This window comes from Maniola hyperantus, chromosome Z (assembly GCF_902806685.2).
Source record: "Maniola hyperantus chromosome Z, iAphHyp1.2, whole genome shotgun sequence".
Taxonomy (NCBI): Eukaryota; Metazoa; Arthropoda; class Insecta; order Lepidoptera; family Nymphalidae; genus Maniola; species Maniola hyperantus.
In genome coordinates this window covers 2,026,448-2,603,163 of record NC_048564.1, presented here as the reverse complement: position 1 = coordinate 2,603,163, position 576,716 = coordinate 2,026,448, and the positions used below count along the sequence as shown (strand labels likewise).

Genomic DNA, 576,716 nt, shown 5'->3' with positions numbered 1-576,716 from the left:
TCGAAAAAATACGACTGTAGTACGGAACCCTCAATGCGTGAGCCTGACTCGCACTTGGCCGGTTTTTTTTGTGTTAAATACGAAATGAATCAAACAAAATTCATATTAAGTATTTCTCTTTGATTTTTTAAAGATTAATACGATTCCTAATTGAATCAATATACCTAAAAGAATAGGACGTCCTAGTAAGGATGTAGGAAATGCAGGCAAAGGCAAATTTATGTTTCTGATCACACTTTCCTCAATTTAGCCAACTGAATCAGTTTACAGATGAAGTTCAACGGCGTCGGACGTGTCGAATGCAACAATGGCACCAAAAACTTGGCCTGGTCGTAGCTCTCGCTGTTCGCTGTTGAAAAGTTAGAGGTGCGTGGCCGGGATCGAACCCCCGACCTCCAATCCACTAAGAGCTTACTTTTTTATTACCTATTATACTTAATTTTTTATTACCTATTTGTAGTTATAGCGCCAATAGAAAGAAAAACATTAGACGGACGGATAGCGCAGGTTTACGAACACTAATAATTGAAACTTATGCGGACGAAGTCACCAGCATCGTCTAGTAAAGGGAGTATAAACTAAAGGTGTATATATACAGGGTATAACCAGAACGCTAGCAAAAACTTAACGTTATTGTTTCAACCCCGCAATGTATAGCGTACAAAACTCGGGACAATGCCCCGCTTACGACGCGGCATTGCCTCCGAGTAACTTACTAACGTAACGTTCGTTGACCTCTGGATAATAAATAATAGATTTTTTTTTATTTATATTTTTCGCGGTTTTTTTGCTATCATATCAGTAATCATCAGTACTATCACCTGTCTTCGTTTTTGCCAGCGTTCTGGTTACACCCTGTAGGTATATCATATAAAATATGATAAAAATTGGAAATGGTAAAAAATAAATGTGTAAAAGTAAATTAAAAAACATGCTAAGCGGTATTTAAAAATAATTTATTCTAGATCAAAATATTAACTAATATTCTTTATTGAACCAAAATGTACATTATATTATTAATTGTATAGAACGTGTATTATTTGTACACGTTCTAATGATTTCTAAATAAAAACAAAAATCCAATATGCCATTCAATTAATAACTAACTAAAATTACTTATTGAAACCTAAAATGGGCATAATTTAGAATGGCAAAAAACAAACATAACCTAACAGGCCATCATTATCTAGTTACCATGCCATCGTACAAGATCTTTCATGTGCAACACTGCAAGTTAATGACGGACAGCACCATCTTTATGTGATTTAGTAAACTAATTATGTTATAGGTTTTCTTGACCGGCACGCAAGGTATTTTTAACGTAGTAATCTTAGACTTGTCGAAGACATCGAAATAATGAGTTTTTAATTATTTGATTACGACTTATAGAGGTAGGTACACGTTCTATGTATGATACTTCAAGATAGAAAAGAAAGTAGTGTTCGTTTGCTTCTCTTTGTACGCATGTGCGCGATTCGTGTATATGCAGTTTCTTAAACTTGAAGCAAATGTAACTTGTCAGAGCGTCTGACATTCGCTTCATGTTTACGAGTTTAAGCAACTGCACATGCGCACGAAGAGAAGTTAACGAACACGACTAAAGAGTCATGAGAAAGTAAAAATTTCACTTATAGAAAAGGAATAAACATGACACTTTCAACGAAGCAAAAAAAAATTGGTACGCAGATGTGCGCAAAATGTAAACAATAGTTGTTATTGAAAATTTCTAACACTAAAAATCCGCCCCGTGAGCAAAATGATTTCTTGGCATTGGTTATTGGACGATTCAAATTTACTTATTTCGAGATAGTCTTGACAAAATGTCGATTTACAGAGGCCGCAAAATTTACATCGGTATTGCTTCTTCGAGATATAGAGTCCCCTAGATTTGTAGGCAGAGTTACAGAGCGCTATGTTTGAATAGTACATCACAGGGAAATCATATTTGCTTCGAGTTATAGCGTCTAAATAATTCGAGTTATAGGGTTTTCGTACTTCAGCGGAAGGAAATCTATAATTACTTGGTCTTAGAGAGGATTTAGAGTAACGGGGCACGATTTAAAGAGGTTCCACTGTATTTTAAAAAAATAAGGAGAGACAACCGTTTATCCACAGTTGATTAATTAATACAGGCTACTTAAGCTATGCAACGTTACGACTTCCATACACATTACACACAAACAGAAACAAATCTATTCTACAAACACATATGTCAAACACAAAAGGGTATGGGCGTAATCCGAAAACATAATTTACACTTTGGCCGGCACTTCCAAACGCATTGGATCAATGGGTTAAAACCATTATGGTGCCTTTTCTCTGAAGCAGGGATAACATACCAATTACGTTTTTATTAAACGACGGGATCATTTTAACACGTCTCTCTACTTTAATTGCTCCAAAACACGTCTCTGCTCATTCAAAAACCTGCTTTTTATTTGTACTAAGTACACATAAATTCATTAGGTTTTCTAAACTTACTTCCAGGTTCCCGAATTTCAATTCACTTGTAATGAATAATAAATCATGAAAACATACAATTCATTTCATTTCATTAATTAAAAACCATAACATAAATTAACTGTTGATTATATCACTACCGATATTATCACTACCCATATTATAATTGCGAAACTGTATTTGTGCTTTATTGGTTGGTTGATTTGTCCTTCAATCACGTCGCACATCGCAACAAAGCAACGGGTCGACTTGATTTTTTGCATGAGTATAGTTAATAACCTAGAGAGTGACATAGGATACTTTTTATCGCGGAAAATCAAAGAACTCCCACGGGATTTTTAAAAGCCTAAATCCACGCGGACGTAGTCGCGGACATTAGCTAGTTTAAAATAAATATAATTGTATGTGATTCGTTAAAATAAACTATTATTATTTATCTCCTTGTAAACGTCAGCAATTAAAAAATAATAATTTACAAATTGAGAACTTTTGACTTTGATTGTTGTAAAACTATTTTGATATGAAAATATTGCAAAATAATGTTATAAAGTAATTTTTTAATTTTTTCCATTACGATACAGTTCACGCCTCTGGATTCTGGGTTTTCAAACCATATTGGGGAATCCGCGCGTTGTCTTTGGCCGTTTACGAGACGTATGCTATTATCTATGGCTATATTGTCTATGATCAGTGTTGCCATTCAGCGACTAAATCGCTAGATTTGACGACATTTCGAAGACGCGTGTATATAGTTAATATAAAGTTTGATATTATAAAAAAAAAAATGTAATGTTTTTTAATAATAATAATTGTAAAAACATGGACATTTATTTGGTATTAAGGCATTCCGAACCGGTGGTAGATGCATCCGACGATTCGAAAGCACTTGTGAAAGTTTACTTGAATAAAAAATATTTATTTATTATGCAACTGTGTTATAAACTACTATTATTAAATATTATGCGTTTTATTTTCAGGTAAATCGCTACTATTTACATTTAGGTATAAGACATGTCACGACTGTAATATAGATACGAAACAAGTTTTTGTGCGTATCCGTTGGTCCTAGTCTTACCAAAAAATCGATATTGCCCAAATCACTTATGAAATCGATTCTCATGCAACACTGCGTATAAATCGTGTCAATAAAAACCGAAGCGGCGCTAATCGTTCCGTCTCACTCACACGATATATATATACATAGTGTGTAGTTGAGATGGAATGACTATACCTTTTTTGTTGGCACGTTTTATAGTCTGTTCAACTGTTAAAGAGAACACCGCACCAACCTCTATGTACTATGCACTAAATCTTGTCACATTCTGAACTAAACTCGTGTTCTATGAAGCTGTGGTAAATTAACTAGTTGACGATTCAAAAGCACTTGTAAAAGTTTACTTGAATAAAAATCTATTCTATTCTATCAAAATTAGTATGACACTGGGGCCGATTCTCTTGTACACAATCTCTAAACTAAACTAAATTAACAGTTCTAAATCTAGTGCTATCCTTTTCCGCAAGCAATATTATGAAAGGGATAGCACTATATTTAGACGTGCCATTTAAGTTTAGTTTAGAAACTGTGCACAACGGAATTAGCCACACTGGCCATCAAGTAATAAGCAAAACAGAGTTGCAGCTTGAATTTTTGTTCGGAATGGCCCGCCTAATAATAGTACATAGAGAGGTCGTTAATACGTACATATAGTCCGTATGAAATGTCTCCTCACGCGCCATTTTAACTCTATGGGTCAACTGTCATGTCAGAAGTACGGTACACCTTTTAAATAACGACTAAAATCGTACGTTTGACATGAAATTTGACACAAAAAGTTAAAATGGCGCGTGAAGAGTTAAATTTTACGCGTTATAACAATGGGAACGCCAAATTTTCTCTATCTGTCAATCTGTGTTCCCTACCAATTACAATCAGGATAAAAACAATCTTAGGCCACATCACTTTTTGTAATAATCATAACCGTAATCATTCATTTTGCCAGAATATGGTACTTACATGCAATATAATATAATAATATTTCCATATATCCTGCCATGCATGGCATGCAAATTTTTTTTAGGGTTCCGTACCTCAACAGGATAAAAGGAACCGTTATAGGATCACTTTGTTGTCTGTCTGTCCGTCTGTCCATCGTGTTTGTCAAGAAAACCTATAGGGTACTTCCCATTGACATCGTTACATCACAAAAAAAAATGTGTTCATGAACAATTAATTAGTTTTTTCAATTTTCAAAGTAAGATAACTAATACCAAGTGGGGTATCATATTATGAAAGGGCTTTACTTATGCATTCAAATACAGATTTTTATTTAATTTTAAGCATAATAGTTTTTGATTTATCGTGTTTTTTTATAATAAAAAAGACAATTAAACTTATGATTATTTTCCAATACTTTTCATCATAGTCCAGTAAATAGAGCATTTAACCTCGCAATAAATTTCCAATCCAATTTCTTTTTTTTTTTAGGTTAAGGGTCACTTACTGACCATAAAATGAGAAAATGCTGACAGATCCAGGTGGAGCTTCGATCGCAATCTTTAATTTTTTCCCTAAAGTGGATAGTTTTCAAGATATCGGCCAAAAACTTTCCTTCAAGATTGCGATCGAAGCTCCACCTGGATCTGTCAGCATTTTGTGATTTTATGGTCAGTGACCCTTAACCTAAAAAAAAAAGAAATTGGATCGGAAATTTAGTGCGAGGTTGACAAAAAAAAAACGGCTTTATTTACTGTACTATCATGTGTGATTGTGATCAAGCATGAGCCCATAGCGAATTTTACAAACAAAATTAGAGCAAATATGACATTCCCATTGTTACTTGTACGCGTTGTACAGGATGTTATTAGACCGCTAGCGAAAACAAAAAAGGGGAAAATACTAATGATTACTGATAAGATACCACAAAAAAAAAAAAAACTGTTTTTAATAAATTATTTTTATTTTTACAGGTGATCGTGGTTAAGCGTGCGCGTATAACTAATTTAAAAAAAAGTTATTTTGTAAAGTGGTGATAATAAACAGAATCCCCGACTGAGTTTGTTGTGCGCTCTTCTCAGACCTTGGCGCGTTTGGAACCCTTGGAGCTTTAGTTTTAAGTTCGCGTAGTAATTATCACCACTATATAATCTTACAAATGTAACAACCGACCATAAAAAAGTGTAATTTATTACCTACTAGCTGATGCCCGCGACTTCGTACGCGTGGATTTAGGTTTTTGAAAATCCTGTGGGAATTCTTCAATTTTCCGGGATAAAAAATAGCCTATGTCCTTCCCCGGGATACAAACTATCTCTGTACCAAATTTCGTTAAAATCGGTTCAACGGTTGAGCCGTGAAAAGCTAGCAGACAGACAGACAGACAGGCAGACAGACACACTTTCGCATTTATAATATTAGTATGGATTTTGAATAAATTATATTATTTGACTTTGAAACTACAAGTATAAGGCAAATGGTTATTGCTATTGGATTGTGTTTAGGTAGTATAATAATAATAGTTAAGTTTTCGCTAGCGTTCTAACTACACCCTGTATAGTGCTTGATTAGCTTGAACAGTACGAAAAGCTATACATATTTCATGTGGCTACTTCTTCAGTGCTACCGTCAAACTCGAGTTTCACATCACCTGTCAAACCTTCCACATCCACCTCGTTCTCCGATGCGTTCAACATGTTCAGCGTCACCTATCAAAGAAAAATTGACTTTATAATTTGTAAAGATAAATTCGTATAACAAATCGGACCAATGGCTTCGATTGGTGACGTCTTTTTCTAAACTAAATTTATAGTATCTGCATCTTTTTATTTTTAATATCAGTAATCCTAATAATCTAAACATTATATATATCTGTCCCGGCTTTAATCACGTGTTTAGTTGATGTTAGCCCGACTAGTTTCGAACCCATTCGGGGTCCTGACGGAGTCAGTTCGCGCATGCGTCGCGGATGTGACTCATGTGCGAGTAAAGCCGGGACAGATATTATATATAATGGAAATCACTCACGATAGTTTAAACGCTGAAAATCTAAACATTATATAAAAGTAAAAGCTGACTGAATGACTGACTGGACGAATCGGGCTGGGCCTGTAGATAGCTAATATGACGTAGACATCAGCTAAGAAAGGATTTTTCAAAATTCAACCCCCAACCCCCAACGTCCACGCGGACGAAGTCGCGGGAATAAGCTGGTAATATATAAAAGGAAAAGCTAACTTACTGACTGATCTATCAACCTACAGCTCTAACTACTGGATCGATCGGGGCTGAAATTTGGCACGCAGATAGCTAATATGACGTAAACGTTAATTACAAAAAATATGAGTAGGTAAATGTTTTTTGTAATTATTTAAAAAATTAGACCAGAAGGGCAAGCGCAGGCGAAAGATAGTCCTAGGCGTAATTTTCTGTCCATCAAATAGATCACTCGGAAATGTAGCGCATAAGTATTAGAAACATGTCAACAGAGTCTCTCCATAGCAATACAATGTCCATGGCAGACAATAGTCCCCTCTGCGCTTGCCCATAGAGATACTTAAAGATTATAAATGTCTATATATCAAAATGTACTGTAAAGCCAAATACATTGGAACCTCTTTAACTTGAACCCCGTTAACTCGAAATCCTCTCTAAGACAAAGAGATTAACTATTCCCTTTCGCTGAAGTACAAAAACCCTATCAAATTACTTAGACTTAACTCGTTATGTTATGTTCATTCTTTTTCATTAAAATAAGTCACTAAAAAGTCAAATTTTTATTTTCCTATGACTATTACTTGATGTACCATACATGGAACATATTATGTCTCTAGAAGTCAAAATTGAACGATTAAAACCCCTTATCTCGTCAAGTCAAATATTTGTTAACTAGAAATTTTAATTTTTCCACTGAAGTTCGAGTTTAAGAGCCTCCACTGTACTTAAGAGAAATAACCCTGAAGCGCTCCCCAGCGCTTTTCACACAAACGTAGTTTGGCTCTCAATAGAATACCAATTGGACTCGATGAAATTTTCTAGACATGTTCAAGAAACAGATGTTTTTGTTTGTTCAAACATGTGTAATTTCAAAGTTACACCGGATCAAAGATTAGAGATATTATAGTGCACAAGTGTGTGCACTATAAGGTGCACACCCAGGTGCACTCTCTAATCCCTCACTCTCATAGCCCGATGGGACGGAAATCGGACACGGCCGGAGAGAGATCAGGCGCAGGAACGACGGATTTACGTGCTCTCCGAGGCACGTGCCGCACATATAGTGTGACTAGAGCGCTCGCTAGGGTTAATTCTCTTAAATAGTTGCTGAACGCAGCAGGTTCTCTACAAAATCATACAAAAATAAACTCTACATACAATAAATTACAAAAAAATATACATAAAAATAAAAAGAGTGCCCACGAGATTTTTAACAACCTAAATCTACGCGGACGAAGTCGTGGGCATCAGCTAGTTTTCAATAAATGTCTACAAGTGCATGCCGAGAGTGAGGTAAAGATCAAAGAAAAATAAATTCAAACTTCACTAACTGAATAATAATAAAAATAAAAATACACAAAGAACAGCACAACAGAATAGGGTATATATGCATGTGATTCTTTTAACCGACTTCCAAAAAAGGAGGAGGTTCTCAATTTAGAATTCAACGTATTCCGTAATATTTATCAACAGTAAATCATAATCTAAGCAATCAATGTCATGCTTTGACTTTGACGGTCATTATTTCGTAAATGTAGTGATTTTTTTATTCCAAAAACTATAAAAGCTCATGATGCTTTTAATTTTTTATGTTTACCCAGTTTTTTTTTTCAAAATTCTTAATTCTATGCAATGAAAAAAGCTGGCATGGTTCGTGTGCGAATCCAACTCGCACTTGACCGGTTTGTTCTCATTCCGGCATTTGAGCTCATAACGTGTGCTGTAGTCGACACATTTTAAACTAAGTCGTCGAGTTATCTGTCTGTTTCGCTCGTACTTACCTACGACTTGTAAGTGCGAGCGAAACAGACAGATAACTCGACGACTCAGTTTAAAATGCGTTGACTATAAGACCCTTTGCTTCGAAAAATACATGCATATACCCAATTGGGATGATGCCTACGTCAAAAATAAATTGTCTGTATTAATTTTATTATTAAATGGAGAGTCTTCATTATCATTTATAAAATCCACATCCGCTGCTAGTTTTAAGTTTGCTAGAACGCGTAACTCTTTGTGTTAAATTTCAAGTCAAAAATACGATTTTAGTCCTTATTTTAAAGGTGAACCATACTTTTGACATGACAATTGACCCATAGTTAAAATGGCGCGTGAGGAGTCTTTTTTTACGAACTATAACCATTTTAATTTATCGATTTAACTAAAAAAAATACGTCAAATGTTTATGAGCTATGTATTTTATAGAAGCTCCCATACTAAGCGAGCGTTTTGACGTTCGGTAAATAGTTGCTAATTTGACTAGTAGTCATCATCCCTATTGCAAAAAAAAAATAAAAAAATTAAGTGATTGGTTTGCATTAGTTAGTGAAGGTTTGAACCTCGGCATTATTTCCTAACACTCCTTGGATGATGCTCAGTGGCGAGACTACCTGGTGGAGCGTGGCTGGCTGCGCAGCGCTGGTCACGGTGCTGCTTACCTGCCGTACAGGGATACCTGCGTCCTCAAATGCCTTCTTCTTTAGGGTCGTTCGGATTTGCGAACTGAAACGTACAAGATTAGACCTTTTAAATTAAAGTCAAATAATTTATTCAAAATAGGTACTGTTGTCAATTGTTGGATTATAAGATGATCCACGATGATGACGTCACACGAATTGGTAAGCAACGTTGTTTTTTTAGTGAAACACATCACAATTTCAATCTATGTGACGTCATCGTCGGAATTAACATGGCGGCTACGGTATCATGCGTTTTTGATATTTGTAGAACAGATAAAAAAGTGAAATCTTTAAAATGAATTATAAAATTCGTTATATCTAAATATATAAAAGGAAAAGGTGACTGACTGACTGACTGACTGATCTATCAACGCACAGCTCAAACTTCTGGACGGATCGGGCTGTAATTTGGCATGCAGATAGCTATTATGACGTAGCCATCTGCTAAGAAAGGATTTTTGAAATTTCAACCCCTAAGGGGGTGAAATAGAGGTTCGAAATTTGTGTAGTCGCGAGCATAAGCAAGTGAATTATAAAATTCATTATATAATCTTATAAACTGAAACTAACATTTTTCGATTGCTTATTGCTAATTCTATCTTGTTAATACATTTTCAGAATTATTCTCCCTGGTGTAAAATACCGTATTCGATTTGTGGTGCGTCGCTGATCGACGCAGTTCTAAAATAACCATATGGCACTCCACCCACGTCCACCCTTTTTATAGATTTGATTCGATTAGATTTTTATCACTCATTTTTTGTCCGACTTTTTGTAGGACGTACTATACTTACGTTTCAATATTGCAATTTGTTTAATTTTTGCGGACTACAAATCGGTCACCAATTATCAGACACGGGCAAACACAGTACACGGTGAAGTTAGAGTAGACGTCCGGTAACTTTGGGGTCCCAAGGTGGTAGAATGGTGACCTCGCACCGCAAAGCACCGCGTTTGGAAGATCCCTCACTAGGTGGACAGACAACATCAAACGAGTTGCAGGGAGCCACTGGATACAGGCAGTGCAAGACAGTGGTGGAAGTACTTACAACAGTCCTATACGACATTCTTCTTCTTCTTTGCTCTGGGGTGGTTTCCACACTTAAACGTTTCCGTCTGTTGTGCGTGCATTGCCCCTCCCCGCTGAAGTCTTCACTCCAGCCATCCAAGCGGGCTCCAGAAGCTAAGTAAACCCCCCAGGTTGCCGAGGGCTGTCCTATACGACCTATACTCAGCAGTGGACGTCTATCAGTTAATAATGTTGATGATGATAAAGTTAGAGTATGGCAGTTTTACTCACACTGTCCTGTTCTTTATATGGTGACTGAGTTTGTTCAGGTCAACAGCGAAGCGATGTACACTTGATCGAAGCATGTCAATCTCTTCTTCAGTCCATTTACCACTAAAATAAGAAACAACGTTTAAACAACAATAAAATAGTGTGTATTTTCTATTGCTGCAATAGAAAATACACACTCTGTGAAAATTTTAACTCTCTACTTGTTACGGTTCATGAAATACAGCCCTCAGACAGACAGCGGAGGTGTAGTAATAGGGTCTTGTTGGGAACTTTCGAGTCTAAAAATAGCAATTTTTCTCTAAAGATAAAAGTCACGTACCCAGGCTGAGTGTCAGCCATAGGATGTAGCATCATTGTCATCTCCGATAGTTTGTTGAAAGCAGTGCCTGCCTCCCGAAATATTTCTCCTACCTGGAACAATACAGCCATTTTAATACTATAAATAAAAATTAAAGTAATACCAAACGTTAATTTGGGTGAACGTCGCACATCTTGTTCTGTTGTTTTGTGAGTATGATACGCCCATAAATGTTAATTGCAATAGCATGCCCGATTTTGAGCAAGCATGGACTCTTAAATATTATACCCACACAATGGAATATTATAAGTAAGGATTATAAATTAACTAGCTGATGCCCGCGACTTCGTCCGCATGGATTAAGATTTTTGAAAATCCCGTGGGAACTCTTTAATTTTCCGGGATAAAAAGTAACCTATGCCACTCTGACAAAAGATCTGCTTTGCCTATACCCATGCAAAAAATCACGTCAATCTGTTGCTCTGTTGGGACGTGATTGAAAGACAAACCAATAAACTAACAAAGAAACACACTTTCACATTAATAATAGGGGTAGTGATGTTGACTACCCACACATCACCCACTGCTCCACCCAGTATCCAGAATATTCCTGTATACAAAGTACAACTAGTGGAATATTCCTGTACCCACCCACCTATCCAACTGTATATATTGTCTAATTGTAAGGGCAATATACACCCTTAGATTGCCTGAATGACCCAACCTGTTCTTAATACTTATAGAACATGTAACTTAATAACATAATATTATTAGGTACAGTACATAAATAGGTAAATTTACGATAGGATTCATACAACTTATTATAAATGTAATACACTTAGGCTTTGAATTATTTCTCGCTTCATAATTGTCACTCACACGCACACACACAATTAAAAAATTTAAAGTTAAATTCTAAAAGATATATTAAAACAATAGCATGGAAGCACAACTGAAAGCAATGAAGATTAAACGCAAAATGAACAAAGGCAGATAAAATCAATACACTGTGACAGTACTGATTTGGCACAGTGCTGCCAACTTTGAAAATCAATAGCTTAGTGAAAACTAAAAAGTGCAGAAAACAGGGATGGGCAAAATAAGACCTTAAGTTAGCCTTTGACAAATTGAATACTATATGATATAGAACTTTGGTAAAAATTACGCTTATCTTTAAAATTATGAAATATATTATTCAACTCTTTAAAAATAGTCTAGTTTTGTGATGGCTTTGATGGCATTTTTCATTAAAAAGAATGGTAGTTTTGATATAGAGAGTGTACCAATATGAGTTAAAAATAAAACAACGTCAAGTTAACTTAATAATAATTATTATAAGAATTTGAAGAGAGAACTACGAACCAAAACGAATATTACAAAAGAGATTATCATTGTGATATTTTAGTTTTGGCTTTGTTTGCATGGATGCGACTGGCTGAGCTATCAGTTGCTATGAGATGATGTAGTGAATTTTTACATTGATATTTTGCTTGTTTGAAAAGATCATCTGTCAGCACTTCTCAGTAGAATCTGCTTTCGAACCAGTAGTAGAGTCATCAGACATAAGAGACACCAGTTCACTTTCACGAAATAAATAAATATTGGTTTTGGTAGTTTTCACTTTTCACTTATGATTGATAATTATTAGGCTAGGTTATTATTTTAAAAGATTATGTAGAGCCCAACAAATTCTTCAAAAATTTCATCTAGTATTCTTATTCTACTTTTTGATGACACTCAAACTATCTACTTTATAATTACTTAATAATGAGGCTGCTTTAAGAGGCGAAGTGTAAGTATATTTACTGAGCAAAGGTAAGTGAAAAACGCTTACTTTGGCCGCCGAACTGTTCATATTCGCCATGTATCTTCCCGCTATAATTTTCACTTTATTTGACTTTCACGTTGAATAAAAGTTAATTATAACATTTCATTAATTCACAATCAAATAGAAATCTCAATTATATAAACACAATTTATATTAAAAAGTTCATGAACATCTAAAAGTTTTAACACAAAAAAATTAACAACACCATTAACAAAATAAGGAAATAAATGACTTGTCAGTTGTCAGTTGTCACCCATAGTCTTAATCTCTATGCCCATAGTCCTCACAATGTACTCTGTGGTCCTCACAGCCTCATGCTCACAGGCTTGTCAACCGGTGTTGTCAACATAGATTACCTACTTGTCAAGTTGTCACTGACAACTGACATTCTGACAATAGTACATTTTTTTAACTGGTTTTACAGCTCTGGGTTCTAGCCTTTTTGAGCCTTCAATAGTACAAGATTGACAATGGTACAGACATAGGGTACCTGGCACATAGGGCAGGGTTCCTTTTTTCTCTGGAGATACGGAACCCTAAAAAACCAAACCGCATAACATTATCTGTAAGTATTCAAGTGAATAGTAGTTAGTAGGTAAGTGGGAAAGGAAATTACCTACCACACTTATATTTTCACCGACTCCCTTGAAAATTGCTACTTTACTGAAGAAAGGATTTCATTACAGAGGACTGTAATCAGGCGGCTACTGGCCGTGCGCCAGCATTGTAATGGAAATTGGTGGACGGTTTTTATACTACTGCAGCTATCGAGTTTCAAGAGATTTGTAATGGAAGTTGCTAGACAGTTTCATACTGCTGACAACGTTCTTTAATTAAGTATAGACTAGCATAAGTAAATAAGGTTTTTAGGTACCTACATGATTTTAATAATATTCTGAATTATTAAGTAGGTACTATATTTTTTGTTTTTTTTTTCAATAAGTAGGATGTTTTTAAATATTTTTTAATTTGTCTTTCTTTTTTAAAATCCTTTTTTGCATTTTAATTTTTTAGTATCACTATTTTATAAGTAACTATTATTATTTTTCTTACTATATGTATAATATACAATATACATTTTTCATATTATGAATTAAACTTTGTTTGTTCAATTTGTTTTTCCTTGCAAATGGTAGAAAGGAACTATACAAGTCTCTGCCTTCCAATGTTACTCGGTCAGTAATTGCTTTATTTCAGGCCTGGACTTTAATATGTAGGTACTATATTTTATCAACTAACAACAGCAACTTAGTTGAAACTTCCTTACAGTAGGTACCTAGACCTACCTAGGTTGAGTGCTGATATTAGTTATACGTAACTACCTGGGTTGAGTGCTGATTTTGAATAAACACTAGAACTCAGCCACTTGAGTCTACCATTATAAAAGCGATGTTTAATATCTGTTTTCATATTGTATCCTAATACCTACCTATCCCGCCATTGCATAGGTACACGAGAAAGTGGCTAAAATGGGTTACTTTGGTAATATATTCTGTACTTTATGTATCTTGGTTTTTGCTGTGGGCTCAATTAATTTCACTGAAGCCCGGTCCACCAATGCCTTGATCAGGTAAGTCAGTTCAGGCTAACGCTTAATAACCCAAAGGAAAGGCGATTATATTTTCTCCAATCGCAATCCAATCCATCAGCTTGTATGCGTCCACTACTGAACATACTTAGGCCTTTTCAAAAGCGCGCCACCTAACACGGTTTTCTGCCTTCCCCATCCACCCGCTCGCCTCATTCTCCAGGTCATCACCAGCGACGTAACCACAAATTCACGGTTTTCGAATTGCCTTCACTTTAAAAAAAATAGCCAGTTGGTGATTACCGCCGCCCATGAACATTTGCACCACCAGAGGAACCGCCAATGCGTTGCCGGCCTTTCAGGAATTTGTTAGTCCGCCCCTTGAATAGCCCCATGTTGTAATCTAGTGGAAACACCACCGAAGGGAGTTGATTCCACAGATTGAATGTGCTTGGAAAAAAGGATTTGGCACAACGGGCGGTAGAAGTTCACCAGACACCCAGGTGGTGAGGGTGAAATTGCTTACGGTGGCGTGCGGTGCGGTTAGGCGATAGAACACACAAAGAGACCATGGAGCAGGAGGCTTTCCAACAAGCTGTTTAGTTTGGGATCATCCACAAGTCGAACAGCCCGCTTTTGAATCCGATCAAATGGAAGGACTATACTTTATAGATTAAAGACCAGTGCTTGCCAAACCTTCGTTATTTTATAAAAGCTGAAAGTTTCTCTGCGTATTGTCTCCAAGGAAGGTCGGTCTGGCACGCGCTCGCTCTCCCTCTATAAGCTATAAGACATTGCTACCCTACCTGCCAAATTTCATGATGTTAGGTCAACGGTAAGTACCCTATTAGTTTTGATTCCATTGACGGGTAAAAAACACTAAATATGACGACATTACCACTAAAATACTCTAAAAAGCAATGTACGTAGGTACTTACACTTAAAACATTTTTTTGAGTAAAAATGCTCGCGAAAAAAATTTACAAAATTAGAAAGTTAGGTTAAATTAGGTACCTACATCAGTAACCCATCATGTTCGACATAAGTGGTAGGCTTGTAATTTCATTACAATAATATAGGCAGTGTAAACTCTTCACAAAACTTTCGTTAAGGCAACCGGACTCGCACACGGAGGGTTCCGTACCATCATAATTCATAATTATTCATCGTACAAAAAATACTTAAGTACCTACCTAATAACACTTTTTAGGGTTCCGTACCTCAAAATGAAAAACGGAACCCTTATACGATCACTAATTTGTTGTCTGTCTGTCTGTCTGTCTGTCTGTCTATCAAGAAACCTACAGGGTACTTCCCGTTGACCTAGAATCATGAAATTTGGCAGGTAGGTAGATCATTTAGCTGACATTTGGGGAAAAATCTGAAAACCGTGAATTTAGGGTTAGATCACACAAAAATAATTAAATTGTGGTCATTAACTAATAATTAGTATTTTCAACTTTCGAAGTGAGTGACTACATCAAGTGGCGTATCATATGAAAGGTCTTCACCTGTACATTCTAAAACAGATTTTTATTTATTTTTATGCATCATAGTTTTTGAATTATCGTGCAAAATGTCGAAAAAATACGACTGTAGTACAGAACCCTCATTGCGCGAGCCTGACTCGCACTTGGCCAGTTTTTATCTTTTTAATTCAGGTGATTTTATTCTTTAAACTGGCCGTCGGCACAAGCTACCTATATATCAAATATGCATAAGTACCTACGTTTAAGGTACAAACTAACACTACTCTATACCCCACCATTTTGTTTCTCAGAAGCACAGGCAGCATTGGGATCATAGAACATTTTAGAATTTCACGCTATAGGTATATATTTTTAACAAGTCAATTCAATTTTTATCCCTACAGGCATGAAGCTAAACGTGATATTCCTGATCGCTGCATCACCAACAGTGTGACACCAGTCACTTGCGATCACGCTAGCATCACAGACAACCTTCTGCCGCATCCAGACGACTGCAACCTCTTCTACTATTGCTTGTCCGCCACTCTACCACCGATATGCCGACAGTGCCCAGGCGGATTGCATTTCAGCCCTCAAAGGCATGTTTGCGATCGACCTGAACAAGCAGGATGCCAATCAAGTGGCTCTTCTAATCCTCCTCCTCCTGATTCTACTACTCCGATACCTGTTCCAACTACTGAGGTGCCTGAGTCTACTTTTCCGACATCTGTATCTACTACTCAGGAGCCTGAGTCTACTTTTCCAACATCTGTTTCTACTACTGGGAAGCCTGAGTCTACTTTTCCGACATATGTTACTACTGAGGAGCCCGAGTCTACTACTGAGGAGCATGAGTCTACTTTTCCGACATATGTTACTACTGAGGAGCCTGAGTCTACTACTGAGGAGCACGAGTCTACTTTTCCGACATATGTTACTACTAGGGCTCCCATTTATACTACGCTCCGTCCCACTACCACAACCCGGCGCAGTTCGTGGTGGTGTTTGTGGTTGTGCTAAAATCAGTTTGGCGCAAAGGCTTACATCAAAACAAATTGTTTTTTTCTTGTAACGGATCTTGGCACTAATAAATTTCTAACGCAAAAAGTTGTATTTGTTATTAAAGGCGAAAGTTTGTATGTGTGTGTGTGTATGTTTGTTACTCCTTCACGCAAAAACTACTGGACGGATTTGGCTGAAATTTGGAATGGAGATACATCATACCCTGGATTAAGACATAGGTTACTTTTTATCCCGGAAAATTAAAGAGTTCCCGCGGGATTTAGAAAAACGTAAATCCACGCGGACTAAGTCGCGGGCATCAGCTAGTTAATAATATAGGTTACCAGTGGGCGCTGCAGTAGTGCTTTATTTGTTTTATATTTTTTAAATAGATGATGCCAGCGACTTCGTCCGCATGGATTAAGGTTTTATAAAATCCCGTGGGAACTCTTTGATTTTTCGGGATCAAAAGTAGCATATGTCCTTCCCCGGGATGCAAGCATCTCCGTGCCAAATTTCATTGAAATCAGTTAAACTGATGGGCTGTGAAAAGCTAGCAGACAGACAGACGGACGGACAAACAGACACACACACTTTCATAGTATTAGTAAGTATGGATATGGATTTTTCATTACTTCTACTGAATTTTATAAATCAAAATATAAAGTTGTATAGAAGCAGGCGTTACTTTGCGGAAGTTCATGATATACAAGGAACCAAAAGTTTAATTTGTTATCATAGAGTTATGATACTAGGTAATAACCACATCACTCTTTGTTATAATCTGCTGAAACAGGCACTATATTGCACTAAGTAAGTACATGATGCAACATGTAGCATGCAATATGCACCACCCGCCCTCCCACTGCTAAACATGCAGGAAATGCCTGCCACTAAGTAAGCAATACGCAGCACCACACATATCCATAACACACTCGACGCACATTTCGCCCCGACACCGGAGCATCCTCAGGAGATGTAGTAGGTACATACCAGAGGCGTCTCTAGCCCTTGTGGCGCCCGTGTGCAACCAGTACCCTGGCGCCCTCTAGTCTAGTAGGAGCAGGGTCAAAATGGAATACTAACAGTTATATTTTCAAATGGAAATTCGGATGCAAATGGTGGAATTTTAAATGATGACGGCGTCGGCCATAACACGAGCGCAGGGTCTTTGAAAGCGCCGGCATCGACGCATCTTTGGAGGTGTCGCATTAGAGGGCGCTCGGCGCCCCCTTAGACCCGGCGCCCGTGTGCGCCGCACACCCTGCACCATAGGTAAAGACACCTCTGGTACATACTTTAATATGCACAATTGCAAAGTGACGATCGATCGTCTGGTCGTCCACTCAGATCCTGTCGCGTTCTCGGGTAACTGCTCAGGGCTTTGGGCTTCTTCAGTGTTAGCAACGCCACCTGCAACTACAGGCGGGTTGCGGGGTTTGATCGGTAGTGTCAAAGCCGGTGGTACGCACTGGAGTGCGATCGAGCCCGCGTGTGCTCGCGAGCGATCGGCTATTGACCTCTGGGTCAAGCTGAGGGGTAACCCAGACCTATAATGTCAAGAACACGCTAGGCTAAAAAGGGCTAGAACCAGTCCAAGAATATAATATAATCTCTAAATAAAATACGTCAAGAACAGTGAATGCATCGGTGCATGGTCTGGCCCAAGGAACATATTTACTCTAGAGACAAGAATGAATGAATGATGAAATGAATGTTTTTTAAAAATCCCGTGGGAACTCTTTAATTTTCCGGGATAAAGAGTAGCCTATGTCCTTCTCCGGGATGTAAGCTAACTTTGTACCAAATTTCATCAAAATCGGTTGAACAGTTGGGCCTTGAAAAGCTAGCAGACAGACAGACAGACATACTTTCGCATTTATAATATTAGTATGGAAGTATGGATTAGTATGGATTATTATTTACACATACATTTATTTCGGGTTAAAGAGCAGTTCTAAATAATTTTCAAATACAACACCAGAATTGTGGAACCGGCTTGATTCGAACCTGTGTCTCCCTGGATATCGAGTGCGACAAGGCTCTCTTGGCACTTGAACAACATTGACAGACGGGCGCTGTTGGAGAACAAAGGGTTAGAATATTTAAACAAGAACAAAAGGGGACACTTGACGGCAACGTTAGTTCCGATTTTTGCCACGCACCTAGATAGCTTTGTCGCACTTTATGTTTGTGTATTTAAAAATTATTTAGAAAATTCCTTGATGCGTAGCAAACACTATCATAAAAATTATTTATAGTTCTTGCACGAAGCCCACTGACTCATGCTTGTGTTTAAGTCGTATCGTACGTAGGGTACAATAATTAATGTCTGCTTGCTCGCGACTGATTGGTCCGAGATGCACGCACACTTACGCAATGACCATGTAAACGACGTTACCACAAGTAAAGTTCACTAGCCTTCGTGAATTGCAAGAACTGTACACGAGAGAGGTTTTACAACCGTGTGAGTTTTCATGTGCCTCACTAGATTACTCCTTTGTGCACATTTGTAATCGCACAGCGTACAAGCAAAAGGTTTCATGCCTGTGTGAGTTCTCATGTGGTTTACTAGATGGTTATTTTGTTTAAATTTGTAAGAACATAACTTACACACGTAAGGTCTTAAACCAGTGTGACTCATCATGTGTCTTACTAGACTACTACGTTGTGCACATTTGTAATCGCATAACCTACATGAGAAAGGTTTTACACCAGTGTGGGTTCTTATGTGCTCCATTACACGGCTATTTGTTTTACATTGGTAATTGCACAACTGACACGAAAATGGCCTTTCATCAGTGTGGATTATCATGTGCTCCATTAGGCGGCTATTTCTTTTACATTTGTAATTGCACAACTGACACGAAAATGGCTTTTCATCAGTGTGGATTATCATGTGCTCCATTAGGCGGCTATTTCTTTTACATTTGTAATTGCACAACTGACACGAAAATGGCTTTTCATCAGTGTGGATTATCATGTGCTCCATTAGGCGGCTATTTCTTTTACATTTGTAATCGCACAACTTACACGACAATGGCTTTTCACCAGTGTGGATTTTCATGTGCTCCACTAGATGGCTATTTTGATTACATTTGTAATTGCATGACATGCAATATATTATAGGTCCCTCACCAGTGTGTGTTCTCATATGGCTCTTCAAATAACCTAGATATTTAGTTTTGTACGGGCAAATCTCGCAAGTGAACCAGCTTCCTTCAGTAAGTGAAGTATTGCCATTGTTAATTTCAAATATTGGTTGACTTTCCCGGACTGCATCGGTGTCTTCATTTGCTGGAGCGACTGCAAAAAAAAAATACATTTCTTGATTTATATTTATTTAGCGGGACAGGATGGTTCATAATAGGGTCTTGTACTGTAGAAATAAAATGACGTGATTTTTTTGTATAGCGGTAGTTAAATAGAGTAATTTCTCTATTTTTTATTACTCGGAAAATTACTCTATTTTTATTTAAAAAATTAAAAATATCCACTTCCAAGGTAGCCAAGATATGTAATGGAATTTTAAAAAACATGCCTACATAAAGTTCTTTAATGTGTAAAATGTAAAATGACACCTAAATAACGCACTATCTTACCTAAGGTCTGAGCGGAATATGCAGACGGGCCGGGGTCTGCTTGTCTGTGAAATAAATAATCAGAATGTATCTAGAGTGTACTGGGGAACCACTAGCCGTAGCCAGTATGTAGCGGTACTGCATAAAGCAGGTTAGAGAGCAGGAAAGTGTATGATACTAATACATGTGTACACTAAAGGCGCAAAAGAGACGGCGCAACGCAACGAAACAAGTTTCAGGCACTACTTTAAACAACAATAATTCTTTACGGATAAAGCTATTTATACTGGCAGATAGATAGATAGATAGATACTTTATTGCATACAAAAAATCTTAAATATATAAAAGGAAAAGGAGACTAACTGACTGACTGATCTATCAACGCACAGCTCAAACTACTGGACGGATCGGGCTGAAATTCGACATGCAGATAGATATTATGACGTAGGCATCCGCTAAGAAAGGATTTCTGAAAATTCAACCCCTAAGGGGGTGAAATAGGGGTATGAAATTTGTGTAGTCCACGCGTACTGTTACACCCCTTAACTGTACCCAAAAGAGCTGATGACAGACCGACTCTGACTTGACCGCCGGTGGATAAGGTAGCTTTCCCAGTCAGTCCGTGCTAGACCTCTGAAGAGGGTAAACGTCTCTTGACTCTTCCAAATATCCGTGTTCTATTCCTAGTTTATTTTATTTTTCAAGTTTAATTGATTAATTAAAGTGTATTTCTTTTAGTTATTAAATAAATCTTTTTTTAAAAACATTTTCGAAAGAACCCTTATAACATTGGTGGCAGCGTAAAGGGATACAAATTAATATCCCTGGACCCTCTGTGTAAATCAGTGACAAAGTGAACTAATTACTATATCAAAGTGTCAAACGTGAAGTGAAACTATTACAGTGTTAGTAACATATGTGCTACTCTGTGTCCCTCTGTGTCCCTCTGTGTACCTCTGTGCCCTCTGTGTCCTGTCGAGGAATCTACCACTGAGCCATCGGGGCATCCGCAATCCCCGAAATGCAAGCGTCGCTGATCGCCGTTATCGCCGCCCACGTATTAATGTGAGTCGAGCTTGTTATTCAAAGACAATACATTTGAACTCGTCTTATCTCAAACATAAACAAATCCGTCTGGCCTCATATCAAATATGCCTTTCGATGTCAAGAGCCCAGAATCCGCTGAGCAATCTCCGGTCTTACAGAAGATAACAGTGAAACAGTCAAATATCGAGATGGAACTAAATGTGTTATTCAAGTTTGTGAAACCATACGATGGGTGCCGTGAAACTCTCAATTCATTCCTCATAAATTGCGACAATGCTATTTCACTTGCCAGTGATGTACAAAAACCTATTTTGCTTAAGTTCATACTATGTCAGCTAAAAGGGAAGGCGGAAATTGCTTGCTCCATAAAAGATTTCACCTGCTGGTTGCAATTAAAAAATTTCCTTAAGGAACAATTCTGTGAGAGGAAACATTACTCACACCTGCTAGCAGACCTACAGGAGAGCAAGCAAAGCCCGCTCGAGAATGTTAGCCAATTCGCGCTTAAGGTGGAGACTTGCCTGTCACAACTCCTAACAGAGATTTCACTAACTAATGCCGAATCGGTTCAGTTAGCCGGTCGGTCTGCAGCCATGGAGGATCTCGCCCTCCATCATTTCACAATGGGTTTACTCCCTCGCATATCCACGATAGTGAGATGCAGGTCTCCAAGAACCTTGAACGAAGCCATTAATATAGCTGTATCCGAGGAGCGTATTCAACAGACTCTGTATAGGAGGTCCCAGCCCGCTGAAAACAAAGGTAATAAACCTAGAAATTCATTTACGCCCCTTCCAAGGCCGAACTTTGCGCAACGGCCCACTTACTCTCAAACCAATGACATGCCTGCTAAATCCCCGGTAATTTGCCGATACTGCAAAGCCGAAGGTCACATTTTATTGAATTGCAAGAAACGAGAATACAATAATAGCCGTTCTCGCAACTTTCAGGCGCAAGCCCCTGCTCGTAATCCCAACTCATTCTCTAGGCCAGGCCCCAGTCGTGTAAATTTCACGCAAGAAGAGAATATCGAATCTCGTGATGAGGTGGACTCCGGCTCTGAGAACGAGTATTCTCCAAATCATTTAAACGAATAAAGGTCCCGTCTTGGTGCCGTACGGGACACCAAAAATTTAAAATCGATGCCAAACCCTCTGTATCCATGTCAAAATCCTATGCATCCGTGTTGAGACACTCTGCACCCGTGACAAATATCTCCGTATCCGTGTCAAAACCCTCCGTGTCTGTGTCACGACCCTCTGTATCCGTGCCAAAACCATCTGTATCCGTGTCAAAACCCTCCGTGTCTGTGTCACGACCCTCCGTGTCCGTGTCACGACCCTCCGTGTCTGTGTCAAAACCCTCTGTATCCAAATCAGGAACCTCTGTATCCGTGAAGAAAACCTCTGTATCCGACTCGAAACCCTCTGTATCTGTAAATGAAACCTCTGTATCCGAGTCAAGAACCTCTGTATCCGTGAAGAAAACCTCTGTATCCGACTCGAAACCCTCTGTATCTGTGAAAAAAACCTCTGTATCCGAGTCGAAACCCTCTGTATCTGTGAATAAAACCTCTGTATCCGAGTCGAAACCCTCTGTATCTGTGAAAAAAACCTCTGTATCCGAGCCGAAACCCTCTGTATCTGTGAATAAAACCTCTGTATCCGAGTCGAAACTCTCTGTATCTGTGAATAAAACCCCTGTATCCGAGTTAGAACCCTCTGTATCCGTGAAGAAAACTTCCGTATCCGATTCGAAACCCTCCGTGTCCGTGAAGAAATCTTCTGGATCTGTGAACACAACCTCTGCATTCGTGACAAAACCCTCCGTATCCGCCTCGCAAGCGAAAATCCAGTCTGAAGTTCGAAGTGAAGGATTCAGACCTTCCAAATCCGATTCTAAATCCCAGAATTCCAATCCTGTAAAAGATTCAAAGTCAGACGCCGTTAAAGGTAATAAAGTTTTTGAAATTACTGCTAATCCTGCAAAAATATTGCTCCCTCATGTCCTCGTCAAATCCTCTGTTTCAGATATACCTCTTTCATTACTCATTGATTCAGGTTCAGCAATTAGTCTCATTAAATATGACTCCATCCAAACGTATCTCACTCTTATCAGAGAGCCAATTAACCTAAAAGGAATAGATCCTGGTCAAGAGTCAACAAAGACCATGGGCCACTTTAATTTAAAATTACAACTCCTGGACTCCAAACAAAAACCAATCAGCTACAAATTCCATGTCGTAAGAGAAATTGACTTACCTTATGACGGCATAATCGGAACCGATATGCTAAACGCTTTTGGATGTAACATTAATTACACTAAGAACACTCTAAGAATCAATGATGTAAATATAAAATTACTATTCCACGAACCTGTATATAACATCCCTCCAAGATCTGAAATGGTCATCGAATGCTCTGTCTCAAATCCAGAAATAAAAGAAGGTATTATACAAGACCAAAAACTGGTCAAGGATCTCCTGGTAGCCAATTGCCTAGTCAAGGTCAAAAAGAATAATAGAATAAACTTGACTGTAGTTAATACATCAGAATCGTCTATATCCGTAAATTCCAACTTAAATTTTACTCTGAGTCCAGTAGAAGAACTCCAAACATGTCCTGATCAACAACCTCATTTGCATCCCGTTAATAATATCCAATATCAAGATTCTTACCGCCGTACCCAGGAAGTTCTGAACCAACTCAGAACGTCGCATTTAAATTCAGAAGAAGTAAATGCTCTATACAATCTCTGTTCCGAATACTCCGACATCTTCCACCTTCCAAGTGAGAAGTTAACATACACTAATGCACTAAAGCATTCTATAAAAACCACATCTCAGAATCCAATTCATGCCAAATCCTATCGATTTCCTGAAATCCACAAAGCTGAAGTAAAGAAACAAGTTGACCAAATGCTATCTCAGGGAATAATAGAACCTTCCAACTCTCCATGGTCAGCCCCCATATGGGTGGTCCCTAAAAAGTTAGATTCGTCTGGTCAAAGAAAATGGCGTATTGTCATTGACTATCGTCAACTCAATGACGTGACCATAGGAGATACCTACCCAATACCTCAAATCAATGAAATTCTTGACCAACTTGGTTCCAGTAAATATTTCAGTACTCTAGATCTCGCCTCTGGTTTTCACCAAATCCTTGTAGAAGAAGAAGATAAAGCAAAAACTGCTTTCTCAGTCCCTGAAGGTCACTATCAATTCACTCGTATGCCATTTGGGCTCAAAAACGCCCCTTCCACATTCCAGAGATTAATGAACTCGACTCTATCCGGTCTCCAAGGAACACGATGTTTTGTGTACCTGGATGACATTGTCCTTTACGGTTATGACCTTGATCAAGCCATAAATAACCTACAATGTGTTTTCCAACGTCTAAGAGAATACAACCTTAAGTTGCAACCTGACAAGTGCGAGTTCCTGAGGCGAGAAGTCGCCTACCTTGGCCATATAATTACAGAACAAGGCGTAAAACCTAATCCTGAAAAGATAGAAGCCGTGACCAACTTTCCAAGACCGGAAACCCCGAAACACATAAAATCCTTCCTTGGTCTAGTTTCATACTACCGTAGATTTATTCCAGATTTCTCGAAAATTGCCAAACCACTGACTCATTTACTAAGAAAAGATACTCCCTTTGATTGGCAAAATCAACAACAAGTAGCCTTTGATGAGCTAAAAACTAAACTCACCTCTGCTCCTGTCTTGATTTATCCAGACTTTACAAAGCCATTTATCCTAACATGTGATGCCTCAAATCACGCAATAGGCTCAGTACTCTCCCAAGGTCCCATAGGCAGGGAAAGACCAATTGCCTACGCTTCTAGGACACTAAATAAAAGTGAATGTAATTACAGCACTACGGAGAAGGAACTCCTTGCTATAATATTTGGCTGTAAAACCTTCCGGCCTTATCTATATGGCCGTAAATTCCAGATTGTAACTGACCATCGCCCATTAAAATGGCTTTTTAATCACAAAGATCCATCCAGCAAACTCCAAAGATGGAGACTCAAACTCGAAGAATATGAATATGAGATAGTATACAGAAAAGGTAGACTCAATTCGGCAGCTGATGCCCTGTCTCGATATCCATCTGATTTTCTAAACCCTGTGAATGCAATCAATACTGACGATGCTCGTGGAGAAGATAACTTACCTCCACTAAATATAATTGCTGACCCAATAGAACAGCTGGGTGATGAACAGCTTATTCCGAGTCCATTGAGTGTTGATCTAGGCTCATTATCTCCGATTCCTTTTGAACATATAGATTTCGATCTCCCTGGCACTTCTTCGAATCATGAACCAGAAAGGGATATTGTTAATAACCCTGAAATTGTACTAAACCCGTCTACTTCAAACGACCTGCCCGTTCTAAATCCTTTAGACCTAGATCTCAGCCTTCCAAACTCTCCGTTTAATCCTGAAACCCTACTAAATCCTACTAATCCCAACCGTGGACATTTACCTGTTAATATACCAAATCCTGCTAATACATCCGGTGATTCCTATTCTGATTATCTGAAAGCAATGTCAAATAAAAATTATAAATATAATACCACAATTCACGAATATGCCAATAAATTGCTATCTTCCGATTCCAAAATAATTATTGTTCCTACTTCAATTGACCTAGACGAAACAAATCCAAACGTCGAAGAAATTCTCGCCAACAACAACGACAGCAGTGAATTCCTAAATAGGGAAAGATCACTTCATTCATTCATAACTCTGGAGTCAGGCGATAAACACTACTATTTCCTTTTCGCCAAGGTGCACTACTTCGACGATATAACTTATCCTGAGTTATATAAAACTCTACAAAATCTCCGAAATGAATTGCTCTTACAACCTGAGAGTCCTAATGAAATTTCAATATCTGATTTCAAAGACCCTTTCGTAAAATTATCCTATACTAAACTATATAACATCCTGGCCTACCTATTCCATAACACTCACATTACCATCAAAATTTATAGGAATACCCTAATATATCCGACCCCTAGTGAAATCCCCACTATACTTAGGGAAAATCACGATCTACCCATTGCGGGTCATGTGGGTTCTACAAGAATGTTAAACCGAATTAAAGAAAGGTATAGCTGGAAGAACATGAGGTCAGATATAGAGAACTATGTTAGAAAATGTACTCAATGCCAATCCAACAAGGCACTACGCCAGATCAACAGGGCCCCAATGCAAATCACGTCAACATCCACTGCACCCTTCGAAAGAATCAGTCTGGACATTGTGGGTCCACTACCAGAAGCTGGTAGAATCTCCTTGAAGTACATACTCACCTTGCAAGACGATTTGACCAAATTCTCTACAGCTTATCCCATTACTAACATCACTGCAGAAGAATGTCTAGAATGTCTTGTTCATTTCATCTCCCTTTTTGGGTTGCCCAAAATGATCCTAACGGACCAGGGCACTAACTTCACCGCCGAACTCTTTAAAGAAACCTGTAAATTCCTAAAAATCAAACAGATTTGGTCTTCACCTTATCATCCCCAAACTCAAGGCGCTCTTGAGCGGAGCCATTCAACCATTAAGGAATACCTTAAATCCTTCGTAAATGAAAACCAATCAGACTGGCACAAATATATCTATACTGCCATCCTAGCTTACAATACCAATGTCCATTGTACTACCAAGTTCTCTCCACATGAATTATTATTTGGCCAAAAACCCTATTTCCCGAACTCTCTTTTTGAACCCAATCCATCAGGGACCTATCACGAATATATTAAAATGCTTCATCACCGATTAAAACTATCACGTGAAAAAGCCCTGGAATACATCACGAAATCCAAAGAAAGATCCAAGCAGTATTATGACAGACATTCCCGTCCAGTTGAATACAAAGTAGGTGACATGGTTTATGTAAAGAACCACGTACGCCTACGTAAAGCTCTTTCACCAGTATGGAAGGGACCATATAAAGTAATTAAGGTCCACGGTAACCATACACTTTCCGTTTTAATTAACCGACGTCATGTTAAACAACACTATGACGAAATAAAGTTGGCAACAACTTAATTAGGTTAAGTTCAGTAAATTAAGTTAGTTAAGTCTGTTATATTAAGCCTAGTTTAGTACTTACATATTTTAAATTTAAATTTAAGTAAAATATATACAAAATAGACATATATATATATATATTTATATTTCCAGTCCAGCGGTATTATGTCAAGGCATAAGGCACGATGGCTACATCGAGCAGATTACAAGCAGTCCTGGAATTCATTTCAACCCAATAGGTTCAATTAAATTAGTTAATGATTATTTACATGTAGTTATACCCATAGAGTTAGAATATATAGAACCCCACATTGACAACATCAATAGTGTTCTACATACATCCCAGCATCTTTGCACAAAAAGTAATACATTAACCGGTCTTGAATGTCAGAATATATTCCAACCACTCATTCCCATGCTCGAAGATTTAACACGGGACTACCATTCTTTATCGCATCTGATTTCATCCAGAAGTAAAAGGTCAGCATGGATACCTGGTATCGGTATCATTTTTAAACACATCTTCGGTACCATGGACGAAGATGATGCAATCAAATATGGTAACGCTATACAACAATTAAAAAACAATGATAAAAAATTACTAAATTTAGTTAAAGAAAACATTCTTATCTCCAAGACAGCTATAATTAACTTTAATGAGACCCTAATCGAAATTAACAAGAACGAAAAACGTCTTAATGACGTTGTCGAAAATTTGACGTCACACATTAACAATGTGACTATTATCACGAATTCAATTCTGATCAAGACCACCATGCAAGAAGTGTTTAGTGCGCTCCAAGCAAGTTTATTAAGTTTATCCTATAAACTAGAAGATATTGTAAACTCTATCTTATTCGCAAAAACCAATACATTACATCCGTCCGTTATAACACCGAAGGACCTGTATAATGAATTGGTTGCCAATGTAAAACACCTACCGAAATTCTCGGAATTCCCTGTAAATTTAGAGCTGTATAATATACACATAATAATCAAACTGTCAGAAATAATATCGTGCATTTTAGATAATAAGTTGGTATACACAATTAAGATTCCCCTAGTCCTAATTTCTCCTTTCAACCTGTACAAAGTCATTCCTATCCCTGTAGCACATAACGCTAGGACACCTAACTCATTTGCCCTTATCATACCTTCAGCATCCTACATTGCCATGAGCAGGGACAAATCAGAATATTGTACCTTTAACGATCTAAATAGTAAATGTAAACTTATAGTTAAGAATTCGTATATATGTAATGAAGTTGCTAAATTTAATATTTTGAATGAGCCGATATGTGAAACGGAAATAATCACCAAAGTCATACACTCACTCCCAAACGAATGCAAAATTAATTTTATCTCAGGCACTGTCCATATTTGGCAAGACATTGGAAACAACCAATGGGTTTTTACCCATTCTGAACCAACAAAACTACACATTGACTGCGAAAATGAAAACCTGGATACTATCCTACTTGGCACAGGGATAATAACTCTAAAACCAAGATGCAATGGTTATTGCAAAAACACAAAACTCATTGGTACAACCAACCTTACAATTAAAATAAATAAAATATTTTCAGACTTTAATTTAATTAATGACACTTGCTGCAACCTTACAACATTTAATAAATTGAATCTCACTTCACCCTTAAAACCTCCTTATTCTCAGATCAACTCTGATAATTTTATGAAATTAAATATTAGAGCAAACGACGCTCTAACTCTATTAAAAGAATTAGAATCCCAGACTAACACCGAATCAATACCGACTCATTCTATAATTTCATATGTTTTTATAAGTTTTTGTATAGTATTTGTATTATACTACTTTTGTAACAAGAGATGTTTAACCTTTTACTCAAAATACAGAGTAACCTCTTCCCCTAGCAACACAGACAACCCGGACAGCAACAACGACATCCCTCTTTCTGAACCACGCTTGAGAATTGTTTAAGTTGGTAAACTTCGCCTACAACGCGCAAGTTTACACTTAAGCGGGGGGCTGTTACACCCCTTAACTGTACCCAAAAGAGCTGATGACAGACCGACTCTGACTTGACCGCCGGTGGATAAGGTAGCTTTCCCAGTCAGTCCGTGCTAGACCTCTGAAGAGGGTAAACGTCTCTTGACTCTTCCAAATATCCGTGTTCTATTCCTAGTTTATTTTATTTTTCAAGTTTAATTGATTAATTAAAGTGTATTTCTTTTAGTTATTAAATAAATCTTTTTTTAAAAACATTTTCGAAAGAACCCTTATAACAGTACGAAGTCGCGAGCATAAGCTAGTATTACATAACATGACAAAAAACAAAGAAACTAAAACTAAAAAATAATTGTATGCAAAGGCGGCCTTATTGCTCACAGCAATCTCTACCAGGCAACCTTTGGTGAAAGGAGAAACTAGGTGTGGCAGATATATACTTACTTGGTCTCAATGATGCGTGAGGAGTATGAAGAGCTTGAGCTCACAGCTGTATGAGGCTTGCATACTTCCGACGACGTGAAAAATTCAGCATCACCGTCCCCATTCTGCCAAAAAAAATACCGGTCAAGTGTGATTCGGACTGGCACACGAAGGGATTCGTACCATCGCATCGTACAAGATACTTTTTAAATGTGCAACACTGCAAGTTATGATACATATAGATGGACAGCGCCATCTATATGTATGGGATTTAGTAAACTAATTATTTCTTCGTGAACTTGTAACAAATTCACGGCTTTCGGATTTTATTTTCTACTTGTGCTATAGGTAGGTCTCTACCACCTTCCAAATTTCAAGATTCTAGGCCAACGGGAAGTACCCTATAGGTTTTGATTCTATTGTTCTGACAAATACGATAGACAGACAGACAGACAGCGAAGTGATCCTATAAGGGTTCCTTTTTCCTTTTGAGATACGAAAACCTAAAAAATTTGTGTTAAATGTGTAATCTCAATACACTACTAACTGCCGCACTCGAGTCTCTTAATTAGTATGGATAAGGAATGTCTTAAACAACGATTAAGCGATTCTGAGTGCGGCTGTAAGTCTTTTATCATATCATATTGTAGTAAGCAAAAAGGATTTTCAATCTATGATACTAACTATACTTGGTACCAATTTAATAAAAGATGGTGGTTTTAAACAGCTGACCTTTTTGGCGGAAATTTTCAGCTGAAATTACGTATAATATTAACGTTCTTCCGCGTCTGGAAAAAAATCTGAATTACTCTCAAGTCACGGCTAAAGAAATTTTACTTCGTAAATTCATTCCCCTCCATTACTAAACACGCTATATCAAGTTGATGAAAAAACTATTTCACCTCGAGATTTGCACTCTCATGTCTTATGTACCCAGGTTGCATCTCTCTCTCTCTCTGTGTGTGTGTGTGTGTGTGTGTGTGTATGTATGCGTGCGTGTGTTTTCTATGTATAAGATGTGTGAGTGGATTATTTCAAAGTTACGATGCCTTCCGTATCACTCAGTGGTGTCACTATAAGAAAAGTTATAAGTATTTTACACGTTCGTTGATTCGCGGGGTAAATATTTAAGTGATAATTTATTTTGTTGTATATTATTGGGCTAGCATAATAGAAATGTTTACTAGCTAGTTCTGCTCTGCAGGATTTGAAATGACATACCTTATGACTGTCTCCATTGCTGTCATCTTTATTTAGCAATTCAACGATTTCATCAACGGACATAACGTTATCAATTCCTTCAATTTTCACTAAAACTGGGGGTCCGGTTCCATCTAATTCTATTTGTTTGTCTTCTGAGGGGTGTTCTAGTGTGTGTAAAGCATAGTGGTCAGGTCCTAGCGTTGTCAACACCGTATTACGCTTTAGTTGGTGTTTTGTGCGGTTTAGCATTTCGATATGACGTCTTGTTATCTGTTGAGGGAACAATTAAATATTCAATGTGTGTACAAGGTTTTTTTTTAAATAGAAATAGCGAGCAAACGAGCAGGCGGGTCACCTGATGTTCAGTGATTACCGCCGCCCATGAACATTTGCAGCACCAGAGGAGCCGCCGATGCGTTGCCGGCCTTTTAGGAATTTGTTGGTCCGCCCCTTGAATAACCCCATGTTATAATCTAGTGGGAACACCGCCGATGGGAGTTGGTTTCACAGTTAGCACGTGCGCGGAAAGAAGGATCTGGCGCAGCGGACGGTCGAAGTGCACCAGACACCCAGATGGTGAGGGTGAAATTCCTTACGGAGGCACGCGGTGCGGTTGTAGAAAAAAGAGGGTGGAATGAGGTCAAAAAGCTCTTCAGAGCACTCCCCATATAGATATAGAAAGAATGCAAGTTTAAAAGTAATGGTGGAAGTAATAAACTTATATCATGTTTAAGTAGGTACTCACTAATTCATGTTTTTCAACTAAATCCAATATTAGTGCACGGGTATTTAAGCTTTTTTCTCTGAAACTGCTGTAGTCTATCAATCTCTCAGCACATTGTACGCAAAGCGTTTGTTTTAGGTTACCTTGATCACACAACTGAAACAACACATAATTAAAGTAATCATACAATCCCAAGAAATTATACAATTCCAGGAACTGTATTAAATAAAAAAATTATCTAACTTTGATTTTTCAATAATATGTCAAAAATTAGGAAATGTACCTATACCTAGTAGTATAATAGTAATCAGAGTGGGGATGCCCCGCACACCCGCACAGCCTCCGCGCTATTCCGATGCGGGATAGCGCGGGTGTGCGGGGCATCCCCCGCCTCATACGCCGATTGCCATATCGACCTGTCGCGAACTATACATGTATAGGTATATATTTCCTAGGCATTGTATGCAATTTAAATGCTCCTAGGAAATGTCTAAAAATTAACACCAGATGCCCGCGGCTTCGTATGCGTGGATTTAGGTTTTAATGAATCCCGTGGAAACTGTTTGATTTCCCGGGATAAAAAGTAGCCTATGTCACTCTCCAGGTCTTTAAGTATACCCAAGAAAAAAATCACGTCGATCCGTTGCTCCATTGCGATGTGATTGAAGAACAAATCAACAAACAAACACACTTTCGCATTTATAATATGGGTACTGATTTACAACTTACAGGGTGTCCGGTTAGCTTTTGATATGCTTCTTCCAATTTATATTTACTCATAAGGACCATCTTGCTGCCTGTGTCTAAACATATCATACAAACCTGGAAACATACTTCTTGTTAGGTACTTCTAAATTACTGCATCCATTGGAGAATGCAATCTCAAGAGCTTGTAGGCGAGTCTGGCCTCGCCAGATTTCGAGTTTTTTTTTTTTTACATAGAGATAGCGAGCAAACCTGTCACCTGATGTTAAGTGATTACCGCCGCCCATGAACATTTGCAGCACCAGAGGAACCACCGATGCGTTGCCGGCCTTTTAGGAATTCGTTGGTCCGCCCCTTGAATAACCCCATGTTGTAATCTAGTGGGTACACCGTCGATGGGAGTTGGTTCCACAGTTTGCATGTGTGTAGAAAGAAGGATCTGGCACAGCGGACAGTCGAAGTGCACCAGACACCCAGGTGGTGAGGGTGAAATTCCTTACGGTGGCGCGCGGTGCGGTTGTAGAAAAATGAGGGTGGAATGAGGTCAAAAAGCTCTTCAGAGCACTCCCCATTATAAAGACGATAGATAGCTTTACGGGTTTTCGGGAAGTTGCGTAATTACTTTGAGTTTTACAGCAAACTGAAATTGAGACTAAAACGGAAAATGCAAATGCAAATGCTAGATAAAAATAAAATATGCATGTGATGTGGCACATAGTATTGTACGTAGGTACGTATCTGTCTTATTAGCCGACTTCAAATAAAGGAGAAGTTTCTCTATTCGACTGTGTTGACTATTAAAATGGAACACTAAGTATAGCTATAATATATTTTACCATCAGGTTTAACTATAAATACCAACCTAAATTAAAATTCTAAATCTTACAAAACTTCATCAAAAATTTAATAAAACTTATTCTTTTAAAGTGAATCAACTTATGGCTCAGGGATACTAAGTTTCAACCCAAAATATTATGAGTTACCTGCACTGTAGAAGGAATAGCCCCATAACGAATTTGCTTTAAGCCACTTTCTGTTTCATAGATGTCGTCATTTAGAAAATGCTGCGAGCAGACTACGGCGGTGTCCGGTAAGTTGCCTTGTTTGCCGAGGGCTCTGAGCCAAGCACTGCGAAGATTCACTTCACTGGGGAAACTGGAAATTACCTTTCTTGTCAAACATAACAAACAATGTACCATAGTGCTTTGTTATTTACACGGTAGAACCACCTATACCCATGTTTTATACAGTAACTAATTATATTTCAAACTACCTGACCCGGCGAACTTCGTACGGCGTACCGCCTAACAGTTGATTCTTTTTCAAGCTATTTTTTAAATTTTTCTCTCCGTAAGAACTATCCTCGTACTTAAAGGAATATTATAAAAAAAAGAATTAGCGAAATCGGTTCAGCTGTCCTCGAGATTTGCGCTTAGCAACACATTTAGCGATTCATTTTTGTATATAGAAGATAGGTACGGTACACACACACTTAATTTCTTGTAAGCTCTCGCTTTGCTACAAACGAGCTGCTGCAAGGCAATTTTCAATGACCACCAGCGCGACTATAAAAAAAAACAGCTTTATATAGCTGATCTAAGCTGATTGCTACTCAGACTGGCTCCGACAAGCAGTCTGCAGTCAGCACAGAACTACAAAGATAACAAACGCTCAACTTTAACAAGAAGAACTCGAATACGACTTGCGACTTGCGAGTCAACTCAAATTCACTCACCTATGAAAGGTAATCTTCACTTCTCCCTCTGGTGTTGATGCATCGTCGGAAGTGTTTTTGCAGAAAGGTACGTAACACCGCATTTTCTTATTTCAATGCTAGCGTAGCGAGATCAATTATTAATCTTGTTTCAATTAACACTTATTTACAATAAACTCCAAACGTGCCACGTGCGCCAGCGCTACGAACAGTCAAACTAATAATAATTACACGAAGCGGGTACCTACTGCGCGAACGCGGTAAAATCACAGAACACTAGGTACTTCTACCGGAGGTAGCTGGCACCATAGGCAGGCACAGACCAATAGCATAGTAGGTAGAAAGACCGCTATAATGTCACGATCGCAATCACCTCCTCTAATTGGTGAACGCCATGAACGCACTGTGATGCACGGTAAATGTCAGACGGATGAGATGATCAAAGAAATTTTATTTGTCAAATAAAATGTCTTTGGAGATGATATACCTACCTACCTATAATATGTTGCGAACATGCGAACAATATGATGTTTTCATGATTAGACTATTAAACTAGCTTATGGGCGCGACTTTATCCGCGTGGACTACACAAATATCAAACAACAAATTTCTATTTTGCTTCCAAGGGATTTATATTCAAAAATCCTTTCTAAAGTGGTCTACGCGTCATAATAGCTATCTGTATGCCAAACAGTTCGATCCATCCACTAGTTTGAGATGTGCGTGGATAGATCAGTCAGTCAATCAGCTATTCTTTATTATATTATACGAGTATTAGATGAGATCCCATTATTCCCATTAGATTAGTCTTTAATCAGGATGTAACGTAGGCTACTTTTTTAACAGACTTTCAAAAAAGGAAGAGTTGTGTTTTTCTTCCTATTATACACCAAAATCTCCAAGATTACTGAACCGATTTAAGGATTTTTTGTAATCGATAGAGACACTTGTTCCATAAAAAGTTTGGATTCCAACTCCTAAATCCTGATGTTGTATGGGACCTGACCACAAAAATTATTGGGAATTCGAAACTGTCGCTTATAAATTGGTACTGGAGGTATCTACCAAATAAAGACTTTTTGAACTCGAGGACCCAACTCCTCAGCCCTTATGCTGTGAGGAATTGCATTCTTAAATCGTGGTAGTCCCACAGGATTTTTAACGAATCATACATTTAAATGTTTTTTTGCAATTTGGTACTGAGATATCTTGCATCCCGGGGATGGGCTACTACGGAGAGGCTACTTTTTGTCCTGGAAAATTAAGTTCCCACAGACATCAGCTAGTGATATAATAATATTGTAAACTAATCACTTGAAAAGAGCAACCGCCAGGTTTCTTGCTGGTTCTTCTCGGTAGGAACAGCATTCCGAACCAGAAGTTTACTTGAATAAAATTAGTTTACTTCTATTCTATTCTACTCTATTCAGTCAAGCTTTGCTTTACAGCAGAGTATATGTATATAAGGCTGTTTTACTTGCAACTGTAACCCAAATGATAAAAATTATAAAATTATAAATGATTTAATTATAATATGCTGGTACAATTTAAAAAACCTTTACTAATCATTTATGGTCACAAAAATGCGTTTACACATGCTTTCAAATAAATAATTTAAAAGAGAAAATGTCCACTACTTATTAACACTCATTATTATATACCTCTTGCTCAAGCCACGATTCATAGTTTATTTTAAATTCTTTACTGAGGTGTAAATTTGTGTCTAGTGCACTATTAATATCTGTATCAACTGGTGTCAGATCTTCTTCATGAACAACTCCAGAGCCATATCTCCTTTGATTGAAACGATCAATGCTGGCTCTCAAAATGCAATCTTCGTCTTTGAAATCCTGAGGCTTAACATCCCCTTTTTTTCCAAAAGCCCAATCGTCATTTAATCTGTGACGAACTTTGGAGTATATAGCGTTTATAGTCTTCATGTTCTTTTTCCTCCATTCTTGTCCCAAGTATTTTGCTTGAATCTTCAGTAATTTTAACACATAGAACTGCATTAAAGGATGTCTCACTTTTAAAGTGTGTGTCAAAATTGGAGCACTTTTATATACAATGAGCATCATGATTCTTGCATTCTTCCACTTAATCAATTTATTTAAAATCCTTAAAAGATTTATGCATGAAAAGACATTTCTCCAAGAATATGGAACTGATGTGTCTCCCATGTCCATACATTGTTTGGTAAGCTCAGCTTCACCTATGACACAAGCTGGAAAGTCACAAATTGGTATTGAGTTTTTTGCTCCAATATAAAACAAAATGTTTTCTTTAAAAAACTTCAGTACTAAAGCTACGCAGCTGCCAGATACAAGATGCTGAGACATGAACTCGAATTGATAAACGTGATTTAGTTTAAAGTGTTTTAACAGTAACAATAGTATGGCTGCGACTGCTTTAACAATAATTTCTTCGTGCCTGTTCACATCTAAAGTGAGTTTTAATGATTGAAGTGCAGACGTGGGCATTTCCTCAGGCAGTACTTCAGCCACTATTTTCCTAGAGTTAGTCTTTATTTTGGATGTGGGTGTGGTGGCTAAGAGGATTTTGAGGAGGGCTACCACATACTGAGGAAGATTGGGTAACATTGCTTTGTACAGAATTTCTGCCTCAGTCTCTTCAACTTCTCCTTCACCTCTGGTTAAAGGACTTCTAGCAATCTCATATTCTCTTTCCGCTTGGACTTCAGCAAGACTTGTATACATATGCTTCTTCAATATCTCTATACTCTCTTGAACAGGTTGGGGTAAGCCAGTAATGGTCTGCCTGTCACCAGGAAGAGAGAATCCCACTAATCTTTTCCTAGCACTGTCTAAAAATATGTCGATATCTTTTTGACGAGCCTTAGGTCTCCAGGGCAGGCATTGTGGTAGTGGAGGAGGTGTTTCTTTTTTGTCATTAAAAATTTGCTCATCAATGAATTCATGCTTTTCTACTTTTATGGGAGAAGTGAGAGGGGGGGAGCTTGAACGCATGGTCTTTATAATTTCAAGAGTATCTTCAGTCACAGGTGGTAAACTATATTTCTCACGAAGCCTAGCTTTTCGCTCCTTCAACTGTTTAGAGCCACCCAAATACACAAGCAATATCTTCCATAGAAGCAACAAAACTTTCTTTATAGGAAAATGTGGAGGTGTGGGATCTGCACACAGTTGTGTCACCATCCCTAGCAGTTTTACAGGTAACATTTCTTCCCCAAAGTCTGCTCCTATTTCTTCCTTGAATGTTTTCACAAGGTGTACATACTCTGAATCTGGATTATCTTTTTCAGTTCTCATATGTTCAGTTATGAGATACAAAACGGAAAGAATGACTCTCAGATTAGTAGAGTCTGCAAGTGATTCTCCCAGTTTCCGAGATGCTACTGCAGCATTACTCCTCACTATTTCGAGATTTAACAATTCGACAAAAGCAGCAAAGGTCCCCATATCATACAAAGTCATAATATTGAGGCGAGCCCAGGTTGCTTGCTCTGCGCCGGACTGCATCTCAGCCCAGCAGCCTTGCGTCAAGTACAATATACACCTCGTCGCCCGTATTCGAATTTCGCTCACAGCTACATCCAGATGTTCCAAGAGCTTCATGACGACAGTGCGTTGTTGTTTGTATGTCAGTTTCTGCCAACTGGGTGGGTAATTGAATTCTTCCATAATTTCCTCGAAAGCTTTTAGGTTACACTGAAATTCCGGGTGTTCAGTGTAGCTGTACAATTCAGAAATCTCATTTTCTTGGGTGTCGCAGTCGTCATAAACAAAATCAAACTCTGAACTTTCCATGTTGAGTTGGGACACAGTCAAGTAATCTTGCGGCGACTGACAGCTGACCAGTAATTAATATTGTAGCGTAGCACTCCATACAATTCATCCAACTTCCAAGCTCCATGTGTAGAAAGTACATATTACATTTAGTTTTTCACTTTTAAAGACTCTGAGCACACTCCGAGCTACTCTATGCTCCGAGGTGCAATAACTTATACAATAAGCACGGTAACAAGTGTTGTTCTGTGCTGTCAAAGAGAATATCAAAAGTAGTACTTACAACTTCTTTGATGTATACTATCTCTATGATCGGAATACATTTTTAGGTTCTATCTATGTACAACAAGACAACCCAGACCAGTACCTAGGTAGGTAATCTCATCGACATAGGAATACACCTAGTAGTAGGTACTTCCAACCCATAGATTATCTACTATATACTAGAAATAGATGTGCGACTCTAGATTTCTTTTTCAAAGTTACGCGTGTACTCACATCAAGAGGGCACTAAAAGCGCGCTAGGCGTGCGAGAGCGCGAAAATTTAAATGCTATTTAAATGTACTTTACTAGAATATTTTATATTTTTGGAACACGTTTTAAATAAACATTAATAATTCCATTAACGTTTGTTTAAAACATGTTTAAAAATATATATTACAAGACTATGACTCTTTGAGCTACTTAATTATAACTATATTATAGAAAGAAAAAGGTTTTAAGGTTTTGTAAATATTTATTATCATAAATTCGTAACTAGGTAGATACATAAAATACAATAGAATAGAAAACAATACGAAGTGTATGTAAACACTATAAAATACATACCCAAATTCAAGACCCGCAAGATTGTGAAATAATTACTATTCAAATTTAACATTTTCGGTTATTTACTTTTAATAATTTTCAAATTATTACCACAATTGGTGTATTTGTGTAGTCAGAAAACAATAAAATAATTGTTATATGAGCCAAAGATAATTAACATAAAGCTAGCTTTAAGTTTTATTGTAATATTAAAATAAAAAAAATTAACATAAATTATATTAAATAAAATTCCCTGTAAATAAACTGTAAAATAATAAACATAAATTATACTAAATCAAGTAATCAATAAAACCAATCTACTAGATTGATTTTATTGATGGGAATTTATGTTTACTAGCTTATGCCCGCGATTTCGTTCGCGTGGACTACACAAATTTTGAACCCCTGTTTCACACACTTAGAGTTGATCTTTAACAATGAGATTTTAACATATGAGCTTAATAAAATATGTCATACTGCAAATTGCAAAAATATTAACTACAAAACTTTATAGACACTTCAAAACTGACAGAGTTTCATACAAACTTCAAACCCCTATTTTATCCCTTCAGGGGTTGAATTTTGAAAAATCCTTTCTTAGCGGACGCCTACGTTATAATAGCTATCTGCATGCCGAATTTCAGCGTGATCCGTCCAGTAGTTTGAGCTGTGCGTTGATAGATCAGTCAGTCAGTCAGTCAGTCAGTCACCTTTTCCTTTTATATATAGATTATATTATATTTGACTAGTGCCACAAAGGCAGTAATATTAAAAACATAATTACACAAATTAATCACACAGGATTGGCAAGAGTCTGTGATCAATCTACAATTAACAATTTAATCCCCCATATTTGTTAAAAGGAATACAAAACAATTTACTAAAGAAAACAATTTAGTAAAGACTGCCAAACGGATATAGCTTCTGTTAGATATTGATGCAGAAGATGACTTACGAATGTGCAATAGTTGACAGAAGCTTGAATGATTCCCCTTATCTAAATATATAAAAGGAAAGGGTGACTGACTGACTGACTGACCTATCAACGCACAGCTCAAATTACTGGACGGATCGGGCTGAAATTTGGCATGCAGATAGCTATTTTGAAGTAGGCATCCGCTAAGAAAGGGTTTTTGAAAATTCAACCCCTAAGGGGGTGAAATAGGGGGTTGAAACTTGTGAAGTCCACGCGGACAAAGTCGCGAGCATAAGCTAGTTTTATCAAACGAAGTCTGTAATTCAACTACTGATTTCATTAGATTGCATAAAATAGATTATTTACCTTTATGTGTTTGATAATATCTCAACGCCTGAATTTTTATGCTATCATTTTCAGTATCTGAATTTTTACCTTTTAAAATTTTATTTACATTATTGCACCAGCTGTGAATAATCAATTTGATCACAAAATTTATTATATAATTTTTCAAATTGACTTTGTGTGTATCACATGTTAAAAAATCAAAACTTGTACTCTGATCAACTAATAATTTTATCATTTGACTTTTGCCACTTTTCCCAGGATCATTTTTTAACATGCTTTTTACTATTTTTATTATATTTCTCACACAATTTGAAAAGTTACGCGAGGGTCGGTAAAGAGATCTCCTTGTGATATCGATAGAATGTATGTATTCATCTGCTTGAGGTGGGGTGGTGTCACACAATTCATTATTGCATTTTATACAAGATTTACACACATTCCTTTTTAGCTTTTTTATGACAAACCCTGTCACATACTTTTTAGTTTCAGAGATTATTAATTTGTCTCCAATTTCTGAACTACTATCTGCCAAATTTTCTATACTTAGATCTGTATCCATTGGCTCATTGCTCATCGGGGGCTCTTTGATGTCATTTTCTATCAAAAGACAATCTAAATTTTGTAACATTTTGTTAGGATCTTCCTCACAGTTAGCCCCTAATGAGTGACTTGAATTTAAATTATTTACAAGTAATGTTTTGTAAATACTTTCAAACTGCTGGCAGGTAGGGTTTGTGTTTCTAGCCCCGTGGCTCCTCACAGAGGAGAAAAAGTTTTCCACAGGATCTTGGTTAAAACAGCGCGTTAACAAACTAGTTACATTATGTTTTTCATTTAGATATAGCCACAATTCTTTCATAACTTTAATATTGTGGATCCAATTTTTAATTGATGGAACCTGTTCATAACGAATACTTACTGTTCCATCTTTTTTTTTTGTTTCCATCTTAAATCGCATTGATTTTAATATTGGCACACTTTCATCCCATAATTTAAAATGGTCAGAGTTCATTTTCAAACAATTTTTATATATTTTATGGGTCTTTTTATAAGACCCTCCATTAAAGGAGTCAAAAAGACGATCAAATAATAGCAGCAAGTCGGCTGTGTCAGCACACTCTTGTGGTAGTAAATTATTTTCTGAAAAAGAAAAAAGATAAAAAATTAAATACTTAAATAAATACTTAAATATATTTTTTTATACATAAATGTCAGGCCACATTTACATGGATTTGTAGCTGATGCTCGCGACTTCACCCGCGTGGATTTAGGTTTCTTAAAATCTATGAACTCTATGATTTTCAGAGAAAAAAGTAGTGTCCTTCCCTAAGAAGTTATTTGTATACCAAACGTCAAAATTGGGTGGGCTGTGGGTCGATTTCATAAAACCGGCATCAATCATTATTACAATCTCAGTTGTTGTGATTGGCTGAATTTGTGCGATTCTTGTTGCAACAATGCATTGTAGCCAATAGTGAGCTGGCGTCAACCATTTATAATATTAGTATGGAGTTGTGGATGTTTTAAAGTTGCACTATCATCACATTACAGATGTAAAATAGCGCCATATATGTTGCTAATAAATAATTATTGAGAATAAGATTAGTCCTTGCTAGTCAAGTAGTACCAAAGTCTGATGAATTAATTCTAAAGTGAAGAAGGTCTTCAAATATCAGGTCTTTAAAAGTTTCAGAACATTAACAGTACTTACTTGCACAAAATCGTAGCGCTCCTGATACACGCTGACTAAAAACTTGTGCAGCATGTTTTACTTTCATCTTCGGAATTTTCTCTATGAGTACATGAGCTTCTGTTAACTTGTTGCACATTCGTAAGTCATCTTCTCCTGCATCAATATCTAACAGAAGCTTTAAATGTATCCATTTAGCAGTCTTTACTTCGTCCTCCTGTGTGAATCTTAATTCTTTTGTCAGTAAATTGTTTCGTATTCCTTTTAACAAATGTGGGGGATCAAATAAGGGGAATATATTATTATTTTCTACAGCAAAACTACTATCCCTAGGCTCGTTGCCTAATCTAAGACAATCTACTTTAGTCTCTTTTATCAGCTCATTTATAACTTTGTTGTTAATTGTAGATTGATCACAGACAGTTGAGACGACAGCCAATCCTGTTTGATTAATTTGTGTAATTATGTTTTTAATACACCTTTTTAATATTACTGCCTTTGTGGCACTTTTGCAAAACAAATAGCAAATTGGCTGTTTGAACTTAGCTTTTAGCCCCTTTATCATGAATACCAAAACATGGTCAGCAATATTCTCTGTAATTTCATTTCCCCCAAAATCTTCAAATCCGATTACTTGATCGAATGCTGTATTGAAATGTAGGGATGGAGACAAAGACATTTCATCAAAGATTAATACACATAATCGTTGCTCCATCCCCAATTTGTCTGCCGCATTTTTCAAAAGTTTAATTATCGCAGGGTTTAAGCCTGGTTTAATTGTTATTTGTTTAAGGACATCCAGTAATGTTCGTTTTGATGGCAAAGTTAACATTTTTCTCAAAAAGTTATAGCCTTTTGGACTTTTCTTATATATCGAGAGTGACATTAATTTTTCTGCATGATTAAATCTTCTTCCACGGCTTTTTTTGTTATGCTGTGTTAATTGCATTTTTACAAGTGTTTGAGCAGGCATAGGTAAGTATTTTAGAACCTTGTTAAATAATTTTGTTTTTGACATTTTTTTTGCTATCTTTACTTGGTTTCTTTGTTCGAATAATTTATTTTTCAAATTAACTATTTTCCTTAACAATTTCTGAACTTTGAGATTCACATGTCTTTGACCAGCTTTTCCTGAAAAAAAAAAGGTGTTTTTATTAAGTATACATTAACTATTAGACAATTTTCAATACTCTATTCTTGTTAAAATCTTGTTAAACAGTAAAGATTTTTTATCTCTTATTTAATTAAATTAAATTAAATTTATTGGATATTATTACATATTAAATTACATATAAGGAACACAAAAAATACTTATAATACAGATAAAAACAAGTAATAACAATTAAGTAGACCTAGGTCTAGTGGGGTGCCAGCCAGGTAACCTCCCAGTGTGTATGTGTGTATGTGTATTATTTGTTGTTTATGGCCACAACTTACTAGTAATTATTTTTTTCTGAATCTGAGTTTGAGAATATCCTGCTTGGATGTTGTGAACCACAGATGGGGTACTTTGAGCGACCGATTGATTATGTGTAGAACTTTCTGGTTGATTTATTGTATTAGCATCTAGACTTGAATCAATGGCACCTGAAATATGCAAAATAGAGTTTTAGAAGAAGTGTTTATGTTATAATTATTAGTTATACATAGTTAGTTTCTGTCTGCAACTTCATTAGGAGATTTCAGTTTTGAAGATTCCATAGAAACATTTGTACTTATTACATTTGATACCAAGTGGGGTATCCCGTAGCGCTGCCAAGTAGATTTTTTTGATATTAACAATAAACCTCTACAGTTTTGCGGCTTGTTAAGAAAAGTGATCTGTTTTACTCTTGTGTATTACAGAACCCTATGTGCTGTGTCCAACTCGCACTTGGCCAGTTATTTTCTACATAGCAGTTCTTGATTTATCGTGCAAAACGTCGAAAAATACGACTGAAGTATGGGACCCTCTGTGCACAAGTCTGACCCACACTTGGCCAGTGTTTTCAAGCTTCTACAATCTGTGCTTTGACCTATTATTGACATGTCAATCAATGTAATTTCTCAAAATCCTCTCTACTGTAATAACTAATAAATAAAACTCACCAAGGTTAAGAGAAGGAAATGCTGTCTTTGCTAGTCTTTTACTGTGATGGTATAAAAAACGATCTTCAAAGTGGTGATTGCAAATTCGATAATTCGTATATATTTCATCATCAGTCTTGCTTTCTAAATCTTGTCCTACTATCTCTTTCCATTGTTGAAATCGTTTCAAAGAGGAGTGGCCAGGTTTTGGAAAGTGATGCAAAACATCTGAAAAAGTAGTAACATAAAATATGCAATATATTATTGTATTATCTATACTTATTGTACTTATTTACTTAATCTCTATAATATATATATAAAAATGAATCACTGAATGTGTTGCTAAGCGCAAATTTCGAGAACAGCTGAACCGATTTCGCTAATTCTTTTTTTATAATATTCCTTGAAGTACGAGGATGGTTTTTATGGAATTGCCCGAAATCGACTAGGCGGTAAGACGTTCGCTGGGGCAGCTAGTAAAATATAAAAAAACCATAGTCATTAAAGTTCAAAATAATATCTAATGTTGTACCTACGTACCTACACTTAATTACAAAACAAAAAATGTACAGAATTAGTAGTCAATAATCCTTACCAATATTATAAATGCAAAAGTATGTCAGGCTGTCTGTCTGCTAGCTTTTCACAGTCAATTTGTGTAACCGTTTATGATAAAAGTTAGAAGGTACAGAGAAGCTTGCATCCAGGTAAGGACATAGGCTACTTTTGCCTCGGAAAATCAAACAGTTCCCATGGGATTCTTTAAAACGCTAAACCAACGTAGACAAAGTGGCGGGCATCATCTATTTGGTGAAGAGATAGCTTGCATCGGAGACGGTTGTAGGCTACTTTTATCACGGAAAATTGGACTTCTCACGGGATTTCTAAAATGGTTTTTTGGATGATATCCACGTGGACGAAATCGCAGGAATTATTTAGTATCATGATAAAATACCTAATGTACTAATGGAGCATAGAGTTTGACTCGTTTAAGAGATTTGTGTTAGATTACAAGTGAGCTGATTTTAAACTTACCGAATTGCTCACATCCGAACACACATCGAGATCTCCGTGGCATTTTCCCTGCACAAATCTATCGACAGAAAATCTTTTCACAAAGCAAAAACAAGTCCGTAATCCGTAGCCGTGGTCAATCGTTCAGGCATGAATCGAGTCCGTAAATCAATCCTTAGGTAGTTATCGAGGTGGTTAAAGGAAACACAGAGTCCAGTAAACAAAGCAGGGTCAGATAAATTTATCAGAAATAGAAATATTTAGAACCGCACAAACAACAATACACGAAAACATGAAAAGTTTTGAACTTCAACGGTGACCAGGGTTGCCAGATATTTACCAATTGAATTCGCCCGTTTTTTTTTTTTTTTAATAGATATAGCGAGCAAGCGAGCAGGCGGGTCACCTGATGTTAAGTGATTACCGCCGCCCATGAACATTTGCAGCACCAGAGGAGCCGCCGATGCGTTGCCGGCCTTTAGGAATTTGTTTTAGGATTTTGCCTGCTGAGTAGCCTAAAATCGCCCGTTTCTATCTTCCAGGGGCCCTACCGCGGTTGTTTGACAGCTACAATGTTACGATCACAATCATCTCTGATTGGTTAATGCTCGCTCACTATTGGCTACAATGCATTGTTGCAACAAGGATTGCACAAATTCAGCCAATCAGAACAATTGAGATTGTAATAATGATTGATACCGGTTTTAGACAATCGCCCTACTGGTAGCCTAAATGGTTACTGGTAGCCAATCGGGATTTTTGGGCGCCGATTGGCCCGCCGAGGTAGCCTAAATGGCGGTAATTCGCCTAATCTGGCACCACTGACGGTGACTGTGGCTGTCCAAATGTTTGTAATTTAAAATTACAACAATGTGCCCGCCATCTATTTACGTCTTTTATTAACTGTTATCTATTTGTTTAGCCGTACTCGCGCTTAGATGGCACCACAAGCGAATTTCAATTTGCGATTTTTTAATGTTCTGGAGTTGCACCCCTATGTTCCAACCCTTCCAACATAGATTATCTACTATATCTCCTTCCAACTTCTTTGGGTAATCTATAAAAGTCTATAATGGTGTATAATACCCTTAGATGAATGTATAGGTACCTTGTAAAGTTGTATACTATCGCTATGGTAAGAAGTAGTACTTCGAAATTCTTTGGTCGGTAACAAAGAACAACGTCGAGAAATTCGAATTCCTTTTACCTACTTGCTGCCGAGAAATTCGAAAACACGAAGAGGAAATTAAATTGGGAAACAAAGGTAAAAAGAAAGTGGAAAGGAAAACTCGTGATACTTGCAACTTTCGAAACCATCAGTGTATCAAATCATGTAGTACTTAGAAATTCTTTGCATCAAATAGCTTAGATGAAATGTCAGATAGGTACAAAAATTAACTGACATTTGGGGAAAAATCTGAAAACCGTGAATTTAGGGTTAGATCACACAAAAAAAATTAAATTGTGGTCATGAACTAATAATTAGTATTTTCAACTTTCGAAGTGAGTGACTATATCAAGTGGGGTATTATATGAAAGGTCTTCACCTGTAGTTTCTAAAACTGATTTTTATTTATTTTTATGCATCATAGTTTTTGAATTATCGTGCAAAATGTCGAAAAAATACGACTGTAGTGCGGAACCCTCATTGCGCGAGCCTGACTCGCACTTGGCCGGTTTTTTTTAATTAGGTTCTGTTTATAACTACTTCACTTGATTGTCTGTCTGTCTGTCCGTCTGTCGTGTCTGTCAAGAAAACCTATAGGATACTTCCCGACCTAGAATCATAAAATTTGGCAGGTAGATAGGTCTTATGGCACAAGTAAAGGAAAAAACCCTGAATTTGTAGTTACATCACAAAAAAAATGTATTCATGAACAAATAATTAGTAATCTCAATTTCCAAAGTAAGATTACTATAATATCAAGTGGGGTATCATATGAAAGGGCTTTACCTGTAGGTAAGTACATTGTAAAACAGATTTTTAGGGTTCCTTACCTCAAAAAGATAAGCGGAACCCTTGCAGGATCACTTTGATAATATATAGGATATAGTAACTAAGCGTCGAAATGTTTTTTGCCAAAAACTAATTTCTGCTAAGTTGTAAATGAGCATTTGGCCATAATGTCAGTAATTTTTTCTTATTTAGATAGGTAAATAAATGTGTTTTAAAATAAATTATGCGTTTTTATTTTATTTTATCCTTAAAGTTACTATGAATTGCAAACCCTTAAGTCGCAACCTTGAAGTATCAACCCATTCCGAAATTACCCAATTACACTTCAAAAAATAAAATGTGGTTATCTACTAAATAAATTATATTCCAATTAAAATTAATGAGGAAGTTTCAGGGCAACGTTCGATAAAATTTTCATAGATGGCGCTAAATAACCCCACCACTAAAGATGAAAAATAATACCTGTATCTATATGATCTATGCTTTAAAATGTTTAGGTCGTGTCAATCAATGACATAGATGAAGAGTAATAGCTAGAGTGCACTGCAATTTTCGGTTTTCCTTACGTTTCTTCCCCACAAAATGTGTAAACTAAAATAGAACTAATTAATTAATTTCGCATCCGATTTAAATTTAAAAAATTAAAGCACAGATCATATAGATTTAGGTATTATTTTTCATCTTTAGTGGTGGGGTTATTTAGCGCCATCTATGAAAATTTTATCGAACATTGCAATGAAACTTTCTCATAGACAAACGTATTTATGACAAATTCTTCCCATGCTCGAAATTGGCTTGTATTTGTGAGTCATGTATGAACTTGTAGCTGCCCGCATTCACCTCACCACCTGTTAATACAAAAAAATATACTCATTACTAGCTGACCCGCCCCGGCTTCGCTCGGGTGGAATTTAGAAAATCGAGGTGTGGGATGAATTTCCAAAAATCCTAGAACACGTATTTCTTTATTAGTGACCGAATACCCAAATACAAATTTTCATGCAAATAACTTGAAAAATGACGGACTTTTTATACAAACTTTCATTCCCTATTTAACCCGGGTGGAAATTCGAAAAATCTTAGTGGATACCTTTTTTCGAAATTCTCTTAACAAAGAACACACCCTTAAAATTTCATGTCTCTAGGACCAGTGATTTAGGCTGTGCGTTGATATATTATATGTCAGTCAGTCAGGACTTTGAATTTTATATATTTAGATAGATACTAATAATTAGTATTTTCAACTTTCATAGTATGTAACATTACTATACAAGTATCATATGAAAGGGCTTTCTTTACCTGTTAATTCTAAAACAGATTTTTTATGCCATACGGCCATACCCCTTCCAGGTTAGCCCGCTTTCATCTTAGCATCATCACTTTCCACCATGTGAGATTGCAGTCAACGACTAGCTTGTATCTGAATAATAAAAAACCGGCCAAGTGCGAGTCAGGCTCGCGCAATGAGGGTTCCGTATTACAGTCGTATTTTTTCGACATTTTTCAGGATAATTAAATAAAAATATGTTTTAGAATGCACAGGTGAAGCCCTTTCATGTGATACCCCACTTGATATAGTTATCTTACTTAGAAAATTGAAAATACTAATTATTAGTTCATGACCACAATTTTTTTTTTGTGTGATCTAACCCTTTTACGGTTTTCACATTTTTCCCAAAAGGCCAGCTATAAGATCTACCTACCTGCCAAATTTAATGATGTTACGTCAACGGGATGTACCCTGTAGGTTTCTTGACAGACAGACGGACAGACAGACAACAAAGTGATCCTATAAGGGTTCCGTTTTTCCTTTTGAGGTACGGAACCCTAAAAAGGAGTTCACCTGGAGCGTCCGCCCCCGCATGCACGTTGCCGATAGCGATGTCCTCAGCAGCTCCGTCACGCACCTCGGTTCTGAAGTTCGTTGGTTGAACCTGTTGAAATACTCAAACTTAATCCCAACTTCACAGCATACTTCAGGCTGAAATCTATAGTACGCAACAGGTCGAGATGGTAATCGAGGTACGAGGCCAACCTGTACAGCCTCCCCGGTGCGGGATAGCGCGGGTGACGTGCGGGGCGTCTCATACCCCGATTGCATCGACATGTCGCAAACTATACCTATATAGAGCGTACTTTGACTTTGTTCTGACTTAAGACACTTAAAACGAGCTAGATTTGGATATATGATTAGAAATCCCGCCGGAACCATGAGCCATATAACCGGAGCTTATATGTTAATCCAAGGTATAATCTATCTTCATTCCAAATTCCAGCCAAATCCGTCCAGCATTTTTTGCGTGAAAGAGTAACATACATACAAACTTTCGCCTTTTGTGTGGTTCTGTGATCTTATGCAGGTAATATGTTGGTGTGTCCATCCATGGGACTGAGAAGTGCCGGCGGACAGTAACCGACCTGTCCATCATTCCTCATCAAGTCGGGCATGACGACTCCGCCGGGGTATCTGTTGTATATCCCGTTCAAGTTGTAGTGCAAATTCATATCTGGGCCGATATTCGCTTTAAGAAGTTGCTCCCAAATACCACCTGGAAACAAATCGTACTTAATTAAAAAAATTAAACGACAATGTGGCTAATTCCATTGTACACAATCTCTAAACTAAACTAAAATGTCACGCCTAAATCTATTGCTATCCCTTTCATAATGTTGCTTGCGGAAAAGGATGGCACTAGATTTAGACCTGGTAATTTAGTTTAGTTTAGAGATTGTGTACAAGAGAATCGGCCCCAATGCCAACCCAGAAAACGAACCTAAGACTAAAAACACTTTTTCACATTCGAAAATTGCCACCATATTGTTTTTGAAAATGGCGCCAAACACAGCCACCATATTGTTTTTGAAAATGGCGCCATACACAGCCTCCATATTGTTTTTGAAAATGGCACCACACAGCCCAGCAATGTTGTTTAAAAAAAACTATAAGTAACCTGTGTTTATAGATTTATCATTAATCTAAGCCTGTATCACTTTGGACGATGTAAGGATTCTAACAATCTATATTAATATTGTAAATGCGAAAGTGTGCCTGTCTGTCAGTCTACTAGCCTTTTACTTCCCATACGGTCAACCGATTTTGGCAAAATTTGGTACTGGGATAGGTTGTATACCGGGGAAGGACATAGCCTACTTTTTATCTCGGAAAACTAGAGAGTTCCCGCAAGATTATAAAAAAAACTAAATCCACGCAGACGAAGTCGCGGGCATCATTTAGTATCCCATATATCCAAATCTGTTCAGACATTTAGAAGTTATGGTGAAACTCAAATACCCTGAAAATCTTGAAAACATATACCTACACTTCTTATTTTAGGTCAGTCGTGTAATAAACCACCACATTGTATCGGAGATAAGGTTGAAAGGTCTTCTAACATTACACGGATTCGACTGTGAGTCGAGTCGGAGTGGAGCGTAGAGGCGATAGCCGTTGGAGCCGGAAAGTTCTAGAGTGAAGACCGCATGTAAGCAAGCGTACCTAGTGTGGGACGCCCTCCAGCACGATGGATGAACTAACCATATAAAGAGCCTGGTGGGGAGTGGTACGGACCGAAGGCTGAGGACCGAGTGTGATGGCGCTCTGTAAGGAAGGCATATGACCAGCAGAGGACGTCCACAGATGATGATGATACGGATTAGAAAAGAACGCACCCTTATCGACGGACACAATCGGCCTGTTGGACTGCCATGGGTATTCGCCGTGCGCTTGAAAGTAGATAGCATACGTCGAGAGCTGAAAAAGTCAATACAATAAAATTTCTAAGTAAAAGATCTTCGCACCTCATCAACTTCACAATTTATTGAGCTCCGTGTCGGTGAAATAAATCCCATCAAAAACATTTCATGTGGTCGCCAAGACTCACAAGTTCATAATGTTTTCACTGTTAAAAAGTTATGAGATCTCCTGGGGCTGATGAGGCTTGTCCCAAGTTCAAAGTATAGCTATAGATCTTAAGTGCTCTTGACTGTACCACATTTATAACAATAAACAACAAATAACTCTACAAACCCTACATGTTGGTAAAAAGTATGCCTTGGCTGTTTAATGTTCACAAGTCAGCTGTCAGATCACATTGATACTGGTGAGATGTTTAAGGTGTTTATACGCATCTTTAGGTGTATCGACAAAACGACATCGGTGACGACGTCTATAGAGTTTCCGATAGCTCTCTGCGGATCGTGTGACGTGAACCCACGTAGCTCCGTCACCTGAATATAGTAGAACGCGAGCCAATAGGCCGTCTCGTTGGTATCCAGAAGCGCAGGGCGCGTGGAAGTCTCTACAAGAGACTTAAATACGTTGGACGTCTATCGGTTGATGACGGTAGCGCAAAGATTCTCCTCAAAACGTTTATGAGGTCAAACGAGGAATTGTTTAGTAATATTATATCGATAGGTTATCTGTGGGTCGTAAAAATTTGGTCACCTGGGTGTAATAGAGTGCGAGCCAGTACTTGCCGCCGTGGCCGACGAATGCCGTCTCGTTGACGTCCAGCAGGGTAGGGAGCGGCTGGTGCATGAAGTCAGGTGAGATACGCAGGTTGCAGCCATACCTGCGACAACACAAGTTGGGTCAAGATCTACCTATAGACCGCACTTTGATTTTGCTCACATGCAGGGACACTGAAAACAAGACCGCTATATCTATGGCATCAACCTGTTCCATTTAACTGAAACTTAGGTATAGTACGCGACAGGTCGAAATGACAATCGGGGAGACAACGCCCCGCACACCCGCAGAGCCCTCACGCTAACCCGGTGCGGGCGAGCGTGGGTGACATGCGGGCGCCTCATACCCTCATTGACATCAGGACCTGTCGCGGACTATAAGTCTGAGCAAATCCAAAGAATCTACGGTCTATAGAGCTCAGCCTTACAGTCCACCCGCCAATAGTGTTTGCGGGAGGTGAAATGTCATACTAAGCACACAATGAAGCTATACCAGTCGGGACACGCCTTCAGGATGTCGTAGGGCGCGCGGTAGTACTCGGCGCGGCGGACGATCGGGTTGCGGATGTTGAACCGCTCGTTGGGGTCGGTGAGGTTGACGCGCTTGATCTTCACGTCCCTGCGCTCGCAGATGTAGTCGTAGTGGAACTTCGGGATCGATTCCCCTCGGGAACAGTACGTGGCTGCAAAACATCGGAATGATAAAGTCGATTTCCTAGAAACTGGGGCCGTAAAATATCATTCATACTCCATACTAATATTATAAATGCGAAAGTGTGTCTGTCTGTCTGCTAGCTTTTCACGGCTCAACCGTTCAACCAATTTTGGCGAAATTTGGCACAGAGATAGCTTGCATCCCGGGAAAGGACATAGGCGACTTTCTATCCCGGAAAATTTAAGAGTTCAAAAACCTAAATCCACGCGTACGAAGTCGCGGACATCTAGTACTTAATAGTGTTTGACAAATTAAATCATCATCTAGTAAGGAGGTATATATATAGCTACCTAATAATAATTGATCCAAGGTGCCTAAAGTACGCGACAGGTCGACATAGCAGTCGGGGTGTAAGGCGGGGGGATGCCCCGCATACCAGCACCCGAGATTGTCATGACCTGTCAGGAACTATAGTCAAGGTTTCAATAACAGTCTTGTGACAACACATGGACAACACTCAATGCTACAATGCAGCCGCTATGTGGCGGTAACCCTTTTCTATGAAACTCTGGCTTTAAAATTTACAATCCTAGCGTGATCAAAAGAAAGAACAGATCATAGATTAATTATTGGTCTCGCTCCGAACAGATTCTGGCGTGAATTTATATAGGTACGTAGCAAATACTGTGAGTGCATCAGAACTCGGAAGAGTGCGATGCGTCTAACGGTTAAATAGGAGCTCACTTTTGTAGGTTCCGTCGAGAGTGGCGATGGAAGCGTACCGATCGATACAGTATCGGTAGCCCAGAACCGTTGGGTAGCGGAGGTAGGGGACTTTGCAGGAGAATCGGCCCTCTTGGTACATGGCGCCCTGGAAGCAGAAGGCTGCGTTAGCGAGCTGGGACAGGCTGCGGTTAGCGCTATCAGCACAGAATACTTAACAGAATAGTTTTCGGCAAACAACTTAGACCTGAAGCAGCGTAGTGGGAAAAAGTTGGCGAGTCTGGGAAGTGAAAGTCGATGTATCAACCAATCACGTGCACTCGCGCCGACTGATCAACCAATCGAGTGCACCCGCCATTCGCGTTAATACTCAAGTTGTTTGTACGCACTGTACGCAGTCAGGTCGAGATGGCAATCGGGGAGGGAACGCCTATACGCACATAGCCCCCGCACTAAACCAGTGCGGGCGAGCGCAGGTGTGCAGGGCATCCCCCCGCCTCATACCCCGATTGCTATCTCGACCTGTCGCGGACTTTATCTTTCAAGTACAAAAGTATCGCTCGTTAGAGAAACTTGTCATTCCATTACCTACCACATTCCTGTGACTACTGATATCATCAAACTCTGGTCGCTGACTATAAGCCAATTACTACTCATGGCTACGTCGCTACTAACAATCATGATCGAGGGTAGTCAAGGTAGGGCAGTGGCGTGCACAGGAGTTCAAGCCAGGGTATGCATTTAGGTATGAACTTATTTTACGGCAGGTTATAATGAAAAATAAGCATTGATTTATTACAATGAGGGTAAGCAGTGCGTTTATGCTTCTATGAGCTGCACGCCACTGGGTAGGAGGGGATCAAGGTTGGAAGGGAGTCAAGGTGAGAGAGAGTCAAGGTCAGAGAGAGTCAAGGTCAGAAGGGATCAAGGTTGGAAGGGAGTCAAGGTCAGAGGGGATCAAGGTTGGAAGGGAGTCAAGGTCAGAGAGAGTCAACGTCAGAGGGGATCAAGGTTGGAAGGATGATTGATAGGGAGTCAAGGTCAGAGAGAGTCAAGGGCAGAGGGGACTCAAGGTCAGAGAGAGTCCAGGTCAGAGGTGATCAAGGTATGAAGGGAGTCAAGGTCAGAGAGAGTCAATGTCAGAGGGGACTAAAGGTTAGAGGAGATCAAGGTCAGAGAGAATCGTGGTTTGAGGGGACTCAAGGTCAGGCCGGGCTAAGGCTCATAGGGGTTCAAGGGCGGCATCAAAGTCAGAAGGGATCAAGATCAATTGGTCGCAGGTCAGCAACCGAACGGTACTTGCTGTTGGCTTGTTTACCGGGGCGTCAGGGAAAAGGTATATATACCCGCGGGCTGATTACGTAAAACGTTGCAGTAGCGACAACAACGCGACAGCAGTAGCAATGCGACAGTTCATAGATTGTCCGATAGAGGGTGAACTAGAGCTCGATTGCGGTCTGCTCTGTAAAGCCACATAGAGTTAAGCCGTTGTTACGTGTGACGTTTGACAGCAATGATCGCGAGATTTACGCCTGTCGCAAGCCTGTCGCGAGATTCGTAAGCACCCCACCGTGCACGGTCACACCTTTCTGAATGCGGCGTACCTTGCAGATGACGCTGCGGCGGCCGGGCGGGCGCGACACACCGCCGAAGCAGTAGCTACGCGTCCCGTTGATCATTATCTCCGTGGCGCCACCGTGGGACACGAGAGTGATGCCGTTGATGCCGGCCAGCGCGAACCGCTGCAGGCCAGCACGCTTGCGCACCTCCACGTTGTTCTTCATGCTCATCGTGTTGGCGATCGCCTGCCAGCCGTACACGAACTCGTGCATGGGCCCTGCGATCGATAATGCACACGACATGGCGCGGCGACAGAAATGCCATCAAAACATTTAAAAATATAAAAAATTGCCAAGTTTCTATTTCTGGTTCTACAAGCACCTAAGCGTCCTAGCCTTCTTTGCCGCAAAGTGCCACGCGAAGGCAGCGCGGCTGCAGCGCTGCGTCCGCGCTGATTTATAATTTCGATCGATGAAATGATGAAATTCCGCAGGATGGGTGGTAGTGCTGCAGTCGCGCGTTTTTATTTATATGCCTACCTACGCTGCTTCCGCGTGGCACTTTGTGGCTAATTTGAAGGCCCTTAGTGACAAATAGGACAAATAAGAGACCTTTGTCTTATCTGCGAGTATTTTTTCATATTTAGTAACCTATGTCAGGTACAAAATTGTAATTATTATTATTGGTTTAGGGTCAGTATGTATTTTCTCTCGCAGGGTCTTAAAAATGCCGTGGGTTGCTTCGAGAAAACTGAAAAGGATGTATGTGTTCGTGTTCTTTTGTGGACTTAGTGCGGGCATTATCGATTAATTTAGGTAGGTAACGTCGTTTACATGGTCATTGCGTAAGTGTGCGTGCATGTCGGACCAATCAGTCGCGAGCAAGCGCTGTCAAACGCACACATTAAGTGTACCTTACGTATACCGATACGACTTAAACACAAGCATGAGTCAGTGGCCTTCGTGAAATGCAAGAACTATAACACGAAGTGACAGTTATCATATTTTAAGGTTGCCTACTTTAAATATTATTTAACTACACTGTCCATCTTGGCGAATGCGTCGGGCATGAGGCCAGCAATCAGAGGTCGCCTGCTGCACCCGTCATCGGACTGCATAGGCCCGATCTCCTCGTTAAATCGTGAGATGTTGCTGTAATGCGCACGGTACCGGGCACGCCACGTCACCACAACTCGTCCAACAGATGAAGGGAATCGTACCGATGCCGAAGCTGTCACCGTCGAGGATGTTGAACATCTCGGCGAAGGAGTCGGGCATGAGGCCGGCGATCACGGTGGACGCCTGCATCCCGTCATCGGGCAGCATGGGCCCGATTTCGTCAGCCGGCGTTGTGAACGCGTGCGAGATGTTACTGTAGTGCGAGCGGGCCCCGGCGCCCTGTTTACAAAATTAGAAAATACAGAATAGGTATATTGGATTTTCATCTCCACAAGAAACATCACCAATGACTTTGCTCAAACTTAAGACTCTATTAAAGGAAACAACGTTATATCACTGGCAAAATTAACTGAAACTAATGTCTGAGCAAAGTCAAAGTGTGCTTTATGGATCTCAACTTTGGGCTGAGATCTATAGAGCCTAGGTACTTTATCTTTGTTCAGACTTAAAATACTGTTAAGTAAAGCGGGACAGCGTTATATCGATAGCATAAATCTGTCGCGTTTTTACTGAAACTTCAGTCTGAGCAAAGTCAAAGTACCTATAATAAACGCTCTATAAATCTTAGCCTCGAGTCGATAATTTATATTAGACTAACCACGATACCATAATATCATGAGGTTTGCCATCCAGCGGAAAGGCGGTGGGTGGCTCAAGCTATCTACGACAAATTCTATCCTTGAGATCATGGTTCCCTGATCTAAGGCTCACATGTAAGTACACGATTGTTTGATCCGATGGGCAGAAAGTACCTGCGATGGAATACTCACCTTTGTAACACAAACAGCCAGCATTAAGCACAATACAAACCACATCGTGTCCGTGTTCCCTCCCATTAAACAAAACTTAAAACAATCAATCGTTAAAAATAATAATTGGCACGACACATAAAAGCGAGTGTATAACGACTTGTTATACTAATTTGGCTATAACTTACTTCACGATCTTTATAGTAGGTATCATCATCATCATCAACTAATAGACGTCCACAGCTGGACATAGGTCTCTTGTAGGAACTTCCACACGCCACGGTCTTGCGCCGTCTGGATCCAGCGGCTCCCTGCGACTCGTCTGATGCCGTCCGTCCACCTAGTGGGGGGTCTTCCAACGCTGCGTTTTCCGGGGCGAGGTCGCCATTCCAGCACCTTAGGATCCCAACGTCTATCTTTCAACGTCTATCGATCGATTGATTGATGTTCGCAACATTCGTTCCAATTTTTAGCTCTATGCGAATTATTATAACCTTGAATGTCTATTTTGACCGGACTGTAATATAATTTATATCCCTAGTGTGAAATGAGCTTTAAGTCTGAGTAAAGTCAAAGTACCTACATTCTATAACTAATAAGTAGTACCTACATCTTTAGGTATTCGTTAATATGCAACAACGGGTCAATAATACGAAGTCATTTAAAAATATATTCTTTATTTCATTTTACAGCAATCAGAACTTAGATCTTAATAAAACTGTAACAGGGTGGACCTAATGTGTATCAATACGAATAGTACTTCAAAAATTATAATTACATTTAAGGGGACTCAGTTCAGTGCTTTCTTCATACAAACGTAGGAGGGAAATTACAACAATATTCGATATTGTGCGCACAAAACTAAGAATTATATCGATTTATCTCATGATTATCTAGGTTTATTGATATATAAAACATTGAAAAAAATATTGATTTAAAAGTTACGAGGCTCAAAAGATTCTTATTTTAACACTAAATTAATGACAACTTTGGATTTAAATAAATAAGATTAGGGGTATGAAAATTCTAAATCAATTTATCATTAGACGTAGTTTATTTATTCATTACTTGAAATAACTTTACTTTGCAAACATAAATTCAGCGGTTTTTAAAAAAAAATACTTTTCCTAAACCCTTTTCGCGCGCTTGATTTCAGTGAAAATCATCGTGCCTCTCAACTTTCCCATACAATGTCAAGTGAAAAGCAAACAATATGTTACCCACGTGCGCTGCCAATTTCGGTCGAGCGTCCTGCGTCACCTTAAATCTTATTTACAGAGTGGTACAGAGATGTGACGCCTAAAAAAATTAAAACACCTAATATCAAGGGGTACCCAAACCACCCCCATGTACGGTACGTGCATCGATTTTTAGTAGTTTAGAGGAGATATTATTTTTTTACTGTTACAAAACGTCAAGACATAAAAATAATTAAAAATGGCGCCAAGCATTTTTAAAAACTTCCGTGAACTTACCACTTTAGAAATAATAAAAAAACAGACCTTAATAGGGGTTTATTTTATGTAAATTGTCTCCAAAGTAAAGGAGTGCCTTTTTTAATCCAAAATTAATCCATAATTTTCGTTAAATACTAGTATCAAGATAATCCAGAGGAAACTTTGGTACAAGCTCAATAAAATAAAATGTTAATTTTAGATTTCGGCAATCGTACTAGCTTTTGACAAGAAACTAGATTGTACGGATGTTACAACTAAAGTACGAAAAGTGAAAATGATTCCACACTTCCAGCTATTAAAAGAAAACGATGCATATACTTTAAATTTCATCATCATCATCACCATCATCATCATGATCAAACCAGCACCAGCTCACTACAGAGCACGGGTCTCCTCTCAGAGTGAGAAGAGTTTTGGCCATAGTCTACCACGCTGGTCATGTGCGGATTGGTAGACTTCACACACCTTTGAGAACATTATGGAGAACTCTCAGGCATGCAGGTTTTCTCACGATGTTTTCCTTCACCGTTTAAGCAAGTGATATTTATTGATTATTATTTTAAGTGAATTTAGTTTAGTTTAGAGATTATCAACAATTGTCACAATCTCTAAACTAAATTAACAGGTCTAAATCTAGTGCTCATGGAATCAGCCACATTGTTTCACTAATTGACCAATGTGGCTAATTCCGTTGTACACAATCTCTAAACTAAACAAAAATGGCACGTCTAAATCTATTACTATCCCTTTCATAATGTTGCTTGCGGAAAAGGATAGCACTAGATTTAGACCTGTTAATTTAGTTTAGCTCAGAGACAGTGTACAAAAGAATCGGCCCCAATTTTATTCTAAATTTAGATATCGTAGTAGATATCGCAGTCCTATAAAAAAAAGTGTACAGATCACTCACGCAAACATGAATACAATAATAAATAGTTAAAACAACTTACGTCAATTTTGTGTATTTATCTGTTGGCAAATCAATCTAATAAAATAAAATTTTGATATCTACAAGCGTAACAAAGTATCTGTTTACAATTTAAATCGATATAGCGAGTGCAAAACGAGTAGTCTAATCTGAAGTTGTGCAGATCATAGGCAAGGATTAAATACACAACTCTAGCTGAGATCTGTTTTCTTCGCCTAAAAAAGTGTAGTTTTCAGGGTTCGTGAAATGTATACGTGAATTTGTTTATGTCACCACAACTTCTAAATCAAACTTCTGTCTGGAATTTGAACTGTGGATGTATGGAGTATCGTTAGAATCCTTACATCATCCCGAGTTACACTGCCTGAAAATTTTCATTAAAATTGTGGCTGTATGGCGTCATTTACAAAATGTAATTATTGTTCTTTTTAGTTCGTTTCTAGGCAAGACAGTTGTGTCTTTTTAATTTTTTTACAAATTGTACAAGTACAATGCGCAGTCATACCCTAGTGCCCTTGTATACGGCATTATGCTGACATGGAATCTTATTTTCGGGTTGTGCCAAACATGACACAGTTTACTCTTCTTTTGCTTGAGGCATTTTGACTTCAGTGCTCAAGTCGTGGAGGCGCCAGGATAACCAACCCTTAGGCATAACAAGATGTTATGTTGTGTGCACAACTTATAAAAATAAACGTTTTTCAAGTTCCGTAACTCATAGGATCTCTTTGTAGTCTGTCTGTCTGCCTGTCGTGTCTGTCAAGGGAATCAAAACCTATAGGGTACTTCCATTGACCTATTTTCATGAAATTTGGCAGATAGCAATATCTTATGGCACAAATATTCTACAAAGGGACGAATCAAAACTGTGAACTTGTGTACCATCACAAAAAAAAAATTAAAAAAAAATCTTGAATGACACCAATCCAACTCACACTTGACCGGTTATTTCTTTTTCATATACGCCTTGTATTCAAATTGGACTAACTGTTTGCGCGCACTTGCGACGAGAATAAAATGGCACTGTCACACGGTGTGCACGGCACAGGCGGGACGGGGCAGCGCGAGCGGCGGCAATAGCTCGAGAAAGCGCTGCAGCTCAGGGTAGTAGTCAGAGCAGGTCCACGTGTCGTCGTGCGCGCCGGGCAGCGCAGCGTGGCGCCGCACGGTCGCGCCGCAGCGCGCCAGCAGTGCGCGCGCCATGCGCGGCGGCACCAGTGCATCCAACGAGCCGCACACCACCAGCGTGCCGCACCGCACGCCTCGCATTTTTCGCGCCGACATGTACTGCAACACGTCATTGCCACCCTCAACACTCACCATTTTGTCGATTAAACTATAGTTTATTTTTTAATCCCAGAGACCAAAATGACAGCTAAAAATGTCAAACTTAAAATAATGATACCAGCTTAACAAAAATAGAGTGGTCTTCATGGTTCCGGTTCAGATTAAAATTGTTGATAAAATAATATATTGTGCATAGCGAGTAAAAAAACAAGCTATTAAAAAGTAGAACTAATCACATATTATTAAAAATATAAAAATAATTCACCTAAGGAATTTTTCACTAGTATGTAAAACTCATAAATTGAGAACCGGCCCATACTTATTTCATTTCAATTGGAATTATTTTCAACACATTTTGCTGTCTTTGTAATGAGACAGCAAACACAAGCTCACAAGAAAACCTATAAATGTTTTATTGGTAATTAGTATCAATTGCACTGCAGCACTATTGAAGAGCCAGCCGTAAAGAACAGGCAACACACGAAACGTTATTTTGATCTCCGGGATTAAAAAATAGACTATAACTGTTACTTTTTCAGGGTTACGTAATGAGTGAGATGTGTGAAATACCTTGTTTTTGTGGCAGAACATCGGCAGCCAGTCCAAGCACCGCCATTTGAGAATGACGCGCGCCATGTCGGGAATGCTGGTAAAGGTGTTCTCCACGATGAGCGCCCACACGCGCTCGCGGTACTGCGGTCGTGACGCCAGGTCGATGGCGACTGCCCCGCCTGCCACACAGGGGATAAATTTTTTTATATTACATCCATACTAATATTATAAATGCGAAAGTGTGTCTGTCTGTCTGCTAGCTTTTCACGGCTCAACCGTGCAACCGATTTTGACGAAATTTGGTACAGAGATAGCTTGCATCCCGGGGAACGACATTGCGTGTTGCCAGTGATGACATATGGATCCGAGACATGGTCGCTCACTATGGGCCTCATAAGAAAGCTCAGTCACTCAGCGGGCGATGGAGAGAGGTATGCTTGGAGTTTCTCTACGTGATCAAATCAGAAATGAGGAGATCCATAGGAGAACTAGAGTAACCGACATAGCTCAATGGGTTGCGAAGCTGAAGTGGCAATGGGCAGGGCACATAGTTTGTACAACCGATAGACGTTGGGGTCAAGGTGCTGGAATTGTAACCTCGCACCAGAAGAGGCAGCGTTGGAAGTCCCCCCCACTAGGTGGACGGACGACATCAGACGAGTCGCAGGGAGCCGCTCGATTCAGGAGGCGCAAGACCGTTGCGTGTGGAAGTCCCTACAAGATATGTACCTATGTCCAGCAGCTATCGGTTAACAATGGTAAAAGGTCCGTGATCTTCTCCAGAAAGTCTTGTAAGCATAATAATATAAATACACTTACCCAGTGATCTGCCGAATACAATAATTTGCGAGTGATCAATATCACTTCTCTGCATTATGTATTCGAAAGCACTCTGGGCATCGATATACAGTCCCTGCTCAGACGGAGAGCCTTCTGATAAACCGTAGCCTCTGTACTCTACTAGAAGAACGTTTATGTTCAGTTTGTGATAGAACCCGGAGACATTCGCTAGTCTGCAATACAAAAAGAAAAGAAGTATTAGCAAATTACTTTTTCTTGTCTTTATATCTTCTATCTGCGATCACTTTTTGAACTTTAAACAGATCCAGCAATCTGATTTTTAAAAAAAATCTTTTTTATTCGAATAAACTTTTACATGTACTTTCGAATAGTCGGATGCATCTACCACTGGTTCGGAATGCCTTTCTTATATATCTTCAAGATGAAGTTTATAATACTACTATATGATGCCCGCGACTTCATCCGCGTGGATTTAGGTTGTTAAAAGTCCAGTGAAAACTCTTTGTTGTTCTGGGATAAAAAGTAGCCTTTGTCGTTTCTCGGGATGCAACCTATCGCTGTACCAAATTTAGTCAATCCAGAAGTGTCCAGCTTCTGGATTCTAGTCTATGCACATATACAGTCTCGTGAGTAACAGTGTGACTCAACAGGATTGGTTTTCCCGTTGAGTCACATCTATATATTATGCTGATGGAGATGCATCATACGCCCACCTACTAATCGGAGGTCGGGGGTTTGATCCCAAGCACGCACCTCTAACTTTTCGGTGTTATGTGTATTTTAATTATTTAAATATCACTTGCTTTAACGGTGAAGGAAAACATAGTGAGGAAACCTGCGCATGCCTGTGAGTTCTCTATAATGTTCTCAAAGGTGTGTGAAGTCTGCCAATCCGCACTTGGCTAGCATGGTAGACTATGACCTAAGCCCTTCTCACTCGGAGAGGAGATCCTTGCTCTGTAGTGAGCCGGTGATGGGTTGATCATGATGATGATGATTGCATAGTGCAGAATAAAGGCATCAATAACTCACCTCTGACCCATGTTACCCGCATTGCCATGAAAAAATATCATAGTAGGCTTGCGGTGGCTGTCGGTGGCTTGCAGTATGAGGAACATGTGTATCTTGAGGCCATCCTTAGTCTTGAGCTTGATACTCTCATAAGGCAGCTTGTAGTTACTGGGCTGCAGTACGAATACCCGCGAATCAGGTGGGTCATTGGGATAGTAGAGTAGCAAGTCCTGTGCATTGTACAGGATCCCTGGTGGCGCAACAACGATATTATCCATACTATACTTAATATTATACACAGAGCCGTATTTATCCTATTGGAGGCCCTGGGCACATTAGAATAATGGGGCCTAATCTTTTTGGGTTGGGGGTTAAAAACAAGAAGGATTAAATATAAGTCAGTCTTGACTAGTAACAATCTCAATGGTCCTTTGTTTGAGAGGACCTTTTTGACCTTTGATTATATAATAAATATGTATTTCGGTAATAAAATATCAATTGGTCGGTTATAGTTTGAGACTAGTGGGTCCCTGTTGATCGTGGGCCCTGGTTACGTGCCCAGTGGGAAAGAGGGGCCTGATTATACATGCGAAAGTGTGTCTACCTGTAAACTGTGTTTTGTTGTCCACCACAAGGTGGCCAAGAGGCCCAGAATCCCAAGACAAGCTGAGTGAAGAATTTTCTTTATTAGTTTCACCACTGCAATGTATTATGTAGTTAACTCCACACTGGTGAGTGATGATAAGCAGCCAGTCAGCCACCATAGCGTTGTGATTATATGAACAGTAAGATACTTGGGAGGACATTATACTAAACGCATAAGGATGTGTGCAGTGGGATTTGTAATACAATTAACTGCACATGCAAAAACTATATGAACTCCTTTTTTCATTAAATTAGGCAGCACCCATTGAATGTGCTGCTTCAATAAAAAAGCTTGGGAATGAGTTGCTTAACAGCCTTGTGATAGTTCTAATAAGTTAAAGTGATTTTGTAAAGTGGTGATAGTTAAAAGAATACCCGGCTGAGTTTGTTGTGGGCTCTTCTCAGACCTGGGCGCGTTTGGAACCCTCATAGCTCGTTTAGTTTTAAGTTCGCATAAAAATTATCACATCATCTTACAAATGCAAACCGACTATCAAAAAGCGTAATTTTTTTACCTACTTCGAATAAACGTTTTGACTTTGACTTTGACTTCATTTAATTCATGACTGGTACTGCAATTCCATCTCAAAATTGCTTGGGATTTCTCTGATAATACTGTAAACACCCTCTATCCCACTAGAGCTAAGACTCAATATCGAAATAAGACTCAAAGCCATATTCACTCGAAATAAAAGCACCATGTACAAAACTATCAATTTCAATGACTTATTTAATTAGGCACCATCCAATGATCCACTTTTATTTTTGAAACTAAAGACATATTCAAAGTTTGATAATACGTACCCGTAATTCCAAACGTTAGAACCGTAAAAGCTAGGAGCACACCGTACAACCAAAAAATTATAAAACTCGAAAATAAAGTAAATGTGGACACAACCCATAGCCTGTACAGTAATACTCGAAGTATGTGATACATTATCTTGATTTTTCAAAATATTCGTTTATCATTTTTGTGTAAAATTTTTGAAAACATTAGAAATTTATTATCATTATTGTTTTATTCCTTGGAGTAAATGTATTCTGTGCTTCTACCTACTAATATCTTAACTCTCCGTTTACATTTGTATAAAAACGAGGCAGCTTGCAGTCCTTTGCATAGTAAATTTTATAATGTTTGGAAATCTGCTTTAACAAGTATGAAAGTGTGAATTAATGGAATTAATTAAAGATTTAAAATCAAAATTAAAATTCTGGAGCCTGAATAAGGTACAAATAAGTCAAATCAAAATATGTCAAATTATTGTCTGTGCTTAGCATTAGGTGCATTAGACTCGTTACGGCCTACGGGTAACATTATAAACGTGTCAAACATTGTGAGTCAATAATGCCATAAATTATTATAAAATATCAACCAATCACCTGTAGAAACTAATTTAAAAATAAGATAAAAAAAAATTATTTGTTTGTGTATTTTTTATGTGGAGTGCAGCCCCACGCATATCGCTTGCATTTGCGCTACGCAAACACTTTTGCACACCTGTGTATTCCATCGCATAACGCCTGGCCAAATTAGTCACTGCGTGATTCATCATGATCATGATGGCGTCGCCAACCCACTAGTAGTGGGCCACTATTGGTACGGGTCTCCTCTCCTCTCAGAGAAGAAGAGTTTTATTCCATAGTGACGCCAAGCTGGCCCAGTACGGACTGGAAGACTTCACTATTAACCATAACATCGTCATACGTTAAAATGTGATTATAAGCGTAAAATTATATAGTTTCTAAACTACACGATGCCCGCTACTTGATACACGTGGATTTAGGTTTTTAAAAATCCTGTTGGGACACCTTAATTTTCCGGGATAAAAGTAGCCTATGTCCTTCCCCGAGATATAAGCTAACTCTGTACCAAGTTTCATCAAAACCGATTGAACTATTGAGCCGTGAAAAGCTAGCAGACAGACAGACAGACACACTTTTGCATTTATAATATTAGTATGGAGGATAATAGTATGGACTAGGCGCCTATGAATTTAATTTATAGGTAACTATAAGATATTAACCGGTAGTAAACTTAACATCGGGATTATAAAATATAATAATAATCTTTATTCTCAGATAAAAATCCAGGAAGTTATACACTATACAATATACAATATATTAAAATACTATTTAATATAAAATGAAACATAATATTCCCATCCAGGGATTTTTTCCCATCCGGTTTGACTTCTCGTTCGGTACGTTTTTAGGGTTCCGTAGTCTAATGGCAAAAAATGGAACCCTTATTGATTCGTCATCTCTGTCTGTCCGTCCGTATGCCACAGCTACTTTTTTCCGAAACTGTAAGAGCTATACTGTTGAAACTTGGTAAGTAGATGTATTCTGTAAACCACATTAAGATTTCCACACAAAAATAGAAAAAAAAGCAATAAATCCCGGTAACTAGTTACTTAGAACTGAAACTCAAAATTTTTTTTTCATCAAACCTATACATATGGTGCATCTATGGATAGGTCTTCAAAAATGATATTTAGATTTGTAAAATTATTTTTTTCTAAACTCTCACGCAAACTATTCAATAGTTTGCGTGAGAGACACTTCCAAAGTGGTAAAATGTGTCCGTCCGTCCCCTGTAACTTCTAAAATAAGAGAATGATAAAACTAAATAAAATATATGATGTACATTACCACGCAAACTTCCACCGAAAACCGGTTTGAACGAGATCTAGTAAGTAGTATTTGATTTATCGTGCAAAATGTCGATAAAATACGATTGTACAACGGAACCCTCGGTGCGCGAGTCTGATTCGCACTTGGCCGGTTTTTTGTGAAAGTTGCTCAATCCGGCTTCAGCATAAATAAGTCGTGGTCGTACTTCATCCAAGGGTCGTACCACACGAGTAGCTATATAGACCAGAGGGGAAGCTTCATACTAGCGGCTGGCTGTAGGTTCACTCACTCTAGCGCAGCTCACGCACACCACGACGTGTCACGGATGCTCCGTTTGCCGTCAAACTGGGTGCACGGAGCGTCCGTGGCACGTCTTGGTGTGCGTGAGCTAGTGTGAAGCTTCCCCTCTGGTCTATAATATCTACTCGTGTGGTCGTACTGTATATCAATGTTACCCAAGTCTACTGCGATTTCCACAGATATTTTCTTGGTCTCGACATCTATATTATAGTCTGTGGACCATGAACATTTTTTGCATCTCTTTTGAATCTGTAGCCTTGTCTCGTAAAAACTCAGAAAAATAAAAATCTCTTATTATGTACTCTGTGGCGCTTTACTCTATGCCTTATTCACAGATTACAATAGGAGGATACTGCGTACTCCATATTTTTCATTTTTGTCTGCTTGACAATTTCTTTGTGCTGCTTGAGCTCGATATTGTAAGATCCCGTTATTTCACTTTCGTAATTCATATAACAAAGACAGAATCATAAGCGACGGCTTGCTAAGATTGTGGCGAAGCCCGTGTCGGAAAGCATCGCGTCGAGCGCGGAGTGCAGTGACATCGATCTCGTTAAATTGTGATCGGATTTTATTGATTTTAACCTTGTTGTGCAACACATTGTTTGTATGCTGTTTATTTATTAGTTCGGTCGGGCAACTGGCGAGCTCGTGGGGCCAATTTCGCGTGGAGGGCCCAAACAAGGTGAGTGTTTGCGACATACCGCGGTACAACATCGACGTGTCCCAACCGTCGAATACAATCAATCAATCGATCTGTCGGGAAGAGGTTTGCTTCCAGGTAAATCTTGAAGGAATATGACACTATTTTGGATCATGACTCACTCGAGCAGCACTGTGTTGTGCGTTCTATGATTTCTGAGAACAGTTATCAGTGCCGCTCGTGTAACATACGATGTTATAATGATCACTTGTATTCCTAATTTATGCTTTTGTCACTTATTGTAAGCTAATAATATCACTTGCCCCTTGTCAGCCTAACATTTTATTGAAGTGCTTATATTTGATTTATCAAAAGTCTGTTTGCTGGTACCCACTACTACTTTAACATAAACTCTGGATTATTACTTACTTATTAAAATATGTATTAGAGAAATGATTCAACATTTTGTATCCTATATAATATATTTTACTAGCTGATGTCCACGACTTCATTCTGTTGATTTTCCGGGATAAAACGAAGCCTATGTGTTATTCCAGGGTATAATCTATCTCCGTTCCAAATTGCAGCCACATCTGTCCAGTAGTTTTTGCAAGAAAGAGTAACAATCATATACACATACATGTCCAAACAAACTTTCGCCTTTATAATAATAGTGTGATTTAAGTAGACCTGATGATTATAACTTCATTAAAGTGAATTTGTTTTTTTCATGGGAATTCTTTGATTATCTGGGATAAAAAGTATAATATATTGTGGGTGTTAAAGTAAAGGTCATTAATTAGTATTGCCCCAATATGTAACTTAATAAGTCTTACCTTAAAATGTCCTTCTCCAAAATGCAAGCTGTCTTTGTGCCTATTTTGATAAAAATTAGCCCAGTGGTTAAATAGTAAAAAGGCAACATATGCAATGAACTAAAAACTTAATTTGCTGTAATCCGCTGAAACATGTAGAATCTGTATGATGCAATATGCAGCATGCGAAATGCACCGCCCACCCTCCCAGTGCTAACCATGCAGGAAAAGCAGCCACTCGGCAAGCAATATGCACCACCACCACGCAGCACCAAACAAATCCTAAAACACACTCGACGCACGTTTAGCCCCGACACCGGAGCATCCTCAGGAGATGTAGACCTTACAATGCACAATTGCAAAGTGAAGACTTGTAAGGCTGGATAGGGCTTGAAAATGTAACACACAGATAGATTGGCACTTTGTATTTATAATATTCCTATGGATTAAGTAAGTAGTATCATTGTTGTCATCTATATATATATACTGTACATTGACCTTTAGAAAGAGATAGCGGTTTTGTAGTGTTGTCTCTTTCGTTGAGACTGACAAAACGTCACAGAGACAAAACTCTACGAAGCCGAAACCTCTTTCTAAAGGTTGATGTATAATATTTCTTCCCGGCTACTGTACCACCTGAACTCAGCAGCTCTGTGCAACTTATTTTTTATTTTTATTCCTTATCAAGTTAGTCCAGTTAGTCCTTGACTGGGATCTCACTTGATGGTAAGTAAAGATGCAGTCTAAGAAGGTAACAGGCTTGTTTGATGTCAATCCACTTAGTGGATGGTCTACAAATGCTGTGCTTTCCAAAGGAAAGGTACCTACCATTCCAACACTTTGAAATCCAATGTCTGTCAGAGAGTGCTACGCTTGGAGTTTTTAATCCAATCAACCGACCAATCCAATCCAACCAACATGATCAGAAATGAGATCTGTAGAAAAACCAAATTAACTTAATAGCTCAACAGGTTGCAAAGCTAAAGTGCATTAGTACGTATTGATTAAATAAATGATTACTATCCCATTAGTATTAATTTTTTAATCTACATAGATGAAAATAGATAAATACAGAGTGGATGTGTTTCACAAGTGCCTGAAAAATATTGAGTAGTATCTAATGAATAAATTTGATGTTATATAACAAGTCTTTGTATTGTGAATCAAAATGTCAAAATTCGCTAGCATTTGTGAATCAGACCCTTAGAATTTTTGGCTTATTCTGTTTAAATCTATGATAATACAGCCAGAAGGGGAGTTTGTATATTTCTTCTGGACACACATTTACTGACACACATTATAATACGAAAATAGATTGTTGTGTGATACAACATGCTAGATAATGTCTGTAACATCCCAGCAAGCTGGGGTTGAGACTAATGTGTAGTTGTCAGTCAGCAACAAAGCTAGGTTTGCACTGCACCTGTCCATATTATAGTCGTTTGTACTGGTAGGTGGAAAGCTAGCTTTGTTGCTGACTTAGTTGTTGCTACAAAGTTACCTCATGCTACATTTACCTCATGTGTCGACATCGTGATTTATCAAACAAGTAATATAATGACTCCCGTTCGCTCACAATGACAATGAAAGCTTTTTCACACATTTACTAGATCTATACTTGTAATAAAATTGTTACTGCACAATTTCTGTACATAAAGTACTTACTTACATAAATATATTTTGTAATTTTTATCAGAGGAAGCCAAAAAAATTGTTCACAATTTTTTTTAAGTTGTCTGTATGTAGTTGTTACGCCTACACACTCTCCTAAACAGAGCCGTCATTACGAAGTGTGTATCATGTGTTCATGGTATCTGTCTGTATATACTGAAGTACGTACTTCTATTGTTTCTTGTGCTGGTTTCCGATCTATGTTCTTCTCTGAGTTTATCTTGTAACTTTTGTCCAATATGTGTTGTTTATTGGTTCTATCGCATTTCCGCTCCAAATATGGTTCTTTGTTTCTACCCTCTGTTAGAATCGACCGACGTGACGCGACGACCTAGTATTTTGATCGCCGACGCCGAATATGGTGCGACAGTATCACTTTCCATTTTCCTTAGCTAGTCCGAACTGCGAGGTCACCAACGTTCAGTGCGCGTCACTTAGCGTGACCGCAGCGACGCTGCTAATGTCTCTTGGCCTCTGGCCTCAGGCTCCGCGAACACCTCCGCTTGACTCACCGACGCGCACCGGACCGTGTGCGGAAGCAGGCCGAGTGAGGACTTCTGTGCTATGATATTTAATTGTTATTCGCTAATGGTACGGCTCCATTACTCTATCGGGATTCGGCAAATGATTCGAGTTCGGGAAAATTTTACGATCGGCATTTGGCAAATCAACTGGCAACACTACTCGGAAACGGTGAATTGTTTGTGTTTGCGAATTATCGAATAAGTTTGAGCCTCTGAGCAAATCAGCCGGGCCGGCAGTTGCGACATTCTGTGACAGCGAATAGTGTATTATGATTTATCCTAAACTAGCGACCCGCCCCGGCATCGCATGGGTGCAATGTAGATACCAATGTGGTGTCAGTGAGGAGTTATTAAGAATCCATAATTCCATACTAATATTGTAAATACGACCACCGCCGCCTCCATCTCGTTTTGTTGCGCGTAATATTTTTTAATTTTCGATGGAAGCTTGATTTCTTCCGACATTCTGTTCAAATATCGTCATATTTCAACAAATTTACACAACCCAATATTAAACTACTTATACCTATAAACCTTCCTCTTGAATCACTCTATCTATTGGTGAAAACGTTGCGTAGTTTAAAAGATCTACGCGTTAATACATACAGACAGCGGGAAGTGACTTTATTTTATACTATGTAGAGAAGAAACAAAGAATTCCCGCGGGATTTTTGAAAAACTTGTATTCGCGCTAAACATTCGGGTTAGCGCGAATGTGCGAAACAATACGATTGTCGCCGCCACACAATTCGCGATATCACGAATCATTTGCCGAATCCCGATAATGGAGCCAAACCAAAACTGTTACAGCCTGCGGTGTTGCGGGTTCTTTGGAATGGAATACAATGAAACTTTTTGTTTAAATCAACTTTTATAAAGTTCTTCTGGTTTGCCTTTTCTACTGCAAAGAACCAAAATAAGAGTCAGCGCGCGCTCTTTTCAATATCAAAGTTGATCATTAAATGCCTAGTAATTTATTATTTGTTCCCGTAAATTCATACGTTTCTTCAGCCCTATTGTTGTGCTTCGTTCAGAGATAGCTTAGATTTTGAAGATGGATATAGACTTCTGTTATATTATGTTATACCTACAGTTTGGATAGTGAAGGCTGTCAAAGATTTGTGTTTTGGTATAGGTACCTATAGGGTATAGCGCCCCGCACACCCGCACATACTTGGTTAGCGCGGTGGCTGTGTGGGTGTGCGGGGCGTTCCCTCCCCTATTGCCATCTCGACCTGTCGCATACTACACTTATTACTTGGTTATTTAAATAAAGTTAAGTGGGTATTAAGTTGCGACAATGCCGGTTCGTGTCAACACTGCCTAGTGAATATATTTCTAATGAAGTTCTATTTTCACAAGTGTTTAATTTTGCGTGTTGACATATGGATCCGAGACATGGTCGCTAACAATGGGCCTCATAAGAAAGCTCAGAGTCACTCAGCGGCCGATGGAGAGAGCTATGCTTGGAGTTTCTCTACGTGATCAAATCAGAAATGAGGAGATCCGTCGGAGAACTAGAGTAACCGACATAGTTCAACGGGTTGCGAAGCTGAAGTGGCAATGTTCAGGGCACATAGTTCGTACAACCGTTAGACGTTGGGGTCCCAAGGTGCTGGAATGACCTCGCACCGGAAAACACAGCGTTGGAAGACCCCCCACTACGTGGACGGACGACATCAGACGAGTCGCAGTGACCCGCTGGATCCAGGCGACGCAAGACCGTGGCGTGGAAGTCCCTACAAGAGGTTGACGTCTATTGGTTGTTGAAGATGATGATGATGAAGTGTCTAATTTACTAATCCAAAATTAATTAACCACTTTTATCCCAATATCAAAGAGTTCCCATGGGATATTTAAAAATCTATATCTACAGGGATAAAGTCACGGGCATCATCTAATTGGTATGAATGAAATGCTAGAGATCTAGTGTTAATTGTCCCTGCTACGTCAAGACGTACATCTCACTTGCCCCGCGTCTGTTTGCAGAGTGAGCCGTGTCTTGGGGGAACAGCAACCCGGGCACTACGGTGGCCCCTGACACGCCCGCGCCAGCGCCCCAGCCCCCGGGTAAGTTGCTTTAAAAAGAGAATATTAAGTAGTCATGTTAGTCATGACTAATATTTCCCTTTCCCCTCCAACTGAGCGTATAGTATGTGCTAGGAGTAGGTACGACAATAGTGCAAAGGGTGGGGTTTGCGGTGACCTTTCGGAATTCAGTTTGCTCCCTAACCGTTGAGCTTTATATCTAAACTCTTTTGACGTAACTTAACGTGAAGACGCGAATGATTAGCTACCACCAAACCGGACTATGGTGACAACTTACTCTGACATCTACAAGTTTAGGCTACTAATAATAATCGTAGCGCGCTCTAAATAAATATACTTTGCCTCTCATTTGAACATTAACCAATGAAATGCAATGAAATTTTGTATAATATGTTCTAGAAATTTCCGTAAAACATACAAATCTTTAAATCTGTGTAACTTCAAAATTAGATAAGTAGTTTTACGGAAATCTGGCAAACTGTACATATTTGTTTTTAGAACGTGTCTACAAAATTTCATTGAGTAAATGAGAAGCAAACTACGTTTGTATGGAGAGTGCTGGGGAGCGCATTAGAAGGACGGCTGCCGTTGTATGGTCAGTGAGACGTCCGCTCGTGTTGATAGCGGATACGCTCCCTCTTTCTAGCGGGATGATTCGCTAACTCATCACTAAGTGAAAGCCATCAAACTCATTTGACATTTGGTTAGATCTACACTGCTGCTTTACTGAGCGATAAAAAATAGTACATTGTGATACAAGGGTGGAAAGTAGGTTATTGCAAACGAGCTCATTAACAAGTCCGAGCCGAAGGCGCGGGACTACATTGACATGGAGTGGGAAAGGTGGGCATTGTCGGTTCGGTGCAACATATTGGCGTGCAGATTTGCCAAATGCAGTAAGGAAGTCAAAGGCACCCTCTTAAGGGCTTACTGCCAGTGTTTTTATACCTGTCAGCTATGGTACCGGTACAAGAGAGTGGTACAGCACCATAAAGGTGCGATAGTATAATGATGCATACCGCATCCTTATGAAGTTTCCCAAATACTGCATCGCATCGAGCATGTTCGCCGAGGCGAGAATGCCCGATTTCTTTGCTGTTATCAGGGCGCGTATATCTTCGTGGGAGGCTACGGCCGTGGCTAGTTACCACCTTACCGGCAAAGCCGCACCGACTACCGATACGCCAAGCGATTTAGCGGGTCGGTATGATGCCGTGTAGAAACCAAAGGGGTATGGTATGGGTTTAATAAAAACTGCCATACCCCTTCCAGGTTAGCCCGCATCCATCTTAGATTACATCATCACTTACCACCAGGTGAGATTGCAGTCAAGGGCTAACTTGTATCTGAATAAAATAAAATAGCTCTGGTAAAGCATCCTCCAGGTAGTGGGTCAGGACTTGCGTAGTCCAATGATACCACATGGGATTTCGACACATCGAGATGCAAATAGAAAATAGCTCTTGACTTTGACTTCTTCTTTTATTTTATTTCATTTTAAATACCTAATTAGGTTATCTATATAAAAAGAAAAGCTGATTGACTGACTGATCTATAAACGCACAGCTCAAATTACTGGACGGATCTGCCTGAAATTTGGCATGCAGATATCTATCATAACGTAGACATCTGCTAAGAAAGGATTTTTGAAAATTCAATCCCCAAGGGGGTAAAATAGGGGTTAGAAATTTGTGTAGTACACGCGGACGAAGTCGCGGGAATAAGCTAGTTTACTATATATTTTAGAATGAATATTTAGTATTTACTCATATTATATTTGTATATTTTTGTTTCTGTGCTTTGGGTTTTTACCTTATGAATTTTTTATTATTTCATTATTGTTATTAAAAAAATGTCAAATAAGCTTGATGGCTTTCATTCAGTGATGATCACTGAGTTAGCGAATAAACCCCCCAGGTGGTAGTGTTCGCGAGTGGAGGATCGCAGTTTACTCGTTCCATGGACGAATCGACGCCGAGTCACCCGCCTATGCTTATTGACACTGATTGGATGGACAAACACCCGAGCTATGATGTCATTGTTTAAATCACGTCGTAAAACATGTACGTCAATACCTCAATTTAGATATTTTAATATCACAATCATAATCATATCGGAACTTAATGAACAGAAATCGAAGTTAATAGCCCATACTCAGTATAGTGGACTGGTGATAAGTTGATCGTGATGATGATGATGATAAAATGAATAAGGCTCTTAAATCAGCACGCCTGCGATTTTGTACTGCTGAATGTAATATTCTGTTTGTGGTTACACATTATTCTGGCCCTTATTACAGCATTTAGAATTTTCAGCATTTCCTCCACTAACGGTCACAGTACCTATCTTGTACAAGTGCTCGATTGAGATTATCTTTTTCTTGTTATCGACTTACATCGTCTTGTCACAAAAATTTTGGTGACGTTTAAACCTGTAAAACACCTTTATGCTATATTATGCATGTGTTCCGCCGTTCAAACAGACTTAATGTCTGTTTGAATTGTTGTTGTCCAAAGTTTTTGTAATGAGACTTGACGAACTGGAAGTAATGATCATTAATACGAGCGGTAGATGGTTTGTGTTATGGCGATGCAGATGTGGTTGCAGGGGCGCTGGAGATGACGGGCGCGGACAGCGTGCGCTTCAGCGGCCACACGCTGGACAAGGCCACCAAGGCCAAGGTGACGCTGGAGAACTTCTACACCAACCTCATCGCGCAGCACCTAGAGCGGCAACAGCGCTTGCACAAGCTCGAGGAGTCGCTCAAGGATGAGGCGCTGAGCGAGGCGCAGCGCGCTGAGAAGCGGCAGTTACACGCGCAGAAGGAGACAGAGTTTCTGCGGCTCAAGCGCTCGCGCCTTGGTGTCGAGGACTTCGAGCCGCTCAAGGTGATCGGGCGCGGCGCGTTCGGCGAGGTGCGGCTCGTGCAGAAGAAGGATACGGGCCATGTGTACGCCATGAAAATCCTGCGCAAGGCCGACATGCTGGAGAAGGAACAGGTGGCGCACGTGCGCGCCGAGCGCGACGTGCTGGTGGAAGCTGACCACCAGTGGGTGGTGAAGATGTACTACAGCTTTCAGGACCCCATGAACCTATATCTCATCATGGAGTTCCTGCCCGGCGGCGACATGATGACGCTGCTCATGAAGAAGGACACGCTCAGCGAGGAGTGCGCGCAGTTCTACGTGGCGGAGACGGCGCTGGCCATCGACAGCATCCACCGGCTAGGCTTCATCCACAGGTGAGTGCGCCGCCCGTAGTGCAGTGTCGCCCCGCCCCGCGTCATACTAACGAGCGCCCCTTGCTCCACAGGGACATCAAGCCCGACAACCTGCTGCTGGACGCACGCGGACACATCAAGCTGAGCGACTTCGGCCTGTGCACGGGGCTCAAGAAGAGCCACCGCACGGACTTCTATCGCGACCTGTCGCGCGCCACGCCCTCCGACTTCAACTTCTTCTCCGTGTCCACGTCGTCCTCCGCGCTGGACTCCAAGCGGCGCGCCGAGTCGTGGAAGCGCAACCGGCGCGCGCTCGCCTATTCCACCGTGGGTACGCCCGACTACATCGCGCCCGAGGTGTTCCTGCAGACCGGCTACGGCCCGCAGGCCGACTGGTGGAGTCTCGGTGTCATCATGTGAGTGCCACTATCGACACGCCCAACTATTCCTTCTTTGAAACGAATGATAGATACCTATTATTGCTATCCTTATCTTGGGATACTCTTTTAGTGTTAAACTTAGTTATTGACCTTTACCAGAACTCTAGTTTTGTACTTAAACGGGAACCTTGATAGTTTCTGTGTCCGTCCGTCTTTGCCATTTCAAAATTGAACTGATAAAGTTGAAACATTTATAGAAAGCATAACTTAAATTTTGAAAGGTTTAACGATTGATACCTCATCGCAGGTAATTGACGACCTCCCTGGCGCAGTGGTGAGCGCTGTGGTCTTAATAGTGGGAGGTCCCGGGTTCGATTCCTGGCAGGGGTTTGGAATTTTATAATTTCTAAATTTCTGGTCTGGTCTGGTGGGAGGCTTCGGCCGTGGCTAGTTACCACCCTACCGGCAAAGCCGTGCCGCCAAGCGATTTAGCGTTCCGGTACGATGCCGTGTAGAAACCAAAGGGGTATGGGTTTAATAAAAATTGCCATACCCCTTCCAGGTTAGCCCGCTATCATCTTAGACTGCATCATCACTTACCACCAGGTGAGATTGCAGTCAAGGGCTAACTTGTATCTGAATTAAAAAAAAAATTAAAATCATTATGAGCTTTATTAAACAGTTTTTTGCAATACAACTGTTGTTTACGAAATAGTCTAATGTCAAACTTTTCAGCATTTAGCGTGGCGAGTGACTATGGTTAAAAGTAAGAGCGTGGTGTGTATCGCAGGTACGAGATGCTGATCGGGTACCCGCCGTTCTGCTCCGAGTCGCCGCAGGAGACGTACCGCAAGGTGATGTCGTGGCGCGAGTCGCTCACCTTCCCGCCCGAGATCCCCATCAGCGAGGAGGCGCGCGAGACCATCCTGCGCTTCTGCTCCGAGCCCGACCGCCGGTAAACCTCGCTCGCTGGTGTGTTTTGTGCCACGTGTAGCACAGCACCGCTCGCTAACGGCGCTCGTCTGTGCAGGCTGGGGTCGCAGCGCGGCATCGAGGACGTCAAGTCGGTGGGCTTCTTCCGCGGCGTGGACTGGAGTCACGTGCGCGAGCGCCCCGCCGCCATCTGCGTGGACGTGCGTTCCATCGACGACACCTCCAACTTCGACGACTTCCCCGACGTCAAGCTCGAAATACGTGAGTCATTCATCGTCATTATCATCATCGTCATGATCAACCCATCGCCGGCTCACTACCCAGCACGGGTCTCCTCTCAGAGTGAGAAGGGTTTGGCTTCACACACCTTTGAGAACATTATGGCGAACTCTCGGGCATGCCGCTTTCCTCACGATGTTTTTTCCTTCAATGTTAACATTACTCTATTGTTTTGATGTGACTATAGTTTGATATACTTATATTTAAGTATTGATTGATAGAACTCGGTATAAGCATGAGAGCCACGGCTCACCCGCGCTCTTTGTATTGCAGCGTCGGCGCCCATCTCCGGCGAGGGCGAGGTGGCCTACAAGGACTGGGTGTTCATCAACTACACGTTCAAGCGCTTCGAGGGGCTCACGCAGCGCGGCACGCCCAACAAGAAGTGAACGTTGTCGTCGCCGTCGCCGCGGCCGCCGCCGCCACCGCCGTCACCGCCGCCCGCGCCGCCGCGAACCCGCGCGTGTTGCGCGCTGCTGTGAGCGCCTCTCGCGAGTGTAAATATAACATCTGCGCTCCCCAGCACTGTCGCCCGGAGCGAGCGGGAACGGAACTGTTATATAGTTACACTATATTTATTTCGATCGGTAGTGCGGCGCCCGCGCGAGCTCCCCGGCGACTTCACCGCCGAGAGGCCTCGGTTCCGATGAAACCGAGCCGCACACTTCATTTGAAAATATAATATATTTAAAGGTTTAAATTATAGTATAGAGATATCGTATTGAAACTTCATATTTTTAGATTATCTACACGAAAATTATTACAGAGTTTACGGTTTAAGTGTTTCCTATATCGGGGTGGCCTCGCGCGTCGCGGTCGAACTTCACTCCGATGTGATGTTCCGCTGCGAGCGCGCACGAAGCCACGCGACGCTCGGAGCTGTGTGGGGGCGCAGCTCCGCGGGCGCTCGGCGACCGATCACTGACCATGCTTAGGCTCATTTGCTCATTTGCTCATCCGAACTATCCTAAATTGATTGACTGTAATTTGTGAACGCTAGTCTGCTGTAACCGCCCTAAACCACTCTTAATACGGCCTTGCACAGGCAGCTCGAAGTAGATAGGATTGACTGCTTCAAGCTGCGACTGCATAGGGAACTCCTGTCTTCTATTTGCATACAATATACATGGAACCGCTCGAGCAGTGGCGACTGCTCCGGGCGGTCAGCTGCAGTTATCAATGGCAAGCTGTTGACAATGACTGCTCGAGCGGTCCGTGTATTTCGATCACTGGCTAACTGCTTGAGCTGCCTGTGTAAGGCCTTACACTACATTACAATGCCTGTGACAATGTGTCACAGATGAGACGCAAGTTAATATAACAAGTTAATACTATCGCTTTTATTAAATACTATTTTTGTGCACTCGTGATAGCGAAAACCAACCAATTATTCTTTTGTAACCGATACGTCCGCAACCTCTGGATGACGGGAGTCGGTGCGGAAACATTCATCAGTAAAATCTTGAAATCCGTTTAAGAATAACAGTTACTTAAAGTGTGAATAAAAATCATTACATAATTCGTGATGTACGATAAGTTGCGAAACAGTACATTTTTAATGCTTTTTGGTGCACTCACAGTAAAGCACAGTGTGTTGTTCGAGTAAATTGAAATTAATACTAAGTATAAAAAATAAATAGCTTGGAAGTAAAACAAAGAATGATTTTGTTCGTGTAACGTATACAATAATACTCGTATGTTGTACAATTTAACTTTACTTAGATTTCCACTGTTCTGTTATAGATTTCACATACGAGTGCAACATCTGACAAAACAGTGGAAGGCAATCGTAGGTGTTGATCCTATAGCCTATATACCCTATCCGCGGAATAAAGCTAGTATAGCGCTCTCTCTGTTACATAAAGCCAAATAGAGAGAGCGCTATATTAACTTCATTCTGCGAATAGGGTATAGAGTTCTGCCCCCCAATTGTGTAAGAATAACCATTTCATCGCTATCGCAATCGTCAAGAAATTCTGCCCTTTGATTGGCTGTGAAGAAATGTAAACAGCGAATCAACCAATCAAAGGGCAGAATTTCTTGACGATTGCGATAGCGATGAAATGGTTATTCTTACACAATCGGGAGGCTGATTGGTCTGTTCCGCGTTATAGACCAGTTAAACATAAATTATGTTAAATAGTTATTGTTTATTTGGCGTCGCTTTAGACATCTATTTTTGTGCATGGTAGACAATTAGAGAGGTTAAGCCTTCGCATTGATTGCTGCGAATGCAGATCTCTGGGCCGTTGGCTGTCAGATCGACGCTTCTGTGTGAAGGAGTATCGAATTCCGCCGATACGTATGGCATTCGTATCAATAAAGATATTAATCGAAACGAAGCAGTGCTAATTATTCCGTCTCGCTCACATACTATACACATGTATAGTGTGTAATATAGAGAGAGCTAGCGGGTGCCAGACCTTCGTTATTTTATAAAAGCTGAAAGTTTCTCTGTGTATTGTCCCCAACACTGGAAGGAACGTTTGTTTAAATCATGTTGGCTTTGGGAGATAACAGGTAATAAAAGGTCTACAAAATCTTAGTCAAAGTATAAAGCCAAATTTTTTATATTTTCTTCGGAATAATTTAGTATTAGAAATCACATCATGCATTGCCAGGCACTTAGTACCATGGCAACCCTCAGCCAGACACCCTTAAAGATTAAAAGTGTAAGGGTGTCTGACAGGAGGTTGCCACGACACTAAGGTTGAGATCTATAGAGCGCAGCCTAAGTTTCTGGCAATGCATGACGTGATTTCTAATACTATTCCGAAGAAAATATAAAAAAATTAGACTATACTTTGACGTAAGATTTTTTACACCTTTATTAGGTGTTATCTCCCATAGCCACCATGATCCAAACGAACATACAAACTAACGTTCCTCCTAGTGTTGGGGACAATAAGCAGATAAACTTTCAGCTTTTACAAAATAACGAAGGTCTGGCACGCGCTGGCTCTTAGTCTACAAGTGAGAGGGAATTATTAACGCTGCCAGTTTCGATTCGTTTTATATTGCCTTGCGTCCACACGAGTCCTACGGAGGCCGGAATTCTTCGTTACTGGACGCACGGCTGACACGCTGCGAGGAACACCCAGGATATAGTACATCATACAAGAAAGCAACAAATATTTCATAATACCTATAATAGGGTATTTGACTCTAATTTTTTTATTACTTTATTATAAACTAGAATAAAAATAATGACGTAAACTGAAAAAACTAATTAAATCGATCAAGTAACAAAAAAGTTATAAGCATTTAAATATTCCTGATTAGACAGAGCGATACAGCAGTTTGACGACACACCTGTGCGGTTTCATACAAATTTTCGTTTTGCGAGAAAGGGATAGAAGGCCATTCGAAAATTAAAATGCCTGTAACTTTGTAAATCTTTGTTGGATTTTAATATTTTTTTCAGCGTACGTCATTATTTTTATGCTAGTTTATAATAAAGTAATAATATTTATCAAATTGAAAAGTAGGCAAATACCCAATTATAGTGTATTTACAACTGCTTCGTTGAACTCGGATATTTTGCTCTCATGATTCCTCGTAGCGTATGATGTATCGTACTGTACAGTTCTTTTGATTTAATCATTGTATTATTTAGATCTTATCAATAATTATCGTTAAATTATTATTGAATTATTGAAACAGGCGGTTTATTCGATGTGTGCCGAAGTGCCGCCGATGGGTTTTATATTAATGTGGACGCTCGTTGTACGGCTGAAATTAATAATTAATCAGTCTATCTGTAATCGGTCGATAAGACTCTTAAAATAATAAAACAAAATTGCTGTTATTATTACTTACTTTATTAATTTCATGCAGTTACATTATCAGTTATAGTGAGTGCAATATATATTATATATAGTAAGTGCAATTTAATTTTATCACCTGTTATCGCCCAAAGCTTTCAGCTTTTATAAAATAATTTTATACAGTAAAATAAGTTGTAAAGTAATTTTTAAATTAGGACCATTAACTGTTATTTTTCGGGCCGCATTTGAAGCACTTATTTCAATTCATTGTATTTCTATGGTTAAAATAAACCATTAAATTTTTGACAAATAACTGGTAACGTTAAATCGACAGATTACAGATATATTGATTATTGAAACTGGACAGGAATCATAATTACTAATTGTTCACTGTCCCTCGACACCGCGACAGTCGCGCGACTGAGTCGCGCCGCTCGGTCGCGAGCGAGCAGCAACAACAGTGACCCCCGGCCGCTCGTTTCCATATTTAAGCTACTCGCTTTGTTATTGTTATAGAAAATTAAAAAGTATGATTATTTAATTTCTTAAATTGTAAGATTTTTTTGATAACATTTTGTTTAGTTATTATAGATTATTATCGTTTCTTCCATGCGATTTAAGAAAGTGGCAATACAAATAAAGCTATATTAAATTTATAATAATTTTATTGTTACGTTTCCTCATCCCTTCCTCGCAATGTAACGTATAATGCGTAAAATACATATTTTTAATTTTTGTGTCAAAAGTACGATTTTAGGAGGAGCTACCCGTGCACCCACGTGCTTCTCTCACCAGTGAGGGGACTGGGAATTCGTATTTCCCCGTCCACCCACTGCATTAGGGTAAGAATTAAATGTCGATACAGGCGTATCGATAAATAAATACGAAATAGTTAAATTTACATAGCGCTTTATTAAAATACAACTTGCTATTCATGCCGACCTGTACAATAATGTAATAGGTGTAAAAAATATTTTTACCCACCTTCCACCCACTGGTGGGAGTCTCCGGTGGGTGCACGGGTAGCTCCTCGATTTTAGTCCTATTTTAAAGGTGAACATACTTTTGACACGACAGTTGACCCATAGAGTTAAAAAAAAGATTCCGACGAATTGAGAACCTCCTTTTTTTGAAGTCGGTAAAAAATGGCGCGTGAGGAGTTTTGTACGGACTAATTTTTTTTTAAAGATGACAAGTTAGTTATCTATCACCTGAGCTGCGGGGTGATTCGCTTACTCAGTAACCATCACTGAATTTATGCCACCATTGGACTTTAATTTAATTTTTAATCAATTGAAGGTTTGCTACGAAATATTACTTTTATCTCGCTCAGTGGAGCTGCAATGTAGGACCAACCAATGTCAAATGAGTTTGATGGCTTGCATTTAGTTATGATCACTCACTGAGTTAGCGAATCACCCCGCAGCTTAGGTGATAGATAACGTAGTATCATATTCTTCTTATTCGTATTATATTCTTTGCCCGGCGCGGGCGGTGATAAAATATGTTTATGCAGCACCTAATTTCGTTTATCTTGATTGCATTCTCTTAAACCTAATCCCACTTCTCTGGCGGCCAGGGAAGGGGGATTTGGATAAAAAGGTCGGTATAAATACTTAGTTGGCAAATGGTTGGCAACAGTCTATTGGAATGTTACTAAATAAAACACAATCGTAACCCAAAAAATGTATTGAAAAACCCCACCACCAAAAGAAAAAAAAAGAAAAAACTAGAAATAAAACCAGAACTTGGCTAGGCTAACTTAAGGAGAAAACATCTTATAAAATGTATTGCGAAAGTATTTGAGGTTACTGTGACTGTAGTGTTGATCCGATGTGAGTGTAAAAGTGGTGTATGTTACATATTTAAAGCGTTCATTGTATGAGAGCTAGTACTTCTTTCTAGATATTTTTGTTCGTAGTGTGACAATAATACGCAATCCATGCAATTTATTTTCGGAAACTAAGTAGGTACCTATATTGTACATTTACCTGTCTTAGTATTATTCTTAAGGGGAATAATAAAAAGATGTAAATATCTAAAAGACAAAACTGATAAAAATAATCTTAATATTATTCAATAATAAAAAGATATTTTCGTTCCTAATCAAATACTTAAACTTGTTGTAACATTTTTTAATAGTTACAAAGGCTAACTCAATGTATTTTGTTGACTTCCGCAGATATATTATTTGCGTAAACATTTGAGCTAAGTAGGAACACAAAAAATCTTAATCTAACAATCTTATAAAGTATAGTAAAGTGTACAAATTATCGTTTCAAAAATGTTATGTAATATTTTGTTGGCTTCCGAAGTAGTAGTATATTTGGGTAACTACAACTACTGGTAAATAAGTACATACAACCTATTTGAGTTCTAAAAAATACTTAATCTAACAACAAATTATCGTTTCAAAAATGTTATGTAATATTTTGTTGGCTTCCGAAGTAGTAGTATATTTGGGTAACTACAACTACTGGTAAATAAGTACATACAACCTATTTGAGTTCTAAAAAATTCTTAATCTAACAACAAATTATCGTTTCAAAAATGTTATGTAATATTTTGTTGGCTTCCGAAGTAGTAGTATATTTGGGTAACTACAACTACTGGTAAATAAGTACATACAACCTATTTGAGTTCTAAAAAATACTTAATCTAACAACAAATTATCGTTTCAAAAATGTTATGTAATATTTTGTTGGCTTCCGAAGTAATAGTATATTTGGGTAACTACAACTACTGGTAAATAAGTACATACAACCTATTTGAGTTCTAAAAAATTCTTAATCTAACAACAAATTATCGTTTCAAAAATGTTATGTAATATTTTGTTGGCTTCCGAAGTAGTAGTATATTTGGGTAACTACAACTACTGGTAAATAAGTACATACAACCTATTTGAGTTCTAAAAAATACTTAATCTAACAACAAATTATCGTTTCAAAAATGTTATGTAATATTTTGTTGGCTTCCGAAGTAGTAGTATATTTGGGTACCTACAGGTAAATAAGTACATAGTTGAATTCTAAAAAAAAACTTAATCTCACAACAAATTATCGTTTCAAAATTGTTATGTAATATTTTGTTGGCTAACGAAGTAGTAGTAGTGAAACCACGGGGTAAATTCTGAAACAAAACAAAAAAAAATTAACCTATATTCATTTTCAACCAATGTTTTTAAGCTTATTTCATGGTTTAACGTCATAGTTATTATTAATATGTTGAGTTTGAGTTTGAATGTTGAGTCGATAAGATAACTGGTAGTCTTAGCAAGTAGGTAGGTACTAAGTACTTAGTGGTGCCTACTCTTACTAAAAAAAATTCAAAAAAAATAAAAACCGACTTCAATAACCACCAACACTAAAAAGTAAAAAATAATTTAATCTATTACCCGTATATTATGTATACAAGAATTATTGTAGTTCTATAGTAATATTTTTTGGGGTCGGTGCCAATGTGGAGTCGCAAAACACCATGAAGAGTAGATAGACAGTGGGCTAATTTACTTTTTAGTGTTGGTGGTTATTGAAGTCGGCTTTTTTTGTTATTTGAAAATATTTTATTTCACAATTTTAGTGGCCCCATCGTACTAAAATATGATATGCCTGGTTAAAAACCTACTGTTTTAAAGAATCATTATAAATCGGTTCATATTTGGCGAAGAAATCGCGTAACAAACATACAAAAAGAGATACATTCGAATTGAGAACCTCCTCCTTTTTTCAAGTCGGTTAAAAATATACTATGCCTGGTTAAAACCCTACTGTTTACAAAGCTATTACACTGATCGCGAGCAATTTACTCTTATTAATTGAGGAGTTCCGTTCTCCATCTCCGAAGATATTCATCAGATCTTTACCAAATTAAAATGGGACAACCTCGGAAGTATGTCCTAAAAAACAAAAAAAGAATCATCAAAATCGGTTCATAATTGACGGAGTAATCGCGTAACAAACATACAAAAAAAAACATACAGTCGAATTAATAACCTCCTCCTTTTTTTGAAGTCGGTTAATAAAATCCTTACTCTTCTCTTGGCGAGGTGCTGCTGCGTGCTCTGTAAGTTGCCGCAAGGGAAGACAGTGCACAAGAACGTCGCGGCTGCCTACAGAGTGACGAGGTTTGTTGGTGAATTCTGGAACAAAAATCTTTATTAGATATCTTTTATTAACATAAAAAATCTTCAATGGTAAAGTACTTCGAGAGCTTTCCACGTGTTCAGTATGCGGTTGCAACGTGACTTTCGGAATCGCGGCTGCCTTTAGTTCTAAGGGTGAATATTGGAACAAAAAAAACATTCATTGAAAATCTAAAGTTTGCAGTTCTTCCTGATGGCCTAACCATAAAAAACGCCCAAAATTGACTGATAAATTTACTTATGTGATGCGAGAAACCGTATCGAAATCGGTTCAGAAGTTATGCTGAAAATATCAGCAGATATTACCTGTACACATTTATACAAAACAATTACAGATCTCACCTGTTTTATCGACTCGGTTTGCTCGTGGATGGATGTGGAGCAGTTCTTCAGCGGTACAGCAGTGCCGGGGGAGCGATCGCGGCGCCCGCTCCACCCCGCCGCTGCTGCATCGCTGGCTCCCGGCCGCCGACGAGGAGACCTGCACACATCAACAAACTTATCAATTCACAAGGATATCACAAATGAATGCATTTGTCGAAATAAGCAAGAATAATAAGCACTGCGCAGGATTCAGTCCTGCGACATTACCAAACGTGGATCCACTCGGTCACTATTTTCCCATTTTTTATCATATTAGTATTTTCCACTCAACAAGGGGGAATATCTTTAAACTTAGTGCTTATAAATAAATCCTACTTATTATGTGTAGGTACCTACATCAAATATTTCTGAAATATTTTTTAAGGAATACCATTGAATAGGACTTATTTTACAGAAAAGCCCAGAAAACGTAAAACAAAATGGCGCACGCACATCCAGAAATCAAAATGGCAGATGAAATAGTCATACATATTTAAATACTTCCTACATGTGATTGCTTGATTCACTTTTCTTTCATTGATAATGCAGGATAAAATTTCGACAGAAAATATTACCTACCTACCTACCTAAATTTTTTTTGCTGAAAACTAACAATAAACTGAGTGTTTTTCAATAACCCGGAGAAACCAGAGAAACTTAGATGTGTCTTTTTATTCCACTGAGAACCACGTGTCTAAATTACAGTTTATTTTGATAAGAAAACTTTAAAATCATCATAAAACTACAGCTAAAGAACTGTAAAACTAAAAATAACAAGTACCTAAGCCCGAGTTTCAATGAAAACTCCTAGAAAATATCCAAAACATTGATAGTAGGTAAATACATAATATTGTTTTAAAACATAATTATAACAAAATTGCAAAAAGCACGTTCCTAAACTTAAAAAATAACCAACTTACCCCTGTCAGCGGCCACAATTATTTAGTTTTTCAAGCTTAAAATATATCTCTGAAACACAAATTAAGACGTATTTAAACATACTATTAGACCCCACGTGTTCAAAATTTACTGGAAAATCGACTAGAAAGTACACATTTTAATAGCAAAAAGGGGCTAAAGTATAACGACGCGTAACTAAAATTTTGCACGGAAGTCCTTAAATAGACTATGAAAAAACTAAAGCATGTAAAAATCTTGATTTAATTTTTTTGAGGAAACCTACATCTTAATTTAATGATGCCCGGAAAAGAAGCTCACCACACGCATCGTGCCTTTTTATACCGGCAAGCCTGCGGTGGTGGTAATAGGGATGTGATTTCGTTGATTTACCTACAATTTGTCGATATTTATGTCGAAATTACAGGATCTATGAACTCGAAATTAGGTTAGTTGGTAATTGAGTTTAGTTAGGATAGTAGGTATTCTTTATAAACACACTTTTGCTCGACTTATTGACGGCCTACTTACCCCGTCAATACTACTACTTAGTACCTGGTTAGACGTATTTTAATTTTTATATTTGACAGTAAAACAGAAGTACACACAATAGAAGTACAATAGGGAAACAAGCTAGGCCATAGCAAAATTTTATGTTTTAAAGTTCCCTTTAAATAAGAAAAGCAGAGTGAGATGAAATCCTCATCTATACCTACTAGTATTATAAATGCGAAAGTTACTATCTATGTATTACCTTTTCAAAGCCCATATTCTTAATCAAAATTCGGTACTATTTAGAGATAGTTTGCACTCTGAAGCGGCTTTTTATGCCAGAAAATAACTAAAGAGTTCTCACGGGATTTTTAAAAAACGAAATCCATGTGGATGAAGTTGCCGGCATCGACCAATATAAAACTAAAGCACGAGCGAAGCGAGCGCGAAATTTTTGTTTAAGATAAAAATAATTATAAGGTTTCCTTTATAATCAAGAATGAAGGGTCATGACGCCCTATCTCATAGGAATCTTTGAAAAGACCAACCACCGAGTTTCTTGATGGTTGTTCTCGGTTAGAAAGGCATTCCGAAAGTAGTACGTGAATTTGACGATTCAAACGTACTTGTAAACGTTTATTTGAATAAAATATTTTTATTCTTTTCTATTCTGAAGTAGTTTTTACTGAAAATCGTAACATACTTACATACTTACCTAGGTTCAAAACAAACACACCGACCTCTTAATCCGAACGCATTTCAGTCTTAAACTGGGTAAAATACAACTAATTCTATGAAAACTATACAATATAAGAATAGACTAGTTTTCAATAATCTTGAATCAAACCTGAAACCCCCTTTTTACTAACCCATTGTTAGATGAGACCCGTGACTTCGTCGGCGCGGATTCAGGTTTTTAAAAATTATTGATTTATCCGAGACAAAAGGAGGCAAGGTTTTTTAATACATATATAGATTATGCGACTTCATTTACTGGATTTAAGTTTTTAAGTTCCCTTGGGAATTCTTTGATTTTCAGCCAAATTTGAAAAATAGCCATGTTCCATCCCCGGGATGCGAGCTATCTCTGTACTAAATTTAGTTAAAATGTGTCAAACATATCCGGAGATAGATAAATGCTAGCAGTCCGACAGACAGACACACTTTCGTATTCGTAGTATTAGTATGGATAGCACCACTGTGCATAAATGTCAACCTAAAATAATATCGACTATCGGTAAATTGTGACTGAATGTGAATGATTCACATCCCTATGCTATGACTTTGTTACGACCTTCAAGTTTCTAGAATTCAATAGAATTTTTTCAGAAAAACATTCACTTTCAAATGTCAAATTATTTTCTGAAACTACCCTCATTTTGAAATGTTACCGAAAGAAATCCACACACGCGCAATATGATTGATAAACTAAGATTGACAGTAATATCGATATATATAATGCTATATCCGCACAATAAGTACTTGTTATTGATAATATTCACATTGTTTCCAGTAATTTTGTGAGTATGCGCCTAACTAACATCAAGAGGCCCAGCGCAGTATTTTTAATTCTACAAATTTATTGTATTGTTATATTTTTATATTTATTACACCCTAGTACAATGTTTTCCTGTCAATGGTGCTAATTTGGTTATACAAAATAACTAAATTAAATTGACAGCTGGTAACACTGCGAAAAGGATAGCAAGCAATTTTCAGATCTGTCAATTTAGTTTTGTTTTTTATTCTTACCTGGAAGTAAGTGACTGTGCAGGAGCTGCATAAGATAAGGAGCTGGATAAGAGTGGGCTAACTTGTAACTAGTATGGCAACCTATTTAAATCTATATCGATTTCTCCGTGGCTTTGTACAGGGACGATGAATCGTTAAGTGGTACCTCTTGACCAGGAGGGCGGTAACTAGCCACGATCTAAGCCTCCAACTAGACTTGACCAGTAACAAATTTAGAAATCATAAATTCCCAGATTGCCTATGCCGGGAATCGAACTCCAGACCTCCGATTTTTGAGAACACAGCACTCACCACTGTGTCATCGACGTGACAGATTTGCAATCGTTAGCATCAGGTTATCATAAATAATTGCATATTTGAAATTATGCCTGCGTGAGGTTGTGGACCTCAAAAACTGACAGAATAGGTAGGTATACCTATTATTTTATTTTATTTTATTTGGGACAATATTTTATACTTTTAAGTCCAATATAATATTCTTATTTCTTTAAAAAAATTAAGTCTTTTGTGTATGAAATTTTACTCTAGCTCATCGGAAAATCTGTTAAAAAATTGCAAAGCGAACAGACAATAGACAAGACGCCGAGATAACATTATTAACCAGTTCTGAGCTATATTAAAATTTCAACTCTTTTTTTATTCAGATACAAATTAGCCCTTGACTGCAATTTCACCTGATGGTAAGTGTTGGTGCAGTCTTAGATGGAAGCGGGCGGAAAATTTAGATCAAAATCAATAGCACTTGTTGTGAACAGATGAACAAACAGACAAGAAAGGGAGTGCAAAAAGGAAATAGATAGAAAAACATAGAAGCAACGATTAACGATGATCTATCGTAATATCGTATCGCGCGTCACTGTATCACTTCGACGATGATTGATGCGATTGAGCGTATGTTGCGCCTTTACTTACTTTGCTAGTTAGGTACCTACCATCAAGTTATTTAGAAACTGAAAATGTTTATGGAATTTTACCTAATATTATGTACTGTATCTACTTTAACAACTATAAAAAAATATCAAAAAAATAAAACCGATTCTTTTGATTCATAATCACGGTAATAATTCACGGTTTTCAGATTTTTCCTTTACTTGTGCTATAAGACTTACCTACCTGCAAATTTCATGATTCTAGGTCAACAGGAAGTACCTACCCTATAAGTTTTATTGACAGACATGAAAGACAGAAAACAATAACCTATATGGGTCCCTTTTTTCCTTTTGAGGCACGGAACCCTAAAAAGTAATCTGTGTAAAAACCCTGAAAAAAAATTTGCGTCAAAATACTTATAAAGTCTATTTTTTAATACTATTCCAAAGAAAAAAAAATTTGGTAGGTATACTTTGACGTAAGATTTTTTTACACCTTTGTTACCAGATATATTCCAAAGCCATCATCAACATAAGTAATTTTTTAGGCGTAAGTGGGGCGCGCGAGCGCAGCACATCAGCCCACGTGCCACGCCGCACCCACGTTCGTTATCTGTATTAGTGTGAGTGCGACATCTGTACACAATACAGGAGTGCGTGGAACAATACCTGTGCGAGCTCGCACTCGCATTGTAGATCAGACGCGACTATTTAACTGCCGAGAACTATAACTGACCATGATGGAAGTCTCCCACCAAATTTTGACCTGAGGTAATTTAGTTTGGAATACCCAGCTGCGATATGGAGCTGGGAATGTCTAAACTTTTAGTGGTATGGTATCAAAGCAGTGCATAGAGAAAAAAAGTTATTGTATACCTACTATCTTATTCCCGCGATTTCGTCCGCGTGGACTACCTACACAAATTTCAAATTTACTAATTGCTATCTATCTGTATGTACCAAATTCAGCCGATCCGTCCAGTGGTTTAATTCGTCCGTTGATAGATCAGTTAGTCAGCTTTTCCTTTTATATACTTAATATAGATTGTTGGGAATACAGTAATATAAAAACCCCTTGAATCTATGACAAAAAAACTATTTTATGATATTTTTGGAAATTGTAATTATCCACATAATAAAAAAATACAGAATTAGTTTGCGGTTAAAAATAAAAATGTAGATATTTTCAACGTAGAAATTATATCTAATCGTGCTTATATTTCAGAATACTTCAATTAACGTTCCAAAAATACGTACCGATAATAAAATAAAAATAAAAATTGTACAAATAGGAACAGAAATAAACAAATGCCACTGCAAGAATATAATATTTTCAATAGATAACAACTTATTTACTAATTTATCTACCTATTTAGAGGCTGATTTTTCAAACGACAAATAAATTTGACATTTTGAGAGATTTTCTACGCAAACACCAACCAGCACCAAGGCACCAACCACACCAAATACGGCCATAGCGTCAAATTAATTTCTCAGTAAGCAAATAAATACCTATTCTGAGTGCCTATTGTTTGGCAAGGCATAGGCTAGGTATTGAAAAATTAGCCCGAAGTATAATAGATAAAAGATCATTAACAATATTCATCAGAAAGTTAGCCGTTATAGCCGAGAAATAAATAAAAATATAATTAAATGCTTTACGAACATCGTAATAAAAATATAATATTAAACTTTACAAAAAAAGATAACTACTTATCTACCTATGCAAATTCATTAATCAGTCTTAAAACTAAAAAAATATTTGCTTGTATCCGTTGCGAACCTACATGCGAAAGAAGTGAAACTGGTTTATATTCGTAATCCGCTTGTTATCTAAAGGGTATTTATAAAATTTTGACAACAATTGGTATCCTTTTGATAACTTTATGATACATAACTTCTAGGTATAATCCGTAGATATAATGAAATGCATTGAAAGAATCACTAGAAAACATATCCTGAATCTTGTGCAGACTCAAAATGTCAAAATAAAGTTCAGCGCAAGAACAAGGTCTCCGAACGAAAGCACTTTCAGCGTCTAATTACTTATCATTTATCAGTTATCATTATCTCATACTACTTATCTAATCATTAATAAAATTAAGTTACATGTTGTGTCGTGCGGCAATATTACAGCAGTGTAAGAGCCAGTAACCTCGGTCTTACACTGCTACAATACTGCAAGCAGTTTTTGTGTGTTGTTTCGGATTGACTATGCTGCGTAAGCCCTACTGGCCGCTACAGCGTCACCGGGGGGGTTCAACAAAGTCAGCAATCACTACGTTTTATATACCTGAAACTCTGAAAGGAATAACATCGTAACTCACTTTTTAGCGATTTTGAGTTACAATCATATTCTTCGTAAACAAAAAATGCTTATTTTTGTTTGCGGTATCATTCGCGTCACGAAAAGGCCAGTGGAAAAAGATTGTAAGTCAGCATCAACTGAAGATAAAATAAGGTATATTTAGGTACTCGTATTTACACATACTTGCCATCAATAATTACCTACCTAGTAATAGTAATGTAAGATATCTCCTTGCCGAGAGCAAGTATTATTTCGAATTAATTTCCATCTTAACTTCTAGACAAGTATTTCAGACTTATATAATTTTTTTATACATTATTAACACACAATATCGAATGGGGGTGGTGCTTATGTCAAAAATAAATTATTTCTTAGTAATTATTAAACAGAAAGTCTGCCAAAACTTGTAAATGTACAATCGCTGCTAGTTTAAAGTTTGCTAACCATTTTAAAATATCGATTTAACTATAAAAGTACGTCACATTATGTCAAATATGAATTAGTTTGACGTACCTTTTTACATTTCGCATGCTGCATGTTGCACCATACAGATTCGACCTGTTTCAGCGGATTATAGCAAATTAAGCTTTTGGTTCATTGTGTACCTTTTTAGTTAAATTGATGAATTAAAACGGTTAGCAATCTTAAAAATGTAAAATTGAGACCGGACGTGGATTTTACGAATTTTGTGATATCCTTTATTTAATTCTAAGAATTAATTTATTTTTGACACAGGTATCATCCCAACTGTAACTAACAAAAAATCATAAAAAACTAGAAATCATAAAAATCATAAAAAGGTATAGATTTTCTCGTTGACAAACATTTTGAAAGTTGGGTAGCCTAAAGCTTAACGGAAGTTAATAATAATGTTTTAATTTGTTGACGTGCTCTTCTGTGAAGTTACGAAAAATAAGGCAGGTACGACGTTTTTCCTTACAGATGTCGTGTGGTAGAAGGTGGAGGGGCATCGCGAGCAACGACAGTGCGCACCCACACGTACTTAATTATCTGTTCATGCAACAAAACAGGGCCTTGGATTGTAGTAATAAAATATAAAATACTGTGATCTTTTGAATAGCGGTAGTTTATAGCGGTACAATTCATTATTAAAGAGAATAATTTAAAAATATATGTTATTTCTTATTTTTAAACATAACATAATAAAGTAATTTAATATATTAATGTTAAAAATTTAACAAATATTTGCCGTTTATGCCTTGTGACGCCATTAATTGCATTCCGAATAGCGTGACGTATTAATGAATGCGATATAATAAATCGTGCGGAAAACAAATAAGCTCGTGACTGCTAATGAGGTTAATATTAAGCGAGTGGTGTATAAATTTGTTTGTGAAAAATTAACTGATAAAAGTGGAAAATAATTAATCTAAGCTTGTGATGAATTTTTGTTTTAAATAGCAGAAAAATTAGTTCGTTAAAATGTGTTCACGATAAAGTAATGTAGGACTTAATCACATATAGATGGTGCACATATAGATGGGCAGTATTCCTAACTTTATCTTGACGTGCTGTTGGCTATAGTTACACCAGTTAGTTATTTCATAACCTTATTTCGGTTATTTTTGTGAATCCTTGATCACTGCCTAACACGGTATTTTGAAACATCGTTTTAGTTACCTATGCAACTCATTTAATATTTATACATTTATTTAAAACTTCAGTGTGTATAGTGTATACATACTTATTTTAGTAGCAAAATTTGTATTTTCAAATCACCGTTTTCAGTATTGGTATTCGCCTTCAAGTTTTCGCACATTTCTGTATTTCAAAATGAGTTTTCTTGAAACTTAAAATTTGAATTTTTCACTCGTTTAATTATGTTAAAAATAAATAAAAAACATGATTTTTTTTAAATTACTCTCTTTAATAGTGAATTCTACCCATAAACTACCGCTATACAAAAATCACACCAGTTTTTACTACAGTCCAATACCCTATTTCATTAATAGCAGTAGGGTTCAAAGATAGGCCAACAATCACCTGTAATACAGTAAAATTGCAAATGAACACTGTACTTAAGTTTCGAAAATAATCCGATCAAGGTATATACAAGTAGGTACATTGGTATGGTTCTTGCACTTCACGAGGGCGAGTGGCTTGCTTGCTTGTGTTTAAGGCGTATCGATATAAGTAAATGTGTGCGTTTGCGAGCGCTTGCTCGTGACTGATTGGTCCAACATGCACGCACACTTACGCAATGCCCGTGTATACGACGTAACCACAAGTAAAGTTCACTCGCCTTCGTGAATTGCAAGAACTTTATATTACATTTAACGATGCATTTTACGTTTACAAAGCCATGAATAAACCTTAAAGAAATCTAGGACCGTCTCTCATGTCTGTGAGAATATCGAGCATGATGATCATAGCTATGAAGATTCGCCATGTAAGACTACTTTCGAAATCTGTTAGCAAGTTAGACGTGATCATGCTTGATTCCTTGTAACTTGCTACGAAATACACAGATCTTCAAAAAATAGCACTGTCATGTATTTAAATTTAAAAAAGCTATCACATAAAATCTTATCACAACACAACGGTTGAAGATTACTCTTTCTAGTTTAAAAACTATATTTATTTACTGGTTTTAAGAAACATAAATAATAAATAATCTATTTGGCTGTGCAATTATCAAATTATTTAAGCAATAATTGCACAGCCAATAAATTTTATTAAATTAGATCAATATCACGATTTTTAAACCAGAATTATATACCTCTTAATTTAGAGTATTTAAAAAAATATTAACAAACAATCAAAATATTAGCCGTGCTGAGTGCTGTAACCTAGATTTAAGATCATTATTTATAACACATTACCTACCTGATTGATTTGAACTACTAGAGTGTTTGATATACCTACTACGTATAAGTACACGTTTTCCACTAAACTAAGAACCAAATAAATAAATCTAATTTATTATTCTTTTACATAATCTAGGATATTCTTGTTTTTAGGGTTACGTACCCCAAGGGAGCTTACGGGACCTATTATAAGATTAAAGCCTCCGCTCCATCCATCCGTCTATCTGGCAGCGGGCTGCACCGCATGAACCGTAAATAAAATTATGTTTAATTGCTGCTATAACAATATATATAATAATTTTCTTTATAATTTATAAAGAAAATTAAAATGGCTGCGATAAAAATTTGGGCGCCATAATTTTTTTTTAAATCAATATCTTGCCGCACGTATCCAGTCTATCAGTACATTGTATACGAATTTGGCTTTTTCGAATAAGTACCTACTTATACATTTTACCGTCCGACGTGGAATTCTGCGAAGGACATACGCATTGCATTTTAAAGACACTAAAATCTTCAAATTAAGACATTCTAACCTAGTTTTTAAGTTATCGTCATATTTGTCTCATTACTTACATTGGTACCGCATACGCTCCAGCTGCTATCATCGCTAAAATGGCGATAATCAAGTTGTTTAAAAAAATATTCAAAATTAGAAAAACCACGACATGTAAACCTCTACTTAAAAAGTAAAAAATAATATTTATGTTATGGGCCCTTAAAATTGATATAAATAGTGGAGTTTTTATTATCCAAGCGCCCGTTGCGTCAGGGGTCTGCTAAAGGTCACAGAAACTGCTACCTACTCATCCATACCATACATACCAGTCATCTATTGTAGAAAGAATAGTTCTGTTATCTTTAGCGTCCGCCGATGCAACAAGCGCTTGGATAATAAAACTTCTCTATTTATATTAAAACTAGCTGATGCCCGCGACTTCGCCAACGTGGACTTAGGTTTTTAAAAATCCCGTGGGAACTCTTTGATTTCCCGAGATAAAAAGTAGCCTATGTCCTTCCCCGGGATGCAAGCTATCTCTGTACTTAATTTCGTCAAAATCGGTCCAACGGATGGGCCGTGAAAAGCTAGCAGACAGACAGACAGACAGACAGACAGACAGACACACTTTCGCATTTATAATATAAGTATGGATAGTATGGATTAAAGCACCCATAAATACTAATATTTTTACTTTTTAGAGGTTTTTGTGTCGGGGGTTTTTAAAACTTTCAATTTAATTTTTATTTCACACTTTTTAAACTTTATATTTATCTAGTAGGCACTTGTGTTGAAGAGTCGGTTCTTTCTGCGTTATCAGGGGGTCGAAAATAGCTTGAAATTGTAGGTACGTGTAATATATATACATTTACGCACTACCATGACAATGCGTCGCCTTATTAGAATTTGGCTTATTGATCGGATCTCGGATCGGATCATCCTAACAATGAAACAGCAGATAATCTTCAAACGGCTGCACAGATTTTATTGGATTATAGCTAAGATCACTCTCGATCAAGTCACCTTTCAAACAAAAAAAACTAAATCAAAAACCGTTCATTCGATCAGGTGCTACGATGCCACAGACAGATACACAGACACACGTCAAACTTATAACACCCCTCTTTTTGCGTCGGAGTTATAACACAATCGTCAATAGCAAGTCCTGCAAGTCCAGCGAACTTGTATTATTCGAGGTCAGTGGAGTATCACTGGTACATGGGTACATGTGGGACTATTTAAAAAAATACATTATATAAGTATTTTAGTGATATCACCTTCCCGAACCCACTGCCTACACAAATAGTCTACTAATCGCGCATCAAGCGTGATCGCGGCCGACCGGATGGAGGCGTCTAGAGGTGGTGGTGCGAGACGGGCGCCTCAGCGCGCTCGGACTCGGTGGAGTCGTCCTCCTCGGCTTTGGGGATGTCGAAGATCTCGGCGAAGAGCGCGGGCAGCACGAGGCGCGGCCAGTGCGTGCGGCACCAGCTCAGCAGCGCGTCGTGCCGGGCGCCCAGTGCGTGCGCCTCGCGAGCCGCCGCGCCTAGTGCCTCGAAGCGCGCGCCGCTCTCCGTTCCTGCCGACCGCACCTGGCAACCGCACCGTTTTATCAGTAAAACCCTTTCATAGCGGATGTCTACGTCATAATAACTATCTACACGCCCAATTTCAGCCTGATCAGTTCAGAAGTTTAAGCTGTGCGTGGATTGATCAGTCAGTCAGTCACCTTTTCCTTTTACAAGTATATTTTAGACTAGCTTATGCTCACACCAACTTACATAAATTTTAATCCCCTATTCAACCCACTTAAGGGTAGAATTTCGAAAAATGCTTTCTTAGTGGATCTCTAGAACCTGCAGCGGTTTAGGCTGTGCGTTATATATTATAAGTTACATATTATATTACCATTTATTATATTATATTATACAGATATATTAACATTTATTATACAGTTCTTTTAAATTTTCTTTGGGTCATAATCCCCAAAAAGCGGGATTGAGCCGGTCCCACGCGCGACATTTAATTTCGGGCTGAAAACCCAAATATCGAGACGTCTGGAAACTCTGGTGGTACTGACCACGAGATGCAGCGCGTCGTCGACGGTGGCGTGCAGCGCGGCGATGCGGTCGCGGTCGCTGAGGCCAGCGCGCGCCGCGCACAACAGCAGTGTGGCGGTGTACAGCGCCAGCTCCTCCTCGCTCAGCTGCAGCGCCGCTACGCGGCCCGCGTATCCCAACAGCGAGTGCGCGAAATCGCTCTAAAACATCCACTCTCCCGTCATTAACGACCTACGAGTGGCTTCCGAAATAGTCAAGCGACTTGATTACAAAACAAAATTACGTGCTTGGAATCAAGCCGCTTGACCGTCTCTGAGTCAGCAACCCTTTGCAGCTCGAGTTGTATTCGTATGCTCACTACGGCTGGCGGAATAATCTGAAGGTTTGCGTAGTCATCATCATCATGATCAACCCATCGGAGCAGCATGCGCTCACGCTTAACTTAGAGCGATTTTGATTTATGTTTCCGATTAGAGTGCTGGCGTATAGACGTACTTGGGTTCTCGAAGGAGCCTAGCTGCAGACACAACACGCACGCTTACTGACGCAGTTATAGAGGGTAAGAGGCACTCACGTCGTACATGAGCTCGAGCTGCGCGCGGCTCACAGCGGCGCCGTCGTCGAACACGATGCTGTCGGCGGAGGCGAGCCGCGCAGCGCGCGATGCCCACACCTCGAAGAAGCCTAGCTGCGGACACAACATGCACGCTCACTGACGCAGTCCCGACACACATACGCGCGCATCATATTCACATATCACATCATAGGAAAAAGAGCGGAGGGAAAAAGGAAGAACTCAAGGCTACGAAACAATATAAGGGAGTGAACTGGAATAAAAGCAGTCGGAGATCTATTGCATCTAGTCATGGACAAGGAGAAGTTTAGAAAACTGACTGCTGACCTTCCAGCTATGGAGAAGCACATAAAGAAGAAGAAAAAGATCGTATTAGATCAAAAATAAATAGGTTTTCTATTCTAATCTATATATCAAAAATCTCAATAACTTAAAGAGCGGACTGAAATCCGAAAGGTCGACGGTTATATTAATAAAGAGTAGGTACCTATGTATGTACAAAATGTATGCAACGAGAAACGCCTGCTATAAATTATACGCAATGAATTGTCTATTGTATGGAACTAGTGCACAATCACTACGAGATGTTGCCCTGAAACATATTATTATGTATGGCTGATATTCTTTTTTAAAAATAAAAAAAATATTGATAAAATGATAATTGATTACGTTTAGCAACATGAACAATCGCAGAGCCAAAAACCTAAGTAGATTCATTATTGTGAAAGATACTTTCGCAGAAAAAGGAACTCGCATAGCTTTTACTTAGTAACTTAATATTAAACAAACAAAAAACAAGCAGAGCGCGTTGTAAGTTGCCCACTACTGAGCACGGGTCTCCTTTCATATGCCACGCTAGCCCAGTGCGAATCGGCAGACTTCACACACCTTTGAGAACATTATGGAGGGCTCTCTGGTATGCAGATTTCTTCACGATGTTTTGTTGTTAAGTACTAAACCAAATATAAATACTTAGTTTACTTCAAATACTTAAGTTTACAGTCGCACCAAAGAGGTTGGAGACTCCTGTGTCAGAAGCCTCCGCTCCTCCATAATAATATCAGCGATGCATGCATAAGTGTGTATTTCAAAAAACTTGATTTTTGAGAAAACACCTACCTACCTATTATAAACATTTACAATGGCTGTTAATTAGTTTCTATTGATTTTAGAACTTTAGAATGATTGTGTATTCTGTAGGATTAACCGTTCAGCATTTTTTATCATTCAATAAATTCCACTTTCTGAAATAACACTTTGTTGCCGTAAACAGGCGAAATAAAATTAGTCGGGTGACAAGTGGTACCTTGATGAGGATGAGCTGGTCGTCCTGTGGCAGCACGTTGAAGCCGGGGATGCGTTTGGCGAACTCGACCACCTGCTGCACGGCCGGCGTCATGCGGAAGGCCACGTTGTACCACAGGCTGGCCAGCGCGGCCGTCGAGCGGCCCGGCGCGGTGCTGCCCGCCTCCTCGCCGCCGCTCCCTGCACACACAACAGCATACGTGATGCGTGTCCGTCGCAGAGTCAACTAGAGTGAGTGAGCTCTCGGTTTGATCCTGAATCGATATCTGTCAAATATTAGGTATTTGAGCACTAGGGACAAACGGGTGACGTGAAAAAATACCGGTCAAGTGCGAACTTTTGCATTTGCATTTGCGAGTAACTCGCACATGAAGGGTTCCGTACTATCGTACAAGATATAGGTAACACTTTTATGTGCAATATACCTGCACGTCACCCGCGCTCGACGCCATCGGGTTAACGCGGGGGCTGTGCGTGTGCGCGGGGCGTTCCCTCCCCAGAACGCTAGCAAAAACTTATCGTTATTGTTATACTACCTAAACACAATCCAATACCAATAACCATTTGCCTCTTTTTGTAGTTTTAGTGATTTAGTATTTTTTAAAACCCGCAAAGTATAGCGTAAAAACTCGGGTTAGTGCCCCACCCACGACGTGGCATTGATTCTTTAGCGTCAGTCAGATGTTATATTTGCAATATATCGCAAATATTTACAAAATCATAGGGTTTTTTTATATTCTTTCCGCATAATCATATCATTAAGCATCAGTACTACCACCTGTCTTGCCAGCGTTCTGGTCACAGCCTGTAGGTGAGGTTTTGTCGCAATTTCTATATCTGTCGTGAACTGTGCAGCGGGGAGAGTGCGTCACCTTCGGTGTCGTCGTCTTCCGGCGGCGTGATGCTCTTGGGCTGCAGCGTGCGCTCGAGCTCATCGGTGTAGGTGTTGTGCGCGCGGTGCGCGGCCGCCACGGCACGCGCCAACTCGCCGCGCATCGCGTCCGCGTCCAGCCGCGCCTCGGCCGCGCCGCCACCCGGGTCGGGACCCGATGCGGAACCTAGCTTCTTTGCCAGATCTGGCACACCGTCAGCGCTGACGACTTCGCGAGGTCGCTTCGGCACGCGACCGTATCTAACGGCTAGGAAAGATTCTTTATTGAAAAGATTGGGCGATTGAATCGAACAATTTGTATAGCAGGCGTTACATTGCGTAAGTCCATGATATACAAAGAACCGAAAGCAACATGTAGCATGTTATATAGTGCAACATGCAGCATGCGTTATGCTCTGCCCGCCTTCCCGCTGCTAAACACCAAGCAAGCAATACGCACTACCCCCACGCAGTACCATACAAATCCCCCAAAACACACTCATGTAATATACTCGTACATAAGTGTACAATTCATAGGGATGCTCCGGTCGGTGTGGGAGTGATACGTGCGCCGAGTATTTTGGAAGATTTGTGTAGTGCTGCGTGGCGGTGGTGCGTATGGATTGCTTGGTGGCAGGCTTTTCCTGCTTTTTCCTGTTTAGCTGTGGGAGGGCGGGCGGTGCATATCGCATGCTGCATGTTACACCAAACGGATTTGTCTGTTTCAGCGGATTATAGCAAAAATTAAGCTCGGTTCCTTGTGAATCGAACGAGTGCAAGCGGGGAACTGCGACCGGCAGTGCACTCCGCGTTGGGACTCGATAAATTAGAAAATAAGCGTGACGCTGACGCACCGCTCCGGTGCAACGCTCTCGTGCTCCATTTAGCACACTATACTCTATCCAAGGAGAGAAGTTAGTATAGGGCTTTCTCTATTACGTAATCCCATACCAATGACAAAGACATATAACTCAGTGGGTTTAAGCATTTTGAGAGAAGGACATAGGCTACTTTTGATTCCGGAAAATCACAGAATTCCCACGGGAATTAAAAAAACCTAAATCCACGCGGACAAAGTCGCGGGAATCATCTAGTCACAAATAAAACTATGTCTTCTAATTGAATTTCGAATGTTTTTGATACCATTGTAGAATTGAATTTCAAATGTTTTTTAAAACATGTTTTGTGATTGGATGGTGTGTCAAAATGGTTAACGCTCACTGAGATTTTTACCCCTACATTTGTATGGGATTATATTGTAAGAGAGAGATCGCTATACAAACTTCTCTCCGCGGGTAGGGTGTAGTAGGCACCATCCCTATGACGTCACGTAGGACTCACAGTCTCGGCTCATGCCGACGGCCAGGCACTTCTTGAATCTGCAGAACTGGCACCGGTTGCGGTTCAGCCGGATCACGAGGCACTTGCCGTCGCGGAGACAGCGGTACTCGATCTGCTTCTGGATGCTCCTCCGGAAAAAGCCCTGCAACCAAACAGTCTTGTGGTCGATTTTTTTTTAAATTCAGATACAAGTTAGCCCTTTACTGCAATCTCACCTGCTAGGTGATTCGCTAACTCAGTGTCTAACACAGAATTATAGCCACCGAGGTTGGTTGGTTCTACATTGCTGCTTCACTGGGTCGTAGTAAAATATTTTTTCGTAGAAAACCTTCAACGGATTAAAAATGAGCTCTGTGGCTATCGTTCAGTGTTAGACACTGAGTTAGAGAATCACCCTACTGGTGGTAAGTGACGATGCAATCTAAGATGGAAACAGGCTAACCTGGAAATGCTATAGCAGTTTTATTAAACCCATGCCCCGTTTCTACACAGAATCGTACCGGAACGCTAAATCGCTTGGCGGCACGGATTTGCCGGTATGGCGGTAACTAGCCACGGCCGAAGCCTCTCACCAGACCAGACTAGAAATTTCATCACGATCAACCCATCGCCGGCTCAATACAGAGCACCGCTCTCCTCTTAGAGTGAGAAGGGTTTTGGCCATAGTCTACCACGCTGGCCATGTGCGGATTGGTAGACTACTATAAATTTAGGAATCATAAAATTCCAAACCCCTGGCAGCAATCGAACCCGGGACCTCCCACTAATAAGACCACAGCGCTTACCACTGCGCCAGGGAGGTCGTCACATCCAATCTACTCGCACAAAACGTTTTTGTGCAACGTTTTTAGGGTTCCGTACCTCAAAAGGAAATCTACAGCTAAATATCTTATAGGATACCTAACTCTGTCTGTCGTGTTGGTCATTTGGGGGAATCAAAATCTACAGGGTACTTCCCGTTGACCTAGTATCATGAAATTTGGCAGGTAGTAATCTCGAGTTACGAGTTGGTTTATATTATTATTATTAATCTCGAGTTAGGTAAGGTAGAAATCCAAAAACCGTGAATTTGTGGTTACATCACAAAATAAAAGTAATTAAATGCTATTTTTTGTACGATGGTACGGAATCCTTCGTGTGCAAGTCCGACTCGCACTCGACCGGTTTCTTTAAGTAGGTAAGTAAGTATTTTTAATTATTTTTATTACTTATAAAGTGAGCTGAGGAATTTTCTTTTATAATTAGAGTAATTGGGCAAGGTCCGTCTAGATAAAATACCTAAGTCAAATTTATTTAAGCAAATCAAAAAGGTCACTTTTATAAAGAAAAGTTAGAAAAAAATCACCATCTTAGAGTCTGGATGGGTGTGGTTCTATTATTTAAGTAGATGTTAAACATCGGTGAAGTGCGAGCCGGACTCGCATTGACGTGCTATCGGAAATAACACTTTTAATATTTTTTTTAATTTTTATGGTGGTCATTTTGATAATTTTATTATTTTTTGGTATAGCGCCAATAAATATAAACATTCCGTAAAAAATTCCGTTCTCTACCTATTACGATTCACGAGATACATCCCGCTGACAGACAGACGGACGGACGGACAACGGAGTCTTAGTGCTATGGTCCCGTCGACACCATTCGTGTACGGAACCCTAAAAAGCAATTAATGCTTATTTACTTTGTCCCACGCGAAATCATTTCTTTCTCTTATCTAACTAACGAGACTTTTATATTCTAGAGATATTATTTCTTCTTAAATAACTCTGTTTTTCTCTGTAATTAAATAAACAAGACAAAGTTAAAAAGCACTAAAACCCAACTAAGATAACTGCCGATAGAAAGCCCTAGTTTTATTCAGTAAAATTGTTTTTCTGTCGCTCAGTGTAACTATTTAAATTTTTCAACATAGTATTTACTTACTAGGTATTTATATTTATATTCATGAACTTAAAATTTTCTTCTCTTTCATTTGATATCTCATTCGATACGATAGCAAAAAAAAAGTTTGCCGTAGTCGAGAAAAAAATAATAAGTCAACGAGAAAAATTGCAACCTTTTGAAAAAACTTGACAACAATATATTCAATTCGACCTTACTAAGACTTCTCTGTCGTCAATTGTAACTTCCGAGGAAGCCTTGTGAACTCTGTACGTTGTTTTAAAAGTTTCACAAAAGTCATTTATTAGGGTTCCGTAGCCGAATGGCAAAATGGAACCCTTATTGATTCGTCATTTCTGTCTGTCCGTCTGTCCGTTCGGATGTCACAGCCACTTTTGTTTTTTTTTTTTTTGTTTTTTTTAAATTTATTATTAACATTCAAGAGAAAATTACACATAATAGGTAGCACGCATTGTAAAAACCACAGAGGTTTGACCCTCAATGCGAACGTCTGCGCATTACATCATGCCTACTTATATCATTAAAAAAAAAGATTATAAATAAATAATATTACTATATTATAATATACTACCTAAATATTTAAAAAAAGAAAAACAAAGAACAGACAATACATATACATACACATATATGTATAAACACACATATATGCATACACACATGCACATACACACATATTCCGAAACTATAAGAGTTATACTGTTGATACTTGGTAAGTAGATGTATTCTGTAAACCGCATTAAAATTTTTACACAAAAATAGAAAAAAAAACAATAAATTTTGAGGTTCCCCATACTTAAAACTGAAACTCAAAAATATTTTTATTCATCAAAGTTAGATCGTCCAAGTCAAACCCACACGTGTGGATAGGTCTTCAAAAATGATATTGAGCTTTCGATTATCATTTTTTTTGCGCGAGAGACTTCCAAAGTGGTAAAATGTGTGCCCCCCCCCCCCTGTAACTTCTAAAATAAGAGAATGATAAAACTAAAAAAAATATATGATGTCCATTACCATGCAAACTTCCACCAAAAATTGGTTTGAACGAGATCTAGTAAGTAGTTTTTGATTTATCGTGCAAAATGCCGATAAAATACTATTGTACTACGGAACCCTCAGTGCGCGAGTCTGATTCGCACTTGGCGGGATTTTTTATTTACGTATTTATTTAGAAATCTTATGTACAGAAAAACAAAACAAGTCATTACGCGTTTTTAACTCCTCACACGCCATTTTAACTTTTTGTGTGAAATTTCATGTCAAAAGTACGATTTTAGTTCGTATTTTAAATCTGTGATTTTAGTCCTTATTTTGAAGGTGGACATGATAGTTGACCAGTGATGTGGTTATCATAACTCTATGCAGTTGACCCATAAAGTTAAAATAGCGCATGAAAAATCATTTTTTTACGGACTATAGGTAAAGAAGAAACTATACAAAAGGAGGCAAGGGCGGCCTTATCACAAAAAAATTCAGGCAATCTTTGTTGAAAGGATTTACTTAATTGGCTAGAAGTAAGAACGCGGGATGGTGCAAGATCTAAGAAGTGGGTAAAATTAACAAGCTTAAAACTAGCTTTTGGCCTAAGAGCCAGCCAGGGTCTGGCACACCCTTAATTTATAAAAGCTGAAAGTTTCGCTGCGTATTGTCCCCAACACTGGGAGGAACGTTTGGTTGGACGTTTGCTTGGATCATGGTGGCTTTGGGTGATAACAGGTGGCAACCCCCACCCCCAGCCAGACACCTTTGAAGTTTAATAAGTTATTAACGTTTAAGGATGTCTGGTGGGGGTTCCCACGACATTTAAGTGTCTGGCAATGCATGACGTGATTACTAATACTACTCCGAAAAAAATATTAAAAATAAGACTATACTTTTATTACCTGTTGTCTCCCAAAGCCCTCATGATCCAAACAAACGTTCCTCCCAGTGTTGGAGACAATACGCAGAGTAACTTTCAACTTTTATAAAATGAGGACGGTCTGGCACGCGCTGGCTCTCTCTCAGAAAACAATGAAACAAAATTACAGAAAAACATATTTTTTAAACTAGATGTTGTCCGCGACTTCATCCGCGTGGTTTTAGATTTTTGAAAATCTTGCGGGAGTTAGGTCTCCGGGACAAAATTAGCCTCTAGATCTCCATCTCCGGGATGCAAGCTATCTCTGTAACAAATACTAGTAGAAGATGCCTGCGACTTCGTTTAGATTAAGTTTTTCATTAATACCTCTTTGAACTCTTTGATTTTCCGGGACAAAAATATATGGCATATATGTCCGTTTCCGGGATATTCCGGCTCCGTAATAAATTTCGTCAGTATCAGTTAAACGGGTAATGAATAAACACGTGAGTAAAGCCGGTGTGTGATGTATGTAGGCTAGGCCCCGAAAAGCTAGCAGACATACAGACACTCTCGCATTTATGGTATTAGTACGGATGAATTGGTACCATTGTAAACTTTTTTAATGTCAATTGTGGAAAAAGTAAGATAACTGATGTAATGGTGATAATTAATTACGTAAACTTAAAACTAAAGGTTCGAGGGTTCCAAACGCGCCCTAGTGTGAAAAGAGCCAATAATAAACTAGTAATCAAGATCAAGTAAATATAATATTGACGAAATCAAAAATTGTTATCATTAATTCCTAATCCTTTGGATTGGTATCAATTATGTATCCTATTCCAAAATATCCACCGGTGCTGTTATTTATCAAATCAATTAATATACCTCAGATCACCGGTTCTTGTAGTTTACTAAAAAATCATGCTCAATTAATTTCTTTAATTAATTTCGTTGTACAAGAACTCTATTTATTTAAATATCAAACTTTTTTGAAGTATAATCGAACAAACTACAATCTTAGAAACAAAAAAAAGGGTTTTTACCTGTGAATATGTAAATAATTCCTTCAGAGAGCACCCGCCCGCCTTCGACACCTACTGTTTACACACAAACTCAGCTGAAACTCTACGAAGGGCGGTGAACACGTAGCTCATGGGGTCTACGACGCGCGGCGTAGCTCGTAGTAGTGTAGCGACTGAGCGCGGAGGCCTCCGCCAGCCACTGTCACGCATCGCTCAAGCACCTGCATTTATATACCCGATCCACCTAATCCGCCTGAATACCCGATCACTAAAAATAATTATTATACTAGTATATTTACTAGTTACATCCACAACTTTTCTCTCGGGCTTTATTTTTGTAAAAACTTAGAAGTAAAACTTACTTCGGCGTAACTTGAAATAAAATCATTTTTTTCGGACGGAACTACTTTTGTCTGTATTTAAAATGGCTGGCAAAACGAACAGACATGTTTTGAGGCTGGCCACCTTTTAACACCAATTAGAGTTTTAAAGGTACAACTAGCTCATCAAAGTGCCACCAGGAGCTGTGTAGTACTAATAATAATATACACTGTGGCGATGTGGAACCTTCGAGAAGTGTCACAGATTTGTTACTTCTCTCACAAGACAGATAAGAGATGTTATTTAGCTGGCAAAGCTTCTCTAACATGATATGATAAAAAACTTTTGCCAACGGATGTATGTGTATGATGTATGTATGTATGTATGTATTAAAGATAATATACAGATTCCGTTCCGTCGTGCGTAAACATCACCTTGATATCATTATTAAAACTAAAAATACTGTAGGTTTTGCATATGGTTTTGGTAATTGTATACCTATAAGACAATGGACAGGGCACATAGTTCGAAAAGCCGATAGACGTTGGGGTCCCAACGTGCTCGAATGGCAACCTCGCACTGAAAAGCGCAGCATTGAAAGACCCTCCACTTGGTGGACATCATCGTCGAGTATGACGACATTAGATGAGTCGCAGGGAGCCGCTGGAGACTACAAGAGACCTATGTCTAGCAGTGGACGTCTATCGGTTGATGATGATGATGATCATAAGATAATATTAAATGCACACTGCATAGGTTTGTAGCCTCACGAACAAACTGGCATGTTAAGTGTTACATGTAGAGACAGGCGACAGGGCATACGTGTGGCGAGTACTGACGGTGGGCGGAATACACAGAAATCAAAATAAGTCTAGAAATGTTAAAGTAGCGTGAGATTGTCGGCGTGCTGATGGGCACTGACCCATCATAGAACATTATTGTAAAAGTAGACTTATTTGTATAGTATTATAGTTTTATTTACGTTGTTTCGTATGCTAGAGATATATTATTTTATTTAAATATATATTTAAATATATTTTGTGTGAGTAAGTCACTTAAAGTTAGTAACACGTGGCCCCTGCAATTAAGTCTATGCCTGCAATAGATAACAAAATAGGTATAGTTTATAGTTTTCCTTAGTTTATTTAGAAGATAAACAAATTATAAATACTATCTGTCCCGGCTTTACTCACGACACACGGGACAGATAGTATTTATAATGGAAATCACTCACGGTAGTTTAAAAGATAAACAAATTTTTTAAAAACCCTTTCAGAGAAAGCCTTTCACGGCACTTTAGACCTTCTGGAATTAAGTTTTAATCATATCATGATTTCAATGTCAGTATGCGGTAACAAGATCGTATGGGCCACATATAGTGCATCTGCACCGAGAAGCATGCGAAAAGCTACTTGTTCTTTTTTAAATTAAAACAGCGGGTAAACGAGCAGGCGAGTTACCTGTTCTTAAGACGTGATTACCGTCGCCTATGAACATTTGCAGCACCAGAGGAACCTGCCGGCTTTTCAAAAATTTAACGAATGAAGCAGCAACGGTGGTCTCCAGGTTAATGGATTCATTGGCTACAGGCATTACACCATCCAAGGGGGTGTGAGGATAGGGCATCTGGCTCTCCAGCTCGCAGCTGGAATGCATAATATGCTTTACGGCTGGTTAGTCCGCAGTGTGATCGCTAGCTAGGCGGATTGTTTACCTTTTAAGTCAGTTAAGAAAAAATTGATTATACCATTTCTATGACCTCACTTAAGTTCTCTGGCGGCATACTTCGGAGAGCACGGGAGACATTGTTGCAGGCTATTAATAACTCCGCCCACAGAGCCCCCTGCAGATGCCTGCCCGTCCGGCGCTCATCCCCATTCTACGCACTATTTTAATCCATAATACCTATTACTACTAAAACTAATTGGAGATTATACTCTTAAAATAGGTTTACTTACTTAGTTTTTAAAATCATCACTACGAGCATGTCTGTGATGTGAAATTGAAGGTTTTACCCATCCCGAAATCGAAAAATAATGAGGTTTTAAAGTAAAAATGGAAGTACCTTAAATAATCCATACTAATATTATAAATGCGAAAGTGCGTATGACTATTTGTCTCTGTCTGTCCATCTGCCTGTCTGTCTGTCTGCCAGCTTTTCACGGCCCATCCGTTTAACCGATTTCAATGAAATTTGGTACAGGCATAGCTTGCATCCCGGGGAAGGATAGGCTACCTTTGATCCCGGAAAATCAAAAAGATCCCACGGGGTTTAAAAAACCTAAATGTAGTATTAAATAAAAGAGAGCCGCAATCCTCAGTTTTTATTATTTATTTTTTTATTCAGATACAAGTTAGCCCTCGACTGCAATCTCACCTGGTAGTAAGTGATGATGCAATCTAAGATGGAAACGCGCTAATCTGGGAGAAAGTGAGTGACACTGAAAAATATTACAAAGAAAATGAAATCGGTGCTGTGTGCTACGGCTTTATAAGTGGCAGGTCCCGTTCCTGGATGGTTTGATTTATATTTATATCTTCTAAATTAGCTTCGGTCTAAAAGGAAACCGCAGTGGGGCTGTGGCTGGTTTAGTGTTCCTAGATCTATCTATTAGAGGTATTTGTTTTTGTACCAAAGTAACTGACATACTTACATTAACGGGTTGTGAAGCTAAAGTACTAATAGCCATAATAAGTATAATTAGCCATGTTAAATGACTAATATTCCCTTTACCTCTCCAACTAAGCGTCAAGCTTGTGCTAGGAGTAGGTACGACAATAGTGTAACGGGCGGGGTTTGAACCGTCAACCTTTCGGTTTTCAGTCCACTCCTTTACTGGTTGAGCTATTGAGGCTCTAAATATGATTTAATGTAATCGGCAACTTAAGCCTGATGCATGAGCCTGAAGCCGGATGCAACGCTCATGTTAAGGGTTCCATAGTAAGCAAGGAACCCTTATAGTTTCGTCATGTCCGTCTGGCTGTCTGTCTGTCCGCCGTCCATCCATCCGTCCACCGCTTAGTTCAGAGACTATTAGTGCTAGAAAGCTGTTATTTGGCATGGGTAGGTATAGGTACATATTAATCACGCAAAGTGGTAAATATCTTGAACAATTATTTAGTGTAGGTTCACACACTTAAAGTGGGGTCGATTTTTTCCCTCGTGGTGATTTTTTACCTTATGGTGTGGAGAGAGCAAGCCTCGAGAGTGAAGACACACTGGAACACGTACTGCTCAAATGCCTACATGAAACAAAACCTACATTGGCAGGAATGGCTCTCCAGCGACACAAGGTTGCCTGCTTGGATTCTGGAGTGGCGGCATCTGGCGGGGAGCTGCACCAGGCATCTCACGTATAATGGACGGTACCCACCTTGCAGCCTTCGCAAGAAGTGACGCCGTAGTGGTAGCCAGAGGCCTTGTCACCGCAAACCTTGCAGGGCGCCGCCGCCTTGCCGCCACCCCCGCCGCCGCCCGCACCGCCCGCCGCTTCCGACTGTTGCTCTGTGAACATTACCAGGTTATCATTATAAATAAAATAAAATAAATAATCTTTATTTTTCACACATAATTACACAAACAATAACAGATGGGAACGATGATCCTGCAGAAGTATCAATTGACTCCTTGGTCTATAACCACTGAGCTCAACCGTGGCCGGTGGTATCCATAATTTCCTCACGGAAAAGGACCAAACAGTTATTGGGTTTTCTGTCCAGCAATGGAGAAGCTTTGATTTCTCTATATATATAAAAAGAAAAGCTGACTGACTGACTAATCTATCAACACACAGCTCAAACTACTAGATGGATAGAGGGTTTGTTTGTCTATCTGTCTGTCGGTCTATCAAGAAACCTACAGGGTACTTCCTGTTGACCTAGAATCATGAACTTTGACAGGTAGGTAGGGCTTATAACAGACATTCGGGAAAAATCTAAAAACCGTGAATTTGTGGTTACATCACACAAAAAAATAAAATTGTGGTCATGAACTAATAATTAGTATTTTCAATTTTCGAAGTAAGATAACTGTATCAAGTGGGGTATCATATGAAAGGTATTTACCTGTGCATTCTAAAACCGACTTTTATTTATTTTTATGCATCATAGTTTTTGAATTATCGTGCAAAATGTCGACAAAATATGACTGTCGTACGGAACTCTCGTTGCGCGAGCCTGACTCGCACTTGGCCGGTTTTTTTCTTTATAGTCGTATTCCTCATTGCTGAGTAAAGCTAGTAGCTATACAGACAGACATACACACTTTCGCATTTTAATATTATGTAGTATGGACTATTGATTTTTATCAACTATCCAATTTCCAGAAAACAACGCACGCAGCGTCATGTGAAGTCAACAATGATTCACACGCGGTCCAAAAGACTTCAACGCGCTCCTTTCTAGGGTTGTCCAATACTGTAGGTAAGTCTCATAAAATAGACATTTTGTTTTCAGATGAGTTCCATTTCTCAAAACTTGCGTTCAATTATTTTATGTCTATTAGGAGTTACACATGGTTTCTAAAGTCTAATATATAGATATCTAATCTAAATATTAGAAGGAAAAGGGCACTGACTGACTGACTGACTGATCTATCAACGCACAGCTCAAACTACTGGACGGATCGAGCTTTTGGCCTGCAGATAGCTATTATGACGTAGGCATCCGCTAAGAAAGGATTTAGAAGAAGAAAGGAAATAGGGGTTTGAAATTTATGTATCCACGCGGATGAAGTCGCGAGCATAAGCTAGTATTATATAAAAGGAAATACTGACTGACTGACTGAACGCACAGCTCAAACTACTGGACGAATCTGGCTGGAATTTGGCATGCAGATAGATATTATGACGTAGACGTCCGCCAAGAAAGAATTTTTGAAAATTCAATCCCAAAAGGGGTAAAACAGGTGTTTGAAATTTTACTAGTCCTGCACACGGAAGAATTCGTGGGCATAAGCTTGTTTTTTTTATTTTCTTCGAAATAGTATTTGAAATCACGTCATGCATTGCCAGACACTAAGTGTCGTGGTAACCAGTGGCGTCCACAGACTTTTAAGCCAGGGTAGGCATTAGTTAGGTAGGAACCTGTTTACTGGCAGGTCATCATGAAAAATATGCTGAGCTATTACAACTGGGGTACGCAGTGCATGTATGCCTCTATGACCTGCACGCCACTGGTGGCAGCCCCCTGCCAGACGCCCTTAAAGTTTAAAAGTGTAAGGGCGTCTGGCAGGGGGTTTGTACACCTTCATTACCTTGTTATCTGCCAAAGCCACCATGATCCAAACTTCATAGTCACTGGTCGCTCCTTTCTGTGTTGGGGACAATACGCACAGAAACTTTTAGCTTTTATAAAATAACTAGCTAATGCCCGCGACTTCGTACGCGTGGATTTAGGTTTTAAAAAATCCTGTGGGAACTCATCAATTTTCCGGGATGAAAAGCCTATGTCCTTCCCCAGGATATAAGCTAACTCTGTACCAAATTTCATCAAAATCGGTTGAACGGTTGGGCCGTGAAAAGCTAGCAGACAGACAGACAGACAGACACACTTTCGCACTTATTATATTAGTATGGAAGTATGGATGAAGGTCTGGCACGCGCTCGCTCTTAGTCCATAAGGATTTAGGGTTCCGGATGATGTGTTTACACTGCACAGACCGCGAGCTGAGCAGCACGCTCGCTCTAGCTAGGCTATATGCGAGTGGGTACTACTTAGACAAGTAGATCAAAGGATAACGAGACGACTAAGCTACGCTTGAGAAACGCTTATCCACGATGTCTGGTCTACACTCGTTGCAAATGGAGAAGATTCTATCAGTACACTTATTATAAACTAGATGATGCCCGCGACTTCGTCCGCGTGGATTTAGGTTTTTAAAAATCCCGTGGGAACTCTTTGATTTTCCGAGATAAAAAGCCTATGTCCTTCCCCGGGATGCAAGCTATCGCTGTACCAAATTTCGTCAAAATTGGTTGAACGGTTGAGCCGTGAAAAGCTAGCAGACAGACAGACAGACACACTTTCGCATTTATAATATTAGTGTATGGATGTGAAAGTGTGTTTGTTTGTTGGTTGGTTGGTTTATTGGTTTGTTGGTTGTCCTTCAATCACGTCGCAACGGTGCAACGGATTGATCTGATTTTTTACATGGGTATAGATAAAGAACTGGAGAGTGACATAGACTTTTTATTCCGGAAAATTAAAGAGTTCCTACGGGATTTAAAAAAAAAACCTAATTCCACGCGAACGAAGTCGCGGGTATCAGCTAGTTTTTAATAAATCACTACCCATATTATCACTACCTCACTATTTATATTACTACCTCACTACCTTACTATGAATGCGAAAGTGTGTTTGTCTGTTGGTTTATTGGTTTGTCCTTCAATCACGTCGCAACGGAGCAATGGATCGACGTGATTTTTTGCATGGTTATAGTTAAAGACCTGGAGAGTGACAAGGGCTTACTTTTAATCCCGAAAATTCAAAGAGTTCCCACGGGATGTTGTTGTTCTCACATGAAATTTGACACAAAAAGTTAAAATGGCGCGCGACGAGTCTTTTTTAACGCATTATATCGCCTGTGATCCATACTATATTACTATATTACTATTTATTATTATTAATGCGAAAGTGTGTCTGTCGGTCTGTCCGTCTGTCTCCTAGCTTTTCACGGCCCAACAGTTCAACCGATTTTGATGAAATTTGGTACAGAGTAACTTTACATCTCGGGGAAGGACATAGGCTACTTTTTATCTCGGAAAATAAAAGAGTTCCCGCGGGATTTTTTAAAAACCTAAATTCACGCGGACGAAGTCGCGGGCATCATCTAGTTCTGGTATAATGCAGAAATACGAACTGGTATAGTCAGTGGCCACTACGGACGATAGGCGATACAACGAAGTTTATTCCGCGCTACACACGGCCAGACAAAATGTATGCACTACTTATTATCTTTTTTTTCTTAACTGACTGAAGGTAAAAAAATAACTTCTCGCTGAAATGCGTTAGAGGCGCACTATACATGGCTCATAGGACCTTATTACCGCGAATTGACAATTAAATTATCATACGAGTGAAAAACTAAACTCCAGAAGGTCTAAAGCGCCGGAAAAGTAACGACACTTATGCGTTCTCCGAGAAGGTTTCTGCAGTACTATCCTTTATGTATTGCACCCAGTGGGCAATGGAGATAGCTATGTTTGAAGTTTTTCTACGTAGTCAAATCAGAAATAAGGACATAGCCCAACGAGCTGCAAAGCTCACGTGGCAATGGGCGGGGTACATTCGAAGAATCGATAGATCTTCGAAACGAGATAGAGAGTCTCATGGTGTTAGAATGACGACCTGTTATCGAAAAGCGTAGCGTTGACCCACCACTAGATGGACAGATGCCATCAAATAAGTCACAAGGAGCCGCTGGATCGAGGCGGCGCAAATCTACAAGAGAGTTATGGTCAGAAATGACCTTCTACAAGTTCGAGCCCTTTATATGTCCTCTACATATAAAACGGCTCAAACTTCAACAAAAACCTCAAAGCGAATCATACCCCTTCTCGAGTACAAACTTATATTACCATATCTTCCTAATTGTCATTAATCGGTCAATATTGGGGACGATTCTGATATTTTTCTCTAAAAGCGTATCTGCATCCTTTTCATTTTAATATTGCTAAAAAAGGACAAAAACTTTAGTGCACTCTGCAATAGGCTCACGCTCACGACTGGCACCTAAAGTCCCGCGGTTTGACAGTTCTAAATTAAATTTAATTCTGTCCTTTTCTTGTTACAATTGTTAAGAAACAGAGACGAATACTCTAAAATTTTGTTGCGATTAGAATCAACTTATTAATCACTAAGGTTTTTTTTTTCTTTATTTATTTAGGGGCTTTTAATCACTAAGGATGAGTAACCTAGAACCGATGAGAGCGATGAAACCCTTATAAACTTCAAGCACTTGGCTGCTGGCTAAGAGGCAAGTGGCGCACGATCCGTGTGTATCTCCTTACATAACTTGTCGCGTTACTTTCTTCCGCGAATGCGCCATCCCGCTCACTCCGCCCGCAAGAGAGAGAGACGCCCGCGCGATGTCGGAGATTGCTATTCATGAGTACTCAGGGCTGTGAATTCACTATTTTGGGTGTATACTATATGACCACAGGGAGAAGTTACTATAAGGCTCTCTCTGTTACGTAATCTCATACAGATGACAAAAGACAAAGACAAAAACCCACTGGGCGTTAACCATTTTGAGTCATTAACCAATCACAAACTATGTTTTCGAATTGAATTTCGTATGTTTTTGATTTACTTACTCTATGGTTTTTTGATAACATAGGTTCTCTACTGTTATCCAGGGCCGTAAAAAAAATAAAAAAAAAAATAGGTTCTCTAATAGAGTACCTATTACAGAAAACATAGTTTCGCTTGTGATTGGTACATCATTATCACCGGCTTACAACAGAGCACGGGTCTCCTCTCAGAGTGAGAAGGGTTTTGGCCATAGTCTACCACGCTGGCCATGTGCGGATTGGTAGACTTCACACACCTTTGAGAACATTATGGAGAACTCTCAGGCATGCAGGTTTCCTCACGATATTTTGATATTTCATTACTTAAAACGCACTTAGCTTCGAAAAGTTAGAGATGCATGCCCGGGATCGCACCCCCGACCTCCGATTAGAAGGCGGACGTCCTAACCACTAGACTATCACAGCTTGGTTGGTGACTCAAAACGGTTAACACCCACTGAGTTTTTGTCTTTTTCATTTGTATGGGATTAAGTAACAGAGAGAGCCCTATAGAGCTATATAGCCTATAGCCCTATAGCCCTATAGCCCTATAGTACAGAGCTGCAAGTGCTATTCATCTCTCTGTCTTAGCATTGTTCCTGAGTTAATACTAGAATATTATAGGTACTAGGTAGGACTGGGCACGCACCTCTAACTTTTCGGAGTTATGTGCGTTTTAATTAATTGAATATCACTTGCTTTAACGGTGAAGGAAAACATCGTGAGGAAACCTGCTTGCCTAAGAGATCTCCATAATGTTCTGAAGTCTACCAATCCGCACATGGCCAGAGTGGTAGACTATGGCCAAAACCCTTCTCACGCTGAGAAGAGACCCGTGCTCTGTAGTGAGCCGGCGATGGGTTGATCATGATGATGATACTAGGTAGGTATATTCTGCCAGCGGAAGGACCCAGCGCGTGCCATAAAAGTATTCGCGTTAACACGAGCTTTTAGTAATAACTAGCTTATAACCGCGGCTTCTTCCGCATGGACTACACTTTACACAAACCCATTAGGACTTTGATTTTCAGAAATCCTTTCATAGCGGATGTCTATTGTTACGTCATTATAGCTATGTGCATTCAGCCCAATCCGTACAGTAGTTTGAACTGTGCGTTGATAGATCAGTCCGTCAGGTTTTTCTTTTTTAGGGTTTCGTACCTCAAAAGGAAAAACGGAACCCTTATAGGATCACTTTGTTGTCTGCCTGTCTGTCAAGAAACCTATAGGGTACATCTCGTTGACCTAGAATCATGAAATTTGGCAGGAAGGTAGGTCTCATAGCTGACATTCGGGGGAAAATCTGAAAACCGTAAATTTGTGGTTACATCACACACAAAAAAATTAAATTGTGGTCATGAACTAATAATTAGTATTTTCAACTTTCAAAGTGAGTGACTATATCAAGTGGGGTATCATATGAAAGGTCTTCACCTATGTATTCTAAAACAGATTTTTATTTATTTTTAAGCATCATAGTTATTGAATTATCGTGCAAAATGTCGAAAAAATACGATTGAGTACGGAACCCTCGTTGCACGTACCTGACTCGCACTTGGCTGGTTTTTTTTAACATAATATATAGATATACATTTAATGAAGGAGATCACCACAAGGATAGCCTCTTTGATCCCGAGTTCCCACAGGATATTACATAACCTAAATCCACGTCGACGAAGTCCCGGGCATCATCTGCTCAGCACAGATATAACTTGCATCCCGGAGACCGGATATAGGCTCCCTTTATCCAGAATATCTAAGAGTTCAATTCAATTTAATTTCATTCAATTCTATTATATTATCTAATAGTATTTAAAAAACAGAAACTAGTTCGAATGAAGTCGCGATCGTCTAGTATTTAAATCAAAAAATGATTCAGATCAAGTATTATGTATCTGTGGAACAACCCTGACGATTTTCCAAAGCAATGATTACAGTTCAACAAACTGCGCGCGAGTCGAGCATTGAACCTGCACTAACCGTTCCTGCATCTTGCTCGCACGCGCTGCATGTTCGACACCTGTCCCTTTCTGAAACATCACTTGGGCACCATCGTCCTGTCCATCGACGCTATGGTTCTATGGTAAATTCTCAGCCGCATTGGGTCTGTGCAGTGTACTTTGTTTTATTCAAAGCTCTTTCTAATACAAAGTTATATTATACGGGCTACTTTTATTAAAGCAACAAGTATAAAATCACGAGGATTCTTCTGTACTTTCTTGTTAGGGCTATTAGAATATTTCTATTCATTTACGTAAGGAGCGCTAACTATGGGCCTCATAAGAAAGTTCAGTGTAACTCAGCGGGCGATGGAGATTTACTTTTGTTAGAGTTTCTCTACGTGATCAAATCGGTAGGAAAACAAGAGTAACTGATATGGTTCAACAGTTGCGAAGCTGAAAATATGGCAATGAGCTGAGTTCTTAGTTCGAATAACCAATGGACTTTGGGGTCTCACGGTGCTGGAATGGCGACCTCGCACTGGAAAGCGCAGCGTTAGAAGACCCCTCACTGGGTGAACGGCTGACATAATGCAAGTCGCAGGGAGCCGCTGGATTCAGACGGTGCAAGACCGAGGCGTGTGGAAGTCCCTACAGTAGGCCTATGTCCAGCAGTGGCCGTCTATCGGTTGATGAAGATGAAGTAAAGGAAATTCTCCGCAACTGTTCCTAATCAAAGAACTTCCTAAATAAACAGCGAAGAGGCCTTATATTCGGGAAGTCGGGGATTCGATCCCATCAGGCACGCATCTCTAACATTTCGGAGATTACGTTAACAATTTTAAGCAATTAAATCTCACTTGCTATATTATAATGATAAAAGAAAACATAGGTATGTACACCTTTACCTATGCCTGAGAGTTCTCCATAATGTTCTTAAAGAATGATGTGTTAAGTTTGTTAATCCGCACTGGGCTAGCGTGGCGGACTATGACCTAAAGTTTAGGCCATAGACCACCATGCTGCATAGCGACACGGGTCTCTTCTGGAAATGAGGAGAGACCCGTGCTAAGTAGACGGTCGGCGATGGTTTGATGATGTTTATCATGACGATAATGATGTTGAAAAAGTAGCCTTAGACGTTACTATATACCCCATACAAAAAATCACATTGATCCTTTGCTCCGTTGCAGCAAGATTGGAGAAATAGCCAACAAACTCATAACTCTACCAACCAACACCGCCAACCCGTTGACGGTGTTTGTTGGTAGAATAAAAAAAAAGTGTCATTTCTTGCACAATGGTACGGAACCCTTCGTGTAAGAGTCTGACTCACACTTGATTGATTTTTTATATTAAGTTCAGTAAACTTTGTCAAGCTTAGATAGGTGACTGAAAAAAACTGCCTAACATAATCTATACTATTATATAAAGAGGTAATGTCGTTAAGTTTGTTTGTAGGGGGTAATCTCTGGAACTACTGAACCGATTTTAAAAATTCTTTCACCATTAGAAAGCTACATTATTCTCGAGTGACATAGGCTATACGGGATCTTTAAAAACCTAAATCCACGCGGGTGAAGCCGCGGGGATCAGCTAGTGTTTAACATAGAGTCATTATTTGTATTCATGCATATTGCAAATTTTTTTTATACTTATACTAGCTCTCCCGGCGAACTTCGTAACGTCTAACAGTTTTTAAATTTTTCTCTCCGTAAGAACCACCATAAAAATAATCAAGAGTCTGCGCGTAAGTTTACCTCGTAAGCTTTATGAGCTACCTACTAACTACGTCGTAGATAACTCGTATCTGTGCAACATGCATGTGAAGTGCACTACATAACCGACTACTTAGGACTGCAAAAGGACTTTTGTAAAGTGGTGATAATAAAAAGAATACCCGGCTGAGTTTGTTGTGGGCTCTTCTCAGACCTGGGCGCGTTTGGAACCCTCGTAGCTTTAGTTTTAAGTTTGCGTTATAATTATCACCACTATATCTTACAAATCTAACACCATACCAGACCATCAATAAGAGTAATTTATTACCTATTTTGAATAAATCATTTGACTTTGACTTTGACTTTGCCATGCATTTTCTTACATTTATGTTTATGACCTTATCAATTTCTTATTTACACATAAAATACAAAGCTTGTTTTTTTGCTTTTTAGAACTTACGCAACCAAAGGAAGGTAACCTGTGACACTCGGGCCATCAAGACAAATCTAATGACGTATCATTTATCAAAATCTATGGTGCCGTTGATTAGCTACGAGCGGACATAAGAACGGACATACATACGTACTTACATACAGATCAAACAAACAACCTCTTTTGGGCTTCACCGCAGTCAGGTAAAAAAGGTAAAATTGGACTATTTTCAAATCCCTAACCTAAGTTAATGTGAAAGTTGGCTTGGTATAAACAGCAAACATGTCTTTATCAAGCGGAGGCTTGCATAACAAGCGGTCGATGACCCGCCCCCCCCCCCCCTACCTCACCCCCCGCTCCACGGACCACGCACAGGTTCGCGAGCCTTTGGACCAGAAACGAGCCGAATAATTGTATTAAACCATACCTTGGAAATTGGTAATGTAAATAGTCCTAAACTAAGCAGATGCCTCTTTGGATTAGTAGTTTTTTAGGGTTCCGTAACTCAAAAGGAAAAAAGGAACCCTTATAGGATCACTTTGTTGTCTGTCTGTCAAAAAATCTATAGGATACATCCCGTTGACCTAGAATCATGAAATTTGTCAGGAAGGTAGGTCTTATAGCAGACACGAGGGAAAAATCTGATAACCGTGTTTTTGTGGTTATATCACAAGAAAAATATTAAAATGTGTTCATAAACAAATATTGCTATTTTCCACTTTCAAACTTTAACAACTTCAGGTAGAGAGTTGAAATTTTCACAGAGTAGGTACCTATGTATTTCTATTGCCACTACAACAGCAAATAATAAAAAGTGTTATTTCTTGTACGATGGTACGGAACCCTTCGTGTGCGAGTCTGACTCGCACTTGACAATTTTTGCATTACATTACAAGTCAACTCTTGTCTAAAATCTCACCTGGTGGTAAGAGATGATGCAGTCTAAGATGGAAACGGGCTAACTTGGAAGGGGTACATGGCAGTAAATATTAAACACTAGCTGACCCGGCGAACTTCGTACCGCCTAACAGTCGATTCAATTTTTTTAATTTTTTCTCTACAATAAGAACCATCCTCGTACTTCAAGGAATATTAGCGAAATCGGTTCAGCTGTTCTCGAGATTTGCGATGAGCAACACATTTAGTGATTCATTTTTTAACCGACTTCAAAAAAAGGAGGAGGTTCTCAATTCGTCGGAATCTTTTTTTATTTTTTTTTTATTTTTTATTTTTTATGTATGTTCCCCAATTACTCAAACGCTTGGACCGATTTTGAAAATTCTTTTTTTGTTTGAAAGGGTATACTTCAAAGTTAGTCCCATTTCAATTTGGTGAAGATCTGATGAACATCTTCGAAGATAGATACTGGAACTCCTCAACGGATAAGAGTAAATTGCTCGCGATCAGTGTAATAGCTTAGTAAACAGTAGATTTTTAACCAGTCATAGCATAATTCCATGGGGCCACTAAAAATTGTGAAATAAACATTTTTTACAAAAAAAATAAAAACCGACTTCGTTACATAAACACTAAAAATTGAAAAATAATTTAATTTATTACCGAATATATTATGTATACAAGAGTTAATATAGTTCCATAATAATATTTTTTGGGGTCGGTGCCAAACAATGAGGTGCCATTGTGGAGTCCCATAAAAATATGAAGTCTAGACGATTCGCGCAGCTAAAGCTAATTGGCACCGGCACCAAAAAGTATTATTATGGAACTATAATAACTCTTGTATACATAATATATTCGGTAATAAATTAAATTATTTTTCAATTTTTAGTGTTTATGTAACGAAGTCGGTTTTTATTTTTTTTGTAATTTTTTTTTATATATTATAGATATGCCCCAGCTCCTATCGATTTCTGGACTTTCTACATGATATTGTACCGGAACGCTAAATCCCTTTGTTTTGTGGCACAGGTCATGTCGGGATCAACACTGCGGTTTGCGGTGCGAGGTTGCGATTTAAGCATCTTGGGACCCCAACGTCTATTGGTTTTTCAAACTATTTTATTAAATTAAAAAAAATGCATACATTCTTAGAGAAAGTTATTATAGGACTCAGATGGGCAAAGGTCGACGGTTCAAACCCGCCCGTTGCACTATTGTCGTACCTACTCCTAGCACAAGCCTGACATATTCTTTAAAAAAAAATTAAACATCACTGTAAAGTTTATACAATTGTATTGAATTCATTTGCTTATGTGTGTGACACATGCAAGTATAGATACATACCTACTACGTATAATAAGTAGTTATTGGCACCAGGATTGCGCATTTTTTGACACATTGGAAAATGCTTAAGAAAATAGCGGCACATTATGTGCTCGTATATGAGCCAAATTTAGTCAAGATCGGTTCAGCAGCTAGGCCAGTAATAGACACATAGATAGACATATGTTTTCATTCTCTTATCGAAGCAGAAGCGATAGCCCTGGCTATTGTATCTTATTGTAGAAAATTTTGAGACATTTAGTTCCAGTGAAAGGTAGAACCTTTAACATTCTCTTTACAAGTAAGTACAAGTAGTCTCTCTTGTTTTGAACATCTGTAGGTTTTTATTCGGTCTCACGAAATTAACATAGGGTCATACAAAATTCATTCCTCCAGACGACACGACCCTACGAAGCATCGCGAACTAAAAATATCTTCTATAGAATTATACTGAGGGTCACGCTTGTTTCTCTTAATGTTATGATGCACAGCGTGCATATAAGCCACTAGCTTATGCTCGCGACTTCGTCCGCGTGGACTTCACAAATTTCAAACCCCTATTTTACCTGCTTAGGAGTTACATTTTCAAAATTACTTTCTTAGCTGATCTAGCTTAGCTAGTCTACGTCATAATAGCTATCTGCACGCCAAATTTAAGCCCGATACGTCCAGTGGCTTGAGCTGTGTATTGATAGATCGGTCAGTCAGCTTTTCCCTTTTTAGATAAAATATATAAACACAAACATACATAACTCGGATCGTGGTATCTCTATGAATAATCATCATCATTTCAATCACCGGCCTACTGATAAGCACGAGCCTTCTCTCAGAATGAGAATGGCTTATGCTATAGTCTGCCACGATGGCCAAGTGCAGATTGGCAGACTTCACACAACTTTGAGAACATTACGGAGAACTCTCAGGCATGTATCCTCATAATGTTTGCCTCCATCACTGTTAAAGCAATTGGTACTTAGTTGCTTAAAACACATATAACTTCGAAAAGTTAGAAGTGAGTGCACGGCGTCGATCTCCCGAGCTCCCGAATAGTGGGCCGACGTCTCAACCACTAGGCTATCACTGTTTTTTTAGTAACTATGAATTACTAAAAGAAGTAATAAAAATGTAAGTAATAATTTGCAGTAAGTATAGTTTGTGGAATTGGTTAAAATATTGCTGAGTTTCAGATGAAAATATCCGCCTTGCTATATATCGACGAAAGTTCAGTAAATCCTAACGTGGGTAGTTAGGTATATTGCCAACAATGGTTACTTGTAAATGATTCTTACTTAACCATTATAATAATTTCGCATTGAACTTCATAAATCGCAATTTAATAAGTAATCGTGTCAGCCAAATAAAACAATAGCTAATGGTGTCAGACTAATTGGAAACAATAAAATATATTCGGAGCTATGTGCGTCTTAAGCAATTAAATATCACTTGCTTCAAAGGTGAAAGAAAACATCGTGAGGAAACCTGCATGCCTGAGAGCTCTCCGTAGTGTTCTCAAAGGTGTGTGAAGTCTGCCAATCAGTACTGAGCCAGTGTGGCAGACTATAGCCTACTCTTCTCATTCTAAGAGGAGACCCATGGTCAGTGGAAGGCCGCTGGGGATGGCTTGATGGATGATGATGATAAATGATAAGTAACACAGAGTTTCCTAGGAAACTCAGATCTGAATCGTACACCGTTATTTGGGCGTAACTATATTAGTCCAAAAATATAAGAACTTCCTTCTTATATTTTTGGACTAATGTAAAAAAAGTAAATAGATGAATAGGTATTAGTAGGCGTACCTAAATATAATTTGACTGACATTCGACAGAATATGAATAAATTTTCTAACTAAAAAATTGCAGGTATATTGTTTCCATTGATATATTATGTGTCTGGGTAGGTATATAAGCGGTAAAGCTGTGATAGCCTAGTGGGTAGGTCGTCCGCCTTCTAATCGGAGATCGGGGATTCGATCCCGGGCACGTACCTCTAACTTCTCAGAGTTATGTGCGTTTTAAGTTATTAAATCTCACTTGCTTGAACGGTGAAGGAAAACATCGTGAGGAAACCTGCATGCCTGAGAGTTCTCCATAATGATCTCAAAGGTTATTTAATTCACAACGTGCCAAGGTTTTGGATTACTCTAAAAAGAGAAAATAATCACTTGCGGACACTAATTTTGTTGTTTCCACCCTGTGTTGTAAAGCTCCAGATACACCGACGAATGTTTTGCTGAGTTTTCAGCGAGTAGTCGCTATTTTCTGTACAAATATTTAGTTTTTCCTTGCCGAAGTTAAGTTCACGAGTATGTAATAAGCAATGTAAGTAAGTACTTAGCAGATTTATACGATTAATAGATGGTTAGGCAACGTCAGGAATTACCTTGCTTTATACACGAACACGCGATATTATTTTTTCGTAAACATTGATTTGATTGAAGATTGAACTTTTTAAGATTGTTTGGTGGCATAGGCTTTGCCGGTAGGGTGGTAAATAGGGTTGTGAAGCAGATCACAGAGGGTTAATTTCTCAGGGACGAGCCAAATTCGTGTCGCGCTTGGGGGGCACCGACGCGCGACTTGTTCATAAGATATCTCGGAGCTTTCCAAGATGCGCTGATAGTGGCCACCGAGGGGGTTTCAGTAGGTAAAAATCTTACATAATCGATGTCTTTTCCTGGACGTCGGGTATCTTAAAAAGATAACAAAATATTCTGTTACCAAAAAAAGGGTAACTAGCCATGGCCGAAGCCTCCCATGGACACACAAATGGATCGGAAAACTCACCCTGTTTTGGTGTTTGTGCGTCCTTGTCGTAGAAGGCAAGCGCGAAGTTGCCCGCGGGCTCTAGGCGGCGCGCCGGCGGGGTTGCGCGCACGCATGCGGGAAGACCGCTCCACACGTCCATGGTGCCAGCATGCCGGTCACGACCACCGCGCTCTGTGTCGCGCCGCGCACTGCCGACCCGCACGGCGCTGCTGCACCGCACCCGGACGTCTGAGCTCGGAAGCTCTCCACGCGCATCTCACAGCAGCCTATACGCGCTGTCATTATGCAAGCACCGCTTTTTTGTTTTTTTTTAAAGAATACTAGCCAATTTAACCATAACTAATATTCCCCTAACCCCTCCAACTACGCGTAAAGCTTATTACTAGGAGTGGGTAGGACAATAGTGCAACGGGTAGAGTTTGAACCGCCGAACATTCGGATTTCAGTATGCTCCTTAGCCGTTCAGCTATGGAGGGTATGTTTCGACGAGAAACCGTGGGCTCACATTCGAAACATTACGTCAAACAGAATTTCGACGACCTCCCTAGTGCAGTGGTTAGCACTTTGGTCGCATAAGGTCCCAAGGACTCCCAAGTCTTTGGGATCTATTACCAGCAGGGACAGTTTGGGTATTTATAATATCTCAATTGTCTCTGGTGGGAGGTTATGGCCGAGGTTATTTACCACCGGCAAAGCTATGCCGCCAAGCAATTTACCGTTCCAGTACGATGCCGTGTAGACACGTGCCGTGCAGATTAGGGGTAAGTATGTGTTTAATAAAAACTGCCATACCACTTCCAAGTCAGCCCACTTCCCTCTTATCATCTCTTACCATCAGATGAGATTGCAGCTAAGGGCTGACTTGTACCAGAATAAAAAATAAACAAAACCTTTTCAGAATTCGAACCCGTAATCGTCGATGACCTACCGGAAGCGATAAGAAACAAATCTTATAAGCAAAGATAAGAAAGGATGAAGTGTTCAGACTTCTGTTGAAATAAAACTTAAAGCTAGTCTTATCAAGTTACTGTTGCAAATCATGCCATTGCGCCAATAATACTGGCTGCATTTCCACGCTGGACATCCAGGTTGATCCTTTGCGCGCAAAAGAAGCCAGCCCTGCTGTCACCAGATGAAACCTCATCCGTTAACCGCGGTAAATTTTTATATCAGTTAACCTGAGTTTCGACATAAGTATTATCAATTCTTTTTCTAGGATTTCGGCTTAGCTCCTATTTAGAACTCATTATTACTTACTAAGAAGGGCCTCACGGTCATGAGTAATGATATACAACAGTAGTGGATCAAATAATCATCACTATCGTCAATCCATCGCTGGCTCACTGCTGACCATGAGTCTGCTCTCAGAACGAGAAGGGTTTTGCCATAGTCCACCACGCTGGCCTTGGTCAGTTTGGCAGACTTCACACACCTTTGAGAACATTATAGAGAAATCTCAGGCATGCAGGTCTCCTCACGTTGTTTTCCTTTACCGCTAAGCAAGTGACATTTCCGAAAGACTAAAGATGCAGTGCGGAACCAAACCTTTGTCCCTATGGATTCCGACGTCTTAACCACAGACAGAAGGAAGATACAAAAGGCGGCCTTATCGCTAATTAGCGATCTCTACCAGGCAACCTTAAAGATTGGAAAGTATAAGGAAAATTAGACTGCAGGTGGTGTGTAATATTAAAAAAGAAAATATATATAATAATATAGTCTTAGTGCTAAAAAATTTTTACGAGACATTTCACCGCGATTAATAGCCTCAACTGGTGACAGAAGGGCTGGCTCATTTTTTGCGCAACGGATCAGCCTGGCTGTCCAGCGCGGAAATGCAGCCAGTATTCTTGGCACCATTCCACGCGGTCATGATTTATATAGTAATTAGATAAGGCTAGCTTTAAGTTTTATTGTATTAAAAAAAAAAAAAAAAAAATATATATATATATATATATACTAATAAAATAGACTAATATATAGTCTATAGTCGTACTTAAGGATACTTAGAGAGGATAAATAATTTATCTAATAAATAAATCATTTACTGTTTACAAAGAAATTTTTTTAAAAATCTAAATTAAAAGTTAAAAAAAACATTAAATTAAAACCAAAATGAATTAAATTAAATCTAAAATCACATCGAGACCACCGCAGCGAGGCATTGTACCCAAGATGCTGGCAGCATTACCCCTTTGGATGGCCAAACTAATTCTTTGACCAAGGTAGCTGCCAGCTCTTGGGGGTACCGGAAGCTAGTTTACTGTTTCACCAAATTTACAGCCAAAATTAGGTTGAGCCATTAATGCCTAAAATAAGTTGTACATATAGGCATCAGTGGATGAACAATAAAGGAAATTCATAAAAAATATAATTCAAAACAAAAATACTTAATAATAAAAAATAACATAAAATAATACATTTGGATATTTGGTTACTTGTACGAGCTTGCGCCGCGCGTCACACGCACCGGATAAGAATTACAAATTGCAGCTTGAAATTCAATAAATTCAAGAACACAGTGTTTTTGAAGGCCCCACCCGGCGCGAGGGCCGCCATTAGGTAAATATTTAATATAACATCCATAAGAGATAAATAATATTATATGCTACATCATTATATTGTACTAATTAGATTAATTAATTAATAGATGTCCTGTCACAAATCACAAATTTTAGGTTAAAACTTAGATAATCTAATCTATCTATCTATACATACTAATATTATAAATGCGAAAGTGTGTCTATCCGTCTGTCCCTCTATCTGTCTGTCTGTCTTTCTGCTAGCCTTTCACGGCCCAACCGTTGAACCGATTTTGACGAAATTTGGTACAGAGATAGCTTGCATCCCGGGGAAGGTCATAAGTTACATTTTATCCCGGAAAATCAAAGATTTGCCACGGAGTTTTTTAAAACCGAAATATCATCTATAATATAATCATCTAGTTCTATATATAAAAGGAAAAGCTGACTGACTGAATGACTGATCTATCAACGCACAGCTCGAACTACTTGACCGATCTACCGGGCTGAAAGTGGTTCCAACATTTTTGTATGGAACCTGGCATACCTAAGTCTCCCATTTTGAAAAAACTCATTTAGGTTGGCCAATCATAAAACATCAAGCAGGGCAAGCTCGTTGCGCGAGCCCGACTCGCACTTAGCCGGTTTTTTATTTATTCAATGGATCAAAAATGTATCAGTGTAATTAACCTGTGAAGGTGTACTTCCGTGAATCACATGTTTATACGTTACTAGCTGATCCCCGCGGCTTCGCCCGCGTAGATTTAGGTTTTTAAAGATCCCGTATAGCCTATGTCACTCAGGAATAATGTAGCTTTCTACTGGTGAAAGAATTTTTAAAATCGGTTCAGTAGTTCTAAAGATTACCCCCTACAAACAAACTTAACGACATTACCTCTTTATATATAATACAACGGGCCGTGCAGCAGAAATCGTAATATTTTAATTTCGCCATAACTTCAAAACCAAACGTCCAATTTTAATCATTCAAAGACCAAATATTATCTCCATAAACTGTTCTTAGTGATGAAATCATTTATTTGATAAGGATTAATAGCATGAGTAAAATAAACGCGTTTAAATGTAGTCCAAAAAAAATTCAAGATTTTTAAATAAAAAAATGGTTGCTGTGCCTCACTCGACATAGATGGGTATAGTGTGTCGCGGACTTTTTTGTAGATATTTATAAGATCTACAATTAATTAGAACATTTTATGGTTCTATCTTTTATAGTTTAGGCAGCGTACGCAAAATAAGTAACTTTTCTGGTTGATTTTTTACACCTTGTGTCCGAAAAACCCAAATATCTTACGGAACCCTATTTTTTTCCAAAATAAAATATAGCCTATGTTACTCGTGGATAATGTAGCTTTCGAATGGTGAAAGAATTTTTAAAATCGGTCCAGTAGTTTTTGAGCCTATTCAGCACAAACAAACAAACAAACAAACAAACAAACAAAGTTTTCCTCTTTATAATATTAGTGTAGACGACCTACACAACGCAACGTGGCGTTTCTTGGACCCTATCCATTATCGAGGCAGGAATTGCCTAGTACCAATTTAATTTCTTGTGTGTTTAAGTTTGCGTGAATTCAGGGATTTTAACAATCATGTGGGAAATTTTCAAATTTCATATCTGTATAACGGATGGGCCTTTAAGAATCCCGTGGGAACTCTTTGATTTGCCGGGATAAAAAATAGCCTAATTAACACTTTAAAACATTATATTTCACAAACGGATCTAGTAATCAAAAAATAATATTACCAGACCCACAGTATTTTTAAAAGACCTATTCAACGATACTAAGGGGTAGACGAGAAAAAAAAGTTCATCCCCACTTTACATATAGGGGAGCTAACCTAAAAAAAATATTTATCAAAACTTTATTTCACCTTTTTGTCGGCGTGATTAATATTTATACCCATGCCAAATTACAGATTTCTAGCACTAATAGTCTCTGAGATTAACCGAGGACGGACGGACGGACGGACGGACGTACAGAAAGACGGACGCACATGGCGAAACTATAAGGGTTCCTTGTTTACTACGGAACCCTAATAAAAAGGCCCTTTCATTTGACATGTCACACAGTAGGTAGGTATAGTTTGCAAAACTTTTTTTAATTTCCTAATTTTCCCCCAAACAGCATTTTAGTTTACCCCTTATCGGAGCAGCTCTGTACATTACTACATATTTACATAATATAGGGTAAGTTAATTTGTTTATGGGGGCGACATTATCGCAAAGTGATACAGCCCTGGCTAAAAATAAAGATAAAATAATAGTATTGGATTTTTGTATGTATGTAGTGAATCGTTTGAGCACGGCTGAAAGCTTACAGCTTGCAGGAGGCACCTACCGCCTACGCTTAAAGCTTTCACTACTCGTCTCTCGGGAAAATATTTTCCGGTTCACATAAGAAGACATCATTAGAGAATAAGCTGCTTACTGCTACTAAAGGGGAATACTTATAGCTATTTTCATTTTTACAGCCACTTTGATGTGATTTTAGTGCTAGTTAGGTGCACTTATAGTACCTACCTACGCGACAGGTTGAAATGGGAACGCCCCGCACATCCGCACAGCCCCCGCACTAACCCCGTGCAAGCGAGCGTGGGTGATGTGCGGGTGAGCGGGGTGTCCCCTCACCTCGTACCCCAATTGCCATCTCAACCTTTCGCGGACCTCAACCTTTAGGTAGTCCTGTCGTATCGTACCATATCGTATCGTCTGCAAGAACAGAAATCTTTTAGGTATATGAAAGAATTTTTAGATTTGCCATTAAACTGAACAATGTGCGCAGTAAATGAGGTTCGGCTATTATTTATTATGCTCGCCGCGATTTCGCGTGTACTACACAAATTTCAAACCCCTATTCTACACCCTCGTGGGTTAGATTTTCAAAAACCCTTTCTTAGCGGAAGGCTACGTCATAATAGCTATCTGCATGCTACATTTCAGCCTTTCCAGCCAGCATTTCTTTGTAAACAACTCACAACTGTACAACAATGCTCATGCGTCTGCCTGAACACTTGTTATTAACTGCTTAGCCGTGCGGAATCATGCGGAAAATTTGGGAAATAAATATAAGAATATAACGCGTAGTCTATGGGAGTCGCCCGTCATAACTCGCAGTTCCCGATTTCCGCGTCAAGCCTAACGAGCGGGAGTCGTACGCAGCCTACGCTCCGTGTACATGTGTCATGTAAAAAGCACAGTCGCCACGGCGTTTGCGCAGGAAGCGAAGCTTTGCACAGGTCAGCGAACCCGGTATAGCTGTTAGAGAATCATGCGCAACCGAAATCACACCTCTTGCATATACAGTTAAGGTACAGAATCGTTCGAATTGAGTCTGTTTATGTGTTAGCATCTAATCAAACGTGTTGTAAATACTCATTGATTCAATTTGAACTGTATGAACATAAGTTTTGAGTCGATTATGGAATAACTGGGCGTGGTGAAGGTTTTGCAAAGCAGTGCCATTAGTGGATAGGCCGGGCTGTCTCATAAGATTTGCTGATAACAAAGATTAAGTTTAGAATTAGTGCTGGAGGTGCCGTGCGTTCAATATAAATGGCGTGATAGGTAGGTATAGTACGCGACTTTATAAAAATGTACTTACAAGCTGATGGCCAAAATTTCATCCACGTGGATTTAGGTTTTTAAAAATCCCGTGAGAACTTTTTTATTTTTCAGGATTAAAAGTAGCCGGTGTCACTCTACAGGTCTTTAACTATAGCCATCCAAAAAATACGTCGATCTGTTGCCCCATTGCGACGTGATTTAAAGACAAACCAACAAATCAATAAACCAAAAAACAAACACATCTTCACATTTATAATGTAGTGAATGGATTGTAATCATAATCATAATAATCATTATTTTTACTTCAAATTTGAAACGTAGGTTCTTTCTGAGGGGAAAGTATCAGATAAGAAAGGATCTAACTAAATTCCCCCCCTAAGGGGATGAAATGGGGGTTGAAAAGTTGAAAATCCTATGTTTTTGAAATTAGAGATATGGAAATTGGCATTTTTAGGTACTCTGGGTTCCGTGCCTTAAGGTGAGACTGCAGAGTAGGTAAGTGAGGCCTGTTGCAGCGGGAAATTTTCAGATCTCATGAGAAACCAGAAATTTTGCGCGGACGAAGTCGCGGGCAACAGCAGCAAAGAAAAAGCTTACTGACTGACTAACTGATCTATCAATGCAGAGTTCAAACCACTGGACGGATCGGCGGGCTGAAATTTGGCATGCAGATACTTATTATGACGTAGCATCCGCTAAGAAAGGATTTTATAAAATTCAACCCTTAAGGGGGTAAAATAGGGGTTTAAAAGTAGAGTCCACGGGGACGAAGTTGTGGCAGGCCCGCGACTTTGTTTGGCTAGGGTTTAGCTAGGGTAGCTATTAGTTTTATTATAAGAACTAGCTTGTGCTCACAACTTCATCCGCGTGGACTACACAAATTTCAAACCCCTATTTCACCCCTTTAAGGTTTGAATTTTCAAAAAACCTTTCTTAGCGGATCCTACGTCATAATAGCTATCTGCATGCCAAATTTCAACCCGATCAGTCAGTCAGTGACCCTTTCCTTAACACTACAAGTAAGTTAAAACTTTTCAATAAAAACTTTTTCCCCCTATTTTACCAACCTTAAGGGGGGTATTTCCCAAATTGATTTATATACAGATTTTTATTATTTAAAGCTAATATTCTAAATGTCCATTTTCACGTCTCTAACTTCAAAAACATAAGACTTTCATACCAGCTTCCAACCCCCATTTTACCCCCTTAGGGGAAGATTTTATCAAAACTGTTTCTTAGCTGACACTTACATTCTAGAAGGAACCTAACCTTCCAAATTTCAAGTTTGTAGGCTTTATAGTTTCTGAGATTTCGTGATTAGTCAGTCAGTCAGTCAGTGAGTGAGTGGTATTTCGCTTAAATTATATATTTAGATCATACATAGTTTGTTACATAATCTATTTAAATATGAAATGCTGTGACTGTCGTCAACGGGGAATATAAAAGCCTGTTTGCAAATGTTTTACTTAAAATTGTACACCCCTCATATAAAATTTAATGAAACCGTTGTCCTACTTTAAGTTATTGATTTGATAGCAAATCGAGCGACCCAAATAAATATGTCGAATGAATAACTTATTTTTATCATTACTTACTAGCCGATGGTGGCAACCTTTACTTTACTAGTAAAGTCGACGTATACAGTAGTACACCCTGTAGGTACACACCCTGTACACACACTCTCATCATCATCATCATCCTCAACCGATAGACATCCACGGCTGGACACAGGTGACATGTCTCTTGTATGGAGTTTCACACGTCATGATCTATACATTATCATCATCATGATCAACCCATCGCCGGCTCACTACAGAGCACGGATCTCCTCTCAAAGTGAGAAGGGTTTTGACCGTAGTCTATCACACTGGCCATGGGCGGATTGGTAGACTTCAGACACCTTTAAGAACATTATGAAGAACTCTCAGGTATGCAGGTTTCCTCACGATATTTTCCTTCACCGTTGAAGCAAGTGATATTTTAATTACTTAAAATGCACATAACTCCGAAAAGTTAGAGGTGCGTGCCCGGGATCGGAACCTCCAATTAGGAGGCGGACGTCCTAACCACTAGGCTATCACAGCTTTTGATGTAGTATATTCAATGTTATAATAGTAAAATAGTTATTTATTTACAGTAGTTATTAGCTCAACGGGTTGCGAAGCTGAAGTGGCAATGGGCAGTTCGTAAAACCGATAGACGTCTGGGTCCCAAGGTGCTGGAATAGCGACCTCGCACCGGAAGACGCAGCGTTGGACGACCCCCCACTAGGTGGAGGGACGACATCAGACGTGTCGTCCATCCAGACTACCGCGCCCCAAGGTCAGTCAATGTAGTCCAAAAACCGGCCAAGTGCGAGTCAGACTTGCGCACCGAGGAACGCTACGAGACGCTCAAGGACGATTCCAGACGACCGCGCCTCAAGGTCAGTCGATGTAGTCTAATAACTGGCCAAATGCGAGTCAGACTCGCGCACCGAGGAACGCTAGGAGAAGCTCAAGGACGATTCCAGACGACCGCGCCTCAAGGTAAGTCGATGTAGTCTAAAAACTGGCCAAATGCGAGTCAGACTCGCGCACCGAGGAACGCTACGAAAAGCTCAAGGACGATTCCAGACGACCGCGCCTCAAGGTCAGTCGATGTAGTCTAAAAACCGGACAAGTGCGAGAGATTCGCACACCGAGGAACGCTACGATAAGCTCAAGGAAGATTGCAGACGACCGCGCCTCAAGGTCAGTCGATGTAGTCTAAAAACCGGCCAAGTGCGAGTCAGACTCGCGCACCGAGGAACGCTACGAGAAGCTCAAGGACGATCCCAGACGACCGCGCCTCAAGGTCAGTCGATGTAGTCTAATAACTGGCCAAATGCGAGTCAGACTCGCGCACCGAGGAACGCTACGAGAAGCTCAAGGACGATCCCAGACGACCGCGCCTCAAGGTCAGTCGATGTAGTCTAATAACTGGCCAAATGCGAGTCAGACTCGCGCACCTAGGAACGCTACGAGTAGCTCAAGGACGATTCCAGACGACCGCGCCTCAAGGTAAGTCGATGTAGTCTAAAAACTGGCCAAATGCGAGTCAGACTCGCGCACCGAGGAACGCTACGAGAAGCTCAAGGACGATTCCAGACGACCGCGCCTCAAGGTCAGTCGATGTAGTCTAAAAACCGGACAAGTGCGAGAGATTCGCGCACCGAGGAACGCTACGAGAAGCTCAAGGAAGATTGCAGACGACCGCGCCTCAAGGTCAGTCGATGTAGTCTAAAAACCGGCCAAGTGCGAGTCAGTCTCGCGCACCGAGGAACGCTACGAGAAGCTCAAGGACGATTCCAGACGACCGCGCCTCAAGGTCAGTCGATGTAGTCTAAAAACCGGCCAAGTGCGAGTCAGACTCGCGCACCGAGGAACGCTACGAGAAGCTCAAGGACGATTCTAGACGACCACGTCTCAAGGTCAGTCGATGTAGTCTAAAAACCGGTCAAGTACGAGTCAGACTCGCGCACCGAGGAACGCTACGAGAAGATCAACGAGCCACCCCTATACCTACTTAATTATAATCTAAGAAATTCACCTCACCTGGAGAACTCCCCGATACAGGCGAATCCGGATCTTCTCTGAATCTGTAAATAAAAAAAAATGTTCTGTAGCCTACAGACTGTAGGTACCATAGAGATACTTAGTTACATTCAACTGACAGTTACGCTTTACGAATGACTCATAGAGATAGTATAAAGATATATAATATGACTAGCTTATGCTCGCAACTTCGTCCGTCCGCGTCCGCGTGGACTACCTACACAAATTTCAAACCCCTATTTTCACCCCGTGATTTGAATTTTCAAAAATCCTTTCTTAGCGGATGCCTATGTGATAATAGCTATCTGCATGCCAAATCCCGATCCCTCCAGTTGTTAGAGCTGTGCGTTGATAGATCAGTCAGTCAGTCAGTCACCTTTTCCTTTTAATATATTATATTTCGAAAAGACTTGCCCTAATGAGAGACTGATCTATCAACGCACAGCCTAAACCATCTAAACTAAACCGCTTTGGTTAGAAACATGAAAGTTTGAGAGTAGGTATGTTCCTTTTTATAACGTAGGCATCCACTAAGAAAGGATTTTTCAAATGGGGGAACATCACACACAAAAAATTTAATTGTGGTCACGAACTAATAATTATACTATTTCAAGTAGGGGTATCATATGAAAGGGTTTTACCTGTGCATTCTAAAACAGATTTTTATTTATTTTTATGCATCATAGTTTTTGAATTATCGTGCCAAATGTCGAAAAAATACGATTGCAGTACGGAACTCTCGGTGCGCGAGCCTGTCTCGCACTTAACCGGTTTTTTGAAAATTGTATACCCAAGGTGGTTAAATAGGGCACACTAGACATTTAATCAAATGTTTCTGCCTAGGAAAATTGTGTGAATTGAAGACTCACCTGTATAATAAGTAGGTATATATACATATTAAATAATATATCGATAGGTATTTACTCCTCTCAATTTCATTGGCGTCTGAAGCAAATCATGTATTGACGCGAGTTTAAATTTAAATTCAATACAATGAATAAGTAAATTTTATTTTCATATTAAATTGTAGGCAAAGATCACACCGCAATTTGATAGGATGTAAAGTTTAACCAATAAAAACAAATTCACTCATATTATTGATCATCATCATCAAGTCCTCACTGACTTACTACTGAGAACTTAGAATGAGAAGGGTTCGGTCATAGTCCACCACGCTGCGCTGCATGGCCAAATGCGGATTGCCAGATTCTACACACCTCTGAGAACAATTTGGAGAACTCTCAGGCATCAGGCATGCAGGTTTCCTCACGATGTTTTCCTTCACCGTACAAGCAAGTGAGATTTAATTACTTAAAACGTTCCTACATAACTCCGAAAAATCAGAGGTGCGTGCCCGGGATCGAATCACTGACTCCCCGAATAGCAACTACTAGGCTATTATCAATTCAATTTCTTTATTTTGTAAAGCTATAAACTGTGCTAGCCTAGTGGTTAGGGTGTTCACCTTCTATTCGGAGGTCGAGGGTTCGATCCCGCACATAACTCTGAAAAGTTACAGGTTACCTCTAACTTTTCAGACTTATGTGCGTTTTAATAATTTAAATATCACTTGTTTTAACGGTGAAGGGAAACATCGTGAGAGTTCTCCATAATAAAAGGTGTGTGAAGTCTACCAATCCGTACATAGCTAGCGTGGTAGACTATGGCCAAAGCCCTTCTCACTCTGAGAGGAGACCCGTGCTCTGTAGTGAGCGGGCGATGGGTTGATCATGATGATGATGACATTAATAATAATTGAAACTATTGATATTAATGTATGTGTAATTTTATGCAGCGCAGGTGACCGACTAGCAGCCTGCAGTCTATATATATTAAATCACACAAAATATATATACCATGGCCTAGTAGACACTTCGGCCTCCTATTCTGATATTAATTATTTGATTTGATTGATTATATTTAAAAGGTAGCTTATGCTCGCGAGTTCGTCCGCGTGGACTACACAGATTTCAACCCCCTTAGGTGTTGAATTTTCAAAAATTCCTGTCTGACAACGAAATCATCCTATAAGGGTTCCGTTTTTCCTTTTGAGGTACTGAACCCTAAAAATAAAAAAGTGATACTTATGGTAATTGATGCTGGTGGTAAGTGATGATGCAGTCATAGGGTGAGATCTATAGAGCGCACTCTGGCTTAGCTTAGACTTAAGACAGTGTTAAAACGAGACAGAGCTATATCTCTCACATAAATCTGTCTCGTTTTAACTCATTCTTAAGTCTGAGCAAAGTAAAAGTGCGCTCTATAGATCTCAGCCTAAGATGGAAGCGGGCTAACCTGGAAGGGGTATGACAGTTTTTATTAAGCCCACACCCCTTTGGTTTCTATACGGCATCGTACTGGAACGCTAGATTGCTTGGCAGCATGGCCTTGCCAGTAGGGTGGTAACTAGCTACGGCCGAAGCCTCCCACCAGACCAGACCGGAGATTTAGAAATTATAAAATTTCAAACCCCTGCCAGGAATCGAACCTGGGACCTCGCACTAATCAGACTACGCTTACCACTGCGCCAGGGAGGTCGTCAAAACTCTAAGTTTTAAAATAAACTGTAAAGTTTTATTTCCGCAGGTGCCGAGCTCCATTTAGGGTAAGTATTTTTGTTTCTTTTGGGATAAGACAGGCGGATTAAATGTCGAGGGCGCCCTAGGCAAGCCTCTAGGCGCCCCTCTAACAGCCATATTAAAAAAATTACTAATTTCAAAAGAACGAGGAGTCGTCTCATTGCATAGCTGGTTGTTGGTGATTATACTATTTATGTGAACGAGTGAAGAACATCACGTCATGACACTTTGCTATAAGAAGAAGCAGTTTCGGTCACTCCAAGATAATATTACTTAGTAGGGATGATTACGAAGGCCAGGTAAGGGAACTCTACATGATCGTGCGCGCCCCTTCGTAACCTCGCGCCCCTAGGCACGTGCCTATAGTTTGCCTTAGGGATAATCTGCCTCTGGATAAGACGAGAGCAACTGTTGACCATCAAATAGATGAAACCAGACACGTAATAAAAACACACTGTATTGTTTTGGCACCTTGAATAGTTTTTCAAAAACGTATAAACACGGCCAGTAGGTTATTGGGGAGCCTGGACCTTCAAGGACATCAGTTTTTGTGACTTCAGCCGATCGCGGCTACAGCGAGCCGCCAGCATCGTATTTGAATTGTAAACCGGGTTGACCAAAATTGTTTCTGCATTAACTCGGTGTCGATATTTCGGGTCGCTTCCGAATTAGATTAACAAATTCCTGGCCCACAGATACAACATCCGATTGAAAAAGCGTTTGACGTGATCGCTGTGGTGCCTAACTACCTAGATACATATAACCATACGCATTGCCGAGGGAAATTAAGCATTTTACTTTAGGAAAACTCCTGGCACTCTGAGTTTTGGTAAAGTTATACTAAGTATTAGTATAATTATGAAGTAGCTAAATAACGCCTTCCTTTCATTACTTGACAAAACCTTCATTTGCCTATTACCTACTTACGCTTAGATAGATCTTATAAATTCAGTTTTTTTTTCGAAAATGGCAATCACGGCGAGTGGACCTGCGGTGGCCCATCAAGTGGCGGCTAATGCGGTTCTACGGATATACTTAGGCTACTTTTTATCCCGAAAAATCGAAGAGTTTCCTTGGAATTTTTAAAAAACCTAAATCCACGGAGACGAAGGCGCGGGCATAACGTATTTAAATATAACGTCTCTAAAATCAGTCATTGTTCCAAAAACCCACTTAAACAAAAAGGTTTTTGAACTTAGTTTCTGGGAAACTAGACCAAGGTAGGGTTAACTGAATTAGAAAACCTAATAATATACACTCTCGCTCCCAAAACGATTAGCAGGGAATTCAGCGACGAACAAAATATATCTCGTCCGATTTTAGACACAGGTCAAAGCAGGTCAAGCTGCAATCGATAATAATTAAAGTTACCAATATGATCTAGATAGAAAGCCTAGTGATTAAAACGTCGGCTTCCTATTCGGGAGGTCGGCCGGGGGTTCGATCCCAGACACGCACCTCTAACTTTTCGGATTTATGTGCGTTTTAAGCAATTTTAAAATATATCGCTTGCTTTAACTGTGAAGATAAACATCGCGGGAAGAAACCTGCATACCTGAGAGTTCTCCATAATGTTCGCAAAGGTGTGTGAAGTCTACCAATCTGCACTGGGCCAGCGTGGTGGACTATGGTATTTGTCTTTGATCTTTCTCATTCTGAGAAGGGTTTAAGTCAGCCCACTATTGAGCACGGTCTTCTACCCATACTCAGTAGTAGGCCGACGGCGATGGGTTGATCGTGATATGACTTTCAGCTATCTAAAAATCCACGTGACTTCGTTCGCGTGGATTTACGTTTTTAAAACTCCCGTGGAAACTTTAATTTTCTGGGATAAAAGAAGCCTATGTCCTTCCCCGGAATGTAAGCAACCTTTACCAAATTTCATGAAAATCGGTCAAACTGTAGGGCCGTGAAAAGCTAGCAGACTGAACATACAGACACATTTTCGCATTTATAATATTAGTATGAATAAACTTGTGAAGAAATGCACCAGTCATCTAAATATATAAAATGAAAAGGTGACTGACTGACTTACTGATCGATCTATCAATGCACATCTCAATCAGCGTTGCCAGTTTTTTTAATTGCCAAGTCGGGATTTTTTAACTTTTTAAGTGAAAAAAGCGGGATTCTTTCGTCGAAAGTGGGACATGTAAAAAAATGCATAAGTATAATCAGAAGTTTTTAAATATTTATCTTTTTATTTGAATTCAAATGACGTTAACGTGACAATAGATAGCAAAAATCGGGCGCTCTTTAGGTATGCTCCGGGCGGGCGGCCAGTCCACACTTCCCAACGAGAAAATAATACTCCTAAAGATATCTTAAAGACAATATTATGACATCTTACAGATTTATTTCTTGTCGGGCTTGTCTGTGCCACCCGCTCAAGTTTCCTCAGCACGCTGCACGCTTGATTTTGTCTTGAAAAATCGGGACGTCTGGCAACGCTGATCTCAATCTACTGGACGGATCGGGCTGAAATTTGGCATTCAGATAGCTATTATCACGTAGGCATCCGCTAAGAAAGGATTTTTGAAAATTCAACCCCTAAGGGGCTGAAATAGGGGTTTAAAATTTGTGTAGTCCACGCGGGCGAAGTCGCGAGCATAAGCTAGTTATCACTAAGGATGGGCATCAAAGTGCACTTGACATTGACCTCCAACCGATTCCAACTGTTGGTGCTTGTCTGCGGCGTGAGTGTCATTACGGGCATATTGTTGCGTAACCCAAGGACGCACTCAAGTGACTCAAGGCCGCGCGCCTGCTGATGCCGGTATCGACCGCGTGTGCTGGGTGCAACCGCAACAATATCATGTTGATCCCTTCGAACTAGCGGTGGGCGAATGTTGCATAAAAACAATCGAATGAATCGGACAGTCGCTCAAAAGTTGCTTAAATCGAATAAATCAACAATTGATTGTTCAGTTGTTCAATTATTCGATGCGGTGCGCACGGTCTGGAACAAATAAATCGAAAATCTAAATCAATTGCACAAATACATTCGATTTTCGATTCATTATCGTCCCACGCCCGCACGTGAAGAAACAATTGAACAATCGAACACAATTGATTATTTTTCGATTGTTCAATATTTTTATTATTATTGTTGTCGAATAATAACAATAATAAATTATTGACCATTCAATTATTGCTATTCGAATAGATCTTCTAGAGATCTTCTAATCAAAGACTTCTTAGGTATTTCTATAATAATTAATATATATAATAAATATAATTTCTATAATAGGGAGCGCGTGTTGCCTTGGTAGCTAACATTATTATAAAATAAGTATTAGTCCCCACTACTACTATGTAGTAAGTAGTAAAAATAGTAGGCAAGTACATAGAGAGAGAGATCCATTGCCTATCCCAATGCATTTCACTAACACTATAGTATTTGAAGCATAGGCTACGAAACTATAGATGTTTTTCGTATTTTCTGAAATAATTTCTGAAATGAGCATTTTTCTCTATGTCTAAATATTTAAAAGAAAAAGGTGACTAACTGACTGACTGATCTTTCAACGCACAGCTCAAACTAGAGGACGGATTGGGCTGAAATTTGGCATCCAGCTAGCTATTATGACGTAGGCATCCGCTAAGAAAGGATTTTTGAAAATTCAATCCTGAAGAGGGTGAAATAGTTGAGTGTAGTGAGTTTTAAATTTGTGTAGTCTACGCGGAAGAAGTCGTGAGTATAAGCAAGTATTGTATAAAACGGGTAGGCAATTTTTAACTGCTTTATACAATATGTCATTAAACCACGAAATAAGCTAAACATCATTATTTTTCTCTTTATTTATATGTGATTTATATATACGTAAAGAGTATCATAGTTTTCAATAGTCACTTACGTGTAAAGATCGTCGGTGACGCTGGGCGATGTAGTTTCTACCAGCACGGAACAGCTCATTCCTGCGATTTGTGTCACTTATAATATCGTAGCACCTATAGAGGCATCGCGGCGAATACGCTCTCTGGTGGTAGTAGTTCTTGGGACTACCACAACGTAGAAAACATTTATTAGCAGAACTAGCCGCGTTTTAGGATTGAAATCAAAATCGTAGCCTAGGGTAGACGTAACATGGGGTAACTTTTTCAAGACGTCCTTTATTAAATAGGTCATTAATTGAGCAAAACATAAATAGGTTTAGTTACATCTGCATTTAACTGTACGTACTTATTATTAGTTTTAGTCCTTAGCTGACAAAAATAGCTAAAATGGCGCGTAAGTTCTCATTTTGTACGGACTACATAATTTTTAAAGTTTACAGCTGTTACCAGTTACTTTTTATTAGCAGCCAGGTTTTCTAGTTTTTTATTTACGTAATTTTAATGTCTGGTTTTTAGTGTAACTTTAAAATAGTTTTTATTTACTATTGTGTTTGGCATTAACATTAAATTAATGCTACAATAAAATTAAAGGAAAGGAGGGGCAGGTGTCAAGGGGGATATGTGGAATGGGGTATTGAATTAAATTAACATCAGATTTCAAAAAATAATATTGTGGTAGCATGAAGACGTCGGTACAAAGTCAGCGCGTGTTCTCCAACCCGCAGTGCGCAGACGTGAATTTAACCTTGAAAACACTTCCCGGTTCATGGGCAGAAACTCTGTCACCTGTCTTCTAGGTCAATGTGTTTCAGTGTCTACCCCGACCCTGACGCCCGACCCTCCTCCCGACCGGCGAACTTAGGCGTTAGCCGATTGTTTGGCAGAGCCTCGCTACTTTAATACTACTACGGAATACGGATAGGTATAATATAGTTTAGTGTGAATTGTGATTTTCATCGATTTTACAGTCTTAGAGCGATCACGCACTCATCCGATCCGAATCCGTGAAAATACGGATAAAAAAATCTATGTCACATGTCTGCTTTGCTACTATACAAATAGTTCTATGACAACTTCGGAACGTATTTTCACGGACTCGGATCGGATGAGTGCGTAACCGCCCGTACGCTGGCCATACACGATACACACGAGTGTGCACATCATGAACTGACGCCATATGCGACAGTTCACGGCAGTTGGGAAACTAATTGCAACAAAACGTCGAGGCTTCGACGTCACTGGCAGACGTTCATTTTTCAGTACATTTAAAGCTATAGGGCTACCTAACAAACCTATGAAACACCTATTTTTCTTTTTGTTTTTTGTCTTTCTTTGATTTCACGTATATTATCGTCGATTTAGGATCAAACCGCGAATTCCCTAAATCTAGTTCACCCTGCCATACACCGTCAAGTTTAGATGCCGCTTCATGTCCGCTCTCAACTTGATCGTGTACGGCAAGCATTAGGGCCTACAGTCTGCACTATATGGTCTGGATTTGGACTGCATGTGAACGTCACGTTGCAGTGTTTGGTGAGATTATTGCAGTTGAGATCACTACATGGAACTGCCGAGCACCTGAGCAGTGTGCGTGGATACAGTTATTGGTACTCCAATACCTACTACATGTAGCAAGCCATGATAGCCTAGTGATTATGATGTCCGCCTCCTATTTGGGAGGTCAGAGGTTCAATTCCGGGCACGCACTTATATCTCAGAGCCTCAATAGTTCAACGGTTAAGGAGCGGACTGAAATCCGAAAGGTCGTCGGTTCAAACCCCACCTGTTGCACTAGTGTCGTACCCACTCCTAGCACTAGCTGGAAAATTCTATTTTAAAAATAAAAAATTAACTTTTCGGAGGTAATATTAGTATGTATTAAGATCCATTACGTACGGTCGACTAGTCGGTCGGCAACTCGGTCGACGGCGACCGTTAGAATCTCTAATTTATATGGAAGTTGCCGCGTGTATGCGCACGAAGTTGCGGCGACTGCGTGCGCATGAGAACGGTGACTTCCGTATAAATTACAGATTCCATCAGGAACCCGGGCGACTAGTCAACCGTGCGTAATGGCTCAAGGGCGCAGGGAAATCTACATGTCTTAGAGTTCTCCATTAAGGTGTCTAAAGTCTGTCAATCCGCACTGGACCAGCGTGGCAATGTATTTTTTAGATGTAGGTACTTTCCGCCTATGTAATAGAAAAGTGTTGTTTTTTGACTTTTCAGGATATTTTTTTTAATTTTTCTCTCCGTAAAAACCATCCTCGTACTACAAGGAACATTATAAAAAAGAATTAGCGAAATCGGTTCAGCTGTTCTCGAGATTTGCACTTAGCAACACATTCACCGATTCATTTTTATATGTATATAGAAAAAAAAAGATTTGTGTAAGTGTGAAAGTGTGGATATTTGAATGTTTGTTACTCAATCACGCAAAGTTATTGCGGACTGGACGGATTTGGCTGTTTGAACATAGGCATGGGATTACCTGAATGTTTTAGGAAGTGTCTACAAATGTGACCTATGCAAAACTTAGTAATTTAATTAGTTAGTTTTTATACAAAATTAGTTTTGTAAGACTTTATCGTAGATTAAATTATTAAATTAATAAATTATTATTTGTAATAAAGAATTATTCTATTCTATTCTTTGATTAAATTCATATCCCTGCCGGTGTTGGTTATAATGACAAAACATTACCAGAGTTGCCACTCTAGAAAAAGTTACCTTTAAAATAGGTATTTCGTTATTATTAAGTAATAAATAAAACTGTTTTTAAATCAATGCTTACAAACTATATTTATTATTGTGCTAACTATTACCCGCAGCTTCGCCCCCACGTGGCTCAAGAAAAGAATAATTATTGAGGGTTTGTTACAACAATTTTTGATGTAATAGTTGGTTTGTAATGGTTGGTTAATGGGAACAGTTTATTTGTCTGCGCTTAAACTAGCTTTACGGCTCTAGGCTCTAGTGTAACTATAAATAAATAAATAAATAAATGATGCATAATAATAAAAAATGCCGTAAATGCATCAACGTAATTTTACCAGAACATCTCTACACAATGTCCGATACAAAACTATAGTGCATACCTAGACTTGTTAGATACCAAACCATCGCACTTACATCCGCGCTTATTTACAGTAGGTAAATCTGATTTTGTGTTGGGTGTGGATTAAATAAGTGAAATAAAATAAAGAAAGCCGTTGGCAACACATACTGACCATAGACTAAACATTTTTTGTCTGGAACCATCTTTCTCTGTGTTCTCTTGCCTCTTGTTTCTGTAATCTGTGGTGTTTTTCCAATGTGTTTTTCTCTTTCGGTGATGGCGATGGTCACTATCACATCACAGAGTAGGTACTTTTTACATAAGAAAACACTACCTATCCTATATTGATCCTATATGTTATTCGGTGATGTTATTGGTCTGTGATGGTCACAAAAAGGACGCTTTTTACAATATTTCTTGGAAATTGAGTTAGTAAGACGTTATAAATGTCACGCGATTACCTCTAATTTATCTAAATTAGGTCATTGCCTCGTTCAGATTAGTGGTCTCTTTGTTAAACTTCGCAAACAATGTCCTATTAGTCGTATCCGATGCAAGTAGATGTTGACGCGGGGTCGAGGCGAGAGCATGGCAATAAGGTTCACACAAAATTTCCCTTGACTTGTAAAATAATGGAAACACGTTACTACGAGGGCTGCGGGAGAGAAGGGCCTATCCGCTGCATATTTCTGGGAGAGTTCCACCCGATCGCGGGTCCAAAGATATCATGCCAGGTAACAACTTTATATGCATCGCGTTTGAACTTTCGGTCGTGTTCGTTGCACAAACACGAGCTAACAATTATACACTCCCGATTATAACATCACTTTTTGCTTGATGTTGAAATGCATTTTTGCATTACTCACCTCAGCTTTTGAGTGTTTATCATAGTTTCCTTTATGAATCACACTGGTGGACGGTTGTATTGTATTGCAACGTTTCCTCGTCCACTAAATAGATCGAACGTTCCACATACAATAAGCAACATCAATTGTAACATTACAGTCTTTATATGAATAGAAATCGAGAGATTTTTTATTCAATTTAACTTTTGAACCGTCAAATGCATCTACCACTGTCTAAAAAAAATATCGAGGTTTTCTCTTCTGAAGTCCTCACTAGCAACCCGAACTTTAGAAATTGGAAGAGTTACCTTCCAGTGCTTCAGAAAGCATGTAAAGCGTATGGTCGGGTGCCTGATGTCTCTCCGGTCATATCTCTGTTTGGACTTTGACAGTGAGGAAATAGTGATACACTTGTGTACTATAATACCTCCTGCATTGTCGGCTAGTCTCCATACAGATGGGCCCCTATGACTGAAATTCAGTTAGAACAGTATAGCAGCAGCGTTTCTGTTTCAGTTTCCTGAAGACTATGTGTCAAAGGAGCTGTTTGACGGCATCAGTGCATACATCATTCCAAAACCACAAATCCAAAAATGTACTATGACAATGTAAGTATTTCAATTGTAATGGTTTTAAAAGTTAAACTTAACGACCCCATACAATTGGAGGCTGATGTCTTAATCATTGATGTTTTATGGCATTGCAGCAACGCGTTAGGTCACAAGATAGTTGGGTACCCCATCCGCATCGACAGCTCGCGGTATGAGCGCAACATGTATCTGTTCAACCTCTGCTTCGTGTGCGACAGCTGGTCCAAGACTGTTCAGTACGAGCCCGTTGTTAAGAAGCTCGGGGAACATTTGGTGAGCAAATTATTATATATTCTAGTTTTCTTTAGCAAACTTTTCTTTCTATTTTTATAAACAATTTGTACAAAAAATTATATAAAAGTAGAAAGAAAAGTTTCATTTCAGCATTTTTTATATTAAAACTAGCTGACTCTGCGAACTTCGTACCGCCTAACAGTCGATTTTTGTTTTTTTTTTTACTTAGAATTTAAAAAAAAATTCTCTCCGTAAGAACCATCCTCGTACTTCAAGGAATATTATAAAAAAGAATTAGCGAAATCGGTTCAGCTGTTCTCGAGATTTGCGATCAGTAACACATTTAGCGATTCATTTTTATATATAGAGATTAAGTGTCCACAATATATATATGTACATAGAGATAAAATGTTACCTATGTTGTTGTACAGACTCTGATGGAGGAAGAATCAGGATACGTGTCGCGCTGTTCCAGTAAGCTGCCCACGCTGTTGGCGCACCTCTTACATGACCTCAACACCTTCCGCAAGGCCACGCTAGTCGGTATGTACATCTGCATTAGCTCCAGCCAACTTATCTTAGTGAACATGTAGGGATGCCGAAGAATCCCCTGCCTGCGCTAGGCCTAGGAGAGGCCGAGCACAAGCAGCCGCTTTCTTTAATTTTTTATTATCCTCTACCCTAAGGTTGCCTGGAAGAGATTGCTATTTTAGCGATAAGGCCGCCTATTGTTTTTACTATACTTTTACTGAGTGGTATTATATGAATCAACACATATAACTATGTTCCCAGAAGGTGACACAGTGATGCACCTGAAAGTACTGGAGGTTCGCAAGGACCCAGCGCCGGTGCACGATTGTGACGTGCCGGTGCTAGTCGCGTCGGTGGGACTGCCGCGCCCGGGCCGGCCGCCGCGCGTCGAGCCGGGCGAGGGCGAGAACACACAGAGCCAGGAACATCTGGACGTGGAGGACGAGGAGCCCTTCGAAGTGGACTTGGACTCAGACTGGGACCTTACCACTAGACAGGTATGTTGAATTCACAAACATCGGCATACACCGCTGGTTGTACACTCGAGGGTCCACTCAGACACTATACAAACTGATTTAATTACCTAATACTAGTTACTACTGGAACACCGGCTTGTCTGCATTTGATTTATGTGTGTAAGTAACGGTGGGGCTGAGGTCTGAGGACCTCACCGACAGGCAGGTATGTCGAGCTCACAAACACAGTTGGTTGTATATGTGAGGCTCAACTCCTATACTACACTCCTGACACTCCATACAAGTGAACTGATTTAATTATTACTAATACTAATACACCTGCCTGCCCGCATTCAATTTGTGTGTGAGGGTAACAGTAGGGCTCAGATCTGAGTATCTCTCCACCAGACAGGTATGCCAAGTTGACAAACACCTGCATACACCGCTGGTTGTATACCCAAGGGGTGGGCTCCAAAATATACCACACTTCTGAGACCATACAAACTGATTTAATTATTAATACTAGTTACGATTGGCCTGTCCGCATACGATTTGTGTGCGTATGTAAAAGTAGGGCTGAGGTCTCACCTAACCTCATCACCAGACAGGTATGTCGAGTTCACAAACACTGGCATACTGGGACATCTGCCTGTCCGCACACGATTTGTGTGTATGGGTAACTGTAGAGCGTCAAAAGTCAATTGAGCGGGAAGAGGACAGCGCTATATGTAAGCAATATCAGTGCTTCTCGCTGGCTGAGGCACAAAGTCAAAGTCAAATGATTTATTCAAAATAGGTAATAAATTACTCTTTTCGATTGTCAGTTAAACTTAAAACTAAAGCTATGAGGGTTCCAAACGCGCCCAGCTCTGAGAAGAGCACATATTTTTCAAAAATAGATCGAAATTAGTATCACATGAAATGTATTGTTGCAGCTGCTGCCTTACATTAACGGTTACAATCACGTCTCGAAGATCGCTTCTGATACTAACGTGGAGAAAACTCTTGTCAAGTCCTGTATACAGAACTTAGTGTACTATGGAGTGGTGAGTCACATTTTTGTTACCTTTTTATTCAGTTGGAGTGGGTTTCAAAAATTATTTATTATACTGTACTCCTGATACATAAAACAAATTTTAAGGGTGAACAGTGAACATGACTTTTCTTTATTTCAAACTAGATGATGCCCGCGACTTCATCCGCGTGGATTTAGGTTATTAAATCCCGTGGTACTCTTTGATTTTCCAGATCTTTGCCTATGATAATTTCCGGGATGCAAGCTATCTCTGTACCAAATTTCAAATCGGTTAAACGGATGGGCTTTAAAAACCCATTGATTTTCCGGGATAAAAAGTAGCCTATGTCCTTCCCCAGGATGTAAGCTAACTCTGTACCAAATTTCATCAAAATCGGTTAAACTGTTGGGCCTGAAAAGCTAGCAGACAGACAGACAGACAGACACACTTTCGCATTTATAATATTAATAGTAAGTATAATAGTATGGATAATGCGGATTGGCATTGTGGCAGACTGTGGCCTAAACCCTTCTCACCGTGAGTGGAGGCCCGGCTCAGTAGTGGGCCGTTAATGAGTTGATCATGATGATGATTACAAATAATATGCCGGTTCTTGGCATCAAGTGATTTAAGCAAGTTGAGTTTTAAAGCTAATTTATCACAACAAACGATGGCCTTAACCTCGGTATGAACAAATGATGACCTAGATTGGTTCTACTGATTCTGTGAGCGAACCGAAGAACAGGATACTGCGGTGTATGAGAGGGAACTTTGAAAAATATTTAGCTCAACAGTTCCGCTCCATATAGTGCCGTTTACAAGTTATTGATGTTGATGATAAGTATGGATAGCTTATGAATTTTGTCTTGCAGGTGACGTTACTCCCAGTGCTGAAGTTCAGCAACATGTACCGCGCAACGCCCAAGCTCAGTCGACTCTTTAGCGACCTCGAGCTGCAGAAGTCCTGCCTCTCCTTCATCCACAATGGCAGCGATACTAAGGAAAAGGTGAGTACTGCACTGTATTATCTTACCTGATCCAAACCAATCTGAGCCACTTAACTCACCCAACCAGGCTGCTCAAACTATTCTGGCCCTATGGAACAGAATGGTGGGAGGTGGAATTTTGTCTGGTGGGAGGCGCCGTCCTATTGTCACCGCTCGCGCGATGTTGCGATGCGATTTAATCGTGCGATGAAATACAATATGAACGCATCGCATGATCGCGCGATCTTCAATAGGACATTCAGCAGAACACAGTTTGTTTGAACGCACGGGACGCGCGATTATTTTCGTCGGACGAACGCATCATCGCACGAGCGATGACAATAAGACGGCGCCGGAGGCTTCGGCCTTAGCTAGTTACCACCCTACCGGCAAAGCAGTGCTACCATCCATTACGAACCAGTGGTAGATGCATCCGAGGATTCGAAAGTACTTGTGAAAGTTTACTTGAATAAAAAATATTTATTATTATTATTATTACCAAGCGATTTAGCGTTTCGGTACGATGCCGTGTAGAAACCAAAGAGGCATGGGTTTAATAAAACTGCCATACCCATTCCAGGTTAGCGCGCTTCCATCTTAGACTGCATCATCACTTACCACCAGATTGCAGTCAAGGGCTAACTTGTATCTGAATTAAAAAAATGATATTCATCTGTTCACTTTTAGGGTTCCGTACCCGAAGGGTGCCAATGGGACCCTATTACTAAGCCTCCACTGTCCGTCCATCTATCTGTGAGTGGGCTGTATCTCATGAACCGAAATAGATAGAGTTGAAATTTTGACAGAGTGTATAGTTCTATTGCAGCTATAACAACAAATTAAAAAAATTCAAAATGCTTTGAAAGTGTTATTTTTTTCAAAAAGTACATCAACATCATCATCCTCATTATCAACCCATAGACGTCCACTGCTAGACGGTCTCTTGTAGGGATTTCCAAACGCCATGGTCTTGTGTATCAACTCTTGTTTGATGTCGTCTTTCAACACTGCGCTTTCCTCTTTGCGAGGTCACCAGTCTATCATAATCTCCCATATCGGACTACACCTGTGTTTGTGTGTCAGCTAGTCTGTTGAGATCAGTGTGGAACATTGGTTGTGCAGCCGAGTATATCGCTGGTGGCGGGCGTGCTGTGTGCGCTGCAGCAAGGCTCGACGCTGCGCGCGGTGTGCGAGCGCGTGGCCGGCGCCGCACAGTTCGACGTGCGGCGCCTCGTCGTGTTTGCGCAGATCCACGGCCTCGTCAAGTGCCTGCGACGGTAAGCGTTCAAATAGAAATAACTCTTCGCCGACCTACTACGATGGGGATGGCAGACTTCACATACCTTTGAGAACATTATGGAGAACTCTCAGGTGTGCAGGTTTCCTCACGATGTTTTCCTTTACCGTTAAAGCATGTTGTATTTAATTGTTTAAAACGCACATATCTTTGAAAAGTTAGAGAACTTGGAACTGTGATCATGATCAAGATCAAAATTGACTTTTCGCAGTACTTACTCCTGCGTCTTCTGCTGTGTCTGCTTTTATCTGCTACATTAATTTAATTAGATTTTTTTCTCTTTCTAATATGGGATTTTCTAACATGCAGTGTTCTCGCTTGCACACTCTTTAGCGTTTAAGCTTGGGCCGAATGCCATCTAGGGTGCGTACGAAATTTAAGAACGGGATTTAATGTTATAATTTTCAAACTTTTGCATGCGCACGGAGTGCGGTAACTTCGCGCGCGTTAGGATCGGCGACTTCCATATAAATTAGAGATTCTAACGGTCGCCGTCGCCCGAGTTGCCGGGCGACTAGTCGACCGTGCGTAATAGCTCTAGTAATAATAATCATTCGTAGTCCGCCTCTCCTGCGCCTCCACTTCCTCGCTGAAGGAGACGCTTTTAAGCCCTCTCACTGTCCACCAGCGCATGTGTCGCTACCTTGCTCAACGTCGCTCAAGCTGTAAACTGGCCGGCAGATACCCGGTGTACGTGCGCAATCCGAGTCGGCCGCACGGACTACGTGCGGGCGCGGGTGCGGCGAGCGGCGCGACGAGCGTCGTGCGGCGCCTGTTCACCGGCCGCCACAGCGCGGACGAGATCTGCTGCCTGGCGCGCGTGGACATGCCCACGCTCGACCAGATCATCGACGAGGACCCCAACGTCGCCGTCATCTGGAGATAGGACGCTGCGGATAAGTGACTATCATAGGCAATACTAACTGGCTTACCACAAAACTTTAGATGCAGTTTAAACGACCGTTAAACCCCTTTAGCCCATACAGATGCATGTGTTCAACGTTAGTTTAAACCTTGTTTAAGTTTTTGCGGTGAGACCAAGATTGATCCACCTCAGTATCCACTGCACTCATAAAGTTCCCTCGTGAGAAACCCATTCATTATTATCTTTTCTCATAAGCCCCTCATGGCATATTTTTCATCATAAATACAGGTGCAAACTATTTTGCCTTAACTGGCTTGAAAGATCAACAAGTAGCTCTGAAGTAAGCTAAGGAAAACTCAAAATCGAAATTCAATTCAATCAAAAAAAAAACGATGTATTAATAATAAATATAATATAAATATTGGATAAATTTTAATGATGTTGAGGTGCCAGAATACTTCAAAAAGCTACAATAGGACACGCCCATGTTTAGGATGTCCAATATGCCAAAAAGGTTTTGTACGAGAAAAGTGCTGCTGTGGATACCTAGCGAGTGTGATATAATGAGTGACATACACATGTGAGTGTGGTGTACACTGAAACATAACGCTCGCATCACCACACTATGCGACAAACCACCAAGCGTGTTAAAATAGTATATTGAAGGAGGAAGTACTTAAAACTTAATAAAATAAGTATTTGTATTCCAGTGATATTAACTGCATAAACTTTTGTAATGAATGAATATTTACCATTGAACGTTCGTTAAGCTGATCGCACGTACTCGTAGCAGCATGTGAAGACAATCATAGTTGAGTGCTCATATTGGTCTAAGATGCCCAATTATTTCGAATATCCCATCAGTGTCAATTTTTCATGTCTCTATTTAAGTGAGATTAATTCGTGCATAAATGACAAAAAAAGTACTTTTCTTGTCATCCCTTTTCATGTCAAAAAAGTCTTTTTTCATGTAATTTATGCCATCGATCACAGAAAAAACTGGATACAGCAAGCACCAGGTCTAGAATACCATTATCATGTATGAAGAATAAAAGTGATGCAGCTCCTCATATATCTAAATCAACAAATACATTTTATGATACCAAAAATAAGGGAAAGTTACAGAATAGTAGATTGTATCATAAGGGAGCAAATTCCCCAACTCTCCAGCTGATCCAAGCATAGTGGAAATATCAGCAGACGCAAGTGTATTGGAAATCAGTGATGACTCTATCTTGGAAGTCTCAGCTGATCAGAGCGTTATAATAAATAAAAAAATAAGAAGCTGTTATCCATAATTTGAGCCGGGCGGAATACGTCACGAGAACACAAGTCTCTCGTCGCATTTGATAATAGTTTGAAGTATGAAGTACTGTATCCAGTTTTTTTCTGTGATCGATGATTTATGCACATATTCCACATATTCCCATTTAAACAGACGCGAAAATTCACACAAGTGAGAAATATTCTTTTGTAACTCATGTAAGTATAACGGTGCAAAAGGTTAGCTAGCGTCAAATAAAATGACACGGAGAGCCTACCTATTCCATAGACAAAATATGAATGAATATAAGAATATTTATAAACCCTCGTGAAATGTTTGAATGACATGTAACCTGAACAAACCCTATTGGTTTTCGGAATAAAATTTTCATTATGTTAACCCGAAGTACTTGACTTGTTCTCTAACTTAACTTATTTGATCTACCCGACGAGATGCCGTTATATCATTTACATCCGAACTGTAATTTTTGTTGTTGGTTTGCAGTCCAAATGTAGACTATAAATGTTGAATAACTGGCAAATGTTGTTGGCCAGTACAAGAAAATGTGCCCTTTGTTGAAGTGGAGTTTGCCATGAGATGGAAACATGTGATTCGGTAGTGTTGTATGAAGGGGCTACAACCACACGTCGGAACTCGATTGCCTCTAATTAATTCTAGTACATATCAGTTAAAAACAGTGTGCTTAGTATGAGATTTTACATCTCATCGACGTTCATAGAATTCGAGAGTCGAAACAGAATAATGTTAAACTGAAATGGATTTAAAAATCCTTTATTTATAGTAAAAAATTCAGTACCACTGATTTTAATTTCACAGCCTTTCCGCTTTGAGCCATTGCTGTAGTGTATAGACAAACTTAAACTTTAAAACAATCTCGTTACGGTTCATTTTATTTAAGCGCTGTAGTATTTCGACGCTCGAATTCTATCAATGTTGGTGAGATGTAAGCTGTAGGAAAGTAAAGTTCTCTTACAATAGTCTCTTTCTGTGCTAAAATAACTATGTCTAGGCACATGCTGGCGTGCGACAGTCGTTCTGGTTAACAGTATTATAGTAAGTTAGGCTTCATATCGAACTAACTATAAGACTTGTAGATTAAGGACCCCCGCGACTACAAACTACTAAAGATCGGATAGTTGACCATTCGTTCAATCCTCTTGCGGCTGTGCTTTCAGTACCACTTTGCACATCGCGACAACGTTGATCGAGACATAAAGTTAGAGTAAAATGGATCTAAAGTTCATTGTTTTGAGGTTTATTTATCAAGTGCTACCGATTTTGGTTTTACAATCTTATGACGCTGGCTGTGGATTTATGGACGAATTCGGACAAGGCTTAGGACCGTTTTGCTTTGACGTTATAGTGTTTCGATACTCGAAATATGTCAACGTTGTCGAGATCAAGTTGTACAAAGTCTGCTACAGGTGTTTTATAATTTGTATTGTGTCGATTAATCACAAACATACAGCGAGACAACACAAGTATAGAAAAGTCACTAGTATAGCTTTTGGTTTGTATTCTTAAGTATGAAACGTTGAGTTGATCTTCATTTCCAACTATGGTTGTATTATTTAAGCATCAACTAGACAATCGGCCGATCAAATGTTTGTTCATTGCGGGGGCACTGACCAGGGTTGGAAAAACCCAGTTTGAAAACGAAGGATTTTTTGTTCTAAACATGTTTAAAACTTATTTAAATAAATAAATGTTTAAAAATATGCCAACCCTGGCACTAAATTGTGGGTAGTAAGTACGGTATGCCATTAGAAAACAGCTATTTTCGACGTGGGTATTAAATCGAACATCTCATTATTGTTCACAGAACACAAGCACTTAAAATTTTTACTATAGATATCCAAAGTTGTGCTTGTGTTCATATTCATATATCGTAAACAATGTGTTAACTTTGTCATAAAGCAGGACACTTTTACTACATTTGTCGTGCTATTTGAGGGTGCCTGTCCACTGAAGCGGAGCGGAGCGGAGCGGAGATGTGTATAGTTGACCAATAAGAGTTTTGTCAGAAGACAATAAAGTTATTACGTTACTTACCGACATTCTGATTGGTCTGCTCAGCACATCTCCGCTTCAGTGGACAGGCACCCTTAAGCTGGTATGCAAAATTCTATAGCTTCTAACCGAATGACGATTATATTATACTAAAAATATAATCGTCATTCGGTTATTTAATAGTTATTTATGCAACTGTTGTATAAAGATGGGTATTAAAACACGAAAGTGGGGTTCACTTGAGTGTTTTAATTCCTAATAATTATCAACAGTTGCATACAAGACTTTATCTACACCCATAATATCAATCCTGTATAAAAGATTCTGAAACAGATAGCTTCTTGCCAACATTAAAACACCCAATGACGTAATAACCATTATATCATCCAAACGGGTGTAATAATGTTGTACTGAATTTCATAATATCACTCTTTTGTTTTGGTGTCCTCCTTTTATACATTTACCAGTCACGTAATAAGATAATAGTATTCTAATGGCACGCCGAGCAGACTGTTTGATGTGTGTACTTATATGTATTAGGGCTCCAAGTATTTATTTGAGTACAAAGTTATGTATCGGTACTGTTTCGACTTTTGTATTATTTGTTGTAGTATTTATAAAGCCTCTTGGAAAAAGTAGTGTTCCATGTTTCCCCGGGTTACGTTTCGCATTTTTGCTTACACTTACTTACTTCATTCAACTTATTGTAGAGCGAAAGTCCGTACAAAATGAGAACTCACGCGCCATTTCAGCTATATGTGTCAACTGTTATGTCAAAAGTACGGTTCACCTTTATAATAAAGGCCTTAAATCGTTCTTTTGACATGCCAGTTGACACATTAAGTTAAAATGGCGCGTGAGAACTTAAAATTTATGCATTACTAGATTAAAAGAGCGCGCAAGCCTGCTTTTTCCATATAAACGTAAGTAAGTGCTTTAAGAGTATGGGAACACCAAACTAATCTACTTATAGGCTTAGTTAATTTATTTATAAGTTGAAATGCCACGTGCGCTCGCGAGTTTGTTCAAGTAGTATACGTTTTTTTCCATAAACTTTCTAGATTTCTTTATTTGTTTTTATGTACCCGAAAACTCCTTTTAAATAATGTCTAGGGTAGTGAAAGAAGAATGAATTGATAAATTGTTTGACGATGACAACGACTTCTGCATGTGAACTTGCTAATTCCTTAGAGTATCGGCGGTTACGCACTCCTCCGTTCCGAGTCCGTGAAAATACGTTCCTTTTTGTTTTGTATGGTAGCTTATGAATATGTCGTAGATTATTAGTTAATTAATAAGATAATCGCTGGTATCCTCAGGGATGACGGATAGAACTCTGATGACGGAAGTGCAGTGCGTAATCGCCGTAACACTAAAATAAAACACATTGAAAAGGAATATTTTATTCGTAAGTCTATCAAAGTTGGAGTAATACCAAAAGACGGAACACTAAAAATGAAACAAACATTTAAAAGTAATACTTTATTCGCAAGTCCATCAAATAGTCTCCTGATGATATTCAAAAACATGATAGCGATCAAATGTTGCAATGGTCGGGGTGATTAGCTAACTCAGTGTCTAACACTGAATGATAGCCACCGAGCTCATTTGACATTGGTTTTTTCTATATTGCTGCTTCATTGAGTTTAAATGTCAAATGAGCTTGGTGGCTATCACTCAGAGTAAGGTTGCCTGTCCACTGAAGCGGAGCGGAGCGGAGATGTGTTGAGCAGACCAATCAGATTGTCGGTAAATAACGTGATAATTTTATTACGTCATCTGACAAGGCTCTGATTGTTCAACTATACACATCTCCGCTCCGCTCCGGTTTAGTGGACAGGCACCCTTAGACACTGAGTTAGTGAATCAGTAGGCTGGTCTAATTTGACATTGCGTCGTAAAACCATCCTATTTTAACATAACAAACTGATCGTATTTTTTCTTTTTTAATTAAAGTACCCGATTTTCTCATATAAAGTAAAAAGGCAAATTTACAATATAGTACCTAATAATAACAAATGATTGATCTTGAGCCTAAACGTGTTTGTTTGTTGGTTTGTCAACGGAACGTAATACTGGATCGATGTGGTTTTTTTCAATGGGTAGGTAGGTACAGTTAAATACCTGGTTATCCCGGAAAATCAAAGAGTTCCAACAAGATTTTTTCAAACAGCTATATCCACGGATGAAGTTGCGGGCTTAGCCCGTGGTATCCGATAAGTCAATAGTTATAAATAATATAAATAGTTGCGCGTATCAAATTGTTATTATATTTTTCATCAGTATCACAGCTGAATAAAGTTATTTATTCTAGCATTTCCATAGGAAAATATTTTATCGTTAGTAAAATTAATAATTTATACCTACTTACGTAACTAACATTTATCCCACAAAACGCTCGTATAAAAATAATTATCTTTTTAAATAAAATTGGTAAGTATTAACAACAGTAAATCCATACTAATATTATAAATGCGAAAGTGTGTCTGTCTGTCTGTCCGCCTGGCTGTCTGTCTGTCTGTCTGTCTGCTAGCCTTTCACTGCCCATCCGTTCAACTGATTTTGACGAAATTTAGTACAGCGATAGCTTGTATCCCGGGGAAGGACATAGGCTATCACAGAATTCCCACGGGATTATTAAAAATCTAATTCCACGCGGACGAAGTCGCGGGCATCATCTAGTAGGTAATATATAAAGATTCAAACTCAACGATGTTTGGTAGATACGTTCTAGAAACAAATATCTGTCTATGGTTTGCCAGATTTCCGTAAAAATGTTTAGGTATAAGTCCCGCAAATTGCTTATGCGTGTGGCCGCCATTTTAGTGACGTCAGCACTAGACTGAACTTTCGAGCTGATGGTAAATTTATATTTCGGCTGACGTCACTTCGATGTTAATGATACATAGTTCCAGCGCAATAGCAATTTGCGGGCTTATAGTTTCAATTTGAACGTTGAGTGACCAATGCACACCCTACAGTATCCCATATTATTAGAAAGTATTGCCTGTGCCCTGTAATCTGTACTTATTAATCAAATCGAGCGAAACTTAGATATTTAAATACAATACACATTTTTGAGGTATTACTTTTAAATAGTTAAACACTTAACTAAATTCTAAATATTCCAGCAAAGTTTAGACTAGCAAGAACTTCTTGCAAGTTATTCCGCAAGTACTTGCAGAATTGTTTACACTAAGAGCAATAAATTGTACATGTACATACATTTGTGACTTGCGGCAAGTCCAGCAAGTTACAAAACTTGCGGAAGTGAGCTTGACGTGATTGTTTACACGGTAGAAATAGCTTGCGGAAGTCAATTTCTGCAAGTTTTGTTGCTAATCTAAACCTCGCTTTACGTCGTTTGCAAAAATATTAATCCTACCTATGTAATATAGATCATCACAAAACTATCACTTTAATTTAATGCCCAATTTTGGCATAATAGCATATTACTTATAATAATATGTACTTATTCCATCTAGAAACTATTCTATTCCATTTAGTTACCTTTAGAGCCTGCGCAGACCATGGACTATTGTCCGCGGAGGACAAAAGCTCATCTTTTACTACGGTGTTTCGCCGCAAAATACGTCCATGGTGCGCGCTATTCGATGCCATTCGTGGCCCATTTTTGTCCTCTACGGACAACAGTCTCTCGTCTAATTGAACTTAGGTTAAATATAAAATATTAGCGGCGTAACTTCGAAGTAGGTTACTAACGTCGTATCTTCGACCGACTTGGCGATCGATAAACAAATGTTTCGGTACTCCATAAAGTGTCTAAGTTAACAATTACAATGATACAATAGGGGTTAAGTATGAAGTTCTCGTTTTAACCTATAGTGGTTACTCGGAATAAAAATAATTGAACCTACGTGGCTCAACATTCGCCATTTAAAACTTTTGTAGTACAAAAACTACTAATATTCTTGATTTAATTAAGTTAACGACGATAAAATCCCACCCGTTGAAAAGATATTTGTCCTTAGAAAACAGGTGTGTGAATTTTCTATTTAAAACGGCACATTTTTACTTTCACCCCTGATCATGAGCGAGACCAATAATTAATCTATGGACCTGATAATGCATCTTACAAATTATGTATCTAGCTTAGTTGTAAAATATAATAACGTAACAGTTTTTCTCAACTTTAAGACTACTGACTGCCCTATGAGTACGTATCTATAGTCCGCGACAGGTCGAGATAACAATCGGGCTATGAGGCAGGGGGACGCGCCGCACACCCGCACGTCACCCGCGCTCGCCCGCACTGGGTTAGCGCGGGGGCTGTGCGGGGCGTTCCCTCCTCGATTGCCATATCAACCTGTCGCGTACTATAGGTACCACTAACTTGAAGTGTCTGACTATTCGAGTCAAAGTTTTGTAGTTTTGTCAGCCTTTGGCCCTTGAGAAAAATTAGATTCTAGTTAATTACACTATTAGCTTACCTACTTCATACTTATGGACTAAGAGTCCGGGAGGGTCAGACCATCGTTATTTTATAAAAGCTGTAAGTTTCTTTGCGTATTGTCCCCAACACAGGGAAGAACGATTGGCGACTATGAAGTTTGGATCATGGTGGCTTTTAGAGATACCAGGTAACAAATGTGTAAAATTTCTTACGTCAAAGTATAAATTGTAATTTTTTATATTTTCTCCGGAATAGTATCTATTAGAAATCACGTCATGTATTGCCAGGGACTTAATTTTATTTACTTATTTATTTATACTTTATTGCACACAAGTCATAACACAAGTGAACAAAATGAAAACATACAAGGATTTTAATCTAATAGCTGTAGCATGCAAAGGCGGCCTTATCGCTAAAGGGATCTCTTCCAGGCAACCTTTGACGAAAGGGATCACGAAAGCACGGGTTGGTGCGGCATCCGAAAATGGCCCTAGGTATACTTAGTGTCGTGGCAAGCAAATAAACTTTCAGCTTTTATAAAATAACGAAGGTCTGGCCCTCCCAGGCTCTCTCTCTCTCTCTATTAGGTACATTTTAGAGTTTATATAAAAGATTTGATAAGTTGTAACAAGCTAAATTATACTTTAATAAAGTGTCTAATGCAGTTTTACACTTAACCATACATAACACACTGAATTTTTGTAACCTGTAAATATTTTTTCGTAAATAAATTATTATTATTATAACAACTGCTCTGCCTGTCGTTTCGCAGGGAGACTTACTACCTAAGAGCAGTTAAAGGATATTTTGAAGCAGTCACATAAATATTTGAAATCTACCGCGCTTTCATTGAAGTTAACAGTAACCGAGTTTAATAATAACCCTTAGATCGAGATCTATAGAGCGAACTTTGACTTTGCTCAGGCTTATGTCTGACATGTCTGTCGCGTTGTATCTCTACATAAAGTCAAAGTACGCTCTATAGGTCTCAGCCTCAATCTAACAAAAAGAAAATGACCGCTTAGAAAGCTTGTGCGATGGAAGCAATGCTCACGTAAGTGCCGGTGACGAAGATGAAGATCCCGAGCAGGATGATGAGCGTGTTCTTAAGCACCATGAGCAGCGGAACCTTGTTGTTGTTCGTGTAGGTGCACACCAGCTGGATGATGGGCGGGAACATAAGCGCCAGCGTCGTGCTGCTCACCGCCCCCACCAGCGAGATGAACAGCCCTAGCTGCGGAATCAACTCCGCCAGCACGACTGAAAGCAAACCATATAATTTATAGTCCGTATAAAATGAGTTTTCACGTGCCATTTTAACTCTATGTGTCAAAGTACGATTCACCTTTAAAATAAGGGCTATACAGTCCATTATAAATATAACGAATTTAAGTGTATAATGGACTAGCTGAAGCTGATTTCGTTCGCGTGGAGTCAGATTTTAAAAATCCCGTGGGAACTCTTTGATTTTTCGGGATAAAAAGTAAGTTATGTCGCTCTCCAGGTCTTTAACTATACCCACGCAAAAACTCACGTCAGTCCGTTGCTCCGTTGCGACGTGATTGAAGGATAAACTAACAAAAAAACACAATTTTGCAATTATAATATGGGTAGTACGCTGCGATAGCCTTGTGGTTAGGACGTCCACCATCTAATCGGAGGTCGGGGTTTGATCCCGGCCACGCACCTCTAACTTTTCGGAGTTAGGTATGTGCGTTTTAAGTAATTAAATATTGCTTGAACGGTGAAGGAAAACATCGTAAGGAAACCTGCACGCCTGAGAATTAATAGCCTCCAAAATATTCTCAAAAGTGTGTGAAGTCTATCAATCCACACATGGCCAGCGTGGTAGACTGGTCAAACCCTTCTCACTCTGAGAGGAGACCCGTGCTCTGCAGTGAACCGGCGATGGGTTGATCATGATGATGATGAATATGGGTTGTGATATCACTCATGATAGTCTAAACGGAAAAAGGTATGCAAATACTTACAAGTGAGCAACACCAGAGCGGCTCTGTAGCACAACTCCTTCATGACGGGCGACTTCTTCGCGTACTTCTTCCGTAGCGCCGGCCACGTGATTGAGATGGGCACGTAGAACTGAAGCGGATATGTCAGCAGGATCGCCAGCGTTATGAGGATCTGCACCGTCATACTGACCCTGAAACAAACAGTACATCATCATCATTAGCGACCGATAGTCGTCTATTGCTGGACATAGGTCTCTTGTAGGGACATCCACACGCCACGGTCTTGCGCCGCCTGAATCCAGCGGCTCCCTGCGACTCGCCTGATGTCATCCGTCCACCTAGTGGGGGGTCTTCCAAGGCTGCGCTTTTCGGTGCATCGTAATAGCTATCTGCATGCCCAGCCCAATCCGTCAAGTAGTTTTGGCTGTGCGTCGATAGATCAGTCAGTCAGTCACCTTTTCCTTTTATATTTGGATTCCTAAGATTATATAAAAAATATATATACTTTGACGAAACATTTTATATAACACATCTGTACCTGCTCATAAAATGAGTAGCAACAAATAAAGTCTTACACATTGCCAGGCTTGAGGTTAAGAGTAAGGCTGCCAGCGACATTCTCTCCCCACTTCAGGTAGCCGAGGAAGCCCACCGTGATGAATATACTGCCGACAACCACCATTCCCACATTCAACACTCCTAGCGGCCTCTGGAAATGCTCCGGTTTTCTCATCTCATTCTTCAAAGGCAAAACCTGTGAACGACAAAAAGATCTTAGTAGGTAGGTATCTTCTAAAAATCTGACAAAATTACAGCACATTTTAAAATATTTTTTATTATCGAATACCAATTATCACTGAACTAAAATCTCGCATGATGACAACTGAAATACGATAGCCGTAAAACGGATAAGGATAAAATCTATTCTTCTATTAGGACTCTAATTTAAACTACTGAACCGATTTTGAAAATTCTTTCACTGGAAGTGATCTACACTATTCTTGAGTAACATAGGCTATATATATATATTTTATTTAGAAAGAAATTAGAGATCCTTATGAAAATTGTAATAAGCTACCCGTGCGAAGCCGGGGTGGGTCGCTAGTATTATATAATAATATTTTATGCTCGCGACTTCGTCCGTGTGAACTAAACAAATTTCAAACCCCTATTTCACTACCTTAGGGGTTGAATTTTTTAAAATCCTTTTTTAACTGATGCCTACGTCATAATAGCTATCTGCATGCCAAATTTCAGCCTGATCCGTCCAGTAGTTTGAACTGTGCGTTGATAGATCAGTCAATAAGTTAGTCCGCTTTTCCTTTTATACTGTTTTATATACATAGATTTAGGAAATTGTTATCGTTATTTCGCTTACCAAACCAATGCCCTCAAAGGCGTAAACAGCAGTTCCAAAGTAGAGCGGCAGCTGGGACCAGGAGGCCAGGTACACCCTCGTCTCTACTGGCGGCAAGTCCTGCGTCGCCTCGTACAGCACCGCGCCCACACCCAACGCCATCAGCACGTTAGCCAGCGTGGAGAATGGAGTCAAGTACTTTAGGTTTCGTATCAAGCATATAGGGAGAAGTGGGATGAATACGAACACCATGTGAACGGACAGGTCTATGTGGATATCGTATTGATCACATATCTGTAACAAAATAAAATATCCTTCATAATTAACTTTCAAAATTCAAGTAATTTATTCAAAATCCATCAAATACTAATATTATAAATACTCTAGTGTCTGTCTGTCAGTCTGCTAACTTTTCACGACCCAACAGTTTAACCGATTTTGATGAAATTTGGCACAGAGTTAGCTTACATGCCGGAGAAGGGTTAGGTCATATTCCACCAGAAAGGCCAAGAGCAGATTGGCAGACTTCACACACCTTTGAGAATATTATGGACAACCCTCAGGCATGCAGGTTTCCTCGCGCTATGCTTGAAGCGTATGATGTTTTCGTATACGTAATTGCTTATAGCGTCCATAACCTCAAAGACTTAAAAGTGCGTGCCCTTCCACTTCTCTCTCCCGCCTTCCTCCGACTAGGAGGCGAATGTTTGAACCCTAAACTATTGCCGCTTTTAAAAATATTTACAAGCACCATGGTAACGCTCACCGTCTTGACGTTGTTGGCGATGAAGACGATGTAGACGCAGCAGAAGCCGATCTGCGTGACGCAGAGGAAGGTTGTGACGAGCCCTTTCATGGCGGGTGCCAGGCGCCGCAGCCGCGCCGGCCCGTGCTCGAACACCAGCGCCACCGTGTCCGCGAACCCCGGCGGCCTGTCCCGCTTCGTCTTCCTGTACATCTCCTCGGAGCAGTCCAGCTGTAGAAAGGCAACATCAAACTGCTTAAGCTACGGCCACACTTGCGCATCATGAACGTGGGATGTGGTAGCGTTCACGACGCGAATCTATACCTACGCGATTACAATGCGAATCGCTCACTCGATTAATTTTTGGACAAAATACGACTATGGCTTGTGAATGGAATGTTGATTTAATGCCAAGCGAACGGAGGACATTATGGCGAATACCCGAAGAACGCACGGGTCGCTCGTCGCTGAGATCAGTGGAACAGCCTAGGCGGTTTTTGCTGACGCAAAGCTTCTGCTATGGACACTACAACGGAAGAGCAAGGTGGCGGAGCGTGCTTCGTGACCGCACCGGAGCAAACCGGTGAAAATCTATTTCAAACATCTCGTTCCAAAGACTGATCTCAATAACTCCTTGGGCTTGTTATAAAGCTCTGTATCTCTGTGTTACTAATTCCTAGGTAGATTATTACGTTATTGTATCTTTTCGGGGTACTCAAGTGACTGTAATATTTAATTTAAGGTAAATGATATTTAACTCTATTTGTTAGTGCATTGTTGCTGATCAGTAGATCACCTAGACACATGCGTCCCACTCTGCAGACGTGGTCAAATTGCGTTGTATTCGCGTAGGTGTGCATGGCGCCATTTGATGTCGTGGGAGGCGACTGCCATGTTGCTGACGCTCCTGCTTCATAATCGCTTTGGATGCGCAGGTTTGGATGATGCTTTTTTTGCGTGTGGCAATTTTACACAGGATTTGAATCCTTTTAAGTAATTTTGGCAAAGTGTGAAAATTATTAGAAAAGATTTTCTTTTGTTATGCTAACGTAGGTATATATAAGACAAGCTGATCCACTCGGCTTCGCTTGGGTGAAATTTAATACACCTACATAGATATAGCTTGCACTCCGAGACGGATATAGGCTATTTTATTTATCCCGGAAAATAAAAGAGTTTTCACAGATTTTTTTTTTTTTTTTCCACACAAAAAGAAAAAACGCTTACAATATTGGTTTCTTCATGCTCGTAAGCGCTTGGCGGCTTGTCTTGTTTTCGGAAACCTAAATCCACGCGGGCATTATCAAAGTGACTAATCGATACTCTACACTATAACTTAAAAAGAGAAAAGATTTGTTGTTTGTTTGTAACCCGTTGAGCTATGTCGGTTACTCTAGTTCTCTTATGGATCTCCTCATTTTTTATTTGATCACGTAGAGAAACTCCAAGCATAGAAGCCACAAAAAATACCTAAACCTAAACTATACAGCATTTAAGAGTTTAGACTATAATATAAGTTACCAGTAAATGTTGCGAATGTACGCAGATGATGCCGAGGATGGCGGTCATGATGGGCGAGAAGATGATGCCGCCATTCTTGAAGGCGTCTCCCATCGCCAGCAGCCCGGAGCCGATGTTTCCACGGAACAAGTGCAGCAGTGTGTCCAAATATCTGATAAATAGAGCAATTTTTTTTATAAAAAGAGTGCTGATGCTGATGATCCAATTGCAACAACTCTAGATTCCAATAGACTGTTCAATTCGCTTTTACAGAAATAGAGCAAGAGTGCATCTATAGGGGTACTATTTTCAACCGCGTGGAGTACATAAACTTCGAACCTCTATTTTACCCCTTTAGGGGTTGAATTTTTAAACGACTTCAAAAAAAGGAGGAGGTTCTCAATTCGTCGGAATCTTTTTTTTTTTTTTTTTTTTTTTTTTTTTTTTTTGTTCCCCGATTACTCAAAAACGCCTGGACCGATTTTGAATATTCTTTTTTTTGAAAATCCTTTCTTATCGAATGTATACGTCATAATAGCTAGCTGCATGCCAAATTTCAGCCCGATCCGTTCAGTAGTTTGAGCTGTGCGTTGACAGACCAGTCAGTCAGTCACCTTTTCATTTTATATATTTAGATTCACATACAGTGTGTTTACACTGTATATTATAGCGAATGTCTATTATAGCGAAATTGGTGGGTCCGGGTAATTTATTGCGTTATAAAGAGTTTTCGTTAAATAGAGTGTAAAAGCCTAATAATGTAAAAACGAACCTGAGCAATTCGAGTTTTGGAGTTCACATATATAATATGTACCTACAGCTTACACTATATTTTCAATTCCCATTATACAATGAACCAAAGCTTAATTTGCTATAATCCGCTGAAACAGGTCGAATCTATATAGTGCAACATGTAGCATGCGAAATGCACCGCCCGCCCTCCCACTGCTAAACATGCAGGAAGAAGCAGCCACCTAACAGAGTCGCTAATCGTTAAGTTAAAACGAGACAGATTTATGTGAGAGATATAGCTATGTCTCGTTTTAACTCGGCGTTTAAACTTAAGTAACTACTAAGCGACGCTGAGTAGGTACGGCTGTGAGACAATCACATTTATAATATTACTAGATGATGCCCGTAACTTTGTTCGCGTGGATATACTTAGATTTCAAAACTCCCGTGGGAACTGTTCCGGGATAAGAAGTAGCCTATGTGGATTTCCGGAACGCAAGCTACCTTTATATCCATATATCATATAAAACGATTAATGAATGGGCCTTTCAGAATCCCGTGGGAACTCTATGATTTTCCGGGATAAGAATCCCTTTATCTGTCTCCGGGATGTAAGCTGACTCTGTACATAATTTCGGTATAATTGTTGGGTCGTGAAAACCCATATAGAAACAGACACACCTTCGCACTTTTATAATATAAAGTATGGATTATTGATTTCTATTACGATATTTATGGTACCTACACAATAAGTCACGCAAATTGCTAATGAGCGTGGCCGCCATGTTAGTGACGTCAGCACTAGACTGAAGTTTTGAGCTGATGGTATATTTTTGTCTGCTGACGTCAAAATGAAGTCATGAGACATGGTTCCAGCGCAATAGCAATTTGCGGGACTACTAGCCGGCATGCCTTGCAATGCAACTCACGTGGCACTTATGTACTTATTGTACATTGATGACACCTTCCAATCCATTTATTCACTTAACCCTAACATTCAGACGTGCCGGTGCACGCAATACATCTTCTAGGCGAGCGCGTTCTAATCTAGACCTCCTCAAGCAAACGCAAGCGTGAAAATAATAATTAAGTTAGAAGTAGGTATAATGCGTACAAAATTTAGAGCCTCGATAGCTCAACGGTTATAGGAGCGGACTGAAAACCGAAAGGTCGCCGGTTCAAATCCCACCCGTTGCACTATTGTCGTACCTACTCCTAGCACAAGCTTTACGCTTAATTGGAGGGGAAAGGGGAATGTTAGTCAGCAATTTGGCTAATAATCTTTTTAAAAATCTTACGATTATAGTCCTTATTTTGGACGTGAACCGTACTTTTGACATAGCAGTTGACCCGTAGAGTTAAAATGACGAATGAGAACTCATTTTGTACGGACTATACATAAGATGTTAAATTAATATTGTCAGTATAATAATTATTATTATTAGTGTTATTGTTACTATTGTGTAGGTTAAGTAAATCAGCGCTGTATACTCTTGTGTATACACCATAATGCTGAGCTGGAACCTTTTTATAGTTGTGCCACACATGACAAAGTTTATTCCAGCGCTTCTTCTGCTTGAGGTTACTGTATGTATATAGTGGAGGTATGTGACTGTGCCCTCCAGCACGATGGACCGACGATATAAACAGGCTGGCGGGAAGGCTGAGGATCGGGTGTGGTGGCGCTCTTTAGGGAAGGTATGTCCAACAGTGGAAGTCCACAGGCTGATGATGATGATGATGATGATGATGATGTGACTGTAATGCTCAAGTGGAAGAAGTGAAGTAGAAGATATAACCAACTCTTAGTTATAAGATGTGGGATGTTGAATGTTTATTTTTTAAATTGTTTAAAAAATAAACATTCAAAAGCTATTGGTTGTAAAGTTGATCCCAGGGGGGGGGCGGCACTCACGAGGTGGGATGTGTGACGTGGTGGTGGTGGTTGTCGATGTTGTCCCCCTCCAACTGACTCGACTTGGTCTCCATACTCAGGATCTGTTGACACGACGGAAAGCTCCTGCTGAACAATATTAATAATTAATTATTCAAATATAGCAATAGAAATAAAATATAATATAATATTTGTAGGCATGCCGCCATGTAATTGTAAACACTTTGCTCATTGAACATCACGTCATCGTCCCCACCGTCGTTGTGAGACTATAAAATCGGACACGCCGTTTGTAGTAATTCATTATTCGTGTGGCTCTTGCCGAGGGCACTACTCAGTAGACACTATGTATGTCGTACTGTAGGTAATTATAATTGTTGTTGTAACCTAATGTGGTTTCAGATGTTGAGGTTATAGTACTAGGTTGTGGTGTGCTAGGTTAGATGGTTGGTCTGGGACCGGTATGGGGATGGAGGAGCCGGGGTAGGTAGGGCCCTAGTTAGTGTAGTCAATACTCATAGTAGACGTTGGTGTCATGACTGATAGTTAGTGAGGGTTGCTATAGTTATCGTCGAGGGTAGTTTGGGTTGACTCTCGTAGTGTGCGAGAATATTGTCAGTGTGCCCACGAAGGGTCGGTTAATCTAAAAATCCTGACGTATCCGGTTAACCATTACCTAAGGTTACTTTTAGTGATTTAGTCTTCAATCTCAATCATAATTACATCCTTCTGGTGGTGAAGAGCCTACAAATTAATTGTTCTTTATCTGTATTATAAATATTTTTCTGTGTTCCTTATATAATTTATGTCAGCACTCAGCAACTTAAAGGCAATAAAATTTATGATTTGATTTGATTTAGAACTAGAAAGGTTTTTTATTCAATTAACTCTTCATGTACTTTTGAATCGTTAATAAAATCTACTACTGGGCCGCAATGCTTCCAATTGAGAAGAGCCAGCAAGAAACTCAGCGGTTGCTCTTTCAATTCAATAACTTTATTTCACTGTACATGTATGATAAAACGGCTTTACTCACGTAAACGCTAAAATAACTTTATTTCATGTTGGACTTTAGGCACTTAGGCGTCTTGAGGCACTTATGCTACATCAAGATTCTACCACCGATCCGGAAATCGAATTCTCCTAAATAGTGGGGACAATAAACTCAGCATTTACCTACTCTATTCAAAAAGAAAAATATTACAATATAGTAATATAGCTATGACAATATAGTAATATAGACATGGTCGCTAACTTAAAATAAGATAGCTCAGAGTCAGTCAGCGGGCGATGGAGAGAGCTATGCTTGGAGTTTCTCTACGTGATCAAATCAGAAATCAGGAGATCCGTAGGAGAACTAGAGTAACCAACATTGCTCAACAGGTTGCGAAGCTGAAGTGGCAGTGGGCAGGGCACATAGTTCGTAAAACCGATAGACGTTGGGGTCCCATGGTATTGGAATGACGACTTCACACCGGAAGACGCAGTCTTGGAACTTGAAAGACCCCCCACTAGGTGGACGGACGACATCAGACGAGTCGCAGGGAGCCGCGAAAGACTACGTAGGTTCTACAAAATGAGTTCTCACGTGCCATTTTATCTCTGTGTCAACTGACATGTCAAAAGTTCACCTTTAAAATTAGGACTCAAATCGTATTTTTGAGATGACAGTTGACACACAAAGTTAAAACGGCCCGTGAGAATCAATTTTGTACGCATTATATTGGCGCGGGGTTTACGCACCTTTTGACAAATAATCACAAAAAAGTAATTACACTATCCTTTCTACTTGCCTTCACTTATTTGAAGAAGAAAGTATGTCATGCAAGGTCACGGCTAATACCTGACTCAAAAAACTTTTGAATGAGACCTTTTGCATATTTTGTCTTCAGTATTCAGTGTAAGCTGTGATAGCCAAGTTGCTAGGACGTTCGCATCCTGATAGGAGGTCGGGGGTTCGATCCCGGGCATGCAATTCTAACTTTTCGGAGTTTTGTGCAGTTTAAGTAAGTAATTAAACATCACTTGAAGGAAAACATCGTGAGAAAACCTACTCGTACATGCCCGAGAGTTGTTCATAATGTTGATCTTAATCATATTAAGCAACAGTTTGGGAAAATTGGTTTAGAACTTAATTTTTCGAAATGCGAATTGTTTTTTACAGAAAAACTGTCGCAAGAAAGAATTCTATTGGCCTCTGAATTATTCAATGAAATTTCACCTAATATTAAAATACTTGATAAACGTTCACTTTGCCTTCTCGGTGCTCCTCTTTATAATGAATCCATACAACCACTCTTGGATCAAAAAGTCAGAACATTTTCGGCTAATACCGACAAATTGGGCACTCTAAATTCTCACATTGCATTTTCGATCCTAAAATATTGCCTTTTTGTACCTAAATTAATTTACATTCTCCGCGCGAGCCCAATTTGGAAATTTCATGGACTACTCGATAACATGGATGCCACCCTTAAAAGTACACTAGAACAAATTCTAAATTTAACTTTTGATGAGCACTCCTGGAACCAAGCAACTTTACCGGTCAAGTACGGTGGCATCGGCGTGAGGAAAATTTCCAGTGTAGCTCTTCCGGCTTTTCTGTCCTCTGTGCATAGTATAAAAGAGCTTAGCTCTCAAATTCTCAAATCCAATTCATCATTGACCTATGCCACAGAGGCCCTAGAGAGTTGGAAGGTCAGATGTCCCAATGTCGACATCCCGAAGGAACGTACTACACAAAAACTTTGGGATTTGCCATTGGTTCAACTGACACATACGAATTTGGTTCAAAATCTTACAAGTGACAGAGATCGTGCCAGGCTTCTAGCATTATCCGAAAAGGAATCTGGGTATTGGCTGCATGCCTTGCCATCAAAAAATCTCGGCACACTTTTAGATAACGAAAGTTTTCGTGTGGCTCTAGGTCTCAGATTGGGAACACCACTGTGCCATCAGCACAGATGTCCGTGTGGAAAAGAGGTTGATAAATTTGGAATCCACGGACTCTCTTGCCAAAGGAGCTCCGGTAGGCTGTTTAGGCATGGCTCTCTTAACGATACAATTAAAAGAGCTCTTGCCACCATAAATATTCCTGCGCTCATTGAGCCGGCAGGGATTAGTCGGGATGATGGCAAGAGACCTGATGGATTGACGCTGGTTCCCTGGGAACGGGGACGGGCGCTAATGTGGGACGCAACTTGCGTTGACACATTGGCCCCGTGTCATATCAGGAAGACAGCATCAAGACCGGGAGCCGCAGCAGAAACAGCTGAAAACGGCAAGCGGCGCAAGTATGCCTCTCTTATAGAGAGTTACATTTTTGTGCCGTTTGCCGTGGAGACCCTGGGGCCATGGAGTCTTAGTGCTAAAAATTTTTTACGAGACATTTCACCGCGATTAATAGCCTCAACTGGTGACAGAAGGGCTGGCTCATTTTTTGCGCAGCGGATCAGCCTGGCTGTCCAGCGCGGAAATGCAGCCAGTATTCTTGGCACCATTCCACGCGTTCATGATTTATATAGTAATTAGATAAGGCTAGCTTTAAGTTTTATTGTATTAAAAAAAAATGTTCTCAAAGGTGTGTGAAATCTGTCGATCCGCACTTGGCCAGCGTGGTAGACTATGGCTAAACTACCCTTTTAGCCATAGTCTACTACGCTCACATAGCTCAGAGGTGGGCAGGCGACAAAGTAAGTGCATGGTTCGCTCCGGGCTTGGAAATCACCTGCTCTTTGATTTTTGTGGCTCGTATTTGACGGTCACAATTATTACTGGCAGGTCAAGGCTGCCAACTTTTTTTAGTAATAGATAGAGCGCACAATACTCTATTTTAGAGAACGTTAAACTAGCTCTAGTAAGTAGGTATATATTATAACATGCAGATTGCTGGTATATAATAAAAGAATATTCATTTATTTTGTTCTATTAAGTACAATATCTAAAGTATTAACATTTAATTACTCTTATATACAAACCAAATAAACTTATAATAAATGCGCAAAGCAACAATACTCGTCACGATATCGATACCATTTGGTTATAACAAGTAAAAAGAACTTATATCCTACCTATTAAAATGTATATTTAAAAACAAAAATAAGTTTGTCTTTGCAAATTGTTTTGTCATTGTTCTGTATGCCTCTAGGCTCTATCTCTTGAAGCTATTGTATGAATCATGATCGAGCTTTACATAACAATTTTTGCACAACAAAATCCTTAGTCTCGACACCAAACTATCACGACACTGTTTCAAAATAGGTGATATAACGGCTTTAGATACTGATTCACTTGCTTTTTGAATTTTCTGGGCCGGTTGAAGTAGTTGGCCACCACGTTGCCGAGCCCTGATGCTGCGGCGGAGACTGCATTTGAGAAGGGTCTGTTATGGTACGGTTGATTATAGCCTTGATTGTATCCTTGGTCATAGGCGAAATTAGGTTGGCTGCCGTGACCGCCGAGAACTCCCAGACCTGCATGACCACCATGACCTCCATGACCACCGTGACCTCCGTGACCTCCGTGACCACCATGTCCGCCGTGACCGCCATGACCTTCGTGTCCGTTGCCATGTTGATTTCCCACCGGGATGCCACCACACCCCAAGAAATAATTAGTTATTGGAGCATTAATGTACGTGTAGTCATGGTGGCCAAACTTCTCTCCAAAGGTCCTTCCATAGCAAGGGTTGTTCTGATGCTTCTTCTTCTTCTTTCTGTGTTTTCGACCGAGCTCGTCATAGTCCTCGTCGGCGAGGTCTCTGCTGTCGCCTGCGTCTTCTGATGTCACCAGGAATACAGAGCATTGCAAAAGAAGTAGGATTAATGTAGCTCTCTGAAATAATATCACAGTAATTTATTACTTCATCCGGCAACTTCTACGAGAGACTAGGTACGGCCCATCATGTTTTTGAGTGCTCGTGTGTTGACGGTTCTATCACAGATCTTCAACTTCTATCACAACAACTGTACAAAGTTCAGACTCTATCAAATGAACGATGCGCAAACGCAAAGGTAACTTAAGGTAGGTAAGGTAAAGGTACCTATTATGATTTCTTAAATTATTACTGTCGAATTCGTGTTACTTAAAAAAAAAATAAGTAATTGTATTTCACTTTTAATATGAAGTTGTAAACTTGAGGCAATATCACAATAATTTGTCTAATATCAGTTTATTTTAGTAATTAATCAAAATAGGTATGTTAATCTTAATTATAAAATGCATAAATAAATAAATAATTACCATTTCTTCCCGCGCAATATGATTCAGCTGAGAGGCCCACGGAACGAATTCGACTGATGCAGATGCTAGTTACTTTGTTTTGGGAGATATGCCGATGTCGAAAGTGAAAGGTTCGAACCTACACCACACCACGGTACAATAGTAACGCAACTGTTTACGAAAACGCATCCATGGACGGTAGTATGGGGGATTACCCATTGGGCAACGTCAGGGCTCTCATGAAACTAACCAGCAGCTGCTGATATTGGGCCCTTTTGTGTTCTATACTACTGTTCGAACAGTGCATGTTGCCAGTAATGGCATATGGATCCGAGACAATATTATGGTCGCTAACTATGGGCCTTATCAGAAAGCTCAGAGTCACTCAGTGGGCGATGGAGAGAGCTATGCTTGGAGTTTCTCTACGTGATCAAATCAGAAATGAGGAGATCCGTAGGAGAACTAGAGTAACCGACATTGCTCAACGGGATTTTATTGTGGGAATCTTTTAATAGGAACAGACTACAGAGCAGCGGGCCACAGACAAATTCATTTTATTTTTAATAACTGAATTAATTGGGCTTACATCGACTAACCGCGTGAGTATAGCCGGGAGCATTTATATTTATAAAGTAAATATCTGCCTCATATGTACATACAAAATTAGGGTCTTATGAAAAACCCACTTTGTCCAATAATGATCACTTGGACGGTTCTTTATGTAAATGTGAATTTTTAGGGTTCCGTACCTCAAAAGGAAAACGGAACATTCATAGGATCACTTTGTTGTCTGTCTGTCTGTTAAGAAACCTATACGGTACTTCCCGTTGAACTAGAATCATGAAATTTGGCAAGAAGGTAGTTCTTATAGAAGACATGAGGGGAAAATCTCAAAACTGTGAATTTGTGATTACATCACAAGAAAAAAATTATAATGTGTTCATGAACAAATATTGCTATTTTCAACTTTCAAAGTAAGATTACTATACCAAATGGGGTATCATATGAAAGGACTTTACTTGTACCTACATTCTAAAACAGATTTTTTATTTATTAATAGGTATAATAGTTTTTGCTTAGAATAACAACCCAAAGTTTTTGATTTATCGTGCAAAATGTCGATAAAATACGATTGTACTTAGTACGGAATCCTCAGTGCGCAAGACTGAATCATACTTGGCTGGTTTTTTTGTGATAATTTATGTAAATATTTTTCTGTTTCATGTTATACCTATTCTTATGGGTACGTGTTGAATATAAGTATTATCACAGATTATATTATATGGTATTACTTTGATAATAATGATATTCCGTAAATTATGCCTACTAATTCTTCACTCATTGTGTGTTCCACTGTGTGTTCGTTACTTATTGATTTATTATCATAAGTATAATCATAGTAGGTACAGTAATGACAATAATCGTAAACCATACATTGTATGGTTGCCATTACCTATGTGCAACGGCTTTTATGTAGTACTAGGAACTAGACAGTCATGAAGTCTAGTCAGCCTAGAAACATATGAGTTTGAGATAATCTACCTCTACAAACAGGTTCCTGGTTCTTATCGTAATAAGTGAAAAATGCCTTTTGTAATATTACTAGCTTATGCTCGCGACTTCATCCGCGTGGACTACACAAATTTCAGAACCCTATTTCACCCCATAGGGGTTGAATTTTCAAAAATCCTTTCGTAGCAGATGTCATAATAGCTATCTGCATGCCGAAATTCAGCCCGATGATCGGGCCCCGATCCATGCAGTAGTTTGAGCTATGCGTTGATAGATCAGTCGGTCCGTCAGTCACCTTTTCCTTTTATATTATACTAGATGATGCCCGCGACTTCGTCTGGATTTAGGTTTTTGAAAATCCCGTAGGAACTCTTTAATTTTCCGAGATAAAAAGTAGCCTATGTCCTTCCTCGGGATACAAACTATCTCTGTACCAAATTTCGTCAAAATTGGTTGAACGGTTGAGCCGTAAAAAGCTAGCAGACAGACAGACACACTTTCGCATTTATAATATTAGTATGGATATTTAGATTATTCTATTGTATTATTTTTAATATTATTCTCTTATTACAAATCCCTCAAGATTTACATCAAATAATGCAAGTGCAATTAAAATGTTTGAAAAATAAAAAAAGTTTAAAGAATTCGCAATTATCGTTGCCATCAATTGCAAAAAGTGAGTTTTAAGGAAAATAGCTTCAATTATTACGTACAAAATCATCATGATAAATACATCGCCGGTCCACTACTGAGCATAGGTTTGTTCTCAGGATTTAGGCCATAGTCCACCACGCTGACCAAGTGTGGATTGGCAGATTTCACACACCTTTTGAGAACATTATGAAGAACTCTCAGCTCTAGCTATCTAGTATCTAGCTCCGAAAAGTTCGAGGCCCGGGATCAAACCCCCGACCTTCCGAATAGGAGGCGGACGTGTTAGCCACTAGGTAAAGACACGTACAAAATACAAGTAGGTTTATCATAATAAGTACGTATCTTGTCCTCAAAGTAAAGGAAGGAAGAGAGCGCTCTTTGGTCACAAGGTCGTTTATTGTACCTTAAGTACGTACATCGTCACAATCTGCTTCCGATGAAAAACGAATAAACAGAAACAACACGCAGCGCGCTATAGAAATAGTTTCAACACCTATGGCAAGTTTGGTACAGCTAGGCTCCACTATAGGGATTCGGTAAATCTATCTATTTGTATAAAAGGAAAAGCTGACTGCCTGATCTATCAACGCACATCTCGAACTACTGGACGGATCGGGCTAGAATTTGGCGCGCAGAGAGCTATTTTTTTATTTATGTTTTGTTTATTTGAAAGTAATCAACAGTGTAAATACATAATTATTAATTAAATTTAAATCTAGGTATAACAGAAGGCCAAAAGAGATTACTTAAAATTATAATTAAAACTATTTTAACAGAATAGATTAAGAATAAATGGCGTAGATATCCGCTAAGAAAGGATTTTTGAAAATTCAATCCCTAAGGGGGTAAAATAGGGGTTTAAATTATGTTAAGTCCACGCGGACGAAGCTGCGAGCATAAGCTAGGGATTCATAAAAGTCCGGGCATTTACGATGATTCGACATATAATATAGCAAAAACTAGCCACACTATTCGGGATAAGTACGGAAATGTATTTTTTTAATTCAGATACAAGCTCTTGACTGTTATCTCACCTGGTGGAAAGTGATGATGCAATCTAAGATGGATGCAGGCTAACCTGGAAGGGGTATGGCAGTTTTCATTAAACCACATACCCTTTGGTTTCTATGCTCGTACTTCAACACTAAATCGCTTGGCTGTACGGCTTAGGCAGGGTTATAACTAGCCACGACCGAAGCCGCCCACCAGTCCAGACTAGAAATTTAGAAGTTAATAAATTCCAAACCCCTGCCGGGAATCGAACCCGGGACCTCCCACAAACAAGACCACAGCGCTTACCAATGCGCCAGGGAGGTCGTCAAAATCCGTATTTTCACGGATTCAAAACGAATTTCAGATTTTGCTTTTGGCGAATTTTTAAATAAGTTTTGCAAATCAGCCAGCGACGTTTTGAGACAGCGAATAGTTCTCCCTGCAATGTATCCCGGAAACCTATGCCGGAAACACAATGAGTTCTCGAGGCTCGAAGGCATTTTGAAAATCTATACTAGGAATAAGTACTTATATTTTTTTTATTACGTTTTCCAGCGCAAGTTCAAATCCTATCGGTTTTGTTGTCTGTCTGTCTGTCTGTCAAGAAACCTACAGGATACTTCCCGTTGACCTAGAATCATGAAATTTGGCAGGTAGTTAGATCTTATAGCTGACATTTGGGGAAAAATCTGAAAACCGTGAATTTAGGGTTAGATCACACACAAAAAATTAAATTGTGGTCATGAACTAATAATTAGTATTTTCAACTTTCGAAATGAGTGACTATAACAAGTGGGGATATGAAAGGTCTTCACCTGTACATTCTAAAACAGATTTTTATTTATTTTTATGCATCATAGTTTCTGAATTATCGTGCAGAATGTCGAAAAAATACGACTGTAGTACGGAACCCTCATTGCGCGAGCCTGACTCGCACTTGGCCTGTTTTTTTATATTTTGAGTTTTCTAAAATGTCCTAATAGCCTAGTGGTTAGTACGTCCACCTTCTTTGAGGGAGGTCAGAGGTTCTATCCCCGATATAATCTGTGGTCGAATCATCTGTTGCGAAAGCAATATTAATCAACCATAATTAATTGATCTAATGAATATAAAGCATGTGATTTAAAACGCTTCATCTTGCTACGTCTATATAGAGCCTACAGTCTACTACAATAGTAATTATGTATTCAGCTCTTATAACTGGCTACTGCACTCACTTGCCATTGAGACTGCTGCCATCAAGCTGCCATTGAAAACCACTTACTGTGAAGCCACTCACCTTTGGTATTGACCATTATTTTATTGCTCCGCGGTCATGGTCAGGTCAAAGGTTCATGGACTAAAGATGAGTTTGTTGTTAGGGCGCGTTTGGAACCCATGTAGATTCTATTTTAAGATTATGTAGTTAACGATGCGGTGATAGTGTAGTTCCCGATTTCGCTAGGAATTTCACAGAACCTAGTGCGGGATAGCGCGTGTGACGTGCGGGTGTGTGGTGCGTCACCCCGCCTTACACCCCGATTGCCATCTCGACCTGTCGCGCACTATACTTTTGACGAAACAATTGCCACATAAAGTTAAAATGGCGCGTGAGGCGTCAGTTTTTACGGACTATACAAAGAGTTGTAAAGAGTATGTAGGTCCTACCTGTCATTGTCGATGGTGACGGTGCTACCGCTGATGTGGCTAATACCAATCTTCTCCTTGGTCTTCATTTTTCTGGAAAAAAAGATATAATAAAATATTTATTGAGTACTATAGGAACCCGTAGACATAATGCGTAAAAAAGACTTCTCTTACGCCATTTCAACTTTATGTTTGAAATTTCATGTCAAAAGTACGATTTTTGTCCTTATTTTAAAGTTGAACCGTAGTTTTGAGATGACAGTTGACCCATAGAGTTAAAATGGCGTAAGAGAAGTCTTTTTGTACGGGCTATTACACAATTTAAAGTTGTTACAGGTTGATACTCTACCTGGTAGAGTATCTACCTGATTAGAGTAAAATTTTACTCTAATCTAAATATATAAAAGGAAAAGGTGACTGAGTGATCTATCAACGCACAGCTCAAACTACAGGACGGATCGGGCTGAAATTTGGCATGCAGGTAGTTATTTATGACGTAGGCATCCGCTAAGAAAGGATTTTTAAAAATTCAACCCGTAAGGGGGTGAAATAGGGGTTTGAAACTTGTGTAGTACACGAGCATAAGCTAGTACACAATAGTTTGTTAGATCATACCTAAAAGATAAAGTAAATTTAGAGTTTCTGCGAAAATCAAAACAAATATTTACAGCATAGCGACTAGCGAGTAGACCACGATTGGAAAAAACCAGTAAGTATTGTTTAAAGAACATAAAATCATGCTTAAAACAAAATAAGTTTATGAAAATGTTATTTTGAAACGCTATTTTGAGGTATCATACCTATTTTTCAGTATACTCTACAAGATCTGGCCCCAGGCTCATAATACATTCTCGAAACCTAACCTTTAGAATTTAGTCAGCAAAAAGCCTTCTCCTTCCATCTTCACCGGTAGGCGCCCCTTACGCAGTATGTAATTGGCATTAGGTATACAGAAGCTGTGGTAGCCTAGTGGTTAGGACGTCCGCCGTCCAATCGGAGGTCGGGGTTCGATCCCGGGCACGCACCTCTAACTTTTCGGAGTTATGTGCGTTTTTAAGTAATTAAAATATCACTTGCTTTAACAGTGAAGGAAAACATCGTGAGGAAACCTGCATGCCTGAGAGTTCTCCATAATGTTCTCAAAGGTGTGTGAAGTCTGCCAATCAGCGTGGTAAACTATGGCCAAAAACCCTTCGCACTCTGAGAGGAGACCTGTGCTCTGTAGTGAGCCGGTGATGGGTTGATCATGATGATGATGATACAGACTGCGAGAGAGATATTATATCGCATTGATCGTGCTTGGTCTACTGACGTGTTTATTATTAGAGTAAACATTACGAATCCGGCAAACAATAAATCTGGAAACACGTTTCACGTGTCATAGTCATGTGTAAAAATATTATTTTTAACTAGATACGAAAAATTATGATGTTACTATCTTCTACCTAACTACAACCACACCAACGCGAAGCTGTTTTATTATTATTAATTTCTTTTATGCATTGACTTATATGAAAATCACTGAATTGATTCACTATGTGGTGATGCCCACGACTTTATGGCCACGACCTGCGTGGATATAGGTTCTTTTGAATCCCGCGGGAAATCTTTTCCAAGATAAAAAACCGGCCAAGTGCAAGTCAGGCTCGTGCAACGATGGTTCCGTACTACAGTCGTATTTTTTCGACTTTTTGCACGATGAATTAAAAACTATTATGCATAAAAATAAATAAAAATCTGTTTTAGAATGCACAGGTTAGAATGCACACCTTTCATATGATACCACTTGATATAGTTATCTTACTCTGAAAATTTAAAATCCTTATTACTTATTAGTTTATGACCACAATTTAATTTATTTTGCGTGATGTAATCACAAATTCACGGTTTTCAGATTTTTCCCCGAATGTCTGCTATAAGACCTACCTACCTGCCTAATTTCATGATTCTAGGTCAATGGGAAGTACCCTGTAGGTTTCTTGACAGACAGACAGAAAGACAGACAGACAGACAGACAGACAGACAGACAGTCAGACAGACAGACAGACAGACAACAAAGTGATTCTATAAGGGTTCCGTTTTTCCTTTGATGTACGGAACCCTAAAAGTTGCCTATGTTGGGTTATAAGCTATCTCCATTCCAAATTTCAGCCAGATCGATTCAAACTTCAGTCGTTGTGGCGTGAAGGAAAAACAAACTTACAAAACATCCATTCAGACTTCAGAGAGAGAACTTCATATTATTATGTTCTAAGTATATAATTTTTCATACTCAAACTAGATAGCGCCACTGGTACTGTACATCGAGTCATGATATTGTCTAGCTTTAAGGTATAGAATGTCTATTCATGTGATTTTGTGGTATAGTAGTAATTTGTAGGCACAGTGATGCCCTTCCATTGCACTGAGGTTGGGTCATCACACTCAACTGGAGATACGCACCAATTTTTGGAAGAAGGGACCGCCGGCTTACGTCCCCTCTAATAAATAAAATAAACCTGATGTCAGGTGAAAAGAATTTAGGTTAGGAGACTGCCAATTGCTCAAAGTTTCAATTTTCATGGATAAAGCTTGAGAATTGATGAACTTCATTAAAACCCCCTTAGGAGTAGAATTTCCATAAATTATAAAACACGTACGTAATCCTTTATTTTCAATCGAATTTTAGAACGCTAAAACACACTGATAAAAATTTCAATTTACCTGCCTTCAGGGGTTGAATTTTCAAGAACGGAGGTCTACGATATATCATATACCTAATAGCTATAGTATGTCTACGTCAGCCCCGAGATGTGGCCTAATTCTGTTCTGAATTAAGTCAATTTTCCGGATTTCCGTGATAACTTTTTCGAAAAGAAAAGCCTATGTCCATCTAAAGGACGTAAGCTACTTCTGTAAAAAAAAACCGGCCAAGTGCGAGTCAGGCTCGCGCAACGAGGGTTCCGTTTTACAGTCGTAATTTTTCGACATTTTGCACGATAATTCAAAACTATAACGCATAAAAATAAATAAAAATCTGTTTTAGAATGTACAGGAATGTACCTTTCATATGATAGCCTACTTGATATAGTTATCAAATTGAAAATACTAATTATTAATTCACGGTTTTCAGAGTTTTTCCCGAATGTCAGCTATAAGATCTACCTACCTACCAAATTTCATGATTCTAGGTCAACGGGAAGTACCCTGTAGGTTTTTTGACAGACAGACAGACAACAAAGTGATCCTATAAGGGTTCCGTTTTGCCTTTTGAGGTACGGAACCCTAAAAATCGTCAAAATCGGTTAACCAGATTATGCGCTTCTGTAATTTCGTTTTCCCGACGAAACGTGTTATTTTGAAAGACGGAAAGAAAACGTATTTATTCATCTTGTGTGTAATATATATTTTGCGGGATAAAAAGTAGCGGTCCGTGCCACGGGTGTAATCTAACGCATTATCCAATTTCATCAAAAACGGATGGACCGTGAAAAGATAGCAGACAGACAGACAAAAAACCGGCCAAGTGCGAATCAGACTCGCGCACTGAGGGTTCCATACTACAATCGTATTTTATCGACATTTTGCACGATAAATCAAAAACTACTTAAGTAGATCTCGTTCAAACCAATTTTCGGTGGACGTTTGCGTGGTAATGTAGGTACATCATAATATATTTTTTTTAGTTATATCATTCTCTTATATTTTTAGAAGTTACAGGGGAGGGGACACACATTTTACCACTTTGGAAGGTGTCTCTCGCGCAAACTATTCAGTTTAGAAACCTCAATATCATTTTTGAAGGCCTATCCATAGACGTGTGGGTTCAATGAAAAAAAATTTTGAGTTTCAGTTCTAAGTATGGGGAACCCCCAAAATTTATTGTTTTTTTTCCTATTTTTGTTTAAATAAATAAATAAATATTTTTCATTCAAGTAACCTTTCAAAATCGCTTTCGAATCGTCGGATGCATCTACCACTGGTTCGGAATGCCATTCCTACCGAGAAGAACCAGCAAGAAACTCGGCGGTTGGTTTAAAAATCTTAAAGCGGTTCACAGTTTACCAAGTTCCAACAGTATAGCTCTTATAGTTTCGGAAAAAGTGGCTGTGACATACCGATGGACAGACAGACGGACGTCTGTCCATCGGTATGTCACAGCCACAGACGGACAGACGGACGTCTGTCTGTCTGTCTAGAACGAATCTATAAGGGTTCCGTTTTTTGACATTTGGCTACGGAACCCTAAAAACAGACACACTTTCGCATTTATAAAATTTATAAATTTATAAAATTTATACAGCTAAGTGACACACCACAGCTGCTAAGCATGATGGAGGCAAGAATTTATTGACAAAAGCAAGAATACTTCAATCGGATAATTATTAAAAAAAAAAAAAAAAGACTAGATATACTAGATAGACTAAATGATGCCCACGTGACTTCGTCCGCGTGGATTTAAGTTACTACTTACTACTATAATACTACTTATAGACTACTTAGTTGCCAATAGGCATAATCGTAGTCGTATTTTTAACTAAGACGTAGAGGTGCAGAATGCCTCGCATCCGATAGTAAAATGGCGAGGGTCGAATCAGAACTTGTAGAAAATTGGAGGAGGTTTAAACCATTATTATGCTTGTTTACTCACCTAAAAGCTGGAAAATCTCAATTAAGTTGAATAGCGTATTATCTGCAGTGTGGCAGACGTTCGCATTAGCTCATTAGACGATGGCACGGCTCTCTGGCCGCAGTAAGTGGTCATTTCCGTCATTAAATCCGCTGCCCGCTCTAATGTTGCGACTGCGCGTAAACTACAATAAAACCCGGCCAAGTGCGAGTTGGACCTCACTCTTTTAGAGTTCTGTACATAATTATGAACATTATATTTTGGATTCACCTATGAAATATTTCTTTTCTGAGTTAAAACATCGTAATAAACCATGTAAGAAACACCCAAAAATGTTCGTTTGTTTTCGTCAGAAGAATAGTGTAAAGTGTTAGGCTGACAAACTATTTTATAAATCGTTGTTTGCAGTATTTGTTGTTTGTTGTTGTACTCTACTCAAAGAGTTCTAATAATGATACCACACATGCTAGGGTGAGAAGAAAAACCGGCCAAGTGCGAGTCAGGCTCGCGCAACGACGGTTCCGTACTACAGTCGTATTTTTTCAACATTATCTTACTTCGAAAATTGAAAATACTAATTATTATTAGTTCATGACCACAACTTAATTTATTTTGTATGATGTGACCACAAATTCACGGTTTTCAGATTTTTCCTTTAATGTCTGCTGTAAGACATACCTAACTGCCAAATATCATGATTCTAGGTCAACGAGAAGTACCCTGTAGGTTTCTTGACAGACCGACAGACAGACAGACAACAATGTGATCCTATAAGGGTTCCGTTTTTCCTTTTGAGGTGCGGAACCCTGAAAAAAAATTTCCAGCTCCTTTTTCGTGTGTGGAGCCCCCCAGAAAAACAATTTAATTTAATTTTTAATTCAATATTTGGTTTTGGGTCAACGTTCTACACCAAATAAGTGCTAAAGTTTCAAGTTTGTAACTCATTTCGTCTGCGAGCTAGAGCCTAGAAAAGTAGAAACCTGTGACTGGTGACAGACGGACATCAGAGTGACATTAATTAAGCTCCGTTTTTACCCTTTAGGTACGGAACCCAAAAAGAACGTCTCCTGCGTGTCATTTCTAAAATTTTGTCTGGTTGAGTTGCGTAAGAAGGTCACAGTATGATAACAATAATTGTGTAAATTATACCTGCCTTCCTAATTCCGTAGGTTGACAACGCACTATATAGAGCAAGATCCCAAGACCGCCAGTAGCTTTTGCGAACGGACAATTTATAGAATAGAATAGAATATGTTTTATTCAAGTAAACTTTTTACAAGTGCTTATGAATAGTCAGGTAGTTTTAATTTACCACATCATATAGATCAAGTTGGAGTGTTACATTATATACGTATGTTAAAAATCACGCTACACTACTCTATCCCAAATATTTTGTTCCTCAGAAAATAAGAAACGTCTGGCGGCACTGGGATCTTGGACCAGCATTTAAGGAGTAAATTTTCGTAACCGAAACCGTTGTTGTAATGCGTAAAAATGAGAGGAGGCAGTGAAATTTGCATCCTTTTCCTATATCGAAACATAATATTTAAGATGATAAAGATGTCTGAAGTCTGCCAATCCGCACTTGGCCACGGTGCAGGACTATGATAAAACCCATTTCAATCTAAAAGAAAACCCGTCTCAGTAGTGAGACAGCGATAGGTTGTTAATGATAATGCGGCATATTATCACTATCCACATCATAAAATATATTAATTATCCGAAAGTGTGTTGGTTTGTCCAACTGAGCAAAGGACCAATTTTTGCATGGATAGTTATAGCTATGTAGTCTTGGAGAGTGACATAGGCAACTTTTTATCACGAAAAAACCGGCCAAGTGCAAGTCAGGCTCGCGCACCGAGGGTTCCGTGCTACAGTCGCATTTTTTCGACATTTTGAACGATAATTCAAAAACTATGCGTAAAAAATTCGTACCGCCTAACAGTCCATTTAATTTTTTTTAAATTTTTCTTTCCGTAAGAACTATCCTAGTACTTAAAAAAATAATTAGCGAAATCGGTTCAGCTGTTTTGGAGATTTGCGGTCAGCATCTTATTTATTTATTTATTTATTCATAGAGATAATAATGTACATTGTTAAATAATAATTATTTATCGATGTACTTGCCTATTATAGTTAAAAAATTACTAAGCGCTTCAATCGCACGGCTATTCTGAAAACACCTGGCATACACGTCATATTTACACACTTGGAAAAGTTAATGTGCCATGAACCAAAATACGCACCTGTTAATTGAGAGAACAACTCCGTGACTCGCATCACACATTGTCGTCAATGTTCTATTGTACCAAAGATAACCTAAACCAAGCTGATTCTTAGTTCCATGTAAGTATTGTAAGTACAGGAGTACGCCACGCGACGGTGCAGTGGCCACAGGAGTCTTTGTGGTAACTTTTTTTAATTTATAGAGTAGCGCTTGGCTTCGATCAGACCAGTTGGCAGGTGACGTTGCATCCTAAGATGGAGCGCGCTTGCTCTTAACTTGAAGGTACCCATATTATTTTTTATAACATGAGGAGAAAACTGATGCTGGGAGGGCGTTCCAAATCCTACCGATATTTAAATTAGAAATGAGGAGACAAATGGCTTCGTGGTGCACCGTGCAAAAGGTGCAATCCTTGGTGATGCCTTGCGGTACGATAGTAGGTGAAGGAGGAACCCGGTCAAAAAGTTCTTGGGCACACTCTCTAAAGTATATCCTGTAGAATACCAACAGACAGGCAACTTTGCGCCGATGTTCCAAACTTTGAAGTTTAGAATTGAATTCGCTTCGTCACCAATGTGTGTTCTAGCGTGACAGTCCACCGAATCCAATGCATCAAGCTGATACTTGGCAGAGCCTTCCCATAAATGGCTGCAGTACTCTATGTACGATCGAACTTTAGCTAGGTACAAGATAAGACGCTGTTTCGGCGTGAAGTACAGCTGTTTGACTTTGTTGAAGATGCCAAGTTTCTTGCCAGCAGTTTTTGATTTGGATTCGATGACTATATACTTAATACTAGCTGATGCCCGCGACTTCATCCGCGTCAAATTAGGTTTTTTAAAAATCCCGTTGGAACTCTTTGGTTTTCTGGTATAAAAAGTAGCCTATGTCACTCTCCAGGTATTTATCTATACCCTTGCAAAAAATCACGTCAATCCGTTGCACCGTTGCGATATGATTGAAGAACAAACTAAAAAACCAACAAACAAACACTTTCGCATTTACTGGATACTGATGATTATGTTATTTGGTCAAGTTCCTAAGTAAAACGTGATTATACGTTAACTACATTCCAACATTCACAAGTGACGAAACATGAAATTGAATTGAATCAATAAAATCATTTACTCAACTTAATTAAATTCCTCGACATTGAAGCAGAAATTGATTTATATCGCCCGCGCCGCAGAGAACTATTAATTATGTACCTATCTACCTGACTGCATATTTCACATTTGTTCTTGAGAATGATTGTTTTTTTTCCTTAGTAGTAGGTTTACCTTTTTCTTTTTTATTCTGATACAAGCTAGCCCTTGACTGCTATTTCACCTGATATAGTGATGATGCAGTCTAAGATGGAAGGCGGAAGCGGGCCAACTCGGAAGGGGTACCTAAATTAAATCCGTACCTTTGATCGGCTTCTACACCGCATCGTACCGTAACGCTAAACTGCTTGATGGCACGGCTTTGCTGGTAGGGTGATAATTAGCCACGGCTGAAACCTCCCACCAGACCAGATCAGAGACAATTTAGAAAATATAACCCAAATTGCCTTTGCCAGGAATCGAACCCGGAACCGGAATTTATAAGACCATAGTGCTTGCCACTACGTCAAAGGTCCTCAAACCTAACTGTTACTATTTCAATAAAATCGGTCAAGTGCGAGTCAGGCCTGGCTCTTTTAGGGCTCTGTACATATTCTTTTGAAAGTGTATTCCACGCGGATGAAGTCACGGGCATAAGCCTTATAATATGAATATTCTTTATTTAGACGAAAATAATTATAAAGGCTAAAGTACCTAACTACCTAAGGGCGGGGGCACACGATGCGTTGCGGCGGTGCGACGCCCGAAGCGGCGCGGTGTCGCTGTCGTCACATAGAAATATCTGTGGCATTTCACACGATGCGCTCCGGCGCCTGATACGGTAAAATCTTTGCGGTGCGGCGCCGCAGCGCATCGTGTGCCCCCCGTCTAAGTATTTAATCTAAAACAAAAACCAACAACGTCTCAACAAAGATGAGATTACAATTGTTTTTATCAACACATCTGTTATTTCGAAATAATATGATAACAACCCACTATGTGTATCTACGTATTATTATCAGTGGAAAAGAAGTATTTTTCATGCATACGTAAACTACTAAGCCCACTAACCTATTTCACAGAATATCATATGACTAGTTCACCCACCCCGGCTTCGCACGGATGATCTTGCCTATTCCATAGACAAAAGTTAATGTGTGACATATTTATAAACGTGAGGAAATGCCTGAGTGTTCTCCATAATTTTCTCAAAGATGTGTGGAGTCTGGCAATCCGCACACTGCCAGCGTGGTAGACTGTGGCCAAAACCCTTCTCACTCTGAGAGGAGACGCGTGCTCTGTAGTGAGCCGGCGATGGGTTGATTATCATGATGATTGATGGTACTAGGTAGGTACCTGTTTGTAGGATTGCAGCTCTAAATATTATCTAGCCTTTAAATTTCTTTAGTACCTACATTGTTAGGTAATATTACTTACTAATCGTTTTATTATCATTATCAGAGCTGTTTCTCGCGACTTTTCCGTAACTCAATTAATGCGACCCTAAACCGCGATTTAGATGTTATAAAAATTCCATTGGAATTTCTCAATTTAAAAAAAGAATATTAGCCTTTTTAATAATCTCTACATAGTATAAAATAAAGTCGCCTCCCGCTTTCTGTATGTATGTATGTATGTATGTATGAACGCGTAGACCTTTTAAACTACGCAACGGATTTTAATGCGGTTTTCACCAATAGATAGAGTGATTCAAGAGAAAGGTTTATAGATATAGTTTAGTTCTCAAAAAATTAGAGATCCTTAGGGAAATTGAAATAATGTGAATTAGGTCGGAAAAAATCCTCTTATTTGCGAGTTTCCGAGGCGTGCGCTGCATAAATGGTCAAAGTTACACAAAAACAATGTATGGTGAAAATGTTTCTCTTAAAAAGTTCTACAATAAAATCTGCAATAGCATACATGTATCTTTTAAGGGTGGCTCACAATAATCGATTTTATCGTTTTCAAATGTGATCTGACAAAGCCTTAATTTCGAAGGTGTTTTTACTGACATACTATTGATTCTTATCAAAATAAAATAGTTGATCATCTGTAATATTCAATTAAGACCAAAATTGCCCTTTACATTATTTAATTTAGAATAATATCTTACGAGATATCACAAAATTAAAATAATATGAATTATCGTAAAATTAAAATTAACGCGCAACAAATCGAGACGTAGGCGGCTAGGCTGTGCCGCGGCGCCTATAATCTCCTCACTGACAACACATAACACATTGGTATCTACATTGCACCCATGCGAAGCTGGGGCGGGTCGCTAGTAACTAATATTCCGTTTCCTCTTCAATAAGCAAAAAGCTTGTGCTAGCAGTGGGTACGACAATAGTGCAACGTATGGGGTTTGAACAGCCGACATTTCGGAATTCAGTCCGCTCCTTAACCGTTGAGCTATAATTGAGGCATATTTTTAGTGCACTCTACAGGCTACAGGCTACTCACGAAATATTTGCTCCAAATTTAAAACTTTTACGTCTCCTAGGCTTATAAAGACTAGGCTATAGATGGAGTCTTAATAATAATATAGTTAAAATCAAATTTTCCTTAAGATTTTCATTCTAAGAATGCAATAACCAATCGGGTACTTATTTCAGTCAAAATGCTAATTGTTTATAGTTATTACTGCAAAATAATTATATTTTGCAAGAAGAATAATAATAATCCTGAGTGAATAATTAGGTACCAACCGCATTTAAGTATGATAAGTTTTTATCTGTTTTCACTTACCTACCTAATCTTTACATTAGAAAAATAGCAATATTCGTATAGACTGCGTGAGCAAACCCATAATATGTGAAAGTTGCATAATATTTTTGTATGTCAATCACACCGCAATGGATCGACGGGATTTTCTGCGTGGAAATAGTTCTACGAGAGGGACATAGGGGGAAGCAACTAATGCACTCATGTTTGCGTCATGTTTTTAGGGATCCGTACCCGAAGGGTGCTAACCAACTAAGGGACCCTTACTACTAAGCCTCCGCTGCGCTGTCCATCCGCCCGTCCATCTGTCTGTCAGCGAGCTGTATCTCATAAACCGTAATAGGTAGGAGTTGAAATTTTCACAGATTGTGTATTTCTATAGTCGCTATAACCACAAGTAATAAAATATTTCACCGCGATCAATAGTCCCATCTGGACTGAAGGGCTCATTTTTTGCGCAACGGATCAGCCTGGCTGTATTCTTGGCACGATTCCACGCGGGCATGATTTGTATAGTAACTAGATAAGGCTAGCTAAAGTTTTTATTTTAATATTTTCTATTAAAAAGTCAATAATAAAAATTTCAAAATGACCTACATGGCGGTCATTTTATGTCACAATTTAAAAAAAGTATATAGTCCTGTATATAGCACGGAACCCTGCGTGTGCGAATCCAACTCTTTCTCATGATTGATTGTAGCGACGATTCGTAACGTTTATGTTGGTTTATTGGTTTGTCCTTCAATAACGTCGCAACAGTGCAACGTATGACGTGATTTTTTGCATGGGTATAGATGACCTGGACCTGGAGAGTGACATAGGCTACTTTTATCCTAGAAAATCAGAGTTCCCACGGGATTATTAAAAAACCTAATTCCACGCGGACAAAGTCGCGGGCATCAGCTACTGGTGAATATATGACACTTAGACCATATTTAAATGGATTTTTACCAACGATGAGCATTTTAGAAGTAATAATTATAGTAGCGTACGTAAAACATAATTTTACGCATTGTTACCTACGGTGTATTACGACAATTGCGATTTTGTAGCTCTGTGTAAAGAGAGGTTACCGTCAAGGCCGCATATTATCTTCAAAGTTTACTGCTCTATGTTCACTGTTTTGCTTGCTGCTAACTACGGAGATTAAATCATTTATATGCATTATTTATTGAAAGAAAACGAATCTAAACAATTGAACATAAAAATTACAGATCGAAAATATCATCTAAACCACCGCAACGAGGCAGGGTGCCCAGAACGTTGGCAGCGTTACCTCGTTGAATGGCCAGACTAATATGCTGACCGAGGTAGCTGCCAGCCCTCCGGTCCCCCGTGGATTCCGCGAGACGGGATGAAAGGTCCTAAGGATCTAGCATGCTCGCACCACGAAACCATGGTTTCCATCCCAAAAGGCACAAATATGAAACTATTTTCTATATTCTCATATTTGCGCCTCTTGGCCCTTTCTGCCTTAGTAGCCGGCAGCCGCCGCTCCGGCCGCCACGGAGGTCGCCTGTACGTGTGACAGATCTATCTATATAAGATCTGCTCGAAGTGGGTACCAAAAGTAAAAAAGCCGTGATAGCTGAGAGCCAAAAACACGACCGCCTTCGCAATCGGAATGTCAAAGGTTTGGTCCAGGGTACGCATGGAAATTTTATGTGTTTCATACAATTAAATGATATCACTGACTTTAGCGGTGAAGGAAAACTTTGTGAGAAAACCTGCATGCCTGAGAGTTCTTCATAATGTTCACAAAGGCGTGTGAAGTCTGCCCATCCACACTTGGCCAGCTGGGACTACATCATTTCTGAGAGCAAACCCGTTCTCGGCGATGGGTTGATCTTAATGAAGTAAAGTACCAATTAATATTTTTTAAAAATCCTTTCCGATACCATACCATGCGGTTACCATAAACTCGTTACCTGTTAGGTAGGTATATATGCAGTTGTAGCGTGCGGATAGCCATTTGAACGGTACAGTTAGGTAATCGCGAGGGGCAAGGGCAACGTGGTGTCTGTGTCTGTGCCTACATTATAACTTATTATAAGGAAAAAAAAATCAGGAAGTATACGGATGACAAGGAAAATGGATCCAAAAAATTAGACTTAGTATTGACCAAGGCTAGACTCCGAGCCACTTAAAAATATTGCAATAAAGTCGCTAAACTGAAATGGCTGAAACCGGTAGGTGGCGGAAGTTGGAACCTCTCTTGTCGAGGGCTACATTTTTTTCAGTTTGTCATGGAGAACCAGGACTTGATCAATTCTTAGGACAAGTTTCACTGTGGTTAACTGCCTCATCTGCTGACAGAAAGTCTGGTTCATTTTTGCGCAAAGGATTAGCCTGGCTGTTCAATGCGGAAATGCAGCCAGTATCCTTACATTCAGGGGCTCGCCGAAACTGACTATAGACAGTGCAAGGATTTTGGCCATAGCCTACCACGCTGGCCATGGGCGGATTGGCAGACATTACACACCTTTGAGAACATTATGGAGAACTCTCAGGCATGCAGGTGTCCTTCACTGTTAAAGCAAGTGATATTTAATTACTTAAAACGCACATAGCTCTGAAAAGTTAGAGGTGCGTACCCGGGATTGAACCCCCGATCTCCGTTTAGAAGGCGAACATCCTAACCACCAGACTATCACAGCTTCAGCTAGTACAGTAGTAAGTGCGGGACGTAATAACGACCTGAACTGACCTAAGTAGTTGGCCGTGAAGTGTCGTCGTGGTCATCATTTACCACGAGATCAAAGAAAGAAAGAAAGAAAGAAAACGTTTATTTTTTAAAGCTGTACCACACTTTACCAGTTAGACCTAGTTAGGTTATCTCGGCGCCTCTAATACTTGAATAGTAAAGTCACAAGACCTCTAGTAGAAGAAGCGCCGGAATAAACTATGTCATATGTGGCACAAACCGAAAAAAGCGTGCATAGCATAAATGCCATATGTCTTGCACAAGTACAAAAACATACAGCGCTGGTTTTCAGTTCAAAGGCGTCAGCCTATTGTGTTTCTCTTTATATTCGAAATCAAATGATTTATTCAAAATAGGTTATAAATTATTCTTTTTGATGGTCAGATGTTGGATTTCTAAGAAATAGTGGTGATAATTATTACGCAAACTTAAAACTAAAGCTACGAGGGTATTGTGGTAATTGTATAAGGCTAGCTTTAAATTTTATTAAAATGGGCACGCACGTATTCCGTTTCGTTGCTCAGGCACAGGGCCGGCCCGTCCATAACGGCGCTGGAATTTTTGGCCCGCATGGCGAGGATACGGAACAGGCGTACTAGCATGAATTAACTAGCGCGGGTGGTTAGCTCACTTGTATTTTCTGTGTGTAGCAGCAAAGCAATGAAAATTATAAAAATACAGTTTTTAATAATGCCAACATTGTTATTTTTTTTGGTTTTGTTTAAAGGTTTGTTGATTTGTCCTTTAATCACGTCGCAACGGAGCGACGGATTGACGTGTTTTTGCATGGGTATAGTTAAACACCTAAAGAGTGACAAAGGCTACTTTTTATCCCGGAACATCAAAGAGTTTACACGGGATTTTTAAAAACCAAAATTCACTTATCGCGGGCATCAGCATGCATATCAATTGGACGACTATGATCGGCATAAGGGACAAACAAACAGAGATACATTCATTTTGGGGGTTCCGTACCTCAAAAGGCAAAAAGAAACCCATACTTGTATAATCTAACTTCGTTGCTGTATGAAACAGTTAAAACTTATAGGGTATTTCCCGCTGACCTTGAATCATGAAATTTGGCATGTAGCAATGTCTTATAGCAAAGTAAAGGAAAAAATCCTAAAACTGAATTTGTGGTTACAACACATAAAAAATAAAGATTTGTGTTTCCGACCATATCTTTAGTTTACTAAATCACATCCTAACTCCGGGATAGTATCGATTTTTTTTAACCTATAGGTACCTTAAAAAATCTAATACGTACCTCTACCTACCTATTTATGGCCCAACCAGGGAAATTGCTAACTACTAGACCAATTCTGTGATAGCCTAGTGGTTAGGAGTTGGACGTCCGCCTTCTAGTCGGAGGTAGGTGGTTGGATCCCGGGCACGCACCTCTAACTTTTCGGAGTTACGTGCGTTTTAAGTAATTAAATATCTTACTTTAACAGTGAAGGACACCTGCATGCCTGAGAGTTCTCCATAATGTTCTCAAAGATGTGTGAAGTCTACCAATCCGCACATGGTCAGCGTGGTAGACTATGGCCAAAACCCTTCTCACTCTGAGAGGAGATCCGTTCTCTGTAGTGAGCCGGCGACGGGTTGATCATGATGATGACGAGACCTAGGCAGTTAGTACAGTTACCACGTTAATGAGGCTGTACCTGTAGTAGAGGGTGCCTGAACGGTGCACCAGACCTACTACCGCGAGTAATTTGGCACGTAGTTTTTTAACACAATGAGATCATAAACAATGAATTTTTATGTAGTTCTTTGTATTACCATTTACGTATGTCTTGGCTTTATTACAATAACAATATTTGTACATCTGTATAAATGAAATTATGAGCACGAAATTGTGACTGAAAAACATTAAAATACTTAACATGATTACACCAACAAAAATTTACTTTCCAAGTAAGTAGTAGTAGTAAGTATTCTTAATTATTTTATTTATTTATTTTTATTTTTCATGTACAAAAATTGTAGTTACAAAGTAATAATAAATTAAGTTACATTACACTTACTGCTTACTTTATTTTTTAATTCCGCCGATCAAAAAATTGACCACTTTTTGTAATGTCTATCTCACTGTGGCATCGTAGCGCAAAAGATGGGCCGATTTCAATGCGGTTGTTTTATTCAAAGGAGTGTTTAATCGAAGTTTAATCCAGATGGTTCTTTGCTATATTTAATGAAAATATGTTTGAGGGTTTTTCATCTTGGAAAATGGTACTTTTTTTATTCCACTAGTTAGCTCTTGATAGCGATCTCACCTGTTGGTAAAGGATGAGATATGGTAGTTTTTAGAGTTCCGTATTTTTAGAGAAAAAGGAACCCACTTGATTTTTGATATTGATTGGACCTGTCTTGACGAGTAACTACTCTGTGGCGAATGAGTAAAGTAGTAGACTCCAAGGTCTAATGTATAGTAAGAGGAGGGTGGGAAGACATGTCACATGTCGTTGGTGATAACTGATAGGGTATCTCTATGATGTTGCTTATATCAAAAAATCACGATCAGAAACTGGCACCTAATATGTGGCTCGTATGAGGAAAATCTTACGATTAATATTCGTATGGAAAATCTAAATAATGTCAAGAAAATAACAGGTTAATCTATAGCAGGCGTCTCGCGCGTGACAAGTAACTTATTACCCATCTATATTAGAGTCTAGGCTATTTACACATCTAGTTATTATGCTGAGGATGAATACAAGATTCTCATTTTCGTTGGACGTATATCCGCATTGGATGCAATGATTAGTAAGCAATAGTTGCCCTTCAATTCAATTCCTAGTTAGGATATACATAGCTTTGTAAATGACTCTCTCTTCAAACGCCAGCATTGCAGAAGTTTTTTTGAAAAAATTGGCACTCAGTGGGGAGTGCGGACTTCTGATTATAATAGCCATGAAACTCATTTGACATTGGTTGGTTCTATGTTACTGCCGATATTAATATAATTTTTCGTAGAAAAATGGTAAAAAACCTTCAAATGAGCACGGGGGCTATCGTTCAGATCACTGAGTTAGCGAATCACATCGGAAATAACAGTTTGTTTGGATTTTCAAATTAATCTAAATATATAAAAGGAGAAGGTGACTGACTGACTGACTGACTGACTGACTGACTGACTGACTGACTGACTGATCTATCAACGCACAGCTCAAACTACTGGACGGATCGGGCTGAAATTTGGCATGCAGATAGCTATTATGACGTAGGCATCCGCTAAGAAAGGATTTTTGAAAATTCAACTCCTAAGGGGGTTAAATAGGGGTTTGAAATTTTGTAGTCCACGCGGACGAAGTCGCGAGCATAAGCTAGTTTATATATAAAAAAATCATTATTTGTAAATTAAAATCATTCACATTAGTTTAGTATTTAAACTTTTTAACTCCGGGCACTGAGTATTATTTAGCATTAGCATGTCGGTGACGAGACATTAAAGTTTTTGCCCATCCAAAATTGCCTAACACGTCTAAAAAAATTTTGTACTTCGGTACAGTTTTGTGCGTAAACTTGCAATCTACATACCATAAAACACTTTTGTAAATACCTACCTACTTCACGGTGGCAGTGAGACATATCATAGAGATATATCTTGGTATATAATAATAATTAATGGGATGCGAAGAAGTCTTATTACAATACAAATTATTTATATATGTTAATTTGGTATGCTTAAAACTGGCGTGGTTGTATGAATAACCACTTTTTACCAGTTTTTTGAAATAATCGAATGAAATACTGATAAATGGATAAATTAAATCGGTTTGGAAAATTTATACAATATAAGGATGTTATTTGTGAAATTCTGACAGTAATAACTATTTACACATAACATCGATTCATCACATCCTTACTAATATTATAAAGGCGAAATTGTGTCTGTCTGTCTGTCTGCTAGGCTTTCGACTGACCGACCGAATTGGACGAGGTTTGGTACAGTGATAGTTTGCATCCCGGGGAAGGACATAGGCTACTTTTTATCCCGGAAAATTGAAGAGCTCCCACAGGATTTTTAAGAACCTAAATCCACGCGGACGAAGTCGCGGGCATCAGCTAGTTAGGTATAATTTGTATCTTTTCTAAACATCTATATCTACGTACCTACCACTAAGTAGTTAGGTAAGTTGATATTTATAAAATAAAAATAGCACACCACCACTAGCTGCTGATCCGTCCCGGCTCGTTCGGGTGGAATTTCTGCAAATCCTGTCTTAGGGGTTCTAGTAACAAAATCTCAAGCTCCTAGACCCAGGGATTTGAGAAATAAGTCAGTCAATCAATCTTCCTTTTATGAACCGAGCGAAGATCTGCGAGTCTATTTAAGTGAATTTGCACGTGTCCGTCCATCTGTCAGAGCCTTAGCTTTTGAATTAGTGTACATAATTAATTCAAATTTAAATTTAGTCAAATCAGGATTTCTTCCGATACTTAATACCTTATTAACGATCAATACCGTAGGCAGGATTCCTTGCCATGTCTTCCTTCGCCGCAATGCGAGTTACACATTATTTTGAACTAGGTAGCTGATACCCGCGACTCAGCGTGAGTTTAGGTTTTGACAAATCCCGGAAGAATTCTTTGATTTTTCAGTATAAAAAAGCCCGTGAGTCTCCAGGTCATTAACAGCTATAAAATTATCTATGCTAACAATCACATTGATAAATTGCTCTGTTGCAACGTGGTTGAAGGACAAACCAATAAATCAACAAACAAACATACTTTCGCATCTATAATATGGGTAGTGATATCAAAAAGAAATGTTCAAAATCCACGAGGACATCTGGTCTGATCTGGCTTCGAACCTACGACAGCCTAGATTTAGTTGCCCTAGTAGATCTACGTAGATAGCTACAAAATTAGTAAGTATAAGAACAATTTTTTTATCCATCTGTACGGGTACAAACACCAAACAACATCAAATTCTTAGCGAATATTCATAAATCTACAGTAAATACAATTTTGTGCCCATTAAGAAAACGAATTGAAAATCTGCGAGAGAAACGAGAAATATTTCTGTAATCTTACAAAAATAAATCTTAGGTAGCTACTATAAACTTGTTGAATTGCTAATGTTTAGCGGGATCAATCTGGCTCTTACTTAAATAACTTTATTTCAGTCTAAGATTTGAAGGCTCCCTAGAATCGGAAACGGGCGGGCGGAATCTCTCAGCAAATACCTTCAGGACTCTGTTGGAGTTGTCCCATACTTTTCGCAACACGGATGTGCACCGCAAGTTAGAAGTTGATTCAGACCTGCTTACTGATTCACTAACTCAACGTCAACGAGCTCATTTGACATTTATTTTCAAACCATTGAAGGTTTCCTGAGAAAATTTATTTTGTTATCACTCAATGAAGCAGCAATGAAGAACCAACCAATATCAAATAAGCTTGGTGGCTATCTAATGTTAGACATTGAGTTAGCGAATCACCCCGCAGGTGCCAAGTAACAGAGTCCTTAGGATTATAGCCAGCAGGTTCGAGTGCTGTTATGTATACCGCTGCTGCAAAGGTTCAGCTGGGGCAGAAACCATGTAGTAAAGTTTCAAATAATTTTATTATAGTTTTGTCTTTTTTAATAAACTATGAGGCTTTGTTGCTTGAAATGAATTTCTATTTATTTATCTATTTTCCAAGTTATTTTTGTAAATCCTAATATGAATCAGTCACATCATGTATGTTTTGTTAAATCTTTGCAGAACATTTCATTTTATGCTAAATACATAGATACGCGATAAGATCGCGTAAATACCTAATATTAGAAACATGAAAAATATAATATAATTAGAGCTTTATAAAACACGTTATGTAAATAAAATAGGTATAATAAATTCGCTAGGCAATATAGCATAAGTAAAAAAGGAAAATTTAAAAAGACTCACATTAATATAATAATTTATAACAGTTGATTGATAATATTAAATATATCCTTCGTGAAGTTCGGCTCGATGTAGGCTGTAGTCACAAGCGCGTCTGTCGCGCGCGTTCGCAGTGAACTGATCTGCAGGGCAAGGTGCGCGCACGTCTGCCACAAGATACTGATGCTGACAAGATTTTCCACACAAGGACAAGTAATACTTATACCTACCGTTTCAATTATACTGTTGAAAACACTTACGAGTTGATAAAGGAAAACCGACGTTTAAGCTCTAACACCGCGTAAGTCAAATTTTGCAATTTTACAGTAGAGCGAAAAACTTGCTATTTTCCGAGGTTTGAGTTGTTGGAGAGAGCCAGCGTGTGCCAGACCTTCGTTATTTTATAAAACCTGAAAGTTTTTCTACGTATTGTCCCCAGCACAGGGAAGAACGATCAGCGACTATGAAGTTTGGAACATGGTGGCTTTGGAAGATAACAGGTAATAAAGGTGTAAAAAATCTTACGTCAAAGTTTAAAGTCTATTTTTTTTAATATTTTCTTCGGTATAGTATTTAGAAATCACGTCATGCATTACCAGACACTAGTATCGTAGCAACCCCCCGCCAGTCACCCTTAAACTTTTAACTTTATCAGCTATAAAGTTGGTAGGTACAGTTATAAAAGTATATAGGTAATATACCTAGTATTTATTTTTTCTTTTTTTTTGGTTTGAAAAAATTTAAAAAAAATATTAAGTAGCACTACGTATCATTCCAAATGTAACACATGGTTTAGTATAAAATAGAGGTAGGTACATACCTCAGTTCCTACATATTGTTCATTTGTATATTTATCAGCTTTTACTACCATACGTACCATATTATCCTTCGACAAACTCGTTTTAGGTAAGTACGTACGTACCTATCTAATCATTATTTTTTAACATTTTTCGAAAGTGGTTTTGGAGGCATTCGTCTTGGCGGAGACAGGAGTAAAACACAAAAAATACCAACCGTTAAAGAGTTTTTAACAGCCTTACCTTTAGGACAGAGTAAGGATATGGAGACGATGGAGAGAGCTATGCTTGGAGTTTCTCTACGTGGTTTGATCAGAAATTAAGAGATCCCTAGGAGAACTAGAGTAACCGACATCGTTCAACGGGTTGCGAAGCTTAAGTGGCTATGGGCAGGGAACATAGTTTGGAAAACTGATAGCTGTTGGGGTCCCAAGGTGATGGAATGACGACCTCGCACTGGAAGGCGCAGTGTTGGAAGACCCCCCACTAGGGGTATCTTCCAAATGTTCATGAGTGGCGGTAGCCACTCGACATCAGGTGACCCCGCCTGCTCGTTTACTCGCTATTTTATTTAAAAAAAAGTATGCATCCCGGTCGCTAACCTCTAAAGTCTAATGCTCTTCATACATATTTTGATATACCTACAAAGAAATGCGCAAGTTTCACGTGTTGTTATCGCGCACGTCGCCGCGTAGCTCAAAGCTTTTACGACAAGGCTCTCTTGGCACTTGAATGACATTGACATAGGGGCACTGTTGGAGAACAAAGGCAGACTATTGAAACAAGAAAGGGGACAGTTCACGGCAACGTCAGTTCCAATTTCTGCCACGCGCCAAGATAGATTCCCTTAATAAAGCTGGCAGATTATCATCATCACCAATATCAACACATCACCCCAACACTACTGAGCACGGGTCTAGTACTATCAGAATGAGAATGGTTTAGGCCATAGTTCGCCACGCTGGCCCAGGGTGAACTGGCAGTCTTCACACACCTTTGAGAACATTATGGAGAACGCTCAGGCATGAAGGTGTCCTGACGATGTTTTTCTTCACTGTTAAAACAAGTGATATTTAATTGCTTAAAACGCACATATCACCTGGGATCGAACCCCAACCTTCCGAATAAGAGGCCGAGCAACGTCTTAACTACTAGGCACCTAATCGCTGTTCTGACAGCTGACAGTCGACCACGACCTGCCGACAGCCGTATAAAGTAGTAATGAATGAGCTATTATGGTAGCTTTAACAAGACATGAGGACCGTGTGTCGCCCGTCCTCTTCCACTACAATACAAACATGGTTCCTACGCGACAACTGTCTCTACAGTTATAAGTCCCGCAAATTGCTAATGCGTGTGGCCGCCATTTATGTGACGTCAGCACTAGATTGAAGTTTCCAGCTGATGGTAGGTATATAATTTTTATTTCGGTTGACGTCAAAATGATGTCATTTCGATGTTAATGAGACATGGTTCCAGCGCAATAGCAATTTGCGGGACTTGTAAGTATTTTAAAAGTCAATCTATAATCAGAAAATATTTATTAAAATATCATAATTATTATACAATAATTTCATGAGAGGGTTATACAAGACTACAGGCACACCGCATAGTATGTGAAAGAGCTAGTAAGAAGCGGCACCGAGCCGTTTAGAGAGTAACCATAAGTAAGTAGTATATGAAAATACCCTTAGAACGATTACGCAGTCATCTGATCTCTGATCTAAATTCATGCAACAAACTACTAGTCAGTGGACATCTTTGACATATCTACGTCATAATATTAATATGTCCGATTTGAATCCGAGGCACATCCGATCCGAGATATTCTCACGGATGACGGAGAGTTAAATCGGATGACGGAAGTCGGATATAATGCGTAATAATACCTACTGCTCTGCTGAAAAAACGAACGTATGACGTAGTGTTTTCTACTTTTGAGTTGACACATTTCTGTCCAATCTCACCTCAACCTAGTCCGTATCGCTGATTATATCTAACCTTTCAAGTGGTTTTGCGAAGTGCTCGCAAACATAGTTCTTCTAAGCATACCTACCTTCAGTTCAGTCCATAGAAATATCTGATATGTCTAGTGTTATTGTCGATGCTGATAACTCAAGATTACCGGCTAGTAAGGTTTGCTATACACACAGTCGGGTTGGTTCTACAATGTTTATGACTCTACAATTTCTATTGAACAATAAAACCGGTCCGACGTATCTTCTAATTTCTATCGCACAATATTACGCACAAAAAATGCACTCTTTTGATCTTGAACAAAAGCCTGATTAATAATATAGTTGCACACGATAGCTGTTCTTATTTATATCTTAGCATCATTCCCCTAATTATGTTCAGGAAAAACTCTTAATAATAATAAATGTATTTACTATTTAGTCAGTAAACAATTTATTGGACTTTATATTTAAGTGAATTAATAATAGAGACTGAATAGTTAATAGGTACATTTATTAATAATAGTGACTGAATGAATGTATTTACTATTGAGTCACTATTATTAATTCACTTAAATATAAAGTCCAATAAATTGTTTACTCTCTAAAATAACAGTAAGAATGGGATAAATTGTTAATCGTGTGAAGTTATCACTGGCTCTGGCTGAATAGGACCCTGCAGATCCGCGCGTTTTGGGTACTTAGCTCAGTAGGTCCGGATAAGTGACAAGGTCTGCTTCTACATAATATTATGTTCGAGTTTCATTCGGCTCGTCCAATCGGCAAAACCAGGACTTATTCGAGCTCTGTTCGGCTTTTGCCGCTCATCTTCATCGGGTCCGTACGCCCAGCCGAACCGACCCTCATTTGTGTATGTGCGGGTGGCCGAGCCGACTGTGTGTATAACAATCCTCGCGTATCTGTAGGTACCTTAACCTAATGTAATCGCTTACGCGGCAATGAGCTACTTGTATTACTGTAATCTCGGACGAAATTTGGAATTTTCCTAATACTTCACTTCTTGTTTTTGTAACCTGAATATAAAATGTCTTCAGCTTTTTAATCTAGTAGGTATGCTCTTTCATTACCCGTGGTTCCCGTTCTCTCTGGAAGGTACCATGGATATTTTTTTTCCCGTGGTCCCTCTGAGAAATACAATGCTGCCGTATTAAAATGGTAGTCCCTGTTCCCGCTATTTGAACTGGTATGATGGGGATTCTTATCCATAGACAAGGACATTAGGAGCATTGTAAATCTATGCTGTAAGCCAATATTGGGTATTTAGGTACTATACCTAGTTATCAAGGCTCTATAAAAACACTAGCTGTAAATCTAAATTAATTATTTACCGTCCGCGCGATTTATGCCTACGTATACCCATGCCAAATTGACGGACGGATATGCCGAAATTATGAGGGTTCCTTGATGAGAACTTTGTTAGTTACATAGTTTGTTTGCTTGTGGTACCTAGAATAGAATAGAATTTATTTGCTGAATATGAGTAGGTACATAGGATGTTTACAATAAATTATAACTTCATATTCTACTATATATATCTACCTATTGTCAGCCAAAGCCACCATGGTCCAAACAGTCGCTGATCGTTCCTCCCTGTGTTGGGGACAATACGCAGTCATAAGCTTTCAGTTTTGTAAAATAACGAAGGTCTGGGCCTCTCGGGCTCTCAGTCCACTTCCAAATTGACATGACATGCCTGTATGAGCGTATGAGATTTTACATCTCACCAACGTTGATGTAATTGAGTGTTGAAACAAAAGTCTAATTGTAATGGACCTAATGTTTTATTTTCGCAACGTCTCCGCTTGGAGCGCTAGCTGTAGATACACAGACAAATTTGAGCGTTAAAACAAGGCCTCTAAGGGTCATTTTACTTAACGCTGAAGTGTTTCCACGCTCGAATACTATCAGCGTTAGTGAGATGTAAAATCTTATATTAGGCCTACTGATAAAAAGTTTATCTATGGGACGTGCGCACGTGTCAGCATCATGATGTACTACAGGAGTTCCGGAACTGATCTTCGTTGGAAGATGTTGTTACTACGGAACGCCATATCTAGTAGAACTTTTGGAACGCTTCTTGGATGTAAATCCAAATATATAAAAAACTAGCTGCCCTGGCGAACTTCGTTCCGCTTCCGCCTAACAGGTGATGCAAATTTTTAAAAAAATTCCCCGTAAGAACCAACATCGTACTTAGGAATATTATAAAAAAAGAATTAGCGAAATCGGTTCAGCTGTTCTCGAGATTTGCAATCAGCAACACATTTAGTGATTCATTTTTATATTATAGAAGATGTTTCTACCTGTGTCCGTTATACATTTTGAAACTATCCAACCCATGTGACCCAAACCGGTTTCATTAGACAGGCAATAATGGAGGTGGTTTTAGGCAAATAAAAAAGCAAAAGGCAATTTTTTGCGTAGTATAAGTCCCGCAAATTGCTAGAGAGACATGGTTCCAGCGCAATAACATCGAAATGACGTCAGCCGAAATAAAAATATACCATCAGCACGAAACTTCAGTCTAGTGTTCACTAAAATGGCGGCCACGCGCATTAGCAATTTGCGGGACTAATAGCACACGCCGGGTATCCGCTAGTATGAAATAAAGAAAGGCAAACACCTCTTTAATTATCGAAATATTTATTGATGATACTTGAAAAGAATCACAAGAAAATACCAAAGTGTAACAATAATAACTCACATCTGGAACGAACAATAGGTACATGCTGTCCTATCAATTCACAATTCATTGCCATCGCGAACAATTGCACTTATTCATAGAACATTAAAAGTACAGTTACGATTACGTTTTGTACAGTCTCCTTTTATTAATTTCTTATTTATATATTTTAGTATTTATATTATACATTTTTTTATATAATGATTTTACTAACATCTAATATTTTATGAAATAAAATAATATGGAAACCATAAGTGAAGTTCATTACATAAAATGGTGATATGAAAATTTTATTATTTCAAAGATAAAAAACCACCGTAGCAATTTGCGGGGCGTATACTAAAAAATGGACAAAAAATTTATTCAATCGATTAGTGCAATAAAATTGCATTTAAACTTTAAAGGAGCTGTTTCAAATTTCATACAAAAAAGCCCAGACCCAGCGCTAAAGTAATATATCTTAAAATTAAGTGTATAAATAACATATTAAAAAGCAAAAACGCGCAATTCGATGTCTGAAGTGGTATTATAACTAATCTATCTTTTCTTATAACTCGGCAGGAATTCCTAGGTATAGGTTTAGTGCGTTGATACTTGTGAACCAATGTTATTAATTACGATTTATTGTCAAAATTCCGTTTTTGATAGGAACGCATGCAACACTTCATAAGGCAAAAATACTACTTTAGCAATCGAAATGTCAGTTTTTTTAGAAAAAATATATTATTTATACATTTAATTTTGAGATAGATTACTTTTGCGTCGGGCCAGGGTTATTTTTAAGACACTAGCCGCCATTTTGTTTAGGTTCATGAACTGTCATTTTCTTAATAAAATACATTACAAATACAATCCATGTGACGTCTAAGTCAGAATTCATCATGGCGGCTACAGTATCAAAATTGATATGATTAAAAAAGTATTTTGATCAAATACGTTACTATATGCATAATCTCGCTTGATATTTTTGTTCACCAGCTCCTCAATGTAATAAGCGGAGTACCTATCAGATCGTTAAGTCGCATATGCACGTAGATACCTGGACAATTTTGTTATGTTGCATGTTGCACAGCAACATTTGCAACTTTGTCTGCATGTGCATACCACTAACGAGCATGGCACAGTTTTTACTGTTTGTCCGTGTTCTTGGCGCTCAAAGTTCGTATTCACACGTGCATACGTGGCTTAACTGACGAACGAATACGTTGGGCGACAGATATACGCCTGGTGAAGTCTATTCAAATATTGGGTTTACAACGGTGGTTAAATCAAAACGATGAATAAAACTCTAAAAGAAAAATGTGTATAATACTATAACAACCTTAACGTAACTATGTAGCTTTTTAGGAAATACACACTTTATACTCGTAATATTAATATAAAATAAAAAAGAACTAGATATACCTAGATATTAATCTATTAAATCTGCATCATCCAACAGGTTCTGGAAAAGAAAAACATTTATTACTTCAGGGTGAAATTTCTCGTTTGCCTTTAGGTATAAAGGCCAACAGAAAAAAACGGAGCGCAAAGTCGCGACTGACTGAGTGACTGACTTATATATCAACGCACAGCCCAAACCACGGAACCACATGAAATTTGGAGGGTGTGTTCTTTGTAAAGAGTAGGTATCCACTAAGAAAGGATTTTTCGAAATTCTACCTCTTCAGTTAATGGGTTAAATGGGGGTTTGAAATTTATGTAGTCCACGCGAACGAAGTCGGGAGCATAAGCTAGTCACTATCTAAATTCAGCTTTACGTACTATGCAATAAATACCGTTGAAATTGCTTTTTATTCATAATCATCATCATCAACCGATAAACGTCCACTGTAGGATAACATAATGTCTATTGTAGGGAAATGCATGGAAAGTCGGATTTTAGGACTAAGTATTTGTGATCTTTTTCTATGGTTCCGTACCTCAAAAGGAAAAACGGAACCATTATAGGATAACTTTGTTGTCTGTGTCTGTCTGTCAAGAAACCTACAGGGTACTTCCCGTTGGCCTAGAATCATGAAATTTGGCAGCTAGGTAGGTCTTGTAGCAAACATAAGGAGAAACATCTGAAAATCGTGAATTTGTGGTTACATCACAAAAAAATATAAATTGTGGTTATGAACTAATAATTAGTGTTTTCAATTTTCAAAGTAAGATAACTATATCAAGTGGGCTAACTATATCATATGAAAGGGCTTCACTTGTGCATTCTAAAATAGAGATTTTTTTATTTATTTTAATGCATCATACTTTTGATGCAAAATGTCGAAAAAATACGACATATACGACGATAGCCTGACTCTCACTTGGACGGTTTTATCTGTATGTTTTTGTCGTGTTTTGTACTGTGTACTGTGTTTGCGCTATGGTCCCAAATAAAAGGATATTTATTTATATATGGATGGATGATAAGTAGTTCTCACCAGTTCCTCGCCGTCAAGCACCATGTCGTCGATCTCGCGTTCAATCTCTTCCATACTGTCGAGGGAGTCTTTACGCTTCTTCTCGATGGCGGGCGCGACGTCTGTCCGGCTTGGCTCCTCCGACGCGCTCGCACTCCCACTGATCAAACATACACTAGGATTACTATAGTTCTTGCATTTCACGAAGGCTACTGACTCATGCTTGTGTTTAATTCGTATCGGTATATGTAAGGTACACTAAATGTGTGCGTTTGACAGCGCTTGCTCGCGACTGATTGGTCCGACATGCACGCACACTTACGCAATGACCATGTAAACGACGCGACGTTACCACAAGTAAAGTTTACTAGCCTTCGTGAATTGCAAGAACTGTACGAGATTTTATCGTCTATCTCGTTAAAGTTGGTAGAATTGGGATGTTGCTATTGTCAAAAAACCGATCAAGTGCGAGTGTTTTTTTAAAACATGTTTGTGATTGGTTGGTGCCTCAAAATGGTTGACGCCCACTGAGATTTTTGTTTCTGTCTTTTGTCTATGGGATTACGTAACAGAGAGATTCTTTTACTAACTTCTTTCCGTGGATAGAGTATTATAGTGATATACTTTTCCGCAGAGAGCATCCATACTAATACTATCAATGCGAAAGTGTGACCGTCTGCCCGTCTGTCTGCTAGCTTTTCACTGCCCATCCGTTCAACCGACTTGTCGTTCCTGGGATTTTCAAATACTTAGATCCAAGCGGACGTAGCCGCGGGCATCAGCTAGTCTAAATGTATAAAATAAAAAGGTGACTGACTGACTGATCTATCAACGCACAGCTCAACCTACTGGACGGATCCGGTTGATCCGGCATGCAAATAGCTATTATGACGTAAGCATCCGCTAAAAAAGGATTTTTGAAAATTCAACCTCTAAGGGGGAAATAGGGATTTGAAATGTGTGTAGTCCACGCGGACGACGAAGTCGCGAGCATAAGCTAGTTACGAATAAGATAGCAATATGTTTAAACCTGTCATTTTATTCTATTCTTTTTATCTATTCTATTTGGTTTAGATTAGATTGTAAGAGATTAGCCAATATATTAAACTAGCTGATGCCCGCGACTTCGTCCGCGTGGATTTACGTTTTTTAAAATCCCGCGGGAACTCTTTCATTTTCCGGGATAAAAAGTAGCCTATGTGTTAATCCAGGATATAATCTATCTCCATTCAAAATTTCAGCCAAATCCGTCCAATATTTTTTGCGGGATTGAGTAACATCCAAACATACACACTTTCACATCTTCTTCTATAATATAAAAATGAATCACTAAATGTGTTGCTGATCGCAAATCTCGAGAACAGCTGAACCGATTTCGCAATTTTTTTTTAATAATATTCTTTGAAGTACGAGTATGGTTCTTACGGAGAGAAAAATTTAAAACTTTGAATCGACTGTTAGGCGGAACGAAGTTCGCCAGGGCAGCTAGTTAAAAATATAATTAGGATTAGGATTATCGAGTTGAAAAAGCGAGCGAGCGAGCTTACTCATTGGCAACGTCAAGCGGCGGTATGCTAAGCCCCTGCCCCTTTAGGTCGGCCATCTCACGCGCAAGGTCGCGGTCGATGTTACACGTTTTGCAGTCGGCGGGAAGGTTGCTGAGTCGCGAGTGGTACTCGTGGCCCACAGACCTCTGGAAATTTTCTAATTCTAGTGATTCCTGGAACGAGACAAAAACAATTTTATTTGTGTTTTTAATCTATATTTATTTATTTATTTTATTTGTCAAAGAACCGCCCACAGAATTACACACTCAAAATTACACAAAATGTTTTTGAGTTTTATAGGTCTCGTGTAACTCAATTTACGGACAGTCACAACGAGCATTAAACAAAAAACAAGTCGTACATTAAAATAACCTAACCTAAACATAAAAAATATACCTAATCTACACTTAAAGGAAAATCTAAATATATAAAAGGAAAAGGTGACTGACTGATTGATCTACCAACGCACAGCTCAAGCTACTGGACGGATCGGGCTGAAAGTTGGCATGCAGATAGCTATTATGACGTAGGCATCCGCTAAGAAAGGATTTTTGAAAATTCAACCAATAAGGGGGTGAAATGGGGGTTTGAATCTTGTCTACCCACGCAGACAAAGCGGGCGTAAGCTAGTCCGTAATAAATTTTAATACATATCAAAAATTGCGGAAACGACAGGGTTTGAATCTGCATCTACATCTGAAGTAAATCTGGAGAACAGTTACTCTACAACATTATCTAAATATATAAAAGGAAAAGGTGACTGACTGATTGACTGACTGATCTATCAATACACAGCTTAAATTTCTGAACGGATCGGGCTGAAATTAGGCAGGCAGACAGTTATTATGACGTATAGATTGGCTGAGAAAGGATTTTTGAAAATTCTACCCTAAGAGGATAAAATAGGGGTTTGAAAATGTATGTAGGGTATGAAAGTCGCGGGATTAAGCTAGTTTGTGAATAATTCTAGTGTTTTTGACAAGTAACAACGTTTACAGTACCCGGCATGAAATATCGACCTTTAGAAAGAAATAGCGATTCCGTAGAGTATTGTCTGCCGTCGAGACCCACAAAACGTCACATAGGTATGAGTGACAGAAACAACGCTCTACGAAGCCGAGATCCCTTTCTAAAGGTCGATGTACAATATTTCCTGCCGACTATTGTACTAAGTAACTTACCTACGAATATTGAAAATGGATGTAGTGGATAAACTAATAGTCTATTTCAACTCCTTTGTTTTTGCTGGAGTGAACTTGACAGATGCTTTATAAATTGGGTCATCGGTATCACAAATACTTATAACAAAGTAAAGTGCAACAATCGAGATTCAGATATCATTTTTAGTAAACAATACTTGAGACAATTGTTCAAATTAATCCAAGTACATTTGATAAGGTAAAACGTCAACTCGGAAACAAAGTAAACAAGAGAATATTGAAGTATTAAGTTATTCTCAATATTAGTATTATTGTTGATTCAAGTAACTGTGCGCGGCGAGCGGCAGCGTCGTAGGTTTTTTTATGTGTGTGTTCCTATATTTTTTCCTCCTAATTTTTTTTTCATTGCCTTGCTCTGTTGGACGAGAATGAGCAGCTTTGGTTTTTTTAGCATTTCCACCTTTAGCGTCAGTCAGATGTTTTATTTGCAATATATTGTGAACTTTTAAAAACAGGCTATTTTTCGCGGTGATTTTTTTTGGTATCTTATTAGTAATCATCAGTACTATCACCTGTCTTCGTTATTGCCAGCGTTTTGGTTACACCCTGTACAATGTCATCGAACTCTTCTTAATTTTTTTTTAAAGAATATTAGCCATGTTAAATGACTAATATTCCCCTTTCCTCTCCAACTAAGCGTCAGGCTTGTGCTAGGAGTAGGTACGACAATAGTGCAACGGGCGGGGTTTGAACCGTCGACCTTTCGGTTTTCAGTCCACTCCTTTACCGGTTGAGCTAAATGCTAAAGCTAAAAAATGTGAGTATATGTATCTTACTGCATATTCTGGGAACAGATTCTCGTATTGTTGGGGGTCGGCGAGCGACTGGCCCGACTTCTTGTTGGTCGCACTGACGGATTCCCGCCACAGCTTCACTACTTCCGTCATTTTGGAGGGAATGTATGACCTGTCGAATAAAAATTACAATATTACATCTGGGGAGCGATTACGATAAATGACAGCTACAGTGGGACCATCGCAATGACCTTTGATTGGCCGACACTCGCTCACTATTGGCTATAATGCATTGTTTCAACAAGATTAGCATAAATTCAGCCAATCACAATTACAGTTGCGATTGTAATATTTTTTTGGCTCATAATGGCATAATGGCAAATGGACGGAGCTCCCCAGTCTTTGGAGTCTAGTCTATAAGACTATTACTTGCTTTAACGGTGAAGGAAAACATTGTAAGGAAATTTGCATGCAAGAGAGTTTTCCATAATGTTCATAAAAGTGTGCGAAGTCTACCATTCCGCATTTGTCAAGCCTCCCATTTTGAGAGAAAACTTGTGCTGTCCGACCTGAGGATGATTTTTTAAATTCATTATAGGCGCACGCATGACCACGATCACGCCTGGGAAGTGATGATGCGGCCTAAGATGGGACGCGTTTGCCTAGAAGGTGCCTATTCACTCTTGTTTTAAAGATACCCGGATTATTCCATTTTGAGAATTCCCAGATTGCCCCTGCCGGAAAACGAACCCTTCCCACTGCGCCAGACAGGATCTCACCTGGCGAAGAAAGCGGCCTCGGGCAGCTTATTTCTGCTGATGAGCAGCTGCAGACACGCGTCCAGGTCGTTGAGCGTGAGGTACGCCACGAACGCGATGTTGTCGCTGCCCTCCTGCGCCGACATGCGCGCCACCGCGCCCAGCAGCTCCTTGTCCCCTGGGCAAACCATTCACATGATATTACAGTCCCAGCGTAAACACATTACTAAAATCTTCAATCTTTTATTTCAAAAAGGAGCAACCCCCAAAAATTAGTTGGGAAAACTGATGTTTCTAATAATGGTTAAAAATTCCGCAGTCAATTTGAGACTTGCCTTTCAAAAGCACTTGTAAAAGTTTATTTGAATCAAAATATATTCTATTCTATTCTACGCAACTCCGAATTACAATCGCGACGTCAATTTTACGCTTCTTAACTTAAGCAGGTTTAGATTAGCAATAAAACTTGCAGAAGTTAACTTCCGTAAGCTATTCCTACCGTGTAAACAATCACGTCAAGCTCACTTCCGCAAGTTTTGTAATTTGCTGGACTTGCCGCAAGTCACAAATGTATGTACGTGTACAATATTGCTCGTAGTATAAACAGTTCTGCAAGTACTTGCGGAATAACTTGCAAGAAGTTCTTGCTAGTCTAAACCTCGCTTTACATACGTCTTAATTTGCAATGTAGATACCCGTGGTGACGGCGAAGAGCAGCAGCGCGCTGTAGTCGTGCGCGCGCTGGTAGCAGGTCTTGGTGAGCGCGGTATCGGCGGCGGCGGCGGCGGCGGCGCCCAGGCGCGACCAGCGCGCGGCGGCCGAGCGCGACACGCCGCCCTCCGCACCCTCCGCCGCCGCAGCCTCCTCCGCCAGCTGCATGGCGCGCTGCAGCTCGCCCAGCGCCAGCGCCAGCTCGAACTGGTGCTCCGGCTCCGTCGACACCGCCAGCGCTTGCTGTTTGAAACCCTGCACGACACATATTACTATCAATTCGCCTCGACCCAAAGCTTCACGCCCTATGAGCTCAACACACCTGTTCTGTACCTCTTTTTAACTGTTCTAGGAGGACTTTTACCAACCAAATTAAATTTTCTATATTTGTCCTTTCCTTGTCAACCAAGGAATCAACTCGATGAAAAGTGACACAACTTAAGACTCCACAGGACAGTAAATCATATTATGGACCTGATTATTCCATATATGCCCTTTGGATCGTGGTAAGGATCCACATTCATGTGATGTAAGCAATCGGGGACCTCGCCTTCGCCTTGCTAAGGTTGTCGGTATGTGTCGGCCTAGTTCTGGCTGAGAACATGTCGGTCGTCAGTCGGTACCTGCTTCTCGAGGAAGTGTGCAACGCGCGTGCGGTGGTCGTGCGGCACGGTGGGCAGCACGCGGTCGGCCGTCTCGAAGTCGCCGCGCATCACTGCCGTCTGGTACTCCAGCACCGACAGCAGCAGGGAATACGACACGATGTTCAGCTCCTTGTCATTCAGGTACAACCTGATAAAGAACCATACACTTAGCTATTTTAAAAGGAGTGTACGGGAGCAAGTGGTATGCGCTCATCCATAACAATAGGAAAATCTCTCTTCTCTCGAAAAATTTGAGAGACCAGATTGGTCATAATAACTACATAAATAATAGCGCATCGTATCGGGGTTACATAATCCAATAAAAAGTGCAATAAAAAGACAATTAGGTTAGATGGTTGACATAAAAATTCAGTGTTTGAACTCGCCTGTTCTCCTTGGCGACGTAGCCGAGGATGTACATGGTGTGGTCGAGGTGGGAGATGGTGACGATCTCGCCGCCCACGTAGTAGCTGATCCGGTTCAGCGAGTTGGTGTAGATGAAACAGTCGCCCACCCACAGCCCCGTCTTCACCGTCTCGTTCACCTCGCCTACCACCTGAACCAACAGAATAGATAGTTTGGTGTTAAGCCGGATCTCTTGCATCAAAAAATGTAACCAATCAAACCAAACCAAAGGGGTATACTGCCGTCATAATGAAAAAAGGCACATCTAACATTTTATAAATATGGAGAAAATCGAGTTTAAATTTTTTATTGGTTTTTGGCGAAAAATATCGATTACAATATTATTTTTCGAAAAAAGATGAATTAAAATAAATTCATTTTCACGATTTCTATACGATTATTGAAATATAAGTTTTTATTCTATTTGCATTTATTAAATAATCAACATTTTCTCTTTCAATGTGGCATAAAAAATGAATTAAAGTTATTAATATTACGAATAGAGGGCATAACTACCCAATTGTGGCTTTTCATTCTGACTTTTTGTGAAAAAATATGAAATTATACAATAAAAAGGCATATTTAGTAAAATCATTTTAATAATTATACAAAAAAACAGATAAAAAAACAATTAGGGCATTTAAATAAAACTTTTATTTTGAAAAGGTAACAAAAATTATCGTATCAAAACTTAAAAAATTTACATTTATTAACTGTTACTTAACAAATTAACATAAATTAACTGTAATTATTATCAGTCATCAAGGAACTTATTTGTTTTTTTTTTTAAATAAAAATCACAGTATGGATATTTAATCAGCTTCTAGAAGTTTTAAGATTATCACAATTACAATAATTATTCCGACCATGTCCTATAAACAACATTAAAATAATCAAAATAAGGATAAACCAAAACTATTTCAAAAGTTAAAAAAAAAGCTTTCATAAAGAAACTTATTTTTTAATAAAAATCACATGATGGATATTTAATCAGCTTCTAGAAGTTATATGTATATTGATGTTTGTTAAATATGGCACTAGCGAGAAAAGATTGAAATTATTTTGCTATAATCCGCCTACAGAAAAAATCTGTATGGTCAAACATGCAGTTACAAGCTAAACACCGCTTATAATGCTAACGTTATAAGTTTTGCGCTTTCTAATAGTTCCTTTCTTAGTCAGTTGAACATGGTTTGGTTCTTTGTCTGATTCTTCCGATGATTCTAAAATTGTTCTTCCTGAAACTGGCTGCGAACATGGTATAAAGTCTTCTGAGTCAGAACCATCACTATCGCTGCTTTTCTCCAGTACTTTTGGTAATTCGTAATTTTTATCCAATACTGAGTCATCAGAATCAAAATCTAACCCTGTATCTAACACAGAGTGCGGCACCACAACATGCTCCGAGCTTGATGCTTGCACCGAGTGTTGAACGCCACGTCTTGTTGACGGCGCGGGAGACCATTCGCCTACAGAATTATTATTGCGTAAAGCAGCACTAACTAATCTTGCGCTTCGTGATTCCATATTGCTGAAAAAAGAATCAAGTTTATTTTGTAGTATAAACGGACAGAATCCAGTTAACAATTATTGCGTGTCTCGTATTCTAAATTATTTACGATACAGTATACCTACTAAAAATGTCATCATATTTTTAAAACCAAATCGCAATTAATCACTCAAAAATTTCGTCAATAAATACTAATAAATCATATTATTGTGTCACAAAAGAAGTTTTACATAATAAAAGCATGCAAATGTAACAAAAACTTAATCTTACCATCGCAGCACAGACAAGCGTGGACTCGCCGAGACATGTCAGGCACAACTGGCGGGATTCGCTTCATACCTCGACCCCCTCACTTCACCTCTAGTCAAAGATTTTTGGTAGTATAGGCATAACTGCTAGTTATGCCTTTTTTTAAATTAAATGTCAAGGTCTAGTTGGTAAACAAATTAAACCAAAGAGCACATCTGTGGTAGTTATGTCTTTAATATTTAATGCAGGTCAATTATGCCTTTTCAAGTAAAGTGCATATGTGAAATTTGACGTACTATTAGTCAGATGTGATCTTTTTACGTACACAAACATGAAAAGTAGCTCAGTTGTGCCTTTTAAGCTTACGGTATTTTTGTTAATCTTGTTCCTAAAATTGTACAAAAAATATTGGCAGATGGGCCTTTTTTTCTGATTCCGAATATGTATATAACTCAATTTCGGAAAAAATGTTAGTTGTGCCCTTTTTCCTTATGACGGCAGTATAGGTTTAGTAAAAACTGTCATACCCCTTCCAGGTTAGCCCGCTTCATCACTAACCAGGTGAGACTACAGGGTTAACTAGTAAGTATCTAAATATGAATAAGTAGAAAACTAACAAAACATTGGATTGGATAACTATTAATTTTCGCGAAGTTTATTTTTAAAACCCGACTGCAGTTTGCACTGCCCGCACATAAAAGAGCATAAAATCCGCAATTTTGATTTCTGTCAATTTTATGTACCCACAGTCACACTCACACATGCCATCAAGACAAATCTAACGACGTAATAATTAAGAGTAGTTACGAGCGGACGCAGGAACGGACATACATCTATAACAATATTATATAGAGGTAACGTTTTTAAATTTGTTAGTAGGGGGTAATTTCTGTAAGTACGGAACCGATTATGAAAGTTCTTTCACCAGTAGAACGCTACATTATTCCTGAGTGACATAGGCTATTTTATTATCAAGAAAAAATTATAGATCCCTACGAAAATTACCCGAAGCTCGTGCGAAGCCCGGCTTCGCCGCAGTCAGTATAACATTGTTATGCACTGGCTAAACGTCTCACCTCGAAAGCGTCTTCGATGCCGTCCTCAGTGACGCTGGCGTTGGTCTCGCGCGCTCGCGCCACCACGTCGGCGTTATACTTCAGCACGTAGTAGGCTTCGTCGCTCGCCAGGCACACCAGGTTGCCGCTTTCGGACCAGAACACGTGGCGCGGCTGGATCTCGATCCTGCAAACAACATACTTCTGTATTCATCTACCAAACATTACTACAAACCCTGTGAAACGATGTTGTGTAAGGGTGATTACGAGGTATATTAGGTGAGAATACCTTATCCGTGAGAATATCCTAGTTATCTACGACATACATATGTCATGAGCTCCCATACAAAACAAAAAGGAACGAAGGTATTTTCAGTGTGTAACCGCTCTAAGGGTGATCAATCAACATTGAGCTATGCTATGCTGTGCTCAGCTAAGTTAACTTTCTAAAAGAAGACGTTTAGAAAATTGGAAATGTTATAATAAAGCTTAAACTAGCCTTATCTGATTACTGTACAAATTCTATCCTTTTCCACTTGGAGCATTATTATAGAGATAGCTATATATTTACATCTGCAATGTTGTAAATTGAGATAATTAGCCGCACTGTTAATTTTAAAATAGTATAAATAAGTTACCTTCTGATGAGCTCGAGGTTCTCCCAGTCGTAGAAGGAGAACGCCATCCCACTGATGGACTTGACACCCAACATGCAGCCGCCGAAGATGCCTGCCGATAAATTCAAAATCAAAAACTTTTATAGGGCTAACTAATGACCTGCCAAGGAATGCCCGGCCAAATTTGCTGGACCCTTTTTCTCAGTTCGGGGCGCGTTTGGAACCCTCGTAGCTTTACTTTTAAATTGATTTTAAATTATCACTATTACTCCCTCACCTATTTCACTTTCTAAAAGTAAGTAACGTAAACAAAATCATGACAGGACATTTAAAGCAAGTTAGATGAAAGCAATGACTTTATACCATAAATTCTATATATAATATATCTCTGTTTGTTTGTCCCTTATGCTGGTGTATGAATCACAGTCGTTCAATTGATATACATGTCTCACTAGCTGATGCTCTTGATGAGGGGATTTTGGTTTTTAAAAATTCTGTGGGGACCATTTGATCTTCCGGGATAAAAAGTAGCCTATATGTCATTCTTTAGGTCCCTATTCCTTTTTTCTTTTTGAGATACAGAATCCTAAAAAAAAGTGGGACCGACCTTCAGCTCCATAGGCGGGCTTGAAGCTCTTGCGCTCTTTGAAGTTCTTGAAGACTTTGACGGTGCTGGAGTTCTCGAGCGTGGCGTACTCGGAGCTGTCGAGCGCCCACGCGAACTCCTGCGCTGCGCCAAACGCCTTGTTGCGCAGCGCCATGGATGTGTAGATTATGTATTCACCGTCGCCACATACCACCACGAACCTGTATTTGATCCGTATTCATTACACGCCTGCTCAAAAAGGGATGGTAATGCTTTCAGTTAATATACACTGTGAACTTATACACTTAATATACACTGTTAACTTTTGTTGCCTAATTGGATGTTCGCTTCTGATGTTTGCAGAGTAAGTGGGACAAAAAGTTTTTTGACAGACAATTTTTCATATCATCCAGATAAATCTTCATCAACCATAATCTCAACCCATTGCTGGCCCAATAAGATCGGTTCTTCTCGGATCGGCAGACTTCATAGACTGAGAACATTATGGAGAATTCTCAATCATGCAAGTATCCTCTTGATGGTTTCCTTTACCGTTAGTGACAGCTATTAGATATGCCAAACGATAAAATGTTGACTCAAATAATTTTGTATTCTGACCTGCCATTCGGGTTATGTTGAATCGTTTGCGGGTAGATTTCGCAGGAGCCCATGTCTTTGGCCACCACGGGAACGCGCTCGCCATCTTTGATTTCCGTGCCTGGATACATAACGTATACAAGATGTTATAATGCAATTCAACGAAAAATAGGAATGATTCCGCGATATTGTGATGTTTTCATTGGAAATATATACTGGTTTAACACTGGTTGCACTTGAATAGGTTTATAGAAATGCATTTAAGTATTCATGTTGTATTGAGTAAAAAAACCAAATCACTAAACTATTTTGTATTTGTTACAGACAACAAAGTGATCCTATAAGGGTTCCTTTTTTGGAGATACGGAATACTAAACAAGGAGATCGTAAACGCATACCTTCCGGCAGAGCTTTCAGGTTGACCTGCTGCATCTCCGAGTGCTTGGCCCAGATGATCTTGCCTCCGTTCACGTCCATCGATATCGCCGGCTCCTCTCTGCCCACCTTGATCATTATCGTTCCTTCATCATAGCTGTCAAACAAATACATATTTCATTGAAAACCACGAAGTATATTGCGACAAGGCTCTATTAGCACTCAAATGACATTGACAGGGAGGCGCTGTTGGAGAACAAAGGCAGAAATTAGAATACCTATTTAAACTTGTCGCACTGTACAGGTTTTACTTCCAATATCTATTTTGAGAAAATATCTACTGTCTATCATTTGCCTAGCGAGAGATCGGAGCTTACTGTAGGGAGTCCAGCGAACTGCAAAGAGCTGCATTGAAATATGCATAAAAAGTAGTTACGGTAACTGCAACCTGTCGCTACTAGATGGCATGAACAGTCGCTGAATCTAAACATATAAAAACGAAAAGGTGACTGACTGACTGACTGACTGATCTATCAATGCACAGCTCAAACTACTGGACGGATCAGGCTGGAATTTGGCATGCAGATAGCTATTATGACGTATTTGCAAAGTGAGAATTTTTGAAAATTTAACCCAAAAATAGGGGTTTGAAATTTGAGTAGTCCACGCGGAAGAGGTCGCAAGCATTAGCTAGTACTGACTTAAATTCTAAAATTTTGCACTGGGCAGTAAGTTAACCGTGACCTAGTGGTCAAAGGCGCTCCAACCGCGATACCCGTGGGAGATATAGGTTCGAATCCTGCCAGCGCCACGATATTTTATATGTATTTATAATTATTCAGAACTTCTATCGGTTGACTACGACGATGCTGAAGGGCCCTCACCCGATAGCAACGTTGTTGGAGCCATGCATAGAGGAGATAGTCCAGACGCGCTCGAAGCCGTAGTTGAGCGAGGACTCGAGGCGATAGGTGCCGGCGTGCCAGATGCGCACCGTGCCGTCCTCAGAGCCCGTTAGCAGGATGGGCAGCTCCGGGTGGAAGCACACTGCCGACACGTTCTGCGCATGCCCTGTACGATACCATACCACACGTCACAATCACGAACTAAATATGTAGTGCAATTTTCATTAGTTTGCTTAAAAGATAAACAAAACGCAGAAACTTTCTCAGAGAAACGCGTTAGCTATGCGATTTTCCTGATACTTTAGAACTTTCATTTCATTGTCAGTTTGCAGTCACAAGGTTAATGCGCCTCTAAAGCATTTCAGCATGAGGTTACTTGTTTAACTTTTAATTAAACTAAGAAAAATTAAGTTATACAAGAATTGAGTCTGATCAAGCATAAATCTTCATACAAATTAAAACAAAAAATTGTGACTTGCCTAACAAACATTACATGTTCTTTATACTTAGCATTTATCTGTTTAGGCAGGGATTTTTTAGTAGTAAAATAATTTTTATGATAAGCATTCAAATACAATCCAAGCCATGAGCCTGTATGCATCCACTGCTAGATATAGCACTTTCCAACAGTGCGCCACCAAACACGGTCCTCCACCTTCCTCATCCACCCACTCGCCGCCACCTTCTTCAGGTCATCGGTCGAGCGGACTGGAGGTCGCCTTACACTGTATTGGTACGTAGTCTCCACTCCAGAACACGTCTGTCCCATTGGCCATCCGCACTGCGACAGAGATTCAAATACAACTCAAACAAATATAAAATGCAAACTATGCCTTCTAGTGTCTGCACGCAGGTCTTGTTCTGGTAGTCCCATATTTTGACGAGGCGGTCATCAGCGCCGCTGATAAGGTAGGGCTTGTCGCCACCGTGGTAGTAGTCCACGCAGTTCACGCCTTTCTCGTGGCCCTCCAGCGTGAAGTTGGAGATCGATGAGCCCAGCTGCCACACCTGTAAAAGTTTATTTCATGTACTGAACAGCAACTTTTCCTAGTTTATTAAGCAATTTGCACAAATGGAGTCTAATGTTCTTATCACACTAATCACATTAATATTCTAAAGGCGATGTGTGTAGTGTATGTTTGTTACTCTTCCATGCAAAAACTACTGGACAAATTTGGCTAAAATTTAAAATGGAGACAGACCCTAGCCATATAGTCTACTTTTTATCCTCGAAAAATCAAAGAGTTCTTATACGATTTTTAAAAAACCGATATCCACGCGAACAAAGTCGCGGTTATCAGCTAGTTTTTGTATACTTACCTGATTTATTTAAATCTGATTATATTTTTTAAAACTGTGACTTTCATTTCTATTGACCAAATGATTTTTATGATGTAAGTATATACAATAGAGCTTTATTGTAAGCCGCACATATCATACCTTGACAGTAGTGTCGAGACTGGCACTGGCAAATGTGTTATTGTCTTTAGGATTGATCACAATCTGCATCACATAGTGGGTGTGTCCCTCGAACACCTGCTGGCAGGCCCAGTTGCGGTCCCAGTTCCAGAGCTTGATCAACAGGTCATCTGCAATCAGGTCACCAAGTAAGGGCAGTGTTCTAAGTTCATTCTAGGTCCTACTTCCCCTTTTTTTTGTATGAATGTAGCATGATTATCCAGTGTGCATAAGTGGGTATTAGTATTGCATTTGAATAAGGTATATTTAATCTAATCACCTGCAGACCTCTCTATTAGCTAAATCTTTTCAATACATACAGGTGGGTGATCAATTTGAGTTTAAGATGATTATCATCTTAAACTCAAACACAGATTCTATCAAAGTGAGTGATTTATTATTTATTTTACATCTAATTGGAATGGCAGTGCCACTTACACTAACTAGATGATCAATGATACATTTAAATACAAACAGAAAAAGATAGAAAATAAAAAACTATAAAACATTCAAGGATTTTGAATGTACAATATGATATATAATGAGTGTTTCACTTACCACTACAAGTTAAAATGTAAGGCTGTGTGGGGTGGATGACAATGCATCGCACATAGTCAGAGTGCGCCTCGTAGGAGTGCACACCCTCCAGTGTGTTGTAGTTGAATACACGGATCTGCATGTCGTCCGAGCCGGTGACCACCCAATTCTTCCTAGGAACGAACTTGGCGGCCCGTACTGGCAGATCGCATACCTATTTAGTATTCATCAAACTAAATGTTAATTCATCAGTAAATAAATAAATATAAAATATTTTTATTCAATTGGGTATTTGCCTACTTTTGAATTTGATAAATATTTTTACTTTATTATAAACTAGGATAAAAATAATGACGTACACTGCAAAAAATATTAAAATCCAACAAAGTTTTACAAAGTTACAGGCATTTTAATTTTGGAGTGGGAGGGTCTTCTATCCCTTTCTCGCAAAACGAAAATTTGTATGAAACCGCACGAAGCTACTATGTCATTACTAGGTGTGACGTCACGTTAAACTTTTACAAGTATTTTTGAATCGTCAGCTGCATACAGATAACACCATGTTTTTGCCTAAGTTGCCACCATGTAAGTTAATTTTTGACAGTTTTAACATTTTGAAGCCAATCGCTAAAGAATTTCAGTTACTCAGAAACAGAAGCGTCCAACAGAAACTTTTACACTGGAATGCATAATCAAGGTACGGTCTTCTTTAGGGGACCGTTCAGAAGGTTGTATATTTTTGACACATGTCATAAAGAAGCCCCTGTCTTGATGAATTCCAGTGTTAAAGAAATAAAAAGGAACTGCAAGTTTTTAACTCTCCTATAAAGTAAATAATTTTAATTTACATGGTTTTATAACTTAAACGATGATATGGAGGTCCTTGCAACAGACACACACACCTGCAGTAGTCATTCAAGTGACAATGTGGCTAATTCCATTGTACACAATCTCTAAACCAAACTAAAATAACACATCTAAATCTAATGCTATCCCTTTCATAATGTTACTTGTGGAACAGGATATCACTACATTTAGACCTGTTAATTTGGTTTAGTTTAGAGATTGTGTACAAGAATGTAAGTCTTTAGTATCTTTGTTGTATCATAGCTTATATGCTAGTTTATTGTGTGATAGCTTAATATGAATAACAATAAAAATGAAAATCTAGTAGAAAATGTTACTAAGGGCCCTTAATAGGGCCTTGTGTACTTTGATAACTCTAATTGGTTTAAAAAGATTTTGCAAATAGGTTGTTGAGCCCAATGATAAGTTGAAAGATATACTAATTATCTTTCATAGCATTGCATCATCATATCCTCAAATTTTTGTTGTGATACAGTATTATGCAATATTTTAATAGAATATGTCATCAGATTATTAAAATATACTAGGCAAGCTATCTATGCAGTGTATTTATTGAACCCATACCATTTTACAAAAAAATTACTAACATAGTTAAGTAATCTCTATATATAAAAATGAATCACTAAATGTGTTGCTGATTGCAAATCTCGAGAACAGCTGAACCGATTTCGCTAATTCTTTTTTATAATATTCCTTGAAGTACAGGGATGGCTCTTACGGAGAGAAAAAATTAAAAAATTGCCTGAAAAAGAATCGACTGTTAGGCGGTACGAAGTTCCCCGGGGCAGCTGGTTGATAATATTTTTTAAATAAACGAAACAATTTTTTAAATAGGAAAACTGATGTGTTTTTTATTTTTGTTTGTTTCTAAATCATATTAAGTACATGCAAAAAAAAAACTACTAGATAAAATCTTAAACCGAAAATTGTTTCTGTACTGTACTTTGTCGAATACATTTTATTATCAATGCTGCAACATTACTGCCACATGTAAAATCTATTTATCAATAGATATACCTACATAATATATAACAATCGAGAGTTACATATTTGGTGGCTAATGAAGTTTCTACTGGGGAAACTTTCAACTACATGTAATGAGAATATTGTGGGCCTGAGGTTATAGGGAAAGTGTTGGTGGCTCACCTCAAATCTTTTGATCTGCGTGTGCGTCTCATAGTTCCATATATTAACGTCGCCGCCGTAGATCGAACAAAGCAGCCATGGCTCGGTCGGATGCTGGTCCACACACTTGACGCGGTCAGACCTGGCCGTCAGCTTCCTCTTGATGTCCAGTCGCAACGGCTTCGGAAACATTACGAACCACGTTAGAAACACGCTCAATTACACCAAACCATTCGCAAAACGACGGTCAAGAGAAGCCGACATACGAATGATGACACTCTACCCACAAATCTTTAACTACGTGGCCGAAATTTCGTTCACACGAAACCAACGATAACAGCTATCCAATACACTTCTTAACATACTAACAAAATTATTCTTACCATTTTTAATAGTTAAAACATGAAAAATTGTCATGCAAATTCTGTGAAACTATGGTAGTTTGACAGGGGGGGTGGACGTGTCACTTTAATTTAGGAATGCCAAACAATTCGGATACGCGTACCGAAGTAAAATAAAGAGTTGCTCAAGTCACGCCACGCTGACTCGAGTACCGACTCGAATACTAGTAGTGCGACTAACTACTTACTATCTGAAAAATTTTAAATCGACCGAAAAGAGTTCAAGTAAAATGTCGCCATTTTCATTCTTGTTACAGCTAGTTCTAGTTTGCACTGCTGGCACTGTTAAACACCCTTGTCTTGTCTAACACCCCTTGGTAAACTGATAGGTTTTGTCTGCTGAGACTGGATTTGGACGGCCATTGACGCCGAATCATAAATACATCTCACCACCTCAATATACCGCCGACTTCAATCGACCTGGCATCTTTGCAATTTCATTCCAGAACAGCCCAAGTTTCGATAGAGTAGAGGCTTTCTCGTAGTCCACAAAGGCAAGAAGACAGAGTGGGAGATCATATTCTTCTGGCTTCTGTATAATCTGCCTTAAAGTGTGTAACTAACTCGGTCTACGGTACTGTAGCCTTTTTGAAAACCAGCCTGTTCTAGAGATTGGAACTCATCAAGTCTTCGAGCGAAGCGATTTGTAAGAACCCTCGAAAACAACTTATATGCATGGCTCAAGAGTGAGATGGGCCGGTAGTTTTTTAATAGCTTCATAACTCCTTTTTTAAAGAAAAGAATTAGGTACTACACTCTTGATCCATGCTTTCGGCGTTTTTTCGTTCAAGATGACATCATTAAACAGCTCAGGTTAAGCTCTGTAAGTACAGGAATACCTCCTGTATGTAGGAGTTCTCATGTTATGCCGTCATCACCCGGCGCCTTGTTGTTACTGAGTTGTTTGAGGGCTATTCGCATCTGGGGTACCAGCCAGGTAACCTCCCCGTGTGCCTGAGTGTAGCGAGTCCCTTACGGGGGAAGAGCAGCGCTTGGGCCGGTGTACCCTAGTAACATGGTCAACAGTTTCTCTTCATGGGATATTGTTAGCCATGGCTAATTGACCTGGCAGGGAGGGGGAGTTGTCCGCGTGTCCCTCTGAGTGAGCAGAGGGTGCACTAGACGCACCCATGGGGCATAGCCCCAGGAGCGGAGGGTGTCCCATCCAAACACTGGCTGCCCCACCGGTGTCTCGCCCGTCCAGTTTGGTGGCGGGCGAAGGAGATGGTGAGGATTGGAAACGTGGAGAGGGAATGGCCCTCCCCGCGAGCCCTAGCCCTCGTGAGGAGCTGTAGTTGATGGACACGGGGCGGTCCGTCGCTCACAGTGTGGTCCTCGGGTTGATTGGCGTGCTGTGGTTCCGGCATGCCTCGGACGGTGTTTGAGGACACGTAGTGCCCGTAGAGGCGTTGTTGGTCCCTTGTGCTCCGTCGTTATTGGTGGGGTGGAACTTCGTGAGGTTTTTAGTCGGTAGGAGTCCGACATAACCACTGTGCACCCCCGTGGCCGGTGATATCCATGATGGATTTTCCTCACGAGAAAAAAAAGGCCTATTTGCATCTCGCCAATATCAATTTCTGGAATATCATCTTCGGTGTAGTGGCGTGTCAAGATTGCTCATTTGTCGTTCGTGTTTTGAGCCGCTTTAGGAGCTTGAGCAAAAAAAGTATGACTGTAGTAAGGAACTCTGGGTGCGCGAGCCTGCCTCGAACTTGGCAGGCTTTTTTTAATAGGTACTTGATATTTTATATCGATATATCGAAACATCACAATATTAATAACATTGTACTATCGATACAATATCATACATCGAATTTTTCAACAAGCCTTAGTCTATGGTAATTCATCTTGGTCCATATCTTGACCCTCACTCCTTGGTTGCATAAAATGAGTGAGGCTTTTATGTGAGGTGTCACTCATGTCAGATGAGCTCACAAGTGATAAATGGTAGAGTTCTTATAATTGAATAGATGTGTTAATAATTAAAAGAATCGACGTGATTGCGGAAAGTTTGATCAATTCATTTTCATCCGTAACTAACTGATCATATTGTTTTGAAGTTTAAAATGTTACATTTGCGACTGATCGCCGGACTGAGGACCAGCTAAGACCTGGGTATTTAGAACGTATTTATAGCTTGTTTATCTATTATTGTATCGTGCATTTACTTTTAATCTTCATTATTTATTGATTCCTTATTGCTTGTATAACATCAATTATACTTCTGTTTGAATATACATTTCTTTACTGACAGTGGAATTAAGATGTCTGTTTCACAAAACAAAAGAAAATTAAAAATTTAACTGGATGATATAATTTGTTTTACTCGTTACTGAGGCTAAAAATTATTTCCACTGTTTGTAATCATAGGTAATATCTGAATGTGGATTTCAATAGCACTTGAATGCTCATGTCAAATGGTCAATGTTATTTTAAACAATAAAACATTGTTTAGGTCTACATACAATGTTGAAAACAAGCCTTGCCTTTTAATCTCCTGTACAGTTATTTGTTGAGCATTGCATTGAAATGTTTTCTTTGACAACCAAAACAGAACATAATGTTGCTCTAAGCTAATTTCTTAACTAATTACATTTTGATTTTAATATATCATCTATCTGCAGCTTTTTTTACGAGTATGCTACTCAATCCATACTAATATTATAAGTGCGAAGGTGTGTCTGTCAGTCTGTCTGCTAGCTTTTCAGGGCCATTTCATTCATTTAAAAAATTATTAGTTTCAATCCTATTTTACATTTTCATGCATATAAGTGTTGCTTATGGTTTATTACACTTGGACCATAGTACTTAAAATTTAGCAACTATTTTGCATCTATTTGTATCTATTATCACTAACTGTAAATTCCCAAAGTCCTGACCAGTTAAGAGATTATTTATTGGACTAGCTTATGCTCGCAACTTTGTCCGCGTGGTCTACACAAATTTTAAACCCCTATTTCACCCCCTTAGGGGTTAAATTTTCAAAAATCCTTTCTTAGCGGATGCCTACGTCATAATAGCTATCTGCATGCCAAATTTCAGCCCGATCCATCCAATTGAGATGTGCGTTGATAGATCAGTCAGTCGCCTGTGTGATTTAGACTCCATGCTTAGTCATTTTTTATGTACATAATATATGAGACTTGATTTGAGTTTTCTCAGACTATTTACCTATATTATTTCTATTTAGCGAATTTTCTATTTAATTTCGGTTCTAGAGCTACATTAGTAAATTATGTGTATATAAGAAATAGTTATGTTAGTAATTATTAACTTCAGCTTGTGATTTTTAAAAATCCTTTCTTAGTGGATGTCTACGTCATAATAGCTATCTGCATGCCAATTTTCAGCCTGATTTGTCCAGTTAGTTTGAGCTGTGCGCTGATAGATTGGTCAGTCAGTCAGTCAGCTTTTTACCTTTTATCTAAATATATTTTAAAAAAGCTGACTGACTGACTGACTAATTGACATAAAAGTTAATAATACCTTAAGATAAATATTGTTAAATAATTCTTATTATATTCTCCTTAATAGCTTATACATATAATATTTTGTATAAATTATTATAATATTCACTTTGTGTGTGCATGATTGTATTTCAGGACAAAGTATCTTATGTCTAAGATGCAAGCTATCTCTATGACTAGTTTCACCAGAAGCATTCAGAAGGACTGACACACTTTTACATAATATTTATATTTATATAACTACCTGCCCCGGCGAACTTCGTACCGCCTAACAGTTGATTCTTTTTCAGGCATTTTTAAAAAAAAATCTCTCCGTAAGTACCATCCTCGTACTTCAAGGAATATTATAAAAAAAGAATTAGAGAAATCGGATCAGCGGTTCTCGAGATTTGCGATCAGCAACACATTTAGTGATTCATTTTTATATATAGAGATATAAATTAGTATGGATTTAGTTGGTAAAAGCATTGCTTTTTCAATTATGTGATAGATTATTGATGATCAATGCTGAATTACTGAAATGTATTTAAATATTATTATGTTGAAATGTAAATTCTATATTTATATAATATATGCTGAGTGATAGATGTATTTATAAATTCAAAAGTACTTGTAAAAGTTTATTTGATTTTTTTTTCTATTTCCATCACCTTTTTGCAAAAATGTTAATGTTTTAAGTAATATTATGATTACTAAAATGCTATTGAAATCTTAATTCTACATAAAATACAATACTTAAGTAATATTATGTGTTACATATACACATTATATGTAATGTAAGTCAGTATATATGAATGACTTTGCTGTCAACAATTAAATAAATACTTAATGATTTATTGTTTATTGACAGTAAATGTTAAGTGGAGAGAAAAATATTGTATATTATGCATTCTTTCTTTTATATATTCATATTTTGTAGAAATTGACATTATCTGCCACTAGCTTTTTCAAGGTCCCATTGAAATTTCTCAAAACCCGTTTTACTGGTGAGTCTACAGTTTAGATAGAACCTACATGCAAAATTTCAAGTTTCTAGACCCAGCAGCAGTTTGAGCTGTACATATATGTACTTCTATATAATGCTGGAATTACTTATGCTGTCGTTGATGATACATAATTTATTTGAGTTTTGATTGAAACATCTTGTTGATTTATCTCCTCATGCATTGCTGATTGCTTGTAATCATTCTTCATTGAATGCATTACACATTGAATAATTATGTATTATATTTATCATTTGTTTAGTTTCTATGTAAGCGAGAGCGTCCACCAGGCGGACCGGGTCAGGCCGCATTGCAATACAAAAATCCGCCTTCTGTACATTGTATATGAAACTGCATTGACTTGCGCAGAGGAAGCAGTACTGAGTACGCAAAAATGCTTTCTGCACCGTTGCGGCCCGATCAGTCTCTAGTGGATGCTTTGCTTAAGAGTATAATAAAAAGCATTTAAATTTTTTTTTAGGAACAATGTTGAAGACTGGGACTTTGCTTGATAATGTTATCAAAGGTGAATCTCATGGGTATTTTGTCGAACTTCCGTCAATTAATCTAATCACAGCAGGCTTTTTTTAAACTATGCAAAAGCTAAACTATTTTTTGATGTTTTTGTGCTATAATACAGTAATGGATATCACATCATGCAATTCATCAAATTTACTAGGACATAGCTGTTTCAACAAGATAATGTAGATGCATGCAACAACACTGTATGATTTCAAAATGTGCTGATCTTATATTATCCTCTTTTTTAACACATCCAATGCGTTAAGCTGCATACTAATGACACCGTTCACATTTTCATCTAAAAAATGTGTTGCGTTTGGAGTGTGCAGCTCAGCTTACATACGATGTGTAAATTTTCCCTAAACAATTAAAATTAAACTGTCCAGACAAGTCACTCCTTGTCATAAAGTCGTGCCTAGCTATGTCTTAGTAATGTTCATTCATGTAATTTCTGCTATAATGTTTTTTTTAGTTCTGTGTGATTTTTTCTATTTTAGTGACATAATCACAACCCACCATAGTTCCATTCTAGCAGATAATAGTCGCTTTGTCACAATGATGACACCCGAAGAGGTGGACACGCTAAGCGTCATGCCTTCGGACGGCCACCTCGATGATTCCACAGGTTTGTTTATTATGAAGCTGCAGATTAACTATGTTCGCGAATGTAAACTGTGGCCGTCACAAGAGTTGTGTGACCGTACCGGACGCTGTCATAAGGGCGGTACCGATACGAACTCAAAAATGTGACGAGCAGCTACGGAACCCTACACTGGCGTGGTGCGACACGTTTTCGACCGGTTTTTTTACGTGATGCCGACTGTACGTGCGCGAACATAGTGAATACGAGACGCTTGTTATTGTTTTGAAGTTTGTTAACACGTAACACTAAGTCATCATTTCATGATCGTGACTTTTGTAGCGTAATGCTGATCGCTCATCTAACAGCACCGTACGTGCCGCAGTTATCTAAGGATCCGTTCCGAACGGTGCCAACTAAGCTTCCGCTGTCCCTGCCTGTCAGCGGGCTGTATCTCATGAACCGTAATAGGTAGAGAGTCGAAATTTCCACAGTGTGTATTTCTGTTGCCGCCATAATAATAAATAAGGCAGCCAGTTTACATAGTATTTTCTATTTTTATATGATTTTTATTTTAAAATCTAAATATTTCAGTTTTATCATTTTTATTGTGACTTTGTAATAATATACGTAGCCTGAAATAAAGAACATTTTTATTATTGTTATTATTACTTATAGTACTAGTGTTATATATCTTGTACAATGGTACGGGACCTTTCGTGTGCGAGTCTGACTCGCACTTGACCGGTTTTTAACACGATTGCGCGTGATAACTTTATTCGATTTTTATTTACGATGAATATACGGAACGTACGGCAGCAGATGATATGCGATCAGCTTTGTGCTTGATATTTGATTCATGTTGCACTGCCGCTTAGAATTACGTCTTCTGATCCCGATGACCTAAATTCAATATTTGAACTTCATTCCTAGCCAATCGTGGTGTTGAGGTTTAGCGGTGTGGTTGTACAAGTAACGACTTTAGGACGAAACTCCGAACCGCGAAGCGACAAGCGACATCATCGTCGAACAAAGCGTTTCGCAAATTTTTTGAATTAGTAATTGTGAATTTGTGAGATTAGTTTTGAATGAATTAGTGATTACTATCCCCTTTAGTATTTGTTAATTTCAATAATATCCTTTAAACTTCACTCTTCTTCAGCAGCTGGCTGTTTAGTTTCCATCAGAATCCCTGCATTGCTAGAAATAAATTTCCGATTCAGGAACTGCCTTGGTTAAACAATAGGCATTGTAGTAGAGCTACTATAAATTCAGCCAATAAAAATGCAAGTTAAATTTTTAAATTTAATTTGCACAGCATCAGGAACCGAGGAAGCCCCATCATCGATGGTGTCAAGCGAGACAGAGTCGGATGGCAGTGTTCTGTCGGAAACCCCGCGTCATGACATGCCAGATGGTGCACTGACTCACAGCGGTGAGACTAGCGCCAGCGACCTGGCATTCAACCCCTTTGATAAGCCATTGGCAGACGCGCGAGCTGTGGGTAGCACTCTGGCATCCCTGGTGTCAACAAGAGGTAATTATAATCGTACCTAGTTTATGAAACTGTTGCCTAATAAATTAATGAGCTGATAATATGATTATTAAAAAATGAGTGTAAGTTTTAATAATATCACACAAGTGTTTTAAGTGCTGAATAAAGTATGGAAATACTGTAGTAATTAAAGTAGAGGAACTTTTGTCCTCTGCAAACAATAGTCCTTTGTCTGCGTAGGCCCTTATTGAACCAATAGTGTTATTGAGAATCTACAAGAGAAAAAAACATACTTAACCTTGACCAACTGATCCTTAGATGAAACTAAGTCGATCAGCATTAAATTTAATCAGTGTTATTTATTTTTATGGATAAACACACGCTTGACCAAAAATTTACTATACCAAAATCGTTTGCACAATAAATACTTCCTTAGACAGTTCCCTCTATCTTCAATGGTTTTGGATTTCCCCATACTGTCCCAGTTATAAAAACCACACTGTATACATAAAGACCTGTAGGAACTTGAAGTTGGTTTGTGTCCAGGCTCAATGTTGCCCTGGGGCCCAAACAAAGGCGCCATAATGCCGACGGCGGACTCAGACTTGCGGCCGGGAGAGTTCGTCATGCGGCTGCTCTTCACAGAGTTCACCGTGCAGGCCGAGAGGAAGATGGAAGCCGTCATGGCGGAACCATTGGTAACCCACCCTATTTTTCTATTTTAGACAATTCCTTGAAATTCCAGATGTGAAAGAATTGACTATACTCTACCCATGAAAAGAAGTTAGTATAGCGCTTTCTCTGTTACGTAAACCCGTACAAATGACAGAGACAAAATTTCAGTGGGCGATAACTATTTTGAGGCACCAACCAATCACAAACAAAACTATATTTTCTAATTAAATTTCGAATGTTTTTTGAAAACATTTTGGAATTGAATTTCGAATGTTTTCGTATACCTGTAGCAGCAAATAATTTGGAATTGAAATTGAAAAATAATAATTGAAAACAGGTTTATGATTGGTTCATGACTCCAAACGGTTAATGTTCACCGAGATTTTTGTCTCGTTTGTTTTGTCTAAAGTCTCGCTGGTTTAAATAATAATAAACTGCCTTGAATTGTGGCACTGCAGAGTATGAAATAACATAAAGTGAAATCGTCAAGAGATAGAACATGTTACACAGTCGATACCTCAACAACCTGCATGCAGTCAAGTATTGGATGAGCCTGATGTGCTTGTGTTTTGGCAGGAGAAGCCGTTAAACAAGACGCTCCAGAGAGGGGAGGACCCTCAACTCGACCAGATCCTCTCCGCGTTCGGCACGGTCGCGGAGCATTGCCTGCCGTCTCTGCTGAGAGCGTTGTTCGGTTGGCTGGAGCGGCAGATGGCTGAGTCGCCGCAGCTCAGCGAGCAAGCCAAAAAGCCGCACCAGGATCTGAGGAACAAGAGGTGAGTCCTTTTGCAAACAAGAAAATCTAATGAAACTAATGAAAGTGGAAAATCCTCAATGGGTTGGAATGGAGAATTTGATTAGAAAGTTTTGACCTAATAAATTTATATTCTTTAGCACCCATAGGTCTGTGCGCGTCTTGCCCGCTGACAAACAGATAGACGCGCGGACATGGACTTCCCGTTGGCACCCTTCGGGCATGGAACACTAGCAATGCTAAAAATACAATTTTTAAAGTACTTATTGCCACAAAGAAAATCAGATATTATTAAAATATTATATTTAACAAATAATTGAGTTATTTATCCTCCTAAAACTTACGCGAGGCAGACAGATGGACAGACAGACATACAAGAAAGTGATCCTATAAGGGTTTTTTTTTTCCTTTTGAGGTACGGAACCCTAAAAAACGAATGCCACAATGAATTCTTTACTAGAGCGCGATTGTTATCGCAATATACATGGGAGGTATTATATCTATCCTCCAGAAATCAATATTCTACATTTAAGAAGTGTGGTAACGGAAGCTCTTTGTTGCAGTATAATCTACATAGTGTCGGGCAGCGGCGCCGGCACGGAGCAAGTGGAGCGCAGCAGCGAGGAGTTGCAAGCCGAGAGACGCGACCTGGCCGTAGAGTTCCTCTTCTGCCTCGCGCTGATCGAGGTGCTGAGACAACTGCCGTTCCATCCGGGTCACGAGGACCTCGTGCAGTACATCGAGAACGTCGCCTTCAAGAGGTTCAACTATAAAGACGGGTAAGGCATTTCAACTTCTAACAGTGCCGCTGTGGAAGGTCACAGGCTACCTTTTCACCAAATAATCTGTGTGTATTCCACCACTACGATCGATTCAGCGGCAGCATCCCATCGTGATCGCAGGGTTAACTCTAAGAAGTCGCGTCAGGAGTTTAACCAGACGATGCAGATAATCAGTATATTGGGGAAGTATATGCATTAGCATAAAAACCTGGAAAAACACATCATATACTACTCTAATTCTAGTCAGGAAAGTGCTACTGTACCTGGTGGCCACAAATATTGACAGGAGCTCTAAAATTTGTGGCGATCACAATGGATGGGAGACGGTCAAAGTGATACAGGAAGTTCAAGGATCTGTACGGCCCTAAAGAAATAAAAAGGAGAGTTCCAATAAATGACGATAATTTTTATTTGCCCAGGTCTGGAACAAAGCAACCTAACAAAATTAAATTTATAAAATGACGCTTGGCTGCAATCAGACCTGCTGGCAAGTGATGATGCAGCCGAACATGGCGCGCGCTTGCCTAGAAGATACCTATTCACACTTGACTTGAAGCTACTTGTATTAAAAGTGGAGGGGAAAACTGACAGAGGGGCGTTTCATAATTAGCGGTACAAATTAGAATCGAGGAGGCAAATCGCTTCGTACGTGTGCATGGGATTGCGACTACAGACTTTTGACTTGCAGACCTTAACACAAGATGTTTGATTTGTTCTAGGTTACAATCCAACCCGAATGCCGCCAACGTGCATATCATAGCGGATTTGTACGCAGAGGTCATCGGCGTGCTCGCGCAGTCGCGGTTCGCGTCCGTACGGAAACGATTCACCGCAGAACTTAAGGTAATAAAAAATTTACCGAATTTCGAGCCAATCTTAACAGAGATTAATGTTAACTATCGATGTTTTAATATCGAAAGTCTATCGACAGTTGAGGCAAAATCAATAGTAACTACAATCTAAAGATATTATTGACACGAGGCAATACTGTCGCTCGTAGTTTTTGAGGACAACTATCGAGTCTAAACTATGAGTAGTTTTGCAATACTATCTGCAGAGACTAGCCATTTACTCACGAGATTATAATGTGCAAGTGTGTGTTTACTTACACACTAAATTTTAACTTGCAACTTATGACTAAATTCACTGTTTACATGCTGTTTCACTTAAAAACTAAGTTTAAATTTAGTTACCAACTTAACAACCGAATGCGTGAAAATTAGGCTTTAGACTCTTCACTGTATGGGTGATTGTATGAAGTATGTCTTCAGGCTTTAAAAAATTGTCATGGTTGGTTCCAGGAGTTGAAAAGCCGCGAGCCGTCGCCGCACACAACGCAGAGCATCATCTCACTGCTGATGGGCATGAAGTTCTTCCGCGTGAAGATGGTGCCCATCGAGGAGTTCGAGGCCTCCTTCCAGTTCCTGCAGGAGTGTGCTCAGTACTTCCTCGAGGTGAAGGACAAGGACATCCGACACGCGCTAGCGGGGCTCTTCGTGGAGATACTTGTCCCCGTCGCTGCGGTAAGACCATATTATATCTTTCTACAACACTCGAGAATCGTGTAAATTTTTCGCAGTCGTAGTTCATACTTCGCAGTCCCTTTGCCGCGAACAATAAAACCGACACCGGATAGGTAACGCCTAGAAGTGCAAAACTGTCTGCACTTGTATTTATTTTTTATTTATTTAATTTTAATTTTATTTCGACTTAATGAACAGTGAACATTTTACACCACACTTTTAGACCAAAGCACTAGATAAAAACCGAGACTGGTGTTTGCAATTTGCAGCCCAAATAGACCGTAGTGTGTGCTAGGGCTGACAAAGATCTTTGACCTCACACGATTTATATATTTTTAGGTAGGTACTTGTATCTTTTTCTTTCTCTTTTACGGTGTGTTTCACTGTCATTATCAACTGATAGGCGTCCACTGCTGGACATAGGTCTCTTGTATGTAATCCAGCGGCTCCCTTCGACTCATTTGATGTCATCTGCCCTCCTAGTAGGGTCTATCAAACTGCGCTTTCCGCTGAGATGTCGCAATTTTAGCACTTTGCATTGAACACGCATTCATTCGTGCGAGTGGAGGTGCGTGTTTGGTGCGAGTAAAAAAATAAAGTCTTGTGAACAAAGGCTTTCTTAAAAATGCTCACTCGTGAAAAATTGTTACAGACGGTCAAGAATGAGGTGAACGTACCTTGCCTGAAGAACTTCGTGGAGATGCTATACAGCCACACCCTGGACACGAGTACCAAGTCCAAGCACCGGCTGGCTCTGTTCCCCCTCGTGACTTGTCTGCTTTGCGTGTCCCAAAAGCAGTTCTTCCTCGCTAACTGGCACTGCTTCCTGGCCATGTGTCTGTCGCATCTCAAGAACAGAGACCCTAAGATGTGCAGAGTTGCACTAGGTACTTATATTGACAGAACTTCTTGACGATGCTGTACAGCCACAACCTAGACACGAGCACAAGGTCCAAATGCCGGAGGGATCCCTTTTCCCTCGTGGGTAAATGTTACATAGTAACAATGAATATGTGTTACAAAAGTTGAACAATTGTATGGTTTCTGCGCAGCATCGTCCAGCGTGTTCATTTGATACTTTAAGCTAGCCGCATGTTGTCAGAAAATTCTATCAGGAAAAATTCGAACTTGCGCCGGAACACATTCTGCTCATACATTTTGTATCAGACCCTGTAGGCACAGCGCAGACTGTCAAAAATTTGCGGGTCGTGTGTAGGCTTCTGGTGTTCGCAGTGAGTGGGACAGAAATTTTAAAATATGCGGCCTACTGAAAGCTGTTGTTTTTAACATGTCCCAAACCAAACTCTTCAAAATAATATTCGTATGGTGCATGGCGTAGCATCTGCCATCACTGAATATTTATGTTAAGTTGTCTATTATTAAATAGATTTAATTTTGCTTGAAACCGTTTTGTTGTAACAATACTTGATCATTAAATTTTTGTTGTAGAATCGCTGTATCGCCTCTTGTGGGTGTACATGATACGAATCAAATGCGAGAGCAACTCAGCGACGCAGTCTCGCCTTCAAAGCATCGTCAACTCCCTCTTCCCCAAGGGCTCTAAAGGAGTAGTTCCGCGGGACACCCCACTGAATATTTTCGTCAAAATCATACAATTTATTGCCCAAGAAAGGCTCGATTTCGCTATGAGAGAAATCGTATTCGACCTCCTCATGGTTGGGAGGCAGATCAAAATTATTTTGACGCCCGAGAGGATGTCGATTGGTCTCCGAGCGTTTCTGGTGGTGGCCGATAGTTTACAGCAAAAGGAAGGAGAGCCACCGATGCCCCGGACATCCGGCACCCTTCCTTCAGGAAACACGCTGCGAGTAAAAAAGACTTTCCTGAACAAAATGTTGACGGATGAAACGGCTAGATCGATCGGCATGAGTGCGTACTTTCCATACGTGAGAAGAGTTTTAGTAGAAATCCTGAGGGCGTTGGATGCGCACTATGGCAGGCCGCTGATGTTGACCAACACGCAGAACGTTACCAAAGAGCAAGAGATCAATACAGGAGAAAGGAAACCACGGATTGATTTGTTTAGGACGTGTGTTGCTGCCATTCCGAGGCAAGTATAGTTTTTCTTCCAATCGGACTCTTAGTAGATTATGTAAAAAATTATCACGCCATTTTTTAAAGATTTATCCTAATAATATTATAAATGAGAAATGTGTGGATGTTTGTTACTCAATCACGCAAAAACGGCTGAACGAATTTGGATGAAATTTGGAATGGAGATAGATTATACCCTGGACATATGCTACTTTTTATCCCTGAAAATCAAAGAGTTCCCGCGGGATATTGAAAATGGAAATCTACGCAGACGAAGTCGCAGGAATCAACTAGTAGAGTATACTTTGACCGTGCTCAGACTTAAGCTTCTGTTAAATCGAGACAGATTTAATGACTTAAATCTGTCTTAAGTCGAGTCTGACTTAAGTCTATAGCGCCGTCAAGTTTTAAATCTGAGTCAAAGCGTACTCTATAGATCTCGGGCTAAATTTAAACCAAATATTCTTATGAGTATGTGTTGTGTACAGATTGATACCGGAAGGAATGAGTCCAAGTGAGCTGGTGGACCTGCTTTGCCGCCTCACTGTACACATGGACGAAGAGCTACGGGGCCTCTCGTTTCAGAGTCTACAGACACTGATAGTGGACTTTCCGGAGTGGAGACAAGATGTGCTGGCCGGGTTTACACAGTTCTTGGCCAAAGAGGTTCAGGTCAGTACTACTGGACGGAAGTGAAATACATATTATGGTAATGAAAGGAAGTGATATCGGTAAAACGGTACTCCACTGTCCGTCCGTCTATCCGTCTCTCACCAGGCTGTATATCATGAACCTTGATAGTTAGTTGAAATTTTCACAAATGATTAATTTCTGTTGCCGCTATAACAACAAATACTAGAAAACCAGAATAAAATAAATATTTAAGGGGGCTCCCATACAAATAACGTGATTTTTTTTGCTTGTTTTTGAATAGGCATTTTCTAGGCAAGCGTGCTAAAACTTAGACCTGATCATTGCTTTTTTAAGCATGATTATCGTCAACGCAATAAAAAACAAATTGCTACAGGACACATCGCCTCAATTGGTGGAGAACGGTCTCCGCATGTTGCTGCAGCTGGTGACTAGCTGGAAGAACGGGGAGCCCAGTGCGATAGCGCTGCCCAAGCCGGAGCCGCTAGCGTCCGTCATCCGCGGCACCGAGGCGCTAGCGCTCGTCATGTTGTGCCAGTGCAAGGCCTATCCGCGCAGACTCGCCGTCCATATACTCAGGTACATTGTTCTTTTAGGAACTCCCTTCAGCTGTTTTCCCACTAGATTACAACACGGGGATTGAGTGAGGCGGGTCTACAAATTCCTGAAAAATCTGTAATGCATTGCCTGTTGCCCTGGTGCTGCAAATGTTCATGGGCGGCGGTAATCACATTAGTGATCCGCCTGCTCGTTTTTTCCTTATTTTTATTTAAAAAAAAGTAAGGAGTGGTATTCTCTTCGGGGTGTACTTTGTGTTTCTCTAGCGGGATGCTTACGCTTTTTTTCCATATTAGACTGCATCATCACTTATGCGACTTGATCATAATTTTGTTAAAACAATATAATTTAATTTTATGCGGCCTCATCTTCAGGCCTCATCATTACTTTGCTAAAAATCCGTTTCGATATGATGTTATAACATGGAGTTAACTTTAAAGAGAGAGCCTACAAGTTAACTCATTTTGCTAAATGAAACATTGGTACTGATTCTGAGCACAACCTAATTTTAGAGTATTCGCATACTGTTCTTACTAATGTAATATGAAAAGGACAGACGCAGTTCGACAGTTTTAAATTTTATTTTTAGATTGTAAACCCGTGATTTTAGCGTACAGTCGCGAGTCTACTGTTTAAATTTGTAGCTGCCACTAAAATTTAGAGTCTTTTAATGTAAAGTTCCTGTTCTGTCCCTTTTTAGCATTGTCAAAAAGAAAAGGATGCAGATACTCTAAATTTAGTTTAGAGAAAGACAACAGTGCCAGTATGAGTTATAAAAAATTGTTTTCCAGAGAGACAAAATATCTCTTGGAGAGGCTGCAGCTGACTCGCGACGAGCCGGCGCTGATCGACTCGGCAGATCTACACGTGCCGCACTTCACTGAGAAGTGTCTGCCTATCCTGCCGCCCACTGAGAAGCAGGCCGTGCTGGCCGCTGCCCAGCCCGACCTCGTGTGGGTGGGCGAGAGGAGCCACGCTGTTTGGACTGCTGGTGAGTTGCTTATTGACCGACTGACCAGGCTAGACTATAATAGGGTAATTATTGACAGCATGTAAAATATAGAATCTATGGTACTTTGGTCACGTGGTCGTAAACGGCCGTGATTGGTCGAGTAGTTGATGACGTCAACTGTTCGTAAATAGTTGCGTGTATAGTATAGTTAACAGCCAAAGTATATACGCACGGGTGACGTCAAATGACGTATGAGGGGCCATATTGTCAGGAAAGGGTTTCCGCGGGATATTTAAATAATATTTTTGTTTTCGTTTTTTTTGCTAGCACTGTATGTAATGGAACGTACAATATACATTTTTCTATAGAGTCCTTAGAGATCAGTGATTAAGGTAGAACAATTTTTAAAAACTTTAGAATAGAGTAGAATACTGATAGATGTTGTATTTCAATTGTAATGATTTGTGCACAGGCCTTCAGCACGACGAAACGTCTTCAAAGAACAGCTGGAGCGGCAGCGCCACCAACGGCGCAGACCCTTGGGAGGTACGTAGAGGTCATTACTGTCCAGCCCGGAAATAAAGCAATTCACAGCCGTATAATATTAGATAGACGCGGCGCTCGCAGAGTCTTTTTAACCCCTCACCCAAAAAAAGGGGTGTTATAAGTTTGACATGTGTATCTGTGTGTCTGTGTATCTGTCTGTGGCATCATAGCTCCTAAACGATTGAACCGATTTTGATCAGTTTTTTTGTTTGAAACGTGACTTGATCGAGAAGATAATATATGATATCGTCAGGTGGTGCTGTTTGGTCTGCTCGAGAGGAGCCGCGTGCCGGCGCAGTGTCCGGCCACCGTGCTGCAGGCGTGGCCCATACTACACGCCCGCATACACGCCCTCTACACTATCATCGAACCTGCGTAAGTCCCTTATCTTTAGAGTAACCACTTTCATTAAGCGTATTGGCATTTTTTTTCAGTAAATAAGATACAATATGCACCATTCCTACCTTACATACCTAATTATCTACCTACAACATGCATATTCAGACATCTTTCTCTCTCTCTCTCTCACACACACACACATACACACACGCAAACACACACACACCATACTCAATAAGTTTAGCATTGTGAAACTCTGCGCTTCGCTCAGGATTCTAGATGCAACACGCTCGCTACGCTCGAGAGTCTCTCTTGAAATCCCTCGTAACGCTTGGGATCTAATCCGGGGCCCGTAACGTAAGACATCCCATTACAAGTAATATATAAGGAATAAAATAATACATAAAAGGAACATACCGCCCCATCTGTATCTAACGTTAGACGTTGATTACATTGCAGGCCCGTGAATGACAACCGTGCATCGCTTCTCTCACGCACTCCCGCTCTACCGAGAAAGCCTGAGAAAGAGAGAGACGGCTATATGCAAGTATGGAAGTATTACATGACTATGGCATACTTGGTCGTGCCGGCCGTGCCTAGTCCTATCGTCCGATGTGCCAGCCCCGACTTGAGTTTAAGGTACTAATTGTATATACAAATATATTTATTACCTACTTACCTACATATACACACAATTTTCACTGAATTCGCCTTTAAGAGGTACTATTTCCATAGACCCGAACTTTATGCGTTTAGCTCCATATCGCATGAAGTTTGTCTATGAACGGACAAAAGTTGGGAATTTCACCAAGTTTTGATTTAAGCTATAATCTTTACTTTATCTATCTCAAAGAAGCATACATAATATTGAAAAAATCGCGGATTCCTGTGGGAACTCTTTGATTTTCAAAGTAGCCTATGCTACTCTGCAAGGCCGTATAACTATATCCATGCAAAAAACCACTCCGATCCATGCTCCGTTGCGGCGTGATTGAAGGACAAACAAACACACTTTTGCATTTATAATATTAAAAAGCATGATATTCAAGTACAGAAACTAAATGTTACTTCAAATAGTTCATCTTATTTTTAAATTCAAGTAAATACATGTCACACAGACGAACATTTTAACTCTTTTGTTAATCTTTATATTGAGCTTATTATCCAACATAACATAGTATGTATGTGTTTAAATATATTTTAATTGCGTTCCGATTGGTAAACGATTAGATATTATTTTGCTGTCGTGCTGCTGCGTAATCGTCGATTATGTTTATCGCGCAATACAAATTTTTACTAAATAAGTTAATATATTATGTTTTTCGGAAAAAAGCATGTAATTTTTTAAAATTCTATTGCAATTCACGTAGCTTTTATTATGATAGCGTGCACATATTTTCATTAAAAATATAATTTAGTGGAATGGTCCGTATTTACTTACAAGTAACGTTTGTGCGACGTAAATGTTTTGGTATAATGTTAGACTAGTAACTGTTATTCGTATTTCTTACAACTATTCTATGTGACTAGAATTTAATACGTGAGTATGTATAAGAACTAAAAATATCGTACATAATATCAATTTTTTTTACTTTTAATACACCTCAATTTTGTATCGTGAGGGCTATGACAGGTCATATTTTTCTTATTATGCCATCTGTCCTTGTATGTCATATTATTATTTGTACAAATATAAATATCATGATTTAAGACACGACTGATCGTGTATTAGAGGCAATACACAACACACATAGGCGATAGGGAGAAGTATTTTAAGTCTTCAAAGCGCCTTTACATTGTGATTTTATTAATGCTGATCGCACATTACAGCTGAGCCGAACCGTTATGGAAATGTTTTATACCAAATTCTTATTTGCCAAAGATATTCGAACGACGTCGTCGAAGCTTTTTTCTAATACCGAATATAATGCGTTCAAACTAAAAACAGGATGAACCATCCGCCATATTGTGACCGCGTTTTAGCTCGAAATACACTAACTCAATATTTTTCGCGTGAGATTGGAGAACGTTACCTACGTTATGTCTAGTGAATTACTATTGTTTCTCACGCTTTCGAGTTGACGAATATTTTTTAATTATTAAAAACAAAAGAAAATTGTTCTGCCGCGGGAAAACAACGATTGAAACTTCTCGCTGTATATTGAACTAGATGATGCCCGCGACTTCGTCCGCGTGGATTTAGGTTTTTTTAAATACCGCGGGAACTCTTTGAATTTCCGGGATAAAGCCGAAGTCCTTCCCCGGGATGTAACCTAACTCTATACCAAATTTCATCAAAATCGGTTAAACTGTTGAACCGTGAAAAGCTAGCAGACAGACAGACAGACACACTTTCGCATTTATAATATTAGTATGGATTAAAACATGTCCAGCTAAGATATCGCAACATGGCGGAGAGTTCATCCAATTCTGAGTTTGGGCGTATTACAAACGTGTTGCTCAAGGCTCGTCTCGTAATATGAGATCAGCTTATGGAATCGCGTTTGAATAGACGCGGCAAGTAGTTCCACGCCCAAGGACTCGTACGCGTCGTACCGGATCGCCAGCTCGGTTTGCAGCGGTCGTGTGATGTATGCTGTCGTTCGGTAGTGCGGGCGCGAGCGCGGGTGCGGGCGAGGGCGAGCGGGAGCGCGAGCGCGACAGGGAAGGCTGGGCGCTCAGCACGTCCAGCGAGAGCCTCAACACGCCCGGGGGCTTCTTCACGCTGCCCCTGAGCTATGCGCGCTCGCACAAGCACCACAAGCGGACGAGGTGGCCCATTGTGCACGTCCCATCTGACACGAGTAACTTGTCGTAAACGCATTGCGCTTTTGTCGATTCCATCCCGCTCGACCGGTCGATCAACACTCAGTTATTTTCTCCGACCAGAACTGACCGACCGAACCAGACAATATATTACAGTATCCGTTACCGATATTTATTTCCTGATACTGTATAAGCTCTTTCAGTTAAAACTCTATGAACTATCGATATTGTCTGTTGGATTTCTGATTCTACCGACATTAATGAAACTTTAAGGTCTATAGTTACTCTCTTCAATAGCAATTACGTTTAACTATATTAAAACAATAACAATTGTGAATACATTGGTTTTAAAAGTCATGGATTCATGTTGACTCTACCGCGAATCCTCTTTGCTGAAATTGTAGTCTCTAGACGTTCAAACACCCTCAATCAATATGGCTTAAAGTCATACTGATTGTTTAAGTAAATAGTACTGTATTTGACGAACACTGGTTAACAAGCGGATGGAATCAGCAATCCGGTTCATGCACCGTCATGGACAGCTGAAGTTCAGGCAGCGTAGACATTTCATTCCTCACGCACTGGCCCAGCACTGCTACTGTAAACCATCGCGACTGTTGTGGGAATAGGCATCACACTGTGTGCATTCATTCTCATATACTACTTGACTTTAACCCGGCTACGGTGGATCAAAAGTTAGTTTTGACCGATCGAACTGCCGCACTCAGAGTAGCTTAATCATTACTTAAGTTTAGTTAAAACGAGACAGAGCTATATCTCTCACATAAATTTGTCTCGTTTTAACTCAATCTTAAGTAACGATTAGCGACTCTGAGTGCGGCTGTAAGATCATAAATCGTGTTCACTATTTGTGTTTTGTACAGCAACACCTCCAGGCTTTTAACTTTTAAGAGTTTAACTCTATGACAATTATGCTCACTGTTAAAAATAAAAGTTGTTCTTAAAAATAATTTTAGAGTCTTGCTAAAACTAAATTTTTAGGATAAACCATTGTTTATAACACCTTCTTTAGAAGTCGTACGTTTTGTTATATCTGCCATAGGTGTATTGGTTATTAAAATCTCAGTTAAGATCCCCTTAAGGTTCCTTAGTGCGTATGAACGCAACGCATGCACGCTGCGTATGTTGAATGCAGCGTTATTAAGTACAGTTCTTGCAATTCACGAAGGCGACTGGCTCATGCTTGTGTTGGAGTCGTATCGGCATAAGGTTGGTACACTGAATGTGTGCGTTTGCGAGCGCTTGCTCGCGACTGATTGGTCCAACATGCACGCACTTACGCAATACCCGTGCATCCGACATAACCACAAATAAAGTCCACTCGCCTTCGTGAATTGCAAGAACCGTATAACATTACGGAGTGCGTTTGGGCGTACCAAAAAACCCGGCACACTATATTTCAGTTGCATTTGATTTCTATGCTAGCACTTTACGTATATGCGATGGATGCGGTGCGTTCAATTGCATCACGAAGGTAACACTGAGAGCGCTAGCGCGTGCCAAAACTTCTGTGTATTGTGCCCAACATAGGGAGGAACGTCAGCGACTATGAAGTTTGGATCATGGTGGCTTTGGCAGATAACAGGTAATAAAGGTGTAAAAAATCTTAGAGCAGAGTATAAAGTCTATTTTTTTATTTATTTTTGTTAGTTATTTGAACTAACACCGCAGACCCGATAGGCAGATCTTCTAATTTTTAGGTTCGGAGAAGGAAACAATGAAACAACGTACTTCAGCGGAGAGTTTGTGTGTGTTTTTATGTGGGATAGGACACTTATCTGAAATATTGGTCCGGCCTCGCTGTTGCCGGCGTAAAAAGTGCTCCCTCTGTCTGAGCCCAAATGCTGCGGGTCCGATCAGCGTCCCGGCGATGGCTTCAGACGTCTTCTTGCGTTGAGCCTGATGCTGCGGTACGATTGGCGTCCCGGCTGACGTCAACGATGGTTGCTTGCGTTGTGCCTAATGCTGCGGTCCGATTGGCGTCCCGGCTGGCTACAACGATGGTGATTTGAGTTGAGCCTGATGCTGCGGAACGATTGGCGTCCCGGCTGGCGTCAACGACGATGATTCTCTCGCTGGATGGCTCTAGGCTTCTTCCTTCCCAGGTGTCCTGTCACGGTCGCCACTATGTTAGTTATTTGAACTAACACCGAAGACCCGATAGGCAGATCTTCTAATTTTTAGGTTCGGAGAAGGAACAATTAAAACAACGTACTTCAGCGGAGAGTGTGTGTGTGTGTAACGGTTTATTTGACAGTTCTAATATAGGTACAATTTTCAACCATAGACTAATTTTAGGCATAATCTACATAATAGTTCCGATAGGCCGCGAACGCACTGTCAACTTAATAAGAAGCGTTGACAATTTTCTTCGGAATAGTATTTAGGAATCACGTCATGCATTGCCAGACACTTAGTGTCGTGGCAACCCACTGCCAGACGCACTTAAAGTTTAACAATTTATTAAAATTTAAATGTCTGGCCGGTAATAGTACCTGTTACCTTCCAAAGCCACCATGATCCAAACTTCATAGTCGCTGATCGTTCCTCCCTGTGTTGGGGACAATACGCAGATAAACTTTTATCTTTTATATAAAACATTTTTACAAAAAAATAAAAACCGACTTCGTTACACAAACACTAAAAATTGAAAAATAATTTAATTTATTACCGAATATATTCTGTATACAAGAGTTAATATAGTTCCATAATAATACTTTTTGGTGCCGGTGCCAATTAGCTTTAGCTGCGCGAATCGTCTAGACTTCATATTTTTATGGGACTCCACAATGGCACCTCATTGGCACCGACCCCAAAAAATATTATTATGGAACTATATTAACTCTTGTATACAGAATATATTCGGTAATAAATTAAATTATTTTTCAATTTTAGTGTTTGTGTAACGAAGTCGGTTTTTATTTTTTTTGTAAATTTTTTTTATTTCACAATTTTTAGTGGCCCCATGGAATTATGCTATGACTGCTTAAAAATCTACTGTTTACTAAGCTATTACACTGATCGCGAGCAATTTACTCTTATCCGTTGAGGAGTTCCAGTATCTATCTTCGAAGATGTTCATCAGATCTTCACCAAATTGAAATGGGACCAACTTTGAAGTATACCCTTTCAAACAAAAAAAAATTTTTCAAAATCGGTCCAGGCGTTTTCGAGTAATCGGGGAACATACATAAAAAATAAAATAAAAAAAAAAAACCTCCTCCTTTTTTTGAAGTCGGTTAAAAATAGCGAATCTGGCACGTGCTAGCTCTTAGTCCAGTCAGTATAATGAAATCAGCCAATAACAATATCGTGTTACGTGTACATTGTTAAACGATATATGAGCCGTGGTCGGGTCCAAGCATCATCTTGTGTATATGTCAATAACGTGGGGATATCTCCATTTTGTGGTCTTGTTCTTGTTGTGACGTCAACTTTCGTTAACAAAACAGTAGCCTTACGCCTTTAGCATACCGACGCATTAACAGGTTTTTGTCGAGCGCGGTTTCAGATATGCGTTTTTCTTGATCGTATTGTGTATACATTGATGTGCTAAAGGTGTTAATGTGAGCAGAATGATTAAGTTGTATGAGAGTTACATTTTCTTGATGGAGATATACCTGGCCGCAAATGTATTCTGCATACAATTTCATCTTTTCTCGATTCGATTTCGTCTAGTCCCTCTGGACATTTACTTTTAACAAATCCTACGGATTGTGACATTAGATTTTGAAGAATTATGTGTTGACGATTTATAAGAACAATTGTTTTGTAAATATTGCGTAGATTTTCTCTTAAATTTTCTTGAAAGTCAAAACGAGTATGCTAGATAGTATCCAATTTAATATCACGAAAGTAAAAATCTAAAACATATGTAGTGATTTTCTTTATTATAATATTTAGTATAATATGTAGTTTAGTTTGCCTTGTATAAAACTATATGCATGTAGTTATTTTTTTTTACTATATCTTCCAAGCTTTGATTTCATAAACATTATCGTATAAAATATAAATTAAAGATCTGATCTCTTAATTTCGTGCGCTATTTAATACTTATCTGACCTATGCTATATCAACTTTCCCTTTTAGGTATAAATTAATAAAAAATAACACACATTTTATTCGACATACACAAATGTAAAACATCCAAATGCCTGCTAATATAATTAATATTACATAGTTAATTATTAAATTAACAAACATAATATTGGAATTTTATACAAAAGGTTTCTTGTGAATTTGTGAAACATGTTTTTGCCGTTTAATTAGATTTTTGCCTTGATAAATTATAATAGTAATTGAATTTGGATTCTACACTCATGCAAGAAATGTTCTCTCAGTATCTGCGTCCGTATTGAGGTCTAAACTTAAGGAAATATACACCGATATTTATTATTTCCATACGTTTTCCTGCTGGTTATCAATCACATTTATACATTTTTTATATAATATACTTTGAATTATAGAGAGATATTTAGTACACAATACATATTCGCGATTCACAAACGACTTTGCAGACTATAATATTGCAAAAAAACAAAGTTTGAATAGTCTTTATAACAGTTGAGTGAATTTGTAAAATAGAACCAGTTCTTATAATCGTTTCTTTTTTACTTATTCTTGTAATAACTGAGCAATGTATCGGTGGATATTTTCAAAATTGCAGTGTACGTGTTCGATTCTCCGCGCGATCCTGGCACTTATGTACAGTTGAGTTGCAAAGTTTTACACGCATGTTTCACGCGATTTTATTACAAGCTATATTCATTTTGACGTGACCTTTCTAATGCAGTGTTAAACGCTGTGCCCGAAAGCCGCCATGTGATCGAAAAATCAAATTATAACGTTTTAAATCCTAATCTTTTAACCTAATCACTCACATTAATGTTTCCAAAACAAAGTAAAACGTGGTCAAACTCTATACACTTTAACAGTGATAAAAATAAGCTATAAAATCACAAAAAAACCTTTCTATAATTGAACGCAATATCTATTAGCTGTTATTTCAATAAAACAATTTGACCATGTTTTTGTATTATATTGTTTAAATAAAGAAACATCAACAATAAATACACTATAGAAGACCGCTGAAAAATTTAGTCGATATTTCATAATACTGTGGTAAAAGAAAACTTCTAAAATAATATCAACACACTTTCCGTCATGATTTTACTTATCTGTACACCTAGGGCGAATTTCCACATCTCGAAAACTCTCGAGTTGAAATATCATAACGTCAGAATTTATCCTCTATTTTAAAGTTGCGCATTTCATAGTATCGTTTTTATTTCACAATATTTTCGCTAGGGGCGCTCGTACTTGACATTGAATTTCATCTTAGGTAGTTGTAAAACTCGTGTAGATGACGCCAAACTTCTTGATCGTTCGGAAGTGGTGGCGATTAACGTTGTATTAGCATTAAACAGGGGAGCGGGAACAAAGCACACATCCGCACGGTCCGCGTTCGTCACACGAATTGATTCCGTGGCGGTATTAAGTGCTTATTGTACCGGCACAGACTAATGGCAGTGCAACTTCAAAGCGATCAAGATGTTTGGCGTCACCTGTACTAGGGGTCTCTAAGCTGTGTGGTGTGGCATTATCATTAGCAGGTTAAAGGTTTCTCATGTGTTGCCATGGCTCTGTGGAATTTGTGTTATGTTCTAGTAACTGTTCGTGCTTATTATCAATTATCAATATAGATTATTTTCATGTTTATTATTATAGAAATGTAGAAGAAACAACCAATTTAAACTGTCTTTTTTATATATGCCTTTTAAGAAACATTTCTTTTGAGAACAGTACTCGTCACTAAAGTTGCAAAAGTTGGTTTTTGTGCAGCTACAGAACAGCTTAAAGGTGCGTTTCCATTGGTTATAATAACAGAGCGGAGACAGGTGTGCTGACCAAACAGATTATTGAGAGACGACGTGATAAAACTTCCACTTCATCTATCAATAATCTGATGCAAAATACATCTTCACTCTGACCTGCTTTTGTGGACAAGCAGCCTCACCCAAAATGCGTTACAGATTTATTATTACCATAAAGCTGTGTCTGCTTGCAATAAAGCTTTCTGAAGTCAGCTGTCATTATCTTTCAATTTGTTTTTACGCATTCTACTCACGACACTGCGACAGGGCCGATTTAGGGTAAAAACGTGGGGAGGATCCTAGATTGCCTCCTAAACATCACGACATGTATAGGGTCATTCTAGGTCAGATCCTAGATCACCTCCTAGATCGGCCGGCAGGAGCAGATATATGCATCCGATATCTCACTGAGCGGCAGACCCATATGTAGGGACCACCCTAGATTGCTCCAATCTAGCTGCCTCCTAAATCGGCCCTGCCGCAGTGTCGTGATTAGAATACTTTAGGCTTGCGCCTGACAACAATCATGCCTCATGGAAAACAATGACGATGATCGTCACGTGGTGGATGATGATGATAACTTAAATTTTTGCAAGTTTTAGTTACTGAAACCAAGGACAATTATCGTGCAAGTACTTACCAGAGCTAACTTCTGCAAGTTTTATTGCTTGTAGACACACGTGTAAGATTATTATTAAAATTAGCTTATGGTCGCGACTTCGTCCGCGTGGACTACACAAATTTCAAACCCCTATTTCATCCCCTCAGGGGTTGAATTTTCAAAAATCCTTTCTTAGCGGATGCCTACATCATAATAGCTATCTGCATGCCAAATTTCAGCCTGATCCGTCCAGTAGATCCGATTAGTCAGTCAGTCAGTCACCTTTTCCTTTTATATATTTAGATAACACCTGCCCAGTTCCAAATTACGTGACGAGGACTGTACTTATCTTCGTTTTATTAATTTGCCATAGTAATTTTTACACTTTAACTGTAACTTTTATATACCGTAAACTCACTTTGATATCGGAAGCTCTATATTATGCAATTTTTTGTTGTATGTTTATTTTGGTTTTCTCACACTTCACTATCGCTATTGTCGTTCTATTTTTCAGGTTTCAAACCATAGGGGCGTATTTAAACAAATGGTATTTTTCTTGTTCAATGGTATTCGATTCCAGTACTTGCGGGAGGGCTTTTTAGGGTTCCGTACCTCAAAAGGAAAAACGGAACCCTTATAGGATCACTTTGTTGTCTGTCTGTCTGTCGGTCTGTCACCAAACCTACAGAGTACTTCCCGTTGACCTAAAGTCATCATCAATCAATCAATTTGGCAGGTAGGTAGGTCTTATAGCAGGCATTCGGGGAAAAATCTGAAAACCGTGAATTTGTGGTTACATCACACAAAAAAAAATTGTGGTCATGAACTAATAATTAGTATTTTCAATTTTCAAGGGCTTCACCTGTGCATTCTAAAACAGATATTATTTATTTTTATTATGCATCATAGGAATTATCGTGCAATTTCCTAGAGGGAGCATAGATAATTTTAGAAAATAAAGAAAAACGTTTATTTTTGAAATCTTGCCACACATTACATCTTACAACTAAGAGTTGGTTCTCGTGGCGCTTCCTACACTTGAGCCTCGAGCAGAAGAAGCACTGCAACAAACTGTGTCATGTGTGGCACAACCCGAAAAAAGGTTCCAGCTCAGCATTTTGTTGTATGCATTGATACTGCATACATACACACGCTGAAATTGTAATAGTTGTTTTCCCGAAATGATTGCGAAATGATTTTTTCATGGTGTTACAATTGATTTATGAATATAAAAAATATTTGACTTGACTCTAATGCCTCTATTTGGGCAGTTATAAGATACTATCCGTACCGGTTCCGTACTTCAAAAGGAAAAGGTAACCTTTATCAGGATAGGGTCACTTCCTTGTCTGTCTATCTGTCTGTCCATCTTAGCTGTCCGTCTTTAACTTGTAGTGTTGTACAGTTGTTGGAGTGATGAATTGTTACCATACTGGTTTGAGACTTCTTGTACGATGGTGCGGAGCCCCGGTACTGCGAATACGCCTCTATGACTTGAAGCCTTCGATTTGGGAACTGCTGGAACTGGTACAGTACGAACTCGTGTGGTGTTGACATAGCTCGTCTCCGGATTCGCTGAGTGAGAGGAGCGGGGGCGAGGCGCGCGGCGCGGTGGCGGCGCCCGGCTCGCTGCACAAGCTCGCCGTGCCGCTCGCGCGGTGCGAAGTGCCTGAAGTGCGAGATGCGGCCGTCGCTGCGTGCGGACATATCAACCCGGACGCGCTCAAGTAAGCTCTAATAGGGATGGTGCCTACTAGTCAAGTCGGCAACTTTTTATCAAACGTCAAAACGCTCGCTTAGTAAGAGAGCTTGCATGAAATACATAGATGTGACGTATAAACATTTGACGTAATTTGACGTACATACTTTTTTTAGTTAAATGAACAGTTTAAAATTGTTAGCAAACTTAAAACTAGCAGCGGATGTGGATTTCACGAATATGATTTCAACTGAAGAAAAAACATAAAAAAGTGAAATCTTTAAAATTAATTATGAAATTCATTATACAATTTTATGAACTGCAAGTAAAATTTTCGATTGTTTATTGGTAAAATACTATATTGTTCATACATTTTTAGATTTTCCTCGCTTGGTGTAAAATACCCTATTGACATGAAGCGTCGTTGTCGGCAGGGATCTCTTCGAAGAACTAGTGCCATTGCTCCGCGAAGCCGTGGACCGAAAGCAGGAGAACATGCGGCGCCGGCGACGCCGTGACGCGCTCCGTCTGCATCTCAACAAAATGTTGCTCTTCATTGCGCAGAGGAAGACCTTCGCCACCAGGTACCTTCAGACCTACTCCATATTAAGGTCTGCACCCCTATATAGCCGAAATCCCACGGACTCGTACCAAGCGATTTGCTTCCTCGTTTCTAATACGCGCTGCCCTTCGGGCTTCTGTTTCTCCCGCTAGCCATAATATTGGAACCTTGAAAAGAAGCGTACTCCCACCTTTGACTGCATCATCTAACTCCGAAAGAATCAAGCGAAGTCGGGGCGGGTCATCTAGTTGGTTTATATTCCGTCCGATCACTAACACCCCGTTCCCACTTGCAGTTTGTCGGGTCCGGATCTCAATTTTGACACAAAATTGGTATCCGATAAGTGTGAATAGTCATATGATCTGCCACTGGTACATAAGATTAAAATCCAGGTCTGACAAACGACATGTGGGGACGGGGGTAACACGTAATGTTCGTGTACAGTTCGTACGCCCTGGAAGGCGGCGGGCTTCACTCCAGCATCGCCGAGTACCTGGACGGCGTGCGACAATGTCTGGAGGTGGAGGGCGAGAAGGACGCGCCCGCGGCTCGCGAGCAGCGGCTCACGTTCGCGGATTTCGTCACTGAGCTCATCAAGAGCTTCCCGCGTGAGTCAATTTCTCCATCTTCCTAATTCTCATCATCATCATGATCAACTCATCACCGGCTCAATACAGATCTTGGGTGTCTTCTCAGTAAGAGGGGGAGGTAGCCATGGTCCACAACGCTGGCCAAGTGCGAATTTACAGGAACCTTTGAGAACATTATGGGAAACTCTCAGGTATGCAGGTTTCCTTACGATCTTTCCCTTCACTGTCAAAGCGAGTGATATTTAATTTCTTAAAACGCGCATAACTCTGAAAAGTTTGAGGCGCGCGCCCGGGTTCGAACCCCCGACTTTCCAAAAAGGGGGCGGACGTCGTCCTACCCACTAGGACTACTTTTACAGAAACCTTTTTTTTAACTTTATAGGCTTGCGTTTGACTGCAATCCTACGACTAACAATATCTAAAGAAAAGTAATTCTCAGGGTTAGCAGAACACACCCACCACGACACCCCCAGGCTGTGGGGGTGTCGGGGTGTCCCCACTCCGATTGCCATCTTGACCTGTCGTTAACTACAAGTACTTAATTGTTTTCTCACCAGTGGAAATGTACGGGACCCTCCTAAAGCGGGAGTTGTGCAAGAGCCTGTTCGGCCTGTTCGCGGGTTGGTGCGGGCCGCTGGGCAAGCACCTCGGCACCCTGGTGCCGCAGCCGCAGGCGCCCGAGATCGACGACCGACTCAACCTGGCTGCGCTCAAGGTATTCTCGTTATGTAACATTATACTTAACAATAACAACATTAACGGTATAGTTCAATTTTGTTTTGGATGCTAGAGATATCGCCCTCGTGAAATGCAAAAACTAAGTACGGTCATTACGAACGTGCGAACTGGATCATGAATCATTTTTATCGGACTTCTCGCTCGCACTTACAGGTCTTATGGAACTGGAACCCGATGCTCTGGTGTTGTGTGTAACAGCAACGAAAGGATCTGTCGATAGTTGATGAGAGGTTAAAAGCGCACATACTTTTTACCTGCGTCCGAACGGCATCCCTTTATCGATTGCGACTTCTGCGGCATTCTATCAACCCTCGACCGTAATGATGTATGATCCAGTTCGCACGTTCGTAATGGCCTTAGTATATAAATACTATAATGTTGTTTTGTGGGCAGGCGATGAGCGCGCTGGTGTGCTGCGGACCGTGCTTCGCGCCGGCCGCGCTGGCTGAGGACGGCTCGCTGTACCCGTGGCTCAGCGAGATGCTCTGCTCCACCAATGATAAGGTGACCATCACAGTTGACACAAACAGACAGTACATGGTGTAATTAGAACGTTGGCAAAAACGATGACAGGTGATAGTATTTATGATTACTAACATGCCACAAAAACATATAGGTCTACATATAGGTCTTTGTAAAGGGTCCGTGTAAAAGACTTATATGTGGTCTACGGATGGATGAGGATGTATTTAGTGTACACCCTAACCCGTTATTCCTATTATTTTCTTTTAAAATAAAACTTCTTTAGACGCACTTGAGTGTAACTTAGTTTTTATTGGATGGAAGAAGCTATTTTCATATGTATTTAAAATAGCCGCCAGCCAGAACAACTGTTTTGAGACCGCCATTAAATTGTCAATCAAGTGACAAAGCTATTATTGATTTATCTGATAACATGGTACAAACGTAAACCATATGTATAGGTTAAAGTTGTCCAAACACCAAACAACATTCAACTTTTGTCGTAGATATACGAGCTGGCTCGCCAGACAATAGTGCTGCTGCTGGACTGCAACCCGGACATCGGTCCGTTACTGGACTGGACGGTGGACAAGTGCTTCACGGGGCCCGAGCGCGTGGCGGACGGCTGCTTCATGGCCCTTGCTACCATATTCAGTGCCAGGTGAGCACCAACACTATATACGGGCTGGCTCGCCACACGATAGTGCTGCTGCTGGACTGCAACCCGGACATCGGTCCATTGCTGGACTGGATGGTGGACGAGTGCTTCATGGGGCCAGAGCGCGTGGCGGACGGCTGCTTCATGGCCCTTGCTACCATATTCAGTGCCAGGTGAGCATCAACACTATATACGGGCTGGCTCGCCACACGATAGTGCTGCTGCTGGACTGCAACCCGGACATCGGTCCATTGCTGGACTGGATGGTGGACGAGTGCTTCATAGGGCCTGAGCGCGTGGCGGACGGCTGCTTCATGGCCCTTGCTACCATATTCAGTGCCAGGTACAGATAATTCAACCAAAATTGTACAAGGCGGGGGACAACTCACCACCACCCTTAGGCCCACTAACCTCGCGGTTATAGGGGCCGAAACGTGCGAGGGTGCCCGTTCGGTACTTGCTTGATGGCTCTTTATGCTAAGCAACTGCCTAAGCTTGGCGATCGGGGGTGTCCGACACTTTAGGCGTCTGTGCGTGATGCCAGGTAAAGTCCAAACTGTATACATCTTTTTTATTTAGTTTCAAATTAGCCTTTGATTGCGATCTAAGCGGTGATAAGAGATGATACAGTCTAAGATGGAAGCGGGTTAGCCTGTAATAGGTACTTCATCTTTTTTTCAACTGTACAAGTTTTCGTGTCTGTGACGTCACTTAGTAAAGGTCGTGGACTGCATTCTTGAAGTAATCGTGCAGTATGTGAAATTCAGTATTAGCGCCGCTTCGTTTCGATTGGTTTCTTTATCGGTACGGGCTATAACCGGGCGTCTGTTGCAGGGAGTACCCGTGCGACCACTACACGGCCATCATCAATGTGACGCTGATGTGCACGGGCTGCCCGCGCGCGCCGGTGCACGAAAGCGCGCTGCAGCTGCTGCAACTGCTGGACAAGCGCTTCTTCGGCAGCGTGGGCCCCTTGCCCAGTGAAGACGACTCCAGTGAGTGAAACATTCCTTTCTTTATTTTGTTTTTTCGAGGGACAAATCTAACGGAAGCGCGCTCCGACCTCCAACATCATTTTTGCTTTTTAGTAGCACTAGCTTATGCTCGCGACTTCGTTCGCGTGGACTACACAAATTTCAAACCCCTATTTCACCCCCTTAGGGGTTGAATTTTCAAAAATCCTTTCTTAGCGGATGCCTACGTCATAATAGCTATCTGCATGCCAAATTTCAGCCCGATCCGTCCATTAGTTAGAGCTGTGCGTTGATAGATCAGTCAGTCAGTCAAGTCACCTTTTCCTTTTATTTTATTAGCTTAATACTCATCAAATACAATAAGAAAAGTGACAGTTGCTAAAAAGGAATAGACCGAATAAAAGGTAAATCTATTAACTGTACTTTAACTAAATGAATATAATCGTTGTATGTGTTGCTGATCGCAAATCTCGAGAACAGCTGAACTGATTTCGCTAATTCTTTTTTCATAATATTCCTTGAAGTACGGGAATGGGTCTTACGGAGAGAAAAATTTAAAAAAAATCCTGAAAAAGGATCGACTGTTAGGCGGTACGAAGTTCGCCGGGGCAGCTAGTAGGAACATAAAAATTACAACGGTCAGTCGTAGGCAGCGAGTATAATGTAAACAAGGAACAAGGGCGGATTTTGGCCTTAGTAATGCCGCCTCTCCCCCCGTTTTGGACAGCTCTCTTACTTTATTGGATGCCCGGTACAATACGATACGATTCTCGCTAGATTTATCTCTGATCTAAAGGTTTTCAGCAAAATATTTTTTCAAAACATTACATAGATTACGTGCGTAAGTTACCTTTGCTCACGCCAACTCCTTGCTTTAGATATACGACGTTTACGAAAGTTGCGTAATGAGACGATGTACTAGAAATTACTTACCTTGAAGGAATTTTGTAGCATTGATCTGAACTTTTTAGCAGCGTGCGAATCTTAAGTTTAGTGCTAGTAGGTATTGGCACCCAAAATTTGCTAAAGGCGAGAACTACTAAAGACTTTTTGAAATTTTCAAATGTTGACTTTTTTGATAGGATTAGAGTAGGTTCTATGAGCTGTTAAGGTGTTGAGGATAATAATTAATCCACTACAAAGTGTTAATTTGTCTTAGTAGAAAGTAAGTAATTGTCTTCGTACAAAGTTTTCTTTGATGTGTAATTTTTTATTCTATTTTCAATATACCATGGTATAGTGACAGGTCCCAGTTTTCCGTTTCGCGCATAGCTACAATTCCTAGCAATGGCAGTAGTACAAGTAATATGTAGTGCCTGTAGAAATCGAAACAATGGGGCCGATTCTCTAGTACACAATCTCTAAACTAAACTAAATTAACAGGTCTAAATCTAGTGCTTTCCTTTTCCGCAAGCAACATTATGAAAGGGATAGCAATAGATTTAGACGTGATATTTTAGTTTAGTTTAGAGATTGTGTACAAAGGAATTAGCCACAATAATGTGTTAGTAAATCTATTAGTTTTTAATAAAAAAGTCTCCGCTAAAAATATTTTTTAGCTACTTGACGCGGGGATCAGAATGTTTACCCATAGAGACTGACATTACATACCTAATAGACAATACATCGACGGCCAATTAAATCGATTAAATAAAAATTGATTTCTTAGTCCTTAACTTTCTCGATACTAAAAAAATACTGATTATACCCTATCCGTGGAATGTAGTTAGTATAGCGCTCTCTCTACCTAATCTCATACAAAAACAGAGAGCGCTATACTAACTTCATGCTGCGGATAATTTAGTATAGTACTCTCTCTGTTACGTTATCCCATGCTGATAATGAGCCAAACAGAGAGAGTGCTATACTAACTTCGTTCCGCAGATAGGGTATAGATTCAGTTAGGACCGCTATGACTGTCAACTTTGAACTGTATCATGGTATTTCGAAAAGAGTATAAAACCAAATATAGTACGTGGGACAAAGTAATGTACATTGACCTTTAGAAGGAGATAGCAGATTTGTAGAGCATTGTCTCTTTAGTTGAGACCGACAAAACTTCACATAGATTGACATAGACAAGGCTCTACAAAGCTGAAATGTCATTCTAATGGCCGATGTTCATTACTTTCTGCCGCGTAAAGTAACTCATGTTGTCCAACGATAATTAAGAAACAAAAAATTGATTGTAACAAAAGATTGTATTTAACGAATGATAAATAAAACATCCTCACAAGTACTTTTTTTATTCCTAAAAAATAAATGCCGTGTTTTGTTTTCTGAGTTTTCTGCTATATTTTTTTATAGTCCGTAAAAAATGACTCCTCACGCGCTATTTTAACTCTATGGGTCAACTGTCATCTAAAAAGTACGATTCACTTAAAATAAGGACATGAAGTTTGACACAAAATGTCGATGGAAGAGTTAGATTTTACGCGTTATATCTTCGAAGTTCCTGTTGTGTAACTGGCGGCTAAAGCTATTTTACGGTTATCGTTGAACTTTGTCTACCAACAAAAAGCAAAGCGGGCTGCACAAGTCAATATATGACCCAGGTCAAAGGTAATATTTTGGTTCAAATTCGACACAGCTTGACTTGTGCAACCTATTTTGTTTTTAGTGACGGTCAAAGTTTAACCATAACCAGAACTAAATTTTACCGCCGAAATGTGTGCTTATCCAGTTAATCCAATTTTTTTGCATTTTCTGTACTGCAAACGGGGTTGCTTTACGGCAGTATTAAATCAGAACGATAGATGAACTTGATGATTAGAGAGCTTTGAAAGAGTTTATTTGAATTTAAAAAAATCTATTCACTTCTAATCGCCTGTTATGGACAGCATACTCATTTTAAAAAACAGTCAACTCAGAGTCAGACTAGTTTCTTGGCAGACACGACAGGCAGACATACTGACAGACAACAAAGTGAACCTATAAGGGTTCCTTTCTTACTTTTGAGGTACGGAACCCTAAAAAAAGTAAGCTAAGCCAGAGTGAACTATGGCTAAGTTAAGTTATTTTAGATTTGCGTTTTAAATCATGAGGGCTTCTAAAATACAAATCTTTGGTTTTCGAGATTTTTCTTTTTCCATAGTAGATATTAATATCAAGTTCTGATTTTCTAGTTCGAGAATAATAAAAAACCAATTTATTCCATCATTTATTCCATCTATTACTACTCTACTACTATATCTACTACATATATTGATCCTAAGAATAATATAATTAATCTAATATGCTAATATGTTAAATACAAATCTTTGGTCTTAGAGATTTTTTCTTTTTCCATAGTAACTTTTAATATCAAGTTCTGTTTTTCTAGTTCGAGAATAATAAAAAACCAATATCTATTACTACTTTACTACTATATCTACTACATATATTGATCTAATAATTGAATTAATCTAATATGCTAATATGTTAATCTGACTTGCTAATGTCCTAGATATATTTGAATCTAAAAGTTTTGTCTAAATCTAATCTAATCTAAAAGTTCTGTTTTATCTAAAAGCGACTAAAAAGCTTGTCATTTTTGCTTCTAAGCGACTACTCGCTTCCGAAAAATAGTATCATATGCTGAGTAGCAAAAACCATTGATTAAATATTAATAACATGATATTTTTTTTTATTTGTTTATAGTAATTAGAAGTTGTTTTAAAAGTAATCTTATTTATCATACTTTACCTATGTTAGACGTTGTACTTCACTATGCAGGGCTCACTATGCATTTTGAATTACAACGATTATATGCTAAAGCATTAACTTTGGAATATAACGCTAAGTTATTTAATTTTTTTTAATAGTTTATCTCTATTACACAGACTACCACCTCACCCTCAATCGCCAAGCGTTTTGGCATGTTGTCTTCAGCCATAATGATTTTCCTGTGAAAAAGTTGTGGTGGTTTTCCGTTACCTTCCACTTCGCTGTTTGCAGCCATAAGAATGTGTTATTTACTGACGGCATTAACTCGTTAGGTCACAGAATTTTGATTGTATCTCTTGCAGCTTTTTATAGAGAAACCTTTCCCAAGGGGATCCTCCAATAGGGTATTTTACACCAAGCGAGAAAAAATCCAAAACTGTATAAACAAGATAGTATACTCACCTGTTTTCCTACACCCAAGTTAGTTGGTACATTATCTAACTCTCCACTCCACTCATTCTCTTCAATCATTAACTTTCTAAAATATTATCTCCAGCGGTCTTTTATGTCCTCTTCATTTATTAAAACTTTCTTTTTACTATCTTTTATGCATTTGATGTGAATAATATCCCTTGCATTCTTTTCTCTCGCTCTTGCTAGTCGGTATAAATCTTTTTGGCCTTGGGGGCTTTCAAGAGACCTATACAATTTTTCTTGTGCCTTTCCGCTTGCGATACCGACAGCTCTCTTACCTTTCTTTTTACGCCCCATATAAACTTCCCTTTTATTCTGTTTCATAATTACGTAACTATCACTCACTCCTTTCCACTCTTTAAAGGCATCCTTTTTTTCTTTCAGAACTTTTTGTACGTCCTCACTCCACCAACAGGTGTCTTTGTCAATCCGTCTTCTATTTTTCGTCTCACCAAAAACATCCATCGCCACACTCCTCATTAATGAAGCCATTTCATTCCAGCACTCATTCGCCGATTTCTTTTGAAAACCACCATCCATTTCAATCAGTTTATCTACCACTCGTCTTTGAAATTCTTTCGCGCACTCCTCTTTTTCTATCATGTACCATTTTATTTTTGGCAGGGTTTTAGGCTTGGACTTGATGGTTTGAACCTTTACTTTAATTTCTATTAGTAAAAGTCCATGTGTCCTTCACTGTGCTAAGATTTTTCCTACTAATTAGAAAATAGTCTATTTGTGATCTGTGGTTGCCACGTTGGTAAGTAATTAAATGCTGGTCTCGTTTCTCAAAACATGTATTTACTATGGCCATGTCAAAGGCAAATGCCGATTGCAGTAATGTTTCTCCCTCCCTGTTTCGAGTCCCAAAACCCCAACTCCCATGCACTCTTTCAAAATTTTCATTCGTTCTTCCTACATGACTGTTAAAATCCCCTCCTATTTAGTCATGTTGTAGGGATTTGGCAAGATGTTTTGCAGCCGCCCGCCTGCCTGACGCTAACCCTCTTTGGTAACGCTTTTGTTTGGTGGAAATACGTTAGAACCGCCACTACTCGGTTAATCCCTTAGTCGCCTTCTACGACATCCACGGGAAGACATGGAGCGGTCACATTCTTAAACCGGGACCGCACGGTCAAGAATATTCGCGGTGAAATTAGAAATGCAAAATTTAAATGCGTTTTTATTGCACTTATCGATCGAATAAAATTTTTGTAAATATTTGGTGGCTTATTATCACTTTAGGGTCAAATTAAAACAGTCAACTTGCGAGTGTCAAAAATGCGGCAAAAGGGGCCGTATCTTTTAATTGTGCTGACAAGAGTGAATAGACATCTTCTAGGTAAACGCGTCCCATCTTAGGTCATAAATCACTTTCCATCAGGTGTGATGCATACAATGCAAGCATGTGCCTAAAATGAATTTAAAAAACTAAGAGGTTTGATTTTTCCAATCAGCTCCAAGGATTTGTGGACCAGACTAGGTATTTCATAATAATTTGATATACTTCCACGCGCTCCTAAGAAAAAGGTTTTGACAGATAGACCGACAGACAGACAAACAAACAGACAGACAGACAACAACGTGATCCTGTAAGGGTTTCTTTTTCCTTTTAATCCTAAAAACATCATTTTTTGACTGAGAATTTTGTTATTAATTAAAACAGTCATATTTAAGTGGCGGTATATAAAAATTATACACAAATCGACATGATTATCGCAATAGGTACCTTATCAAAATTATAGACAAATCGACATGATTATAGCAATAGGTAACTTATCAAAATGTTACACAAATCTACATGATTATATAGCATTAGGCAACTTATCAAAATTATACATAAATCGACATGATTATAGAATTAGATTATTTATCAAAATTATACACAAATCGACATGATTATAGCAATAGGTAACTTATCAAAATTATACACAGATGGACATGATTATTCATACTTCTTTACTTAATATTATAAATGCGAAAGTGTCTGTCTATCTATCTGTCTTTCTGCTAGCTTTCATGGCTTTTCACGGCCCAACAGTATAACCGATTTTGATGAAATTTAGTGAAGAGTTAGCTTATGTCCCGGGGAAGGACATGGGATTCTTGGGACTTTCCTGGAAAATCAAAGAGTTCCCATGGGATTAAAAAAACCTAAATCCACGCGGACGAAGTCACGGGCATCATCTAGATTCTAGTCCTAATCCTAACAATATTATAAATGTGAAAGTGTGGATGTTTGGATGTTTGTTACTCAATCACGCAAAAACGGCTAAACGGATTTGGATGAAATTTGGAATGGAGATAGATTATACCCTGGATTAACACATAGGCTACTTTTTATGAACTTTTTATTACTTTTTTATAAATGATTTATTGATTGTTTGTTGAATGATTATTCTACACTAACATCGATACGACATCTATTTGAAATCTTAATATTTGTTGAAATCTTGAATATCTTAATATTTGAATGAAATCGTAATTAATTATTATTATTATATAATCTATGACTAATAAAGCGCCTTTGATTCCCTCGCGTCAGTTTGTGACGCGTCTGAACGGAAAGTAACTTCCTGTTTTACTACTCCTTGCTTATGCTAGTCCTTACTTTGCTACTATTTTCTTACTTGCTAAAGTCCTGGATATGTTGGGATCGGCGGAAGCGACATGAATTTTATCTAAAAGCGACTAAAAAGCTTGGCATATAATAAGTCTATGCATATTTGCCTTTAAGCAACTACACGCTTCCGAGGAGTAGTAATGCAGATTTTGTATTAACGAAAATAAATCACTTTTTCAGAAGAACTTTTCGTGTGTCTGATAAAAAGATTATGGAGTGCTATAGTACGGGTGACGTGCGGTTGTACGTGGCTTCCCCGATTGCAATCTCGACCTGTCACGTACTATAACTAGAATATAATGTTATGACTTGTTTTAAATTTATTAATCTACTATTTGATATGTATGTATATTATTTTGTTGTTTAAAATATCTCACAAATATTAATGTGATATAACTACTTATAATTTTCTGGTTTCCCCTTTGCTTGTAATGGTGCTTCTTGCCTAATTTCATGATTCTAGATCCTTTAGGTTTTGATACCCTTGCGAGTGTCAACATATTCGGAATAAAGAGTCGTATCTTTGATTGTGTTGACTAGAGTGAATTGACATCTTTTAGGTAAACGCGTCCCGTCTTAGGCCACACATCACTTTCCATCAGGTGTGACTGTAGTCAAGCATGTTTCTAAAATGATTTAAAAAAACTTAGAAGTTTGATTTTAACACCTCCAAAGGATCGTGGACCGGACTAGGTATTTCATATTAACTTTAACTTAATAGTTCCACGCGTTCCTGAGAAAAAGGTCTTGACACAAAAGCAGACAACAAAGTGATCAATCACAAAGAAAGTGATCCTATAAGGATTCCTTTTTTCTTTTTAAGATATGGAGAAAAGAGTTTTGACAGACAAATAGACCAAATAGACAGACAGACAACAAAGTGATCCCATAAGGGGGTATTACTACTGGTAGAAAGCTTCGTTATTCCTGAGTGACATATGTCAATGAACTTAGTAATTTTCTGAAGAAAATTAAACAACTGCAAAAAAGCAGTAACTCATTTTCGCAGTTTCTTTTTCTAATAGTTGTAATACATACAGAGAAATGCAGAGATTTGACTACATTCTTTCAGAGTAACCATTGAGAGGCTGTCTCTCGCTTATACTGAAATCGCATAGCAATAAAAGAGAATATTCGCATTATCCATACTAATTACTAATTTACTAATGTTATGTTTCCTAATAAATGCGAAAGTGTGTCTTTTTGTCATCTGTCTGTCTGTCTGTCTGTCTGCTAGCTTTTCACGGTCAAACAGTTTAACCGATTTTAATGAAATTTGGTACAGAGATAGCTCACGCCCCGGGGAGGACATACGCAACTTTATATCCCGAAAAATCAGAGTTCATTAGGATTTCTAAATCAGGATTTATAATAACCGTAATCTACGCGGACGAAGTCGCGGGCATCATGTAGTTGTTAATAATATATGCCTCTAAGGTTTGAAGCCTGCGATAACGATGCTGTTGCGGCTTTTACGCCTCTTTCGAATCCTTTAGTGTTATATGGTTCCGATTGAGAGCGCATTATGCTTTAGAAATAAGATTACAACTAACTTATTTACAAGAATACTACTGCACTGTACAACTAATCATATCACAGCCCCATATGAGATTGTTTTAAACTATTATACCTAAATAACCATGGTAATATAACATTCATTAAGATAAGTTCATAATATCCAAGTAAACTACAAATAAACTATCTACTGATAAAAAGGAATCTTATCAACTGGATTAATCTTTGATCAATAATTTACTAAACATACAGGTCTCATTCAAGATTTAATTGAAAAAATGTCCGCTTCAGGATTGTATATTATAGTTCTTTTTTATAGCAGAAATAAGAAAAATTAATTTGTCATATTGGTTTACTAGCTTAAGCTCGCTATTTCACCCCCCTAGGGGTTCGATTTTAAAAATTCCTGTCTTAGCAGATGTCTACGTCATTATAGCTATCTGCATGCCAAATTTCAGCACGATCCGTCTAGTAGTTTGAACTGTGCGTTGATAGATCAATCAGTCAGTCAGTCACTCACCTTTTTATTTTATAAATTTAAGATTGTACAAGCAAACTACGGTCCTCAATCGTGGGTGAGAACTAATTTTTCACGGATAGTTTTTGACGACCTTCTATTTATCTAGAATATTATTGATCGAAGGGATAACTTATAAGGTACATATTATACTAATTTTATATTTTGTGTTATTAACACTATAACTCAGAAGAGTTATTCAACTAATTAAACTACTGTACGTCCTAGTCTCCTGAAGTGCAGAGAGGTTCGAGGGTAGAAACAAAAAGTGCCTGTGGCTTCCCAGCTCTCCATCTGCAGTTACTCCAATCTTGTATTGACTAGGAACGCTCCTTTAGAATTTACCTACGCTTTTTAGTAAAATGTACAGTTTCCTTCGTGTGTTATGTAACTGAGAGTTGTACTCGGAACTATCTGATTGTCTTATAGTTAAATTATATGCAGCCATATTCCATGCTAATACCTACTTTGTATTATAAGTGCGAAAGTGTATTAGTCTGTTCACGGATCATCCGCTTATAACGACTTTGAAATGAAATTGTATATACTTGCATCCCGGAAACGGATATAAGCTACTTTTTATCGAGGAAAATCAAAAAGTTCTCGCGAGTTTTTAAAAAAACCTAAATCCAGGCGGACAGTCGCGGGCGTCATCTATATATCATTTTATTTATATTCTAAAGTACCTAACACTGTGTTTGTTGTCACGGCTTAATCACTGAACCAATATTGACGAAATTTGGCACAAAGATAGTCTGCGTTCTGGAGACGACGACCTAAGATATTTTTTATATTTCAAAACCTGAGTTCCCAGGGAATTTTAAAATAAAGCCTACATCTATGCCGATGCAGTCGAGGGCTTCAGCGAGTTGTCTATAAACATATTATTATGTACATATCTTAAAGATTATAGCAATTTTATGTACAATTTCACTGTAAAATCGGTAAAAATTATATAAAATAATATTCTTTAAACGTAGATTTTAGTTTTGTTTGCGAATATTACATAGTAAAGCTGAGCGTATATCTTACAACACATGTCCGCCCGTCTGTCCGACCGTCCGCCTATCAGTGGGCTGTAGCCGTAAAAAGTAGAGTTAAAATTTTCACAGAATGTGTTTATTGCTGTTATAATATACAGATACTAAAAAACCAAGATCTTAAAATGGTCGCCATGCAAAGCAAAAAAAAAAATAGAAAGTACAAAGTATTATGTACGATGGTACGGATCCCTTCGTGTGCAATTCCGACTTGCAGCTTTTATTTGTATTCGATGTTGTGCGATGCGCCTCTACAAAATTTCGTAGAGTTTGATTGGTTAATATTCAAATCGGAATCAAACTTCGTTTGCATGGAGAGCACTGGATACACTCCAATTAAATGCAATTAGCCGAGCCGTTTTTAGTATCCAATGTTAAGTAAAAGCGTCATGAATATTATAATTGGCTCCTACTACTCCTATAATTGATTTGATAATCCTATAAGCTCCAATTAGTGCGAAGTTGCGAACTATTACCAAATACAAGTGCTACGCAAAGTTTGTACTCATAATATCAATTCAAGATGTCTGGTGAAAGCACGAAATGCTTTGGGTCGAAGCACTCGTAGCTAAAGTTATTACTTTACCAGCTAAAGCGTTGCTAAGCGATTAAACGTTCCGGTACTATGTCTTGTGGAAACATAATATAATGGATATGTGTTGAATAAAATTGCCTCACTCCATCTAAGTGCGCCTTATTTAGCGTTCCGGAACTATGTTCCGTCGAAACATATAATGGATATGGGTTTAATAAAACTGCCTCACTCCATCTAAGTGAGTCTTTTTTAGCGTTCCGGGACTATGTTCTGTAGAAACATATAATGGATATGGGTTTAATAAAACTGGCTCACTCCATCTAAGTAAGCCGTATTTAGCGTTCCGGATCTATATCGTGTAAAAACATATAATGGATATGGGTTTAATAAAACTGCTTCACTCCATCTAAGTAAGCCGTATTTAGCGTTCCGGATCTATATCGTGTAAAAACATATAATGGATATGGGTTTAATAAAACTGCTTCACTCCATCTAAGTAAGCCGTATTTAGCGTTCCGGAACTATGTCGTGTGTAAACATATAATGAATATGGGTTTAATAAAATTGCCTCACTCCATCTAAGTAAGCCGTATTTAGCGTTCCGGAACTATGTCGTGTACTAACATATAATGGATATGGGTTTAATAAAATTGCCTCACTCCATCTAAGTAAGCCGTATTTAGCGTTCCGGAACTATGTCGTGTACTAACATATAATGGATATGGGTTTAAAAAATCCCTCACTCTATCTAAGTTAGCCGTATTTAGCGTTCCGGAACTATGTCAAAGTAAAAAGGTATTTTTATGCTTTTAATATTACATACGTTTTGGCATCTTTCTATTAAATTAAATGATTTTTATACGTAACGATTGAGATTTTCTCAGTTAACATGTTTCAAAATAAAAGGTTTAGTGCAACAATGGGAAAAAATGTAATACTTTTTTTACCATATTGGCTTGCGCTTGAATGCAATCCTCATAGCCTCTTCAATCATGCAGCCTATCGAAGTTTCCAACACCATAGCGGGCAGGGAAGACGGAAGCCGGAAATTACATACATCCCGCTGCCATTACATCCGTGAACACATTGTCAACGCGTCTACCTGTCACTATACCCTATCCGCGGAAATAAGTTTCAGATTTGATGAAGTTATGGAGTACAAAAATCAGTCACATACGCACTGTCTTATTCTATCCACGTATTATACAAACGCACGCACGTACGCACACACACACGCACGCACACACACATACACACACACACACAACACGCATACACACACACACACACACAGACAGGGAGTGAGATACACACATACGCACATGCACGAATGCGCATGCGTGCCCGCACATCTGCTTGCGCATGCACGCGCACACTCATACAGATTTTTTTTATTTTTTTTATTTTTTTACAAGTATGTAGTATCTATCTACGTATTTTTTTTAAAGATTCTGTTCATAATCAGTTAAATTCGAACCAATGAGATAGATCACCGTACCCGCAGAACGTAGATTGAATAAGTTCGAAATACGTCTGAAATGCAGTTCGCGACGCGTACGAATGACGTGTGTTAAATGTTTTGTAACGAAAAATTCGCATATAGTGCTTCATTGAAGTCTGCGTGTGATAATGTGACAAACAATTTCAGTTCGAATAGAAGTGTTCGTGTAGAAATCTATACAAATGTCTGAATAATATTGAATGTACAAAGTCAAATCCTGGATATACCGACACTTCACTTGCACGTGCTACGACGTAGCCAATGACCGTAGCGTCCGTAGAGTCCAGCCATCTCCAGTACGCTTGGTCTAAGTTTTTAATAGCAAATTCGATTGACCGTTGTCGAGGGTTTAACGCTTTTTTACTTTCACACCAATGTGATCGAATGCTCCATTACGATCAATCGAATTTGCAACGTAAAAACTTAGACTAAGCGTATGAGATAAGTAATGTTCCATGGTTGATGGGTTCCTTCTTGATATAACAATAAAGTTTTGTACGACTGTTTAATGTGTTTTGTACTTTGTTAATAATTGTTACAAAAATATTATCTCGTATGTCGATAGTGATTAAACTTCTACTAAAACTTAACAGTCTTTTATATCTCTAAAAACAAAACAAAACCTAAAATTTCAAGGTTTACACATAATATTGTTTTAATTGACTACAAGGGCTTATTTTATCTATTTAGTAAATATAAATTACTATGATAAACTATATTGTTAGAAAAATAACTTTTTTACAATTGTGTTGTATTTATCTGAGTAGGATAATATATTGTTTTGATGTATTCCGTTCATAGTATATTCGCATAAAGTCGAACCAATGAGATATCTCGGTGCCTGCCGAAAGTAGATTGTCCAAATAAATTTGTGAAATAAGTCCAAAAGTCGTCATAAATGGCGTACGAAAAACGTGTATTGAATTTTCAGTAACGATAAAATCGCTGCGTATATACGTATGAACATTTCGAGCTCGGAGAGAAGATAAATTTATAAGTTTTGTACGATTGTTTTATGATTTTTGTACTTTGTTTAAATGTTAAAAAAATATATTATCTCGTATTGTAGTTGATAGTGAATTGTAAAAGTACCTATATTTTGAACTTATTTAAAAATAGCTCTTTTCATAATAATTTTTATATGTTGATACGATCCTTCAGGGGATTCGTATAAAATCATTATTTAAATGTACTAGAGTTTTTTAAGTACTATAATGCGGGGGCATCGATGGAATGTACGTAGCGAAAATATAGTCCTCAATCTAAGGGTGATGACGCACTTGTCAGAAAAAACTACAAATTTTAGTGAATTTAGGCACTTACATTTATGTATGTATGTACTTTATTGCACTACATTACATATTTTATCGTCAGTATATGACCTTTTTAAAATGATTTGAAGAAAATTTCTTAATAATTGTGGAAACCACGTAACTTTTACTGATTACAATTTTCACAATACTATTTAGTGTATTGTGCAGTTATTTTTGATTATAAGTATTAATTTCATATATTAACAATTTAAAATGTCATAAAAAAGTCTAAAGAGCTTCATCTCAATTTCAACAAAACTAAACAGTCTTTTAAATCTCTAAGAACTAAACAAAACCAAAAATTCAAATTTACACACAAAGTATTGTTTTTTATTGACTAAAAGGGCTTATTTTATCTATTTCGTTAGAAATGTGCGTATGAATGATATGTGATGAATTTTCGCCAATGAAAAATTTGCTGCGTAGGTACAGATCGCGACAGGTCGACATGGCATAATTTTTCCCTGCGCAATAAGGTGAAAGTAAAATTATTACCACCTTTTTATTTAAGTGATATTTTATAAAAGAGCCTATTATGATAGCCCAGTGGTTACGACGTCTGCCTCCTTATTTGGGAGATCGTGGGTTCGATTCCGGGCACGCACCTCTAACTTTCGGAGTTATATGCCCTTTGAGAAATTAAGTATCACTCTCTAAAACGGGAAGGAAAACATTGTGAGGAAACCTGTATGCCTGAGAGTTCTCCATAACGTTCTCAAAGGTGTGTGAAGTCTGCCGATCCGCACTTGACCAGTGTGGTGGCCTATGGCCAAACCCTTCTTATACTGAGAGATCTGTGCTTTGTAGTGAGCAGGCTATGAGAGTTATACTAACTAAAGAGGGTTTGCCCATAATCACCACGCTCAAAAGATGAGTTGGTGATCGCAGTAGACGGTGGTAGCAGTAGCACAGAGAACGCTGCTGCCCGTTCTCTGTCATTTACCTTTAGTCGCCTCGTACGAAACCCGCGGGAAGATGAGGGGTGGTGACACCTGTATTCTAATCTGCCGTCACCACACGGCACAAAAAAAGATCCATGACAGTTCTCCACATTGTTCTCAAAAGTATGTAAAGTCTGCCAATTCGCACTTGGCTAGCGTGGTGGACTCTGTAGTGAGCTGGCGATAGGTTGATCATGATGAATATTTTATTCATCACGATCAAAATCAAATGAACAGTGGGAGGGTTTGCCCATAATCACCACACTGGGCAGACGGGTTGGTGATCGCAGTAGATGGCAGTAAGTAGCACAGAGGACGCTGCTGCCCGTCCTCTGTCATTTTCCCTTAGTCGCCTCGTACGACACCCGCGGGAAGAGATGGGGTGGTGACAATTGTATTCTAATCTGCCGTCACCACACGGCACAAAGAAAAGAGTACTGAGAGTTCTCCACAATTTTCTCAAAAGTATGTGAAGTCTGCCAATCCGCACTTCGCTAGCGTGGTAGACTCTGTAGTGAGCTGGCGATAGGTGAATATTTTATGATGAATATTTTATTTATCACGATCAAAATCAAATGAACAGTGAGAGGGTTTGCCCATAATCACCACGCTGGGCAGACGGGTTGGTGATCGCAGTAGATGGTAGTAGTAGCACATAGAACGCTGTTAACCCTTCTCCGTCATATTCCCTTAGTCGCCTCGTACGACACCCGCGGGAAGAGATGGGGTGGTGACATCTGTATTCTAATATGCCGTCACCACACGGCAAATACATATTACCACTATGAGGGTGTACGGGGGTTCCACCCCTCCACGACTCACCTCATACCTCGATTGCCATGTCGACCTGTAGCAAACTAAAGTATGGCGCGTGACTGGTGTAACTTGAAAATTTCGAGCTCGGAGAGAGGGATACATGAACACGACATTTGTTTATGCTACGACGTAGCCATGTCACCGTAGTGTCCGAAGTGTCGTGTGTCAGCAATCGATTACACCGAACCTGAACCATCTCCAGTACGCTTAGTATAAGGTTTTACGTCTTACCAACGTTGCGAGAATTCGAGAGTCGAAACACAATAATATCAAAGTAAAATGGACCTAAAGAGCCTAGAATTGAAGTAAAAGATTCAATGCCACTGATTTTAATCTTGCAACGTTTCTGCATCTGGCTGTAGATGTGTACACAAACGTGAGTTTTAAAACAAGGCGGTTAAGATCCAGTTTAATATGACGCGTAAGTGTTTCGACACTCGAATACTATCAACATTGGCGAGACATAAAATCTCGTACTAAGCGTACTGAGATAGATAACGCTTCTTATACATAATATAGTATCATAACTTTGTATATGTATATGAAATACTCTTCACCTACTCTTCACAAAGTCTAAACTCGTCAAACTTGGCCCCTCATTTCTTTCGTACCCTATTGTTGGACTAAGTTACATATTATAATTTTTGTACAATTACGTTTCATATGTTTTGTACTTTGATTTTTGATAACAAATAATGCCTAATTATATTATCTCGTATTGTAGTCGATATATATATATCAATAGCCTGTAACAGTCCAACAGGAGAGTTTTCCCATAATCACCACCCTGGGCAGACGGGATGGTGATCGCAGTAGATGGCAGTAAGTAGCACAGAGGACGCTGCTGCCCGTTCTCCGTCATATTCCCTTAGTCGCCTCGTACGACACCCGCGGGAAGAGATGGGGTGGTGACAATTGTATTCTAATTCCGTCACCACACGGCAAATACGTATTACAAATGTTACAAAAATTTAAAAAATACCTCTTTTTATAAATATTGTGGTTAATATGTGTTGATACGATCCATCAGGGGTGGGAACGGAGGAGTTTGTCAGATTCGTGCAAGATCTCTGTTTTAAATTACCTATAGTATTTAATACTTCTCAAATATGATGATTAAAGAATGTAATCGAAAATGAAATGATGCACTTGTTGTCAGAATAATGGACAAATTTTACAAATATTACTGTCAACGTTTAGGACCGCGGACGCTTAAACGACGCGTCAATGACGTTGACGGCACTATATACGCTGAAATTGTAATGGTTGTTTTCCCGATGCGCAATGGTTTTGTCGTGGTATTACAATCGATTTATAAATATAAAAAATTATTATAGTAAAAAATGACAAATTTATAATCGAGAAAAACTCGAATTTGAAAAAATCGAATGAGACCAATAGTAATACCGCGTGCGCGCAGGCTAGTTTATGCCGTATCACTACGCGCGAGAGCTTATTTTGCTCAAAACTTTTACACTTTATTGGCAGCGTGGTCCGAGTGGATGCACTTACCCACTATTCACGTTACGTCTAGTTAGTTACTATTGTTTCCCACACTTTCGAGTTGATGATTTTATTATTATTATTTCAAAACAAAAACATTTTAATTTTTTAAGTTTAACTCAAAATTTCGACAGTACTACTGAGGGCAAATCGTTCTGCCGCAGAAGACAACCACTAAAACTTCAGCGAGTATAATAGAGTGTTTGACAGGTTTTAAGAACTGTTCTACGTCAATCACTGATCTCTAAGAACTCTATAGAAAATGTGTATTATACGTTTCATTACATACTATAGTCCAAGAAAAAAAGAAAACAATTTTTTAAATTTAAATATGCTGCGAAAACGCTTTCCCGACAATATGGCGCCTCATATGTTATCGTGAGACGTCAGCTGCTTGTATTCGTGTACGAAACTCACACTGTACACGCGTCCAATCACAGTCGTTCATGATCACGTGACTAAAGCAGACAAAAAACATTTTCCCTGGTCGGTTTTCTTTTAAAATATCTCGTATTTTTCTTAAGTGCCTAAATAGTTGGTTTCCAAAGTTCATATTCAATACGGATACCATTTTTTATTTTTATTTTTCAAGTACCGAAATTGCATTTACATAGTAGTAATAAATTAAGTTACATTGGAATCTCTTATCCATCAATAGATCCTATATTTTACGTGCTGTCAAATACCCTATTGCCATCGTCGGGAGTGATTTCGCCGTCCTTCATTTTCGAAGATCTTTAACACATCATATAAAATCTTATAGTGATCTATAAGTTAAGAAAACGTTCATTTAAATCTGTTTATATTTGTAGTAGATTAATATAAAAAGATCTGTTTTTTAAATCGGTTAAACTTGTTTTTAGGGCTAGTAATCAGAACGAAAAGTAACAGAATGATTCAATTCTTACACGGGTCTGCAGTATGCCTTACTTCTTATCAGTAGGCTTCACAAGCTCCTCCATTATACACCCGTTTCACAACTGCGTGGTGCAAATTAAGGCCGACTCGGCCTTGAACTGTCATATGCCGAGGGAGCGCATCTCTACAGCCTCGACGTTGCTGGTGATGACGACCGTACTCGGCGGGAACCTGGCCCGTTGGCGGCTATTATCGAAGGTCCATCTCTTGATGAAGTGCTCGGGGCGGCGGCGCGCGCCGGACGTGTCGGTACGGGTGATGGCGCCGGTGGTGGCCTCGGTGCAGTTACTGACGTAGGAACCTGCGGACAAACCTGGTGGTCAGTCGTGGTCGACAGCCGCCCTGTTGACAAACCAAAGAAAATGTCGTTTGAAACGCTTCACTTAATGAAAGCCACCAAGCTCTCTTTTCTACGAAATATCATTTTTAGATCGCTCAGTGAAACAGAAATGTCAAACGAGTTTGATGTCTTTCATTTAGAGATGAGCATTGAGTTAGAGAATCACCCCACTGTTCAGTGGCCGGGCTGTGGCAGGTACAGGCTGTAATATGCAGGCAACGACGTCTCTATTACTAATTGATTAGATGTATATACAGCTACAAGCTGCAGAATATAATATACCTACCTACATGCGCGCCTGCATGGGATGACGTTGTGCGAGAGCCCGGCGTGCGAGTGCGGCTTCGGCGACGAGGATAGGCACCATGTGCTGTGGGAGTGTCCCCTTTATGAGGACTTGCGAGTGACGATGTTGGATGGGATCGTACGCGGGGAAGCGGGGCCGGTCTTCTACACGGACCTCGTCTCATCGGCGGGGAACTACAACCGGCTACGGGAATTCGCGCACCATTGGCATAAGAGGCGAAGCAGCTCGGAGCGTACAGTTGCCAGGTCGGCACCACGGAGGAGCAGCAGCGGAGATCACAGCTGTATTAGTGACGTCTAGCCCCCAAGGGGGGAGAGTGAGCATAAGGGACAAGGAAGAGACAAAATAATTTGTAGGGAGTCAAGAAGGCGTCCCGGGAAAATGCCAAGAGCAAGTACCGAACGGGCGCCCTCCCGCGATTCGGCCCATATAACCGAGAGGTTGGTGGGGCCATGGGAGGTGGAGGGTTGTCCTGGTTATACCTACCTACATCGACCTATAGAGAGCGATAGCGGTTTTGTAGAGCATTATCTCTGTCGTTAAGACCGACAAAACGTCACAATAAGTGACCGAAAGAACGCTATACAAAGCCGAAATCTTATTCCAAAGGTATTATTACATTATTTTTGTCGATGTACAAAAACGCACCCGTAGCGTTTACTTTAGCTGCCGGCTTTTAAATCCTTTTTTTTTTTACTTTTATCAGTAGTGTTTTTTGATGTTTGATATGGCTCGTCGCCGCCCTCGTACCGGGGCTAAATATGTAAAAGCCCACCGGCATATGGTGCGTAGTGATTCGGGCTTTTATAGTGTATACCTATCTATTGGACATCAGATAACAACGTGAAAAAAACTGAATAGTCTCTTACATACGATTTTTCACGTTACGTGACTTCGTCCACGTGGATTTAGGTTCTTGAATAAGCCCGTGGAAACTCTTTGACTTCTATGTGAATTTACGGGATTCAAGCTACCTCTGTACCAAATTTCATATAAATCGGTGAAACGGGTGGGCTTTTAAAAATTCCGTGGGAACTCTTTGATTTTCCTGGATAAAAAGTAGCCTATGTCCTTCCCCGAGATGTAAGCTAACTCTGTACTAAATTTCATCAAAACTGTTGGGCCGTGAAAAACTAGCAGACAGAAAGACGCACTTTCGCATTTATAATATTATTATGTGTTGTAATGTTATTATGATAGATTTGAAACTAAATTAATGTTTAGATCATCACAAAGTTAGTTTTGACGGATTAAATAGTTCGCAATGGCGACACCTTGATAGGATATCATGTTATTAAGAAGTTTTCAAAGGCATAGCCATACGATGTCTCGAAGTAAGTTAAGATCATCAAAAATAAACTATGAACATAATTACTCTGGATAGCGCGGGGTGTCGGTTGACAATGCGATCGGGTTTACGCGGGAGCCATTAAACTTGGCAAATTTATCGTTTCCACACCGATGTAGCAAGAATCTAGTTTACCGAACTTGAATGGACAGATACTGGAGAGTTGTCCTTGACGTGTCTTTTTGACCCCGTGAGCTTAGTTTACGACAGTTAAGAAACTTATAACAAAACATCAAGGCATGAAGCTCTTACACTGGCAGGCGTCAAAAGCAGTAGGCTATGAAACAGATGAAACGACTAGGCATGTGACGCTAGTCGTCGTTGTTGTATAAGATCCCGCATTATAAATATCTACCCTCATCGGTTATTTTATCGTGATGAAAAATATATGCTAGATAGTGTATAGATTGATACATCGCGAATAGGTTGCCTAGCGAAATCACGTGCCAATGTAATCGATCAACCTCCCTGATTTAGTTATTTATGAAAATCGAACATCAGCTGAGAGAATATACCCCAACGAGGTGAAACATAAAGATTGCCTACTTTCCCCTCTGCGCAACTATGGGGTTGCCAAGTATAAAGAGATAAGTAAGCGTTATTAATATACCGTCATATGTTTTTAATCGAATTTTATATCAAACTAGCTGCCCCGGCGAACTTCGTTCCGCCTAACAGTCTATTCAATTTTTTAATTTTTTCTCTCCGTAAGAACCATCCTTGTACTTCAAGGAATATTATAAAAAAGAATTAGCGAAATCGGTTCAGCTGTTCTCGAGATTTGCGATGAGCAACAAATTTAGTGATTCGTTTTTATATTATAGATGAAAGATTATTTTATTCGCAATCCAACGGAACATTCCTTCCACCTTCGTGTGTGAGTCCAATTCGCACTTGACTGATTGTTTATGCCGTTTTGTTGAATACATGAATGATTTTTGTTTACATCACCTTCAGCACGGGGCCTCTGTCTGAGTCGTCTTTGCATTTTATTTCAGATTCTTCTCTTATCATCATTCAATAGTCATTAATTTGCATACACTCGCCAATTTAGAGGCTTCTATGTGAACGTGGGGCTATCACTAACAAGTCTACAAAAGACCAAAGTTATTTTTAAGAAATCATTAAATTGTTTATCCATCAAAGTTTATCTAAATAAATATCCGTAGTTTCACGTTTTAAAATAGATGTGCGGATTTTGAGCGCTTTTTATTTGAAAACTAATAACTGTGATGGTTGATTTTTTAATATGTTGTGTTTTTGGGTAAATCGGTTCAGCTTATCTCGAGATTTGCGATCAGCAACACATTCAGAGATTCATTTTCATATATAGAGATAGAGGTTATTTCGCTGCGGAACCATATTTTTGTTTTATGCAAGTGTACGCCATTGCCCTACCTAACCTTGAAGGGCTGCTCATGCAAAATAAGGAATGATAAACACAATGCAAGTCAAATTAACGCGAGTCTGAAAAACAATGAAGTACACAAGTTTTGTAGCATTTATTTTTACAATGCAATGGAAATCTACTATCCATATTATTAATAACTAGCTTATGCTCGCGACTTCGTCCGCGTTGACTACATAATTTTCAAACCCCTGTTTCACACACTTAGGGGTTGAATTTTCAAAAATCCTTTCTTAGCGGATGCCTACGCCATAATAGCTATCTGCATGTCAAATTTCAGCCCGATCCGTCCAGTGGTTTGAACTGTGCGTTGAAAGATAAGTCAGTCAGTCAGTCAGTCAGTCAATCAATCAGTCAGTCAGTCAGTCACGTTTTCTGTCTGTCTGTCTGTCTGCCTAATAGCTTTTTACGGCCCATCCGTTCTACTGATTTTGACAAAATTTGGTACAGAGATAGCTTGTATGTTTTTAAATCACTTGTTGTCTATTTCATGCATCACATTAATAACAGTACTGAAAGTCGTTTTTTATGAAGGATTTAAAATAACCTAGGTAACATACAGATATACTAGTTGAGAACGAAATTAAATTTAAAAATCGCGGCACGCAGCGCGTCAAAAACAGCTTGGGTGCAACCTCTAATATTATATAGGTATCTAATTCGATTTTTTTAAACATGCTTTATGATAAAATTGCATTTAAACGTGGCAACTTATGTTAACCTGTACCTACTTCATTAGCCTTGTATGTCGGCCAATGCGTGCTGCTTTAAGATTTGCTGTTCCTTCCCATGTACCTTATACCTACGACTATCATATTATGTCCAAGTAGTCCTTAAGTATTCCTTGAATATTTCCTCGGCCCACTTAATGCACTCATATAATCATGTGGTGAAGTGATCGAACGGCATACTGACTGTCAGAGGTTGGCAAACAAAAACATGGGTGCGACCCAAAGAAGAGTAGCTACATAGAAATCACTATTACGTATATTTTTATAAGTCCCGCAAATTGCTATTCCGCTGGAACCATGTCTCATTAACATCAAAATAACATCATTTTGACGTCAGCCGAAATAAAAATATACCTACCATCAGCTCGAAACTTCAGTCTAGTGCTGACGTCACTAATAGGCGACCACGCGCATTAGCAATTTGCGGGACCTATATATATATATATAGAACAACCAGTTTTTAAAAGTGCTGTATTCCTATAACTAAACCTAAATTCTTACTGAAGACAATATAAAAAAGAGCTCTGACATTATGATACTTAAAAATAATTACAATCAGTTATAACCCCAACTTTTATACCTACTCCGTTACAAGTTATAAAACTTTTTAATGCAAGTATTTACCCAAAAATGTGATCAGTTTAAGGTCATAATTTTCTCGTTAGGGCAAATAACGCATAGGTACGTGAAACTTAGTCAAGCTTGCGCCTATAGTGAATTAAAAAAAAACTTACTAGAAATGCTACTAGCACGGGCCGGGTGGAAGGTGGTGCGTCGCACGGCAGCCGAGCGGTGCGCACGGTTGCGGAACCAGGGGATGGACTGGATGAGAGCCCGACGGAAGTTCTGCCCGCTCAGGCAGTACAGGTAGAAGTTGATACCGAAGTTAGTATGGAAGAACATAACTGAGATTTGCTGCAGGGCGGTCCATCGCCCGCCGATCTCGTCCGCGTTCTACGAACAAAAATTTAAATCTTTGACAAAATTACTCCCGACCTCCCTGGCGCAGTGGTGAGTCCTGTGGCCTTATCAATGTGAGGTCCTGGGCCCGATTCCCGGCAGAGGAAATTTGAAATTTTATGATTTCTAAATTTCTACCGGCAAAGCTGTGCTACCAAGTAATTTAGCGTTCTGGTACGATGCTGCGTAGAAACCAGAGTGATGTATGGGCTTAATAAAAACTGTCATACCCCTTCCAGGTTAGCCCTCTTCCACCTTGGACTACATTATCACTTACCACCGGGTGAGATTGCTGTCAAGGATTTACTTAGTTACAAGAATTAATAAAATAAACGAACAAAAATCATAGTCAAACATTTATCGTATGAGTATTCTGCCATCGACAGTGTTCTGCGCACAAGAAGAGATTGTGATTATGTCGGCTTGATAGTCTTATAAAAGTACTGACGGTTGAATATTTGAAAGCGATGAGGGATAGGAACTGGAGATGTCAGCTGCATTAATCTGCTGACTGCTGTTAGGGTGACCGGACGTGCAAGGTGGACACCAAAAGTTTGACTTAACGAACTTGATAACAACTAGTGATAAGAACATTTTGTGGAGACATGGAAGTCAAATAAAGCAAAACAGAGACCTTTAAATTACTTTGCTCTTTTGATGATGATTGCGTATAAAAATGTTTGAACTTGCTCTTTTATATGTGTGCGTAATCTGCTGTATTGACAGATACTTTAAACCATCATCGAGAAAAAAAAAAACTCTGAACCAACAAAGTATCCAAAGTCGAGTCGAGTCGAGTGTAAAGGATCAAAGTCAGTGCTTTTTTTTTAAATATAGAAATATCGACCAAACAAGCAGGCGGCCCACGTGATGTTAAGTGATTACCCCCGCCCATGAACATTTCCAGTACTAGAGGAACCGCCAATGCATTTCAGGAATTTGTTGGTCCGCCCCTTGAATAACCCCATGTTGAAATCTAACGGGAACACCGCCGAAGGGAGTGGAAAAAAGGAACTGGCGGTCGAAGTGCGAGTGAAAATGTGTGATGGTATGCAGTCAAAACGAATGATGCAGACAAAAGAAATGGTGTCTGCAAAGTGGCTACCGGGCACAGTGCTTCATTCCCTTGGTTTATTTCGAATAAAGAGACTTCCTTTGAATTTACAATAATTGTTCCATCTATTACGTAAATATTTAGATGTGAAAAAGTCGAAAAAAATAATGATTTCACTCTTTATTATGGATACATCATGCATATATACCAAATATTACATCGAGTGGTTGCCGACTGACGTATATGTACTTCTATGTTTTGAACAAAACTTTTTCGCTTTGAACACATTAATACTTAAATGTAAAATTCGCGACAGGTAGAAATGGCAGTTGGGGTATGAAGAAGGGGGACGACCCGCACACCCGCACGTTCCCGCGCTCGCCCGCACCGGGTTAGTGCGGGGGCTGTCCGGGTATGCGGGGCGTTCCCTTCCCGATTGCTATCTCGACCTGTTGCGTACTATAATACATAGAATTTAGAATATTGCCATACATTACGATCGTAGTATCATCCTATTCAGATTCAGAAGTGCAAACTGTAAACCATAGGGCAGGGAATCAACTAATGCACTCAAAGTAAACCATGTCTCCTAGTAAAGCTTTATAGGTTTACTAGCTGCTGCGCGCAACTTCGTCCACGTGGAATCCCACGTGGACGGTGGTGGGTTTCTTTAAAAATCCCGTAAGAACTCTTTGATTTTCCGGGATAAAAAGTAGCCTATGTCACTCTCCAGGTCTTTATCTATACCCCATGCAAAAAATCACGTTAATCCGTCGCACCGTTTCGACGTGATTGAAGGACAAACCAACAAATGAACAAACAAACACACGTTCGCATTTATAATAAGGGTACTGATACTAAGATGGTTTGCACAAAGCTTGTTTTAACATCAGAAACAGTCGCAAAAGCATCTTAAACCCCTTATTACAACTACGATATATTAACTAAATGGATAGAGCGGCCATTGGATATGTTTTCGAACAAAAATGTTCATTTATCATTATCAGTCTCATGATAATATGTCATGCTTTTCATCTCATATTTCATTATCACTCGAAGGGAAAAAACCAAAGATTTTTGTCTTTCTCTTTTCATGATGAGAATCCCTTCTCAAAACTGCGCTATAACTGCGCTTAATTTTGATTTTACAGCTCTTATAATTTATTTGCAAAATGGATGTGAAACACAGTAAACAGACGGACTGGATGAAACTGTAACGTTTACTGGTTTTGCTACAAAATCCTAACCAGACCAGACCTGCTCTTGCTTTTGTGTATTCAGTGCTTTGAGAGCTAATTAATAGGTATGTGTACGTTTCCGGCCATGTTACACAACTTGAGGGTTGGATCAAAAGACTCATTAACTGCAAACGGTGATTTGGAAATGCAACAGTTTGCGGAATGTAAACAATTTAATACGAGATCGCCGGTCCAGTTAAGGCGGTAATATACTTGTAACCAGTGGTGTAGCTAGGTAACCAAGGGCCATGGGGCAAATCAAAAAACGGGGCTCCACTGCTATCTAAACTGGTTAGGTTTTATCAAGTAAAAATATTAAATATACAAATACATTCACAAAAAGAATTTAGGGAAATTCCCTAGTAACTTTCGAATTTCACTCAACTGAATTGCATTGTTGTATTTATTTTGAAAATGGCAGAAATTTTCAAAGGTTTAATTGATCGAGATTTTCTGGTAAGGATTCGGGGTCCCCTGAGCTTTAAGGCCCCGGGGCACTGCCCTGCCTAGCCCCTAGATAGCTACACCACTGCTTGTAACACAAGACCTGGCACGAGGCCATACGACTCGTGCCGAATCAAATAAATTTTTATTCGTCTGGTTAAAGCTGACCGTCCGCGCTGACAGGCCAATTATAGTATGCCGTACTATGATGCGTTGTTTAAAGCTGACAATACAGCGCTGAAAAGTGATATTCAGTGAGCAATGCGCGCTCGTGTTTGCATTTGAACCTTGCAGTGATCAGCGCGATGCTAAAACGACTAACAGGGGCGCGGATTGCCAGTGCCGATGATCAGCGTCAGAAGAACAGCCTAATATTGAGATGACGCCTATGTCAAAAATAAATTATTTTTTATGAATTTTTAAATCGAGTGTCTTTCAAAATTTGTAAAATCTACATCCACTGTTAGTTTTCAGTTCGCTTACCATTTTAAATTATCGATCTAACTAACAAAGTACGTCAAATTACGTCTATGACGTCACATCCGTGTATCTCATACAAGCTCCCATATTAAGCGAGCGTATTGACGTTTGATAAAAAGTCGCTGATTTGACTAGTAGTCATCATCCCTATTAAAACTTGTTGTGTTTGTAATGTGACTCTACCTTAACAAAATACTAGGATTGAACCTATCCGGGGTCCTTATTCAATGGGTCTGCTTGCGACGCGGGCAATTGTCGGGCATATTTCGATTGACACTTGAGTTCAGCTGACAGACATTTATATTTATAATGGACTAGCTTATTCCCGCGATTACGTCCGCGTGAACTACACAAATTTAAAAACCTTGTTTTATCCCTTTAGGGATCGAATTTTCAAAAATCCTTTCTTAGCGGATGTGCACGTCATAATAGCTATCTGCATGTCTAATTTCACCACGATTCTTCCATTAGTTTTAACTGTACGTTGATAGATCAATCAATCAGTCTGTCAGTCAGTCAGCTTTTCCTTTTATAGAAGAAGACTAGCTGATGCCCGCGACTTCGTCTATGTGGATTTAGATTTTCAAAAATCTCGTAGGAACTCTTTTTCTGGAATAAAAAGTAGCCTATGTCATTCTCCAGATCTTAAACTATATCCATGTAGAAAATCAGGTCAATCCGTGGCTCCGTTGTAGCGCGATTGTAAAATAAACAAACAAACTAACAAACAAACACACTTTCGGATTTATAGTGCTATATCACGCGGCTATGAATGGCCTAGCTAGCGAATTGCAAATGCTTTTCAGACTTTAATTTTTTTAATAAATGTTAGCGAATCTACTCAGTGAAATAAGGCTAGCACTTATTAAAACTAATCGTCAGGATTCCTTTCCGCATGACTGCGTAAATGAAAAGTTGGAGTGAATAGATTCAGCGTACATTTCTGTAGAGATTTATACAAGTAAAATATTTTATTCGTTGAACAGAATAAAGTTGGTGCATTTCATATGTCCTTTATAAAGTCATAGGACGACGCTTCAAAGCCGAATTTGGTATGCATTGTTTGATGAATTTCGCAAAAACAATAAAATGATTTGCATGCAGGCATGCCGTGCTCAGGATCACTGAGCTTTGTTTCGCCGCACATTGTCAAGCCCGCTAAACTTGCGCACGAATTGTGGCCGTAGCCCAGTAAATAAATTCGTTTTTTTTGGTCAACCTCGCACTAAATTTCCGATCCAATTTTAATTTTTTTAGGTTAAGGGTAAAAAAGTAATAAAGTAGAAATAGACAAACCGGTTCATTAAATCGGCCATAAATCGTAAACGGTAAGTTTTACAAAAAAGTTTACAGGAAACAAAAGATGCGAAATTTTAGTGTCTACAATAATGATCTAAATAACTTTTGCCCCAAAGCGGATGGTTTCCAAGATATCGGCCAAAAACTTTCCTTCAAGATTGCGATCGAAGCTCCACCTGGATCTGTCAGCATTTTGTGATTTTATGGTCAGTAAGTGAAAAAAAACCTAAAAAAAAATTAAAATTTGGATCGGAAACTTAGTGCGAGGTTAAATGCTCTATTTACTGTACTACCATTAATACCATCTGGACCATAACAACGAATCAATTGACACCTCATTCATCAAAATCGACCCAGTTTTTTACCGCTACTGTTGAAACACTTATAAACACAAACCTACATACAAATGTATGTGTGTAGTCATACATATGTATGTGTGTGTTTTGGCAGTCTATGTATGTACATAGAATACTAATATCATAACCCTTCCTTTTCCGGTAGTCGGGTAAAAAAAAGATTCCGATGCATTGAGAACCCCTTCTTTTTTGTACGCGGCTTATAAAATAAATTCTATTCTGTTCAAAATCCTTGCAATATCTACATGAAAGTGGGGTAGTAGCTCCAACCGTGGCGGCGGTGGCTGCTAGCGTGGAAGCAACAGGTGGCTCACCCGCTAGACGATATAAATCCGCTCGCACTAGAGATATAAAAGTTCCGGCGGATAGATAGATGCAGCGCTTCATATTAACAACTGGTTCCATACATCGGTGTCCGCACTCCTGTCAATCGTAATCCGGTTTATACGCAATCCGTTTTTACGAACATAGATAAGTTAAAACAGACTGTAGATACTAAAGCTACGTATAACAACTCAAATATAATAATGTGAATAATAATTTAGTTTCCACGCAAGTTAAATTTTTACAAACGGACTGCGTCTAAAGCCAGTTAATATTGACAGGAGAGTGGGACCGATTTTCGTTGAAACATATTAATGTTACTAGGAAGCGCTGCATCTAATGGAATATTTTATATCGCTGGCTCGCACTCTTTTATATTAAAGCTTAAGCTAGGCATAAATGTAGCGAAATTCCGGAAGAAATAAATGCGACAAAATTGAAATTTTCTTTGCCAACTTGACCGTTGTCCGTTGTCCGTCCGTTGTCCGTCCGTCAAATGCAAGTCGAACTCGCATACGAAGAGTTCCATACAATCGTGCAAGATAATATAATACTATGTACTTTGTTAGTTTTTATTAACCGACTTCAAAAAAAGGAGGAGGTTCTCAATTCGTCGGAATCTTTTTTTTTTTTATGTATGTTCCCCGATTACTCGAAAACGCCTAGACCGATTTTGAAAATTCTTTTTTTGTTTGAAAGGGTATACTTCAAAGTTGGTCCCATTTCAATTTGGTGAAGATCTGATGAACATCTTCGAAGATAGATACTGGAACTCCTCAACGGATAAGAGTAAATTGCTCGCGATCAGTGTAATAGCTTAGCAAACAGTAGACTTTTAACCAGTCATAGCATAATTCCATGGGGCCACTAAAAATTGTGAAATAAAAATTTTTTACAAAAAAAATAAAAACCGACTTCGTTACACAAACACTAAAAATTGAAAAATAATTTAATTTATTACCGAATATATTATGTATACAGGAGTTAATATAGTTCCATAATAATATTTTTTGGGGTCGGTGCCAATGAGGTGCCATGGTGGAGTCCCATAAAAATATGAAGTCTAGACGATTCGCGCAGCTAAAGCTAATTGGCACCGGCACCAAAAAGTATTATTATGGAACTATATTAACTCCTGTATACATAATATATTCGGTAATAAATTAAATTATTTTTCAATTTTTAGTGTTTGTGTAACGAAGTCGGTTTTTATTTTTTTTGTAAAAATTTTTTTTTCGGTCATTTTGAAATTCGCCATCTTGTTTTTTTCATTATTTGACGATATAGCGGCAATAGAAATACACACTCTGTGAAAATTTTAACTCTCTAACTATTACGGTTCTTGTGATTCAGCCCGCTGACAGATAGATGGGCATTACAGACGGACGGACCGAAGGCTTACCAATAGGTACGGAAGCCTAAAAATCAACAATATCGCTTTTATTGCTGATCGCACATAACAGTAGAGCCGCGCGCGTATTTTCTTTATACATATGAAATTCAAATTCGGCAACAGGTGATGTGAAATAGCAATGTAAAGAGACTTGTATTTATTTATTTTATACCAGAAAATGGATAATCTTCTAAAAAAGGATCTCTTTATTTATTATATAGGATTATGGTTTGGAAGAAGACATGTTGTGCCGACCCCACATAGCGTGGGATAAGGTAAGGAAGAAGAAGACATATTGTGCCGACCTCACATAGCGTGGGATAAGGTAAGGAAGAAGAAGACATGTTGTGCCGACCCCACATAGCGTGGGATAAGGTAAGGAAGAAGAAGACATGTTGTGCCGACCCCACATAGCGTGGCATAAGGTAAGGAAGAAGAAGACATGCTGTGCCGACCCCACATAGCGTGGGATAAGGTAAGGAAGAAGAAGACATGTTGTGCCGACCCCACGTAGCGTGGGATAAGGTAAGGAAGAAGAAGAAGAAATTGGTTTAGAGTTACATTTTGAGGTACTATTTCATATTATTAGGTTGCGATTTATTTACGATTTCGGTTAAAATTATTCATTTAATCTACTAGTTAGTTAGTTATAGTTTTTTCAGTAATGTACATACGATATTTATTAGTCAAATATACATATTATAATTGTCATTCAAAAAGTGTAGTTTTTGTAAAAGAAATGATATTAATTGATTTAAATTTTTTCAGTGATTATATTTTTCAAGAACAAAATCAAAAGGATTAGTTTTAATTATTATTTATTTCATTAGGTCTCACCTTTTTCATTATAATGAAGTGATTCCGCAAACCAGTAGGTCGATTTCGTAAAACCTGGATCAATCATTATTACAATCTTAATTGTTGTGATTGGCTGAATTTGTGCGATTCTTGTTGCAACAATGCATTGTAGCCAATACTGAGCGAGCGTCAACCAATCAGAGATGATTGCGATCGTGACATTGTAGCTGTTATTCTGAGCAATCGAGCAGCTGTTATTCTGAGCAATCGAGCAGCTGTATCCTGCAAGAAATTTGACAGCGGTTAGGATATTATCATTTGTCACTGGGGTTTAACTTCTACACTACTTCTACAGCTACGGCTATTTCTACGACTACGACTTGGCCGGCCAGGCAAGCTATAATAATATTATACTGTCTAGTCGCGAACAAAGCTTCCTACACTAAGGATATAGGAACGAGGAGCCACTACGGGAATTTGTGCTAAACCTGTTATCCCTTCAGCTTCAATAAAGCGTCTACCACGTAAATCTAAACGCAAAATGCACTAAAGTCGCCAGCAATTTCTTCTAATATTGAAAGGCTTATTATTTTGACGGCGACTAAAAAATAAACGTTTAAATTTATTTGTTACAAATAAATTAAATAGGCAGCTAAAGTTAGGCTTGATAAAAATATAAATGGCATCTAAAAATATAGGCAAAATAGAGGCATCAAATATATTAAGTAAGCAAATAGAAATATTATTCATATTATAGGTTGGGGAAGGTGCGGAGTTGTGGAGGTTTTACCGGTTATTATATTTGCGCCTTATTTTCAGTAAATTAATAAAGCAATAATATAAATGCCAAAATCTAAAGTTAAAGTTAGGTTGGGTTCGAACGTAAATACTCTATGTGCCCGGGCCTTGGGCCAAGCACTTAGGTTCCATTAGGTAATATACATAACTTTATTAAAACGTAGTGATTTTGACGTATTTTCTCGTTACTCTTCATATCTACCATCTCCCCACTCTACTCCATCTCCCTGACCTCTCTCCACCTCCTCCCTCATTTTCCCCATTTCCTCCCACCTCTCCGACATCTGCACATCTCTCCCCACTTTCCACCATCTCCCACCCTCTCATCTATTTCATTTTCCCCACCTTCCTCCTTATCGATCCCCTCTCCCCCATATTCCTCTACATTATCCCAACTCTCCCCACCTCCCTCCTAATTTCACTCACCCCCACCACCACCACCTCTGGCCTTATCTCCCCCATCTCTCATACCTTCTTCCATCTCCCCCACCTCACGCTATCTCCCCTCCTAGGTCTCCTCTCATCTACCCTATCTCTCCCACACTCCTCCTATCGTCCCTCATGTCATCTTCCCGTCCCCCGCATCTACCCCACCTCGCCCACCTTCCCCCGTCCAAACCCCCACCTCCTCTCATCTACACCATCTCTCCCCGCCCTAGCTTGTCCGAGTGCGGTCCTGCTCGTGGGCCCCAGGAGCCGGGCTCCCTTGGGGGGACAAGCAGGGACCGAAACAGTTGTAACAGTATTAAGTTACAGTATCATTCGATATTTGCGAGGTATAGAGTAAAATGTCATGTTGGTAATCGGCTTTGAGTGCAATGGTATTCCAATATGTTACAGAAACTTTGATATCTGTGCAATTTAGTAGTAGTAATAAATTGAATGAAACAAAATTATTCGATTTATTTGATTGAAGTGAAACTTCTTTGTCCGCCTAAAAAGACAACCATTGCACGTGCCGCACCATATAAAGCTGTAATGTAACTGAAATGGTTTATAAAGGAAACGTATAGTGAAACGGAAGTAATCGTGTTATCTTGGCGAAAGCCACCGGCTTAAACGATTGCAACAACAAATTCTTATAGTTTCGTCCTGTCCATCTGTATGGTTTTTCGACTTTCTATGTTTCACAGCAATTTTAAAAATAAACAATGAGAACTGCACTGCTGCGACGGATAAAATCTATTAAATGTTGTGACATTATTTCATCATCTTTATGATTAACCCATCGCCGGCCCACTACTGAGAACGGGTCTCCGAATGAGAAGAGTTTAGGCCCTAGTCGGCCACGCTGGACTAATGCGAATTAGCACACACCTTTGAGGACATTATGGAGAACTCGCAGGCATGCAGTTTTCCTTGCAATGTTTCTCTCACCGTTAAATCAAGTGGATTGTTGCTTCAAACGCATATAACTTCCAAAAAGTTGGAGTTGCGTGCCCGGGATCGAACCTCCGACCTCCCGTATAAAATGCTGAAGCCTTAACCCCTACGCTATTATCGCTTTTTTATATTATCTCAATTTACGTTTTTATTGTAGGCAAAGTACACAATTGCCTTCAGATACCACAAAAAGGAAACTGTTGGCAAAATTAAAAAAAAACATCGTTCGAGTAATATTATGCGTATTTTGTGAATATAAAACAAAGAAATATCACTTCTTTCGCATGTAGGTACAGAACGAATACTCGCACGAAAACCACAGGCATAGATATTAGTTTCTAGCACGTGTCTACAAATTTTCATCGAGTCTGATTGGTTAATATTCAAATGAGAATAAAACTACGTTTGTATGGAGCGAATGTCTCCTGTTTATATTTAAATGAGTTTTGATAATGATGCATATGTTTCAATATTAGTAGAACGTTATCCCCTTTTATTTCTACAAACATTATTGTCAAATCCTAGCTGCAAATATTGTATTCACACAACTATGCAAGTAAAGTAACTGATAATATTAATGAAGGTATTGATTTTTAATTCGCAAAAATATATCATATATTTTTTTACAATAAAATAATATATTTATATAGATGAAACAATAATCTAATCTATTATATTCATATTTCAAAATATTCCATGCAAGCAGTTGCAATCGCGACCAGTGATTAAAACTTTAAATAAAGTTCTAAGTAGTTACGTCATCAAAAAACACGTACTACAAAACACAGACTTTTTATTTTGTTGTTCTTATGTCGAAAAATATAATACAAAAGTTAACGCAAAGCATAGGTACTAAACATCGATACAACATTGAGATGCATTCAGCCAGTGCAAGTAATAATGATTCCAGTAAAGTGAAAAGAATGGTGCAATTCGCGCTGCGACTCACCCTGCCGTAGGCGTAGGCGAGCACGCGGATGGTGTAAGCTGGCAGGTTCAGCACCACGAACACCGAGGACACGAACAACAGCATCCGCGTGACACGCTGCTGCGAGCGTGGACACGCGGCCAGCCCGCTGGTAGCAGCGCGCGCGCGCTCCACGCTGCACACGCCTGACATGATGCACGCGTTGAGCACGATGATGAGCGCCAGTGGTAAGGTAAATGACACCACTGTGTCAGCTAAGTTGAACCGCTCCGCCTGAACCAGGTACTCGCGGTCGATGTCGCAGTCGCCGTCGCGCGGCGCTGCGAAGCGCAGGACGGGCACGTTGAGCGCGAGCGAGGTGAAGGTGAGGAAGAGGACAACCAGGCGCGCGCGCTTCACTGTGCACATGGAGTTGCAGCGCAGCGGGTACAGCACGGCCACGAAGCGCTCCAGCGTGAAGGCCACCACGAGCCACGCGCTGGCGCAGCTCGTGACGTAAGACAGATACACGAAAAACTGGCAGAAGCCGACGTAGTGGAACAGGCCGGAGACGCGCGTGGCGCTCAGCCATGGTACTAGCAGCTGTAGCAAAAATACGGTGTCGGACAGCGCCAGTGCTGTCAGATACTGGCTGGTGGATTGCAGACGAAGTTTGCTGCTGCGGAACACAAACACGGAGAGCAGGTTGCCCACGCAGCCCAGTAGCACGAGCAGCGGCGTGTAGTACACGTAGAGCGTGCTGACCACCTCCGTGACCCACATGTCGAACTGCTGCTCGTCGTCGTCTGCCAGCGTGCCGGCGGCCGGGTCGCGGCCCAGGGTCGCGTTGGTGATCATGGCGCGGCGTGCGTCCGCCGCACCTGTCTCTCGAGGACTGACGCCGCTCCTAGGCGGACCTAGTATTTAAACCAACAACGGGAGGACGGCGGTCCACGCGGGAGTCGGTGCATCCGTTCGGCGCAGGCTGCCCGAGCCCGCCTCCCGCGTCCCGCGCGACGGTGCCCTTGCACTTTAAATTTGAATCCGCTTTGAAGCATTATTCGCGCTTAGGTCTAACTAACTACGTTAGTCTAAGTAACTCAGAACGCATTTTACGATTAAAATACTTCCTTTATTTTGCAATATCGATTACTTTGTCCGGATGTCTATTAATTCAATGATATAACTGGATTACACTGTACCGATTGAACTGAACCTTTTGAGATATTAGACTTCGGGTTGACGATTTGTTCAACTATGCAATTATCTTAATATATAAAACTATTTTATATTTCTACCGCTGTCCGTTATAGACTTTGAAACCATCCAACCGATGTCCTTCAAACCATTTCCATTAAAAAGGCAATAATGCGAAGAGTGGGGTTTTTTAGCGCACACCGGGTATCCGCTAGTATATTATACCTAACAAGTCTCAATCATTCATTCCTTTTAAAAAATTGAAATAATTAAATTTTTAACGGTTATTATTTGTATTCAGATTGCGTAATATTTTTATCATAATATTTTGCTCCGTACATTGAAGTCCTCAAATAGTCGTAGAACTTTGCTACGAAGGAAATAGGCGTGCGTCTTGCACGCGACGTATGTTTCTTAGCCTGCGCGCACATTTACTAATATCGCTTGAATGATAGTTTTCTTTTCTTAAACGTTAAAACTGCTCGTATGATAAGCAATAAATAAATGCTATATACTAATAAAATTTGTAATGATTCGTATTAGATGCTGGTGTTGTTAAATAAATAATTTTAGTGTTTCCTCATTATGAGTTATTCGAGTACATACTCGTATGCAGGTAAGGCTGAGTGTATGGTCAGTAGTTCTAGTAATCCTACTAAATTCAAATAAACTGTTTTAATAATTTTATTGCATACCTACTTAGCTGTTGCCCGCAACTTCCGAGCGTGATGAAAGAAATCTTAAATATATAAAAGAAAAAGGTGACTGACTGACTGATCTATCAACGCACAGCTCTAACTACTGGACGGATCGGGCTGAAATTTGGCATGCAGATACCTATTATAACGCAGGCATCTGCTAAGAAAGGATTTTTGAAAATTCAACCCCTACGTGGGTAAAATAGGAGTTTGAAATTTGTCTAGTCCACGCGGACGAAGTAGCAAGCATAAGCCAGTTTTCTAATAAAATCTTTCATACAAACCTTGTCAACAACAAAAAAAGCCAAAACCAATACCAATTAACCAATTTGGTGCAGTCGTTCAGAAGTTATACCTACTCATATGTACATACCTTACGGTGATTCATTTTTATTCAAGAAGATATAGTTAGATGCTACACAATAGAATTATAACTTAGGTACCTTGATTAGTTATAGTAATTACGACCTAACTCTTTCTCCCGACTGCATCGTGTCCGTAAATTATTTCCGTTATAGAGAGTCTGCTTTCAAAGTCTTAAATTTATAGATCCAGTGGTCTGAACGGTCAGTCAGTGTTGATTTTGCCTAGCTGACCCACCCGAACAAAGCCGGGAATTTATAAAGATTCATTAATAGCGGTAAAGTCTATGCTATATAGAAAACCAATATTAGAATCTCTTTCTACTGTCTCTACACTTAGCGGTTTGAACTGAACGATGAATAGGCTATTGGTTATGTCCTATAGAAGGGAACTAAGATGTTCACGGGTTTTGTTTTTATTGCAGAAATCGGTCAATGGGTTATAAAAAAAGGAAAAACCGCGGAGTGCTATTAAATTAGAGGGTGGGAGTTGAGGATAGGAATGAAAAAGCGTCCCTTTTTGATGTTTTCAATATAAACAATTCAAAACTTCTATATTTTGTATACAAGACTTATCATCCCATAGTAATTTTCTAAAATTAAAAAAAATTCCATGCCGAAACAAACTTGAAAAAAAGAGCCGAAATTTCGATTTTTTGAGTATTTTTGCTTCTTCGCCTGTATCTTTTTTTTTGGACTTAGGTAGAGGCATAACTCAAGATAAATAAGTAAATTAAATTTTCTTTTAATTGCTGGGCTAAAGTCTTAGTTGCCTTTTACCCTGTTTTTAAGACATAATCAGTAGCCTATGACGATCTCTATGTAGTGCTACGCACAACGCGTTATTCCGTTCAAAATTCTTGCGGACTGTAAGTCTTTTTTGCTGATAACTTGATGTCCAGTGTTTTAGTAATTAATTTTGATAACTTCAAACACGATTTTTTACGGAATAGCCGTTCCAACATATTTTTTTAAATTTATTTATAATCAAGTAGTATACATGATATGTAGGTACTTACATTTTTTGACTCTCGCCAAACTGGTGAGCCAGTTTGTTGGCAAACGTCGATGCGTAATTAAATGCGTACGTTGATGTCTACCGGTTTTTAGGGTTCCGTACCCGAAGAATGCCAACGGGAGCCAACGGGAACGTATTATTAAGCCTCCATTGTACATCCGACCGTCCGTTTATCTGTCAGTGGGTCGTATCTCGTCGTGTATACAATAGGTAGAGAGTTGAATTTTCACAGACTATTGCCGCTATAACAACAATTAATTAAAAAAAAAACAATATGACCGACATGAAAATAAAAAGAGTTTTATTTCTTGTAAGATGGTACGAAAACCTTCGTGTGTGAGTTCGACTCGCATTTGACTTATTTTTAATCAGTCAATATGTATTTATATGACGTGTTTTGTTACAGGCTCCGAAAAAGGTCGCGGCACACTGGACGTGTTGCTATGCACCACCTACTGCCGCTCGCAGCTGTACCTCTCTCGACAGCTCTCACAGCTGCACCCGGAGCTCACAATGCCCATGTTTTCTGGTAAGTCCCTCTTGCGGCAATTCCGGGGGTGTTCTAGCCGGCTGGGCTCACGCGGTCACGAGACTGATCCCAGAAATGTGGGAGGGTAGCCCCCTGAAAAAGATTTTAGTTAAATTCCTTATTCAATATTCGGTTTTAGGTTCAACCAATACCAATGAAATACCAATTTTTCTGTAACTCATTTCGTCCACGACCTAAAGACCTGTGACACGTAACAGACAGACATATGTGCCTGTTTTTTACCTTTGAGTACGGAACGATAAAAAGAGAAAGAAATACAATATTCAGCCAATACAATAATTATAGTTTTTAGATTTTTGAAACCTATATACACGATAAAGCTGTGATAGCCTAGTGGTTAACACGTTCGCCTTCTAATCGGAAGTCGGGGGTTTGATCCCGAGCACGCACCTCTAGCTTTACGGAGTTATGTGCGTATTTAAGTAATTAAATGTAACTTGCTTTAACGGTGAAGGAAAACATCGTGAGGAAACCTGCATGCCTGAGAGTTCTCCATAATGTTCTCAAAGGTGTGTGAAGTCTACCAATCCGCACTTGGCCAGCGTGGTAGACTATGGCCAAACCCTTCTCACTCTGAGAGGAGACCCGTGCTCTGCAGTGAGCCGGCGATGGGTTGATCATGATCATAGTACACGTAGGTCGAGATGGCGATGGGGAACGGAACGCCCCGCACACCCGCAAGGCCCCGTGCTAATCGGTGTGGGCGAGCGCGGGTGACTTGCAGGTGCCCCCACCTCATACCCCTGTTGCCATCTCAACCTGTCGCGGACTATACCTACTTGTCTGTTCATTGTTTATTTGAACACTTTTGTAGATGTGGTTTATTGTCTACTAGCTGCCCCGGTGAACTTCGTACCGCCTAACAGTCGATTCTTTTTCAGGATTTTTTTTTAATTTTTCTCTCCGTAAGAACCGTACCGTACTAGTACCGTAGACCTATTCCACTTCTTGATACGCCTTACTCACAACCTTGAATGGGAAGCTGCAAGAAATCTCTGTTTAGAGATAAGCATTTCCAATGTAACTTAATTTATTATTACTTTGTAACTACAATTTTGGTACATGAAAAATAAAAATAAAAATAAATAAAATAAACCATCCCCGTACTTCAAGGAGTATTATGAAAAAGGAATTAGCGAAATCGGTGCAGCTGTTCTCGAGATTTGCGATGAATCATTCAGTGATTCATTTTTATATATAGAGATTATATTTTATGTGGATTATTCTATACTATGTACTACTATAAAATGCTCGAAGTAGGCCATCATTTCCAAAGAACTCGCAAGTTTTCTGATCCCCTTGTCCGTGCAGCCTCTAAGCCGCTTTGCTGTGCTCACTGTTATTAGATGATACGGAGCTCAGATGAGTGCGTCATATTATTTTCATATTACATTGTTCGGTGGGATCCGTTATGTGAGAGAACCAGCGCGTGCCAGATCCTCGTTTTTTTCTTTTATTTTAGAAATCGCGTCATGCATTGCCAGACACTTATTATGGTGGCAATCATCTGCCCTTATTTTTTTTTAAAGTTTAAGGGATTCCATACGCAGAGTAACTTTCAGCTTTTATAAAATAACGAGAGTCTAGCACGCGCTGGCGCTTACTTCATTATTTAATAGACGTTCACTAGATATTATAGTGTTGGTACTACATGTGATGGTAGTATAGATGACAGTTTAGTGATTAAAAAGTTTTAACTTAAACACTAATATTATGAAAAAAACCCTGCAATACGATATCTAAGAAACAGTATCGCACTGTAGTCCAGGCGCGCTAGCAGATTGCCTCCTGTCGAATGAATAATGCCCGAGTATGTTCTCTCTGAAGCCTTGTATTCATTAGGCAACATTTGTTAATAAACACTGTTTATTGCTTCACAATGTTTCATCATCTCTGTAAACAGTTTATAAACAAAAATGATGAAACATTGTTTATGCAACATGTTGCCGTGCTCCCCACTTTGAATAGAGAGCAAGGCGAAACATCCAGTTTATTAACAAAAGTCAATAGGTGTGGACGTGTGTTGCGAGAGTTTATTTCGATGCTCATAGAGCTTTATCAACAGCACACTTTGGGATGCCTCAATATACAGTATACAGATGAAGAGAATTTTAAAAAATGATGCTTGGGCCGACATTGCTGTAGAATTGAATATGTCGTAAAAAGAAGTGAAAAGAAAGATGCATATTCTACGCTCACAATAATTCAAAATGAGATGTTGACTTCTGGTGAAATACTGAAAGTACCCATCCAATCCGCGGAGATCATGGAATACATAACTTCTATTCAAGAGATTATTTCGAATCCACCACCTTTTCTTGTTTTTTTTCTATGAACACTCATGAATTATTATGTAAACAGCAGAGAGCAGCACTACCTCCTCGGGTGACATACTAGCAACAACTGACTAGTGTGGACGGCGAAGTTTCAGAAACAGTGTTTATGGTAAACTTGTTTATCAACTCGTCATAAACAGTTTATTAACAAATGTTGCCTAATGAATACAAGGCTTGAGTATTGTAGAGACTGAGAGCCAGCGCGTGCTAGACCTTCGTCATTTTATAAAAACTGAAAGTTTCTCTGCGTATTGTCCCCAACACTGGGAGGAACGTTTGTTTGGATGTTTGTTTGAATCATGGTGGCTTTATAAGATAACAAGTAATAAAGGTGTAAAAATCTTACGTCAAAGTATAAAGTTTTTTTTTTTTTTGGAATAGTATTAGAACTCACGTCATGTATTGCAAACAGCCATCTTACAAAAGTTGTTCTGATGCTTGCTTTTGATAAAATAAAACTAAAATATAAATATATCCCAGATTTAGCAGTTTAAATAGTATAAATAAAATGCAATCTGTTAAACCCAACAATTTAAAACTGCAATAAATAGGTTTCCCAAGTAGATCAACGCAATCGGCAGAGTAAATTACGAGGAGCATTCAAAAAGTAATGAGAAAAGCTAGATTGGAAGAGGATTAGACTTACATTAAATACATTTTTCTCGGTCGTCGTAATTCAGTGTTAATCACGCTGGTAAAATGTTATTTAAAAGTATCATCATAGCATATATTGTTACTAGCTTATGCTCCGCGACTTCATCCACGTGGACTACACAAATTTTAAATCCCTGTTTTACCCCTTTAGGGGGTGAATTTTCAAAAATCCTTTCTTAGCGGATGTCTACATCATAATAGCTATCTGCATGCCAAATTTCAGTCCGAGCCTTTCAGTAGTTTGAGCTGTGCGTTAATAGATAGTCTGTCAGCTTTTCCTTTTATATATTTAAGATATTGTCGATTCAGGATCAAACCGAGAGTTCCCTCACTCTAGTTTACTTTGTCAATAGTTTCTTAGTCGCACGTGAGCTCTCGCGCTGTGCCTAGTTATTTTACGTACTTGTTTTTTTATTGGTATGTTATTGTTTATTTCACTATAACCTCACACGCTAAAGCTCCGCGTGAAATGATATTATTCTTGCAAACGCAACTACAAGTTATAAGTGTAGTGGAATAAACAGTATAGCTACATCGACAGTGTAGCTATGTGATAAAACTTTCGCATTCGACCATCTGAACACATATTGAATGTGAGTTGCTTTGTCGCAGAGATCACGGCGCGCTTCCAGACGGCACGAACAGAGGTGCGGCAGTTGCTGCTGCGGTACTTGCTGCCGTGGCTTGTCAACATCGAGCTGGTCGACCCCAATGTGCCGCCGGCCAACCCTCTCTCCTACATACAGGTGGGTGAAGCTCGACTGCGCAATCTTGCAGCATCGATAGCTCAACGCATCATCATTTGCCAGTTCGTTTGATTCCAGCTCAGTCCTGGTTTATAAATTAAAAAAATGACCGATCAAATGTATATCAAAACACATAAGGCAGGATATCTATGATAGCCTTTAATTAACAAAAATAATAATTTAGAAAGAAGATTTTGTGCGATTTTTTGTCTTTCTGTACTGTTTGTTCAATCCTGCACTAAAGTTAACAAAAGTTAATAAAAACAAAACAACTTTCTCTGTCACGCTCATAAGCTGGCCGCGTGCGAGAGAGACAGATAAACTTTTCTTAGGCATTGACTTGCGCTTATTCATAGGCACAACGCCAGCGCAATGTGTGAATGTGTTATAGGTACGTGTCAGACGTATATTGCGGTGATATTCAGGTATTTCCAGTAAATTAGATGATTTTTAAGGACAGATTTAGGGCTTCAAAGTTGAGTCTGTTATTTATCCAAGCAAACTATATGCGGGAGATTAGACACTACAAAATAAATAAAATAGATTTTGTAAATATGATACATTAAAGGTCAATATGAAAGGTTGATTTATTTTAAACACGTATTCAATTATATGAAAGTTCGTCCTGTGATGGTAAATTTGGAGCTTGAAATCTTAGAATTTCATAGTTCATGCGATAGCTGGCCCTTAAATGAAAATGTTATAATATAAGCGTTTAAACTATCGTGATTGCTTTCCATTATATATAATATCTCTCACCCGGCTATACTTACGTGTTTAGTCGACGTTCGAGGCTAACGTCGACTAAACACGTGACTTGAGCCGGGTATACGAGTATAATGGCACCGATTCTAAGCCCAACCTAATTTTAGAGTATTCACACCCTCTTCTTACTATTGTAATATGAAAAGGACAGAACCAGTTTGACATTTCTAAATTTAATTTTTAGATGGTAAACCCCGTGATTTTAGCACGCACTCGCGAACCTACTGTTTAAATTTGTATTGTGCACTAAAATTTAGAGTCTTTAAATGTGAAAGTCATGTTCCGTTCCTTTTTAGCATTAGTAAAAAGAAAAGGATGCAGATACTCTAAATTTAGTTTAGAGAGAGACTAGAGAATCGGGGCCAATGAAAGTTTTAAAGTTAGCAATCATGCACATCGCTAGTATTGTTGCAGTACTACGCGGCGGAGGCGGGGCGCGCTGGGCGGCGCGAAGGGCTAGGCTCGGTGGAGGCCACGGAGATGGTGCTCAATAACCTCTTCTACATCACCGTCAAGGTAAGCGGACTATTTTCTACTTCGTGCTGATGACAGTCATGAAACTTGTAAAAACCTGGCCTAGTGCGAGTCAGGCTCGCGTCAACGAGGGTTCCGTACTACAGACGTATTTTTTCGACATTTTGCACGATAATTCAAAAACTATGATGCACAAAAATAAATAAAAATCTTTTTTTGAATGTGCAGGTTGTCACCTTTCATATGTCACCTTTCATATGATACCTGGCTTGATATAGTTATCTTACTTAAAAATTGAAAATACTAATTATTAGTTCATGACCATAATTTTTTTTTTGTGTGGTGTAACCACAAATTCATGGTTTCCATATTTTTCCCCTAATACCAGCTATAAGAGACCCACCTACCTACCAAATTTCATGATTCTAGGTCAACGGGAAGTAGTCTGTAGGTTTCTTGACAGACCGACAGACAGACAGACAATAAAGTGATCCCAAAGGGTTCCGTTTTTAAGTTTCCGAGACTGTTGTTGGCAGTTTGCAGCCCAAATAGACCGTAGTATGTGCTAGGGCTGACAAAGATCATTGACCTCACACGATTTATATATTTTTAGGATAGGTACCTACTTATTAGGTAAAAATATTCTTCTCAGTAAAATCTGGTTTCCGAACCGGTGGTAATGTCTTGGCGTATCATAAGTGGCACAGAATGTCTTACATGAAATAAATATTTGTCTGTTGAGAGGCTTCGGTCGTGGCTAGTTACCACCCTAAACGCAGAGCCGTGCCGCTAAGCGATTTAACGTTCCGGTACGATTCCGTGTAGAAACCAAAGGGGTAGGTATGGGTTTAATAAAAAACTGCCATACCAATTTCAGGTTAGCCTGCTTCCATCTTAGTTTGCATCATCACTTACCACCAGGTGAGATTGTAGGCAAGGGCTAACTTGTGTCTGTCGTGGCTAGTTACCACCCTAAAAGCAGCGTCGTGCCGCTAAGCAATTTAGCGTTCCGGTAAGATGCCGTGTAGAAACCAAAAGGGTAGGTATGGGTTTAATAAAAAACTGCCGTACCCCTTCCAAGTTAGCCTGCTTCCATTTTAGTTTGCATCATCACTTACCACCAGATGAGATTGTAGTCTAGGGCTAACTTGTAACTGCTCAAGTAGGCGCCTCGTAGCACTCATCATTCTTCGGTACACTTGAACTTAGCTGTCATGTGACGTAAAAACGTCTACGCCGCAAATGAGCTCTGTAGTTCGGCTTCATGAGTGAGTACTCAACTATTCAGTAGCGATAAAGGTCCGAAATGCGTATTGGCAGAGAGAAGGGGTGTCGCCGGGCACACCCGTGTTTACACGATCGCTCAGCCCTACGCAAACTGGGCCTGCACTTGCCTTAATAGTTTGCTAACGAGACTCAGTACCTGAAATTCCAGATGGTGTAGGCTAGGGGTAAATCTTGAAAAATTTTCGTGAACTGGTTTCCGATCTAATCACCACAAGACTATCGGGATGATGTCTGTGTCAAAAATAAATTATTTCTTAGGAATTATTAAATAGAGGGTCTCTCAAAATTTGTAAACCCACGTCCACTGTTAATTTTAAGTTTTCTATCCTTTTTAAATATGCTGTGGTAGCCTAGTGGTTACGACGTCCGCCTTCCAATCAGAGGTCGGGGGTTCGATCCCGGGCACGCACCTCTAACTTTTCGGAGTTATGTGCGTTTTTAAGTAATTAAAATATCACTTGCTTTAACGGTGAAGGAAAACATCGTGAGGAAACCTGCATGCTTGAGAGTTCTCCATAATGTTCCCAAAGGTGAGTGAAGTCTGCTAATCCGCACTTGGTCAGCGTGGTAGACTATGGCCAAAACCCTTCTCACTCTGAGAGGAGTCCTGTGTTCTGTAGTGAGCCGGTGATGGGTTGATCATGATGATGATGATGATCCTTTTTAAATTATCGATTTAACTAAAAAAGTACGTCAAATTACGTCAAACATTTATGACGTTACTTCTGTGTATTTCATACAAGCTCTTTTACTAAGCGAGCGTTTTGACGTTTGATAAAAAGTCGCAGTCGATTTGACCGTAAGTTTTTCATTTTTGTTAGGTAAGTATATATATTGTTAGGTAGGTATATTTTACTTAAATCTTTATCTATAATATAAAAATGAATCACTAAATGTGTTGGTCATCGCAAATCTCGAGAACAGCTGAACCGATTTCGCTAATTCTTTTTTTATAATATTCCTTGAATTACGAGGATGGTTCTTACGGAGAGAAAAAAATTAAAGCGACTGTTAGGCGGAACGAAGTTCGCCAGGGCAGCTAGTAATTAATTAAAAATAGATACTTCTCCATTGTGAGCAGAATTCAAAAACAATAATCACGCCACGTGTGATAAAGCTTTCAATTTTCCGTCGCCTCATTCAGAGTGGTAATGTTGCGAGCGAGTCGAAACACGCAAATTCCCCTACTGTAGCGCTAGCCTAATATTTTCATATGACACTAGCAACTGCGCGCAATATTAGATTTGTCCTTAGCCTTAGGCTGCTTTATATCCGTTATGAATGGTTGCATTTTCCAGGGAAATTATGAACTAGACTAGGACAAGCCAAAGTCTTTTGAAAAGACGGTTTGATTAAACGTGACAATAGGTCCCCAGTCTTTTATCTAGTTCCTAGAATTCATTCATTTTTGGGGATCCGTAGTAAACAAGGAACCTTTATATTTTTAGTTTCGCCATGACGGACGTCCGTCCCCTGTCCACCCCTCAGCTAAATGTTTACTGCGAGATAAATGGTTGTTTTGGGTAATAATATAGTATTTTAACGTTTAAACTACCGTGAGTGAGGGCTAACGTCGACTAAACACGTGAGTACAGCCGGGACAGATATTATTTATAATAATATAGTAGTCTATATAACGAAGTTAAAAAGAAAACAGTCAAGTAGGCTTTACAAATTAACGAGTAATAGTCGACCAATTTATAAAATGTGCTTGGGGTCGTATTTATAAATTTCATTGAAAATTACTTAGATAAAGTTTTTTGAGAATGCGTAAATCAGTTAGTAGGTATATCGTGATGGGCAACTACGGAACCCTACACTGCGCGTAGCCCGTCACGCACTTGACTGGTTTTCCATTTCATAATAGCCGGAGAAAATGCATCTACTTGATAGTAGCTTGAATTTTTAATACAACGCTGTCGATCCCACTTTATCACATACTACGATTTGCCCATGGATTCATCCGCGTACAATTTCTAATTTCCCGTGAGATTAAGAAATTTCCCCACTCACAGGGCTCATTTACACACTCTCTTAGTCTCACCATAAGAGTTCATTTATTACCAAATGGCACGACTTTCATACAATCTTCCAATCCACATTTAACCCTCTTTAGGGGTGGAATTTTGTACTTTCTTAGCTGATACCTACGCCCTAGAAAGAACCTACCTTTTTAATTTCAAGTTCATAATAACAGTAATTAAAACTTTTCATACAAAATTTCATCCCCCATTTTACCACCATTCATAAGGGACTTTCCATAAGTTAATACAGTTTATTATTATTAAAAACTAGTTACCCAAATGCCGATTTTCATGGCTTTAACTTCATAAATGTAGGACTTTCATATAACCATCCAACCCCCATTTCAACCCCTTAGGGGTGGGTTCTCAAAACCGTATAACCGCTTTGTAAATTTGTTTAAATCCTTAAAATCCATAGCTTATTTTATATTTCATTCGAATTTGTTACCTTCATTTGTGTCTATCTCTGGTAACATAAAGAACTTCAGAACTCCACGGATTTAAAAATCAGACTATAGTTATCTATCAGCAAAAAAATATTTAGAACCAGATCAATAAGTTCCAAAGATTGCCCCCCCCCCCCCTCCCCCTCCCACAACCAAACTTACAAACTTTACTTTTTCGTAATATAGATTCGCTTCCTCATTTTTATTAAAGTTATAAGAAAGCGTGTACCTACTCACTACGGTATCGACTCAGAGGAACAGAGAAGGGGTTGAAGTAATATGTTGCTACTTAGTACTTACTGCAAGCAATTTGACCGGCTCGATCGACAATTCTAGCCCCAGAATAATAGAATAGCCTGTTCCAACATCAATGATATAGCTTACATACTGTCCGCCCCTTTTCATTTAGTGTCCGATCTTTAAGAATGCTTTACACGCGCATCTTGTTCCCAAATCTAATAAAAATTAAATTAAAACAGGAAAGAATAAACCATCTTTTACATAATATATTACTGTGATCAATAAAACGATCCTCATCATGGATCACAAAACATGGTTCTACATTGAGGATCGTTTTTGTTCGTCAACAAAAATACGACTTTGATCGTCTGCTGCTTACACATTTTTTTGATTGTGTGGATGCTCAAAAATCGAGCAAATGTGTAGGCACCCTTATGCGTAAGTCTATATTAGAAACTAGCTGATGCCCGCGACTTCGTACGCGTGGATTTAGATTTTTAAAAATCCTGTGGGAACTCCTAAATTTTCCGGAATAAAAAGCCTATGTCCTTCCCCGGGTTGCAAGCTACCTCTGTACCAAATTTCGTCAAAATCGGTTGAACGGTTGAGCCGTGAAAAGCTAGCAGACAGACAGACAGACGCACTTTCGATTTTATAATATTAGTATGGATGGACGTTACGGAGCTTCGATTCCGATTCCGAAAATTTGGAACTTCGGATTGATTTTGCACTTTAATTCTGATTTCGGTTCCGAAAAATTTTAATCAGAAGGTATATCGGAGGTTGAATATGCTGATGCTGCATAACTTCACTACTGGTACTGTTTAAGATTTTAAATTCGTTTGTTTTTATTTTCAATACCTAGGTACTACCTAGCTGTATTATTTTTTGTACAATAAGAATATAATTATTAATAATGTGTACAATTTTATTTTCTTAGACCTGCCCTTTACCTCCGATTTCGGTTCTGATTCTGCTTCCGGTTCCGATAAAACAAATTTTAAAACTGCGCTTCCGAATTCGGTTCCGATATAAACACTTCCGCAACATCCCTGGTCTGTATAAATATACAAACAAAACAAAATATTGTCAACAGTTCTCGGATAAGCACCCGAAGGAAATAGAGGAGCTATGGTCGACGCTGTGCGCCTGCTGGCCCAACAACCTCAAAGTGATCATCCGCTACCTCATCATAGTCTCCGGAATGGCGCCCAACGAACTTCTGCCATACGTGAGTCATCTATATTATGTACCTCCTACTTTTACGATCGTTATCGTGATACGTTTTTGCATCTAGGGCGTGCTAAAGAGACTTACAATCAAACTTTTCGACAGTAATCGTGCGGTGTGTCAAAAACAGTCGCACTTTTTTATCCTCGCTAGATGATGCTCGCGATTCATCCCCTTATGGACTTAAGGACTTAAGGTTTTCAACAATCCCGTGGGAATTAATTAATTTGAAGATTGATTCACAGTGCAATTATACGCACGTAATTGCACATTACGACTTCTCAAATTATACGCACGTAATTGCAGATAACAGCTTATCAAATTATAGGTTATATATAATTGCAGATTATAGATTTCTCTTGTGCCTTGTGGCATCACGCCTACTTACCTGCCAAATTTTATGATTCTAGGGTCAACGGGAAGTACCCTATGACTTTTCTTGACAGACACGACTGATAGACGAACAGACAGACAACGAAATTATCCTATAAGGGTTCCTTTTTTCTTCCTTTTGAGGTAAGGAACCCTAAAAATCAGACATGAACTTATTAATTATTTAAATTTCTCGCGTGAATTTAGGTTTTTAAAATCAAACTTTAATATAATTGGAACTTTGATTTTCCGAGATAAAAAGTAGCCTATGTTACTTTCCAAGTCCATACTCATGCAAAAGATAAAAAGTAGCCTATGTTACTTTCCAAGTCCATACTCATGCAAAAGATAAAAAGTAGCCTATGTTACTTTCCAAGTCCATACTCATGCAAAAGATAAAAAGTAGCCTATGTTACTTTCCAAGTCCATACTCATGCAAAAGATCACGTTGATCCGTTGCTCCGTTGCGATGTAATTGAAGGACAAACCAATAAACAAACACAATTTCGCATTTATACATTAAAAGTGATTCATATCTATAAATATTGATTTATTTATAAAATGCTCAAAAAATACCGATTTATACTTACTGGGAGATATTAACATAAACCTGAAATCAGATAATCCTATAATTATGTATTATAACACGTTACACAGCCTAGGCCTTCTATGTGGGATCATAGATCATACAAGGATCGAACTATGTAATGGTATATTAAGTAAATCGTGCATATATCACATTTACGCTCGATCCCGCACACAAGATCTATTCACTGCAGCGATCGATACGAAACTAGCCGATCACCGGGCCGTAATACTTCGCTTGCCTCGGGGCACGTACACAGGATGTCCCAAAATATAAAACTTGCCTAAATAACCAAAAGCTACTTAAACTATTAGAAAAAATTTATTGGACGTCTGCGTGCAAAAATATGACATGCCCTATAAGCATATATAACTCTCTATACACAAATTTTACAGAATGCTATAGGAAATCGGAATACACCATAAAATTCAAACCAAACAAAACACGTAACAATAATTAGAGCATGTGAGTATAGGGATAAAAGACACAAATAACTTAATTTATTATTAAAACAAAACAAAAATATAACAAAGCTAGGAACTATGCAAATAATTTAATCAATAAAACTGAAAATAAAAGTACTAAGTTTGATATTAGTTTAAACAAACACAACTCGAAAAACTTTGGGATATTTTAAATAGGCTAACGGGTAAAATTAAATCTTCTGTTGATGATGCATTACAAAACTCTTTCGGTAATCATGGCAATACTTGTAAAGAGATCGCGAATAAATTTGCTTCTACGTTTAACAATAGTGTCAAAAAAATAATTCCGAAATGCTCTGAATCACTGCTGGACAAATCAACCTACCAATCTTCGGCAAAAATTACCATGCGATTTAGGCCTGCGAACTCCAAAGCTGTGGAAAAAATAATTAAATCGATAAGCAGCAATAAGGCGCCAGGAAAAAAAGATGCTGTGTGGAAAAATCAATATAGTCCTTGCTAAATTAATAAATGCAAGTGTAATGGCTGGTAAATACCCTCTTCTACTAAAACTGGAATTATACGACTAATACACAAAAAAGGTAGTAAGACTGACTATGACAACTATAGACCAATAACTATTTTATTGACAAAATAGTTGAAAAATACCTATATAAGCGCACAAATCCATAACTTTTATGAAAATAACGACATATTAACGAAAAACTAATACGGGTTCCAACCTAATAAGAACACTTCACAACTACTTGCTGCATTCACTGATAGTTTGTATAGACATATAGACAATTAAACAACACTTAACAATTACTTATAACAAACGAACAATACACTCATGTATTGTCGACTTAGCTGATGGGGACCAATTATTAGTTATGTCGATAGTGTATGATTGATTTTAGGTGTACTACACATTACACTTAAAATAAATTACTACTAACCACCAACCCAAAAATGAACATCCTGTATCACAAAACTGAATTACTGTTCTTTACTACACAAAGTGGAATGAATGGCAACAAGTGTTCGACGATCTGTGTAATAATCGTAGGTATTGCCTCCTACCCACAGTTAGCTCGATTAGTTTAAAAATATGCAATTTTCTAGGTGGATAAGTTGTAGTTTGTAAATATGTAATTTCATATGTATCTATATTTAAATATTTGATAAGTAAATGTAACTGTAGGTACTTAATTTAACTATAATGTATGTTTGTGTTCGATTACTTTAGAATTGTAACTTCTTAATTGTGTGCCTTATGTCGACGGCACTACGATGGTGTACAGAAAAACTCAATCGAGTTTATGTTTACACCATAATCGTAATAAACCTTGTAAGCATCTTTTTGTAAACAAATAAATAAATAATAATAATAAATAAAATTTACTAAAATTATATGGAAAATTGAAAAAATAAAAACCTACACTAACCTATTTCATATTTTTACGTTTTCACTTCTGTCGGCAGTGCCCATTGGCTGCCATTTTTTTTATTATGTTTACTTTTTGTATGTGCCAGGCGAAACGAGTGGTCCTCTACCTCGCGCGGTCCAGACCCGAGCGTCTTCTCGACGAGATGATGACGGAGCTGCAGACGGTGGAGACGCTGAATTGTCTCATCGAGCGGACTGAGACCCCGCCGTTCTATCGGCTGACCTCCATGCGAAAGGCCACATCTGGCCACAGTGACGGGCCGGGCACTGGATCCCAGGTATCAATCATCATCATCATGATCAACCCATCGCCGGCGCACTACAGAGCACGGGTCTCATCTCAGAGTGAAAAGGGTTTGGCCATAGTCTACCACGCTAGCCATCTGCGGATTGGTAGACTTCACACACCTTTGAGAATATTATGGAGAACTCTCAGGCATGCAGGTTTCCTCACGATGTTTTCCTTCCCGATAAAGAGAGTGATACTTAATTTCTCAAAGGGCATATAATTCCGAAAAGTTAGAGGTGCGTGCCCGGAATCGAACCCCCGAGCTCCCAAATGAGGAGGCGGACGTCCTAACCACTAGGCTATCACAGCTTCCTAGCACAGGTATCAATACTACAAAGAAAAGAAAGAAAAACGTTTATTTTGTAAGTTGTGCTACAGCACTCAAGCAGGAGAAGCGCGGGAATAAACTGTGTCATATGTGGCACAACCCGAAATAGGTTCCAGCTCAGTATTATATATATAGAGATATAGTCCGTACAAAATGACTCCTCACGCGCAATGTCAAAAAGGTGAACCGTCAAAAGTACGGTTCACCTTTAAAATAAGGACCAAAGTCGTACTTTTGACATGAAATTTGACACATAAAGTTAAAATGGCGCGTGAGGAGTTAAATTTTACGCGTTATAACTGTTTGCATGTCCACTTTTGTTTTCTTTTTCTCTTTATTGTTATAACTTTCTGGTACAGATATAAAATAAAAATAAATGTATAACAGGGCTCTCTATCGCTTTGTAGGGTGCCGAATTCAAAGGCTCATACGTCAACGGGATCATATTACGTTTTCCGCCCGCCCACCCACTACCCAGTTTGCACTCTATGCACGCATAATCAATACTATGCGTTTGTGATTCCCGCTAACGGATTCCGCTGGCTCCTACACTGTTTGCACTAAGCCTCCGCTGTCCGTCCGTATGTCTATCAGCGGACTGTAGCTCATGAACCTCAATAAGTAAAGAGCTGAAATTTTTACAGAGTGCGTATTTCTATTGCTGCTATATTAACAAATAATAAAAAATCAAGATGGCGAATTACATGCAAATGCAAATTAAAATGACTTAAGAAGTACATAGTGCTGTACGGAACCCCTCCTGTGCGAGTCTGACTCGTAATTGGTCGGTTTTTCTTACCGTCTCGTGTTATCTCTATATACTGGAATACTTACTCGTATCTAAAAAGCATAGTGTTTGCAGACTTCCCATTAGGAGATATTAATAATTACTGAGTATATTTAAATTCTATTACAAGTTAGCCCTCGACTGCAATTTCACTTTGGTAGTGGGCTAACTTAGTGGGGGCAGTTTTTATTGTTTTATTGAAACCAATAAAAGGTATGGGACCCTTTATTGGTTTCTACTTTCTACATGGCATAATATGCTAAATCGCTTGGCGGCACGGCTTTTCTGGTAGGGTGATAAATAGCCACGGTCTAGCCTCCCACCAGACGAAAAAACTGAAAACGTTTGAAAAACTTTTTAACCGACTTCAAATCCCCCGATTACTCGAAAACGCCTGGACCAATTTTGAAAATTCTTTTTTTGTTTGAAAGGGTATACTTCAAAGTTGGTCCCATTTCAATTTGGTGAAGATCTGATGAACATCGTCGAAGATAGATACTGGAACTCCTCAACGGATAAGAGTAAATTGCTCGCGATCAGTGTAATAGCTTAGTAAACAATAGATTTTTAACCAGTCATAGCATAATTCCATGGGGCCACTAAAAATTGTGAAATAAAAAAAATTTACAAAAAAAATAAAAACCGACTTCGTTACACAAACACTAAAAATTGAAAAATAATTTAATTTATTACCGAATATATTATGTATACAAGAGTTAATATAGTTCCATAATAATATTTTTTGGGGTCGGTGCCAATGAGGTGCCATTGTGGAGTCCCATAAAAATATGAAGTCTAGACGATTCGCGCAGCTAAAGCTAATTGGCACCGGCAGCAAAAAGTATTATTATGGAACTATATTAACTCTTGTATACATAATATATTCGGTAATAAATTAAATTATTTTTCAATTTTTAGTGTTTGTGTAACGAAGTCGGTTTTTATTTTTTTTTGTAAATTTTTTTTAGAAAAGTGATTAACAAGGTGGTTTGAACTTAGGATGCGACCGGACGGACTGGAGAGCTGGCGCCGGTCGAGAAAGGCACCATCCACACGAAACGACATAGCGGAGAGGACCCGGCAAAGGCGTCGTGAGTATCCGTGCAATACCTAATCTATGCTTAACTGACTTCCACGATGGAGGAGGTTCTCAATATAGAGAGAGAACCAGCGCGTACTAGACTTTCGTTATTTTATAAACGCTGAAAGTTTGCCTGCGTATTGTCCCCAACACAGGGAGGAACGATCAGCGACTATGAAGTTTGGATCATGGTGGCTTTGGCAGATAACAGGTAATGCGAAAGTGTGTCTGTCTGTCTGTCTGTCTTCCGATTTCAATAAAATTTGGTACAGAGATAGCTTGCATCCCGGGGAAGGACATAGTCTACTTTTGATGCCGGAAAATCAAAAAGTTCCCACGGGATTTTAAAAACCAAAATCCACGCGGATGAAGTCGCGAGCATAAGCTAGTTTTTAAGGTTCCGTACCTCAAAAGGAAAAACGGAACCCTTATAGGATCACTTTGTTGTCTGTCTGTCTGTCTGTCTGTCTGTCTGTCAAGAAACCTACAGGGTACTTCCCGTTGACCTACAATCATGAAATTTGTCAGGTAGGTAGATCTTATAGCTGACATTTGGGGAAAAATCTGAAAACCGTGAATTTAGGGTTAGATCACACAAAAAAAATTAAATTGTGGTCATGAACTAATAATTAGTATTTTCAACTTTCGAAGTGAGTGACTATATCAAGTGGGGTATCATATGAAAGGTCTTCACCTGTGTATTCTAAAACAGATTTTTATTCATTTTTATGCATCATAGTTTTTGAATTATCGTGCAAAATGTCGAAAAAATACGACTGTAGTACGGAACCCTCATTGCGCGAGCCTGACTCGCACTTGGCCGGTTTTTTTTATATTTTGTTCGGAATAGTATTCGAAATCACGTCATGCAGTGGCATACACTTAGTGCAGTAGCAACCCCTTGCCTGTGTTTGACACCCTTAAATTTTAATAAATTGTTAAAGTTTAAGGGTTTCTGGCAAAGGGTTGCCACGATACTAAGTGTCTGGCAAAGCATAACCTGACTTCCGATACTATTCCGAACAAAATATAATAAAATAGACTTTATACTTCTACACGTTAAAGGTAAGTAATTTATGAAATCGTCCACGAAAGTTCAAAAACATTAGCCACAGTAATTGTCAAAGTAAGTAATTGGGGAAGGAGATCGAAATGCATCGGACGGAACTTCGCACTTTGGATTCTACTTAATTAATATAAATCGCAGTATTTCTGGACCGAGCGTCCATTAAACTACGAAATAAGTGTGGGCAAACTATTAGTTCGTTTTGACGTAATAACATCTAATATCTAGCGTGACCTTGATTTGGTGCCATTGAAAAGGATCAGTTTAATATGTTTTAAACGAAATATATTGGTTAAAGGTGTATTGTACCAGATGTCTGCGACTTCGTCCGCATGGTTTAAAAAAATACTTTATCTATATATATAAAATTCAAAGTCCTGACTGACTAACTGACTGACATATATATATATATATATATATATATTTATTCAAATACAAGTTAGCCCTTGACTGCAATCTCACCTGGTGGTAAGTGATGATGCAGTCTAAAATGATAGCGGGCTAACCTGGAAGGGGTATGGCAGTTTTTATTAAACCCATACCACTTTGATTTCTACACGGCATCGTACCGGAACACTAAATCGCTTGGCTGCACGGCTTTGTCGGTAGGGTGGTAACTAGCCACAGCCGAAGCCTTCCACCAGACCAGACCAGAAATTTAGAAATTATAAAATTCCAAACCCCTGCCAGGAATCGAACCCGGGACCTCCCACTATTAAGACCACAGCGCTCACCACTGCGTCGTCAAATATCAACGCACAGCCTAAACCGCTGGTCCTAGAGACATGATATTTGGAGGGTGTGTTCTTTGTAAAGAGTAGGTAGGTATCCACTAAGAAATGATTTTTTGAAATTCCACCTCTAAGTGGGTTAAATGGGGGATGGAAGTTTGTATGAAAGTCTGTCATTTTTGAAGTTACATCGATGAAAACAATGTATTTATGCTTTCGGTTAAAAATAAAAAAATACGTATTTCACGATTTTTGGAAATTCTACTACCAAGGGGGTTAAATAGGGGATGAAAGTTTGTATGAAAGTCCGTCATTTTTCAAGTTATTTGCATAAAAATTGGTATTTGGGTTTTCGGCAACAAATGCAGAAATATGTATTTCAGGATTTTTGGAAATTTAACCCCCACCTCGATTTTCTAAATTCCACCCGAGCGAAGCCTCCCCGGGTCCAGCTAGTAATAAATATAACTAATAATAATAAATAATTTCAAAATATCAGAAACTCTTCGAGTTTTGAAATAAAAGCAGTCAATATCCGTTTCCCGGATGTAAGCTGCCTCTGTACCAAGTAATTGATACCTGCAACTTCCTTCCAGTGAATTCAGGTTTTTTTAAATAGCCGATCATATTTATTATCTTAAACGGTGTTTTGTTTCAAAGCTATTTTTTTTTAATAATAGTAGCCATGTTAAATGACTAATATTCCCCTTTCCTCTCCAACTAAGCGTCAGGCTTGTGCTAGGAGTAGGTACGACAATAGTGCAACGGGCGGGGTTTGAACCGTCGACCTTTCGGTTTTAAGTCCACTCTTCACTCTACTCTCTCACTCCAGCCTCAATAGCTCAACGTGTAAAGGAGTAAAATGATTTTAATATGCCCATTCAGCGAAGTATGACTCAAGGAGTTAACTAAAAATTAATCGGTTTGGTTCTATCAACGTTGAGGTTTATGACATTTCATGTTCAGGTGTTCTAAAAAATGAGTCTAGTGGTAACAAGTTTTCAGCTTTACAGTTCTTATAGTTTATTTTAAAAATGACTTGACGTACGGATGGGCAGACGCATTGGACGAGATTAGGTTTGGTTTAACTTTATATAACTACTAGCTGATGCCCGCGACTTCGTACGTGTGATTTAGGTTTTAAAATTCCTGTGGGAACTCCGGGATAAAAAAGTAGCCTATGTCCTTCCCCGGGTTGCAAGCTACGTCTGTACCAAATTTCGTCAAAATCGGTTGAACGGTTGAGCCGTGAAAAGCTAGCAGACAGACAGACAGACAGACAGACAGACAGACACACTTTCGCATTTATAATATTAGTATGGAAGTATGGATATCGTACGACCTATACGAGGTTGTGATGATACCACTGTTATATAAATCAACAAGTGACATTTCGCTGTCATATTATGCTATTCATCTAGTATTCATCGCAATTTTATGTATGTGAGGCTTCGCATCGACATCAAACAATCACTTAGATTGCGCGATAAGATTCTTGCAGCTCCCCAAATATTGACTTTCCTTATGACTCGAAAATCGCATGATAATTTTAGCGTCATCGTTGATATCAACTGTTACCTACATTGGGCTGAGGCAGCGTCATATTCAGCCAGTTCGAAAAGTACCAATAAGGATTTAGATGGGTGCCAGGTTTTCAAAGAACCGAGGATCATTTTTATCATTACTTTATTCTCGGATGCTTGAAAATCTTTTTATTTTATTTTATTTTATATTTTATTCTATAGTTTGTAAGATGACAAATCTCTTAGTAAGCACACGTATGGAGGTGTAAAGCATGTTGTCCTGGTTGCAGCAGCGCCAAGACAGACATTGCGTCACGCGGCCAAGACAAGCGGGCATCCGCGCCGCCGTGCGTGACCCCGCCCGCTGAAGACGAGCCTCTACCGCCCTCTGACGGTGACGCCACACCTGTGAGTATGCCTCCTGCCTATAGTTGGGCCATTATGAATGTGCGAACTGGGTCATAAATATTTATGATTATAGGGTTGTGAGAATGCCGCAAAAGTTGTTATCGATAAAGGGATGCCGTTCGGACGCAGGTAGCCGGTAGCTAAATTGTGTATTGTTCCCCTCGCTCTTTATAACCGGTTATCGACTATCGACAAATCATTTTTTTTCACACAACACCACAGCATCGTGTTCCAGTTCCATAAGGCCTATAAGTACGATCGAGAGGTCTGATAAAGTTGATGCATGATCCAGTTCGCACATCCGTAATGGCCTAACTACAAACTCCGTGTAACTGTGGTTGACTCCAATCAAACACATTTGCACAAGTTACATTTGATATTTCACACAGACCTTATTGCTTGACGTTAAGATTTTAGGCACCAGAACAACAGACACTTCTGCTATTCTCGCTCATAATTCGCGCATACAATGTTGGATGTGTAAACGAAACATTACGGCGTAGGTGGTTTGTCTGTGGTCTTATATATTTTTTTACTCCTGTCAAACGTCTATACTTTCTCTCTGCCTGCGACTGACCATCGACTCACCGTGTTTTGCTGTGTGCTCCCAATATTTAGATTAAAATCTAGTTTGATCCTTCTAAAGTATTTTCTTTTCACGGCCTATACCCTTCATACAAAACATGGCGCGTATGCAACAAACAAGCAATAGCCGATTGACGCGCGCTATGATTGGCTGAGATATTTTCGCGTCATTCAAAAATAATATTTCTGTGCAGGTACATCGGCGTAACTTATAAAAGTAGTAGTACCTACTGTGATTTCTTTCATCCTGTTGGTTCCAGACGGGTATGTGCAGCGAGTCGGTTGGTGGCACCGCGCCCGGAACACCGCAAGAGGCGCGCGTAGACGTGCCTCAGCTGCGACCTCTACCCATGCCGGAGTACGGGGGTTTCTTCGCACTGCTCACTGAATACTTGCCCGACACCAGCCAGCCTGTATCCGGCTTCCATCGGTAAGCAAGAGTCACTTTTTGTGCATCTAGATAGAGGTGTAACAGTGCTTAAGTCAGTGGAAAAGAAACACGAAGACACTTTTCAGAAATTGCACTATTTATCACTAGCTGATGCCCGGGACTTCGTCCGCGTGGAATTAGGTTTTTTGCAAATCCCGTGGGAACTCTGTGATTTTCTGGGATAAAAAGTAGCATGTGTCACTCTCCAGGTCTTTATCTGTACCCATGCAAAAAATCACGTCAATCCGTTGCACCGTTGCGACGTGATTGAAGGACAAACCAATAAACCAACAAACAAACACACTTTTCACATTTATAATAGGGGTAGTGATAACAGGGCGTGAGCGACGGCTCCTTGTGTAGTACAATTAACACCAATTTGCTCCTATTACATAACTGTTCGCAGAATGTATATTGCGTTTAATATGTGGGTGTCTGTTTATCTCACCAGATGCAACGTGGCCGTGATGCTGCTGTGTGATGTGGTACTGGACGGCGTGGAACTGGACTGGTCCATCCATGTGCCGCTCATGCTGCACATCGTGTTCCTGGGGATGGATCACACTAGGTAACGGACACACTACTAGGATCGCGTCCTTGAAAATTTTTTGCGAAACGCAAAAATAACTGCAATTTTTAATATTTTCCTAATATACAATCCAAATTTTTGTTTATAGTGTTTACGATAGTGTTTTGGGTATTTTAAATTACTTGGTAAAATTATTACTATACTTGAAGAATGACGCGACAACTACGTGAGATAATCACTCAGAAATAATTTATTTTTGACATACGCAATACCGCTCTTGACATTTGACACAACTTTTAATAATTTAGGCATCTGTAGGTCGATTTCGTACAACCTGCATCAATCATTATCACAATCTCAATTGTTGTGATTGGCTGAATTTGTGCTATTCTTGTTGCATCAATGCATTGTAGCCAATAGTGAGCGAGCGTCAACCAATCTGAGTTGATTGCCATCGTGACATTGTAGCTGTCATTCTACCGCAATCGCGCAGCAGTTTTTCCCTCTCAATTGACACCTTGACACCAAGAGTGAATAGGCATCTTGTAGGCAAGCGCGCTCCATCTTAGGAGGCATCATCATTTGTCAGCAGGTCTGATTTGCAGCCAAGCGGCGATTTCCATAATTAAAAAAAAACCTGCACTAACGTTGCCGTGTGGTTGTCAGATGGATCGTGCACCAGCACTGCCGGCAACTGCTGTTGAACCTGCTGGTGGCGGTGGCGGCGCACCACGACCACCTCACCGTGGCGCGCGCGCTGCTGGCGGCGCGCGGCGCGCAGCTCGGCCTGGGCCTGCCGCCGCCGCCGCTGCCGCTCGTGCCGCACAACTTCACAGGTAAATCACTTGTTACAGTGCGACAAGGATATCTTGGCGCGTGGCGAAAATCGGAACTAACGTTGCCGTCAAGTGTCCCCTTTGTTCTTGTTTGAATATTCTAAGCCTTTGTTCTCCAACAGCGCCCCCCTGTCAATGTCATTGAAGTGCCAAGAGAGCCTTGTCGCACTGTACACTATTTTATTGACGACTTCCTTGGCGCGGTGGTGAGCGCTGTGGTCTTATGAGTGGGAGGGCCCGGGTGTGATTCCCTATCTGGTCTGGTCTGGTGGGAGCCTACGGCCGTGGCTAGTTACCACCTTACCGGCAAAGCCGTGCCATCAAGTGATTTAACGTACCGATACGATGCTAAACCATCAAAGGAATGGGTTTTTATAGTCAACTGCTATATCCTATTTCAAATTAGTTTTAGTTTTAGAACTTAATTTAAATCTTCAAAGATCCTTTACCTACTACTATTATGCGGGCGCGGTGCACATCCCTGTTGCGTAGAGTCCGGTCCAGCCCCAACGGCCTCCTGAAGGTATTTTCTGACAGGATCGACTGCCAGTACTTGAATCACTGTTGTATGATTCACGTGCTGGCAAATCGATCCTGTCCTAATTTAAATAGTTATAGATTTTTTACTAACAAATAGGTTTAAGTTTCGTGTAATTACTAACACCAATATGATCCTTGTTGGTCGAAATAAAAACATTTTTTTTTTACCGAATTTCGTTAGCGATAGCTAGAACAGGATCTGGTCCAATCATCGTTGATTAAATAAATAAAATTATGCAAGTCATATAGTTATATTTATAGTTTTAATTATAATTTTAAGTAATCTCTTTTGGCCTTCTGTTATACCTAGATTTAAATTTAAATAATAATTATGTATTTACGCTGTTGATTACTTTCAAATAAACAAAATAAATAAAAATAAAATAAAAAGTCTGTGCACCGTTTCTACCACTCAACTAAGTTACCTGATGTTAAAGTTATTATAAACTGTCCGATTCACTTTGACTTAAGTACTGTACTGTACTCTCACTTAAGTACTGTAACTGCTGTAAGTACCCTCAAAGTACTGCTAGTACTAAGTGCATTTGCAAGTTTAAAAGCCGATTTTACCAACATGTGCGGTTTATGTATTGAAAAGTTGCCAGAATATCAAATTTGCTCTCGGATAAGACTTATTTGACGTTGATATATTGTGCAAGTAAATTTTGTGTTTATTGTACTTCTTATATTTATTTATTTTGTTTTAGAACCAGACGCAATATTTGACAACTTCCCGCAATGTGGCCACTCGCCGCGTTCACACGTACGCTCGCTCTCTTCCGATCCGCAAGTCACTCCTGAAGGTAAGTGGTGCTGTTTAAAGTTCTTTTTCCAATTCAATATTTGGTCCCCTCCCTGCTGTCAACTGCCCTCAACTGCTGTCTGATTCGGCTCATATAACCGAGAAATTAGTGGCCATGAAAAGTGCTACTATGGAGTCTGTATAACATTCATGTATTAAATGTAGAATAAAATGTGAAATAATTTTTAAACGTGGTAAAAATATTATAATAAATAAATCCTACAAATTATTATCCTTCTCCTGATACTCTGCATGCGTCTCGAAGTTTAGTATTCTAAAGGTTTCACTATCGCATGTGAACTGCACACATGTTTCCTAAGGCCTTTGATGTTGCTAAGCTTGGATTTCCAGTATTCCAGTATTTGTCGTTTCCCGCGCAGGCTCAGCGGATAACTACCCGTCGTTGCCGGTGATAGTGACGGGCGACGCGCTCGCGGACGCGGTGGCGGAAGCGGAGCAGGCGGTGGCCGAGCTGCCCGTGGCCGATGCAATCAAGTCGCTTGTGCACTTCCTCGCCAGTCGCCCCACGCACCAGCCGCTGTGGCAGTACGAGGATATAACTGCCAAAGGTAACCTTCATCTCGGCTACCAGAAAAGCATGCATGTGGTTGTATACAATCTATAAACCGATATTTATTTTTATTATAAAAGAAAATGCTATGAATAGTCGCCGACCTTCAAATAAATTGAAGATATCGATATGAGTGCAATCTTCAAGGTTTTTCGGAAAGAAACAATTACGAAAATGACGTCCATTTCCAAATTCTTTTTCAAAATTTTCGATGACGGCTTGCACAAATTGCTTGGCCGTGAAGAGAAAGATCAAGCGTCGGAACTCAAAATCCAAGACTGCCCCATTCCATCTTACCAAAAACAGCCTAAATTTGACAGGATTTTATGTGTATATTTTACAATATCAGCAAGATCCATGATCATGCTCAAAAACCGTTTGACACGAGTGCTCAAGCGATTATAAGGCATTGCGTATATTTTCCTAGTTTTGAATTTCATAAATATTATTACTTTATTATAAACTAGGATAAAAATAATGACGTACGCTGAAAAAAAAATTAAAATCCAACAAAGTTTTACAAAGTTACAGGCATTTTAATTTTGGAGTGGGAGGGTCTTCTATCCCTTTCTCGCAAAACGAAAATTTGTATCAAATCGCACAAAGCTACTATGGCATTAGTAAGGTGTGACGTCAAAATGCTATATCGCTATCTCTGTCTAGTTAGAAACATTGAAATGCTTATAACTTTTTTGTTATTTGATCGATTTAATTAGTTTTTTCAGTTTACGGCATTATTTTTATCCTATTTTATAATAAAGTAATAAAAAAATGTCAAATACCCAATTGTACGCAATGTATAATTTTTGAGTGAATTCATCACAACACTTCGTTGGTAGTTTAACTTGTGTCTATGGTTATACAGTTGACTCAGTATTGGTTTTCCTCACAGTATGGACCCTGCGCAGTTGCCAGCAAATGGCGACTCTCCTGCGCCACACGCTGCGCATTTTCCGCGAATCCCTGCCGCACGCTCTCATCTCTGAGCGTTGGGCCCAGACTGCTCTACAACTTGGCCTGTCCTGTCCATCTAGGCACTATGCAGGCAGATCGCTGCAGGTAAGGACCAGAAAGCTACACGTATGCACGCACGCGAACACACACAAACACATCTGAAAATCTGCGCCCTTCTTTGTATGATGTGAACATAAGAGGCATGGCGGGCATGGCATTATAAGTTCCGCAAATTGCTATTGTGCTGGAACCATGTCTCATTAACATCGAAATGACGTCATTTTGACGTCATCGAATGTCGTCACTAAAATGGCGGCCACGCGCATTAGCAATTTGCAGGACTTATACGCTGAGCCGTGTACCGATTCCGGCTGATGTCATAGAGGAAAAATATTACATCTGTATTTGTCTGAGATACCATTGATGGATAAATGTATTTCACTTCCCATGCTTGTAAAGTTCTTCTTTATGCTGGATGTAAGCGCACTAAAACTGGTTTATAATATGCTCTCGTACATAAAGGTATTCTATAGTGCCTGAGCCTACTCTCCTATGCTCCCATGCTTTCCTGGTACTAATACGTAAGCTACAGTTGATATCACGCTAAAGGTCTCCGACCTTGAACTTACGCAGTGATATATCGCTCTATATATATTGACGTTTCAATATAAGGACTCTGACCTTGTACCTGCGCAGTGGGTAATTTATTGATGTATGTCTAGAGCATAATATATTGTAATGACTAGAAGACGTGAAGTAAGAGTCACTCTTTTCGCTCACCCACAGGTCGCGGTCGCGTATCATTGTTTTATTTCTTCGCAATTGAAGTGGAAAGCAGAATATATGTGTCAATTTTAGATAGATAGATAAAAGTTTCGGATAAAATGGCTTGTTATGGCTTGTATGCCCTCGTTGTACGAGCTACACTCCACAGTGTGCGACAGATCAAGATGACAATCGGGGTATGAGGCAGGGCGGGGCCTTGCATAGCCGCACGTCTTCCGCGCTCGTCCACACTGAGCTGGCGTGGGGGTTGTGCGGATGTGCGGGGCGTTCCCACCCCGATTCCCATCTCAACCAGTCGCGTACTATACTGACTTTTCTTTCTTTCACTATTTTTTTATCTAGGTATTCCGTTTCATCGGCGTGGCTATGACGGGTCGGATGGTGTCAGACATTCTGTCCCGGCTGGTGGAGACGGTGGCGGAGCAGGGCGAGGACATGCAAGGCTACGTCACAGAACTGCTCCTGACCCTCGAGGCGGCAGTGGACTCGCTCGAGTCCAACTTCCGTCCGCTCGACTACATGCGCGACATATTCAAGTCCACGCCCAACTTGAATAACAAGGATGGTGGACCACAGCCGAACGGCAACGCGTATGCCGCTGGTGAGCATTGTAATACCTTTTTTTAAATAAAGAATATTAGCCAGTTTATCATGAAAAATTTACCCTCCAATTAAGCGTAAAGCTTATGCTAGGAGCTGCCTGTCTGTCTGCTAGCTTTTCACGGCTCAACCGTTCAACCGATTTTGACGAAATTTGGTACAGAGATAGGTTGCATCGCGGGAAAGGAAATACTTTTCATCGCGGAAAAATAAAGAGTTTCCACAGGATTTTTAAAAACCTAAATCCACGCGGACTCAAGTCACGAGCATCTTCCAGTTTTTTTTTATAAATCGTACATACATAGGAATATCAAAGTAATTTGAGAGTGATGAGTTTCTGAAACCTTTGCAAAATCCTATAAGATTTCAATCTAATTGGAACTATTTTCACAGGGGTGTGTATTGCAGGCAAGCGTTCGCCGGGCGTGTGCGTCGGTTGCGTCAGCAACCACACGCGCAGCACGAGCTACTCAGTGTCGTATTGTATGCGCAAGAGCAACCCGCCCGCCGAGAAACAACCACATGGTGAGCTGGTACACCACCCACGCACACAAACACACACTCACACACACACACACACACACACACACTCACACACACACACACACACACACACACACACACACACACACATAAACACATCTCAAGAGCCGACTCACTTTGGCAGCGAATTTTGTTTTAAATAAACCAATTTCAACGATATTTCAAAGAACATAAGGCTGAGTTTAGATAGGTATCAAAAAGACTCGACTTGACTGACATTTTTAACAGATCTAAATATGTTTTTTTTGCTTAGCATGTCAATAGAATTTTTATCTATGAATCAGTATAGTAAAATCCTCTTCAAAGGGGTCAAATTCTGAATCATGATTTGCCTACTCCAGGTACGAGATACCATGAAGAAAAGATTTACCAAGTATATTTTTACGAGAGATTCTCTGAAGAGAAATTTAGTAAATATTTTTAAGGAGATTCTGTGAAGAAAAGATTTACGAAGTATATTTTACGAGATTCTCTCAAGAAAATATTTTCTTCAAATTTTTTTATCAGGTAATAATAATAATATATTCTCATTGGAGTAATTAGTAATTAATTTCGCAGAAGCTCGGCCGCGGCCATGCGAAGCTACGAAGGGCGCGTGTTCCAACCTATGCCGATCGAGATCGGCTCAGTCTCTCAAACTGTTGGGCGATTCGGCTACGCAGGTATTTACTCTTTTATTTTATTTATTTATTCATTTTATTTTGTAGAGACAAACAGTTACAATTAGTTAACTAGATAGTATATATATATATATAAACACTTAAACCAAAGCAGTCTCCAATGAGAAATTAACACTTATAATAAAGAATTATGTCCACAACACACGGGCATAGTATGCGTATGAAAAACTAGGCACAGAGTATTTAACTTACTCTTACTATTTTATTTGAAATATTCATTATTTATATTAAGGACTAGGCTGTGACCAGTCCCTGCTTCGCTTTCTTAAAGGTTCTCAAACGATTATAATTTTTAAAAACTTATCTGAGTGGACTTCGATAATAATTATACAAATATAGCTAATGCGCGCGACTTCGTACGCGTGGATTTAGGTTTTTAAGAATCCCGTCTGAATGCCTTGATTTTCCGGAATAAAAAGTAGCCTATGTCACTCTCCAAGTCTTAAACTATACCCATGCAAAAAATCACGTTGTTCCGTTGCTCTGTTGCGACGTGATTGAAGGACAAACCAACAAACAAACACACTTTCGCACTTATAATATGGGCAGTGATGATCTGACGGACGACTGCGTCCTTAAAAATATCCTCGTTTTATCGTTTAGCTGATTTATATTTCAACAATATTAAAAAAAAAATTAATACAATATGTTTAAACATTGACGTGTTTTATTACTGAGCGACCTGTGTAATTTAATAAACCTTAGCGGGCTCTTTTCGTGTTATATTTTGTATGTTACTACGTATCTAGTAATTTTTTATCGTAGTTGTGGGATTCGCGTCATAAAGAAAACCAACATGTGAATTTTCAGGTTTCTAGACACGACTCTGTATGTTGATATGACAGTGAATCAATTTCCCCTTTTAAAAATATATATTGGTATGCGCTCATCGATATAAATGACAAGATATGCCCAAGCGAACAAAATTTTTCACGGTTTAGGAACCAAATAAATCAGCACCATCTCTTAGATACTAATGAACGACCCGTTTGAAAACCAGACGTCACTGAGGTTGCATTGGTGCTAAAGCATCACTGAGTCGGTGCCATTTTGTTTGTTTAACCCTGTCCATAAGAAGTAATATATTATAAGTCAATGTATGCGCTTCTTAACTTTTAATGGACGTATTTTGGCATTTTGTAGCAATCGCCCGAGAACCACCACACAATATTTCAGGTGCGATCACAAATTAGTAGTGCACGGTTTTCATCGCTCGCGAATTTCGTAGTAAAACCACTTTATTTCATATGCCATTAAGTTCATGTTCACGAGTTTGATAGTACTTCACTGCTACCTTAGACAAATTATAGACTTAGAGCCTCAATTGCTCAACCGGTAAAGGAGTGGACTGAAAACCGAAAGGTCGACGGTTCAAACCCCGCCTGTTGCACTATTGTCGTACATACTCCTAGCACAAGCCTGACGCTTAGTTGGAGAGGAAAGGGGAATATTAGTCATTTAACATAGTTAATATTTTTAAAAAAATCAGTCCACTGTACTAGGAAAATACGCATGAGGTCGAAGTCGTTCTTGCGATGCTACATCGCACTACAAGTATTGTTGAAGGGTCCTTCACCATAGGTTTTAAAGGTAGCCATTACGAGTGTGGGCACATGTAATGGGGTTACTGGTATAAAGTTGTGGTGGGATCGTTAACGAGTGTGCTTAGTATGAGCTTTTATAGCTCACCAACGTTGATAGGATTGCATTTTAACTTGTTGTCAACTGTCATGTAAAAAGTACGATTTTAGTCCTTTTGACATGACAGTTCACACATAGAGTTAAAATGGCGCGTGAGAACTCATTTTGTACGGACTATGTGAAATAAATCCAACATGGGTACAGGACGACAAACTCACGATCCTGGCAACGCTATTCTGGGTGGGCGCGTCCCTGCTGGAGTCGGACTATGAGCACGAGTTCCTGCTGGGCGTGCGCTTGCTGTCGCGTGTGATGGCGCGCCTGCCGCTGGACCGGCCGGACGCGCGAGAGCGTCTTGACCGCACCCAAGCACACGGGACTCACGGACCCTCCTCTCTGCATTCCCTCTTGCTGAAGGTTCGTATACTTTGTCATGCTACACGTGTAGCGACGTCAGTGCGGTGCCTGAGCGGTCTTGCTGGGACTTCTTACATATAAATTACAGATCCATACTACTCGATGCGTTGCAGCGCATGCATCGGACTAGGGACTAGAAGAGATGAGATGCGTTGCAAAGTCGAGCGGCGCAACACCATACATAGGAATATAAACAGGGCATATCTAATAAAATAAAATAAAATAAAAATAAAAACATAATAGACGGAGCACGGATACGTACTTTCTGCCGGAGTGTCGACCCAATGCGGTGCAATGCCGCAATGCACCGGAAATATATCTGGCCTCACTCAATTTGATTACGGCTGCTAGAGACCGGATATAAATATGGCTTTCGCGCAGATCCTTCCGTGCAATTTGGACTTTCTAATAAAAATTTAAATGATTATATAATGATAACTTTGAGCCCATTTTTTACCCTATAATTTTGTTCAAAAAACATCCTCATATATTTTTTGTTTGTTAAGTTTTGATTCTACGAAAATAATACAAGTTATAATTGAGGCTTCATAACGAGTTTCCTTTCTATAGAAATCTCGTGTGGGTTGTCTTTTTCTGCAGTTATTTTGAATGTGTAAGCGTTTCACCAACAGGGTTGCACCCACCCGAACACGTACGAGCCGGTGGTGAGCGTGCTAGTGGACATGATCCCACTGCTGGAGCTGCCGGTGATCGACCCCACGCAGTCGCTGGCCTTCCCCATGACAGTGGTGGCGCTGCTGCCGTACATGCTGCTGCACTACGAAGACGCCAACGAGTTGTGCGTTCGCGCCGCATGCCATATCGCACAGGTAAACTTAGCCCAGCGACATTTACTGACGACACGCAAAAACACTCATCTGACACATCATCATCATCATCATCAACACACTGATTTACCACCAACGCTTAGTTCCAGAAAACTGTTTTTCCCGTGTAAGCTTATTGCTAGAAAAACAAAGACATACTATAGCACTGACTTACTGAAAACATACCACAAAAAAAGCGTATTTTTAATAAACTGTATTTTTTTAAAGATCGCAATGTATTGTAAATAAAACATATGACTGACGCTTGAGGTCAACAAACTTTGCAAAGTTAAGTACCGCGGAGTCAATGCCGCGTCGTAGGTGGGGCATTGATCCCGAGTTTTGTACGCTATACATTGCGGTTTGAAAAAATACTAAATCACTAAAAAATGGATATTGGTATTGGATTGTGTTTAGGCAGTTTAATATAATACCGCTAAATTTTTCTACCTTTCTAATTACACCCTGTGTAGTAAGCTGGCTTCACGTGATAATTTATGTTACCAGTTCACATCTGAGAAGAGCAAGAAGTTGGAGAACCTGGGCACGGTGATGACGCTGTACTCGCGGCGGACCTTCAGCAAGGAGAGCTTCCAGTGGACCAAGTGTGTGGTGAAGTACCTCTGGGACACCTACTCGCATCTCTCGCTGCAGATGCTAGCCTTCCTCGTTGAGGTGTTGGAGAAGGTAACTATCTCTTCTTGTTCTTCTCTTGTTTTGTGGTATTTCATAATATTTTCCGCGCTACGGTTATAGTAGGGGAGCCCAGGATGCTAAATAGGGGTTTACTCGAGCGTCGTGGGGACCCATTGGATTGTGAAGATTAGGTGCTAAAAAGAAAAAAAGCTTAGATGATGTAACCCCTTTTACTGGTGGGGAGAGCGCGTACAGGTTTTCAAAAATGTAAATAAAAATGTTCACAAATAAATACTCGAGCGCTTTAGATATTAATAGTATATAATGCGCCGTACGTGTTTTTTTTATCGCAAAAATATTTACCTGCCGGTTTGCACGGTGGGGGTGGTCGTACGAAGGTGTAGAAGTGATTGTGTGCTCAGGGTGCGGTGAACCTTCAGCTGCCCGTGCTGTCGATCCTGCACTGCATGCTGTACTACGTGGAGCTGAACGCGCCCGCCGCGCAGCCCGTCAACGCGGACCTGCTGCGGGCCGTCGCCAAATTCATTGACGTAAGACCTTCACCAGCAGACTTTGTAAAACGCGTCTCAATAAACTATACCCTATCCACGAAATGAAATCAGTATATCGCTCTTTGTTACTTGATCCCAAACAAATAATAAAGCAAAAAATATCAGTGGGCACCATTGACCTATATATTACTTCGTATGGACAGGGTTACGGAACAAACAAAATGGCACCGACTCAGTGGTGCTTCAGCAACAATGCAACCTCAGTGACGTCTGGATTTCAAACGGGTCGTTCATTAGTATCTAAGAGATGGTGCTGATTTATTTGGTTCCTAAACCGTGAAAAATTTTGTTCGCTTGACCATATCTTGTCATTTATGTCGATAGTGGGCGCTAACCATTTTGAGTTACCAATCAATCACAAACGAAACTTTGTTTTCTAATTGAATTTTGAATGTTTTTTGAAAACATTTTCGAAATGAATATCGAATAAACATCTTTGTGATTGTTTGGTGTCTCAAAATGGTTAACGCCCACTGAGATGTTTGGCACTATCATTCGTATGGGATTACATAACAGAGAGAGCGCTATACTAACTTCATTGCGCTAATTGTCTGTCTGTCTGTCTGTCCGTCTGTCTCCGTCATATCTGTCAAGAAAACTATAGGATACTTCCCGTTGACCTAGACTAATGAAAGGTAGGTCGATATGTCTTTTAGCACAAGTAAAAAAAAAAAAAAATGTGTTCACGAAGAAAAAAATTTACTAAATCACATATTATAGATGGCTTTGTTGCCGTTAACTTGTAGTTTTGCACATAAAAATGTTAAAATATCTTGTGCGATGGTACTGAACCCTTCGTGTGCGATTCGCACTTACCGGTTTTTTTTTGTTATGGTACAGCAAGACGGCAACAACTACCGGGAGGCGATGAAGATTCTCAAGCTCGTCGTGACGCGGTGCTCCACTCTGGTGGTGCCCCCACACTGGGACCACACGTCCTCGCTCCTCGATACCGACTTGCATGGGAAGAAGGTACTCAATATATATAAAAGAGAAGGACTTACTGACTGACTTACTGACTGACATACTTACTGATTGACTGATTGTCTGACTGAAATTTGGCATGCAGATAGCTATTATGACGTAGGCATTCGCTAAGAAAGGATTTTTGAAAATTCAACTTCAACTAAAGGGAAAATAGGGGTTTGAAGTTTGTATAATCCACGCGAATGAAGTCGCGGGAATAAGCTAGTCTACAATAAAATATGTCGTTAAACCACGACATAAGATTTAAATCATTGAAAGGTTAGTGTATTCGAGATATTTTTACTGTAATTACGAAACCGTTTGAAATACGGCTTTACTTTTTATTTTACTAGCTGTGATGCCCGCGACTTTAGACTGGAAATGATTTTTCCGGGATAAAAAGTAGCCTATGTCATTTCTCAAGTCTTTAACGCGACATCCTGCATGAGCGAACGTGAAGCGGCGCGGCAAGCAACAAACATTCTATACCTATTAAAGTTCGCAATCTCGTTCGCTTTGAATCGCCTGCGGAAGAACCCCGCGCTGCGTAACTATACGCATGCAAAAAAATTACTTCGATCCGTGGCTCCGTTGCAACGTGATTAAAGAACAAACCAATAAACCAACAACCAATCGTCCTTTCGTATTTATAATATGGGTAGTGATACACAGGTATTGATGTATGATAGTGAAGCTTATAAACATATCTGGTCCCAGGAACTGCCGGGTCGCACGATGGATTTCACGTTCGACCTGTCACAGACGCCCGTCATCGGGCGCAAGTACCTGCCCAAGAGCGGCAGTCAACCCGCCACTGGACCCAGCTCGCTCTCTAACGCTTCAAGCGCGACCATGGACAAAGGTTTTTTTTTTTTTTTTTTTTTATTCAGATACAAGTTAGCCCTTGACTGCAATCTCACCTGATGGTAAGTGATGATGCAGTCTAAGATGATAGCGGGCTAACCTGGAAGGGGTATGGCAGTTTTTATTAAACCCATACCCCTTTGGTTTCTACACGGCATCGTACCGGAACGCTAAATCGCTTGGCGGTACGGCTTTGCCGGTAGGGTGGTAACTAGCCACGGCCGAAGCCTCCCACCAGACCAGACCAGAAATTTAGAAATTATAAAATTCCAAACCCCTGCCAGGAATCGAACCCAGGACCTCCCACTAATAAGACCACAGCGCTCACCACTGCGCCAGGGAGGTCGTCAAGGTCAGGTAACCAAGTAAAAAGTCTTTGCACATAAAACACTAGTGGTTCGCCCCGAACTAAAACCGCGCAGTTTCCCATAATTCCCATGAGATAGTTTTTACAATCCGTTTACATATTATAATGTTTAAATGTAAAGTTTGAAGTAAAATAATTCAGAAGTTATAAGGTTCAGACAGACAGACGCGGACGGACGGACAAGTGCAAATTCACTCAAGTAGACTCAGAGACCTCGCAAGTTGGAAATCCTCGTAGCTTTAGTTTTAAGGGTACGCAATTAATTATCACCATTACAAATTCCACAATTTGACAATCAAAAAGCGTACGATGGTACCCAATTTGAGTGAGTTTAAAAACCACTAAATTGATCGCATGATTCGCGACATGTCGAGATAGCAATCGGGGTATGAGGCGGGAGGACATCCCGTACACCCGCACATCACCCGCGTTCGCCCGCACCGTGTTAACGTGAGGGTTGTGCAGTGTGCGGGGCGTCCCCACCCCGATTACCATCTCGACCTGTCGCGTACTGTAAGATTTTTCGTTTCTCCTTTCGACTCGCAAGATGGCAGCCATGCTATTTTAATCGTTCCTCAAGCGACAAGTTTGTGGCTTCTCGCTAAAACTTTTAATCACCTCCTTGGAACAAGAAGATAACCATGCAACCCGATATTATTGTCCTTAACCCGCTTAGTTTAAAATAAACTAATTCTTATAATATAATACTTATATTCTTCCCCCTTGTGATTGTGAGTTTAGTAATTTTTTTCATATTTTACTTTTACAAATTTTTCATACTTGCTTCGTGGTGGAGTTTTCGGTGAAAAAGGGATTTTTTACTTGTTTTTGTTTATGTACTTATCTTAGTTTCCTATCGCTGTTTCTGTCAAAGGGATCTTTGAAAAAATATATGTAGCGTGGTTGATGAAAAATACGTGCACAGGAGCTAAAAGTTACTTTAATCAAGCTCCATGTTTCCATCAAAGCTTCATCCAAAGCTTCATGTTTGCGTTGTGTGATTTCGTTCCGGTTTCAGGCTTTCTGCTATATTAATTATTACGTTTCATATTCTCACTCACAAAGTTATGATTTTCAGCTATCTGTATCCGTAAAATACCAAAACAATACTGTTTCTCGTGAGGTTTTAGGATTAGATTTACTCATTTATTGCGTGATTGTAAGTATAACAAAGATGGTAAAAGTCTTCCCACGCCCATTCGGTACCCTTCCGCACATTGTTCCGCTAAACTCAAGTTATTTGAACTAAATTATTTGAATTATTTGAAATTGTCTTGATTACGTGACTTTTGAGTCCACCAATCACAAGAAAGCATTCTCCCCTGTCCCCCGCCAACATATTACGATTTTGTTTTCATGCAAAACCTTGTATATGCGTACTCATGAGGTTGAATTCTCTGTGATTGTCGGTCATGATTTGACCGTCAGGGGTTGAAGTGATGATCGAATGAAAGTATTTGGTGCAGGGTCCTCGACGTCGGGCTCTGCGTCGACGGTGGTGGGCGCAGAGGCGAGCGGCGCCAACGCGACGGCGCCGCACAGCGCTGCGTCGCCGCGGCGCTCGCTTTCGCTGTCGCCGGCCGACGCGCTCGCCGCCGGCTGGAAACGACCCTGGATGTCACAGGTAGCTAACACCTATTGGACTTAATTGGACGAACCGACAGATGCGGTATTGCCACAAAGCAAAATAAGAAGAAGAAGAAGAAGTTAAAATAAATTATTTCTCAGTGATTTTTAAATAGAGGGTCTTCCAAAATACGTGAAATCCACGTTTAAGTATGCTTACTATTTTAAATTATAGATTAAACTAAAATAGAAATCAAAGTCAAAAGGTCAAATTACGTCAAACGTTTATGATGTCATATATGTGTATTTTATATAAGCTCCGTTACTGGGCAAGCGTTTTGACATTTGATCAAAAGTCGGTGATTTGACTAGTAGTCATCATCCCTATTCTCCATAATATGTATCGTATTTCTCATTGCTAAGAGTCGTGACCCTTTTTCATTAATAATAACTGTAGGGGTTTGATATACTCTATCCGTTAGAAATCAATTAGAAAACATAGTTTCGTTTGAGACTGGTTGGTGACTCTAAATGGTTAGCGGGCACTTAGATTTTTGTCTTTATCATTTGTACGGGATTACTTAACGGAGAAAGCGTTATACTAACTTCTTACCGCGGTTAGAGTATACACATGGTAATGTGGTGGGCTCACAGAGCCTTCCGCATACTCTTGGAGGAACGAGATTTCGACTCCTTTGGTAGAAAATTAAAAAACTGAATTCGTGTCTCTTAAAATCGGTCCCATCCAGACCTGCCAGCGTGTCAGCGTGATTGATTCGATTATCGATATGCGCTCCGCGAATTAATCAAATGGAAAAAGCCTTGTTACTTATTAATTTTCGGATTTACAATATCGGATTTCACTTGAAACGCCCTAGTTCCATACACTCGATACACGGTCATTTTGGATGGTGATATGTTACTTATTACACGCATGAATATTAAAACTTAGATTTTTTTTAAAATAAATTCAAGTATAAGTCCCGCAAATTGCGACGTCAGCACTAGACAAAAACCGCAAGTTCTAGAGGTGTTAAATCCTATGTATAGTTATCAGTGATGAAACAGCAACAAAATGCTGCATAAAGCAATAAGCATACGTGTAAACGACTTTTATATAATAAATGGGTTACGGTTCTATAGAAATTCTGTCATTGTCCTTTGAGATATGTATTTTCATTCAGCAGTAGCGAAGCGACACACATTGCAGCTATCGAAACTACTATCAAAGGCCCATATCTTAATGCAGCTCTTTGCTAATTGTAACACTTCGCTAATTTAGTATATTTATCCACAGAGCCGAGTCCGCGAGTGCCTCGTCAACCTCCTCACGACGTGCGGCCAACGCGTCGGCCTGCCCAAGAGTCCTTCCGTAAGCCAACATTCTATACTTTTACTTGTGAAACTTTACAATTTAGCATTAACTGTACAGAGCATGATGTGTCCTTAGTGCGTCTGCAGTATACGGCAGAAAATAATGTACATCGACCTTTATAAGCTGACTAGCTTATCCCCGCGACTTCGTCCGCGTGGACTACCCAAATTTGAAACCCCTATTTCACCACCTTAGGGGTTGAGTTTTCAAAAATCCTTTTTTAGCAGATTCCTACGTCATAATAGCTATCTGCATGCCTTTCAGCCCGCTCCGATCAGTAGTTTGAGCTGATGCGTTGATAGATCAGTCAGTCAGTCAGTCACTTTTTCCTTTTATATATTTAGATTGATAGCGGATTTGTAGAGCATTTTCTCTGTCGTTGAAACCAATAAAACGTCATATAGGTATGAGAGACGGAGACAACGCTCTACAAAGCCGAAATGTCATTCAAAAGGCCGATGTACATTATTTTCTGCCGCGCACTGTACGTTCGATGTACATGTAACTATATTATATTACATTGTAATATAGCCTCAAAAGCAGAGAGAACTAGAGTGAGAAAAATCTCGGTTTGATCCTGAATCGACATCTATCAAATAGTAGGCTAGGGGCGACACGAAATCAAAGATACCTATAGTACGCAACAGGTCGAGTGGTATACAATTACTGTCACAACTTGTTTTTGGTGATTAACAACAAATGGAAACACTACCTACTACATGCAGAATACATGTTTTAAACCTTGGCTTAAACGCGATGTAATTTTCCTTAAAGTATTTAGTAGGAAAATAATAAAAGTGATATTTCTATCCATCGCTGCGTATAGGACGATTTAATTACCACTTTATGTTCAAAGGTAACGCCGAAACATATATTAACATACATGCTTCCGCACACTCGCCACGCTATGTTGAAGGCTCTCAGAATAGAACGTATGAAGACATTAATGTCACCGAGTTTTGCCCCAGAATGTAGCATTTTTGGAGCTCTAGTGTTACCATGGCTTAAGGTGCCGTCCTATTGTCATCGCTCGTGCGATGATGCGTGCGTCCGACGAAACTGATCGCGCGTCCCGTGCGTTCAAACAAACTGTGTTCTGCTGAATGTCCTATTGAAGATCGCGCGATCATGCGATGCGTTCATATTGTATTTCATCGCACGATGAAATCGCATCGCATCATCGCGCGAGCGATGACAATAGGACGGCGCCTAACGCTTCTCATCATATCTCATTAACACTGGGTGTTGTGCTCACTTCCAAACGATAGGACTGTCCTAAGTACGAATATTCCTAGTTGGTTCAACTGAAACGGAGCGCACGGGAACGCGTGTGTTCGACCAATCAGCGGGGTTATTACGTATCTCGCGACAAGCTTGCGACAGGCGTAAATCTCGCGCTCATTGCTGTCAAACGTCCGGCAAGAGAGACAGCAATAGCTACAAAGCAATACAAGAAGAAGGGAGACAGCAAATGAACTGTCGCATTGCTACTTCTGTCGCGATGCTGTCGCTACTGCAAAGTTTTACGTAATCACCCCGCCGGTTATTGTTAGATCACGTGATAACATTGTCACGTGACGTTATAATTTTATCACGTCATGTCTTCAATAATCTACAGTAGCTGGCAAGAAATATTGTACATCGACCTTTAGAAAAAGCGGTTTCCTAGAGCGTTGTCTCTGTCATTGAGACCGACAAAACGTCACATTGGTATGAGTGACAGAGACGACACTCTACAAAGCCGAATCTCATTCTAAAGTTCGATGTACAATATTTCTTGCCGGCTACTGTAATTGATTGGAAACACACGTTTCCGCTATGCTAAGCTTTATTGGAAACGCATCTTAATAATTTTCAGACTTGTCTTGATCACGATGTAACAGTGCCTTATGGGCTTAGTATAAGGTTTTACATCTCACCAACTTTGATAGAATTTGAGCGTCGAAATCTAACCGTAAAATGGACCTTAAGCGTCTTGTTTTAAAGCTCACGTTCATCCATACCAAGAATCAAAATCGCCTTTACTGAATTTTGTGTGATGTATGGCGCTGAAACGTGGACACTGACAGTTGGCCTTGTCCACAAGTTCAAAGTCGCTCAGCGGGCTATGAAGCGGGTTATGTTGGGTATCTCTCTGAGGGACAAAATCCGTAGGAGAACCAGAGTGACCGACATAGCCCAACGAATTAGCCAGCTGAAGTGGCAGTGGGCAGGCCACGTCTGCCGCAGAACCGATGGCCGATGGGGCAGACGTGTTCTGGAGTGGAGACCGCGTATCAGCAAGCGCAGTGTGGGACGACCTCCAACCCGCTGGACTGACGACCTTAAGAAGATAGCGGGAAGTGGGTGGATGAGGAAGGCGGAGGATCGTGTGTGGTGGCGTGCTCTTGGGAAGGCCTATGTCCAGCAGTGGACGCAAACAGGCTGATTGATTGATTGATTACTGAATTTTTGACTTTATTACAGAGTTCTTCAGGTCAATTTTGCTTTGATGTTATAATAGGCTACTTGACTCATATCTAATTTCGTCCAATAAATGATTATTTATTATAGTATTTTGCTTAAGACAACGAAATATATCAATAACAATTATTAAAAACGCAGGATGGATATATAAATCCAATTTAAAAAAATACAGTTTTTATTTTTATTTGAAACGCAGAAAACGCTGTCAGCCATGATGTGACGTCATTAAATATGTAAACAAAGAAATGTCATCCCGATGTGACGCGGGGACTAACGTAGTATCCATATATATAAAATTTAGAGTCGTGACTAACTTATATATCAACGCACAGCCTAAACATCTAAACAGCTGATCCTAGATACATGAAATTTGGTGGGTGTGTTCTTTGTAGGTAAAGAGAAGGTATCCACTAGGAAAGGATTTTTTGAAATTCCACCTCTGAGTGGGTTAAATGGAGGTTTGAAATTTATGAAGTCCACGCGGGCGAAGTCACGAGCATAAGCTAGTTTTTATATATTTCTAAAAACTCATAGTAAACGTAAAAAATTATCGTTTTCTCTTTATAAATTGAATAAGTTATTAAGTAAGACTTACAACAAAGTGATCTTTGCAAAAATAAATTTGGGTTGAAGTCGTTAGTCATATAGGATCCCTTTAAGCAAGTCTTCGCGTGTTACGTATATTTATTTCACTGGGCACTCTAATCCACAACTTTCCTGTGGTCTTTATCGATGCGTTTTTTACATTCTCGGATGATACAATAACGGCAATTACTATATTTTTCATGTAAACTAGTATAATAGAAGTCATGTTTATTAACTTTGGGAGGTTATGCTGTTGTTTACAAATGCATGACGTCAGAGCACAGATAATCTATCGGCCAAACATGGCCGACAGTGTTTTCACCTGTCTAAGAAAAATATATTTTTAAATTAAAGTTTTATGGTTTTTAGGGCGCAAAAAAATATAGTGTTAATTTTTTTGATAGAATAGGACAAATATTAACCATTTAAGACCAACTTTAAAAAAGTGTCAAGTAGCCTATTATCGACGCTCTTATTCTATCAACGTTTGTGAGGTGTTACATCTCATACTATTCGCATTGGTCATTTTGTAAGTGTCACAGTAGTCCAGGGTATCTTACGGTATAACATCTGTGTTTGTGTATGTGTCGTCACGTTTTCTGTTGCTATAGCCGCTTTTTTATAACGATAGTATGAAATATTATTAGCTAAAAAACATTCAAGGTTAAAAATGAGTAAAGATTCACGAAGGCGAGTGGGTCATGCTTGTATTTAAGTCGTATCGGTATAAGTAAGGTACACTGAATGTGTGCGTTTGACAGCGCTTGCTCGCGACTGATTGGTCCGACATGCACGCACACTTACGCAATGCCCGCGTATCCGGCGTAACCACAAGTAAAGTCCACTCGCCTTCGTGAATTGCAAGAACTGAACTTCTGAATATGTACTTTATTTGCGTCCGTATAATGGTTCTCTATTTGCGTTCGCACTGATTCAACCTAAAAAGGATGTTCGATATGGATAGATTTCTTCCTATATTTTAATAAATAGGTAAAGACAATCGTATCTCTTTTATCAAGTTTTATTTTTTCTTTTATATGTTTGAAATATTGGCGCTGATTCTGCTGTTTTTCGCTAAACTAAATTTGGAGTATCTGCATCCTCTTCATATTGCTAAAAAAGGACGGAACATGAATTTTACATTAAAAGACTCTAAATTTTGGTGGACGCTACAAATTTAAACGATACGCTCGCGACTGTCAGCTAAAGTCACGAGGTTTTACGGCTTTATATTAAACTTAAAACTGTCAAACTATGTCTGTCCTTTTCATATTATATTAGTAAGAAGAGGATGCGACTGCTCTAAAATTGAATTATACTCAGAATCAGTACCATTGTGAGGAACATGTCGAGGTATAACAATCTGACAATACTCTAGCCCACAATAAGTTATAATAATTTCAAATGTTTTTTTTAACCTAAAGTTTGTGTAACAACCTCTTTGCACGGCACAAGTGCACACTGACACAATCTGAATGTAGCCAGCAGCATACATCTGATATAACTACATACAATAACAGTTCACGCTTAATACACTTGGCAATGTACAAAAACAGTTTGTTGCCACTTATTTATAAGATTAATGAATCTCTTTCACTTAAAACCACGTAATGATTGCTGTCACATCCAGTGTGCCAAACAATGTGTGTGTGCACATAAATATAGTCGTGTTAACAAAAGCTGGTATGTACTACACATTCACACATTGCGCTTGTGTATTGTCTATGAATAGGCGCAAGTTCATGAAAGGTTTATCTGGCTCTCGCGAGCGGCCAAATTTGACAAAGAAAATTATTCTTTTGTTTTTATGTAAATATATAAAAGGAAAAGGTGACTGACTGACTGATCTATCGACGCACACCTCAAACTACCGGACATATCGGGCTGAAGTTTGGCAAGCAGATAGCTATTATGGTGTAGGCATCCGCTAAGAAAGGATTTATGAAAATGGGAAGGGTTTGAAATTTGTGTAGGTAGTCCACGCGGACGAAGTCGCGATCATAAGGTAGTATTATAAAATACAGCGCGATTTTTGTTTTTAGCCCATCCGTCAGTCTACCGGTAATTGTTTATTTTGAGATTGGAATAAAATGTTTTCTGAAAAAAATGGATCTGGCAGAACATTAAGAGGACGATCTCGTGAAATAGTGTGTAATATTTTCCCTATTTCATGCATAATTGTAAAAATAATGATGGAAGTAATTCTTTTAAAAAGGATTTTAAATTATATTTAAAGAAATACTTTATATAGGTATAGCTCAAAAATGATATTGGTCTCAAAAACGCAGTACGCGGCGCGCTGAAATAGCTTAGGCGCAACGTCAATAAAATAATATAAATCATTTTTTAAACATGCCGTATAATAAAATTCTATTTGTGTGAATGCTATGCACGTTCCAGCTCTTGGTAACCGATCTATACACTACTGTTTGCTATTACAATAATTACGTCAGTAATAAGCATCAGCGTCGCTAACAGTTCAACGGCGTGCCTGATTAGTATAATGTCCAGTATTTGTAAAAGAAAAAACCTCTCCCACTGCCAAGGATCACTGTTAGAGATCTCTCATAGAAAAAAGTGCTTCCTGTCCATTTTTACTCTCTTTTTCTCTTTATTGTAAATGTTTTTGGTACAAATAAGAAATAAATAAAAAGTTCAATTAAAAAAATGTGCCACTCATCAAACTATCATCGATATTTCTACCTAAAGGAAGGTCCTCCCAGTGCCTCCAACGTTTGAAAGTTAAAAAGAACTACTCACTAGATTGGCCCTTCAAAAACAGATTTTTCTGGTGAAAGTAGCCTTTGCTTTTAACGTAATAGCTAGGTCATGTTTGGTTTGACTTTGACAGTTTTGTGAAATACGATTTTTGTTCGGAGTAGCCGTTCACATTTGATTCAATGCTAAAGCAAAGAAGCGCGAGTGGTACAACTTAAAACTAGTCGTAATTAAGAAAATTAAGAACACTTACTGCCCTGCCAAAAAACGAACGAATAAAATTTCACATTTGAAAATGGCACTATATAGTCGCCATATTGATTTTTTAAAGCAAGTATCACTTGGGATGATGTAGAGATTCTAACGATACCCCACATATTTGTTCAGGCATTTAAAAGTTATGGTATGAACCCTGAAAACATTACAATCCCTTTGTTTTGGGCTCGTAAAAAAACCAAATAATTCAATTCAATTCCTTTAACCTTTGCTACAGAGTTGTTACAAGTATCACGGCCATAAACTAAATTTGCGTGATTGTCATGTTTGATTGTTTGGTGTAGGTGATCTTCAGTCAGAGCTCGGAGCTGCTGGAGCGCGAGTCCTCCATGGCATCGTCTCTGGAGGAGGTGTCGGGCACTCCAGGGAACGAGCCGTCCGGCGGGGCGCCGCCGACCGATCACTTCGGTGTTTTCAAGGACTTCGACTTTTTGGAGTACGAGAGTGAAAGTATAGAGGTAACTTATTGATATCAATTTTATCAAATAGGCTGTAAGGTAACTTCAAAAGAAGAGTAAATATGCACGTTCTAGGCAGGCGCGCTCCACCTTTGGACCTGGGGCAACTCCTCTACCTCCCATGCCACACCAACCTCTCGGTTATATGGTCCGAACTCCGAATCGCGGGAGGGCGCCCATTCGGTACTTGCTCTCGGCGTTTTCCCGGGGCGCCTTCTTGACTCCCTACAAATTATTTTATGTCCACCTTAGGACCCTTGCACAATACTTGCATGTTTCCCCTTCAATTATAATATGGGCATTTTCAAGTTAATAGTGAATAGGCATCTTCGAGACAAGCGCGCTCCATTTTAGGCTGCATCATTACTTGCCACCAGGTCTGATTGCAGCCAAGCGCTAGTCTGTAATTAAAAAAAACTTTTACAAGTACGTTTGATAATACTCAGGGTAATAATATAATTTAAGCCAATAAAAACGATTGCTTATTTTTCACAAATGAAGACCCTTTTGGAGGATTTTGAATATATTTTTGAATTCCTTTCGAACATCTCAGCGTAAGCAGCTTTTGCTGACGCGCCTATATCGCTTGTGCTTCGAGTTTTTTATTGATTTATTAAACAAAATCGCATATCGAGTCAGAAGTTACAAATACATAGTTTATTAAATTCACATAAACTAATATTAAATACATCTGATTGTTTAGATGTTAGTGCTGAGCAATCAGACCATTGAGCAAGGTGAGTGTTCTTAGGGTTGTCGCATTTTCGGCAAAATTGTTATGTGGTTGTCTAACCTAAATATATTTTTGAATTGATTTATTATTGATTTGATTAATTTAGATTGATCTTTGGGTAATTCGCTTTAAATGTGCGCAACTCTGTTGGTTAATATGTTGCTTGTGATCAGGGCGAGAGTTCAGACAACTTCAACTGGGGTGTTCGGAGACGCCTGCTGAGCGAGGAGCGAGAGGAGGGCGGCGCGCCCGAGCGCAGCCCGCCGCCGCACCGTTCGCGCCTCGACCTCGAACACCACCACTCCAAGACGGTGAGCGCTGACCCTCATTCTCAACCCGTAAAAATTAACAATACGAACTACTTTCCGCCAAAATAGTTGTGACATCTTTGCAAAAAATATGGATTTTACTTCCAAAGACATTGGACAAGTAAAATGTCTTTGCAGCGACCATGGAGAGCATTCCTGATTCTCGCTGACGAAATTATGGGCATCATTTAGCATAGTACTTAATATAAAGCAAGTGTATTCGGCAGGGTCACGAGGACTCGTCGGACGAGGAGGCGGGCTGGGAGGAGGGCGCCGCGCGGGGCGAGGGTGATGCGGCGAGCACGCACGAGCTCGCATTACGTGCACGCGCTCACTCGCTCTCCAGCGCATCCAGCGGCGAGCCCGACGGTGAGACAACGTTGCTATCATAGTGCAGGGGTATACTCTTTCCATGGAAAGAAGTTATTAGTACACGCTATCTCCGTGACGTAACCCATACAAATGACAGAGCCAAAAATATCCATTTTGGGACACTAACCAAACAAAATGTTTGCGAATTGAATATCGAATTTTTTTTTGTGATTGGTTAAAACAAGGCGCCAGACGATTCTTTTCAAACTAAACGAGATTGTTAATTGCTATTTCAGAGATTTGTATAGAAAAGTTTGTTTTGAACCGGCCGGCCGTTAAGTATACCGTGTTAATAGTTTATTTTTATTATAGTGTTGTTACTTACACTTGAAAGAAATTTCTAAATAATTTTTGATATGATTTTATTTTTATTTTGTCAGGTGAGCGCGGAGACGTGACACCGGTCCCGAGCGCAGCGAGCGCGGCGCCGGCGCGTGACTCGTGGCGCTGCTCCGTGGCCGCGCTACTGCGCCACGCCGCGCACCTGCCGCCGCTGGCGCTCGTGCATCGCCTCCATACTGTCGTGAAGGTTAGACCTCTTCTTTCTGTTTGACTACGAAATATGCAATACGGTCGGACCTTCATTCATCTGTCAACCGTAAGCATAGTATCCATACTAATATTACAAATGCGAAAGTGTGTCTGTCTATCTATCTGTTAGCTTTTCACGGCCCATCTGTTACTAATACCATTTGACAGCAGGAAAATTAATAATAAAGAAATAGTAAGGTTGCTTAAGGAAAACCGGTAAGGTCTGTTACAAACGCAATCAGCTTCGTCTGGCGTGACGCTGTACGTGGCCGACGAATGCTTGTTATGAAAAGTCAAAGTCATTTAATTCAAAATATGTACACTTTGTACACTTTCGATAATTGTCACCAATACATTATTATCTTACAAATCCAACAATTGATAATCTAAACTAACTATAGTTAGTTACGTAAACTTAAAAACTAAACCTACGAGGGTTCCAAACGCGCAAACGTGTTTGAAATTCGTGTAGTCCTCGCGGACGAAGTCGCGAGCATGACTTATAGTTTTCTTATAATGTGCAAAAGGGCTTACGACTGACGTGTTTTGGGTGCGCAGGAGGTGACTGCGAAGACGGTGTCGGTGATGGGCGGCGTGGGCGGCGAGCTGGGCGCGGTGCTGGAGCGGCTGGGCGCGGAGGAACCGCCGCTGCTATGGGCGGGCGCGGCGGCGGCCGACTGCGCGCGCGTGCGCGACGCCGTGCGCTACGCCGCGCTCGAGATCAACGAGCACCTCGAGACCTACTTCGACCGCCGCGACCACGCGCTCGAGGTGAGCCGGCTCTTTCAGCCTGTGGCTGTCCTTTTAAAAAAAAAACAGTAGCAAGCAAACGAGCAGGAAAGTCACCTGATGTTATGTGATTATCGCCGCCCATGAACATTTGCAGTGCCAGAGTAACTGAAAAGTTTTCAGGAATTTGTTGGTCTGCCCCTTGCATAACCCCATGTTGTAATTTAATGGGAAGACCGTCGCAAGGCATTGTTTCCACGGTTTGCGTGTGCGTGGAAAAAAGGATCTGACCCCTACCGAACACAGGCCTTTTTTATATTCCGTACCTCAAAAGGAAAAAAGGAACTCTTATAGGATACTATATATGATACTTTCCGTTGACCTAGTATCATGAAACTTGGCAGGTAGGTAGATCTTATAGCACGAGTAAAAGAGAAAATCTAAGAACCGTGAATTCGTGGTTATATCACAAAAAATTGGTTTACTAAATATAGAATATATAAATAGAAAGCGCTGTTGTCATTAACTTGCAGTGTTGCACATAAAAATGTGAAAATATTTTGTACGGTGACTCGGAACCCTTCGTGTGCGAGTTCGACTCGCACTTGACTGGTTTTTTTTTACTCTGTTACAGGTTAGACTTGTCCGTACAAACTTAATTCAAGTATATACGTACGCAGGATGAATGTGAAAAGTTTTATGACGATTTAATGAAAATAGTAGTAATAATGAAGATGACAAAAATAAAGACATTAATTTTATAATGGGCGATTTTAACGCTAAGTTGGGGGAGGCACCTGTACAGACATTGTCGGACAGTATAGTCTTGGAGAAAAGAATGACCCTGGAGAGCGCCTAATAGAGTTCTGTGCAGAGCTCACCCTCACTGTAATGAATACGTGATTTAAACTAATGGTGATAGGGATATTCGCATCCACATCTGCAAATGCGGAATATCTGCATTAATTTAGTCATCCGCGTCAATTAATGCGGAGCTTTTACGAACGCGGATTTATATTTGGAATAAGTCAACTGATCTATCAACGCACAGCTCAAACTACTGGGCGGATCGGACTGAAATTTGGCATGCAGATACCTATCATGACGTAGGCATCCGCTAAGAAAGGATTTTTTGAAAATTCAATTCATTTGATTCTCCACAGACGTTGGAACTATCCCGAAGCGCGGAGGAGACGGGGCGATGTCTCTACAAACTGATCTTCCAACTGCTGTTGCTGCTGGAGACAAACAACAAGATGGTCGTCGCCGTCTACCATGCCGCTCTTGACAATCGTGTAAGTATCTTCATCTAAATCTTCTATATATATAAAAGGAAAAGGTGACTACTGACTGACTGACTGACTGACTGACTGACTGACTGACTGACTGACTGAGTATCAACGCACAGCTCAAATCACTTGACGGATCGGGCTGTTTGGCAAGCAGATATCTATTATGGCGTAGACATCCGCCAAGAAAGGATTTTTTTAAATCCAACCACTGCACTGATGGGATAAAATAGGCGTTTGTTGTGTAGTCCACGCGGCACGTCGCGAGCATAAGCTAGTTTAAATATATAAAAGGAAAAGTGACTGACTGACAACAAAGCACAGCTCAAAATACTGATCGGGCTGAAATTTGGCATGCAGATAGCTATTATAACGTAAGAATAACACTAAGAGGGGATTTTTGAAAATACAATCCCTAAAGGGGCAAAATAGGGGGATAAAATTTGTGTCGTCCTCATCCTAGTCGCGGACATTAGCTAGTCTCATGTAAAAGGAAAAAGTGACTGACTGACTGACTGACTGACTGACTGACTGATTGATTGATCTATCAACGCACAGCTGAAGCTGCTCAAACTGAATCGGGCTGAAATTTAGAGTGAAGATAGCTATTATGACGTAGAGATCCAATAAGAAAGGATTTTTGAAAATTTAACCCCTGTGGTGCTAATTGTAGGGGAAAAACCCAAGTGGTTTTTATATTCGAAGATCCTGAAAAGTGTGAAGCATATGATTCTGCTAAACCGCTCGTGATCATCGGAACATGCGGAAACATGACATAGGGAAAATGCGCCGTGCGAGAGAGAGACAGCACAGCTGACCTTGCAAGGTCGCTGGGACCCGGTGGGTGTAGGTCAGCGGGTGAACATGCAGAAAAATCGATTTCCACAGAGCCTTCCTTTTGCCTTACGTTATGCGAATAAGATTGAAAACGAAACAATTTTGATTGTACATTATATAAGATAGTTTAGTGATCTTACACCCGTATTCACAGTCATTACTATGAAATCGTACAGTGTGCTCGAACGCATAGTGTGGATTCCATCTATCATATTATCGAAAATTGACGTGATAAAATAATCTGATTGGTGGAACCACACACTGTGCGTTCAAGCGCACTGTGAGTCCTCATAGTAAGGATTGTGAATACGGGGGTTAGTCTAGTAAACCGAGTGTCAATTTCCAGTTACATTGTTTATTGTTAATGCGAATCAGGTTCCCACGACACAGGACTACTTAGTGTGGGTACCATCAGAAAATGTTTAAATTTGACAGAACTGTTTTGTTAAATATTTTTTTTTTTTTACTTTTTTCATTTTCATATTCAAATATCCTGAAAAGTAAACATCAGGGGAGAAAAGAAATCCAACGTATGTTGGTATGTTGGTGAAAGATGTACGTTGATAATAATATCCTTTGTGAAGCATACGATTCTGCTACACCGCTCATGATCGGTACATGCGGAGACATGACATAGGGAAAATGCGCCGTGCATGAGGGAGACAGCACAGCTGACCTTGCAAGGTCGCTGGGACCCGGTTTAGAGTGGGTGTAGGTCAGCGGGTGAACATGCAGAAAATCGATTTCCACAGAGCGCCCCTTTTGCCCTACGTTATGCGAAGAAGATTGAAAACTAAACAATTTTGATATAACATTATAGTGATGGTTAGATGTTTTTTTGTTTAGATGTTGGTAGGTGGTTTTTGTTTTATTTCATACTAGCTGATGCCCGCGACTTCGTGACCGCGTGAAATTAGGTTTTTGAAAATCGCTAAATAGTAGCCTATGTCACTCTCCAGGTCTTAAACTAAACCCATGCAAAAAATCACGTCGATCCGTTGCTCCGTTGTGACGTGATTGAAGGACAAACCTGGAGAGTGACATAAGCTACTTTATATCCCGGAAAATCAAAGAGTTCCCACGGGATTTTTCAAACCTAAATCCACGCGGATGAAGTCGTGGGCATCATCTAATAATTTATAATTACATTAACCTGGAAGACATTGCTTTAGCAATAAGGCCGCCTTTGTACCCTCTTGTATAGTTTATTCTGTAGCTTATATTGTTTCTCTGTATGTATATAATATATTTGTGTGTGCAATAAAGTATTCTAAATAAATAAATAATATGCTAAAAAAACAAATTTTATAGTTACTTAACAATAATAACAATTTTCAATGGTTTCAAAGATGCAACAGGCTTAACCGTCTTGTAAAGATGCAACAGGCTTAACCGCCATGTAAAGATGCAACAGGCTTAACCGTCATGTAAAGATGCAACAGGCTTAACCGCCATGTAAAGATGCAACAGGTTTAACCGTCATGTAAAGATGCAACAGGCTTAACCGTCTTGTTAAGATGCAACAGGCTTAACCGCCATGTAAAGATGCAACAGGCTTAACCGTCATGTAAAGATGCAACAGGCTTAACCGTCTTGTAAAGATGCAACAGGCTTAACCGCCATGTAAAGATGCAACAGGCTTAACCGTCATGTAAAGATGCAACAGGCTTAACCGTCTTGTAAAGATGCAACAGGCTTAACCGCCATGTAAAGATGCAACAGGCTTAACCGTCTTGTAAAGATGCAACAAGCTTTACCGTCTTGTAAAGATGCAACAGGCTTAACCGTCTTGTAAAGATGCAACAGGCTTAACCGCCATGTAAAGACGCAACAGGCTTAACCGCCATGTAAAGATGCAACAGGCTTAACCGGTTTTGTTTTACAATAGATTTCGCGACTCTGAAAATCCAAAATTTTCGCTTCATGTGAGACTTTCAGCCAGTTTTCACATTTTCAAAAGGTTTAGCTTGAACTATGCTTAATACATTGGTTAAGCTTAGTTTAATTTGATCTGAAAATTTCGGATTCGATAAATATCCTTGTTTGACCTTTGCAACATAAAATCAATACTGCTGCCCTTTCCGTCCCGGGATATGACTCACATAATATCTATGTAACTAGATAGTTTGTATTCCGGGAAGCAGAGGGGGGTCTGTATTGATTATTCAGTTTGCACGCATGCGTTGCAACCTAGGTAACCCAGATTTACAGCCACCCTTAACTCAGGGGTCTGTATTGATTGTTCAGGTTGCACACATGCAACTGCATCCTAGGCAACAGAGATTTACAACCACCCTAAACTCCCTTCGGATCTCGTTACCGCCTACAAACCCCCCTTGACCACCCCGAACCTACCTGTGAAGCTCCACCCTAGATAATGCTCTCGAAAATTGCCAGTCATAGACTACAGGAAACAGATAGACAGGAATCATTTCCTATCTACCTACAGTCCACTCTTTCAATAAAATAGAATCAAAAACACCGAAACAATAATTATTTTCAGTCCGATACATATTTTTATGATTATACTAGCTGACCTGGCGAACTTCGTACCGCCTAACAGTCGATTGTTTAATTTTTTCTCTCCGTAAGAACCATCCTCGTACTTGCGATGAGCAACACATTTAGTGATTCATTTTTATATTATAGACTAGCTGAACCGCCCCGGCTTCGCTCGGGTGAAGTTTAGAAAATTGAGGGGGAGGTTGAATTAATTTTGTCTCTCCGTAAGAACCATCCTCGTACTTCAAGGAATATTATAAAAAAAGAATTAGCGAAATCGTTTCTTCTCGAGGTCTGCGATGAGCTACACATTTACGCAGGGCCTTACACTAAAGCTTGTTAAACTACATGTTTGTAAAGATGTTAAAGATTTTATTTATTTATTATTTATTTATTATTTAGCGATTCATTTTTTTATATAGAGATAGAGAGAGATTTAGGTATAGAAGACCTCAATAATTTCTCTTACATAATAAACTAAATTAACATAATGATAATAATTATGTTGTTCTTTAAACAATTCGGACTTCTACGATTTCCTAGATTACAACTCAATCTACTTTTTACCCGGTATAACTCTGTTACAATATTAGACTAGGTACTGATTGCAGTATCCTACTTGCCAAGTCCCGAACTCACTTAACGATAAATTAAATAATATTATTCAGCACAATGACAGAAATCTAGGTGACCCATATTTCTATAAACCTGGAAGCCCGCGTGCCCGTGACCCAATAACGGGACCCTGGCAAGAGACGTCCTGCAGCGAGTCACCGAGTAAATTAAGTCACCTGTTGACCTAACCTTAACCAGAATCTTGATTTTGCCCTACTTCTCCTATGTATAACCAATCTATTCATCATCATCATCATCGTGATCAACCCATCACCGGCTCACTACAGAGCACAGGTCTCCTCTCAGAGTGAGAAGGGTTTTGGCCATAGTCTACCACGCTGGCCATATGCGGATTGGTAGACTTCACACACCTTTGAGAACATTATGGAGAACTCTCATGCATGCCAGGTTTCCTCACGATGTTTTCCTTCACCGTTAAAGCAAGTGATATTTAATTAATTAAAACGCACATAACTCCGAAAAGTTAGAGTACCTTCATCCACGTACTTACTTTCCCCCTCGTTAGGGCACCATCCTACGTACAATGACTCTTAGGTATTGCACTTTTTACATTTATAGGTTTAAAACGGCACTGATTAGCCCTATGGTTGGAGAACCCGCACACACTGCACTTTTTCCTTGTTGGTGACATGAAACACGCTGTCGGACTCGCTGCGCCGACGCGCCTCGCGCCCGGCGCCGGCTGTGAGGAGGCCTGCCGCGCCACACCGCACGCTCTCGGCCAGATCGATTGGCATTAGCGAGGGTCAGCTCCCGCTGGTTTTTGCGCAAACAACTTGTTCCCGCTCGCTTCCTCCAAGTTCTTGAATTCACAGTGAGCTGCTAATCCTCTTATCCTGGTCTGCCCATTGAGTGTGACTTGCTTCTGAATCGCTGTGTTGCGGCGTAAAATTGTTGACTTTTCCGCAAACCCGAGCCTTTTTGGTGTGAAGTGATCGTCGAGTAGTTTCACTAACTCTTCGTATCTAATTCTTCCACCTTCTTGCGTAACGCCAGGTCACTCGCCAACTTGAATGATGACTCACATAACGACGTTAACAAAATGGCCCTCCTCCTAGTGGTTGCTTTGTCCGTTATTGAGGTTATGTCGTTAGCAATAAACCATGATTTAAACGCGACTTGTAGCTGTCCATTTCTTGTGAGAGATGGTCAAAAGTTGATAGGACCCCGTAAGAGACCCCGAAAGACCCCAACCCGTCGGGAGCGAATCCCGTAGACATTTCTACCAATTTCGAATCCCATCCTCGTCGCCACTGTTAAGTTTCTCAGGTTAAAAGGAGGGCGTGTACGCACGTCAGTGAAACAAGCCGGGTGGTAGCACACTGCTTTAAGGTGACGCTGGATGCACGTCCGAACTGCTCGGCCCACGTGGATAACCTGTATGCTATTTCACCTAACATTGTGATAGAAAGAGATAGACTCAGTGATGAGCAGTGTAGCGAGTGCATGCGCTCACACTAGCGTCCGGATATATTGATGATGGCACACAGATAGTTGGACAGATGTCACCGATGAATTTTTGTAAATATATGATTTATGAAGGAACTACTTATTTCAATTATTATTGTATAAGATTTTATGGAAGAGCGGGGTCGCCTGCCACGAGTACTCGTAGCAATACTAAAACAGTTACTGGGATGGTCCCAATTACTACGCACTATGTGAAATTGTTTTACCTACTGAAATAAATATGTTTTAATTTATTTTTGAATGATAATGATTACCTACTTATCTTTTGATGAATACTATAAAATCTCACTTACATACATACCTATTAGGTAACTACTGCCTCAGCGTGTATAAACAACTCGTATATATTATAGAAATCCATACTTCTATGAAGTGTCTGTCTGTAATTTCGAAATAACTACCGCAAGCTCATAATATTGTTATTTGAACTGTACCATAACAGCTGAATCAAACGTTTTTAAAAACTGTCTGTCTGTCTGTCTGTTTGAACGGGGTAATCTTCGGAACGGCAGAACCTATTTTGACGGGACTTTTACAGACAAGTAGAGGATTAACAAAGGATACTTTTTTAACCGACTTTTAAAAAAGGAGTTGTGTTTTTCTACCTATGTACACAGAAATCTCCGAGATTTCTGAACCGATTTGCGTATTTTTTTTAATTGATAAAGAAACTTTGCAACATTGTCCTATATAAAATGTCATTTTATATAGGACACACAGGATTTCAACTCCTCAATCCTGATGCTGCAGGGGACATGACCACCAAAACTTATGGGATTTTGAAACTGTCGGTTATAAATTGATATTGGAGGTAGGTACCTATATCTACCAAGTAAAGACTTTATCATTGAACTCGAAGACCCACTTCTCGACCCTGATGCTGTACCTAAGGAATTGCATTGCTAAATCGTGGTGATCCCACGGAATTTTAAATGAATCATCGCCCACGCCCGTTCGGTACCCTCATTCCGCACATTGTTTTGATTAGTCAGTCCACCAATCACAACAAAGCATTCTCCCCTGTCCCCCGCCAACATTTTACGATTTTGTTTTCATGTAAAACCTTGTATATGCGTACTCTAGGAGTTGAATTCTCTGTGCTGGCGGATTACCTATTAGGAACACATGATTACACATTCGTTTGTCTGTGAAAATAACTTTTGTTGCCTACACTTATCTATTAGTAGCGACTAAAAACTATATATACTATCTACTTGTGTATACAAAAGTCAAAATGAATTCCAATTTGATCTCAAAAATGAAAATTTTATTTTTATAAGTAGGAAGTAGGTACAATTCAATTTCCCTCTAAAAGCCCACTACACACATAAACACAATATGTATCATTTTCTGTTTCAACAGTCACATTAGATGTATCATTCGACGCAGAACTATTGAAGCTCTCCATTTCATTTCTGGAATTAATAAACATACAATCAACATAATTATATTGTGAGTATTATCTATATAGAATGTATGCAAAAAACATAGCATAACAACTTACAAGTATGGTATGGTAGACCTTTCAATATTTAGTACAGAATTGAATGTTGCAGCATCATGTTGGATTTCAGTGGTACGTATATTGGGCACATTCATTTTATTTTCCTTGTTTTCTTCTAAAAGGAATGTCTTGAGTCACTAAAATACAACATAATTCAGCATTGACAAATCTGACAACAAATAGTAAATCTCTATATTATATAAAAATGAATCGCTGAATGTGTTGCTGATCGCAAATCTCGAGAACAGCTGCACCGATTTCGCTAATTCTTTTTGATAATATTCCTTGAAGTACGGGGATGGTTCTTATGGAGAGAAAAATTTAAAAAATGTCCTGAAAAAGAATCGACTGTAGGCGGTGCGAAGTTCGTCGGGGCAGCTAGTAACATAATAATTATATTATCCTAATCCTAATCTAAATATATAAAAGAAAAAGGTGACTGACTGACTGACTGACTGACTGACTGACTGACTGATCTATCAACGCACCGCACATCTCAAAATACTGGACGATCGTGCTGAATTTTGGCATCAGATAGCTATTATGAACGCAGGCATCCACTAGAAGGAATTTTTGAAAATTCAACTCTGGAGGGGGTGAAATAGGGGTTCGAAAATTTTGTGTAGGCCCCACGCGACCGAAGTTCGCGAGCATAAGCTGTCCTAATATAAAAATTGAATCACTAAATGTCATCAGCAAATCTCGAGAACAGCTGACCGATTTCGCTAATTCTTTTTTTAAATTAGGTATTCCTTGAGTAGGTACGAGGATGGTTCTTACCGAGAGAAAAAATTTAAAAAAGTTTGAATCGACTGTTAGGCCGTAGGCGAACGAGAGTTCGCCAGGGCAGCTAGTGGAATTATAAATGTGAAAGTGTAGATGTTTGGATGTTTGTTACTCAATCCGCAAAAAAAGGCTGAACGGATTTGAATGATATTTAGAATTCTTAACTGGATTAACACATAGGCTACTTTTATCCCGGAAAATCAAAGAGTTCCCGCGGGATTTTGAAAAAATGTGAAATCCACGCGGACGAAGTCCGCGGGCATTAGCTAATATCTAAATAATATCAACTTACAACCAGTGTCAAAATTTTCAGAAGCTGGCTCTAAATGTACGGTGTGATAGCATCATAATCTAACTCAATTAGATTTTTGCTTTGGTCGTTTCCTTGTCAAAGAAAATCCTGTGATCCACTAAAATAGAAGTATAATATATAAGTATTTTATTAAAAATAAATAATGTCATCATCAAATTTTACCATCCTGGAGAACCTTGAAAACGACCTCGCGTCTATTTTTTATAAAAAGTGCTGGCCCGCCATCTTAGATTAAAAAATTAATGTCATTGTCAAAACCAGCATCCTGGAAACCCTGAAAACGACACCCATTTCTATTTTTTTGTGAAAAGTGAATGTCTGCTATTTTGGATTTGAAATAAATGTCATTATCAAATTCAGCATCCCGGAAAAGTACATATTCAGTCAAATAAAATTCCCGTCGAGTCACATTGTTACTCACGCGTCGGGTGGTGACTCACGGGAATAACCCCGAAAAAGTAATGGCATTATCATCACAAGATAATATTATGGTTTGGAAAGATTCTGATGAATTTTAATAGATCTCCTCTTTGCAAGGGATTTGCTTTTGCGAGTCTAAACCGTTTCTTTTTTTCCTCTTCCGCCAATCCATTTTTGTTTCTGTTACATGAAAACTCAAGTATATAATTAAATTGTCTAAGCACACAATATGACCTACATACGTATATTTGTAACTAGATGATACACGCGACTTCGTCCCGCGAGGATATAGTGGTTTTTTAATCCCACGAGAACTCTTTCAAAAGCGATCACTATTTCAAATTTCAGCCAAATCCGTCTTGTACTTTTTGCGTGAAGGGTAACAAACCTATACACACACACACGCAGATACAAAATTTCGCCTTTATAATATAAGTGTGATTTGACAACCCTGACTTTCGGAATTCGGATAAGTCCAATTATATTTTATTACTAGTTGATGCCCGCAACTTCGTCCGCGTGGAATTAGGTTTTTAAAAAATCCCGTGGGAACTCTTTGATTTTCCGGAATAAAAAGTAGCATATGTGTTAATTTAGGGTATACCCTAAATTAACACTTTTATCTATCTCCATTCCCAATTTCATCCAAACCGTTCAGCCGTTTTTGTGTGATTGAGTAACAACATCCAAACATCCACACACACACATCACTACACCTATTATAAATGTGAAAGTGGGTTTGTTTGTTGGTTCGTTGGTTTGTCCTTCAATCACGTCGCCAACAGAGGCAACGGAATCGAAGTGATTTTTTGCATGGGTATGGTTGACCTGGAGAGTGACATAGGCTACTTTTTTATCCCGGAAAATCAAAGAGTTTCCACGGGAGTTTTAAAAATCTACTTCCACGCGTACGAAGTCGCGGGCATCACCTCATCATCATCATGACAACCCATCGCCGGCTCCACTACAGAGCAGGGGTCTCCTCTCAGAGTGAGAAGGGTTTTGGCCATAGTCTACCACGCTTGGCCATGTGCGGATTTGGTAGAATTCACACACCTTTGGAGAACATTATGGAGACTCGGCATGCAGGTTTCCTCACGATGTTTTCCTTTTACCGTTAAAGCAAGTGATATTTAATTAATTAAAAGCGTATCACTCCGAAAAGTTAGAGGTGCGTGCCGCGGATCGAACCCCCCCGACCTCCGTTTAGAAGGCGGACGTCCTAACCACCTAGGCTATCATAGCTTCACCTAGTTTATAATATTAGTAGGATATATGTAAATACTACTCACCACCAGCTGTCGATACGATGCATTCTAAAATAAATCGACCGAACCGACCGACAGACCGACCGGGCCAAGTACGAGTCAGGACTCGCGCCCCGAGGTTTCCGTACTACAATAGTAAAATGTTTATCTCTAAATCTCTGTTTAGAGATAGCATTTACAATGTAACTTAATTTATTAACTACTATGTAACTAGAATTTCGGTACATATAAAATGAATCGCTAAATGTGTTGCTGATCGCAAATCTCGAGAATAGCTGAACCGATTTCGCTAATTCTTTTTTTATAATATTCCTTGAAGTACGAATATGGTTCTACGGAGAGAAAATTTTTAAAAAATTCCTGAAAAAGAATCGACCTGTTAGGCGGTACGAAGTTCGCCGGGGCAGCTAGTGAAAAATAAAAATAAATAAATAGGTAAATAGTATTTTTTGACATTTGCATGATAAATCAAAACTATTTAGTATGCACTAGATGATGCCCGCAACTTCGTCCGCGTGGATTTAGGTTTTTAAAAATCCCGTGGGAACTTTGATTTCCGGGATCAAAAGTCAAAGTCAAATGATTTGTTCAAAATAGGTAATAAATTACTCTTTTCGATTGTCAGTTTGTTGGATTTGTAAAATATAGTGGTGATAATTATTTCGCAAACGCTACGATGGATTCCAAACGTGTCCCAAGACTGAGAAGAGCCCACAGCTAACTCAGCCGGGTATTCTTTTTATTATCACCACTTTACAAAATCATAAATTAAACTTATTAGAACTATCACAAAGCCGAGCAACTCATTCCCAAGCTTGCTTATCATTTAAATAATCCTTTACAATGTAATAGGAGTTTTTAATTAGTTTACGTTTTATGAAACTTTGAACCTATGACAGTCACTTTGAACTTATGACAGTCACTTTTTTTTTAATTTATTTATGTTTTTATATACGTACAATAATTTTCAAAAATATATTGATTATGCACTGTCATAATTTTAACTTCTCTAAATTTAGTTCTCAGCGACTCTCGTGGTCCCATACTATATATGGCTCGAATAGCCCTTTTCTGCAGCACAAAAATAGAATTTATATCAGCAGCATTACCCCATAATAATTCCGTGGTGCCACCTGAATCAGGGTTTCTACTGAAAACCAGCGCTGTATGTTTTTGTACTTGTGCAAGACAATATGCATTTATGCTGAGTATGGGACCTTTTTTTTTTGGGTTGTGCCACACATGACATACTTTATTCCGGCGCTTCTTCTACTTGAGGTTTTTTGACTTTATTACTCAAGTATAAGAGGCGCTGGGATAACCTAACCAGTTGGTAACTGGTAATGTGTGGTACAGCTTTAAAAATAAACGTTTTTTTCTTTTCTTGTCTTTTTCTTTTCTAATATATGCCATGACATAATGCTGTGAAAGTAACTAAAATATACTAGTCTCGCCGTTTCTATGTCTGTCAACTGGCGAATCTTTTTTACCGCATATGCAGCAGAACTGTCTGTTCGATAAGTTATTTATATGAGAGCCCCATTGAAGTTTCGCATCTAACGTTATTTCCAGAAAAATAGCGGTATCCACTAAATCTTATTTATCATAAAAGTAGCTATGTCCTTCCCCGGGATGCAAGCTATTTTTGTACCAAATTTCATCAAAATTGGTTAAATGGATGAGCTGTGAAAAGCTAGCAGACAGACAGACGGACAGATAGACAGATACACTTTCGCATTTATAATATTAGTATGGATAAAAATAAATAAAATCGGTTTTTGATGTACAAGTAAGGTCCTTTTATATGATATCACACTTGGTTTACTAATCTTACTTGAAAGTTGAAAATACTAACTATTCGTTAATGAACACATTTTTATTTATTTTTCGTGATGTAACCACAAATTCATTGTTTTCAGATTTTTCCCCTTACGTGTGTTATAACTGTTATAAGATCTACCTACCTGCCAAATTTTATCATTCTAGGTCAGTGGGAAGTACCCTACAGGTTTCTTGACAGACACACTGACAGACTGACAGATAGACAGACAGACAGACAACAAACTGATCCTATAAGGGTTCCCTTTTCCTTTTGAGGTACGGAATCCTAATGATCTCTCTTTTTGCACTGCATTTAATCTGAATCCAAGAATTCCCGATCCGAAATAGCCGTAAGCAAGACTGTATCGTCACTTACCACCAGGTGAGATTGCAGTCAAGGGCTAACTTGTAGCTGAATAAATAAATAAAAGTACTATTTGTACGAAGCGTTGCGTACTTTATTTGTAAGATGGACAGACAGACAGACAGACAGATAGACGGACAGACAGACAGACGGACAGACGGACAGACGGACGGGCAGACGGACCGACGAACGGACCGACAGACGCACGGACGGACAGACGGACGGACCGACGAACGGACCGACAGACGCACGGACGGACAGACGGACAGACGGACCGACAGACGCACCGAGGGACGGACGGATGGACGGACAGACAGACAGACAGACATAGGGTTCCATTTTTTCCTTCTGAGGTACGGAACCCTAAAAATACAAAGAAATACCACCAGGTAGGTACCTACCTACCTATATTATTATACATATACAGGTACCTTTTTAGGGTTCCGTACTTTATAAGGAAAAAAGGGACCCTTAGTATCACTTCGTTGTCTGTCTGTCTGTCCGTCTCTTCGTCTGTGTCGTATCTGTCACACAGACCTATAGGGCACTTCCCGTTGACCCAGAATCATGAAATTTAGTAGGTACGTAGGTCTTAGAGCACAAGTAAAGGAATAAATCCGAAAACCGTAGATTTGTGATTACCAGCTGTGAGGTACGGAACCCTAAAAGTACAAAGAAATACCACCAGGTAGGTACCTACCTACCTACCGACAGACAGACAGACGGACAGATGGACAGATGGACAGATGGACAGACGAACAGACGGACAGACGTACCGACAGACGGACCGACGGATGGACAGACTGACGGACGGACGGACAGACGGACGGACAGACAGACAGACAGAGGGTTCCGTTTTTTTCCTTCTGAGGTACGGAACCCTAAAAATACAAAGAAATACCACCAGGTAGGTACCTACCTACCTATATTATTATACATATACAGGTACCTTTTTAGGGTTCCGTACTTTATAAGGAAAAAAGGGACCCTTAGTATCACTTCGTTGTCTGTCTGTCTGTCCGTCTCTCCGTCTGTGTCGTATCTGTCACACAAACCTATAGGGTACTTCCCGTTGACCCAGAATCATGAAATTTAGTAGATACGTAGGTCTTAGAGCACAAGTAAAGGAATAAATCCGAAAACCGTAGATTTGTGATTACAACATACAAAAAAAAATTAAAGTGTGTTAATGAAAAAATAATTAGTATTTTCAATTTTCAATGTATGATAAGTATACCAAGTGGGTATTATATGAAAGGGCTTTACTTGTGTATTCTAAAACACATTTTTTATTTATTTTTATGCATAATAGTTTTTGATTTATGGAGCAAAATGTCAAAAAATACCTGAGTACGGAACCCTTGGTGCGCGAGCGACTCGCACTTGGCCGGTTTAAAATTAGATAAAATAAATAACTAAACAAAGTTACTTACCTATTGTACTAGGACCACACGAGTAGATATCCCTACTAGGACCTCAACAACAAAGTCAGGTCAATAAACCAATGAATAAAATTGGTGTCCAAAGTTCAAATTCCAGAGGTCAATGTACAAAATGCAATAAGTATTTGAAGGATAACACTTATTGACTCTGCTCAATTTTCTACACATTTGCATAGCCACTGGATTATAAGAAGCTAATTAACTTATTAATAAATAATCAAGTACTTTTATGAAATAATTACGACTTTTATTTTTGAAAACAACACTCGTCGTCATAGAAACCACAATATTACACGCGCAGCCGCGCGCCGCTGGGCTGGCCCTTCCCTCCGCCACCCGCATGGTGTCTAATGTTTTGGGGTGAGAGGCATGATTATTTTAGCCGAAATCTAGCGCTTGAAAAGGGTTGAACAGTAGTTTGGGAAAAGTATTTTTGAGAAAAAACTACTGAATTTATGTTTGCAAAGTAAAGTTATTTCAACTAACGAATAAATAAACTACGTGTAATGATAAATTGTTTTAGAATTTTCATATCCCTTATCTTATTTATTTACGCCCAAAGTTGACATAAATTTAGTGTTAAAATAGGAATCTTTTGAGGCTCGTAACTTTTAAATCAATATTTTTTTCAATGTTTTAGATATCATTGAACCTAGATAATGACGAGATAAATCGATATAATTCTTAGTTTTGTGCGTTCAATATCGAATATTGTTGTATTTTCCCTCCTTCGTTTGTATGAAGAAAGCACCGAACTGAGCTGCCTTAAGTTATAGATCCAAAGCACTCGAACGCTAAAACCAATCAGTAATTTGTCAAAGACCGATTAGAATGAATCTCATGATTAGCCAAGTAAAATCAGTAAATTAGGCACTCATTAGAAGAAATTTTTTTAGGTTTCTTGTGATAATTTAATGATAAAGATTTTGTCATAGACTTAAAAAGATGCTCACCTGCGACGTCGCGTCGGTGTCGATTCTGCTGTTTTTTTTTTCTAGTTTCTATTTTGCGTCTTATTTTAGTTTTAAAATGTTAATTCTACCCTACAAAAAATATCATGCTTAAGAATGGCACCTAAAGTTACAAATTACAAGGACAGTTCAGAGCTAAAATAGATTCATAGCAGATCAGCCTGACCTTTACTTATTACATTGGTGAGAAAGAGACGCGAATACTTTAAACTTGACTGTTTGTGTCAGGGAGTGGAGATGAGCAACGCGGTGCTGACGGTGCGTGCGGCGCTTCTCGCGCACCTCAACGACTCGTGGGGCGAGCACTCGCCCGCGCCGCACGACGACGCGCGCCTGTTGCAGCTCATGCAAAGGCAGAGGTATGCACTCACGCACACACACACATGGACACACGTACACACAGCCACTCACGCATCTCTTAGTATATAATAGACTACGGCAGCTTGTGCAGAAGCGAAGGCAAGCACACACACGTCGTATGTAGTCATACCATTCTGCTGCAATTCACTTAGAGGCAGAGATATGATACACGCATGGACCCATACACATAGTCACACATACATATCAAGGGCGCGTGTGAGCATCATTGCGGTGCGACGACGCATCGCAAAATCTACGACGATGCAATAACGCATCGTGGAAATTTCCAATGCGTCATCATAATAGCTACAAATGGATGCACCAATGATATTCAGTTTTTTATTTGTTCAGTTTTTTCTGATTCGTAGCTACGCTAGCCTAGCAGCAATGACACGTGTAGTGCGTGTCATATCTCACTAGGAACTGAACTGGATACGACAATATTTATGCGTTGCGACATGTCGTTTCGATGTGTCGTCGCCCTCAGTTTTGTCAGCGCTCTAACATAAGCGGATGCATGGAATAAAATTTTGATGGAATTAGTTCTTATCCGTAGGAACCTGTATGGATTCTAAACCTGGTGGTAGATTTTTTTTATTTATTTATTCAGATTACGAGGTAGCCTTGACTGCAAATCTCACCTGGTGTAAGTAATGATGAAGTCTAAGATGGAACAGGGCTATAGCCGGGTGAGGGTATGGCAGTTTTTATTAAACCGATACCCATTTGGTTTCGTACCGGAACGCTAACAGCGATCATGCACTCATCCCACGCAACCCAACCAATCCTTAAAATACGGATATAAAAAATATCTGATGCCCGCGAGTACATACGGTTGAGTTTAGGTTTTAAAAACTCTTTGATTTTCCGGGATAAAAGTAGCCTATGTCCCTCTCCACTCTCCAGGTCTTAAACTATATCCATGGAAAAAAATCACGTCGATCCGTTGTTCCGTTGCAACGTGATTGAAGGACAAACAAACAAACAAACACACTTTCGCATTTATAATGGGGTAGTAATCCTCGTCCCACCTTAATTAAATTTTCGTTTTGTGGTAAAGGTCTACCTAATCCAAATGTTGATAGCGAAAATTAGTAGCAAGTGACGCTGTTTGTGAACGATGAAATTCTATTATTTGCCGGCGACAGATATAATTCTATCGTCCAAGTCTAAATCAAATGATATTATGTCGCATCTCAATGTAATATAATTAACGATTGATCTTGCATCTGAACCGTGACATGAAATTTCCGGTTCAATTATTCGCGATCCGTAATCCGTAATTAAATTGTTATCTAGAATTTAATAATGCAGTAGTTCCTAGAAGCACTCAAAGCGCTAGAGTACTCGCCACACACCAATATTGCCGTTATTCATTCGTTTGCTTGTACTCGTAGTAACAGCCATTGCAGCTTCGGACGCTCTCGCAACTGACTGCCATTGGTTGAACCCCCTTTTGCTTTGTGTTAATGGGTGGCAGCTATTTTCATTTGAGCTGCACGGTAACTCTGGAAATTCATTCCGCCGATCTGACAATTTAATTCTGAAATTTTTCTTTGTACATTTTTATTCACGAACTCCCGAACACAGTTGTGAGAGATGGGGTCTTAGAAGTGGTGGGTTCGAGGTTCGACAGAGGCAATTTCCCAATTTATAATTTCTAATTGTCTCTGGTCTGGTCTGGCCTAGGCCTGTTGCCATTTCCGATGTCAAATTTAGCGTTCTCGTTACAAATGCCGCGTAAAACCAAAAAATAATTCTAATTGGCACTACGTTGTACTAATTTAGAGCCAATAGAGATTCAATAGCTCAACTGGTAAAGGAGTGACTGAAAACTGAAAGGTCGTCGGTTCAAACCCCGCCCGATGCACTATTGTCGTACCTACTCCTAGCACAAGCTTCACGCTTTGTTGGAGAAAAAAGGGGAACATTAGTCATTTAATAGGGCTAATATACTTTCTTTTTTAAATACTTGGTACTTTAAACACTTCGATAAAAGACGGTGGCATCAAAACATCTGTTCCATTTGGCGGTCGTTTTCGGAGGATAGTACCAAAACCATCCGTTTCTAATTCGAATCATAAGATAAGAAATGCCCTTCCGCTTTCAGTTTTTTCCTCCACTTTCAAATTCAAATAATTTATTCGAAATAACACTTTTGATGGTCGGCTGTTGGTTTGTAAGATGATATAGTGGTAATAATTACTACGCGAACTTAAAACTAAAACTAACGCTACGATGGTTCCAAACGCGCCCAGGTCTGAGAAGAGCCCACAACAACTCCGTCAAGTTTCAATATAGGTTCAACCTTCAAATCAAGAGTGAATAGGCATCTAGGTCATTTGTACGCTCCATCTTAGGCTGCATTATACACTTTAAGAAAGACGTTTATTTACAAAACTGTACCACACATCACATCTAAAAACTAGAGCTGGTTGTTCCGGCGCTTCTCCACCTGAGAACAAGCAAAAAAAGCGCCGGAACAAACTGTCATGTGTGGCACAACACGGAAAAGGGTCCCAGCTCAGCATTATGCTGTATCCTTGTTGCACGAAGAACATACGGCGCTGATTTTCAGCTGGTACCCTGAACCGGGTGACGCGGACCGCCACGGAATCATAACCACAATAACTAGTTACTAACAATAATTCAACAATACCTACTCATCATAAACTAACAAAAACAACTAACAATAATAATAATTCTACAATCTAATCATTCTTTAAAATTTATTTACTTTAAAATATCACTTGCTTTAACGGTAAAGGAAAACATCGTGAGGAAACCTGCATGCCTGAGAGTTCTCCATAATGTTCTCAAAGGTGTGTGAAGTCTGCCAATCCACACTTGGCCAGCGTGGTAGACTATGGCCAAAACCCTTCTCACTCTGAGAGGAGACCTGTCCTCTGTAGTGAGCCGGTGATGGGTTGATCATGATATTCATGATCACTAATCATTCTATGTTAATTTAAAAGAAGACGTGTGCTACTATAGATGAGTTAACAAGAGTTGGTACGTACAACACATTCACACATTGCGTTTGTGTAGTGTCTATGAATAAACGCAAGTTCATGAAAAGTCTAAGTATTTGTCCCTCTCGCAAGTGGCCAGCTTATGAGCGTTAAGTATTGGGTTTTTTACTACTATTATGAAATATAGCGCGATTTTTGTAGTTTTTAAGCGTCAGTCTACCAATAGTTGGTTTTTAGGGTTCCGTACTTCAAAAGGAAAACGAAACCCTTATAGGATCACTTTGTTGTCTGTCTGTCGATCTGTCTGTCAAGAAAACTACAGGGTACTTCCCGTTGACCTAGAATCATGAAATTTAGCAGGTAGGTAGATCTTATAGCAGACATAAGGGGAAAAATCTGAAAACCGTGTACTTGTGGTTACATCACACAAAAGAAATTAAATTGTGGTCATGAACTAAAAATTTGTATTTTCAATTTTCGAAGTAAGATAACTATACCAAGTGTGGTATTATATGAAAGGTCTTCACCTGTGCATTTTAAAACAGGTTTTTATTTATTTTTATGCATCATAGTTTTTGAATTATCGTGCAAAATGACGAAAAATTCAACGTTGTACGGAACATTCGTCGCACGAGCCTGACTCGCACTTGGCCGGTTTTTTTTAGGTTAATGAAAAAATGAATCTAACAAATCATTAAAAGGATAAAGTCGCGGCACGCAGCTCGTTGAAAACAGCTGGGGCACTATTACGTTAAAATAATATTAATCGATTTTTTAGAACATCATCATCATCAACCGATAGATGTCCACTGCTGGACATAGGTATCTTGTAGGGACTTCCACACGCCTCGGTCTTGCGCCGCCTGAATCCAGCGGCTCCCTGCGACTCGTCTGATGTCGTCCGTCCACCTAGTGGAGGGTCTGCCAACACTGCGTCTTCCGGTGCGAGGTCGCCATTCTAGCACCTTGGGACCCCTTTAGAACATGCTGTACACAAATTGCGTTTGTGTGTGTGTCAACGTGCCAGCTTTTGCTAACCGACCTGTATCAAGTTGGGTCTAAAGAAGTTTTGTGTCAGGTGGGGTGCGGCGCTGGCGCTGGTGCGAGAGCGCAACGCGGAGCGCATTTTGGAGCGCGGTGAACTCCCGGAGGATGACGTCACTAGTCTCCTTCATGTCTACTGCAAGGGTCTGGCGCAAGCGCAGCCAGGTATGTAGCCGTAATCTAAGGCCTTTCTTACGTTATGATACTTATAGACGATTAGCTTATGCTCGCGACTTTGTCCGCGTGGACTACACAAATTTCACCCTCTTAGGGGTTCATTTTCAAAAATCCTTTCTTAGCGGATGCCTATGTCATAATAGCTTTCTGCATGCCAAATTTCAGCCAGATCCGTCCAGTAGTTTGAGCTGTGCGTTGATAGATCAGTCAGTCAGTCAGTCAGTCAGTCAGTCATCTTTTCCTTTTATATATTTAGACTAGTTATCTTGTACGACACTCCTTTCCCAGCGTACTTGTATATGTTTATTTCTGCGATAAGTACCCGTATAAAGCGAATTTATTTATGGTTTTTCCAGATATGGTCGCGATAACGCGGCCCGTCAACGAGCTGTCCGCGAACCTATCCTTCATGATGGAGAGCCTCTACAAGGTGTCCGTGTCCCTGCAGCGACAGGACTTTGGCTGAACCCCATCTCTTCCTCCCACACCGTCCCGCGCATAGGATATACATCTTCCAGCATCTACGCTTATCTTGCGCTTACGTTGAGAACGCAATGTACAATCAAGCCTTTTGATTAAAACGCAACGTATTTTAAGTATAATGCGTAAAAAATTACTTATCACGCGCCATTTTAACTTTATGTGTCAAATTTCATGTCAAAAGTACGATTATATTTTAAAGGTGAACCGTACAGTTGACCCATAGAATTGAAATGGCTCGCAAGAAGTCATTTTGTAGGGACTATCTAAACATAGCAATGACGCCGGCAGCAGCCGCATTCATCCTGTGCGTCCGATACAACGGACTCTGGCTTAACAATGCACTGCATGCGAATCTTGCGCCGCTCGTGGTATCAACCAATCACCTTTTATCTCTAGCAAAAGGGAAAATCTACTGAACACACAATCGATATGACCGTGTGTATATCAAAGTAAAGTTCAATAACGACCGAAAATAACGGTTCAATTTATTATTAATTAGCAAAATATATTCGTTAGTTACTATTGCAGGGCCAACGAGAGATTGCGTTTTTGACTTCTGTCAGTTACATACAAGTACAAAATAGTATTGTGTGTCCTCTAGCACACATGACTTTGATATCTTCTATCGAAACGTCAAAATCGCAATCTCTCTCTTTGGCTCTACATTAATATTACTTTAACTATCAATTTATAAAAAAAATTATGAAACGAACGAAACAAAATCGTAATACCTACTTTAACTATGCTTGTAGGAAGTTATATTTCTTTAAGGTTCCTGTTCTTTTCTGTTAACTAATTTACTAATTTATTGTTCTGAAATCATGAATTTATAAATATGCATTTAGTGTAGGCCGATGTTAGGCAGTCATAAGACGATAGGTTGGTAGAACATCAGATTGCCTTCAGTTCCTAATCCACACATCGCATTAACATTGCCTATTCAATACTGCCCTAATAACACGTCCGCCCTGCCCTAATGTGTGATCTAATGTGTGATCAGCTTCATTTCGATATTTGTTATATTAATCGGTGTCTGTATCAAAGCTAGGACATATACCAGGAAAGCATCAAGTATACTTGACGCTTCACAGTAACACATAGATATTGCGTCACACTGCGACATACACAGTTAGCATAGGTGTTTTAATTCTTTCATAATTGAATCGATCAATTTGTTTCATGTTTATTTTATGTTGATATTAATCTATAAGTAGTGGTAATCAAATAATAAGGCTTTTTATTTATAATATACCTACTATACGTTTCACATGTAAATACTCCGTGAATATAATTGAGAATGCTTTATTGGTTTGAGGAACAATTTAGGAATTTACAATTTCTAAATTGTCTCTGGTGTGGTCTCGTGGGAGGCTACGGCCGTGGCTAGTTACCACCCTACCGGGAAAGCCGTGCTGCCAAGCGATCTAGCTTTACGATTCTATGCTGTGTAGAAACCGATAAAGGTAAGTGGGTGTAATATCAACCGGCACGCCCCTTCCAAGTTAGCCCGCTACCATCTTAGAGAACAGTCCAGGGCTAACTTGTAATGGAATAAAATAAAAGGATCTGCTTATTTTTTTTCTCAAAGTAACTATATTTTTCTAAGTTTCCTTAAAAAGTAAAAAACCCAGTGAAAAAAATTGATGCCAGTGGAAAAAGTTTATTACCTGTACAAAGTACTTTCAAAATATTGTAAAACCCTCCTTTAAGTGTTGATTTTACTTTTGGAATGGTCACCATGGTCTTCACATTTGAAACGCATAGTTAGGACCCGCCACCGAGAAAAGATACTCAGATGGAGTGTGACGTAGTTAGTGCATGACATACCTCGTACAAACGGCAGCGTCCGTGTTCCCCTTTATACGCTTTATATGTTTTTATGTCTATACGCTAAGAGATATTTAAAGTACAGCCACAAAAAACACTCCACCACACTCACCGGAACAAATGGGACAGCGATAACAGCATTGTACTGTAAAATTTGATTTTGATAGGTCAATATACTTGTTGAAAAATCTTAAATCTTAAATTTATCCTAATTTGTTCCATAGAACTACATACCTTTTTTTTCGTGGCGGAATGTCATCAGGATCATTTTGGGACCCCGCTGGCACCCTTCGGGTACGGAACCCTAAAAATGAACCTGATGACATTCCGCCACAAAAAAAAGAAATGTTTGTTTAATTGTTCTATAGAACAAAGAGAAGTCTCAAATGTTCTATAGGAACAAATTAGGATAAAATTGTCTCATTTTGTCCGATGACGTCAAGTTCTATAGAACAAATGGAACTTACCCAAAAATTTAATTATAAATTAAACAATCTCTAAACTAAAATGACAGCTTAAATAGGTATTCCTTCCATAATGCTCTGCGCTGAAAAGCATAACACTAGACTTAATCCTGTTAGTTTAGAGATCGTGTACAAGAGAATCAGCCACAGTATATGTAAGTCTCCATACAGCTCTCGTTGGCGATGATATTATAATAGTTACTATTAAGAATAAATTGACTTTCATGAATGTATCCTAATATTTTTAGTTTCTACTTCCGGATTCAGTGTCTATTTAACTGTAAAATGTGTTAGACTGGGGGCACACGATGTGTTGCGGCGCCGCACCGCAAAGATTTCACCGTATCAGCGGGCACACGAGCGGTGCGGCGCCGCAACGTTTTTATGTCGCAGCGGCGCCGTAGCAGCGTTGGACAGTATGTTAATAAAAACAACTGAGCGGTGCCACTCCGACGACGCAACGCATTCACCCCTCCCCGCCTCGTCTCAGTGGTTGCAAGTCCGGTGCGGCGCCGGAGCGCATCGTGTGACATGCCACAGATATTTCTATGTCAGACGACGCAGCGGCGCCGCACCGCCGCCGCAACGCATCGTTTGCTCTTAAGGGTTTGACGAACAGCGGACGTTGGTTTTTCGAATGAACTGGCAAAATGTTACACTGTCCCCTTGCAGTTAAGGCATGCAGAGACGAGGGGCAGTCCTCGGGGTACATTTTGTCTGTCAAAATAGATCGCTTACAACTGCATCGAATAACGCATACAAGGGACTAAAAGTATGCCGTAAAAAAAGTTCCCGTGGACATCGACTGGACCGCACTAAAGGACGGGGGAGTCTTTAAAAAAAAATTGAACTAACGTTTCAAGTCGGGTTAACGCACACAGCGGATTTTAGTTCGCACAGAGCGCTCGAGAGTTTGTTCGCTTCCAGCGATGCGTTGCGTTGGGTCCTTGGCAAGTTTTCGGTGTATATTTTATTTAAGCTTCGGAGATTTCTGTGCCCCGCGGACAAAAACCCTCGTCTGCGCAGACCCACTCGTACTGTACTGTACATGCTCAACGAGCAAGTTTTAATAAAGAATGTTGAATTTTGCTATCTCACACAATTCTAGCACGTATTCGCGTCAAGATCTAGCATTAGCAAAACTAAACATGTACGTACGGTGTGCTTGTGTCATGAATATTACGTATTGAATTATTGCCGTTAAAGTTTCGTGAGTGATGTTCATTAGTAATATGTATATAAAACACTAAAATTACGTACTTATTCTAAACTTTGTAATAGTTTTAAAAATTAGTCAAGTGCACTCTGTCAAAAAAAATTACCGTTTTATTTATAAATCTGTAATGTATCAAATTTTATTAGCATACCTACTCGTACGTGCGTCGCGTCGTCCAGTACAACGCGCTGCCTCCGACTTCCCTCCTGCTTATATATAATGGAAACCGCTCGATTGTATAGAAGTGCGTATTACTTTATCTCCCAGAAGTACGTTATAAAATTATTAATAGCTCTCTGTCCAGGCCCTTCATCTCAATCTTGTATTGATTTCTTAAATACATGACTCGCTGATAACACAAAAATACTTAAGACTGTTCACTAAGTGAACGGTCTGCGTGCTTACAATGTAAGCGTATTTGCATCCTAATTACTAATTACTACTACTACTACTACTAATTACTAATGTAATATGAAAAGGACAGACGCAGTTTGACAGTTTTAAATTTAATTTTTAGATGGTAAAACCCGTGATTTTAGCGCACAGTCGCGAGCCTACTGTTTAAATTTGTAGCGTGCACTACTATCTCTAAACTAAATTTAGAGTATCTGCATCCTTTTCTTTTTAACAATGACAACGGAATCGGTGCCACTGTACTCTGTATAATCTTTCTATACTATCTTTTTATACTTAGCGTGAAGAAGCTTAGTAAAATCTCAGTTTTTTGCGTATTATTTCCCCAAAGAATTTGAAATTAATCATAACGGATATCTCCCTTTACTCGTGCCTTAAAACCTCTCGACTACAAGTGCAATATACCTTTAGATTTTGATGTCGGTTAGGACTTCTTATAACAACGTCAAAACTTTTCTGAGAAAACGGGCCTGGACACACGGACACATTGACATAATGACCGACAACAAATTGATCGTATAAGGATTCCATTTTTTCACGATGAGCTACGGAACCAAAAAATTCGCTTTGTATCATTTGATGAATGTTTTCCATATCATTTGAATTTAACCTGTCGACTGCCGAAACCGGGCGCGCGGCGCTGGCGTGATAAAAATCTAAATTACTTCATAATAATTGTCGCTGTTAATAATAAATTAATTAATGTTTAAGTAACTGTGTACTAACATAACAGTACATAATGTTATTGTAATTTTTTAAATAGTTAAATCTCCCTTAGTTTTCAAATAACTGATCTCAAATAGGTTATTGTTAACGCACGCGCTATTAAAAAAATTACCAAAAAATGGATGTTTATAAATATATTATTATCATTGTAAATTATAGCGCTTTTCGTGTTGATGTAAATTGATTTTTTTAATAACGTACCTATTCTTAAAATTATAGCGCGTGTAGGTATGTATATTTTTTTTTTCATATATATTATTCCATATATATTTTGTGCATAGTTGAACAAGCCTGCGCACATACCGTTACAAGGAGTACATTCTTTAGGGTACCTTTTAACATCATAACATAATTGTTTACGTATTTTTCTATAGAAGGTATTAAGGTAGGGTCTAAGTGTAAGTAAAACTTGCGCATACCGCGAACAAAAAATTGATAGTTATTCGGTTAAATTAATTACCGACAAAACAGTTGGTTTGAAGCCGTCATAGGCGCAACTTGAGAGTAACTCAGACTCAAGCTCAGACTATTTAAATGTTCTGTGGTCCAACGTCTATTCTGTCAAAAATGGCCGCCAAACCAAACAACTTTTTGCGCTGCCATCTTTTGTAGAAGTGGTCAACTACCAGTCGTTATAAAGAACCCCATTTTCAAAAACCCAGCCCGTGCTCCGCGCATTTATTTCAACCGCGCGTGAAGGTTATTTTTTAATTTATTTGAATCAACGTGCGTGTTTTTATCAGTTCGCTGTGCTTTTACTTGTAATAAAACATTGAGCATTCGTCGTTCCTAAATTTTGAGGAACAAAGAATAGGAAAGGAAGGTTAAGGTGGTTTATTGATATTAAGTAGCCTTCTATTAATCTTCGGGATGTGCGCTGGCTTGAGATCCTTGGGAACTTGAATAGAATCGTCACTGGTCACTATTCCTTGTACCAATTATAATATATTCATATTCAATCTAATCCATGACACATTTCTTCGAATATATTTCCTAAATATACAAGATAGATTTAGACCAAATGTTGACAATTATATGTGACTGAGTTTTACCAAAAAAAAATCACTAAAATATAAGTTACGGACGCCATCTTTGCATGCGTCTTTAGGGAAAGGAAGTGTGATACAGCCAAGCATAACGAAATAATATGGTTCTTGCAATTCACGAGTGCGCGTGGCTCATGCTTGTTGTATCGGTGTAAGTAAAATAAGTATATGTGTGCATTTGCGAGCGACTGATTGGTCCGACAGGCACGCACACTTACGCAATGATCCTGCATATGACGTTAACGAAAAGTAAAGTGTTCACACACGCTCGTGAATTGCAAAAACTATTTATTATACTTTATTACTATTCATTAAACTGGAATGTAAACTGTCGTGATTCATCTTGACCTACAATTGGCGTCCCAAAAAAGAGAATCCACATTACTACTCGTACCTATCAAAATATATTATTTTTTACTTCGTGATGATTTTATATACTCATATTGTGTTACCATGATCATCAGCGCACCATGTAGGTAGATGAGTTTTTTTAGCGAATCATTTTCATTTTCACTGGATCGTGTTGTACCAAATAATGGATACTAATATTATTGTTCTAATTGCATACCTACTTACTCAATGCTTTTTGTGATATACGTTTTCAATTTAATTTTGTTTTACTACCTAGGCACTAATTAATTACAATACATATTTATTGTTAGCTTTAGTTTTTTCGTCCTAATTCTTTATCGCGTCATGCGCATAGTAAAATTATATAAAAATACTAATATTTGTAACCAATTGTACATGTATTAAAAATAAATAAATATTGAACTCTTTAAAACATGTTTTTGTTTGAACTACCCACTGACACGGTAATGATATATTATGCAGTATTCCAACTTTATACAAACGGGCGAAACGCGAGCTATACCTACGCGCCTTGATCTCGCGGTGCAGCCAGTCGCGACTGTGCCGCAGTGACGAACGGATGGTGTTTTTTTTTTTTAATAACCGCGAGATTTTTTCACTAAAAATAAGTTCAAGTACATATTTAATATGAGAAGTACATATTTAAACACAAAGTAGGCAAATGACATGTACATATTTAAACACAAAGTAAGCAAATGCAATTAATATGCCGGAGGCGGGCAGCCCTATCGCATGTTTACGTACCGCGCTGCTGTAGGTAGGTATTTATTTCAAAGATACGGCCGAGTTACAATACTGTATAGATAACATTACCGTGCCACTGACACCTGCTGCATCCGATCCTGAGTTGTTCGCTGGACTGAAATAATTTGAGCATGAGCTGCGGTGAATGCACGTCAGGCTTCTATTCGGGGGGGTCCTCCTCTCATCATCATTATATAGATAGCCGATAGACGTCGACAGCTGGACATAGGTATCTTGTAGGGACTTCCACGCGCCACGGTCTTACGCCGCCTGAATACAAGGGTCGATGTTGATGTTAATGCCAATCCAGAAGCCTAAAGATGGCTTCCAAAACGACGGGACGGGACGTCCTGTCGGAACCACAACCCTTATGTACCCGTTATCTACATTAAAATATTATAAACATTACTCGTGAAATGATAAACCCCGTATTAAATTGCACTAAGAAATTTAGGCGCGTACCAATTTTTTTAACCGGAATCAAAGCAGTTGCTAATAGGGAAGAAATGAAAATCTATTGTGAGTCTACTTTTTACTAAGTTATTATACTTACTGATCGCGATCGATTTGCTGTTGTCCATCAGATCATCACCAATGTTACATGGTAACAACCTGACGGTACAACCTTTGTAGAAAAAAAAAGTGAAAATCGGTTAAAATTTGACGGAGTTGTGCAGTAAAATCGATAAAAAATTTGATCCCGTATCCCAACGAATCCCTAATTGTTTTCGGGATACAAACTAACCTATATGTTAACCCGGGGTATCATCTACCACTGTAGGTACTAAAATTCATTAAAATCCGTTCAGTAGTATCCGCGTGATGCGCGCACATACAGACAGACAGACAAAAATTCAAAAAAAAAATGTTTTGGGTCTATATGGATGTTCAGGAGACCCGCGGTAATACGGCCGCGTTAAGTAGGTCGCGCGGTGTCGACGGTTCGCGCATAACGCGACCAGCCAGCGGACATTCACGACAGAACGAAAAGTGATTTGATATGGCGGAGCCAAGTGCCCTACAAACCCTTATAGTTTAGGGATTTCTGGGCGTCCAATTAAATAGTGCACTGTATTGCACGTTGTATTTTTATTAGTAAAGAGAAAAATTATGTATTACACAGACTCGTCTGACAAATCACTTTTTGTTCTGTGTCGTGAATGACCGCTGGCTGGTCTGTCCGCGGTCGCGTTATTCGCGAACCGTCGACACCGCGCGACCTACTTAACGCGGCCGTATTACCGCGGCTCTCCTGAACATGGATAATAATGTTTACTCAAATTAAATTTTCAAAATATATTTAATGTACTGAAATAGTTCAGTTACAGCTTTGTTATAAGTAGATTAACTATTCTAAATATATTTTTTATAAAAAACAGTCTTCTTTTAAGTAATAGGTAAATGAGATGATTTTTTGATTTTCCAATCTTAAGGCAGAAGACACGGGTCTGCCCGCCAAATTCGAATTTAATTTGGTTTTTCACAATTTGTAAACTAATGCGAGAAAGTAGACTTATGGCATTCAAATTTCGCCCCTAGCAGTATCATCTTCACAGGTTTATATAAAAATGTTTACTTGAAATTGTCTAGTTTAAGAAATTATTCAAAATAATGACTAATTTGTGAGCTCACGTCAAATTCATTATTTTGTTCTATTATCACTTGCTTTAACGGGAAGGAAAACATCGTGAGAAAACCTGCATGCCTGAGAGTTCTCCATAATGTTCACAAAGGTGTGTGAAGTCTACCAATCGGCACATAGCCAGCGTGGCCCATAGGCCAAAACCCTCCTCACTCTGAGAGGAGACCCGTGCTCTGTAGTGAGCCGGCGATGGGGTGATCATGATGATGATGATGATGGATCTTTAACATATTTTGTACTTATTACAATACCTATTAATATTTTCATCGCAGATAAAATTGCACTTTTTCTTGTATACAAATAGAATATAATTTTATTAAGAAACGAAAATATCTCTATATATAAAAACCGGCCAAGTGCGTGGCAGGCCACGCGCAGTGTAGGGTTCCGTAGTCACAATCCTCGAAAAACAGATATAAGTCCTTAACCTGTGAACCCTACTAAGCCATGATAGTTTTCATTTAAAATTGATTATATATACTTCTGCTGTGAATTATTTCACGTTCCCATATACCTACTACCATTTGGCTGATAGAAGGAGAGGGACACTTGACTCTAATAAAAATTAGCACTTTAAAACATTATATTTTACAAACGGATCTAGAAATCGAAAAATGATGTTCCCACACCCACAGTATTTTTTTTTAAATTTGACAACTTAAAACTATCATAATTAAAACTATATACATAACTTAAAACTATCATAAAAAACCTATTTTCAACGATACCCCACACTATTGGGTAGACGAGAACAAAAAATTCATCCCCACTTTACATGTAGGGGAGGCTACTCTAAAAAAAATATCTATAAAAATTTTATTTCACCACTTTGTCACGGCCACGGTTTCCGCTTACTGCCAGTGACGAAATTTGTGATATGTATGTTCACTCAGTACTGAAGCGACTATTTAAGGCCATCTAGTAGCGACACTTTGCAGTTGTAGAAACTACTTTCAAAGGCCCATATTACAATGCAGCTCTTTGAACGAGAAATGTCATTTTTTGCTTATACATATTTTTATAATTTTTATGATGGTGTTTTTACCTACACGTCAAGGAAATACTATCTTAATCTAAATTAATAAATACATATCAAAAATTACTTCTTCGCTCGACTCTGTGTCAGTAGACAGGCAACCTTAGGGTCAGCGCACATGGAGAAACAAATTGCTCAAGCATTTTTTATTGATAACTTATATCGATCAACTAGCTGCCCTGGCGAACTTCGTACCGCCTAACAGTCGATTCTTTTTCAGGCTATATAAATTTTTTCTTTCCGTAGGAACCATCTTCGTACTTCAAGGAATATTATAAAAAAAGAAATAGCGAAATCGGTTCAGCTGTTCTCGAGATTTGCGATCAGCGTTTCATTTTTATATGTCGAAATGAAAATTGCTGTAGCACTTATCTGCTTAGTGTGCGCTAACCTTTATTTTTTGCCGGAAGCATCTCGTCCACTCTAGTCGAGAAGGATACACTGACGCGCATTTAACGTTGAATTGAGAAACGAAAACAACTAGATATAAGTTAACTTAAGGTTCGAGTAGATTATTATAAATTAACAACAGGTAAAAATGTTATTTAAAAACTAAAATAAAAATATAAAAAAGGGTTGAATTGAAAAATTTCACTGGAGCCATACAACGACGTACTTAAAGGACGCACGTAGACGTCCACCCTGGTTGACACGAAGATTATAAGTAAATGTTTATTCAGTCTGACGAGGACGACGGAGGGGAGCGGGTACGTGGAGCTCGGTCCAGGTCGGCCGGCCGGCGGGTGCGGACGGCTCGCGCGTGCGGATGGCGACGCTTAAGTTGAACACGGGCGGCACGCAGATCCTGTTGCCCAGGAAGTTGAGCACCTGCTCCAGCGACATGTTGAAGCAGTCCTTGTGACGCACCGTGAGCGACACGTTCTCCAGGTCACTGTGCGTCTGGCGCGTGTACACCAGGTTGCTCTCGTTGTGCACCCCCACAAACGATACCTACCGACAGAATGAAAAAACTGGTGTGTTATAATGTTACATTCAAATAATATCTCTAACCACTAACCAGCTACTCATACCGACTTTTCTCTCTACAGATTTTTAGTTGATTTTTTTATTATTTCTTACTAGCTGATGCCCGCGGCTTCGCCCGCGTGAATTTAGGTTTTTGAAAATCCCGTGGGAGCTTTGATTTTCCAAGGTAAAAAGTAGCCTAGCCGTAGTAGCCCGTCCCTGGCCGGGATGCAACGTATCTCAGTACCAAATTATGTAAAAACATTTAAACGCAAGGTTCTTTAAAAATCTTGTGAGATACGTAATCAACCCGCCGGTATAACCACACATTACCTCGTATATGTACTCGCTGGCTTTTTCCTTGGGCCCGATGTAGCGGACCTGCACGGCGACGCACTGTGGAAAATAGAGGTCTGTTTCGGATCAAAAATAAATTACTTTTTTATTACAAAAGAATGTACCTACTGTGAAATTTTGCACTAATATAGATTACTACATAAGGCTAGAAATGCGTTACTACATAAGACATTTTTCATATAATTCATTTTAATAAAATATATTAAAAGTTAAAACAAAACTTAGGGTAGATACTAAAAATTACATTTATTTTTCTTTTTTAAACTATCAATACAATCCATACTAATATTATAAATATATAGTCTCGGGCATCCTCTAGTTTATAATATGTACAAAACCTGATTATTTATTATTATTCTTAACTAGCTTATTTTTTTATTGGTTTACCAAAATAATTGCTACCTAGGTAAAAAAATAGAACACAACTTCTTTATGTTGGCTTATCGATTTTTTCGTTTTTCAAAGTCAAAGTCAAAGTCATTTTTATTGTGCGTATCCAATTCACTATCTGTTTCTTCTGTGTCCGCTTAACATACCTACTTACTGTCATTTTGAAATTAAATTTAATTAATTTAACTAGCTTATGCTCGCGACTTTGACCGCGTGGAGTACACCAATTTAGAATCCCTATTTCACCCCCTTAGGGGTTGAATTTTCAAAAACCCTTTCTTAGCGGATGCTTAAGTCATAACAGCTATCTGCATGCCAAATTTTAGTCCGATCCATCCAGTAGTTTGAGCTGTGCGTTGATAGATCAGTCAGTCAGTCACCTTTTCATTGTGGCCTTGCAAAAAAAACTTTATGTTATTAGTGCAAAATTTCTACAATATAGACTTGTTTGGTGTTTTCGACTTGTCGGAGTTTGACTCTTAAACTAAGAAATAAAATTAAAAAAATATTATGATACTTAAAAAAGATTTTTGGTATGCCGTTGTTCTACCATATCTAATAGTTCGCGACCCCACGTGCGCAAGTCGATGTCCACCCTCAGGTGGAATAGGTCGCTCCCCGCCTGCACCAGCCAGTCGTCGTGCTGGTCTTCATTCATCTCCACAGCTATGTCGTGTCTGAAGCCCACCTTCAGCATCGCCGGGTGAGTCGTCTGTCAAAAAAATATTTTAATTTGTTAAGGCGCAATCATCAACTAACAGCTCCTATTCTATTGAAAAGTTTCGGCACGGGTAGCGCATCTCCACACTGAGGGTCGTGTAACTGTAAGTGGTGCGGCAGCGGCTTGCGCTTGGCGCAGGCCACGACGGGCAGCGATAGCGGTGGCTCGCGCAAGCCACGCTGTCACGCGCTGTGGGTGTACCTGAAAGTGATGCAGCAATGCGCCGAGCGGCAGCGGCTCACGCTGGGCGCAGGCCGCGGCGGGGCAGCGGTAGCGACGGCTCGCGCAGTTGCCCTCGTGCGCGTCCCGCTGCGCCAACCGCAACTGGCGCCCGCAGCCGTGGCGGCAAGGGTAGCGCAGTTTCTCGGCCACCTAAATTTTTTTTACATTAGACATTACAAAAGTTACATAACCGTGTACATCCAAACACTAAATGTAGTATATTAAATTGTTATTATACGGTCAGCACTAAGTCGTGGTAGCCTAGTGGTTAGGACGTGTCCGCCTTCCAATCGGAGGTGGGGGGTTCGATCCCGGGCACGCACCTCTAACTTTTCGGAGTTATGTGCGTTTTTAAGTGATTAAAATATCACTTGCTTTAACGGTGAAGGAAAACATCGTGAGGAAACCTGCATGCCTGAGAGTTCTCCATAATGTTCTCAAAGGTGTGTGAAGTCTGCCAATCCGCACTTGGCCAGTGTGGTAGACTATGGCCAAAACCCTTCTCACTCTGAGAGGAGACCTGTGCTCTGTAGTGAGCCGGTGATGGGTTGATCATGATGATGATGATAGCCAGCACGGTGCGAAGTAGCGCCATTTGGGTACCTACTTCAAGTTGCGGCACATCTGTACTCACCGCCTCCATGGCGCGGTTGCGCTTTCCGCTGAAACTAGCGCGACATAGAGGGCATTGGGCGAGGCGAGCGCGGCAGCCCATGCACAGCAGATGGCCGTGCTGGCACTGCGACATGGGCGGCGACATGTACTCGAGGCACGTTGGGCACTCGAGCAGCTCCAGCAGGCTCTGCAGACCACACGCGACAGCTACAGCGACCACGAGAGAACGAGCGGCGCGCGGGAAGTGTACAGGTGTATGAACAAGAGCGGCGAGAACAGTGTTATATGTTAGCGTTTAAATTATCCTGAGTGGTATCCATTACTGACTGATGTTTCAATTTTATACATACGGATACTGACATTATAATGTAAAAAGTGGGTACGTAGCACGATAAATAAAAATGTTGAATATTGATATTTCGACCCAGACTCATGCAACTGGGTCAAAATATCGTATTAATCGTGGTACTTAACCGCCATTTAGGTACGATTATGTACGATTAAATTATTATTATTAGTTTCAACAGGATGTGTCAAAAACGTACTTCCTCGCGGACGAAGTTCAGGTAGTTTATAAAAGATACTTACTCGGTTGAGCTCCTGCATGTCTTCAATTGCCGCTCTAATGGCTTCTTCAGCTGTTTCCTAAAAAACAAAGAAGGATCACTTTATATAATAAGAAAATAAATGTAGGTACGTTAATCTTTCCCTCTCGCACGCTACATCTGAGTATAGTGAGAGAGTGAAGCCTTCGTTTCGTTTCTCTTTATTGAGACGAGTTATAAATATAATGGTCAAATGCCTATTTACATTTAGGTAAAATCGTCGAGCATTTCTTTCTATCAGGCCGTTGTTAGGGTTCCGTAGGCGAATGGCAAAAAACGGAACCCTTATAGATTCGTCATGTCTGTGTCTGTCCGTCTGTCTGAAACAGCCACTTTTTTCCGAAACTATAAGCACGAGTAGATACTCGTGTGCTATAAGAGTTATACTGTTGAAACTTGGTAAGTAGATGTATTCTGTAAACCGCATTAAGATTTTTAGACAAAAATAGAAAAAAAAGCAATAAATTTTGGGGTTCCCCGTACTTAAAACTGAAACTCAAAAAAAAAAATTCATTAAACTCATACGTGTGGGGGGGGGGTATCTATGGATAGGTCTTCCAAATCGATATTGAGGTTTCAATATAATTTTTTTCTAAACTGAATAGTAAAATGTGTGTCCCCCCCCGCCCCCTGTAACATCTAAAATAACAGAATGATAAAACTAAAAAAAATATATGATGTACCATGCAAACTTCTACTGAAAATTGGTTTGAACGAGATCTAGTAAGTAGTTTTTAATTTATCGTGCAAAATGTCGATAAAATACGATTGTACTACGGAACCCTCAGTGCGCGAGTCTGATTCGCACTTGGCCGGTTTTTTTATGACATCATCGCATGCTGTCGGGAGTGTCTGACGTTTCAGAGCGACCCCAGCCTTACTTACAGCCCTTTAAATTACGGATTAAAATACGAGTTTTGCCTATCTGGAACATTTCTTTGGTCCAGCAGTCGTGTTCGGCCGAGTATGGGTTTAGAATAGAAATAGATTTATTGATTGATCCAACACACGATAAACACAAATATTTACAAAAAACATTCCTTAAAAGCTAATCCAACAAATAGGTACCTAGTGTCTACAATGTGTCGTGCCAACGAAAAGGCCCGAACACAGCTGAATGTTGTGGGTACACGACATTGTAACCCGCAACGCTGGTTTTCTGTTCGGGCCCAAACGCGGGACGTCCTGGTTATTAGTATTATGTACTTAAAATTAAACTAAAAATAAAATAATAAACATAAGTGAAAATTCTGTTTAATTATATTATGTTACTGATAGATTAATCAAATGAAACAGTTTTTTAGGTGAGTTACCGCGTTGGCACCGTCCGCGTCGTGCCCGCCGGCTTGCGCTCGGTTGGAGGCGGAGGCGGCGGCGGCAGGCGGCTGGCTGACATCGCGTGACTCTACTAGTAAAATAAAATCATTGTACATCCTCGAACCGGCGAAAAATCAACTTCAAATCTACGGAACCCTAATAATAATGTAACTACACGGGTATACACGATTTAAATTTTTTAACTTGGACTCTTATCAGATACTCTTCAGCGGGGATGGGCAATACCTACACGCACAACAGACGGAAACGTTTAAGTGCGGAAACCAGCCCAGAACGAAGAAGAAGACTCTTATCAGATTGAAACCTTTCTATTAGGTACTTAGTTTAGTTTCTAATCCCATGGCGTAGTCTATGTTGAACCCCCACTCAGCTTCCATTTGACAACTCACTACTCAGTCATTGCGCCAAAATTAACGAACTACGCGTACGGTACGATTCAAACGTAAATACGCCCCTGAAGTTTGCGACCGACGTTGCGCAGAACACACATTTTGGGTGTCCGAGGTCGCCCGAGGTAGCAGGGAGGATCAGCGCACGTCTCGCTCCTACAGTTACTTGATGCGTCTCTCTCTCGCTATACGTGTCTTGTTTGTTTGTACAGTCGAATTGAGAAAGTTACTTTGTTTAAGCTTGCTTAAGCTGAGGTGGAACCTACTGTTAGTGATTGCAGGCGTTTCAGTATACGCCTGCAGTCTATGTAGGCCTCCGGAGGTACTCACCGACCTTGTATTTCTAGGCAACGAAGCTCCTTTTCAGGCATCTTATAGGCTTATTAAATTAAACGAAGAGGCTTCGTAACACGTCCATTTAGTTCCAGTTCTCAGAACAAGGACTTCCAGTTAAAGGCGAAGAGAGAGAGCGAGAAGGAAATACAATTGACAGATACAATTTACAGATTAAATAATGTAGACACAGACTAAAATTTAGTTATATACTAAACACCTACCGCCGCCCGTTAAGTGATTTAGTTCTCGAGTGTACCATGCGCAAGATTGCAAAGCTAACTTCAACCAGACGCATTTAAGTTTAAATCGTACTATACCTGCCAAGAAGATTGGCGGGGACTATATTATAGTCCAATCTGAAATTACAATTTACAACATGACGGTGTTTATTTATTGATTAAGGACGTACCATACCTTCTCTGTCGTTTTGTTCAGGCTCCTCCATGTTATTATTTGCTGGGTCTGCAGCTGCCGCCAGTGATGGTGATGAGGGCTCGAAATCTATGGCAAAAATAATTATAAAGAAAGAGAGCAAAGGGCTCCGACGGTCACTGGTCTATGGTCCAGCCGCCATTTTGTTTTTTTTAATGATATCGTAAGCTGAAACCAAAGAAATATTTTATGTACTGCTTCGTAGTACAAGAATTATTACCTCCTATGTCGATGGCTGATACCTAATTATATCGATAGAGTATACACAGATGATTAAAAAGTATAATAAGTCATTTTGTCGTAAAATCGCAGGTTATTAACATATAATTGATTTTTGTTATACTTCATAGCGCTAGTGCTGGAATGGCGACCTCGCCCCGGAATACGCAGCGTTGGAAGACCCCCCACTAGGTGGACGGACGACATCAGACGAGTCGGGAGTAGGGAGACGCTGGATCCAGGCGGCGCAAGACCGTGGCGTGTGGAAGTCCCTACAAGAGACCTATGTCGTATACCAGTGGATGTCTATTGGTTGATGATGATAATGATACTTCAACTCAGTGGATATCTACATAATCCTGTAGAGTGACGAGTGTAGGTACAAATACAAATTGTAGGTATCCGAGCGCCGCCGGGCGAATCAGATAGTCTATACGTCGTACATAGTATTATAAATGCAAGTGTGTCTGTCTGTAAGTTTTTTACGGCTTAGCAGTTTAACCGATTTTGACGAAATTTGGTATAGATATAAGTTGCATCCTGGGGCTGAACTCCCGGGGCGAGTTCCCACAGGATTTTCAAATACCATCCACGTTTACGAAGTTGCAGGCATCATCTCTTTAATACAGAAATAGCTTACATCCCGGATACAGATATTATAGGCTACTTTTTATCCCGAAAAATCAGTTTAACTATGAGATTTTTGAAAACCTAAAACCTAGCTGACATCAGCTAGCTAAATATAGAAAAGGAAGAGATGGCTGACTGATCTATCAATTCACAGCTCAAACTATTGGACGGATACGGCTGAAATTTGGCATGCGGCATAATATTATAATGTAGACTTCCGCTAAGAAAGGATTGTTGAAAATTCAACCTCTAAGGGAGTAAAATAGGGGTTTGAAATTTGTGCAGTCGTCGCGGACAAAACTTTGCCTGCGGGCAGAAGCTAGTAGGTATAATATAAATGGCTAAAAATCACCGAATGGCGCGCTGTGGCTGGGCGGCGGGTACTCCGGTGAGCTCGGCGCAAAGCGCCATGACATGAGCGGCGGGTACTCCGGTGAGCGCGGCGTAAAGTGCAGTGGCCTGGGCGGCGGGTACTCCGGTGAGCGCGGCGTAAAGTGCAGTGGCCTGGGCGGCGGGTGCTCCGGTGAGCGCGGCGTAAAGTGCAGTGGCCTGGGCGGCGGGTACTCCGGTGAGCGCGGCGTAAAGCGCAGTGGCCTGGGCGGCGGGTACTCCGGTGAGCGCGGCGTAAAGTGCAGTGGACTGGGCGGCGGGTACTCCGGTGAGCGCGGCGCAAAGCGCGGTGGCCTGAGCGGCGTTGAGTGTGCCTGCGGGACCAGCAACGGGCGACGCTGCGGGACCAGATAGGACCGCCCCTGCTGCTGAGATGAGTTGCCTACGCAAAAATACTTCACTGAATACATGTAGTAAAATACATTCCTGATTTAGTAATTACAATATTATGATGTAGATATGAAATTTGTGTGCGCCACGCGGACAAAGTCACTCTAAGCGTCAAAGCAACTAACAGGCACTTAGCCAGCAACACATGGCCAGCACAATGGCTTGCTTGTCCACAGTGTGGCTTTGCATTGCCTTTTTCAGCCTTTTTCATGTCAGCTGGCACTCACCACTGTTCATGTTATTTTACTTAGTGCAGATTATACCTGCATCTTGGAGTATGAACAGAACTTGGGCATAGAATACTGAGAAAAACCGGCCAAGTGCGAGTCAAGCTCGCGCAACGAGGGTTCCGTACTATAGTCGTACTTTTTCGACATTTTGTACGATAATTCAAAAAATATGATGCATAAACATAAGTAAATAAAAATCTGTTTTAGAATACACAGGTGAAGACCTTTCATATGATACCCCACTTGATATAAGTAGTTATCTTACTTCGAGAAAATTTAAAATACTAATAATTATTAGTTCATGACCTCAATTTCATATTTTTCGTGTGATATAACCACAAATTCACGGTTTTCAGATTTTTCCCCGAATGTCTGCTATAAGACCTACCTATCTGCCAAATTTCATGATTCTAGGTCAACGGGAAGTACCCCGTCGGTTTCTTGACAGACAGACAGACAGACGGACGGACGAACGGACGGACGGAAGAACGGACGAACGGACGAACGGACGGACGGATGGACGGATGGACAGACAGACAACAAAGTGATCCTATAAGGGTCCTACCGTTTTTCCTTTTGAGGTACGGAACCCTAAAAACAAAGAGCTCCCACAAGCTCTAAGCAACGGGCAAGAGCTCGTGAACTATAATTCAAATAAAAAAAACATTTCAATTTTTAAAACACTGTAGAATATCTCACAAAATGTAGGGCTTAATGACTGACGTGAAAAATCGTAGGGTATGTAGGTAGATTACAAATGACTAAAACACGTTAGTTTCGTGCCATGGTTCGATGCATCCAATAAAAGCCACAAACCAAAATATGAAGAAGGTGGAGAACCCGTAACCAGCTTCACATTTTTAGAGGCTTATTAGATCTAGAATCTGCGATGAGCTCCTATCTAATGTGAATGCAACTCACGTGAGCTCCTTGGGTTTTCACTTCCACGACCGAGTGATCCATTAATGTTTCCTCGTCTATTGTTCTCCATTTTAAACCTATTTAACTAAGAAACAACTGCCTATGTACTATTTGATAAATTAATTTTAAATTAAAGCACGTTGCAAATATTTTTTTTAAACACGTTCGTTTCACGACCTGCGATCACAGAACAATAACCAACAATAACTGAATAACATACAGGATATGACCTATGAGCAAATAGACAAAGATCCACAGACCAGTGATTATCTTGTGACTATGGAGAATAGGGGCAAAAGCCCAAAGAAATTTTAAGTACCTACTAATCCTTAAGGTGGTTTGATACAACCGGCCGCGAAAATTCAAATTTTAGGTAGTTTTTCGAAAATAGTAGACTAATCATCTAATCATACACCGAAGGCTTATGGTAATGAGTTTTGCGGGCATAACATTTATGCATCTACATGTTTTTCCATAAAAACTTTGGTCAAAAATACTCATGTACCTACTTCATATTTTGTTCCTAAAAGAGAATTTTCTGAAATTTCCGATTTGCACAAAAAAAAACTATCCAAAATTTGAATTTTTGATTATTACCTCCTATGTCGATGCAAAAGCCTTTGTTCTCAACAGTGCCTTTCAGTGTCATTCAAGTGCCAAGAGAGCCTTGTCGCATGCTTGTCGCACTGTACGTTTCAGAGGCTTCAGACCATAGTAGTCCGGAGAAGAACCACAGCACCGCACCACACACATCAAAGAGAATATTACCCCTACTCATTCTGAAAGGAGACCCGTGTCCCGTGCTCATTAGTGAGCCAGCCTCAGAATAATGACTGTGAGCTCAGACTGTGAGCCAGCAATGGGATGATGATGAAACTGTTGCTATGGCAACGCCAGTGCAAATTCCCCTAAAACCCTTTACCAACATAAACTTTAAGATTGCATATGTGCTCATCTATAATAATATAAAAATGAATCACTAAATGTGTTGGTCATCGCAAATCTCGAGAACAGCTGAACCGATTTCGCTAATTCTTTTTTCATACTATTCCTTGAAGTACGAGGATGGTTCTTACGGAGAGAAAAATTTTAAAAAATTGCATCGACAGTTGGGCGAAACGAAGTTCGCCAGGGCAGCTAGTTAGTATTAAAATAAAACACAAAAATGCTCTTGAAAGTAGACCTTTTGTAATAGTATGTATCCTTATTCGTGAGATACGACATTAAAGGCCCAGACAGTGTTTATCTGTAGAATAGAGAACAAGATAGCTTGTTAAATAAAAATAGCCTTTATTTCAGAGTGTACAATTTTTTGAAAGTTATTACTATTACAATTGTTTGCATCACAAAAAGATAGCTTGTTAACGGACTGTTAAAATATAAAAGCGATAATTATGGAGCCAGGTTATGGATATAAAATGAAACACCAATAAATATTGCATGATTTTCTTCAGTTCATTATTAAAATACATTGTTTGATATACATTTAATAAAATGATATTATATACAGTGTAGTTACTAGATACCTTTCAACAATACATTTAACGTAACATATTCAGAAATCATATTGTTGCCGCACGCGAAAGGCTCAGATGTATACTGTATGTACATGTAAAATTACATTATTATGTCAATAAAGATTATTAAAAGGAAAACTAATATAATAAAATTACTTGATTATAAATTATTTAATATTTAAAAAAAAGTAAAATAAATATTATGCATATTCTGTTGAGCACAGCTGCCAATTTCATTATGTTGAAGCTTTTGTTAAAAAAAAAACCCCCCGCATTCAATATATAAATTAGCAAAGCACGAGAAATGCTTTTATCAATATAACAATCCTGTCTTGATCAAAGAATTATTGGTAAAATTCTTTAGCCAGTGAAACTCAATATGGTTTTGATAAAATAAATAATATAGGTACAAAGATACGAACGACTAAACGCCGTAATACGCTTATACTATCCACGATAGTGAAGTAATCTCTAGAGGAATGTGTGGATTATTCACTGAAATTGACATAGTAAGCTGGAAAGATGTGCCATACAAAATTACAGTTATCGTGCAAATTCAAAGCGGCCCACAGAGCGTACCAGGAATTAAAATTTACACTGTCAAATGGTCTGTGTTGACCCATGTTGTCTCATCACTTAGCTCCATTTGTTACACTTATATTCTTATTCAATTCAATTTTAATATTAATTTAATCTGCTTCATATTGTGTGAATATTGTTATGAAAATACAATCCGTATTTTCATTACCTGAAATAAATTGTTATTATTATTATTCATTTGTTCCGAGTACGCTTACATAACGCTCATTGTTGCTATCAGCGCCAAAATGGCGATAATCAAGTTGCTCCAAAAACAGGTTGGCAATCGTAAGTCCAGTGTATTTGTGGAGATCAGTGGGATTATTTATTTCTCAGTATATTATCCTGGCTTACCCACATAGCACGTAGGCTAAGTGTTCACAGTGAAATTATATTGACAGCAGTACCTACTATGGACCGTATTAGATTCTTTAGTCAAAATATTTATTATGTTTTTAGATTACCGTATTCTTTTATAAATTTAATAACTTATTGAAAATCACTTCTACAACTATGGTCCAGTTGCACGACAGGCGGTTAAAGTTACGTTAACTTTACCGTTCACGGCCACAAGTAATAAACAAAGTCAGAAGTGATACTGAATGAATATGGTAAAAGATACAATTTTGGTCCAAAGTTAACAAACCCTGACTTACGCAACCCATTTTGTTTCAAAAATCATTGTATTTTCTATTTGCTTTGTCTGTACCGTATCGCTATCATGCAACTGGACTTAACTGAAGTAATGCAAGTTTGTATAATATTTAGGTATTCTTAATTACAATATTGCATGCAGAAAAATTCCGCCATAAGTATCGTCTTAAGTTTTATTATGTCGTTTCATTCAAATTAACAATAATTTAATAAATATGAAAATTATTTTATATTATAAATCAACATAAAAAAAAGTTTACAATGAGATATTATGCTACATTAAAAATAAAGCGAATATTATACAAATTAAACAAAACACACGACAAATTGATTGTATTCTTACACTATTTATTAAAACTCACATTATTACGACATACAATAAATAATAACATTCTTTACACCTGATTTCCTATTTAAAAAATACAATCTGTTTCAATAGAAGCTGCCCAAAAATAAAAACGATATACACACTAGCATTCATAATAGCCTGCACAGAGTCAGTCAGTCCTCGGGGTACTTTTTGCCCGACAAATAGATCGCTTCCAAGTTACAACTACATCGAATAACGTACACGATGGACTACAAAGTACCCCGTACAAAAACTCCACGAGGACACCAACAGACCGGACCACACAAAACCGGGAGAATCCTCGAAAAAATAGAACTAACGTTTCAATTCGCGTCAATGTATATCGGATTTTAGTCCGCGTTGAGCCCGCGATCACAAATAAAGGTATTCTCTTTGGAAATGTCACAAATCTTGTAGCTTAAGGTCATGAATGTATAGATAAAGGTGGATCGAGCGCTCCTAATATATAAAGTAAAGGAAATATTTATTTAGAACTAGCTGCCCCGGCGAACTTCGTACCACTTAATAATAGTCGATTCTTTTTCAGGAATTTTTTTAAACTTATCTCTCCGTAAGAACCATCCTCGTACTTCAAGGAATATTATGAAAAAAGAATTAGCGAAATCGATACAGCTGTTCTCGAGGTTTGCGATCAGCAACACATTCAGCGATTAATTTTTATATATATAGAGAGAAGATAATATGGCAGGTACGGACTTAATATTTAAATGTTATGCACTTCTCTCTTCTCTCAGTTTATTTATTTTTCACTGTATTATTCTAACTCTGCCCCAAGTTGCTGGGTGTATGGCACTGGCGTAGGGGCGACTCAGGAGCTCAACCATCTCCTTTCACTTTGTACTTAAGGGTGCCAGCATGAACTCGATTGTTTTTTAAATCGGTGCCTTTTCTATGGCAATGCTCATCTCTTTTGAATGCGCTCGGCCACGTTTATCTTTCACTGTATTTTTCATTGTAATTAACATTAAAAAATATTAACTCAAAAACAAATTTAATGGCACCCCGCGCAATGTCCAAGAAAGTCCGGCTAGTGCCCGAACTGTCGTTCTAGACCAGAACTCGACTTGGGATAGCCATAAGTAGGCTTCAAGAAGGTATTAGGAGCTATCGATCCATCTTTATCCATACATTTGTGCTTTAGGTGCCAGTCTCGAGCATGCGTCACTGAAGAAGGCCGGGCGTACTCTATAACAGTAGGTTATATAATTTTAGAAATTAGCTATTAATAAATATTTATTTTTCGCCCTTTTTAAAAAACTCAAAAGGAAAAAAACAGACACAAAAAATTTAGTTTAGAGACAGACAGTTTTGGTATACCTACTAAATTATTACAAACAGATGTAGTATAGGGTTCTACAATTACAGTAAATACGTTTTGTTCAGTTTCTACTGAAACGGAAATAAAATAATAGTCAAAATAAAAAACAATTAAAAAGTAGTAGTTAGTATATATATAGCAAATAAGCCCCGAAATATTTTTTTCTAAATAATATACAGTGGAGAGGAAAACAGTTTTTTATATACAATATCTATCTCTATCTCTCATTCATTAGCTTATAATGTTGTATCGAGAAATCCGTGTAAATCGTGTATTCTGAGAAATCGATAACAATACAAAAAAAAACTATTAATATCGTATTTCGAGAAAAATTGGTATACGAGAAGTTGTTTTGTAAATCTTTCTAAAATTGGTATTCTTTATCTAATTCTAGGGCTTTTTTGCCTGATTCACCCACCAAATTTTTTTTAAATTCATAGACTAGCTGGCTGCAGTCAAACCTGCCAGCCTAGCGATTCGCTAACTCAGTTTCTAAAACTAAATGAGACCAATATGCTTATTTGACATTTATTTTTAATCCATTGAAGGTTTTCTACAAAAAATATTTTAATATGACTCAGTGAAGCAGCGATGTAGAACGAACCAATGTCAAATGAGCTCGATGGCTACCATTTAGTATTAGACACTGAATTAACGAGTCACCCCGCCGCTGGTTACAAGTGATAATGCAGTCTAGGATGAAGATCGCTTGCCTAGAACATGCCATTCACTCTTGACTTGAAGGAACCCATATTAAAATTGGAAGGGAAAACTGATGCCGGAAGGGCCGGCTCCGTATCCTAGTATACAAACGGAAGAAACAATGCACTTCTATTTTCATCTGACGCTTAAAAATTATACCTTTCCACTGTAAACGTGAATCTTTTTGACGTATTGGGCATAAGTTTCCTTTAGAGGCGTGTACGCGCATTATATAGAATCAAATTAATATAAATTAATAACACGCATACGACGCGATTCTAATTTGAAAGCAGCCTTAGACTATAAAGTAAGGTCTTATGTATGTGGAACTTTGGGCTTGTTTAGACAGTGCTAGCTGTTGAACTGACAAAGTTACCGCCACGTAGCTGTACTCCAACTCGCACTGTGTTGCGAAGCCATTGCACTTCTTCTTCTTTTCGAGTCGACGGTCACCTCAAACACGGGCAGCCCAAAAAGCCGCAACCGCGATTGCTCGGTCGGCAGCGTTGTACAGCTCCTCGTTCGTGCAGGCTGTCGGGCACGCAGGGCACCCAGTCATGTGCGCAATGGTCTGTTTCGGATGACCGCAGATGCACTGCGTATCATGTACCGAGATAAAGCCCCACCTCGCCAAATCCACCCTAGACCTCCCCACCCCCGCTCTGAGGCGGTTGAGCGACCTCCAGACAGGCCAGCTGAGATTGTATCCTTCGGCTAGTCTCTCCCTCACGCTGGTGTTCGGATTCGGGGTACCTAGCCGTGACCTCCACATAGCAAGACGTGTAGTTTCAGCGGACTGCTTGAGAGGCTGCACTGAGTGTAAGAAGCTATTCCTTGAGCGCAACCTAGGACGGGCCGGTTTATGACTGAATAGTGGGTGACGTCTATCCTGTGTCTGCTTTGTTCTTTCTACCGAGCTAGAGACCGCTCGACGCACCTCAGGGGGGGCTATTCCTGCCAGCTGGTGCAGTTTGTCGGTAGGTGTTGGTTTCAGACAACCTGTTATTAGACGGCAGGACTCATTCAGAGCTACGTCGATCAGCTTTGCGTGTGCCGATCGTTCCCATGCAGGGGAGGCATATTCGGCAGCGGAATAGCAGAGCGCAAGGGCTGTAGTGCGCAAGACGGTTGGTTTAGCTCCCCAGGAAGTCGCAGTCAGCTTTCTCAGTAAGTTGTTGCGTGTGCAGACCTTTTGCTGGGTGTTCATGCAGTGCTGTTTCATTGTCAGGCTTCGGTCGAGGGTTACGCCCAGGTATTTGGGGAATCTATTATGCGACAATTTTGTGTTTTGCCATGTGATGTTAAGTTCTCTGTTTGCGTCTTTATTACGAAGGTGGTATACGCAGACTTTATTGCTTTTATTTGGGTTTGGTTTCAATCCATTTGCCGCATAGTAGTCACCGAGCTGGTTCAGGGATTTGGTTATTGCTTCCTCTGCGCTCGTGAAGCTGTCCGCTTGAGCTGCTAGTGCTAGGTCGTCTGCGTAAATGAAGCTTTTAGTGTCCTGTGCCCTAGGCTGGTCGTTTGTGTAGATATTGAACAGGCTTGGCGCCAGGACGCTACCCTGTGGCAATCCATTACGCTGTTTCCTCCACCGGCTCTTTTGGTTTTGAAGGACGACCTGGAATTGGCGGTTGCTCAGTAGTTGCCTCACGATCTGGCAAAAGGTGTAATCAGCCGTGATTTCGTACAGCTTTTTAATCATAGCGCTGATGTTTACGGTATCGTAAGCTGCCGATAGGTCCACAAAAGCGACACCGGTAATTTTCCCCCTCTCGAAACCATCCTCAATATGTTGGGTCAGGTTGAGAATTTGCGACGTGCAGGACTTGCCTGGGCGAAAGCCTGATTGTTCGGGAATAAGCTTTTCATCGATGTGTGGAGTAAGTCGGCCAAGAAGGATCCTTTCAAACAGCTTATACAGGTGGCAAAGGAGAGAAATTGGTCGGAAATTTTTGGGATCGTCAGCAGGTTTACCAGGCTTAAGTAACGCAATGACACGGGCTTTGCGCCAGATTTTTGGGATGTTATTAGTTTCTAGGCACTTGTTGAAGAGCCTCAAGATCCAGTCCAAAGTTGCAGGGCCAAATTGCTTTATCTGTTCGACTTTGCACTCATTTAGTTGAATAATACAGAGTTGGGATCTTCGTTGTCCATCTGCTTCACGTGCCTGAGGACATCCTTTTTCGTTATAACCCCGAGTAGCCGCCTGTTAACGAAAAAAATAATTATTTTAAAATCAGTGTCGACTAAACACATGAGTACAGCCGGGACAGATATTATTTATGCCCGCGACTTCGTCCGCGCGGACTACACAAAATTCGAACCCCTATTTTACCCCCTTAGTGGTTGAATATTCAAAAATCCTTTTTTAGCGGATGTCTATGATCATAATAGCTATCTGTATGCCAAATTTCAACCCGATCCGTCCAGTAATTTGAGCTCTGCGTTGATAGATCAATCAGTCAGTCAGTCAGTCAGTCATTTTGTTGTTTTATATATTTAGATTTTAAAATCTTTATTTGGTAGTGATTTGCAAAGCATTTAGACTTTGTGGCACATGTCAGTTTATTTAATTTGAACAGTCAGACCTAAAGTCAGTTAAGTGTATAGGTTGAGGACCTCCCCGGCGCAGTGGTGAGCTTTGTGGCCAACCACGGTCTCCATGGGCGTCTAGTCGGTGACGGTGATGGGCACCATGTTCAGGAGGCGGCTGATGCTGTTCAGAGGGAGTGTTCACCCGTTGTGTGTGACGAGCGTCTGGCGGAGACCGAGCTTGTGGAACATGTCGACCACTGTCTCCATGGGTGTCTGGTCGGTGACGGTGATGGGCGCCACGTTCAGAACGCGGCTGATGCTGTCCAGAGGGAGTGCTCACCCGTTGTGTGTGACGAGCGTCTGGCGGAGACCGAGCTTGCGGAACATGTCGACCACTGTCTCCATGGGTGTCTGGTCGGTGACGGTGATGGGCGCCACGTTCAGAACGCGGCTGATGCTGTCCAGAGGGAGTGCTCACCCGTTGTGTGTGACGAGCGTCTGGCGGAGGCCGAGCTTGCGGAACATGTCGACCACGGTCTCCATGGGCGTCTGGTCGGTGACGGTGATGGGCGCCACATTCAGAACGCGGCTGATGCTGTCCAGAGGGAGTGCTCACCCGTTGTGTGTGACGAGCGTCTGGCGGAGACCGAGCTTGCGGAACATGTCGACCACTGTCTCCATGGGTGTCTGGTCGGTGACGGTGATGGGCGCCACGTTCAGAACGCGGCTGATGCTGTCCAGAGGGAGTGCTCACCCGTTGTGTGTGACGAGCGTCTGGCGGAGACCGAGCTTGCGGAACATGTCGACCACTGTCTCCATGGGTGTCTGGTCGGTGACGGTGATGGGCGCCACGTTCAGAACGCGGCTGATGCTGTCCAGAGGGAGTGCTCACCCGTTGTGTGTGACGAGCGTCTGGCGGAGGCCGAGCTTGCGGAACATGTCGACCACGGTCTCCATGGGCGTCTGGTCGGTGACGGTGATGGGCGCCACGTTCAGAACGCGGCTGATGCTGTCCAGAGGGAGTGCTCACTCGTTGTGTGTGACGAGCGTCTGGCGGAGACCGAGCTTGCGGAACATGTCGACCACTGTCTCCATGGGTGTCTGGTCGGTGACGGTGATGGGCGCCACGTTCAGAACGCGGCTGATGCTGTCCAGAGGGAGTGCTCACCCGTTGTGTGTGACGAGCGTCTGGCGGAGGCCGAGCTTGCGGAACATGTCGACCACTGTCTCCATGGGTGTCTGGTCGGTGACGGTGATGGGCGCCACGTTCAGAACGCGGCTGATGCTGTCCAGAGGGAGTGCTCACCCGTTGTGTGTGACGAGCGTCTGGCGGAGACCGAGCTTGCGGAACATGTCGACCACTGTCTCCATGGGTGTCTGGTCGGTGACGGTGATGGGCGCCACGTTCAGAACGCGGCTGATGCTGTCCAGAGGGAGTGCTCACCCGTTGTGTGTGACGAGCGTCTGGCGGAGGCCGAGCTTGCGGAACATGTCGACCACGGTCTCCATGGGCGTCTGGTCGGTGACGGTGATGGGCGCCACGTTCAGAACGCGGCTGATGCTGTCCAGAGGGAGTGCTCACTCGTTGTGTGTGACGAGCGTCTGGCGGAGACCGAGCTTGCGGAACATGTCGACCACTGTCTCCATGGGTGTCTGGTCGGTGACGGTGATGGGCGCCACGTTCAGAACGCGGCTGATGCTGTCCAGAGGGAGTGCTCACTCGTTGTGTGTGACGAGCGTCTGGCGGAGACCGAGCTTGCGGAACATGTCGACCACTGTCTCCATGGGTGTCTGGTCGGTGACGGTGATGGGCGCCACGTTCAGAACGCGGCTGATGCTGTCCAGAGGGAGTGCTCACCCGTTGTGTGTGACGAGCGTCTGGCGGAGACCGAGCTTGCGGAACATGTCGACCACTGTCTCCATGGGTGTCTGGTCGGTGACGGTGATGGGCGCCATGTCCAGGATGCGGTTGAGCGGCAGCGCGGGCGGGCCGGGCGACGGCGCGGTGGGGCCCGCAAACACCACAAGCGACTGCCCCGTGATGCCATCCAGCGTGCGCCGCGCGTTGGCTGTAGGTAAAAACACAAGTGATATTAAAAATTTACCTTGGATTTGTCATAATTATAACATCACATAGCCCATGATAATCGGAACTTTAGTGTGTGTTGTGTAAAGTGGATTTAGACCAAACGAGAGAATGCTCGCTCTATCCCCTCTCTGTCAGTCTCTCTGAATAAACAGAGACAGAGCTAGGTTGGCCTCTGTTTATCCAAAGATAATTCGAGAGAGGTACGATAGAGATTATTATTTAGCTATTGGTATTTAGGTTTATTATACACCACCTACCTTTGTTCATTTATTCGTTTTCTCCCTAGCGTTAAGGTTGTCTGGAAGAGATCGCTATTTAGCGATAAGACCGCCTTTTTGTACCTACTTTTTAAGATTTCTTTATGTTACCTGTCATTTGTGTTTTGTGGTGCAACTAGCTTATGCCCACGACATCGTCCGCGTGGACTATACAAATTTCAAACCCTATTTCACCCCCTTAGGAGTTAAATTTTCAAAAATCCTTTCTTAGCGGATGCCTACATCACGATAGCTATCTGCTTGCCAAATTTCAGCCCGATCCGTCCAGTAGTTGAGCTGTGCGTTGATAGATCACTCAGTCAGTCAGTCACCTTTTCGTTTTATATATTTAGATAAAGTATATACATACATACATACATAAATAAAGCGAGCATTCGTCATGTCCTCTCCCGCAGTTAAGTGACAATTAGAGTAAGTCAGTATACCTATCGCCAAGTTGAGGTCCCTGCGCAGCACGAAGCCGACGAGGTATTGCGACTCCTTGGAGACGACCACCGGGTAGCCGTTATGCTCCGTCTCCTTCAGCAGCGTCTCCACATCGTCCACCGTCATAGAGTCTTGCGTGATCACTGCCAACGTCTCGTTACGTCTGGAACATTACATATCTTTCCTTTATCATGATCAACCCATCGCCGGCTAACTACAGAGCACGGGTCTCCTCTCAGAGTGAGAAGGGTTCTGGCCATAGTCTACCACGCTGGTCAAGTGCGGATTGGCAGACTTCACACACCTTTGAGAACATTATGGAGAACTCTCAGGCATGCAGGTTTCCTCACGATGTTTTCCTTCACCGTTAAAGCAAGTGATATTTTAAAGTCATATGTTAAAGCAAATAATATTGTTTGTGTGCAATAAAGTATTTGTACCTATCTATCTATATTTTAATTACTTAAAATCTTTCCTTTATACATGATTGCAATTTTTTTTTAATTTTATTAAACCTAGTTATTGCCGGCGACTGAGTATTCACATAGTGAGAGTATTCGCATCCTCTTTTTACTAATGTAATATGAAAAGGAGACACAGTTTGACAATTTTGTCAGCTGTCAAACCTCGTGACGTAATCAAACAACGCGCTGTGCAGTGCCCTCTAGTGCGACATGCAATATATGAAATAACTGAAATAATATTTGTGTGGAGCGCAGCTTGGGTGGGTTTTAGCAACGCTTTAAAGCTACCAGCAGTAATGTGTGCACACTCACTTGGGCTGCATGACGTCGGCCGCGAGCGAAGTGTGCTGGAACTCGTCCTTGCTGTCGAGGAAGGGGTAGCCGTTGAGCGCGATGTGCGCGTCGTAGATGCCCTGGCGGCCGAGCGCGTCGCCCACCCACTTGGACGCCATTGCGGCCGCCATCAGCGGCACGATGTAGCGCACGCCGCCCGTTAGCTCGAACATTATCACCACCAGCGACACTATAACCGTACAATAAATACAGTGAGATAACGCGTTTTTTTTATTCGATTACTAGCTGACCCGGCGAACTTTGTACCGCCTAACAGTCGATTCTTTATTTTTTTATTTTTTTTAATACTTACAATTTTTAAATTTTTCTCTCCGTAAGAACCATCCTCGTACTTCAAGGAATATTATAAAAAAAGAATTAGCGAAATCGGTTATGCTGTTCTCGAGATTTGCGATCAGCAACACATTCAGCGATTCATTTTTATATATAGAGGCTATTGACTAGCCGATGCCTTACCATTATATACCACTAGCTGATGCCCGCGATTTCGTCCACCTGGATTTAGGTTTTTAAAATCCCGTGGGAACTCTTAAATTTAACGAGGTAAAAATAGCCTATGTCAATCTCCAGATCTTTAACTATACCCATGCAAAAATTCACGTCAATCCGTTGTTCCCTTGCAACGTGATTGAAGGACAAACCAATAAACCAATAAACCAACAAACCATTTTTTCATTGTCAATAATTGTTGAATTTGTAAGATAATGATGTAATGGTGGTAATTAATTATGTTAAGAACATTAGCATTAATTATGTTAAGAACATTAACATTCACACAAACATTAGCGCTACGAGTAAACCGTACCGTACACTAACTTCTAACTTACATTACGCGGCAGAAAATAGTGCACATCGACCTTTAGAAAGAGATGGCGGTTTTGTAGAGCATTGCCTGTCGTTGAGACCGACAAAACGTCACATAGGTATGAATGACAGAGACAACGCTCTGCAAAGCCGAAATCTCATTCTAAAGGAGGTCGATGTACATTATTTTCTGCCGCGTGCTGTACGGTCAGGCACCAGCGAGGCTCCAGCTTCTTGTATATAAAACCTAAGGCCTTGTCGAGACTCTCTGACGAACTTGCTAATACATTTTTTGTTAGATTCCGCAGATTGTCAGAATCAGCGGGGTGATTACGTACCTAGCGACATGCGTAAATCTCGCGATCATTGCTGTCAAACGTCACACGTAACAGCGGCTAGAAAGAGACAGCAATATAATAAGAAGAGAGACAGCAAATGAACTGTCGCATTGCTACTGCTGTCGCGTTGCTGTCGCTACTGCAACATTTTACGTAATCACCCCGCCGAGCAAAATGTCCCTCAGAACACTTTAAATACAGCGATCCTTATTAATATAGTGATAGGAACTGACCAGTCATCCTGGTGACGCCTCCCAGCACTGCAGCCGCGCCCACCATGGCGTAGAGGCCCGGCGTGATGCAGTCGTCACCTGTCGAGCACTCGCCCGAGAAGATCCAGATGTTCTGGTAGTTGTACGCTAGCTGCTCCATGCCTGACGAATAAATACACTATCAAACATAACGAATCACATCAAACAAAAAAGGATGTAAAAAAAGACAATAATGATGGTTTTAAATTTGTGTAGTTCACGCGAAAGAAGTCGCGGGCTTAAGCTACGATGCCGCACGGCACCTCGATGCCAAAGATGAACACCGTCATCAATAGCTTCAGCACCAGCGCCAAGAACAGCATGTCCATGGCATTGTGACTTTCCGCAGGTAACAGAGGAAGGCTCGTCACTCACCAATGCCCACGATGCGGCCGGCTATGGCGCCCAGGGCCAGGCTGGGGATGAAGAGGCCGCAGGGCACCTTGATGCCGAAGGTGAACACCGTCATCACCAGCTTGAGGACCAGCGCCAGGAACAAAAGTCCCATCGCATTGTACACCTCCGGCGTGGCCGCGGCGCGCTCTATCGCTGAGTTCACGTCCGTGAAGTTACGGTTGTAGCGACTGCAATTATATTTATTATTAATCTAAATATAAACATATAAAAGAAAACGGTGACTGACTGACTGACTGACTGATCTATCAATGCACAGCTCAAACTACTGGACGGGTCGGGCTGAAATTTGGCATGTAGATAGCTATTATGACGTATGTATCTGCTAAGAAAGGATTTTTGAAAATTAAACCCCTAAGGGGGTGTAATAGGCGTTTGAAATGTGTGTAGTCCACGGGGACGAAGTCGCGAGCATAAGCTAGTTTTGATATATGAGCATCGCCATTGTTTAATCATTAATGTGACATGTGTCATGTGACACAGAATACATGAAGGGCCACGAGCACCCCATGACTGGGAAATAGATAACTCACCACAGCGGGTCGGAGTTGGATATCCCGCACTGGTTGAACAGCAGGTATATGAGCTGGCTGGTGTTCATGCGCGTGTAGGGGTTGGGGTACGCGATCACGGCGGTGATCAGGGTCACCACGAGCACCTCGGTGACGGGGTACTGGCCCAGTTTGGAGTATTTACGGTACCGACACCAGTAGATGTTGGCTTTGATGAAAATCGCCGCTATCACGCCCTGCAGACAAAAACACGGATTAATCCACACTCCATACTAATATTATAAACTAGATCATGCCCACCCGACTTCGTCCGCGTGGATTTAGGTTTTTAAAAATCCCATGGTAACTCTTCAATTTTCCGGCATAAAAAGTAAGCCGTGAAAAGCTAGCAGACAGACAGACAGAGAGACACACTTTCGCATTTATAATATTAGTATGGATGTAAGTGTCTGCAGACAGACAGACAGTCTAACAGACAGTTAGACTGTCTGTCTGTCTGCAGACAGACGGATAGTCTCCTATCTTTTTACGGCCCAACAGTTTAAAACAGATTTTGATGTAATTTGGTACAGAGTTAGCTCACATTCCAGGGACGGACATAGCCTACTTTTTGTCCTCGAAAATCAAAGTTCCATTGGATTTTTAAAAACTTAAATCCACGCGGGCGAAGCCGCGAGCATCATCTAGGATATGACATGGGGCTTCAGACATGCTAGGTGTCCAGTATGTAAGCTCCTTGTGTCCCTTCCGCAATCCTCTTTAGTGAATATTCTCTGGCTTGGAACAACTGAACCAGACTAATTCTAATACTGTTGATATAGTTTTGCACTGAACTACAAATGGCCACCGCCTAGTACTAGTGTTAGGGTCTAGGAAGACAATGTGCATGCTTGACGTTAAACCGCTCGTCCGTCTCGGAAGATCTTAATCTAGTAGTAATACTCACGCCAATGATACCCAGACCCACGAAGGGGATGAGCTCGAAGAATATCCAGGGCTTGTTGTACTCTACGAAGAACAGCACAGAATGCTCGTTGCCGAAGGGGTTGATGGAGCGCAGGATGAAGGCGGCTATCAGGGCGCAGAAGAAGGAGCGCCACAGCGTCTTCAGTGGGAAGTAGTATGACACCTGCGAACATTTAACTAAGTCTGAGGCCACACGATGCGTTTCCGGTGCGTTGCGGCGCCGCACCGCTGCGGATTGGAGTATTAGGGCAGTTCCTAGCCGCTCCGACAAAAAGTATGGCGTTGCAACGCACGACCCCTTTCCGCCTCGTCTCTCCGATCCCAACTGCGTTGCGCTTGCGGTGTGGCGCCGCACAACGTTGTAACGCATCTGGTTAGGGGAAGAACCTGTGAGGGTCTTCGTTATTTTATAAAAGCTGAAAGTTTATCTGCGCATTGTCTCCAACACAGGGAGGAAAGATCGACTATGAAGTTTGGATCATGATGGCTTTTACAGATAATAGGTAACAAAGATGTACAAAATCTTTCGTCATAGCATAGTCTAATTTTTTTATGATCTTCCGAATAGTATTAAAAATCATGTTATGCATTAACCCTAAGGCTGAGATCTATAGAGCGTACTTTGACTTTGCTCAGACTTAAGATTGAGTTAAAACGAGACAGACTTTTCTGACAAATGTACATCTGTCTTGTGTAAATCTATAGAGCGTACTTTGCTCAGGCTTAAGCCTGAAGTACGCTCCCCCTTTCGCGATTCACCCTTAGTATCGTGGCAACCTTCCATCAGACACCCAAGACTGATTATTATAGTTTAAGGATATTTTATATCAGGGAACACAGTGATAAGGGAGACAGTATTTTTGATCGTACCTCCTCGAGACTGAAGAGAACGCCCCCGATGGGCGCGCCGAACGCAACGGAGACGCCGGCGGCCGCCGCGGCAGACAGGATCTCGCGCTTCTTCGCCTCGTTGCGCCCGTACTTCGGGAATAGGTATGAGAGGATGTTGCCTGGCATCAAACAAAATCAAGCTCAGAATAGTTATTTGTGATACAGGGGCCAAAGTGATATTATGTTCCTCGAGGCCGTTATTTTTAATTCATAGTAAAGCGAAGGATTCTAAAGTAGAACCTGAACATAGCGGGGAGTTCGATATACACCGCCCGAGAAACAAAATATTTTAGCTTCGAGTTACACACACTATTTTTCATCACTACCTGTACGAGCCACTTGTAATTTTTTATATTTTTGAGAAAAAAGGCAACACATACTAAAGCACAAACGCGGACCAATCCTTAGAGAGAGAAAGTTCAAACTCCCATGAGAACAAAATATAATTTTGTTCCCGCTTTCCCCTAATGACAATTTTTGAACTGAAAACTTTGTTAGTACCGTTGTGATTTTAAACTCGATGAACATATTTCTACAGGATTTAATCCAGGCGAGGGAATGAGTTAGAATACTTTACACATTGTTTCCTATTATTTCATACTTTAGTTACCATATAGCCTCTCGTGTCATTTGTTGAAACTGTGAAAACCGAGTCTGTATAATATGTAATGTAATAATCTTCTAAAAGTATAAAAGGAAAAGTGACAGACGTGACTGATCTATCAACGCACAGCTCAAACTACTACTAGATGGATTGATTTTTGAAAATTCAACGCCTAAGAGGATGAAAAAGGAGTTTGAAATTTGTGTAGTTCACGCGGACGAAGTCGCGAGCATAAGCTAGTGTAGAATAAAATGTAAAGTAATTTTAAACTTAAAATGACTTTGGTTTTCAAAATTTGGTGTTATTCTTACCTAGACAACTAGCTATATGAACCATGGGCCCCTCCTTGCCCAAGGACAATCCGGATGAGACGGACAGTATGAGACCCACAACCTTGATGATGAGGGTCCATTTGCCCAGGTAGCCGCGGATGATGAACCCACTCAGAATAGTCTTGATCTCCGGGATACCTAAGATATGCGGAAAACAATTGTTGAAAAATAGTTACTACTAAAAATAGTCCTGGACAAGTTAAGGTAAGCAATTAAGGTCCCAACGCACTTGAGCTGCGCTGGGCGATGTGGCGCGGGAAATATAGTTCATATAAGTTAGTATGAAGCAAGGCGCAGCAGCGTTGCGTCGAATCGCACAGCGCAGTTAAAATGCATTTGGACTATTAAACTTTTAAATTTCATAAAATGTGGTTTTTGGATCCTTTCTGACATTTAGTCCATTCATTTTTTGAATGATATCCATACTAATATTATAAATGCGAAATTGTGTCTGTCTGTCTGTCTGTCTGCTAGCTTTTCACGGTCCAACAGTTTAACGGATTTTGATGAAATTTGGTACAGAGTTAGCTTACATCCCGGAAAAATAAACAGTTCCCACGGGATTTTCAGAAAACTAAATCCACGCGGACGCGGGACGCGGGTATTAAGACCTTTTTTCTACCATCTACAAATAATTATTATTATGAATACTTAACAAACAATACAATGGTGCAATGTTTTTAATATGAGTGTAGTTGTTCTATTGCATGATGACCGCTTAGCTTTGTGCATTGAGCAATGCACTTGTGTGTGTAACATAAACCGCGTCGCGATCGAGACTGAGCGTCACGCACACTATAACAATGTGCACCCTTTCTTTTTATTCAGATACAAGTTAGCTCATGACTGAAATCTCACCCGGTGGTATGTGTTGATGCAGTCTAAGATGGAAGCGGGCTAAAAGGGGTATGGCAGTTTTTATTAAACCCATACCCTTTTGGTATCTGCAAGGCATCGCACCAGAACGCTAAATCACTTGGCGGCATGGCTTTGCCGATAGGGTGGTAACTAGCCAAGGCCAAAGCCTCCCACCAGACCAGACCAGAAACTTAGAAATTATAATTCCAATCCCCTGCCGGGAATAGAACCACAGCGATTAGCACTGCGCCAGGGAGGTTGTCACTCATATAAACATAGCCAAACAGTCTGCGTGAAATAGATAATAGATAGAAACTATATAAGAAGTATGTACCGGATCCGCACGCGTAGGGCGCGAACATCCGCACGAGCGAGGCCGAGAGTGCGGCGAAGAGCAGCGCCCACACGATATAGAACAGGTAGCTGATGATGTATGCGCCGGCACCATCACGAGACTCGCCAAACAGCTGCGGCCACGTCATCCACTGAGGAACACAGCGTTCATTACGAAACAAGGCGGGTTTCCATATTGATCTGATCAAATGTATCACGAATGTATGTACCCATCATATACTTATGCCTATTTATTGATCAGATAAACCTATTAAATTTAGACATACTTATCAATATAATATATACACAAGACTGTCTTGTATAATACAGATTTACAATAATACAGATAGCAGTTCGGGACATGAACGAGGCCAAACAACTGTGTGAGTTTACCTGTGAGCAGTTGCCGTGGTCAAAGGTGATCTCGTCGTTGGACCAGCAGCACTGCTCGCGGTTGAACCAGAAGGCCTGCGGACAGATGCCGAACTTGAGGTCCGTCATCCATGAAGCACCGATGTCGATGACGCCGGCCACCACTCCCGTGCACACTCCCACTAGCAGCACGCACACCCAGCCAGACCACGCGTCATGGGCACCCTGGCAAAAACAACACATTATTATTAGCGAATAGAAAAATTTTTATTCAAATAAACTATTACAAGTGCTTTTGAATCATCAATAGAATCTACCACTGCACACTGGTTACCATTCCTACCTTCCTACGAGAAGAATCAGCAGTTTTAGTTGTATGTTGATATGGCAGTCAATTTGTCCCTCTCTTTATATGCATATGCCTTCGTCGGTCCTATTTTACTGGATTAGATGTTGAATTTTCAAAAATTATTTCTTAGTGTATGTGTACATCATAATAGCAGCTGCATGCAAAATTTCAACCCGATCTGTCTAGTAATTTGAGCTGTGTGTTAATAGATCAGTCAGTCACTCAGTCACCTTTCCTTTTATAATCATACTCATACTAGCTTATTGGATTTTCAAAAGTTTTTTCTTAGTGGATGCCTGTGTCATAATAGCTATCTGCACACCAAGTTTCAGCCCGATCCGTCTATTAGTTTGAGCTGTGAGTTGATAGATCAGTCATTCAGTCAGGCAGCTTTTTGTTTTATATATTAAGATTTAGATACATAGATGACATATCAATAAATAAGAAGGTATAATATAATCAGTACCTTAATAAAATCCCATATCGAGTCCTGTCGTTTCTTGACGATGTACCTGTGGCGCATGCGATCGCGAGCGATATCGCGCTGCCAGTCGATCGTGTGGAAGTCATCATACTGCCCAATACCAGGGATGTCATCTGCGTCACCTGACAAACAACTGTTGTGTTACACCATTGAACAAAGCATTGAACCGTCAAACATTAGCTAATGTCAAAAAAAACATTACAATAACACTAAAAATCATTTGTTGATAGTCACACTTTAACTGTTATTTTATATAGAGTTGTAAATATAATTATACAGTTTTGTAGTGTCAAATACTCTTTGAAAAGTATGTAAGTAAAGAAGGTATAGATAAAGCAAGTTAGGTATTCGGAGAAACGAACAAACAAAAAACAAACCAACTCATGCAACAATCTAATAGATAAGGAAGGAAATTTTCCGAAGCCGAGTTTCTTGCTGGTTCTTCACGGTAGGAAAGGCATTCTGAACCAGTGGTAGATGTATCCGACGATTCGAAAGTACTTGTGAAAGTATACATGTTTTTTTTTAATTATTATTAAAAATACTTAATTGCAACTTCTGAAAATGTCACAATATGATCGTTTGTGTAACATTTTAGAAAGGGATCCTATTGTAACAGTACCTACTTGTAATTAAGAAACAGGTTATGTTTACAGTAATTTTACGGTAATGCAAGCAAGTTAAAGGCAAGTTCCAAGTGTAATTTATAAAATACAATACGTACCTTGCATTCCGGAGAACATAACAGCGTCCCCTGCAAACAAGTTTTTATTTTTAAATCACCTAAACACTATAACTTGAGGCACAGTCATAACAACATTGATTTCGATCTTGCTTGATATAAAGTGGAAGCGCTGGAAGCGTGTTCACTCAGTCTTCGTGAAACACTAAATTAATCATATTTCTTTGATTTTTTTGAGAAAGCAAACAAAAAGAGATAATAATAAAAGTTCAGGCAACCACGGCAAGTGGTTAGATGCCATGTCAATTTGACACTGACAGTGACATTGACGAACACAACATTTTAGTGTCGCCATGCTCGAAAATTTTGAAGCTACCATTTTTTACGGTGGTATGGGTAGAAAAACTCATGCAACTACAAATTATATTATGAGCGTTATTAATTATTTTCTCCAATCCCTTAGAATATTCATAATATCTTAGGCTTAGAGAACAAAGGGGACACTTGACGGAAAGGTTAGTTCCGATTTTCGCCACGCGCCAAGATAACCTTCGCACACTACCTATACCGACAACAGTTAATGTAGTCGTATGATAATATTTTTTGGAGTCAGTGCCAATTTGGTGCTATTGTGGAGTCTTAAAAAATATGAAGAGTAGACGATTCGCGCTGCTAATTGGCCACGGCGCCAAAAAATATAATTTAAAATATTATTAACTAAAAGATGCCCACTACTTTGTCCACGTGGATTTAGGTTTTTAAAAATCCCGTGGGACCTCTTTCATTTTCTGGAATAAAAAGCAGCTTATGTACGTCCCCGGGATGGTAATGTAAGCTAACTCTGTACCAAATTTCATCAAAATCGATTGAACTGCTGGGCCGTGAGACATACAAACACACACTTATAGTATTAAGTATATGGATTGGCATGTGAGAACTCATTTTGTACGCATTATACATAAATTTTGGAAACATTTCGTTACATTAAATAAGTTGTAATCAATATGTCCTACATGATAGATACCTAATGTGTTAATTTGTAAAACATTGATAACCGAAATTTAATTGGACACAATTTTATATAAAAAGGTGCGTTTGGCTAACTTACTTAATTTTAGTGCACATTTTACCTACATAGCTGTGATCCACGAGGGGTACTGTATCGTCAGTTTCAAGGACTGCTACAGAGTCCATTATTAGGGATCCGTTGTCTCTTCTATTCTATCTTTAATAATAATTAACAATGAAAACATCTAACTACATCAAATCTTTCGTCATGACTAAACAGACTTAATTTTTAATCAAAATATTTTATATCTTATCTGAGTATTATTGTTAGTACATTTATTTTATATGAATCATTTTTTAGACATTTTTAAGACTTAAGAGGCAGCACCTTACTCCGTGAAAACATATATCCATACTAATATTATAAATGCCAAAGTGTGTCTGTCTGTCTGTCAGATTCTGTGTGATTTTGATGAAATTTGAGTTAGCTTACATCCCGAGGCCTTGACATAGGAAACATTTTATCCCGGAATATTAAAAAGTTCCCACGGGGTTTTTAAAAAAACCTAAATCCACGCGGACGGAGTCGCGGGCATCATCTAGTAAACTATAAATGCCGCGCCGCGTCGCACAGCGCAGCTCAAGTGCGTTGGTATTTAAGTGCATAAAAGATTTGATTTTCCTATACGTATCCTTCTTTAATTTTAATGAGGTAAGTCTAGTTATATATCATGTTTTCAAAATGGATGAAAAATGTATGATAGCTACTTAGGCAAGATTGCAGGCGTGAAATAAAGAAATCTAAATTGTCTATTTTCTATTTCCTAGGTATTACTATTACGTATTATATGCAATGAATGAATTTACGACAGTTGAATTCAAAAGTGCCGACAAAGCCGCCGATCTAACTGCCAAAAGTCTGAAGTTCTTGTGTTCCCTCACTCTCTGTAGGTATTAATGACTAATCAATGCGATTGATTTTTTTAAAAGAATATTAGCCATGTTAAATGCCTAACATTCCCCATTGCTCTCCAACTAAGCGTCAAGCTTGTGCTAGGAGTAGGTACGACAATAGTGCAACGGGTGGGGTTTGAACCATCGACCTTTAGGTTTTCAGTCCACTCCTTTACCCATTTAGCTATTGAGGCTCTAAATTGATTTGAATCACAGAATTCGAAGTAATATAATAGAAATGGTATCTGCTGTTCTATAATACACATACAATACGGTAACAGTGTATCGCCGATTTAGCTTCATACAACAATAATTACGCTTCTCTAGCATCCAAAGCTATGCAAATCAAAATGTAACACTACAAGTAGGTATGTAAAATAAATAATTTTAAATTCCATAATTTTACGCCTGGCGCGAACCTATAATGAAATTTACTCAGACTTCGACCTTTTTCACCTGTCCAAAATGCAATTAAAAAAGGAAATAATTAAACTGCATCGGAAAAATAATAATATGTAACTGATAATAATTATACTAGTATCTATAATAGTAGATAAATCCGCATAATATCATAACCCACAAGCACGCACTCACGCATACTCTCTCTCCCACACACAAACACACACGTTACATCGTACATATATGTTGTGAATCACCTACTAGGTATTTTTACTAGTTAATTGACTTTTATATTTTCATATTATTATATTATTGTAAAGCTTGTTTAAATTATCAAACGTACTGTTATAAATTTATATTTAATATCTATTTAAGTAATCTGTAAAAAATTGTAATCCTATTTGGCCTTATTTTCAGTCTGTTATTATGTAAAATTATATTGTATATATCGCTGTTGATTGCAAAAAACAAATAAAATAAAAAATAAAAAAATAGGTACGTACACGTGTTTTTACAATAACGCGCACTGATGCTTCATTATTCAAAAAAAAAGATACAAGTCGTAATTTAAAAAAAAATACGACTGCTCTACCAAAAAGCTCAAAGACTTTTCACATTTGAAAATAGCACCATACAGCCAGCATATTGATTAAAAAAAATAGAGCCAATGTCACTCGGAATCATATAAGGATTCGAACGATACTCCATATATCCAAACATGTTCGTCTTAAGGCGAGTCACCGAGGCGGGCAGCGCGGCTTTAAAGTTAACCGCTTGGCAACGTTCAAATTCTGTGTTTCAAACGTTAAATTTGAATTTAATAAATTATAGAAGTCCTGTTGAAAACCAAAATTTAGCAGGTTCTCTGTAGTACTTAAAGACAAATATTTCCATATAAAAATTATTTGCCAAGTCAGAAATTTTAGTATTAAACAATTCGTTTTAGACTTTTATTTCGGCTTATTTCAAGATTTTATTTGATCGAGTGAAGTACTTCCTAGTGTATATCAAAGTAGCACATTCTTTAGACAATGTCTTTAGGTTTATTGTATATTTTTAACAAGGCCATTATTTAATAGTAAATACCTAAAACATTTGATCTAGCAAACCAGTTTTTTCCGCTTAGCCTCGGTGACTCGCCTTAAAGGTTATGAACGCTGAACGCAGAACTCTAGATTTTTGGCTATAAGAAAAAAGTTTCATTATTTTATACTGATTTTTGTTAATACGCTGAAGCTAATTATGCATGTATAATCTAACAATGAAAGCTAATGTACTCGTAGCTACATAGGTGCTAATTCGGTTGGACACATTCTCTAAACTAAATTGACGGGACCTAAAATAATGTTATCCTTTTCTGCAGAGAACAATATGAAAAGGTTAGCACTATGTTTATCATCATCATTATCAACTGACAGACGTCTACTGCTGGACATGGTTTCTTGTGCTTCCACACGCTACGGTCTTGTGCCATCTGAATCCAGCGGCTCCCTGCAACTCGTTTGATGTCGTCTGTCCACCTAGTGCGGGATCTTTCAACACTGGGCTTTCTGGTGCGAGGTCGCCATTCTAGGACCTAGGGGGTCGGACATCTATCCTGCCTATATTCCACTTTATAGCTTCCCAATCCGTTAAGTTATATCGGTTATTCTGGTTCCCCTACGGATTTCCTCTTTTCTGATTTGGTCACGTAGAAAAACTTCAAGCAGAGCTCTCTCCGTGTATTTTAGAGTTACCAAATTTTAGTTTAGAGATTGAGTACAACGTAATAAGCACAGTTATTAGATAATCGATAAGAAATGTGAACCACTAACGCATTCCCGATGGCCCTTACCGGCTGCAGAGTTGAAGTACTGAGCGATGTATGCTTAAAAACAGAAATAATACTTGTTAAGCTCTTTGGATGTGTATTTTTTTTAATATTAATGGCGAGAAAACGAGCAGGCGGGTCACCTTATGTTAAGTGATTACCGTCGCCCATGAACATTTGCAACACCAGAAGAACTGCCAATGCGTTGCCAGCTTTTCAGGAATTTGTTGATCCGCCCCTTGAATAACCCCATGTTGTAATCTATTAGGAACACCACCGAAGGGAGTTGGTTGAATAAAGAGAGAACTATAGGGAATTAGAGATTCAGATTAATAATAAAGGAGCACTGAAAGAAGATCGAACGAGATTTTAAAACATCTAAATCTACGCAGCCGCAATCGCGGGGAAAAGCTAGTTTTGTATTAAAGGCGCAATGACAGTGATGATTTGTCGTAATTTAATACGGTATTGAGAAGACTGGAAGAAAGCAAAACAAATTTATTTTTGTTATAGGAGTACCAAGATATTACCGTGACCAAGTCATAATTCTAGGTACCTACTATAATATGACCTCATCCCATCGATATAATGACAAGATATGGTCAAGCGAACAAAAATTTTGACAGTTTATGAACCAAATAAATCAGCGCCACTTCTTAGATGATACTAATGAACGACCCGTTTGAAATCCAGACGTCACTGAGGTTGCATTGGTGCTACAGTCGGTGCCATTTTGTTTGTTCAATAGCCCTGTCCATACGAAGTAATATATAAGTCAATGCCTCATCCCTAGAATTTCCGATACCGCGATCGGCAATATTATATCCGGCGGAGATTATTACCGATTTCTTATCTGAACTGGGCGTGTTTATAGGTACCTATACTCTATCCCCGGAAAGAAGTTGATATACGAGCTCCCTGGCGCAGTGGTAAACGCTGTGGTCTTATAAGTGTGTCAGTCGAGATGGCAATCGCATACCCACACAGCCCCTGCGCTAGCCCGGTGCGAGGGACCCGATTGTCATCTCGACCTGTCGCGTACTATACACGGATCATACTGCAAGTAGAAGGAACAGTATTGGCGTTACAAACTCACAGTTGGCACTGGCGTTGCTGTTGCGGCCGCTGTGCTCGTACAGCTGGAAGGTGCCGTGGCTGGTGGGCGTGGTGTCCGGCGCGCACTGCGGGCCCGGCGCGATCTCTACCATGTCGTCCTCCGCCATGTGGCCGCCGCGTCCGTTGCTTGCACCTGTACCCTGAAACAACCCAATATGAACAGTGCCTTGTTTACACGGGCTTAGTAGTTGTCATTAGTACTAATCACTTAGTACCAACCTGCATAGTGACACGTGAGAAGTAACCGTCTACACGTTGGAATTAGACATTCGAAATAGAACGCCGCCGCCTGATTCTGCACAGTGTGGAGTGTGGACTGTTCGATATTCCTGGATTTTTATAGTCGTTTTGCAATTCCACCTTGCCACTGCCATAATCACGAAAAAGATTAAGAAAATATAATCTAAATACGTAGACAAACAACGATACACGTATTATATTTTAGGTAACGGGTGGGTATAAACCACGATTAATTTGATGACTTTGATTTGTCGATATTTCGACTCAGTTGCACGAGTCGCGGTCACGACTTACGCAACTGCCACTATCTACAATATAATATTATGTCGTTAAATAACGAAATAAGTTTAAATCGATACACGTGTTTTCACTTGCCGGTACAATTTGTCACGAATCACTTGTCGTAGCTGTCGTATTGACTTGCCGCTAAGTAAATAGGATCGACTTTTATTCACTGCACTGGCACAAACACTAATGTTAAGCACTAATACAGCATGTTTATACATTGGGTATTAGTGTAAGTATTTGAAAAGAGCAACTGCTAAGTTTCTAGTCGGCTTTTCTGCACTCTGAACCGGTGGTAGAGACTAGTATAAGAGACACTTAGTGCAACATTTTTTATTTTATTTTATTTGTTACAGGAAAATCAACGGAAAAATATTACAATACGTTTCTTGGATGCTAATTACAGAAATACGGTCAATAAATACATAATAACTATCTAGTATTGGAAAAGTATATAGTAATGGATGGTAGTGGGTTGTCAATAATCGAAATATAAAAGATTCCGACGAATTGAGAACCTCCTCCTTTTTTGAAGTCGGTTAATAAAAGGAAAAGGAGACTGACTTACTGACTGACTGATCTATCAACGCACAGCTCAAACTACTGGACGGATCACACTGAAATTCGGCATGCAGATAGCTATTATAACGTAGGCGTCCGCTAAGAAAGGATTTTTCAAAATTCAACCCCTAAAGGGGTAAAATAGGGGTTTGAAGTTTGTATGAAAGTCTGTCAGTTTTGAAGTGTCTATAAAGAAGTTTTGTAGTGAATATTTTTGCAATTAGCAGTATGACATATTTTATTAGGCTCATGTTAAAATCTCATAGTTATAGATCAAACCTAAGGGTGTAAAATAGGGGTTTAAAATTTGAGTAGTCCACGCGGACGAAGTCGCGGGCATAAGCTAGTTAAAGTATATTCACATAAGAGATGGGTCTGCCAACAGTTACGGAGGTAAGAATTAAATAGACAGTGCATTGGACTTTGAAAGGTACGTAAAGCGGAGTATGTCGTAGGCCGTCACAAACTACATAAGAAAAATGCATTCGCATGAATTGTGGTTGTTATAGTAACCGATACATTAAGTACTCACTCACATTTCAAACATCACAGCGAATTCCTCCGGTTCACAATAGAACTGTATGAAACACACACGTATTTGACGATTGGTAAAGATTTGTTAGTATAGTAATCTAATTTCTGAGATGCACGGTAGTCCGTACCGTAGTTACCGGGGGATATATACCGGAAGGGGGAGGAAAAATCAATATCGCGGTGTATATTCTGCCACAGACCGACGACCTAGCGGGCGCCGACCACGCAGACGAAGGAACATTGTATGAAAGAATGAGGCAACGTTCGAGAAAATTTTCATACATGGCGCTGAAAACTTCCAACATTAAAGATAATACCTATATCTATATCATTTATGCTTTAAATTTTTAAATTTTTAATCGGATGCGAAATTAATTGATTACTTCTATTATAGTTCACAGATTTTGTGGGGAAGAAACGTAAGGAAAATTGCAGTGCACGCTAGCTCTTACTCTTCATCTATGTCATTGATTGACACGACCTAAACATTTGTACGGGAGCGGTGTGCAGGCTCGACCGTACCAAAGGGGAGATCTCAGCGCCAGCTGGGCCGACGGTTATGTCTTGAAACTTCTATATATAGTCCAGATTGCAGAAAACTCTGTTATTGCGAGTACTGTCGGCGGTACATTTGTTCGGGACTATGTCATCGATTGAACAGCGCCATCTAGTTTCTATTGTGGCAACCGCCACATCACTCCCCTCCGAGACGAACGCGTAGTGTGAAGCAGTGAAGAGAGGTGGCGTTGTAGCGTGAAGGCGTGTGAAGGAAGGGCAATGGCTGCTAACCAACCAGAGAAGCGGTAGACCAGGACGCTTGTAGCTGGTGATGGAGTGCAGGGCCATTGTGCCCCGAAGCTGTGGCTACATCCGTCTTACAGGCCTCGATGTGCTTGCTGTTGCTGCTTGTAGACTTGGAGTTTGGAGGAGACGTCGGGCTTGCGGTGTGTGATCCAAAGGTGTTGCGATGTATGCGATCACCCTTGATCACGTATGCGCCAGTGCGGAGTGCGGCGGTGTGCGATTTATCTTCGATGACGTCGGCTGTTGTAGTGTGCGACCATTCTTGATTTCGTCGGTTGTTGAGGTGTGCGACCATTCTTGATCACGTCGGGGTCACCAATGTACGGGAGCGGTGTGCAGGCTCGACCGTACCAAAGGGGAGATCTCCCACCGAGCGGTTGGTTGTGCTCGGTAGCGCCAGCTGGGCCGAAGGTTATGTCTTGAAACTTCTATATATAGTCCAGATTGCAGAAAACTCTGTTATTGCGAGTACTGTCGGCGGTACATTTGTTCGGGACTATGTCATCGATTGAACAGCGCCATCTAGTTTCTATTGTGGCAACCGCCACACATTAAAGCATAGATCATATTATAGATATAGGTATTATTTTTCATCTTTAGTGGTTGTAAAATTCAGCGCCATCTATGAAAATTTTCTCGAACGTTGCCTGGAAACCTCTTCATTGAGAAATAACTTCTAGAGCCCGGAACCGCCAGACCTTACTTATTTTCTGAGAAACAAAATACGTGTATCGCTTTTCCGATAGACCTACTGAGTTTTAAATTACAACAATACTAAAGAAGTTTTCACTTCAAAAATAACAGAAAACAAGCCAAAGTATCAACAAAAGGCAGCCTTATCGCTTATTAGCGAGCTCTACCAAGCAACCTTATAATTTGTTTTACTTACTGGTACTTAGTAAGAACGAATTTTAGGTATACATTTTACATATATTTTTAAAAGGAACTCTTATGTTATAATACTAGCTGATGCCCGCGACTTCGTCTACGATTTAGGTTTTTAAAAATTCCGTGTGCACTCTGATTTTCCGGGATAACCTATGTCACTGTCCAGGTCTTTAACTATATTTATGCAAAAAATCACGTCGATCCGTTGCACCCCTCGCACTTCTCTACCCGCCTTTTCCACTCCTGTCCCTAGCCAAGTGCATATTGGCAGACTTCACACACCTTCAGGAACATCACAGAGATCTAGGCATGCTTGTTTTCCTTCACCAAGAAGGCAAGTAATACTTTATTGCTTAAAACTCTCAACAGTTAAAGGTGCGTGCCCGAAATCAAACCTCAGACCCGCCGACCAGGATACTGACGTTGTGGTTACTAGGCTACCATCCCTTTTTTACATAAAACATAGTATTGCCAAAAATCTTTTGGGCAGAGATTGTCTTAAATAGTGATTAGGATTTATACATCAACTTAGCATCAGAACATTTGACCGCTTTACATTTGACCTGCATTTGAATTCAACAATCATTCACAATGATTGAATCACAATACGAGTAGTTAGCTGTATTATTCAACTGGAGAATATACATACAATGTATTCACTCGAACATGGATGGAATAGGTACCTATAATCCACGGATGTAGATAAGTTTCAGAGAATATGTCACACATCTGTAGTAGCTTTGCAAACTCAAAGCCGAGGAGTATAGATAGCTCAACTGTTAAAGGAGCGGACTGAAAACCGAAAGGTGGCCGGTTCGAATCCCACCCGTTGCACTATTGTCGTACCTACTCCTAGCACAAGCTTTACGCTTAATTGGAGGGGAAAGGGGAATATTAGTCAGTCAGTTAAAACTAGATGTTGCCTGCGACTTCGTCCGCGTGGAGTTAGGCTTTTAAAAATCCCGTGGGAACTCTTTGATTTTCCAGCGTAAAAAGTAGCCTATATCCTTCCCCGGGATGAAAGCTATATCTGTACCAAATTTCGTCAAAATCGGTTGAACAGACAGACACACTTTCGCATTTACAATATTAATATGGATATGGATGGGTATCACAGTACAGTGTACACTTTTTGATTGTCAATTATTGAATTTGTAAGATAATATATTTTTTTTACAGAATATTAGCCAAGTTTATCATGCTGACTGATATTCTACTGTCCCCTCCAACTAAGGGTAAAGCTTGTGCCAGGAGTAGGTACGACAAAAGAGAAACGGGTAGGGTTTGAACTGGCTGGCTGTTGGATTTCAGTCCGCTCCTTTAACTGTTGAGCTATAAGCTTTCGAGACTCAATGTAATAATTACAGGCAATATTCCTGCTCCCTTACCTTTTTGTAGACTGATTGATATGTTGTACCCATTTTCGATACTGAAGATTTCAGAGGAAAGCGCTCCATTCTATGTTTCTGTAAGGAAAAAATTGTCATGTAAAACCTGTCAAATGTAAGTCAGAGTTCGACCACTGAGAATTCTATACCTATAGGGAACAAACATAAATAGTTATCTGGTTAAATTAATCTAACACCTCAAATAGTAGATTCTTCCCTTAGATACCTTTTGTTTGGAATTGCATTATTATAAGTTTGTTCGTAAGCAGCGATAGCCTAGTGGTTAGGACGTCCACCTTCTTATCGGAGGTTGGGGGTTTGAGGGAGTTATGTGCATTTTAATTAATTAAATATCACTTGCTTTAACGGTGAAGAAAAACATCGTGAGGAACCTGCATGCCTGAAAGTTCTCCATAATGTTCTCAAAGGTGTGTGAAGTCTACCAATTCGCACATGGCCAGCGTGGTAGACTATGGCCAAACCCTTCTCACTCTGAGAGGAGACCCGTGCTCTGTAGTGAGCGAGTTGATCATGATGATGATGATGAAGTTTGTTTGTGAAGGCTGTTGGTTTACTTATACCTATCTAAAACATATGGGCTCAGAGACGCTTACTTTTCCTTATTCTATACTAATATTATATTCTTGGCTGCGAAAGTATGTCTGTCTGCTAGCTTTCCATGGCCCATCACTTTAACTAATTTTGATGTAACTAGATACAGAGATAGTCTGCATCTCGGAGATGGAATTTTTGTCCCAGAAAATCAAAGAGTCCCCACCGGATTCTTAAAAACCCTAAATCCACATCAATGAGGGCATTGACTATTTTGTGCAGAGATAACTTGCATCTTGGAGGATATAGGATACATTTTAGAGCCTCGATAGCTCAACGGATACGCACAACAGACGGAAACAATTAAGTGCGGAAACCAGCCCAGAATGAAGAAGAAGCTCAACGGATAAAGGAGCAGACTTGAAACTGAAAGATGGCCGGTTCAAACCCCACCTGTTGCACCATTATCGTACCAACTCCTAGCACAAGCTTTACGCTCCATTGGGGGGAAAGGGGAATATTAGTAGTTAGTTAGCAATATGATAAACCTGGCTAATATTCTTTTTATTAAAAAAAAAATATGCCAAGATCTTAAACAGTTCCCACAGGATTTTCAAAAACCTAAATCCTCGCAGACGAAGCTGGAGGCATCATTCATTATTTATATAAAACTATCGCCTCTAATTATTTCAGCTTTTCGCACACTTGTCTTTATGATTCTTACAAGGCATGTATGCAATAAAGCTTCTTTAAGATTAGAATATAGGGGGCGTTTCTAAATTTTCTGTTTTTATAGTGGCTACAGCTGATTGAGCCTGTGACTGTGACCTTAGAAAAGTAGCTGTCAAATATCCGTACAGAATATTAAATATGAAACCAGGCTGGAAAGTTTCTGGGTCATGTAACTATGTGGCTCTGCAGTGGCTGCGAATATTATAATTGACTAAAATAGGATGGAAACTTGATGCACTAACCTAGTTATTTGTAGACATTTTAGATACACCAGCTGCACAGGCGGCTTGTTTCGAATTTAACCACGGCACTGACACGCACAGAAATTGAGCGGAAATTTTACGACGTAAATTATTATATCTTATTATTATATATTAGAATAAAAATCAAGTTGTAAATAATTTGTTCTCCTTCTTCTTTTCTTTTGCTTTCTCTTCAAAACGTATAATTCTTTCGGCAAAGGAACATTGCTTTCGTCTTTTTATAATTATTTATCTCTAAATAATTTTTGTTTCGTAAATGAAAGCAATTGTAGTTCGATTGCGGAAAACCTGCATCAATCATTATTACAATCGCAATTGTTGTTATTGGCTGAAATTATGGTATTTGGGTTGCAACAATGCATTGCAGCCAATAGTAAGCGTGTATCGGCCATTCTTGGTGAATGCGTCTCAATGTACCTGTCATTGCATTGTAGTAAGTGATGATTTGTGATTGCCATTGTCATAAGTCATTTGACATTTCATTTCATTGTGACCAGCGTGAAAATAAATAGTCTACCATGACCAGTGTTGATAACTCTTTTTCAAGAATTATACTAAATTAAACTAGAAATTAATGCATAGATGTAACTAGTTACTAATTTTGTTAAAAAAGCGCTAAATCTTTGATTAAAATAAAAATGTTTAGAAGAACAATAGGCCAAGACAGGATTTCTTTTCTCTGATAATTAAACTAAATAATTTTAGAAGAACAATAAGCCATGACGAGATTTCTTTCCCCATTTAAAAATAAAATTCAGACAACTTTGTTTTACTCTAAATTGAAATCACATAGGCCATCCCTATCATATTTAGCATGACATGGTACTGATTTTGAGCACAACTTAATTTTAGAGTATTCGCATACTCTTCTTACTATGTAATTTGAAAAGGACAGACGCAGTTTGACAGTTTTAAATTTAATTTTTAGATGGTGGTTAGCGCACAGTCGCGAGCCTACTGTTTAAATTTGTAGCGTGCACTAAAATTTAGAGTCTTTAAAATGTAAAAGTTCATGTTCTGTCCCTTTTTAGCATTGTTAAAAAGAAAAGGATGCAGATACTCTAAATTTAGTTATGAGAAAGACAACGGAATCGGTGCCAATGACATTAACAAGGCACACAGCGCTGCCATCCGTGTGGTGGTTGGCACTGCCTTCAAAAAATATTATTATAGAACTAACTACATAGTTGTACGTCTTATTAAATCATCGATTTTTATTTATTTTTGAAAATCTTATGGTAGGTAGGTAGTCAAATCTACCTAAATGGTAGAAATTTACTACAAATAGTCACACTGACTGATTTGATCATATTGTTTCAATGTCAAAATATATTTTTTAAGGATCTATTGCTCTGGATTCTAGCCTACGGTTCTAGCCCTTTTAAGGCAAAAATAAATTATAATAATAAAATTAATAGAAAGAACAAGCCAAAATATAGGCAAGTTCTATGGTTAACATCCAAGGCCCATGAACTCAGCCCATGAACTACGGATAGGTACCTACCTAGTTAAACTCAAAATCATGTCTTCTGGAGGGAAGGTCAAAAATTATGCGATTGCCATAGAAGTTTGGGCATCTGGAGTTGCAGTCTACGAAGGCATTTTGTACCATTTCTTGACCACAAAGTTGTCTTGCTGGAAATTGTCCAAATTGCGGAAAAATGGGAACCGGTTGGGGCTAGGTCTGGCTAATACGAAGGCTAACATTAGTAGTAATATGGTTTCTTTTCTAACAGGTCTTGTAATGTTAACAGCTTATCGACCATTGTGAGGTCTTGTGTTATCATAGAGCAATAATGACAAAAAGCGATCGATTCTTTGAAGTTCTTCTCAATTTCTCAATTTAGTTTCCTACATCTGCTGTTTTAAAAAAAGAATATTAGCCATGTTAAACAACTAATATTCCCCTTTCTCCTTCAACTAAGCGTCCTAGCTTGTATTCCACTCAGGGGGTAGGTACGACAATAGTGCAATGGGCGGGGTTTGAACCGCCGAACCTTCGGTTTTCAGTCCACTCCTGAAACCGTGAGATGAGACTTACCTACCTACCTACCTACATAATATGATTGATGAACCGGATCTTATTAAACTATACCTAGCGAAATTCACCATAATACACCTAGAGTGACCACCAAGCAGTTCCCAATTTTATTTTATTTTGTTTATTTGAAAGTAATCAACAGCGTAAATACATAATTATTATTTAAATTTAAATCTAGGTATAACAGAAGGCCAATAGAGATTACTTAAAATTATAATTAAAACTATTTTAACAGATTAGATTTAGAATAAATGTAGGTATATACAATAATAAAATTACAACAGTGTGTGTATGCTTTGTGTGTGTGTGTGCGTGTGTGTAAGTGTGTGTGTGTGTGTGTGTAAGTGGGAGTGTGTGATTGCATGCATATTTAGATGTTAGCTACTTTTTTTTTTACGATGATAGTTTCGTAATTCCTTTCTTAATTTTTTTTATTAGCTGGTGAGCTTTCGCTGAAGTACTTAGGTACCTACTTAGAGCAGTGTTCCGGTAATTCTCCTGGGTTCAGTCAAATTGCGTTTTTCACTTGCAATTATAATAGAGAATCCACTTTTCTGTCTTTCTGTCCAATACCTTTTCTACCTTCTTTTGTACCTACACACACTACCTACTACTATCTAGAGTTCTGTACCTACTCATCAAACTAACGCAAGCTTCAGCGTATGCTCCTCTATGCACATCAGGTAATTCAGGAGCACCCACTTCATACTCCGTCTGTTTGCGCTGGCCCTAAACAAATGCAATCGATTGTATGTCGCAATTAGGGCACGCTACCCACCACCACAGTAATGTCAAAATCGAACTCCCAAACCGTCTCTTTCAGAAACTCTATGTAAACATAATAATATGTCTTAGATACCAATGAAAAGTACCTAAGAGAAAAAGTCTCTTTAATTAATGAACCGAACACACCGAGCAACTGGTTACTAGATCCACTTGGCACTTACCACTATCCAATTCCAGTTTGTAAAGAAGCCTTGCGGCGAGCGGCCGTGTAGTTGTACCAGTGTGTTACTCGTGAAACGACCGTGGTGAGTGGAACTAGAAGCCGTACAATTTAGCTTATTGACTCCTAATAGATAGCCACAGGAAATCGCCTTTGTACCCACTGGCTGTCCGACGCGCGACTAAGCACACCTATCCGTATCAGTGTAGATTTAGGACGAGTTTTGTGTGATTTCCAAAATTGAACCGGCTTTTTTATAAGTAGATAAGTAGGTATCTATTAATTCAAAAATTGATATTTTGAAAAAAAGGTAGGTACCTATCCAATTTTGATCTTATTCGTTGGTAGATCCTTCATTTATTTCGACTTTGTTTATGTAAAAACAAGGCAGAAATTTACCCACGTAAAACTAAGTAGGTACCTACTTAGATAATTTTGAGTTGGTTGGGCTGATCGAATAAACTACAGGACCTCAATCCTATACACCGTCATTGAAATATGCGTAGATAGAGATCATTTGTAGAGACGGTTGCAACTACACCGCCATCGTTAGTAGCTACCTATTTCAATACATTGACGATTTTGTTCTAAATATTTTTTGAACTTTAAAGTAACTAACTACCATATTATATCTAGTTTTGTTTTGTTTCTCAGTTTAAACAAAATGTCGAAGAAAAACGGACTAGAGGCGGCCATGGTGCCTGGCAAGTCAGAGCCGACAGAGTCCACGCCTCTGGTGCCTAGAGTGGTAAGTACCTCTGTTACTAAAAGTACCTACTAATGTAACTCAAAAGGCGCAAAATCCATACTTAATATTATAGATGCGAATGTGTGTCTGTCTGTCTGTCTGCTAACCTTTCACGGGCCATCCGTTCAACCGATTGTGACGAAATTTGGTACAGCGATAGCTTACATCCCGGGGAAGGAACATACCTATGCTCAGAGGCGTGCAGGACATAGAGGCATAAAAGCACAGCTTACCCAGGTTGATAGCTCAGTGCTCATTTCTCAATGACTTGCCGTTAAATAGATAACCTACCTCACTAATGCCTACCCTACGTTCAAAGCCTGTGCTCGCCACTGCCTATGCTACTTTTTATCCCGGAAAATCAAAGAGTTCCCACGGGATTTTTAAAAGCTCAAATCCACGGGGACGAGTCGCGGGCATCATCTAGTTTTTAATATAATATGTTAGGCAGTACGCGGTCTATATTGAAAAATTGCGACTTTGAATTTATAATTTTAAAACTATAAAATACAGAAACTTCTGATATTTCGTTATAAGTAGATACATAAATAAATGAAAAACATTCAATTCTATAGAAAAAAAGTCCAAACTACTCCAGATATCTAGAATTTTCTGTATTTTTTCTATAGATACGATACTTTTAAATGTATTTTGTGTCGTGTTCAACTTCTTTGTCGTTCTCGATAAAACTTACTCTACAGTGAAAAAGTCTATCCGCTCATATTTTTGCTAAAACTCACTTTCTTTTTGGCTCTTTATGAGGCAAAAGACACGTGATACCATGGAACTATGAATCCGTTTAGCTTAAGTTTGCGTAAAAATTATCACCACTATTCTTCTTCTCACTCGTTCACAATTGACAGAGTGGTCGTGGCTATGAACTCTTGTTAGAATAAATACTTCTTCGTAGGTATTAGGTTTATTTATAAGCTCAATAATAAATGTCATTCTCTTTTGTTTGCTGTTCACATCAACATGTCAACTAAATAAAAACTGACGAAGAATATCCTTACGTATTTTCTTTTAACAATTGGTAGTTGAATCAACTACCAACAGGTTATGGGTCATAGCATAGCATACAGTATCTAAGGAAATCGTGATGGAAACGAGAGATGTTGAGAGATCGCAAAGTTCCCATATGTCAGGTCTTCCAAGTATGGAAAAATTGGACGGTAGTACGAATTATGGAACATGGAAGTTCCAAATGGAACTACATCTAATTCATGAAGACCTTTGGGAATACACAGCGACAACACCAAGTGCTACCGATGTACAAGGTATTAAAAAGGATCAGAAGGCTAGAGCAAAAATCTGCTTAACGCTAAAACCACACTGCTTAATTCACGTTCGCCAATCAAAAACGGCAAAGGAGTGCTGGGATGCCTTGTGCTCAACTTTCGAAGATCGAGGCGTAAATAATCGATGCTATTTACTGGGCAAACTGGTTAGTCAGAAACTCAGTATGTACGAATCTTCACAAAAATATGTAACTGAGATCATGAGTATCGCTCAAAAACTGAATGATATAGGAAAAGAGCTGGACGACGAGTTGTTAGCAGCGCTCATGTTACAAGGTTTAGGAGAAAAATACGCACCTCTACGAATGGCAATGGAAAACAGTAATATAGTACTAACTACTGATTACGTAAAAATGAAGCTTCTACAATTGGAGAAGAAGGAGCAAGGCGACAATGAGGAGCCGTCTACAAGTGCCTTAGTTTCTACGAAAACCAATTTTTCGAAAAACAGAAACAAACAACAACAGAAAATACTGAAATGTTTCATTTGTAAAGGACACCACAAAGCAATAAATTGTCCATCTAACCCATCGAAGAAGAAGACGAACAATAATGGTCATCAAGTCAATTTCACTGCATTATCTACTACAGAGAGTTCATGCAAAGGAGAGTGGATCCTTGATTCGGGCGCGTCATCTCACATGACTTGTCGCAAGGATTGGTTTAGAAACTATGTAGAGCTAGAGAAGCCTGTACAAGTTACATGCGCGAACGGGAGTAGAATAAATGGAGAAGGTCGTGGTGATGTATGTTCGACTAGAGAGTTAGAGTTTACGGTGAGTGAAGCTTTGTATGTACCCGATTTAACTGTGAACTTATTGAGTGTAAGTACGTTAGTTAATCGAGGTATTGTAGTAGTATTTTCAAAGAGAGGTTGTGAGATGTATGCAGAGAATGATTGTGAGATAAAAGGTTCTGGGAAAAAGATGTGCGAGGAAGAGAGAGGGATCTATAAATTTAGATCAAAACCTTGTACATATAACTCGTATGTTTCAGCTTTGAACACAATTGCTGATAATAGTTTTAGATTATGGCATCAGAGACTCGGTCATCTAAGTTTCAACTATATGAAGATATTGAGAGACGAAATGGCTGAAGGTATTAACTTTAAGGATGCCGAAGAAGTACAATGCGTTTCGTGTCTGAAAGGTAAGCAGACTAAGCTACCTTTTCCAAAGAAGAAGGCGAAGCGAGCTACTGAAATTCTTGAGTTAGTACATAGTGATGTTTGTGGACCTATAGAAACTCCGTCATTCTCAGGCAAACGATATTTTATTACTTTTATTGATGATAAAACAAGAAAAACCTTCGTTTATTTTTTAAGAGAAAAAAGTGAAGTTTTTTCTGTCTTGGTTGAGTTTAAGATTTTAGCTGAATCACAAACTGGCAGAAAGCTTAAAATTATTAGAACCGACAACGGGACCGAGTATGTCAATAAAAGAGTTAGTGAGTTTTTAAAACAAAATGGTATTGTTCATCAGCTAACTGTGGACTATACACCAGCTCAAAATGGAGTGAGCGAGAGAGCCAATCGAACGATTGTGGAACGAGCAAGAAGTATGCTTGCTGAAGCAAACTTACCAAAAGTGTATTGGGCGGAAGCTGTTCAAACGTCTGTTTTTCTGAAAAACAGATCACCTACACTGGCGGTTAAAGGAAAGACTCCAGAAGAAGCCTGGACTGGAAGGAAAATAAATTTAAGTTTTCTGCGTATTTTTGGGAGCAAAGCATACATGCACATTCCAGATGAAAAGAGGAAAAAGCTTGATCCAAAAAGTTTGGAGTTAGTTTTTGTAGGTTACTTCGAAACAACAAAGGGTTATCGTTTATTAGACCCGAAAACTCATAAGGTATACAAATCTAGAGATGTTGTATTCTTCGAAAACTCTAAAGATATCGACACATCTAAAAATGAGGAGAGAGTAGTTGAGGAAGTAATAATACCTCTAGGGAATATAGAAGAACCGGATGTGCAAGATATACCCACAATACCAGAAATACCAATTAGTTCAGAAGAAGTTATTCAGATGGAGAATGATATAGAGACGAGAGAAGAACCTGGATCTGGGGTTATAGAGAGTAATCCAGAAACAGAAATGGAGAACGTTGATGAAGGTAGGAGATATCCTTTAAGAGAACGTACACCTACAGTGTTCAAAGATTGTATTCTATATCATACAGTAGCAGTAGCTAGAGATGAGCCACTGACTATAGAAGAAGCCTTGTCAAGAGAAGACAGTCACATGTGGAGAGCTGCAATTCAGGAGGAGTTGAAGGCTTTAAAAAAGAATAACACATGGTAGTTGCAAGAGGCTTCAGTCAGAGAAGAGGCATTGATTACTTCGAAACTTTTGCGCCCGTGGTCAGGCACAGTTCGTTAAGGTTACTAATAGCTTTGACAGCTAAACTAGGACTTCATATAGATCAAATGGATGTGAAAACGGCGTTCTTAAATGGACATCTTGAAGAGGAAGTATATATGAACCAACCTAAAGGCTTTGAAGAGCAAGGAGATTACATCTGTCGTCTGAACAGGGCATTATATGGTTTAAAGCAAGCTCCTAGAGCATGGAACAAAAGACTCAATGAGACGTTAGAAAAACTTGGCTTTCATAGATCCAAAAATGAATCATGTGTTTATTACAGAGGTGACAAGCAAAAAATTATCATACTTGCAGTGTATGTAGATGACATACTTATTTTTTGGAATGAAGAGCAAGAAATGAAGAAGGTTAAAGAAGAGCTAACGTTGAATTTCGAAATGAAAGATTTGGGAAGCGCTAAACTTATGCTTGGAATTAACATAACACAGGAGAAAGATGGGATAAGTCTTGACCAAGAAGATTACATAGGCAAGTTATTACATGCATATGGAATGGAAGCTGCTAAACCAGTGACCACACCTTCGGTTCAAGGGCAGAGGTTAGAGAAACCTGGACCCGATCATGTATCACCTAATGTACCTTATCAAGCATTAATTGGCTCACTTTTGTATGTTGCCGTGTGCACGAGGCCAGACATAGCACATACAGTGAATAGTCTGAGTCAGTTTAACGAGTGTTATGATGATTGCCATTGGATAGCATTGAAAAGAGTTCTCCGATATCTAAAAGGAACCAAATCGTTAAAACTTAAGTACTCTAGAGAAGCAGTACAGAGAGAATGGATTGTGGGATACGCAGATGCCGACCACGCCGGAGACCGAGATCGCAGGTCATACTCGGGATCAGTTTTTCTGTGCCAAGGAGGAGCTATATGCTGGAATAGTCAGAAGCAGAAAACAATAGCATTATCTACTGCAGAGGCAGAGTATGTGTCATTGTCGGAGGCTGCTAAAGAGGCTGTATTTCTTCGACGGTTCATGGCTGAACTAACACGGAAACCTTGTGAAGCGATAACTCTATACACTGATAGTCAGTCAGCTATGGCTATCGCACAAAACCCTGTACATCATCAACGTACTAAGCATATAGATGTACGATATCAGTTTATTCGAGAAGCAATAGAAAATGGTGAGATTTCTCTGATATATAAAGAAACCTCACGTATGGTTGCAGATGTGTTAACGAAAGGATTGATGAGAGGTAAATTTGAATGGTGTGTAAGAGGAATGGGATTAGATGATGCATGAGTATAGAGTGCAAATGTGTGATAGTAAATTAGAATGAGTAAGTGACGAGCTTATGAATATAAGGAGGAGTGTTAGAATAAATACTTCTTCGTAGGTATTAGGTTTATTTATAAGCTCAATAATAAATGTCATTCTCTTTTGTTTGCTGTTCACATCAACATGTCAACTAAATAAAAACTGACGAAGAATATCCTTACGTATTTTCTTTTAACAATTGGTAGTTGAATCAACTACCAACAACTCTTCACTGCTGCTCGTGCGATCTCCCTCCAACGACAATTATTCTGTTCACCACTATATCATCTTACAAATGCAACAACCGACTATCAAAAATTGTAATTTATTAGGTACCTACCTTTTTTGAATAAATCGTTTGATTTGATTTGATTTGAATTATTACTCGTGAGTCGTGACGCGATGGCAATTTGGTTGCTTTTCGGAAGCCAAAAGCTGCGATCGCTTTTAGTCCGTAAACCACCGATAACGGATTATTTTCGCAAAACTTTCTATTAAGTAGGTATTGATTTGATGACAAGGATGCTGTGAAGGATAACGCTGTCTAAAATTTGAGCGTGATTCTTTGCGGCATCGTATTTTCTAACACGTAGAGAGATCTCGGAGCTTCCCAATATGCGCTGAGGGTGGCCACCGAAGGGGTTGTAAGTAAAAATCGTACATAACCCGATTTCTATCCCGGGACAACGGGTATCTTAAGAAGATTCCCCCGCAAACAAAAAAAAGGTACCACTACCTACCATGTAGGTACCGGAAATCGTTTTGCCGTCTGGAAACTAAGCACGGTCAAAGCCTCCTGACCGGACCATACCTCAACCACATAAGAATTTAAAGTTCCTATATTGAAGTGCCTAGAATCGAACCCAAACATGACGAATGCGCTCACCACTGTGTCAAAACGGTTCTCAATACGGTCTTCAACGAAAATATGTTCAACTAGCTTATGCTCGCGACTTCGTCCGCGTGGACTACACAAATTTCCAACCCCTATTTCACCCCCTTAGGGGTTGAATTTTTAAAAATCCTTTCTTAGCGGATGTATATACGACATAATAGCTATCTGCATGCCAAATTTCAGCCCGATCCGTCCAGTGGTTTGATAGATCAGTCAGTCAGTCAGTCACCTTTTCCTATTATATATTAAGATATGTAGGATGAGCGTGGAAGGTGCTCGATCTTGTTACGGAAACCGGTTTACATAGTATCTGTGGTAATATGGAAACAAAAATAGCGTAACCTCAACCACACGATATAATTTAATAGTTGTTACCTACTACGCCTCAACTCATATTATAATAATTAAATAGGTAGGTGCTTTCGTGTTCTTGCGCAACATTTCCTCCAGTGAGATAATAAAGTCGACAACTGCTTTATTTATGAAACTAAGGAAAACCTGACTGACTGATTGACACTGAATGGTCTATCAACGCACAGCTCAAACTACTGGACGGATCGGGCTGAAAAGCACGCAGATAGCTATTACGACGTAGACATCCGCTAAGGAAGGATTTTATAAAATTCAACTCCTACGGGGTTAAAATAGGGGTTCGAAATTTGTGTAGTAGGTACACCACGCAGATAAGATTTAGGTATATGGTTACCGCACGGATTTATTTTTTTGTGTTGGCATCGTCTGAACTCTGAACTACACAACAAGCTCTGCTGCGTTTATGCACCCTCTAATTACAGCTATCTCCGCCACCGCTCCAAATTTTTCGTAAGTCCGTTTAGTCGCACGGTAGCGCGTTCCAGGTCACCCATACTGCGCACTTTGGCTGCGCTCAACCCCTCGCTGTGACATATTTGCTGACAAATGGGCTGACCTCATGGGTCAAATCTTGCACTTTTGTGAAAATTTATAATTTTGCTTTTTAAAATTTATAATTTTAACAATTTTTGTAAGTATGTTTATGTTAGTTTGTACTCGTAGTTTAATTAGTGTTATTGGCTTTATGGACGTTCTAATTAAATAATAAATAAATAATAATAATAATAATAATCGTCTCTACAATACACCCTTAAATCACATGAGTTAAATAAAGCGTTTTACAATATAGATAGGATAGATACTAATAGATCATTAAAACGGATACTTAAAGTAGGTAGGTCCCTGTTGCGCTAAGGTGGTTAGCAGGCTTCGGTTAGTAGGTATGTCAGATTAGGGTTAAATATTTTAATTATAACTACGAGTCTACACGCTTGTTTTATTTCGTAACTATAGTTCGTGACACGTCGACATGGCAATCGGGGTATGAGATTAAGTGATATGAGAAAATCAAGCTGCGATTGCCATCTCAACCTGTCGTGGTCTATATTAAATTGTAAGCGAGTTTTAACTTGGTAATGATTTCATTAGCTACCCCTCGCTGTGACATATTTGCTGACAAATGGGCTGACCTCATGGGTCAAATCTTGCACTTTTGTGAAAATTTATAATTTTGCTTTTTAAAATTTATAATTTTAACAATTTTTGTAAGTATGTTTATGTTAGTTTGTACTCGTAGTTTAATTAGTGTTATTGGCTTTATGGACGTTCTAATTAAATAATAAATAAATAATAATAATAATAATAATCGTCTCTACAATACACCCTTAAATCACATGAGTTAAATAAAGCGTTTTACAATATAGATAGGATAGATACTAATATCATTAAAACGGATACTTAAAGTAGGTAGGTCCCTGTTGCGCTAAGGTGGTTAGCAGGCTTCGGTTAGTAGGTATGTCAGATTAGGGTTAAATATTATAATTATAACTACGAGTCTACACGCTTGTTTTAATTCGTAACTATAGTTCGTGACACGTCGACATGGCAATCGGGGTATGAGATTAAGTGATATGAGAAAATCAAGCTGCGATTGCCATCTCAACCTGTCGTGGTCTATATTAAATTGTAAGCGAGTTTTAACTTGGTAATGATTTCATTAGCTAAGTAAATAGTCAAATTTCAATTGCGTTTTGCAATAGCAAAGAACGGAAATAAATCATGAGAAATATGATTCCAAAAGGTATTTAACCAACTCGTTTTTCAAGGTTGTATTATTGTATTATATGGGTTCATGAGCGCGATTGAAGTTCGTTAGGTATCTGCATAGGTACCTTACTTACGGTCTGGCCCGTACTCCGTGTTAGCAGCATGATCAACGCAGCCCCGGAACTATTGTATCATAGCTAGCATATCATCATCATCATCATCAACAACCGATAGACGTCCACTGCTGGACATACGTCTCTTGTAGGGACTTCCACACGCCACGGTCTTGCGCCGCCTGAATCCAGCGGCTCCCTGCGACTCGTCTGATGTCGTCCGTCCACCTAGTGGGGGGTCTTCCAACACTGCGTCTTCTGGTGCGAGGTCGCTATTCCAACACCTTGGGATTCCAACGTCTATCGGTTTTAAGAACTATGTGCCCTGCCCATTGCCACTTCAGCTTCGCGATCCGTTGAGCTATGTCGATTACTCTAGTTCTCCTACGAATCTCCTCATTTCTGATTTGATCACGTAGAGAAACTCTAAGCATAGCTCTCTCCATCGCCCGGTATATACCTACTCTCGGTAGGTAAGTATATACTTATTTCTTTTTTAGGGTTCCGTACCCACGGTGCCAACGGGACCCTGTTACTTAACTTCCGCTGTCTCTCAGTCCATCCACTCGTCTGTCTGTCAGCGAGCTGTATATCTCGTAAACCGAACTAGGTAGAGAGTTGAAATTTTCACAGATATGTAGGTATTTCTATTGCCGATATAACAACAAATAATAAAAATTCGAAAATGGCCTCCATAAAAAGTGTTATTTCTTGTTATACACAGAATGCTACCTACGGAAACCTTCAGAACCCCCAGTTGCCCAGTAGTGGGCAGGCGATGGATCTAAAGGTCTTAAGGGTGGATAAAGGACTAACTTATCTAAAAATACCCAATAATTCTCCTGCTTTTCTGACTGACCCTTTCACTTATATGATCTGTTTTCTAGGACATAAAGTACAAAAGCCTAAAAGATAAAAAAATATTTATAAGTATACCACAAGATTCAATTGCTAATAATAGAGATACGATTTATAAATGTAATAGGATCTGTAGAATTACAAGTAAGTAATTGAATATTATTAATTACTTATAAGTAGGGTTTTTCGCTTTCACACACTGACATCTGATCCCAAATCAAACAGAGCTTGTATACAGTGTACTTAATGGTAACCAGACGATTGAGAAATTTATTTTATTTCATCATCATCATCATCACCAACCGATAGACGTCCACTGCTGGACATAGGTCTCTTGTAGAGACTTCCACACTCCTGAATCCAGCGGCTCCCTGCGACTCGTTCGATGTAGTCCGTTTTACTTTACTTCGTCCAAAGATCTGTCCGAGACTTTATCTAATTAAAAATCCGACTATAATTAGCTATGCAGATTTTTCCCATTGTCACTGTGTCAGATTTAAGTTGCTTCGTATTCTCATTATACCATGAGAACTAGAAAAGCTAACAAAAACTGCGTATTTTCAATAGATGTATCTATGATATAAGTACCTACCTAAGAAGGATCTTAGGTAGGTACTTATATCATTAAGTAGTTAAGTAGGTACATACTAGACGATGCCTGTAACTGCTTTCATGTGGATTAAGGTTTTAAAAAACCCCTAACGAATTCTTGTATTTTCCCGGATAAAAGTAGTGTCAAAATCAAATAGTTTATTCAAAATCACTACCCCTATTATAAATATGAGATAAATATTTGAGCCTCAATAGCTCAACCGGTATAGGAGTGGACTGAAAACCGAAAGGTCGACGGTTCAAACCCCGCCCGTTGCACTATTGTCGTACCTACTCCTAGCACAAGCCTGACGCTTAGTTGGAGAGGAAAGGGGAATGTTAGTCATTTAACATGGCTAATATTCTTTTAAAAAAAAATGCGATAGTGTGTTTGTTTGTTGGTTTGTTGGTTTGGAAAAGGCTTGACAGACATACGGATAGACAAGCAGACACACTTTAGTAATGATAACGGTAATATAGATAGGTACACCTACCTATCCATACTCCACATATCCCAGAAAATCAAAGATTCCTACGGGATTTAAAAAAAACCTAAATCCATGCAGACGAGTCGCAGCCCGCAGGCGTCATCTATTCGACCATAATCTCTATATTTTCATCGTCGAGTCGTATCTTGTCCAATAATAATTATCTAATTGTAATAGATATGTTTTGCCTTCACATATCACCTTTACCGAGTATCGCGTTAAAGGCGCGCTCGCAGGAATGTAGCCGAAAACAACCCAGTTATTTCATATATTAGCATTTTAGATTTACATAAGATGGCTGCAACATGATAACATACAACTACTCTTATTATCATTGCAGCCAAATATATGATAAGTAAGTATATATATCTATTGGCTGCTTCGACATCTCTGATCTCACTCATGGTACGATTACACCTAACGAGTACAGTGGCGAGTCAGTGTCCTCGGCCGAGTAGGTACCGGCCTACTCGGTTGGTATAGTATAAACACTTGCTCGGCGCAATTTCGAAATACGTATAAACGGCCACCACAGCACTGTCTTGGCCGAGTGACCTTTTAGTGTCTCGCTTCACTACTCGGTAGGTGTAATCAGCCCATCAGTGTAGGTGATATTTTAACTACGATAGATTCATCATCATAGTTCGTACAATCGATAGACGTTGGGGTCCCAAGGTGCTAGAATGGCGACCTCGCACCGGAAGACGCAGTGTTGGAAGACCCCCCACTAGGTGGACGGACGACATCAGACGAGTCGCAGGGGGCCGCTGGATCCAGGCGGCGCAAGACCGTGGCGTGTGGAAGTCCCTACAAGAGACCTATGTCAAGCAGTGGACGTCTATTGGTTGATGATGATGATGATGATCAGATTCATCCTAGACATTCATAAATCCTCATCTAAATATATAAAAGGAAAAGGTGACTGACTGATCTATCAACGCACAGCTCAAACTACTGGACGGATCGGGCTGAAATTTGGCATACAGATAGCTATTATGACGCAGGCATCCACTAAGAAAGGATTTTTGAAAATTCAACCCCTAAGGGGTCAAGGGGTGTAATAGAGGTTTGAAATTTGTGTAGTCCACGCGGACGAAGTCGCGAGCATAAGCTAGTAAGTGTAAGTAATTTAATGAAATGATAAGCTAACATATCAGATACTTCTAAGTAGCAAATTAAACTTTACTTTTAGTTGGAGGAGAAAAGGGAATATTACTTAGTATGGATTATGTGATATGCATAGCCGTACTCAAAGCAAAATTAAATCAAGAACAATTTTATTTCATACTAGCAACCCCCGGCTTCGCAAGGGTAGCTTGTTTCAATTCTAGCTTCAATAGCTCAACCGGTAAAGGAGTGGACTGAAAACCGAAAGGTCGACGGTTCAAACCCCGCCCGTTGCACTATTGTCGTACCTACTCCTAGCACAAGCTTCTCGCTTAGTTGGAGAGGAAAGGGGAATATTAGTCATTTAACAAGGCTAATATTATTTTTTTAAAAAAACAAAAAAAAAAAAAAAAACTCGAAGAGATCTCTAATTTTTTTTCAAATACAAATAAGACACTTAGTATCATGTTAACCCCCTGCCAGGGGGGTTACCATAGGAGGGTTGTCACGGCACTAAGTGCCTGGCCATAGATTAATTATTGGTCTCGCTCCGCTCTACTGCCTGGCAATGCATGAAGTGATTTCTAATAAGTTTCTGATACTATTCCGAAGAAAATATAAAAAAATAGATTTTTATACTTTGACGTAAGATTTAATAATAATCTTTTATTTGGGACCATAGCGTACAGTTTGCAATTATACAAAAACACCTTACACCTTTATTATACCTGTTATCTACCAAAGCCAGCATGATCCAAACAAACGTTCCTTCCAGTGTTGGGGACAATACGCAGAGAAACTTTTAGCTTTTATAAAATAACGAAGGTATGGCACGCGCTGGCTCTCTCTATAAATCTTTATAGTTTGTATAGGACTTCGTTTTTAGGGTTTCGTGCCCGAAGGGTGCCACCGGGACCCTATTAGGTACCTACTAAGACTCCGATTTCCGTCCGTCCGTCCGTCTGTCACTCAGCGGATTTTTCGTGAACTGTTTTGAAAAGGTAGAAAATTGTTTTCATTAATGTGTATTTCTATTGCTGCTATAATAAAAATTAAATATGGACGCCATCAAAAAATACTGTTATTTCTTGTACAATGGTACGGAACCCTTGTTGTGCGAGTCCGATTCGCACTTGACCGATTTACTCTGTGCCTCTGTGTCTCCAGTTCTGTTATCTCTTCAATGGTTTGTTGTTTGTAAAAAATTAACAGAAAGGCCTTTATCATGCTGACCGATAAGAATATTCGTAGACCCAGGCATATTTTGTTCTATCTAAGAACAAATTTTATAATCTCAAAAACTCTTGATAAATTCAAATGAGTATTTTTGACCAAAGTTTTATGTGAAAACATGTAGGTAGATGCATAAATGTTATGCGCGCAAAACTCATTACCATAAGATAAGCCTTCGATGTATGATTAGTCTACTATTTTCGAAAAACTAACTAAAATTTGAATTTTCGCGGCTGGGTCTATCAAATCACCTCCAATCGGTACGCTCGGTGCCTCTCGCGCGACGCCCATTGCACTCATTCTAGGCACGGCAGCCATTAAAGAATGGTCAATGTACTTGTGCCACAAATACCTACATGCAAATATTATGCTGATACTTAATAATGGAAACAAAACTGCACAGAACAAATAAGTCAACATCATAATATTACAAAACACATACCGATTACCGACATTGTAATTTGTAATATGATTTTTGTATTTTAATTATGTAGACAATAATTACCGTCTCAATTTTCTACAAACAGTGTTTCATAAATAAATTAGCTGACTCGCACTGGGATGCCACGTGCAAGCGTTAGGCATCACCATCATGATCCCATTTCACCCATCGCCGGTTCACTACTGAGTACGGATCTTCTCTTAGAAGGAGAGGAGGTCTACCACGCTGGCTAAGTGCGGATTAGTCAACTTCACACACCTCTGAGAAGGTTTCCCCACGATGTTTTCCATCACTATTAAACCAAGTTTTATATTTTAATAGCTTAAAATGCACGTAGGTACCTTACTCTGAATAATTAGAGACAATTAAATATGACATAATTTAACGGTGAAAGAAAACATCGTGAGGAGACCTGCATGCCTGAGAGTTCTCCATAATGTTCTCAAAAGCGTATGCAGTGATGGAGTCTGCCAATTCGGACTAGGCCAGCGTTTAAGCCCCTTTCATTCTGAGAAGCAGGTGATAGGTTGAGCATGATCATGATCATGATTATGAAAGTCTGAGCAAAGTCAAAGCGCGCTCTATGGAGTTCAGGCTTAGACTACAATATAATAAAAACTCCTGTTTTAGGGTTCAGAAGATGGCGCCGGCGGCGGCTCAGGCAAAGGCGACAATGGAGGGTTGTCGGTGAACCAGACCGCCTTCCTGGTGGCCGGGGAGATGGTCGGCAGCGGAGTCCTTGCGCTGCCTCGAGCTCTCGTCAAGACTGGTGAGTTCTTAGCTATGTTCAATAAAAATCTGTTCAGTCCTTTAAGAATTACTGCTAAGCATTGACTTATATACATCGATATAAATGACAAGATATGCCCAAGCGAACAAAAATTTTAACGGTTTTGGAACCAAATAAATCAGCGCCACCTCTTAGATACTAATAAACGACCCGTTTGAAATCCAGACGTCACTGAGGTTGCATTGCTGCTAAATAAACATTTTAGGACCAATGAATCGGTGCCATTTTGCTTATCCAATGGCCCTGTCCTTACGAAGTAATATTATTTAAGTCAATGATTATATTTTACTTCGTAAGGACATGGCCATTGAACAAGCAAAATGGCGCCGACTTATTGGTCCTGAAATGTTTATTTAGCACCAACGCAACCTCAGTGACGTCTGGATTTCAAACGGGTCGTTCATTAGTATCTAAAAGGTGGCGCTGATTTATTTGGTTCCAAAACCGTGAAAAATTTTATTCGTTTGGGCATATCTTGTCATTTATATCGATGCTGCTAAGTAGTTATATATCAGCTATTGCCTAGCTGGTGCTCGTAATGATTTCATCTATAGTACGCGACAAGTCGAGATGGCAATCGGGGTGAGGACGCCCCGCACAGCCCCCTCGCTAACCCTGTACGGGCGAGTGTGGGTGCTGTGTGGGTGTGCCAGGCGTCCCTGGCCTCATTTCCTGTATGCCATCTCGATCTTGTGTCGCGTACTACAGTCGTGGCATGTTGCAAAAATATTTACAAAGTATATTTAGACCGTTTTATCAACCCGTTTATTTGTCCTTTGATAGAATGTAATATTTGCCATGGTAGTGCCTACGGTAGAATAATATAATATATTATTTAAAAGACGATGCCCGCGAATTCATCTGCGTGGATTTAGGTTTTTAAAAATTCCGTGGGAACTCTTTGATTTTCCGGGATAAAAAGTAGCCTATGTAGGGACATAGGCTACTTTGAAATTTGGTACAGAGATAGCTTGCATCTCATCTCTGTACCAAATTTAATCAAAATCGGTTGAATGGATGGGCCGTGACAAGCTAGCAGACAGATAGACAGACACACTTTCCCATTTATAATATTAGTATGGATTATTATTTAAATATTGACAATCATATTTTATTAAACAGTTTGTACGCTCAGGGGCACATCGGGGACATAATTTATTATTATAATAGGTCTAGCCAGACGATGCTTCACGAGAGGATATGATATCTTATATCATATTACCTAGGTATCAAAATGTCATTAGGTATCTGGTATAGTTTGCGACATGTCGAGATGGCAATCGGGGTATGAGGACGTCGCACACACCAGCACGTTACCCGCGCTGTCCGGCACCGGGTTAGCGCGGGAGCTGTGCGGGTGTGCGGGGCGTCCCCACCCCGATTGCTATCTCGACCTGTCGCGTACTATATTTACTGTATCGCTACATTAATTATTACCATCATCATCATTATCAACAGGAGGATCGAAGACACTATTTTGTAATCTAGGTTTAAAAAAAATTCGCGATGTTTTGAAATTATATAAGTTCAAGGACTACAATTATTCTAATCAATCTGAGAGAACCGTTCTCAGTAGTGGGCTAGCACAGCTCTAACTACTGAACACTGAACGGATCGGGCTGATATTTGGCATGCAATACTCCCCGCATAATATAAATTTTTATATTTCGTACAACGTGAGAACTCACTCGCCATTTTAACTCTAATATATCAAGTATCATGTCAAAAGTACGGTTCGCCTTTATAATAAGGACTAAAATAAAACCTTACTTTTGATATGACTGTTAAAATGACGAGTGAGTTCCAATTTTATATAATATCTAAGCGTTATATCAGGTGAAAATAATTCTCGAGATTTGGTGATAGACGTTGGGTTTACAAGCTGCGAATTAATTTATATTATACCTATATTTTATTTAAGTCGGGCTTAGCGAGTTTTTATTAAAATAAAGATAATTAAAGCTTTAAAAAAATATGCATGGTTTATTTAAATATACCTACCTAGGACAGAGATGTGTAGCTATAAACCATGTAGGTACATACCTATACTATGCGACTGGTCGAGATGGCAATCAGAGTATGAGGTGGGGGGACGCCCCGCACACCCGCACAGCTCCCGCGCTAACCCGCTGCAGGATAGCGCGGGTGACGAGGTAACTAATGTTTTCAGGTAGGTACCTATGTATAGGTATATAGAATTGGACGTATAGGATATCGATAAAATCCTTACCTACTTCATCTCAAGTGACATTGGCTATATTTTTAGTAAATGTAAAAAAAACTAGGCTCGCGCAACAAGGGTTCCGTACTGCAGTCGTATTTTTTGACATTTTGCACGATAATTCAAAAACTATGATGCACGAAAATAAATAAAAATCTGTTTTAGAATGCACAGATGAAGCCCTTTCATATTATGATACCCCACTTGATGTAGTTATCTTACTTCGAAAATTGAAAATACTAATTTTTAGTTCATGATCACAATTTTGTTTGTGTGTTGTAACCACAAATCCACGGTTTTAAGATTTTTCCCCTCATGTCTGCTATAAGAACTACCTACTTGCCAAATTTCATGATTCTAGGTCAACGGGAAGTACTCTGTAGGTTTCTTGACAGACCGACAGACCGACAGACAGACAGACAGACAGACAACAAAGTGATCCTATAAGGGTTCCGTTTTTCCTTTTGAGATACGGAACCCTAAAAAACATAATTCCACGCGGGATAATCGCGGAATAGTCGCGAGAAAATCTAGTTAACGCATAGGCGGCTGTTGCTGCAGATTTTCATGGACGGCGGTGATCACTTAACATCAGGTGAACCCCCAGCTCGTTTGCTGGCTATTTTTATTTAAAAAATATGTATTAGTTATGCTGTAAAGCTGTAACTAAGCACCGAGGTTGTATAATGACTTGTCAGTTGTCACTTTTTTGCCGCATGTAACAGAGTGGGACGGAGAGTCGGAACTCGGAACCTGTTATACAACCTCGCTATGTTAATGAGCCGAGCTATCTGCTATGTCTTCATGATTGAGTAAATTATAATAACTATAAAGTGCCTATTTACCTACCTACTAAATATTATATTTAGACGTAGAAAGCTCGAAACAGCCTTGAAAAGATGTCTAGGGAAAGATTCCGCCGCCGTGGTAGGTAACTAACTAATTTTTAAAGTTCCGTACCTATCTATATCTTCAGAGAAAAAAAAACCAACCCCTTATAGGATTACTTCGTTGTCTGTCTGTAGTGTCTGTCAGTAGTTTCAGAGTGAAGCGCGCGCAGACGTAGATATAATATAGACAGACATACTGACAAAATTTATAATAAAATCTGTTTTGGGCTCTGTCGGTAATAAAGCTTTCATTAATTAAAATTTTCAAGAAAATATTTTTAGTGAATAGAAATTGTCCATTTACAAACTGATTTACAATAAGTAGGTAGATAGGTAGGTACCTTTATACGCCTTAAAAATAATTATGCCTTGATACAAATCAAGCAATTTTCAATGAAGTTTCCGAATCTGATTTAATCAATCCGAAACTTTCGTTGTATAATGAGACTTGTAATAAAATTATTACTTGGTTGTCTATTCAAATTAATTTAGCTTGAGTAGTTACAATGAGATTAAAATTCAATTAACAAAATATCCAAGTACTTAGGTAAGTGCCTCATTCCAACATTCTGACTAGGTACCTACATCATCAAACTTTTAAAAGCGCTTTTGAATCGTCAAAAGAATCTATCATAGTTCGGAATACCATTCCTACCGAGAAGAACCAGCAAGAAAATCTTATGAATTGAATACCTATTTATTCAATTTATAAGTATTGAATTAAGTTATTGGGTATTTTATTGAATATTTATTCAATTTACCTACAAAAACCGCCCGCGACTTCATCCGCGTGGATTTAGATTTTTGAAAATTCCGTAGGAACTTTATGATTTTTCGGGATAAAAAGTAGCCTATGTGTTAATCCAGGATATAATCTATCTCAATTCCAAATTTCAGCCAAATCCGTTTAGTAGGCTTTGCGTGAAAGAATAACAAACTTACACACAAACACACAGACACAGCCTTTATAATATTAGTGTGATTAGTATATTTATTGTATTGCAGCCCCAAGCATTGCTGGAGCGAAACAAATCCAAGTTTTTTTAACATTTAAGTACATGAATATTCGATCAGGTATAAAATATGATAATGGTAGACAAAAATAGGAAAATACGGCAGTTATCTAAGATGATGGACAATTTACATTAATAATTATGTGTGAACCTAGAATTTATTGAACAAATAATTACCTAATATTACCTACCTACAAGAAAAGTTGTGGTTTGTCGTTCGCCCCGAGCTAACACCTAAAACCTCGTATCCAATTAGATACCATTTTACTTAAAGTTTATCCGTATTGATATCCTGAAAAGCATTATTAATAAAAAACCGGCCAAATGCGAGTCACACTCGCGCACCGAGGGTTTGTACTGCAGTCGTATTTTTTCGACATTTTGCACGATAAAACAAAAAACTATACTTAATGCATAAAAATAAATTAAAATCTGTTTTAGAATGTATAGGTAAAGCCCTTTCATACGATACCCCACTTGGTATAGTTATTTCACTTTGGAAGTTGAAAATACTAATTATTTGTTCATGAACACATTTTAATATTTTTTTGTGATGTGAATACAAATTCAGAGTTTTCGGATTTTTCGGTTTTCCCCTTACGTTGTGCTATACGTTGCGTTTGTATCATATTGTGAATCACTAAACTAGTTGTCGATGCAACTTAGTCCAAGACGTCACAAAAAATATTTCAAAATGTCGGCAAAAAGTTTTTGCAGAAAAAAACAGGCAGGCGCTTTTAGTCTCGCAGGTATGCACTAATTTTATTTCTATTTGATAGGAGTTAGGACGTCTACTTGACTAAAGTTGCTAAAATATATTACATTTTGGGCCGAAAATTATTACAATAAAACTAAAGTGCGCCTTATCTGATTACTGCACAAGTCATGCCCACGTGGAATCGTGCCAAGGATAGTGGTTGTATTACCGCGCTAGACAGCCAGGCTGATTTCTTTGCGTAAAAAATTAGCCAGCCCTTATGTCATCAAACAAGGCTATAATAATTAATAAAACAAGGCTACATTAATAAATACTTAATGGCTCCAGGGTCTCTACGACAAACAGAACAAAAATGTACCTACCTAATTAGAGAGGCTCACCGGTTTCAGCCATTTCTGCTACGGCTCCTGGCTCCCGTGGGGTGATTACGTAAAACGTTGCAGTAGCGACAGCAACGCGACAGCAGTAGTAATGTGACAGTTCACTTGCTGTCTCTCTTCATCTTCTTATTATTTTGCTTTGTGGCTATTGCTGTCTCTCTTTAGCCGGACGTTTGACAGCAATGATCGCGAGATTTACGCCTGTCGCAAGCCTGATGCGCTTGAGCCTTGAATCTTGCTACTGTCTGCCACACGTACATTTTGGGCTATTAATTTTTCATATTAGTTGTGACTTTGAACTCACGTTAAACCACTGCACGGCGAATATTTTTTAGCCAAAATATTTTTCTTGGATCATGTATTTCTTCATCCTTTATCTTCCCTTGTCTGATATTATGTAAGTAAGCTAGGTGATAAGATGGCGATAGGTCTATAAACTTAAAATTTTGCTTGTATATTCTTAAAGAAATAAATTCTTGGAGTTGAATCTAATTTGATATTCAACACTACCTACTACGTAAATAAGATACCTACGAAAGTTGCTTTGCCGTTACAAAAGTTTTTCTTGCGAAATAAATTTATGCATAAACTGATAAAGTATGTATGAATGTATTAGGTATTTTATATTATTTTGTGCTGAGCGAATTTATTACTTTATACCTACTTTTGCTGTGTCTATTGAATGGGTTATGGTTATTATTGGAGAAGGTACCTATGTTAGGATCACGCGATATTATGTTACCAAACTGTATTGGTCCGAGGGCCCATGAAAGCCAGTCCTACGGCATGGATTCCAACATCAATGTACGGCATAGTATCAATTATCATCATCATCATCATTTTCAACATAGACATAGGGCTCTTGTAGGGACTTCCACAATTGATGTAGTCTGTCCACCTAGTGGGGGTTACTCTGTCGCTATGTCGGTTACTCTGGTTCTTCTCATTTCTGATTGGGTCACGTAGAGAAACTCCAAGCATAGCTCTCTGCATCGCCTGCTGAGTGGCTCTGAGCTTTCTTATGAAGCCCATAGTTAGCGACTATGTCAACACGTAATGTTCGATGATTTTGGTTTTCAATCACTGAGGAATTTTAGGAAATAAATACATAAGTAAATATCTGTCATAGGATGGGTGGGCGTTCCTATCCTGGTGCTGACGTGCCTCGTAGCAGCCTTCAGCGGCAAGCGGCTGGGTGACTGCTGGACCATCATCGAAGGCCGAGACCCTGACATGAGGACCAGGAAACGAAACCCCTACGCGATCATCGCGGAGCAGTCGCTGGGAAAGTTTTGGAGGTAAGATTCCCACAGAAACAAAGTCATATAAACTATAATATGTATGTATGTATGTATGTATATACTTTATTGCACCACAGAAACACAAATGACAGGTTACAAAAAGAAATCTTAATAAGTAGGTACAAAAAGGCGGTCTTATCGCTAAATAGTGATCTCTTCCAGACAACCTTAACGCTAGGGAAAAAACGAACAAATGGACAATGGGAGGTGGTGTAAAATAAACCTAAATACCAATAGCTAAATAAACTAAACCATATAATAAGAATATAAAATACATATTGTTAATACACTAATACATACAAATAAAGTATAATAGACATACATAAGACATACATAGATTTAAATAATAAACTATGCCGTTACTGATGATAGCAAAGAGATAGGTAATGATCTTTGACGTCAATTTTAAATTTGTTAAGGGATTCAGCACGATGGATTTGCGAGGAATATGTATAATTTATTTGGGCATATCACCGTCTACAGAGTTGCCAACAAATCGGCTGGCGAACGGTTCCAACTTTTAAATAATATAAAAGGAAAAGGTGACTGACTGACTGACTGACTGATCTATCAACGCACAGCTCAAACTGCTCGGCGGATTGGGCTGAAATTTCGCATGCAGATAGCTATTATGACGTAGACATCCGCTAAAAAAGGATTTTTGAAAATTCAACCCCTAACAGCGATCATCCGATCCGAATCCGTGAAAATACGGATATAAAAAACATCTACGAGACATGGACGAAGTCGCCCGCATCGCGTCATCTAGTTATAAATAAAATATCAAAAATGTACATCGTTATCGTATTAAACAGATAGGTATCTATTAAAAAAGTTAAAATTGAGTTTGTTGTGGGCTCTTCTCAGACCTGGGCGCGTTTGGAACCCTCGTAGCTTTAGTTTTAAGTTTGCGTAATAATTACTTATCACCACTATATCTTACAAATCTAACACCATACCAGACCATCAATAAGAGTAATTTATTACCTATTTTGAATAAATCATTTGACTTTGACTTTGAATTCATTAAACTATGTACACCTTGAAGAATATCGTTCCCCGTACCATATGCATAATATATCCCATAAACATTATTGGGATATTATATTGCACTGTTTAGTGTCTTCCTGGAGAGGATACACAAAATATAATATTTCCGGCCACTCGTGTGAAGTGAACATAGAGGTATGAATCAGCTCAACTTATCGTGTGAAGTTGGGGCGAGTCTAGTTGGACTTGCAAGTTGGTATGTCTGTAAACGTTACCGCGACGTCGCGTCGGTACCCCCAAAACTGGTTATGATCGAGACAAAAATTTTATCAGCTATATATTTTTTTTGTTTCCTCCGATTAGATCGGATATACTTGGATTTGTCATTAAACTACATAATAGAATACTGAAAAGGTCAAAGTACTGAATGCCGATAGCTCTATAATAATTTGGATTATTTTTTAATATTTATGGACCTAACTGACATCCACGACTTCATCCGCGTGAATTTAGATTTTTGAAAAATTTGGATAAAAAGTTGCTAGAATATACATATAAGTAGTTTAATAACAGATTACAGATAGATTAATAATATCTAATTCAATGGATCGCTTAGATTAATACCTACTTTATTAATTTCAATCGATAGGAACAAGATTAAGTCCTGCAAATTGCTATATCGCTGGAACCATGTCTCACTAACATCGAAATGACGTCAATTTGACGTAAGCTGAAAAAAAAATACCATCAGTTCGAAACTTCAGTCTAGTGCTGACGTCACTAAAATGGCAGCCACGAGCATTTGCAATTTGCGGGACTTATATTTGAATGTTACTCAAATGTGATGCGGAAAAGTTTAATGAAAATGCAAAAGAATTAAATTACTAACTACTTCATACCTACTTACTACTACACCTAAGATTACTTATGACAATAATTTATCTATTTTTTTTTACATTGTTGTTATTTTTAGGGTTCCGTACCTCAAAAAGAAAAACGGAACCCTTATAGGATTACTTTGTTGTCTGTCTGTCTGTCTGTCTGTCAGACAAAAATTCAGTAAAATTAATTAATATCCTATCTGGTGACAGATGAGCTGGTTCATTTTTTGCGCAACGGATCAGCCTGGCTGTCCAGCGCGGAAATGCAGCCAGTATTCTTGGCACCATTGCACGCGGGCATGATTTGTACAGTAATTAGATAAGCTAGCTATAAGTTTTATTGTAATATTAAGAAAATACAGTAAAAGAACATTAAGCTAAAAGTTAAAACATATACTTACTTACTCTCTCTCAGGTCGTTCCTTCATTGCTGAAGATCGTGGTCCTGGCAAACTGCCCTCGTATGGCTTATCTGTTTCCATCGCTTTTCTTGCTGGTTCTTCTCGGCAGGAAAGGCATTCCGAACCAGTGGTAGATGCATCCGACTATTCGTAAGCACTTGTAAAAGTTTATACGAATAAAAAAGATTTTCATTTTTAATTTTTCCTTTTTTTTATCGTCTTCTGTCGGTGGCCATTTTTACAATGTGATGAAATCCACACTTGCTGGACTCCTTTAGCTGGTCGGACCACCTAGTTGGTGAGCGGCCTCTCGGTCTTTTGCCCTCAGTGTTGCCCGTCACTATGAGCTTTTCTAAGCTGTCGTCCCCCCGCCGTATGATGTGGCCGAAATATGAGAGCAATCGTTGGTAACATATGGAGGCGAGTCGAGCAGTGATTCCGAGTTCCGATTTATGTATGGAGTAGAGACATGGACTATCAAAGCAAGAGAAAGGCAAAGAATAGGCGCGTTTGAAATGTGGTGCTGGAGGCAGGTGCTACGGATTCCGTGGACTGCCAAGCGCACAAACGTGTCTATCCTTTCGCAACTCGGAATCACTGCTCGACTCTCCTCCATACTTACTTACATAATTACCATAATGAATGGGCTCTATGAGTGTTTGGTTTATTACCCCTGTTGTTTACGTGGCATATCGAAATTAATCCTATTGTTTATAGCTAATGACGGTCCCAAGTGGAAACACGCCAGTTAATATTGAATGCACTATACGTTGTTTGTATGGAGAAGCCCGTATGAAGTTGTTCCGTTGTTCCAGTGTGGCGGTATCACTAGCAATGATGGTGACCCAGTTCGGCGTGGCCGTGGTGTACTTGCTGCTGGCGGCGCAGATCATCGAGCAGGTGTTCATGACGCTGGCCCCGACTGTCACCATCTGCATCTGGTACCTCGTGGTGGTCGGCGCGATGACGCCGCTTATGCTTTTTGGCACGCCCAGAGATTTCTCGTGAGTAACCTTTCGATCATCTATATGTAAATATGTAAAAGGAAAAGGCGACTGACTGACTGACTGATCTAGCAACACACAACTTAAACTACTGAACGGATTGCTAGCTAGTGCCAGGTAATAGGTATGATATACTTATAGGATATATCAGGACGACACCTTGGTGGGTTCTTAATATTATCATAATCTCACCTTTCACCGGCCTACTACTGAGCACAAGTCTACTCTCATCTTGACGACCTCCCTGGCGCAGTGGTGAGCGCTGTGGTCTTAAAAGTGGGAGGTCCCGGGTTCGATTCCTGGCAGGGGTTTGGAATTTTATAATTTCTTAATTTCTGGTCTGGTCTGGTGGGAGGCTTCGGCTGTGGCTGGTTACCACCCTACCGGCAAAGCCGTGCCGCCAAGCGATTTAGCGTTCCGGTACGATGCTGTGTAGAAACCAAAGGGGCATGGGTTTATTAAAAACTGCCATACCCCTTCCAGGTTAGCCCGCTATCATCTTAGACTGCATCATCACTTACCGCCAGGTGAAATTGCAGTCAAGGGCTAACTTGTATCTGAATAAAAAAAAAAAAAAAAAATCTTACTCACATCCACATGTCACTTATTTTGCTAATCTATAATATTATATTGAACTGTAATTTTTCTATTGTAGGTATGTAGTGATTTTATTTAATTTATAATCTATTATACTTGAATATTGTATGACATTGCATGGCAGATTGTGACATTGTAACATCTCTCTTATACTTACAATCATGCAATAAATGAATAAATCTAAAAAATCTCAAAATGAAAAGGGCTTATAAACTATTAGGCTAAAGGGCTTATTACCTATTAAAAATATGCTCCTGAAAAAAGCATATTACACAATTGAAGATTATCTAAATGATAAAAGAGCGTGGATTTGACCTGCAGCTCGTTCCGGCGACGCACAAGATTGCAAATACTATTTTATACATGGCATAATCTTGTACCTATATCAAATATTTGAAAAGAGCAACCGCCGAGCTTCTTGCTGGTTCTTCTCGGTAGGAAAGGCATTCCGAACCAGTGGTAGATGCATCCGACTATTCGAAAGTACTTTTAAAAGTTTATTCGAATAAAAAAGATTTGTATTTTATTTTTATTTTATTACGCTGGTCGAGGGCGAATTGGCAAACTTCAGATATATATATATGTCTTTGAGGACATTATGGAGAACTCTCAGGCATGCAGGTTTTCTCCTGATATTTTCCTTCACCGTTAAAACAAGTAATAGCTATATTATTTACTAGCAGATGTCCGCGACTTCGTCCGCGTACCGGTTTCTCATGAGATCTGAAATTTTCCCGCTGCAAAAGGCCCAGAATACCTAAATGCCAATTTTCATATCTCTAACTTCAAAAACATAGGATTTTCATATAACCCTTCCACCCCCATTTTACTCCCTTAGGGGGGAATTTAGTTAGATCCTTTCTTTTCTGATACCCACCCCCTAGAAATAGCCTACATTTCAAATTTCAAGTAAAAATAACAATTGTTAAAACTTTTCTATAAAAAAATTGCCCCCCTATTTTACCACCCTTAAGGGGGGAATTTCCCAAATTGAATTATACAGATTTTTATTATTTAAAGCTATTAACCTAAATGTCGATTTTCACGTCTCTAACTCCAAATAGGACTTTCATACAACCTTCGACCCCCCTTTTCGCACCCTTAGGGGGGAATTTTTCAAAACCGTTTCTTAGCTAACGCCTACCTACGTCCTAGAAAGAACCTTCCTTCCGTCTTTATAGTTTCTGAGATTTCGTGATTAGTCACTCAGTCAGTCAGTCAGTCAGTCAGTGAGTGAGTGGTGCACGCAACGCACGGTGGTGAAACGCACTTCTAAGTAGGGTATGTTTGACTTTTTTTTCTATTGGAAGTAATTTACAGAATTCGAATATTGCTTCATCATTTTGTCTAAGGGTAAAATCATTTATAGAGTCCGTTTTTGTCTATTACGTATTACGTAGCTACTTCAACTTTTGACTTGCACAGGTTCCTGGGAGTGATAGCATTCTTCGCAGCGGTAGTGGCCTGCATCCTCTACTTCATCCAGATGATGAACGACGTGCGGCCGTTCGTGTTCCGCTGGGGTATCCACGGCTTCACCGACTTCTTCCTGGCCATGGGCATCATCATGTTCGCGTTCGGCGGCGCCTCCACCTTCCCGACCATACAGAACGACATGACTGACAAAACCAAATTCAACAAGAGTCTGCAGTATGGCTTTACTGGTGAGTTTGTCAAATTATCATTTTTTTAAATAGAGATAGCGAGCAAACTAGCAGGTGGGTCACCTGATGTTAAGTGATTACCGCCGCCCATGAACATTTGCAGCACCAGAGGAACCGCCGATGCGTTGCCGGCCTTTTAGGAATTTGTTGGTCCGTCCCTTAAATAACCCCATGTTGTAATCTAAAGGGAACACCGCCGAAGGTAGTTGATTCCACAGTATGCATGTGCATCAATCTTATTTAATGTCCGCGACATGGTCCGCGTGGACTACCCAAATTTCAAACGCTTATTTTATGAATGAATGAATGAATGTATATTTATTACCAAAATTCTTACATTTGACTTAAATGGAGTGCTGGGCCCTAAACTAGGAGATCCCGTATCTTAGGGGCCAGTGCCTTACCATAGATAGTGGTTGTACCTACTTAAAATTAATTAGGAACACATAAAAAGGTTATGTGTTTCTGTAAGTGTGTGTGTGTGTGTGTTTTACCCCCTATTTTATCGCCTTACGGGTTGAATTTTCAAGAATCCTTTTTTAGCAGATGTCTACGTCATAAAAGCTATATGTATGCCATATTTCAGCTTGATCCATCTAGTAGTTACAGCTGTGCGTTGATAAGTCAGTCAGTTTGTCACTCAGTCAGTCAGTAGCCTTTCCTTTTATATATAGACAAACAAAAAATAATTTTCTAATACGCCTAAAAACTAGAAACCGCCCGCGGTACCGTTGGCAAACATATTTTCTTTATTCCATATCCTGTGTAAATTTCGAAAAATCGGACTTTTGTACAAAATTTTTGCTTTCTATGTCCAAAGGTTTGGTCTGGAAGTTGGCCCTGCACTTTTCTTTTTACATAATTTAAATTAAGGTTTGTTTGTTCGTTCGGTACCTATGCGTTCGCACATCCCATTAAATTTGATTTGTACAGTTGTTGGTAGCACTTGCGTGAAGGTTTAGGTTTCGATACCATCAATATTACCATCGTGCACAACCTATTGTAATAGGTGGTGAACGAGTCCCGTTGCAACAATATTTTGACTTGCTGGATTTAGAGTGAAAGGAAATTAACATTACTACGATAATTTGCAAATGTTGTGTACACATACTATCGATAGGTACATATATAAGTGATGTAGTAAATGTAAAATATATGTATTGTATGTGTTCCTAATTAATAAAATAAATCAAAATAATATAACTGAGTTTGTTGTGGGCTCTTCTCAGACCTGGGCGCGTTTGGAACCCTCGTAGCTTTAGTTTTAAGTTCGTATTAATTATCACCACTATAGCATATCATCTTACAAATAAAAATTTATGACAATGAAGAAGCGTAAAATTTTACCAATTCTGAATAAATAATTTGAGTTTGAGTTTGAGTTTGAATAACTTTTATGTTGTAGCGATGCTGGCCCTATATCTGCCCATCGCAACCGCCGGCTACGCGGTATACGGAGAGTCAGTGGGTTCGAACTTCATCACCTCACTGGGGCCCAGTGCACTGAGCCTCGTTGGCAACGTGCTGATGGCTGTCCACCTCATCTGCGCCTTCATCATCCTCATCAACCCTGTCTGCCAGGAGTTGGAGGAGCTGTACAGCATTCCTACAGGTTAGTGGGATTTTCTCAAAGATTCAATCTATTTCTAGACTATATCTTTTTTTTCATTAAAGGCGCACGCTTGACCACGATCACACCTGATGGGAAGTGATGATGTGGCCTAAGATGGGACGCGTTTGCCTAGAAGGTGCCTATTCACTCTTGTTTTAAAAACACTGGAAGTCAAGGAAGTCAACATCAATGTGATTCCAAGTCTAAATATATAAAAGAAAAGGTGACTGACTGGCTGACTGATCTATCAACGCACAGCTCGAAACTATTGGACGGATCGGGCTGAAATTTGGCATGCAGATAGCTATTATGACGCAGGCATCCGCTAAGAAAGGGTTTTTGAAAATTCAACCCGTAAGGGGGTGAAATAGGGGTTTGAAATTTATGTAGTCCACGCGGACGAAGTCGCGAGCATAAGCTAGTTGAACAATAATAATTTACAATAGATATTTTAGATGAGCAATCTTATTGTTTGTTTTGACAAATTGCTCTCGAATCATGAAGTGTAATAATTATAGTAGGTAAGTTCGGGATACCACTATAGTTCATTATGCCTTTGCTAACTACAGTTCTTGCATTTCCCGAAGGCGGATGGCTCATGTTTATGTGTAAGTCGTATCGGTATAAGTAAGGTACAATAAATGTGTTCGTTTGCGAGCGCTTGCTGATTGGTCTGACATGCACGCACATTTACGCAATGACCGTGTATACGACGTAACCACAAGTAAAGTTCACTCGCCTTCGTGAATTGTACGAGTAAGATGAATCAGACGTTTAAGTGCGTGTTTTATGGATTAGAATATGGGTTGGTAATTTTTTGCTACCTATTATATATTTTCAACAGCATTCAATGATTGACGCTATCCTACTCCTTTATTAACTACCTATTTCATTTTCAGATTCCGTCGGTTATCGCGCACTAGCCCGGGTATCCATCATGGCGGGCATCCTGTTCATCGGCGAGAGCATTCCCCGCTTCTACACCATCCTGGCACTAGTGGGAGGCAGCACTATCGCCTTCCTGACTTTCGTACTGCCGTCTTACTGCTACCTCAACATCATCAGCCAGCCACCTAGGGAGGGTCAGCAAACACCGTGAGTGTATAAGCGGTTTTCACTAGCTGCTACAAGGTCAATCGGAAAGAGGGGCACCATGTCTCAATGCATCCCAAACAACGTAAAAAAAACTGTCCTTATCATCATCATAATCAACCCATAACCGGCCTGAACACGGGTTTCCTGTCAGAATGAAAAGGGTTAAAACTTAAAAATAAAAGGCATAGTCAGCCATGCTGGCCCAGTCCGGATTGACAGACTTCACACACCTTTGAGAACATTATGGAAAAATTCTCAAGCATGCAAGTTTCATTCCACCGATAAAGCAAGTGATATTTTAATTGCTTGAAACTCCGAAAAGTAAGGCCTCGTTTACGGAGACGCGGGGCGTCGCGCGTTGCGATGGGCGGCGCGGCCCGCACTGAATTTAAACATATGGCGTTGTATGAGTGCGTTTACGGAGAAGCACTTTACAACAACGTCTCTTTTAAAAATAATTATATCTGTCAGCGGCTTTACTCACGTATTTGGTCGACGTTAGCCCGACTAATTTCGAACACATCCGGGGTCCTTTTTCAAGGGAGTCAGTACGCGCACGCACGCGTCGCGGTTGTGACTGTCACATAATGGAAATCACTCACGATACTGGGACAACCCTCCACCTCCCATGGCCCCACCAACCTCTCGGTTATATGGGCCGAATCGCGGGAGGGCGCCCGTTCGGTACTTGCTCTTGGCATTTCCCGGGGCGCCTTCTTGACTCCCTACAAATTATTTTTTGTCTCTTCCTTGTCCCTTATGCTCACTCTCCCCCCTTGGGGGCTAGACGTCACTAACACAGCTGTGATCTCCGCTGCTGCTCCTCCGTGGTGCCGGCCTGGCACCTGTACGCTCCGAGCTGCTTCGCCTCTTATGCCAATGGTGCGCGAATTCCCGTAGCCGGTTGTAGTTCCCCGCCGATGAGACGAGGTCCATGTAGAAGACCGGCCCCGCTTCCCCGCGTACGATCCCATCCAACATCGTCACTCGCAAGTCCTCATAGAGGGGACACTCCCACTCACGATAGTAATTTAAACGCTAAAACGTCTCTTTTGTTTCCAGTGAGGTAGCCAGCTGGGTTAAGTACGCGTGCTGGCAGATCGTCGTGGGCGCCGCGGTGGTCGGGGTGGCGGCCACGTATAGCGCCATCAGTGCCATCTTCAGCACCGCCATGACCACGCCTTGTTATCTGAAGTAGACAACTATACAGCCTTTATACAATTATAGAGTGCTGGTGGCAATGTCGGTATAGTAGATTATCTCGTCAATCAAATAGTCTAAAAGCTCGTGGAAAAGGCACAAAAGATGGCAAGTTCAGATGTCGCAGATTTTTGAAAAACCTTTTTTGAAGTCGGTAGATTTTATACAAAATACCCGATCTGCAAATACCAAATCCTTAAAATTATAATAAGATGTATTCATATACTGAAAAAATAATAATAATAATTATTAATTAGGTACTTGCAGAGAAATCTAAATATATAAAAGGAAAAGGTGGCTGACTGACAGATCTATCAACGCACAGCTCAAAGTACTGGATGGATCGGGCTGAAATTTGGCATGCTGATAGCTATTATGACGTAGCCTAAAAAAAGGATTTTTGAAAATTCGACCCCTAAGGGGGTGAAATAGGGGTTTGAAATCTGTATAGTCCACGCGAACGAAGTCGCGAGCTAGATAAATATAAATCAGACGACGAGGTTTTATGTACATCAGATATTTGTGTGGAGTGTAGTCCTGACATTGGGGGTTTATCATAGTTTATACCTACTTTTACAGCTACTTTTTGTTTCTAGATTTTATTGTTTAAATTTATCTTATAGTTATGTTAGAACTAGGCTAAGTTGTACGAATTTTATAATAAACAAATTTAGTTTGATCCACTATAAAATTTATTAATAAAACCCGTAAATTTTCCCGGTTCTTTTATCAGTAGGTACAATGGAAGGGGAAAAATTCTGGATTCTTATCGTTTTGCACAATGAACTAAAATTATTCGTGTAGATTAGTTACCTATTTAGTCGATACGTAGGTAAGTACTTGCAGCGTGAGTAAATCAAATTTTATAATGATTTTATATTTAGTATGAACTGCCCGGTAGCCTACTACCGGTAATTACTAAGTGCCGATTTCACCAACGTCGAGTCACGTTTAACCTACGAATAAATTGGGCTTAGTGGCAGTTTTTGTATTGGAAACCTGCCAAACTGACTATCATTTACTTATTTTGTCTTATTTTACGTTGGTATCTTACTAGGGAATACTGAAAACTTAACTGAAAAAATTTATTTATACGCCTACGAGATGGTCCTCGTGGATTTACGTCTTTAAAAATCCCGTGGGAACTCTTCAATTTCCCGGTAAAGAAAACAGTGTCTATGTCATTTTCCAGCGACGTGATTGAAGATAGGTAAACCAGTACCGTTAGTGTAAGATTCAACAACGCATTTATCGTTTCGTTTGCTCCTCACGATCAACGTTTACGTATTGTTTCACAGTACCAAACGTAAAATACCCACCCGTTCACAGTACTGAAATCGGCCCTGAGTATATTAGTTTTTAGGAATATTATTCACCTTATTAGAACGTTCTAATAAGGCGACTTGTATGACGCACCTTAATTTAAAGGCAGCCTTAGTTTTAGTGTTAGATGTAATTTAATTAAACGGACATAACATAAAGGTATACTTACTTTACCTTAATATTTTTTTACACTTAAGTACTATTAAGTATTTTCGTTAATATGACCATCTTTGTACTATTTTATACTAAAAGATGCCTATGTTTCTTATTATATGTTAATACTACCTAACTTGTGTAGTTTTATTTTACCAGTAATACGCATTCTTTTTAGGGTTCCGTACCTCAAAAGGAAAAACAGAACCCTTATAGGATCACTGCGTTGTTGTCTGTCTGTCTGTAAAGAAACCTACAGGGTACTTCCCGTTGACCTAGAATCATGAAATTTGGCAGATAGGTAGATCTTATAGCTGACATTCGGAGAAAAATCTGAAAACCGTGAATTTGTTGTTACGTCACACAAAAAAAATTAAATTGTGGTCATGAACTAATACCTAATTAGTATTTTCAATTTTCTAAGTAAGATAACTATGTATATCATGTGAGGTATCATATGAAAGGTCTTCACCTGTGCATTCTAAAACAGATTCTTATTTATTTTCCTACATCATAGTTTTTGAATTATCGTGCAAAATATCGAAAAAATACGACTGTAGTACGGAACCCTCATTGCGCGAGACTGACAGACAGACAACAAAGTGATCCTATAAGGGTTCCGTTTTTCCTTTTGAGGAACGGAACCCTAAAAATATGAACATGCGGCCCCGAGCCGGGCAGAACGGAGTCGAGCAGGTTGTGGTGCCGAGCGGAGGGTAGCGGGACGGTGAAGTGCGGTGAGAAGCTGTCTGCTCAGCTCAGCTCCCACCCGCCCCGCTCCGCTTCAATAGAAACACTTGCCACTTTTCATTGCTCTTCTCCGCTCCACTCCACTACACCTAGTACCCAGGACCCCATAATAAAGTGGGATGTTTCAGGTCGCTTTTACATAAATAGCAAGAATGGCTGACAGTAGACGCAGGAGTCGGCACAGTCAGCAAATCTAAATAATATGATCAATTAGTATAATACAAATTGCATGTAATATGAATCAATATTTCCAATAGCCTTCAAAATTTTCAAGTAAGAAATACTTGAAAATTGAAATATATTTCTAAAACTCGGATATTTTGCCAAACCCCGCCCGCAAGCCCTCCAACTAGGAGAAATCTGGAGAAATCCGGACGGATGGCAGCCTTAATAAAAATATAAGGTAAAAATACCTACTTAGTTGGCAACTGTTTAATTATCTTTCTCAATTTCCTAAGTGGCAAAAATCTTAGGAGCTTTTAAAAAAATGTAAAACATTAAAAAAAATTAAACAGCAACAGTCCATTTCAATTTAGCTAAATAAAACACAATCTTCATATAAAACCCATAACTTTATTTAAAAAAAAACCCACCACCAAAAGAATAACAAAAAACTAAAAACTAAACATGGGAACAGAGCGGCTAACTTAATATAAAAACATCTTACCCAAAACTTTATTTAAAAAAAAACCCCACCACCAAAAAAATAACAAAAAACTAAACATTGGAACTGAGCGGGCAACTAAATATAAAAAACATCTTACCCAAAACTTTATTTTTTAAAAAAACCCACCACCAAAAAAATAACTAAAAACTAAACAACATAAACTCCTTATAAATGTACGGAAGTATTTGTCGTAGTAGTGAAATGACGCGTCAGCGTGATTGTCGAGCTGAGGGTGAGTGAAGATATTATGAAGTGGTCTGTCGATCCGTGGCGTAGGAGTAGTATATTTGTTAATGTAAGGATACAATGCGTAATTTTTTTCGGATTGTAGTTATACATACTGTATCTTAGAATTATTCTTAAGGGAATAATAAAAAGATGTATATATCTATGGCGAAACTGGTAAAAATATTCTTTAAATTATGATTCAAAATAATAAAAAGATATTTTCTTTCCTCAACAAATTCAAAGTCGCTCAGCTCGAGTTATGGACAGGGCTATGTTAGGAGTTTCCCTGAGGGATAAGATCCGAAATGAGGAGATCCGCAGGAGAACCAAGGTCACTGACATAGCCCAAACTATTTGTAAGCTGAAGTGGCAGTGGGCAGGTCATGCCTGTCGTAGAGGCGATGGCCGTTGGAGCCGGAAAGTCCTTGAGTCCTCCAGCACGATGGACCGACGATATAAAGAGGCTGGATGAGGAAGGCTGAGGACCGGGTGTGGTGGCGCTCTTTAGAGAAGGCCTATGTCCAACAGTGGGCGTCCACAGGCTGATGATGACGATGATTTTCTTTCCTAACTGAATGACTTGTTGTGCCATTTTTTAACACCTAAAAACAAGTAGGCAAGCAAGTGTACCGCAATTACCGATTAAATTAATTCTGTAGTCAAAACTTAATGTAATAATTATTAAAGTAGCATTTCTAGTTTAAAAAAATAATGGACCTAATCTAAAATGTATGAAAAAAAAGTGACTAGTGCCGTTTTAAAAACAGGGATTTTAGTAGCGTGCTGGTTGTCTTGTGTTGTTCACCTGAAACAAATAAGAAAAAATAAATAAGAAAAGTGTACCAAATAGTTTTATTATTATCATCTTCATCAGAATATTTTTTGCATCCAGTATTATAATCTGAAGAGCCTTGCGCTTGCTTTGCACCATGTTGCTCCGCACGGGATCTGACCAAGAAGCACTTTGATTGACTACTTATTAGCAAATAATAATAATTTACTTACGTAGTAGAATCCACGGCGTCCATGTGACGATTCGCTGCTATGTAGGCTGCCGAAATGAGTGAGCTCGACATTGCGGCAGTCTACAGATGGATGAAAATCCCGGGTAAATTCTGGAACAAAAAATCTATGTAGGTAGGTAGGTATATCTTTCAATATCATTAAATGTTCAGTCGGAAAGTATTTCCGCATGCTCTGTGGCATCAATCCTCTACATTCTTGCCAAAGAAAGCATACTCACTTAAAATAACATCGCTGGGCAAGAGCGAGGCGCTGCGTGCTCTATAAGTTGCCGCAAGAGAAAATGTGCGAAAGACGTCGCGGCTACCTACAGAGGGACGAGCTCCACGGGAGAATTCTGGAACAAAAATATATGTTTAGTAAATACCTACCTTTTAATGATTATATGTATTTATATTATACATATATTCTCTTGACCTAATCCCAATAACGTACCTACCTACTTCGTGGCAAGGCAACTTTTGCTGGCTACTAGATTAGAAAAACATATTATATGTATTTAACTTATCTAAAAATAAATAATTTAAGCGAAAAATTAAATAATTTTCAAAAACATGATTGCAGTAAAATATATCCAAAACCTACTTCTGGGGTGATACTATTTAATGCAAGAAAACGCATCAAGATCGGTCCAGTAGTTTTCGAAGAAAATAGCATCTGACATTATGAACATGTACCTACTACTCAAACATATTTACAAAACTCACATGGTATATCGACTCGGTTTGCTCGTGGATGGATGTGGAGCAGTTCTTCAGCGGTACAGCAGTGCCGGGGGAGCGATCGCGGCGCCCGCTCCACCCCGCCGCTGCTGCATCGCTGGCTCCCGGCCGCCGACGAGGAGACCTGCACACATCAACAAACCCATCAATTCACACTGATTTATAAAGTCTAAATAAGAAAGAATCACTGAGCGGGATTCGACTGGCGACGTTATCAAACGTGAGATCCACAGGGTCACTAAGCATATACCTACCTATTTACATTATTATTTGTTTTGTGCGCGGCCATATTAATATAATATTTGCCACTGCAAGTAGCGGGAAGATCCTCGGAAAAAATATAGGCCATCCTAGACGAGAATCTTTTTTTGAAATATACTTTCCTACCTACTTCTATTAAATAACCCTACTTTAGATATTAACGTTTGTAAAGTAAAGTCAAATAAGTACTTAATTTGCTTTAGCAATGTGAATAAAACAGGACACTATTTTACAGGAAAACCTAGAAAGGGTAAAAGAAATTACGGATGCACATGCGCCATTTTTCACGACCATTAATGGTAAAAAATGGCCAACTATTTATTTCAATAAGGAAATTTCGAAATTGCCATAAAAATGATCTAAATATTATTAATAAGAATATTTGCTGATTCGCTTTCCTTTCACTGATAACACAGAAAATAACTTAGGAATGCCATTATACCTAAGTGACAAAGAAAATATTATTAAAGTCACCAAAAATTTATAGGTAGGTACTATTGAAAACTGAGTGCTTTTTAATCTGAGATACTGGCTTTATTTTATTCTACTGAGAAAACTTAAAAATCGCCGAAAAACTACTAAAGCACTATAAACTCAAAATAACAAAAATAAACCCGAGCCAAACAGTTGCTTACGTCATTTTATTTCGAACATTGGAAACCACGCTTTTAATTATTCACCTCTGCAAAATGGCGGACCACGAGTTGCAATTCTATGACCACGAGATTCCGACTAGAAATTATGGAAAACACCCAAAAATGAACGATAATACCTATTGTTTTAAAACATAATTAAAATAAAGTCATTAAAACATGTTCCTCAACTTACAAAAATCAACTTACCCCTATCAGCGGCCACGTGGTCTGTAAAGAAAGAGTATTTCTTTTCGGATTTCTGTAAAGCACAAATTAACGTGTTTAAAAAAAAATTAGGCCCGGCGTGTTCAAAATTCACTGGAAAATCGACTAGAAACTAAGTATACAGTTTGGTGGCAAAAAGGGGCTAAAGTACTACGCGTCACGAAAATTTGCACTAAAAAGCTAAAATAGATCACTAAAGACTTAAAAATTGTAAAGTAAAAAAAAATCAAAACTTAAAAAAACAATAGAATGAAAAAATCTGCAATTTAAAAAATCTCTAAGTACATTACATTTCAAGTCAACGATGGCCGGAAAAGAGGCTGAGTGGTACGTGTCGTGCCATTTTATACCGGCAAGCCGCGGTAGGGTACTATAGGGATGTGATTTAATGAATTTGCATATCGACGCTGGAAAGTGACCTTGTCGTATCTCGAAAAATGTTATTTTCGATTTTTCTTCGCCGATTCATAGAATTATTCTACTTATCAAACTACTGGGCCTAGAAACTATCAGGTTTGTTGTTAATTTGGTTTAGTTATACTGTTCTAGAAACAATATCCTGAAAATCCTTTCTGAAAAGATTTCAATGTGATCCTTAAAAACCCTAAATCCACATACAATGCCGAAGAAAAGCAAGTAGGTACTTATTTGATTATTTTATAGCACTTCATTCATGTGGATTTAGGTTTTTTAAAATTCCATAGTCGAGCTCTTTCATTTAACATTTTCCAGGATAAGACGTATCCTATTTTCGTCAAAAGGTAAATAAATACAGACAGACTTTGAGGCAGACTCACATTTTCCATATTTTATTTTTTATAATATTATTATCTAATGCCCACGGCTTCGCCCGCGTAGATCTTAAAAATGCCGTGGGAACTTTGATTTTCCAGGGCAAAGAGTAGCTCCGTAGCCCGTCCCCGAGATGCAAGATATCTCAGTACCACATTTCGTAAAAACATTTAAACGCAAGATTCCTTCAAAATCCCGTGGCATCACCACGATTTTAGAATGCAATTCCTTACAGCATCAGGGCTGAGGAATTTGGTCATTGAGTTCAAAAAGTATTCGTCATCGGCATGTGTTGCAGTGCCACTAAGGCGCGTTGATGGTACTGTAACACGAACCATGCCGCAAGTCTCAACAACAACTACATACAATTACAACTCAGTAGGAAGTACGATGCGCAAATGCATAGAATATAACACGCAAACGACAGACGGATAAAGATTAAAAATTTTAATATAAGAGAGAAATTAATTTTCCTTAAAATTTATTGCGAACCTGTTACCACCTAGTTAAACAAAATTTTGGATAGATATTTTAACATAATTATAGAAATAAATTTACTTTTACAAGCCTATAACAATTAAATATTATAAATTACAAATAGAAAATATCATCTAAACCACCGTAACAAGGCAGGGTGCCCAGAACGCTGGCTTCATTACCTCGTTGAAGACTAATATGCTGACCGAGGTAACTGTCAGCCCTCGCCCCACAAACCCATGGTGTCCACCCCAAAAGAAAAAAAGGAACAAGAAAATAAAAAAACATAGTCGAATTGCGAACCGACTTCAAAAAAGGAGGAGGTCCTTTTTTGAAGTCGGTTAATTTTTTTTACAATAGAATAGCATTACTACTACTGTACTAGTATTAAGGGCTTCCAATATTCTCGAATCAAACTTGAAACCCCTTTCTTGCAAACGTTCGCGTGCGTTTAGTTTTTTTAATCCCGCGGGAAGTCATTTTCCGAGATAAAAAAATATCCATCCCCGGGATGCAAGTTACCTCTGTGGACTAAAAATTTGTTAAACTGATGACAGAGGTTGTGAAAAGCTAGCAGACAGACACAACTTCGCATTTGTAATACATGTATTAAGTAGTATGGAATTATGGATACACCGCCTCACCACGGTGCAACAAATGCCATGATCAAGAATAATTTCCTATCGATAAATTGTAACTGAATGTGAATGTTTCACATCCCTATGCTATGACTTTGTTACGACCTTCACGTTACTAGAATACGATTGAATTGAACACTCACTTTCAAGTTTCATATACTTTTCTAAAACTACCCTCATTTTGACATTTTACCGAAAGGAAACCACCACGCGCAATATGATTGACAAGTTAAGATTGACAATAATATTATCCTAACAGCACAATAAGTTCTTGTTACTGACATTATTCACACTTGTCACAATAATGTTGTGGGTCTGCGGCTTGCAAGAGGCCCAGCGGAATATTGTTAATATTCTAATAATTTATTGTGTTAATATATTTTTATATTTATCACGTCCTAGCGGTAAAATATTTTCCACTAATGCGACAAAATAAATTGTCAAACTAAATTGACTGCTAAAAACATTGCGAAAAGAATGGCAAGCTATTTTTGAACCTGTTGTTTTGGATTTTATTCTTCCCTGGAAGTTAGTAAGTGACTATGCAGTCTAAGATAGGAGTGGGCTAACTTGCAAGTAATCATCATCATCATCATGATCAACCCATTACCGGCCTACTACTGAGCACGGGTCTCCTCAGTCCTCTCAGAGTGAGAAGGCTACCATGGTGAGGTGGTGTCATCGGGAAATAAGTTTAAAATTCCTACAGAAAAAACTGGTTGATAATGATTATCAACCAGTTCTGAGCTATATACCTACTTATTTTAAAGCTTAAGTCCCTAGCTTATTGGCAAGCTAGCTTAAAACTGATTGAATTAGTACCAAACAAACACACAAACAGATAAGCTAGGGAGTTAACAAAAACGTGGTAAAAATATGTAATAGGAAAAACATTGACGCAACGATTAACAAATGATCTAGGAATAGTCAATACCGTAATCACAACGACAATGATTGATGTATGATTCGAAGTATGTTCGAAATCCCCTTTAAAGTTTAATAAATAATTAACGTTTAAGGGTGTCTGGCGGGGGTTCCAACAATACTAAACTCACTGAGCTTTCGCTTTCAGGTCATCACACCCCTACCGCACCGCTCAACTGCTGCAAGAACCTACTCAGTTGCGTTATGCTACATGCATATATAGTACGCGACAAGTTGAGATGGCATAGGGATATGAGGCGGGAATACGCCCCACACACCCGCACCGGGTGACGCGGGGCGTTCCCTCCTCGATTGCCATCTCGACCTGTCGCGGACTATAGTCGGTCGTGTGCGTCATGCGATGCAGTCTTTAGTGATCCACATTTGTCCCACGCGGACGGTTGTCCCTCGTCTGCGCAGGCAGATAACGTGAGCAATCTACAAGGCGGCAGCACCAGAAATGATCTTATCAGTTCCCTGGTGATGACAGCCTGGCGAGTCCTGTTGAACAGTAGCGTCAGTTTCCTCTTCATGTCCTTGGCGTTCTTGGTCGCGTTGTCCATGTTTAAAACTTTATGTAGAATGACCTGATCTTATCCAATACGCGGTCTTAGTTCGGGGCGAACCGCGCGGCGAACCACTGATCATGGACGGTGAGATGATTCTCAGACCTGAGAGCCTAACATGCGCCGCACGAGAAAATTTTGTCTACGCATTTTCTCGTGTTCATTCATAGAGATAAGACGAGCATTATCTCGTGTTTCTTCATACAAATAAGACGAGTAAATGCGTAGACAAAATTTTCTCGTGGTGCACATGTTAGCCTAACTGGGCGCGTTTGGAACCCACGCAGCTTTAGTTTTTAGTTCGCGTAAAAATTATCACCACTATATCATCTAACAAATAAAACAACCAACCATCAAAAAAAATTATTTATTACCTAATTTGGATAACTTATTTGACTATGACTTTAATGAATACCATGAAGTATGAGACTCTATCCGCCGTACTCAGAGTCGCTAATCGTTACTTAAGATTGAGTTAAAACGAGACAGATTTATGTGAGAGATATAGCTCTGTCTCGTGTTAACTAAACTTAAGTAACGATTAAGCAACTCTGAGTACGGCTGTATGAGTGACCTATGTCCAGCAGTAGACTTCCATTTCCTATTATTGCCATATACCCGCGTAGTTGCCAATAAGAGGCGCGGGTAGGGGTCCCCCCGCGGTGAATATTCGAGTACCACTATAATCATAGCAGTGTGTGTATATAGCGGGCAGATACTTCACTTGGTTGAATCCGTCCGCTTCCTCATCTGGAAACTGGATGAAAAAACACGTTAATACCAAAACCACAATAGCAAAAACACGTTAATAGCAATAAGACTAGGGGGTGGGAAAGTCTAGGGTAAACTTGGCGAGGTGGGGCTTCATCTCTGGACATGATACGAAGTGCATCTGCGGTCATCCGAGACAGACCATTTCGCACATGACGGGATGCCATGCGTGCCCGACAACTGCACGAACGAAGAGCTACACGAGGCTACCAACCAAGCTATCGCGGTTGCGGCTTATTGCCCGTATTTGAGGTGACCGTCGACTCGAGAAGAAGAAGAAGAAGAAGAAGCAATAAGACTTACCACGTATCCTCTAGAAGCTTTTAATGTCACCGTTTTGCACGAGTGGATATTGCTTTCTAAATATTTGCCCGCTCGTAGATCGTAGAATGTCAATAAGCCTGAAACAAAATATTATTTACAAGTGTAAATTCAAAATTTAAATCATCCCCAATAGGTCAAAGTTCATGATCATGATCAACCCGTCGCTGGCTCACTGCAGAGCACGGGTCTCCTTTCAGATTGAGAAGGGTTTGGCCATAGTCTAACCACGCTGGCCATGTGCGGATTGGTAGACTTCACAAAAAAGTGGCTGTGACAGACAGACAGACATGACGAATCCATAAGGGTTCCGTTTTTTGCCATTCGGCTACGGAACCCTAAAAAGGGTAAAATACCCTCTTGTGAGCCAGCTGTGGGTTGTGATGATGATGATTCTCTTACCGAGTCCCGTGCCAATAGTGAGCATGTTGCCTCTGAAGCTGGCGGAGCGGATGCCGCATCCGTTGTACCGCGATGTAATCTTCTTTACCGACTGCAGAGTTCTGCAGTCCAGCAGGAGGGTATACGACTTACAGCCGATGGCATATATACCGCTTTCCTGACAAATAAGAGATTCCAAACAAATGAAAAAATAAAAATTCATCGGTGCATCCACAGCGCAGCTAACATTTGTGGTTGCTGTTGCATTGCGTTTCCAAATTTTACTCAGCAACATCAGGCAACAAAATATTATTTATTACTAGCTTATGCTCGCGACTTCGTCCGCGTGGACCATACAAACTTCAAACCCCTATTTTACCCCTTTAGGGGTTGAATTTTGAAAAATCCTTTCTTAGCTGATGCCTACGTCATAATAGCTATCTGCATGCCAAATTTCAGCGCGATCCGTCCAGTAGTTTGAGCTGTGCGTTGATAGATCAGTCAGTCAGTCAGTCACCTTTTCCTTTTATATATTATGTTGCCACTAAAGTTACAGATTGTTACCTAATGTTACCGTGTTGCCCAATGTTGCTCCACAAAAGATAACTGCGGTGTGGATGCACCGTATATCTGTTATACACTCAAATACAATGGCCACTGATAGGTATATTTGAAGTTCTGACACTAAACTAAATTAATACCTATAAAGTGCTAGCGAATACCCGGCGTGTGCTACCACGCTAAAAAATAAAATTAAATAAAAACACTCTAAAATCATCTTCTCATTATTGCCTTTTTAATTAAACCGGTTTGGGCACATGAGTTGGATGATTTCAAAATCTGCAACGGACACTAGGATCGAATAGACATTAAGATAGAACTAGAAGTTCTATAAGTATCTACTAATTTAATTTAATGACTATAAACATGACAATTTAATTATGTACTAGCTGATGCCCGCGACTTCGCCCGCGTGGACTTAGGTTTTATAAAAATCCTGTGGAAACTCTTTGATTTTTCGTGATAAAAAGTAGCCTATGTCACTCTCCAGGTCTTTATCTGTACCCATGCAAAAAATGACGTCAATCCATTGCACCGTGATTGAAGGACAAACAAACACACTTTCGCATTTATAAGAAGGGTACCTACTGATGTATGTAAATGAACTAGCTTATGTTCGCGACTTAGTCCGCGTGGACTACACAAATTTCAATCCCCTATTTGACCCCCTTATGGGTTAAATTTTCAGAAATTCTTTCTTAGCGGATGCCTAAGTCATAATAGCTATCTGCATGCCAAATTTCAGCCCGAAACATCCAGTAGTTTGAGCTGTGCGTTGATAGATCAGTCAGTCAGTTAGTCACCTTTTCCTTTTATATATTTAGATGTAGTGTAAGTGGATATATTGTGTGTCGTGTGTTTGGATGTTGTGTGTAAGTGGGTGTTCTTTTAAATGGATGTGTTGTGTGTATTGGGTGTTGGGTGTTGTGAAAGTGGGTGTGTTGGTTCAAGTGTGTGTGTGCGTGCATATACCTGTGTGGCGAGGCAGACGAGGTCCTGGCAAGATGGCAGCTTACGAGACAGCGTTTGGCGAAACGTCGCCGCATTCCAAACATGTATGTAACCGTTCAAAGTTAATGCTGCAATTTCGCCCCATTTCTCGTTGAACGTGATCGCACGGACTTTTTGACCTGCAAGAATTTTAGACCTTTTAAGAAATAGTAAGACTCGGACTCACAGACGAAGGGTTCCGTAACATCGTACAACAAATAACACTTTTTTAATACAGTTGCTCAAAAAGTGGCGTATTGCAGGAACGTATAGCGTTCGGGATGTGGGCTATTTATTACATACTCGTGCTTTTTTTTTACCTTTCCCGAACTCGGGCGTTCTCTTTCCCAACTGTCAAAATATTGTCTATTAAAAAGAAAAACCAACCATGAAGTTTTTACTAAAAAAAAATCATAGAAGTTTTTATGATTCATGCAAATACGTATATTTCTAAAAAGAAGCTACTAATTTGTTTCAATATCAGATTTAATAATGATTTGATTGAATGAGTTTGGTTAGGTTTCATTTCATTTCATCTCATAAAATTTCATTTTCATTTCATATCAATAAAAAACTTCTACTTAAGATTTGGCTGTATGGGCATAGTTCCCTTTGCTTACCAGAATGGATGAAGAAAAAAAACTCTGCTTATATTCTACGGTTGGCGCCATTTTTCAGAAATTTTCTTTGCGAGTTTAGTTGTTTAAAAACTATCAATTTCAATGTATATGTGAATTATAACTTTTATAAGAAATAAATGTTAAGTTAGTTGAGTTTATTGTGTTTTTGTTATTTTATTAAATTGCTTCATTTTTTCGCAACTGTATTAAAAATAGTCGTTCAGTACACGTGCGGAACCGTCATTGCAACTTGTTCCGACTGTCAACCCTCGCCTTCGGCTGCGCCTCGGCTCGGGTAGACATTTGTCGGAACTCTTTGCAATGACAGCCTTTCCACACTTGTAATGAAATATACTATTTTGAACTTTCATTGCTGCCATTACATGGCAGTTGGCACCCTTCGGGTACGGAATGATGAACATTATTTAACTAGCACATATATGGGTTTTGGAAGAGAGAGAGAGAAAGAGAGAGAGGCCTATACTCCGTGGATAGTGTAAGTAATAATTTTCTTGCCAGCTTTACAATCTCTCAAAGCAATTCTCTCTGTGGATAGACTATAGTAATTATTTTCTTACCAGCTCTACAGTCCAGATAGATATTAATTATTTCTTTATTAGTTTTAGAGTCTCTCAAAGCAATTTTTTCCATTGATGTATAGTAATTGTTTTACTATAGGCAGTTCTCTCCGTGGATAGAGTATAGTAATTAGTTTCTTACCAGCTTTACAGTCTCTCAAGGCAATTCTCTCCGTGGATAGACTATAGTAATTGTATCTTTACCAGTTTTAGTCTCTCAAGGCAATTTTTTCAGTGGATAGACTATAGTAATTATTTTCTTACCAGCTTTACAGTCATCTCGAAGCAATTTTCTCCATGGATAGAGTATAGGCAATTTTACTATAGGCAATTCTCTCCGTGGATAGAGTATAGTAATTAGTTTCTTACCAGCTTTACAATCTCTCAGGGCCACTGGGGAGACATATCCGTGATGCGGCTCGGGCTGCGCGGCGGGCGGCGGCGCGCGCCATAGCGCTAGTTTCGAATCTCGAGATCCCGTTACTAGGAATTCGTCATCTAACCAGCACATATCTAAAATCTGTGGAAAAAATAACATATTTAAAAGGACTTTTTGTATGGTGCCTGACATAACAAGTCCGCCAGTTTGAAAAAAACCCTTGTTTCAGGGGCCAGTGATAAAGCATGTGTCAATCAACGGAGTAAGTGATTAAAAACAAAAGCATTCAGTGATGAAATGTCGGTAAGTCGTCACCGACGCCGTAATATACTTTCCGATTTTATCTCTCTTATTTTTATCATATTTAAAAAAAACAACAAACAATAGAATAACAGAAACAACAAAAAAAGTAACAGAAACAACAAAAAATAGAATAACAGGAACAACAAAAAATAAAAAATAAAATCCCACCAAAAACACCCCATACAAAGGCTGCCAAGACTCACAATGCCTTCACCGCTGAAAAGTTATGAAATCTCTAGTAGAGCCAAGCTCCTAGCCTTGACTTGTGCCGCCTACAGGGCCCGTCCCAAGTCCAAAGTACACAGCTCCTAAGCGCTCGTGACTGCATCATATTTTTGTATTTTTTAATTTTGTGTTTGATGTAGATGATTAGCTGTTGGTGACCCTAATAAATGAAAAGAAAAAAAAATCTCACTTATAATACTAAATAACAAATAACTCCACTTATAAGCCCTGACTCCACAATTCCTACATCTTGGCAAAAAATCATTTATTATTATTATTCTGCAAGATTTTTTGACTAGATAAGAACCTCAGGGTGTACGAAGTGTTTCTCTAGGTGGATGTTACGTTTATGCATTAGAGCCAACTATATTATTATGATTATGAAATATTCAAAAATCACACATACCCAGTCCCTGTGCGCCTCTCCCACACACACAGGGTCGAGTGTGGGCAGGCTGTATATAGCTAGTTCGCAGGGATTTCGACCGCCCGTTGCTAGTAAGGTTCTGAAATAAATATTATTGCATAAATTGTACTATCCATATCCATAATCTTTAAATATGTAAAAAGAAAAGGTGACTGACTGACTGACTGATCTATCAACGCACAGCTTAAAGTACTGGACGGATCGGGCTGAAATTTGGCATGCAGATAGCCACTATGACGTAGGCATCCGCTAAGAAAGGATTTTTGAAAATTCAACTTCTAAGGGGGTCAAATAGGGGTTTGAAGTTTGTGTAGTTCACGCGGACGAAGTCGTGAGCATAAGCTAGTAATATTATAAATGCGAAAGTGTATCTGTCAGTCTGGTAGCTTTTTACGGCCCATCCGTTCAACCGATTTTAACGAAATTTGGTACAGAGATAGCTTTGGGTCCTGGGGAAGGACATTTATCCCTGAAAAACAAAGAGTTCCCATAGGATTCTTAAAAACACACTCATTTAAACGATTTTAAACATCTAGTGGGAGCTTTTTATTTTTCGGGCTAAAAAGTAGTTTATGTTTCTGGGATGCAAGCTATTTCTTCCAAATTTCAGCAGCACGGTTTTGCCAATAGGGTGGTAACAAGCCTCCCACCAAACCAGAGACAATAAAAAAAAAAAACCCACATTTTTCCTGCCTTCCCGAACCCAGGACCTCCCACTTACAAGACCACAGCACTCACCACTGCACCAGGGTTGTCGGTAATGCATACGTTTTGAGATATCAATCGCCATTTTAGCTCTATGTGTCAACCATAGAGATAGTAATATAATATACTAGCGACCCGCCCCGGCTTCGCATGGGTGCAATGTTGATACTAATGTGGTGTCAGTGAGGAGTGATTCTTCCGACATTTTGCTTAAATATCGTCATATTTCAACAAATTAACACAAACTAATATTAAACTATACCTATACACCTTCCTCTTGAATCACTCTATCTATTGGTGAAAACCGCATTAAAATCCGTTGCGTGGTTTAAAAGATCTACGCGTTCATACATACAGACAGCGGGAAGCTACTTTATTTTATACTATGTAGAGATGGAGATGCCGGAAAAGACTATTTATTTTGTGTAGGCCAGGTGCCATCCGCCATTTTGTAAGATGGGTCTTGATAGAAAACAAGCACGTACCATACTTCACAGGGGTAGTCTGTAATGCGCAGCCATTATATGAGATTATTTTATGTAGGTATGTACCCTGTTTTCGTAGGTATGGCGCCTCCATGTGTTTATAATCTCAATGGTGTCAACTCATGTCAAAAGTATGGTTCACCTTTAAATTAAGGACTAAAATCGTACTTTTGACATGATGGTTAACACACAGAGCTAAAATGACGAGTGAGGTCTTAAAATGTATGCACTATACCTACTTTGAATAAATTGAGTTTGAATAAAGATTGAGCGAAGTGAGCGTCAATTTTTACCTTGAGGGATTGATTTGCAGGGCGTGGATGCCAGTCTGATGCTCGGCGCCAGACCAGGGCGCGCGCGGCCTGAGCGTGGGGATGGCGTCCAGCGAGCGCGAGCGGACGTCGTATACCATTAGCTACAAAACAATTACATGTCACAGTTAAAAGCCATCTCAATAGAGTATTTTATACCTTTTTAGGATTAGAAATCTTCGAGATTTCAGAACCAATAGAAAAACTTTCTGACACGGTCCCATAACAAAGCTACAAAACAATTACATGTCACAGTTAAAAGCCATCTCAATAGAGTATTTTATACCTTTTTAGGATTAGAAATCTTCGAGATTTTAGAACCAATAGAGAAACTTTCTGACACGGTCCCATAACAAAGCTACAAAACAATTACATGTCACAGTTAAAAGCCATCTCAATAGAGTATTTTATACCTTTTTAGGATTAGAAATCTTCGAGATTTCTGAACCAATAGAGAAACTTTCTGACACTGTCCCATAACAAATTTGGATTCACTCTCCTCAGTGCTGCTGCTGCAAGGGACCTGACCACCAAAACTGATGGGTTTTAACTATTTCTTTTTCCTAACGGACGAAGTCGCGGGTATCATCTAGTTCATTCACATACCTAAAGTACGCGACCGGTTGAGATGGCATCACCCGCGCTCGCCCGCTACTTGCTACTTGCTAGTGCGGAAGCTGTGCGGGTGTGCGGGGCGTTCCCTCCCCGAATGCCATCTCGATCGGTCGCGGAACATAACTGTAACAGCTTTGCCTATCTGGAGTTTTATATAATAACTAGCTTATGCTCGTTCGTCCGCGTGGACTACACAAATTTCGAACCCCTATTTCGCCCCATTAGGGGTTGCATTTCAAAAATCCTTTCTTAGCGGATGCCTACGTCATAATAGCTATCTGCATGACAAATTTCAGCCTAATCCGTCCAGTAGTTTGGACTGTGCGTTAATAGATCAGTCAGTCAGTCACCTTTTATATAGTTAGATTTACCTTATTGCACTTAGTGCCGAACACCACCTGTCTGTCTGAGAGCCACTGCGAGCAAAACACTTTATTCATGTTCCCCAGATTGATGGGCGACTCGCGGAACATGTCGTTCGTGAGCATATGGCGGCTCGCATATAACGGATCCACGGAGCGCGGCTGGAAAGAACATGAGTAATTCTAAAAGCAATTCTCGACTTTTTCGGGATAATAAATAGCCTATGTCCATCTCTGGGATGAAAAAGAGAAAGTCAAAATTGGTTTAACGGATGGGCCGTGAAAGGCAAGGTTCGCATATTTTAATAGTAAAACAGATAATTTTAGCGTTTAAACTATCGTGAGGGATTTCCATTATATAATACATTTCTAGGGCTATACTCACGTATCCAGTCGACGTTAGCCCGACTAGTTTCAAACCCATCCGGAGTATAGCCGTAGAAATGTATTATCTATAATATATAAAAATGAATCACTAAATGTGTTGCTGATCGCAAATCTCGAGAACAGCTGAACCGATTTCGCTAATTCTTTTCTTATAATATTATAAAAAAAGAATTAACGAAATCGGTCTTTGAAATACGAGGATGGTTCTTACGGATAGAAACATTTAAAAATTTGAATCGACTGTTAGAACCTTGTAATCCGACAAATTACAGATCCAATGATAAGATTCTATATGTTATATATACATAATATTATGTACTCTGAAGTATAAATCATACTTCATTATGTATTCAAACTTCAAATTCAAACTATGCAATGAGAATCAAAATAACAACCTATGCATCGAGCACAATAGTGGTGGTGCATACAAGTTATAACTTATTCAATCATACATTAGCAAAGATTGTTAAACAAATATTCAATAATAAATAATAGACCATTCCGGATTACAGGGGGTGCCGGATTAGACAGGGGCCGGATTACCGGGGGTCCACTGTATTAGAATTTCATTAACAATATTTTATAAAAATAGGAGTTTCCTACTTCTGGGGCCAGTATTTCCCTGGACCGGATATAGTCCACAAAGTTGTATGAAGTGGACAATATCTTGTGCTGCTGTGTGGGCGTCTCCTCTTCACTGTCGCTGTCCGAGTAACACACAAAGTCTTCTGGCTTGTCTGGTTTACGCTGCTGTTCTAGTCTGGAAACATATATAGTTGTTATTGTTTTCAAAGAGCTTTTGAGCCTTGAGCAAGATTTTGGCCTACCTACTAATCTTACTTTTTACTTTTTTAGGGTTCCGTACCTCAAAAAGAAAAAAGGAACCCTTATTGGATCACTTTGTTGTCTGTCTGTCTGCCTGTCCGTCTGTCTGTCGTGTCTTTCAAGAAAACCTGTAGGTCACAATATCGAAAAATACGTCTGTAGTACAGAACCGTCGGTGCGCGAGTCTGACTTGCACTTGGCCGGTTTTTAAGGGTTCCGCACCTCAAAAGGAAAAAAGGGACCCTTATAGGATCACTCTGTTGTCTGTCTGTCTGTCGTGTCAATAAACCTACAAGTTCCCTTCCCGTTGACCTAGAATCAACTGTCTAAGTTGACCTAGAATCATGAAATTTGGCAGGTAGATAGGTTATTACAGAAATAAGGGGAAAAATCTGAAAACCGTGAATTTGTGGTTACATCACAAAAAAAATATTAAAATATGTTCATGAACACTAATTACTTAGTATTTTTAACTTTTAAAGTAAGAGAACTATACCTAGTGGGGTGTCTTATGAAAGGGCTTTACCTGTACATTCTAAAACAGATATTTATTTATTTATAAACCCTTGGTGTGCGAGTCTCACTGGCACTTGGCCAGTTTTTTTTCAAAATACCGACCATGCATAAAACCTGTATTAATCAATGGCTGGCATCAATACATTATATAATATATAATGTATATAATAATGATAAAATATCGTCATTTATTTTGTTTTTATTTTCTATTCTGATTTCAGTGCCTTCTAGCGACTTCTATCGACTAAAAATTGATATTCCAAGCAATACTAGGTACGTATGCAAAGGAAAACAATTGTTCTTACCTTAATGCTCTCCTTTTTGCTCGTCTTTCGGTTATCCTATTGGGGAGGTAACAAGAGGGATACCTCCCCTCGATGGCACGTCTCGTGGTTTGCGCCATTATTAATAAAAACTATTTAACAAAAACTAAGCCTATATATTTAACTAGCTTATTTCCGCGACCTTGTCCGCATGGACTACACAAATTTTTTTAGCCTCCTAGGGGTTGTATTTTCAAAAATCCTTTCTTAGCGGATGCCTACGTCATAACAGCTATCTGCATGCCGTCCAGTAGTTTGAGCTGTGCGTTGATAGATCAGACAGTCAGTCATTTAGTCAGTCAGTCAGTCAGTCGGTCGGTCGGTCAGTCAGTCAACTTTTCCTTTTTTATATTTAGAGTAAATACAAGAACGATAAACTGGTCACTTTCGTTTTGTTCTGTTGTAATTTGAGCCATAATAAGACATGTTTCATTATTGCATGCTGGTTTCCACCATGGGAACACTTCACTCACTTCCCTAAGATTGGGCACTTTGTTAAACGAAACACTTTATTGTATAAAATATCTCAGTACCTACTATAAGAATAAATATAAAAATTAATCATAAGATTTCCTTGAAAAGGAATATCTGCAATAAAAATCACGGACCAATAACATATGATCACGGACCAATAACATATAGGATAAAAATAATAATCAATATCAATGATCAAAAGAGTAGGTTTTTTTTTTAATTTATTTTACGGCCCTGGATAACAGTCAACAGTAACAAAATTGCTTATAACTAAATATTATTCTAAAAATACAAAATTACTTATAACTAATTAGTCTAACGTTTTTACACTTTATTTATAGTATTACTTATATAATTAAAAATAGACTTAAAATATAACGTTTTACACAACAAGTCCTTTACATGGCGGGGAAAATCAATTTTTTGTTTTTGTTCCATATTTATAGTGTTTAGATCACTGGCTAATATAAGTCTTCGTATGCCAAAAGCTGGACATTTGAGTATCATATGATTAACGTCAGCCTCCTCATAATCACAATAGTTGCATTTTTTACTGTTTAGTATTTTTATTTTATTCAGGTGTGTTGGCACCAGACAGTGACCAAATCTCAGTCTATTCATAAATGATGTAAATTTTCTAGATTCACACTTCGTTTTGAAATACCATGGTTGTATTGGTATTTCCTTTTGAATTTCCGCATACCATTTTCCTTTATTTTTATTAGTCACATCCCACACTTCACTCCACAATTTCTTTCGTCTTATTTTAATTGTATTGCATAAATCCGTAAATGGCACTTTGATGCTACTTGAACAATCTTCATAAAAATTACTTTTTCTTGTAGCAGAATCAACCACTTCATTTCCTGTTATGTCTCTGTGGGAGGGTACCCAAACAAATTCTATATTAATTCCCCTTTGTTTTAAATTAAGTAGTACATTTTTAATTTGGAAAATAATATAAACTAATTTATAATTACTAAAATTAAAATTATTTATAGCTAAAAGAACACTTTTCGAGTCTGTTATTAAAACATAGTTATTAATTTTAAACATTAATTCTTCTTTGATATATTCCAATGCCTTGAACAGGGCAACGCATTCAGCAGTAAACACACTGCAGTCAGAGTTTAATTTATATGATCTACATTTTTTTAACTGTGAATCATAGAAAGCAGAACTTACAAAGTTCTCATTTTTAGAACCATCCGAATATATCCTATAATGATTTTTACAATTTTCTTCAATGAACAATAGGAAGTCTAAATTGGATTTAATATCAGTGATGTGTATTCTATTTCCGAGGTTTATTACATCATAGTGGCAATCATTATTATTATTATTATTATTATTATTTATTTATTATTTAATTAGAACGGCCATAAAGCATAATCATACATAGGCCAAACGTCATTCACATTTATCCTACTAGCAATACTATGCATATAAGTCATAATCATTGACATAGTAGGTCCTTTACCGGAAAGAAGTGCTTCCGCCGTAGGCTGTAGAGTTTCAATTGATGCTTCAGTAACTTTTAATAAATCCTGTGGAAGTAATAATTTGTTTACCAAGTTAGAGTTAGCGAATAGTTGCTTCAAACAAAACTTTTCAGCCAAATAAACACGTCTCGCAAAGGAGGGATACATGTTTCTACTTCCATTGAATTAATAGGTGTAGACCGCATTGCTCCACTTATTATTCTCAAACCTATATTTTGAATGACATCCAATTTTTTCAACAACGATGGATTAGTTTGCATATACGCAAGACAACTATAATCAAAATGACTTCTAACCATACTATTGTACAACAAAGTCAAAACTTTGGGATCTGAACCCCAAAATGTACCAGCTAAACATCTAATAAGATTAATGCTTTTTAATGCATTTTTACAAAGTTAGTTAATGTGAGCATCGAATTTTAGTTTTGTATCAAAAATTACTCCTAAGAACTTCTTATTTCTTACAATTGGAACATCTAAGTTATTATATTTAATGTTTACATCTACTGGTCCACCAAATACCATGCATGAACTTTTAGAGGTATTAATACTTAATTTTAAAGTGTTTTGGTAATAATTTTGCACCTGAGTCAATGCTGAATTAACATTATTTACAGCTATTTCTACATTTTTATTTACACTATATAATAACAAGTCATCTGCAAATTTTAACATCCTTTGTTGTTACATATTTCTCAATTTGAGAGGTATATAAATTGTATAAAATTGGAGATAATGATGCACCTTGCATAAGGCCTTTACTTGTTGAGTTAGGTCCATGAAGTATATTATTATACTTAACATAAAACTTTCTGTTATTTAAAAAATTTGATAGCCATTTTAACATTTTTCCAGGAATGCCAATTTCATGAAGAGAAGTAATAATCTGGTTTAAATCAACATTATCATAAGCACCTTCTATATCCAAAAATACACATACTGCAGCATCTTTTGATAACTTACAGCTTCTTAAATCCGATACAAATGATGTCAAACTCTCATTAGCACTTCTTCCTTTTCGGAAAACCGTATTGGAATGTTGGTAATAATTTATTTTTTTCTGTAAAATAATCTAATCTCAGTTTCAGCATTTGTTCAAATAATTTTCCTATGCATGATGTTATTTTACAGATACTGGTCTGCATGAATTACAATCAGATGAAGATTTATCAGGTTTTAAAATCGGTACTATACATTGGATCTTCCAACTCTGTGGAACACATTGATTATCCCATAGCCTATTAAATATATCAAGTAAAGCTAATTGACCTAATTTATGCAATTTTTTAATCATTATATATGGAATGTTATCTAAGCCGGGTGTAGAGTTTTTTCTTGATTTAAGTGCTATATTAAATTCTGCAAAAGTGAAAGGCTTTAAAAGTAACATATGCTTGTCAGAATCATTATTAAATTCGAAAACAGAGGTATTTAACGGTGTGTTATTGTTATCATGTTTAAATTTTGAAATAAAATCGGGAATCCATACATCATTTTTATGCTGTGGTGGGTTTTTAATACGTTTAAACATTTTCATATAATTCCATACTCGAGTAATAGGAGTATATCTATTGAATGTTGAACATAACTTGTACCAACTATTTTTCTTAGCATCCTTAATTATTAATTTTTTTTGTGCATCCAATTGTTTATAATTAATGTAATTATCGATCAACCCATTTCTTTTATATAACTGTAAAGCTTCTCTCGAATTTTTAACAGCAACTTCACAGTTTTCATCCCACCAAGGAGCAGGAGTTTTAAAAAGTCTAGGACCTTCAATTTTTACATAAGGAACGAATTCTTTTCTAAGAGTATTTAAAACTTCACAGAACTTATCATACGACTGTGAAGGATCTTTTTCATCAAAAGTTATACCTTTAAAGTACTCCTCTGATTTTGCATAATATTTGGTCCAATCTGCTTTATGAAATAGAAATTTCTCTACTTTGTCATTGACAGAATATTTAGATGGAACTAGGCTTAATTTTGTAAATGTTGGATAGTGGTAACTACCCAAAGGATCGTCACCTACTGACCATTCACATAGAGGTGCTAGTACGGGACTCACCCCTGTCACATCAATAGCAGAGCTATTTGCATTAGGTCTTTGTACTGTAGTACATACACCTGTGTTTAACAGGCATAGGTCATGTTCATCAAAAATTTCAAACAATGTTTTGCCTCTTGAATTTGTACAATTGCACCCAAAAGCAATATGATGCGCGTTAAAATCTCCTGAGACTATACAAGGTTTTGGTAAGCTAGCAATAATATTTTTAAGTTTATTAATTCTACAATAATTGTTATTTTTATTTTTAGGTGGGCAATAAACACATAGAATCGACACGGAACCAATATTAGTTTCTAGAGAAATTGCTATGGACTGGACATCTTGATAAAATTGTGTTGGCAATATTTACTATTTTAATGTATTTTTTAATAAAATGCCTACTCCACCATGTTCATTATTTGCATTTTTTCCTACAAAATTATATCCTGAAAATCTAATAGGATTACTTGTATTTTTTTGCCAGGTCTCATTTAATAGCAAAATATCAATATTATGTTGTTCCAAAAATGTTTTAACCAAGGGTTTCTTATTGTTAATACTTTGGATATTATGCTGCACAATAGTTAGGTGAGAATCCATTATATTTTACTTAAATGTTCAAAAAATGTTTCTTTGATTTGATTATATTAGAGTTCCCTATTGTAACCAAAGTGTTTACTATGGCTCCTAAAAGCTTAGAGTTATTTACAATATCATTGTGTGAAATTTCTGTCTTTGTCTGTGTAGTTTGCTTAGGCTGTGAGTATGTAGTTTGGTTTTTTTGATATGTCTGAGGGCTCTGAGGCTTTGGGAGTGGAGGGAAACTCGCACTACTTATTTGAACTACTTTTGAGTAGGTTTCTTTTTTGTTCCTCTCCATTCTCGCTGCCTTTACAGGACACGTTTTTGATATTGCAAGATGCGCACCCCCACAATTGCTGCACTTCAGTGTATCCGTCGTACAGTCCTTGTAATGGTGTTCACCAGCGCACCGTGAGCATATTTGCTGATTTTTACAAATTTTCCCATAATGGTTAAATTTCATACATTTAAAACATTGCATCAAAGGAGGAACATAAGTGAAAACTTTGTATCTCCAGTTGTCCAAATAAATATACTGCGGTAGACTAGTACCGCTGAAAATTACACTGACAGTGGACAGAGGAATTAGCTCCTCTCCCACTTTTTTCAAAAATCTTTTTACACCTATTACTTCACTTTCCGAGGAGAGTTTATTGAATAGTTTCTGATTGCTAGATTCTTTTGGAATAAACCTAACCACCCCCACCCTTTCCACAGAGGACGCCGGGATGAACGCTCGAAGTTTATGAACTGAAAGGCACTCGTGCTTCAAAAAGTCATTAGCCGCTGTCGCTTGTTTGAAGACAAGCATAATTTTAGTAGCGTTTATGCGCCTACTTTCACTTACACCTTTTACTTGTTTAAAATATTTGGATACCACCAGGGGATTTTTGTTTCCTAGTTTGATATCTTCTGTGCTTTCTACGTATACAGGGAATTCTGAATTGGTACTAGTATCGCCGTACGCCCGGCGATACCCTGGTTTTATAAATGGTTTGTATTTTGCACCATCACTTTCAGAGGGTTTCTCCTTTTGCATTTTCTTCCTCTTTTTGCCCGCTGCTGGCTCTAAATCACCGCCGTCACTATCTGACGGCATTGTACCACAGTTTAACGAAAACTATTTACAAAATGTACTAATTACACTCAAAAACTATATTTTTTTAACAATTTTCAATTAAAAAGCGCGCTTCGTGTTTCCCGCCAAAAACGCAAGTCAAAGAGTAGGTATGTCACAGACACCGCAGACCAATAACATATAGGATAACAGACACCGGTCACAGATCAGTCAGATCACAAAGTCAGAACTCAGATCCAAATTACTCGGTCCACAAAGGGGACACATGACGGCAACGTTTGGCAACGTTAGTTTCGATTTTCGCCACGCGCCAAGATAGCCTTGTCGGACTGTACGTCTACGTCACGTACCGGATGTACGATAGACTAGGGATGTAATTATCCATGATTTTATGATTTGAACAAAGAATTTGTACTACTGTACTATTAATGGTTTGAATCCGTGTCCCACTTCCCCTTACTACTGAAACAAACATCGTCTATGGAGTTGGTGGTCTGTATCCTATATGTTATTGGTCTGTGATCCGTGTTTGAATCACAGACCAATATATTTGACATATATTTGAATTTGGATTTTTGAAGTGGTTTTTACTTTCGTTAACTAAAAGTTTAGAAATTGGATATAAATTAAATTAGAAATTAATTAAACACGCTTGAATCAAACGCACATCAAAGGCACAACTTTTTCTACCTGTAAGAATACTAAACTAGTGTTTAAAAATGGCGAAAATCGCCAAAATACGTATGCTTTTTGAAGCGAAAATTAAGGACGACATACCCGACTCACATGGAGATTTTGATATCCGAGATCTAGAGAGAGTAAACAATGATAAATACTTACACAGAGTGTTAGAACACTGTCAGAGTAATGTCCAACTTGCAGTTGAAATGCTTTACGAAATTATGGCATGGAGAAAAAATGTAGAAGCAAATGAAATCACGCATGAAACAGTTAACATAGACTACTTGAAAGAAGGTTCATATTTTTTCATATTTATTTCATCATCATTTCAGCAAAACTATATATTATATTGTCTATATCATGTATATCATGATCAACCTATCGCTGGCCCACTACTTAGCACGGGTCTCCTCAGAATGGGATGGGGAATAATCCAAAATGTTGGCCAAGTTTTTCTTTTTTATTGTTCAGAGTTATGCAGAGCAATTAAAAGTCACTTGCTTTAACAGTGAAGGAAAACATCGTGAGGAAACCTGCATGCTTGAGAGTTCTCTATAATGTTCTCAAAGGTGTTTTAATTGCTTAAACACGCATAACTCTGAAGAAAAAAAAAACTTACATTTTTAAAAGACAGTGACAGTCTAGTGGTTAAGACTTGCCTTCCACTTGGGGGTTCGATTCTGGGCATGCACCTTTTCAGAGTTATGTGCGTTTTAAGCACATAAACGATCAAATCAGAAATGAGGAGATCTATAGGAGAACTAAAGTAACGAATGTATCTCAGCAGGTTGTGGAGCCGAAGTGGCAATGGGCAATACACATAGTTCGGAAAACCGATAGACATTGGGGTCCCAAGGTGCTGGAATGGCCACCTTGCACCGGAAGACGCAGCGTTGGAAGATTCCCCCACTAGGTGAACAGGCGACATCAGACGAGTTGCAGGGAGCCGCTGGATTCAGGCAGCGCAAAATCGTGGTGTGTAGAAGTCTCTGCAAGAGACCTATGTCCAGTTGTGGATGTCTATCAGTTGATGATGATGATGATGATAAAGTAATTAAATATCACTAGATTTAAAACGTTGGAGAAAAATATTGCGAGGAAAGTAAACCTGCATATTTGAGAGTTCTCCATAATGTTCTCAAAGGTGTGAAGTCTGCCAAACTGCACTTGGGCAGCGTGGTAGGCTGTTCTCACTCTCATAAGAGACCTGTGCTCAGTAGTGAGCTGGTAATGAGTTAATGATAACAAAAAAATTCAGTTACTTAATATTGTTTCCTTTGTTTTCAGGTGTCTTCTTTCCTCACGGGCGTGACAAAGACAATTGCCTATTGTTTATTATGAAAGCAAAACTATATATTAATGGTCAAAAAAATGTTGAACAGGTCAAAAAAGTAATAATTTATTGGCTAGAAAGAATCGAAAGAGAGGAAGATGGGAAAAAAATAACTCTTTTCTTCGATATGGAGGACTGTGATCTGAACAACATTAATATAGAAATAATAATGTATATGGCTACATTGCTAAATAGTTACTATCCAAGTATGATAAACTACGTCATAGTTTTTCAGCTACCGTGCATGCTAATTGCAGATTTTAAAATTGTTAAGGACATATTACCAGAAAGATTCCGAATGGTCAGTAAATACAATTTGAAAGACCTAGTAGTGCCTGAACAGGCTTTAGTTAGCTGGGGCGGGAAAGATAACTACATATTCAAGTTTACTCCCGAAAATGTAGATGAACAATTGAACCATGTGAGCTTCTCAGAAGAATGCCAGACAGAAGAAATGTTACTTTTGAATCCGGCCGAATTGTTAAACTTTAGAAATGATATTGAAATCATTGTAGCACAGCTAACGATAAGTAACATGGACGAAAGCTGTGTTGCGTTCAAAATTAGAGCAACTGCACCGGAAAAATATATCATACATCCTAGCTTGGGTACATTGACGAGTAAAGCATCACAAACTATAAACTTCTTTGTTAACTCAGGGTTTCTTATGTCATCTGTAGAGAAGGATGAATTTCTAGTCGCTTCCATAAAAGTTCCCAATTCTAATATATCACAGAAAGATTTGAGTGATCTATGGAAAAGCAGTGCCACGCAAGCTAATGAGTATAGACTAATATGTACATCAATAGATCCGGGAAGAAATGTAATGAAATCAGATACAGAAATCTGTGATGCTAATTCTATAGAGTACAAAGTCCTTAATCTACAGCACAGGCAAGAAAACTTGAGGAAAAATATGGATATAATAAATATGTATCAACTTTGTACACTAATTTTGAATATAGCATGTCTAGTTATTGGATACTATGCACATAAAAATTCGAAGTGAAAAAGAGTATTTGTATGTACAAATACCTTTTTTCACTTAGTATTTTTTAGTTATAAATTTTTATAAATATTCTTCTATATATTTAAAAAATGATAATTTATATATATTTATTTTTTATTTTTATAATTATATTAATTATAAAAATTGTTGATTTGTTCCAAAGTTTTTCTAGTACCTACTCAATATTTTATTTTGTTGTAATTTACTGTTAAAACTAGAATAAATAAATCATGTCAAAAAAATGATTATTAGTAACTACCTAAAAGTATCTCGCCGGATCCAACTCGATTGGGCAGCATTCAGGAAGCTTCGAGATGTCTTCTTGTCCAAAATTCCTCAGTGCTTGAAGACCAAAGTCTTCGAACAGTGCGTGTTGCCAGTGATGACATATGGATCCGAGACATGGTCGCTAACTATGGGCTTCATAGACACTTAAATTAACTAGGACGAAATTGGGGGCATAAGCTAGCTTTATATAATATCTTAAGGCGCCTTCAGATTTACCGCAAAGTGCCGCTCGGGTGCACAAAGCAGCGCGGCTGCAGCGCTGCGGCCGCGCTGCTTTGTAAATCCATATTTAAATAAAAACGCGCTGTAATCGCGTGTTTTTATTAACCGACTTCCAAAAAGGAGGTACCTAGGTGGTTCTCAACTCGCCACGTTTTTTCTATGGATTTACAAAGCAGCGCGGATACAGCGCTGCAGCACTGCCACCGCTTGGCACTTTGAAGCAGCTTTGAAGGCTCTCTTAATCTTCCATCGAGCGTTACGACACCCTTCTCCTGAGAGGTAATCTGCTGCGCGATTGCAGGAGAATGACAGCTTCAAGTGTCACCATCGCAATTATCTCTGATTGGTTAACGCTCGCTCACTATTGCATTGTTGCATTGAGATTGTAATAATGATTGATGCAGGTTTTAGACAATCGCCCTACAGTTGTGTTCAGTAGTAGATGGGTTGAGATAAGATATATAAATGCTTACTAACCAACACAACCCTCTGCGGAGTAGATATTTACGTGTTCCGATATCGCTGCCGAGCTCAAGCGATAAAATTGGGAGATAGAGAAATAATTTAACTAATTGAGTTATTTGTAGTGATGTGCACAAAAATGTAAACAATGTGATTGTCGATGATTGTGAAGAAATATCTAAAAATAAAAAATAAATAAAAAATAAAACCGACTTCTAAAACCACTACAAAGTAAAAAATTACTTTTGTTTCTAGTTTCTACACGTGTAGGTATGTATGTTGAAGTCGGGCGAGCTGGACGCTTTGAATTTAATTATTCTATTTTAAATTATATTTTATTCTAAAAAATTGGTAACACCAGCACTAACTTATGGATCAGGTTGTCCTCTTTGGAGACAGGCTTCCCCTATCTATCAAAGAGAAAATTCACGAAGCGTTTTTGCTCAACGTTTCTAATACGAACCGCTAAGGTATGGAATGCCCTTCCGCCGTACCTACGAGTTTCCTGCCAAGTATAACTTGAATACCTTCAAGGCAAGAGTGAATAGGCATCTTCTAGGCAAGCGCGCTCCAACCGAGAGCTCATCACTCTATTTCTCATACATAATGCATACTTAGCTAAAATGTTAGAACCATCATCATCAAATCGCTGGCTACACTAAACATCCTCCAACTCCTTTCAGACTGAGATCATGCTGGCCAAGTGCGGTTTGGCAAACTTAGCACATCTTTGAGAATATTATGGAAAATTCTCAGGTATGCAGGTTTCCTCACGATGTTTTCCGCAACCACGTTAGTTTTAAGAAGAAATTAGGAGCTGGCAAACAAATAAGGTACCTATCTACTTAGTGTAGTTACCTACATGAAATTGAATTTTACACGAGAAGCAAAAAACTGAATGATAACTGTTGAAACCTAGTGTATTTGCATTATTTTGATGAAATCGCGATATTTGGACTAAGTAGGTAATTTTGATACAGCTTTAGCGTTTTAGCTTGGAAACGATTGCAGATTCGTATTCAGCGAGCTAAAACGTCCAGATTAAAATTTAAAAGGTTGATAATAAGTAATAACTTACTGATGCTTTTAAATACTTACAAAGCTTACATACTTTATCAGCTTTTATAGGCTCGAAGTGGCGCATTCAGTAGTTTTGTGTGGTGCTTAGTGTCGGTAGAGCCAAGATTCACTGCAGATCTATGACCCTAGAAGTCATCCTACTTATCGATAAAAAAGGGAGGCATCACTACCTTGTTCTATCAAGGCATAGATATATAATAAAACAATTTACATGGTACGCTAGATATGCTTGCTGTGCCTTACAAACTGACAGTTCCGTTTTGTAAAATGACAGTTCTGTTCTGTGCCGAAGCGCCCTGCCCTTTGTGTCAAATATTAGTTGTGATGACAGCTGATGTCTCATCATTAACATTTAATTTCGAACCATACTTCACTACAGACTGCATAATCACTTACCGATTCACTCACAGCCTCACAGATTCGCTAACGTAGTGTCTAACACTAAATGATAGCCACCGTGTACATTTGACATTTATTTTTTTAATCTATTGGAGGTTTCCTACGAAAAATATTTTAATATCACTCTATGAAGCAGCAATGTAGAACCAACCAATGTCAATGAGCTCGGTGGCTATCATTCGGCGTTAGACCCTAAGTTAGCGAATCATCCCACCCCACAGGTGAGATCACAGTTGAGGGCTAACTTGTAACAGAATAATAATTAAAAATTATGACGCTCACTGCTGCTATCAGCAAAATGGGCGCGTTAATCAAGTTGCTTTAAAAATACGTCCACTGCAGATCCAGCGTACTATGTAAATATTATATCATTGTGTCAATATAATATCAGTGTATCAAGGGCACTTGTCGCAATAATTGTTGAATATTTGTCAATAAATAATAATCAATTGTAAAGTTCATGCGATTGCGCATTCTTAATACGTTAGAGTTGATTATGTAAATAATTATAATAATTTTCGCTTTTGTTTAATTAAAATTATAAAAGACTTATGTAGGTACTTACTTTTCTTATGACTTTCAAATGCAATAGGTACCTTCGACAAGGAACTATTTTAGGTTAAATTTTACTTAACAATTCGCTTTTTTATATTATAAGTAGGTACGATAGTTTTATTTTAGAAAATCTGTAAAAATGGTTTTATAACCATTACTTCATCTTCTCTAGGTTTGAAACCTACATAATAAATGACTAACATATTTTTGTGATATGTTTTCTAACATAGTCATTTTTTATTGTACCCATTTTAGTTTTAAGTTTTTGTATTGGTACCTTTAAATAAAGAATTATTATTATATACGTTTAAAAACGTATTATTTTTATTCGAATAAACTTTCACAAGTTTCAAAATTAATCGTCATAACTGCAACCACTGGTTCGGAACACAGTTCCTACCAAAAAGAACCAGCAACAAACTCGGCGGTTGCTCTTTTATAATGTTCAATATTTACAATAATATTATGACATACTGTACAAGCAATTGTAGCCCCACGCATTGCTGGAATAAATAGGTCTATAGCGGTGTTCCTCATAATGTTCTCAAAGGTGTGTAAATTCTACCAATCCGCACATGGCCCGCGTGGTAGACTATGGCCAAAACCCTTCTCACACTGAGAGGAGTCCCGTGCTCTGTAGTGAGCCGGCGATGGATTGATCATGATGATGATGATAGCGGTGTTCAACTTTGCTTCCACAAATTGCTTTTGCTACATCATTAGTGGGCCAAAATCCTGGATAGTGATAACACAAAGAAGCGTAGTTAATCAGAACTTACTCAGGTTCAGTCAAAAACCAATACAAGACTCGGGCAGACTTTAGAGGCGATCTGTCGAGACATTCAGCATCCACGTTCATCTCGACCCGGACGTTTCTACGCTGATAAGGTGAGTCGATGTTTTATTATCATTTTTTTTATAATTATACCTACCTACGAGTATAAGAAGAGGTCCCCGAAAATTCGTAGATAAAACAGCTAATCACACGGTTGTTTCGTGTTGAACCCGTGCTTTGACTTGCCTTACCGGTTGCAATGCGCAGTGTATCTTTAAATATATAAAAGGAAAGGTGGGTGACTGTCTGACTCACTGACTGACTGACTGATCTATCAACGCACAGCTCAAACTACTGGATCGGGCTGAAAGTTGGCATGTAGATAGCTATTATGATGAAGGCATCCGCTAAGAAAGGATTTTTGTAAATTCAACCCCTAACGGGGTGAAATAGGGGTTTGAAATTTGTGTAGTCCACGCGGACGAAGTCGCGGGAATAAGCTAGTATATATTAAAGGAAAAGATGACTGACTGACTGACTCATCTATCAACGCACAGCTCAAACTACTGGACGGATTGGGCTGAAATTTGGCATGCAGGTAGCTATTAAGATGTAGACATCCGCTAAGAAAGGATTTTTGTAAATTCACCGAACGGTTGGTGGGGCCATGGGAGGTGGAGGTCGTCGTTGTCGCGTGACTTGAAGTCGTTCCTAAAACGTTGAATTTGAACTAAATAGATCAAGGCTACGCGGAGATCAATAGATCACGCACTGATTAACTAAATATATTATTAAGTATTATCTACATAAATAGTGGGTCGCCCGTGACTTAGACCTCGTAAAAGCGGTTTTCGTGATATAATTTAGGTTTTTGTGTCGTACTATTCTTCGTCTAAGTACAGAGCTATAAGTCCCGCAAATTGCTATTGCGCTGGAACCATGTCTCATTAACATCAAAATGTCGTCATTTGACGTTAAAATAAAAATATACCATCAGCTCGAAACTTCAGTCTAGTGCTGACGTCTCTAAAATGGCGGCCACCTGCGCCAAAATGGTGGCGACGACCTATAGTTTTCAGTTTACGAACACAAATTAAAGACACAAAAGAAAGAGAAATGAATTCTGAACCTAAAACAAGATTTAGATGAAGCTCGTAGAAATAGGTAAGGTCGAGATGGCAATCGGGGTGTGAGGCGGGGGACCCATGCGTCACCCGCGCTCGCCCGCACCGGGTCAGCGCGGGGGGTGTGCGAGTGTGCGGGGCGTTCCCACCCCGATCGCCATCTCGACCTAAAATCAAATAGTTCCCACGGGATTTAAGAACCTAAATATACGCGAAGTCGCGGGCATCAACTAGTTTTATATAAATCGTTTGAGTTTGAGTTTATTTCATTAAGTTTTCCAAGTTTCTTGAATTCCAGTAAAAAGAACGAATCATGGTGTTATGCAGTGTGCTGCGGACGGTGAGCAGGCTTAGCAGAACTCATGTGACGCACTGCTGTCGTAGAGCGTTGTACAGCACCAACAGTAAAGGTAACCAACCACTCACTTGAATAGGGTATACTAAGTTAGTTTTGGTATAAGCAAAAACCAAAACATGTGTCGAATTTTTTTACATAAAGAATATCCATTACAAGATTTCAAAAATATTTAAGTTATAAGCTTGTAGTGTGAGTCGTCCTCGCAAAAATATGGTCACTCCAAGCGAGCGCTTATGAGTGAACAAGATGGCTCGCGTAGATTGTGCGCGGCTAGAATCAGCTGGTTCAAGCGGTCATTCAACTAGGTGTCCAAACTTGCAGGATTTTTAAGTATTTTTGGTAAAATATAACACGGTATAAAAATGAGTGCAATTGATTCTGTAATGTAATTGATTCGGAACAAACTTCTTTCAGGTTTTGCTTATATACTAAAACTATCATGTACTTATATTACTGCTTATGTATGATGCTTATGTATTTTTGCATTGCCTCAACTAGCAAAAGCGAATTTATTCAGCTAGCGAATTGGATAAATTATATTTTGTATTATTTTATAATTAAAGTAAGTCCTACTGACTGTAATAATTATTAACAGTAGATAGTTAATTAAATAATACACCTACCTAGGCTCCATCTTGGTTTTTCAGTGTGTTAGACTTTTTATTGTTTACATATTGTATAAGTACGTGATAGGTTTAGATGGCAATAGGGGTATGAGGCGGGGGTCGCCCGCGTCACCCGCGCTTGTCCGCACCGGGTTAGCGCAGGGGCTGTGCGGGTGTGCGGTGCGTCCCCACCCCGACTTCCATCTCGACCTATCGACGACTATAGGCACCTACCTACATATGTACGACCTACGACACAATGCACGAAATGGCGAAAAAAATATTAATAATATTATTGCTTGTTTTATTGTTTCTTTTCGCTTTTTCTCAATATCTAAATAATAATTATCAAATTAAGTAAGTAGATATCTACAGAAATATATATTTTTTTTATTAACTTCGAATGTTACATAAAATAGTGCATGCACAATATAGACGCTAGTAAGTAGATAGGGTGCGTTCCCACTGATGCGGAGTTGGGCGGATTGGAGCGGCGGCGCGGACCACGAATTGGCCAATCATAGTGCTCGAAATCTTCACTCCGCATCAGCGGAAACTGTGTAAGTGGAGCAGAGTGGAGCTGAGTGACTTTCAAATCTAAATAAAAGGAAAAGGTGACTGACTGACTGACTGACTGACTGATCTATTAACGCACAGCTCAAACTACTGGACTGATCGGGCTGAAATTTGGCATGCAGATAGCTATTATGACGTAGGCATCTGCTAAAAAAGCATTTTTGAAAATTCAACCCCTAAGGGGGTGACAACACCTACAATCATAAATACACACGCACACATTTATGCAATACACTTATACACGCACACACATGCTCACACACACGCTCACACACCCACACACACGCTCACACACCCACACACACACACACCGAGCCGGGCAGAACGGAGTCGAGCAGGTTGTGGTGCCGAGCGGAGGGCACAAAGCGGAGGGTAGCGGGACCATAGAGCAGAAACAAAGAGGAGATGTTGTATTAAGATTTCCCTATGAAATATCGAGTGACATTTTGCGGGGTGAGGGGTTGTGGAACCCGCCCACTTCTCAATTTTCCATCTGCGGGTTAGTAGCAAAACTACTCGCTTAGCGACCTAACATCGATATATTGATGTCACTACATAGTTCAGCTATCTCACACTAGATGTCAATAAGTGTAGAAATTACGTATAAAATTACTTACAAATGAAATGTGATACCATTCATAGCATCAGAACGTCTGTCTGAATAACTTTGACACGATAAAACACAACACTTCATCCTTTTGTTCTTAAAAACGCGAAAACACACCGATACTACGAGTCTCAATATATGTGAACCTGACGAACGCAGACAGCATACTAACTAAGGCCCCGCCCACAGTGACGACGTCAGGACCTAGTTGAAAATCACAGTGCACAGTTGCTTAGGCCAACTCCTCTTTGTTTCTGCTCTATGAGCGGGACGGTGCGGCGCAGCGAGTAGGATAGACAAATTTGACTGATCAGAACACAGCTCAATGCAGCTCTAATCTTCTCAGCTCAGATGCTCCACTCCGCCCCGCTCCGCTTCAATGGATACACTTGCCAGTTTTCACTGATCTTCCCCGCACCACTCCACCACCCAGTACCCAGCACCCTCATAATAACGTGGGATGTTTCAGGTCGCTTTTACACGAAAGACCACGAATGGCTGACAGTGGACGCAGGAGTCGGCACAGTCGGCATATCTAAATATGCTCAGGTATAATACAAATTGCATATAATATCAATCAATATTTCCAATAGCCTTCAAAATGTTTTTTTAGGGTTCCGTACCTCAAAAGGAAAAACGGAAACCTTATAGGATCACTCTGTTGTCTGTCTGTCTGTCTGTCTGTTATCTGTCATGAAATTTAGCAGGTAGGTAGGTCTCATAGCACACGTAAGGGGAAAAACCCAAAACATTTGTTCATGAACAAATAATTAGTGTTTTCACCTTTCAAAGTAAGATTAATGAACCTGAATGAAATTATTTCAACGGGAAGTACTCTTTAAACTTCTTGACAGATACGACAGACAAACGGACTGACAGACAGACAACAAAGTGATCCTTAAGGGTTCCTTTTTTCTTTTGAGGTCCGGAATTTTAAAGAACCCTACGGAACTAAAGATAACTTTTACAAACATTCCAGGATGCTTTAGGCGAAGTGGTGTTTGTCCAACTGCCAGAAGTGGGCACGACAGTGGCGGCTGGCGAGGAATGCGGTGCCTTGGAGAGCGTCAAAGCGGCCAGCGAGATTCTTGCTCCAGTCTCCGGGACCGTAAGTACCGCCTCTTCTTTTTTAGGGTTCCGTACCTCAAAAGGAAAAACGGAACCCTTATAGGATCACTTTGTGGTCTGTCTGTCTGTCTGTCTGTCTGTCTGTCAAGAAACCTACAGGGTACTTCCCATTGACCTAGAATCATGAAATTTGGCAGGTAGGTAGATCTTATATTTGACATTTGGGGCAAAATCTCAAAACCGTGAATTTAGGGTTAGATCACACAAAAAAAATTAAATTGTGGTCATGAACTAATAATTAGTATTTTCAATTTTTGAAGTAAGATAACTATATCAAGTGGGGTCTTCACCTGTGCATTCTAAAACAGATTTTTTATTTATTTTTATGTATCATAGTTTTTGAATTATCCTGCAAAATGTCGAAAAAATACGACTGTAGTACGGAACCCTCATTGCGCAAGCCTGACTCGCACTTGGCCGGCTTTTTTTATTGCAAAAGGAAATCAAAGCCGTGCCGCGAAGCGATTTTTAAAGATGCCGCGAAGAAACCAAAGGAGTATGTTTTTTTTTTTTTTTTTTTTTTTTTAATTTATTATTAACATACAAGAGAAAATTACACATAATAGGTAGCACGCATTGTAAAAACCACAGAGGTTTGACCCTCAATGCGTACGTCTGCGCATTACATCATGCCTACTTATATAATTAAAAAAAAAGATTATAAATAAATAATATTACTATATTATAATATACTAACTAAATATTAAAAAAAAGAAAAACAAAGAACAGACAATACATATACATACACATATATGCATACACACATGCACATACACATATATATATATATATATATATTTTTAGGTGACATTATTATTTATGTGTTGTGTTAAACGCGCGACAAACCCATACCGGTTTTATATAAACTGCCAAGTGCCATACCCCTGCCAGGTTAGCCCGCTTCCATTTTTAACTGCAAACTAGGAAGAGGCACGGAAGTTTTATTAAACCCACACCCCTATAGCAGTTTCAACACCAACACAACACAAACACCTACCACCTACAACTGTAATTTCAGATAGTAGAAAAGAACAGCCCAGTGGAGGCAACGCCGTCACTGATCAACAAGTCATGCTTCGAGGAGGGTTGGCTGTTCCGACTGACGCTCAGCGCACCGGAGGAGCTGCAACAGTTGATGGACCAGGCGGCCTACGATAAATTCCTGGAGGAAACTCACTGACACTCTGTTGTGCGACCTGCGCAGCTGCTTCGCTATCTCACTGAATGATAGTCACAGAGCTCATTTGACATTGGTTGGTTCTGCATTGCTGCTTCAGTGAGTAGTATTAAAATATTTTTTCGTAGGGAACCTTCAATGGATTAAAAAGAAAATGTCAAATGGGCTTGGTGGAATCAGTGTTAGATAATGAGTTAGCGAATCTGTAGGCATGGCCGCCCCAGAGCTAACGCGGGCATTGCAAATAGGTGGAGACGGCAGTGGAGGGGAAAAAACATCGTAGACATCCGCTAAGAAAAGATTTTTGAAAATTCAACCCCTAAAATGGTTAGGGGTTTGAAATTTGTATAGTCCTCGCGTACAAAGTCGCGGAAATAAGCTAGTACTTACACTAATATTATAAAGGGGTAAAGTTTGAAAGTTTGTTTGTAGGTTAACTTAAAGATTACACATCTTTAGAGCTATAGAACCGATTTCGAAAATTCTTTCACCAGTAGACAGCTACATTATGCCTGAATGATTTATTTTGTCTGGCTATATTTTATTTTCAAAAAATTATAGGTCTAGCTACCCGCACGAAGCCGGGGCGGGGCGCTATAGTTGAAAAGATCTTAAAGGTCATAAAGATGAAATATTTGTTTGCAATCGACAAGTTCAGAAACTACTGGACCGATTTTAATAGTTCTTTGACTATTAGAAATGTTATGTTAAGTATGTATAAAATTATAATAATTCATATCAAATATTTACTCGAGCGAAGCCGTTCGGATTCGTTTCAAATCTTAGATATACTTATAAAAGGAAAAGGTGACTGACTGACTTACTGATCTATTAACGCACAGCTCAAGCTACTCGATGGATCGGCCTGAAATTTGGCATGCAGATAGCTATTAGGTATGACGTAGGCATCCGCTAAGAAAGGATTTTCGAAAATTAAATAGGGGTTTGAAATTTATGTAGTCCACGCGGACGCAGTCGCGAGCATAAGCTAGTTTATAAATAAAAGTCTACTTGTTCTCTCTGATAAAGCTACTTCACCTACTTTGGATAAAGATTTGGTGCTTAGTTTATTTACCTACTGTTAATATAGGTACCTACCTACCTACTTGTATACCTAAGTAAGAAGATAAACCATGTACCAACCTAGTATTTCAAATAAGAATTGGTTTTGATAAGAATTTTATTGTTTTTTTTACCTAAATAAAGATAAGTAGGTACTTAACATTTTAACTGTACCATGGATAATTTATTTTATCCATAGTCCGATTGACCGGACAATTGAACCGGACTATATACATTCTGAATTCTATAGTTCGCGACAGGTCGAGATGGCAATAGGGATGTGAGCACCCGCACGTCACCCGCACTCGCCCGCACTGGGTTTGTGCGGGTGTGCGGGGCGTTCCCTCCTGGATTGCCATCTCGACCTGTCGCGGACTATAGTCGGTCGTGTGCGGTATGCGATGTAGTCCTTAGTGATCCATATCTGTCCCACGTGGACAGTTGTCCCTCGTCTGCGCAGGCAGATAACGTGAGCAATCTACAAGGCAGCAGCACCCGAAATGATCTCAATCAGTTCCCTGGTGATGACAGCCTGGCGAGTCCTGTTGAACAGTAGCGTCAGTTTCCTCTTCATGTCCTCGGCGTTCTTGGTCGCGTTGTCCATGGCCGCCATCCGCGAGGACTGCTCCGAGGCGGCGGACTCTTTGAGCGTGTAGAACAGCAGCGCTGCGAACGTCCACTCCGAGTAACTCTCTAGTTCATCTTCGTCGACATCGTCGAATGCGTTCATGTTTGGTGCTGCCTATGAACAAAAGCCATGACCAATGACCTATAGTACCTATACCTACCTTATAGAAGTGGTACAGTACCTATCTACGTCTCGCCGCGGACAGAACGCAGTCGCAGATTCGAGGGAGTACTTTTTATTTGACGGTATGTATCAGTGAATGATGAAAGCATATAAATATTTCGTGCATTCCATCCTAGCGCACATAAATCTTTTAGCCTCAATAGCTCAACCGGTAAAGGAGTCCACGCGACGCGACGGTTCAAATCCCGCCCGTTGCACTATTGTCGTACCTACTCCTATCACAAGCCTGACGCTTAGTTGGAGAGGAATGGGGATTATTAGTCATTTAACATGGCTAATATTCTTTAAAAAAAATCTATACCCTACATATATAGTAGGTATAGGTATAGGGTATATAGGTAGCAGTGCTTGCTTATTTGCTGCTTATTTTTCACTATGACTAAATAGTTTCATATCTAATTGCCTACCCAAGCTTGAATACCTGTGCACGCCACTGATAGGTAGGTACTTACAGATACTCTAACGCACGCGTCTAAAATTCGGTTGTATTGTAACTGCGTAACTATCACTTTGAGAAGGACAATTACGGCAACTGCCTGTGTCACATGACACACAGAAATAACCAATGCGATTTACTTTCGCTTATTTAATTGGTTGAAGTTTAAGTTTAAGCCCCCGGTTACACAGTGCTCGTGTGACACGGGCAGTAGCGAGGAGAGGAGGCATAGACGTAGTGTAGCTGCGTTACTCGTGTTCATGCCGGGACGAGGAGCATGGCGTGCTCCTTTCCTCGCTACTTCCCATGCCACACGGGCAGTGTGGTCGGAGGTAACAAACGTGAGAAGTCCCTATTCCGAACGACTATTTTATTGTTAGAAACGTGATTTCTATGCTTTTCGTTCATCACCATCATCATGATCAACCCATCGCCGGGTCACTACAGAGGACGGGTCTCCTTTCAGAGTGAGAAGGGTTTTCGCCATAGTCTACCACGCTGGCCATGTGCGGATCGGTAGACTTGACACACCTTTGAGAACATTATGGAGAACTCTCAGGCGTACAGGTTTCCTCACGATGTTTTCCTTCACTGTTACAGCAAGTGATATTTAATTACTTAAAACGCACACAACTCTGAAAAGTTAGAGGTGCGTGCCCGGGATCGAAACCCCGACTTCCGATAAGAAGGCGAACGTTCTAACCACTAGGCTATCACAGCTTCGCTTGCTTTTCGTTCGCTGCTATGTAATACGTACCACGATTTTGTATTTGTTAAAGAACGGTATGACTGTCATCTCATATTTGACGGGGGTGAAGTACTTGTTGTAGTAGATCTCTCCAACGTCGTACGTGTAGCCCGACCGCACGATCGCCGCGGCTATCGTCGACGCGTCGGCGAACACGGGCACTAAGCGACCGATCTGAAACCATTGAATCACGCAGTCATCAGACTGTCTGCCAGTCATTTTTAGGGTTCCGTACTTCAAAAGGAGAAACGCAACCCTTATAGGATCATTTCAGCGTTTAAACTACCGTGAGTGATTTCCATTATAATTAATATCTGTCCCGGCTGTACTCACGTGTTTAGTCGACGTTAGCCCGACTAGTTTAGTCGTGGGACAGGACACCATTAGCTCCGCTTGCCTGGATTACGGTGACGGTTCCAGCGATGAAGATCAGCAAGAACTGTCGGGAGACGATCGGCAGCTGTCTCCCCCCACCCCAGCCACCCTCACAACGGGCTCTACGAGCAGCGGCACGCGAGGCCCGCAGTCACAACTGCGGCGCGTGCGCGAACTGACTCCCTTGAAAAAGGACCCCGGATGAGTTCGAAACTAGTCGAGCTAACGTCGATTAAACACGTGAGTACAGCCGGGACAGATATTAATTACTTATAGCATCACTTTGTTGTCTGTCTGTCGGTCTGTCAAGAAACCTACAGGGTACTTCCCGTTGACCTAGAATCATGAAATTTGGCAGGTAGGTAGGTCTTATAGCTGACATTTGGGGAAAAATCTGAAAACTGCGAATTTAGGGTTAGATCACACAAAAAAAATTAAATTGTGGTCATGAACTAATAATTAGTATTTTCAACTTTCGAAGTGAGTGACTATATCAAGTGGGGTATCATATGAAAGGTCTTCACCTGTACATTCTAAAACAGATTTTTATTTATTTTTATGCATCATAGTTTTTGAATTATCGTGCAAAATGTCGAAAAAATACGACTGTAGTACGGAACCCTCATTGCGCGAGCCTGACTCGCACTTGGCCGGTTTTTTAGACTAGTTAGACCTAGACTGCGTTCTCGCCAGTCACCTGGTGGTAAGAGATAATGGTGTTGATGCAGCCTAAGATGGAAGCAGGCTTACCTGCAAGGGGTATGTTTTACCATAACGACGTTATGGTAAAACAAACTATCTAGCATTTACCATAACGACGTTAAGCGCCTGCAATTATTCTTGTAGCAATGTCGATGTTTTTCATAAATGTCGCACTCGCATCTAATTACTAATAGGCACTTCCCAAATCACTCATGCCTCTTGGTGACTCAATCACTATTCACTACCCCTTTTTCACTACTTCTTCTTCTTCCTCACCTTATCCCACCCTACATGGGGTCGGCACCCCTTTTTCACTACCATTATTATAAATGCGACAGTGTGTTTGTTTGATGGTTTGTCTTTCAATCACGTCGCAACGGAGCAACAGATCGACGTGATATTCACACACTTCACTGAAATGGGACAGAGCAAGTCATGTGTGCCCTCCCCAGAATCATCAACGCCAGCGTGGTAGGCCGAAGCGACGTTTAACGTGATGAATTCGATAAGTTTGCAGTTACGTGGCCTGAAGAGGCACGGCACTCGTAGGTTTAAAAATAAAAATCTTTTTTATTCGAATAAACCTTTACAAGTACTTTCGAATAGTCGGATGCATCTACCACTGGTTCGGAATGCCTTTCCTACCGAGAAGAACCAGCAAGAAACTCGGCGGTTGCTCTTTTCAAATATTTGATATAGTTTTGAGTACGTATTAATTATCATCTTACAAATTAAAATTTTGAGCATCAGTAATCGTAAAATTTTACCTATTCTGAATAAATAATCTGAGTTTGAGTTTGAGGCTAATTTAGAATAAGAATTAGAAGTAGGTAGGTACATCTTTGACATTGACGAGCATGTTCTCAGCGAAGAGCCGCCTGAGCATCACGCGCGACTTGTCCCCGATGCACACCAGCCGGTTGGCGTCCGCCTCGCCCTTGCGCGCCTGCAGCGTGCGGCGCACGCGCCGCGAAACGCCCGAGTGCACCCCGCCGCAAAGACCTGGATAAACAACAGCCAGCTCTCATCATCAACCAATAGACGTCCACTGCTGGACATAGGTCTCTTGTAGGGACTTCCACACGCCACGGTCTTGCGCCACCTGAATCCAGCGGCTCTCTGCGACTCGTCTGATGTCGACCGTCCATCTAGTGGGGGATCTTCCAACGCTGCGTCTTCCGGTGCGAGGTCGCCATTCCAGCACCTTGTGACCCCAACATCTATCGGTTTTTCGAACTAAGTGACGTAAATTAGCTTACAAGGGAACCTCTTCGAGGCATAGGTATCGAACCCACGACCTTGCGATATTGTGGTACGCGCTCACCCCCGGGCTATCAGACTTGTGAAAGATAAAATTTATTGGCCAGTTGTCAACTTTATTCAGGCGAAAACATTTTTACGATCGTCATTTTTAGATAAATTAAGTATTTACAGGCATTTAGGTAGATATACATATATTCAACAATCTACATAAATTACTTTTAGTATAATTGAGTGTTTAACTTATACTTAGGTACACTGCAATAACCTATAGATAGCCTAGTGATTAAGACTGCCTGCCTATTTGGGATATCGGGAGTTCAATCCCGGGCACGCACCTCTAAATGTTTGGAGTTATGTGCGTTTTAAGTAATTAAATCACTTGCTGTAGCGGTGAAGGAAATCATCGTGAGGAAACCTACATGCCTCTTACGAGTTCTCCATAATGTTCTCCAAGATGTGTGAAGTCTGTTCCGCACTTGGCCAGCGTGGCGGACTGTGGCTTAAACACTTCTCATTCTGAACGTCCAGTACTCAGTAGTGGGCCAGTGATGGGTTGATCTTGATTGATGATAGCTGATAGATAATGTTAAAATTACGAAAAGCAATTTATTTTTAACTAGCTTATGTTCGCGACTTCATCCGAGTGGAGTGCACAAATTTCAAACCCCTATTTCACCCCCTTAGGGGTTGAATTTTCAAAAATCCTTTCTTAGCGGATGCCTACGTCATAATAGCTATTTGAATGCCAAATTTCAGCCCGATCCGTCCAGTAGTTTGAGCTGTGCGTTGATAGATCAATCAGTCAGTCAATCCTTTTATATATTTAGATAAAAAGATAAACTTTGTAGGTTAGGAGGTTACTAGTTATGTTTATTTTGTTATAGTAGGTACCTACTTGAAGAAAAATTGGATATTATTTACTAAATAGAGTTTTGATAAGCATAAGTAATATATTATGTTATAAGAGCCAAAAGTTGATTAAAGTAGTTACCTACCTACCTAAATGAAATAAATATCATTTAGAATCTCTAATAATATAAAAATTAATGTATCTTTGTTTGTTTGTTTGTCCGTTATGTGTTTGTAAGAGCGAGAAAAGAATACATAACATTATTAAAAACGCATTTAACTAAGTTAAAAATAACTTGACAGTCTTCGGCCGTGATCTGTGTGATATGATAAGGTAGAGTTAATTTAATTGGAACACTGAACCGAGTGTATGTACCTACTATTTAACTTAGCCTTGACGTATATGTTTTATATATCAACGACCTCTATGTACACTAGACGAGTCATTCCAAACAATTGCTTTCGCATTCAACTTGAAAACGCTTCGGCGTCACTGGCAGGCCTATGAAATGAATAGCCTATTTTTCGTTGAGTTGACATCACCCATAGCCGCCGCACAACCATAATATCGTTGATTCAGGATAAAACCGAGAGTTCCCTCACTCCAGTTCACTCTGACTTGATGACCAATGATTTGACCAATTTTGATAGCTTCATATAATACCAACGGCTATTAATCTAAATGAAAATAGATCGTTTAACAATCATACTCAATATAAAATGTAAAGCTCAGGCTACATGCTCCAAATTTCAGCTCGATCCGTCGAGTAGGTAGTTTGTGCTGTGCGTTGATATATTAGTCAGTCAGTCAGTCAGTCACTTTTTCCTTTTATATATTTAGATTAGGCTAGATGATGCCCACGACTTTATCCGCGTGGATTTAGGTTTTTAAAAATCCCGTGGGAACTCTTTGATTTCCCGGCATAAACAGTAGCCTATGTCCTTCCCAGGATGCAAGCTATCTCTGTACAAATTTCGTCAAAATTGGTTGAACAGATGGGCCGCGAAAGGCTACCAGACAGGCAGACAGACTTTCGCATTTATAGTACTACTTAGTATGGATATATAGATTTTCAATATCTTTAACTATGCATATTTCAATATATTATATATGTATCTAATCTAATCTAATCTAAATCAGCCTGTGCTGTCCCACGTCTGGGCAAAGGCCTCCCTCCGATCCTTCCACAATTTTCTATTTCGTGCCTCTTTAGGCCACGTAACTGTAAATTTATCTAATTCATCACGCCAACGTCGCCTCGGCCGACCACGCTGGCGTTGATGATTCTGGGGCGTCCAAAAAGAAGCAGATTTTGCCCATAACTCATCTGGCATACGGCACACATGACCTGCCCAGTCCCATTTGAGTAAAGCGGCTGCAAGGCCAACGTCAGCTACTCGCGTTTTGGAACGTATAGCAGAATTCCTTACGCGATCTGCTAGTTTTATACCTATATATGTATTATTCAATAAATTTAACTATGCATATTTCAATATATTCAATAAACTATATATGTATTATTCAATATATTTAACTATGCATATTTTCGGAGTCTTTAATAATTCGTCATCAAAAGTCATCTTCCACACTAGGATGATATGCGCCGATGGCACATCTAACCCCAGCCGAGGTCAGTGCGAGATACCAAAGTTATCAGTACAGGGTGTTATAGTTGCAGCATGATCTATTCCATTCATCCGCGTGAATAGAATAGAATAGAATAGAATGTTTTTTTATTCATGTAAACTTTTTAAAAGTGCTTATGAATAGTCAGGTTTAATTTACCACTGGTTCGGAATGCCGTTCCTACCGAGAAGAACCAGCAAGAAACTCGGCGGTTGCTCTTTTTAATTTTTCAATTTACAATGTTATGTTACCGTGTAACATCTACTTATTTATAATTATATATAACACGCACACACGCACTCGCATACATGCACACCACTATCACTTGTAATAGACACCGGTATAACATGTCCGACCTTAGCGCACCAAATTGTAATAACATTTATTCAAGTTTTTAGAAATGGAGAAGGCAACCCACTGTAATACAGTGTTTACTAGTGCAGGGGTTGCCCATTCATACGTCTACTAGACCTAGGTCTACTTAATTATTACTTGTTTTTTATCTGTATTATAAGTATTTTTTTGTGTTCCTTATATGTAATAATATCCAATAAATTTAATTTAATTTAATTTAATTACCCATGTAAGTATCTACAGCTTAAACTGCAGGTCTAGAAACCTAAAACGGTTTCCTTACAAAATACGCCATGACTAAAGAAAGGGTTTTTTGAAAAAAAGAAAGAAAAACCGGCTTACTGCGAGTCAGACCCGCAAACGAAAGGTTGCATATCATTGTACAAGAAATAACACTTTAATTTTTAGGATTCCGTACCTAAAAAGAAAAACCGGCCAAGTGCGAGTCAGGCTCGCGCATTGAGGGTTCCGTACTACAGTCGTATTTTTTCGACATTTTGCACGATAATTCTTTGTTTGAAAATTGGTTGCCTGGAAGAGATCGCTTTAGCGATAAGGCCGCCTTTGCATGCTACAGCTATTAGATTAAGATCCTGTATTGTGTTTTTTCAATGTTTACTTTGTGTTGTGTGCAATAAAGTGTAAAATAAATAAATAATTCAAAAACTATGACGCATAAAAATATATAAAAATCTGTTTTAGAAGACACAGGTGAAGACCTTTCATATGATACCTCACTTGATATAGTTACTTACTTCGAAAATTGAAAATACTAATTATTAGTTCATGACCACAATTTAATTTTTTTTGTGTGATCAAACCCTAAATTCAGGGTTTTCAGATTTTTCCCCTAATGTCTGATATAAGACCTACCTGCCAAATTTCATAATTTTAGGTCAACGGGAAGTACCCTGTAGGTTTCTTGACAGACAGACAACAAAGTGATCCTATAAGGGTTCCGTTTTTCCTTTTGAGGTACGGAACCCTAAAAAGGAACCCTTATAGAACCATTTTATTGCATGTCTGTCTGTCTGTCTGTCCGTCCGTTCCATTTTTCCTTTTGAGGAACGGAACCCTAAAAACCAACTCCAGAAGGTCTAAAGCGTCAAGCAAATCGCGAAGCTTACGCGTTGCTCCGCGAAGAATTGTGCGTTATGTGGAAGGATAGGTACCTACCTTTATCAGAAGTCACAGCGACGTAGAGCCTCTTGGTTTTCTTGGGGTCCTGGCCCTCGTCTGGTTTCTCTGTGACCGGTTCAGGCGTCGGCTCCTTGCCTTTCACGTCGTCTTTCTTCTCCACTTTGACTAAATGGCTGGACTCGTAGAACTTTCGCGGTCCGTAGCCGAAAGGGCGTGCCGACGCTAACTCTCGTTCTGCTTTTGTAAACCTGAAAGAAAATGTACTTAAATAATATACAGAGTGGAAAATAATTATGGGCCCTGGAGGGGAACTATTCCCTAAATCCCTAAGTCAGATCGTTATACTTTAAACTCTTATTTTTTCCACCATGTATGTCTTATATTATCTTTGCCATTGCCATTTTGTTTGTTCAATAGCCTTGTCCATACGCAGTAAGTAATAGAATATAAGTCAATGCTTTTAAGTAGTAAAGCTTATTTACTTGCTAGCTGAGACCATCTTCATAGTTTTTGTAATTTTCTGGATATTTTTCACTGACTTCAGGCGTAAGGCGACTTGTTTTAACTGTACCATTCTATATTATTGAGCCTAATATTATGGGATTAATTATAATTTCTTTATCTTATAATGCTCAATTAAACTGGAAACTGTCACTCGTAAATTGACATCTTTCTTGTAATTTTTATTTTTTATTTATTTACTTATTATTATCTATTTGGTAGACTTCACACACCTTTGAGAACATTATGGAGAACTCTCAGGCATGCAGGTTTCCTCACAATGTTTTCCTTCACCGTTAAAGGAAGCGATATTTAATTAATTAAAACGCACATAACTCCAAAAAGTTAGAGGTGCGTGCCCGGGATTGAACCCCCGACCTTCGATTAGAAGACGGACGTCCTAACCACTAGGCTATCACAGCTTATGATGTAAAAATCATTTAAGTATACCTACCTAATGTAATTATTAACCTATTTTTTATTTGGTCCAATTTCCTTGTTCCAGTAAATTATATCCCTCTAACAAATAAACCTGGAATAGCGGTGGAATAGCTGTTATACTCTGTTTTGTCTTTTTCCTTCAAATGTCAAATTACTGATGACAGAGAAAGACAAAACAGAGTATAACTATTCCTCCGCTAGTTTATTTGTTAGAGGGTTAGTGTCTAACTTAAAAAAAAGGTAAATTACTTAAATGTAAAAAAACTTGGCCTCGAATGACGTTCGCAGAAAAACTCAAATGCAACTCTATGCGCGTATTGCATCAACGGTTTTTCACGCTTTTTATCTTGATGTCGATTGTCGAGGTTCCAAGACAACAATCTCTAAGTATATTGTACCTACCCACTACGATCAAAGACCGATAAATAACAAATAGTTGCGCACTTTTCTCTATATGGTTATTTGTATCAATATCTACTCTATACTATGTAATAATATCCAATAAATTTAATTTTTTTTTAATTAATAGTCCAACCAGTTTACTTATTTACTAAAATTTGTCGTTTTTCGACTTCATGTTTCAAACTAATTGAGCATTAAAAGGTATTAATAAGGTAAACAATAATATATTATTATGAGTAAGTACAATCATAATAAGTATAGGTACCTACCTCATCCGGCAGGCCTCTCACCCGAACGCATAGCACCGTCATTAAAGCTTTAAAGCTCCTATAGACTTACCAACTTGCATTTACATCTGCGGTCGGGAGCTGACTTTACTGCAGCTGATATGTGTACAGAATACCTTGTCCGGCGGGCCTCTCACCTGCACGCAAAGCACTGGCATCAGAGCTTTAAAGCTCCTATAGATTCACAAACTTGCAATTACATCCTGTGGTCGGCAGCTGACTTAAATGCAACTGATATCATAATATTATACAGAATACCAATCTCATCCGACAGGCCTCACATTCGCACGCAAAGCATATTATTGTCATTAGAACTTTAAAGCTCCTGTACACTTACCAATTTGCAATTACATTCGCGGTCGGCAGCTGATTTCGTTCCATCTGATTTGTCTACAGAATACTTACTGAAAGAAACCGTAGTGACCTGATTATTTAAGACATCCCTGATTTGATTTGCAGATTTCGTAACGATATTTTCTTCATAGAATTCCAAATAAGAGCTTAGGTTGCAAACTCTAAATTTAGCCCTTGTTCTAACTACTTACTTATATGCTAGCACTTTATAATTCATGACTCTGTATGCCTGAAGATTTGCCGGCAAGTCAATCTGAACCAGACCCGTCTGAATTATTTATTATTTACTAGTTAAAACGATAGATAGACGTCCACACCTGGACATAGGTCTCTTGAATGGACATCCACATACCACGTTCTTACGCCGCCTAGATCCGACAGCTTCCTGCAACTGGTTTGATGTCAACTACCCAACAAGTGGAGTGTGATTGCGCTTTGAGGAGCATCGTAGCCATTCCAGAACGTTGGAATCCAACCACTTTCGCCTCATCAAACTATGTGCTCTGCCCATTTCCACTAATAAGCTTCGTAACCCATTGGGCTATGTCAGACACTCTGATTTTCTACGGATTTCTACGGATATCCTTAGTTCTGATTTTATAACTCCGAGCATAGCTAACTCTATCGTCCGCTGAGTGACTCTGAACTTTCTTAAAAGACTTTACCTCTATATTCCCCAAAACGCGGTAGGTATTTCAATGCAAAAGTGTCGGGACCTTATTGTAAAATTATCACTAAGTAATACAGGTTTCTCACATATCCAGGACGCAATTAAACAAGTTTGACTGTATAAGAAACCACACTGACACTCTAACTACAAGCCCTATGATTAAGTGTGCATCATCAAAAATCATATAAGTATACCTAATCTAACTATTATCCTTGTAAAAGATCCAATTTCCTTGTTCCAGACTCTGATCTTTCTTAAAAGACTTTACCTCTATTATGGGTAGATCATTCGGTAAGCCCGTGGTTGAGATGTTGGTATATCTGTAGATGGTTTAAAAGAACATAATATAAGTGTTGCTTGTCGTTCGAGTTCGTTTCTTATAACGCGAAGCTCTGTCCGGTCACAGCGCTATTCGAGGTCTACGTTTCTAAAAAAATATTCACAGAAGATTTTTCATAGAAAATATTAATTAATTTTCGGGTTTTGTGTTATAATTATTTTTAGAGAAAATGGAGATGCTTTCACCCAGACAGGAGGAGTTACTGTCGAAAGATAAGGTAAAATAAATGTTTGAAAAATTTTGGCTGGCGATTGTTATTTTCTTTTATTTTTGTGCATGCTCTAGACTACTCAAGAGTACCCAAACAAGTTACAGTTCTTGCAATTCACGAAGGCGAGTGACTCATGCTTGTGTTTAAGTCATATCGGTATAAGTAACGCACACTGAATGTGTGCGTTTGCGAGCGCTTGCCCGCGACTGATTGGTCCGATATGCACGCACACTTACGCAATGCCCGCGTATCCGACGTTACTACAAGTAAAGTCCACTCGCCTTCGTGAATTGCAAGGAGTGTAAAACAAATGTACGTTGTTTTTCTGGTATGATTTATTTTGTGACTAAAATAAATCAAATTTAATTTAAATATATATATATATATATATATATATATATATATATATATATATGTATATGTATATATATATATATGAATATTATTTATAAATAATGGATATCACTCACGATAGTTTAAACGCTACGCATACCTAATACTCAATTTTACCAAGAATATTTTACTTACAAGAATATTTATATATTGGATGATATTTTTTTTCATAGGCACAAGAAAAATTCAATGAAATTAGTTATGAAACATACTCGCTTATTATTCTAGTGCGTGTAAAAACGGGCAAATGGTTTATGGCGATTTTATATAATATATCAGGCTTATTTTTTATGCGAACAACTTGAACTCATTACCTATACCTAGTTACACCAGTCTTGAACATGCAGGTCTAGGTACTTACCTACCTACTTTCTATGCAGTACGTCTAGGCACGTAAGGGCTCCCGAGACGTTCAAGTGGCTTGATGGCAAGCCGCAACGTTGTTTTGTTTTGCTTGCTCAAGGGGTTCATTAGCAAGTCGTCCCATTCGCAGCTCGTCCCGTTCGCGTCTCGTCCCATTCGCAGCTCGTTCCGTTCGCATCTCGTCCCATTCGCAACTCGCACTGTTCTTAGCTCTAGGCTAGGTAAGGTTAACTAACTAGCGCGCGGTTGTGTCTACTGACACTGACTTACGTCGAACGTCACGTCTAGTAAAATATAAAATTGCATCAATCTCGGCCAAGCCCGTAAATGCTTGACTCAAGAATCAAGCAAACATTGAAAACGTTCAATATGCTTGGCTCAAGCAAAAACCTAAGTATTTATTTATTTATTCAGATACAAGTTAGCCCTTGACTGCAATCTCACCTGGTGGTAAGTGAAGATGCAGTCTAAGATGGGAGCGGGCTAACCTGGAAGGGGTATGGCAGTTTTATTAAGCCCATGCCCCTTTTATTTTTACACGGCATCGTACCGGAACGCTAAATCGCTTAGCGGCACGGCTTGTGTTTGCTATCAAAACGATTGACTGTCTCGGAAGGCCTTTATAATATGAAACACGTAAATTAGAAAGGGAATGAGCCGGCTATGGGTTGATCATGATAGTTTGTTTAAGATTCCAATATGACAAACACCTGATCGCGGAAATGAACTCGTAGTTAGAGGTGCGTGCCCGGGATCGAATTCCCGACCTCCGATTAGAAGGCGTACGTCCTAACCACTAGGCTATCACAGCTTCTTACTATTACTATTTGGTACTAAATATTTATCAAGTAGATACCTTCATTTGTCGTGTTAAATACGATTTATCAAATACGCTGTATATAATAGCTGTATAATATGTAGTTACACAGGTATGATTTTATTGAATTGTCATAAAAGGATAATATATTTGCAACAATGCGGAAAACCTGGCATATAATTCAAATACCTATAGGCAGTATGCACCTATTCTGATTTCAACGTTTTGTGCTAAGTGCTTACAACCAGTTTTTGTGCCCTTTTTTAGGTATATCAAGAAAAAACCGGCCAAGTGCGAGTCAGGCTCGCGCAACGAGGGTTCCGTGCTACAGTTGTATTTTTTCGACATTGTGCACGATTACTCTAAAACTATGACGCATAAAAATATATAAAAATCTGTTTTAGAAGACACAGGTGAAGCCCTTTCATATGATACCCCACTAGATGTAGCTACCTTACTACGAAAATTGAAAATAGTAATTATTTATTAGTTCATGACCACAATTTTTTTTTTTGTGTGATGTAACCACAAATACACGGTTTTCAGATTTTTCCTCTGTAGGTTTATTGACAGACAAACAGACAGACAGACAGACAACAGAGTGATCCTATAAGGGTTCCGTTTTTCCTTATGAGGTACGGAACCCTAAAAACAACAAAAAAACTCAATACCTACTCAAATGTGGGTGAAATAAACCAATATCAGAGTGACCTATGTCACGGTCTAATACATAACTACATATATACTCGTCGTATATAAGTAGGTAGGTACATCAATTTAACAGAATAGAATAGAATGTTTTTTACTCATGTAAACTTTTTACAAGTACTTATGAATAGTCAGGTAGTTTTAATTTACCATATACAATAATTTACAATATTTAGAAGAAAAATTTACCATAATTTACAATAATTAGAAGAAATTTTTTTTACATAAAAACAGACCACTAAAAATTAATATCTACGTCTTGGCGGGAGCACTCCCGTACCCCTGATCTTCGAAAGAATATATCCTACACTCAAAGTGATCAATGCCGCTATTGCTTGGCTGAATCGTTAGTCTTAGCCATTGAGCTAAATAAGCGCCAGCTCTTGGGTCACCTGACGTGGATAAGCTTTTAGAATAGAATAGAATAGATTTTTATTCAAGTAAACTTTTATAAGTGCTTTTGAATCGTCAACTAGTTTAATTTACCACTGGTTCGGAATGCCATTCCTACCGAGAAGAACCAGCAAGGAACTTTTGGGACACAACAGCTATCGTGTCGATTAACTTGGGCCCTACACCGAGGTGAGGTGCTGTTGGGCCCAGCAGAGTGTCAAACGCAAGTGCCGAAAATATGTAGTCCGTACTCCTGTCTCCTATACCTAATTGATTAATACCAGGCCGGGGTAACTTGGTCACTTTTGCACTTAAAATAAAAATATAGCTAAGGCACGCCCCTTCTACGGCTCTCACGTAACTCTATCTCTCATGAGATATTACATGCGATAGAAAGAGAGCACTCAATTAAATTTTAGGCCGCAGTGCTGTGTGAGTTAAATTGCATTTGATTGCGTCATAACATGAGTCGCTTCTTAGAGTTCCGTACCCGAAGGGTGCAAACGTCCATCCGTCTGCCTGTCTGTCTGCCAGCGGGCTGTATCTCGTGAACCGTTATAGGGAGAGAGTTGAAATTTTCACAGAATATGTAGAGCTATTGCCAGTAATACGATAACAAAAATAATAAAAAATTCAAAATGGCCGCCTTGAAAAAAAAATCACGTCGACGTCACGACCACTTAAGCAATTTACTGCAATACCCAGGAATATCTGAAAATTTCAGCAATGTTTTGCGAAATAATTGCTCCAGATTGCTCCACTATATTATGGCCATACGCGGTCGTGACTAGACTAAATTGCCTGGAATTGCAGAATTTCAATTGCTCGTGTAAGCGTACCTACCTATAGAGTAGGTAAGTTTTTAGTATTTGTTTATTACTTTATGATGACAGAATAATAATGTTCGACACGATGTTATATTAATTTATATAACCTATGATCTCGGCCGGGCCAATAATATAAAACGAAGCCATCGACGCCTCTTAAATTATCAGATTCTTAACAAGTCGTAAATATTGTCATTTTATCGACAACATGTCGTCATTGTCTTTTAAAATGGCGCAGATGCGATCGGCCATCGACATCAACATGTCCCGGGGTTATCGATAACTCAAAACATAACCTGAATATGTTCCATATCGTGTTTCTACTAGCTTTATTACCAACCTAGCTTATGCCCTCGACTTTGTCTGCGTGGACTGCACAAATTTCAAACCCCAGTTTTACCCCCTTAATTTTCTGAAATCCATTCTTAGCTGGTGTCTACATCATAATAGCTATCTGCATGCCAAATTTCAGCCTGACCCGTCCAGTAGTTTGAGCTGTGCGTTGATAGGTCAGTCAGTCAGGTTGGTTTCTACACGGCATCGCGATCGTACCGGAACGCTAAATCGCTGGGTGGCATGGCTTTGCCGGTAGGGCGGTAACTATCCACGGCCGAAGCCTCCCACCAGACCAGACCAGGCATTTAGATATTATAAATTTCCAAACCCCTGCCAGGAATATCACCCGGGAAGGATTGTTGGTTTAATAAAAACTGCCATACCCCTTCCAGGTTCGCCCGCATCCAGCTTAGATTGCATCATCACTTACCACCTGGTGAGATTGCAGTCAAGGGCTAACTTATATCTGAATAAAAAAAAGTTTGGGCCAGAATGTTTTTGTCGGTATTTTTTATTTCACGCAACTATATTATAACCTTTTAACTTTAGCTTAGCTCTTTGAGCTTATATCGAAGCTCTTAATATGTCAGGGCTTGCTTGGCCAGGTCATGGTTCGGAAAGTAAATTCTACTGAGAAGAACTGGGAAGAAACTCAAAAGGAACTCTATAAAAAGCAACATGTTTTTTCAATCTATTTCAATTTTTAAAATCTTGTAGACAACCAATAAAACCAATAAAGACAATTGCTTCCATAAAATTGGTCATAACCTTGATTTAACATTTCATATTTAATTGAACTCATGTAGGTACCTACATCATGGAAAATATTTGATGAAGTCTAATTGTATGTAAGTCAATCATCACACCAGCGTATTTAGGTATATCTAGGTAGGTTTTAGGTACGTCTAGACTACCTAACATAATGGGACTAGACCGCCAGGAAGCCAGGCTTGTACCTATTTACTCGATTAGTGGAATATTGGGGCTGATTCTCTTGTACACAATCTCTAAACTATTAAAAAGATTTTTATTTATTGTCATTCGTTTTTTATCGTGCAAAATGTCAAAAAATACGACTTTAGTACCTAGGTACGGAATCCTCGGTGCACGAGTCTGACTCGCACATGGTCGGTTTTTGAGTCTAAATTTTAACGTAAAAGCTTTTAACGATTTAAGAAGGACCTAGACAGTTCACTCAGAATAAATTTATGTCAGTCTAGAGCCCCACTTTTTACTAAGGTCAGTTTTAAAATATGGCTCCACCAAGTGACTCTTCAAAAAGCTCTCGACGGCAGTCGAAGCTACTTGGCTAAGTCTTGAATAAGTAATTTTGCTGAAGCTTCCTCAAGATGCAGTGTAACTTAAACTTAAGAAAATACTTAGGTAGGTATAATAGTTTTTTGGGTTCCGTACCTCAAAAGGAAAAAAGGAACCCTTATAGGATCACTTTGTTGTCTGTCTGTTTGTCAGTCAAGGGCTTTACCTATGCATTCTAAAACAGAATTATTTTTAGTTTTATGCATCATAGTTTTTGAATTACCGTAAAAAATGTCGAAAAAAGACGTCGTTACGCGAGCCTGACTCGCACTTGGCTGGTTTTTTTGTCATAGTTCAACTTTTTTCTTTGACTTGGTCCTGGGTCCTTAATTTCAACTGCGTATTTTGTTTCCAGAGCAAGTTGACCCAAGATGGCAACTACGTGGCCGAAGGATCCATGGCCAGCAAATCAACATGGCTCCTCTTTTCCCCTACATCTCCTGACCAAGCAGGTTCCCTGGCTAAGTTCCTCAGCATCTTCTCCTCTCATGGCGTGAACCTCAGCCACATCGAGTCCAGGTCCTCAGCCAGAAGACCAGGGTACGAGTTCATGGTGGAATGTGAGCATGGATCTGGCGATTTTGGTGCGGCTTTGGACGAATTGAAAACTATTGCTGGATATTTAAACGTCATTTCGAGAGATTACAAGGACAACATTTGTGAGTTTTCAGGACTTTACCATAATTAAAATGATGATTGTTTTACATCATTTGTTGATACCGACAAAACGTCACATAGGTATGAGTGACAGAGACAACGCTCTACGAAGCCAAAATCTCTTTCTAAAGGTAGGTACAATATTTCCTGCCAGCTACTTTACACCTTTGCGAATATTATCTATGGAGAACTCTCACACATGCAATTTTCCTTACGGCATTTTTCTTTACTATCAAAGCAAGTGATAATTAATAATAATTGGTTAAAATGCACATAACTCCATAAAACAGAGGTGCATGACTAGGGTCAAAACCTCGACTCCTGAAAATTTAACTACACTTACTGCAATAATTACGGCTTCGGTATGCAAGTAAAATATGTTTTGATTATTTTTTACAGCCACCGTACCATGGTTCCCCCGACGTATCCGAGATCTAGACCGATTCGCCAACCAGATCCTGTCTTACGGTTCTGAACTAGACTCCGACCACCCTGGCTTCACTGACGCGGAGTACCGTGCTAGAAGGAAGTACTTCGCAGACATTGCCTACAACTACAAGCATGGCCAACCGTTACCTCATGTGGATTATACAAAAGATGAAATCGCTACTTGGGGCACAGTGTTTCAAAAGTTGACTGAACTGTACCCGACTCACGCTTGTAAAGAGCATAACCACGTGTTCCCTTTGTTGATTGAAAATTGTGGATACAGGGAGGATAATATTCCCCAGTTGGAAGATGTCTCTAACTTCCTAAAAGGTGCGTACACATATAATTTGCCTCCAGCTAGTTGGGAGTCTTTCAAAGTTTGGACCCCCTTTTCGGCGTCCATGTTTCCAGCCACGTATTACTTCAGTACCTTCAAAGCAAGCAAGTGTGCTACATTTTAGATCTTATCATTGCTTTCTAAAGCAAGGTTGCAAGTGCAAACCTATTCCGTAATTAAAAAAGAAGTCCAGAGTAACAAGATAACATTCATAATTGAACTATCTCCACCTGAGACCTGGGTTAATCTCCATACCCTTTTCTCAAAATCGATAAGATGAATTCGTATTTTCTAAGCTGACTGATTCGGATTCACTCCGGTGCACCCAAAAATTCCTTCCAAAGAGAATATTTCAATTTACAATACCTTTGTTGTAATGAAAAAGCGCTCTTCTGACTGTCTACATTATCAACACATGCGCTAAGTTAATTTACTCACTATTTACCGACAAAGCTGTGGTGCTAACCTATAAAGTATTCCGGCACGATACCACATAGAAAGTAAGTAGACCAACCAAGTGAGCTTAATAGAAACTACCATACTTCTTCTAGACCCGCTTCAATGTTAGACTGCATTATTACTTACACCAGGTGAGATCGCAGCCAAGATCTAACTGGTATGAGAATAAAAACATCACCCACCGCACTAGAGTCTTCATTCCTTATGCCAGCTGTTCTTTTTTGTTCGCAGATTGTACAGGATTTACTCTTAGGCCGGTAGCTGGCCTGCTCTCTTCCCGGGACTTTCTTGCAGGGCTGGCTTTCCGGGTGTTCCACAGCACGCAGTACATCCGACACCACTCGCGGCCGCTCTACACGCCGGAGCCCGACGTGTGCCACGAGCTGCTAGGACATGCGCCGTTATTCGCTGACCCAGCGTTTGCGCAGTTCTCGCAGGAAATTGGGCTCGCTTCGTTGGGAGCGCCTGATGATTTTATTGAAAAACTCGCCACGGTATGATATGCAAAAATTTCTGGTTCATCATATTCATAATCAACCCTTCGCCGGTCTACTACTAAGCACGAGTCTCTTCTCAGAATGAGAAGGGGTAAGGCCAGAGTCCACACTTCGCCACGCTGGTCAAGTGTGGATAGGCAGACTTCACACACCTTTAAGAACATTTTGAAAAGATCTCTCAGGCAAGCAGTTTTCCTTACGATGTATTCCCTCACCACTCGCGACCGCTCTACACGCCGGAGCCCGACGTGTGTCATGAGCTGCTAGGACATGCGCTTTTATTCGCTGACCCAGCATTTGCGCAGTTCCCGCAGGAAATCGGCCTCGCTTCGTTGGGAGCGCTTGATAATTATACTTATTGAAAAACTCGCTAGTATGCTAGGCAAAAATTTATTTCTACATATATAAATAGTTTTCTAATTGACAAGCCTAAATGACAGTATGTATAGGTATAAACTTTTCCCATGTTAGTGAGATCGGGTGTAAAGGTACAGTACAGCACAATATTAAAGGACCTGCGATTTTTAAATGCTTTACTTTAAAATTACTAATGGGTCTTTAAAAATGTCAACGCCTTTGTGCAATTTGGTTCATGGTATGGTTCATGGCCTTGATTTTTTATCTTCATAATGTAGGCTCAGATTCATGTTTTTCTGCATAGAATCGTTCCTTTTTTAGTGTTTTTGGTTCACCGTGGAGTTCGGTCTATGTCGGCAAGAGGGGCAGCTAAAAGCCTTTGGAGCTGGCCTCCTTTCGTCGTTCGGCGAGCTGCAGTACTGCCTCTCAGACAAACCCGAGCTGAGAGAGTTCGAGCCCAACATCACGGGGGATCAGAAGTATCCTATCACGGACTATCAGCCAGTATACTTCGTCGCCAATAGCTTTGAGAGTGCCAAAGAGAAAATGATGTAAGTTGTGTTTCTTCTTTTGTATATTAAAAAATCGGTCAAGTGCGACCTGACTGACCTGACATGTGCTGACTCGCACATGCACGCACGGTTACACAATGCCCTTGTATACGACGTAACTACAAGTAAAGTTCACTCGCCATCGTGAATTGCAAGAACTGTAACAAATATTATAACAAATAAAAAGTAAATAAACCCCAGTCGCGAGCAAGCGCTCGCAAACGCACACATTTAGGTAGGTAGGTACTGTTACCTTACTTACACCGATACGACTTAAACACAAGCATGAGCCACTGGCCTTCGTGAAATGCAAAAACTATACCAAGTTTAAAAATTATTATTTGACATTATATTCTTTAAATAATATTATATAACATTTCATATATAATATATATAACATTTCATATTATACAGACGCCCTTAAAGCTTTGAAATCATTCTTCAACCATTTGTTTTCCAGAAAATTCGCTCAAACGATACCTCGAGAGTTCGGCGTGAGATACAACCCCTACACACAGAGTATTGACATCCTCGACTCCCCGAGACAGATGACTGACCTGCTCAAACAAATCCATACGGAAATGGAACTGCTACTTAGCACAATGGAAAAGCTGTAGTGTCCTGAAGAATTCCTTTGTTTCCTAGGTTTCATCTTCTATCAGCATCTCAACCCATCGCCGGGCATAATGAACCACGCTGGCCAAGTGTGGATTGGCAGACTGGATTGGATCCGCACTTGGCCAGTGTGGTAAACTATGGCCAAACCCTTTTTATTCTGAGAGCTCATTAGTGGACCGGTGATGGGTTGATGATGATGATGACATAAAATATTACTCATAGAAATATAAGTCAAACCAAGTAAAAATAATAATATTACTAGCTGATGCCCGCAACTTCGTCCGCGTGGAATTAGGTTTTTTAAAAACCATGTGGGAACTCTTTGATTTTCCGGGATAAAAAGTCGCCTATGTTTTTGTCGCCACTCTCCAGGTATTTATCTATACCCATGCAAAAATCACGTTAATCCGTTGCACCGTTGCGACGTGATTGAAGGACAAACCAACAAGCTAACAAACCAACAAACAAACACACTTTCGCATTTATAATAAGGGTACCAACTGAGGTGTAAATCATTAAGAGCCCGCGCAGACAGAAAAGCGTTCAGCGTTCACCTTTCAACTCCCGTTCGTTCGGTCAGACTTCTTGGAGTTCTTAACGCACACAGAAGGAGGTCAACTGCGTTCCATTTTCGCTACAGAAGTTGTATGTGAAACATGTATTTCAATAGTTCATTTTCCTTAGACGAGGCGTTGCTTTTGTGGAGGCTAGAAGAGTCGAGAAAAAAAAAGAGAATTGAGAATTCTTTTTCCTGAATTGCTTGAAGATGAAGAACGATTTTTATCTACTTTCGAATGTCAATAAATAGCTTCAATGGATAACATAATTATATAAAAAGTGAAATAGAAAACAAGATTGGTCGAGACCAATAATTAATCTATGATTGGTATCTAGTTTTCTATTTCACTTCTCTGGAGAAACGCTATTCGAAACACGTTCTTTGTGTTTTTGGGAATAAACCGCAAGACCGTTCACTCGGACGGTTTGCGAGGCACTATAACGTTACAGAATACAGATGTTACAAAGAACGCGGAAAGCAGAACGCAGAACTCTGAACGGCTGAACGCTTGCTGTCTGCGCGGGCTCTTATGTTTGTTGCTTAATTTTTATATTTGCTATCGAATAATATTGTATTGTACACTCGCGAGAAAATAATAATTGAATTGAATAATTTAAATTTTAAAAAAATGACTGCCCACGAGTTTCGTACAACTGGATTTTTCCTTTTTTAATTAAATGTGTTAACAAAATTTTCTTCTGAAAATACCTTAAGACCTAATTTTACCAAGCATTTAACCCGCCCCGTTCAGTTAAACACTGTAATGCTATCCCGTTTCGGCAGATGACATTTACGCGATTTTCAAAAAGGAGAGATACAAGGAATGTTAACTAAACCATGATTAATTTGCTTGGTGAAATCAGACATAAACCTTGGTTAACACTAGTTATGGCAAAGTCCTTTTTCGTGTATCTACCAGTCGTATTATTCTCGTGAGTTTATATTATTATTTTAGTTTTATAAATTGTAAAATAAGTGTCATAAACTCGTTATTTAAGATTTAAGTGAGTTATAATATAATTAAATAATAAATAATATAATCATTATATCTAATTGTTTGATAAATAAAAACGTTTGGTTAAAAAAAAACACCATCGTAACCAACATAATATAATTAATAATAATTTGTACAGAATAAACCAAGTAGGTACCTAGTACTCGTTTGAATAATATAACTATATCTATAAAATGACAAGATGGAAAGAGAATTGGTCATTATTGACCGATAATAATAATTACTTAGTTTTAATAATATTATGAGATATTAAATTTACAAATATAACGTTATAATTAGATTTATTTACAGAAAAGCGATTTTTCTTCAAATTAAGGAGATTGATATTTTATAATTTAAGTACTTCACTAAACTTATAATATTCTTCACTATGCCTATAATAGGTAAGTATAATAGATACATAACTTACACAACTTTATGTACAAGTACGAAGTAGGGATTTGGAAATATTGTTTCCAAATTATCTGGAAAATACTTATATTTTTTGAATGTTAGAATTGGTTTCACAGGTCCTAGTTTTTTCTAACGTCCAGTCAGTCTAATTTACATGGTCTAATTCGCTAACTATGGGCCTTATAAGAAAGCTCAGCGTCACTCAGTGGGCGATGAAGAGATGTATAATACATACGTATACATAGTACGCGACAAGTCGAGATGTCAATCGGGGAGAGAACACCCCGCAGACCCGTACAGCCCCCCGCTAACCCAGTGCGGGCGAACGCGAGTGACGTGAGGGGTATGGCCCTGCCTCACACCTCGATTGCCATCTCAACCTGTCGTGGACTATAATACTTATTGACATGAAATTCAATTGGGTATTTGCCTACTTTTGAATTTGATAAATATTATTACTTTATTAAGTATATAAACTAGGATAAAAATAATGACGTACACTGAAAAAAATATTAAAATCCAACAAAGATTTACAAAGTTACAGGAATTTTAATTTTGGAGTGAAAGGGTCTTCTATCCCTTTCTCGCAAAACGAAAATTGCAGAGGGCTGCTTGAAGCTACTATGGCATTAGTAGGTGTGACGTCAAACTGGTGTATCGCTATCTCTGTCTAATCAGAAATATTTAAATGCTTATAACTATTTGTTATTTGATCGATTTAATTAGTTTTTTCAGTTTACCTCATTATTTTTATTCTAGTTTATAAAAAAGTAATAAAAAAATAGGAGTCAAATACCCAATTATGGTACGTACATGATTTTTGCACTAGTACAGTACGTACTTTAATAACGGTAAGAAGTTAGACTTCATTCTTAAACAGGACCTTTATATTATACCGATTTATAACAACTACCTACAGATTAAATTTGATAGAAGACTACATTAAGTCTAAGCTTACCAGTAGTAGGTAAGCTTAGACTTAATGTATAATTATGTAGAATAATGTCGGGATAAATGAAGTACAATTATTTATAACTCGAATAAAAAAAAGTATAATTAATGCGCTCGTCTTAATTGTATAATTAGACATCTATTAAAAAATGTGATTAAACATTACATGTTATAATATATTGAAATATATTATTTTGGCACTATATTCATGTATATATATAATATATATACCTAGCGTAAGACAGTATTGCCACTTTCAATGCCAAACGGCTTGATGGTCAAAACACATAACATTTGAACGTATCACAGTTATTAAAAATAAATAAATAAATACAACTTTTTACAATAGGCCTTAAGAGTTTGCTTAAGTATATCTTAAATAAATCTGTTTTTGTTTATAATTTATTTGTATACATATTTTTACAGATGCGTGAAAAATTCGACACTTTATTAAGCTCGGTATTTACACGTTTAATTGTGTAAGTACTTATAAATTAATACCTTATAACTAGTAATTTCCTTTTGTTTCTTCAAGTATATTTGTAATTAGTATTTGATAATTAACGACCTCTACGTATAACGCGTAAAATTGAACTCCTCACGTGCCATTAAACTTTTTATGTCCAATTTCATAAGTATGATTTTAGTCCTTATTTTAAAGGTGAACCGTACTTTTGAAATGACAGTTGACCCATAGAGTTAAAATGGCGCGTGAGGAGTCATTTTATTTCAGTATATTTTTACGGACTATACTACGGGTTCTGATATAATATAGACCATTGACGGATTAATTATTGAAACAAAAATATTTGCGGGCTGCAACCTTAGATGGTGCAACTCGCTTTTGATTATAACTTGCTAACTAGTGTCTGCAAGTGTCTGCCAGTGTCATAGATACTAATTTTGACAGATTCATAAAAACGATTTTTATTTTAAAAATAACCCATCTAGCGTGCCTATAGTAAGTATGTACTTACAGAAAATTCGTTGGTATTGATAGATAAATACGATATTTAGTATAGAGAAGTATTTACACGGAACCTTACAGTCCAGCAATAAATAGGATCCAGCAATCCTATGACGTGGTCCATATCATTTTTAGATCGTACATGTCAGGGTGTGTGCTGTCACAGTGTGCAAATCAATCATACAAAATATAAGCAGTGAACGACAAAGCATAGAAGCTTTTGTAACGCTTTTGTAACCCAACCAGTGGTAGACGATTCAAAAATAAGGAGGTACTTCCTTCCTGCGTCGCTCCCTCAATTTTGAGGATCGTGGCTCCCTTTTGATATGATCTTTGCTACGATGTTTTTCCATTTTCCTCTGTTTCGCGCCGCGTGGATTGCATTGCAGATAGGTGTATCGACCGCCTCTTTTATTTGGTCTACCCAACGTCTCGGGCTACGTCCGCGGGGTCTCTTTCCTTCGATCTTCCCAGTGACCATGATTTTTTCAATATTGCTGGCGTCCTTTCTTGCGATATGACCGAAGTACTCGAGGGTCCTCCGCATACAGATGTTAGATAGCCTCATTTTTATTTTTAGCTTGTTGAGTATTGAGACGTTGGTTCTATGATTAATTCGTACAGTGACATGTCATGCAACACTGGCTTCTGTCGTAATTGGCCAACTCAAAGTGACAAATTAAGAGCTTCAATGGAAACGCATGCGGTAGAGTATAATATATCCACCGCCCACCACGTTCGAGATTTTATTATGTTTTAATGGAGCATACGAAAAATTTCTATGCTTCGTCGTTCATTACAAATAAGCAAACAACTTAACACTGCGCTTCATAAAGGTATTCGCACACCACGATACGACTCACAACAAGACGTTTACAAATCTCTTCCTCTATAGAGCAAAAAACAAGGGCAGAAAAATCTGCATCAATACAGCTCAGACTTCACTCTGCATGCAGTGGATAGACGAATCTTCTGATAGCTCATCCATTGAAGAGTCCGTGAAAGAAGTGCCATCTGAAAAACATTATTGTAACAAGTGAATCTATAGTTCAACAACCAACTTATAATTATTATTTCAAAATAAAAATAAGCCTAAAATCCTAAGTGAATAAAAAATTACTAAGTGTAGCGACACACTTGCCGAAAGTTCGGCGCCGAAAGTTCGATTCAAAACGCTTGCAATGTTTTTTATTTAAGTTACCTATGACACATCTAGTGAATTTCTGATGCGTTCGGCGTAGCGCCGTAGCTTCCGTTGGGCGATTACTTCGACTAGAACGCATGTATTTTGCTTAGCAAGCGACACATTACGCGACCGAAAGTTCGGCGCGTGTACTTCTTCTTCTAAGCCCTCTGTAATAGTCAATATTGTAATAAAATCCATCTTTCTGGGCAATTCAACAAGTCGCAACTGCACACCACCAAGTGACTAGACCGCCTGACGACGACGACGCCTCGTACCGCCGTACGTAATTTTTCGTTGCGTAAAGCGCTGAAAACGCCCGGCGAAGCCCCGTCCGACTGTTCGGCGCGTTTGGTGTGTCACGCCAAATGAATACTACGACTGATAGTTCGCAGTCGCTGAAGTATCGGCGCCGTACGTTCAGTAGGTGTGTCGCTACCCTTAGGGGGAAGAAGGGAGGGAAGACTGCTGATTATCGCTGAGAAGGATGCAGGAGGGAGACAATCTAAGTGTTGCATTTGGCATTTGGCGCGGTACTTTAGTTAGTCACAGCAAAGTTAAGTATACGTACCTATCGGGACGAAAGGCGGCTTGTTCTGGAAGGAATACGTAAGGTGGAGGTTGATAGGGCGGCCAAACCCCACCGGGTCCGCATCCCGGGACATCGCTGTGGACAACACACCACTTAAACCAATGGTATAGTTCTTGCATTTCACGAAGGCCACTGACTCATGCTTGTGTTTAAGTCGTATCAATATACGTAAGCTACATTAAATGTGTGCGTTTGACAGCGCTTGCTCGCGACTGATTGGTCCGACATGCACGCACACTTACGCAATGACCATGTAAACGACATTACCACAAGTAAAGTTCAGTAGCCTTCGTGAATTGTAAGAACTGTATCCAGAATGGTTTAACCATATTGCAATCAATAGTTACATATTAAATATTCGCAAATAAATCCAATTCGCAAACGCTGTATTAATATGTCCAATCGCAAAGGCAACATATTAAAAAAAAACATACAAAAATAGAAAATATATAAAAAAATGTAAAGGTCCAAGTTTAGTCACTCACGAATAAAGGCCGATTTCCCAATCGAATAAATAAAGTTTATTAAGGAATAAAGTCTTTTAGAATTGGAAAGCCGAAAAGTGTTTCAATTTAGCGATAGAAAAAACGAACCTTATATTCGAAGTAAGTAGAAGCCCTTATTCAATTACTGTTAATTTGTTCCCGGATATGATATTTTATAAAATAATATAAACTTTAAAAAAACATGCATTAGGACAACTCAGCGTTTTAATACAATATGTACTAGGTACCTATATTAAAATGATATGATAGGTGCTAATTCACAATTTCAAAACATTGGAAAACCTAACCAAACCCTTTTTTGCATAAAGCCCCTGATAAGCTGTTTGTGTTACCTGTTAACAAACACCTCAGTCTCACCTTGACTTTGCTTCCCTTTGCCGGTGTGCTGGTGCTTCTTCTGGCGCGCTCGACTGTTTTGGAACCAGACTTGTGTGACCCTCTTGCTCAAGCCCGTGACCTGTGCGATCCTCTCCAGGTCTTGCCCGTCTGGATTGGAGTCCAGCTGGAAGTTGGCTTGGAGGACCTGTAGCTGCTCCTCTGTGAAGGTCGTCCGGACACGTTTCGCCTTGCTCTTGTGATAACCCTCGGAGTCACAGCCGTCTGAAGTTGAGATAAGTAGCTTTTCATCAGGTGGTAAGTGATGATGCAATCTAAGATGGATGCGGACTAACTTGGAAGGGGTATGGCGGTTTTTATTTAACTGATAGCCCTAGTTTCTACACGGCATCGTATAGTGGCACGTCTTTGCCGGTAAGGTGGTAACTAGCCACGGCCGTAGCTTTCCACAATACCAGACCAGAGACAATATTTAAGAAATAAAAAAATCTCAAATTGCCTCTACCAAGGATCGAACTCGGCATCTCCCTCTTATAATACATAGTAAAGAAACGATAAGTAGTCTATGAAACTGCAATAGTCGCAGACTATGATGTATGAACATGGCTCAGAATTATTATCAACGACGATTTTGTCAAGCGTTTTAATTTAAAAAAAACTTCGTGATAAAATATTCTCAAAACCTTCTTTGATAAAGATGAACAATTCACTAGGTTTGAAAAGCAGGCACTCACCCACCCAGCTAGGTTTGTAACGGGCTTCCTCTCACACCAGGGTCCGATTCGAATCTGTGTACGTGTAGTTTTATACATCACTAGCTGCCCTGGCAAACTTCGTTCCGCCTAGCAGTCGATTAAGTTTTTTAAATTTTTCTCTCCGTAAGAACCATCCTCGTACTTCAAGGAATATTATAAAAAAAGAATTAGCGAAATCGGTTCAGCTGTTCTCGAGATTTGCGATGAGCAACACATTTATATATTATAGATAGATTAGGTGGGTAAGGTGGATTTCAGGCACGAGGAAACTTTTAAATAAAAACGTATTTCATATCCACTTACTTGAAAAATTGGACTAATTTACAAAAAGTGTACTTTGCGTGTACAAAATGTAGCATTTTGAGATAAACTTTTAAATTTTTTCTACTTTTTGTCAGTCTTCAAGTCTGGAGTTACTTTCTACTTTTTTCCCCCACACATCTCACATAACTCACTCGGGTTATGTGGGATTTCTACCCACTAAAACCCCCTCGGTGGCCCTCCTCAGCGCGTTATTGAGAGGCTCCGGGAACTCTAAAGAACGTACGCCGGTGCCTCTCTCGCGCAACGCCCCCAAGGACTCATCCTGGAGAAAGTGTAGCCACTCGCGACCTTGAAGTCCTTTCTAGCTAAGTACTTTCTACCTAGTGACTGTTCACAGTTTGGTTAAACCGTAAAGAATCAAGAGTTAATATATTACCATCAGAAGAAATGGATCCTCCATCCAAAGTTTCCAAATAATGCGGCTTGCATAGCACCCTGTCTTCATGCAACGCGAACTGTTCGCCAGTGGACAGCTGTCGGCCGCAGGCGTCACAGGCGAAGCACGCGAGGTGGTAGACCTGCTCCCGAGCCTTGCGCACCCAGTCTGAGGAGGAGATGCCTCGGCAGCACTTGGAGCACTTGGCGCCGAAACTCCTGCGCACAATGGATTTCAATTGACGAATTCGTAAAGGTAAAACTGGTCAAAATATATACAGAGCGACAAAGATCTCTTGGCACTTAAATGACATTGACAGGGGGGCGCTGTTGGAGAACAATGGGGGTACAAAGGGGACACTAGTTAAGGGGCAACGTTAGTTTCGATTTCGACGATAACTGAGTAGGCTCCTGCGGTAGTGGAGCGGTGCGGGAGGGTGACAGTTGTCACTAGTTGACGAGTCACTGAGCTCTCGCGTCACGTCATCACACCCCTCCCGCATCGCTCCACTACCGCAAGAACCTACTCAGTCATGCGTTATGCTTTGTTCAAGACAACTCTTTTCCTTGACCATATGGTTTTTCAGGGTTCCGTACCTCAAAAGGAAAAACAGAACCCTTATAGGATCACTTTGTTGTCTGTCTGTCGGTCTGTCAAGAAACCTACAGGGTACTTTCCGTTGACCTAGAATCATGAAGTTTGGCAGGTATGTAGGTCTTATAGCAGACATTAGGGGAAAAATCTGAAAATTTGGAGTGGTCGCCGGTAACCAGAGAGGTTAAAATTTAAACTAAGTACCATACTAACTCTTATCCATTGACGAGTACTTATAATCAAATATTTAGTAGGTATAGGTACGTATCCCACGATCGTTGGAGTGTGTGACTAAAAAAAACTTAATTTATGCATAAGTCTTAGTGTAAAGCTGATTATAACTTTTTTAAATATTCTTTCCAACTTACAAATGTTACAAGATTAACCATCGCGTAATACTCTCCAATAACTCGTCAAAGGATATGAAAACTGGTAAAAATGGCCTGTCCAAATCGACTTAGTAGGTATACCTACTTAGTACTTATAAGCAGAGGATGATTAATAACTATAAACTATCATCGGAGAGAAATTTGTATAGCGCTTTCTTACAGAGATTTTTCAAAAATATCAGTGTGCGCTAACCATTTTGAGTTACCAACCAATCACAAACGAAACTATGCTTTCTAATTGAATGCATGTGGAAGGAAAAAAAGGAGAGGACGACCAAAGAAAAGGTGGATGGATTGCGTGAAAGAGGATATGCGTGAAAAAGAGGTGGATAATACGTTTACGAATGACAGAAGTGATTGGAAGAAGAAGACATGTTGTGCCGACCCCACGTAGCGTGGGATAAGGTAAGGAAGAAGAAGAAGAGTTTGTGATTGATTGGTGTATCAAAATGGTTACGGCTCACTGAGATTTATTCCTCTATCATTCGTATGGGATAACGTAACCGAGAGAGCGCTATAGGTACTAACTTCTCTTCGCAGCTAGGGCTAGCTATTTAGCTTCGCAAATTTCTAAATTTCCTTACTCCTTAGAGAAGGAAATTTAGAAATTTCACAATTCTAAATTTCCTCTGCCAGGAATAGAACCCGGGACTTCCCACTAATAAGACCACAGCGCTCACCACTGCGTCACTCGTCGTGGCTCTACAGTGAGAAAATACCCCACCAAACTACTCCTAACAAATGCATAATTCGATTTCAGGTAATCACCTATAGATATAGTTCTTGCATTTCACGAAGGCCACTGACTCATGCTTGTGTTTAAGTCGTATCAGTATACGTAAGGTACACTAAATGTGTGCGTTTGACTGCGCTTGCTCGCGACTGATTGGTCCGACATGCACGCACACTTACGCAATGACCATGTTAACGACGTTACCACAAGTAAAGTTCAGTAGCCTTCGTGAATTGCAAGAACTGTACCCGTAGGCTGCCTTTGAATTAGAGGCGTCATAAGCGGTGACGTGTCTCCATGGAAATGTAATATTGTTTTTTTTCAGATACAAGTTAGCCCTTGTCTGCAATCTCACCTGATGGTAAGTGACGATGCAGTCTAAGGTGGGAGCGGGCTAACCTGGAAGGAGTATGGCAGTTTTTATTAAACCCATACACCTTTGGTTTCTACACGGCATCGTACCGGAACGCTAAATCGCTTGGCGGCACGGCTTTGCCGGTAGGGTGGGTATTGTAAAGACAACATGGCTAATTCTATTGTACACATGGATGTAGGAGGAATCTATGTACCTATACAATCTACAAACTAAATTCTATAGATCGAATCTAAAAGCCTAAGTCTTAGAGGTAAAATCTAATGCTGTCCTTTTCCACAGGAAGGATTATGGAAAGGACAGCAATATATTTAGACCTGTCAATTTAGCTTATTTAGAGATTATGTACAATAGAATTAGCCACATTGTTTTCATAAACAAGCAACTAGAGCAGATGTGTTCTAGAGATAACATTCGCAATGGCTCTTCTGACATGCAATTTTATAAGCATTTAGAACTTTCGCTTGGCAGCCGTATAAACTTCGCAGATGAACATGAAGCTATGAATAAATGATGTAGGTATAATGTATAATAAATTTTACAAATTCAATGATAATAGTTTAATAGCGACCTCCTCTATGGCGGGTGCAGCGGCCATCAACGCCGAACAGGCCAAGAGGCGCAAATATGAAAACCTCGATGGGAGCTTCATATTTGTGCGTTTTGGTGTGGAGACCTTGGGGCCGTGGAGCCCGGGGGCTCGAGCTTTTTTTTGAGAAAATTTCGAAAAGGGTTATCGAGTCAACCGGGGACCCGACAGCTGGCAGCTACCTTGGTCAAAGAATTAGTTTGGCCATCCAAAGGGGTACCTAATGCTGCCAGCATCTTGGATACAAGGCCTCGCTGCGGTGGTCTCGATGAGGTTTTAGACTTAATTTTGATTTATTTTAGTTTTAATTTAATGTTGCTTTTTAAAATTTAAGTTTCAAAAAAAAACGTTTAATAGGTAGAAAATTATCCTACATTTAGATTTCAGCCTCTAAGCCGATCAGAGCGCATTTTGCTCAGATAAGCTATATGAGATATCGTTATAACTGTCACGTACATCGATGTATAGTAAATCTGTGTCGATGTCGCACGTTTGTCGTCTATGTGACGTCTATTGGTTAATAATGATGATGATGGTGAAGTATTTTTTAATATTAGCCAAGTTTATCATGTCGACTGATATTCCCCTATAACCGTTGAGCTATTGAGGCTTAATTTGGTATTTCATTATTATTTTGAAAGTAGTTTCGATAACTGCCATGTGTTGCTACTAGATGGCATTAACAGTCGCTTCAGTGCTAAATGAAAATACCGGCACTGGCAGATAGTGAACTAAGAAGTGGCCTAATAAGGGGATCCTAATCCTACCCATTCCACAATTTTTTGAATTTTTCGCAATTTCGCATTCAGGAAGGCAGCTGTTTTTTCAGGGCGTGGGTCTTTGCCTCTCCCATTCATCGTCTTCTCGCTTTTTTATAATATATTTGAGTAGCTTCGCATACTTTTCCCATTCCTCTTCGTTCTTCAACATTCTGGGTATCAGGTTTTGCGGGTTTAAGTTATCTTCCTTTTCACCATTTACTAAGTTTCTCTCCTGTGAAAAGGAAAATAACTTAAACCCGCAAAACCTGATACCCTGATTTAGACTGCTTTAGTTTCAGTTTAAGTGACAATTGCATACCTAATCAAAATACATGGGCACAAATCCATGGTTAGGTTGTGTTAGATAATGTGTTATTTGAGCAATATTTTTGCAATTATCAATCAAGTAATAGTAATTAGACAACTAGTGAACTGTTTAGATTGATTTCCTTCAAGTACATATAATAATCCAGCATAAATTATTGCCAAATTCTACTGTACACCGTCCCACTATACAATACTTATAAGTAGTATTAATCTCGACAAAAACACAGACATTTCCGTTCATATTTTTTTTATATTTAGCAACTGTATATTCAAATCATTTTGTGATTTTGGTTACCTAATCATAAAATAAAGGGATTTTTTCCAGTAACTTTTTTCTGTTACAAAACTGGGCCCTAAACTGGTCAGTCGTCTTTCCTTGAATTGTAGGTAAAACACTATCATAAAAATTATAAAAAGTATGACACATTGCCTATCTTGCACACAGCAAGTGCTGTACTCTATGACATATATTATTATATAAAAAAGGTAGTGCTTTTATCGTTTCGCCAGAGGTCGTGAAACGTGGCTCGTTATCGGCGGCGGGCGGCTGCCACTTCGCGAGCCTCAATAATTAATTAATTAAGGATACGCGTGCAGCAACACTCCATTAACACCGTATCATATCGTCCGCGCCGCAGCATTAAAACACTTTTGGTTTTGCTCTTATTTCCTTTTTACTCTTCTTGGGGCTCCGTAGTCAAAATCCGGCTCCCCACTGGGGGATCCTAGGAAGCCCCCCCGGCTCCCCAGGATAAGGAGGTCAGCTTCATCGCCAAGTCGTAGCCATCCTCTCTATCCTCGGAAAGAAGTTGGCCCAGCGCAGGTCTGAAAGTCTCAGTGGGAGCTAACCATTTTGAGTCACCAACCAATCAAAAACGAAACTATGTTTTCGAATTGAATTTCGAATGATTTTAGAAATAATTTTTAAATTGTATTTCGAATTGATTGGTTGGTGCCTCAAAATGGTTAACACCCAATGAGATTTTCGTCTCTGTCATTTGTATAGGATTACGTAACAAAGAGAGCCCTACACTAACTTCTTTCCGTGGATGGAGTAGGTACTCATAATTTGATATTAGTTGGTACGGGCCCCTTATTGTCAGTTGATTGGCAACCTTCGCTTGGCCTGTATAACTTTTGTTTTTGCTTTTTCAGAAGCCACTTTGCCGGATCATTGGAGATGAATAATCAGCGCCTTATCTGTACGGCTCGAATCAGGAGCCAATAAAGCCTGGATGTATATGACGCGTAACGGCAACGGCACAGCAGAATGTCATAGCTACTTTAGACTTGCAAGTTTTACATTATTTCTAACAAAGATAGTAAAAATATTATAAACTAGCGGCCATATCCAAAGTGTGGTACTATTACGCTTAAAAAAATTATTATTGCATTTTTATTGGCCTAAACCACTCTTCGCATTATTGCCTTTCTAATGAAACTGATTTGGGCCACATCGTTTGGATAGTTTCGAAGTCTATAACTATTATTACGAGTATTTGCATTTTGCATGTCGGTGAGGCTAGGTTTTGGCCACAAGTTAAGATGGCAATCGGGGTCTGAAGCGGGGGGACGCCAGTCGACGCACGTCACCCACGCTCGCCCGCACCAGGTTAGCACGGGGGCTGTTCGGGTGTGCGGGGCGCTCCTCCCCAATTACCATCTCGACCTGTCGCGTAGAAGAAAGTAGAAGGTAGAAGTGCGTCCCCCCGAAAAGATCGTAGACATCCCAAAATCGCCCAACGCGCTTGAAGAAGACGTTTTCACTTCAATAATTTGAGATGCGTTATGCACGTCATCGTTGTGCGTTGTATTTGTCCAAACCTTTAGTACCTGAGTGGAAATAATTATAGGGTTTGTAATAAAGCGGTCCGTGTTTTTAAAATGGTTTGTGTGTCGACGTATTAATGGATTTGCATTTTTAGAATGTTTTTTGACTTTTGTAGACCGATTGTCGTTTTTCGTGATTTTAATTCGGCTTCAAGATAGGTTACGATATGGTTCTTAGTTATAGTATAGTTATATATTTTCTGTCTACCTACATAAGGTATGATAGTTATTTTTTTTTTTGTAAAAGAACCGTAAGAAGCGTTGGAAGACAACTATGGAGAATGAGAAGAGAGAATGCATATGAGATGAGAATGATAGCAGATTTGTAGAGCACTGTCTCGGTCGTTGAGACCGACAAAACGTCATACGGGTATAAGTGACAAAGACAACGCTCTACAAACCTAAAATGTTATTCTAAAGGTCGATGTTCATCACTTTCGGCCGCGTACTGTATCTCATTGGTCCGACGACATCACCAAGCTTGCGGGGAAAACTTGGAGAAGACTCACCCTACACCAGGAAAAATGGCGTGAGCATGAGGAGGCCTAAGTCCAATAATGGATAAATAAAACAGAAAGAAGAAGATGATGATATTTATTATATATACATACGGATATTATGTGTATTTACTTTATTTAATTAGAAAGGTACACCCCTTCCGCTTTCTTTAATTTTTATTATGCCCACTTTGTACGCGTGAACTTAGGTTTTTAAAAATCCCGTGGGAACTTTCTGACTTTCCAGGATGCAGAGTAGATTATGACACTCTCCAAGTCTTTAACCAAACCCATGCAAAAAAACACGTCGATCCGTTTCTCCATTGCTACGTGATTGAAGGACAAATCAACAAACCAACTAAGTACCATACACACTTTCGCATTTATAATAGTGATGAGCATTGATACCTACAAGTTGATAACTAGATAGAGATGGAGTATGTTAATATAGATGTTATCTATAATATAAAAATGAATCACTAAATGTGTTGCTCATCGCAAATCTCGAGAACCGCTGAACCGATTTCGCTAATTCTTTTTTTTATAATAATCCATGAAGTACGAGGATGGTTCTTACGGAGAGAAAAATTTAAAAAATTTGAATCGACTGTTAGGCGGAACGAAGTTCGCCAGGGCAGCTAGTTATAGATACAAATAGAGAAGGCAAGGAGCCGTTTGCTGGACCACCCGAAACAGCACATGAATAGTCAAACGTCGGTAGTATATTATCGCCTACCAGACATCTTCATTACCGCGAGTGTTAAAACTTGTTCATCTGTCACCGGGTTAATTACTATGCGAGGGCCGCTTTTAATTGATTCAGGCGGCGACAAAATGTTAATAAGGTATGATAACGGTAGCGAAACCTTCCCGTTTCCCTTCCCCTCCCCTCGCCCCCGGGGGCAGCCCCGCGCCCCCGCAAACAACGCGTTTTCAAATGCAAATCGCGGTAAAACATTGCCGCGGATAACGCAGACGAGTACCTCGGCATCTGTTTACAGATGTACCAACACGTATCACCCTAGCACAATAGAGACCAATATAATATAACTATCAAAGCTGTGATGGCCTACTGGTTAGGACATCCGCCTTCTAATCGGAGGTCGGGGGTTCGATCCCAGGCACGCACCTCTAACTTTTCGGAGTTATGTATCGGTGTTTTGATTCAGGCAGCGACAAAATGTTAATAAGGTATGATAATGGTAGCGAAACCTTTCCGTTTCCCTCCCCCCTCCTCGCCCCCGGGGGCAGCCCCGCGCGCCTCTGCAAACACCGCGTTTTCAAATGCAATTTCAGCATCATTTCATGATTTCAGCATTCTCTCGAAGTTTACTTTTCTGAAGGTTTTACTTCTACCGCGTGTGAAAGACATACAAGATTTTTTTTGCTGTATCTTATTTAGTATTTCTTTGAGATTATAACACATTCCTTTATCCTTACATTGAATGATCTGCCAGACTAAGTTGGAGATGGAAGTCGGCATGTCTGTGAAGGCGGTTTAGAAATGCAAATCGCGGATAAGGCGGCCTCAGATACGTTCAGATCAATTAATATTCGTGCTACACGCGACTCCGCACTCTAGCCGGTAGCTGGTCTCCGCTCGGTGTAAACGCTCCCAATAATGAGATACAAACCTTGATATCGGTGCGGCCAATTTTGATAAAACATTCATTCATAGTAATTTTCAGGGTTCCGTACCTCAAAATGAAAAGGGAACAGGCTCACTTGAACAGGCAAACAGAAATCTGCATGGCTTAGAGTTCTCCATGTTCTCAAAGGTGTGTGAACTCTGCCAATCCGCATTTGGTCAGCGGAATATTGACGTTTATATGGAAAGCACTGGGGATTGCGTTAGGGTTCTTTGTCTTAAATTGCACTTTTAGCGAGCGAATTAGCGAGACAGTTGTACACAAACTCTAAACTAAACTAAAATGGCACGTCTAAATCTATTGCTATCCCTTTCATAATGTTGCTTGTGGAAATGGAAAGCTCTAGGTTCAGACCTGTTAATTTAGTTTAGTTTAGAGATTGTGTACTAGAGAATCGGCCCCAATCTCACACTTCTATACCTTTTTTGGAATTCTGTGAACATACCAACGATAATTTAATTTAATTTAAAACATCTTTATTGCTTAATTTATGACAAAGAATAAAAAAATATAGAATATGGTTAACACAAAGGCCGACCTTATCACTACCAGTGATCTCTTCCAGGTATCCCATACTTAAGAACTAATGAAAATGAGAACTAAACTCTAACTAACTAACTTACAGCCGCACTCAGAGTCACTTAATCATTACTTAAGATTGAGTTAAATGAGACAGAGCTATATCTCTCACATGAATGTGTCTCGTTTTAACTCAATCTTAAGTAACGATTAACGACTCTGAGTACGGCTGTAAGAACTAAGAAAGAGGATACTTAAGAAGAAGATAATGTGATAAGAAAACAATCAATAAAAACGCAAGCTCGACCGCAATAACTCAATATAATAATAACAGAAAAGTAATTAAGGCTTGTATATAAAGCTATCAGTCAGGCGATGGCCGGCCGTGTTGTTAGTGGGCATTGTGCGGCAACGCGCGCCGCCGGCGACGCCCGCGGACGCACTCAAATAAACGCATAATATTCCAATGAATCTCGCTGGTGTTTCTAAAACAAATAGTTTAAATCATATCGTCCTGAAAGGGTACAGTCACTGACACATTATCTGTTACTCCATGTAGGGAAACATAGCAGCTGCACCCGGAGGAGGTTACGCTAAATCCTCACGAGAAAGTTTTTTCCCCTCACAATCCTCAAATTCATCATCATCATTAAAACACTTTCTGAGCAACAGAGAGGTTCACATATGGAATAAATTGCCTAAGGATGTGGTAATGTCAAGTTCTGATAACCAGTTCGAGAATAGATTGGACAAACATTTGGAAGACTCGAAGCACTTCTGATATAGACGCATCAGCGAAAACTGCTTAGTCTAATAAATAATCATCATCATCAACCGATAGACGTCTACTGCTAGACATAAGTCTCTTGTAGGGGCTTCCGTACGCCACGGAACCGCCTGAATCCCGGCTCCCTGCGACTCGTCTGATGTCGTCGGTTCACCTAGTGGGGGGTCTTCCAACGCTGCGCTTCCGGTACGAGGTCGCCATTCCAGCACCTTGGGACCCCAACGTCTATCGGTCTTACGAACTGTGTGCCCTGCCCATTGCCACTTCAGCTTCGCAACCCGTTGAGCTATGTTGGTTACTCTAGTTCTCCTACGGATCTCCTCATTCTATTATATTATTATTATTTAGAAATGCTTCAAGTTTTCCAAATGTTTGTCCAATCTATTCTTGAACTGGTTAACAGAGCCTGAAACAACCACATCCTTGGGCAATTTATTTCATAACATGAACCACTCCATAGGTCAGAAAGTGGTTTAATTAGATTTGACCATTGTGGACAATTAGGAGAGAAAATAGCTTTTATAAAATAACGAAGGTCTGGCTCTCACGGGCTCTTAGTCCATTACGTCAATGAATTTTGGGTAATTTTCTACATTGTGAACGAAAAATCAGTAAAACACTACAGCGCTATTTTTCAGACAACTAAAGCATTCGACGTCCTATCCATGTTTTTTATGAAGTATTCTTTTTCTTACAGCCAGGAAAATTCCCTTCGACATTCTGTTCGCTCATAGCATTTTCCTAATATTTTAGTAGAGTCACATTAATTCTTTAAATGGGCTTCTTCTAAAGTAAGAGTAACCGCCGAGTTTCTTGTTGGTTCTTCTCGGTAGGAAAGGCATTTCGAACCAGTGGTAGATGCTGTTGACGATTCAAAACTTACTTGTAAAAGTTTAGTTATTTTTCCGACCCAAATGTCGACCAACAGAATTGCACCATTCGACGTCACGTGGTACACACCTACATGGTATTATACTGATAATTTTTTGAAAATTTTCTCTGGTCGTTGCTATAGTCAAATTAACCACACGTCAAACTGACAGGTTGAATTCAATTGTGAAAATTGGAGATTTTGGCCGACATTTGGGACGGAAAAATAATCCCCCGAATACCACACGAGCTTCAAAATTATCGGGTATTTCACGATAGGTTCGTTGCAAACAAATGAAGGAGTCAAGTTTTTCAGGTTAAAAAATCACGAGCGCGAAGCGCGAGTGATTTTTCCTGAAAAACTTGACGACTTGAGTCGGTGTCAATGAGACTTGTGGTATTATAAGTGAATAAAAAATATTTTTATTTTATTTTGAGGAGTCTTAAAACCAGAGTTCCGATTCCACTGGACGAAAGAGCAATCAAGGTGTTGAGGATTTATTTTGTGCCTGAGGCGTACCGGACCCGGTGCGTGGATTTTGTCAACGGCCCAAACGGACCGGCCCGCCGTCATAGGCGAGGAATGTTAATTGATATCCATAAATCTGTTTTAACGGTTCCGATCCGTTATATTGTGAAGAATGAGAAGGTTATTAAAAAGAACCAGTAAGATATGAGGTTTGGATTGGTCATCTATACTACTAATATTATAAAAAGGTAATGTCTGGAACTACTGAACCGATTTTGAAATTTCTTTCACCAATAGAAAGCTACATTATTCCTGAATGACATCCATACTAATATTATAAATGCGAAAGTGTGTTTGTCTGTCTGTCTGTCTGCTAGCCTTTCACGGCCCATCCATTCAACCGATTTTGACGAAATTTGGTACAGAGATAGCTTGCATCCCGGGGAAGGACATATGCTTTTTATCCCGGAAAATCGAACAGTTCCCACGGGATTTTTAAAAACCGAAATCCACGCGGACGAAGTCGCGGGCTTCCTCTAGTAGGCTATATTATTTTTATTGTAAAAAAATAGAGATAGGTACCAAAATTGTAATAAGCTACCCGTGCGAAGCCGGGGCGGGTCGCCGGTTGATAGTGTCGGATAAAGTGGTGATAGCCTAGTGGTTAAGATTCTTCTTCGCGGGAGGTCGGACGTTCGATCCCGGGCACGCACCACTAACTTTTCAGAGTTATGCGCATTTTTAAAAACAATTAAATATTACTTGCATTAACGGCGAAGGAAAACATCGTAAGGAAACCTGCATGCCTGAGAGTTCTCCAAGGTGTGTGAAGTCTGCCAATCCGCATTGGGCCAGCAGCGTGGCAGACTATGACCTAAACCCTTCTCACTCTGACAGGATATCCGGCTCACTACCAGTCTGGCACGCACTGGCTCTTAGTCCATTATGAGTAGGCCCACTGCATCATCTGACAACACAGACAAACTGCACCAATTTCTCATTGCAATCCCACGAGATGCAATCTCCCGAATGTGTTCTCATACAAGCGATCGACATTCGCGTACAAGCCAATATGATTGCGCCGGCGCCGCATTGTTTAGTATGCAGGGTGAATCGATTACGGCGGGTTTATTTATGCGGCTAGAGATTAATTAAACCAGGGGCGACATGCGCCATTTACATAAGACATGGTGCGCGCATTTGGAGTCGAGTGGGCGCGTTCGCATGAGAGGTAGCGGGGTAACTATACCGAATACTCCGAGAGGTGACGGTGTGATTATACCACCTATATCATTCTATAAAGGTACAGTACGCCACCGAAAGTGATAAACATCGGCCTTTAGAATGACATTTCCTCTTTGTAGAGCGTTGTCTCTGTCACTCATATCCATATGATGCTTTGCCGGTCTAAACGACGGAGACAGCTCTACAAATCTGCTGTCTCCTTCTAAAGATCGATGTTGATTACTTTTGGCCGCGTACTGTACATAATAAATGTTATATACAGCCTACAGGGTGTAACCAGAACGCTGGCAAAAACAAAGACAGTAGATAGTACTGTACCCGTAGTACAAGATTTTACGTCTCACCAAACGAAACTAAATTCGAGAGTCGAAATACTTCCGCGTTACAGTAAAATGGACCTAAACAGCCTTGAATTAAAGTCAAATATTCAATGCCACTGATTTTAATTTCGCAATGTTTCCGCTTGGAGCGCTGGCTGTATAAGTGTAGACAAACTTGAGCTTTAAAACAAGGCCTTTAAGGTCCAGTTTACTCTAACGCGGAAGTATTTCGACTCTCGAATTTGGTTTGGTTTGGTGAGACGTAAAATCTTGTACTACGGGTACTGATGATTACTGATACGATACCACAAAAAAACGAGGAAAAAAACTATTAATAAATCCTATAATTTTGCAAAAGTTTAGGATAAATTGCAAATAAAACATCTGACCGACGCTAAAGGTCAACGAACGTTGGGAAAGTAGGTCACTCGGAGTCAATGCCACGTCGTAGGCGGGGCTTTGACCCGAGTTTTGCACGCTATACATTGTGGGTTTGAAAAATTCTAATTCACTAAAAGTACAAAACGAGGCAAATGGTTATTGGTATTGGATTGTGTTTAGATTAGTAGTATGTACGGCCAGTTTGGACACCTAGTTGACAGTGGCGTGCAGGTCATAGAGGCATAAATGCACTGCTTACCCCAGTTGTAATAGCTCAATGCATATTTTTCATTATGACCTGTCAGTAAACAGGTTCCTACCTAACTAATGCCTACCCAGGCTTCAAACACTGCACGCCACTGCTAGTTGAATGACCGCATGAACCAGCTGATTCGAGCCGCGCAAACGGGAGCGCGCACGATCGACGCTAGCCGTCACATTCATATTCGTACTAATATTATAAATGCGAAAGTGTGTCTGTCTGCTAGTTTTTCACGGCCCAACAGTTTAACCGATTTCGATGAAATTTGGTACAGAGTTAGCTTACGTCCCGGGGAAGGACATAGGCCTATTCCATTTTTTTAATGCGCCTTACTCACAACCTTGAATGGGAAGCTGGAAGAAGTCTTTGTTTAGAGATAAGCATTTCCAATGTAATTTAATTTATTACAACTATGTAACTACAATTTCAGTACTTGAAAAATAAGAATAAATAAATAAATAGGCTACTTTTATCCCGGAAAATTAAAGAGTTCCCACGGGATTTTTAAAAACCTAAATCTATTATATCATAAGTGCTTATTTGTGATGTATTGCGTCTATAGTAAACTTCTCCATCGACTCTTTGTTTATATGCCTTTGTAATAGAGCCTCCAATGTCCTTGTTGGAATGTTTTAGTATTTGTTATAGCCCACGGACATGTATGCCTGTATATACCTAACACGTAAGAAAATGTTTATCCGTAATGAAGAGGCAAATTGATACTTTGTAACTATACAAGTAGATAGGAGTGGGTAATATCGATTTTTCTGAATATCAAATTGAAACTATATACTGATATTCGATATCGGATTTCCAAACATTATATTTTCTCAAACTATACCTATATTCAGCGATAAGCCGTTTTAATTAAAAGCTCGCGATGAAAATCGACTCCTTTCGATACAGATTCGCAAAACTGTATACCCAGTGACTGCCAGTATCTAGATATGTTTTGTATCGCGAGTTTAATGATAAAGATGGTTTTTTGAGGATTTTGTAAAAGTCTACATGATACTCATGTGGGCATTAAAAATGGCGTAAGCTCGTTTTGGAAAATCTTGGATATTTTCAGCTGCCTTTTCCTTTCCTCAGTTTTCAAATTACAAGGTAAAAATGCAAAACATTGAGGGAGGTTTTACATAACCTAACCATCTATCTATCTATCTAACTCTGAGGCATACAGGTTGCCGAGGTTTCCTCTCGACCCTTTCTGTATGGAACTCTAAAAAAAGGTAAACTTGTACACATTCAAAACAAGCAGTCAACAAACAGCGGAACAGTCTGGCAGGATGTTAAAACAAAAGGCGCTCGAGCCACGGCTACCTGACAAAAAGATGCGCTAAATAAACAATAAGCGCGTGATATATCAACAAAAGCAATTACAGCGGCTGCCGGCGGCGTCGCCGGATTTACTGCCGACACTCGTTTATACTGTGTTATTTATACTGTGACTCCGAGGGCCTGCTAACGACCGGTGTCAATGAGCCTTTTTTATTATAGGCCTGTTTTAGGCTCTTTGGATTTCTACAATAAAATCTTCCTCATTTTCTATGAAAATCTCTCATCTCTTTAATAATGAATTCTAGCCATAAACTGCCGCTATCATTTTATTACTACAGTCCAAGGCCCCTATTGCGGAAGATTGCGGAATTTCAATACGGTATTTGACAACTAATCAAATCAGTAACTTTTTATCACGCGTCAAAACGTGCACTTAGTATGCGATATTCTATGAAATACTGGGATGTGACGTCACATCATAATGACGTACTTTTTTTAGTTTAGTTCATAATTTAAAATGGTTATTGCACTTAAAACTAACAAAGGACTTGTATTTTAAGTATTGTGGAAGACCCTCTATTTAATACTTACTCATAAATAATTTATTTTTGATGTAGTCAAATACCCAATAGTCAAATATCTTACGGGGGTGACATAGTCATCTATGACTCAACCCTCAAAAAAAAAAGAGAAAAAAAAACCTAAATTGGGTATTTGACTACATATAAGAGTACCTTAAGCACGCTGTGCAATGTGCACCTCTCCATTTCCCTACCTACTCTGTCGGAGCATACCACCTTGACATTAAGTGCGATGGTGGTACAAGTATTTATTTTTTATTTACAGTAACATCATTATAGCCTTTGTTGGACGGAGTCATGGGTCGGGTGAATCACGTCATTTTGATCATTGATCATTGATCGGTGATCATGGTGCGATGGTGGGCTAGGATTTCTTGACACTGTCGACATCGATAGTACCTATCGATATTGATATAGGAGGAATCTACCTCAAACTAAAAATAATTGGTAAGGTGCCCATGAAAAAATAAATTATTTCTTAGTAATTTTATTAGATAGCATTCCAAAATTCGTAAAATCCACGTCAATTGTTAGTTTTAAGCTTGCTGAGCATTTTAAATTTTATCGATTAAACTAAAAAAAGTACAACGAAAAAAAGGCAAAGTTATAACGTCACATTGATTTTCAGAAAATAGTTGATGTCGCAATAGGTATATAAATGGAAAAGGTGACTGACTGACTGATCTACCAACGCACAGCTCAAACTAATATGATGTAACCGCTCACTAAGAAAAGATCCACGTGTAGTCCACGTGTAGTCCACGTGGACGAAGTCGCGAGCATAAGCTAGTTTGATACGAGTTGCTGATTTGAATAACGGTGGTTCACTCTGCTAGTAGGCACCATCCCCGTTACTAAGTAGAGTCTTTATTGTTGACTTAATAAAAATGTTGTTTCTGTTCGTTGGTTCCCTCATTGTCAATTAAACTGTATCTCAAATTAAACTATCAATTTAAAAAAATATATATAAAGCCTACCTGAACTGGGTACCTTCGTCCATGTCGGTGATAAAGTCGGGACTGCCTACAGCTTCGGTAACTCAGTGTCTAACACTGAATGATAGCCACCGAGCTCATTTGACATTTTATTTTTAATCCATTGCAGGTTTTCTTAGAAAAAATATTTTGATGTCACTCAATGAAGCAGCAATGTAGAACAAAACCAATGTTAATATTATAAACTGAGCTATTGAATCACTATCAACGCCCAGCCCAAACCACATCTTTGCCCAAACTCTGGACCTAGAAAACTCAAATTTTGCACAGAAGTTGCCTTTAAAATGTAGACAAGGCATTTTTTGAAATTTTCACGATGAAATAACGGAGACATATCTAGGTACTTACATAATATTATACTTTCGCCGAGAGAGAAAGCAAATATTTTTCTTTTTTTTTTTAATGTGAAAATATTAGAATAAAACTTAAATCTGGCCTTATCTAATTACTGTACAAATCATGCCCGCGTGGAATGGTGCCAAGAATACTGGCTGCATTACCACGCTGGACAGCCAGGCTGATCCGTTGCGCAAATTAATAAATTTTTCTTAATTAATCAGCCTTACTCACTAGTTAGGTATATATTTAAGCAAAGAAAAGCTCAAATTACAATATTTTAACAACACTATTAATAGTTATAAAATTAGTTAGTTTTGTGACAAATAGTCATTCACCAAACAAGGTGTAGGCACTAGGCAGGAACATTGACAAATAACAATAATTTTTTCCAAGCTTGTTAGTCGTGAATCTATTTTAATCAAATTAAAAAAGCGACAGAAGCCGCGGGCCCGGGTGTTTAATGTTAATAAATGAAATATATCCATCTAACTCTGAGCTTAGAAAGGAGTGTTAATTTTGAATAATTATTTCACGTTACTTATCTTGGGAACGTAAATATTTGAAGGGCTGGGACATTTTATCCGATGGATTTTCTTCTTGAAATTAAGTAGGTACAGTAAGCGGCCGAAAGTAATATAGATCGGCCTTTATTATGACATTGTGGCTTTGTAGAGCGTTGTCTCTGTCACTCATACCTATACGTTTTGTCGGTCTCAACGAAAGAGACAGTGCTCTACAATTTGCTATATCCTTCTAAAGGTCGATTTACATTGTACATTACTTTCGGCCGCGTATACTGTAGTTACTTTTTGAGAACTCACTCGCCATATTTGCTTTATGTGTCAACTATCATGTCAAACTCAGAACAAGGACTATTAGAAGTAGCCCTATTTTGACACTTACTGTTAGAGCGAGATAGCTAAATGCATTTAAGCTCTTATTAGAACGTTACAACATACTTAATTAGGTATGTTTTGTCCTTATCACCGTGGCCACATTTTTGCCAAAATGTATTTGTACGTGAGATTTTGGCAAACAACGTGAAGTGTAGAAGGAATGACATTTCACAAGTAAGAAAATCTACTTGAGCGAGAGGGACTGAGGGGCCACGCTAGTTGCAAATCTGGACATATCTGTGATGTCAAAAGTACGGGTACCTTAATTTAAGGGTGAACCGTACTTTTGACATGACATTTGACATAGAGCAAATATGGCAAGTGAGTTCTCAAAAATTTTGCATTACCGTACCCATATCATACATGCGAAAGTGTGTTTGTTTTAAACCCCCGATCCAAACAGAGAGGTGTTATAAGTTAAACGTGTGTGTCTGCGTATCTGTGTCTGTCTGAGGCATCGTAACGCTCAAACAGATCAACCGATTTGAATGCAACGTTTCTTTTATTCAAGCACGTCCTGTTTAGTCGAGATAGTTCTTACTTCTTAGCTATGTTTGATGAAAATCAGTTCAACTGGGCTTTTGGATAAAAATAAAGAAATTCCACAGATCAGGGTGAAATTGGTAGGTATTTTAGTAGGTTTTTTTTCTAGGTAGATATAACTGTATACTAATGTTTGACACTACTAATTTCATTCGTGCCTTGTAAATTTTGCTATTGGGAAATCCACCCAAATATGGCGAGTCCTTTCTCAGATTGTACGCGTGATATCTAGTATCGGCAATGACCGCTAGGAGAAGTTCATTGAAATCGATCACAAAGAGGCGATGTGCCCGAGTGACATCAAAAGGCTATCTTTCTCTTACAAGAAGCCGAAATATTTCATCGAAGCCTCAGCACAGGCCTGCCCGGTGGTCGCGCCACATCCGACCGCGTTCTGATTCAAACATGGTTCAAATGCGATTCAAATATATCGTTGCCGTCGCATCGACTTATCACAATCAAAATAAATGACAAATGAAAACGCCGGTGTTGCAAGTCACGGCACTTCGGAGTATTTTTTACGCTGACAACATTCCCCGTCGTCGCTTTGTTGTGCCACACTCGAGGAGGTTTTCAATAAAATCTTAAACTCTCAGGACATCGGCTTCGATCTTGTTTTTTTTATATATAATAGTGAATTCTCACGCACCTGTTGCTTTATTCAAATTCGTGAATCATAGAAATGGATAAGGGTTCCTTTTTCAATCGCCAAAAAACTATTGTTGACGAATTAATAATTTAACTAGCTATATAAGCTGTGATAGTCTAGTGGTTAGGTTAGCTAACTTTTCGGATTTATGTGCGTTTTTATTAATTAAATAAGTATCACTTGCTATAACGGTGAAGGAAAACATCGTGAGGAAACCTGCATACCTGAGAGTTCTCCATAATGTTCTCAACGGTGCGTGAAGTCTACCAATCCGCACATGGCCAGCGTGGTATAGACTATGGACAAAACCCTCACTCTGAGAGGAGACCCGTGCTCTGTAGTGATCCGGCGATGGGTTGATCATGATGATGATGCTATGTGTTCTTTACCGGTAGTTAATAAAAGAAACTTCAATGATAGCTACAATAATTAGATGTTATCATGTTGTATCATGGTATTCGCGGTACCCGGCTCGCTACCCGCGGATAGTGCAAGTCACGGCCACACAGCACGGGTCAGGGGTCAGCCCTGCACACCACACCGCTCCGCTCCGCACACTTCGCCGCGGCATACCACGACCAGCCGACATGCAAGCACAAACAGCGCGGTCGCTACGACCGACTCAACATGACATCCATACCCTCTCAGACTATCAAATAAAGGTAGAGTATACAAATAATACGCCGTAGCAGCCCGTATTACAGATCAATTATTATTTATAACAAAATTGAAGCTATTTTATTTATCCTCCATTTGATGTGTTTATTTATTTTTACTTTTAGTCCACTTATCTGTCGTCTATTCCTCTCTTATTTACTGTTGTATTTTCATTTATATATATATATATATATATATATATATACATACGTATATTATGTGTATTTACTTTATTTAATTAGTACACCCCTTCCGCTTTCTTTAATTTTTATAATATCCTCTACCCTAAGGTTGCCTGGAAGAGATCGCTATTTTAGCGATAAGGCCGCCTATTGTACATGCTGTATTTGTTATATGTCTATTGTTTTTGTTTTGGTGTACAATAAAGCATATTTTACTTTTACTTTACTTTACTTTACTTCCCAACGACATTAAAGAAGAAACAAAAGAAGTCACCTTTAAGAGAAAATTAAAACAATGGCTACTACAAAAATGCTTTTATGATATACAAGAATTTCTAACTGCATAAACCTCAATTGCGTGACGCACCTATAAATGACATCTGATATATATAACTATAAGACCTTGTAAGATTAAATAATTGCAACATAACTAAATTAAATTTAACTATTTTTAAATATTTTATTCTATTGACAGAGACTTAATCAGACCATGACAGCAATTATTTAATACTACTATACTTTGACCTTATTTTTATTTTGTACTAATCTTGCTTTATAATAAATTCAATATTCTCATAATATAATAATAATATATAAGCATGCAAATGAATAATATTTAATACCTAGTAATGGTAATTTTAATAATTTTAATCCTATTCTTATTGTATATTTAATATTTACCATTTTATTGTACCTAAAATTGTATTTGCAATACCCTGACAGGGTCTCATGTATTTAGCTTTTAGCTTTAAGCACCCACCATCAATAAATGTAAATGTACATGAAAGCAAATAAATAAATCTGAATCTGAATCTGAATCTGAGTAAAAGGTGAAACAAGTGCCGGAATATATTATTTTGTCAGGAAAACTATTTATGTTTAATTTTCGATGCTTACATAATATTAGTCAATTTTATGTTAAGTTGTAAGCCCAAAGTTGCAATGCCAAATAATCTCTTTATTGATTATAATATATCTTTAACACGTCGAGCTGTTTGTAAGTTCTACTTATAGGGATTTCGTATTATTTTGGGGCGAAACGTCTATATTGTACAGGGCTAACTGTCAGCGATTTCAAAAATAAATTATTTCTCAGTGATTATTAAATATAGAGGGTCTACCAAAATACGTAAAATCCACGTCTTTTGTTAGATTTATTTGTAAAAATCATTTTAAATTATCGATTAAACTAATAAAAGCACGTCAAATGATTGTGACGTCACATACCAGTATTTCATAGAATCTCGCATTCTAAGAGTGCGTTTTGACGTTTGATAAAAGTTACTGATTTGACTAGTTGTCAAATACTATATTTAGGTTAAAATTCGAACTGTTAATTCAGCTGTTAACCCTGCTGCTCGATTGCGAAAAAAAGAAAATTGACTAACTGACTGACTGATCTATAAACGCTTGTCCTACGTTTGTCCGCAAGAGCTCCGTCCGTTTTCCGTTAGTCTTAGTAGATGACTTGGGAAATCGTCTTCAAAGGTTAATTGGACGCGAGCAATGTATTGTGAAGGAATTAATATAAACGATTATTATGAACTTTGAGATTATGAAAAATTGTTTCTGTAAGGTTTTGTTACTCTACGCATATCGGTTTCACGTGTCAGCATTCTTGGAATGCTCGCATGACTGTGTTGCGATCTTGGAACCTCTGTAGTTCAATTACAGCCGCACTCAGAGACGCTTAATCGTTACTTAAGTTTAGTTAAAACGAGACAGAGCTATACTTCTCACATAAATCTGTCTCGTTTTAACTCAATCTTAAGGAACGATTAGCGACTCTGAGTATGGCTGTTAGAGAACTATAACTCAACGGTTAAGGAGTGGGCTAAAATCTGAAAGGTCAGCGATACCAACCCCACCCGTCGTACTTACTCCTACCATAAAGCTTTACGCTTAGTTGTAGGGGAAAGGGGAATATTCGCCGTGATTAAAATGGCTATATATTCTTTAAAAAATGCTTTAAGGGGGAGAACTGTCAATCGTAAGATCAAATTGAACTATTGTCACAAACTCTCTAAAATTCTAAATGATTCTAAAGCTACTTTTCATTTGGTTGATGAAAGCACTTGGAAGGGACAAGGCGGCATAGAATAGTCCTACTCACGTCCGATTATGGTTGGTGTATACTGAATAAAAACCGGAGTGGTTTTCTTAACGACTCTGTCCATCCATCGGTACCCGTCCATCGGTTTTCCGACCTAGACCCGTTTTTGATTTGACTTGGATGTGTGTGACTCACTCTAGTCCTGCTTGCAGTCAACCTGGAGGTCCGGCAGGATGCAAGAGGGGTATCGGTCGACCTGTACACCTCCAGCAGGGTCTGCAGGGAGAGGTTCGGTCTTGTTTTAGTTGGATGCGTGTGACTCACTTGGCTTTTCCTGCTTGCAGGAGACCCGTCAGCCACTCAGGTAGCAGGAGTGCTGTCGATCGAGCTGCACGGCGCACACGCAGCAGCGCAGACAGTCCGTGTGCCACGTATTTCCACCCACCTCCAGCAGGGAGCGGTTCAGTCTGATTGGGGTTGGATGTGGCGACTCACTTGGCATAGTCCTGTTTGCAGTAGACCTGGCGGTCGCGCAGGAAGCAGGAGGGGTGTCGGTCGAGCTGCACGGCGCACACGCAGCAGCGCAGGCAGCCCGTGTGCCACGCGCCGCCGCCCACTTCCAGCAGGAAGCGGTCTGCGATGGGCTCCCCGCACGCGCAACAAGTGCGGTGCTCCGTCTGTAGAACGAAAAAAAAATTATGTTACAAAAAGGAAAGAAACTAAATACCTAATCCTAATCCTTATCCTAATTCCCAGACAGGACAGCGCTCTCAAGGCGCACTGGATGTCTGCATTAGTTAATAAGTATATTAATTATATTAACTAACATAGAATAAGTTTCTTACTAACATACATTATATTATAATATAGTTACTAACATAGATTAAGATGGTTACTAACATAATATTGTGGGCCTTGATGTCTGTGAAATAAAGATTATTTATTATTATTATTAATATCCTATAATATGATAAATGTGAAAGTGTGGATGTTTGGATGTTTGTTACTCAATCACGCAAAAACGGCAGAACGGATTTGGATGAAATTTGGAATGGAGATAGATTACAATCTGGATTAACACATGGGCTAATTTTTATCCCGAAAAATCAACGAGTTCCCGTGGGATTTTAAAAAATGTAAATCCGCGCGGACGAAGTCGCGAGCATGAGCTAGTATGAAATAATTTAATTGTTAAGATTTTGGCTGGATGAGGAAGGCTGAGGACCGGGTGTGGTGGCGCTCTTTAGGGAAGGTCTATGTCCAACAGTGGACGTCCACAGGCTGATGATGATGATGTTAAGATTTTACAGTAAGTTCCTACCAAGTCAAGAAATCAAGTCAGGAAACCCCGACACACAAGTTAACATCCTATAAAAAAAGCCAAGTGTGAGTCGGATTCATAGGACCCGGACCCGCTTGTAATATGTTAAATTAAATCAATAATAATAATTGTTCAAAAGTGGTTTATTTCCAATTGCTAACACGCGCTAGCGAAACCTTACCGAAATTCTTCAAAAAAAAAGAATCTCATTCAAATTCTCTAAACATAACTCTTGTACTTAGTAGGTACAAACATTCGCAAATCCCTCGGTAGCATTTAAAATTAACCACTCCTCTAATAACATTGTATTACAAACAGTAATTGTAAGAATAGAACATTTATTGACAACAATTCTGAACGCGACATGTGCTCAAAGGCGGGTTGTGCGAGAGGGGTGTGTTCCTAATCCAATAGAGGCTTGCATAAATACAACACCCCTTCGCTTTGAGATTATCAAACGGACAAATTGATTTAGTCAAATATTTGCTACGTGCCTCAAATAAAACTTTGCAATTGTTCGGCGCGTTGCACTCTTTATAACCTACTTACACATATTGCGTATAGTGTGGACCTAAAAATGAACATCATCATCATCATCATCATCAGCCTGTGGACGTCCACTGCTGGACATAGGCCTTCCCTAAAGAGCGCCACCACACCCGGTCCTCAGCCTTCCTCATCCAGCCACTTCCCGCCAGCCTCTTTATATCATCGGTCCATCGTGCTGGAGGGCGTCCCACACTACGCTTGCTTAAACGCGGTCTCCACTCAAACAACGGTGCTAGAACCACAATCGTGTTTTAGTTTTATGAAGTCGGGTAACAAGAAGGCATGTGCACGAAAATAATAGTCAATAGTCCATAAGTCACGCCCGCCAAATCTCTGCACAATAGTCGTTTCGGCACGCCACTCATCCTGCACCCGACTGACTCTTTGTTAGGGTTGCCATCCGTCCGGTACTCTCCAGATCTATCCTATTTTTTGCCCTGACATATCTTGGATGGACAACAGCGATAAATACGGTATTTGACTATGTCAAAAATAAATTATTTCTCAGTGTTTATTAAATAGAGCGTCTTCCAAAATACGTAAACTCCACATCCTTTGTTCGTTTTATGTGTGACAACCATTTTAAATTATCAATTAAACTAAAAAAGCACGTCAAATGATTGTGACGTCACACACCGGTATTTCATAGAATTTCGCATACTAAGCGCGCGTTTTGACGTTTGGTAAAAAGTTACTGATTTGACTAGTTGTCAAATACCGGATTGTACTACGTACGTAGGTACCTATAGACTTCAGGAATATTAGTAAGCATGATAAACTTGGCTAATATTCTTTAAAAAAAAGATTTAAGACCAAGCTGTACCACATTCTAGCAAATAAAAACTATTTCTATTTCTCACCACCGCGCCAGGAAGGTCGGAGACCTGAAAAAATATGTCCGGGTTTTCGATCTTCTTGTCCTAGTTTATAGATTTTCGAGATGGTAACCTTACTCATTGTCAACCCAACCGTCATTAGATAGCAATGATTCTCCAGAAGCCGTTAAGAGTGGAGTGAAGTGTCATTTTCGGATTGTCGGCCTTTTGTTACTTTAACTGCGGATGTATAAAGTTTTTAAGCTTGACAATCTTTTAATTGTACGTTTTAATAGTTTTACTGCCGCACTCAGAGTTGCTTCATCTTTACCTACCCTGTAGACAGAACGCGGCCAAAAGTACCTAATGTAAATCGACATTTAGAAGGAGATAGCAGATTTGTAGAGCATTGTCTCGGTCGTTGAGACCGACAAAACGTCATATGGGTATGAGCGACAGAGACAACGCTCTACAAAGCCGAAATGTCGAACCAAAGGTCGTTGTACGTACATTAATTTCGCACGCGTATTGTACCTAGATTTGTTACTCTTAGTATAGATTTAAAAAAGTTTACTCTGTTAATCTTAGTTTTAGTCTGCCAATCCGCACTTGGCCTGCGTGGTGGACTATGGCCAAATATGCTAACCAACTAGCTAACCAGCTAGACAAACGAGATATCTCAGTTTTAGAATACTAACTGATGCCCGCAACAACCAAGAAAAAACACACATTCACATTTATAAAATTTATAACTAGCTTATGCCCGCGACTTTGAATTTTGTTTTGAATTGTTATTGATTTTGTTTTGAATCGGGATTGAATTTTCTAAAATCCTTTCTTAGCAGATGTCTGAATGCCAAATTTCAGCCCGATCTATCCAGTACTTTAATAATAATAATAATGTTATTTATTTCAGGCAAATTGTACCCATATTATTACAGAGTTCAAATATAAAATAAAATTAAAATCACATAACTTTGAGTTGTGCATTGCTAAATCAGTCAGTAAGCTTTTCCTTTTATATTTAGGTATAGATGTAAGTGTAACGACAAGAGCCCAGGAGCAACCACCCAAAATGATTTATAATAATAATTTTATTATTTCCATTTAAATTTCACTGAGCGTCCGTTATATCATATTAATACAAGCAACAATACACGATAGTTAGAGACGTGAGAGGAGCATAAAAGCCTCTTCATTTGCATAATGAGATGCGAAACGTAAAACAAACAAACCCTCCGAAATGACGCGTTAAATACGCTCAAACATCATCATTATACCCAAGTGGCATATATTTTACACCGACCGGGTGCGCCACAAAAACTGTCATAAAAAAATATCAGCTGTAGTGCAACAATGGCCACCGGGGCGCCATGAATGGTCCCCTTAAGAAATTTGTTACGAAGACTTTGATAGGTGACATGTTCTTTTGTTCAAATTTGGGTAGAGATGGGCTAGTTAGAAATAATATCGATAGTCTACTGTGCTTAGATATATCGCCATATCTATTACATTTTTTATAATTTATATTACAGTGTTTTTACCTACATTCAAGGAAAATTCTAAATAATTTTAAATACATATCATAAATTGCGGATCCGGCAGGATTCGAACCTGCGTCTTCTGGGTATCGCGCCCGACGCTTTGACCGCTAGGCCACGGTTTCGCTTACTGCCAGTGACGGTGATATGTATGTTCACTCATTACTGAAGCGACTGTTAATACTCAGTACTGAAGCGACTGTTAATGCCATCTAGTAGCGACACTTTGCAGTTGCGGTTTCGCAAATTTCGATAAGTATTTAAAATTATTTAGAAATATCTTTTATAGTACTGCTATTAATATAAACAAACAGTAAGTGTGATAAAAAAAGAACAAAACTCGTTTACAATACAGTTTGAGCTGAATTTCACACGAGCGGAGCCAAGAGCAAAACGTAAGGATATCGATATTTTTAAAAGTATCGATAAGTTGATGTATCGAGATCTTGTACCCAAGCCTAAGTTTGGGCCTTGGGGTCGGTTACATATGTGCGGTGTACATTTGTGGCGATGCTGTTGCTGCAACAACCCGGGGGACTATAAACGTTGTTGTTCGCGTATTGTTCGCCGCCGATCGGCCGGGTGCGACCATGTCACGGCATTATGCGTGAAAGTCAGAATTGAGTGGAAATTTATTAACCCGAGGGCTGTTTGCCAAGTCTATGATATTGCAATGTTGAGGGAAACAGGATTCACGCCATTCGTCAATTTAAATAACGCTTTGTGGAGACAACCGAATATAGTCCAATAAAATGTAATACATATTCAAAAGTACCTACCTAATTATAAAATTTTAATTGAATAAAGAATATTTTTAGTTAAGTCATCCTCTCTCCTTGTTCCTTCCACATGCATATTTAACATTCTCCTAGTGGCATGGCTTTCTTCCCTCCGCATTAGGTACATGTCCATACCATGCCAGGAAAACCCACGCTCAGTAGCAAGCCGCGGCGATGGGTTGAAATGATGACGTAATCCGTCCCAGCTTCCTTGTAATTTTCCGGAGAAATGTCGATATCTAAACGTAGAATGAAATTATCATACAAAACGTAAGTAGTATCCCACTGTGAAGATTTTATTTCCTAAAAATAAAAGACGAGCGAATGCCCTCACAAGTGGCGCCGCGGGACACCAATAGTACTATACTACTCGAGGAGTAAACATTATTATAGAAAATTACGCGTAGTAGGTCCTTAGAAAATGTGAGAATGTGAGAGTTAGATACTGAAAATAAAAGCTGAAGGAATAATTGAACTGTTGATCCACAGCTGCTAAATACCTAACTAAGCATACCTACCAATATTCAACGGTATTCCACTCTCCTACCATTTAAGGGTAGGAGAGTGGACTGTGGATAAATAAGGATTGGAGACTAATACTTAATCTAAATTAACCTCTAGTGTTAATAGTACGGTTGTTAATCCGGTTAACCGAACTAATGCAACTTTTTAGTGGCAGTTGGTACGAAGCACCGAGCTTTTGATACCTTTTTAACCGACTTCAAAAAAGGAGGAGGTTCTCAATTCGTCGGAATCTTTTTTTTTTTTTTTTTTATGTAGGTATGTTCCCCGATTACTCGAAAACGCCTGGACCGATTTTGAAAATTCTTTTTTTGTTTGAAAGGGTATACTTCAAAGTTGGTCCCATTTCAATTTGGTGAAGATCTGATGAACATCTTCGAAGATAGATACTGGAACTCCTCAACGAATAAGAGTAAATTGCTCGCGATCAGTGTAATAGCTTAGTAAACAGTAGATTTTTAACAAGTCATAGCATAATTCCATGGAGCCACTAAAAATTGTGAAATAAAAAATTTTTATAAAAAAAATAAAAACCGACTTCGTTACACAAACACTAAAAATTGAAAAATAATTTAATTTATTACCGAATATATTATGTATACAAGAGTTAATATAGTTCCATAATAATATTTTTTGGGGTCGGTGCCAATGAGGTGCCATTGTGGAGTCCCATAAAAATATGAAGTCTAGACGATTCGCGCAGCTAAAGCTAATTGGCACCGGCACCAAAAAGTATTATAATGGAACTATATTAACTCTTGTATACATAATATATTCGGTAATAAATTAAATTATTTTTAAATTTTTAGTGTTTGTGTAACGAAGTCGGTTTTTATTTTTTTTTAGTGGCAAAGTTCGGTTAACCGTACTAACAACCGAACTACTGCCTGCCACTACAGGATTATTTATTCCCTTTTTTAGGGTTCCGTACCTCAAAAGGAAAAACGGAACCCTTATAGGATCACTTTGTTGTCTGTCTGTCTGTCTATCTGTCCCTGTGTCCGTCTGTCTGTCAAGAAAGATACAGGGTACTTCCCGTGGACCTAGAATCACGAAATTTGGCAGGTAGGTACATCTTATAACTGACATTTGGGGAAAAATCTGAAAACCGTGAATTTAGGGTTAGATCACACAAAAAAAATTGTGGTCATGAACTAATAATTAGTATTTTCAACTTTCGAAGTGAGTGACTATATCAAGTGGGTTATCATATGAAAGGTCTTCACCTGTACATTCTAAAACAGATTTGTATTTATTTTTATGCATCATAGTTTTTGAATTATCGTGCAAAATGTCGAAAAAATAAGACTGTAGTACGGAACCCTCATTGCGCGAGCCTGAATCGCACTTGGCCGGGTTTTATTACTCTAAGGTTTATTTGCACACTATTAATTTAGTCGAATGTTAAGGGCTCCATATATTGTATACTTCCATCTTTTTTGGACCAACGTTCTTGCAAATAAATGATTATTTATTTATTTAAGGGATCAATAGTTCGGTGCTTCATACCAACCGAACTACTGCCTCTAAAAAGTTGCATTAGTTCGGTTAACCGGACTAACAACCAAACTACTGCCACTACAAAGATAAATTAAGGATTAGCCTCCATTCCTTATTCATGCTTCAAGACCCATCACTGACCCTCTGCCAAGCATGAGTCTCCTCTCAAAATCATAAGGCTTTAGGTCCAGGGTCTTGTAGTTCTATTATAACATTTGAAACATTGAATTTTTATTTTTACAACACATTTCGCCGCGATTAATATAGCCTCATCAGGTGAAAGAGGGCTGGCTCGTCTTTTTTCTATCATTTCGGTGGCATCAAAATTTTAAACACGTATTCTCATGAGTTTACAAGACATGTTTTGAGCATAAACAATAATAAGAAGAACAACGGATCAGTCTGGCCGTCCAGCGCAGGAATGCAGCATTCTTAGCACCATTCCATCGCGAGAATTATTTGTATAAGTATTTAGATAAAGCTGTAAGTTCAATGGTAATATTTTCATTAAAAAATATTGAAAAAAAAAGATAAACTAACTGACTGACCTATTATTATTAATATACTTAGACAACTTTAACCGCAGGGTCTAGACACCTAAGATTTTCTGGTAAGGATAATAAGTAATTTTCTCTCATAGATCCCGCGAAGCCGAGCGGATCATCAAAGCTTGTTCATCAAAACTAGTTTATTTTCTCTATAATAACAACAATATAACAACAAAATAAAATCTCTGCGCGAGATAAAATAATGCTATTGGATAAAGAGCCAGCGCGTGCCAAACCTTCGTTATTTTATACAAGCTGACAGTTTCTCTGCGTATTGTCCCCAGCACAGGGTGGAACGATCGGCTACTATGAAGTTTGGATCATGGTGGCTTTGGGAAAAGACAGGTAATATAGGTGTAAAAAATCTTACGTCAAATTGTATAAAGTCAATTCTTTTACATTTCCTTCGAATTAGTATTAGAAATCATGTCATGCATTGCCAGACACCCTTAAACTTTTAAACACTTAGCCTAGGGCGTCAGGCAGGGGGTTGCCACGACAGTGTCTGGCAATGCATGACGTGATATCTAATTCTATTCTGAAGAAAATAAAAAAATAGGTAGATTTTGTATTTTGACGTAAGTTTTTTTACACCCTTATTACCTGTTATCTCCCAAAGCCACCATGATCCAAACAATCGTTCCTCCCAGTGTTGAGGACAATACGCAGAGAAACTTTCAGTTTTTGTAAAATAACGAATGTCTGTCACGTGCTGGCTCTCTCTCTCTCTATATATATATGTGTATGCAAATTAATTCCACATCACAAAATTTATGTTACCCGCTTGTATTATCAACGGAACTTGTTTTAATTATTTTCGATTTAATCATCTGCCACAATAAATTTCCGTTGAGTGATTTAGTTCAAATTAAAAGCACCGGTCAATCGTTTCTCAATCGTCGATATCTTCGCGTCAATAAATTATTGACAGTTGACAATAAAGATGACTTTACGAGCTGTAAAATCCTTCGCAACTTGCGACCGACTACCTGAATTGTCTCTGTTTAGTTTTGCCTTGGATGAATATTACATTTTATCCGTTCAACAAAATGATGGTGTACATCAGAATCTAAATATACCTATTAAAACTGCCTGACTGACTGATCTATCAACGCACAGCTGAAACAACTAGACGGATCGGGCTGAAATTTGGCATGCAGATAGCTGTTATGACGTAATGATCCGCTAACAAAGGATTTTTGCAGCCCCTAAGGGGGCGAAATAGGGGTTTGAAATTTGTGTAGTACACGCGGACGAAGTCGCGAGCATAAGCTAGTTAGGTACCCATAATTCTAATGATTTTAAGCTTATTTATTTGTTTACCACGATTAATTTGATGATTTTTAGTTTTATGTTCAACGGAAAAAAAGAAGAGAACGGAATATATGAAGCGAAATAATATTGCCGCATTTTATTGATTGCTCCAGATTGATCCATAGGTATTACCGGACTCGACGTATTGTCGAGCAATAATTGCTTAAAAATTGCTCATGTAAGCGCACCTTGCGTGTCTCTATTGTATTATTCCGTACAATCGATTCACAATCGATTTACAATCGAACGAGCAAACCGAGCAAACTACTCCATTTTAGTGAGCAGTAAACGATTATAAAATTGACAATAGGTGACTTTATAATCCACAAATGGTGTAATAATAAGGGTAGGTTAGGCGTGACGGACACTGGGCCTGTTGGGTCGGGTACACTGGGGAAACGTAAACTATAGAAACATTTTACTTCCCGCTGACCTAGAATCATGAAATTTGGTAGGTAGGTAGGTCTTATAGCACAAGTAAACCGTGAATTTGTGGTTACATCACAAAAAAATTGTTCATGAACAAATAATTAATATTTTCAAGTAAGATAACTATGCCAAGTGGGGCATAGTATGAAAGGGCTTCACCTGTACATTCTTAAACGGATTTTTATTTATTTTTATGCGTTATAGTTTTGAATTCTCATGCAAAATGTCAAAAAATACGACTGTAGTACGGAACCCTCAGTGCGCGAGTCTGACTCTATCTTGGTCGGTTTTTATTCATATGGATTTACAAGGAGAACTCTCAGGCATGCAGTCCTTAGCTAGTCTAGTCGGGATCTGGGATTCGATCCGATCTCTAACTTTTCGGAGTTATATGCGTTGCATTTAAGTATCAGAAACATCGTGAGGAACAGGGAACTAAACCATGCAGCACGTTAACTATGGAGGAGTCAACGCCAAGGTGGCGGCCGGCGCTCGAGCTGTGGCATTGTCACAGACTTACGTTCGCAAATCCGATTTATATTTGAATATAATTGACTCTGGGTCTCATATCAGGTACGAAGAGCTTGTAGCTCATTGTATTCATCTGATCTCAATGGCATTTTTATCGGCTGAACATGATAAATGTATTTTAGAGATTATGCGTTTGGGTGCGCGCGCGCACGCCTTCAATACTTTTCAAAGAATTCTGTTTCGTGCTACGTATTCTGACTTACCATAATAATTATTGTGAGTTATAGTGTTTAGTTGATGGTTTTAGTTTTAAGAAAATGGACTGCGCTTTAGCAAAACAAATAGGCTTAGGTAATCATTGAACTAAATTATAAGGTACCTAAAAGGCTAGTTCAAACAAAAGTCGTAATTATTCTAATACGAAAGCGCCATAGTTAGCAGGACACTATTGCTTCATACTACATAGATGATGCCCGCGACTTCGTCCACGTGGATTTGGGTTTTTAAAAATCCTGTAGGAACTCTTTAATTTTCCGGGATAAAAAGTTCCTTCCCCGCCGGGATGTAAGAAAACTCTTTACCAAATTTCATCGAAATCGGTTGAACTGTTGGATCGTTAAAAGCTAGCAGACAGACAGACAGACAGATAGACAGACAGACACACGCATTTATAATATTAGTATGGACTAAAATAAAGTGCAGGAAACAGTTTTAAAACCTGCATGCCTGAGAGGGTACCTACTTCGTGTTTTCAAAGGTGTGTGAAGTCTGCCAATCCGTATTGAGCCAGTGTAGCAAAAACCCTTCTCACTCTGAGAGGAGACCCGTGCTCAGTTAGTACTGGGCCGGTATGGGTTACCGATAAATGTCCACTGCTGGACATAGGTCTTTTGGAGGGACTTCCACACGCCACGGTCTTGCGCCGCCTGAATCCAGGGGCTCCCTGCGACTCGTCTGATGTCGTCCGTCCACCTAGTGGGGGGTCTTTCAACACTGTGTCTACCGGCGCGAGGTCGCCATTCCAGCATCTATGGACCCCAACGTCTATCGGTTTTACGAACTATGTGCCCAGCTGCCTATCGCTACTTCAACTTCGCAATCCGTTGAGCTATGTCGGTTACTGTAGTTCTCCTCATTTCTGATTTGATCACGTAGAGAAGATCACGTACTTACCTAAGTAATAAGTAGGTACCTATGTCCAATATCAAAATATCACTTTCACATATTCCAAGGCAGATATTATCTCAAGGTGGTAGCCCTACCGATGACGGATGGTCGCTGTGACCCCCGTCACCGAGAAAAAGTCAAGAGCGACGCGTGAATGGTGTGAAACTCTCCCCATTATCCTGCGGCGCCCCCCGTCGCGCCTCTCCGCTCGTCTTTGTGCTTAACCTTATCCCCCGCGTCCCCACCCCCCGTCCACCCCGACGACCCAATCCGACCCCGTACACCGCTGACACTAACGTAATTTATTTCCGATCGTTCTTTGTTGCCCAGTTGGTTTTAAACTTTGATATTGAAAAAAACCGGCCAAGTGGGAACCGGACTCGCACGCGAAGGGTTTCGTACCATCGTAGAAGAAATGTGTCAAGAAATCAATCAATCAGTCTGTTTGCGTCCACTGCTGGACATAGGCCTTCCCAAGAGCGCGCCACCACACCCAATCCTCTGCCTTCCTCATCCATCCACTTCCAGCCTTCTTAAGGTCGAGTACTTTTTAAATTTTTTGTGATTTGTGACCACAAATTGCAGAGTTTTCGGATTCTAATAGGTAGTTTTCTAGCAGGTATATATTATTGCTATAACTCAGTGGCGTGCACAGGGTTTGAAGCCAGGGTAGGCATTAGTTAGGTAGGAGCCTGTTTACTGGCAGGTCATAGTGAAAAATATGCATTGAGCTATTACAACTGGGGTAAGCAGTGCATTTATGCCTCTATAACCTGCACGCCACTGCTATAACTGCCTTTCATGACTCTAGCTAGGTCAAAGGGACGTACTCTAAATGTTTTGATTCCCTTGACGGGTCTTGATAGACACGAAAGAGAGGATAGTCAATGAAGTGAAAAGGAAGACAAGAAAAAAGATCCCTTATAGGATAATAATAAAATAAGGGTTATTTTTTTCTTTGGAAATACGGTACCCTAAAAATTAAGAGGTGTTCGCGCAAAAACAAACACTCAGAAAGTATCTCAAGTTTTTAGATTTATAAATATTTCACAGCCCACTGACAGACAGACGGACGGACGGGCGGTGGAGGCTTTGTAACTGGGACCTGTTGGCACCATTCGGATACGGAACCCTAAAAATGAAGCGGTGTCCGCGCGAAAACAAACATTTAGAAAGTATTTTTGGACTTACTTTTATTAAGTATATATTCAGTGCTTTGGGTCCAGTTTTTTGATTTATAAATACTTATTTTGCCCGCCCTGAATGTAAAACGGTCTGAAGGTGCTAATTGTCAGTCCGCTAAACGATACTTATACGGACGGACAGCGGAGGCTTAGTTATCCAGGCTCTCGTTGGCACCCTTTGGAAATTTGGGTACGGGACCCTAAAAATGAAGCAGTGTTCGTGCGAAAACAAATACTCAGAAAGTATCTTTTATTATGTACATATTCAGTGCTTTGGCTCAAGTTTTTTGATTTATAAATATTTTGAGGTCCGCATCGCGCGCGGGCCCTTCCGCCCTGAATATAAAACGGTCTGAAGATGCCAATTTCCGAGATTGACTACTGTTATGGAAATTCGAGGAGGAAACTGCGCGTCGTTTGCGTGCTATTGTTTGCATTGGAAAAAACCGGCCAAGTGCGAGTCAGACTTGCCCACTGAGGGTTCTGTACAACAATCGTATTTTATCGACATTTTGTACGATAAATCAAAAACTATTATGTATAAAAATAAATAAAAATCTGTTTTAGAACTTACAGGTACCTAAAGCCTTTTCATATGATACCCCACTTGATATAGCAATCTTACTTTGAATGTCGAAAATAGCAATATTTGTTCGAAACACATTTTAATTTTTTTTCTTGTGATGTGACCACAAATTCACGGTTTTCAGATTTTTCCCCTAATGTCTGATATAAGACCTACCTGCCAAATTTCATAATTTTAGGTCAACGGGAAGTACCCTGTAGGTTTCTTGACAGACAGACAGACAGACAAACAGACAACAAAGTGATCCCTTAAGGGTTCCGTTTTTCCTTTTGAGGTACGGAACCCTAAAAAAACCAGCCAAGTGCGAATCAGACTCGCGCACTGAGGGTTCCGTAGTACAATCGTATTTTATCGACATTTTGCACGATAATTCAAAAGCTATAATGCATAAAAATAAATAAAAATCTGTTTTAGAATGCACAGTCACAGAGTCACAGTTAGCCGCTGGATTCAGGCGGCCCAAGACCGTGGCGTGTGGAAATCCCTACAAGAGACCTATGTAAGTATGTGCAGCGGTGGACGTCTATCGGTTAATGATGATGATGATGATGAATGATGATGATCGCTACTTATCTAAAGGGCCATCGAAATTCATACGTACAAAAATGGTTTCAACTGATAACCAAACCAGGCACCTAAGCTAACAACAAGCACGTATCGCCAGAAGTCATCAATATTAAACGTGTTTGTTTAAATATTTAACACCTCTATCTACCATCTATAAAAAGCCTGTTGAACATTTGTTGTGACAAATCCATACTTCCATAATATCCATACTAATATTTTAATGCGAAAGTGTGTCTGTCTGTCTGCGACCTTTTCACACTTCACGATCGCGACCCATCATCATAACAATTTCACATGCCAGAGACGAACATAGGCTACTTTTTAGGGTTCCGTAGCCAAATGGCCAAAAACGGAACCCTTATAGATTCGACATGTCTGCATGTCTGTCCGTCTGTCCGTCCGGTAAGTAGATGTATTCTGTGAACCGCATTAAGATTTTTACACAAAAATAGAAAAAAAAACAATAAATTTTGGGGTTCCCCATACTTAGAACTGAAACTCAAAATTATTTTTTCATCAAACCCATACGTGTGGAGTAGGTATCAAAACTAAATAGTTTGCGTGAGAGACACTTCCAAAGTTGTAAAATGTGTGTCCCCCCCCTCTGTAACTTCTAAAATAACAGAATGATAAAACTTAAAAAAATATGATGTACATTATCATGCAAACTTTTACCGAAAATTGGTTTGAACGAGATCTAGTTAGTAGTTTTTGATTTATCGTGCAAAACGTCAATAAAATACGATTGTACTACGGAACCCTCAGTGCGCGAGTCTGATTCGCACTTGGCCGGTTTTTTATTATCCATTGAATAAAACTCTGCTTTAATCCTGGAAAATTCCCTCAGGATTTTTAAAAACCTAAATCAACACTGACGAAATCTTGGGTAGGTATCATTTCTGTCTATCTATCTATCTATTATCTTTTCACAGCTCAACCGCTGAAACTTTTCTCTACGAAATTTGACCTAGAACTAGCTTGTGTTCTGGAGTCAGACGTATAAGGCATACCTAAGGTCTTTTATTTCGGGTTCACACGAGCTATTTAAAAAAAATATGAACAAAGCCGCTGGCATCTGCTAGTTTTTATTAATAAATACTTGGTGGACATTAATCTTTAACAAGCGCTTAATCATTGTGGACTAAAATTAACATGGGTTTAATATTTAATGCTGATTGATTGTATGAATAATTAATTAATTTCGAATGTATACACATCATGACGTACATATGCTTTGTTAACTACAGTCCATTCAGAGTTCTTTTAGCTCTGGCTATAATTCTGGTAAAACTGATTGTCGCTATCAGTGGCGTGCAGGCCATAGAGGCATAAATGCACTGCTTACCCCAGTTGTAATAGCGCAATGCATATTTTTCATTATGACCTGTCATTAAACAGGTTCCTACCTAACTAATGCCTACCCTGGCTTCAAACCCTGTGCACGCCACTGGTCGCTATACCTATTGGCAATCTTTTTGAAGCATTTCCTTTGGTCGTTCCCTATTTTAATAATCCCTGGTGCTTACCAGCCTACACGACAAATCAGACAGTCAGACGTAGACGACGGACGGACATTGGAGGCTTAGCAATAAGGTCCCATTCCCACCTTTCGAGTACGGAACTCAAAAAAGTAGAGCATACCTAATACGGTATTTTACACCATGCGAAAAAAACAAACTAAAAATATCTATATAAACAAGATAGTAACGTACATATTAGCAATAAGCAATCGAAAAATGTTAGTTTCAGTTTTTAATAATGAATTTTATAATTCATTTTGAATATTTCACTTCTTTTATCTGTTCTGCAAATAGGTATAGGTAGGTACCTAAAAACGCATGATACCGTTGCCGTCATGTTTCCTAATTCCGATTGTGACGTCACATGGATTCAAGTTGTAATGTAGGTACTTATTTCACTAAGCACCAATCCGTGTGACGTCATAAAAGCTTATGAACCTAAAAAGATGGCGGGTAGCGTTTTATTGGTGAAATTTGAAATGCAAAAATATGCATTTTTATTGCACTTATCGATTGAATAAATATTTTGTAAATTTTTTGGTAAGTAAGTAGTTTATTATCATTTTAGGATCAAATTAAGACACTTTCAAAAACCGGCCAGGTGCGTGTCAGGCTCGCGCAACGAGGGTTCCGTAATTCAGTCGTATTTTTTTGACATTTTGAATGATAACTCAAAAACTATGATGCATAAAAATAAATAAAAATCAGTTTTAGAATGCACAGATGAAGACCTTTCATATGATACCCCACTTGATATAGTTAAGTATCTTACTTCGAAAATTGAAAATACCTACTAATTAGAATTAGTTTATGACCACAATTTTTTTTGTGTGATGTAACCACAAATTCACGGTTTTCAGATTTTTTTCCCCTAATGCCAGCTATAAGACCCACCTTCCTGCCAAATTTCATGATTCTAGGTCAACGGGAAGTACCCTGTAGGTTTCTTGACAGACAGACAGACAACAAAGTGATCCTATAAGGTTTCCGTTTCTCCTTTTAAGGTACGGAACCCTAAAAAGGGTAAAATATATTCAACTTGAACTTATGCACTTCATAATGTCATGCTCTACATATTTTAGCAACCGCATTTCTGTACAAACCACAGCCTGCATGAAAACATAAGTTAAACAAGCAAATCTTACTAAAATACTGCATTCTTGTCCAAAGAGATTTCCTACCCTAGCACATTCAAGACAACATTTCAAAAAGATCTACTATCCGAATTGCCTGAGTATTACCGGCTGCAGAGTAAGTGATATACAATTTTGAACTGAAATGGTTTCAAGATAGAGTTTACTTTTGGGTGTGGGTTGGTTAAAGAGGGTACCCGGGCGCAGACAGCGGGCGGGGCTGGGCGGGGCTAGTGACGTCATCGTGTATGTTCGTGTGTGTATGTTGTGTTTGTATATGTGCTACGTCACACGTCAATGTAAAGCGGAACGTTGAGTTTACGTCTGCACTGAACTCCATACACTGTGTTTGCCTTTGTACAAAACAAAACACTCCGTCCGTAAAAATGACTCCTAAAGCGCCATTTTAACTTTTTGTGTCAAAAGTACGATTTTAGTCCTAATTTTAAAGGTGAACCGTACTTTTGACATGATAGTTAAAATGGCGCGTGAGGAGTCATTTTTTACGCATTATCCATACTAATATTATAAATGCGAAAGTGTGTCTGTCTGTCTGCTAGCTTTTCACGGCCCAACAGCTTAACCGATTTTGATGGAATTTGGTACAGAGTTAGCTTACATCCCGGGGAAGGACACAAGCTACTTTTTATCCCGGAAAATTAAGGAATTCTCGCTCGTTTCATAAACGCTCGTTTGCGAAATGTAAAAAGCCCAACAAAAGCCGGACAAGCCGGACACCGTTTATTTTGGCCGGACACGTAATCAAAAAGCCTACCTATGTCCGGCTTGATCCAGACGCCTGGCAACCCTACTCAAATACCTAGGTGTGTTAACCACATGAGAAGATATCCCAAATTAGGTATCTAGGTACACTACACTAAAGGAAACAATTTAGGTAGATACCTAAATAAATAAATAAATAAAATAAAAATACTTTTTATTCAAGTAGACTTTCACAAGCACTTTTGAATCGTCGGATGCATCTACCACCTACCTATTATACTTAGATACCTACCTATTAAGATAATATAAGCAACATTTTTAGTTTTAAACATAAAAAGTCAGTATACAAACTGTCAAACCCAATTATAATATCAGATTAGATATCCACAGAATACCCTACAAATAATAAAATTACAATTGCCGTTGAGCATCCTTTGTGAAAACCGCGCCCGAGCGGGTGTATTACGTAGCCATTCTATAAAAATCTCATCTCGATTCGACACGGACTTTAATGTTAGAAGCATTAGTATGAAATAGCTACGAGTATATCAAAATAGTGCAGGAGCTAGTGGGGTTCTTAACGAAGTATGAGTTGTAATGTTTGCATTCTTTTTGGTCATATATAGGTACCTATCTAGACGCGACGATGACATTGAACATCTACCTGGTAGAAGAAAGAGTACAGGGGACCAAAGCACATGATAGATTGCCCAAGAGAGGGGCAGACCAAGTGAGGGTTGCGATGGACGTCCCCTTATATGAGTGCAAATGGATTGCAGCATCAGAAAGGAATGGAGACGCAATGTTAAGCGTGCCACAGCAATAAAGTGACAAACACGACCGCTCTGTCAAGAGCATAACGACAAAGAAGAATGAGTTATGATTATCACCTAGTAGGTCATACATTATGGGATCATCATTATCATCATCATCAACCGATAGACGTTCAATGCTGGGCATGGTTCTTTTGTAGAGACTTCCACACGCCACGGTCTTGCGCCGCCTGAATCCAGCAGCTATACCTACGACTCATCTGATATCGTCCGTCTACCTAGTGGGGGGTCTTCCAACACTGCATCTTCCGCATTCCAGCACATTGGGACCCCAACGTCTATCAGTTTTACGAACTATGTGCCCTGCCTATTGCCACGTCTTCATCTTAGCAACGCGTTGAGCTATGTCGGTTACTCTAGTTCTCCTGCGGATCTCCTCATTTTTTATTTGATCACGTAGAGAAACTCCAAGCATTCTCTCTCTTTATTACCCGCTGAGTGACTCTGAGCTTTCTTATGAGGCCCACAGTTAGCGACCATGTCTCGGGTCCATATTTCATCACTGGCAACACGCACTGTTCGAAGTTGTGGCTTTAAATTGATTGCATGCTTATGAAGTAGGTCGTCACATATTACCACCACCTCTCAGATCATAATATCCATAGACTATAAAAATATATAATGATACGAGGCGCCGGCCGGCGTTATAAAAACGTAATGTTATCGAATAAGACCAAAAATTAATTAGCCGAGACTTTATAGAGATTCAGATAATAGGTTAACTATTACATCACCGGCACTTATAGAAGTAAAATATTGATCATTTCCAAGAAAATTCTTACTACGTTCTGATAGAGGACCAATCAGTTATTTAAATTATAGAGCAAAATATAGGTAGGCAGGTAGGAAGGTACAGTACACGGCCGAAAGTAATGTAGGTAAGTACATGTAAACTGGCTCACCAGTTTGGCGAGATAGAAATGTAAGAAACCTGTACAATTAATGTGGCTAATTCCATTGTACACAATCTCTAAACTAAACTAAAATGACTCGTCTAAATCTATTGCTATCCCTTTCATGAAGTTGCTTGCAGAAAAGGATAGCACTAGATTTAGACCTGTTAATATAGTTTAGATTAGAGATTGTGTGCAAGAGAATCGGCCCTAAGAATAAATAAATTAAAAAAAAACATCGGCCTTTAGACTGACATTTCGGCTTTGTAGACCGTTGTTTCTATCACTCTAAGTATATGACGTTTTGTCGGTCGGAAACAGTGCTCTAAAAATCTGCTATCTCCTTCTAAAGGTAGATGTACATTACTTTTGAGTGCGTACTTGTATATTACATCTTTTACACGGTTTATCAGTTATCAAAATAGATAGTAGATTTCATAGATTAATTATTGGTTTTGCTACGCTCTTTAAAAAAGTTACATGTGACCCGATAGCAAAGAGTACCTATAGATATAATCACTACGTTTTACCCGATAAGTAGGTAATCTGCCAAAATTGTGTACGGAGTTATACCTAATGCGTAAAAAATGACTTCTCACGCGCCATTTTAACTTGATGTGTCAAATTTCATGTCAAAAGTAAGTATTTTAGTCCTTATTTTGAAGATGAACCGTACTTTTTAGGTTACAGTTGACTCATAGCGTTAAAATGGCGCGTGGACGTCATCATGACGTTTGAATTGAGTCTAAGGGCCGGTTGTTTCAAACCATTGGTCTTCGTAAGATACGTTCGTTAAAATTTAACAGACGTAGACAAATTTTAACATCTGTTAATTTAAGAGCGTTGCTTCGTTGTACAAAAAACTGTTCGTCATTGTTATTCTGGTTACGAAACTAACCCTAAAAATTAACTTACTTTTCCGTATCCTTCTTTATTTCATTTTATATTCAATTATATAGTTACTAGCTGATCCCCGCGGCTTCGCCCGCGTAGATTTAGGTTTTTAAAGATCCCGTATAGCCTATGTCACTCAGGAATAATGTAGCTTTCTACTGGTGAAAGAATTTTTAAAATCGGTTCAGTAGTTCTAAAGATTACCCCCTACAAACAAACTTAACGACATTACCTCTTTATATAATAACAACGGGCCGTGCAGCAGAAATCGCAATATTTTAATTTCGCCATAACTTCAAAACCAAACGTCCAATTTTAATCATTCAAAGACCAAATATTATCTCCATAAACTGTTCTTAGTGATGAAATCATTTATTTTGATAAGGATTAATAGCATGAGTAAAATAAACGCGTTTAAATGTAGTCCAAAAAAAATTCAAGATTTTTAAATAAAAAAATGGTTGCTGTGCCTCACTCGACATAGATGGGTATAGTGTGTCGCGGACTTTTTTGTAGATATTTATAAGATCTACAATTAATTAGAACATTTTATGGTTCTATCTTTTATAGTTTAGGCAGCGTACGCAAAATAAGTAACTTTTCTGGTTGATTTTTTACACCTTGTGTCCGAAAAAACCCAAATATCTTACGGAACCCTATTTTTTTCCAAAATAAAATATAGCCTATGTTACTCGTGGATAATGTAGCTTTCGAATGGTGAAAGAATTTTTAAAATCGGTCCAGTAGTTTTTGAGCCTATTCAGTACAACCAAACAAACAAACAAACAAACAAACAAACAAACAAACAAACAAACAAACAAACAAACAAAGTTTTCCTCTTTATAATATTAGTGTAGATTGATAATGCTACTTCGCATTTTAAACACTTTTTCTTTTTTAAAAATTCTCTTTCATCCTCAAAAAAACTACCATTAAAAGCATTGAATTCAATTGATTCCATTAAAATTTGTAAATAAAATATTCCGTTTGTAAGAAGTATGAAGTTACGAACTGATTTGACGATCACCAATGGCGCCAGCACTGGTTAACGTAAACGTAACTTTTTAACGAACGTTAGCGCTAATAGATGCTGAATCAACGCTTTTTCTTTTCTTACGTTCGTTAGCGCCATATTTAAAGGTTACGTGTCCGTCAAAATTTGTTGAAACAACCGGCCCTAAGTGGACGAAGACGAATAACTCAAAAATTATTTATTGCACTTACTTTTGAGCCTCGATAGCTCAACGGTTAAAGGAGCGGACTGAAACCAGAAAGGTCACCCGTTCAAACCCCACGCGTTGCACTATTGTCGTAGGTACCTACTCCTAGCACAAGCTTTACGCTTAATTGGAGGGGAAAGGGGAATATTAGTCAGCATGATAAACTTGGCTAATCATCATGATCAACCCATCGCCGGCTCACTACAGAGCACGCGGGTCTCTTCTCAGAGTGAGGGTTTTGGCCATAGTCCACCACGCTGGCATGTGCGGATTGGTAGACTTCACACACCTTTGAGAACGTTATGGACAACTCTCAGGCATGCAGGTTTCCTCAAAACTTAGCGGCTTTTCAGTTAGGTAAGTAAAGAACGGCAATGTAGCCGTCAGACTTTAGTTTTATCATACCATTTTGTTACCGCAACCGCAAGACGTCGGGCGAGTTTCCTTCCTTATGTCGTCGACATCCCATCTACACGCACGAAACGTTTTGCGTCATCATTCCTCATTCGTATGGCTAAGGTTTGGAATACTCTTCCACGATATGTGTTTCCTACCAATTACAACCCGTATACCGTATACAACCCAGTATCTTTAAAACAAGAGTGAATAGGCATCTTCTAGGTAAACGGGTCCCATCTTAGGCCGCATCATCACTTTCCATCAGGTGTGATTGATAATGGAAAAAAAGCTAGCTGGCCATTCTCAGAATCTCACCCCGTGTTTCTATAAAATAGACTCCTCAACCGGCCTCATAAGGTATAAGGTATTAAGCAATAAACAGCCAATAAACACGATCCGTCGGGTCAGGCCGCCGCGCCGCTAATTACAAACAATTAGGCGCCATGTTGCGCCCCCCGGCGCGCCGCGCCGTTATTACCCTATTTATTGCATATTGGAAACAAAAAGAACGGCCGAGAGAGCTATTATTGTTTTTTGACTGGGAAAGTGGATCTACTCAGTTTTTTGTCTATGGAAATTCGGGAACTTAGACCAGACATAAGGGCTTATTCCACCTTCCTAAATAAGACGTCCTAAATGATATAGTTACCGTCATACTAGCCAACTTTGCCATTCAATGATACTTTGCCCAAAAAGCAATTTATAAGCAAATTCGCTATGTATTTTTTTAATTTAAATTAACATTTAAACCAAAATTTGTTCGATTTTGATATCGGGCAAAGTAATCCGGACTAAATATTGCCCACATCGATTTTTCATACAAATATATAACTCTTAAAAATAAGTAGGTAGGTGAAAAATACCATGACTCAAAAATTAAATTAGGAAGGATCCGTAAGGGTATTAGATCCGTAAGGAATTTCACCCTCACCATCTGGGTGTCTGGTGCACTTCGACCGTCCGCTGCGCCAGATCCTTCTTTCCACGCACGTGCAAACTGTGGAACCAACTCCCATCGGCGGTGTTCCCACTAGATTATAACATGGGGTTATTCAAGGGGCGGACCAACAAATTCCTAAAAGGCCGGCAACGCATCGGCGGCTCCTCTGGTGCTGCAAATGTTCATGGGCGGCGGTAATCACTTAACATCAGGTGACCCGCCTGCTCGCTTGCTCGCTATATCTATTAAAAAAAAAAAAAAAAAATCTAACATATTTAGGTTTAAATGTTCATTTATCAACAAAAATACCGTATACCTATTCCACTTCTTGATACGCCTTACTCACAACCTTGAATGGGAAGCTGGAAGAAATCTCTGTTTAGAGATAAGCATTTCCAATGTAACTTAATTTATTATTACTTTGTAACTACAATTTTGGTACATGAAAAATAAAAAAATAAAAAAATATTACATAGCGAATTTGCTTAGGTATAGGTACCTAAAAGGTTTTTTGGGCAAAGTATCATTGTGTGGCAAAATTGGATAGTTTGACGATAACTATACCATTTAGGACGTCTTATTTAGGAAGGTGCAATAAACTTTTAACACTGGAATTCACTTATTAAGATAGGCGCTTCTTTAGAGGACGATTCAAATGACATGACGTGTCATATTCAAGCTTTATAATGTTGTATGTGTACCTTGACTATGAGTTCTGGTGTAAAAGTTACCTACATCAAACATTCTTGATAGGCTAAACACTTTTTAAAAAAAGATTCCGACGAATTGAGAACCTCCTCCTTTTTTTGAAGTCGGTTAATAAAATAAAGGATAAAATGGCGGGTATGGCGGCGTAAGGAAAACACGTTGCATGTTTTTTTACTGTATTTATATAGGTAGGTATACCCACCTATTTTTATCTACTACTAGCCAGGGATTTTCCATTGACAACATTTTCAGGTACCATTCGACTTTTCTCAAAATGCGTAGGTAGGTAGGTAGGTATATTACAATATGTTATATACCGAAATGAAAAACAATTTCAATATAATATTTCAGCGTTTATTAAGAGAAGTAGGTATGTAAAGTTAATAGTACCTAAGCGACAGGTCATGATGGCAATCGGTGTGAGGACGCCCCTCACACCCGCACAGGCTCCCCATGAACCCGGTGTGGGATAGCGCAGGTGACGTGCGGGTATGCGGGGCGTACCCCCGCTTTATACCCCGATCGCCATCTCAACCTGTCTCCTACTATAAGGGTATTAGTTTTCAACTTTATCTTGTTTTGTTTTTACAACAAATTATATGAAAATATTACAATAAAGCCTTATCTAATTACTATACAAATCATGTCCGATGTGTGCCAAAAAATATTGGCTGCATTTCCGCGCTGGACAGCCAGGCTGATCCGTTGCGCAAAAAATGTGCCAGCCCTTCTGGCTCCAGATGAGGCTATTATAATCGCAGTGAAATGTCTCGTATTTTTTTTTGTACTAAGACTTTATGGCCCAGGGTCTACACGGCAAACGGAACAAAAATGTAACTCTCGATGAAAGAGGCATATTTGCGCCGCTTGCCGTTTTCTATTGTGTTAATTGAGTAGGTAAGTATATCGTGATATGTCGTGAGAATGTTCGTAGATCGGACATATTTCTTTGCTCTATATAAACCTGTGATAAACGCTTAACTATAAACTATCGCGCTCAACTGGAATTAAAACTTCAATGTCACGATTTGGTGTGCAATAAAATGTTAATCAAACAAACCGTTATAGTTGTGTAGAGATATAACATCAGTCACTGAACTTAGAGTCGTAAAATGAGCAGTCAATAATGTGGCTAATTCCTTTGTACACAATCTCTTAAACTAAACTAAAATATCACGTCTAAATCTATTGCTATATCCCTTTCATAATGTTGCTTGCGGAAAAGGAAAGCACTAGATTTAGACCTGTTAATTTAGTTTAGTTTAGAGATTGTGTACTAGAGAATCAGCCCCAATACTTAATAACTTATTATTTGTAAGTAACACTTCGCTTGCAAGGTTAGGTACATCACCTATACGCTAGTGGTTTCCATGAGACTGAGCTGAGTTACAATAATTGGAATCATTATATCCATATTGTAAATGCAAAATTCTGCCTATTAGCATGCAATAAGTATGTTGTGATATACCTAACAACTTGTAGATAGTTTTGATAACATTAGTCACAAAAAATATTAAAACAATAGTATTCGTCATTTGAGCTGTGATAGCCTAGTGGTTAGGACGTCCGCCTTCCAAACGGAGGTCGGGAGTTCGATCCCGGGCATGCACCTCTAACTTTTCGGAGTTATGTGCGTTTTAATTATTTAAATAAAGCAAGTGATGCTTTAACGGTGAAGGAAAACATCATGAGGAAACCTGCATGTCTGAGAGTTCTCCATAATGTTCTCAAAGGTGTGTGAAGTCTACCAATCTGCACATGGCCAGCGTGGTGGATTGCCAGAACCCTTCTCACTCTGAGAGGAGACCCGTGCTCTGTAGTGAGCCGGTGATGGGTTGATCATGATGATGATTCGTCATTTTGTAACAAGTTTCATAGCTGTCGTAAACTGTGGATAGAGTCTTCGTATCGCCAAATTGTTACGAATAATTCAAAATACAATGTAAAAATGCAAACATTTTAATTGTCCGACATCGAAATTTATGTCTTTTTGATGCGTTAACGGGCGATGCGTTCATAAATTATCTCAAGACTGACGGCAATATCGGTTTGTTAAAATTATAGTTGTCAATAAACTACTTATATTATAAATATTTAAATTTAATTCTTAACCCGCTTAGTAAAAAGATTGGGATTTGATTGTTTTGTTCCTATACAGTTATGTTTTTTTAATTTTTATTATTTTTGTACATCCATTCCATACTAATATTATAAATGCGAAAGTGTGTCTGTCTGTCAGTCTGCTAGCCTTTCACGGCCCATCCATTCAGCCGATTTTCAGACGAAAGGTACAGCAATAAGTAGCTTGCAGCCCGGGGGAGGACATAGGCTACTTATTATCCCGGTAAATTAAAGAGTGTCCACGGGATTTTTAAAATACCTAAATCCACGCGGACGAAGTCGTGGGCAACATCTAGTAATACTATATTGTTACGAACTAATAATGAACCTTGAAGCTATTACCTACCTAGGTAATACTTAGAAATTTCTTCCAGCTTCTCTTACAACCCCATAACTTCACAATAATGTCATAACTTCACAATTTCATGTTAATAGATAGCGCTGTTTGATTATAGCAAAATTCAACCATCGCCAATAACTCTGTAGCTTTTTTTTGCATCTAATCTAAAATTTAAGACCTGTTATTTTAGTTTAGTTTAGAGATTGTGTATAAGAGGATCGGCCCCAATATATACCTACCTAGTTAAAACTATCTTATGTGAAAGATGGTCTCAGTTCGTGGTGAATCACTAGTATTGCTTACTAAAAACACAAGTTAAACTTCTGCAGAACGTACAGCCGACTCGATCAAATCAATTTTGCAATGATCAGTTGATGAACAACTTTTTGACTTTAGAGTGCTCATACATTGATGTTGTGAACACTAAAAAATGTTCACATATCCGTGAATATTAAAACGATCATCAATTCATCGACCACCGTGTCGGGATTCCCTTGTCCCTGCCAGCGGGGGCTTGGTCGGGCTAACAAACAATTGTAGGTATGTTTGTGTAGACAATGGGAGGTTTTACGCGCAAATAGGTGCTGCGGCGCGGGCAGGTGGGGCGGGCACGAGCGGCGCCCCGCGGCGTGTGACACCGACGCTGCTAGTGTTGGCTGGTGTGGCTGTTGTCGATATAGACATATCTAAATGTATAAAACGCGACTCAATAATATCTTTTTTTTCTACAGCGTCTTCGCCGGCGAAGACGAGGTCCTCGATTTCTAACGTCACCCGGACGTGGACTAACGCCACGGCCTCGGGGGCGTACGGACTAACCAGTAGTCCAACCAATCCGCCCATCCCAACGTCACAGCCTCACAGGAGATTAGGTCTCACTAGGTCTCACCCCCAGGCGGAGCTCCCCCCCCCCCCCCCCCCCATGACGCTGTAGCGGCCAGCAGGGCCTACGCAGCATAGCCAATCCGAATCAACACAAAAATCTTATTTTTCTCCGTGGTTCTCCGTGGTCAGCGTGGTAGACGTAGGAGTCGAAGTAATTATTATTACTTTTTGGTATTTATGCAGAGTCGGGTTTTTCGTTTTTAACTGTTTTTTATTTAGTTAACTTAAAATTTGTAAAGACTTGCATTTGGTAGAGATGGTTGTCGCACAGTGGCGCAATAGGTATACAGACAGACATAAATGGCAGCTTTTTGATTCGGATTCCAAGAGACACTGTACCTACCTGTGAAGTACCCAAATACGGGATTGATTTTTTATCTAAATATATAAAAGGAAAAGGTGACTGACTGGGTGACTGATCTATCAACGCTGAACGCACAGCTCAAACTACTGGATGGATCTGGCTGAAATTTGGCATGCAGATAAGTAGCTACTTATTACGCCGCAGGCGTCCGCTAAGAAAGGATTTTTGAAAATTCAATCACCAAGGTGGTGAAATAGGGGTTTGAAATTTGTTTAGTCCACGTGAACGAAGTTGCGAGCATAAGCTAGTCTTAAATAATATTTTATCGATTAAATCATCAGCACATCACTAATTATCTCATCGCTATAAGCTATTCACACCTGCCGGTACATCTTTTTTTTTCATAACCTTTAAATAATCGTATAAAATTAGCAAGAATTCTATCCAATAATGTGAGATAATTCGATTATAATGCCGAGATCCCACTGCCACTAGACGTGCTTTATTTTCTGAGAAAAAAAATGTGTGGGATAGGTAGAGTAGTGCTAGTGTGTACTAACGCGGCCGAAAGTAATGTACATCGACCTTTAGAATGATATAGCAGATTTGTAGAGTGTTGTCCCTGTCGTTGAGACCGACAAAACGTCATGTAGGTATGAGTGACAGAGACAACGCTCTACAAAGCCGAAATGTCATTCTAAAGGTCCAATACATTACTTAATACTTTCGGTAACGTACCTACTGTACGCATATTTGCTAGCTTGTACCTCGGGCCAGTTTAAAGATATCTCAGGTCTGACTGTAGCTATGCGGTAGTATTTTTCTATATATAGGTATAATTTTAAAAAAACCACTTGCTTTATCGATGAAGGAAAACATAGTGAGGAAACCTGCACGCCTGAGAGTCCGCCGTAATGTTATTAAAGGCATGTGAAGTCTGCCAACCCGCACTTGATCAGTCTGGCGGGCTATGGCCTAACCCCTTCTCATTCTGATTGGAGAATGTGCTCAGTAGTGGGCCGGCGATGGGTTGATCATGATGATGATTTTGATTTTGTACATTTCTTTATTTATTGAATGATATTGAGTGTTATAAAGGTACCCTACCCTATCTAGAGATGCATCTATTAGCATTGATATAAATGACAAGATATTATGGTCAAGCAAACAAAATTTTTCACGGTTTAGAAACCAAATAAATCTGCGCCACCTCTTAAATACTAATGAACGACCCGTTTGAAATCCAGACGTCACTGAGGTTGCATTGGTGCATAAGCACCAATGAGTCGGTGCTATTTTGTTTGTTCAATAACCCTGTCCATACGAAGTTGGTAATATATTATAAGTCTTACTGCCGCACTCAGAGTCTCTAAATCGTTACCTAAGTTTAGTTAAAACGAGACAGAGCTATATCTCTCACATAAATCTGTCTCGTTTTAACTCAATCTTAAGTACCTAACGATTAGCGACTATGAGTGCGGCTGGATGTCTATTAGTCATAAACTCCCATTCGACGAGTTTGCGGTTGATAGTTATAAAAAATCTATTGCCCAAGATTTGCTGCCATAGAACTGTAATATCGCACTAATAATACAATACTGTCGTAACTCAAAAAATGACTTTTTTCAGAATCGACGAAAAACTGATTATTCACTTCCTGTTATAGATAATAAAAAAGTAAATACTTTATAAGGTTTATAAATAAAATTAACGCAATTATCTTTTATCAATTATTTTAAAAATTACAAGTAGTAACTGTAATTCGCAATTTTTGAGTTAATACTGTATTTCTGAAAAAAGAGTTTTCAGAAAGAGTAATTATTTTTAGTTGTATAGTTATTGTTGAAAATTTTTGAGTTAATACAAATAATAGGTGACTTTTTCCGTATGGTTTTGAGTAAAATTTTGTAGTTACAACAATTTTAAAATTTAGTTTTAAGTTTTATAGTTCCCTCCAACATAATAATTTTCACATTTAGGTTTGGAAATTGATAAATAAAACCAGATACTCAAGAAAAATCAATCAGATAATCAGTTTTTATTTATAAAAAGTAATAACCAAAATGTTATTTCACCAATTTGTGCCTATTTCAACAAAAAATAACAAAATATACCTTGGAAAACAATAAACAAAATTTGTCTTGAATACAAAAAAACAGAGCCAATCAAAATATTTATTGTTTTACTTAAATAATCAGCTATTTTTGTAACTGCACTGTAATTGTACGTATTCACTAAATTGGAGCTAGGCAAAACAAATAATAGTATACTTAATACACCAGTCTGTTACTAATAATTAGCATCAAAATGGCAGTAATATTTTTAATTTAAGTACTTAAAATAATTAACCAGTCAAATCTCGAAAGTATGATTCATAATAGGTCCTGGGAATCATATTTTTGTCGAGCAGTTCTTTCGTGTCTTTTTTATATTTTGATATAATTGTTTATGCTGGTGTCAAAGCAACAGAAAATAATAACGTTTGGTTTCCAGCTCGTCATGTACTACGTACTAAAACATTTTAGTAATTTTTATCTTCGTAAGAAGTCTTGTAGAAAAAAGTACTTGGATGTTCCTTTTCAATGCAAAGCATCTTTGTACCTACTTTTTAAGATCTTTTTTTGTAACCTGTTATTTGTGTTTTTGTAGTGCAATAAAAAATATACATACAAACATCTTAATGTCGTGCCATTATACTTGGTTTCTATCCGTGCTCACATTAAAATTACTACCCTACTGTTCTTGAAGTGATTTAAGGTCAAAAAATTTATCATAAGTCATTTCACTGACTCTATAGGGTTGTCCTGTCTTTTAAGCGGTCTGAATTAAGGTATAATATTAGTGGGAGATAGATTGATCCAGATGAAAGGAAGCACTTTACTTGCTTTTCTATAACGCTGTCACCCTCGTTTTGAGAGTGACCACGAATCAGAAATGTATGAGTTATACTTTAACATTCATTTTTTGTACTGCGTAAGTGTAAAGAGATTAGCCTGTGTATTTTTTTCTATATGCAACTTCCATTTCAGTCCCAATTCTTTCAATTCAGTTTAAGACTTCCAATTTCAAAATAGGTTAATCGTTTTTCTTCTTCTGGTGATTGGTTGACGTTGTTTTTATCACCATATCAACAAGCAATCGCCCACAATGCATACTGATTCTACAAAAAAAACCAAATATTAATTGAGTAAAACACCTTAAATATTGTATGTCACCTACAATGTAGTAACTCAAAATTATTAAAAAAAACCGGTAAATGACAATATTCTCATTTTTACATTTATATGTTCGAATACGTCATTTTAAATGCTGTAATTAACAAATAAGTATTTGTTTAAATATTAACAAATTATCACAAAAAACAAGCTATTTAAAATGTTTCAACAAAACAGTATTAAGTCTAAAATTACTTTCTAAACCAACAAGGACGTCGTAAGTGAAAATACTATTTTAAATTTCATTTCTGTGAATCGATAATAGTGTAATAACTAGAAATACACCTACAAACTAGAAATATTTATTTAGGTTTAAATCAGCTATAATGTATTAACTCGAATTAACAGGTGAACTTTTACATACCTGATTCAACAATATCGTTCCAATTAGAATTAAAGCGGTCTAAGCCGTAAAGTGTCACGTCCTTTTTCGTCGAATTTAGATGTAACTAAAGATGATGCAATATTGGTTAGGGTACCACGACAGTTGGTCAATCATGAACACTGACTCATGGCGCCATATCTTATTTGTTTCTTACACTATTCTAACGACGGTATTATTGGCGTGTAGGGAATTGAATTTTACGTTTGAATATGGTCTTATCTCAAATTTGACATATTTTGAGTTACGACAGTATTGTATCATCAGTGCGATATAATAGGCCACTCAAATATAAAACCTTCAACTCGACTTTGACTACGACGAGAACATCTGTCCACAAGAAATAAAATTTAATTGTATCTTATACAGAAACAAGGTATAGGAAGGCGTAGGGTAAAGTGCGGATAGTTGTCCAAATTTTCGAAAAGCGTATATTCTAATTTAGGTAGCGTGGTAGACTATGGCCAAATCCCTTCTCACTCTGAAAGGAGACCCGTGCTCTGTAGTGAGCCGGCGATGGGTTGATGATGATGATGTTCTAATTTAAAAATTATTGATTTAATTTGAATAATTCCTGTTAGTATAAGTATATTATTATACTATATATATAAGTATATTATATATATAAGTATATATATAGTTAGTATAAGTATAGCATCTTTCATGTATGTATGTACTGTTTTGACTACTTTTAGTTAACCTAACAACTAGGCACTGGATTTTGCAGAAAGTGAGTTTTTTCAGACCCATTTTTTTAGGGATGCCTTTTTTAACAAAATGACGTCATTTCGATGTCAAGCGAGGTTTAGACTAGCAAGAACTTCTTGCAAGTTATTCCGCAAGTACTTGCAGAACGGTTTACACTACGAGCAATATTGTACATGTACATTTGTGACTTGCGGCAAGTTACAAAACTTGCGGAAGTGAGCTTGACGTGATTGTTTACATACGGTAGAAATAGCTTGCGGAAGTCAACTTCTGCAAGTTTTATTGCTAATATAAACCTCGCTTTAATGAGACATGGTTCCAACGCAATAGCAATTTGTGGGACTTATACTACAAACACCCGAAACCCATCGCGTGGGATCGGGTGGCAAGATGTATGTTCCCGGCCTAACAGGAGCCGGTCAATAAAACCTTGGAACATCTGTCCGCGAGAAATGCAAATAATTGGGGCTCCGAGCCGGCCGGGGCCGATCGGACTCTACCCGCGATAACTTTAATTAGTTTAGAATTTTGTTTGAAACCCCCATGAATATTAAAAGCCGACCGTTTAATTTACTACTTTCCCGCTCGGAGCAATTAAAAGCCCGAAAAACAGAACCAAACAGAACTAGCATTTATTAATATTGGGAAGCAACCGAGGCAACTGGCGCCTTGGGCTGTTTGGAAAGAAATATGTTAAGCGGGTTTCTATGTCCCACGTAATGGGTTCCGTGTTGTCTTCTGATCACACTAATACTTATTATACACCTACTTAGGTGAAAGTTTGTATTTGTGTATGATTGTTATTCTTTGACACAAAAGCTACTGCACTTAATTTGTAATGGGGATAGGTACCTTATACCCTGACCGATCACTTGACTCATAGGCTAGTTTTTATCCCGGAAAATCAAAGAGTTCCCGCAGGATTGATAAAGTCTATATCCACGCTGGTATCATCTAGTAAAAAATATCCAACGAATCGAGAAACACCTCCATTTTGGAAGTCGGTTGGAAAGGCATTTTGTTATAGGTATCTATCTATAAGTACAGTACGCGGCCGAAAATAATGTACATCGGCCTTTAGAGTGACATTTACATTGCTGCTTCACTGGGTGACATTAAAATATTTTTTCGTAGAAAACCTTCAACGGATTAAAAAATTAGCTCGGTGGCTATCATTCAGTGTTAGAAAGTGAGTTAGCGAATCACCCCGCCGCGCCGCACCGCGCAGGTCTGATGGTAATAAGACACGGAACTCCAAAAAGTTGGAATTTATTCGTCAATATTCGTTTGTCGGACATTATCGTAAAAGTATTTAATAGTTGCAAGACGCGCCGCTCCTATTAGCGCGTGAGTTATATGACAGACAACGAGGGCGCGCCCCGCCGTCCGTCGTCGACGCGCTCTCACTTGAGCCTTAATGGATCCGTTTGGGATCTTTACTAATTCTACTTCTATGACTATTTTGTATTCGCTCCACGAGTAGATACTATCTCATATCGCCATGTAATTAAAATGGAAAGCTTAATTATGATATGAGAAGGACGCGTCAAGTGTTTATCCATCCTTAATATTATAAATGTCTGTCTGTCTGTTTGTCTGCTAGCTTTTTAGCTTAGGTAGCTTACAAGAATCTAGGTTGTTCAAGTAGGTAGTCCAAAAATCCATGAGAAATGCAAACGAACGTCACTGGTCTTCTGACATTTATATTACAGCCTCTCTTATCTCCAAAATGGCATATAAATTTGGGCCATCAATGAAATTACAACCTAATAGTTGGCTATACATAGAGTTTAAATGAATAAAAACAGTAATTGTATACACAGGTTGCATTCTAAACTCACTTGTGTCAATGGTTTCAGTAATTGAAATATTAACTAAAGGTAACATGCGGTATAACTCTTCAAGGAATAACAAACTTTGTGCAAACATCATACGGGATACATTTGTTAATATCTTGTCTAAGGCTTTTACGCATAGGTTGGCGTGGCGATCAAATATTGTTGGTTTGAATTCGCTTCAAGTTAAGTCAACATCGGCAGCTCACTTTTGTTCGCGGCGGATAGATGAATGGGTACCTAAAGTCCGCGACAGTTCGACATGGCATTTGGGGTTTGGACGTGTGGGATAACACGGGTGACGTGCGGGGGTGCGGGGCGTCCCCTCGCCTCATACCGGTCGCGAACTATACAAGGTTCCTACCTAGTATTAATCTATGTGATTCCTATTAAAATATGTGAATAGTGTGCCTCACACCAATTCTTTAAAGCTTTAATAGACTTATTGCCAGTTCAGCTTTGGAATCCCTTTAGCTATGTTTGTTGATTACACTGGTTCGCATACGTATCTCCTCATTTCTGAGGGCATATACCTAGCTCTCTCAATCGCTGAATGACTTTGAGTCAGTTTTGCATGAGTCGACTGCCTAACCCATTTCAAAGAACTTCAATGAAATACATTCCTTTTTTTACTACCAAAATATACGGTAAACTACCCTGCTTTTTGTATTTTTAGGGTTCGTTACCTCAAAAGGCAAAACGGAACCCTTATAGCAACACTTTGTTGTCTATCTGTCTGTCTGTCGGTCTGTCAAGAAACCTACAGGGTACTTCCCGTTGACCTAGAATCACGAAATTTGGTAGGTCGGTAGGTCTTTTAGCAGACATTCGGGGAAAGATCTGAAAACTGTGAATTTAGGGTTACATCACACAAAAAAAATTAAATTCTGATCATGAACTAATAATTAGTAAATTCAATTTTCGAAGTAAGATAACTATATCAAGTGGGGTGTGCATTCTAAAACAGATTTTTATTTATTTTTATGCATCATAGTTTTTGAATTATACTTAGTGCAAAATGTCAAAAAAATACGACTGTAGTACGGAACCCTCATCGCACTTGGCCGGTTTTTTATACATTTGATTCACACACTAGCTACTGAGTGCGTCGAAGATAGAAGAAAAAAAATGATAAAAAGAGTTGACAAGGGACAGACGCAGACGGGCAGGAGGGAAGGATGGGTGTTTATTAAATAAACAAGAGAGATCCGCGGTGCGGGCCTGCGGTGCTCCATTGTGAAATGATGACGGGTACTTTTCTGCTCTTAGAGCGGGGGCACACGACAAGTTGCGGCGGCGGTGCGGCGCCGGAGCGGTGTCGCTGCGTCGTCTTACATACAAAATATATCTGTACCCGTAGTACAAGATTTTACGTCTCACCAAACCAAACCAAATTCGAGAGTCGAAATACTTCCGCGTTACAGTAAACTGGATCTTAAATGCCTTGTTTTAAAGCTCAAGTTTGTCTACACTTCTACAGCCAGCGCTCCAAGCGGAAACATTGCGAAATGAAAATCAGTGGCATTGAATATTTGACTTCAATTCAAGGCTGTTTAGGTCCATTTTACTGTAACGCGGAAGTATTTCGACTCTCGAATTTGGTTTCGTTTGGTGAGACGTAAAATCTTGTACTACGGGTACTGTGGCATGTCACACGATGCGCTCCGGCGCCGCACCAGTCTTGCAACCACCGAGACGAGGCGGGGAGGGGTGAATGCGTTGCGACGTCGGAGCGGCACTCAGTTGTTTATGCGTCACAAGGAAGGACACTGTCCAACGCTGCTACGGCACCGTTGCGACATAACAACGTTGCGGCGCCGCACCGCCCGTGTGCCCACTGATACGGTGAAATCTTTGCAGTGCGGCGCCGCAACGCATCGTGTGCTCCCAGCCTTAGTGATAGGGGCCCACAGCTGAATGGTCATCGTGGACTTATGGGCCGGAAACATATTATATGTATTTTAATGTATAAAACGGGTACATACCACGATTAATTTTTGTTTTTATTTGTCGATATTTTAACCCAATTGCACGGGTCGTGGTCACGACGGGACTGCGGTGCTGCGAGAGATGAAGTTCGAGCTGTCAAGGGCAGTAGCGAACTACCCTCTTTCTTATTCTTTTCGCTGGAACTTCACGAGCTGTCCGGCAAAATACACTCACAACGTCACTATTAACTTTCCCCGTGCAATTGGGTTGAAATATCGACAAATAAAAACAAAAATTAATCTCGAATCCGAACCTACGTCTTCTGTGTTCGCGCCCGACGCCTTGACAGCAAGCTAATCGTTGCTAGCGCTCAAGGATCTTAGACTGTATCATCACTTACCACCAGGTGAAAATGCTATTGTAATATTTTCATTTAAAAAAATTGCCTGACTCTAGTGACGGAAATATTATAAAATAGTACTTTGTATTAATCAATACCAATCGAAACTCGTTGGATTCTTAATTCAATTGTATTCTCGTGATGGTTCTTTTAATTTTAATAAACGATTAGTCATGTCTGTCCAAGTTCGACCGTACATATGAGATGAGCGTACCTACCTACCTATATGCCCACATGCGATCGATTGTATAAACTGCATCGAAAATTGATCAATATTGATCCATACTAACATTATAAATGCGAAAGTGTGTCTGTCTGTCCATCCGTCTGCTAGCTTTTCGCGGCCCAACCGTTCAACCGATTTTGATAAAATTTGTTACAGTGCGACAAGATATCTTGTCGCGTGGCGAAAATCGGAACTAACGTTGCCGTCAAGTGTCCCCTTTGTCCTTGTTTGAATATTCTAAAAATCTAAACCTTTGTTCTCCAACAGCGCCCCCCTGTCAATGACATTCAAGTGCCAAGAGAGCTTTGTCGCACTGTATTACGTATTATTCGGATGAGACAAATACACAGAACAATCACATGTCGATAGGGAAAAATAAACTAATGGCAGTATACTTGGTACACAGTACACAGTGCGCATTAGTAGTGCGATTTGTGTTTGGCATATTTTTAAATAAGGTTGGCAAATCAGCCGGTTGGCAATATTGTGGCAGCGAATAGTCCTCGTGGTGTAATAAATAGCTATATTATAATATATAAAAGCAATGAGTTCCCGTGGGATTTTGAATCTTTAAATATATAAAGCTGACTGACTGACTGACTGACTGATCTATCAACGCACAGCTCAAACCACTGGACGGATCGGGCTGTTTGGCATGCAGCCTAGCTATTATGACGTAGGCATCCGCTAAGAAAGGATGTTTGAAAATTCAACCCCCTAAGGGGGTGAAATAGGGGTTTGAAATTTGTGTAGTCCACGCGGGCGAAGTCGCGAGCATAAGCTAGTAGACCTATAAGTATTCGTGCCAACCGTTCGGGTAAGTATACGATTGACGAATCATTTGCCGGATCCAAGTACCTAGTAGAGCCGCAACCATACAGTGCGACAAGGCTCATTTGGCACTTGAATGACATTGACAGGAGGGCGCTGATGGAGAACAAAGGCTTAGAATATTCAAACAAGGACAAAGGGGACACTTGACGGCAACGTTAGTTCCGATTTTCGCCACGCGCCAAGATAGCCTTGTACTGTAACGAAGACGAGGCAGACAGCTTGCTACGATTTGGAGATCTATACACAAAAAACATCAACGCGAGTTAAGCTCTCCTTTAGGGTTCCAAACCGCAAAAGAAAAACACCGGCCAAGTGCGAGGCAAACTCACGCACCCATGAAAATCAAAAATACTAAAAAGTTTTATTTCTTGTACGATGGTACGGAACGATTTCGTGTGTGAGTCCTACTCGCATTTGGCTGATTTTTACCAAGTCTTTGAATTGTTTAGTCGAGTGACTGCCAGCGAAAATTCGATAGTACGGGTAATGAGTTGATCATGATGATGATAGATTTATTTTTATGGATGTACCTATATATGCAAAAAGCCGTGATAGCCTAGTGGTCAAAATATCGGGATACTACATTCAGAAGGTAGGGGGTTCGATCCCGGGCACGCATTTCTTTTTCAAGTTTCACATACGACTTTTCGGAATTATCTAATATCAAGCAATTACTCATCAGTCATCACTATATCACTTGCTAACATCGTGAGGAAACCTGGATGGCAATGAGCTCTCCGTAATGTTCTCAAAAGTCTGCCGATCCAGACTTGCCGGGCGTTGCGGACTGTGGCCTAAACCCTTCTAATTCTGAGAGGAGACCCGTACTCGTTAGTGTATCAGAGATATCGGTCGATCATGATGATGACGATATAACATGTATAAGTCCCGCAAATTGCTAATACGTGGGGCCGCCATTTTAGTGACGTCAGCACTAGACTGAACTTTCGAGCTGATGGTATATTTTTACTTAAATATACCTACGTCAAATGACGTCAACATGACATCATTTCGATGTAAGTGAGACATGGTTCCAGCGCAATAGCAATTTGCGGGACTTAGATACCTATGCACATATAAGTTGAACAGCCTCATTGGATTTAATATTTGGAGGTTTATTTTGAACCTCTGTAAATATTAACACCTCGAGAGCCGCGCGGGGTATTATGGGCTGCGTGATAAATTAGATCGTGGTCACCGCGCATTATGCTCGTGTCCAGGAATCTCACCCCATTAATATTTCATCAAACAGATGCCTCCGATATTAATAGTCCTGGATACACTGACGGAGCATCGAATACCGATACAAAGCGTTTGTTACGTCACAAAAAACACCTCTCTCGATGGCTGAGGAGTGAAAACATCACATATTTCACTATGTATATGCTTAGTATGAGATTTTAAATATCACCAACGTTGATCGTGAGGAAACCTGCCTGCCTGAGAGTTCTTCATAATGTTCTCAAAGGTAGGAGAAGTCTGCCAATCTACACTTGGCCAGTGTGGTGGTAAACTATGGCCAAAACTCTTCTGATTCATAGAGCAGACCCGTATTCTGTAGTGAACCAGCGATGGCTTGATCATGACGATGATGAATGTTGATTGTATTCAAGTATCAAAATACTTCAGCTTTACATTAAACTGCATTTTGACAGCATAGTTTCAAATCTTAGGTCTGTCTGTATCTATAGATACAGCCAGCAGTGCCCCAAGCAGAAATGTTGCGAAATTAAGATCACTTAATCCCGGGTAAGGAGGCCAAGCCTCGAGGCCCGTAACCCCGTCTGGCCGTCCCGGCCAAACGGACAAGACCCGCTGATAACTTCAAATCACGGAAAGTTAGGTGTGTATCGATGCTCGAATTCTATCAAAACCTCATACTAAGCCCTCTGGCCACTTTGAACGACCGCGAGTTCAATCGATTGTTCGAGCTATTTTATTTTTTTATTTTTCGAACGCTTTCATAATAGGAGATAAATGTTGCGCGTAATTTTTTTAACAATATTTTCATTACCATTCTGTCACTCGTCATTCGTCATCGTCCACACGATTCTATAAGTACGCGACAGGTCGAGATGGCAATTGGGGTGGGGACACCCCGCACACCCGCACAGCCCCTGTGCTACCCTGATGCGCGTGTGTGGGGAGTCCCCCCGTCTCATACTCCGATTGCCATCCATGAGAGGTCCGTACAACAGCCGTATCTTTCCGACATTTTGCACGATAAATCAAAAACTATTATGCATAACAATAAATAAAAATCTTTTTTTGAATTTGCAGGTAAAACCCTTTCATAATATTATGATACCCCACTTGACATAGTAATCTTAATTTGAAAGTTGAAGTAGTTTACAAAATATTTTAACTTGTTTGTGTCATGTAACCACAAAATCACGGTTTTCGGATTGTTATAAAACCTACCTACCTGCCAAATTTCATGATTCTAGGTCAACGGGAAGTACCGGACACGACAAACGGACAGACAGAAATACAACAAACTGATCCTATAAGGGTTCCTTTTTTCCTTTTGAGAGAAAATGTTAGTTAATACCTAAATTATCCGGTCTCTATAAAATGTGGAAGCCTGAATCTATTAAAAGGTACCTAATATAGCCCAATAATTGTACTATAGCCATAATATTAATAACATTCCGTTATCAAGCGCCAATGGAGTCGGGAGTGTATTATTAAAGTAGTGTTATTCGTATTAAAGTTATGTTATTCGTATAAAGTGGGCGATAAATCCTGTGACTCTGCGAGGCGACAAAACCCGGGCGGCATTGTCGTAAATGATTTAGAGGGCAGGCACATCTCATACGCTGAAGCGGGAAGCTCTTTTCCTCCAAATGCACCCCCACAGTTCAGTTAGGGAACTTCTCACATAACGTCGACGTTTCGACGTCATTGACAGGCGTCAAAAATTTTAGTAGACGCAGATAGCCCTATTTTTCTATAATTTCATGTCACCATTACCCACGGAACCTTAAAAATAAATCATCATCATCATCAACCGATAGACATCCACTGCTGGACATAGGTCACTTGTAGGGACTTCCAAACGCCACGGTCTTGCGCCGCCTGAATCCAGCGGCTCCCTGCGACTCGTCTGATGTCACCCGTCCACCTTGTTACTACAAGGTGGACGGATGACATCAGACTATTGGCAGTATACGATCTTCCAACGCTGCGCCTTCCAGTGCGAGGTCGCCATTTCAGCACCTTGGGACCCCAGGGTCTATCGGTTTTCTGAACTAAGTAGGTATCTGCCCTGCCCATTGCCACTTCAGCTTCGCAACCCATTAAGCTATATCGGTTACTCTTGTTCTCCTACGTAAAAGAAAATACGTCCGGCATAAAAGAGGTAAAAATTTAATGCACACTGACTCATCTACCTATTATTGTTCTTTTGAAACTAGACTTTGTTAAAGTTAACGACCGTTCAACTCAAGGTGAAGATGATAATGAATGTAAATCTACCCATACCTAAGTCATTGACTGTAGTTTTAATCCGCAATGTAAACATAATTGGCTCAATCATTTTGCGAATAAATTACTGTTCATTCTATAAAATTTTGTAGCTACTAGCTGACACCCATGACTTTCGTGGAATTAGGTTTTTTAAAAATCCCGTGGGAACTCTTTGAATTTCCGGGATAAATAGTAGCTTATGTCACTCTCCATGTCTTTAACTATACTCATGCAAAAAATTACGTCGATCCGTTGCTCTGTTTCAACGTAATTGAAGGACAAACCAACAAATCAACTAAACCAATAAACAAACAAACACACACACTTTCGCATTTATGCTTTTTATTCTTATATATTCGCATATATCTGTCCACGAGTGAGTTTACTGCTATGATGCTGTCAAATAGTCAACATAGAAGTCGGTCTTCCTTTTCTTCTAGACTTCTTAAATAATTCGAAATGCCAAAACATACTTAGGTATATCAACCGGATGAAGTTTCGCTCTGAATCACAATCTGTTTAGGTTCTAGAACTTCTCCCAAGATACTTACGTACAGAAAGAAAGTTTATTTGAATAAAAAAGATATTTTTTAAATATTTTTTTTAGGTAGGTAGAGTACGCGGCAGAAAGTAATGTGCATTGACCGTAAGAAGGAGATAGCAGATTTGTAGAGCATTGTCTCTGTCATTGAGACCGACAAAACGTCATATAGGTATAAGTGACAGAGGCAACGCTCTACAAAACCAAAATGCCATTCTAAAGGCCGCTGTACATTAAGTTTATATTACTTTCTGCCACGTAGGTACTCTACGGTCTACCTAACTTATAATGCCCATAGTTTTCCCACGCAAGTGTTATACCTGCCTATCCCTTCACATATTTCGGAACAGATTACACAGAGAACAGAATTCAAAACAGCCTGTACAGAGCTTATTTGAATAAGGAAAGTTTTGATCTTTTATTCTTACATGAGAATTTGAATCTTCAAAAGACCCGGGACAGGGAAAAATATTATGGAAACGTCGCCAAGTATAGGGGATATACAGAAAAATCCTTCATTACCATAACTAGCTTATCAACACGCTGCTCACACATTTTTCACTAGCTATTTCCTATTAGGCTTACACAGAATCTCTGTATGCTTACAAATGGCTCCATGGACCCAACAATGGGACTACATACATCAAACCCTCTCGATGGTGAAGCATTGAAGGGAGGCAATATACCGATTCTGTAATCCTCACGTAAGAACTTATTTCTCAGATATTAACCGTCGGGATCGTGGTAATTTATCAATTTGTGCCTTTAGTGGTGCAGGTATCTTATAGCTTATAAAACGTACTATTTATAGTCGCTTGATCTAAGAAAGTAACGGCAATTCAACTTTTTAGTGTGGAATCAGATCATTTTCGTCTATTTTATAAAAAAACTGGCCAAATGCGAGTCAGGCTCGTGCAAATTAGAGGATTCCGTATACTACAGTCGTAATTTTTCGACATTTTGCACTAATTCAAAAACTATAATGCATAAAGATAAATAAAATCTGTGTTAGAATGCTGAAAAATCTAAAGCCCTTTCATATTATACCCCACTTGATAAAGTTATCATACTACGAAAATTTAAAATACTAATTATTAGTTCATGAGCACAATATAATATTTTTTTGTGTGATATAACCACAAATTCACGGTTTTCAGATTTTTCTCCAAATGTCTTCTATAAGACCTACCTACCTGCCAAATTTCATGATTCTAGGTCAACGGGAAGTACTCTGTAGGTTTCTTGACAGACCGTCAGACAGACAGAGAACAATAAGGGTTCCATTTTTCCTTTTGAGGAACGGAACCCTAATAACTAACTATGGAAATCCACGCAGAAGAAATAAAAAGGAGAGAAGTTCTAAGTATCTAGATACAGTGTCATCGGACTGTGAGCTCAAACACCTAGGTACATTTCACGATATACCTGCAGATGATATACCTACATATATATTTATGAGGGTCTGTACTCTGTTTGCACAGACCCATAGTTCCCAAGTTGCGGATGCTTGCAGTGTCACTGTACCAGTCATGTGGTGAGGACTTAGAAAGCAGGTAAAGTGACATCGTGATACTTTGTTAAAATTACATCATCATCAACAGCTCAGTACAGAGTATGGGTCTCCTCTCAGAGTGAGGTTTAGGGCATAGTCTACCACACTGTGACAAGTAGGATTGGCAGACGTCCCACACCTTTGAGAACATTATGGAATACTCTGTCAGGCATGCAGGTTTCCTCACGATGTTTTTCGTCACCATTAAAGCAAGTGATATTTAATTACCTCTTAACTCCGAAAAGTTAGAGGTGCGTGCCGGGGACCGAACATCTGACCTCCGATTAGGAGGCGGATGTCCTAACTGCTAGGCTATCAAGGTGAAAAATTCAAGGTGAAATTTCAGCCCCTTAGCTTTCAATTGCCTACAAGATGGTGTACCTATTGTATTGTTACAGATTGTAACTTTTTATGATCCGAAAAGAGCAACTGCCGAGTTTCTTGGTGACTCTTCTCAGTCCATCCTGTCACTGATTCCATCCTGTGGTAGAGTCACAAGTAGCATAAGAGAAACTAGGTTGTCCTACATTCAATAGGAATATATTTTGATTTTGTGAAAATTTTACAATAAAACTTCAAGCTAGCCTTATCTGATTACTGTACAAATCATACCCGTGTGAAATGGTGCCAAGAATACTGGCTGCATTTCCACGCTGGACAGCCAGGCTGATAAAATGAGTAAGCTCATCTGTCACCAGATGATGCTATTAATCGCGGTGATATGCCTTGGAAGAATTTTTTAGCACTAAAACATCATGGACCCAGGGTCTTGTTTTTCAATGACATTTCGGACGAGTAAATAGTCAATATTGGAACTTCCCACCGCTATCACAACTCAACCCCAGAGTTGGGTATCAAGCTCGTGAGCGACTGAGCATTGCCCATTAGTAAGGCACAATGGTACAAAGAGGAATCGACGCGGCTGCAGCATCAGTAGGTAATCGACGCCGCAATCCGATTACGTTTGAATCGGGTGCGCTCGATAAATCGTCGCCCGCGCTGCCTGTCGTCGGCGATTCGTTATGTCCCGGTTTACCGAAAAATATTCGATACATGGAGAAATATGTCGGCGGTCGCTTTATAGGCTAATATGTTATTTAAAGCGGGCGAGTCGGCGCGGAGCCCCGCAGCGCTGCCACCGGCTCAATGCCGATATTAATGATCCCTATGTATCACTGCGGAGTGCAAATGTCTTGTTCGAGCGATCGCTTGACGGGTCAACACTCGTGGATCAGCTGCAATGACCTCGCCCACCCGCTCACAGTCGTCCGAATGAGCAGGTTTACCCGACACTTTTTTTAACAATGCTTATAGGCTTGCGTTTGACGACAATCATGCCTAAAAAGCAATGATGAGGTCTAAGCTGGAGCGCGTTTGCCTAGGAAATGCCCATTCAATCTTGATTTAAAGATATTTTAAGTCATGCTTGGCAAATGGCAGCAAACACGGACGCCAGAAGGACATTCCACACCTAAGTGGTTCGTATCAGAAACGTTGAGCAAACACTTTTCGTACGAGTAGATTGGATGTCTAAGTAAAACGTTTGATAACCATATTTTAAGTATGTTGATTGAGAAGCTAACAGGATGCTGAAACGCATGGTTTCGCTGGTAGAGTGGTTATCACCATCATGATCAACCCATCGCCAGCCCAATTCTGCAAGCACGGGTTTTCTCTCAGAAAGCCGTCCGTCCGTCCGGGAGCCGTCCAGTAGTTTGAGATGTGCGTTGATAGATCAGTCAGTCAGTCAGTCACCTTTTCCTTTTATATATTTAGACTAGCTTCTGCCCGCGGCTTCACCCGCGTGGCCTACAGGAAACAAATGGCATTTTTTAATTCAGAAACAAACATTATAACAACAGGACGTGCACCCTGCACCAGCATAGAATAACACTTATAACCTTCCCACCCCATTTCATCCCTTTGGGGGGCGGTTTTCTCATAGTCGTTTCGTAGCTGACACCTAACCTCAGGAAACACCTACCTACTTTCCAAATTTCAAGTGAATAATATCAATAATTAAAACTGTCCCATACAAACTTTCATCCCCTATTTTACCACCCTTATGGGCGAATTTTCCAAAAATCCTGAAACACGTATTTCTTCATTTGTGACAGAAAACCCAAATACCAATTTTCATGCAAATAACTTGAAAAATGACGGACTTTCGTACAAACTTCCATCCCCCATTTAACCCACTTAGGGGTGGAATTTCGAAAAATCGTTTCTTAGTGGATACTTACTCTTTATAAAGAATAGACGCTCCAAATTTCATGTCTCTAGGACCAGTGGTTTAGGCTGTGCGTTGATAATTGATATATATGTCAGTCAGTCAGTCAGTCAGTCAGTCAGGACTTTGAATTTTATATATATAGATTTAGATTATGCTCTCGCAAGTAAAGTGCAATTTTTCACACGGTTGGTTATCTAGTGTGATGTTTTTTTGTGCTTAACTTTAACCAGGTTCTAACACAAAGAATTTATATACTTAGGTACAAGATATAATTTACATAGAAAAGTAATTAACGACAAATTATTAACCGATGCTTTTACAAGTTCGTGCCGCGTAGCGATTAATTTGACTTATGAAATGAGATCAAGTTTTTCTTTACTAATTTATTTAAAAAAAACCTCGCTTTGAACTAGAAATGTCCATACATATTTATGGTACCCATAAACGCTTATACATTATGTTTCCGCCATTAAAATATAGTAGTGTTGATAGTATTTATACTATAGGTAGGTACTTATAGTTTATTGATAATAGATAGGTACATTTTAGCAAAAAAACCGACCACGTTCCGTAATACAGTCGTATTTTTTCGACATTTTGCACGATAAATCAAAAACTTGTGTGCATGAAAACCAATAAAAACCTGTTTTAGAATGTACTTACATATTAAGTATACGATATCCCACTTGGTATATTATCTTACTTTGTAAGTTAAAAATACAAAATATTTGTTCATGAAAACCACAAATTCACGGATTTTGGATTTTTCCCCTTAAGTGTGCTATAAGACCTACCTACCTGCCAAATTTCATGATTCTAGGTCAACGGGAAGTAGCCTATAGAGTATAGATTTCTTGACATACAGACAGTCAGACAACGAAGCGATCCTATAAGGGTTCCTTTTTTACTTTTCAGGTACGGAACCCTAAAAAATGTGTCTGTGTCTGTCTGTCTTTATTTCGGTAAAACCAACTGTGGTTTTTTTAGTGGCACTGAATGTATCAAAAATAAAGCCCATACATACACATACTATAACTTAAATAAATACATACATACACATACATACATACATATACATACATACACATACATATACATACTATAACTTAAATAAATAAGTACACCTACCTACCTAATAATAATGATAGCGCCAAACTCGACTGTACAATGTAAATTGGCAACAGTACTTTTTTTTTTACCCAGTAATGTGATTAAAAATACATATTATTCTAGTACATTATAAGTCAATAAGACTATATTTAATAATAATAATAATAAAAATGTATTTATTTAAGAAAAAATATTTACAGGTTACACAAATTCAGGTATAATCATAAACTCGAAGCTTGAGTTTTTCCGTATACCGAAGCCGTTAACATTAGGTATCTACACGTCACACATATCTAATTAAAAGCTAAATAACAATTACTTATAAACTAACAACATTGAACCAAATGTAACATATTTTAAAACTTATATTTAGTAGGTAAAAACGCAATTATTAAAATTATAAATGAATGTAGGCAAGTAAAAAGTTCGTTCCGCAAAGCGGAGTACCTACCTAGTTAGGGTGTGGTTATCGTGCTACGAGCGTAAGATTTTCTGATATTCAAGTATTTTTTTCCAGGAAACTAGATGATTTTCAAGGACAGATTTAGGGCTTCAAAGTTGAGTCTGTTATTTATTTAATTAAAACTAGGTGCGGGAGATTGGACACTACAAAATAAATAAAATAGATTTTGTAAATATGATACATTAAAAGTCAATACGAAAGATCGATTTATTTTAAACATTTTGAATTATATGAAAGTTCGTCCTATGATGGTAAATTTGGAGCCTGAAATCTTAGAATTTCATAGTTCAAGTGATAGAGGGCCCTTAAAGCAAGTTTTCTTTAGGTATTATTGAACCTACTATTGAAAGAACCTAATACCTATTGAATTTCTTAAAAAATAAGTATCTACAGTACGCAGCAGAAAATAATGTAGATCGGCCTTTAAAAGGAGATAGCGGATTTGTAGAGCATTGTCTCTGTCGTTGAGACCAACAAAACGTCATACCTATAGGTACGTGTGACAGAGACAACGCTCTACAAAGCCGAAATGTCATCCTAAAGACACCCTGTATCTACAGTAATAAGTCTATGTGTATCTACATTATTTTCTGCCAGGTACTGTCATCATCATCATCAACTAATAGACATCCACAGCTGGACATAGGTCTCTTTTCGGAACTTCCGCACGCCACGGTCTTGCGCCGCCTGAAACCAGCATCTCCCTGCGACTCATCTGATGTCGTTCGTCCACCTAGCCTTAGTGGGGAGTCTTCCAACACTGCGTCTTCCGGTGCAGATGCAGATCGCTATTCCCGCACCTTAGGACCCCAACGTCTATCGGTTTTAGGAACTATGTGCCCTCATTGCCACTTCAGCTTAGCAACCCGTTGAACTATGTCGGTTTCTCTAGTTCTCCTACGGATCTCCTCATTTCTGATTTGATCACATAGAGAAACTCCAAGCATAGCTCTCTCCATTGCCCGCTGAGTGACTCTGAGCTTTCTTTACGTAGGTACCTACTGCCGTGTACTGTAGGTAGATTTAATTTTAGAATATTGCGATATCATTACTATAAAATAAGTACAAAGTCAAAGTCAAAATCAAATGATTTATTCAAAATAGGTAATAAATTACTCTTATTGATGGTCTGGTATGGTGTTAGATATAGTGGTGATAATTATTACGCAAACTTAAAACTAAAGCTACGAGGGTTCCAAACGCGCCCAGGTCTGAGAAGAGCCCACAACAAACTCAGCCGGGTATTCTTTTTATTATCACCACTTTACAAAATTATTGGAACTTATTAGAACCATCACAAGCCGTTAAGCAACTCATTCCCAAGCTTGCTTATCATTTAAATAATCCTTTACATTGTAATAGGATTTTTCAATCAGTTTACGTTTTATGAAAACTTTGAACTTGTTGAGAGACATCTCCAATATGTCTTCTGGAAGCTTATTATAGAAACGTATGGAATTACGAGCAAATGATTTGCTAACTTTACTGAGCCTATAGAGGCGGGCATTACAAGTTTATTTTTATTTCTAGTATTTATATTATGACAGTCACTTTTTTTTAATTTATTTATGTTTTTATGTACGTACAGTAAATTTTCAAAAATATATTTACTATGCACTACCATAATTTTAACTTTCCTAAATTTAGTTCTCAGCGACTCTCGTGGCCCCGTACTGTATATGGTAGACATGTGTCCGCTATAGCTAACTTAACTGAAAACCGCTGCCGTGCCTATAGCGTACCGTAGCGTTATTGTCGTAGCTAACAACGGTTATCAGCTAACATCTATGACGAACCACCTGACAACGCAACGCTGCGCTGCCAACTGGCAACTGACAATGCATTGTTCGGTTTTTTGGTAACTAGAAACGCAATAATTATGCCTTCTCTTTCTTTCTTTCACTGAAAGCTGAGAAGGAGCGGTTATTGGCTACCGGCTTAGTAACTAAGAACTTGATAAACCAAAGCCGACCTTATCTCTATTACGCTAAGGCTTAACTGTACAAGTACTTGTCCATTACACTTTGATCTATCAATCTTGATACAGTTAGCCTTAGAGTAATAGAGATAAGGTCCTCTTTGGTTTATCAATCTTCGTGAAATGTTTTTGGTTAACTAGATTGTGGCCAACTATTTGTGCAGGCGTCCACTATAGTTTGACCTATGTCAATGATCATTATAATTAAACTTTGCTGCTATGAACTTAAGGTTGTGATTACTTCACGATATTCATGAAAGTAAAATTGGTTTTATTTTAGTGAATATGCGCGCGCTAGCTATACAGACGGTATTGATACAGCAGCTAGCTTAGTTACTACTACGGAAACCGCTGCGCGTTGCGCATATTAAATTAGTTGAAACACAACTCTGATACCGATATTCGGCAACGGTTATCAATATTGGTATTGAAACTAAATAACTGTTGATTAACCGTTGCCAGAAATAGCCAATAACGCCCATCTTTAGTATATGGCTCGAACAGCCCTTTTCTAAGTACCTAAATTAAAATATTAACTGAGTAGGTGGTACAGTAACACATGTGTTTACGATATTAGGTAAAGGACTTTTCTATCTACTGAGTAACTTAACGGTTGATGGGAATAGGCAGACCTACCTACAATTTTCACTACAGGAGGCAAATTGGCCAAATTGCCCAGGTTTTAGGTCATTGCCGTAATCTACGTGAAGTTATAGTAAACAATATTGGTAAATATACCTACCTACCTACTGGACCAAGAGCCCGCGAGAGCCAGACCTTGGTTATTTTATAAAAACTGAAATTTTCTCTGCGTATTGTCCCCAACACAGAGAGGAACGATCCGCGACTGTGAAGTTTGGATCATGATGGTATTGGCTAGTCCATCTGTCTGTCTCCGTCCGTTCGTCCGTCTGTCAGTCTGTGTGTGACAGCCACTTTAAAAATAAATTATAATCAAGCTGTAAAGTTGAACTTTAGCACAATGTGGCTAATTCCGTTGTACACAATCTCTAAACTAAACTAAAATGACACGTCTAAATCTATTGCTATCCCTTTCATAATGTTGCTTGCGGAAAAGGAGAGCACTAGATTTAGACCTATTAATTTAGTTTAGTTTAGAGATTGTGTACTAGAGAATCGGCCCCAATACCTACTTATAGAAACGTAGGGAGGTATAAGGTAGGTACCTAAGTACTTAAAGTACGCCTGACCTTTAAAAGGGGATAGTAGATTTGTAGGGCGTTTTCTCTGTCGTTCAGATCGACAAAATGTCTTACCTATAGGTATGAGTGACAGAGACAACGCCGAAATGTCTGCCTGGCTGTCCACTCTTGGCACCATTCCACGCGGGCATGATTTGTATATTAAGGTTTTATTGAAAAAAAAATTATATACCTATCTAGATTTCATATTGCAAGATAGCCAGCTGTGCAGTGCAGTGAGTCATTTTGGTATCGTAATATTAGAGCTATGTTAAGACAATCCAGGAGTGTCCGGGCTGTTTCAGCGATGGTGTAGCCACGGTGTAGCTATCTAAACTCTTTTCATTCCGAGAAGAGACGTAGGCCCAACAGTGGGCGATTGATTGTGATAAAAAACCAATTGCGAGTCAGACTCACGCACCGAGGCCACCGTACCTACTACAGTCGTATTTTGTGGACATTTTGCAAATCAAAAACTGTTTTAGAATGTACAGGTAAAGTTATTAATAATTAGGTTAATAATTTTTATGTCATTTTTAACTAGTATTATCTAGATTATAAGTAATATGCCATATTTTGTACAATCATTTTATTATTGTATTGTTCTATGCCGATCTGACTTTCGTAAGCGCTTGTAATGAGTCTAAATCGAAATAAATACAAATACAAATACAAATACAAGTTCTCATTCTCTTTGGAAGTCGAAAATACTAATTTGGTATGTTTGTTCAAAACACATTTTAATTTTTTTTGTATGTAACCACAAATTCACGGTTTTCAGACTTTATTCTAATGTTTGCTATAAGACCTACCTAACCTACTTACCTGCCAAATTTCATGATTCTAGGTCAACCCTGCAGGTTTCTTGACAGACAGACAGACAACGAAGTGATCCTATAAGTAAGGGTTCCTTTTTCCTTTTGATGTACGGAACCCTACAAAGTAGGTACTTAATAGAGCAAGCACTCACCTTCATTTCTCGTTTTACACTCAACACTTTTCCTTCTTCACCGTCCCCGCATGAAGTTGGATAACTGAAACATTCAGTACTTTCACGTGTCATTAAACAGTCAAAACATAATCTACAACTCACTGAAAGCTAAACACAAGTGCTCTTTATATCTATTATTATTAATTCAAAGCACAGTTTCTAGTAGTATTACTTATACTGGCACAAAAGGCCGAAACGCGTCGGTGCGACCACCCGTCACACAAGAATCACACAAACTAAGTTTCACAGGCAACTAGGCGGTGTCGAACTTGCAGCCCTCGCTTTGCCAGCCTCCCATTGGACAATCCTCGACCACAGGGCGTGGTTCCGTACCAGTCGTGCTCGCCTATGAAAATTGCGGTACACTAATTCCCTTCCTTGTGTTATTAACGGGCGGTTTAAAACGGTCGCCGATGTCGAGTATCGGATTTCAACTCGGCTCTACAACTGTGGGGAAACATACCTCTAACTGACCTATAAATATCTATAGAATCAATACAAAATGGTACAAACACGGATATAATAGGACGCGATAGGTCGACATGGCAATCGGGGTGAGGACACCCCGCACACCCGCACAGCCCCCGCGCTAACCCGGTGTGGAATAGCGCGGGTGACGTGCGGGTGTGCGGGATGTCCCACCGTCTCATACCCCGATTGCCATATCGACCTGTCGCGATCGCGAACTATAGACACGGCTATATATGCCTACCTACCTACCTATCCATGTTTGTACTGTTTCTATTGATAGGTAGGTACTTACACGTTATATAAACACGTAAAGCCATTGATTGCTTCATCTCTCGCAGCACCGCAGTCCCGTCGTGACCACGACCCGTGCAATTGGGTTGAAATATCGACAAATAAAAACAAAAATTAAAACAAAAATTAATCGTGGTAGGTAGGTATGTACATTGTACCTACCCGTTTTATACCTACATTAAAATAAGCCATTGCTCCTCTGTAATCTTCCTCCTGTCGTGTCAGTTTGCCGTCCCATCGAAATATGGAGTGAGTCAATAGATAGGTATCTAATACTTACCTACCTAATATTATAATACCTAAGTATCATGCGCAGATGATTAAGTAGTCTTGATTTAAATAAACCAGAAAAAAAAAATATACCTACCTACTTTGATGTAGGTAAGATAAAAAAATTGCACCTTTATTAGAAACCTCAATAGCTCAGCCGGTAATCGAGTGGACTGAAAACCGAAAGGTCGCCGGTTCAAACCCCGCCCGTTGCACTATACCTAATTGTCGTACCTACCTACTCCTAGCACAAGCCTGGCGCTTAGTTGGAGAGGAAAGGGGAATATTAGTCATTTAACATGGCTAATATTCTTTAAAAAAAGAAAAGAAAAAAAAACAAATAGATACCTGTTATTATATCTCTCAAACCATGATCCAAATAAACGTTCCTCCCAGTGTTGGGGACAAAACGCAGAGAAACTTTTGCTTTTATAAAACAACGAAGGTCTGGCGCTGGCTCTCTCTCCATTATGAACTGGTGAGTCTTGGCAACCAAATTTAGGTAGGTACCTACGTCCTACATGAAATGTTTTGGCGGTATAATACCTAAATGTTCCGGAGAGACTTACCTATACCTACCTACAGTGGCGTGCAGGTCCTATGACCTGCACGCCACTGTAGGTAGGTATAGGTAAGCAGTGCATTCATGCCTCTATAGGCATGAATGCACTGCTTACCCCAGTTGTAATAGCTCAATGCATATTTTTCATTATGACCTGCCAGTAAACAGGTTCCTACCTAACTAATGCTTACCCTGGCTTCAAACCCTGTGCACGCCACTGCCTACCTATCTACTTACAGAGAAATAGATGAGAGAAAAATGTTTTTTTTTTTACCAAAATTACCTAGTAGGTATCGATAACTGGTAACATCCATCTGTAGGTAAGTAATAAGTATACCTACCTATCTATTTCTCTGTAAGAAGATAGGTAGGTAGGTACATATACCTACCTATCTTCTTACAGAGAAATAGATAGGTAGGTATACTTATTACTATTTAAAAATACATTATTATTTTAAGACTAGACTATTTAGTACTTTTAAAAGAGCAACCGCCGAGTTTCTTGCTGGTTCTTCTCGGTAGGAATGGCATTCCGAACCAGTGCTAAATTAAACTAGTTAACGATTCAAAAGCACTTGTAATACCTAAGTCTACTTGAATAAAAATATATTCTATTCTATTCTATTACCTATCCATATTGATGTTAGGTATAAATGCCAATTAGGATGTGTCTACAGTCTATCTGTGTGTCTGTCTGCTAGCTTTTCACGGCCCAACAGTTTAACCGATTTTGTTTTCAGGGCCCAACAGTTTAACCCATTTTGTTTTCACGGCCCAACAGTTTAACCCATTTTGATGAGCTTTGGTACAGAGTTAGCTTACATTCCGGGGAAGGACAAAGTCTACTTTTTATCTCGGAAAGTTAGAGAGTTCCCACAGGATTTTTAACAACCTAAATCCATGCGGACGAATTTGCGGGCATCATCTAGTACTTAGTAGATAGGTAGGTATGTTGAGACTTGAGAACAATGAATTGTCGTAAAGGGACCGTTTAGCGCAAGGGGGGTTGGGATGGCGCAGTCAGCAAAACGCCGTTGATTTCATTACGTTTGGCGAACATGCCCTTTTCGACAAAGGGATTGTGATGCATTACTAGTCAGTATTTTTTGCTGCATCGTCACTTTACCTACCACCAGGTGAGATTGTAGTCAAAGGCTAACTTCTAACCTACCTAAATTAAAAAATTAAAAAAATTATAACTTTGAAAAGTAGAGGTGCGTGCCCGGGATCGAACCCCCACCCTCCCGAATAGCCGACGTTTAAACCATACGGCTATCACCGATTCACCGGTATTACTTACCTATAACTACATAATATCTATAAGTAGGTAGCTAAAATGCTAAACATTTTAAAGGCGCACCTGCACATCTACGTACTGCCTGCCTGCACTGTCGATCAATAGCAGCTATTAGATAAAATCAGCCCAATTATACCTACGTAACTATCTATCCCCTATCCCCTACCAGTGGTGATACAAAATGGTTTTGTTATCTCATTTATTTCACTGTCTAATCTAGTTAATGCAAGTGCAACCCAACTTATAAACTTTTTTAGGATTCCGTACCTACCTCAAAAGGAAAAAAAACTGGCCGAGTGCGAGTCAGGCTCGCGCAATGAGGGTTCCGTACTACAGTCGTATTTTTTCAACATTTAGCAGGATAATTCAAAACCTATGATACATAAAAATAAATAAAAATCTGTTTTAGAATTCACAGGTGAACCTTTCATATGGTACCCCACTTGATATAGTTCTCTTACTTCGAAATGGAAAATACTAATTTTTAGTTCATGACCACAATTTAATTTTTTTTTGTGTGATGTAACCACAAATTCACGGTTTTCAGATTTTTCCCCAAATGTCAGCTATAAGATCTACCTATCTGCCAAATTTCATGATTCTAGGTCAACGGGAAGTACCCTGTAGGTTTCTTGGAGGAACCCTTATAGGATCACTTCGCTGTCTGTCTGTCGTGTCTGTCATGAAACCTGTAGGGTACTTCCCGTTGACCTAGAATCATGAAATTTGGCGGGTAGGTAGGTGAAAATCCGTTAAATAACGTATCCGTGAAATGACGTTATTTTGACGTCAGCCGAAATAAAATTATACCATCAGCTCGAAACTTCAGTTAAGTGTGACGTCACTAATATGGTGGTCACGCGCATTAGCAATTTGCGGGACTTATACCTACTACTATTACCTAGTAGGTACCTACCTACTTACTATTTAGTATGCAGGTAGGCTAACCGTAGGTATACCTACTTATCTCCTATCTACCCAATAGGTAGATATTTATTTATTCCTGATTTATTCGAAGCGTTGCGCCGCCCGTCCCGCCCAGGGTCCGTAATTACGTTTCTTTCAGAGCTCATCTATATCCGAGAGGCTTTTCCCGCGTTTTTAATCCTCAAAGGCACCGGATTTTTCCAGCGCGTCCGGATTGGCCGGAACTCCGGAAGGATCGATTTTTCATTGCAAATTGCGAATTTGAAATTCTAATTTGACGCCGCGCGGCGTTTTCACGCGCGGGTAATTTCGTTACGGGGCCCGGCGTGCCCCGGCTTTGTGTTACCAGTTGCGACAATTACTCATCGGGAATTTCAAATGTACCCCGCCCAAAGATTGTACCTTTGTCGACCTCCCTGGCGCAGTGGAGAGCGATGTGGCAGAGTGAACTAGAGCACAGAAGTGTGGAAACTCTCAGTTTTGATCCTGAATCGACATCTGTCAAATAATAAGGCTAGGGGTGACGCGAAAACCAAAGATAGTACCAAAGATAGGACACTGAGGTCGAGTAGGCAACCGGGGTATGAGGTGGGGGACGCCCCGCACACCCGCACGTCACCCGCGCTATCCCGCACTGGGGATGTGCGGGTGTGCGGGGTGTCGATCTTTACGATTAGGTAAGTAGGTACAGCCATGAAGAGTCCCCAGTTAAAATTTTCACTTCAAAAATACTCGCTATCCAAAGTAGCAAGCAACCTTTGAATAACTTAATCAAGGTAGGTACCTACTTAGGTATTTACAGAAAGGAAATAACTCGAGAATTATTCCAAGCTTCCAATGTAGGCACCTACCTACTTCGTATCTATGTTGTAGGTAATTAGTTCCAACCCTCAATCTGCCCTTAGGCTCTAACGATCAAAGGCGGTGAACAATCAGTCTCCAATGCCTTGTAATTTGCGCATTAAAACATTATTCTGCGCCTATTATGTCATTCGTGATCATTTCGATCACTTTTAAGAGAATGAGTGATCCAGTGAGTGAATCGCGTGAGAGCTCAGAGTTGACACGCGACGCACTTCACTTCACTACCTCTTAATAGTGAATACAAAACTACCCTCATAATTAAACCAAACGAGTTTAAACTCTCCTCCGTTGTAATAGATGTCTTATCAACCGCATTTGTCACATTGCCCAGCAGTAGTTCATTACAAATCGCAAGCTTAGATTTAACAACAATAGTTACTAGCTGACGATTCAAAGCAAATTGTTCTTTATTTCTTTAGGGATAAGAACT

General features: G+C 39.3%; 21 protein-coding genes, 5 long non-coding RNA genes and 1 pseudogene across 54 annotated transcripts; 8 read left to right on the top strand and 19 right to left on the bottom strand.

Annotated features, from left to right (window-relative positions):
- Positions 1–935: 935 nt before the first annotated feature.
- On the bottom strand, positions 936–103,693 carry LOC117995400 (chromatin complexes subunit BAP18). Of its 4 annotated transcripts, XM_034983418.2 has the most exons (6): positions 103,684–103,693; positions 12,562–12,651; positions 10,749–10,840; positions 10,430–10,531; positions 9,010–9,172; positions 936–6,162 (listed from the first exon to the last, which is right to left on the bottom strand). In XM_034983418.2, the coding sequence occupies exons 2-6, from the start codon at positions 12,589–12,591 to the stop codon at positions 6,055–6,057; spliced, it is 495 nt and encodes a 164-aa protein (XP_034839309.1). In that variant the 5' UTR covers positions 12,592–12,651; positions 103,684–103,693; the 3' UTR covers positions 936–6,054. The 4 variants fall into 4 exon arrangements, with proteins under 4 accessions (XP_034839309.1, XP_034839310.1, XP_069365047.1 ...); XM_034983419.2 differs by lacking the exon at positions 103,684–103,693 and having other exon boundaries at positions 9,061–9,172; positions 12,562–12,758; XM_069508946.1 differs by lacking the exons at positions 12,562–12,651; positions 103,684–103,693 and adding an exon at positions 11,564–11,700.
- On the bottom strand, positions 18,394–34,155 carry LOC138404561 (zinc finger protein 436-like). The gene is made up of 8 exons (XM_069508916.1): positions 34,006–34,155; positions 33,254–33,425; positions 32,295–32,387; positions 31,587–31,721; positions 30,860–31,111; positions 29,660–29,763; positions 20,157–20,200; positions 18,394–19,860 (listed from the first exon to the last, which is right to left on the bottom strand). Exons 1-8 carry the CDS (start codon positions 34,086–34,088, stop codon positions 18,971–18,973), a joined length of 1,773 nt encoding a protein of 590 aa, XP_069365017.1. The 5' UTR covers positions 34,089–34,155; the 3' UTR covers positions 18,394–18,970.
- Positions 35,526–38,033, bottom strand: LOC117995656 (striatin-interacting protein 1 pseudogene; annotated as a pseudogene).
- On the bottom strand, positions 46,878–55,956 carry LOC117995328 (uncharacterized). Its single transcript, XM_034983331.2, has 10 exons — positions 55,905–55,956; positions 55,176–55,353; positions 54,001–54,233; positions 52,418–52,544; positions 51,512–51,701; positions 50,996–51,122; positions 50,221–50,302; positions 48,970–49,100; positions 48,395–48,485; positions 46,878–47,399 (listed from the first exon to the last, which is right to left on the bottom strand). Exons 1-10 carry the CDS (start codon positions 55,947–55,949, stop codon positions 47,314–47,316), a joined length of 1,290 nt encoding a protein of 429 aa, XP_034839222.2. The 5' UTR covers positions 55,950–55,956; the 3' UTR covers positions 46,878–47,313.
- Bem46 (abhydrolase domain containing 13-like protein Bem46) lies at positions 56,527–63,780 on the bottom strand. Its single transcript, XM_034983332.2, has 5 exons — positions 63,369–63,780; positions 61,941–62,169; positions 60,927–61,120; positions 60,126–60,286; positions 56,527–59,555 (listed from the first exon to the last, which is right to left on the bottom strand). Exons 1-5 carry the CDS (start codon positions 63,499–63,501, stop codon positions 59,295–59,297), a joined length of 978 nt encoding a protein of 325 aa, XP_034839223.1. The 5' UTR covers positions 63,502–63,780; the 3' UTR covers positions 56,527–59,294.
- Positions 65,839–80,344, top strand: trc (Serine/threonine-protein kinase tricornered). 4 transcript variants are annotated; one of them, XM_069509113.1, is made up of 8 exons: positions 65,839–66,183; positions 71,141–71,221; positions 73,118–73,263; positions 73,808–74,441; positions 74,513–74,836; positions 75,591–75,755; positions 75,831–75,994; positions 76,286–80,344. In XM_069509113.1, the coding sequence occupies exons 3-8, from the start codon at positions 73,230–73,232 to the stop codon at positions 76,399–76,401; spliced, it is 1,437 nt and encodes a 478-aa protein (XP_069365214.1). In that variant the 5' UTR covers positions 65,839–66,183; positions 71,141–71,221; positions 73,118–73,229; the 3' UTR covers positions 76,402–80,344. The 4 variants fall into 4 exon arrangements, with proteins under 4 accessions (XP_069365214.1, XP_069365213.1, XP_034839219.1 ...); XM_069509112.1 differs by having other exon boundaries at positions 73,796–74,441; XM_034983328.2 differs by lacking the exon at positions 73,118–73,263.
- LOC138404553 (uncharacterized) lies at positions 81,454–85,561 on the bottom strand. Its single transcript, XR_011238447.1, has 5 exons — positions 85,467–85,561; positions 85,204–85,252; positions 84,263–84,401; positions 83,810–83,917; positions 81,454–82,908 (listed from the first exon to the last, which is right to left on the bottom strand). It is a non-coding gene; the product is annotated as an uncharacterized lncRNA (long non-coding RNA).
- Eip78C (Ecdysone-induced protein 78C) lies at positions 94,927–138,873 on the bottom strand. Of its 3 annotated transcripts, XM_069508924.1 has the most exons (9): positions 138,657–138,873; positions 132,221–132,264; positions 108,539–108,669; positions 100,080–100,221; positions 98,740–99,006; positions 97,869–98,047; positions 96,563–96,676; positions 96,009–96,188; positions 94,927–95,520 (listed from the first exon to the last, which is right to left on the bottom strand). In XM_069508924.1, exons 1-9 carry the CDS (start codon positions 138,713–138,715, stop codon positions 95,284–95,286), a joined length of 1,353 nt encoding a protein of 450 aa, XP_069365025.1. In that variant the 5' UTR covers positions 138,716–138,873; the 3' UTR covers positions 94,927–95,283. The 3 variants fall into 3 exon arrangements, with proteins under 3 accessions (XP_069365025.1, XP_034839529.1, XP_069365026.1); XM_034983638.2 differs by lacking the exons at positions 132,221–132,264; positions 138,657–138,873 and adding an exon at positions 122,556–122,710; XM_069508925.1 differs by lacking the exons at positions 98,740–99,006; positions 132,221–132,264; positions 138,657–138,873 and adding an exon at positions 122,556–122,710.
- Positions 138,874–142,068: 3,195 nt separating this feature from the next.
- Positions 142,069–152,874, top strand: LOC117995327 (GATOR complex protein NPRL2-like). 2 transcript variants are annotated; one of them, XM_034983330.2, is made up of 9 exons: positions 142,069–142,428; positions 143,056–143,147; positions 143,246–143,402; positions 143,795–143,906; positions 144,159–144,391; positions 145,285–145,395; positions 146,238–146,372; positions 147,474–147,628; positions 148,330–152,874. In XM_034983330.2, exons 1-9 carry the CDS (start codon positions 142,246–142,248, stop codon positions 148,532–148,534), a joined length of 1,383 nt encoding a protein of 460 aa, XP_034839221.1. In that variant the 5' UTR covers positions 142,069–142,245; the 3' UTR covers positions 148,535–152,874. The 2 variants fall into 2 exon arrangements, with proteins under 2 accessions (XP_034839221.1, XP_034839220.1); XM_034983329.2 differs by having other exon boundaries at positions 144,156–144,391.
- A 401-nt stretch (positions 152,875–153,275) lies between these two features.
- LOC117995506 (proton-coupled amino acid transporter-like protein CG1139) lies at positions 153,276–193,818 on the bottom strand. 2 transcript variants are annotated; one of them, XM_034983512.2, is made up of 9 exons: positions 193,675–193,818; positions 174,447–174,518; positions 164,442–164,549; positions 161,816–161,966; positions 160,316–160,525; positions 159,571–159,843; positions 158,768–158,946; positions 158,214–158,383; positions 153,276–157,482 (listed from the first exon to the last, which is right to left on the bottom strand). In XM_034983512.2, the coding sequence occupies exons 2-9, from the start codon at positions 174,512–174,514 to the stop codon at positions 157,244–157,246; spliced, it is 1,398 nt and encodes a 465-aa protein (XP_034839403.1). In that variant the 5' UTR covers positions 174,515–174,518; positions 193,675–193,818; the 3' UTR covers positions 153,276–157,243. The 2 variants fall into 2 exon arrangements, with proteins under 2 accessions (XP_034839403.1, XP_034839404.1); XM_034983513.2 differs by having other exon boundaries at positions 164,442–164,546.
- Positions 168,443–170,011, bottom strand: LOC138404564 (interleukin enhancer-binding factor 3-like). Its single transcript, XM_069508945.1, has 2 exons — positions 169,662–170,011; positions 168,443–169,253 (listed from the first exon to the last, which is right to left on the bottom strand). The coding sequence occupies exons 1-2, from the start codon at positions 169,662–169,664 to the stop codon at positions 168,672–168,674; spliced, it is 585 nt and encodes a 194-aa protein (XP_069365046.1). The 5' UTR covers positions 169,665–170,011; the 3' UTR covers positions 168,443–168,671.
- A 6,571-nt stretch (positions 193,819–200,389) lies between the features above and the next one.
- On the bottom strand, positions 200,390–217,909 carry beta'COP (coatomer subunit beta'). 2 transcript variants are annotated; one of them, XM_034983637.2, is made up of 19 exons: positions 217,792–217,909; positions 217,430–217,588; positions 215,438–215,630; positions 214,862–215,010; positions 214,255–214,429; positions 213,401–213,587; positions 212,540–212,673; positions 212,163–212,262; positions 211,566–211,765; positions 210,980–211,070; positions 210,363–210,528; positions 207,509–207,678; positions 207,102–207,270; positions 206,463–206,733; positions 205,789–205,945; positions 205,052–205,181; positions 203,056–203,228; positions 201,530–201,668; positions 200,390–200,550 (listed from the first exon to the last, which is right to left on the bottom strand). In XM_034983637.2, the coding sequence occupies exons 1-19, from the start codon at positions 217,792–217,794 to the stop codon at positions 200,518–200,520; spliced, it is 2,799 nt and encodes a 932-aa protein (XP_034839528.1). In that variant the 5' UTR covers positions 217,795–217,909; the 3' UTR covers positions 200,390–200,517. The 2 variants fall into 2 exon arrangements, with proteins under 2 accessions (XP_034839528.1, XP_069365000.1); XM_069508899.1 differs by lacking the exon at positions 217,792–217,909 and having other exon boundaries at positions 217,430–217,600.
- Positions 204,485–206,984, top strand: LOC138404566 (uncharacterized). 2 transcript variants are annotated; one of them, XR_011238457.1, is made up of 3 exons: positions 204,587–205,032; positions 205,737–205,868; positions 206,459–206,984. It is a non-coding gene; the product is annotated as an uncharacterized lncRNA (long non-coding RNA). The 2 variants fall into 2 exon arrangements; XR_011238458.1 differs by lacking the exons at positions 204,587–205,032; positions 205,737–205,868 and adding an exon at positions 204,485–204,580.
- A 1,812-nt stretch (positions 217,910–219,721) lies between the features above and the next one.
- fry (Protein furry) lies at positions 219,722–353,594 on the top strand. Of its 5 annotated transcripts, XM_069508864.1 has the most exons (60): positions 219,722–219,924; positions 222,741–222,785; positions 223,279–223,406; positions 224,680–224,898; positions 225,403–225,554; positions 226,108–226,307; positions 226,849–227,064; positions 227,787–227,910; positions 228,369–228,590; positions 229,243–229,477; positions 230,040–230,661; positions 231,134–231,317; positions 231,673–231,875; positions 232,646–232,845; positions 233,279–233,352; positions 233,606–233,727; positions 234,151–234,330; positions 236,302–236,463; positions 244,512–244,679; positions 245,086–245,235; positions 245,658–245,821; positions 246,361–246,518; positions 246,935–247,045; positions 247,510–247,664; positions 248,496–248,656; positions 285,226–285,348; positions 288,972–289,105; positions 290,285–290,386; positions 295,438–295,572; positions 298,491–298,682; positions 300,808–300,899; positions 304,500–304,617; positions 305,463–305,632; positions 306,084–306,200; positions 306,828–306,997; positions 308,245–308,340; positions 308,720–308,908; positions 309,803–309,969; positions 310,993–311,251; positions 311,644–311,775; positions 312,352–312,455; positions 313,617–313,649; positions 314,319–314,531; positions 315,164–315,361; positions 315,866–316,045; positions 316,417–316,545; positions 317,407–317,538; positions 318,250–318,394; positions 320,230–320,387; positions 321,627–321,701; positions 322,531–322,560; positions 328,034–328,207; positions 329,114–329,251; positions 329,476–329,617; positions 330,001–330,149; positions 330,710–330,922; positions 332,044–332,175; positions 346,732–346,862; positions 350,914–351,044; positions 351,413–353,594. In XM_069508864.1, the coding sequence occupies exons 3-60, from the start codon at positions 223,337–223,339 to the stop codon at positions 351,520–351,522; spliced, it is 9,165 nt and encodes a 3,054-aa protein (XP_069364965.1). In that variant the 5' UTR covers positions 219,722–219,924; positions 222,741–222,785; positions 223,279–223,336; the 3' UTR covers positions 351,523–353,594. The 5 variants fall into 5 exon arrangements, with proteins under 5 accessions (XP_069364965.1, XP_069364966.1, XP_069364968.1 ...); XM_069508865.1 differs by lacking the exon at positions 322,531–322,560; XM_069508867.1 differs by lacking the exons at positions 313,617–313,649; positions 322,531–322,560 and having other exon boundaries at positions 311,659–311,775.
- On the bottom strand, positions 266,078–282,402 carry CNMaR (CNMamide Receptor). The gene is made up of 3 exons (XM_034983635.1): positions 281,587–282,402; positions 270,845–271,064; positions 266,078–266,277 (listed from the first exon to the last, which is right to left on the bottom strand). Exons 1-3 carry the CDS (start codon positions 282,400–282,402, stop codon positions 266,078–266,080), a joined length of 1,236 nt encoding a protein of 411 aa, XP_034839526.1.
- Positions 338,079–339,432, bottom strand: LOC138404567 (uncharacterized). Its single transcript, XR_011238459.1, has 2 exons — positions 339,119–339,432; positions 338,079–339,029 (listed from the first exon to the last, which is right to left on the bottom strand). It is a non-coding gene; the product is annotated as an uncharacterized lncRNA (long non-coding RNA).
- A 7,284-nt stretch (positions 353,595–360,878) lies between the features above and the next one.
- LOC117995649 (E3 ubiquitin-protein ligase sina-like) lies at positions 360,879–370,326 on the bottom strand. The gene is made up of 10 exons (XM_069508804.1): positions 370,178–370,326; positions 368,599–369,018; positions 367,380–367,466; positions 366,216–366,307; positions 364,886–364,942; positions 364,317–364,484; positions 363,662–363,832; positions 363,262–363,451; positions 362,326–362,405; positions 360,879–361,977 (listed from the first exon to the last, which is right to left on the bottom strand). Exons 1-10 carry the CDS (start codon positions 370,245–370,247, stop codon positions 361,699–361,701), a joined length of 1,614 nt encoding a protein of 537 aa, XP_069364905.1. The 5' UTR covers positions 370,248–370,326; the 3' UTR covers positions 360,879–361,698.
- A 2,756-nt stretch (positions 370,327–373,082) lies between these two features.
- On the bottom strand, positions 373,083–404,193 carry ClC-c (chloride channel protein 3). 7 transcript variants are annotated; one of them, XM_069508912.1, is made up of 19 exons: positions 401,170–401,447; positions 399,644–399,721; positions 394,924–395,083; positions 393,852–393,884; positions 389,699–389,728; positions 388,957–389,096; positions 388,163–388,366; positions 387,771–387,921; positions 386,558–386,716; positions 385,622–385,761; positions 384,732–384,914; positions 383,807–384,021; positions 383,235–383,443; positions 382,842–382,982; positions 381,425–381,635; positions 380,648–380,811; positions 379,714–379,924; positions 377,425–377,526; positions 373,083–375,741 (listed from the first exon to the last, which is right to left on the bottom strand). In XM_069508912.1, the coding sequence occupies exons 2-18, from the start codon at positions 399,710–399,712 to the stop codon at positions 377,436–377,438; spliced, it is 2,511 nt and encodes an 836-aa protein (XP_069365013.1). In that variant the 5' UTR covers positions 399,713–399,721; positions 401,170–401,447; the 3' UTR covers positions 373,083–375,741; positions 377,425–377,435. The 7 variants fall into 7 exon arrangements, with proteins under 7 accessions (XP_069365013.1, XP_069365010.1, XP_069365008.1 ...); XM_069508909.1 differs by lacking the exons at positions 373,083–375,741; positions 377,425–377,526 and adding an exon at positions 395,163–395,310 and having other exon boundaries at positions 379,710–379,924; positions 401,170–401,446; XM_069508907.1 differs by lacking the exons at positions 373,083–375,741; positions 377,425–377,526; positions 401,170–401,447 and adding an exon at positions 404,179–404,193 and having other exon boundaries at positions 379,710–379,924.
- On the top strand, positions 404,182–436,044 carry LOC117995551 (uncharacterized). 4 transcript variants are annotated; one of them, XM_069508928.1, is made up of 9 exons: positions 404,182–404,262; positions 404,832–404,929; positions 418,313–418,444; positions 424,817–424,985; positions 428,076–428,264; positions 430,287–430,525; positions 431,931–432,137; positions 433,037–433,232; positions 434,295–436,044. In XM_069508928.1, the coding sequence occupies exons 2-9, from the start codon at positions 404,842–404,844 to the stop codon at positions 434,428–434,430; spliced, it is 1,356 nt and encodes a 451-aa protein (XP_069365029.1). In that variant the 5' UTR covers positions 404,182–404,262; positions 404,832–404,841; the 3' UTR covers positions 434,431–436,044. The 4 variants fall into 4 exon arrangements, with proteins under 4 accessions (XP_069365029.1, XP_034839438.1, XP_069365027.1 ...); XM_034983547.2 differs by having other exon boundaries at positions 404,204–404,262; positions 404,832–404,925; positions 418,306–418,444; XM_069508926.1 differs by lacking the exon at positions 404,182–404,262 and adding an exon at positions 404,307–404,445 and having other exon boundaries at positions 404,832–404,925; positions 418,306–418,444.
- A 1,167-nt stretch (positions 436,045–437,211) lies between these two features.
- On the bottom strand, positions 437,212–440,790 carry LOC138404497 (uncharacterized). The gene is made up of 6 exons (XR_011238419.1): positions 440,710–440,790; positions 440,402–440,453; positions 439,284–439,422; positions 438,797–438,913; positions 438,559–438,668; positions 437,212–438,358 (listed from the first exon to the last, which is right to left on the bottom strand). It is a non-coding gene; the product is annotated as an uncharacterized lncRNA (long non-coding RNA).
- Positions 440,791–444,167: 3,377 nt separating this feature from the next.
- On the bottom strand, positions 444,168–454,529 carry LOC117995556 (DDB1- and CUL4-associated factor 12 homolog). 4 transcript variants are annotated; one of them, XM_069508920.1, is made up of 11 exons: positions 454,287–454,529; positions 453,884–453,993; positions 452,841–452,997; positions 451,860–452,012; positions 450,856–450,977; positions 449,352–449,451; positions 448,408–448,558; positions 446,823–446,980; positions 445,311–445,467; positions 444,891–444,988; positions 444,168–444,573 (listed from the first exon to the last, which is right to left on the bottom strand). In XM_069508920.1, the coding sequence occupies exons 1-11, from the start codon at positions 454,332–454,334 to the stop codon at positions 444,421–444,423; spliced, it is 1,407 nt and encodes a 468-aa protein (XP_069365021.1). In that variant the 5' UTR covers positions 454,335–454,529; the 3' UTR covers positions 444,168–444,420. The 4 variants fall into 4 exon arrangements, with proteins under 4 accessions (XP_069365021.1, XP_069365022.1, XP_069365023.1 ...); XM_069508921.1 differs by having other exon boundaries at positions 453,884–454,057; positions 454,439–454,462; XM_069508922.1 differs by having other exon boundaries at positions 454,439–454,457.
- Positions 454,530–460,140: 5,611 nt separating this feature from the next.
- LOC117995559 (motile sperm domain-containing protein 2-like) lies at positions 460,141–462,851 on the top strand. The gene is made up of 2 exons (XM_069508930.1): positions 460,141–460,567; positions 461,561–462,851. The coding sequence occupies exons 1-2, from the start codon at positions 460,312–460,314 to the stop codon at positions 462,613–462,615; spliced, it is 1,311 nt and encodes a 436-aa protein (XP_069365031.1). The 5' UTR covers positions 460,141–460,311; the 3' UTR covers positions 462,616–462,851.
- Positions 462,852–466,229: 3,378 nt separating this feature from the next.
- Positions 466,230–473,157, top strand: LOC117995555 (glycine cleavage system H protein-like). The gene is made up of 5 exons (XM_034983550.2): positions 466,230–466,509; positions 467,819–467,930; positions 470,136–470,215; positions 470,646–470,774; positions 471,813–473,157. Exons 2-5 carry the CDS (start codon positions 467,834–467,836, stop codon positions 471,972–471,974), a joined length of 468 nt encoding a protein of 155 aa, XP_034839441.1. The 5' UTR covers positions 466,230–466,509; positions 467,819–467,833; the 3' UTR covers positions 471,975–473,157.
- Positions 473,154–481,912, bottom strand: LOC117995557 (ATP synthase subunit gamma, mitochondrial-like). Its single transcript, XM_034983552.2, has 5 exons — positions 481,821–481,912; positions 481,375–481,586; positions 476,944–477,107; positions 475,038–475,202; positions 473,154–473,775 (listed from the first exon to the last, which is right to left on the bottom strand). The coding sequence occupies exons 1-5, from the start codon at positions 481,910–481,912 to the stop codon at positions 473,512–473,514; spliced, it is 897 nt and encodes a 298-aa protein (XP_034839443.1). The 3' UTR covers positions 473,154–473,511.
- Positions 481,913–484,373: 2,461 nt separating this feature from the next.
- On the top strand, positions 484,374–494,077 carry Hn (phenylalanine hydroxylase). Its single transcript, XM_034983546.2, has 6 exons — positions 484,374–484,550; positions 490,054–490,357; positions 490,755–491,114; positions 491,812–492,074; positions 492,756–492,985; positions 493,446–494,077. Exons 1-6 carry the CDS (start codon positions 484,503–484,505, stop codon positions 493,600–493,602), a joined length of 1,362 nt encoding a protein of 453 aa, XP_034839437.1. The 5' UTR covers positions 484,374–484,502; the 3' UTR covers positions 493,603–494,077.
- A 2,893-nt stretch (positions 494,078–496,970) lies between these two features.
- Awh (LIM/homeobox protein arrowhead) lies at positions 496,971–571,801 on the bottom strand. Its single transcript, XM_034983549.2, has 6 exons — positions 571,584–571,801; positions 522,827–523,008; positions 501,561–501,778; positions 500,127–500,369; positions 499,243–499,338; positions 496,971–498,502 (listed from the first exon to the last, which is right to left on the bottom strand). The coding sequence occupies exons 1-6, from the start codon at positions 571,674–571,676 to the stop codon at positions 498,423–498,425; spliced, it is 912 nt and encodes a 303-aa protein (XP_034839440.1). The 5' UTR covers positions 571,677–571,801; the 3' UTR covers positions 496,971–498,422.
- Positions 550,547–552,404, bottom strand: LOC138404557 (uncharacterized). Its single transcript, XR_011238450.1, has 2 exons — positions 552,117–552,404; positions 550,547–551,697 (listed from the first exon to the last, which is right to left on the bottom strand). It is a non-coding gene; the product is annotated as an uncharacterized lncRNA (long non-coding RNA).
- Positions 571,802–576,716: the final 4,915 nt, after the last annotated feature.

What these genes read in the sequence shown, in the direction of transcription:
- LOC117995400 (XM_034983418.2), bottom strand. Translation starts at nt 12,591, where the DNA reads ATGGCGAATATGAACAGTTCGGCGGCCAAA. An exon ending in ATGGCTGACACTCAGCCTGG is followed by an intron (nt 10,532 to 10,748) that starts GTACGTGACTTT and finishes TTCTTATTTTAG; the next exon opens with TGGTAAATGGACTGAAGAAG. An exon ending in TGTTAGGAAATAATGCCGAG is followed by an intron (nt 6,163 to 9,009) that starts GTTCAAACCTTC and finishes TTTCTTTGATAG; the next exon opens with GTGACGCTGAACATGTTGAA.
- LOC138404561 (XM_069508916.1), bottom strand. Translation starts at nt 34,088, where the DNA reads ATGCGGTGTTACGTACCTTTCTGCAAAAACACTTCCGACGATGCATCA. An exon ending in TAGTTGAAAAACATGAATTA is followed by an intron (nt 31,112 to 31,586) that starts GTGAGTACCTAC and finishes TTCCCTCAACAG; the next exon opens with ATAACAAGACGTCATATCGA. An exon ending in ATATTCCGCTCAGACCTTAG is followed by an intron (nt 19,861 to 20,156) that starts GTAAGATAGTGC and finishes TTTTTTTTGCAG; the next exon opens with TCGCTCCAGCAAATGAAGAC.
- LOC117995328 (XM_034983331.2), bottom strand. Translation starts at nt 55,949, where the DNA reads ATGTGGTTTGTATTGTGCTTAATGCTGGCTGTTTGTGTTACAAAG. An exon ending in TGGCTGTTTGTGTTACAAAG is followed by an intron (nt 55,354 to 55,904) that starts GTGAGTATTCCA and finishes TTTTGTAAACAG; the next exon opens with GGCGCCGGGGCCCGCTCGCA. An exon ending in TGATGAGGAATGATGGACAG is followed by an intron (nt 48,486 to 48,969) that starts GTCGGTTACTGT and finishes GTATTTCAACAG; the next exon opens with GTTCAACCAACGAACTTCAG.
- Bem46 (XM_034983332.2), bottom strand. Translation starts at nt 63,501, where the DNA reads ATGTATCACATACTTCGAGTATTACTGTACAGGCTATGGGTTGTGTCC. An exon ending in TCTAACGTTTGGAATTACGG is followed by an intron (nt 62,170 to 63,368) that starts GTACGTATTATC and finishes TTGCGCCACCAG; the next exon opens with GGATCCTGTACAATGCACAG. An exon ending in TGTTCTGCCACAAAAACAAG is followed by an intron (nt 59,556 to 60,125) that starts GTATTTCACACA and finishes GACGTGTTGCAG; the next exon opens with TACATGTCGGCGCGAAAAAT.
- trc (XM_069509112.1), top strand. Translation starts at nt 73,230, where the DNA reads ATGATGTCATTGTTTAAATCACGTCGTAAAACAT. An exon ending in TGCTCCGAGCCCGACCGCCG is followed by an intron (nt 75,756 to 75,830) that starts GTAAACCTCGCT and finishes TCGTCTGTGCAG; the next exon opens with GCTGGGGTCGCAGCGCGGCA. An exon ending in CGACGTCAAGCTCGAAATAC is followed by an intron (nt 75,995 to 76,285) that starts GTGAGTCATTCA and finishes TTTGTATTGCAG; the next exon opens with CGTCGGCGCCCATCTCCGGC.
- Eip78C (XM_034983638.2), bottom strand. Translation starts at nt 122,676, where the DNA reads ATGGACGTGTGGAGCGGTCTTCCCGCATGCGTGCGCGCAACCCCGCCG. An exon ending in CGCACAAACACCAAAACAGG is followed by an intron (nt 108,670 to 122,555) that starts GTGAGTTTTCCG and finishes TAATGTTCACAG; the next exon opens with AGCAACAGTCGGAAGCGGCG. An exon ending in CGTCGGCATGAGCCGAGACT is followed by an intron (nt 99,007 to 100,079) that starts GTGAGTCCTACG and finishes AATCTTTCCTAG; the next exon opens with CCGTTAGATACGGTCGCGTG.
- LOC117995327 (XM_034983329.2), top strand. Translation starts at nt 142,246, where the DNA reads ATGCAAGTAGATGTTGACGCGGGGTCGAGGCGAGAGCATGGCAATAAG. An exon ending in CAAAAATGTACTATGACAAT is followed by an intron (nt 143,148 to 143,245) that starts GTAAGTATTTCA and finishes ATGGCATTGCAG; the next exon opens with CAACGCGTTAGGTCACAAGA. An exon ending in AGAAGCTCGGGGAACATTTG is followed by an intron (nt 143,403 to 143,794) that starts GTGAGCAAATTA and finishes GTTGTTGTACAG; the next exon opens with ACTCTGATGGAGGAAGAATC.
- LOC117995506 (XM_034983512.2), bottom strand. Translation starts at nt 174,514, where the DNA reads ATGAAGACCAAGGAGAAGATTGGTATTAGCCACATCAGCGGTAGCACC. An exon ending in CCTTTGAGGGCATTGGTTTG is followed by an intron (nt 158,947 to 159,570) that starts GTAAGCGAAATA and finishes TGTCGTTCACAG; the next exon opens with GTTTTGCCTTTGAAGAATGA. An exon ending in CGCTCTGGTGTTGCTCACTT is followed by an intron (nt 157,483 to 158,213) that starts GTAAGTATTTGC and finishes GTTTGCTTTCAG; the next exon opens with TCGTGCTGGCGGAGTTGATT.
- beta'COP (XM_069508899.1), bottom strand. Translation starts at nt 217,600, where the DNA reads ATGTTTCCGAAGCCGTTGCGACTGGACATCAAGAGGAAGCTGACGGCC. An exon ending in TTACATTTTAACTTGTAGTG is followed by an intron (nt 215,011 to 215,437) that starts GTAAGTGAAACA and finishes ACCTGATTGCAG; the next exon opens with ATGACCTGTTGATCAAGCTC. An exon ending in GCCCGCCTATGGAGCTGAAG is followed by an intron (nt 211,071 to 211,565) that starts GTCGGTCCCACT and finishes ATTTATCGGCAG; the next exon opens with GCATCTTCGGCGGCTGCATG.
- fry (XM_069508864.1), top strand. Translation starts at nt 223,337, where the DNA reads ATGATGACACCCGAAGAGGTGGACACGCTAAGCGTCATGCCTTCGGAC. An exon ending in CAGGATCTGAGGAACAAGAG is followed by an intron (nt 226,308 to 226,848) that starts GTGAGTCCTTTT and finishes TCTTTGTTGCAG; the next exon opens with TATAATCTACATAGTGTCGG. An exon ending in TACACTATCATCGAACCTGC is followed by an intron (nt 233,728 to 234,150) that starts GTAAGTCCCTTA and finishes ATTACATTGCAG; the next exon opens with GCCCGTGAATGACAACCGTG.
- CNMaR (XM_034983635.1), bottom strand. Translation starts at nt 282,402, where the DNA reads ATGATCACCAACGCGACCCTGGGCCGCGACCCGGCCGCCGGCACGCTG. An exon ending in TCGCCTACGCCTACGGCAGG is followed by an intron (nt 271,065 to 281,586) that starts GTGAGTCGCAGC and finishes TTTTGTTCGTAG; the next exon opens with AACGCGGACGAGATCGGCGG. An exon ending in CCGTGCTAGTAGCATTTCTA is followed by an intron (nt 266,278 to 270,844) that starts GTAAGTTTTTTT and finishes GTTTGTCCGCAG; the next exon opens with GTTCCTACGTCAGTAACTGC.
- LOC117995649 (XM_069508804.1), bottom strand. Translation starts at nt 370,247, where the DNA reads ATGGAGAACAATAGACGAGGAAACATTAATGGATCACTCGGTCGTGGA. An exon ending in ACGGCATACCAAAAATCTTT is followed by an intron (nt 362,406 to 363,261) that starts TTTAAGTATCAT and finishes GATCCGAAACAG; the next exon opens with ACCTCTATTTTCCACAGTGC. An exon ending in CCAGCGAGTACATATACGAG is followed by an intron (nt 361,978 to 362,325) that starts GTAATGTGTGGT and finishes TTCTGTCGGTAG; the next exon opens with GTATCGTTTGTGGGGGTGCA.
- ClC-c (XM_069508912.1), bottom strand. Translation starts at nt 399,712, where the DNA reads ATGGAGCGCTTTCCTCTGAAATCTTCAGTATCGAAAATGGGTACAACA. An exon ending in CAGCAACGCCAGTGCCAACT is followed by an intron (nt 393,885 to 394,923) that starts GTGAGTTTGTAA and finishes TCTGTTTTTAAG; the next exon opens with CATACATCGCTCAGTACTTC. An exon ending in TGGGTCTGGGTATCATTGGC is followed by an intron (nt 384,022 to 384,731) that starts GTGAGTATTACT and finishes TTTTGTCTGCAG; the next exon opens with GGCGTGATAGCGGCGATTTT.
- LOC117995551 (XM_034983547.2), top strand. Translation starts at nt 404,842, where the DNA reads ATGTCGAAGAAAAACGGACTAGAGGCGGCCATGGTGCCTGGCAAGTCA. An exon ending in TCGAGCTCTCGTCAAGACTG is followed by an intron (nt 418,445 to 424,816) that starts GTGAGTTCTTAG and finishes TATCTGTCATAG; the next exon opens with GATGGGTGGGCGTTCCTATC. An exon ending in GGCACGCCCAGAGATTTCTC is followed by an intron (nt 428,265 to 430,286) that starts GTGAGTAACCTT and finishes TGACTTGCACAG; the next exon opens with GTTCCTGGGAGTGATAGCAT.
- LOC117995556 (XM_069508920.1), bottom strand. Translation starts at nt 454,334, where the DNA reads ATGAAACATGTCTTATTATGGCTCAAATTACAACAGAACAAAACGAAA. An exon ending in TCGGCACTAAGTGCAATAAG is followed by an intron (nt 450,978 to 451,859) that starts GTAAATCTAACT and finishes ATTGTTTTGTAG; the next exon opens with CTAATGGTATACGACGTCCG. An exon ending in CACTATTGGCACGGGACTCG is followed by an intron (nt 444,989 to 445,310) that starts GTAAGAGAATCA and finishes ATTTTGTTTCAG; the next exon opens with GCTTATTGACATTCTACGAT.
- LOC117995559 (XM_069508930.1), top strand. Translation starts at nt 460,312, where the DNA reads ATGGCGAAAATCGCCAAAATACGTATGCTTTTTGAAGCGAAAATTAAG. An exon ending in CATAGACTACTTGAAAGAAG is followed by an intron (nt 460,568 to 461,560) that starts GTTCATATTTTT and finishes CTTTGTTTTCAG; the next exon opens with GTGTCTTCTTTCCTCACGGG.
- LOC117995555 (XM_034983550.2), top strand. Translation starts at nt 467,834, where the DNA reads ATGGTGTTATGCAGTGTGCTGCGGACGGTGAGCAGGCTTAGCAGAACT. An exon ending in GTACAGCACCAACAGTAAAG is followed by an intron (nt 467,931 to 470,135) that starts GTAACCAACCAC and finishes GGGATGTTTCAG; the next exon opens with GTCGCTTTTACACGAAAGAC. An exon ending in GCATATCTAAATATGCTCAG is followed by an intron (nt 470,216 to 470,645) that starts GTATAATACAAA and finishes CAAACATTCCAG; the next exon opens with GATGCTTTAGGCGAAGTGGT.
- LOC117995557 (XM_034983552.2), bottom strand. Translation starts at nt 481,912, where the DNA reads ATGGTACAGTTAAAACAAGTCGCCTTACGCCTGAAGTCAGTGAAAAAT. An exon ending in CGCTGTGACTTCTGATAAAG is followed by an intron (nt 477,108 to 481,374) that starts GTAGGTACCTAT and finishes TTGTTTATCCAG; the next exon opens with GTCTTTGCGGCGGGGTGCAC. An exon ending in TTAACAAATACAAAATCGTG is followed by an intron (nt 473,776 to 475,037) that starts GTACGTATTACA and finishes TTTTGTTCATAG; the next exon opens with GCAGCACCAAACATGAACGC.
- Hn (XM_034983546.2), top strand. Translation starts at nt 484,503, where the DNA reads ATGGAGATGCTTTCACCCAGACAGGAGGAGTTACTGTCGAAAGATAAG. An exon ending in TGTCTCTAACTTCCTAAAAG is followed by an intron (nt 491,115 to 491,811) that starts GTGCGTACACAT and finishes TTTTGTTCGCAG; the next exon opens with ATTGTACAGGATTTACTCTT. An exon ending in AGTGCCAAAGAGAAAATGAT is followed by an intron (nt 492,986 to 493,445) that starts GTAAGTTGTGTT and finishes TTTGTTTTCCAG; the next exon opens with AAAATTCGCTCAAACGATAC.
- Awh (XM_034983549.2), bottom strand. Translation starts at nt 571,676, where the DNA reads ATGACACGTGAAAGTACTGAATGTTTCAGTTATCCAACTTCATGCGGG. An exon ending in TGCAAACAGGACTATGCCAA is followed by an intron (nt 501,779 to 522,826) that starts GTGAGTCGCCAC and finishes CATTGTGCGCAG; the next exon opens with GAGTTTCGGCGCCAAGTGCT. An exon ending in AGGATCCATTTCTTCTGATG is followed by an intron (nt 500,370 to 501,560) that starts GTAATATATTAA and finishes TCTCAACTTCAG; the next exon opens with ACGGCTGTGACTCCGAGGGT.